Here is a 489,481-nt window from a genome sequence, read left to right on the forward strand (position 1 = left end):
CAAACCGCTGCCATCTTGGATCCAACCTCTTATTTTTAATCAGCAAACCCTAGTTCTAGATTCTCTCATAAGAGGAAACATCCTTTCTCCAGCAACTCTATCAAGACCTTTCAGGGTAATATATGTTTCAGCCAAATCACCTCTTACTCTTCTAACTCCAGTAAATAGTATAATTAATTTTTTTAAAAAAAAACAAGTCTTCGGTGTCACTTGAACACAGACCATTTGTACAGCTGATGGTGGGCGAACCGGATATTTGTCCTTTGGTTGAGTTCTGGTGACATAAAGGAGCTGTACAATTGGTTGGCTAATGATTCTGGGTTTATAAGCTAAGATCAGAAATATGACCATTCTTCTCCTTATAGGTCTTTTAATCTTGCAGACAATTACTAGCATTTTATTGAAGCAACCAAACTCAGGATGGTTATTTAGTTAGGTAGCCTCTGACTAAACTCAACATTATACACAAAATAATGAACTACATTATCAGTTTAACTTTAAAAAGTTTATTTTGAAGCAATTCATTTCATATTCTATTAAGCAATTGCAATAAGGGATTTTGTAGATAAAGGGTAGAAATTGTGTCACTCTGTAACTCTGTCTTTTCCCGGCTGGATTTAAAGTAAAACACAAACCTCTACAACCATTGCGTTTTTTGAAGAGTTAACGTCCATTGGGCAACTGTTGCAAATACACAATTTCAACAATCTACCAAAAAGGATGAAAATAAACAGTCTATACCTTGGAAGCATGAAAGACCCCACCTTACATTAATTCACATCAACCTGAAACTTTTCAAATGTTTCTACAATGGAACATCAAAACGCAATTGCTTGTTTGGAAATAATAACGGCTGTTGACATAAATTAATAGAATCTCGCTAGGCTAAGCAGAGAACTTCAAGGGTTCTTTGCTAAGAAGGAGACAGGTTAAGACAATGCGTGACTGTATGAAGAGTGTTGCTTTACTTGATCATTTTTAGCTTGGGGAACAGTTCAACACATAATGTTGTTTATTTAACCTAAAGAAATCTGAAATTCTTCTTAGCCTCAAAATTAAAACAGTGGAGTACTTATAGAATTGGCAAAATGCATTCTCTCTAAATTCTAAAGCACAAACCTCTTGCAATCAAACAAGCAGTGGGAGGATAGGGTAAAGTAGTCATTTTCACTTGGTCATAACAGTTCTCGTGGACAAATTTTCATCAATTCAAGTCATATATGTGTTTGGATGGATGTTGTATATAGTGGGAAAGTTTGTGTGAAACATGGCGAGACTCATGATTTGCTTTGTTACTTGTAAAAATTGGTACTTAATGTTTGAAATGGAATAATTCTATCTTGAATACACATATGGGTCTTCGACAGGAGAACGAGACAGATGACAATGAACTGGGAGCCAGCTGTACACCTTCTTCAGTATTCTTCTCCATTTAAATAGTTGATCTTGTCCCTTTCCCTGACTGCTTGAAATGAAGTTAAGCCTCAGTTTCTTTGGATAATTGTCACCCGTATGAACAACATTAACATAATTCTGAACTCATTTAACTCAACAAATGCACAAAGAAATAGTGAAATAATTTTAGAAACAACTGTCCAAAGAGTCTCTAATTTTCTAAGTGCAGCAAGAAAACTATACTTTCAGGAAAACTGAGAATTCAGAAAACTGAGAATTCAGACTCGATTCAAATGCAGAATCGAGTCAAGCATGGAAGAAAATTTAGCAATATATTCTTTTATCTACTTCAAATGTGTTTCTCATACAGTTTACACTTTTTTACTGAGCACAGTCCTGTTTATTTAAATCTATAGATCGGTCATTATTGTTTCAAGTAATCAGTTTTGCAATCTGTAGGGAGCTTGAGACTTCATGCATTAGCTTCATGTTTCTTTGCAAAGGAAAGGAATTCATCAACATCATCAGGTGATCCCATTATGAGTGGAACCCGTTGATGAAGAGACTCTGGCTTCACATCAAGTACTGGCTGGGTTCCTGTTGTGGCTTTTCCACCAGCCTGTTCCATTATAAAGGCCATTGGGTTGCATTCGTACAGAAGACGAAGCTATGGTTAACAAACAACACATTTAAATTATTTATTAAAACATTTACCATAACACTAATATCAATTATTCTAATATGTAGCAGTGAGCTTGAAGCATATTATTAAGTTCAACCAGTAGATAATAAGTGAGTTAGGTTATTCCTGGGAAATGCTAGTATACTCAGGGTACATTAAAGATTTGGAGCAGGAGCAAGGCATTGAGATAATTGAGTCTGTTTATCATTCAATTAAGACTAAGGAAGATTTATATTGCAATTAAATTTGCACACCTTAGTTCACTATTCATCGACACCCTTTGCCTAATAAAAAAACCTGTCTACATTCATATCCGGATACCCAAAATCACCTACCGCAGCCTTGCCTTTGACATTGGCACAATGATATTACTGATTCTTTTGTGTCTTCAGTGACACAAACTGCCATCCTTTACTTGAACAGAAACTTCAAGAAAACTACCTCCTCCAGTAGTTCTTGACTTTCATATGTTGTACATCTCATTTATATTGCAGCAGTGCTGATAAAGTCAGAGCTATTAGTTGTGGCGAGTTAAAATGGCTCTGTAATATATAAGCCACAACTGAAAACCGAGTGTTGTAATCAGAGAGCAGAGTATGAATGACTGTTCTCGTCATCAAGGCAGCATTTGATGGGAATGTGGCATCAAGGAGCCCTAGCAGGGTAGATTTCGATGGGAATCAGTGGAAAACTCTCCACTGGTTGGAGTCATACCAAGCACAAAGGAAGGCAACTGTGGTTGTACGGCTAGTTAATTGGCCAGTGTCCTGGTAATGGAAGGGAATGTTCAGCCAGGATTCCTAATTCTGCTAAAAAAAAAACAAAAGAGCTGAGGATGCTAAAACAGAAACAGAAATTGCTGAAGACTCTCATTAGGTCTGGCAGCAACTGTGGAGAGAACTCAGAGTTAATGTTTCGGGTCCACTGACCCTTCTTCAGGAGCAGAATGGGGTGGTGGGAGGGTGGAGAGTGAGCGATAGGTGGCAAAATAAAGAGAGAGAAACAGTTGGACAAACAAAGGAGTGGTTACAGGTCAGTCTGGTTGGGGGGATGCTGAATAGCTGCTAATGTGAACAATTAATGGGTAATGTGTGTTAACAACCCACTGGTGGTAGGGGCAGGCATGGGGAAAGATGCTGAAGCCCTAAAATTGTTGAACTCGGTATTAAATCCTGAATGCTGCAATATCCCCAAGCTGAAAATGAGGTGCTATTCTTCCAGCATATCCTGAGCTTTGCTGGAGCACTGCAGCAAGCCTGAGACAGAAATGTTGGCCATGGAACAGGGTGGTGTGTCGAAGTGACAAGCAACTGGAAGCTCAGGGTCTTTTTTGCAGACAAAACATAAGTGTTCTAACAGTGGTCTCACCCACGACATGGATAGCAGTGAATTGAGGGGTGCGTAGGTTAAGTTATTTTATTTTACATTAGGTCTAATCATCAGTACAACATCGTGGGCCAAAGGGCCTATTCTGGTGATAGCATACTGCTGGACGTGGCTAAAATGGCATCCAATGATCCTCTGAATGTAGATTTTGGTGGAACAGTAGGTGTGGACAAGGGCAGGGAGGGCCTTTCACTGTCATGGGAGGGAAAAGAAGCAGTGAGGGCTGAAATGCGGAAGATTTGTTGAGCCTGGCTGAGGGCTCTGGAGAATCCTCGGCTGAAGAAGATGGACATTTCAGAAGCCCCCTGCTCATGGCTGGCATGATTAGAACAGATGAGCCAGAGACAGAGGTATAACAGGGAGAAAGGAATAGAATTTTTATAGGAAGTAGAGTGTGAGGATGTATAGTCAAGGTAACTATTTTGAAGGTGTAGATGTGTACTGTACCTTTAAGAGAGAGGAAGCTAGCAAGGACTGACTGAAAGCACAGTGTGCTGAACAATTTAAAAATATAACACAAATAGCTGGTCCTGTGTTGCTGTGGTACAAAAACAAATTCAAATTCAGCCAATCAGTTTAAATTATGTCCTAGAGACCAAAATCCAATTGAATTTGAATTTAATGTTTTGATGACATCAAACTAATGAAATTATCCGATATTTTGAGGTATAAACCCAGACATTTTGAACAGTTAGAAAGAGAACTGCCAAGATCACCAACAAGTATAGACTACTAGCTGAATAGTCCATAAGAAATTTGTGCACTAGAAGACCAAAGCTGACTTAAAGAAATCTACAGAGAAAGTTTGACATCTGAAGATGACAACTGGTTTTGAAATTGATTTGCCTTAAATTCAAGAGGGAATTTATTGGACCAGTATTGTAGAGTGGGAGGTAAAAGATAAGTTTAAGAGAAAGGAGTTGTAAGTAGTTGTTTAATGTTCTCTTCTGGACTTAAAGAATAAAATTGTTAATTTTTACTTTAAATTGTGAGCTCTGGGATAGTTCTTTGCCTCTTGAAATTTAACAGGTTACAGTATGAGTTGAGCTTCTCTGTGGGTTTAAATTAGCAGAGGGATTTACCCCGTGCTATTACAGTAACTGTGGGAGTAAGTGGATTTGTAGTGCCTATTTGTGTTCAGCCTATCTCTGGAAATGGAAACAGAGGGAGGGGAGGAGGAGCCAGAGATGGTCCAGGTGAATGTGAGAGCAGGATGGAAATTGGAATTGAAATGGATAATCGTTACCAATTCTGAACAAGAGAGGGAAGCAGCACTGATGATGTCATCAATATACCAGAGAAAGACTTGTGAGTGGGGGCAGAAATAGGACTGGAACAAGGAATGTTCCACATACCCTACAAAGAGACAGGCAGAACTGGGGTCCATGCAGGTACTCATGGCTACCTACCCCTCTGACCTGAAGACAGAGAGGAGCTAAAAGAGAAGTTGAACAGGGTGATGAAGAACTCAATCAGGTAGAAGAGAGTGATGATTGAGCTGATGGTTCTAGACTTCTTTTCCAGAAAGCAGTGGACAGCCCTGAGACCATCCTGGTGGCAATGGATGTGTAAAGGGAATGCACATCCATGGTGAAGAGGAAGCAGCTGGAGCCCACAAATTGGAAATCCTGAAACTGATGTGAAATATCAGAGGAAAAGTGGGAAGGGATTAGACAAGAAGAGATAAAATCGAGTCAAGGTAGGAAGAGATGAGTTCTGTGGGGCAGGAGTAGGCAGAAACAACAGGCCTCCTGTGCAGTCATATTTGTGGATTTTGGGAGGAGGTAGAGGGTTTGGGAGACTATGAGCTTGGAGGCAGTGAAGGGGAGATTCCAGATGAAATAAGTGGACACAATGGCATGATGTTCTAAGGTCCAAGGGAGGTAGGAGGAGGTATCTGAAAGCGGACACTCAGCCTCTGCAATGTAGAGGTAAGTGCCAGAAAAACAGCAGCACCACCCTTGTCAGCAGGCTTAATTACAAATCAGGGTTAGATCTAAGAGCATTTGATGGCAGAGAAATTGAGGCAATCAAAGTCATGTTGACACGTTTCAATGAACAGGTCAAGTGCAGCTAAAAGGCCAGAGGGAGGAGTTCAGGTGGAGGGAGATTGTTGAAGGTGGGTGAAGGTCTTGGGATGGGGAGACTCCATGACATGATGTTGAACTCTCCTTGCACCGCCTTTGCCTCCATGGCATTCTTTTGGGCAAAAAGAGCAAATTACTGCAGATGCTGGAATTTGTACTGAAAACAAAAAACAAGAGTCCTCTCTCCAAGTTCTGCTTACTACATGATGCAATAAATGTTTGTATTTACAAGCCATATAAAACACAAACATAAGAATGTCCAATTACAAGTGAAAATGTACCTTTCCTTTTGGGCTTTTCTTGTTGGCAGGATACATGAAGATACCTCCATATTTTAATGTACGATGAACATCTGCCACCATAGACCCTACATATCTTGAACTGTATGGAGCAGTGCCATCCTGCACAAAGGAAAGATGGCGTATGTGAATGCAGTTAGCTCAAACAATAGTGAAACACTAAATTCCACTTCATTGTAAGTGTCCATCCTGTAATTTTTTCCCATTTTCCACCAAAAGGCAATAGCTTTTCAGAAACCAGTTTGTGCTGAACTCTCTCCAGTACCTCCTCTAAATGATCACCCTTAACTGATGAACTTAGATGTTGAGAGTGAGAGCCTATTCATTGTGATTTACATTGAACTTTTGAAAATTGCAATAATGTTGGAGAAAAGCGAAACAGATATATTTCCTTCATACACCTATTGGTAAGGTATTGGCATAAAACTGACACAATACATGCAAGTAACAGCCAACAGGAAACTTCTGTGCAATCTTTTCGACATAATGCTTAGTCTGTGATTTTTTAGTCAAACATTGTGTAAGACAGAATTGGTCATTTCTCTCTCAAGTCACTTGATCCTACCAACATTTTTTATTGCACTTGAACAGAATTACGAGGACAGATACATTTTCAGGTGGACTGAGCGGAATAACATCTTTGACTGGGATTGATTAAAATAACAGCTCTCCAATCAGGTACTTTCCTTCAATGGTCACTTGATGTTGATCTGTGATGGAAATCTTTCTCTGCTCTTGCCCTGTTTGCTGAAGCCAGTGGAGGACTACAAGTAAAAACAATTTAGCACACCTACACGATTATACCTGTGGTTTAAAATCACAGAATGCAAAAGCCATTTCCCTCCATATTTTTAGAAGTCTGACAGTAACTAATTAAGTCTACTTCCTTTATTTACTCTGGTTAGCTGGTTAATAATAATATAGCAATCATCTGTTAGGATCAGTATCCAATATCTAAACTGTGGAATGGAAACACTCACATTCCACGTAATATCCAGTGAGACAGAGTATTGGATGCAGGATAGGTGAAGGCCAATGATTATCAACATGCTTCTGCAAGTTGACTAATCACAAAAAAAAAATTTGCAACTGTTAGTGGAATAGATATTCAATGGAGGTTGTTAGGCATTTTCCTTTTCTGTTTTAACATGAAAATTGCAAATCCACTTTGTGTCCACCTTCATCAGATTATGGATTATATGGATATGGGTTTGTAAAGATTTACTCACCTCCTTCAGCCTGCTCTTTCACACAACTGATGCTGCCACCAGAGTCTCTCAAAGGCCTTTTATCAGGCTACACTTTCTCCTTACTCATTACAATTTCTAGTCAAATGTCCAGCTACCACCAGTTGAACAAAACAAACCAGGCACTGAACTAGGGTCATAGATTTGTAGAATGTTAAAGCATGGAAGGGCCATTGTGTCCACACTGGTTATCACCCGTTGAATGATTCTAATCCTGTTTCCAAGGCTTGGCCTGTAGCCTTATATGCTATGACGCTTCAAGTGTTCATCTAACAGTTCCTAAATCTCTTGAGGGTTCCTGTCTCTAACACCATCTTAGGTAGTGAGTTCAGACACTTACAACCCTCTGAGTGTAAAAGAAATTTCTAAATCCCTTCTGCTTCTTAATTTAAAACTGGCCACTGAACCATCTACTAAGGGGAAAACATTCTTCGGAATGACCTTGTTCATGTCCCACAGAACTTTGTACACCTCAATCAGATCCCCCCGTCTTCTATGCTTGAAAGAAAACAAATCCAGTCCAGCTAGTCTCTCTTTGTAGCTAAACCACTCCAGCCAGGCAACATACTGGTGGATCACTTCTGTACCCTCTCTAAAACATTCTCATCCTTCCTACAGTGTAGCAATAAGAAATGCAGTTAGTAGCCCACTGTGGCTGAATTAATGTTAGATATAGATCTACTATAGCTCTGGTATTCAATGCCTTGAATCATAAAGGCAAGAATTCCACATGCCTTCTTTACCACCTTATCTCCCTGTCTTGCTGCCTTCAAGGATTTATGCACAAACACATCAAGGTAACTTCTCGAGGTCCTACCAATAAACGTGCACTAACTTGCTTCCCAAAATGCATAATTTCATACTTTTCAGGATTACATTTCAATTGCCACCATTTAAAAAACTAAAGTAAGATTCAGGAACTGGCTGGGAAGGTGAAACAAAGGCAAGGCTCATATCATAACAAAAGAAAGAAAATTAAATAGAAACAGTGTTGTAATATATTCTAGAAATTTCAGAAAACAATTATTATTCCCTTGAGGAAGCATTTAATTTCTCACATAACAACAAAATGAATGACAGTGAATGATCCTTTTTGAACTCCATAGTTAGTTTAAAAGAGCAGGTCAACATTTAAACACAGACCTTCTTCATAATAGCTGATAGTAAAAGGCTTTAATAACCATTACAGCTAAGGGATTGCATACAGGTAGTGGTATATGAGTGTTCATTGTTTGACTCAACTTTATATACCAATGTTAAGTATGGTGCCAGCACACTGACCTCACATTGCTGCATAATTGAATTCATGTATTAATATAGAAACTTAAAAAATAGGTGCGGGAGTTGGCTATTTGGCCCTTTGAGTCTGCATCACTATTCAATATGATCATGACTGATTATGCAATTTCAATATCCCACTCCCACTTTCTCTCAAAAGACACTTCCATAGCCCTTGATCTCTTTTGCTGCAAGGGCCATGTCCACCTGATACATCTAAGGAACTGACTCCAACAGCTTTCTGCGGTAAAGAATGTCACAGGTTCACAACCCTCTGAATGAAGAAATTCTTCTTCATCTCAGTCCTGAATGCCTTAACCTTTATTCTCTGACTGCGACTCCTGGTTCTCGACTTTCCCCCAACATTGGAACATTCGTCTCACATCTAGCCTGAACAGTCCCATCATGATTTTATATGTACCTAAGAGATTCTCCACTCATTCTTCTAAATTCCACTGAGTACAAGCCCAGTTGATCCAGTATTTCTTCATATGTCCATGCTGCCATCCTGGGAATCAGTCTGGTGAACATTTGCTGGCCTTCCTCAACAGCAAGAATGTCCTTTCTCAGAATGGGAGACCAAAACAATACTCAAGGTGTGGACTCCCCAAAACTGCAGCAAGACATCCCTACTCACATACTCAAATCCTCTCGCTATGAAGGCCAGCATGCCTTTAGCCTGCCTCACTGCCACTTGTACCTGCATGTCAAACTTCAGCAACTGTTCCACCCTGCTACATGGATCTCATTGCACTTCATCTTTTCCTAAACCTATCAGATAATAACCTATCTTCCTGTTTCTGTCACCAAAGGAGAATAACCTCACATTTGTCCACATTGCACTGCATTTGCCAAGTATTTGCCCATTCAGCAGCCTATCCAAGTCATCCACTTAGCATCCTCCTCACAGTACATGCTGCCACTCAGCTCAATGTCATCTGCAAATTTGGAGAAGTTTCTCCAATTCTTTTCTCCAAATCATTAATGTGAATTGTGAACAGGTGGGGTCCCAGCACTGAACGCTGTGGTACCCCACCCATCACTACCTCCCAATCTGAAAAGGACCCTTTTTTCCAACTCTATTTCCTGTTGCTGAATACATTTATTCACATTAATATATGAATATGAATATACCACGACCTTTAATTTTGGTTATTAATCTCTTGTGTGGAACCTTGTCAAAAGCCTTTTGAACATCCAGATACACAACATTCACTGCCTCACCCATGTCCACTCTACTGGTCACATCCTCAAAATATTCCAGAAGAATTGTCAAGCATGATTTCCCTTTAGTGAATCCATGCTGACTTGGACTGATACTTTCCAAATGCTCAGTTTTTACATCCTTAATAATTGACCCCAGCATCCTTAATAATTGACATCAGCAACCCTCCAGTCTATTTGAACTCTTCCAGAGTCTATATAATGCTGGAAAATGATCACCAATGCTAATATGTCTAAGACCTCTTCCTTAAGTATTCTGGGATGCAGAGCATCAGATCCTAGGGAGTTATTGGGTTTTAATCCAATCAATTTCCCCAATACTATCTCCTGACTAATAAGGATTTCCTTCAGTTCCTCCTTCACGCTTGACCCTCTGTCCATAGCATGTCCAAAGATTATTTATGTCTTCCTTGTGAAGACAGATCCAAAGTATTTGTTCAACTTGTCTGCCAGCTCATTGTTGTCCATTATGAATTTACCTGATTCTAACTTTAAAGGACCTCCATTTAGCTTCACCAGTCTTTTTCTCTTTAAATATCTATATAGAAGATTTTGCAGTCAGTTTTCCTGTTTTCCACAAGTTTACTCTCATCTTCTATTTTCCCCTTCTGAATTGAACCCTTTGTCCTCCTCTACTGAATTTTAAATTTCTCCCAGTCCTCAGGGTTGTTGCTTTTTTTGGTCAATTTATTTGCCTCTTCTTTGGCTTAAACACTATCCTTGATCTACCTTGTTAGTTATGGTTATGTCATCTTCCCTGTTTTACTCATACAGGGATGTGCACAAATCTGAAAGTGCCGTGGAAATGATTTAGCCTGAGATTGTCGCAGTTATTGGTAGATGTAATTCAGATGGCAATGGGAGTCTTGTGGTTTATAGTAAATATCAGTTAGTAAGCTATCGCTGGAGATGGAAGTTGAGAGATCAAGAAAGGGGAGGGAAGTGTCCGAGATAGACCAAGTGAACTTGAATGTGGTGGGGTGGCGGGGGGTGGGGTGGGGGGTGTGTTGGTGGTGGCAGGCGGTAGTTAGCAAATTTGATGAACTGCTCCAGTTCAGCCTGGGTGCAGGATGCAGCACCAGTGCAGTCATCGATGTAACAGCGGAAGAGTTGGGGAACAGTACCTGTGTACATACTGAAGAGGGACTGTTTGATGTAACCAACATGCGAGTGCCCGTTGCCACCTCCCGGAATTGGAGAAACTTATGGACAGGCATTTACTATAAACCAACAAACTCCCATTTCTACGAGCAGATGTTCCCAGATGTCCTATTTCAAACAACATTTTTTCTCTCCTCTGTCATCCAGAGAGTCCTCCACCCCACCTCCTCCATTCCCTGGTCCACTGCTGTAAACCACACCCCTAAACATAATAAAGACAGGGTTCCCCAGTTCACACTTGCCACCCAGTAGCCTCTGGATCCTACGCATTATCCTAAAACACTTCTGCCGACTCTAATTAGCCTCCACCAACCAGAACATCTTCCCCTCCCAACCCCTCTCTGCCTTCCACAAGGACTGATCCCTTTGTCACTCCTTGGTTCACGCCCCACTCCCACCAACCTCTCCAATCCTGCCAGTACCTTCCCCTATAAGCGAAAAAGATGCAACAGCAGCCCATACACTACCTCCCTCACCTCCATCCAGGGTGCCAAACAGTCCTTCCAGGTGAGACAGAGGTTCACTTGCATCTCTTCCAGCTGACTGCGCCTGGTGTTCCTAATGTGGTCTTCTCTACAAACATAGACTAGGTGACCACTTCACTAAGCACCTTCACTCAGCCTCGTGGTCACTGCCCATTTCAATTCCAATTTCCACACCCTCTCTGATATGTCCATCCTCCACTTCCTCCAATGCCAGAGTGAATCAGACTACAAATTGGAGGAACAACACCTTATCTTCCGCCTGGGCAGCCTGCAGCCCAGAGGACTTCAAATAACCTTCCCACCCATCCCCTGGCTCTCTTCCCAGCCCTGCCTCCTCCCTTCCATTTCACCTACCAATCCATACTTTCAGCTACCAACCAGTTTCATCCCTCCCATTCACCAACCAGGTCGTACCCACTACCTGTGACCACCTTTCACTTTTGCACCATTCCGCTACTCTCCCCACCCAGTCCCCTCCTCTCTTTTTATCTGTAGCTTCCCATACCCTCACATGTCATCCTGAAAAATGATTAATAACCAAAACATTGACTTCTCCACCTCTTGATGCTGCCTGAGTTTGCTGTTCTTCCAGCCCCTGTTTGCCTGCTATTCGTCTGCTTTGGACTCCAGCATCTGCAGATTTTTGTCTTTAGAAAAGAACTAAAGACTTGCACCTGTCTAGCAAAATTCTTGACCACCAGGCAGCTCCAAGCTAGTGATTTGCAGCTAATTACATACTTTTGGTATGTTTACTGTTGTGATATAGGAAAAATTAAATATAGCAGTACTTAGTATCTTTTTATTATAAACATAGGGGCATGAGATAGGAGAATGAAAGGTATTTTTCATCTTTGTTCCTCAGTTTCACTATCAGGTTCTCATGTCAGGCATATTATGAATGCTGGAGTACACACTGTTCTGATTGGTGCACATTCTGCCAGCACATTCTCAAAAGAAAGAGTCATTGAAATTATTTTATAATGATTGGGTTAGTGATGGGATGGATAAGAATTTATTCCTCCTTTGTTGATGCTATTTGAGGGGTCAAAAATCAGAACAAGGGATTAGCAATTCCTCTGCAAGGAATCACAGAACTTCTTTGGCATAGGAGTAATGTGATGAATTGGATCATCTGCCCAATGTTAAACCCCCTCAACCTTTTTTCCACTGGTGTCAATAGAAACCCCTCAGGGAGTACCATCCACCATTTACACATACTTATGTAGAAAACCCCATCTGCCTCAAACACTATTTAAGAGTTGTAGTAGTAGTAGGAAGTCCATGTAGAAAGGTTCTGATGGCATCTGGGAGGAACACTTTAGACAGGGTAAATTTTCCATTCATTAGCTCATATGGAAGGTTAAATTAAGACTTCTATTCTGTTAGTCCAGGACATTAGGTACTTGAAGGAACAATGAGTTCTCCTGGTGGCCTGCTCTGCTTTCTTATAATTGGTAATGTATAAAACAAATAACCTTTTATTTATCGAATTGCTGATGCAAGATTTAGAGCATAGAACATAACAGCGTGGTACATGCCTTTCGGCTCTCGATGTTGTGCCGACCTGTAGAACCAATCCAACGCCTATCTATCCTACACTATTCCATTTTCATCCATGTTTATTCAATGACCATTTAAATGCCCTTAAAGTTGGTGAGTCTACTTCTATTGCAGGCAGTGCATTCCGCGCCATTATTACTTTGAGTACCTCTGATATCTATTCTGTATCTATCACCCCTCAATTTATAACTATGTCCTCTCATGCTAGCCATCACTGTCCGAGGAAAAAGGCTCTCACTGTTCACCCTACCTAACTCTCTTATCTTATATGTCTCTATTATGTCCCCTCTCAACTTTCTTCTCTCCAATGAAAACAGCCTCAGGCCCCCTAGCCTTTCCTCATATGACCATCCCTCACCAGGCAACATCAAAGTAAATTTCCTCAGAACCCTAAAGTTTACACATCATTCTTATAATGTGGTGATCAGAACTGTATGCAATACTCCAAGTGGATCCGAAACACAATCCCTCTACCAATAAAAGCTAAGTAATCTTATGCCTTCTTAACAACCCTAACAATCCTGGATGGCAACTTTCAGGGACCTATGTACATAGACATCAAGATCGCTCAGCTTTTCTACACTACCAAGAATCTCACCATTAGCCCAGTACTCTTTATTCCTGTTATTCCTTCCAAAGCGAATCACCTCACACGTTTCTGCATTAAACTCCATTTGCTACCCCTCAGCCCAGCTCTGCAGCTGATCTATGTCCCTCTGTAACCTGCAACATCTATCAGCACTATCCACAACTCCACTGACCTTAGTGTCATCCACAAATTTATTAACCCATCCTTCTACATGCTCATCCCAGTCATTAATAAAAATGACAAACTGCAGTGGCCCCAAAACTGATCCTTACAGCACACCACCAGTAAATGAACATTTCTCATCAACCATTACCTTCGGTCTTCTTTCAGTTAGCCAAGTACTGATCCAAACCACTAAATCGCCCTCAATCCCATGCCTCCATATTTTGTGCAATAGCCTACTATGGGAAACCTTATCAAACACCTTACTGAAATCCATATACACCACACCAACCACTTTACCCTCATCCACCATCTCAAAGAACTCAATCAGGTTGTGTGAGGCATGACCTTCCCTTCACAAACCTGTGTTGACTATCTCTAATCAACTTATTCCTCTCTAGATGATTATAAATCCTATCTCTTATAACCTTTTCCAACACTTTACCTACAACCAAAATAAGGCTCACTAGCCTATAATTACCGGGGTTGTCTCTACTCCCCTTCTTGAACAAGGGAGCAACATTTGCTATTCTCCAGTCTTTTGGAACTATTCCTGCAGACAATTACGACAAAGATCTAAGCCAAAGACCCCGCAATCTCCTCCCTGGCTTCCCAGAGAATCCCCGGATAAATCCTATCTGGCTCAGGGAACTTATCTATTTTCACACTCTTCAGAACTGCTAACACCTCCTCCTTGTGAACCTCAATCCCATCTAGTCTAGTAGCCTGTACTGCAGTATTGTCCTTGACAACATTGCCTTTTTCCAGCACGAATACTGTGGAAAAATATTCATTTAGCGTTTTCCCTGTCTTCTTGGACTCCATGCACAGCTTCCCACTACTATCCTAGATTGGTCCTAATCTTTCTCTAGTCATTCTTTTATTCCTGAAATGCTGATAGAAAACTATCTGCCAACGATTTCTCAGGTCCCCTCCTGGCTCTTCTTAGTTCTCTCTTTAGGTCTTTCCTGGAGAACTTGTACGTGCCATAAATGAACCTTCATGTCTCATCCTAACATAAGCCTTCTTCTTCCTCTTGACAAGAGAGACAACTGCTTTAGTAAACCACAGTTCCCTCACTCGACCACTTCCTCCCAGCCCGACAGGTACATATTTATCAAGACACACAGTAGCTGTTCCTTGAATAAGCTCCACATTTCAATTGTACCTGTCCCCTGCATTTTCCTTCCCCATTCTACGCATCCTAAATCTTAATTATCACATCATTCTAGCCTTTCCCACAGCTGTTGCTCTTGCCCTGTGTTTTATACCTATCCCTTTCCATCACTAAAATAAACATAACTGAATCTTCTCTGTTCTTACTGAAACACCTAAATTCCGGAACCTGACACAACCATTCCTGTCCCTGCTCTATACATATCTCCAAAATTTGTAAAGTTATTATGAGCAGGTGATGAAGGGTAATTGGTTTTCTGATTTTTCCTGCTCCTTGTTTACCCACAACAGAAAAGAGAAAACAGGAAGCTATATTTTTTTAGAATCTCTACAGTGTAGAAACAGGTCCTTCGGCCCTACAAGTCCACACCAACCCTCCAAAGAGTATTCCACCCAAACCCATTCTCCATTACTCTACTTTTACACCTAACCTACACATCACTGAATGCTATGGGCAATTTAAAATGGCCAATTCAACTAACCTGCACACCTTTGAATTGCAGCACTTGGATGAAACCCACACACATACTGGGAGAATGTGTAAATTCCACACAGATGCTTGCCCGAGGCTGGAATTGAACCCTAGGTCCCTGGTACTGTGAGACAGCAGAGCTAACCACTGAACCACCTTGCCGTATTACCCATGCAGTACGTAGTTCATTATGTACAATCAAAAGTGAAAATGCTGGAAAATCTCAGCAGGTCTGACAGCATCTGTAAGGAGAGACAAGAGCTGACGTTTCGAGTCTAACTGACCTTTTGTCAAAGTTTCTATTCATTATGTCCAATATGTGTGAATTAAACTAGACAGGTATTCTTCAATTAAACATGATAAGTGTTTTATTGCTAAAGTCTACTCACACAGAAAATAATATTAACTATTCAATTACATCCTACTTCCCAGTAACATACACAAACATACTCACACACCAAACATGCAGAAAACTACAACTTCGCAGAAAACCAGAGCTTCCTCTGTCAAAATTATAAAATATTTAATTGAAGATAAAGTCAAAAGATTCATCGACTGTATCTGGACATTTCAGTTCTCACTAGCTTTGCAATCATGGTTGGTAGGTCCCCTTCTCCTTTAATCACTTACTGGGGTGAAGCCTTCATACGAATGCACAGTTTAGGAGAGGAGTAGCCTATTGGCACCATTGCCTACACAGTTATTCAATAAGATCATGACTGAACTGATTACTCTGATAATATTTCACCTCCTTGCTTATTGAGAATCTATCTAACTCTGCCTTAAAAAATTTCACCATATATTGAGGAAAAGCATTCCAAAGACTCAAAATGCTCTGAGAAGATAAAATTCTCCTTATCCCTGTCGTAAATGGCTGCCCCTTGAATTTTAAATAATGATTGCTAGTTTTATAATTTTCCATAAAAGGAAGCATCTTTTCCACAATGCATCTTGTCAAGACCTTCTTGGATCTCATATAGAGTCATAGAGTCATACGTATCAATCTTACTCTTCTAAACTTCCTCTGTTACAGGTCTAACCTGTCAAATCCTTCGTTATAACATAACCTAACAGTTCCAAGCATTGGTCTAGTAAACCTTCACTGAATTGTTTCCATTTACATCCTTGCCTAACTTCTCTAGTTTTGGGTTCAATTTCCATTGTAATAAATTATAATATTCTATTGGGCAGAGGGTATGGCTATCTGCTCGAAGGTATTGATTGGTTCAGTTGGCTGGTTTGGAATATAGAGTGACACCAACAGCATGGATTTAATTCCTGCACTGGTTGGGGTTACCATGAAGGACTCTGCTTTTCAACATTTCCCCTTGCCTCAGTGTTAAGCCACCACCAGTTGTCTTACTCTAACCAGAGAGCAGCCTTACGGTCTGGTGAGATTATGACAACTTTACCTTTCCTAATTACTTGCTGTGTCAGCATTTTCACATCTTGTGATTCATGTATAAAGAAAGCTCACCCACAGCTTTCTGCACTTCAGAACTCTGCAGTTTCTCACCATTTACATACTAGGCTTCATAGCTTACAAGAAACACGTTAAAATTCTCAGGCTGGTTTTCAATTCACAAACAGAGCTCACAGCTTTGAGTGAGGTTTGAGAGAGAGAGAGAGAGAGAGAGAGAGAGAGATGCATTCAGACTGCAGGATATTCACTCCAGCAAATGATTATGTTCTCTGCCCAAATCCAAATTCACACCAAAGGTGGATCAGACAACCTTGCTCTTGTTTAGTTGAAATACTCCTTAGGACACAGAACATATCACAGAACGTCTCCCTAACCATGACTGCATAAGAGGGAAGGTTATTAATTTTAATGATTGTGCCATAAACTCCTTCAATTTTCCATCTCAAAAAGTCAGTTCACACTTTCAGCAGATCATAATCACTGTAGATGCTTCCATCTCCTTCCCAAGGAGATGTTACTTGGCTACCGTGATGGATATGAGTTTTCACCATTTTAGATTTCAGTCAACAATTTTTGCTTTTCAAAAATATATTTTTAAAAATGTACAGATATAACCAGTTGATGAAGTTACACATTTATATTCCATATTGTGCAACTTTGTAACACGGTTTTTAAAAAGGGGCTATCCTGTGAACATGAAGCGTTAGCTACTGACCAATATGCTGAGGAGGAAGAAAGTAAGCAAAAGTCGATTACATAGAATTAGTGCCAAAACAGCTGCTAAAATAATATGTGTTAAATCTTACTGATGCAGAATGACTGCTTCTATTTACTTTTGCAACTAAACTTTAAAAATAATTAATTGAATGCAGCATGTTAATGCATTAAAATAGATAAATGCAAATATGATATTTTACTAAAATTGAGTTTAACCATTCTCTATCTGATAAGAGTGGTGATCACAGAACTAGGTCATGTCAAAATAACTTTTAGATCAACAGTCTTGTGATCATGATCAACAAATGATCATTGTGGTACAAGACTAAATCATGGGATACCCAGAAAAAGTCATTCTCATACAGGAAAGAAGATATAAAGAATAATGAATAGTTTACTTGACAAGCATATTTCTTGATAGTTGTTACATTTAATTAGAATAAATTCTGAGGTACGTTGATAATATGGAATGGAAGTCTTTTTGTGGACTGTGTGATATTAACGGAAAAAAGCCAAAAATTAATTATTTCTGGGAACACATTCTCAGATCGGTAGCGGCACTGAAAGCAGTTGAAACATAAATACGTTGTCTATTTTTAACACACATTTATGTTTCATAATTTCACCAGGTTTCTAGATACTGATGATGGGTATCACCCATTGTTAACCTCAGACTGAAGTTAATAACTGCTCGAAAAGTTGCTAAGTTGAATTGTCTAATGATTTTTAAATATTTTCCTTTACCTGGGGCAGGATTTAATGACCTCCATGGGGTGGCTAAACATGCTGCGAGGGGACTTTAAAATGTGGCACCACATTACATGCCATCCCTCACACACACCTAAATGGTAAAGGTTGGTGTCAAGGAGCACCTTCCTATGGAGCACTGAAGTGGTCACTAAGTGGTCACCTAAGGATCACTTCTCACTGCTGATAAGATTTAACATGCAGCAGGACAGACCCACTCCATGCTTTGCTACCTGGGCAGTGCCCATCCAAAGGGTCAAAGCCCCCTCAATATCTTCCCATAGCCATGTTTCCTCTCCCTTCCCCTCAGCCCTGTCCATCATGGTACTCCAACCCCATAGTCCTCCTCAATGAGGTCTGCCAACCTGGTCCTGACAAAATACCCACATCCCCACCTGTCTTGCACTTACTGCCATATCTGGTTCCATTCTCAATTGCTAATAACAAGGATGGGATGTAGTCCCATCAATGGTCAATGCTCCCACTGGTACTATGACCTTGGACTGCTATAGGTCATTTGATTGGCCAGCAAAACCTGAAAGTGGGATTTCCTTACAGGCAAGACCAATCAGACATATGACCAGTCTGCTCCACCATTCAAATCATGGCTTGTACATTTCTCAAACCCATTCTCCTGCTTTCTCCCCCTGACCTTTGATCCCCTTGACAATCAAGAACCTATCTATCTCAGTCTTAAATGTACTCAATGACCTAGCCTCCATTGCCTTATGTGGCAATGAATTCCAGAAATTGACCACTCCATGGCTGAAGAAGTTTCTCCTCATCTCTGTTTTAAAGGTTTTTCCCTTTACTCTAAGGCTGTGCCCTTGGGTCCTACTTGAGGTCTATTTGGACTCCCAGAAGGCCTTTGACAAGGTGATGCATAAGATCTGCTCAGTAAGATAAGAGTCCATGGTGTTAGATGGTGCACAGATTCTGCCTCAAGGCAATTAAAAGCCGAACAGCAGCTAAGTGGCAGTGGGACAAGCCCACCAAGCAGAAGCAGGCTGTCCCTCAACTTTTACTCCAGAGGCAGAAATCACACCCCACCCTGAAACAGCTAGTCTCAAGTTTTCTCTCTTCAAGAAGTTTCTGGTATGCCATACTGACAACAGGAAGCATCCATTCATTTGAGTTCATCTCATTTTATTGAATTGAATGATTATCTTTCATAGACTGACATAGAATGATACAGCACAAAAGGAGATAACTTTATCTATCGTGCCTGTGCTCTTCTTCACGTTGATTTTGTAAGATTTTCTGAATTTACTTCCATACTTTACCCTTTTAGACACCACATTCCAAACTCACAGCAGAAACCTCTTCTCTTTATGTTGCCTCTAATTCTTTTGCCATTAAATCTATATCTAATCTGGTCAATGTGCCACCCAAATTATTTATTTCCTCTATCAAAACATTTCATGAATCTAAACATATGTATCCCATTTGCCTTAATATTTTCTGCTCTAATTACATTTGTTCACAGAACTTGAATCTTGATACATTCCAGTAAATCTCATTTGCACCCTCACTGAGTTCTTCACATCCTTCCATAGTGTACAGTTGGGGCTGAACTATTATTTTATCCACACTAACAGCAGTAATTTCCTTGAGCAGCTCCTGATTTTTTTTACTGTAGCCTCACCAAATGTAATTCCTGGTTCTGTAGCGAGAATAGAGGGAGCCTGCCAAGCAGTGGAACTCATTGGACTGGAGGTTTGATTGGACGATCCTGGGGGCATTTGTGTCTGGATGAGTCAGCCATGCCAAGAGTCTCCTTGCTTGATATAAGTGGACCTACCTGGGCATAACTTCCAAGGAATACCACCTGGGTTGTATAAATTTAATATCTCTAAATTGGACTTTCAAAGCACTTCCACCAAATGTATGGCAGTGAAGTAGAAACAGAGATAACCAGACTACTGCATAATTTAAACATTAAAGGCAGAATCTCATGACTTTTTTTGTAGATAAATCTAAGTCGCACCGAGTTGTTTTGAAGGAATTATCACTACGAGGTCTATCAGGATTTTTCATTATGCCTTATCAAAACTATAGTGTCTATCACGTCGGTTTCTAGCCCCAGCTTACCATCCACCACTCCCAGAACAACTTGTTACTCAATGGATTTCCGTCAATGGACCAGCATCTATCACCTGCACCTTCTTAAAAGGCCATTCTTCCTATGGAGAAAGTGAGGACTGCAGATGCTGGAGATCAGAGTCAAAAAGTGTGGTGCTGGAAAAGCCCAGGCAGCATCTGCTTCTGCTCGAAACATTGATTCTCCTGCTCCTCAGATGCTGCCTGACCTGATGTGCTTTCCCAGCACCACACTTTTCTACCCTTCACATGGACCAACCAGTAGAAGAACCAGACACAGCTCTCTCAGAAGTTTCCATTCAGGACACTCTCCAGGTGGTACTCCTTGGAAGTTATAACCAAGCAGGTCCATTTGGCTCATCCAGACAATGTCCCCCAGGTCGTCTAATCAAACGTCCGGTCCAATGGACTTCACTGCCTAGCAAGCTCCCTCCATTCTGGCTGCAGAACCAGAAACTACACTAAGACATTGTGGGAGGTTGAGGCAGAAGAAACTGAGTAGTTATCTGATCTCCAGCAATCTCAACATCCTTATTCTTTTCCTGGCCCATGTCTCTAAAAGATTTGCAATGAATGAGTTTGTCACACTGTCTAATGAACTTGTTCCTGCCCACTTATCCTTCCAACTCCTGACTATGAGGTGACCATGCCAAATGTGGTTCCCTGTTTCCTCCAATTGATGTCAGAATGTTTCTGAATGTGGACGAACCTCTTTCCTGCATGACCTCCTTCCCGTCCATGCTATGCCATATCCCACGTCACTTTGCAGGTACTGTTGCCCGCTTGGCAAATATCATCTTCCCTTCCCTCTAGCCTGCAGCTCCCTGTCCTGAAGAGCAACTTGCTGAGTCTCTGTCAGAGACTCGCTACCTTGACCCCTCTCTTTTCTAAACTCACACCTATCTCCAAACCTGTCCTCTCCAACATGTCGACTGCTCTCATATTGGTGTCCATGATTTCCCAGAATCCTTTGATCCCTCCCATTAGGTTTCTGCCCAGCCATAGTACTGAAACAGCTCTCATCAAATGTCACAAATAACATCTCATGTGACTGTTAGAAAAGGTCTAAAAATTAGAAATGAGTAGAGTTGTTTTCAAATGTAGTAGATACACGCTTTGGCCAGACTTAATCGATTTGAACTGTTAGCTTTGTATTTTGAAAAATTACTAGAATTTCGCTTAAGCATATTAAAAATTCATACCTCCGGGAATTTTTTCTTCTGTATATATTCAGTGAGTGCAGGATCGAAGTATTGGGCATAACCCTCATTCAGACTGTATATTTTTCCTTTCTTCTTTATTTTCACGTTCCTTTCCACAAGAATAAACTCACCTACAGCCTAAATAAAAGAAGAGAATTATAACAGTGGTCAAGAATTTAGTTAGATAGTGGTTTTAGTTAGATAGAATCATAGCCCAGGAACTTGTAGTAATTAAGGTTTGTATTGTTCTTTTGGGTTTAACTGATTGTAATTAATCTGAATGGAATTTATATTTGTTCAACCACTGACAGAATTATTCAAAAACATATGAAACTAAGAGAATTTTAATTGGTGTTATGTATTTTAATAAATATTAGTTTTAGGATTTGTTTGACAAGATATGCAACAGAAATAAGACATGATAATATGTATTTGGTGCCAGAATGCCTCAGCGAATGTTCACTTATAGCTGAAAAAGAAAACCACAAATTAACAGGGAACCCATTGTCTTTTAACATTTTGTCCTTTTTATCTCTGTTTCCTCTTCTTTTCCTGAGGATGTTGTCTTCTTCTTGTGATGCCATTGTGATGTATCTAGTTGGCATCGTCCAGTACCTTGTTGAATGCTCATTGTTTGTTTCAACTGTTCACAGTGACTTTTGCCTGATGATTTGTCCAAGGTGGTGGTGGTGGTGCAGGTAGGAGTCATGGGGAGGAAGGAAAGGTAAAAAGAATTTAAGCTCCATAAAAAATTTGGATAAATGACTGAAGTCTTGGAAATCTGAATTCCAACACCCACCTAACCAATCTCCCAATGGAGACTTGTTGGGGTTTGGTGCATGAGTGGGCGATTAACCTGTTCCCAGGAAGCAGTCTGGCAATTTAAATATCACAATGAGGCTGCATGCTTCATATTTATGCATGGTTTTAAATTTTATTCTGCACTGATTGATGTGAATGGATGAACAAGGAGCAGGTGCCTTGGTCCTTTCAGCTCTTCAATCATATTCTGCCCTTCAACAGGATCCTGGCTGATCTGACTGTACCCTCAGATCTACATTCCAACCTACTTCTGATTACCCTTAACCTCCTTGCCGAACAAGCATTAATACATTGCTGCCTTAAAAATATTTGAGGATTCTGCTTCAACTAACATCTGAGGGAGAGAGTTCCAAAAACTTACAATCCTCTCAGATTTTTAAAAAAAGCCTCCTTTCTACTTTAACTGATTTTTAAACAGTGATGCCTATTACTTGATTCTCCACATCCAACTGTCAAGACCTCGCAGATATTATATATATTCCCTACAGTGTGGAAACAGGTCCTTCAGCCCAACCAGCCCACACCGGCCCTCCAAAGAGTAATCCACCCAAACCAATTTCCCACTGACTAATGCACCTAATACAATGGTCAATTTAGCATGGCCAATTCACCTGACCTGCACATGTTTGGATTGTGGGAGGAAACCGGAGCACCCGGAGGAAACCCACGCAGACACAGGGACAACGTGCAAACTCTACACAGACAGTCATCCGAGGCTAGAATCGAACCTGGGACCCTGGTGCTGTGAGGGAGCAGTGCCAATTACTGAGCCACTGTGCCGCCCTCAATTCAATATGATTCAATTTCAAGTTGCTTTTTTCTCTTCTAGACTCCAGTGAATATAAGTTGAAGAGTGTGGTGCTGGAAAAGCACAGTCCGTGAGTGAATCTAAGCATGTCTAACCTTTTCGCTTAAGATAACCCATCTATTCTAGTTATCAGTCTGGTAAAGTTTCTCATAACACGCTTCAAATGCATTTTCAATCTTTATTAAAAGAAGTGACCAAGATTTTACTCGGTACTGTAGATGTGATCTCAACATTATCTTGAAGAAATGAGGTACAACCTTCCTACTTTTGCATTCAATTCCCCTCACAATAAATAATAACATTCTGTTAGCTCCCTAGTTACTTGCTGGATCTGCATACTAACCTTTTGTGATCCACACCTTACACAAGTAGAGTGTCATTGATGTCAAATGCACATTCACAAAACTCCACAGCACTTGAGGAAACTTCACTTTTAAGGCATCCCTCCCCCACCAATCCAAGTGGGTGAAAAAATCTAAAATTTCCTTATAGCCTGTTTAGTAAGAACAAATAAGCACAGGAATTAGGAGCAGGGGTGGGCCATTTGGCTCCTCAACCCTGCACTATCATTCAATAAGATTATTGTTGATCTGCTTGCATTGTGAATTCCACATCAACATTTAATTCAAATAACTTTTAATTCCCTGGTCCAAAAGAATCTATTTACCCCTGCCTTAACATGAACATTGAATTGTGTTGCCCATAATCTTGCCAGATCATAGGGCTGTTCTCTCATTAGAGAGAGAGATGACTGGTGGTGATTTAACCTGAGGACAACCCAAATCTCTGGTGAGGTTGAGAGAGAGAGTCCTTCATGGTAACTTCTGCCAGTGATGGAATTGAACCCATGCTGTTGGCATCGCACTGCTTCATAAACCAAGTGTCCAGCCAACTGAGTATGAACATACGGATTAGGACATTCAGCAATTGGCCATTGAAAAAGAAATGGCAGTATGCTGCAAGTAGTTTGGGAATAATGGGAAATGAATATTCAGTAAGGGTTTTAGCCCATCTTAATAAATGTAATATAAAGAAGGAAGCAGAATGCTTAAAGACTAATGTGATTAATCTTTTGGGGAGGAGGTAGTTTGCATTCAGGCATATCCTCACGTCTACTCATAGAAAAGGCAGGAAATTAGCTGCAGGTTTCATTATACTTTCTTGTATATCTCCTGGTGATAGTGATAGTGATGCATGTTGTTTATGATGGGAGAAACAACAAGGAAAGCAAATGGAAGTATAAAGAAAGTGTGGAAAAATGCATCCTGATTTAACCAAGAATATTTTAATTTGTTTGTTGTGTTCCAATGCAAGATTGTGGGATAGTATGAGGTCCAATTCTACATTCATGCTTCCAGCACCTTATAAACAGTATTTTCTTTCACTGAATTCTTTATTAATGCTTATTTGGAACCTGAATTGTCGTCCTACTCTCACAAGTAACTTGCGTTCTTATACACTTACCTGATTTCCAATCACAGAATGATGCAAAAGTAATTATGGTGCAATATGTTATTCTGGTTCATTCAACTGTTACAAATATTTGCACATATGCATCAGATCAGAAATGGTGATAATTCTTTGATCAACATGAACTACATACTGGATCCAACATGAAGAAGTTGACACCTTGTCCTGTAGAGAGCGCTACTAGAGTAGCACTGCCATACAGTGCGTATCCAGCGGCCACCATTGTTCGTCCAGGTTGAAGAGCAAGATTTTCAGTAGGCTGCTCTCCAGAATCCTAGCAAAGGCAAAACAAATGGTCAGTTACAGTGGAATCTATTCACTCTTCAAGTAACAATTTCCATAAACCCAGCAAAACGTAATGATTGAGCAATCATGACTAACAATTCTTATACAAGGATCATATGACTTTCAGTGATACGTGTTAAGTGTATTTTTGTTTTAAGTGATGTCATAACAAAATTGCCAGCTCCTGCATTTAGAAAGAGATTCAGAATTCCAGTCTGAGTATCTAACTTTAATTATACTCTGGTCAGCAACAGCACATTCATACGCCCATGTGATTTTCATCCGAGACTCTTGTAGGATTCAGTGAAAGCAAGCCCAGCCTGTCCAATCTTTTCTTAATCTAGTATGTCTCCTTGGACTTGCCTCCAACACAGTTACAACCTTCCTCAGATAAGGAGACCAAATATGCACATAGCATTTGAGATGGGGGTCTCACTAATGACCTGTATAACTGAGGCACACTTGCCTTATTTTTATGTTCAATTCATGTTGTAAGAAAGGATGGTATTCCATGAGCCTTCTTAATCACTCATCGTACGTGCATACTATAGTAACTCATGAGCTAGAATTCCAGCATTCATTACACCTCAGAATTCTGCAGTCTCTCCTCACATAAATAACACTCTGCTTTATTAAACTTGCTGTCAAATTGAATAATTTCATTTCCCCTCAGCAACAACTAGGGGAAAGCTAGTATGATGCGATAATTAAGATTTAGATGCGTAGAATGGGGACAGGTAGAATCTCAGTACAAAGTGACACGGTGATTGCGTATTTAGCTCTATGCACAGCTTGATGCAGCCACACACAAAGGTGGCCATTAGGATGAGTGTGATGTTGGGTATGTTCTTGCTCCCCATCCAGAGTTTTGTAAATGGACTCCCTCCAGACCTGGTCCATCTTCGATCTCTAGGTGAAGTGGAAGGTGACTTAGGTGACTGCAACAGCGTAGATTCGGGAAATGGGCCAGACCTGTGCCAAGTACAACAATAGGCGGAGTGCCTGATATCTGCATTGGAGAAGGAGTGGTGTTTCTAAAAGACCAGCTTCCGCCTCACCTTGGCAATGTGCTTCTCTCAAGATTTTGTGCATTTCTCAGCCCCTCCAAACTGGAGAAGAAATTGTGGGGGCCCTGGCTGATATTTTTGCATCATTGTTAGCCACGGGTGAGGTCCTGGAAGACTGGAGGGTAGCGAAAGTTGTACCCTTATTCAAGAAAAACTGCAAAGAAAAGCCTGGGAACTATAGACCAGTAAGCCTAACATCTGAGGTAGCTAAGTTACTTGAGACGATTCTGAGAAATAATATATACATGCGTTTGGAAAGACAGGGTTTGATTAGGAATAGTCAGCATGGCTTTATGCGTGGGAGATCATGCCTCACAAATTTCTTACAGTTCTTGGAACAAGTGACCAGGAAGGTTGACAAGGGCAGGGCAGTAGACATAGTCTATGTGGATTTCAGTAAGGCCTTTGATAAGGTTCCACATGGTAAGCTGCTCTGGAAGGTTAGATTGCATAGAATCGTGGGGGAGCTGGCAAACTGGATACACAGTTGGCTTGATGGTAGGAAGCAGAGGGTAATAGTCATAGGATAATTGTCGGACTGGAGGCCTGTGACTAGTGGAGTGCCTCAGGGGTCAGTGCTGGGCCCATTGCTCTGTGTTATCTATATCAATGATTTGGATGAGAATGTACAAGGTAAGATTAGTAAGTGTGCAGATAACACTAAAATAGACGGTATTGTGGATAGTGAGGAAAGTTATCAGGAATTGCAGCAGGACCTTGATCAGCTGGGGAAGTGGGCCGAGATTTTGCAAATGGAGTTGAATACAGAAAAGTGTGAGGTCTTGCATTTTGTTAAGTCAAATCAAGGTAGGAGTTTCATGGTGAATGATAGGGCCTTAAGGAGTGCAGTGAAACAGAGGGACCTTGGAGTTCAGGTGCGTGGTACTCTGAAAGTGGACTCACAATTAGACAGGGCAGTGAAGAAGTTTTTTGCACAGTATAGAAGTTTGGAAGTCATATTGCAAGTGTACAGGAAGTTGGTGATGCTGAACTTGGAGCATTGTGTTCAGTTTTGGTCACTTTGCTACAGGAAGCATGGTATTAAACTGGAAAGTGTGCAGAAGAAATTTACAAGGATGTTGCCAGAACTCAACAGTCTGAGTTATAGGAAGAAGTTGGACAAGATAGGGCTATTTTATTTAAAGCGTAGGAAGCTGAGGGGGGATCTTATAGAAGTGTATAAGATCATGAGAGGCTTGGATAGGGTGAATGCACTCAATCTTTTTCTCAGGGTGGGGAATCGAGGACTACAGGGCATCAGATAATGGTTAGAGGGGAAAGAATAAAAGGGATCCTGAGGTTTTTACAGAGGATGGTACGCATATTGAATGAGCTGGCAATGGAAGTGGTTGAGGGAGGTACATTAACTACATTTAAAATGTATTTAGACAAATACGTAGATAAGAATGGTTTAGGAGGATATGGGCCAAGTGCAGGGAAATGGGGTTAGTGTGCATGGACCAGGTCAAAGGGTCTGTCTCCCTGCTGTAGGACTCTATGACTCTGGTGACTCAGTGATTAGCACTGCTGCCTCACAGCTCCAGCCTCGGGTGACTGTCTGCAGGGAGTTTACACATTCTCTCCATGTCTGCATGGGTTCTCTCCAGGTGGTCCAGTTTCCTCCCAAAATCCAAAGATGTGCAGGTGAGATGAATTGGCCATGCTAAATTGCCTAAAGTATTCAGGGATGTGTAGATTAGGTGCATTCATGGGGGTAAATGTAGAGTAATAGGGTAAGGGTTTGGGTCTGGGTGGGTTACTCTTCAGAAGGTCGGTGTGGACTTGTTGGGTCGAATAGCCTGATTCTATGACTCTATGATTCTATGACTCTACCACCCATGTACAGGGAGGCTTTGACCTACAGGCCTTCACTGCTTGGAATAAACATTCCCCTCAGGCTCGCACCCTTCCTGAGGGCCTCAGCAAAAGGCTCTATACAACGTACAAATGAGGCAGGAGAGAGTGGGCAGCCCTGCCTGACTCCAGATATGATCGGGAAGCTTTTCTTATTCCCACCATTGATTGAGACTCCACTAATAACTTTGCTGTAGAGCAGTAGGATCCAAGCACAAATTCCCTCCCCAGTGCACATTTCATATGTAGATATGCGATATCCTGTTAAAGGCCTTCACCAAATCCAGTTTGCCTGACATGGTTGGCGATGACCTTAGACAGGATTTTGTAGTTTGCATTCACCAGTGAAATTGGACACCAATTTCTAATTTCCTCCTTGTCCCCCTTCTGCTTGTAGATGAGGTGATGGTACCTTTCTTCATGGAATCGCACATGTTACCTGACTGAAGCATACACCTCTAGCAGATCCTGGCAATGGCCCACAAACCTGAATACAACTGAAACAGTAAGCTATCGCTTCTGGGTGTTTTTTTTTAAAAGGACTCAAGGGCCTTCATCAGCTCATCCAGAGATAACAGCTAGCCCAGCTTCTCCCACACGCTGTTGTCTAAGAACTCTGTGATAGAGAACAGGAACAACTGGGAGGCGGTGCTGTTTGTGGGCTTCATGTCACACAGACTGACATAAAAGGATTTGCTGATTTTCAGAATTTCAGACTGACCTAACATTGCAATGGCATTTTCTTCCATCAGGCTGATGAGCACAGAGCTCTCCTTCTGTACCTTCTGGAAGAAGAAATGCAAGCTCGTCTCATCCTGCTCCAAGATGTGGACCTGGACCAGAAGATTATCTTGGAGGCCTCTGAGGTAAAGAATGAAGCTTGCTGGCTGTTCACCTCTGGAGATCCTCCTTGACATCAACTCCCAGAAGTAGGTTCTGCATGGTTTTCAGGAGCTTGGACAGTTTAACACATCTCTTTCTCACCTTCTGAACATCTTTGAGGATAAAAGACCTTTTTATGTTCCCCTTGACTGTTTCCTAACAGTCCACTGGAGACTCCAAAAAAGGGCTTCATGGTTCTCCAACCTGTGAAATCCCTTTTGAGTTCCTCAATGTTTTCTGGGGTTAACAATCTCACATTCAGCTTCGACATACCCTTGCCAGTCCATCCTGTAGATGACAGTCAGCTAGCAGGAGACAGTGGTCAGAGAAAAATAATGGCATGATATTGGTGGATCTGACTGAGACCGTGTGGGACACAAACAGGAAGTCCATCCTTGAGTAGATAGACCGGTCTGGCCATGACCAGATGTATCTGCGCTGAACTCCATTTGCAGGGATGCTGCAGTTGTAATGCAGCTTGGCAACGCAAACTGTTTCCATCAGGAATCTGGGTGTGGCATCTGGCTTGCTGTCAGCCTTTCTGGATTGTCCATCTGCATCAATGATGCCATGTGTCCTGACCTCCTGCAGGTTTGGTCCCACTTATGGAGGGCGGATGCAGGATGTTCCCACTGGCATCCACTTTGAGGGTCACCCTGACCTGCCGCCTGCTGGTCCAGATTCCAAAGGGGTCCACTATAATGGTGCTGCCTGCTTCAAGCTGTATGCACCTGCCAAGATGTGGGGGTTGCACATATGGATTGTAACAACCTTGTCCTTTGAGAAATGTAACAATGACACTTGCTGTCAATGTTTTCATCAGCTTAGTCATTCTGATTGTTTGCAGTATAGGGTTTTTACATATCTCAACTGCACACCCTATCATTCATATGGGGCTGACAGAAAAAAAATCACAACAAATGGCAAGTTAGAAATAATAGAAAATATTTCCTCGGCCTTAGCAAATCACTGAAATGCTGATCCCTTGTGATTCTGTGAGACTTACAGGTACAGTGGGCAACTGTAGAGGTGGTACAAATGATTGGATGAGGGTAGAGGGAATTGGGGGAAAGTTTCTCCACGATTGTTTCTCTCAGCTAAAGAAGAATTACCCTTTAAAAGCAAATCAGACATTCTTCCTTTGACCAATGAGAACACAGGACAAAGGACAGAGGAATACCGCCCCTTTTCAAAGATTAGTTATAGCAGAAATCAAAAGGGTCCCCTGCTGTCAATATCAGTCTTGAAATATCTGGATAGCAATGATGGAGTGAATGAATGCAATTTCCTACGTCCATATTTCTGAGACAAGAAAAAAAAGCCTCAGGCCTTAGGAGGATTACCAAAGCAAAACTTTGCAGAACTTGCCTGCCTTTATGAGTGCAGAATACATATCACATGACATTGTTTTGAAACTGAATCTGCTGAGGTCAGCTTTGGGGTGGCGGGGGGAGGGAGCCAGTGCTGTTTGCACCATCTCCCTGGTCTGTACGTATTTCCTCCGGGTGCTCTGGTTTCCTCCCACAGTCCATAGATGTGCAGATTAGGTGGATTGGCCACGCTAAATTGCCCTGTAGTGTCCATGGATTTGCAGGCTAGGTGGGTTAACTAAGATTAGTGTGGGGCTACGAGAATTGGGCGGGATGCTCTTCGGAGAGTTGGTGCAGACTCAATGGGCTGAATGACCTCTATATGCACTGTAGGACTTCTATGATTCGAACAGAAAATCTCAGATCACAGTCCCAATTTGTCAGGTGATCTCACTGAAAATCTCAGATGATGTGCATCTGACCTCTGCACTATTGGTCTGGCAGGGTGTTGGGGGAGGTGGTGGGGGGGCGGGGTTGTTGAGAGAGGGACCTTGCTGATCAATTTTAGTGAAAGGTCATCAGCCTGAAACATTAACTCTTATCCTCTCTTTACAACTACTTCTTGACAAGCCTACCGTTTCCAATATTTACTATTTTAACGCAAATTTTTAGAATCTTATATTTTGCTTTTGGTACTCAGTGATTTCACACCAGACTTCTATTTAATTATCACATCTTGAACATTTTTCCTTTCAGAAAATGTTGACGTTAATGTAGAATCATGGAATTTCTACAGTGCAGAACGAAGCATTTTGACCCATCAAATCCACACCAATCCTCCAAAGAGATCCCACCCAGACCCAGCTCCCACTCCACTCCTGAAACCCTGCATTCACCATGGTTAACTTACTTAACCTGCATATCCCTGAACAGTACAAGGCAAGTTAGCATGGCCAATCCACCTAATCTGCACATCTTTGGACTGTGGAAGGAAACCTAGTGGGGAGGGCAGTGGGGTTTCTGGGTGTAATTGAGGACACAGTACAGAAACTCATCCCAAAGCAAAGAAAGATTATCTGGGTGGACAAAGGAAGTCAGGAAATGTATCAAATAAAAAGAGAGCCTATAAAGTGGCCAAGAGCACAGGGAAAACAAAAGATTGGGAACGTTACAAAAACAAACAGAGAATAACAAATATGAAGGTAGGCTAACTAGTAATATTAGAAACGATAGTAAAAGTTTCTTTCAATATATAAGAAACAAATGAGAGGTAAAAGTAGACATTCGGCCATTCCAAATTGATGCTGGAAAGCTAATGATGGGAGATAAGGAAACAGCTTAAGAACTTAATAGGTACTTTGTGTCAGTCTTCACAGTGCAAAACATGAGGAAAAATCCCAACAATTAAGGAGAATCGGGGGGGCAGAGTTGAGTATGGTAGCCATTATAAAAGAGAAAGTTCTAGAAAAGCTAAAAGGTCTAAAAATTGATAAATTTCCTGACCCCAATGGGCTACATCTGAGGGTTCTGAGGGAGGTGGCTGACGAAATAGCAGAGGCATTGATTATGATCTTTCAAAAGTCACTGGACCCACGGAAAGTCCCAGATGATTACAAAATCGCTGTTGTAACCCCCTTGTTCAAGCATGGATCAAGACAAAAGTTGGAAAATCATAGGCCGATAAGTCTAACCTTGGTTGTTGGTAAAATTCTCAAATCCATTGTTAAGGATGAGATTCCTAAGATTAGATTAGATTCTCTACAGTGTGGAAACAGGCCCTTCAGCCCAACCAGTCCACACCAACCCTCTGAAGAGTAACTCACCCCGACCCATTTCCCTCTGACTGATGCACCTAACACTATGTTCAATGTAGCATGGCTAATTCACCTGACCTGCACATCTTTGGACTGTCGGAGGAAACCCACGCAGACACGGGGAGAATATGCAGACTCCACACAGACAGTCACCCGAGGCTGGAATTGAACCTGGGACCCTGGTGCTGAGGCAGCAGTGCTAACCACTGAGCCGCCATGCCAATTCTTGGAAGTGCAAGGTTGGATTAGAACAAGTCAGCATGGATTTAGTAAGGCGAGGTCGTGCCTGATAAACCTGTTAGAATTATTTGAAGAGGTAACAAGAAGGTTAAAGTTAACCAGGGAAACCCAGTGGATGTTATCTACCTAGACTTCCAAAAGGCCTTTGATAAGGTGCTTCACGGAAGGCTGCTGAATAAAGTGAGGGTCCATGGTGTTTGAGGTGAACTACTGGTATGGATTGACGATTGGCTGTCTGACAGAAGGCAGACAATTGGGATAAAAGGTTCTTTTTTGGAATGGCAGTCGGTGACAAGTGGTGTCCTGCAGGGTTCAGTGTTGGGACTGCAGCTGCTCACTTTATATATTAACACTCTGGATGTAGAGACTGGGGGCATTCTGGTGAAGTTCGCCGAAGATATGAAGTTCGGTGGACAGGCAGGAAGTATGCAGAAGTAGGGAGGTTGCAGAAAGATTTAGACAGTTTAGGGGCGTGGTCCAGGAAATAGCTGATGAAATTCAACGTGAGCAAATGCGAGGTCATGCACTTTGGAAAAAAGAATACAGGCATAGATTATTTTCTAAACGGTGAGAAAATTCATAAAGCCAAAGTACAAAGGGATTTGGAGTGCTAGTCCAGGATTCTCTAAAGGTTAACTTGCAGGTTGAGTCCGTGATTAATGTTGTCATTTATCTCAAGAAGGTGGGAATATAAAAGCAGTGATGTGCTTCTGAGACTTTATAAAGCTTTAGTTAGGCCCCATTTAGAATACTGTGTCCAAGTTTGGGTCCCACACCTCAGGAAGGACACACTGGCATTGGGGCATGTCCAGTGGAGATTCACACGGATGATACCTGGAATGGTAAGCCTAACATACGATGAATGGCTGAGGATCCTGGGATTGTATTCATTAGAGTTTAGAAGGTTGAGGGGAGAACTAATAGAAACTTAGAAGATAATGCATGGCTTAGAAAGGGTGGACGCTGGGAAGTTGTTTCCGTTAGGTGGCGAGACTAGGACCTGTGGGCACAGCTTTAGAACTAGAGGGGGTCAATTTAGAATGGAAATGAGGAGACATTTCTTCAGCCAGAGAATGGTAGGCCTGTGGAATTCATTGGCATGGACTGCAGTGGAGGCCGGGACATTAAATGTCTTCAAGGCAGATATTGATAAATTCTTGATCTCGCAAGGAATTAAGGGCTTCAGTGGAAGTTGAAATACCCATCAGCCATGATTAAATAACAGAGTGGACCCGATGGGCTGAATAGCCTGATTTCCACTCCTATGTCTTATGGTCTTATCATTTGAGCTAAATTTACGTTAATAACAAGTTCTAAATACCACCAAATTCTTTTTGGGTAAATATTCCAATTTTATGGTAGATCTGTAGATATTTTACAGAAATATTCAGGTCAAAAGCTTTTGTGTTTATCCTTTTAAAAGTCATTTGTTTGTTCCTCTAATCTAAAATAGTGAAGAACTGCAGATGCTGGAAATCAGAAGCAAAATCAAAGACTGCTGGAAAAACTCAGCAGGTCTGGCAGCATCTGCGGACAGAAAGTAGTTAATCTTTCGGGTTGGGTGGACCCTTATTCTTTATAATGCAGGAAGCAATCTCTCAAATTTACACTGTCAGCATTTCCACTCTGTTATCCACTGTGATATTTTGTTGTCACAGAAGTCTATCCAATGTAGGAGAAAAAAAATCAGTGACCCTGCAATAAGTAGACTGAAGCGATAATTGTGCTGATACTTGGGCTGATGTGTCGGTGTTTGAGTCATTTTATGGGGCCACTAATATTCATGGATAACATGAAGCATGCTTCAGGCAGCCTATTGTTGAAATGAATGAATTTGGCAAAACACTAACTCTTTGCTATGGGTTGGGCTCCATGCCAGCAAACATGAACAAAATGCAATGCATTAGGAAAGTCCAAGTATGTATTCAAATTGCAAAAATTAAAACACCAGTCAAACGCGTTTAGGTAGATGCTTCTCTCAAAGCGTGTTTGTATTACGACATTGCAATCTGTGAACCCCACACCACATATGACTGCACTCTGAATTTCAATTGACTAGCATTTTATAAACTAAATTTTGTAAACATATCCTTGTAATTTGAGCATAAACTACAATTACAATATATAGCCTGCAAACTAGATTGAAAGTTTGAAAAATGCAACCAATCTGGTCTGTCTTTCTCAGTTACACATAACCTTGAGCCATTTCATCAGCTGTTCTGTGCAGATTCAACAATGTGTTTACAGATCTGGAGAGTATATGGTTCGGTGTCAGTTGTAGTCCTCTTCACTCACTCAACTTTATGGGTCAATGTGCTCATGAAATTATATTGCAGCTTTTGAAAGTGAATGGATAGGAAGAGTTAAAAACTGTAGGGAGGGCAATTCTTCCAGGTAACGCAGGAAAGAGCACAGGTGTATTAACATAGTGCACCAAGCAGTGACTATTCCTAAGTCACACTGATTATATCCTCAGTGTTAAAAATCTGAACTCAGTTACAGCAGGGGGGTGCTACTGGACTGAAAAACAAGAATAAGAAGCAGTTTGGACCACTCCAGTGTGTCACTTGGCAGTCATTGTGGCATTCATGGAAGCTGAAAACAGCCTCTGAGAAGATTACTAAATAAAAGGGAAAGACAGGCTTCAAACCCTCATTTCTTATTCAGAAAAAGCAACTAAATAATTATTTGATTGTTCAAATTGAAAGTCACTATCAAGTCTCATATACATTCTGATAACAAAGGAAACACTTACGTTCCTGTAAATGCCAAAAATAGTTCCAATAGATACCAAGCAATCAATATTAGAAGAGCCATCCAATGGATCAAAGCAGACCACATATTTACCCTAGAAAAAAAGAAATACAAATCAGACTGGCTAATATCTATTTGTAAGTGAAATGCTTTTAAAAAGCTATTCAAAATCCTCTCTTCAACTATGTCTTTCATTTCCTTTGCCTACTCCTATCTTCTTCTATTCCTCTAGTTTTGTATCTATCAAGATGCTTTCTGAATGATCAGTGCCTCGAGAGGCAATTTGGCTCATACATACAATGTAAGTTATAGCTGTACATTAATATCCTCATTCTCATGACAGATAAATGATGAATTAACAATGATATCCTAAACATCTATAGGGACGTTTTCTTCTTAGTAGTGTCTATAAAGAATGATTTGGAGATGCCGGTGTTGGACTGGGGTGTACAAAGTTAAAAATCACACAACACCAGGTTATAGTCCAACAGGTTTAATTGGAAGCACACTAACTAGTGTGCTTCCAATTAAACCTGTTGGACTATAACCTGGTGTTGTGTGATTTTTAACTCTATAAAAGAATGTTATTCAACAAGAAGCCCATTCTGGGAGACGATTTGTTTGCAATATTCGAAGTAAATTCAATCACTCGTTCCTGAACAATCTCTGCAGAAAACTCATCCTGAGGGGGCATAGTTATCTTTTTTATTCACTCACAGGATGTGGACATTGCAAGTATTCACAGCCCATTCCTAAGTGACAATAGGGCAAGAGTCAATCTCATTGTGATGATCTGGAGTCATATAAGGCTAGGCCAGGCCAGGATGAAAAATTTCCTTTCCTAAAATACATTTGTGAATCAGAGGGGTTTTTCCAACAACTGACAACAGTTTCACCGTCATCATTAGTCTCTTAATTTCACATAAAATGTTGAATTCAAATTTCACCATGGGTCCTGGCAAGATTGGAATGGGGGTCCCCAGAACATCATCTGAATCTCTGAATTGATAGCTGAGCAATAATATCACAAGGCCACCACATCCTATTTGCGTTTAAGAATTAAGAACAGCAAAAATAAGCATGTAGAATGGTGGACAGAGTGAAGCTAATTGATGACAACTAATATTCCCCCAAGCCATCCCTCCCTAGTCACTTCACCTACAAAAACATTTCCTGAAATCACACAGCTAACATGAGCCACAAATCAAGCTCATGCCACAACGGCAGTACACTCTAACATTCAATTTGAACATTTATTGTAGAATTACTTTCAAAATATTTTGTTGTGATTCAAACAGGCCTCTCATGTTTAATATGTCCTAAATCATTTCTCATTTTGTTGTGACTGGTTTTTGCAACGTGTACAATAAAACTAATGCATCTGGATTTACCGCTTTTCAAGAAGGTACCTCACAAATAGAAAAATACATGAGCGATATCGAATTTATTTATTAATAGATTATAGCTAAAACATTGACCTAACTTTGCAAATGCTGCTTTGTGTTGGTCCAGCACTTCATTAAGCTTGATTTTAGAGTTAAGTTCACACTTTTGCATTACCGGCAGGGTACCTCAGCTGTTAATCCTGGTCCTATCATTTATGTATAAGTAATCATCATAATGATTGAGAAAACCAGCAAGGCACACATGCAATTATAAAGCCATCCATTCACCACATTTATGAAACACTCACTCTTCTCTCAGGTTCCACAATTATAGCTTCTTTGTTCTCTTCTGTCACTAACACGGAAGTACTATAGGATGATTTCAGCAGATTAATGATGAGGTCATTTGACAGAACGTCCAATTTCTTGACTTCATCCCCCGTCACATTCACAGTCCCTGCAATTCCATACCTGAATAAAATAATATATTTTAGCATTTTTAAACAACATATGTCCACTATATATAGTATAACACTGGAGGTAAACCATTTTGTGTGTGATATTTTGTAGTTTGACCAAACAACCTTTTTAAATGGCAATGCATAACGACACAAAATCACTTTTTTCACAAGTATTTTCTTAGACATAATTCCCTGTGCTGCAGAGTTTTTAAGCTGGTTACAATTCATTGATCATCCACTGCAAACAACTTCATGGGAAACTTGCCAGTAATATTATATTTTATTAAATTTTCTTTATTGAAATTTTATTTATTTTCAATTTTATAATGAAATTATTTTGCTTCTTTCCATTCTTTTGCACCTAATTCCTATGTTTTACGAAATATTTAAGGCCTTCTCCTGTACCTAGTTTCTATGTTTTATGACTGGTATAAAACAGCCTACTTTTATCTTCCATTTTCCTTGCGATAAACACAAATATTCCATTTGCCTACTTAATCACTTTCTGAACCTGCAAACTAACTTCATATTTATACTCTAGGGCACACTATATATCTCTAAGTTCTGCATTCTCTCAGTTTTACAAACTCTAGCCATTTAAATAGTATAGTGTTCCCTTATTTTTCCTCCAAAGTGGCTAACTCCACATTTAGGTGAAAGTGAGGACTGCAGATGTTGGAGATCAGAGTCAAGATTAGAGTGGTGCTGGAAAAGCACAGCAGGTCAGGCAGCATCTGAGGAGCAGGAAAATTGATGTTTTGGGCAGGCCTCATTCCTGATGAAGGGCTTCTGCCCGAAACATCGATTTTCCTGCTCCTCGGATGCTGCCTGACCTGTTGTGTTTTTCCAGCACCACTCTAATCTTAACTCCATATTTACCCAATTATATTATATCTGCCAACTTTTTGCCACTCAGTAACCTGTCTATATGTCTTTGCACGTCACTAATGCAGATTGTAAATAATTGAGGCTCCTGATTTATCCCTGTGGCATACCATTAATTGCAGTTTGCTCATCTAAGAAATACCTATTTGTTCTTGCTGTCTTGCCTCCTACTAGTTAACTAATTCTTTGCTCATCCTAATATTATTTGAAAATAACAAATGCTGGCGATCATAGTGGATCAGACATCACCCATGGAGAGAGAGATAGCTAATGTTTTGAGTCGAGGTTGCCCTCTCCACACTCCACTTCAGCTCTGATGAAGAGACATCTAGACACAAACCATCAGCTTGCTCTTTCTCCATGGATACTGTCTGAACCGCTGTGATCTCCAGCATTTGTTGCATTTGGTGAGACCACTCCTGGAGTACTGTGTGCAGTTGTGGTCTCCAAATTTGAGGAAAGACATTCTGGCTATTGAAGGAGTGCAGCGTAGATTCACAAGGTCAATTCCTGGAATGGCGGGACTATCTTACGCTGAAAGACCGGAGTGAATGGGCTTGTCTATCCTTGAGTTTAGAAGACTGAGAGGGGATCTGATTGAGACATATGAGATTATTAAAGGATTGGACACTCTGGCAGCAGGAAACATGTTTCCGCTGATGGGTGAGTGCCGAACCAGAGGACATAGCTTAAAAATATGGGGTAGACCATTTAGGACAGAGATGAGGAGAAACTTCTTCACCCAGAGAGTGGTGGCTGTGTGGAATGCTCTGCTCCAGAGGACAGTGGAGGCCCAGTCTCTGGATTCATTTAAGAAAGTGTTGGATAGAGCTCTCAAGGATAGTGGAATCAAGGGTTATGGAGATAAGGCAGGAACAGGATACGGATTAAGGGATGATCAGCCATGATCATATTGAATGGTGGTGTAGGCTCGAAGGGCAGAATGGCCTACTTCTGCACCTATTGTCTACTGTCTATTGTCTATTGTCTAATACGTTATTTCTTTTGCCATGTGCTCATGTCTTGTATAAATAATCATTGATATGGTATTTTAACAAATGCCTTTTGAAAATCCAAGTCCATCTTCCTCGCCCTCAAAATCTCAAAGAAAATTAAAATAAAAATAACTATAGTTAAATATAATTTCCTTTTCACAAAGCCTTGTCGATGCTGCCTGATCACATTATGATGTTCAGAATATTCTGCTTTAACTTTCTGAAAATGGGGTCCTACAACTTCCCTGTGACACTGGTTAGAATAACTAGCTTCTAGTTTTCTGTGGTCCTCATTTTTGAATAAAAATGAAGCATCAGCTACTTTTCAATCCATTTGGACCCTTGTATAAGCTACATAATTTTGGAATGCTTTTATGCTTCTACTATGGCTACAACCACCTCTTTTAAGACTTTAGGATGCAGATCATCCAGTCCTAGGGACTTGTTAGATTTTAGGTTGATTTTCTCAGCACTTTGTCCTTGGTGATGCTGATTATTTTAAGTTTCCCCTTCTCTTTAACCATTTGATTTCCAAGAGTGTTTGCAAGTCTCGAAGGCAGACAAAAAAAACACCTGTTCAATTCCTCTACAACTTCCTCATTTTCCATTATCAGTTCCCAGACTTGCCTCTCTCAAGAGGACCAATACTGGTTTTAGTTACTCTTCTATTTAAATAATAATAGAATCTTTTACTATCACTTTGATGTTGCCAGCTAGCTTTCATACTTTTCTCTTTCCCTCTTATTTTTAGTCTTCATTGGTGGTTCTTAAAATCAATCCATCTTATCCATCTGGTAAACTACCACTAACTTTCGCATAATTGTGCATTGTTTCTTTCACTTTGATGCTATACTTATCTTTTGTATACAATTGAGTGATAGGCATTTCTTAAATAGATTTTATTTTCCGTGAGGATTAATCTTCCACTGCATCCTAATATTGGAAAATCTTCCACTGCAACTCCACAGTCCTATCTTTTAATTTAGTTTTCCATTTTACGTTGGACAGCTCTACCTTCGAACTTTTGGAGTTACCTTTATTTAGGTTAAAAACTAGTCTTGGACCCACATTTCTCCCCTTCATACTGAACATGAAATTCCATCATGTTACAACCATCTAATAGATGATTAATTAATTCTATTTCATTGTACATTACAAGGTTTCAAATAGCCTTCTTCCTGATTGACTTAAGAATGTACCGTCTGAAGAAATTGTCCTAGAAGCAGTCAAATTTATTTTTTCATGCCATATATGGCAGTCAGATTTTCCAATCTGCATGTAGATTAAAGTCACCTTTAGTTATTGCAATTCCTTTCTGACATGTCCCATTTATTTATTCCTATATACTTTATCCTGCATAATTATTGTTAGGGTGCCATAAACAAAACTGCAAGTAAACTCTGACCTTTCATTTCTTATTTCTACTTGACCTTACTCTACATCTTGGTCTTTTGAGTGAAATCAATCTCTCACTACTGTACTGCGAGGAGATAGATGGAAGCAAGGAGAACTTGGGGTAATAAATAGTGATGTCCTGAAAAGAGTCCCTATTACACAATAGAAGGTGCTAGAAGTCTTAAGATACATTAAGGTCGATAAATCCCCAGAACCTGATCAAGTGTATTCCTAGGACATTGTGGGAAGCTAAAAAAGAAATTGAAGAGCTCATGCAAGGATATTTGTATCATCAAAAGCCACGAGTAAGGTGCTGGAAGACTGGAGAATGGCTAATGTTGTGGGTAAGTTGTTGGAGGGGATTATGAGAAACAGGATCTACATGCATTTGGAAAGGCAAGGACTGATTAGGGAGAGTCAGCATGGCTTTGCATGTGGGAAATCATGTCTCACAAATATGACTGAATTTTTTGAAGAAGTGACTTTGAAGACAGATGAAAGCAAATCAATCGATGGTGCCTATATCGACTTTAGCAAAGTTTTCGACAAGATGCCGCATGGTAGACTGAATGGTAGGGTTAGATCACTTAGGATCTAGGGTGAGTTAGCCAACTGGCTACTAAATTGGCTTGCAGGTAATAGACAGAGGGTGGTGGTAAAGACTGGAGGCCTGTGACTGACGGTGTGCTGCAGGGATTGGTGCAGGGTTCAATGTTGTTTATCATTTATATAAATGATTTGGATGAGAGTACAGGTGGCATGGCTAGTAAGTTTGCAGATGACACCAAAACTAGCAGTATAGTGGACAGTGAAGAAGGTTATCTAAGATACAATGGGATTTTGGTCAACAGGACCAGTGAGCTGAGGAATGGCAAATAGGGCTTAATTCAGGTAAACACAAGTGTTGCATCCTGGTAAGATAAACCAGTTAATGGTGGAGCCCTGGGGAGTGTTGTCAGAGAGACCCAAGGGTTCAGATACATGGTTCCTTGAAAGTGGTGTCACAGTTAGACAGGTGGTGAAGAAGACATTTGTCATGCTTTGCCTTCATCAGTCAGAGCACTGAGTACAGGAATTGGGATGTCATGTTACAGCTGTACAAGACATTGGTAAAGCCATATGTGGAGAACTGCACAGAACTCTGGTCCTGTTATAGGAAATATGCTATTAAACTGAGAAGGGTGGGGAAATTATTTCCAAGGATGTTACTGAGACTAGAAGATTTGGGTTACAAGGAGAGGCTGGATGGCTGGGACTTTTTGCCCTGCAGTGAAGGAGGCTGACGAGTGATCTTATAGAGGTTAATAAAATCACGAGCAGTATAGTTAAAGCAAATAGCCAAGGTCTTTTCCCCAGAGTAGGGGAGTCCAAAACTAGAGGGCATAGTTTGAAGACGAGAGGGGAAAGATTTAACAGGGACCTGAGGGGCAATCTTTTTAGACAGAAGGTAGTGCACATATGGAAAGAGCTGCCAGAGGAAGTGGTAAGAGATACAATTATAACATTTAAAACGCGGTTGAACAGGTACATGGATAGGAACTGTTTCGAGGAATATGGACCTGATGCCGGTAAATGGGACTAGTTCAGTTTAGGAAACCTGGTTGGCATGGATGAGTTAGGCTGAAGGACCTGTTTCCATGCTGTAAAACTCTAAGTGAAGACTTTAAAATTTCTTGCTTTATAGCAGGAATAAGTCTACCTTAAGAACTAGTATTCTAACTTATTAACTTGAAGACAAATTTTATTAGAGGCTCTCTTTCTGCTGAATTGCCCTAAAATTCATATGCAATGGTTAGTCATTTTTTAAATTCATTTATGAAATATGGGCTTCACTGTCTCAGCCAACATTTATTGCCCAACCCTAATTGCCTATGAGAAGGCGTTGGTGAGTTGTCTTCTTGAACTGTTGCAGTCCATACGCTGCAGGGACTTACACAGTGCTCTTAGTGAAGGAGTTCCAAATTTTGACCCAGTGTCCAAGAATAAAAAATAATATAGTTCCAAGTCAGGAAGGATTGTGGCTTGGAAGGAAACTTCAAGGTGGTGGCATTCTCATATATCTGCTGCCTGTCCTTTTAGGTGGAGATTGCAGGTTCAGAACATAGAACATAGAAAGGTACAGCACAGAAAAGGCCCTTCAGCCTATGAAGTTGTGCCAAGGATTAATCCTAATGTAAAGCAAAATAATCATACCTACACACCCCTCAATTCACTGCTGTCCATGTGCATGTCCAGCAGGTGTTTAAATGTCCCTAATGACTCTGCTTCCACCACCACCGCTGGCAACACATTCCATGCATTCACAACTCTCTGCGTAAAGAAACTACCTCTGATGTCTCCTCTATACCTTCCTCCTAATATCTTAAAACTATGACCCCTTGTCCCAATCAATCCTGCCCTGGGGAAAAGTCTCTGGCTATTGACTCTAAAAAATGCCACTCATTACCTTGTATACCTCAATCAGGTCACCTCTCTTCCTTCTTCTCTCCAGACAGAAAAGTCCAAGCTTAGTCAACCTCTCCTCATAAGGCAAGCATCCCAGTCCAGGCAGCATCCTGGTAAACCTTCTTTGCACCCTCTCCAAAGCCTCTGTATCTCACAGACAGTAGGGCAATCAGAACTGGACACAATATTCCAAGTGTGATCTCACCAGGGACTTGTAGCGCTGTAGCAAAACCTCACGGCTCTTAAACTCAATCCCCCTGTTAATGAAAGCCAAAACACCTTAACTTTCTAAACAACCCTCTCCAGTTGGGTGGCAACTTTGAGGGATCTATGCACTTAAACACCAAAATCCCTTTGTTCCTCCACACTGCCAAGAATCCTGTCTTTAATCCTATATTCAGCATTCAAGTTCGACCTTCCATAATGCATCATTTCGCATTTATCCAGGTTAAACTTCACCTGCCATTTCTCAGCCCAGATCTGCATCCTGCCTATGTCATGCTGCAGTCTGCAATAGCCCTCAATACCATCAACGGCACCTCCAACCTTTGAGTCGTCTGCAAATTTACTAACCCACCCCTCAATCTCCTCATCCAAGTCATTTATAAAAACTATAAAGAGCAAAGGCCAAAGAACAGAGCTCTGTGGGACACCACTCAACACTGATCTCCAAGCAGAATAAATTCCATCTATAGCCACTCTCTGCCTTCTGTCAGCCAACCAATCCTGAATCCAGATAGCCAAATCTCCCTGTATCCCATACCTCCCGACTTTATGTATGACTCTACCATGGGGAACCCTATCAAATGCCTTGCTAAAGTCCATAAACACATCTACTGCTTGACCTTCATCGACTTGGCTTGCCACCTCCTCAAAGAACTCAATTAGATTAGTTAGGCACGACCTGCCCCTCACAAAGCCATGCTGACTGCCTTTAATCATGCTATGCTTTTCCAAACGGTCATAAATCCTATCCCTCAGAATTCTTTCCAAAACTTTGCTGACCACAGACATAAGACTGACCTTTTGGTCAGGTTTGGATGGTGCTGTCTAAAGGCTTCTGGTGAATTCCTGCAGTGCATTTTGTAGACAGTGCACACTGTTGTTACTATGCATTCAATGAATGTTGAAGGTGTTGGATGAGGTACCAACTAATTGGTTGCTTTTTCCTGGATCTGTCCCTAAATAATACTGCCTCTTCTGTGCCCCTTATTATCACATAATATGGGATTTATTTGTTTGAGTTTTAAAATGATACCACTTCACTGATTTAAAATGTTTTCAGCTAGTTTTGTTAATATCATTAATTTTCAAAACTAATCAATTTTTTTCATGTTGAGAAACCCTAGCTGGTTCCCAGACAAGGCAACTGAAGCTTTTTTTCAAATCACTCATGGGATGAGGACATCTCTGGTTGGGTCATCATTTATTGCCCAAAGGGTAGTTCAGATTCAGCACATTGCTGTTGGTCTGGAGTCACTTGTAGGCCAGATTGGATAAGGACGACAGATTTCCTTCCCTCAAGGGCATTAATGAACTGGATGAGTTCTTCCTGACAACTGACAATGGTTTCAAAGTCATCTTTAGAGTCTTAAATCCAGATTCTTCTACTGAATTTAAACCACACCATCTGCCATGCTCCCCAGAGGATAGCTAAGAATTTGGTTTATTAGTTTAGCAATGCTACCACTAGGCCATTTCCTCCCCACTATCTGTCATTCTACCACACGTTTAAAGGGAATGCTGATGTGTGCTTGAGTGGATGAGTGGATGCGTGCTTAATGGGAGTACCAGTACAGTTGGCAAAGGGGTTTTACTGATTACAGTGACAGGGGTTTGTCACAGTCAGTCTGGTGCTTGGCCCTGCACAAGCATGGGATCCATACCTTCTAAGTCTGGGGTTTGGGCCATGGGCAACCCTCCAGGTCAAGCCTGAGATTACACAGAGGTCAGTCAGAACGCTGTTCAGAGATCTGGAGTGAGCAGTTGGAGCTGTCCGACTAGGTCAGTTCATGAGGTAGAACACAGTCTGTCATGATGGTTAGATCATTAATGGTTGCTGCATATAAGCTTGGTTATTAGGATTCATGATATCCTAAATGTAGCAGGCAGTGCAAGTATTTGAATGGTCTTTATTATATTGGGTCACAGAGAGAATAGTCACAGTAAAAGAAGGCAATTGCAGGCAGTTGACTGGGATTTCATAGTGAATGGGAAGGAGCAGCAAGCTCTCAATGGGAGTTTATGCAGGTCATGGTTACTGTAGCCTCTATTTGGGAAAAATATAAGGTCAACAAAAACATACCGATCCTCAGAATCAGGGACCCTGGATGTAAAGCACGCAGAGTAATATGAATGTAAAGAGGTTCAAATGAAGTAGCAGGAGGGTGAAGGGTAATGGGACAATTACCGGTGGAATTTGCAAGTCACTCAGATGGACATGAAGTTGGAATGTCATCATGTTGGATTGAAAGCCAAAATGGCTGAAACCACATGCAGAGTGAGAGGAATAAGTCATTTCTTTTTCTACATGACCGAGTTACTAATAATATTTTGCGGCCCTGCTACAGGAGGTTGCAGGAATCATGCATTCCTTGATTAGGCAATGCTACCCACCTGCCTTCAATACTCACTCCGTTCTGAGACAGTAATTATCTGATAAAACAAATGACCCGTCATGGTCTCAAACAATCATGATGTTTACAAAACTGTTTATCTCCTTATCACGTAAATCTAATACTGTAAAAAGGAAATTAAAAGTTGAATCCTGATTTGGCAACAATAATGCATAGCACGTTCTGAAGAACAACACATTAAAGTTGTTATGTCATCACAATGAAACATTAGCCTGCAAGGACATGGACTGTTACATGGCAGGGAGATCTTTGGGTGTGACTTTGGGTGAGGACAGGGTGTTTCATGATGGCTTACTGCCAGAAGTGTACTTCCAAAGGAGCACAGATATGTTGGATATCCACTGTGCAATTAGATAAGGTCAAATACATCAGAGCTCAATTTCAAGGCATTAAAATATTTCCTTGTAAGCCATCCATGTCAGACTGTGTGAGGACATAACATTCACACTCAGTGTGATTATCAATGAGCAAGGGCTCAAGTGTTTCTTCAGCAACACTGCATCATCGTTTTGATTTTCCCACAGATCACATGCTCATGGAACTGAAATGGCAAATGTATCTCCTGGTTTTCTAAGTTAAAAATCACACAACACCAGGTTACAGTCTAACAGTCCAATACCAGCTGATGAAGGAGCAACACTCCAAAAGCTAGTGCTTCCAAATAAACTTGTTGGATTATAACATGATGTTTTGTGACTTTTTAAGTTTGTACACCCCCCAGACCAACACCGGCACCTCCAAATTCTGATTTCTATGTGGCCTTGAGAAGGCAGCAGATGAGGAGACAGCAAATACAAGATCTCCAACAAGAACAATCTCCAACAGCTACCACAAAGCATCCAAAGGAGAAGCAAAAGGACTAAATCCATCAAGAAGCTGCAGATAAATGGTGAAATTAAGCTTTGTAGGCTTCACTGCAGTTTCCTGCAAATATCACAGTGATAACAGGAATGTGTAGTGCAGTTTTGCCCACATGAGATCCACCATTTGCATACCTTTATTTCCATAAGTTTCTTTAGATCCTTCCTTCAACTGGAATCTTTCAAAGCTTCAGAGTGTGTAGAGACTGTTGCTATGACATGCTTGAATATCACATTTAACTCAAGAGACACTGTGCGTTTTGCAGGTTTTCTCTACAGACTGCTACAATGTGAAGAATGGTGTACAAATAAACTGCCCAGTGAATATCTGCCAATCTCTTGTGCTTCCATGTAAAACTCTTTGAAAAAAGCTTTCCCTACAGAAATGTATGGCTTCATCACCTATTCCATATTATTACTTGTTAGGTCAGTATAATTGTGAAATGATATTTGCAGATCAGGATCTGGTACATTCACTGGACATTGCCTTTAGCCTCAGTGTCATCTGTCCAAAGATTGCTGATATGTGAAGCTATCTGCAGTGGTAGACTTGTGAGAAATGAGAAAAAGCATGGCGCCTCCTGTTTTAAACATCTTTGGGATATATGATGAGGCTCCTTGTCACTCAAATGGGTGTGACTTAAATGAAAAGAATACTACATAAGACAATGTAACATTGCAAACAAAAATATTTTGAGAAAAGTGACTGGTTATTCACAAAGATATACCACACATACCAGCTTTGTGCTCTCAGTATGTTTCCTTTCCTTCCCACTAGTCTGAGTGAAGTCCTGAATGTTGTAGTTGGAGCAGAGCCTGCTCTGTGGTTTGTACCCTTGACTTGAAAGACTTTGGCACTTGATCCCCAGGTGCCTTTGGGCCTAGAAGACCCAGACCTGTTGAGTGTCTCCTGCCCAAATGCAGGCTCACCTTCCCATAATTTGTATAGTGGCACACTTTGAGATCACGGGCAGTGGAAAAGTGGAGGACCAGAGCACCCCCAGAGTGTACACAGAAGCTTATCGAGTGTCTGTGTTTCACTTTAGAAGAAGGTCTAGCTTTATTTCTCCATTTTGAAGGAGTTATATAAAACTCACAGCACGGAGATTTTTAAGATTTTCAAAGCAACAATCTTTCCTGCTGGCTTTTCTCTTTCTGAATTCATAACAATGAACACAAAATCAAAAAATATCACTAAGAGTCATCCATCTCAAACAAAAATTGAAACACACTGTTCTCAGGTAAAAGTGCAAATTAGCTATTTTTTAATGCAAAAAAATCTTTAATTCTTGGATACTAACCTTTCCTTAACTGTGAATAACCATTTGGATAACTCATCTCTTTTACTGGAATAATTACAAACCAGAAACAGGAGGGTCCATTCACTGTTCTTGGATCAATGGTGTGCTTGAGTTAGAGACGGGGCTGCTGCATAGAGAGTGGGGCCTGTGATTTCAGGTCCAGCCCTGCCACAGATATCACTTCTTCAGTACTTTGGATAAGTAAGACCATTTGACATTATGATTTTTAACTCTGACTTTTTTCCTGGAAACATAAGTTATCTGTTAAATTATAATTATCTTAAGTCTATGCATGGTTTGCTAATTTCCAAATGCTGTATTTACCAGGTTTTCCCCTAGTGAAATTAGATTTAAAATTTAACTTTTAAAACTAAAAAGCTAAATCTAATCATGTGAACCATAATACTAGGCATACATAAAAACTTGGAGAAGTTGGAAACGTAATAAGTTTTAAGCTGGTGATATGGAGGAGGGGCAGACAAAGCATATAAAGGGAAAAGTCAGGGTGAAGACATGAGATATTAGAAGACACCTGCTGCTTCTGTAGGCTTGAAAGGAATCATAATGGAACAAGTAAAAATCAAAAAGTGTGTATCATGGAGGGGTAATGACACATTAAATTTAATATGACCAAAAAAATGCAAAGAAAGGAAACAAAATGGAAGTAAAAATTGTGATTGTAATTATTTAACTCAATGAAAGACAGCAAAGTGTGTCATTGAAAGATGAGCTAGCTGATGAAGTTAATTGTTCCTTTATAATTTTGAGACAATTAGAAGGCAAGCTTACAGTGCAAAGGTAGGATCCCTTCCTCCTCCTATAGGTGTGTCATAATGTGTCTGAACATTGAAATAACTACAATGTATATTGTTTTTTTTTCTGATATAATTTAGATATTGCAATATTTTATCAATTGGCCATAACAAAATCACGTGAAGGGAGGGGAAAAGTAAACCAAGGCTTCCACTTTGGATCTTGTGCAGTAGGCTTTTGTTAATAGCAGGTGAGTGGATTGATTGTATCTAATTTCAAAATTACTCTTTTATGTGGTAGGACCACAGTTGCCAGTGGAAACATTGATATTACCAATACCTCCTTTTTTTATAAAGTTAAAAATCACACAACACCAGGTTATAGTCCAACAGGTTTAATTGGAAGCACACTAGCTTTCGGAGCGTCGCTCCTTCATCAGGTGATGAAGGAGCGTCGCTCAGAAAGCTAGTGTGCTTCCAATTAAACCTGTTGGACTATAACCTGATGTTGTGTGATTTTTAACTTTGTACACCCCAGTCCAACACTGGCATCTCCAAATCCTTTTTTCACTGCCGCTTGCAGGCAGTTTGTTAAAAGTATTTAAACTTTCCAGTATAGCCACACAAGCTTGGTAACTTAAAGGGGGAGGCATTGCAGTGTAGTGCACATGTCCCTACCTCTAGATTAAGAGACCTGGGTTCAACTCCCACCTGTCATAAGGGGTGACACTGCTGCCTCACAGTACGAAGGACCTGGGTTTGATTCCAGCATTGGGTGACTGTTTGTGCAGAGTTTACATGTCCTCCCTGTGTCTGCGTGGATTTCTGCTTTCCTCACACAGTCAAAAGATGTGCAGGCTAGGCGAATTAGCCATGATAAATGTGGGGTTACAGGTTTAGGGTGGGGGCTGGGGTTGGTTCTCAGTGGGATCAGTGCAGACTGGATGGACTGAGTGGCCTCTATTTGTAATGTAGGGATTCTGTGAAAAGGCTGACTTCCAGGGACTTGGTCAGGTTGATGCACAACTTAAAAAGAAAATTGCATTATTAGGTAGAAAATCATTCTTGGATATTTTAACTAAAAAAAAGGGAATTCCAAATAAATTCTAAAGAAAGCCTGCCAAATAATTTTTATCCTTTTCTAAAGCAAAATTCACTCACCAATGTTGCATAAAACAAATTGCATGCAATTGTTTATGCTACATAATATTTGTTAAGCTAATGAAGGTCATTGACTTACAAATGGGCAAGACCTGCTTTTCGTACAGCACAGGAGATGGCCTTGATTGCAGTTAACAGAGAATTTAGAAGCTGCGTGAATTCACCCGTCCCTTTTGCTTTCCTTCCCTGTTCCATGACAAACCGGGTCATCGTTTGGACGTCAGTATCAAAAGGCGACTGATCCGACATTGTGCCTTATTTCTTTCTTCTTTACTGTAGTGTTAATGAAGTTCTGAGTGGATCCAGCCCGACCAGACTAGCTATTTAAAGCATAGAGTGGTGAGCCAAATAAGTCGAACAGCTGCATGTACATGTGACTAAGCTTAAAGTCTACGAGTGATCAGAGTTTGCATATTGTTTAAGTAGAAATGACTCTGGGTGACTGCTAAAATAGGAAAATTTTCAAATTTTGTCAAATCTAACTTTGGTTCAAGATCTCTGATTGAATTGTTCACTATTCTATAGGTAGATTTGGATTTGAAACAGGAAATTTGTTGTTCACAAAATTGTATTCATTGTAGCGCTGAAAGGCTTATTTGTGCATCTGCTACTTTGAGCTAAAAACTAAAGGTAAGAATCAATATAATTGTCCAAACATTAGTGTAACCATTACAAAACTGCAAAAAGTTCTGTTATTCTGTCTTGAAAGGTCATGCAATAGAAAACTGTGGCATATAAAAGAAATTTCCCCTGACTGAAAATGCCAGCGTTCTCCTGTGACAGACTGGAATCTTTTAGCCTGTAATAAAATCTTGGGAGAGCATTTAGGTGAGTGATATGTACCAACTGCAGGGAAACATTACCAGGAGCAACTAAGTGATTTGCAAACTCATTTTGTGAAAAGGAAAACCTGAAATGATTTGATCTTGCATTTCAATTTCCAATGTAGGAATGGAAGAAATATCAATGAGTGTCACTGAAGAACAAACCCTTTTTATTTAAATTTATTTCCGTACTCATATCAGAGCTATCGATACTGAACAAATCCTAATTGCAGATTTTCAGATACTTGCCAGTTGCTATGATCCAATCTCATAATGTTATTGGACAAGTCAGGTGCCAAACTGAAACCTGGCTTGGTAGACAATTTTGATTTAATTTTAGTAAACAAAATGATCGGTCACTGAAATATAGTAACTCCAGGCTGTAAAGCTTCTTTAACAAAAGAACAGAAGTTTACTTTACAAAAGATGAAGAAAAAAGCAAACCAAGATATCTAAATTTGTAAGACTGTTTTGGAAAATGTTAAAGCACACAGCAACACAAAGTTTCCAACTTATTTCTCAACACTATCAATTTACAGAGATTCAAGTCCGAGAGATTATTCCTCTATATAAAATATTTAAGTTCTATGTAACTAATTCTCCCCAGTTTCTTTCCAAAACTGAGAGCTTAGACTATCTCAACTTCTAATAATCTGCATGTATTTAACCAAACTTTCCTGGTTTTGGAAGCTGCACAAATGAAATGTTTCCACTGAGGTGACTGTGTTTTCCATGAATTTCTGTTAAAACAAAACTTGCTTTCGACCTCAGTCATGTCTCCTCCAAACTGCCCTAAAAACTTTAAATTCCTGGAATTTCTAAACTAAAATGAATCTTGATAATTCTAAACTGAAAACAAAGTAATGGCCTTCAATATTTCAAGTGCAAACGACAGGGAATCTAGAATAGTTAATTTATGAATTAAATCAATACAATAGTAATTGCAGCATGGGTAATATTTTGCTGCTGCAGCATTTGGAAGCTGCTGAACACCAAGTTAATCCATAGTAAACTCATCTGTAGTATGTGCTTGCAGCTTGAGTAACTTTGGACTTGAGCTGAGGAGCTGAAGTCAGTGCTACAGACATTGCATCACATCAGTGAAGAGAAAGTGCCCTAGACATTTTGATTCAGAGGGTAATCACACCCATCAGACTAAACAATTCAAAACTGGTCTTGATTAGGGACAGAAGATTGTGACTTCAGGTGAAGCAGATATGGGGACCTGGAATGCATTGAGAAGTATTGGACCCTGTACTTGTTCAATGTTTAAGAGGTTCTTGCAGGTTTTGCGATGAGACTGAGCACCGCAACATGATGAGTGAACGGACCTTGGTAGTAGGAACCATTCAAGTGGGGCAGGAAATGGGAATGTGGTTGTGATAAGAGACTATCGATTAGGGAGATAGACACTGTTCTCTGCAGCTGTGAGCAGGAGTCCCAAAGGCTGTGTTGTCTGCCCACAGCCGGAATTAAGGACATCTCTTCAGGGCTAGAGAGGAACTTGGAGCGGGTGAGATCCAGTAGACGTGCACATTAGTTGGACTAAAAAGAATGTTCTGCTGACAGAGTTTGAACAGTTAGAAATTAAATTAAAAAGCAGAACTTCAAAGCTAAACCCTCTGGATTACTGCCTAGCCATGGGCAAACTGACATTGAGTAAATAAAGAAAAGGAGTTAAAAGTTCAAAGATTGGTGTGTTGGAATGAGTTTCAGTTCATGAAGCACTGGCATCAGTGCTTGGGGAGCAGATAACTGTTCCAGTGGTATAGAATGGGCTAAAGACATAATGACTTCTGGACCTGATGTAATGCATCTTAGCACATTAATAGAAGTAGCTTCAGAGACAATGGATGCATTAGTAGTACATTTTCAAGAATCACTAAATTCTGGAAAAGTGCCAGAGGATTGGAAAACTGGCAATGTGGCAATTTTATTCAATAAGGGAAGGAGACAAAAAGCAAGCAACTGCAGCCAGCTAATTTAACATCTCCTGTTGGAAAAATATCTGAGTCTATTATAAAGGATGTAATAGCAGAGCATTTAGGAATATATAATATAATAAAATTGAATTAGTCTTTGTACTTGAATAAGTGCAAAGTTTGTAATGTTGCTGCTTATGGTGCCATCTTATGTAGAAGATACCTACGTGCAGAATATTTAATTGATACAGACTTGAAAGAATCGTAAATAAAAGCTTGGCATAAGAATAAAGAAGTTTTCTTTTTTAAAAGTGCTCAAATTTTAGTCTTTTCACCAAGCACATACCTTCAGACCACCTGGGCCAAGTCTATAGACCTCGCTGGACTTTAAACCTTGAGGCTTCACTTCCAGTCCCCAAGTGCCTTGCCTCCATGCCAGGATTTGCCACCACTGCGATGGCCTCTGCTATGGGATTCACCATCCCTAGGCAGGACTGGCATGGGACTAGAATATGGCGCAAGATGTTCAGAGGAGATTGGAGGATGACATTTTGCATCAAGAGATTAATGAGTATTTGGAACTCACTGCCTAAAAGGGTGATAATGTCAAGAATCCTAAGACAATTAAGAACTATTTAGATGAACACTTGCAATGCTATAGTGTGAGGTTGCAGGTTAATGCTGGAAAATGAGGATTAGAATAGATAGATATTTGATGATTGGCATGGATATTTTGGGCTACATGGTTTCTTTCTATGCTGCAAAGATTCTATGACTCGAAGGTTTGCTCTGGTTGTTTCCAGGAATGGAGAGTGTGACAAAGTTGCATCTTTAAAAAGGTTAGGTGGTCCTTGGGTTTTTTTTTCAGGAGGTCGTAAAAACACAGGTTCTGATAACTCCGAGTTTGGATGGGTTTCAGGGCCAATTTGTTTACAGCTAACTGATACTGCCTCAGAACAAGGCTTTCAAGTTTAAACAAAAACACTTGTTTAATGAAAGGTGAGTGGCCAGTTCTCCCAGCTCAGTTTTTCTCTGGTTTGGTTTCTTTTAGCAGTAGTTGTATGGAAATACTGGTGGAATTCAGAAGCAAACTCAGGCTGGTTCTCTCTCTCTCTCTGACTCTAATCCTGTAAGAACTTTTCCAAGCATCTGGTTGTCATGAGAAGCACTGCTTGATGCAATAGTGCATCTCAGTGCCATCCACATCTTCTAAGTGCCCAAACAGTTTCTAATACTCCCCCCAAAGCTTTTATTACACATTTGAAATAACATTAGACCACAATCCATGGGAACTTCCAGTTTTCATGTATCTTACCTAAATGTTTTATTTATCTATAGACCTGAAGCATGTGTGGCTAGGTTATTCGAGCATAGAAATATTATAACCAGGCTTACTTGTCTCCAACCCTAGTTGAGGTACTATCTTCGCTAGGGGACAGATAAAACTGCAGCAGTCCCAGCAGTGCAAGGGTGATCTAGGTATTTTCTCTTTCTTTCATTCTGGTTTGTTTTAAATTCTAACTACTGTATTCTAAGATGGTGCCAGACAGTGGCAACTCTGTACACTTTCCACTGTATTCCTGTGCTTGGATACAAGTGACAATAAATCTAACCTGACCTAAACATTAGGCTTTGGGAAATGCCAGTGCCATGGCAGACCTCTAACCCAGGAAATGTTCTTAGCCATCTATTTCTTTGCAGATAAACATTTTGATTTCTTCAAAAATGACCAAGGCTCCTATGTCCTGTTGTGCATCTGTCTCCTGTAAGTTGCCAGGATGTCGACCCAGCCAGGGTCCTTCATGACTCAAGATTGCATTGCTTTGACAAAATCAAGATTCATTGGTTTGCTGAATACTTTAACTGGATTATCACTGATCCTGGATAGGTTGTCATTACTCTGCAAAACCATTTTCAGGTAAAGAATGAGATGATGGGAACACATTTGAGCAGCCGGCTGATGTTATCGCTTCTGATTTGGCTGCCAATCTACCTCCAAAAGGTGCCTTTACAGGCTGGAAAATCTCTAGCTATTGTTTGTATCTCCTAAAAGGTAACATGCAATGTGCTACATTAGAATACTAAACTATCACTGCTGCCAAATCCTGTTACTGTTTATTATTTTCTTATAAGTATCACTTTAAAAATGTCAGAGCACAGAATTTCATCCAAACTACAAAAACAGAACGAGATCTCAAATAAAAACATGGAGTACAAGATGGACTGATCCAAATATTTATTCATATTCATTCAAGAATGTATAACATTGTGCATGGATTGTTATGTAACGACAGAAATAATTCTGATCTCAAGATACACTTCATCAAGAACTTTAGTAACTAAATTATATTACAATTGATATGATTGGCATTGTCAAGTTGGAATGTAACTTTGCATTGAAAAAAAAATCAATGTTTGGTCTAGATCCCAGTTTAGAGTTTGCTATTGATATTCATTATTGCAGGGTTTAAGTTACTTGCAATTGTATTGATTTACAATGTCAAGGTACTCTTGAACATCATCTTTGGATCCCATTACAATTGGTGCCCGCTGGTGAATGGATTCTGGTTTAATGTCCAGCACTGCCTGTGTTCCTGTTGTGGCCATACCACCTGCTTGTTCTATAATGTAAGCCATGGGATTGCATTCATATAAAAGTCGAAGCTATAAAAGAACATCCAGAAGGTTAGTTTGACATGGTAAGAATGACAATATAGGTTTTCAGTTTATTACCTCGAAGTAAACCTACCCTAACAGCTATTTTCCACTGATGACCTCTGAAGTCATAACTTATTTCCAATCAATGCCATCATTCAGCGATGATCCAAGCTCTCCAATTCGTTATCTCCTCCATTGCCCATGTGGCTAGCCCTTTGACCAGTTAATACAGCAGACCCAATAAATTAAGATAACTGGGCTTGACTATTTGCTCACTACTCTATGAGGAAAATGAGTGTTAAATGCACAGGAAAAAAAAGTGACTGAGAAAAAACTAGTAAAACAAAACCAACTTTTTTTTTGAATCTTCAAACTTTGCAAGCTGAAGAAATGAAAACCACGCTGCTGATGCTATTTTTAGGACCAGGTAAGTTGTCTGACAATAATTAAGACTTATAACTGTGTTAAACTGACTGAATTGGATAAGCACTAATATAGAGATGAATTTACTTTGCATCTACCACCCCAATTCAAGAACTTCATATCGCTCAATGCTTTTGTGAGGCAGACAGTAAGAGGCCAACTTGCAAAGCTAAATCCTGAGAGGCAAAACTCAAGACAGCTAAAACAAAGACTGCTTAATTTATTCATTTAATCTTGCATCTGCTTTCACCTGAAATTACTATGCAATTCATGTGTAAATAATAGAGATCATTGTCAGCATCACTGCTATTTCGATAGTAAGTTCTGATTTCATATAAATTTAACTAAAACAAAAATAATGAAATTTGCCTTCTATTGTTCAAATACTCTTTTCTTTACAAAGCTGAAACTATGAAAATGTAGGCATTTCTGACAAGATCAGCATTTTCTGTTCATCATAAAATCACTAGTGAGAAGATTGTGGTGAGTCACCAACTTAAATCACTCACTGGCTTGCTCAAGAGGGTCAATGAAAACATCAACCACATTGCTGAGGTTTTGAAATCACATACAAGGCAGCAGTTTTTCCGAAGGACATCAGTGAATCAGAATCTAGTACTGTAGTTACATCATCACCAATACTTATAGCAGATTTTTATTCTAAATTTATCTGATTTTAAAATTCTCCAGTTGCCAGGGTTTTAGTTGGACTCATGTCTGCAGTTCCTTTGTCCATTTCCATTAAAGAAATCACTCTGGTATCCACCCAAGTGAAACAGTTAGAACATCAAGCACAAATACTGTACACATTTGCTCCTCTGCATCTACATTTGTAATGCATTTAATCTCATTTCAGTTTTAGTTCAGTCATGAGTCTCCATGAATCTTAACTGTAATTGTTCATTGGGTATTTGAATGCATTTGTCCTATAAGAGAATTGATGATTAAGAAAAAAATCCTAAATTACCAAGAATTTCAACACTCAAATGTGATTATAAAGTTCTATGCCAGTGTATAGTACTTTGATTTCTGAATTACTGAGATATAGCCAACAAACATGACTCTAAGTATTCACAATTAAGTGCTTAGCTAGCAAACGGACTAGTGCAGAAGGTGATTCTGATTCAGTGTTTGCAAGTAGGCCTTTGGCATTCTTAAGATAATTCTGAAGAGCTAGAGTTAAGTTGATTTCTTTCATACCTTTCCTTTCGGACTCTTTGAGTTGGCAGGGTATAAGAAAATCCCTCCATACATCAGTGTTCTATGCACATCTGCAACCATAGAGCCAATATATCTCGCACCATAGGGAGAGCTACCATCCTGTGGGTTAAAGATAGGTAAAATGACTTTCTGGAACAATGATGCTGTATGATTTCTATTGAAAAAAGTGATGTTCTTTACTACACCTCTGGATATTTCTTCTTCGTAATGTACTGTGAAACTGGAGTATCAAAGTACTTTGCATAGCCTTCATTAATACTGTAGATGTTCCCTTTCTTCTTCATGGTCACATTCCTGTTCACCAAAACAAATTCCCCAATGGCCTAATGACAAAAATTATTAAGGTCAATGCAAATGGTGAATACATAGTTCAAAGACAAGGATGTAATAATAACTGAAAACTTAGTAACAATTGCAAAGCATTTAATGTACACATCACTAGCAAAATAAGGTTGCATTTCCAAGCAGACATTTACATGGTCAGTGTTTTAGGTCAAATAGCTGATAGTGACACAAAGATACATAAATTTTATTCGCTGGATTTGTGTAGTCATGTCTTGTTGTTTTCAAGGTCAATTAACTTGACATCAGAACTTGCACAGGAGATAATTGTAACATCTAGATTTAAATTTGTGCTCCCAAGCAATTTTTTTTTCCTGCTTTTCACACCTACCTCATGAAAATATAGGCTGATGGTTGAATCTTGGTTCCAAGATGTACAGCTATGGGATGGACTTAGGATGGCCATGGATATAGAAGCAGCCACAGGAACTGCCAAGTGCCAAATTGGGGTTGTCCAAAAGGCATTCTGGTTCTCTAGAACTTCATTTGTTTTCTTGAACACTAGGGTCTTTGGCCTTTACACCCATTTGTTATCACACTAATTTCCCATGAATACAGATGTAAACTTATGCAATCCATGTTCATCATTCCCATGGTCCATTATTCACCCCTATGCCAACTCTACCCCCCCCCGCCGCCTCCCCGCAACATTTGCCCTCTTTAACAACTCACATAGCATCCACCATAGGCAGACCACTGGAGCCAGGCTAAGATTAAACAAAAGTGAAGGTCTAAATATCGATTACTTCCAGTACATTACAAAACCCTCAGTCATAAAAGCCCATGCTACTGGAAACCAGAATTGTAGTATGAATAAGGTACAGCACAGAGCCACGAGGTGGTTTCTCCTATTCAGACTTGCCATAAGAGACTCCTATGATGCCATGATAAATACTCCTCAATGGCTGCCTCCAACAACAGCAAAATTGGATCGTGCTTTTCTGGTTACAGGCAAACTGTGGGCTCAGCAATTAATGATCCTTATGGATTTTCCCCAATATTAATAGCCTAGAAATCTTTGTTTTTTGCTCATTTATGATTCTGTGAAACCACAAAAAATTGCCAATTGTTCAATGATTACAGACTAATTTTTCCTTGATCTTGTTAGGCCATGAAAACTAAATGTGGTTGGATGAATTAGACGAAAGTGTGATTGAACATAAAATTTGCTGATTTTGAAATCACAAGCAGGTTTCAATAAACTGACGGTCACAATTAAATTGTACACACAGCACCATGGTTTCTGGGGAAAAAAAAGCACAGTACAAGATCTTACTGGATCCAACATGAAGCAGTTCACTCCATTTCCTGAAGATAATACCAACATTGTGGCACTGCCATACAAAGCATATCCAGCTGCTACGATGTTACGACCTGGTTGCAAGGCATCCTTTTCACTTGGGGGGCCATCAGTAGTCTTAATATGAAAAGAAAGAAGACGGTTTCAGACTGATATTATTATTAGAATGGTGTACAAAGATCCTACAGGTTAAAGGGTGAATATCTTGATTTGGAACTTCAGAAATTTTTGTAGCAAATTATCAGTGGAAATATGGAGGTTGTGATTTGGTATACATTGATCTATGTAAAATAAAACATTTTTGTACTTTTTGATTTTATAATTTTTATAATATGCATTTTTAGGTATTTTTGAGCTCCTAGAAGATGGATGTTTAGAGGTGTAGTGTCTGGCTAAATTGAGCAAATTGAAACCACAATGCGATGCATGGATCAATGATCCAGTGATTGTTTATACAGGAAAGAGTTAACAGTGGACTGTTCGTGTGTTAAAGACATGTTGTTTGAGTTGTCACTAAGGACTGTGATGATAGGTGGTGATCAAGATCTGAGCATGACAGCAAAGGAAGAGACCATGGGATAATAAGATAAAAAGGGTAGGCATAAGAGTCAGTCTACAGATTTTAAGAAGACACAGATTTCTTGAAGCAGAAGTTGTTGGTGTCACTAGCATAAGTGGAAAACAACAGTCTTCCAAACCAGGATATGAACTTCCATAATTGTTCGGCATAAATTTTGTTGTTTAATAAATTGCCCTAGTACCACTGAATCAGGAATCCCCTCATCTAGTCTCAAAACTGCTTGCATCTACCATTGGTGGCATTATGGACCCGTTGTCAGTAGTTTTGATCAAATGGGATAGAACTTCTTTTCTGCATTGATATTAGAAGGAATTAGAAGGGCTGAAATTGGTCATGAAAAGTCATTAGCAAACTGAATTAAGTAGAATCCCAAGGCTTTTTCTAGAAATATAAAAAAGTAAGAGGGTAGCCAGGGAAAGGGTTGACCCACTCAAGGAGGGAATCTACGCGTGGGTGAGATTCCAAACAAATACTTTGTGTCAATTTTCACCAAAGAGAAGGAATTGGAGAATGATCTCAGGGAAGGGAATGTCAGATTTTTAAGCCAAGTTACTATTAAAAGGGAAGGAGCATCGTGCATTTTAATAAGTGTTAAGGTCGATAAGTCCACAGGTCCTGGTGGGATCTATCACAAATTATTTTAGGAGGGAAGAGAACAAATTGCTGGAGCATTGACAAACATCTTTGTATCCTTTTTAACGATAGGTGAGGCCCCAGAGCACCAGAGAATGGCCAATGTAGTCCCATACTTTAAAAAGGGTAGCATGGATAATCCAGGAAATTACAGGTCTGTGAGCCTCATATCAGTGGTCGGAAAATTATTGGAAAAGATTTGCAGGGACAAGATCTCTATGCATTTGGAAGCAAATCGACTTATTAGTGATGGACAGCATGTTTTTTGGGGGAGATTGTGCCTCACTAACTTGGATTGAGTTTTTCGAGGAGGTAGCCACGATGGTTGATGAGGGAAAAGAGGTTGATATTGTCTACATGGACTACAACAAAGCCTTTGGCAAGGTCCCTCATGGCAGACTGATACAAAAGTTAAAGTCACATAGCAAGAGACAGTATAAGAGATAGAGGGTAGCAGTGAAGGGATGCTTTTCAGATGGAGGGTTGTAACTGGTGGTGTCCCACAGGGATCAGTGCTGGGATCTCTGCTGTTTGTGGTCTACATAAATGATTTGGAGGAAAACATGGCTGGTCTAATTAGTACGTTTATGGCTGATACAAAGTTTGCTGGAGTTGTGGATAATAAGGAAGAATGTCAGAGGATATGGCAGGGTATAGATCAGGTGGAGACATCAGCAGAAAGATGGCAGGAGTTTAATCTGGTCAAAAGGTCAAGTACAGATGGAAATTATACAGTGAATGGCAGAGCCCTTAGGAGTATTGAGATGCAGAGGGATCTGGGTGTGCATGTCCCTGATCACTGAAGGTGGCAGCAAAGGTAGATAAGATAGTAAAAAAGGCCTATTCATGCTTGCCTTCATTGGAAGGGGCAATGAGTATAAGAATAGGCAAGTTACGCTACAGCTTTATAGAACTTTAGTTAGGCCACCCTTGGAATATTGTGTACAGTTTCGGTCACCACACCACGGAAGGATGTGGATGCTTTGGAGAGGTACGGAAAAATTTAACCAGGCTATTACCTGGTATGGGAGATTTTAGCTATGAAGAAAGGTTGAATAGACTGGATTTGTTATCACTGGAACACAGGAGGTTAGGGTGTGACCTGGAAGAAGTTTAAAATTCCGTGAATGGCATGGATAGAGTGGAAAGTATGAGGCTTTTTCCAGGGGTGGAGAGGTTAATTAATAGGGGACACAGATTCAAGATACTGGGGGGTGGGGGGCAGGGTGCATGAACATGCAAAAGGTGGTGAGTGCCTGGAATGTGCTGCCAGAGGAGATGATGGAAACAGACAGAATAGCAGCATGCATGAAGCACCTGGATGAATTCACGAATTGGAAGGGAATAGAGAGATACGGATCCTGTAAGTGAAGATGGTTTTAGTATGGAAAGACAAAATATATTGGTGTAAGCTTGGAGGGCCAAAGACCCTGTTCCTGTGCTATCTTGTTCTTTGATATCACTGTTAGAAACTCATTGAATATTAAGCTGGTGAATTTTTAACTAGTGATCTGAATAATAACTATTGAATCAAATTGAATCTGGAAAAAAAACTACAGAATGTTGTTAAATGTCCCCATTGTGATTAATTAAATTTCAATTTCAACCTTAGCCCCACGTGTGTCTGACCTTTATTGGATTGTTGTGAGAATTCTTTATTAGCTGCTTGGATGGCTTGTTGATGCCACCTTGTCTGACATTGGAATTCCTCATTAACGAATGTGTAATCCATTTCAAGGCAAAAGAGGTAAAAATTTTCACCACAGGAATTGCAAGATCTCTCAACACAACTTTTTGTGTAGTCAGTGGGAAGCTAGTGTTCTTACTTCGCTGTAAACTGCAAAAACTAGTCTCCTGAACTAATCAAACAATGATGGAGTATTAATAGTTTTCTCCTCCGTCAGTCACATTAAAGATACAATTTCACAGCCTTCTAGTATCCCATTCAAATGTCCATTTCTCATGTGTGAATTTGGATAATGGGGAACATAGATACTGAACCTAATGCCTTCACAAACTATGTCTGCACCCACTAATCTTCAGGAGAACTAGCAATGAGTTTTGAATAAATGGTACAAAGCTAATTGCTTAAATAGATGATGATGTCTATTGAAAAGTAAAATATGGCATCTCTAATAGTAAAGGAAAATAAATGGGACCTGGTCACATTCATCAGAATGTAAAGAGAATACAGAAGAATAAAGACTAAATAATATTTATTAACAATTTGTGTCCTCCAATACACTAGTATGGGGATAAGAAGCTAAATAAGATTTAACATAAAAGACACAATTGGATTTGAGAATGAACATAATTAATAGAATGTATGGCAGGCCTCAAATTCACAACTTTTTCAACCAATAAGAGTGATGGAATCAAGCTGACCCTGATAATAGTAGTTTGGTTGAGGATACCACACAATTGCAATCAGCAATGTTCATATTTGCATATTAGTGCACTCATCTTGCATTCCTGAGTACTTTTATTGTTATTACATTTAAGATGTTAGTATTAAGAATATCTACCCTTAAAACTACTAGATGATAAAAAGGTAATAGTTGGCAAAACTCGTCTAACTAACATAGCAAAAGACAAAATCTGTAAAGTACAGTGAACTGACAAGACTAAAAGAACAGACTTGACGTTTTACAGCCTTTGTTTTAAATTCCAGGTCAGACCTCATTACTGCTCAAATTTCATTTTTAATATTAGAGTCTTATCATGGCACTGTCAAATTTATCATATGTCTGGCTTTATATTTACATTTTCCCCAATGTGACTTTTGAAATTCAGTGATATTATTCTGTCCCTACCTCTATTCCTGTTCAGTAATGGTAACTTTAATCGATGAAAAGTGAACAAATTGAATTTAAAAGTCTTACATTCTGACATATGATAGCCAAGGATCCCCCAAATAAGGAATAGATTATGGTGTGACAAAATCAATTTATGAATATATGGATATAACTGCTTAACAGTCTGTCTAGTGAAAATTTTAACATCTGTTGTTTATCCAAGATGTTGATGAATTTACCAATTATTGCATTTGATGTTGTGTAGTGATCATGTATTTTCTTGAGGTTGCCATTAATTTGGGTTAGCTGTCTGTAGGAATGGATCTCCCCACTAGACCCCCAGTAATAAGTGAAACCACTTCAGAGGAAGAGAAGTTTAACTTTCAAACAAAAACTGAATTTCCATTTAAACTTTAGTCATTTAAATTTTCTTTTAAATTCAGTGGTAAAGATGTTACCTTTTTATAAATGGAAAAAATTGTTCCAATTGAAACAAGACAGTCAATGTTAGAAGAGCCATCTAGTGGATCAAAGCAGACAATGTACTTCCCCTGAAATTTAATAAGAGGACAGTCAGTACAGCATTCCTTCCACACAACCTTGTCTATATTGTGACAAAACACTACTACAAGAGATGCAACAATTGAGATTTTTGGTTTTTATAAACTTTTTCTTTTATTCTTCACTTTCTTTTCCATTTCAATATTCAGCATCAGCACGCACAGACACACCATTCAGGTCTGGCACTCAGGTGAAATAAGAAACATGGCCAGCATTTTGCTCCTGTACCTTTCACTAGATTCTGACAAAAGGTCATCAAGCTGGAAAAACTGGCTGGAAATTTATGGAATTGAGAGAGCATCCTGGAAGGCAAAGGTGTCAAGGGGTCAAAGGACATGGGGTAGCTTATCCCACCGCATTCCCATTACCACTGGAATTTACCAGTAGCATGAAAGGTGCGGCCCACCTGTCTGAAACCTGTCTAGACTCTTGGGTGGGCAATCCAGGACTGCTTATGGCCAATCACCTGTGCCACATTGGGAAGTGGCCAGGAATACTTTAGTTGCAGACCTGGGGGATTGAGTCCTCTAGATTGAGCCCTCTTTCAGCAAAAGACCACTCCCTCAGAACCATGAATCCATGCTCTCAGAAATCACATCCCTTCCATCATCACATCTCAGCCCCAAAACAACAGTCTGACTGACAAGTCCCAGTGAGCCCAAACCTACTTACTGAATTCTGGGCACTGCCCTATGTGCCTAATCTTGCTTGGTTGCAGATCCAGTGTTGACCAGCACTCCCTGTGTGACTGTTAGGAATTAAGACCTGCTAGAAAATTATCATTTGTCTGATTCATTGGCAGCTCTGGGGTAGGGAGAGCAGACCTGCCACTTTATAACATTCAGAACTTCACTCACACGCCAATATTTGATAGTTCTAAAAATTGGGTTGGTCTTTCCCTAACTGGCCATGGGGGAGGTTTGTTCTGACTCTGCAGCCAGGGTCAGCATTCCAATGAATTTTAGCTGTTATCATTGTGTATCCATTCACAATGCTGCCAGATGCTGCAGCACGGTGGCTGAGTGGTTAGTATTGCTGCCTCACAACACCAGCCAGTCTTGGGTGACAAGCTATGTGGAGATTGCATGTTCTCCCTGTGCCTGCACGGTTTTCCTCTGGTTGCTCCGGTTTCCTCCCATTGTACAAAGACGTGCAGATTAGATGGCTTGGTCATGCTAAATTGTCCATAGTGTCCAGGGATGTGCAGGCTAGATAGAATAGCCATGGGACATAAAGGGTTGCAGAATTCAGAGGGATAGTCTTTGTTGGGTTGGTGTGGACATGATGAGCCGAATGGCCTGCTTCCACCCTTTAGGGATTCTGTGACTTGCTGAGCAATTTCTGTTTTCATTTCAGACCTCCAATGTTCAGTATTTTATTTTTGCACAAAGCAGAAGTTATTGAAAAACATGGAGGTATTACTGATTTTCCTTACGCCTTGCTAAGATATACCAACTCAACAGAATAAAGAAGACAGACACAAATTCCTTTGATCCTTATGGTCCAATATTATAATTGCTTTAATTTCCCACATAGTTTACATGGAGCTATACATAAAGATAAAAGCAACTTACACAACTTTGCTACAGTAGGTTCTGGATAATATTCAATTTGGAACATTAAATGCAGACAAGTTGGTAAAATGGCACGCTGGTATCATATGAAATTCAATGAGAGAAGTGTGACCTGATTTATTTTGATTGGAAGAACACAATGTAATTTTTTTTAAGAAGTGCAATTATCATGGGTATAGAGACAGAAGGACCTGGGTGTGCATGTGAATAATTCTTTGAAGGTGGGAGGAAAGGTTACAATTATAGTTAATAAACTATATAGCAACCTAGGTTTTACTAATAGAGCTATGCAGTACAAAGGCAAGGAGGATATGTTAAACTTGGCTAATATTTGAATTTGACCTCAATTGGAGCAATGTGTCTACTTCTGGCACCACACTTTGGAAAAGGTGTGAAGGCATTAGAGGGAGCGCAGAAAAAGATTCATAGAATGGGCCCAAGAATGAAGGACTTCAGTTATGTAGATAGAATTTACAGCTGGTTTCCTTGGCAGAGAGAAACTTGAGGGGAGATTTGATGAGTAAATTGTGACAGGTCTGACAGATTGGATAAGAAAGAACTGTTCCCATTGTAGGAAGAATTGGGAATGAGTACAGATTTGAGGAAATTTTGAGTATTTTTTTCAGACGGAAGTACTTGCCTGAGATTATGGGGAGGTAGGTTCAGTGAAAATTCAAGAGGAATTTGATTAGGATCTGAAAAGAAGGAATGTACATGGTTACGTGGAGAAGGCAGAGAAATGGCACCAGGGACATTTCTCATTTAGAGAGCTGGTGCAGGTATAATGGACTGAAAGGCCTCCTTCTGTGCTATAACATTTTATGGGCTAAATCTTAGTTTTAGACTAAGGCGAATTGCATAGCCTTTGTTTTGCTGTGAGGCCTAGCAAGCTTTCTCATATTTTACCAAACATGCTGCATTAATTACCTACCATGCCCTACAGTGTCTGTAAAATCTAATTCCGGCCTTATCTTACCATATGTCATTCTTGAAACAACTTGCCAATCAGCAGATATCTCAAAATTCACAGGTATCCCTTGCAGGTACATTTAAAATCCTATTGTGCATCCAGACAAATACTCAGTCCTGAACTGCCTGGCACAATTCCTGAAATTAGTGCCTCACTTTACTGACAGGCTCCTGCTGGACAGGATGATGCAGCAGGTGGGACTTTCTCTCTGACAATGAACAGCAGTGGAGACCACGACTGGTCGGAGGTTACCACTCAGGTCAGTGTAATCTCAGCCTTCTGGAAGAAGGCCCAGCAATATATTTAAAAGGTCAATGTCCTTCTCAACTCTGCCAGCGTAAGTGCCATCATCTTCTCTCTCATACCCCACAATATCTCTGCTGCTATACCTCTTTCATACCAGGCCTCAATTGACCATTCTGTTTAACACTCACAACATCTTCCCTCATTTGCTGTCACCTACTCTAATCACAGACAAAACTAACTCTGCCTTATCAGTCTCTTGAGGCACTGCCCGGCGAACACAAAAATAATAACTTGCCATTTTCATTTCCTAAAATAGCTGCCTCTCTCTCATTCCAGGGGGAAAGCAACACCCAGTAAGTCAGAAATATTCAAGACAGATAATGGTCTGCCTGATGTTCAGTGCCATTTGAAGCCCTTGGACTGATAAAGCTGCCCCTGACTTAAGAGTACCAGGACTCCCAGAGCAAAGACTATCCTCCTTGGCTTGACAGAGGGCTGCTGACAACCTTGACAACTTTCCATCCGTATCTTCACTAAACTGAAAGGAAGATCAAAGTAAATGAGCCTGGAATCGCTGGCTGAGGGGGAAAAAGGGAATGCAAAGCAAAGTTTTGGTGAGGATTAGGTGGGCTCAGAGTAAATGACCATTATGAACGAGTGCAGAGCCCAAGAAGTCCAGGCATGAGCCGGCTGTGGATCCCTAACTGCATGGTCTGTGCTGCAGTATTACAATGATAGTTGCTGGTGCAACCCGAGATGCAATACAGAAATTCTGAAGCATTTTTAAGTTGATCGGAGATGTGCCATGAGGATTGTTAGAGGCTGTTACATATCAAATGCCAAAGTCTGTGGACATGGAGTGTATGTGGCCAGTGCTCTTGGAGTGTGTCCTGGGATGTCAGTGCCCAGTGTCCAATATGGGGCCCTTTGAAAAAGTGATGAGCTAAATCTACAGGGCACCAGAGAGAAAGCTGAATATTAATGAGGCAAATTGGGCTGTAAATAAGGCAGATTAATTTAACAGTAATTTAGCAGATTCATTATAAACTTGCCACTACCTAGCAAAAAAACCTGCCACTCCACACATGAAAAGCAGAAGAGATGGCAAGAGATTCACCCAACGTTGAGCTGGGCCTCACTGGACCTCTTGGCTGACGCTGCCGCACATCTCACCATAGCTTACTTTACTCAGGCTCCGATAAGATACTACCTAATGATTCTGTGCTCCTTTAAAGAGTGTTAACAATCAAAATAATGTGCTACTAGCTACAAGATGTTGATAGCATTGTGCAAGCTTAAATTCACAGATACGTAGTAAATACATACGTGGAATTAGAGGCTACCCCTAGATGGGACAATTTGAGAAATATTTAGTGCATTGGGTCATAGAGTCATATAGCATGGAAACAGACCCTTCTGCCCAACTGATATATGCTAACCGGATTTCTTAAACTAAACTAGTCCCATTTGTCTGTGTTTAGCCCATATCCCTCTAAACCTTACCTATTCATGTTCAAATGTCTTTTAAATGTTGCAGCTGCACCTGTATCTACCCGTTCCTCTGACAGTTCATTCCATATATGAATCACCCTTTGCATGAAACAGTTGCCCTCAATGCCTTTTAAATGTTTCCCCTCTCACCTTGAGATTATGCTCTCTAGTTTTGAAATCCCCTATCCTAGGGGAAAAGAATTTTGCTGTTCATCTTATCTAGGCCCTCATGATTTTATAAACATTTATAAACCTGGCTCCCTTTCCAATTTAATAATATCCTCCCTAAAGAGTATATATTATCCCCGAATCATATACAGCATTCGGTGGTATTTATCCAAACACCAAATGCCTTCCAATTTTAAAGGAAATGGTGCCGTTACAATAAACACAAAACCTCAGGAACTAACCTGTTGATCTGAATCCACGATGATGGCATCTTTTTCTTCTTCAGACACAAGAACACAAGTGCTGAATGAAGATTTTAACATGTTCGTTACCATGTCATTGGCAAGTACATCAAGCTTCTTCACCTCATCTCCTGTCACATTGATTGTGCTTCCAGAAAGCCCATAACTAGAAAACGAGTTGGATAGCAGCATTATTATTCAAGAAAGGTATGTACAAACCAACATTCTTATAACATTTCTGTTAAATTGGTGCATTCAATATCTGTGAATACTGTTCAAGCTAATATTTTACTAAAGTTTAACAACTTCTATTACTGATATTTGCCATGTTTTAAACATCACTATCTTATTTACAAACAGTCCAGGAGTGATATATCTTATTGGTTTTTAAAAAAAGCCCTTAGAATTAAACAGGCTCAGTTCTTAATGAACGAAAACAGAGAGCAATCCTTGTAGCTGGAGATCACTTTGTTGCGATCATTATTGTGCATTAATGAGTGTTATTTGATAACTCATTTACACAGTTTATTGTCTGCCACTGTAAACAGACAAAAAGTGTCATTACGATATGGTCATTAATGCATCTTTTGGCAGGAAGGTGTCATACTATAATTGGTTTTATTATTTAGCATATATAGTCCATCATTTCAGGTGTAAAAGGAGGATGCTGGAATGCAGATCATTAAAGACAATTGTCTCTCACTATCCTATTATACAGATGCAAAAGTTCTGTAATAAAACTAATCCTTTTCTCTCAGTTATGAGCCGAGGGGGCATCAGGTTAGGTTTGTTTATATCTTTAATGAATTGGCTGCAAGGTTGCAGTGAGTTTTTTGCGGTGAAAATCACATCACAATGGCAAGCCAGGAGGTACATTAGTATAATATTGCATCATACACATTCCCATCTTCCTCCAAAAGAACACAAAAAATAATTTATTTACTGAATTAAGTTTTTCCAGATGTTTACAACTATTCTCATACATGAGAGGTTTGTTATTCTCATCAGTCTTTGCACATGCAATGCATACTTAAATCATGCAGGTCTCTTAATGGTATATTTATCATCATCAATGTTCTTTCATTTGAGTAATATGGTTTCTCTAGGGAAAACGTTGTTCCCATGCCACTTCTTGTTGTAGTGACTGCCGTTGTTCCCATTGCTGGGATGCTGCAGACCTCAGTGACTGTTAGTTTATTGATGGTCTGGGCAAATGATGAGTTTTCCCAAATGGTTGACTGTGGTGAAGGAACAGCTTCTCCAGTTGCACATATGTGTATCTGATTGCAATGATAATTGTTAATTCACAATTGGAGTGGCAATTGTTCTGCATGGATCCCAAGATCTTTGGCATGATGATGGTTGAGAGTGTTGAATGTTTGTATCCTGACTGGCTTTCCAATGTTCAACATTGATGAAGAAATGTGGCTTTCCACCATTTTACCTTGATTTTATCATTTATGCATGTTACCACTTCTGGCTTGACTAGCTTTTTTGAAGAATAGTTTGTGCGAGATATGAACTTGTACTGAACTACTCTCCACTTGAAGATTGCTTTGTATACCTCAGTGTTGCATTTTCTCAATTTATATACAACTTATTTGGCAACTTTCACTGCCACTTCAGTCTTTCCATTTGACTTACTGTAGAACGGTGATGATATATGGTCTTGTATTTGTCAATTCTTGGAGGTGGCTGACTTCTTTACTCGTGAACTTGTCACTCATTGCATATCTGGAATACTGTGACAATTGAAGTTTGTTTTTGGGTATTTAACAATCTCAATATTTGTCATTGATGTCAGCTGACCTACTTCTTAGTAGTCATAATGATTGTCTATGGTGACAAAATAATCAGAGCCTGTGTGAAAAAGGCTACACCCAGTTTATTAAATGGCCTGTCTGGGATATCAGATGTCATTAATGGTCCTCAATAAAAGAAGCATTGCACTACTTCATGTAATTATTGATTTCACTGTTCATATTTGACTAGTAGAGATATTCTCTTGACTTCCTCAGACTTCATTTATTTATTAGTTTCCATAATGTGTTTTAGCATGCCTCCTGTTGGTAAAACAATTTTTTAAAAAAATAATATTGTATCTTGCATAGTTACTTCATCTTTGTATGCCCAGGCACACTTTTATAAATGCAATAATAACATTCAGGCTTGAAGAACAGCTTTTCATCACTACTTCTTACAACACTTAGGAAGTTGCACCTTGTTTGCTAGTTTGCTTGATTTGAGCAAAGTGCTTGTTTGTTTGGTTCAGTGTGTCAAGCTGCTGTTTGAAGCAGCAAGAATTCACACTATAACAACGTGTGGGCGGCATGGTGGCACAGTGGTTAGCACTGCTGCCTCACAGCGCCTGAAGACCCGGGTTCAATTCCCGACTCAGGCGACTGACTGTGTGGAGTTTGCACGTTCTCCCCGTGTCTGCGTGGGTTTCCTCCGGGTGCTCCGGTTTCCTCCCACAGTCCAAAGATGTGCGGGTCAGGTGAATTGGCCATGCTAAATTGCCCGTAGTGTTAGGTAAGGGGTAATGTAAGGGGTATGGGTGGGTTTCGCTTCGGCGGGTCGGTGTGGACTTGTTGGGCCGAAGGGCCTGTTTCCACACTGTAAGTCTAATCACTCTCAAACGTCCTACATAGGAAGTGCTCCTCTTGACAGTATGCCAACAATGTACATCTGTTTTCTTTACCTGTATGTCACATCCAAATTGTTATTACAGTTACAAAGATACATTCTCTCAGACACTTTGGAGCAGATAGTAGAGGGTTGAGGAAAATGATTGGCAGTGGCTTGAAGTCAGGCTTGATTTTCACACTTTCATCAGTACCTACTTGCATTAGACAATGTTCACAAGCAATGATAATGTCCAGGCACTCTTTCTTGATCTGAGTGTAGCATCATCCCATTTGTGTTAATACCCTGAATGCAAATGAAATTGGTAGTCCCTGTTGCATTAAGTTTGCTCCAATTCCAATCTCACTGTCTCTCACACTACATGACAATCCATCATTTATGTCAGCATTGCTATTTCCATCACTAGTGGTTTGATTTTAATAAGAGCCACTTGTTTTGTGCACCAGTAACACTGCATGTCTTTGTGATTTGGAGGTGCTGGTGTTGGACTGGGGTGTACAAAGTTAAAAATCACACAACACCAGGTTATAGTCTAACAGGTTTAATTGGAAGCACACCAGCTTTCGGAGTGACGCTCATTCATCAGGTGATAGTGGAGGGCTTGATCGTAACACAGAACTTATAACAAAAATTTGCAGTATGATGTAACTGAAATTATACATTGAAAAATTGATTGTTAAGTCTTTCATGTATTAGAATACAGTGAGAGTTTAACTTCTTTCAGGTGTAAATCACAAAACTTTTTTTTAAAGTTGCATTCTCGGGTTAGCTATTAACAATGGTAATAGCTAGACAATATGTTGAAGATGTTAGCCCCCCCCCGTGTTCTCTGTCTAGGACTTGATGTTTAGATTATTATCTCACTTTTTAGATTAGAATCAGAGTTTTACATAGATTCATGCAGTTTTTGAGCTCAGAGTTCTACATGAATGTATGCAGTTTTTGAGCAAAGTGCACTGTAACTCTGCAAGTACGCTTCAGTGGTCCAGGACATTCAGCCTCGGACCTTCGGATGACCATCCTCCAAGGTGGACTTTTGACAGGCAACAGAGGAAAGTGGCCGAGCAGAGGCTGATAGCTAAGTTCAGTACCCATAGGGAGGGTATGGGTTCAACTGGGACCTTGGGTTCATGTCACATTACAGGTGATCACCATTGCACTACACACACACACACACACACACACACACACACACACACACACACACACACACACACACACACACACACATACACACAGACAGACAAAGACCCACATGCACACATATTTTGTGGGGTGAATTTGTACTTGCAGGGTTACATTGTACTTTGCTCAAAAACTGCATGCATTTATGTAGAACTCTGTTATCTCACTTTTTAGATTAGAATCAATCTAAACATCAGGTCATAGACAGAGAACACAGGGGGCTAACACCTTCAACATATTGTCTAGCTATCACCATTGTTAACAGCTAACCCGAGAATGCAACTTTAAAAAAAGGTATTGTGATTTACACATGAAAGAAGTGAAACTATCACTGAATTCTAACAGATGAAAGCCGTAACAATCAATTTTTCAATGTATAATTTCAGTTACATCACACTGCAAATTTTTGCTATAAATTCTGTGTTACGATCGAGCCCTCCACTATCACCTGATGAAGGAGCGTCACTCCGAAAGCTAGTGTGCTTCTAATTAAACCTGTTCGAATAGAACCTGGTGTTGTGTGATTTTTAAACTTTGTATGTCTTTGGCAATGGGTTGACATAACGATTCACACTCCAGTTACAAATTTAGCAACTCTCTTGGTCAACAGTTGACAAATTGAACAAATCATTTACTTATTTATAGAAGTTGATCAGCACATTGCTGATACAGTTCTCATCTTTTCAGGATGTGGGTGAAGATGCTTTGCTGTCAGTACATAGTCTATGTATTTGACTTTGGGCATTCCTAATTACATCTTTTCTTGTCAGCTTCAGGTTTAATCTGGCAATCTATCTATTCACGACACAAGATTTTGATCATGGTCAGCAATGGCTTCTTCCAGAAAGTCTCCACATCCATAAATTAGCAGGTCATTCACTATCATTTCCACTCCAGGAAGCTGAAGCTAACTATTTCAGACTACCTTCATGATATTCTCTGGAGCTGTGGAAATGCCAACGGCATGAACAACCATCTGTATATTGGATACAGCATCCAAAAGGTAGTTAGAAAGCTGTTGCAAATGTCTTTTGACATGTTGAAGGTTATCAATCCAAGCTTCAGACTGCTCCAACTGAGATGAGTGGCTTTTGTTTGCTATATGTGGATCTGGAATTCCAGAGCTTTATTCTTGTCATTGCACTGGGACTCTTGGTGTAATCTGTTTTCTTTGCACAACTACGAATCCATCATGGTAGTCACAAACTTGCTTTAAAGAAATTCATTTTCAGATCATAATTATGAGCCACTTCACCTGGTCCATGAAGGGGATGATATTGCATGATGCACTGGTATCTATCTGACATTCTATTATGAGTTGATGTGCCTCTTCCACAGTGTCAGTCCAAAAATCACAAAGCTATAGACTAGACTGGAACAACATATTATAATGGGTACAGTGGCCATCTGTAATTGCTCATCATATTTCTTTTTAGCCAACTGTTTGAGTATAAAATAATTTGTGCTTTAATAGTGAAAGCACTGCTTTCCATTTATGTGGTGTCCTTTGCATACTGCTGTTTATCCACAAGCACTCTGCTCTTTCAGTTTGGAATATCCATCAGCATAACTCTCTCTCTCTCTCTCACACACACACACACACACACACAATTATAAACCAGCACTTCTGTACATATCAATTTGCTTTCCTGAGAGTAGGATTCTGCTAAGTAGATGTGCCCTCACTATGGAACCTCTTATCTTATTTCAATCCTGTCTTTACTTCAATGGTCTTGCAGTTGCACAAGTTCACAGGATTCTGATAACTATTTTAATACAGTGACATGTTGATTATTTGATTCTTTTTTCATCTAATATGGAACACATACCATTCATAAACTTATTCACTTGGGATTTGAAATATGCCATCAAGGCTTCAAAAAGGTTGCTGTCCATTTTTTTGGTCTCGAGAGAGATTTAGGATGGAAATTCTCTCCTCGGCAATGATAAAAAAAGTGTGCCTGTTCTTAGCTGTTCTGACTTGTTAATTGCAATTTTGGCAATTTCATAACATCGTCATTGCAACTGAAAAGAGTGCAAGTTTTGCTACATATCACCTTTCATTTCAAAAACAGCGTTAGAGAAATATTTGCAGATATTGTACCTTACCCAGTGCTTTCAGTTGTAACCAGCTTCTTTGTTACATTTTTGTGATTTACTGATTTTTAGCAGCTTCCACCAACTTTAAAAAAATTCAGTTTTTCTTTTTCAATAGCTGTGTTTCTATACAGCTCAGAACACTGAATCCTAGCTCCACTGCAACACCATGTAATAAGCTCACAGAGCAACACTGCAATTTATGGCTGTGCTACCTTATCAAAAGGTGCTATATTTCAGAAAAGCTGGAGCCCATTCTGTGTGCTCTGATGATTGTAAAGGACGCCTTGAAACTATCAAAGTAGTCTGGGGAGCTGCCCACTTTCCTGGCCAATATTTATCCCTCAACCAACTGATGACATATCAGTTACTGTTGTAGAAGCTTGATGTGTACAAAATTAGTTACTGCTTTTCTTCACAATACTTCAAAAACTATATCATGCTTTGAGATGTCTATGGCTTGTAAAAAGTGCTGAACAAATTAATCATCCAAATACCTGGTGACTATGTGGTGAACTCCCAGGTACAGACGGATATCTGACTAGAAGTTCATGAAAAGTAATTAAAATTAGCCTGACCAGTTGAAATCAAAGATTTGGAGCTCATGAATAGCTGGACAGAAGACTTTACTGAAATTCTATTGGTGTAAAATTCAGGTATTGCTAGAACTCTGGAAAGCTAGGGAAGTGACTACTGGGTCTCTTACTGAGATATTTGTATCATCGATACTCACTGATGAGGTGCCGGAAGGCTGGAGATTGGCTAACGTGGCGTCACTGTTTTAAGAAAGGAGGTAAGGGCAAGGCAAGGAATTATAGACCAGTGAGCCTGACGTCAGTGGTGGGTAAGTTGTTGGAGGAAATCCTGAGGGTCAGGACGTACATGTATTTGGAAAGGCAAGGACTGATTAGGGATAGTCAACATGGCCTTGTGCGTGGGAAATCATGTCTCACAAACTTGATCGAGTTTTTTGAAGAAGTAACAAAGAGGATTGATGAGGGCAGAGTGATAGATGTGATCTATATGGAGGTCAGTAAGACGACAAGGTTCCCAATGGGAGTCTGGTTAGCAAGGTTAGGATCTCTGGAATACAGGAAGAACTAGCCATTTGGATACAGAACTGGCTCAAAAAGTGAAGGACAGAGGGTGGTGATGGAAGGTTGTTTTTCTATGGAGACCTGTGACCAGTGGAGTGCCATAAGGGTTGGTGCTGGACCCACTTACTTTTAATCATTTCTATAAATAGTTTGGATGTGAGCATAAGATGTATAGTTAGTAAGTTTGCAGATTACACCAAAATTGGAGGTGCACCATACAGGACCTTGATGAGCTGGGCCAATGAGCTGAGAAGTGGCAGATGGAGTTTAATTTAGATAAATGTGAGATGCTGCATTTTGGGAAAGCAAAGCTTAGCAGGAATTATACACGTAATGGTAAGGTCCTCGGGAGAGTTGCTGAACAAAGAGACCTTGGAGTGCAGGTACATAGCTCCTTGAAAGTGGAGTTGCAGATAGGTAGGATAATGAAGACGGCATTTGGTATGCTTTCCTTTATTGGTCAGCGTACTGAGTACAGGAGTTGGGAGGTCATGTTGCGGCTGTACAGGATATTGATTAGGCCACTGTTGGAATATTGTGTGTAATCTGGTCTCCTTCCTATCAGAAAGATGTTGTGAAACTTGAAAGGGTTCAGAAAAGATTTACAACAATGTTGCCAGGGTTGGAGAACTTGAGCTATAGGGAGAGGTTGAACAGGCTGGGGCTGTTTTCCCTGGAGCATTGGAGGCTGAGGGGTTACCTTAGAGGTTTATAAAATCATGAGGAGCATTGATAGGGTAAATAGACAAAGTTTTTTTCCCTTGGGGTGGGGGCATTCAGAACTATAGGGCATAGGTTTAGGATGAGACGGGAAAGATATAAAAGAGACCTACGGGGCAACTTTTTCATGCAGAGAGTGGTACGTGTATGGAATGAGTGCCAGAGGAAGTGGTGGAGGCTGGTACAATTGCAACATTTAAAAGGCATCTGGATGGGAACATAAATAGAAAATGTTTGGAAGGGTATGGGGTGGGTGCTGGCAGATGGGACTAGATTGAGGTGGGATATCTGGTTGGCATGGACGAATTGGACCAAAGGATCTGTTTCCGTGCTGTACATCTCTATTCTAGGACTCTAACTCATGATCCTTGTAATGAAGTTTGAATTACAAATGTGGTGTCAACATGACTAGAGAATTAAAAAGTAGACTATTAAACTTTGCAAAACAGTACAAATTGTGCACCACTCAGACACTGACTTTTAAACAGACACAACTTTTATTTGCCTAATAACAAGGTATGCAATTTAAAGAGTTATAGGAATTAATCAAAAGGAAGATCAAGAAATATATAGACACTGTAGATGTTTAAATCTACTGCTTTTCTGCTGGTGCAATATTTCAGTCTTTCAATGCCGTGCAGTTTGAAATTTAGAAGATAATTCTGGTGCATTAGCAAAGAGTTGATCTTCTGGCTGCTGTTTTGTTTTTTATTATATCATTCCCAGGAAATATGACTTTAGTTCAGGTTGGTCAGTCTTTTATAAACTTTCACAGATAGCACTCTTTCATCACCATATGAATTTTAAAAAAAGGTACTAGAAGAATGCATTAGATCACTAGAAGAACATAGCATTTCACAGTTAGTTCTACTATGTTGTGGCCATTACTGAGACTTGGATATCACAGGGGCAGGAATGGTTGTTGGATGTTCCAGGGTTTAGATATTTCAAAAAGAATAGGAGGTGGGGCAGAGAGAGAAGGTAAAAGAGATGGAGGAGTGACATTGCTAAATCAGTGATAGTATCACAGCTGCAGGAAGGGAAATCGTTGAGGAGGGTTTGTTGCAGAGTCAGTATGGGTGGAAGTCAAACAGGAAAGGAGCAGTAACTTTGTTGGGAGTTTTCTACAGGCCCCTCAATAGTAACAGACACATGGAGGAGCAGATTCTGGAAATGTGCAGAAGTAACAGGTTGTTGTCATGGGGGACTTCAACTTCCCTAATATTGATTGGAACCTACTAGTTTGGATGGAGCAATATTAGACAGGTGTGTCCAGGAAAGATTCCTGACTCCATATGTAGATAGGCCAACTAGAGGGGAAGCCATATTGGATTTGGTGCTTGGCAACAAACCATGCCAAGTGTCAGATCTCTTGGTGAGAGGGCATTTTGGTGCTAATGATCACAACCCAATGACTTTTACTATAGTCATGGAGAGGGATAGAAGCAGACTTTGTGGGAGAGTATTTAATTGGGGGAGGGGGAATTATAAGGCAGGAACTGGGGTGCCTAAATTAGAATCAAATGTTCTCAGGGAACTGCACAACAGAAATGTGGAGGTTGTTTAAACAGCATCTGCTGATAGTGCTGGAGAGATTTGTCCCACTGAGGCAAGGGAGGGAAAGTTGAAAGAACCTTGGGTGACAAGGGATGTGAACCATCTAGACAAGAGGAGGAAAGAAGCTTATGTAAGGTGGGGAGACAAGGATTAGACAGGGCTCTAGAGGGTTACAAGGTAGCCAGGAAGGAACTGAAGAATGGACTTAGGAGAGCTAGAACAGGGCATGAAAAAGCTTTAGCGGGTAGGATTAAGGAAAACACTAAGGTGTCCTACACATGTTTGAACAGGTTGATGTTAGGAAGGAGGATGTGCTGAAAATCTTGAAATACATAAGGATCGACAAATCTCCTGGGCCAGACAGGGTATAGCCAAGGTTTCTACAGGAAGTGAGGGAAGAGATTACTGCACCTTTGGCAATGAGCTTTGCATCCTAACTGTCCACTGGAGTAGTACTAGATGATTGGAAGATGGCAAAAGTTATTCCCTTATTCAAGAAAAAGAATAGGGACAATCCTTGTGATTACAGACCAGTCTTAAGTAAATGGTGGGCAAAATGTTGGAGAGGATTGAGAGACAGGATTTATGACCACTTGGGAAACCATAGTTTGATTAAAGATAGTCAGCATGGCTTTGAGAAGGGTAGGTCACACCTCACAAGCTTTACTGAATTCTTTGAGGATGTGATAAATCACATTGATGAAAGTAGAGCAGTGAATGAGGTGTACATGGATTTTAGCAAGGCTTTTGATAAAGCTCCCCTTTGAAGTCTCATTCAGAAAGTAAGGAGGCATGGGATACGGGGAAACCTGTCTGTCTGGATACAGAAATGGCTGGCCCATAGAAGACAGAGTGTGATGGTAGATGGAAAGTATTCAGCCTGGAGCTTGGTGACCAATGATGTTCTAGAGATCCGTTCTGGGACCTTTGCTCTTTGGTGATTTTTATAAATGATTTGGATGAGGAAGTGGAAGGGTAGGTTAGTAAGTCTGCTGGTGACAATGGTTGGTGGATTTGTGGATAGTGTTCAGGGCTGTTGTAGGTTGCAATAAGACATTGACAGGATGCAGAACTGGGCTGATAAGTGGCAGATGGAGTTCAACCTGAAAAAGTGTGAAGTGAATCACTTTGGAAGATCAAATTTGAATTTAGAATATAGGGTTAAAGTCAGGATTCTTGGCAGTATGGAGGATATTGGGATCCATGTCCATAGATCCCTCAAAGTTGCCACCCAGATTGCTAAGAAGTCATCTAGTGTGTTGGCTTTCATTAGCAGGGAGATTAAGTTTAAGAGCTGCGAGGGCATGGCATCAGTTCTCCACAGAGTCCCGATTAGACCACAATTGGAATATTGTGTTCAGTTCTGGTGCCCCATTACAGGAAAGATGTGGAAGCTTTAGAGAGGGTGTAGAGAAGATGACCCAGATGCTGCCTGGACTGGAGGACATGTCACATAAAGAAAGGTTGAGGAAGATAGGATGAGAGGTGACTGGATAAAAATGTACAAGATGTTGAGAGCCATAGATATAGAGAGGAGAGACAGAATTTTTCCCAGGGTAGAAATGGCTATCACGAGGGGGCATAATTTTAAGGTTTCATGGAGATGTCAGAGGTAGGTTCTTTACACAGAGTGGCAAGTGCATGGAATGCACTGCCGGCAGTGGTCATAGACTCAGATACATTAGGGACATTTAAGTGATTCTTGGATAGGCACATGGAAATGAGTACAGTAAAGGGGATGTAGGTTAGTCTGATCTTAGAATAGGATAAAAGGCCAGCACAACAGAGGGCTGAAGGGACTGTACTGTTATGTACCGTTCTATGTATGGTCTTACTTCAGACAAAACTTAATTTTTATATTCTTATATTTTTATGCACCTGGTTTGATGGAATAGGAAAGCCAGAAGGTGTTGGGTTGGGGAGGCTAGTGGAGAGAGAATAATTAAAATAAGCCATGTTCAGTTTCTTCATTTTGTATTATTCTCTAAGACAGTCAAGAGAATAATTGGTCTTCAGAACATTAATTTCTTGCAAATGTCCAAAATAAACAGCATGCATTGTGTAATTAAAATCTGAACAATCGATTCCTTTGTTTAAAATATTTATATTTGTTAATGTTATACAAAAGTTGAGTTTTTCAGAGGCATAATCTGTTGGGACTTTGAAACAAGCTAATAATTAATGCTGTGCAAATATTTTCCATCTATATTGCAACAGTTTAAAGCTCTTGCTGATATAGAACACTGAACTTTTGAGCAAGCTAAGTGATATGGATGTGAACATAGGAGGTCTAGTTAATAAGTTTGCAGATGACACCAAAATTGGAGGTACAGTGGACAGTGAAGAAGGTTACCTCGGAGTAAAACAGAATATTGAGCAGATGGGCCAATGGGCCGAGGAGTCGCAGACAGAATTAAATTTAGATAAATGTAAGGTGATGCATTTTGAAAAGGCAAATCAGGACAGGATTTATACACTTAATGGTAAGGTTCTGGGGTGTGTTGCTGAACAAAGAGACCTTGGAGTGCAGGTTCATAGTTCCTTGAAAGTGGAGCCACAAGTAGGTAGGATGGTGAAGAAGGCATTTGGTATGCTGTCCTTTATTGGTCAGAGCATAGAATATAAGAGTTGGGAAGTCATGTTGTGGCTGTACAGGACATTGGTTTGGCCAGTTTTGGAATACTGTGAGCAATTCTGTTTTTCCTGCTATTGGAAGGATCTCGTGAAACTTGAGAGGGCTTAGAAAATACTTACAAGGATGTTGCCAGGGTTAGAGGGTTTGACCTGTAGGGAGAGGCTGATTAGGCTGGGGCTGTTTTCCTTGGAGCATCAGCAGCTGACGGGTGACCTTACAGAGGTTTATAAAATCAGGAGTGGCTTGGTTAGCGTGAATAGCCAAGATCTTTTCTCTGGGGTTGGGGAGCTAAAAGTTAGAGGGCATAAGTTTATACAGAGAGACAGAGACAGAGACAATTTTAAAATGGACCTAAGAGGCAACTTTTTCACACAGAAGGTAGTGGGGTATCGAATGAGCTGCCAGACAACGTGGTGGAGACTGGTACAACTACAACATTTTAAAAGGCATCCAGATGTGTATATGAATAGGAAGGGTTTAAGAGGGATCTGGGCCAAATGTGACTAGATTTACCCAGGATATCTTGTCGGAATGAAGGAATTGGACTGAAGGGTTTTTTCTGTGCTGTGCATCTCAATGACTCTAAGTATTCATGAAGAAGCATGATTTTGCAAACAAAAAAAAGTGTTGTAACTTTCCAAGTAATTGTAGTGTTGTCACATCAACATACATAGTTCATGGAATCACAGCCTAACTCAACTAAATTAAAATATTATTCTTTTAAAGAAGGGCTAGTTGCAAATTAATCAGGATCAGATTTGTACTGACGCCCTTTTGAATAAGCATAGTTTGAAAGCTTCCTACTAAACACACTTTCAAACTTGAAGTCTTAATTTGCAAAACAAAACAGACTTCCTTTAGTGAATGATGTTTGATTAGTTATGATGCAATTAACCTTGCAGTACCTGATATGTGGATTGAACTTTACAACGATAAAGACAATTTTATTTTTAAAAAACTTTAAGATATGAGTTCCTAATAAGAGGTAAAATCAGAATAATATGGAACGTGCATCCTAACAGACTGTGTTTGCACAGCCATTTGCTGTTTTATTTTACAGTTAGATAAATGACCAGCTCCCTGCACAATGAGCTTCTTGAACTCCGAGCTCTTGGTTGTGCACCAAGAACCTAGCTAAATAAAATTTAAAGGACTTAGCATCTAGTTTATCAACATCAGTAGTGTCAAGACAACAAGGAGGGGTTAAACGCACACATTCTTTAAATATGGAAGGAACCCTTCCATGTCACCCTTCACTCTTAAGAGATGCCCAATATAGGTAATTGTCCTGGGATAAACAAAGTGATTACCATCTGGTACATCGGTGCTGAGAACACAATGGATTGTCGGAAGTCACTGAACTTATGGGAGTCGTAGTTTTATTTTGTTCAGGTAGGTCATGGTATTATGTATAGATCCCGAAGTCCAAAAGATGGAAATTACTTTTGGAAGTTCTCCAGTGCTATCACGTGGACAGTAGTGACCAGTGGACGAATGAAAAAGGGCAAGTGTTCAACCTGCTTAACGTATTAGTTACCCATTTCGTGCACACACAGAACTAATTTCTAGATAGAGCAAATATACAGTAACTAGTTTCAAAACTCCTAGATGCACAGTACGTCCATGACGAACATGAACTGGTGTCTTGTGTGTACTTTTGGTGAGTCAGTGGCAGATGCAACTAGTCCAGTTTTAGTAGTTAGTAACTTCAATTAGTTTCGTGCTTTCCATTAAATGTAATATGAAATTATATACATCCCTTAGTATGAATGTTAATAGATGAAAAAAAATCATTTTAAGGGATCTATTCCTAACTAACTTTCATTCTTCCATTTATAATGGATAAAATGTAGCCGAGGTTACTTATACTTCGTACATGATTTGCACTGGTGTAGACTTCCAAATGAAGATTACATGCATCATATGTATGGAAGGATACAGAGTAGGCAACTAGGTCAGGAGATGTATGCAAAACAAAAGAAACAGAAAAAGGCAAATGGTGATTTTTTTTGGTACCCTTTTCAAACAATTCCTAATGGAATTTCACATTTTAGTGGCTCTATGTATGATAGTAGCTAATGATCACTGTCAGAGCAATTTCAGTACTGTACAACAGTTGAAGAACTGCACTGGAAAAAAAGTAGGGACAACAAAAGTCACAGATCTATAACACTGTTCTTTCATCAACAGTAGACATGCTTAGTATTTCCAGAATTTCCAATTATTATCCCAGTGGGGGTAAATAGTTTTGAAAATTCAAATTCGTTGAGTCAGAGTTTTGAAACAGCATGAAACAAAACCTTCAGCCCAAAATGTCTGCACCACTTAAACATCTCATCCCATTTTCCAGCACTTGGCTCATAGTTACAGCATTTCAAGCATTCATCTAAATAGTTCTTAAATGTCTTGAGAGTCCCACCACCCGTCTGGCTATAAGATCCAGATACAACCCTCTGGGTGCAAAACTATGTCCTTAAATTCTCTCTAAACAACCTGGTCCTTACCTTAAAAACTGTGCTCCCTGGTTATTGACTTCTTTATTAAGGGGAAATGTTTCTCCCTACTGACCCTGTCTATGCCCCTCAGAACTCTGTATAATCTTAATCTGATCCCCTCAGCCTTTTCTGCTCCGAGGAAAACAACATCTGCCATCTACTGTCTTTTTATAGTCAAAATGCTCCAGCCAAGTAACATCCTGATGTATCACTTCTGCACCCTCTCTAATGCAGTCACATTCTTCCGATAGTTTGGCAACCAGAACTGTACACAGCACTCTAACTGTGGCCTAAAGATATGTCCAACTTCATCATAGCCTTCTTGCTCTTGTATTCATTCTTCTGACTATTGAGACAACTATCCCATTCTATTATCAACAAGATGTTTTCTTGATAGATTCAAAAATGGTTCAATAAAAATTGAAATTCAGCAGGAGTGGCAGCATCTGTGGGAAAAAGGCAGAGTTAATGTACTCTTCAGCAGAACTGATAGCAGCTAGGAGAAAGTGGAATTTTGCGAAGATATTACAGTTTGGAGACAGACAGACAGATCTCCTCACAGTGCCAGAGACCTGGGTTCAATTCCCATCTCAGGCGACTGACTGTGTGGAGTTTGCACGTTCTCCCAGTGTCTGCGTGGGTTTCCTTCAGGTGCTCCGGCTTCCTCCCACAGTCCAAAAACGTGCAGGTTAGGTGAATTGATCATGGTATATTACCCGCGTTAGGTGAAGGGGTAAACGTAGGGGAATGAGTCTGGGTGGGTTGCACTTCGGCAGGTCGGTGTGGACTTGTTGGGCTGAAGGCCCTGTTTCCACATTAAGTAAGCAAGCTGAAGGTGTGATAATAGGACTATGTGAAGATGTGTAGGCTGTGTTGAAAGCAACCAATGTCAAATCAGGACCAAGTTGGAGAGTGTCTAAAAATCAAAGGATGTAATCAGGCTCTGAAGTTGTTGAACTCGATGCTGAGTCCTAGAGGCTTGAAGGGACCCCAAATGAAAAATGAGGAGCAATTCTTCGAGCTTGGACTGAGGCTCGCTGGAGCACTGCAACATGCCTGCCACAGAAATGTCGGCATGAGAACACGCTGATGCGCTGAAGAGGCAAAGAAAGGAAGATAAAAAAGTGTGGCTGGTCATGGCATTCTGTTGGAATTAACAGAAATGGCGGCCTGTGATCCTTTGGATGCAGAGGCTCATGGGGTGGTAAGTACGACTGGGGTGTTGGAAACCCTATCTTTGAGAGAGAAAAGAGAAGGGATAAGGGCAGAAAAGGAGCTGATGGCCCTGTCAGTCATGGCAATGGAGAACACACTGATTGAGAAAAAGGTGGACGTTTCTTAGGTCCCCTGCAGAATATGGCATCATCAGAACAAATGTGATGGTGATGGAGAAAATGGGATGGACTCCTTAAAGTAAGCAGGGTGTGCAGATGTACAGTTAAGGTAACTGTGGGAGTCAATCAGTAGCCAGCTCATCCCAGAATTGGAAACAGAGACTTTTGAGGAAGGCAAGGGAAGAGTTCGAGAAAGATCTGGTGAAGGTGACAGCAGGAAGCAAAATTGATAAATTTTTCCAGTGAGAGAGAGAGTGTGAGAGAGAGAGTGTGAGAGAGAGAGTGTGAGAGAGAGAGTGTGAGAGAGAGAGTGTGAGAGAGAGAGTGTGAGAGAGAGAGTGTGAGAGAGAGAGTGTGAGAGAGAGAGTGAGAGAGAGAGAGTGAGAGAGAGAGAGTGAGAGAGAGAGAGTGAGAGAGAGAGAGTGAGAGAGAGAGAGAGTGAGATGCGCTGGGGAAAGAAATAGTAGAATTGGAACCAGGAATGTACCTCATACCTCTCAAAGTGATAGGCATTACCCAGGCCCATGCGGTAGCTATGGCCACATCTTTGATCTGAAGACAGTTGAGAGGGGTTAAGGGAAAAGTTGTTCAAAATGAAGATGAGCTGAGCAAGGCGATGAAGCTTGCTGGTGGATGGAGATGGTTCAAGCCTCTTTTCCAGGAAGAAGCGGAGAGCCTTAGGACATCCTGATGGGGGATGGATGTAGAGAGGGACTGCATGTGAAGTTGGAAATTTCAAAACTGACGTAAAGCATGAGAAGAATCCCAGATGTAACTGGGGAGGTACCAGACAAGGAGAGAAAAAAAACTCCAGTTAAGGTAGGAAGAAATAATTACCGGGGAGCAGAAGTAGGCAGAAACAATGGATCCACTTGGGGGAGGAGGTAGAAGTGGCAAACTTGGTGTTCACCATCAAAAAAACCTTGATTAAGTCATAGTAAAAGAACCACACCTTTCTTAGTTAGTGTGGTGAAATTTCAATATCAAGTGGATGACAGGGCCAGGAGTGGCACTGGAAATACAACCCCAGAAAGGGAGCTCTGTTGTATACAGTAACAGGACACTTTTCATTAAATCTACACAGTGACGCTTGCCAGATTTGAAATTGCAACATCTTTAAAGTAATGAGGAGGTGATATCAAAACAGGGAGTGAAGTAGTATTGTTTGGAAGTAACTAATAGGAACACAATGTTTTACATTGCTGTGTGAGCATGAGGCAGCACTTCCTGTTGTACAAACCTGCGCACTCCTATTGGGAGATTGGCGGTACACACCTCCTAACTTTTAAAATACACTGAAAGGACTAAATAGAACGCCGAAACATTTTGTTTTTCTTTCTTGTATGAAGCAAAAAAGAATTTTAAAAAGGTAGATGAAAATGTTTTCGGGCACAACCAAACGTTAATAGTACAGAAATACAATCAGGGCCAGCATTCGATGTGTTTGATGGAGCTTGTGTTGCAATATACAAACTACGCTTTGTGAAACTCTTCTAAAATTGTATTGTAGGTTTACTTCCTCCATAAAGCAGCTACTACAAATCCATGCCAAAAGTCAGACTGCAACGGACCTGAAACCGGAGGAACAGAACTTACTTGCTTAACTTGTGGGGCGACGTTCCTAACAGCGTGAAAATACGAAACAAACTTTCTGAAACTATAACACTGGCCCAGGGAGAAATGGATGGTTTCGTTAAGCTGCCGACTAACTACTTGAGCCGACATATTTCACAAGGTCCCCTTTGGGGTTCAGGGTCTGCAGCGTGCGATTACTTGCAGAGAGGGGATACGTACAGATTAGCGATACCAGCCTTCCTGACGGCCGATGAGATGGCTTTGACAGCAGTGTAAAGAGCGCTGAGAAGCTGATTCAATTCGCCGGTGCCTTTCGCCTTTCTGCCCTCCTCAAGCATGAAACGAGTCACCGTGACCAGATTGGTATCGAAAGGGGAGCGGTCTGACATGTTTCCTCCCGATTGCTCGCTTAAGGAAGAGAATGTACAGTCAGGGAGCGATGGAAAGACCGAGCTGCTGAATGAAGCAACTCAAGAAGCCACACCACAAACTTCAAGAGGGAGGCACGTTTTAGATCAGCACTTTCAGCCAATCCTCTAACGATCCAGCCCAGGAAAGGGGAGGGACTCCTTCACAGAACAATCAAGCCAAATCTGAGTGGCTAACTGAATCTGGGTAAAGTTCAGATGGAAATGGGAATAAACAAGTGGGACGGCATCTAATTTATTGACGTTGCTTTTTGAAGTAAATTTTCTGTTGGTGTGCACGGTTGTATTCTTAAAACACACCCGTCCTAATGATGTATAATGATGACATACAGTTCCTGCTATAAACTAGCTTTCAGTGATAAACGAGGAATATCATCTATGAGATTACATTTAAATTATGAAGCTATCACAGTGATTTTACCGAACGTAATGAAATCTGGAACTGCTGTCAGTTTATTTCAAAGTTCAGGGGGTCGGTCACTTGACGCGTGCCCCTCCCTCCCCTACGATGAGATCTTCAAATCAGATCAGATTGTGAGATTTTACTGCTTTAGCTGCTCCTGAAAGTCCTTTTTAAAAATTGACAGGAACTTCCACTCTTTTATTCCCTCCATCTAAGGACAAAAGGACATTCTTGAAATTTGAACGTGTTCGTGTGGTGTGGGAAGGGGAGAACTGGAACTTTGATAATTGTAATTAATTGAAGTTATCCTTGAAACATAGACGCGTTAAAGGAACTTCATCCTTCCACACTCTCTCAATCCCAGTTGATATTGGGCAATTTTGCAGGGTTTTGAAAGCAATGGCTGGAATTGGAACTTGCTTTCTAATGCAGATGTCAAACAGCAAAAAAAAGAGCCGGTATGTTGGGAACATACTGACACCCATATTTAACGTAAATGCATTTGTTGCTGTGGGAAACTCCTGCAAACCTGCTATTCAAACATGTTCAGGATAATGGCGCCGTGTTTTAACCCTACATTCTGCCTTTTGCACTCAGTGCTTGGGTTTTCTGGAACTGGTCAGTAAATAGAGGTGAGAGGTTTGATAGCCCAGAAAACACTGAGACCTCGCAGTTGCTTCCCTGTCTTAGGTAAAGGTTTTTACTCTCAAGAGAGAGAGTCTGCTTTCATCGCATTGGAGGCAAGTTCTAAGACTTCAAGGTAGCAAAAATGACCCTCTGAAGTTTGATCTAAAATTCTCAGCTCTCAATCAGCAACTTTGGGGCAACACTCAGAGCTCAAATTTGAATCTCTGATGACTGACAAGAGGAACAAAACTTTAAAGTAACAACAGCTGCCTTTTCCTAAACCACTTGTCATTTCACAGGGCTCTTGTCTGCGAGATAACCGTCAATTTAGACAGTACAGACAGAACATGGTCATGACTGAACATCAATGGCTGAGGACTTGCCATCAGGCCAATGTTGGAAATTAATTTCTCCTGAAAGAAGGCAACCTGCCGAGGTGAGTGAACTGGCAAACATGGTCAGTGGCAGACAAGGTCACCGTAGCCTGCTTTTTTGACTTGGTTCTGATTCCATCAACGATCTGCCACTGGCATCAATCGAATCTCACAATCTGCCGTGCTGGTCAGCTGGTGAGTTTTGTAAAAATATTGTTCATTCAGGGGGTGTGGGCTTCACTGGCTGCATCAGCATCTATTTCTCAAAGTTGACAGTGTGGTGCTGGAAAAGCACAGCAAGTCCTGATGAAGGGCTTTTGCCCAAAATGACAATTTTCCTGCTCCTCAGATGCTGCTTGATCTGCTGTGCTTTCCCAGCACCGCATTCTTGTCTCTAATCTTCAGCATCTGCAGTCCTCACTTTCCCCAATTTATTTCTCAAACCTATTTTCCCTTCAGAAAGTGCTGGTGAAGTGTCTTCTTGAATCACTACAGTCAGTTTGGTGTAGGTGGACCTACAACGCTATTAGGACCAGAGTTCCTGACCCAGAACAATCGTGCCACATTTTTCCGAGCTGCCGCTTATGCCCAGTAAGAATTAAGTTCAATCAAAATGAGAGAGTCCTCAGATTTGCTATGCTGACTGGATTCCCACATGCCTAGGGAGCTATTGACTGAACAAACTTAGCAAACAAGGCACCTTAGACTTCCTGACGTCAGTAGTGGGCAAGTTGTTGGAGGGAATCCTTTGAGGGCCACGATTTACATGTATCTGGATAGGCAAGGACTGATTAAGGATAGTCAACATGTCTATCATGGGAAATCATGTATCATGAACTTGATTGAGTTTTTTGAAGAAGTAACAAAGAGGATTGATGAGGGCAGAGTGGTGGACATGATCTATATAGAGTCAAGAATGTGGCGCTGGAAAAGTACAGTCAGGCAGCATCTGAGGAGCAGGAAAATCGACATTTCTGGCAAAAGCCCTTCATCAGGAGTGATCTATATGGACAAGGTTCCTCATAGTAGACTGGTTAGCCAAGTTAGATCTCATGGAATACAGGAAGAACTAACCATTTGGTTGCAGAACTGGCTCGGAGATAGAAGACAGAGAGTATTGACTGGTTGCTTTTCAGACTGGAAGCCTATGACCAGTGGTGTGTCACAAGGATCTGTGCTGAGTCCACTGCTTTTTCTCATTTATATAAATAATTTGGATATGAGCATAAGAGGTTTAATTAGTAAGTTTGCAGATGACACCAAAATTGAAGGTATAGTGGACAGCGAAGAAGGTTACCTCAGAGTACAATGAGATCACGATCAAATGGGCCAAGGAGTGGTAGATGGAGTTTCATTTAGGATTGCATTTTGGAAAGGCAATTCAGGGCAAGACTTATACACTTAATGGTAAGGGCCTGAACAAATAAACCTTGGAGTGCAGGTTCATAGCTCCTTGAAAATGGAGTTGCAGTTAGATAGGATAATGAAGAAAGTGTTTGGTATGCTTTCCTTTATTGGTCAGAGTATTGAGAATAGGAGTTGAGAGGCCATGTTCTGGCTGTTCAGGACATTGGTTAGGCCACTATTGGAATATCGTGTGCATTTCTGGTCTCCCTCCTATCGGAAAAATGTTGTGAAACTTGAAAGGATTCAGAAAAGATTTACAAGGATATTCCCAGGGTTGGAGGATTTGAAATATAGGGAGAGGCTGAATAGGTTTCCATTATTTTCCCTGGAGTGTCAGGGCTGAGGGGTGACCATATACAGGTTTATAAAATCATGAGGGGCATGAAGTGGGAGAGTCCAGAGTTAGAGGGCATAGGTTTAGGGTGAGAGAGGAAAAATTTAAAAGGGACCTAGGGGGCAACTTTTTCACACAGAGGGTGGTGTATGTATGGAATGAGCTGCCAGAGGAAGTGATGAAGGCTTGTACAAATGTAACATTCAAAAGACATCTGGATGGGTATATGACTAGGAAGGGTTTAGACGGATATGGGCCAAGTGCCGGCAAATGCAACAAAGTTGAGTTAGGATATCTGGTTGGCATGGACAATTTGGACCAAAGGGTTTGTTTCTGTGTGTCTATCTCAATGACTATATGAATCAGGAGTATTCAAAAACCAAAAGGGACACCACTGCATTAATGTTCAGTTAACATATGATCACTGAAAAATCATTGTGTAGATCAATGCAAGATACCCAGTAAGCGGTCATGATTTCTTGATCCTGCACTTGTCAAGTTTCCCACAGATCTTTGTGCTTTCAAGTATGATCAGTTGATCCCTGTGAGGAGTCCTATCACTACTGCACATACAATCAAAGACAAGTTTAGTTATTAAATAAGCCATTGAGATGCAGAAGAAGTGATTCAGGCACCTGGTCAAATGTGGAAGCAGCCCTCAGTATGAAGCAGCAACAGTATGCAGGATAGTGAGTTATCTACTCACAGTGCAGCAGAGAGGAATGGAACTTCAGGAAAAGGAAGATGATTGTTCTTCATCATCAGGGAGATTTATTTTCAGGAAGAGGAGGAAAAGACTGTTGTGGCAAGGGTAATTATAGCCACTCAGCTGCCAATGATGTCTGGGATAGACTCATTTAGGTCCAATTCACCTAATCTGAGGCAGTGCAGTCAACTGGCAGACTTACTGTGAAGTTGCTGAAGTGCTGCATCCTCAATGAAACGGATATGTTCACGTACGGGTAGCTCTCCAATGACATTGTAGTTGCATTCCAGCGAAACCTTGCTTAATAGAAAATTGCTTTATATAAATAATAGTGCCTGGGGGGAAAGTGGGGTTGGGGCAGACCAGCAAAACATATCACTCAGAATCGTTCAAAAATCACCCAAAAGTCTAACACAAAATATAGCACAGCCTGAATGAAGGTTGAAATCATATTTATTAACGAAACAAAAATAAATTTAACACAGTATATTTAAAAAATGTAAGAAAAATGCACTCTGTACAGTACCTCTCATAGTCATAACTGCTCTATTGGCAGCTAACATCGCACATGCGAAGAACAGTGCAGAGATTTCGACGTGAGCATTGGTGCATACGCAGAATGAAGCCCGCAAACTGATCCCCGCTGGAATCATGCTATTGCGTTCTTGAAACTTACACTCCCTAAATTCTTCAGTGATGTTATAGCCAAATCGTGCTGTTGAAATGTCTGTTATCCAAAAACTACCTATAAGTCATTCCATACATATAACCAAAATTATTATCAAAGGCTGCAGATATTTGAGAAGTATTTTTGAGCACTCTAAAGGTATATGAAGATAAGGTTTGACTGGCAAAAAAATCAAGAGAATGCATAACTATTGTGAGAGTATGAAATAGACAGTGGGCAAAGCACAAATGTAGTACCAACATGATTAAGGCAAGCACAGACATCCCGGCTATGATACCTGTTCCTCTTGTGTGGGTGTTCCGCACTGTGGAGAAATTTCATGACCTTAAAAGACAAGATCATAAGTAGTTACTTCCTCATAACAGATATAATGTATAAAATGGCTCTGCTCTGGTTAATAAATGCATACTCCCTAAATTAAAACAGAGTGGTTTGACTACCTTCCAGAAGCTCCTACTGCTGGTTACAACCAGGTCTGTCATCCTAAACAATGACTTCAACTGCACCATTGATGGATCTGGCAGGACCAACAGCAAACTGAGCATCATGTTCAAACTCCTAACGGAAATGGGTAATTGAATTGAATTGAATTAGTTTTATTTTCACATGTAGAACAAAGAACAGTACAGCATAGGAACAGGCCCTTCAGCACTCCAAGCCTGCACCAACGTGTTTTGCCCTTCCATACTAAAACTGGCTTCACTTACAGGATTCATAGCCCTCTATTCCCTTCCTTTTCATGTATTCATACAGGTGCTTCTTGAATGTGCTATTGTTCTTCCACCATCTCCTCTGGCAGCACGTTCTAGGCACTCACCATGCTTTGTTTGAAGAACATCCTCACACGTCTCTTCTCAACCTCGCTCCCCCCACCCTACACTTTGAACTTGTATCCCTGAGTAATTGACGCCCTACCTTGAAAAAAACCTCATACTTCACACACTATCCATACCATTCACAACATTATACATTTTTATCAGGTTACTCCTCAACATCTTATGTTTCAGTGAAAATAAGCCCAGTCTATCCAACATTTCTTCATAGCTAAAATCCCCCAAACCAGGCAACATCCTGGTAAACCTTTTTCGTACTGTCTCCAAATCATCCACACCCTGCTGGTAGTGTGGTGACCAGAACTGCATGCAATATTCCTAAAGGCCTAACTAAAGTTCAAAAAACTGCAGCATAACTTGACCATTCTTATCCTCAAGGCCCCTTCCAATGAAGGCAAGAATGCAATGGCTTTTTTTTACTACTTTATCTATCTGCACTACCGCCTTCAGTCATCTATGGACCTGCACACCCAGATCCCTCTGCATATCAATACTCCTAAGGGTTTTGCCATTCACTGTATAATTTCCACCTGTACTTGATCTTCCAAAATGCATTACCACATATTTGTCCAGATTAAACTCCATCTGCCATTTTTCTGTCCATGCCTCTAACTCATCAATATCCTGCTGCGCATATAATGAGTTGGAGGCATGGCCAATCCTCCTCACTATCTGCAACTCCACCAATCTTTGTATAATCCATAAACTTACCAATTAGATCAGCCACATAGTGTTTTACATTTGCCTGTAAATAAAATAAAAAGTTAGGGTCTACACTATCTCCTTTATTACATTTTGAAGGGATTAGATCTGGTCCATAACAATATACGAGTGGGAGGTGGAAAGGAAAGAAATCTGAAATTGGCAGTTCGCCTCCCTTCTTAACATGGGCTATTAAAATTGATCCATAAGTGAATCATGTCTGATTCTTCCTGCACACTTTGAGTCACATCACCTCTGAATGCTGTGTTTGAGGTGTTGCGATGAGGAAGAGACTCTACCCACTCCCTTCTGGAATGTGCAGGTTTGGAAAGAGGTGCAGTCATTTTTGTCAAGCAGCTTTGTTTCAGAGGATTCAGTGCTCTATGAGCTGTTAGGAGGGTTGCACAATGAAATAAAAGTATCTGCTGCTGGAAATCCATCAACCCACTGAAACATGCTCTTTAGTCTGCCTGATAATTGCTAGTCTTCCATTCTGAAGTGCATCAATAGCTGAAAGTTGCCATATTCCTATGTATGAAAATATGTGTTCATACATTAAAACCTGGAGCAACTATCTTAAAGTTTCAATAGGGGAAGGCTATTGTCTAAGGCCCTTCTGTCATAGTATACTGAAGGACTAGAAACAAATGCAAAACTGCGATGTGTACATCAGAGAATGTTGGACACAAAATATAATGTCCAATGTAAATGTAACTTATCAATGGCAATTACCATGAGACACATTATGTACTGTGGTGAAAAGAACTCACCTGTATTGAACTTCATGAAATGTTAAATTTGAATTGTTATATAAATGAAATGTACTTTCACCAATTTTAATAACAAATATGTTTTAGAAAGAAAACACTGTAATGAAAAGCTTTCTGTAGGAATGTCAGCAGGTAGGATGGTGGTGGCAATGGGGACAGGGAGATTTGTTCTTTCATAAGCACAATGCCCAAAATTGATGTAAGGATGCCTTTTTGTTGAACTGAATGGCATACAAAGCTGTGAGAAATCATGTTGGACAGACCGTTGAGATGCCTGTGTTCAGAGAAATATGCACATGACATGATATTTCTGCATGGTTTCCACACTGATTGCAGGATAACCTGGGCAGGGGCAAATGAATTAATACTGAACCTTGCAGAATTTTGAATGTGAGTTGCACTCGGATGTCTTTAAACGGGGGGGTGTCGAGAGCATGCATGTTATTGCTACTATAGGATTCCTTAGTTCTATACATAGTGTGTCCGAGGAAGGAACTCAGAAGTGTTATGAGTTGGCATAAGGGTATGAAGCATCGTAGGATTGGGTAGCATTCATGAGGAGTTATTATGGATGAGCATGGATGGGAATGGGTAGGGGAAGTGTAAGAGTTGGATGGTCTAATAATTATCAAAACAACTTGGATAAAGTCCCAGCAGACTGAGGTGGGCTTTTTAAGCAGCATGCCATGGCACTCAGCAGCTCCTAAGTGTGGGGTACAAGACCTGCAATATACGTCCAAAATGAGGGTCTCAACTTGATCCTGTGCCTGCCTTCCAGAATGAAGATTGTCCATTTGGGGCAAGTTTTCCAGAGGTAGTTAAGCTCAGCTGGGAAATTTCCTGACTCAAGCTATCTAGCCACTAGGATGACAGTCTAGTCCTCTGGTCAGTGGCCTATGTTCTCAATGAATGGCACAATCCACAGTGATTCCATAATTCTTTTAATATAAGCAATTCTCCTCAGACCCTTTGAGTATCCACATCACTTCATGAAAGATTTATTGACAAATAACGTACAAGTTGAAAATCAAATTTTTGCTCAAATTCACATGCAAATTTTCAAACTAAATATACATTAGAATTTTTTTTAATCACACATTTTATAAAATAAAATCCACTTGTACCCAGTTTCCGATGTGTTGGCTAAGTTGTTTATACAGGAAGATGTTATTTCTTTTCTGGACCTAATGAAAATGCCAAAGAAGGTTTCAAATATTCCTATCAGTATTGTTTGGTAAGTGGTGCTTAGAGTCACAGTCATAGTGCTGTCCAGCACGGAAACAGACTTTTCAGTCCAACTCGTTCATACCTACCAGATATCCTAAGTTAACCTAGTCCCATTTGCCAATATTTGGCCCATATCCTTCGAAACCCATCCTATTCATATATCCATATATGAATGTTATAATTATACTAGTCTCCACCACTTCCTCTGGCAGCTTATTCCATATACACACAACCCTCTGTATGAAAATGTTGCCCCTTAGGTCTCTTTCAAATCTTTCCGATCTCACCTTAAACCTATGCTCTGTAGCTTTTGACTCTCCAACCCTGGGGAAAAGACCTTGGCTATTCACCATATCTATGCCCTTCATGATTTTATAAACCTCTATAAGGTCATCCCTCAGCCTCTGAAGCTCCAAGGAACAGCTCCAGCCTATTAAGTCTCTCTTTATAAATCAAACCTTCCAACCCTGGCAACATTCTTGTAAATCTTTTCTGTACCCTTCCGGTGATTAGTTTGTGTCAGATAGTACTGTCCACTTAATAATGGTTACTCCACTTCAAAAATAGATAGTTGTGGGAAGCATCCTAATACATCTGTACTGCTTGTTAATGCAATTACTATACTAATTTTGCAAATCATGTTTATGTTGGGTCAATATTTATTTTGAAAGAAACAGTACTTTCAATAACAGAGTTACTAGATAAGTAGAATTATCTAATCATTTGATTTCTGACAGTTGGCAGTTGAGTACATGTAGGAGGTAAGTGCATTCTTAGAATTAGAAATATTTAAACAATTCAGCTGCACCTTTTAATTTTTTTCTGTTATTGTAGTGCCTTATGTAATGAGGCTATTTTATGAATTTCGACAATTGTACTAGCAATGCGTCTGCCTTGGTTTAATAGTTACAGTCTCACCTCAGAGTGTTAGCTCAGAGTCAGGAGATTGTGGGTTCTACCTCCACTTCAGAGACTTGATTACATATTTTAAGTTGACACTTCAGTGTGGCACAAAAGGAGTGGAATGCTTTCAAAAGTGGACCGAAAGGGAAATATTATGATAAATCTGCTGTTTAGCTTGGCCAGGAAGAACTTGATGTTAAATACGGTGCCAGTTGGAGAGATTGAAATGAAGACATGTTATCATTTCTTCCTGGAGCAAATTCAACCACCTCAATCTTAAGTCTCTCACTCAGTGTCAGTGAAGCTTCCTAGATACTTGATATTTTCTAATCAACCTGTTCAGAGATGTTACTACACACCACTGGAGCAAGTGGGACTTGAACTCCTGGCTCAGAAGTAGGGTCTCCACCACTGTGTCACAAGAGCCCTTCATTTTATATATATATTTATATCATTTTCGAATCAACCTATTCAGAAATGTTATGTCACACCTCTGGAGCAAATGGGACTTGAATCCAGGCCTCCCGATTCAGAGTCAGGAACAATTAGTTGCCTCTTTTCATTCAATTGTAACAGTGAATACATTTCAAAAGTGCTGAACCCATGTAAAACAACTGCGATGTGATATGGTTGTAAAAGATGCTGTATAATTTAAAATTCCTCTTTCTCTCCTCATTGTACCTTGAAGTTGCCTTCTCTTTGTTTAAATTTGTATCTGAAAATTGTTCTGTTCAATTCACAGTAATGAAAGTAGTCAGAGCTGATCTATCATCTGCACAGGATGGGTTGAGATGTTTTATTACAGCCTTTGCATTGCTCTATTCAATTGCAATGTTTAACCGAAATTCAAAAAAGAAATATTGGTATATTTTAGTATGCACACATAAGAAATTTGACATTTTTCTCAGTTTATGTTCAAGTTAAGTTAGCTCAAGGACATGGAAGATATAGAATGTAGGGAAATAGATGGTGACATCTTGAAAAATGTCCATATTACGGAGGAGAAAATGCTGGATGTCTTGAAACATAAAAGTGGATAAATGCAAGGTGCGGGATTTTGAGAAAACAAATCTTAGCAGGACTTATACATTTAATGGTAAGGTCCTAGGGAGTGTTGCTGAACAAAGAGACCTTGGAGTGCAGGTTCATAGCTCCTTGAAAGTGGAGTCACAGGTAGTTAGGATACTGAAGAAGGCATTTGGTATGCTTTCCTTTATTGGTCAGAGCATTGAGTAAGGATTCGGAGGTATTGTTGCGGCTAAGAGGATATTGGATAGGCCGATGGAATATTGCATGCAATTCTGGTCTCCTGCCTGTCGGAAAGATGTTGTGAAACTTGAAAGGGTTCAGAAAAGATTTACAAGGATGTTGCCAGGGTTGAAGAATTTGAGCTAAAGGGAGAGGTTGAATAGGCTAAGGCTGTTTTCCCTGGAGCGTCGGAGGCTGAGGGGTAATCTTATAGAGGTTTAGAAAATCATGAGGGGCATGGATAAAGTCTTTTCCCTGGGATGGGGGAGTACAGAACTAAGGACATAGGTTTAGGGTGAGAGGGGAAATATATAAATGAGACCTAAGTGCCAACTTTTTCACACAAAGGGTGGTATGTGTATGGAATGAACTGCAGAGGAAGTGATGGAGGCTGGTACAATCACAACACTTAAAAGGCATTTGGATGGGTATATGAATAGGACAGGCTTGGAGGGATATGGGATGGGTGCTGGCAGGTGGGACTAGATTGGGTTGGGATATCAAGTCGGCACAGACAAGTTGGATCGAAGGGTCTGTTTCCATGCTGTACATCTCTATGACTCTGAGTTAAGTAATTCAAACCCAATATATCTTTCTCTTTTAGGAATAGTTATTGAGGATATTTAGGTGCTGTGTCAGATTGGATCTCAATATGTGTGGGATGGGTGAGGTGAGGATCCATAGTAAAAGGTCTTGCAGGAAAGACTGTCATACCATGCTAAAACTTGTCAGGTGAAAAAATGGACAAAGGTGAGGACTGCAGATGCTAGAAACCAGTTTTTAGATCAGAGTGGTGCTGGATAAACACAGCAGGTCAGGCAGCATCCGAGGAGCAGGAAAATCAACATTTTGGGCAAAAGCCCTTCATCAGAAATGGAGGCAGGGAGCCTCCAGGGTGGGGCGGTGGGGCTGGGGAGAAGGTACCAAAGAATACAATAGGTGAATGAGGATGGGGATGGAGGTGATAGGTCAGAGGGGAGGGTGGAACGGATAGGTGGGAAGGGAGATTGGCAGGTAGGACAAGTCATGAGGACAGTGCTAAGCGGGAAGGTTGGAACTGGGGTAAGGTGGGGGGGGGGAGGGGAAATGAGGAAACTGGTGAAGTCCACATTGATTCCCTGGGGTTGAAGTGTTTCGAAGTGGAAGATGAGGCTTGCTTCTTCCAGGTGGCGGGTGGTGAGGGAGTGGCTGTGGAGGAGGCCCAGGACCTGCATGTCCTCGGCAGAGTGGGAGGGGGAGTTGAAATGGTGGGCCACGGGGCAGTGGGGTTGATTGGTGCGGGTGTACCAGAGATGTTCCCTGAAGGACTCTGCGAGGAGGTCTCCAGTCTACCCAATGTTGAGGAGAGCACATTGGGAGCAACGGATACAATAAATGACATTGGTGGATGGGCAGATTAAACTTTGATGGATGTGGAAGACTCCTTTGGGGCCTTGGATGTAGGTGAGGGTGCAGGTTTTGCAGTTCCTGTGGTGGCAGGGGTGGGTGCCAGGATGGGAGAGTAAGTTTGGGGGGGGGGGGGGGGGGTGGGGGGGGGTGGTGGGGGGTGTGGACCTGACCAGGTAGTCACGGAGGGAACGGTCTTTGTGGAAAGCAGAAAGGGGTGGGGAGGGAAATATATCTTTGGTAGTGGGGTCCGTTTGGAGAAGGCAGAAATATCAGCGGATGATGTGGTTAATGCGAAGTTGGTAGGGTGGAAAGTGAGAACTGTAACAACTGTCCTTGTTACAGTTGGAGGGGTGGGGTTTGAGGGCAGAGATGTGGGATGTGGATGAGATGCATTGGAGGGCATCTTAAACCATGTGGGAAGGGAAATTGCGATCTCTAAAGAAGGAGGTCATCTGGTGTGTTCTGTGGTGTGACTGGTCCTCCTGGGAGCAGGTACGGCGGAGGCAAAGGAATTGGGAATACGGGATGGCATTTTTGCAGGAGGTAGGGTTGGAAGAGGTGTTATCCAGGTAGTTGTGGGAGTTGGTGGGTTTGTAAAAATGTCTGTATCACTTTGGTCATCATTAATGGAGTTGGAAAGATCCAGGAAGGGGAGCAAGGTGTCAGAGATGGTCCAAATGAATTTAAGGTCAGGGTGGAATGTGGTGGTGAAGTTGATGAACTGCTCAACCTCCTCGTGGGAGCATGAGGTGGCGCCGATACAGTCATCAATGTAGCGGAGGAAGAGGTTGGGAGTGGTGCCAGTGTAACTATGGAAGATGGACTGTTCTACGTAGCCAACAAAGAGACAGGGATAGCTGGGGCCCATATGTGTGCCCATGGCTACCCCTTTGGTCTGGAGGAAGTGGGAGGATTTGAAGGAGAAATTGTTAAGGGCAAGGACCAATGGAAGATGGACTGTTCTACGTAGCCGACAAAGAGACAGGCAATTTGGGATGGCAACAGATTCAGGCTTTGCTATTGACAACCACATCCCATGAAAGAATAAAAGAAAAATGAGATTCCACTAGAAAATATTATAAGTTAAATGTTAAAATGTTCTATCAGTCAAATATGTGACTTCTATCAGAAGTTAATTTGACCCACAATCAAAACACAAGGCAGTGGTTTTGAAATGTTGCTTGTTATTTGTTTTTGCTGAATTTGATAATATTTTGAGTTATTTTTGCCATGCATCAGTGCACTTTTTGCAAATAGAAAAGGAGAAAAATTAGAAATATCAAATCATTGTGTGTGATTGAAGCTTGTCACTTTATGAAAGATGTATAAAATTTGCACCAAAGATTCCTATTATTAATCAGAAGGTTACTGAGTAGTAATATACATCATCTTAAAAGTTACATTTCTTGACAAGCATAAACTGCAAACAAGTTATGTACGTTATTGTCATAGAAATTGTTATGAATGATGTTCACTTGCATTTATAGCTGTTGAAGTATTCAAAGGGGGAGTGTTATTTAAATAACGTATGAGGAAGAAAGTAGGAGATCAGCAGTAGGTAATGATACTCATTTGAAGAGCTGGTGCAGGCATGACGGACGAAATGGCCTCCTTCTGCACCGGGTGCAAATGTGTTGCTGGTTAAAGCACAGCAGGCCAGGCAGCATCTCAGGAATAGAGAATGCTCGAAACGTCGAATTCTCTATTCCTGAGATGCTGCCTGGCCTGCTGTGCTTTAACCAGCAACACATTTGCAGCTGTGATCTCCAGCATCTGCAGACCTCATTTTTTACTCCTTCTGCACCGTACTACTTCTGTGACTGAGCAGTGCAAAGGGATGAAACCTTAGGAGAATCATCAAGTGAGGCCACATTGGGTAGAAATAAATAACTCAGAAAATCAATCTATCAATCAACTGCCATTAACTCTATTCCCAAGATCTGTAGAAGGTACTTTCAGGATATGACATATTTGATTCTATGAAGTTCAAAAACAGATCTGCAATAAGTAGTTAACGTTCATTTTTAAATTTTCCCATTTAACTTGTGTTTTTATATATACTCCTTTCAACATTGATACATCTGCACTATAAATTTCAGTCCGTTAACTTAGCTCCATAAAATAAAATGATTATAAAATAAGAACGATTGGGTACACAGTGAGTGGTGATCTCCCCACGTCAGGTTTCTGGCATTCCCATTTCTCTTGCAGGTGCTATTCCAGCCTGGTGCATCGGTCATTTAGTCTGTTAAGCTCAGACATGCTAGTATAGTATGGTATAAATAGACAGTTCTACTGGGGTGGGAATCACAGACAAATTCAAATATTTTGCAGTATCCAAAAACATTGCTTACCTGACATCCACATGTGGATCTCCAGCAGTCAGATACCAGTCAGGAACAATAACCTGGTCATCTTGGTCCCCGCATGAGTACACTTGAACCATTGTAACATTCCTGCTGCCGTGCTGACTGAGATCAACTACCTCAACATTCCAGAATTAGTTTAAGAAATTCATTCAGTCATCTGGAAAGCCATGAAAAAGTCATAAAAATATCAGTGTAAATGTATTTTGGCCAATTATTTTTATATTTTTTTCCAGTTGACACTTAAAACGTAAGAATTCCAGTTAATTTAAACTATACATTTTCTTCCTACAACAGTATTTTCAAGAAATGAATTGAACAACAAGAATTAGAAGACAAGAATATAAGAAAGAGGAATAGGAAGTCAAGAATGTAAGGAAGAAGAAAGGGAGTAGGTGATATGACCTGTCAAGCCTATCCTCCACTCAATATAGTTATGGCTAATCTTCTACATCAAGTCTTCTCCATTTCCCTCACCACTCTCCTTGTTTCTCTGACTGCGCCCCATGTTCCCTCAAGTTACCAAAAATATATTTATCTCAGGGTTAAATATTATCAATGATGGACCAACAACAACTAAAAAAATTAACAACCATCTGAATGAAAGAATGTCTCCTCATTTTAGCCTGAAATAATCAACCACATATTCTGAAACTGTGCTTGTGTTCTATATTCTCCAGCTAGGGGAAACAACCTTTCAGTGCCTACACTGCTAATCATCTTCAGAATATTGCATGTTTCAATGAAATCAACTTTCATTTTCCAAACACCAGAAATTTACTCGGCCTCTAACCATTAAACCTCTCACCCCAGGGACCAGTCTAGTGAACGTTTGTTGCAATGTCTCCATTGCAAGTATATCCTTTCTTAGACTGCATGCTAACATTCTATGTTCCTCATATGAGTATGTCTAAATCCTGCTGAATAGTAACATTCTGAGGTTCCACAACTTTTAAAATATATTTTTCTATTTTTATGACCACAGTGAATAATATCACACATCCCCATATTATGCTTAATGTGCTAGCTTCCTTAAATTGAACATATCTCTTTGGAATGTTTTTATGTCCTCCTCACAAGTTACATTCCCACTTAACTTTGTATCAGCAGGAATTTTCCTCTCTAAATGTAGGAAGAAAATGATCTCTATATAAATTATTTGTTAAGTTGTTTTCAAATGAAGAGCATTAATTAGGAACTTAGTTTTACTCATATATACAGCAACAGTTTGAATCTGTAGTTGGTCCACATTATACAATGTACATTGTCTATGTGAGTAATGAAACTTGTAAGGATATAAACGTTTGGCTCCAACTCTACGTTTCACTTCCTGGGTATCTAAGTTGAAATGCTACAGAGAGATGCCAGTCACATCAGTGTTCACATCAAGTGCTCTGTGTCTACTGACTGTTTTCACACATCTACTCTTACAGATAGAGGGGACAACATTTCACTTCGACAGACAATTATTGTAAATGAAGGAAATTGTGACAGCAATGCCTCAACAGGAACACTCCTGTAAGAAATTCTGACAACTAAAATGTTGACACTACCTAACAAGCAGCCAGTCATAGTAACATGCTGCTTTCAGTTGCATTGCATGAACTAATTCATGTCAGTATGTTTCGGAAGCAGTGAAGCCTCGTTGACCATACTTGACAAGCTGCAGTCAGCTATTTCTGTAAGTGGTGGCATATCAATCTGGCATTCCAGAGAGAAATTGTCTTCAAATAATGTCTATCAGAAGAGAATAAATACATTTTCATGCCATCTGCTGCAAGGATATCTGGTGGTACAATGCAACATGTAGCTAGCAGTAGTCATGACAGTACTGTTCAGCTATGACCTGAAGTGTAACTCCACTTCCTCACAATTTGCTGCAAGGCTGATGTAAATGGATGGATCATGGTTTACAGAAAGCCTTCCTCACAACCATCTCCTTTTGTACTTCCTTAACTTGGCAGGAGATGGAAAAATATTCCAGGGACACAAGTTCAAATCTCATGTGGAATCAGAATCAATTCTGAGACTGAAAGCTATTCTCAATAATGTTGCTTTGAAATGATAAAAAATTGTAAACTGTAATCAGAATCGAAATAACATTTCAAGCTATTGCCCTTGATTGGCACAAAATTTGTTAATTGAGACTGAAAGGAGTATGCAGCAGATTAGCGTCATTATGAAGCAGACTGGGAAGAACGTGTAGCAAGTCAGTGTCATGTGAAACAGATTGTGAGAGTGAACTTGTGTGACAGGGCAGCAGTAGCAGTAAAAAAAAGTGGGAGAGAGCTTTTTCAACCTAATAACACAAGATACAGGAGTAGAATTAGGCCATTCAGTCCATCAAGTCTGCTCAGCCATTAAGTCATGATTTCTCAACCCTATTTGCCTGCCTTCTCTTGCTACTGTTGATCCCCTATTAATCAAAGCGTACCTATACATTTTGCTCCTGGTGTGTTTAGGACACATGCTGCAGGGAGAATGAGCATACTGCTCAAACATCAAATGGAGAGCGAAAAGAGAAATTATTAATAATAGGGGACGGCAGAGTTAAGAGAATAGATACCATTCCCCGCAGCCGAGGGAGAGTCCCGAGGTCTGTGTTGCTGACATGGTGCTAGTGTGAAGTATGTTTCTAAAGGAGAGTCACCAGACTTGAAACGTTAACTCTTCTTGCTTCTCAAAGATGCTGCCAGATCTGCTGAGTTGTGCCAGCAATTTCAGTTTTTGTTAAGGATGTTTCCTCTGAGCCAGAAAGCAACTTGGAGTGGGAGGGGAAGGGTCTGGCAGTCATGGCCCATACAAGTTCCAACAACATAGCTAGGACTAGGAAATATGTTCTACTGAGAGCTAAATTATAAAGCAAACTAACAAAAATAATAATCTCAGGAATATTAACTCATACATGTGCAAATTGCATTGGGTAATTAAGACTAAAGAGGCAAATGTGTGGCTCAAAGAATGGTTTGGGAGAAGTGGGGCACTGGCAACAGTATTCGGGAAGAGAGTTGTTGCATTGGGACAGGCTTCATTTGATCCACACTAGGGCCAATAAATTCTCTAACTAGGGTAATATATGAACTTTATCTAATTAGTAAGAGAGAAGGTCAGATGAAAGGAAAGTTTTAAAAAAGAAACAAAAGAAGAGTTGAAGGGCAGTAGAGAGATGAAAACTAAAATGGTATGACATGAAAGGGCAGAAAATGTAAGCAGATTGTACAGCAGAAATTGGAACCAGAATAAGTAATTTTGGTAAAATATCAAAACATAAGGCTCTTTTATGTATTAACGCCATTAATAACCAGGTAGGTGAGATAGGTAGACAAAATAGACAAATAGAAAAAGTTAATATGACTTGATAGCTATTATAGAGACATGGTTACAGGGTGTCAGGGACTGGCAACTCAGTATTCATAGGTATTCAATGTTCTGGAAAAATAGGCAAAAATAAAGTGGAGGTGAGATAACATTGTTAATAAAGAAAGGCATCAGTGCTGAGGTGAGTCATGATATGAACTGCAATAGAAAATAAGACCATAAGATGTAGGAGCAGAATTCAACCATTACGCTCACTGAGTCTGCTCTGCCTTTCGATCATGGCTCATATGTTTCTTGACACCATTCTCCTGTCTTCTACTCACAACCCTTGATCCCCTTCCTAATCATAAACCTATCTATCTATCTCTGTCTTAAAGACTCAATGACTTGACCTCCACAACCTTCTGTGGCAATGAGTTCCACAGATTCACTGCCCTCTGAGAGAAGAAATTCCTCCTCACCTCAGATCTAAAGGATCGTCCCATCACTCTGAGGCTGTGTCTTCCAGTTCTGTGTCCTCTCACTATTTGTGGAATCTAAGTGGAAATAAGAAATAGCAAGGGAAAGAAGTCATGAACAGGAGTCATCCACCAACCCTTCAAAAATTGCTTCACAGTAGGATAAAGTACAAGTTAGGAAATAATGGAGTAAGAAGGGGACTGCAATTGTTATAGGTGATTTTAATCTGCATATTGACTGGATAAATCACATTGGCGAGGGAACAGGTTTGCAGATTGCATCAGAGTTTCTCACTTAGACCAGTACATTGTCTATTGCTGGGTTGGTTGTACAGTTTTAGATCTAATTTAGAAATTACCCCATAAGCTCTTACAGTGTACAGCAGTTACCATGCTTCACACACAAATTGAAGCATTAGAATTAGAATTCCTACAGTGTGGAAACAAGCCCTTAGGCCCAACAAGTGCACACTGACCCATCCAGACCCATTCCCTACCATATATTTACTTCTGACTAATGTTCATAACCTACACATTCTTGCTCGTGGGAAATTTAGCATGGCCAATTCACCTAACCTGTACATCTTTGGACTGTGGGAGGAAACCAGAACACACGGAGGAACCCACACAGAATGTGCAAACTCCAGATAGTCGCCTGATGCTGGAAACGAACCCGGGTCCCAGGCACTGTGAGGCAGCAGTGCTAACCACTGAGTCACCGTGCAGCCCCTGTCTAATTTTACTGTCTAATTTCCCAAGTTTTTGTAAAAGTAAAATTCGTTGTGGTTCTGCTCGCCGAGCTGGAAATTTTTGCTGCAAACGTTTCGTTCCCTGGCTAGGGGATATTATCAGTGCTGTTGGAGCCTCGTGTGAAGCGCTGCTTTGATGTTTCTTCCGGTATTTATATTGGTTTGTTCTTGCCACTTCCGGGTGTCAGTTTCAGCTGCAGTGATTTGTATGTGGGGTCCAGGTCGATGTGTCTGTTGATGGATGTTCTTGCCGTTTCCGGGTGTCAGTTTCAGCTGTAGTGGTTTGTATATGGTGTCCAGGTCAATGTGTCTGTTGATGGAGTTTGGGGATGAATGCCATGCTTCTAGGAATTCTCTGGCTGTTCTCTGTCTGGCTTGTCCTATGATAGTGGTGTTTTCCCAGTCAAATTCAGCAGTAAATCCTATTATATTAAAATTGTTAATCTAAAAAATCCACTCATATAATCCTCTCATTAAATTGCCAATCCGCTTTAATGCTCAACAATTGGCCACCTTGCCTTTTTTCCATGGGGTCTTATCAGCCTGACTGAGATCTTTGGCCCATTTTTCCTACAACTATGTAAATGGCTGCATTGCCAAGTTTCCTGATAATGGTCTCCAATTGGATTTATTCATAAGAATTTCATGACCTATGGATCAACCCCCCAAAGTGAAACTTAAACTCTGTTTAGACAGTCATTTTAATTGCTGCAACTGGGAATGATGCAGCATAACACTTTGTTCACTTTTTTAAAATAGTAATCCAATACTTTAGTAGTTACATCAAGACACTTGCTACTATTAATTATTTCTACAAAAATTACAATTTTTATCGTAGGCCATTGATTTCATGTGCAAATTCCTCAAAACCTATTTTATGATGATGATAAGGAGATAATAAAGGCTATCTTTTAAAGAAAGACACCATAGAAGTCATTTTTCCTTTGTATTAGTATCCAATCAGCATTTACAGACTGAAAGTATCCTAGTTACAGTGCTCTGCAGAAATGTCTCAGAAGACCCTCCTCAGCAGTAACTGGAGAGTCAGTTTCAATTGAATATCTACTGTCCAATCATCTAAGAATGTAGCACTTTCCATATTGGTTAAGGACACAATTGAATTTAATTTCTAATGGATCCTTTCCAGCATGTCTTGAAAGTCTTTGAAGAAGGGTTACACCCGAAACATTAACTTCTGCACCTCCTGATGATGCCTGGCTTGCTGTGTTCTTCCAGCTTCCTGCCTGTCTACTTTACCATATCATCAAGCAGCAGTTCTTCATTTATGAAGATCACTGATGCTCTTCTCAGTGCATAGTTGATTTCCTGACTGGTGGTGCCAGACAAACATAGGGAGAAAGGCATTCAGTGCATGGATATACTTGCCAATTCTATGAAAGCTTAACTGTTCTTGTGCTGTGACTATAAGATACAAAATTAGACAGGTATCTAACCCATTCTAAGTTAATGCAATTTATAAGGCTCTGAGTTTCTCTCTTTCTTGCACACAAACAGACAGCCAAAGTTCACGTACAAGTAAATCGATTATAGAGTGGAAAGACAGATTAAATAATTTATTTAGACACTAGTAAATTTACAGGGATCTATGGCTCTTGAATGCTGGTGATATCAACTAGGAGAAAGTGAGGACTGCAGATGTTGGAGATCAGAGCTGAAAAATGTGTTGCTAGAAAAGCGCAGCAGGTCAGGCAGCATCCAAGGAGCAGGAGAATCAACGTTTCGGGCATAAGCCCTTCTTCAGGAAGAAGGGCTTATGCCCGAAACGTTGATTCTCCTGCTCCTTGGATGCTGCCTGACCTGCTGCGCTTTTCCAGCAACACATTTTTCAGCTCAATGCTGGTGATATGCCTGGCTTTGTCGGTCGTTGGTCCTGCTGCTTTTGGCATCAGAGCAGTTGAAAGATATAAATGGAAAATTTATCTTTTCACCTGAACAAAGTAGTGCTGGGTTGAGTTCTTCAAAAGCTGTACTTAGATAGTCAAAACCAGCAGACAATGTTCAAACATTGAAATTTTGATGATGAGGGAAAGAAAGAAAAAGGAAATTAACCTTCCATGAAGTCTTGTTCATTGAAATTCTCAATAGCTTTTCCTGCTTTGTGGGGAAGCGGGTGCCAATACACAAAGAGTTTGCCGTCCTGAGTAATGTGTTAACCCTGGTGGCAGCCACGTAATGAGCCACTGCCAGCTGTAACGTTCAGATGGAAGGCTCGCCAACCAATGTGTATTTTGGTGACATGCGTTTTCGCCCACCATCTGGCTGTCTACCCCACTGGTAAAATCATCCTGACATATTGCAAACAAGGAAGACTGTCAGAAATTACGACTTCACTTGATATTTTTCAACCAAGATTTCGAGTTATACAAGGATGGGTTTTTATGGTTTTTGACCTGTAGGACAGTAATTGCAGCTGGCTGAAAATGAAACTAATTGTCTTGTCTTAACTCTCAATGCAGCTGAAACTCTTTACAGTTCTTTGCGAAAGTGGATGGCCAAAGTATCCATCTAGTTTTCTGGTTTATCCATGAACTTACTTATAGTGTGACAATTTGTTATTCTATGTTGGTTGTAAACCCCCAAAGCAATTCTGAAACACCAGTGAGCTAAATAAAGACAATGCAGGCTCTGTCAATTGGCATTTGATATTATGTGTCCTAACTAACAATCTGTAAACAGACCATATAAGGTCATATATAGTCTTTAATATTTTTAATAGATATTCAATCAAGGGGTAGGAGGAATATGAATTCCATACATATAATCTTCTAGCTGACCAGTTCTGCATTCTTCACTTCACAATTGTCTGTACTCTTGGTGTCTTGATGTCTGTCCAATGTTTGCCTAAGTCATAATCACTGTGATGTAGTTGCTGCTGTGTGATTTTCAACTTGTCAAAGTGGAGGCTGGGGACAATTATCCCTTCCATTTTCTTGGGTTTCTGGCTGCTCTGATGCTCTAATTTATTTTCTTCAGCATGATTTAATCTGGGCATTTTGTAATTCTAATTTACCATGAACACTGGATAGCTTATTTAGTTTATTCAGTGTTGGGCAATTCAAAGTTACACAACTGCAGAGCATCCAGACTGCAAACTGAGTTTCACAATCAGGACAACTATATGAACCTTGAACGGTAATGGAGATCTCATTAGCTTAGGATGAAATAGCATTTAAGACAATTTTGAAACCTAGCCACACACAGACTTTTGTTGCGTAAAGTTGGAGTTAATGTTTGGAGTTGGGACGCTGACTTAGTGCTGAACAGCTAATTTGTATTTTCTAAACCATTGCTTCACACCACTTACATTTTTAACTTTTGCAACATTGAATTTATAATTGCTGAGAACAGTACTGTTTCTCAATGAAATCTCATTTTATATTGAAATCAACTAAAGTTGCATTTTTGGCACAAAAGTAAAAACACCCACAACACAGGACAGTTGAAAAGCCAATGGAAAAACATTTTTAAAATGCATCACTAAATTTGAAGCTCTACATTTGAAAAGGTGATCCATTTGGAAAAACAATGACAGAATCTCCTCACAATAAACACAATGAGCTTAAACCCATGTTCTGAAAATGTAGTACTTCAAAGGAAATAATCATCTGCAATCTTAGCTGAGCCATGAGTATATAAAGCCAACTCTATTAGAATTTTTAATGAAGTAATATCCATGTTGGATTGAGGAGAGTCAGCAGATTTGGAATACTTGAAAGGAAGCTACCACAGCACTACAAGACAACCCTGTAGAAATTAAACCAGTTCAGCAGGGGCATGGGTTATAGCAACATAGCATAACTTAGAAATGGAACTAAGGTATAGCGAGTTGAGACTCTGGTGCCTGGAGAGTAAACAGAAGCCTCTACTTTAATACCAGGAGGATTAGTGGTAAACAGGTCAGTTAACGGCATGGGTTGACACATAAAATGCAGTCACAGAGACATGTTTGGGAAGGACACACCTGACAACTTAATATTCCAGGATATATGATCTTCAGGTAGGACAGGGAACGTGCAAAACTGGAGGTGATGTCACACTATTAGTTAGGGAGTTAGTCACTGCTGTAACAAAGGGCGAAATCTTGAAAAGGTAGTCAAATGGGATTTTGTGGGAATAAAAACAAGCAGTCACACTGTTAGGAGTGTATTATAGGTCCCCAAACAGTCAGCAGGCAATTGAGGAACAGATATGTAGTCAATTCTCAAAGACGTCCACCTAATTATTAATTCAAATAATTAGAGTGCAAAGTGTTTAGAAGGCAGATTTCTTGAAATGTATACAGGAGACCTTTTTTATGTCAACATGCAGGTAAGTCCTACAAGGGATGATGCAGTGTTGGACCTAATTTCTGGGGAATGAGGCTGAACATGTGTTCAAGGTGACAGTGGGAAGTATTTTAGTAATAGCAATCACAATTTGGGTTTGTTATGGAAAAGGTGAAAGATGGTTTGCAAAATGGATTTGAGGAGGGTGATGCATGCATGGAATGAGCTGCCAGAGGAAGTGGAAGAGGCTTTTATAACATTTACAACATTTAAAAGACATCTGGATGGGTATATGAATAGGAAGGGTTTAGAGGGATATGGGCCAAATGCTGGCAAGTGGGACTAGAGTAATTTAGGATATCTGTTGGCATGGACAAATTGGACTGAAGGATTCATTTCTGTGCTGTACAACTCTATGACTCTCTGATTAGGGTAAGACAGATTTTAGTAAAATAAGACAGAATCTGGCCAAAATAGCCTGGGAACAGCTTATTGAAGATAAATCGCAGAACAGTGGGAGTTATTCAAAAAGGTACTGAGTACAGGCCCAACAAGTTTCCCTTAGGGTGAAATGTAGGATGAATAAGCCCAGAGAACCATTCATGTCTAGCAATATGCAGGACTGCATAAAAAGGAAATGAGTTACAAAACAATGGAGGCCTGAGAGAGGTTTAGGAACTGCAGGGGGATCTCAAGAAAACAATTAGAGCAAAATAGAGACATGAAAAAATGCTGGCCAGTGAGAATGTGGAGAACCCAAGGTATTCTACAATGATACTAAATGGGAGAGAGGAATCAGGGAAAGAGTGGGGCCTATTACGGACAGAAGGGGCAATCTGTGTGTGAAACTGGACAACATTGGTAGAGTGTAAAATATGTATTTGTGTGTTCACATGTGCCTTTACTCAGGAGAAGGAGGATGAAAGTATATAATTTGAGCAGATGTGCTGTGAAGTTCCTGAGCAGATTCCATTAGAAGTGAGGAGGTATAAGAGATTTTGGCAGGTTTCAAAGTGGACAAATTGCCAGATCTGGATGAGTTGTATCCCAGGTTCCCAGTTGTGGGAGACGTAGGAGGAAATTACAGGAGCCCTGATTCAAACTTTTAAATTGTCTCTGGCCATAGGGGAGGTGCCAGAGGATTGGAGGACAGCTAAAGTGGTTCCACTTTACAAGAAGGATGGCAGAGATACAGCAGCGCACTATAAACCAGTGGGTCTAACATCAGTTGTAGGGAAACTTGGAAAAATTGATGAAGGAAAAAACTAATTTCCATTTGGAAAGGCAAGATTTGATCAGCAATAGTCAGCATGGCTTTGTAAGAAGAAAGTTATGCCTAACAAATCGGGTGGAACTTCAAGGAAGTAATCAAGCATATACATGAGGGCAGGGCAGTTGGTGTAGTTTAATGGATTTCAGCAAAGCCTTTGACAAGGTCCCACTTGGGGGAGACAGATAAAGAAGGTGAAACCTCATGGGAACCAGAGGAACTTGGCAAGATGGATTCAAAATTGTCTTAATGGTAGGAGGGAGAGGGTGATAGAAGGCTGTTTGTGTGACTGGAGCCTGGTGTGCAGTGGAGAAGCACAAGGTCACTTATTGTTCGTGATATTCATAAATTATGCAGATAAGAGTATAGAGGGGATGATAAATAAGTTTATGAATTACATAAATATTGGATGGACAGTTGAGAGTGAGGAAGATGATGTTAAGTTACAGGAGAATATAAATGGATTGGTCAGACGAGCAGATCAGTGGCTGATAGAATTTAACCCTGATGCACTTTGGAAGAAGAAATGAGACAAGGGAGTAGTCAGTTAATTGCCAGATACTGAGAAGTTGAGGAAAAGAGGGATCTTGAATGTTTGTCCACAGATCCTTGAAGGTTAATAGTGTACTTGGGAAGGCATACGGGATACATGCCTTTTAATTGTGGCATAGATTATAAGAGTAGGGAGGTCATTTTAGAGCTGTACAGAACTTTGGTTAGGCAAGGTTAAAAATCACACAACACGAAGTTATTGTCCAACCGGTTTATTTGGAAGGACTAGCTTTCGGAGGACTGCTTCTTCATCAGGTGGTTGTGGAGTCTAAGATCGTTAGACACAGAATTTATAGCAAACGTTTACAATGTGATGCAATTGAAATTATATATTGAAGAAGATCTGGATTGTTTGTTAAGACTCTCATCTTTTAGAATGACCATGCTGGTTTCAGTTCTTTCATAAGTAAATTGCAAAACCTTTTTAAAAGTTACATTCTCATGTGAACTTTAACAATTGGTGTCATGTTAGCCCAGATAATGCATTGAAGGTGTGAGCTGCCTTGTGTGAGACTGTCTGTGCCACAATGGTCAGACTGATTCTAATCTAAAACATGGATTTACAGAATCTTACATGGATTCATGCAGCTTTTGAGCAAAGTAAAATGTAATTCTGCAAGTACAAATTCACCCAATAAACTTATGTGTGTGTGTGTGTGTGTGTGTGTGTGTGTGTGTGTGTGTGTGTGTGTGTGTGTGTGTGTGTAACGGGGCATAAGTCTGTGAGTGGGGGTGTGTGTGAGTGTATGTTTGAGCATATGAGGGTCTGTGTGAGTTTATAGGTCTGTAGGCGTGTGTGTGTGTGTGTGTGTGTGTGTGTGTGTGTGTGTGTGTGTGTGTGTAACGGGGCATAAGTCTGTGAGTGGGGGTGTGTGTGAGTGTATGTTTGAGCATATGAGGGTCTGTGTGAGTTTATAGGTCTGTAGGCGTGTGTGTGTGTATGTATGTGTGTGTGTGTGTGTGTGTGGTGAGAGTGTATATATAGTGCAGTGGAATCACCTGTAGTGTGACATGAACCCAAGGTCTCTAATAACGCCATCCCCATGAGTGTCAAGCTTGGCTATCAGCCTCTGCTCAGCCACTTTTTGTTGTTTCCTATCCCGAGGAGGACGGTCACCCGAAGGTCCGAGGTCGAATGTCCCAGACCGCTGAAGTGTTCTCTGACTGGGGGAGGGAACATTTCTGTCAGTTGTTGTGTGGTCTCCATTCATCCATTGCTGTAGCCTCTGCTTGGTCTTGCCAATGTACCATGCCTCAGGGCATCCTTGCCTGCAGCGTATGAGATAGACAACATTGGCTGAGTCACATGAGTACCTGCCACATACATGGTGGGATGTGTCCCCACGCGACACTCTGACACGTCTTGCAGCATCAACCATGACAAGGTTGTATGGTATTACAGCTATGAAACAACTGAAACCAACATGGTCATTCTAAAAGATGAGAGACTTAACAAACAATCCAGGTCTTTTTCAATATATAGAGTCATAGAGATGTACAGCATGGAAACAGACCCTTCGGTCCAACTTGTCCATGCCGACCAGATATCCCAACCCAATCTAGTCCCACCTGCCAGAACCCGGCCCATATCCCTCCAAACCCTTCCTATTTATATACCCATCCAGATGCCTTTTAAATGTTGCAACTTAATTAGCCTCCACCACTTCTTCTGGCAGCTCATTCCATTCACGTACCACCCTCTGCGTGACAAAGCTGCCCCTTAGGTCTCTTTTATATCTTTCCCCTCTCACCCTATACCTATGCTCTCTAGTTCTGGACTCCCCCAACCCAGGGAAAAGACTTTGTCTATTTATCCTATCCATGCCCCTCATAATTTTATAAACCTCGACAAGGTCACCCCCTCAGCCTCTGACACTCCAGGGAAAACAGCCCTATCCTATTCAACCTCGCCCTTTAGCTCAAATCCTCCTACCTTGGCAACATCCTTGTAAATCTTTTCTGAACTCTTTCAAGTTTCACAACATCTTGCCGATAGGAAGGAGATCAGGATTGCACGCAATATTCCAACAGGGGCCTAACCAATGTCCTGTACAGCCGCAACATGACCTCCCAACTCCTGTACTCAGTACTCTGGCCAATAAAGGAAAGCACACAAAATGCGTTCTTCAGTATCCTATCTACCTGCGACTCCACTTTCAAGAAGCTATGAATCTGCACTCCAAGGTCTCTTTGTTCAGCAACACTCCCTAGGACCTTACCATTAAATGTATAAGTCCTGCTAAGATATGCTTTCCCAAAATGCAGCACCTCACATTTATGTAAATTAAACTCCATCTGCCATTTCTCAGCCCATTGGCCCATCTGATCAAGATCCTGTTGTAATCTGAAGTAACCTTCTTCGCTGTCCACCACACCTCCAATTTTGGTGTCATCTGCAAACTTACTAACTGTACCTCTTATGCTCACATCCAAATCATTTATATAAATGACAAAAAATTAGTGGACCCAACACCGATCCTTGTGGCACTCCACTGGTCACAGGCCTCCAGTCTGAAAAATAACCCTCCACCACCACCCTCTTTCTTCTACCTTTGAGCCAGTTCTGTATCCAAATGGCGAGTTCTCCCTGTATTCCATGAGGTCTAACCTTGCTAACCAGTTTCTCATACAGAATCTTGTCAAACGCCTTACTGAAGTCCATTTGGATCATATCTACCACTCTGCCCTCATCAATCCTCTTTGTTACCTCTTTAAAAAACTCAATCAAGTTTGAGACACATGACTTCCCACACACAAGGCCATGTTGACTATCCCTAATCAGTTCTTGTGCCTCAGGATTCCTTTCAACAAGTTGCCCACATCAGGCTCACTGGTCTATTGTTCCCTGGTTTGTCCTTACCACCTTTCTTAAACAGTGGCTCTACGTTAGCCAACCTCCAGTCTTCCAGCAACTCACCTTTGACTATCGATGATACAAATATCTCAGCAAGAGGCCCAGCAATCACTTCCCTGGTTTCTTACAGAGTTCTAGGGTACACCTGATCAGGTCCTGGGGACCTATCCACCTTTATGTGTTTGAAGACATCCAGCAATTTCTTCTCTGTAATCTGGATGTTTTCCGAGATGTCACCATCTATTTCCGAACATTCTATATCTTCCATATCTTTTTCCACAGTAAATACTGATGCAAAATACTTGTTTAGTATCTCCCCTGTCAAGGGCTGCCTTGCTGACCTTTGCGGGGCCCTATTCTCTCCCTAGTTACCTTTTTGTCCTTAATGTATTTGTAAAAGCCCTTTGGATTCTCTTCTGTATTTGCCCAAGCTATCTCATGTCCCTTTTTTGCCTCATGATTTCTCTCATAAGTATACTCCTACTGTCTTTATACGCTTCTAAGGATTCACTCGATCTATCCCGTCTATACCTGACATATGCTTCCTTCTTTTTCTTAACCAAACCCTCAATTTCTTTAGTCATCCAGCATTCCCTATACCTACCAGCCTTTCCTTTCTCTGGACTCTCATTATCTCATTTTTGAAGACTTCCCGTTTTCTAGTCATCCCTTAATCTGCGAACATCTGCCCCCATTCAGCTTTTGAAAGTTCTTGCCTAATGCCGTCAAAATTGGCCTTTCTCTAATTTAGAACTTGAACTTTTAGATCTGGTCTATCCTTTTCCATCACTATTTTAAAACTAACAGAATTATAGTCATTAGCCCAAAGTGCTCCCCCACTGACACCTCAGTCACCTGGCCTGCCTTATGTCCGAAGGGTAGGTCAAGTTTTGCACGTTCTTTGGTAGGTACGTCCACATACTGAATCAGAAAGTTTTCTTGCACACACTTAACAAATTCCTCTCCTTCTAAACCCTTAACACTATGGCAGTCGCAGTCTATGTTTGGAAAGTTAAAATCCCCTACCATACCCATCCTATTATTCTTAAAGATTACTGAGATCTCCTTACAAATTTGTTTCCCAATTTCCCGCTGACTATTAGGGGGGTCTATAATACAATTCCAGGAAGGTGATCATCCCTTTCTTATTTCTCAGTTCCACACAAATAACTTTTTTAGATGTATTTCCGGGAATATCCTCCCTCACTACAGCTGGAATGCTATCCCTTCTCAAAAACACCACTCCCCCTCCTCTCTTGCCTCCCTTTCTGTCCTTCCTGTAGCATTTGTATCCTGGAACGTTAAGCTGCCAGTCCTGCCCATCCCTGAGCCATGTTTCTGCAATTGCTATGATATCCGAGTCCCACGTTCCTAACCATGCCCTGAGTTCATCTGCCTTCCCTGTTAGGCCTCTTGCATTGAAATAAATGAAGTTTAATTATCAGTCTTACCTTGTTCTCTGCTTTATCCCTGCCTGCCCTGACTGTTTTGACTCGCTTCTTTTCTCAACTGTACCAGTCTCAGATTGATCTCTTTCCTCACTATCTCCCTGGGTCCCAGCCACCCACCTTACTAGTTTAAATCCCTCCGAGCAGCTCTAGCAAATCTCCCTACCGGTATATTAGACCCCTTCCAATTTAAATGCAAGCTGTCCTTGTACAGGTCACGTCTACTCCAAAAGAGCTTCCAATGATCCAAAAATGTGAACCCTTCTCCCATACACCAGCTCCTCAGCCATGCATTCATCTGCTCAATCCTTGTATTCTTGCCCTCACTAGTTCGTAGCACCGGGAGTAATCCAGATATTACTACTCTCGAGGACCTCCTTTTAAAATTCCTGCCTAACTCTCGATATTCTCCCTTCAGAATCTCAACCTTTTCCGTTCCTATGTCGTTAATTCCAATGTGTACAATGGCCTCCTGCTGGACCCTCTTCCGCCTTGAGAACATTCTGCACTCTGTCTGAGACATCCTTGATCCTGGGAGAAAGTAAAGACTGCAGATGCTGGAGATCAGAGCTGTGTTTTTCGAGCAACACATTTTCATCCTTAATTCTGGCACCAGGGAGGCAACACACCGTTCTGATTTTTCGCTGCTGGCCACACTGACATTTGATTGTACCTCGGAACCTGACGAATCCCCCCCCCCTCCCATTGCATTAGAGCCAGTCTCAATACCAGAAATTTGGCTGTTTGTGCTACGTTCCCTTGAGATTCCATCACCCCCCTACATTTTCCAAAACAGCAGACATAGGGATAGCCACAGAAGACTCTGCACTAACTGCCTACCTCTTTTACCTTTCCTGGAGTTAACCCATCTATGTTACTGTATCTGCAACTTTTCTCCCTTCCTGTAACTGCCATCAATCAGATCCACTTGCTCTTGTAAATTCCTCATTGCTTCTAACTGTCTCTCCAATCGATACATCCGATTTGATAGGATTCGCAACCAACGACATTTATTGCAGATATAATCCTCAGCAACCCATAAATTCCCATGTCTGACAAGAGCTTATCACTCTACTAAATACTATTTTTGCTTCTTTCAATCTACAGACCAGAAAATAGCACTGCCTTATTCCTCTACAAAACACTGCTCCAGGTTAAATTAATACTTATAGCTTGTATTTTAATCAAGAGACATATCTCAATAAAACATATAATCAGGAAAGAACCCACTCTACTCACTACTACAGACTTACTGTAAAGCCACGCTTAAAATATCCACTTACCTATTTCTGTCTGTGACCTCTCCCAAACAGGCTCCTCCAAGATCAGTTGTGAATTTCACTGTCTGTTAATTTTCCCAGATGCACTCCAATGTCCAATGATACATGAATTCAAACAGCAAAGGTAGTAACTGCGCAGGTCCACTGCTGTGTCAGTTAGCAGTGTGGGTTTTTTTTCTCTCTCTCTCCTGCACTGACCTCATCAAACGCTTCCTTTGTCTGTACCTCTCCCTTTTAAAAGTGCTGTTGTTTTGATTTTTTTCCCCAAAGTTCCAAAACAATGCAACAGCATATAAAACAGTAATTGCTGCTCCTGGAATTCAAGGAAATCACCTCCATTACCTAAAATACCTCAAAATAGGAGATGTTACAGCCAGAAATTATTCACGTCCTCCATCTTAGATTACCCAGAATACTCCTTTTTCAGTTACATCACACTGTAAACTTTTGCTATAAATTCTGTGTCTTACAACATTATATTCCATAACCACCTGAAGGAGCAGCCCTCCAAAAGCTAGTGCTTCCAAATAAACCTGTTGAATTATAACCTGTAGTTGTGTGATTTTTAAGTTTGTACACCCCAGTCCAACTCCAAATTTTGGTTAAGCAACAGCTGGAGTACTGTGTACAGTTCTGGTCACCACAGTATAGTAAGGATGGGATTGCATTGTAGAGAGTACAAAGTAGATTCATCAGGATGTTGCTTGAGAAGCAGCATTTCAGCTCTGGTTGTTTGCTTTAGAGAAGAGAAAATGAGGGTGAACCTGATAGAGGTGAATAAGATTATGAGGAGTATGGACATTAGCTGTGGTACTGGGCGGCACGGTGGCACAGTGGTTAGCACTGCTGCCTCACAGCGCCTGTAGACCCGGGTTCAATTCCCGACTCAGGCGACTGACTGTGTGGAGTTTGCACATTCTCCCCGTGTCTGCGTGGGTTTCCTCCGGGTGCTCCGGTTTCCTCCCACAGTCCAAAGATGTGCGGGTCAGGTGAATTGGACAAGCTAAATTGCCCGTAGTGTTAGGTAAGGGGTAAATGTATGGGTGGGTTGCGCTTCGGCGGGTCGGTGTGGACTTGTTGGGCCGAAGGGCCTGTTTCCACACTGTAAGTCTAATCTAATCTAAATTGGCCTTAGTGTTCAAGGATGTGTAGGTTAGGTATATTAGCCAGGGGAAATGTGGAGTAATAGGTTAGGGGAATGGGTCTGGCTGGGGTACTCTTCGGAGGGTCAGTGTGGACGTGTTAGGCCAAAGGGCCTGTTTTCACACTGTAGGGACTCATTATGAAAAAAAGGCTAAAGGCCAAGTGCTGGAAAGTGGGACTAGTGTAGGTAGTCATATATTTTGGTGGTACAGACGTGATGGGCTGTAGGACTTCTTCTGTACTGTATGATGCTATGCTACTTAATATATTTTCAAGCATCAATGCCACATCTTATGCATCTGCTAATTTAGCAGGGTAAAAAATGAGGTCTGCAGATGCTGGAGATCACAGCTGCAAATGTGTTGCTGGTCAAAGCACAGCAGGTTAGGCAGCATCTCAGGAATAGAGAATTCAACGTTTCGAGCATAAGCCCTTCCTGATGAAGGGCTTATGCTCGAAACGTTGAATTCTCTATTCCTGAGATGCTGCCTAACCTGCTGTGCTTTGACCAGCAACACATTTGCAGCTAATTTAGCAGGAGCAATACCATTGGGTATGTTCCAATTATATATAAAAAGAAAAACTAAAGAAAAACTGCATTTATGTAAATATATTTCGTGTCTAACAGATGTCCAAGTACATGATATATCTCATAAGTGCAGTCACTGCAGTAATATAGAAAACACAGCAGCCAAAATGTGCACAGCAACCTCCCACAAATGGCAACGTAGTAGTAGGTTATGTTTGTGAAGTTGATTGATGAACAAATATCATACTGGTCAGGACACCAGGGATAAAATCCCTGCTCTTCTTTGAAAAAAGGCCATGGGATCTTTCATATCCACCTGAATAGACAGATAGAGGGCTTTGGCCTAACACCTTATTTGAATGGTGATCCCTCCAGCAGGCAGTGCTCCCAACACTACTACACAGGCTTGGTTTCTTCTGTCCCTGAACACACATAGACCACAGGAAAGGGCGCGGGGCTACTAATTGAACCACATGTGATGCAGCGAAAATAAAAGTTCCTGAATAGAAATACTGAAACACCCAACTGACTGTACAGTATAGAAGTGGGAAATGAACTGGACCATTCCATTACAACACTCCTCAAGGCTCTGCCTGCGCCCTCTGCTGGTGATAAAGGATCATCGCAGGTGTTTTCCCGGGCGGCCGGGCGCACAGTGATGACACAATCCGGGTGCGCCTGTCGTTGGGATGGAGAGGTTGTGAGTGACCATTTGCTGCTGATTGTGGATTGAAATGTGTGGGCTCTGTCTGTGTAAGGGCTGCAGAGAAAGTGAGCGATTGCATAAGGTCAGTGGCTCCGATAACAGTGCGGTGACACAATGTAGGTTTCTCTGTAATCCCGTGATCGGCGATGAGCAGCACAGACTTTGGTTCTTGTCATTCCAGTTTTCAAATTTAAAGAAACAAGAATGAAACGTGAGAAGATGCCCATAGCCCAGTATTCAGTCTGGCGTGGGTTGTAGGAGACCTTTTGTAGTTTTCCTTTTGGATGCGTTTCTTAATAGTTACAGGCAGTGGTGCAATGTTGCAGGAGAACATTGATTTTTTTTAAGCCTCCTGAAATGTGTAACCCAAATTCCTGTGTCTTGCGCTGTGTGTGCAGACTACTCACAGCCACATTGTGGCGCTGCCTATATTCATGTTTCTGTTCAGTCTTGACTCCAAACTTCTCCAATGCACAGTATGTTCCGCAGAATGGGAATTGCGCTCTTGGGCAAGTTTATTTTTTTCAATGAAAGGTTATAAAAACAATTAACTTGTTGAATTGCTGCCCAGATTTAAAACCAAATGCAATAATTAGACTAATTTCATTCGTTGACCTCAATATTAAACAGGCCAAAACAATACTCGGAATTGCTGACCATTCACGATGAATGAAGCAAGTTCTATATAACAAATTTTTGTACACTTCCAGTTTAATGTATGTCTTGCACCATGCAGAGGAAACATGAGTTACAAACACTTTTTGCACAACATATTGCTTATTATGCTTACAACTTTCATTAGCCATTTTATTTAATATTTTAAATAGCAATATAGTGGTATATGAATTTTGCAGTTAAATTTAATTATGACACTGAGTTAGATGTTAAAGATCATTGGAATTATTTTAAATATGCCAAAAATTCATGAATGTTTTCTGAGAATGTCAGATTGTTTGCTCTATTTACTAATTAAATGCAGTTTCATATTAGATGGTATTAAAACAGTCAGCTTAATATTTGTTATTTATGGTGCTTCAGATTTTTATATGTGGTGATTTTTTTCTCCATGTCTGCTTTATAAGCATTTAAAGAGTGTGAAACATGCAAAACATACTGTTCTCTTGTTCTATTCTGTTTTTCTTTTTGTATTTTAGTGTTGGTTCCCATTCTGACTACATTGTCTTTTGGATCTTATTACTTATTTTTCAAACACAAATTCTGTAAATTAAAAACTGTACCTTTTTTTGAAGAATGTACTTGTAGCTTTAGTATACTAATAAAGTTTACAATGAATTAAAATAATGACTTCATTAACATTAATTCTTTGCTATTAGCAAATTAGATTACTTACAGTGTGGCAACAGGCCCTTCGGCCCAACAAGTCCACACTGACCCGCCGAAGCGCAACCCACCCATACCCCTACATTTACCCCTTACCTAACACTACGGGCAATTTAGCATGGCTAATTCACCTGGCCCGCACATCTTTGGACTGTGGGAGGAAACCAGAGCACCCGGAGGAAACCCACGCAGACACGGGGAGAGCGTGCAAATTCCACACAGTCAGTCGCCTGAGTCGGGAATTGAACCCAGGTCTCAGGCGCTGTGAGGTAGCAGTGCTAACCACTGTGCCACCGTGCCGCCCTTAAATCTCTTGTATTCTATAATATCTGGTATAACATCTAGTTATTCTGACAGGCTGGGGCAGGGCAAACTTTTACCTAATCATTGCCTCTACTGGAAAATACAAATGTGTTCAAAGTTTGTGAGAAGATTTGTTGTGGTTCTGTTCGCTGAGCTGGGATTTGTGTTGCAGATGTTTCGTCCCCTGTCTAGGTGGCATCCTCAGTGCTTGGGAGCCTCCTGTGAAGCGCTTCTGTGATCTCTCCTCCGGCATTTGTAGTGGTTTGAATCTGCTGCTTCCGGTTGTCAGTTCCAGCTGTCCGTTGCAGTGGTCGGTATGAATTCGACTGGGACAACACTACTATTATAGGACAAGCCAAACAGAGAACAGCCGGGGAATTCCTAGAGGCATGGCACTCATTCACAGATTCAATCAATAAGCACATCAACCTGGACCCAATATACCAGCCACTGCAATGGACAGTTGGAACTGACAACCGGAAGCGGCAGATTCAAACCGCTACAAATGTCGGAGGAAAGATCACAGAAGCGCTTCACAGGAGGCTCCCAAGCACGGAGGATGTCACCTAGACGGGATGAAACGTCTGCAACACAAATTCCCAGCTCGGCGAACAGAACTTCAACAGTACAAATGTGTATATTTCTGCAGCCTGAATCTGCCTCAGTGTGACATAAAACTACATCTTCAGATAGATTTCATGCCAGTATCAGCACTGAGGTTGTAAATTGTAAACTCTCAGGGGCTTAGCTGTCAAATTAACCCTAACAGCAGCCTTAAAATTTTAATGTGTTCAAGATGTCATTTCCCATTCCTTTCACCCAAAACAAATGTCTTTTTAGAAAAATCCTGCACAGCACATTAGATATTGTAGATTTAATTGATAAGCTCTGGTAAAAGTACCAGGTCTCTGTATAAGCATCATCATGTAGGCAAAACCTAAGAACGTAATTCTCCACAGAGTATAACTTTACTCTATCAAGGTAGCTTTAGAGACAGTTGTTAAATTAGTTGCATGATTAGTAATTCTTTTTTTTTGTGTACAGGTTTTAACAGAAGAAAATGCAAATAGCTACGAAGACATGGGATCAGCTTGCAAAAACCTTTAGGTGTTTTTAAACAACATTATTGAAAAACTGCTGTTAGCACTGGAACACTGCTGTTCCTTACATTTATGATTTTTAAAATATTGTTGAACAGTAACTTCCTTCTGCTATGAATGAAATTACAGAGTCAGCTCCTGACCCCAATAAAGATGACCTTCCTCTCATGGCAAATGTTGGCTCCATCTTAGTCAGGCACTATGTGTTGGATCTGACAGTGAACTTTGATAGAAAAGTCATCAGTGGCACCATTGTTCTGTATCTAGAAATCAACAAAACATACGGAAAAATATATGATTCTGTGGGAACAGGTTGTTGTCCTTACTCGCAGGCGTTATTTGAAACTGAGCAACCCGGATCTTCATGCAATTCCACTGCAAGTATTGCTGCTTCTGCATCTGTGGATAAGATATACAATCTATCTAAGCATAGTGGTGGCAGAGTTACTAATGTTAACAATTGTAACCATAGCAACACAGAATGGACTAGTGGGATTTCTGGTAGAAGGGAACACTGCAGTAATGGGGATGATTTTGTCTTGGTGCTGGATTGTTGTGATCTTGTGGTGAATAAGGTAGAAGAAGTGAATGTCACTGCTACACCGGGTATTGAGAGACTGATTGGAATAGACACGTCCATGTCAAAAAATAAAATTTATTCTCAGCGACTGCAGAATGATGTGCAGAGTAGGATTCTGGATGCTATTCTTGGTTTAGGAGGAGAATGCTGGCAGGAACAACATTGTTTCTATCTCGAGTGCAGTAAAGCCCCTGGATGTGGAGAACTGCAGTTCCAGACTGACAGGTGGAGCTTGCAAATAAAGAAATTAGGGATACAAACTCCCAAAGACTTCCCACGTGTATTGCGAATCTACTACGAAACAAAGCCGGAGGGTGGTTCGGTTCGGTGGACCAAAGACCAAAGTGGCAGGTTGGTTACTTTTGAACACATTTTGTTTGGTGTGTGAAATTAAGTTTTAATCTGTGATATGTGGAACTGCCATAATCAGATAATGGTGCAGAATTTTAAAAAATGTGGAAGATGATGTGTACATGATTGCTTTAGCAATGATAGAAACATTTGTTTTCCCCATAGTACTTTGAAATTCCTTTGAACATCCTTTAATATATAGATACCTTTTATCTTTAGGATGTGCTTTGAAGATGCTTCCAAAATATTGCTTATTTAATTATTTTGTTTAGTGATATGCAATAGGATTGGACATGGAGTGTTGTATATAGCAGTTTTCTGCAAGCGCTGGTTTTGGTGGCAATCAAAGTATGTAACATTGACACAAATGCCTTTTACTGTAAGTGGCATTAATGTGACATTGTTTGGATGGCGGATGATCTAAAATATTCTGTTTTGCTTTGTGTGCTTCTTCGAAGCTGATGCATTTGAGCTTACGATGTTGTGATTATAGGTTCATTTCCAAAACCTTATTGAAAATCTTGATATATTGATTAAATATGCTTTCCTCTTTGGGCATTCTGAACAACATATTTTTCGAATAAACTGCAACTTGTATCTTTTACCTAAGGGATGTGCATGATGGAGTGTTACCATGATGATGAAGAAAAAGCTCCTGAAGTACATTTTAGCTCTTGCCTTAAAGGAGCTTATCCTGCTAAACCAGTGCAAGCCTATTTTCCCAATCACTTGTCAATCATTCTATGATTTCTCTGAATGATTTTGCCAATTAAAAATGAGTGCAGATCAGTTTTATAATCTCATTGCATACTTGCCGGAAACTGTCTTGAAATTGACGCACGCTTCACATTTTGGTTTTCCCATCTGGCATCAAGAAGGTGCTGTCATCCTCCTCTCCAGAGGTGCAAGATCAATGTTTAACTGACTGTAACTCGCAATCATTGCAAAATGAAATTTAATTGTTATGTTTTGCTACCATATAACAATGCTGCTTTAGTTTATTAGTAATATTCATTGGCCAATCATACATTATCACGGAGCTTGAATGGAAAAATATTTGCCGTGCTTGAACAGTGGCTAGTAATTTCACCATGTTATGTTTTTAAATTGTATTGAGTTTGATAGACTATCAACTCAAACCTTTGGTTCTGGCCGGTTTCGGTTAGTCATGGTAATGACACATTATTCAGTATTGGATGTTTACAAGGTCTAAGGTTCTATAAATTGCTTGTTAATGCTCCGCTATATTGTGACAATATTTAAGCGGTGTATTTTGTCCTTTTCATTGAAGAGAGGTTTTAAGACCGAGGCAGTGAGCTGTCTATTGAAAGCCCATAAAGTAAACCACTTGTTAGGCGTTGGGGTTCCTTTATAAAGTTGTAACAATGGAAGCAGCCTGAATGGGTGTGTCAAGTTCCCACAGAACCAGGAGTTTTAGTTTCAGTATCAGTAGCAGCTGCTGGGGTCTTGAAGCTGCTTGTTTTCCCACTCCGTTACAGTTAAAAGCTGGGGCTTCGCTTCCTGCTGTAGAATTGCTTGTGAGACAATCTATTTTACTGAATATGCCTTTTGTCAAGGATGTGTTTATGGATTGAAATGGTTTAGTAGTTAATAACATATTATTCTGTTAAATTTTCCATAGAATTAAATTTATTCTAGTTTCTTTTCTTTTGTTCTATTTTTACTACAGTATATGAATAAAGTGTGTTTCGCTTAGACCCATCAAATTGCAACACTTGCCTTTTAAAATAAGAAAAGAGTTAGGGTATAGGGAAGCTTAATATATTTTGAAGGTTTGGTCTGGTCCCTAACAATATTCAAATCCATTTTCTTGTTTAATGCATGTAATGTGATACTTGATCCATACTACAACTGACACATATTGATGTTGTGTGGTAGTGTGTTTTGTCATGTAATAGACAGCATTTAGCACAGATTAATGTTAAAATTCACTGCAGACTATTTTTTCCCTCACTCTCTATATATAAGGTTGCTAGAATTTCCACCAAAACAGGGTGATGTTGACTGTTTATGAATGTTGCAGGTATCCTGGTTTAACTCTCATCTCTGAATCCTGTTAGTAATAAATGCAGAGAATCAATTATGAAGATGTAATTTTCAAATCACTGCATGAAAAAGCTGCAGCTCATTAGCAAGCAACGCATGCTATTTATATCCTGAATGTACTGACAGATATTTACATGTCACTATCCTCTGTTAATAAAAATCAAACAGCAATATTTACATTGTCATTTTTTTGGTTTGAAAATCTATGTTTAATCACTGCTGATCATGTCATTTGGATTACTTAAACATGGTACTGGTGCTACATTGATCGAAATTGTCACTATGCAAAAGTGTGGCTCTATCATCAGATTTATTCCTATTTTTTATATCGTCAGACTTGTTAAATATTCACGTATTTGTTGGCTACTCAAAATAATCAGTGGTTGTTTCTGGGAGGATGTTTCCCCATGTTTATTAAAACTAGAACAAGGAGATGAAGTTTCAGAAAAAAAATCTCCCATTTAAGGTGGACATGAGAATTTTAATCTCTGATTCACAAGTTTGTGAAACTCTTTGCCAGAGAGTGGTGATGACAGGATTATTGAATATCCTTAAGGGGAGGTAAGTGAATTTTTGACTAACAAGGGAGTTGAAAGATATTTGATTAGACAGGAGGTTGGAGTTGAGGCCAAAATCTGATCAGACATAATCCTGTTTTAAATGGCAGAATGGGCTAAAGGGACAGAATGGACCACTTGGGCTCCTAATTCATATGTTGGTTTAAACATTTCACTGGAAATTAAGCCAGCTGTCACTGCATGCTCCACTCAAGTATCAGCACCAATTTGAACTCCAGTCCAGAATGAGGATAAAACCAAGGCCTACTTGAATGCAAGCAAGCTGCTGCTTGACCAAGCTGAACAGTTACAAAATTTAAGTAGCTGATTTGTTTGGATGCTTGTCAGACTAATGGTGGGGACATTGCAATAGGCTTTGTTTTTTCCTTTGGAAATAAAGCGTTTGACAAGGTTCTCCATGGGAGACTGGTTAGCAAGGTTAGATCTCATGGAATACAGGGAGAACTCGCCATTTGGAGACAGAACTGGCTCGAAGGTAGAAGACAAAGGGTGGTGGTGGAGGGTTGTTTTTCATATTGGAAGCCTGTGACCAGTGGAGTGCCGCAAGGATTGGTGCTGGGTCCACTGCTTTTTGTCATTTATTTAAATGATTTGGATGTGAACATAGGAGGTATAGTTAGTAAGTTTGCAGATGACACCAAAATTGGTGATATAGTGGACAGCAAAAAAAATTACCTCAAATTACAACGGGATCTTGATCAGATGGGCCAATGGGCTGAGACGTGGCAGATGGAATTTAGTTTAGATAAAGGGGAGGTGTAGCATTTTGGGAAAGCATATCTTAGCAGGACTTACATTATGTGTATAAGGTCCTAGGAAGTGTTGCTGAACAAAGATACCTTGGAGTGCAGGTTCATAGCTTCTTGAAAGTGGAGTCACAGGTAGATAGGATAATGAAGATAGCATTTGGAATGCTTTCCTTTTATTGGATCGAGTATTGAGTATAGAGGTTCGAAGGTCATGTTGCTTGTACAGGATGTTGGTTAGGCCACTTTTGGAATATTGTGTGCAGTTCTGGTCTCCCTCCTATCGGAAAGATGTTGTGAAACTTGAAAGGGTTCAAAAAAGATATCCAAGGATGTTGCCAGATTTGGAGGACTTGAGCTATAGAGTGAGGTTGAATAGGCTAGGGCTGTTTTCCCTGGAATGCCAGAGGCTGAGGGGTGACCTCATAGAGGTTTCTAAAATCATGAGGGGCATGGATTGGATAAATCAACAAGGTCTTTTACCTTGGGTGGGAGAGTCCAGAACTAGAGGGCGTGGGTTTAGGGTGAGAGGGGAAAGATATAAAAGAGACCTAAGGGGCAACTTTTTCACGCGGAGGGTGGTACGTATATGGAATGAGCTGCCAGAGGAAGTGGTGGAGACTTGTACAATTGCAACATTGAAAAGGCATCTGGATGGGTATATGAATAGGAAGGGTTTGGAGAGATATAGGGTGGGTGCTGGCAAGTGGGACTAGATTGGGTTGAGATATCTGGTCAGCATGGACGAGTTGGACCGAAGGGTCTGTTTCCATGCTGTACATCTCTATGACTGTGGGTACAGGGAAGAGAGAGAGAGGTAGAATCTTGGAAGCTGTTCATTGGTTCCTACTGGGGTGTTCTAATTTACTGATGGATGGCAACGGAACTGTTCTTGACTGGAATTCTGAAGAAGGGTCACTGGGCTTGAACTGTTAACTGTTTTCTTTCCGTAGGTATTGAAGGACCTCCTTGAGCTTTTCCAATTTCTCTTTTTGTTTGTTCTGCTTTTGACCATGTTTGCATTCCCTTGTGTGGTTGCATATTGTTGATTATTCTTCTTGTTTGAGGCTAAATAGTGTATTTTATTTGGTAATATGTAAGAAAGGAAGTTATACTCCAAAATTATGCTTCAGCAGCAGGCTGATTAGTCATATTTCTTTTTAATTTTTATGCAAGATCTTGATGTTTGTGTAATGGACAATAAATATAATTTTGGAGAGAAAAGTCTGCTTTCATTTGTTTTAATCTCTTCCCTTTATTCTACACATCTTCGCTTTGTTTATGAGAACTAATTTAATCCACAAGCAATAATTTTCAAGTTCCACATTTTTCTTTTCCACGGTGGGTGGGTGAGAGAGTGGGTTAGGAAAACAGCCGAATCGTGAATATTTTATTATTGGCTCTCCCTGCATCAAAGTTATATCAAATTTCTTCATCTAAGTGCTGACTTTTAAATAATTCTGTTGTTGGATTGCAAAATTGTTGAATTCCTTTTCTGCCTGTCTTTCGTTCATTCTACAATCTTCATTTTAAAGTCAAAATAGATGCATGACTTTGCAATTTACTTCATCTCTTTTGCTGTGTTCAGTTTCACCCTAGTCCCCTAATCCTTCACCATGGTTACACAATCTGCTTATTTTAAAATTATTGAGTGGGTTGCACATTCCATTTCAAAATGCATCGAAAATTCTTGTTTCACAGCCCAGGTACTCCAACACTAATAACAACTTTGCTGTCCTGAGTGAGACACGATTGGTAGGAACGGTTCAGTTCAGAATACGGGGTGATGAATACATCTTCTCCTCGAAAGAAGATTGCAGACGCCACGGTTGTGGCTTTGCCATAAAAAGCAATGTTAGCAAAAGCTTAATGTCTCAAAAAACCCTGTGGGATAAATGAAAGTCTCATAACAGTTCATTCACTCTAACCCAGAAACATTTCACCACAGTTGTCAGTGTATATACCCAAACATTAAAAGCAACAGATGAGATCAAAGTGAAATTCGACTCCAGCCTTATCAGTTGATTCATGTCTCCACAAGGAGACAAACTGGTTCTCCTTGGAGATTTTAATACTAGATTTGGAAGGGATGTAAAAGTCTGGAAAAGCTTGATTGCAAAGAAGCCATAGTTAAAAGTTCACTTCCTGTTGAAATGCCTAGAACATGGACTAGAGTATACATTTTGGCAGGACCAAATCAAGACTTCATGGCAACACTGTTACTCAAGGCATTGGCATCTATTTGATTAAGGGACTGCCAGGATTTAGAATTAGGATTAGCTTTATTGTCACGTGAACTCTCATGAGTACAGTGAAAGGTTTACAAGATGCCACTTATGATACTATCTTCAGTACCAAGATACCTAGGTACAGATTCTTAAGTACAAATTTTCAGGGAAAAGATTAGAAAAATAAAGTAATAAAAAGTACAGCAATAAATTAGAGAAACAAGAGTTCAGAATAACACTCTTTCCAACTTACACCATGTCGTGCTTCCCCTCGAGGCTGGGAGTTCGAGCCTATGCTGAGACCGGGAGGTCGAGTCCATGACCCCTGACATTGCTGTTGCTCCTGCAGATGAGAGGTAAAAAGGAAAAATTAAATGTGGAGAGAGAGCAAAAAAAAGAAACGAATGGAGTGATGAGTTCTGACTCAAGATTTCTGCTTTGCTGCCATCTTGGAGATGTCTGTGTGACCTGCATCATGATGAGCTGGAGTGATCATTACCTAATCTGATCATCTACTTCCCTTTGCCTGGCCCAAAAGCAGCAGTGAAAGTAGATGTGCTACCATGGGAAATAAAATGTCAAGGGATTCCAGAATTCTGCAAAGAATAACCTCCTCAGTGCCTCACAGACAACCTGGCAAAGATCAAAGGGAAGTAGTGATTAACCACAGTGTCTGGTCTACCCTTAAATTTGTCGTAAAGAGCATCAGAGAGAATAGACTGTTTAGTTCTCTTCCAGGAGCCATTAGGATTAAATGGATAACAATGATCAGGAGATTCAGGAGCAACTAAATTGCAAGGCATCTCTGAATGCCAAAACTTGAGTGAAAGAAAATAGGTGTATAGACAAAAGGCTGAAGTCCAACAAAAAAATCATTGGCTTAAAGAGTAAGTGTGTTGGATTGAAGGGGTATAGAAAATCCAGCAACTCACTGACAGCAAGATGTCTGTAGATTCTCCAGAGCAGTCAAAACCATTTTACAGTAAAAGCATCAAAGAACCTACCCTGCTGAGAACTAAAAATGGAATAGTGCTCATCAAAGATGATGGAGCAGAGGAAAGGTATTTACCAAGCAGACACTCAGTTTTGAAGCTTGAGTTGTCTGATTTCATTTCTTTTCCTACATATTTAGTCATTTCAACATTATTTATTTTTTTTTAACATTCATTTCAGCTTTTAAAAAATTGAAAGGTGCCTCAACCATTGGAAACAAAAACAAGGAGGCAGAGTCTTTAGATAAAGGGTCAGTTTAAGTCTGAGATAGAAAGAAATTAAGTGATGAGGAAGTGAATAGTAGAGATGTAGCCTTAGATCTTTAACAGTAGTATTGAATGGTGGAGCAGGGTTAACAGGCCATAACTCTTCATGTTCCTAATTCTTGCATTCTTATTTAAGTAGGAGGATGTGCAGGAAAGCTGTCTGAAACACTGTTAGCACACTTCCCTGATGCTGTCATGCCTCTAGCAAACTTCCTAAACCTTTTGGAATGAACCACACAGGAGACCTTGGGGAATAAAATAAAGGGTTTAGAGGAAAGATAGCAAATTGGATTCGAAACCGGTTTGAAGAGAAATTTTCTTTAGGGGGGAGTGATGCAATAGGAACTCATACTTTTGGATCACTTATGCTCTCTCATTATTTGGATATAGGGTTGAAGGGAGTGATATGCAAATTTGCATGCACTACTAAATTGGAAGCCTGGCAAATAATTCTGTATTTTGAATAATGCTTTGCTGAGATTGTTAATAAAATAATGAAACCTAAGAAAATGCTGATGGAATTCATTGTCAGGAGTCCTCTCGGGAGAATCATCACTTCGTTATGTTCTTCTGCTGCGGCTGTAGTCTGCACAGAGACCAGCCACTGACAACAGGTGGGACCATTGTCATTGGGTATTTTAGAAGGACTTCCAATGAGGTTGAAATGGGCACAGCCATAACCAAATTCATTCAGGTAGAGAATGACTATGTTTTGGACCCTGTCAGTATACTCTCACCTACCATCCTCAAGTGGATGGTGAACGTGGAGGTGACCAAATGCTTATGTAAAGTTGTTCCTTTAGGTGCGCTGAGAACATTTAGCAGTCTCGAGTCCTACTGTGATAACTGCATTGTCAGAACCTCAATGTTGTAAAGTTCAGCTCTTCCTTGCTTTGCTCCACCTGTCCATTTTGCTCTCTCCATCTGCCCCCTCTCCTGCTTGCTCTCTTTCGTGCTATGAACTCTCAAAACTTGCTATTGAAAATGGCTGGAATTTGAATTTGGGCTCCTGAATGAAGTAGAGTGTTGTGCTGGAATTTCTGATGAAGGGCTCATGCCCGATCTGTCGATTCTCCTGCTTCTCAGATGCTTCCTGACCTGCTGTGCTTTTCCAGCACCACACTCTCGACTCTGATCTTCAGCATCTGCAGTCATTACTTTCTCCCACTCTTGAATGAAGGTCAAGTGATCTATATTGGTGCTACCAGGCCAAATAAATACACTGAAAAGTCATGCCAACTTGAAATATTAACTCTTTCTCTCTCCACCAATGTGACAGACATGAGTTTTTCTAGTGTTCTGTCTTTGTTTCAGATTTTTCTAGCATCCACAGTACTTTGTCTTCATTCAAATAAGTGATGAGTTGGTGATACTAATGTGTTGTTTAAAAATTTATATTACATTTATTCAATCCTTTCATATTTAAGGCCATGTGTATATACGTCAGGATCTCCAATCAACAACAGAGCATTATTTCCTTGTCAAGAGCCCCCTGAAGCAATGGCAACGTGGCAGGCCTCTGTTTGGGCCCCAAAAGGATCTTTGGTTCTAATGAGCGGTGAAAATTGTGCTGAACCTAAATATAATGGAGGTAAAAAAAAAGTTGAAACATTTTTTCATTCTCAGTATTGCATAAGTAGGATATACTATAAATGGAAATGTAGAACAAAGGCTGTTTTAAGCAAATAATTATTATTTAAAAAATGAATGTTAATTTAGCAAAATTAAAAGAAATTGAACTTTCTAAACTTTGAAATAGGCTACAGATTTTTTGTAATATCAGAAGTTGCCTAATATAGCAGATTTTTGACTCTGACTATCATCAAAGAAATTACTTGATCATTGTTTCCATCCTGCTCCCTGGAAACTGCTTGAAGCTGAGCTAGATTTTGTTTGCAATCCTGATCTTGTATATGAACCCAAAAGTAAGTTTCTATCACATATCTCGTCTATCATTAAGACCAAATTTGTAATGTTGCCCTACACTGATACCATGCTTCAGTTAATCTTTGGAATTATTGTTTTTTTTCATACAGCTGTATGACTGGACTACTTAAACACACTAATGGCTGATTTTCCATTTTCATCTATGCCAACATTCAAGTCTTTAGATTACTTACAGTGGAAACAGGCCCTTCGGCCCAAGAAGTCCACTCCAACCCTCCTAAGAGCAATCCGCCCAGACCCATTCCCCTACATTTACCCCTTCATGTAACACGACGGGCAATTCACCTAACCTGCACATCTTTGTGACTGTGGGAGGAAAGCGGAGCACCTGGAGGAAACCCACGCAGACACTGGGAGAGTGTGCAAACTCCACACAGACAGTTGCTCGAGGCGGGAATTGAACCTGGGTCTCTGGCACTGTGAGGCAGCAGTGCTAACCACTGTGCCGCTGTGCCGCCCCATAATCCCCATATCTTAGTACTCTCAACATTCTGCTCCCCTTCATCTTTGCTTGTTTGACCTCACTGATTCCCAGTTGGATAATTATTCATTTTTAAGTTTGTTCTCCCTTTTTTCAAATTTGCTCATGGTTTTATCTCTACCTCTACTCTAGCTTTACAATATTCTGATTAACTTTGTTGTTCAAATTCTGGCCTTTTGAGCGTTCTTGACTTTGCAAAATTATTTAATCTAATAATTTGTTTTATTAAGGATATATCTTTTAGCTTAAGGTTGAAATTTAAATGTAATGGAAATGGCTGGCAAACACATTTAAAATATTGCCATTTAAAAGGTGGTTTGTGCTGATTTGATAAGAACAGTTAAAAGTGACAAAACACTGAACAATTGGTGACACCTTTCTTCATTCATCAGTAAAGATGAGATGCCTCCAATTATCTTTATTAGAGGTTTAAAAGTTCGTTATTTTCAGATCGGCAAAAATATTGCAAGTAATGGCAAAACCTTAAAAGTATCCACATGTCCTTCAGATCAAAGGTTAGTTTAAAGTTCGATGTATTTGGTTTAAGTTTCTGTCTAGATCATCCCAGACTTGCTACATTGCTGTGAAAATAGATTATACCAGGAGCTCCTGTTTCTTGTGTTTGTTTTCACTGGGAAATGTGAATGAGCTTGGCAGCAACTTTGAACTTGACATACCATGTCTGGAGTTGGAATACTTGAAAACAGTAAAAAAAAATCTGCCAGAGACTGTAAAGAAGTTGTAGACCAGATGCAAAAGGCTATAAGAACCAGGAATATTTTTGAGTTGGAGACATTAAACAAACGTTGCAGTGAGGCCTGTGCTTTAGCTGAGGTGTGTAAGAACAGTAAGAGGGTCATCTAGCTAAATGTTATGACACTGTTTCCACTGGCTCATGTAAACATAAAGAAATCCTCAAGGTCCTGTAATATATAAGAGAACTCTATGGTCAAAATAAGAAATAGAATGTGGAAAGAAAGAATAAAATAAAAGCTACTCTTCTTTTTCTATTCTAAAGACTGTGCAGGTACATAGAATCCTTATAATGTGGGAAGGTGCCTTTCGGCCCAACAAGTCCACATCGACCCTTGGAAGAGTAACCCACCCAGAACCATTCCTCTACACTATTATCCTACATGTACCCCTGACTAATACACCTAACCGACAAATCCCTGAATACTATGGACAATTTAGCTTGGCCAATTCAGCTAACCTGCACATCTTTGTGACTGTGGGAGGAAACTGGAGCACCCAGAGGTAACCTATGCAAACTTAGGGAGAATGTGCAAATCCACACAGACTGTCGCCCGAGGCTGGAATTGAACACGGGTCCCTGGAGCTGTGAGGCAGCAGTGCTTACCACTGAGCTACTGTACCACCCGTGATGACATGTTGGGCCAAATGGCTTATTCCCCCACTGTAGAGATTTTGTTCTATGGAATATGCAGCTTCAGCATAGAATAAGAAAGGTGAGTGGGATCCTGGCATTAATTGGAAAAGGACAGGATTATAAAAATACAGAGACATTTGCTTGTATATGTACATTTAGACATTTCTATCCTTCAGTTAATAGGGGCACAGAATTCAAGAACAAGGGTGTTATAATAAACTTGCATAGGACACTACTTAGTTCTCCACTATAGTATTAGGCTCAGTTCTCGGCAGCACAATATATGAAGGCTGTGAATGCATTGGAGAGAGTGGAGAAGAAGTTTGAGAACTGTTCAGGGGATAAAACTCTTCGTTATGAGGAAAGATTGGTGAAGTTAGGATTCTTCCCCCTTGTAGGGGAGATAGCTAAGAGAAGGTTTCAAAACCAGGAGAGTTCTGGACAGAGTGGATAGGGAGAAACTATTTGGGCTCAAAAAGGATTGGAGCCAGAGGGCACAGTTTTAAAATATTACACAAAAGAAGCAAATAAAGATGAAAAAGAAACATTCACACTGTGAGCATTTAAAGTCTGGAATGCATGTCCTAGAAATGTCGTGGAGGAATGTTCAATTAACACATTCAAGAGGGTATTAGATGACCATTAAAATAGAAACAATGTCAGGATCATGGGAAAAACACAGAAGCTTGGCATTAAATTAAAATGCTCAGGGCTGATAAAGATATGGTGGCCAAATGACCTCCAGCTTTGCAATAAATTCTATGATACTGTGGGAGTGTCCTCAGTGTGGCTCAGTGCCATAGTTTTACAATATTCTTGTGAAGCATTTTTTTTTACAATACTGTACAAACATTAAGTTTTTGTGCATTGTTCCACCAAGAGAAATAGACCAAGTACTGGCAAATGGGACTAGATTAGGTCACGATATCTGGTAGGCATGGACGAGTTGGACCGAAGTGTCTGTTTTTGTGCTGTACATCTCTATGACTCTAAGTCAATTCATGCTATTTGAGCTCACCATCTAAGAACAGAAACTTTGTTTTTGAAAGTATTACGTGAAAGAATTATAAGTCCTATATAAAAAGGTATCTATGTAGTTGCTTAGTGATGCAGACTTTGAGTGTTGTTGAATAAAGAGTCATACTGTTTCTTTGTCTTACTCCCGTCAAAACAAATCTCAAGATTACCAAACTTCCTTCCTACTCTGGGTGACAGGGCTGTGGTGCAGAGCAATAATTGGTATATGTATCATCTTTAACATAACTCAAAGTAATATTATAAAGAAAATTTTGACACTGAAGCATATCAGGAGATTAGAGCTGAAAAAAAATGGTATGGAGGGAAGGTCTTATGAAGAAAGGCTGAGGGACTTGAGGCTGTATTCATTAGAGAGAAGAAAGTTGAGAGGTACAAGATGATCAGAGGGTTAGATAGGGTAGACAGTGAGAGCCTTTTCCCTCTTTTCATGATGGCTAGCACAAGGGGACATGGCTTTAAATTGAGGGGTGATAGATAAAAGACAGATGTCAGAGGTAGGTTCTTCACTCAGAATAGTAAAGGCTTGGAGCGCCCTGCTTGCAACAGTAGTAGGCTCACCAACTGTAATGGCATTTCAAGGGTCATTGAATAAACATAATAATGGAATAGTGTAGGTTAGATGTGCTTCAGATTGGCTCCATAGGTCGGCGCAACATTGAGGGCTGAAGGGTTTGTACTGTGCTGCAATGTGCTATGTTCTAAAAAAGCTCAAGCAAAGAGGTATTCTTTAAAGATCTTTACTAGAGGAAAAAAGCACGCTAATGTATTTATTAACAAATCAATTGGGCTTGCAGTTTGACTCACTATGTGCTAGAAGTTACATATTCACGTGCAGGCTTGTCTTTCTGAAACAGAAAGAGCAGGCCTACAAATTGCATGTGTTTGAGTGAACAATAACTTTGGGAAATCCATTACTGGTACATTCTGCTTTTCATTGCCTTGGCCACTTGCTCTGTACCACTGACTTGCCTTGTTTTAATTTAAATTGGTGTTTCACTGTTAACTGACCCATAATGTATGGCAATGCCTCCACACATCTGAGTCCACTTCCCAACCAATCAGCATCCTCTTCTCATACAAAATATCTTGTTGTTTCCTTTGAGGTTTGGTTTTATTGACATTCTATTCTGATGAGTGCAATATGAAAACCTTCAGCATCATGTTCGTTCTTCAGATAATATTTATAAATGTATAATTTTTAAAAAGTCTGGTTTAAGTATGAGATTGTCACTTTGAAATTCAGATGGCATTTAAAGTTGAAATGTATTCAAATAACTTGTGTGTTATGAATGAATGAACTGTTTGATGAAACAACAAGTTCTTGCATGCTATTAATCATCTATAATATTAAAATAGTGAAAACTCTCGCAGTCCATAAACAATACTGGGTGGGCATTGTTATTTTCTCAAAAGGTTTTTAGTCAATACTTGACTTGCCTGAAAATTTTCCACTTAAAATATTTTTTGAATTTATTCCAAAAATAACTAACGTTTTTTGTTTTAGAGTCTCTCTCTTCAGACTGTTCAAAGAAACCACATTCTTAGAATGAAGTGGAATTTGATTATCCATTATTTTATATAACATTGAACATGACCTTGTTTTCTTGGGACATAAATTTAGTTTGATATTGCTTAAAAGCTGCTGTTTCTTTGGCTTCAAAGACTTGGCTCAAACAAACCTGCATTGGTTATTGCAATGATAGAGGGTGAATTTTTGCTTTGTTGCAAATTTGTAATTTCATAATATTGTCTCAGTGGTCAAAATTAATTATACTGGCTGGTACCTCTATAGATTTACTACCTGTGTTTATCAATGTTAAACAAGAATAATGCTGATTAGGAATGTGTGAATTGTTTCCTGTATTTAGTGTAATATCTTCAAGGTTACCTCATTCTGCATCTCTTATTTTCCACTCTGTGTTTGCTTCAGTTCACAACAGCAGTTGATTATTGCTAGATGCCAGATTTATTTACATTTATTTAAGTGGCCGAAAGAAAGAGACTGGGAAATCCCACTATAAATGGAAAATAAATGGCTTGGTTCTTCATAATGTTTTATTCCCTATTAAATGGGAGACACTATACAGTGATATTGTAGAACTTAATGACAGCTGTTCTCTCTCATGTGCTCTTGCAAAAATGTAATTCAAAATTTTAAAGAGATTTATTTTATAATAGAAGAAAAATGATAGCTTCTCTTATGGGTGAACTAGGGGACACTGTCTAAACATTAGAATTCACTCTTTTAGTACAGAGATAAGAATTTTTTTTCTCTGAAGGTTATGCAACTTTGTAATTACCTGCTTAAGAAGGAAAATCAACTTAGGAAAAACAGATTAGATCGAATAGATTTTGTCTCTGCTATTTGAAAAAGCTTTCAAATCATATTAGACAAGGTAATTTTCTCAACATTGAACCTGAATCAGTGGTGATAAAGTTTAGCCTGAATGCACTTCAGGCTATGGTCTATATGACATACAAGTTCAGTAAATGATTTATGTTAGGAAGTAGCAAATTATTGATCTGAATTTACTGGAAAGCTCAAAATCAATTATCATTCAACTATTTTAGAACGTCTTGTTCTGTCCATGGAAGTGTATGCATTTCAGTCAAAATGAGTGCTAGAACTAAACATGCTATAGTTTACTCTGTTGTAAGTTACATCAACAGGAGGTAAAGTTTGGTTAACGCTGCACCATATTTACAAACACTGCACATCAAAATGTTGCGATGTTAGTTTGTAATGTAAATAGGTCCTTTTCTATTTGGCAGGATGTGACAAGTGGGAAGCCACATGGGTCTGTTATTTATCTCAAAAGTAATTGGATGAGGGATGCAAAGGTAGGTAGGGGAAAGTATGTTATGAAGATGACACAAGATTATAGACTGGTATAGGTAGGTTGGGTGAGTGGGGGTGGGGGGCGGGGAAGGTGGCAGATTGACTATAATGTGGGAAATTGTGAAGTAGTTCATGATGGTAGGAAGAATAAAAGAGCACAGTATGATCTAAACAGAGTGCTTCAGAATTCTGCAAAGCAGGCAGATCTATGTGTTCTTGTAAATAAGTAACTAAGAAAGCTGATGGGATGTTATCTTTTTATTACAAAGTTAAAAATCACACAATGCCAGGTTATAGCCCATAGGTTTATTTGGAAGCACAAGCTTTCCAGGCGCTGTCTCTTCTTCCGGTGGTTGTCAGTTCAGCATAAATATAAGGATGCTGTCCTTTACTTCTACAGGGTATTATTTAGACCACATCTAAAATACTGTGTGCATTTTGGTATCCTTATTTAAGGGAAGTAGGTGGTTTAGAGGATGTTTGCTGGACTGATACCTGGAATGAATGGATGGTTCTGTAGGGAAAGGTTGGACAGTCTGGGTTTGATTTCACTGGGGTTTAGAAGAGTGGTGACTTGGTTGATGTATGAGAGATCCTGAATGTTCTTGACAAGATGAATGTGAAAATTATGTTTTCTCTTATTGGTGAACTAGGGGATGCTGTTTAAAAATTTAAAGTTCACTCCTTTAGGACAGAGATGAAAAGAATTTCTTTTCTGAGGATAATGCAACTTTGTAATTATCTGCCTCAGAGGGGGTGGAGTTTGTGTCATTAAATATTTGTAAGACTTGTAAATAGAGGTTTTTGTTCAGCAAAAGGGTGATAGTTTGTCCTCTAGATGATTTTTTGTGTCGCAATTCTACATTTTCAATCAGTATAGAATGATAAAGCAAGCTTGAAGGATTGAATGGCTGCCTCCTGTTCCTGAAGGATTTGTGAAGGATTTGTAAAGGATTTCTTGCACAACAAGTTCTTGACTTATGATTTGTAAAAAGTTAGAAAATAGGTATTTCTCCACAGGAGTTAGTGGTATGTGAATTACACAAGCCATTCTTATGGCAAGATACTTTCTCATATTAAATATAGGTTTCTGCAAAGCCAGTGCCATTCAACTGTTGCCCAGCAGGAGATGTGCTGCTTTGGGCTGTTGATCTTATAGTGCTCCAACAAGCAGGAACACTAACTGATTACAACTCTGCTCTCTCCTTTGTCAATGAGAATGATGTGTTGCTATTTACAAATGATCCTAAGGCAACAATATTAATTTAGACTTTTTATAATAGATTGAACATAATGAAACAACACAAAGTGCTTTAAAGGAGCATTATGAAACAGAAAAGGTCATTGATCCATATATGGAAATACAAAGTGTGTGTTTAAAAACTGACTTGAAGGAGGAAAGCACGGTGGAGAGGTACTGTAAACAAATGTCTATGCTTGAACCTAAAACTGAAGCTTTGGCTGCCAATGTGTTGGTCTAATGACAATTAAGAATAGATGAGACGCCATGTAAGACCTTAGTATTCAATATTTGCTGAGATACCCAGCAATGCTTTGTACTACTTAGGAGACTATGTGGTTGTTTGATTCCTTGGAGCAAGCCAAAAACTACTTGGACACTTTAAAATAATGTAGATGTATTTATGGACGTGGACAATAGTGTCTTTTTTTTTGTCTTGCTTTTATTTCTTGTACATTCAAACCTTTCCCAAAGAAGCTGTTGTTGGTGGGTTCTTGTTCCTCGCGAAGCTGGAGTGGTATTGATATTTGGTGGGGAGTGGGCAGAATGCTCACTGGTTTTGTTATAACTTTGTGTTTACAACGTCCTTTGTTCGGTTTCTTCTATTGCTTGGGTTTGGGGTGTGGCTCGAGCTGGAAGGGGGGATGGAGTTGTGTGTAAGAAATGTAAGTGCCCTCTGGGCAGGGAATAGAGTCTCCCATTATGTGCCTTTTGTGTTTCATAGGGTTTTTTTTGGTTTTTCTTTGCAAATAGGCTCTTATGAGTCTCCTTTTGAGCAAGTGCAGCATGTTGCAAGATGAATTCTTCCTCTCGGCCGGTCAAAGGTGATTGTAAAGGATTATGATTAGCAGCATTCTTAAATGGTGCACCTGGAATATCAGAGGGATTCATTCCCCAGTTAAAAGAAAAAAGTGTTGTTGAATCTTAGAAAGGAGAAAGTGGATGTTGCCCTGTTGCAGGAAACTCCTCTTAAATGACAAGGAACACTTGAAGTTGCAGCAGTGTAGGTTTGATTGGGTGTTTTTGTCATCTTTTATTACGAGGAGCAGAGGAGTGGCAATTCTCCTCCGGAATAGTCTCCCATTTAATTTAATAGATTGCGTTAAAGATGAGTATGGGTGGTTTGTTATTCTTGAGGCCCTTGATAGGTAGTGAGGAACACCGGTATTTTGAATGTCTACTGTCCTCCAGCCCACCCTTTTAAATTTCTCACTGATGCACTATCTAAGCTGATGGCCTTGGCGTTGTGGCATATTATTATAGGGGGAGCTTTAATTGCGTTGTGGATCCTGTGCTGGATAGAATGCCCAAAGCCACCCCCCCCCCAAAAAAAACTAACTTCACAATCTAAGCAGTTAGGTGACCTATGCTTGGAACTGGGGTTGGTAGACGTCTGGAGACGTTTACACCCCACAGGCTGGGATTTTATGTTCTTTTCCAATCCACACAAAAGGCCACACAAGGATTGATTATTTCCTAACTCCTGTGGCATTTTTAGATTTGATGGTATTCTGTTCAATTGAGAATATTGCCATTTCTGATCATGCTGTGGTGTATTTAATGGTTAAGATTAAGGGTGGTGCAATGGGCTCACGGTACTGGTGAATGGATCCCATCTTCCTCAAGGACAGCAAGTTTGTAGAAGACCTCTCCAGGGAATTTGAAGCCTTTTTGGCCACCGACTCAGGTACAGCTAGTAATCCGTCCATTCTTGGGAGACTGCTATGGCCTATGCTAGAGGGATAATTATCTCATACTCTGCCAGAAGTGACAGAGGGGAGAGCAGCAGCGTCTGCTTGAGGCATGAATAAAAGGCAGCTGAGAAGGATTATTACAGTAGTCTGTTGATGGCTAAGCTACAGTGGATTACAGCTCTCTGATCTACCTTAAACTCCATGCTAACGCATAGAGCAAGGAAGGAACTTTCCTTTGCGAAGCAGAGGCTGTTTGAGCATGGTGATAGGCCGGGTAAATACTTGGCATATTTGGTCAGGAAGAAGATTGCCTCTCAGTCGATTGCTTCTATTAGGGAAGGGAATGGGACTCTTACTTACGATACTAAAAAGGTCAATGAGGCGTTTTGGAGGTTTTACTCTGAACTTTACCAGTCTGAGTGCTGTGAGGACAGACGGGATAAGATGGAATTTTTTTCAGGAACTTGGATCTTCCTGGTGTGTCTGCAGAGCAGGTGTCTCTCCGTAGCGCTCTGTTAACAACCCAAGAGATACAGGAGACCACCCTTGAGACAGGCTAATATCTCTTATCCTCAAGAAAGGGAAGACCCCGGAAGACTGCGCTTCTTACAGACCCATCTTGCTTTTAAACTCTGATATTTAAAATTTTATCAAAGATTCTGCATTGAGGCTGAAAAGGGTGTTGCCCTCTATTGTTAAAGAGGATCAGAGAGGCTTTATAAATGTTTGGAGATCTTCTAATAATGCTAGGAGACTGCTTAACATGATTCAAGTGTGCTAGCAATGGTCAGTTCAAGGGTTGATGATTTCCTTGGTTGCGGAGAAGGCATATGACTGGGTGGAATAGCTGTATCTTTTTTTATACCCTGGAGCGGTTTGGTCTGGTTGAAGTGTTTACTAGATGGCTAAGGGTCCTTTACAGTGATCCTCTGGCAGCGGTTCTTACTGATCATTTTAACATTGGTAGGGGCAGTCAGCAAGGCTGTTCCCTCTCACCTTTGCTCTTCACGTTGGTAATAGAGCCGCTGGCAGAGGCCATTTGTGGGGACCTTAATATAGCTGTCCCTAAGGTGGAGTCGAAGGTGCATAAGATCACATTATATGCAGATGATGTTCTAATTTTTCTTTCAAGCCCCTCAGTTTTGGTGCCCTATTTGATACAATACGTTAATTCAGTTGGTTTTTTCTCAGGTTAATAGATCAATGTTTCAAAATCGAAGGCTATGCCTATGGGGCATCTTGGGGAATACCAGACATTGAAGGTGTGTTCCCCTTTAAGTGAGCACAGGGAGGCTTTCTTTATTTGGGCCTCTCTGTTACCCCTAATTTTGATCAGTTTTTCAAGGCTAATTTCGTTCACTTGTTTGACGAGATTAAACAAGACCTTCTAAGATTGGGGTTGGTGGGGGGGCTTCCAATATCTTGGCTAGGTTAAGTTGCTGTTATTAAAGTGAATGTTCTCCCTTGCTTATTATAACCTCTGCAGATGCTTCCCTTTTTCTAGACAAATGTTTCGGACATTAAATGGTTGGTTTAGTTCTTTTATTTAGCATCATAAGCGACACCCATATCAAGCTTACGAAATTGCAAATGCCCCAGGGGTTAGGTGGAGTGGATCTCCGGGATGTCAGAAGATATCAGTTGAGTTCCCTCCAATCTTTTGTGAGCGGTTGGGCCTGTGAGGACTTTGTGTCAATACGATTGGACGATTGCCTCCCAGGCAAAGTGTCCTCTTATTAAGCTGTTGTTTCTGGTCAAAATGAGGATAGTTGTGGAACATTGCTGCAATCCAGTAGTTATTAATACTGTCAAAGCTGTGGAGGGCAGTGAGACAGATGGAGGGCAATATGTCGAAAACGTCTTTCCATACTCCCATAGTTGGTATGTCAGGTTCCTGGCCAGGGACAGTGGATCGTGGGTTTAAGTCTTGGGCGGATAGGGGAGTCTTTTTGTTTGAATATGAAACATTAATGTAGTTTGATCAAATAACTTGTAAGAATGGATTACTGAGACAGGACCTCTTCCGTTGTTTTTAGATCAGAGATTTTATCCGAAAAGTGATCACGCTGCTGACTGAGTGTTTTAGGCCTGATATGGAAAAGAGGGTGTTCAAGCTTAAGAGCACTCTTTCAGTGACTACTCTCTATCAGTTGTTGGGGGGAGGTTCCTCTGGTGACATCGAGCAATTACAGGAAGTCTGGGGAGAGAGAGTAAGGGGTGGAGATCACTCTGGAAACTTGGGAGACATTTGTGAGAATGCACGGAAGATTTCAGTATGTAATAGGACTCATGCTATGCAGGTAAAGATTCTTCATAAGGCTAATCTGGCCTCAGATCGTCTTACAAAATTTTAAACCGGGTGCGTCTTCAATGTGCCTCAAATGTAAAATAAATAAGGGTACCCTCACTCATTGTTTGTGGGTCCCTCCACAGGCTCTGTGTGTATTAGAGCGCTATGGGAGGAATAAGAGAGAAGGTCTTGGGGACTGAAGTCAAAGTGGACTCGGTTTCTCTTCTCCTGGGTCTGACAAATTTATCTTCCTTAGATGTACATGGGAAAAAACTTTGTAACATCCTCACTTTCTTGTGAGGACGAACATTCTGATGTGTTGGGTGTCTGAAACCTTCCTGCGTGTATCGAGTTGGCATAAGTTAATTATGGAACACATTCCTTTAGGCTTTGGTACTTTAGACCAAACATGGTGCACCAGAAAAAGGACAACTTTTATAAGACATGGCAGCCTTTTTTGAATTATTTGGAAGCAGGTCAGCTGACATTTTAATTAGGGCTTTTGTTGAGCCATGGTTAATTTCCTGAGAGGAAGAAGTTCGAGCAAATGTGGATTTAATAATTGATGCTTTTGAAGGTTCAGAGCTGAGGTCTTGTTATGCTGAGCGGCATTATTTATTGACTTATTTATTGATGTGTAATGAGTGTAGCTATGAGCTCTTTTGTAGAGTTGATTTGGATGTGCCGGTGTTGGACTGGGGTGGGCAAAGTTAAAAATCACACAACACCAGGTTATACTCCAACAGGTTTAATTGGAAGCACTAGCTATCGTAGTGCTGCTCCTTCATCATGTGGTTGTGGAGTACACAATTTTAAGACATAGAATTTATAGCAAAAGTTTACAGTGTGATGTAACTGAAATTATACATTGAAAAATACCTTGATTGTTTGTTAAGCCTCTCATCTGTTAGAATGACCATGATAGTTTCACTTCTTTCATATGTAAATCACAAAACTTTCTTTGTTGAAAAGTTACATTCTCAGGTTAACTGTAACAAATGGTGTCAGTGCAGATAAGATGTTGAAGGTGTTAGCCTCCTGTGTTCCCTGTCTGTGCCCTATCAAAACTCCAGGGATGCCCTCATAAGAATAGGGTACAATGCTCAACTCATCGACCGCTAGTTCCGACATGCCACAGCAAGGAACCGTAATGACCTCCTCAGGAGACAGACATGTGCTGCAACTGACAGGGTACCCTTCATTGTCCAGTACTTCCCAAGAGCTGAAAAACGATGCCATGTTCTTCGTGACCTGCAACACATTATCAATGAGGATGAATACCTTGTCTAGACCTTCCCCACACCTTCACTGCTCACTTAAGCAACCGTCAAACCTTAAACAGATCATTGTTCGTAGCAAACTGCCTGGCTTTCAGGACAACTCCATACAAACCTGTCTGTGCTGCAAGAAGTGTCAGTGTGTATGGACATAGTTACCACTTCGTGTGGGGACACCTCCCACCATATACGTAGCAGGTACTCATGCGACTCGCCAACATTGTCTATCTCATACGCTGCAGGCAAGGATGTCCTGAGGCATGGTACATTGGTGATACTGAGCAAAGGCTATGGCAACAGGTGAACGGGCACTACACAACAATCAACAGACAAGAGTGTTCCCTCCCAGTTGGGGAATACTTCAGCGGTCCAGGACATTTGACCTCGGACCTTTGGGTGACCATCCTTCAAGACGGACTTCGGGACATGCAGCAGCAAAAAGTGGCTGAGCAGAGGTTGATGGGTAAGTTCGGTTCCCATGGGGATGGCCTCAATCAGGACTTTGGTTTCATGTCACACCACCATTGCAAAAAACACACACACACACACTCTCCTATACACACACACACACACTCTCCTATACACACACACTCTCCTATACACACACACACTCCTATACACACACACTCCCATACACTCACATGCACCCTCTCACAGACTTAGACACTTTACACTTACACAGACACATACACTCTGTCACAGACATTCACAACCTTGCAGAGGTACATCGCACTTTGCTCAAAAACTGCATGAAGCCATGTAAGACTCTGTTAACTCACTTTTTAGATTAGAATCAGTCTAAACATTATGGCACAGACATGGAACACGGGACTAACACCTTTAACATTTTAACATCTTATCTGCGCTGACACCAATTGTTACAGTTAACCCAAGAGTGTAACATTTTAAAAAAACGTTTTGTGATTTACATGTGAAAGAAGTGAAACTATCATGGTCATTCTAGCAGATGAGAGGCTTAACAAACAATCAAGGTATTTTTCAATGTATAATTTCATTTACATCACACTGATAACTTTTGCTATAAATTCTGTGTCTTACAACTGTGTATCCGCAACGACCTGATGAAGGAGTGTCGCTCCGAAAGCTCGTCTTCCTATTAAACCTGTTGGACTATAACCTGGTGTTGCGATTTTTAACTTTTGTAGAGTAGTATAGTAGTTGGTTCATTGTTTATTGTTGTTGTTCTTGTTATAATGTTATATTTTTATATTTTTGTAATTCTATAATTTTGTAAAGGACATTTTTTTCAATATAAATATTTTAAAGGAAGAAAACCTCCTACTTGCTGAATTGAAAGTCTAATGCACAACTGTTTACTTTATTCGCTTATCAAAAAACTCTTCTGGGGGATCCAACATGGCGGTGATCTAGGAGGATCGCATTGCAGAGCTCCGCACTGCAGCACAAGCGGGACAAACTTTTAATCCGACCAACCAGAACCATTGTGATATCCTGGAACTATGAAAAGGTCGTGGAGTCCCAGGAAACTGTGAAAAATGAACTTAGCTGCGTTTTACCTGTCCAGAGATGCCAAAGAAGGGTGGAGGAGCGTCCGTGGCCGGGCCCGCAGTCCAGCCTGCAGGATCCTCGTACTCTATTACCTACCAGGCCCTGGTGAAGGAGCTTGCGAAGTCTCGCAAGATGTTGGGTAAGCAGATTGAGGAGAAGCTGGCCCTGATCTCGATCTGCAGAAGCATGAACACCAATTGGGAGACCTGAAGAAGTGCATGGATGAGGTTAAACACAGAGTAACAGTGGTGGAAGCTGATACCAGTTCCTCCAAGGGTGGGATCCAAGCTCTGGAGACGCAGGTCTGTAACTTGCGTGACCAAGTGGATGATCTTGAGAACCGGGGCAGGAGAAAAAAATATTCAGATCATCGGGCTGCCAGAGAGTAAGGATAGTGAGCGGCCGGCAGAATTTATTCAGGACTTGTTGCCGAAATTCCTTAACTTGGAGGCTGGAAGGAGAGGCTTGAAGATAGAGAGGGCTCACTAGGTCACAGCGCGGAGATCAGGTCTGGGTCAGTGTCCTCGTCCTCTCTAGGTGAGGTTTTATCATTGCAAAGAAAAGGAGAGAATCGTGGAAGCTTCCAGAATCCAGCGGAAGGATCCAAAGGCCCTAATTCACGAGGGCTCTAAGATCATGTTCTTCCAGGGCTTCTCAGCAGCAGTGATCCAGAAAAGAAAATTCACTGACGGTGTCAAGAGAAGACTGAGGGAGTTTGGGATCCAGTACTTTCTGAGGTATCCATCCACCCTAGATGGATCCGTACATCTCTTGGACACATTGGAGAAGGCAAGGGACTTTGTGGACAAATTAACTTAATCTGATCAATTTAGTATGGACAAAGAGTAGTATTATTTGGGTATGTCTTTTTCTCTTCTTTAAAAAACAGAGAAGGTCCTGTTGGGGCTTTCTTTTCCTTTTTTTTACTGGTAATAATCTGTTTTAAACTATGTTTGGTGGTTGTTGAAATGTTTTCAATTTCTAAGTTATACCAAAGGATGAGTGGGGTATTTACCCCTTTTGTCTTTTTAAAACAAAAGTTCTTTATTCACATTGCTATTCCATGGTGTATTTTCTTTCTTTTCTGCTTGTGTTTGCCATGTGACTCTAACTTGGAGGAGAGAAAATGGTTGGGATGGCTCGATGCCTACTTACGGGCAGTTTTTATACCTGGTTCAGGTACTTATATGCCCGGGCTGCATTCTTGGCAGCAGGATGGAATGGGTAGTTGCCCCCTTTGGACAGGGAGTGAGTTCCTCTAATCAGTGCTGTTGGCACTTTACATGTTGGTTTGTTGTTTGGTTTTTGTTGTATCTAATCTTTGATAGTTTTGTAGGTTTGTTGAATGTAGTGGTTTTGGTTTATATAGTTTTTATACAACACTAAAGCTTGGCGATTTGTGGTTTGAGTTCCTCCTCTCTGGAATTTAAATGTTACTGCAGAAGGTTATGGCTAATGACTTGATTAAATGGTGTACCTGGAATATCAAGGGGAGTCACTCACCAATTAAGAGGAAGAAGATACTTTTGAGTCTTAGAAGGTGGATTTTACTTTGTTGCAGGATACACACTTGGATGATAGGGAGCATTTGAAACTACAGCAGAGTGGCTTTGATCAGGTTTACTTTTCATTTTTCAATCCCAGAAATAGGGGAGTGGTTATATTGGTTAGGAGATTCTCCCACTTAAGTTACTAGGATGTGTTTCAGACACACGTGGGAGGTTTGTAATCCTCAAAGCCCCGATAAACGGGGAAGAATATGGTGTTTTAAATGTTTGTTGCCTTCCAGCCCATCCCCTCAAATTTCTGGTGGATGCATTCTTAAAATTGATCAGACTCTGGTCCCGGGGGAGATTTTAACTGTCTCATGCTCGTGGATCCCACAATAGACAGGTTCCCCAAAGCCCCCCCCCCCCCCCCCCCCCCCCCCCCCCCCCCGCCTCCATACCCGCTGTACCAACAAAACAGTTAGTGAATTTGTGTGAGGTTTAGATTTTAGATTTAGATTACTTACTGTGTAGAAACAGGCCCTTCGGCCCAACAAGTCCACACCGACCTGCCGAAGCACAATCCACCCAGACCCATTCCCCTACATTTACCCCTGCTCCTAACACTACGGGCAATTTAACATGGCCAATTCACCTAACCATGTTTGGATTTTTGATCCAGTGAGGTGAGTGTTGATGCCTTGGAAATCATTCAGGGGTAGCTGCATGTGAGGCAGGTTGGTGGATGTCTGGCAGCATCTCCACCCTACAGGCAGGGATTTTGTGTTTTCCAATCTCACAGATGTCACGCCAGTTTCATTTTTTTTGATTCCCATGGAAACCCTGGACTTTGTGGCATCTTGTACAACTGGTAATATTACCATCTCCGATCACGCTCCAGTGTACCTGTTGGTTATGATTAAGGACGTTACACTAGGTTTGAGGCACTGGCAAATGGATCCCTTTATCCTCAAGGTTAACATGTTTATGGAGTTTTTGGAAGTTTGGGCATTCCGAGACATTAACTCAGGCTTGGTTTGTAGCCCATCTGTCCTTTCGCCAAAGCCTATGCCAGGGGGTTAGTTACTTCCTCCTGTGCCAGTAGAAAGTGGCAGAAGGGTGAACAGCAAAGCACGGTTGAAGGCAGCCGAGAAGGCCTACTTTGACAAGCCCTTGGTCAAGCTACAGAGCATTATGGCACTGCAGTCTGCATGAATTCTGTGTTCACGCAGACAGCAAAGAAGGAGCTTAGTTTGGCAAAGCAAAGGTTATATGAGCAGGGTGACAGGCCAGGCAAATACTTAGCATATCTTGCCAAGAAAAGGAGTGCCCCTCAAGCCATTACGGTGATTAGGGAAGGATCTGGGAACCTAACATTGACTCCAAAAAGATTAATGTGGCATTCCAGAGATTTTACTCTTAAATTATACCAATCTGAAGGTTGTGAGGAGCAGTGGGTCAAAATTGAGTATTTTTTTAAGGTTCTGGAGTTCCTGGGCGTGACCCTCGAACAAGAGTCATTTCTGAATGCCCTGTTATCAGAGCAAGAGTTGCAGGAGACTGAGGCAGCTTCAGACTGGAAAGGTGCCTGGCGTTGACGGACTTCCCAACAAATTCTATGAGGAATTTATAAGCATTTTTTCAGGCCTGATGCTCAACATTTTAGTGACTCACACAGCCATGATTGTCTCCGGCCATCTCTGATAGAGGCCAATGTTTCACCTATTCTTAAAAAAAGGAAGGTCCCGGAGGACTGTGTTCATTTCACTCTTAAATGTGAACTTTAAAATCCTCTCAACGCAAGAATCTAAGGCTGGAGACTTACCTTTTATTGTTAAAGAAGGCTTCATAAAGGGCTGCAGATCCTCCAATAATGTTAGGAAGCTGCTTAATGTAATTCAGGCATGTCAACAGCAGTCAGTGCAGGGATTGGTGATTTCTGTAGATGCAGAGAAGGTATTTGACTGAGTTCCGTGGCCATATCTTTTATATACTGTGGAGAGGTTTAACTTGGGAGAAGTCTTTATAAGATGGATAAAGGTTCTCCACAGTGTCCTTCTTGCTGTGGTCATCACCACTGGGGTGCAATCCAGCAATTCTAACATTTTTAGGGGCAGCTGGCAGGGCTGTCCACTCTCGCCACTGCTTTTTATGTTGGTGATTGAACCATTGGTAGAGGCCATTCATAGGGATCCCAGTATATCAGCTTCAGAAGTAGAGTCAAAATTACATGTTTGTTTGTTTGTTTGTTTCCTAATTTTGTTTTGTCAAATCCAGCAGTTTTGGTGTTTCGCCTGACAGATCAGTGCATTTGGTGCCTTTTCAGGGGACAAGATTAATTTTGCAAAATCAGAGGCTATGAATGTGGGTGGCCTTATGAAGGTGTTAGGTCTTGAGGGTGAATATTGATTCCCATTTAAGTGGTCACAGGGGTTTTGTATATTTGGGCATATTGATTACTCTAGTTCTGGATCGGCTGGTCAAACTAATTTTGTTCAATTATTTGACAAAATCGAACAAGACTTTCAAAGGTGGGAGGCACTTCTGGTCTTGTTGTTGCATTGGATAATGCTTATTAAGATGAATATTCTCCCCCATTTTTATACCCTATACGGATACACCCCCTGATTTTCAATAAGCAAACATTCAGGAGACTGAACGGCTGGTTCAGCTGTTTTACTTGGCATTGTAAGCAACCCGTCATTAAATTAGCGAAACTGCAATTACCTCTCAGATTGGGGGGAGTGGATCTCCCAGACATTAAAAGCTACCAGCTAAGCTAGCTTTTATCCTATCTGAGTGATTGGGCTTGTGGGGACCCTCTTTCAATATGGTTAGATATCGAAACCTTCCAGGCGCATGGTGTTGCAGTTGTTGGACAAAGTGAGGACAGTTAGGGAATATTGCCATAACCCAATAGTTATCAATACTGTTAAAGTATAGAGGGCAATTCGGCAGAGGGAAGACAATAGTGGCAAAACATCTTCTCTTACACCTATAGTGGGTGTGCCGGGTTTTCAACCGGGGATGATAGATTCAGGATTCAAACATTGGGCAGCTAGGAGTGTGTTTTGCATGGGCGATTTATTTGAGGGAGACACAATGATGTCCTTTAACCAGTTAGCATGGGAATATGTGCTTTCTAACAGGGACCTCTTTTGTTTCTTTCAAGGTAGGGATTTTATTGAAAAAAAAAACACCTATAACTGATCCCTACAAATCCGACATAGAGAGGAGAGTGCTCAGTGCTAAGAATACACTTTTCTGTCAGCACTTTATATCATCAATTGGGGGGTGGCCCCTCCGATGAGTTCAATCGGCTCTGCAGGGTGTGGGGGAGAGACCTAGGTCTTGGCGAGTTTTGTGAAGCCTTGTAGCTCAGGTTGAGGTTCTGGATATTGGTTTGCTCGCTGAACTGGAAGGTTCATTTCCAGAAGTTTCGTTGCCCTACTAGATAACATCTTCAGTGGGCCTCAGGCACAGCACTGCTGATAAGTCCTGCTTTCTATTTATATGTTAACCCAAAGAAACCCAAACATATAAATAGGAAGCAGGACTTATCAGCAGTGCTTCGCCTGAGGCCCACTGAAGATGTTACCTAGTAGGATGACGAAACGTCTGGAAATGAACCTTCCAGCTCAGCGAGCAAACCTACATCCAGAAAGCTAGGTGTTGAGGTCTCCTCAGAGGCATGGGAAAATGCAAGAAAGATATCAATTTGCAATAGGACCCATGCTTTACAGTTGAAGATTCTCTGAATTGCTGGTCAAAATTTAAACCAGGGGTGCAAGTTTTGTATGGGCACTCTTACCCATTGTTTCTGATCCTGTGGTAGGCTTCAAACATAATAGACTGCTGTAGCGGGTGCAATGGAAAGGACTTTGGGTGTAAAGGTGGAGAAGGACCCGATCTCTCCTCCTCTTGGCCTACCCAGTGTGTTCCTTGCACGTGCGCAGAAGAAAAAAACTTTTCAACTTCCTCACTTTCAGTGCAAGAAAGAATATCTTGCTAGCTTGGGTGTCTGCAAACCCCCCAGGCCTGTTTGGTTGGCGGAAGATTGTTATGGAGCATATCCCCTTGGATTTTCTTACAAGTATGGTACACCACAAAACTGGGAATTTTTATAAGACATGGCAGCCCTTTCTGGACTACCTGGACATGGATTTATCTGCTGCACTAATATGAACTTATATATAACAGTAACGATGGTGTTTTAAGAGTCCAATATCCAGGGAGGAGGAACTGTGAATGTATGAGTTTTGTTTGGCTGTTGAGTTATTACTATCTATTAGTTTGTTGGCTATTATTTATTTAGTTAAATAGTTGGGGGTTTTATTATATATTTTTCTATATATATACATTTGTATATGAGGGCGGGTTGGTTTATTTTTACTTTTTTGTGACCTTTCTTTGTATTGTCTTGAATTTTATTGTTTTGTATTTGTTGTAATATTTTTAAAAATCTTTTTTCAATAAAAACATATTTGAAAAAACTCTTCTCCATGTATTTACATTTGCATTAGCTTCCAAGAACTATCTCTCTTAGACTCTTTATTTTGGGAGGCAAAAAATCACATTGGCTAGAGAAATATTTATGAGCTAAGCATTAAAGCCCTTCAGATATACACGCCAAAAGCCACATCCCTCTATCACAGATCCAGACTCCAAAATTAAATTAATCCATGGCCATTACACAGTATGTGCCAAGTGTCCTGATTTTTCTGTGCCCCTAAATCCCTGATGTAACCATGACAATATGTTCTGACAAAGCTTTGGATAGAAACATTTGTTTCCCTTAAAACATTATGCCTCATGAGATACCAACTTTATTGCTGAATAGTCAAAAACATCAAAATGTCTGACTATCCTTTTGTCTCATGTTAGGCCATCCTTAGGTAGTAACTTTCCATAGTGCCTTCAGTGGTGGATCGTTAGTTATTTCTTCCTGCATATGTGTTGACTTAAAGGCATCAAATTGACCTGAAACAATCTTCCACTTTATGGCCATTCTGTCTACTTGTAAGTCTCATGACATTTCTGTCTTTATAATTCAGAGTTGGTAACCTGCTCATTGTGTCTGAGGTATCCATTTTGGTACCAGATGTAGCAGATTTTGAAGTAGTACTTCTATACTTTTGCTAGATATCATTGTAGTCCAGTTGGTGTACCTATCAGTGTTTGTGCCTAATACTTTCTAATAGTTTGTGATTGATTTCCGCAGTGGATTACTTACATATCTATTTAATATGGAATGTTGTAGTATTGAATGGTAGAGCAAATATTTCATGCTTTATTGGGAATGATTAGATTGCCCTTACAATGGACCTTTGAATGACAATACAATTAATTTGCCATCTTGCATCATGTACATTCCTAACCATTTCTAAGACACATCAACTTCTAGATTTCTCAAAGTCTTTGGTTCAAAGAATGAAAGGTAAAAGTTTTTATCAACAACACTTGTTTGACTGGTTTAAACATGTGGTGATGGTCCTCTTACTAGACTGTTATAGTAGTGGGAAAAATGGAATATCAATACTCCACTTCCATCATCTGATATTACACCTGAAACCTTTTGTGGATGAAAACTGTTATTAAAAATGAACAAATACTTGAAACCATTGCCTTAATCTCCTTCCCGTAGATTGAGGCAAGTCCAATAAATAAAATTATCTGCATTGCAATGATCATTTATCTAAAGACATTGAAACCAAGCAACAGAATCAGCATCAAGAAATTCATTCCTCTTGTTTTAATTTGTTTTTCATGATAATTTCACATTTGGAGATTAAAGGATTTACAGCCAGTTAATGAAATATGAGTGAACCAATTTCAGTAGTTATTTTTGAGCATTGCAGGTGAGAGAATGAATGATGGATCTGTAACCACAAACCCTGAATGTCCACCCTAGCACCTCCCACCATCAATCTTTTCTCCTTATAAATATATTACAATTTCTTTCCTTTTAACCATATTACTTATGTTTGTGTGTTTGTTGTCATATCTTAATTATTTTCCTCCGGGTTAGTAAGTGATAATATTCTTCTTTCACTTAAAAGAAACCTTGGTGAATAGGTCCTTCATTTTGATTTAGCAAATTACATTTTAATTGATAGCTGTCTGCTAAAAAGAAAAATATTTATTTTGACTGACAGTTTTTTGTATCTGTGGTGCGAGATATTGAAAGACATCTCTGCGAATCATCTTCATCCTGGGGAGTAGGCATTTATGTACTCTCTTTGACTTTGTCTGGGTTGACATAAATCCCATAATCAAATTAGGTACAGCCACGAAGGTTGACCTGATCTACATTCAACTGGCACATGCTATTGAAGACAAATCCTTCAGGATGAGCTGCTGCCATCACTGTGGGTGGACTTGGTTGTGCTCTTCTTTACGTTTCACCTGTCACCACAGTATATGCATATCTGAACTTATGAAATTGGTGTAAAGCAGATCATTTGGCTCTGCAAGCCTTCTCTGCCATGCAGTAAGGGCATGGCTGATATGTTTGTGCACTGAATTTGTAAGGATTACATCTTTTTATTTCCTTTATTTTTGGTGACCTAAACAAAGGAAGATACTACTTTGTGTAAAGAGATGGCTGCAGTTTTAAAATCATGTATACTGAACACAGAGTTGTATTAAATTTTGCTTTTCCCAGGAAAAGTGGAAGTAAAAAGCAGACAGCACAATGCTGATGGGTTCGAACTGAGGGGGATAATTACTTGATAGCAACTTGATTGACTCTTGACCAGGTGACCATGACCTGTATGGAGCAGTGCAACAGAGAACCAAAGAGCTTACGAAGAGAAATCATCAGAAAATCTGTTTCTCAAGTGCTTTGGTATCGAAAAATTTCACTTAAATTAACTGCCTTCCACTCCTCTTTCTCTGCATATTCCCTGTTGAAGGAGGACTAAATGCCTTTGAAGTCAGTGAAAGGGAAAACTCTGAACAAGCAAAAGAAAGACTGCATTGATGTGCAAATAACACTATTTCATCCATTAAGTACTTAAATGATTTGGATATGCTGGTGTTGGACTGAGGTGTACAAAGTTAAAAATCACAACACCAGGTTATAGTCCAAGAGGTTTAATTGGAAGCACCAGCTTACGGAGCGATGCTCCTTCATCAAGTGAGACTGGAGGACACAATTGTAAGGCACAGAATTTATAGCAAGAATTTACAGTGTGATGTAACTGAAATTAAACATTGAAAAATACCTTGATTCTCTGTTGAGTCTTTTATCTATTCAAATACCATGATAGGTTCACTTTTTTCATGTGTACTTAAATGAAATTGTAAAGGAGATAAGGAAAGCAATTCATTAAATCCTGTGTTTCATTCTCGTGCGATTGAATTATGTTCCCCTGTTTTTTTTTCTTTTTCACCTTCATATCTCATCTTGGCTATCTCTGCATGTTTGTCTGTTACTGAAGTGGGGAGGGGTGAGGGGGTCACTTCTAAGAAGGGATAAAGGTTAGATTATGGAATTCAAAGTTAGCAATTCAGATTTCCTAATTGGCATTTAATTAAGACATTTTATTTGGAACAAACAATTATTTGCTTGTTAAGGACAGAACCATGAGTGCTTGCTTTCAACCCGAATTTGACCATCAGGTATATTGGAGACTTGGATAGTTTGACTGAACCTTTTCAAATTTGTGATTTCATTAGGAATAATGGAGCTTGATTTACAATGCACTACCCCCTTTGAATCATGACAAATTTTGTATTCCCTTTGACCTCTAACATCTGCTTCCCTTGCCTCACATAAGTCTGTTTATTTTTGGTTTGAAAATATTTAATGCTTATACCTCTCTCGACTTGTGAGACAGTTGATTGAGCTAAAGAAAGTCTCCTCACCACAATACTAAAAGAATGACCTCCCAATTTTAAAACAGTACTGTCCTTTTCTGGACTCATCCATTGAAGAAACATCCTTCTCTACATGCACTTCATCAAGACCATTCATAACCTTATTCAGTCAAGTTTTCACTTTTCTAAGCTTGAGTGGAAACAAGCCTGTCTTCATAAGACAATCCATTAATTCAAGATATTAATCTCATAAACCTTCTCTGAATTGCCTCCTACGTATCTGCATCCATCCGTAAATAAGGATACCAAAGCTGCATACAGTACTCCAGGTGTGCTCTCACAAGCACCTTGTACAATTGCAGAAAGACTTCCCTACTTTTATTGTCTGGAAATAAGGACCATTATCCCATTAACCTGAGATGGTAAGCAGAAGTTCCCCTTCACCCCACTGAGTTCCAACAAATGAAGCCGTGCTGCAACTCCTGTACTTGCCATTGCCACGTTCTCAACTCCAATCTGGTGCAGCCCTGCTAACTCACATTAGCAGCAGCATACAACCTGACTGGCACATTCGAGCAAAGGCTGACAGACTTACAGGCCTAGTGCCCTGAGTTCATGCACCAATCAGACACTGGAAGCAGTGTCCCCTTCCACTGCAAACGGTGTGCCTGAGATCAGCAAATAAAGCAGTGCTGCTTCCCTATGATTTGCAACACCCCAGTTGAAAATAGTTGGACAAAGGATCTTGGTTAGGTTATTTAGGAGTCTGATGAGAAAAATTTCTTCACTGGGTGAGCCTGTGGAATTGTCTATTTTTAATCCTCTATGCCCCGACTGAAGAAGGCACGCATCCCAAATGCCACCTTGACCACCCTATCCAGTGTTGCTACTTTCAGGGAACTCTGCACCTGTATGCCTAGATCCCATCATCTCCCTTGATGATGCTAAGAATTCTTCATTTACTGAATACAGTATTACCCTCCTGCGTTAGTTCTTCCAAAATCCATCACCTCACTTTTGTATGAATTCAACTCCATTTGTTATTTCTCAGCCCAAGACTCTAAACTCTATATTCTGAGGCTAACCTCTGGCAATTCTCCTCACGCTCTGCCACTCCCCCAATCTTTGTCATCTTTAGATTTACCAATCCAGTCACCTATGTTCTGCAACTTATCGGGGTCCCAGCACTGATTCCTGAGGGGCATCGCTGGTCACAGCTCCAAACAGAAATACACATTTTCACTACTATTGTCTTCTATGACCAAGCCAGTTCTGTATCCATCATACCAGCTCTCCGCGGTTCCCATGTGACTTCACCTTTTATATCAGCCTGCCATGAGGGAATTTGTCAAAGGCCTTGCTAATCCATGAAAACAACATCTATCGTCCTGCCCTCTCAATCATCCTTGTCACTTCTTCGAAAGATTCAATCAAGTTTGAGAGACAAGTTCTTCCCCACATTGCAAATAAGTCCGTATGTTTCCAAATGTGAGAAAATCCTAATATTGCGTCGACCTGTGAAAAAATTTGATGCCCATCTAACCTATACCATTCCATTATTATCCATATGTTTGTCCAATGCCCATCTAAATGCCCTTAATGTCAGCGAGTCTACTACTGTTACAGGCAAGCCATTCCACGCCCCACTACTCTGAGTGAAGAAATTACTCCTAATATCTGTACTATATCTATCACCCCTCAATGTAAAGCAATGTCCCCTTGTGTTAACCTTCACTATCTGAGCAAAAAGGTTCTCACTATCCACCTGATCTAAGCCTCTGATTATCTTCTACATCTTGATTAAGTCACCACTCAACATTCTTCACTCCAACAAAAATACCTCAGTTCCCTCAGCCTTTCCTCATACCTCCCTTCCATACCAGGCAACATCCTAGTAAATGTCCTCTGAACCCTTTCCAAAATTTCCACATCCTTCCTATAACACAGTGACCAGAACTGTATGCAATACTCTAGGTGTGGCCTTACCAGTGTCTTATACAGCTGAAGCATGTGGCTCCGAAGCTCAATCCCCCTACCAATAAACACCAACATGCATAAGCTGCTTTAACAGCCCTATCAACCTGGGTTGCAACTTTCAGGGAGTTAAGCATCTAGACACCAAGATCTCTGTGTTCATCTACAGTGCCAAGAACTTTCTGCAATCCTATTATTTCTCCCAAAGTGAACTACCTCACACCTTTCCGCACTAAACTCATTTGCCATTTCTCAGCTCAGCTCTGCATCTTATCTATATCCCTTTGTAACCCACAACATCCTTTGGCACTATCAACAGCTCTCCCTACTTAAGTGTCATCCACAAATTTATTAAGCCACTTTCTACGCCCACATCCAGATCATTTATAAAAATGACAAATAGCAGTGGTCCCAAAACCGATCCTTGCAGCACACCAATGATAACGGAGCTCCAGGATGAAAATTTCCCATCAACCACCACCCTCTGTCTTCTTTCAGCTAGCCAATTTTGGATCCAAGCCGCTAAATCAATCAAACCTGAAACTCCATATTTTGTGCAATAGTCTACCGTGTGGAAACTTATCAAATGGCTTATTGAAGTCAACCACTTTACCTTCATCCACCTGTTTTGTCATCTTAAAGAACTCAACAAAGTTAGTGAGGGCATGACCTACCCTTCACAAAACAGTGTTGACTATCCCTAATCAAATTATTTCTTTCCAGATGATTATAAATCCTATCTCTTATAACCCTTTTTAACACCTTACCCACAGCCACAGTAAGGCTTACTGGTATATAATTACCAGGGTTGTCTCAACTCCCTTTTTTAAACAAGGGAACAACATTTTCTATCCTCCAGTCTTCTGGCACTACTACAGTCGACAATGATGGCATAAAGATTGAAGCCAAAGGCTCTGCAAGCTCCTCCCTGCCTTCCCAGTGAATCCGAGGATAAATCCCATCCGGCCCAGGGGACTTACCTATTTTCAGATCTTCGAAAATTGCTAAAACCTCCTCTTTGTTAACCTTAATCACATCTAATCTTGTCGCCTGCATCTCCATATTCTCACTAACGTTGCTCTTTTGCAATGTGAATACTCCGAAAAGTATTCATTAAGCCTTTCCCCATGTCCTCAGATTCCACATACAAGTTTCTACTGCTATCTTTGATTGGCTCTAATCTTACTCTCGTCATTCTTTTATTCCTGATATACCTATGAAAAGCCTTGGGGTTTTCCTTGATCCTATGCTTCTCGTGTCCCCTCCTGGCTCTTCTTAGCCCTCTATTTAAATCTTTTCTAGCTAACTTGTAGCGCTCAAGCCCCCTATCTGAGCCTTCACACCTCATCCTCACATAAGCCTCCTTCTTCCTTTTGAAAAGAGCTTCAACTTCTTTAGTAAACCATGGCTCCTTCTCTCGACAGCTACTGCCCTGCTTGATAGGTATATACTTATCAAGGACCTGCAGTAGCTGCTCATTGAATGAGCTCCACATTTTAACTGTGTCCATCCCCTGCAGTTTCCTTCTCCATTCTATGCATTTTAAATCTTGCCTAATCGCATCATAATTGCCTTTCTCCCAGTTATACCTCTTTCCCTGCGGTATATACCTATCCCTGCCCATTGCTATTGTAAATGTACCCAAATTATGGTCACTATCACGAAAGTGCTCACCTGCATCCAAATCTAGCACCTGCTAGGTTCATTCCTAGTACCAAATCCAGTACGGCATCACCCCTTGTTGGCCTGCCTACATACTGTGTCAGAAAACCCTCCTGCACACATTGAACAAAAACTGACCCATGTAAACTACTTGAACTATTGTATTCCCAGTCAATATTGAGGAAGTTAAAGTCCCCCATGACAACTACCCTGTTACTCTCATTCCTATCAAGAATCATCTTTGCTGTCCTTTCCTGTACATACCTGGAACAAATCGGAGGCCTAAAGAAAACTCCCAACAGGGTGACCGCTCCTTTCCTGTTTCCAATCTTAGCCCAAACTACCTCAGTGGATGAGTCCTCAAACGTTCTCTGAGCTGCTTTAATACTACCCTCGATTAACAATGCTATCCCCCGTTTACCATGTTCTCTGTTCTTGCTGAAACATTTAAATTCCAGAATCTGCTGTCCCTCTTCTAGCCATGTCTCTGAAATGGCCACAACATTGAAATCCCAGTACCAACTCATGCTGCAAGTTCACCCACCTTATTCTGGATGCTCCTGGCATTTAAGTACACACATTTCAAACCAACGTCTAGGTTGCCGGTGCCCCTTGTGACCTTGTAAACTGATCCCTGACCTCATTACCTTCAACCTCCTGTACACTGGAACTACAATTTAGATTCCCATCCCTCTACTACATTTGTTTAACTCCTCCGAAAAACCTTTAGCAAATTTCCCCCACAGGATATTAGTACCCCTCTGGTTCAGGTGTAGTCCATCCTGTTTGTCGAGGTCCCACCTTCCCCAGAAAGAGCTCCAATTATCCAAGAATCCAAATGCCTCCCTCCTGCACCATCCCTGCAGCCACAGTGTTCAGCTCCGCGCTCTTCCTGTTCCTCGCTTCACTAGCATCTGGCACAGGCAACAAACCAGAGATAACAACTCTGGAAGGCTCCTAGCTTGTGAATTTTGGGTAATCCATAAAAGTGTCAATCCATAAAATTCTCAGACCAGGAACTTCTCTCAGATCCATAGTCTCATTATCTGGAACACAAACGTACAGATTAGCCCAAGGAATTGCACCAAAGACTAAAATACTTAGTAGAAGGCTCATGTCACTCCATTCACTCCACCCAAGAAATCCTGAACACCATCAAAGACACCAAAATAGAAGAGGATAAAATAATGGTCTCCTTTGACGTAACAGCCCTATTCACATCCATCAACATCAATCTGGCCAAAGAAACACCGGCTACGTTATTAGAAGAACCGAAGTCACATCCACCAGACACTACCAACTTCATCAGCAAAGACAACATCATTAAACTAACGGACCTATGCCTTAACATCCACTTCAGTTTCAACAACAGAACACCCATGGAATCTCTGATATAAGAGTTCTTAGCAGAGTCCATAATGCAGAGATTTGAACAAACAGCTCTATCAACCATCCAGCCCAGACTTTGGGTCTGCCACATGGATGACACCCTTGTTCTTACTAAATGAAACAAACTAAAAGAAACCTTCAAGACCATCAACAATACCCTCACTGGCATTAAATTCACAAAAGAGGAGGAAAACAACATCTACCATTCCTAGATGTCACAGCAGAACAAACAGTTAATGGGGAAACTCAAGCCAGCATCTACAGAGAAACAACAAATACGGACTAAATACTGAACAACAGAAACAATCGTCCCAGCACTCTCAAACGAAGCTGCATTTGAACGTTATTCCAACGAACCACCACACACTGCAGCACAGAGGAATTATGAAAAGCAGAGGAAAATCACCTATACACCGTATTCAAAAAGAACTGGTACCCAATGAACACAGTCTGCCGATTTCTCAACAACAAATCCAAACAAGCAGACAAATCGCACCCAGAAACCCTAGCCACTCTCCCCTACATCAAAGACATCTTGGAAATGACTGCCAGACTATTCATTCCTCTGGGCATCATGGTAGCCCACAAACCCACCAACATACGAAAGCAGCAACTAGTGAACTTAAAAGACTCTGTACAGACAACAAGCAAAATGAATGTCATCTCAAAATACCTTGCAAAAACTGTAACAAACACTACATTGGCAGAAAGCTAGCCACCAGGATACATCAACTAGCCACAAAAAGAGATGACCCACTATCACTGGTATCCTTACATACATACATGAGGAATGACACCACTTTGACTGGGACAACACATCCATCCTAGGACAAGCCAAATAGAGACATGCATGAGAATTCTGAGAAGCATGGCATTCCATCCAGAGCTCTATCAAACAAACACAATGATTTGGATCCTATCTACCATCCTCTGAGAAAAAGAACTGGAAATGACATGACCAACCCTAGGAAACCAAAACACATAAATAGAAAGCAGAACATAATGCCAACACTTCACCAGAAGCTCCCTGATGATGTTATCTAGTATGGTGATGAAAAGTCTGGAAACGAACCTTCCAACTCAATGTTGGCCAAGTATCTCCGGTCTTTCATGATCCAGCTATGGAAGTATGGATTCAGCACCTTAGTTGTCTTCTGTACCACACATTGCTGCCAATGTACCTTTTGTTATATGTGTGCTACGTTATCAAAGGATTATTTCTCTGCGACCACCCCCTTTGCCACAATGCCTGAAATGCAGATGACACAGTCTGGCAGGCACAGAATGAAGACACACTGACTGGTGTCTAGATTATTCAACATTAATTTGCTTGACTCAAGAACGAGTAAATGCTGATACTGCAATAGTTGTTGACAAAACAGAATTCCTTTTAGTTATGATACTTCATAAAGATGTGGTTATTTACACTTTGTAGTGCAGATCCTCGTCATCTGTACAAACCACATGCTTGCTCCTACTGCTTCTCTCGGCCAGGATAAATAAAATGTATTCAACTATTTTTGATGCCATGGTGACCTTCATTATGCAATACTAGATGACAAATTGGGCAATGTTATAAATATTTTCTGCTCCAGCCTGAAGGGAGATAGATGCTTACCAATTCATGATCACAGCCACCTTCACAGCCACTCATGTTACTGCACTGTTCTTGCTGAGGTTGCAGTTGTGCATGCAGAATGTGGAAGAGAGGGAGCGAGGGTATTTATACTCTGAGGAAGAATTTTCCTACCTGAATCTCTGCAAAGAACAGTTTGCTAGGTGTCTTCACGGTGGAACTGAGAACCAGTTGCTATTAGCAACCTTTCTTAACTTCAAGATTCTGTTCTCTACAAACAAAAGGAATGTGTCCAAGCATGTCACCATTTTCAAAAAAACGGAGCTTGGAAGATAACTATTCCATAATGTATTCTTCAAGGCATTGTCTTGATAATCAGAGTCCACTTATGAACCAGTTAGCACCCTTCTTTTCATACTGTATGAATTGTTGTTCCCTGTGTCATGATGAGTGCATGATATTTTTAGATAATTTCTAAATGTTCCCCTTCTTTCAGTAAGATGCAAGAAGATCAGATTATGCATTTTAAAATATTAATTGTCCCATGTTATAACTAATTTAATGTAACAACCTATTTGTACTTATTTGATCCACAGTATAATAGTTGAACAGTTTAACCTTTTGGTAAATTTTAATTTTGGTTTAGACTATTGACAAGATAGGTTCTTAGGAGTGTGCATGAATCTTTGAGTTTTTCATCAGAAATATTTGAAATTGTTATCTTATAGCAAACTTTTATTTGCATGTCCTCATAACGTTTAATGAAATGCTTTTATGTTTAGCATTGTGTAATGTAAAAGAATAGAGAAATTCATACTGTCAGGAAGTGTTGTAGGTATAATGATTCAGAGTATTCCTAAAACCCAGCCAAAGGGAGATCAAAAATTGATAAAGGAGAAAATAGCACATGAGATTGAACCAGGCAGAAATTTTATCTAGACTGTAAGTGCATCAATATTCATGTAAAATGACATGGTAACTTTGGGTCTCAAGCAATTTGCGACAGGAGAAATTATAATTGGACATATGGGAGAGACATTATAAAGTAGTTTTGTGTCGGCTTTCAATAAATGAAGCATAAAAATGATTCCAGAATTAGGGGATAACAAAGGATCAAATGAGGCTGAAGAACTTTAGACAACTGATTATAATGAAGAAGTTTAAGAGAAATTAATGGGAAAAAAATTATTTCTTCCCCTTGATGAGACAGCCTCTGGTTTAGAATCACAAAATGGATGACTGCAGGTATAATGGATAAATTGATCATGATTCTCCAAAACTTCTTGTATTCTGGAAGGTCAAAAATTGAAAAGTAATGAATGTAATATGGTTGTTTGAGAAAGGAGGGATGAGAGAAAACAGCCAAGTATGGAAAAGTTAGCCTGACATCAGACACTGAGGAAATGCAGCATTTCAGGTGAATTGGCTGTGCTAAATTGCCCATAGTGTTCAGGGATGTGTAGGTTAAGTATACTAGTCTGGGGTAAATATAGAGTAGGGGGGATGGGTCTGAATGGGTTACTATTGGGAGGGTCGGTGTGGACTAGTTGGGTTGCAGGACTGTTTCCACACTGTAGGTATTAATTAAAGCACATTTAGAAATCATATGATTAGGCAGCATCTAGATGATCTAATGAAAGGAAAATCATAATTGACATCAACTTTTGTTGTGGTTTTGATCAGCAGGTTAGATAAAAGATACATTGTAAGACCATAAATTGTAGGAGCAGTATTAGGCCATTAGGTCCATTTGAGTCTGCTTTGCCACTTAATAATGGCTGATATATTTCTCAACCCCATTCACCTGCTTTCTCCCTATAATCCTTGATTTCCTTACTAATTAAGAACCTATCCACCTCTGTTATAAATACACTCAATAATAAGACCTCCATGGCCTTCCCTGGCAATGAGTTCCATAGATTCACACTCTGGCTGAAGAAATTCCTCCTCATCTCAGTTTAAAGAGTCACCCCTTCATTCTGGGGCTGTGCACTTGGCTCCTCATCTCTCTTACTCATTGAAACATCTTTTTTCACGTTCACTGTATCCAGGCTTCTCAGTATTCTGTAAGTTTCAATCAGATTTCCCACTCATCCTCTGAACTCCATTAAGTACACACCCAGAGACCTCAACCGCTCCTCGTATGACAAGTCTTTCATTCCTGCAATTATTTATGTGAACTTCCTCTGGACTGCCTCCAAGGCCAGCAAATTATTCCTTAGAAATGGAGCTCACAACTGCTCACAATATTGCACATGCTGTCTGACCAGATCCTAATAAAGCATTAGTAGCATAGCCCTGCTCTTGTATTCTTTTCCCATCAAAATTAATATGAGTATTGCATTTACCTTCCTAACTGCCAAATTAATCTACAGGTTAACCTTAAGCCCTTTGTGCTTCGAGTTTTTGAAGGCTTCCCCATTTCAAAAATAGACTACACCTTTATTCTTCCTACCAAAGCGCATAACCTCACACCTACCCACATTGTATTCCATCTGCCACTACTTTTCCCACTCTCTTAGCATGTCCAAGAATTTCTGCAGCTTCCCTGTTTCCTCAATACTGCTTGTTTTTCTTCCGATATTGATATCAACTTCAAACATCACAACAATGCCTTCAGTTCCTACAACAAGATAATTAATGTGTAACGTGAATAGCTATGGTTCCTACACAGACCCCTGAGAAACTCCATTAGTCACTGGCTGCCACACCACAAGAGACCCTTAATCTCTACTCTCTGTCATCTGCCATTCAGCCAATCTGCTATCCATGCCAGTACCTTACTCCTAACATCACCTTACTTTATTTAACAGCCTGCTGTGTGGCACCTTGTCAAAAGCCTTCTGGAAATCCAGGCAGATCACATCATATGACTTCCTCATTATCTCATCAAAGAATTCTAATGATTTGTCAGGCATGGTCTCCCATTGATAAAGCTGTGCTGAATCAACCTATTTTACCATGCACTTCCAAGGACTCCATAATCTCATCTTTAGTAATATAGATTGGGAATGCCATAGTGTTAAGGGCTTGGATGGAAAGGAATTTGTTAAGTGTGTACAAGAAAATGTTTTCATTCAGTATGTGAATGTACCTACTAGAGAAATTTGACCTATTGTTTGGAAATAATGCAGATCAGGTGACTGAAATGTCACTGGGGTAGCACTTTGGGGCTAGTGATTACAGTTCTATTAGCTTTCAAAATAGTGATCGAAAAGCAGAGACTGGATCAAAAGGTTTAGGTTCTAAACTGGACGAAGGCTAATTTTGATGGTAGTATGCAAGAAGTTTGAAAATTTGTTTGGGGGCAGATATTTGCAGGTAAAGGGATGGATTGAAAGTTGGGAGCTTTCAAAAAGAGTACAATGATTCAGAGACAGTATAATTCTGTTAGGGTAAAGGGCAAGGCTGGTAGGTGTAGGGAATGTTGGATGACTGCAGAAATTGAGGTTTTGGTCAAGAAAAAGAAGGAAGCATATGTCAGGCATAGACAGCAGGGATTTAATGAATCCTTTGAGTATAAATGCAGCAGGAGTATACAGGAAGTCCCCGGGTCATGAATGAGTTCCATTTTTAAGTCTGGTCATAAGTTGAATTTGTGAGTTGGGACAGTTACGTACGGTTCACATCTGGCATCAATTAGTCGATTGTTTGTCTTAGTATGTTATATTTTTTTTTAGATTAGATTACTTACAGTGTGGAAACAGGCCTCAGGCCCAACAAGTCCACACCAACCCTCCGAAGAGAACCCACCCAGACCCGTTCCCCTACATTTACCCCTTCACCTAACACCATGAGCAGTTTAGCATGGCCAATTCACCTAACCTGCACATTTTTTTTGGACTATGGGAGGAAACCCACACAGATGGGGAGAATGTGCAAACTCCACACAGCAGTTGCCTGAGGCGGGAATTGAACCCGGGTCTCTGGTGCTGAGGTAGCAGTGCTAACCACTGTGCCACCGTGCCGCCCATTTATATGACTTCAGGATACCCTGAAATGCGTAATAATGAACAAAGCCTATTGGATGTGAAAGTGCTGCAGTCAGTGTGCGCTCAGTAATGTAACAATCTGACCGTGTTGCCAAGAAGTTGGGATAGGCATTGGTCAGCAGGCAGTGGAGTTAACCCCTGCTCTTCCTGACGTAGTGCTGTGGTTTCTTTGCCTTCCAAACTGAGAGAAAAGACAGGCCCTTGGTTCAGTAACTCATCCAAAAGTTGGGCTCCTCCAGCAGTGCAACACTCACGCACCACCACACTGGAGAGTTGCCCTGGGTTAGTGTACCCCGACCTTTCTGACTTGAGTGCTACCCCACTGAACTGCATTAGGACGGTAGGTGTGTACTCAAGGATGTTGGTAAGGAATGTGTGATGAAATAAGTGGGGTGGGAGCAGGTGTACATACACCGGACCAGGCTTGCTGGGCTGAATGGCCTTTGCCTATGCTAGGCCATCTGTTGGCTCCTCTCAGGATGGTTGTCATAGGGTGAATCAACGCCTCCAGGAATTGAGGGGAGTGTTTTGGCAAGGCTCTTGAAGACAGGCCGTCATAGCCATGGGCGTCCTCAGAAATGCCCTCATAGAACATAGAACAGTACAGTACGGAACAGGCCCTTCAGCCCACGATGCACCCTCAAATTTCTGTGACCATATGCATGTCCAACGGTCTCTTAAATGTCCCCAATGACCTTGCTTCCACAACTGCTGGCAACGCATTCCATGCTCTCACAACTCTGTATAAAGAACCCGCCTCTGACAGCCCCTCTATACTTTCCTCCAACCAGCTTAAAACTATGACCCCTCGTGTTAGCCATTTCTGCCCTTGGAAGTAGTCTCTGGCTATCGACTCTATCTATGCCTCTCATTATCCTGTATACCTCAATTAGGTCCCCTGTCCTCCTCCTTTTCTCCAGTGCAAGAAGTCCGAGCTCAGTCAACCTTTCTTCATAAGATAAGCCCTCCAGTCCAGGCAGCATCCTGGCAAAACCTCCTCTGAACCCTCTCCAAAGCATCCACATCTTTCCTATAATAGGGTGACCAGAACTGGACACAGTATTCCAAGTGCGGTCTAACCAAAGTTTTATAGAGCGGCAACAAGATCTCATGGCTCTTAAACTCAATCCCCCTGTTAATGAAAGCCAAAACACCATATGCTTTCTTAACAACCCTGTCCACTTGGGTGGCAATTTTAAGGGATCTATGTACCTGCACACCAAGATCCTTCTGTTCCTCCACACTGCCAAGAATCTTATCCTTAATCCTGTATTCAGCTTTCAAATTCGACCTTTCAAAATGCATCACCTCGCATTTATCTAGGTTGAACTCCATCTGCCACCTCTCAGCCCAACTCTGCATCCTGTCAATGTCCCGCTACAGCCTACAACAGCCCTCTATACTGTCAACGACACCTCCAACCTTTGTGTCGTCTGCAAACTTGCTGACCCATCCTTCAATCCCCTCAACCAAGTATTAATAAAAATTACAAACAGTTGAGGCCCAAGGACAGAGCCCAGTGGAACATCACTCACCACTGACTTCCAGGCAGAATATTTTACCTAAAACATCTTAAACATAACACAGTAATAATAATAAATGTGACTACAGAACGAAATTTATAATTGAGAGAGAGAGAGAGAGAGTGTTTGTGTGTGTGTGTGTGTGTGTGTGTGTGTGTGTGTGTGTGTAGGTATAAAAACATTAAAGAAGCATTTCTTAAACTGTTTACATAGAAAAGAAAATATAACCCTTTAAAGATTAAAATTTAGTCTCATTCCAATCGATGTCTTGCATACTGGAAGGGGCCTAAATCAGTAATTAAGATGACTTTATTAATTGGATGATGGGCCTGGTGCTGGAGAGGATGAGCCCGGTGCTGGAGAGGATGGGCACTGTGCTGGAGCAGATGGGCCCGGTGCTGGAGAGGATGGGCCCGGTGCTGGAGAGGATGGGCCCAGTGCTGGAGCAGATGGGCCCAGTGCTGGAGCAGACGGGCCCGGTGCTGGAGCGGATGGCCCCTGTGCTGGAGAGGATGGGCCTGGTGCTGGAGCGGATGGGCCTGGTGCTGGAGCGGATGAGCTCGGTGCTGGAGCAGATGGGCCCGGTGCTGGAGAGTCAGGGGTTGAAACTGCTAATAGGGAGTCAGGATCTGATTCTGCTGCTGGAAAGTGGGATATTACTACCTCCTCAACAGTTTTTTCAACATTTCAGGAAACTCCCTCGCAGCACTTACATCGGCACTTGCTACTTCACCTTGCACTTGAATATTGTGTAAATTTACTGTCCCTTTGAAACAACTAAATCAATCCGTAGTCACAAGAAATTCTTCATAAGCACCTTCACTTGCTGCACGTGCAGCTTCTAAATCACTGAAAAGACTTCAAGCTTTTCTTGCACAAGCCAAGGCTAATAGGAATAGTATGCTGGGTTTGAGCCTCTACCCAAATTACCAATAGCCTTTCCATTTCGATAATTAAACCACTGCATTGCTTAGTGATAATTGTCGCTTTCATTGGGACAGAGCCTTTTACATGTTCCATTACTCTCCCCTTGTTCTTTATAATTGTCCCAATCATTGACCGACTGTTGTATTACGCTTTTCCAATGTTTATTGGCGTTTCATCTCTCTCTGATCCCTTTATTATTTCCACTTTCATTTCAATCCTGATCGTTTTCCTTTTCTTCAGTGCATCACTATCACTTGCATCAGATTTACACTTTGAAGCAACGATGACAAGGGCAAACACACACAAATTTTAAATCAAAATACAATGCACACAATAATGATTACGTGATCCAACTTAAAATGGCGATGACGGCGTGGTGTTGTTCTCCCTTGGACTGACAATTCGCTTAAAACTTGCAGTGTTTTGAGTGTCGTGCAAAGTAGTCTGCCTGTTCATTAGTACGAACCATTGTGTGTAACTCGATTTTTAAACAATAAGTAGGCGTTATGGAGGTTGGTTTGTAAGTCAGGCGTTTGTAATCTGGGGAAAGCCTATACTTAGAGGAAAATCAGGAGGGCACAAAGCTTTGGCAAATAGGGTTAAAGAGAATCTGAAATACATTTGGGACATAAGGAAACCTGGGAAGAGAATAGGACGCTTTAAAGATCAGCAAGGCAGCCTATGTGTGGAACCACAGGAGATGGGGGACATTCTGAATGAGTATTTTGCATCAGTGTTTGCTATGCAGAAGGACATAGAAGCTAGCAGCATCTTGAAAAATATCCACATTACAGAGGAGGAGGCGCTGAAATGCATAAAAGTGAACAAATTCCCGAGACCTGATCAGGTGTAACCTAGAACTCTGTGGGAAGTTAGAGAAGTGATTGCTGGGCCTCTTGCTGAGATATTTGTATCATCGATAGTCACAGGTGAGGTGCTGGAAGATTGGAGGTTGACTAACGTGGTGCCACCGTTTAAGAAAGGTGGTAAGGAAAAGCCAGGGAACTATTGATTGGTGAGCCTGACATCAGTGGTGTGCAAGTTGTTGAAGGAGTCCTGAGGGACAGGAGTTAAATTTATATAGAAAGGCAAGGACTGATTAGGGATAGTCAACATGGCTTTGAGCAGGGGAAATTGTGTCTCACTTACTTGGTTTGAGTTTTTGAAGAAGTAATGAAGAGGATTGATGAGGGCAGAACAGTAGACCTAATCTATACGGACTTCAGTAACAAGGTTCTGCATGGGAGACTGGTTAGCAAGGTTAGGTCACATGGAATGCAGGGAGAACTAGCCATTTGGGCACAGAACTGACTCGAAGGTAGAAGATAGAGGGTGGTAGTGGAGGTTGCTATGACCAGTGTTGTGCCACAAGGATTCACTGCTTTTTGTCATTAATATAAATGATTAAACATACGAACGTACGAGATATTATTAATAAGTTTGCTGATGACACTGGCTGGTGGTATAGTGGACAACGAAGAAGGTTACCTCAGAGCACAACGGGTTCTCAGCTGGGCCAATGGGTTGAGGAGTGGCAGATAGAGTTTCATTTAGTTAAATGTGAGCTGTTGTACTTTTGAAAAGCAAATCAGGGCAGGACTTGTATATTTAATGATAAGGTGCTAAGGAGTGTTGATGAACAGAGAGACCTTGGAGTGCAGGTTCATTGTTCCTTGAAAGTGGAGTCGCAGGTAGATAGGATAGTGAAGAAGGCGTTTGGTGTGCTTTCCTTTATTGGTCAGAGTATTGAGTACAGGAGTTGGGAGGTCATGTTGCGGCTGTACAGGACATTGGTTAGGCCACTGTTGGAATATTGCGTGCAATTTTGGTCTCCTTCTTATCAGAAAGATGTTGTGAAACTTGAAAGGGTTCAGAAAAGATGTACAAGGATGTTGCCAGGGTTGGAGAATTTGAGCTATAGGGAAAGGGTGAATAGGCTGCGGCTTTTTACCTTGCATTGGAGGCAGAGGGGTTACCTTATAGGGGTTTATAAAAACATGAGGGTCTTTGTTAGGGTAAATAGACCAGGTCTTTTCCATGGGGTAGGAGTGTCCAAAAAGAGAGGGCATTGGTTTACGTTAAGAGGAGAAAGATTTAAAAGGGACCGAAGGGACAACTTTTTAATATAGTGCGTCTGTGGAATGAGTGCCAGAGGAAATTGTGGAGGTTGGTACAATTATAGCATTTAAGTGGCATCTGGATAGGTATATGAATAAGATGGATTTAGAGTGATATTAGCCAATTGCTGGCAATTGGGACTAGATTACTTTAGGATTTCTGGTTGGCCTGGATGAGTTGGACCAAAGGCAGTGTTTCCATGCTGTACAGTTCTATGATGGGTTCTAAAATCTTACTAAAGTTTGCGGTCAGGCTAACTGACTTCTGATTTCCTGTCTTCTGCCTCCCTCTCTTTATATTAGCCATTTAGCAATGCTATGGAATTCCACTCGTTCCTGGAAGATCACCACTAGTGCCTCCACAGTCTCCTCAGCTATTTCCTTCAGAACCCATCCACGTTGTAATCCATTCAGTTCAGGTGATTTATTCACCTTACAGAACTTCCAGCTTTCAGAACAGCTTTTCCTGTGTGATGGTCAATGCACTCACCTCTGGCTCTCTAACTCCATTGAACCTCTGGTATGCTATTGATGTCTTCCACTGTGAAGACTGATGCAAAATACCTATTTGGTTCCTCTGATATTCTTGTTCCCCTTGCTATTTTCTGATTGACTGGCTGATATTAGTTGAGCGCAATTAGGGTCAACTGTTTACAATCTAAATGACATGGATGAATTGGGGTATTGAATGTAATGTATCCAAGTCTGTTGAACCTACAAAGTTTGGTTGAAAAGTAAGTTGGGAGGACACATGGCAGTTTCTTTGGGTGCTTCAACAGCAGAATGACTTTTGAGATTTAATTAGGTAGGAGCTGAAATTTGGTTTTAAATTAAGAGTTTGGCATAGTGGCATGCTTGTGATGGATAGAGTCTCATGCTATCTAGTGGTGGATTCCTATTTCTAATATCCTTGCATCCATTAATATTCATTCTATTTCAACATTTTATAATTATAAACTATCTTCTAGATAAAGTCAGCGACCATACAAAAAACTCATGCCACAGCCAGTTCATATTTATTTAAAGGTGTGATGCAACAGTTGGCTTTGTATAGTTGTGTTCGAATTCCTGGATATTTCTTGTTGAGGAGCAGGAGAATTCAAGCTTGCATTTAGTCTTGGATTGGCAAGAGTCAACAGTGAGGACGTAGTATAGAACATAGAGAGATGGAAGGCAGTCCAATACTGATGTCGGACAAAATGGCAACAGTCAGTCTGGATAAGAAATTGATGGGCCTGAGGAGCAAACTCAGTACTGTCCACCTGTGTGTCTATTTGAGGGTGACGTTTGATAGAGTCCTTACAGGACCTTGAAGACATCTATGAAATCCCCATTCAGTTATCATCACTAAATGTGAAAGACAATGCCCTTAGCGATGTATTGAATAGTGGTATGTAACACACTAAACACTAGCATGAATATTCAGTAAGCAGTGAACACACACCCACAAGATTGATATTCCCATGATAAAGAAATAACTCTAATTCCCGTATCAACTGGTGTCAGCCGTTGGGCATACCAGTACATTTAGCTTTCTGACTGAACAAGTCATAGCATTTAATGATGGTGCATAAATGAATGAAATGACACCAACATAATGTGAAATATTTACAAATAAACTTTAAATTTGAAAAATACCTGTGCCATACTTGTGTTCTCAGTAAGTCTTAAATTAATGGCAGTGGAGTTGGGCAGGAAAATTGTGGCTATGCCAGAGCCTCTTTGTTTGTCCAAATAATAATAATATTTATTAAATTGTGAGGATGTCTTAAATATTGCTGTTGCAAGACATTGTGTGTTTTCCTACTTGAAGTGTAGCAAGTTAACGTGCCGATATGACATGCAGCTATTGGAAGCTTTCATTGCAAAAACACTGGAACACAAGAGTAAGGAAATCCTGCTGTAGTTGTTTGCGACATTGGGATAATATCTGGTGTACAGTGCTCAGTTTTCGTGTGTGTACCTATTGGAAGATATAATTGCCTTGGAAGGGATGCATTGAAGATTCACTAGATTAATTCTTGCAAATAAGAGTTGTTCATGACAAAGTAAGTAAAATGGATCAGTACTGTGTGGAGTTTAGAAGAATGAGCGGTGATTTATTTGAAATGTATAAGACTCTGTGACGGCTTGAGAGACTAAACACCAAAAGATTATTTTCCCTACCTGGAGAGTCTAGAACTAAAGGACATAGTCACAGGATTAAGACTGAACTTAAGACATTTTTTGAGTCAGAAAGTTATGAATCTTTGGAATTTTCTTTCCCAGAGAATTGTGCATGTTTAGTCATTGAGTATATTGAAGGCATGGGTTGACAGACTTTTTTTTTAAGTGGAATTGAGGGATTTGGGAGCCAGGCAGGCAGGTGGATTTGAGGTTGAGGTCAGATATGGTCTTAATGAATAGTGAAGAAGTTTTTAGGGGCTGCGGAGCCTCTTCCTTCTATTTCTTAAGTTTATTTCTATTATGATATTATGAAATTATTAATGTGCATTATTGAATATAATTTGATTACATGTGGAAAGCAATATAGTTTTGAAATCTGATTTATTGATTGATATTTCTTGTAATCAATAGCAGCATTGTAAGTCTTCACAGAATGACTAAGAAGACATGAGATGTAGTAGACTATTTAGCCCTTCAGATACTTTGCTGTTGAATGAGATCATGGCTGATCTAATAACCCTCAACTTTTCTTCCTGCCTTATCCCCATAACCCTCGATTGGCTTACTGCTTAAAAATCTGTCTATCTTAGCTTTGGATATACTTAATGACCAGCCTTCTAGCCCTGTATGATAAGCTATTCTAAAAATTCAGTATCTTCTTAGAGAAGAAATTCCTCCTCATCTCTGTCTTAAATGGATGATTCCTTATGTTGAGATTATATGTTCTAGATTCTCCCACAACGTATCTGCCCCTGTCAAGTCCATAAGAACTTTTATATTTCAATAAAGTTGCCTGTCAATCTTCTGAACTTCAATGAGTACAGGCTCAACCTACTTGACAACTCATCAGACAATCCCTTGGTACCTGGGAGCGACCTGTTGAACTTCTCTGGACTGCCCCTAATGCCAGTGTATCTCTCCTTAGATAAGAGGCCAGAACTGGTCGCAGTATTTTAGGTGTAGTTTAATTTTTTAATGTAACCTATTTTCCGAATCATCCTATTCAGAGATGTTATTGCACACCTCTGAAGCAGATGGGCCTTGAACCCAAGTCTGTTGGTTCAGGGGTAGGGACACTATCACTGTTCCACAAGAGGACCCTGAGATATGGTTTAACTTATGTCTTATATGTTTTTAGGAAGACTTCTCAATTTTTATTCTTCATTTGCCTTCCCTTTTACTTGCTGAACTTGTATGTAAGCTTCTTTTATGATTTATGGAAGAGGACTCCCAAATGCCTGTGTTGCCGGTTTCTGCAGTCTTTCTCCTTTAAATAATATTCAACTCCTCTGTTCTTCCTGCCAAAATGCAAAATGACTATTCCCCACAATGTATTCCATCTGCCAGATTTTGCCCACAAACTTAACCTGCCGAGATCCCTTTGCAGACTCTATGTGTCATCCCCACCCACTTGCCTTTCCACTCATCTTTAATATTATCAAGATAATTTGGCTATGGTATGTCCACACGTTTCATGCAAGTTATTAGTATATTGTTGTTAGTAATTGTGGGCCCAGCACTGACCCTGTGACATTCCACTAGTTAAAGACTGCCATCCTGAAAATAACCTCATCTCAAGACTCTACCTTTTTTGTTAGCCAATCCCCTATTCTATACTAATGTACTCCCTTTGACATCATGGGGTCTTACTTTATTAAGTAGCCTGATTATTATGACTTACCTAAAACTCTACTTTATCACTAAAATTTGTCACATTGTATGTTTTTTTCTTTCAATTTGATGCTGTCCTTAATTTCCCTGGTTAATCATAGTTAGCTTATCCCTTCCTAGAATCATCCTTTCTCTCCAGAATATATCTTTGTTGTTAACCATGAGCTATTTTCTTAAACTTCTGTCATTGTTCCTGTCCCGTCTTTGCTGCTAAACTTCTTTCCCAGTCCACTCCAGCTATCTTTGCCCTCATTTCCACGTTTTTACCTTCATTTAAATTTTTCATAGTTGTTTCTGAGCCAGGTGTACCCCTTTCAAACTGCTAACTTCTACCACGTTATGGTCACTATTTTCTTGGGGATCTTTTACTCTGAGATTAGTTATTAAATCTGCCTCATTACACAATATCAGATCCAAACAGCCTGATCCTTTGTTTGATCAATAGTTTATTGTTCCAGCAAACTGTCCTGAATACACTGTGAATTCTTTTTCTTGGCTGTCTCGATCATTCTTACATTTCCAGTCTCTGCTATGAAGGTGTTCACTGATGATTGAGTGGTATTCTGTGTCACTCATGATACCGTAGATGCTGAGTCAGTCATTGCACCAAGTATAGTGGAGCATGGGTAGAATCAAGACTGGGCAGAAGAGTGGCGGGTGACATTTGTGCCACTCAAGTGCAGAGCAATGACCATCTCCAACAGGAGACAATCTAACCACCATCCTTTGACATTCAGTGGTGTTATCATCACTGAATCCTCTGCTATTTGCATTCTGGGGGTTTCCATTGACCAGAAATTTAACTGGACTCACCATAAATACAGGGGCTAGGAAGACTGCAGTGAGTAACTCACCTCCTGTTTCCCCAAAGCCTAACCACCATCACTAACGTACATTTCAGGAGTATGATGGAGTACTCCACTTACCTGGGTGAATGTAGCTCTGACAACATCTAGAACAAAGCAGCCTGCTTGATTGACACCACATTCACAAGTGTCCACTCCCTTTTCCACTCAGCAGCAAGGTGCACTGCAGAAACTCACCAAAGTTGCTTGGGCAGCATCTTTTAGACGCACAACCATTTCTACCTGGAGGGATGAGGGCAGCAGATGAGGGAGCATCGCCACTTGCAGGTTACCCTTCAGCCACTCATCATCCTGATTTGGAGATGTATCAGCACCATTCCTTCACTGTCACTGGGATAAAATCTTGGAATTCCCTTCCTAATGGCACTGTGGGTCTACTCATGGCATATGCACTGCAGTGGTCAGGAAGACAGCTCACCACCATCTTCTCCAGGGCACCTAGGTATAGGCAAATGCTGGCTAGCCAGCAATGTCTATCGGCCACAAGTAAAAATAAAAACATGAAGATTGAAGTCATCCATAATTAATATACTGCATTTTTTATATGACCTCATTTGTCATGATTTATTCTCTGTCCTACTGTACCGCTACTGTTAGGGTTCCTATAACCGTATGCCTACCAGTGTCATCTTCCTCTTGTTTTTTTTTAACTTGACCTATATGGATTCTGCACTTTCTAGTCCAAGAATGAGTGACTCCGATCCATGTCTTGATGTCTTGGTGCATGAACTTGCACTGGTGTTTAAGCATCCAATTCAGTCACACCTTTCCTCCTCTTTTCACTGAACTTGATTACATATCTTTGCTGGGGCAAATCAATTGTAATCATACAATTGGCCTTAGTCCTTTGGACTAGGAAAAAGGAAACCATTATCTCTAATATCTACTAATATTTAGTAGTGTGCACAAGTTTGCATAGGAGCAACTTTAATAATCTACTAGAAATTAATACACCATATCGTCCTATCTGAAGATATTAGAGGGCTGCTATTACCATATCTCAAAATGAGCAATATTTCTGTAAAGGGGTGAAAGTAGAATACTCTCTGGCGTATGCCCTATTGTGTCTAATCTGCATCTCAGATCAAAACTCATTTATGGATACATGAGTCATGTTAAAATAGCATACCCTTAATCTTTGACAAACTGATTCCTGTTTTCTCCATTGCAGATGGACCCAGGGTTGCTGTTATGCATATGAAAATGCCACAAAGGAAGTGTTAACATTTTTGGTTTTTGGACAAAATGTTTCACAGACCTTATGTTTTCAAACCCTGTACTTCTCTTCATACTTCTATCTTACATAGTTCATAAATCCTATGTTTAGAAGTTAGCCTTTAATTTCATGAAATAAAAATTTAACTAATAATTAGGGATACGTTATTGAAAAGCTGATAAACAAACTTGAAGAAAATGCAACTCATACAATGCGTGAGTTTGTTACACTTGAAAGGTCAGGTTCTGTTGATTTAAGAGGTCAGACCTAGAAGTTCTGGGAAACAGAGTCTTAGAATTTGTTTAGAATAAACAGTATTTATATGGTTTCCCTGTGTCAGGGAAAACCTTGAAGTTAAAAGGTTTCATTTTCAAATTTTCATTTGTCCCTGAAAGCAGACTGTGTGTGTCATGTTGTCATAGAGATGGTGATTGAAGATGGAGCCTTGGTTTGAATATTGTTTAGGGGAGAAAGTGAGGACTGCAGATGCTGGAGATCAGAGCTGAAAATGTGTTGCTGGAAAAGCTCAGCAGGTCAGGCAGCATCCAAGGAACAGGAGATTCAACGTTTCGGGCATGAGCCCTTCATCAGGAATGAGGAAAGTGTGTTCCTCATTTCCCCTCCCCCCACCTTGTCTCAGTCGATTCCCTCGAACTCAGCACCGCCCTCCTAACCTGCAATCATCTTCCTGACCTCTCCGCCCCCACCCCACTCCGGCCTATCACCCTCACCTTGACCTCCTTCCACCTATCACATCTCTATCGCCCCTCCCCCAAGTCCCTCCTCCCTACCTTTTATCTTAGCCTGCTGGACACACTTTCCTCATTCCTGATGAAGGGCTTATGCTGTTTATCTGTACATATTTACTGACAGAGCAGTCAGTCAGTTTGAGAACATTTAGAGTAGTTGTAGCTTTAGCATGATGAAGATGACATTGTACCAAACTGAGAAACTAAGAAGGTGATGATTGTAACGTTCTCCCCGTGTCTGCGTGGGTTTCCTCCGGGTGCTCCGGTTTCCTCCCACAGTCCAAAGCTGTGCGGGTCAGGTGAATTGGTCATGCTAAATTGCCCGTAGTGTTAGGTAAGGGGTAAATGTCGGGGTACGGGTGGGTTACGCTTCAACGGGTCAGTGTGGACTTGTTGGGCCGAAGGGCGTGTTTCCACACTAAGTAATCTAATCTAATCTAAAACTAGATTTCTGTTGGAAGAAAAACAGCTTTCTCTGTCGCTCTGAAGAAGAGGAATGAAGCTTTATTTCAGATTTAATTTAGAGAGGAAAAGCCAAATGGTAAATTTCCCTAGCTTCTGGCTCGTGGAAGAAATCCTTAGTGGTCCTTATAGAATCCTTCGCAGAAAGCAGCTACTGAAACCAGAAATTGTTAGAGAAACTCAGCAGGTCTGGCAGCATCCATGCAGAGAATACAGAGTTATTGTTTTGAGCCCGGTGATCGTTTTTCAAAAACAGCAAGTAGTGTCGGCTTAAAAAGTTGTAGGAAAGCATTTGCATATCAGTTTGCAACCCAGATGAGTAGCTGGAATGTCCACAGTTGTGAGGTCACTATAGGAGATGTTGGAGGGTTGTCTATTAAATCACTAACGGGGAAAGCCAGTAGAATCATGCCTTGAAAGATTAGCTGGAATATGAAGGACAGCAAATGTTGAGATCTATGGTTGAATTTTTGAATTGGCCTCAGGAATTATGAATGAATCATCAAGATCTTTGGTGAAGCAAAAATTTAGAACTGAATTCATGTGGAGTGGATGCATGGTGGGCCATGGTTAGCACTGTTGCCTGACATTGCGATGGACCCGAGTTCGATTTCAGCCATGTGTGTGCACGCGTCTGCCTGAAAGTCTGTCTGTTCGCTGGGTGCTTTGCTTTCTTCCCACAGCCCAAAGATGTGCACATTAGACGATATTATCATGCTACATTGCTCTGTTGTGGACAGGGTTATGCAGGTTAGGTGGGTTAGCCATGGTTAAGATGGTGGTATGGGTCGGTGGGATGCTGGTCGGAGGCTTGGTGAGGACATGATGGTCCAAGTGGCCTCCAGCACTGTAGAGATTTAGGGATTAAGTGATACATAGCATAAGTCTTTTAAAGTTATAATGGTAAGTTAGTAGTGATTGCTTTTTTTTATATAATAAAACGTTTTCATTCTGAAAAACCTGAAATATTTGGGCCTAATTCTATTGGCTTTTGGATGAATAATTGGATTTCTACTTTAAACATTAATGGTCCTTAAGAGGATCATAACAAAACACTAATGGTTTATTTATCCATTTGAAATAAGAGTGTTGGCCATCTTCCAGTTCCTGTGTCTCTGAAGTTTGTCTGATTACTTCTTTTCACATTTCTTAGATGTCCTTCAAAATCTTTTGAGTCAGAGTCATACAACATGGAAACAGACCCAACCAGTCCAAACCAAACTAAGCTAGTCCCACCTACCTCCTCCTGCCTTTATCCCTCCAAGCTTTTCCTATTTATGTACTTATTCAAATGACTTTTTGAATACTTTTTTTAAAAGTTGTAATTGAACCCACATCTGCCACTTCCTCATCAAGTTAATTCAACATGCAAACCACCCTCTGTTTAAAAAAAAATTGTCCCCATGTCGTTTCTTAAATCTTTCTCCTCTCACCTTAAAAATGTGGCCCTCTGTCTTCAAATCCTTCAACCTAGGGAAAAGGCAGCTACCATTAACTCTATCTATGCCCCTCATTATTTTATAAGTTTCTATAAGGCTGCCTCTCAACTTCCCATGCTCCAATGAGCTTTGAGGTTGTGGTAGATTTTTTTTTGAAATTGTTCTTTAGATAGTATCCTATGTTGGCATGTGTGCTTTTATGTAACTATGAAGCTTTAAAATTCTTTAGAGGGCAGGACTCCAGAGATAGTGGACCTTGTGGAAGAAGCCCGCATTATCAATAATATGTGGATATTAGCTCAGACTGTGTGATAGGAGTATATTGAGCCAATGCTGCGTACTCTGATCACAAAACAGATGATGTAACAATCTGTGCTGTTAAATCTGGAAATACAATTGCGGTCAATAATTCCTTGTTCCTTGGCAAGCTGCTCATTGTTAAAGTTGATACTAAAATCAATAGAATGGCAGTTGCTTTTCCTTTCTAAAAACTCTAGAAAAGACTTGTGCTGGGGGATTCTGAGTAAGTCCATTTTCAAAGACTTGGGGATATTTGTCAGAGCCATACGGGAAAGTTTAAACTAGTTGGGCAGGGGTTGGGATCCAAAGCCATAGGGAGACAACTTTGAATAAAGAAGATTCTACAAATACATGAAGGGAAAAAGAATAACTAGGGAGAGGACAGGGCATCTTAAAGATTAACAAGGTCATCCACATGCAGAACCACAAGCAATGGGTGAAACCCTAAGTAAGTTTTTCTCATCAGTAGTTACCGAGAAATGGATGCTAGGGAACTTGGGGAAATAAACAGTGATATCTTAATGAGTATCCACATTACAGAAGAGAAGGTGCTTGAAGTCTTAAAATGCATTAGGATAGATAAATCCCCCAGACTTTTTGAAGTGTATCCCAGGACTTTATGGGAGGCTGGGGAGGAAGTTGCATGGCCCTGAGTGGAGATGTTTATATCACGGGCAGGCGCAGGTGAAGTGCCTAAAGATTAGATAATAACTAATGCTCTGCCATTATTTAAGAGAGGCTACAGGGAATTGCCTGGGAGCTACAGGCTAGTGAGCCTAACGTCTGTGGTCAGTAGGTTCTACAGGCATTTGGAGAGGCAAGGACTCATTTGGGATAGTCAGCATGGCTTTGTGCTTGGAAAACCATGTCTCAAGAAGTCAGTTGAGGTTTTTGAAAAGGTCATCAAGAAAGTAGATGAGGGCAGTGTGGTGAATGTTGTCAACATGGATTTTAATAAGGCCTTTGACAAGGCACCGCATGATAGGTTTAAATCTCACAGGATCCAGGAAGACATAACCAGTTAGATACATATATTGCTTGATGGTAGGAGACAGGGTGGTGGTAAAGGATTGTTTTTAAGACTGGATGACTGTGACCAGTGTTGTGCCACAGTCATCGGTGCTGTGTCCACTGTTATTTGTCATTTAGATAATGATTTGGAAGAGAATTTCGGAGGTATGGTCAGTAGGTTTACAGATGACTCCAAAATTGATGCCTTAGTGGTCAATGAAGAAGGTTATCTGGGACGGCAGCAAGATCTTGATCAACTAGGCCAGTGGGCTGAGGAATTGCAGATGGAGTTTAATTTAGATAATTGCAAGGTGTTGAATTTTGGTAATGCAACTAGAGCAGGACTTAGACAGTCAATGATAATGCCTTGGGGAGTGTTACAGAACAAAAGAGATCTAGGGGTCCATAGCTCCTTGAAGTCATGCGTAGACAGTGTGGTGAAGAAGGCTTTCAGCACGCTTGCTTTCATCAGTCTGAGCACTGAATATAGGAGTTGGGATATCTTGTTTCAGCTGTACTAGACATTGGTGAGGCTACCTTTGGAGTACTGTGTGCATTTCTGACTGCCCTATGATAGAAGGGATATTAGTAAATGAGAAAAAGTGCAGAAAAAAAATTCCTAAGGTGCGACCTGCTCTAGGAGGTTTGAATTATAAAGAGAGGTTGGATAGGCTCGGACATTTTTCCCTGTAACATGGAGACTGAGAAGTGAGCTTATAGATGTCTATAAAGTTATGACAGGCATGGATAAGGTAGATAGCTGACAGCTTTCCCAATGGCAGGGAAATCTAAAACTAGAGGGCACGGGTATAAGGTGAAAGGGAAGAGATGCAATGGGTCCAGAGGGACAGTTTTTCCACACAGAGGGTGATGAGTCTCTGGAATGGGCTGCCAGAGGTAGTGGTGGAAGTGAGTACAATTTTGTCATTTAACAAATGTTTAGGCATTGTGCATGGAAAATCATATCTCACTAACTTGATTGGGTTTTTTGAAAAAGTAATGAAGACGTTTGATGAGGGCAGAGTGGTGGACATGGACTTCAGTAAGGCATTCGACAGGCTTCCTTATGGTTAGAATATGGGAAACAGAAAGAACTAGCCACGGATACAGAACTGGCTCGAAGGTAGAAGACAGTGGGTGGTAGTGGAGGGTTGCCTTTCAGACTGGAGGCTTTTGACCAGTGGAGTGCCACAAGGATCAGTGCTGGATCCATTGCTTTTCATCATTTATATTAATGGTTTGGATTTGAACATTGGAGGTATAATTAGTAAGTTTGCAGATAACACCAAAATTGGAGGTGGAGTGGGCAGTGAAGAAGGTTACCTCGGATTACAATGGGAACTTGATCAGATGGACCAATGGGCTGAGGATTGGTAGATGGAGTTTAATTTAGATAAATGTGAGGTACTACATTTTGGAAAGGCAAATCAGGGCAGGACTTATACGCTTAATGGTAAGGTCCTTGGGAATGTTGCTGAAAAAAGAGACCTTGGAGTGTAGGATCATAGTTCCTTAAAAGTGGAATTGCAGGTAGACCGGATAATGAAGAATGCATTTGGTATGCTTTCCTTTGGTCAGTACATTGAGTACAGGAGCTTGGAGGTCATATTGCAGCTGTACAGAACGTTGGTTAGGCAATTTTTGGAATACTTTATGTGAGCTTCTGCATATGGTTTGACTGGGCTCACAAGCCACTGACCGCCCGCACCGGCCCTCAGTCTCACAACTGTCCCTGCTCCGCTCTGGCCCTCAGTCACTTTACTCCAGATCTCCAGTCTGCTCTTCTCCAGTCCGGGCCTGCAGTCCACTCTTCTTCAGGCCTCAGCAGCTCCACTCCACTGTGGTCCGAACCTACAGTCACTCTGTTCCTGCTCTCACTTGCTCCAAGGAAAGTTTTCCTTTTTGTTCTTAAAAAAAAGCACACTTCAAAATCTTATAAAAAGACTGACAGGTAACTGAATTGAGATATGCAAAGTGATAAAAGGCTTGCATAGTGAAAATTTGTTTGCTCTCATAGAGGGGTCAGGTAACAGGCTGCATAAATTTAAGGTGATTGGTAGGAGAATCAGCTGAGACATGAGAAAAAGCTTTTTTCCTCCCAGATGGTGATAGGTATCTGAAATGGACTGCCAACTTTGATAGAAACCTTCAGCTTGTTTAAAAGGAACTTGCTGTGCTGTTGAAACACTGTGACCTGCAAGGCTGAATCAAGTGCTGGAAAATGGGATTCAAATGAGCAGCTAGTTTACTTAGCTAGACCAGACACAATGGGCTGGATGGCCACTTTGCTAGACCTTTTCTATATCTCTAACTAAATTGCTAACTGTTATCTATGTTATCTAGGCTAATATTATTGTTACAGTTGTACAGATATGACCTACCACATTTTAAATAACATTGGACAGATTTTGGTGCTGTTTGTTTGTGAGGTATACTTGGATCAGTTATAATGTTATTCCTTTACTGAGGCTCAGTGATATGTTATATTGATCTTGGTGGCATTATGAAATATCAAGATTTGGATACCTGAAGGAAAGATGTCATATTTATATACATTAATTAAGTTAACTAATCCTCTATGCATGCTAATGTAATGCCCTCATTCCTTTACCCTGCACGTTAACTCTTTGAGTAGCACCTTATCAAATTCCATTTTGGAAATCTAAAAATGGTACCATAGCTAGTGCATTCCACTTTCACTGCTGCTCATACTTTTAGAAACTTAGGATAAATTTGGCAGATTTTAGTCCTATATCTTTCTCCATTACTTTTTCTCTGCTGATATTAATTACTTTATTTTCCTCACTCTTTTTAGGCCCTTGGAACAAGGACAGAATAACCTTGTCAAAGGAGCAGCATTGTCACACATTTAATTTGCATCTTCCACTATGAACAGACAGAACATATTTGTTCACTGCTATTTTTCTTGTTCCCCATTATTATTCCTATCTCTATTTGTGAGGACCATGTTTACTTTAATGACACTCTTCCTTTTTATATATTTGTAAAACGCCTTACAATTTATTTACATTTTGTGCTGTATTTTCTCATTTTCCCTGTTTCTTTCAACTTTTTCTTGACCTTTGGTTGTTTTGAAAACATTCTCAGTTCTTAGAACTTACAACTATTCTTTACATTATTATAAGCCTCTCTTAATCTAATAATATCCTTAACCTTCTTTGGAAGCCATGGGTGAATCTTTATTGATGATTTTATTTTTTCAAAGGAATGTATGTTTATTGAACATTTTCAATTGTTTGTTTAAAATTTTAACCACTGCTTATGTTTCACCTTAGAATTGAATTAATGTTTACAATTGAGCTTAGCCAGTTTCCTCGTATATCTGTGTAATTGACTTTAAGGGTAGAGTTCTTGCTCATGATTGGAGTATGTTGCTGTCAAACCTAATGGAGAATTCAAATCAATTATGATAATGTTTTCCCAGCAGATCTTCTATTATGAGATTACTAATTTCTCCAGCCTCATTGCATAATACTGAATGTGAAACAGCTTTAACCACAATAGGTTTCACAATTATTGTTCCAGGAAACAGTCACAAAAGCACACTACAAACTCATATTTTAGACCACATTCGCTAATTTGATGTATCCAGTCTTTAAGAAGATTGAAATCTCCAGTAATTATGTACTGCCTTTAGTACGAGATACAGTAATTTCTTGTTTAATGCTCTGAACAATGGCAATGATTTCTGCCAATTATTTCTAACGCTCGCTATTCAAAATCTCCATTACTATTGATGCTATTTCCTGATCTTCCAGGCTGAAATCTTATGTCACTAATATCCTTGTGTTGTCCTTTACTGTCTGGGTTGCCGCTGCCCATCTTTCCTCATCTGCCTGTCTTTTCAAGGTGTGGTGTCCCTTGGAATACCCGTTGCACAACTTTGGTCACCTTGGTCACCTTGTAATCTATCCTGTTACGGTAATTGCATCTAAACCATTTATGCTGCTAATTAAACTATGTCATTGGAGGCGCTCCAAGCATTACAGAGAAAGAACCTTTAATTTTGATTTTTGCTACTGTTCTCTGCATGGATCTTATTTGCTGTATAATTACTGTTCAGCTCTCTGTCCCTTCACTATCCCACTTTACACATCCTGAACCGTTCCGTTATCTTAACTGTTTTGTTTTGCTTTCTAAATATTGCTTGATCTCAAGTCATCCAACACTGTCAACCTTATGCCTTATCATGTCCCTTAATATACAGTTTCTCGAATATTGATGTGACATTGATACTCAGTTTAATTGGTGTCCACCCCAATGAAACAGCTCCCTCCTTATCGAATTTTGGTACCAGCAATCATGGAATTGAAACCCTGTCTTCCAATACCACTCTCTTTGTTTTTCTTTTTGATGTGATGACAATTGGTGTGCGGCTCAAGTAACAATAAAGAGATGGTTATCTTTGTGGTTCAGCGTTTTAATTTGATCTGGTACTCACTTAGCCAAACATCATTCCTAGTTTACCTACTTGCTTGTTTTTTCAGCATGACCTATGATGACTGGATTCTCCTCCTTCTACTTCAAGTTCATTCCCTTCTGGGATGAGATGTCCTTAACCCTAGCATTGGAAAGACAAAGTAACCTTACAAAGTTTTGGTCATGGCTGCAAAGAACAGTGTTCATCCCTCAGTCAAACTCTCCCCTCTCAATGCCATTAAGATAATGGTGTTCAGAAGTAAAAGTTGAATTAATTTGTGACGTGAGAATGTTGTACACAGTATTTCCATATGCATTTTTTGCAAACAATGTCACGATGTATATGAAAATGTGAATTTTGTTTAAATTGACCTATATTAAAAGTTATTTTCTTTTTATTTCAGCACTCTCAAATTGGTTTTATTATGTGACCATGCATATGCCAGCATCTACTTTTACCATTGCAGTTGGATACTGGGTTGAAGTTGTAGCTGAATGCAGTTTTAGATCCCAGACACTTAATTCATCATCATCATCTTCATCTTCAAACTATACAAATAAAAGCAGGTTTGCATATGTTTTTTTAAAAATTAAAATACACCTCGGAACACTGTAATAGAATTACGTGGTAAATTCTCTGCTTATGATTGAGTGGTTGGTTCAAGTATAAACCCATTAATGTATGCATATTGGTGGGGTGGAGGTCAAGTTTTCTGCTGAGTGCGAGTGAATCTCTTGGTTCCGTTATCTTGCCAGAGCTGCACACATCCAAGTAAGTGGAGAGGCAAACCCCCAGCCCTGCTAACCATATAGAGTCCTCTTTGCTAACATCTGGGGGAGTTGTGCCAAAATTCACAGAGCTGTCACATAGACCAGTTGAGCAAAAGTTTAGCTATGCAGTAAATTAGGAAATGTAGTTATGCTCAAGGAATCATATCTCACATAAAATGCCCCATTGGCAGAATAGATGTCCCAGAGATGATAGTACAGTGGTATAGTTGTAAGATGATTGCACTGGGAGTTTTCAGTATTGATTCTGGACCCCAAGAAGTTTCTGCAATTCGGTCAAACATAAGCAAAGAAGCATCCTACTGTTTATCACCTACTGTCCCACTTTGGCTAATGAGTATGACTTGGACGAAACACAAGCACAAGATAGAGAACATAGAACACTACAGACTCTTCAGCCCTCAATGTTGTGCTGACCTTTTATCCTAAGATCAAACTAACCTACATACCTGCCATCCATGAGCCGATCCAAAAGTTGCTTAAATGTCCCTAATGTATCTGACTCTACTACCACTGCTGGCAGTGCATTCCACGCATGCACCACTCTCTGTGTAAAGAACCTACCTCTAACATCTCCCCAAAACCCTCCTCCAATCACCTTAAGATTATGCCCCCTCATAATGGCCAACTCCACCCTGGAAAATAATCTCTATCGATCCGCTCTATCTATGCCTCTCATCACCTTGTACACCTCTTTCAAGTCACATCTCATCCTACTTCGCTCCAATGAGAAAAGCCCTAGCTCGCTCAAACTTTCTTCATAAGACATGCCCTCCAGTCCAGGCAACATCCTGGTAAATCTCCTCTGCGCCCTATCTAAAGCTTCTACATCCTTCCTATAATGGGATGACCATTATTCCAAGTGTGGTCTAACCAGGGCTCTGTAGGGCTGCAGCATAAGCTTGCAGCTCTTAAGCTCAGTCCCCGTGCTAATGAAAGCCAACACACCATACGCCTTCTTAACAGCCCTATCAACTTGGGTGGCAACTCTTAGGGATCTATGGACGTGGACCCTAAGATCCCTCTGTTCCTCCATACTGTTAAGAATCCTGCCTTTAACCCTATAACCTGTATTCAAATTCTACCTTCCAAAATGAATCATTTCACACTTTTCCAGGTTGAAGTCCACTTCTCAGCCAAGTTCTGCATCCTGTCACTTTGCCGAAACAAACTACTATAGCCCTCCACACTATCCACAACTCCACCAACCTTTGTATCATCGGCAAACGTACTAACCTGCCCTTCCACTTCCTCATCCAAATCATTTATAAAAATCATGAAGAGCAGAGATCTCAGAACCAATCTTTGCCGAACACCACTGGTCACTGAGCTCTACAATGAATACTTTCCATCTATTACCAACCTCTGCCTTCTATGGGCCAGCCAATTCTGTATTCAGACAGCCAAATTTCCCTGTATCCCATGCCTCCTCACTTTCTGAATGAGCCTTCCATGGGGAACCTTATTAAACACGTTGGTAAAATACATATACACCACATCCACTGCTCTACCTTCATAATGTTATTGTCTCATCTTCAAGGAATTCAATAAAGTTTGTGAGGCTTGACCTGCTCCTCACAAAGCAATGCTGACTATCTCTAATCAAACTAAGTTTTTTCCAAATAATCATAATCCTGTCTCTCAGAATCCTCTCCAATAATTTGCTCACCACTGATGTAAGACTGACTGGTCTGTAAATACCAGGGTTATCCCTATTCCCTTTCTTGAATAAGGGAACATTTGCTACCCTCCAATCATCTGGTACTACTCCAGTGGACAGTAAGGACATGAAGATCATTGGCAAAGGTACAGCAATCTCTTCTCTTGCTTCCTACAGTAACCTTGGGTATATCCCATCTGGCCAGATAATATTGTCATGATTTTCAAAATTCCCAGCACATTCTCCTTCTTAATATCAACCAGTTCACGTTTAAGACCTTGTTTCATGCTGTCCTCACAAACATCAATGTCCCTCTCACTAGTGAATACTGAAGAAAAATATTCATTAAGGATGCCCCCCTACCTCTTCTAACTCCAGGCACAAGTTCCCTCCATTATCTCTGATCAGCCCTACCCTCACTCTGGCCATCCTCTTGTTTCTCACATAAGTGTAGAATGCCTTAGGGTTTTCCTTAATCCTACCTGCCAAGGCTTTTTCATGACCCTTTCTAGCTCTCCCAAGTCCATTCTTCGGTTCCTACCTGGTTATCTTGTAACCCTGTAGAGCTCACTCTGATTCTTGCTTCCTCAACCTTAAACAAGCTCCCTCTTGACTAGATGTTTCACATCTCTTGTCATCCAAGGTTCTTTCACCCTACCATTCCTGCCTTGCCTCAGGATATACTTTGAATAGCGATTTTAATGACTATCACTCAGGGTGTAGCACCACTACTGACTCAGCTGGCCAAGTCCTAAATGACATACAGGGAAAAACCTACTTGACTCTTGTCTGTTATGGTTGCATTTATCCATGACAATTGGTAGAAGTGACCACTGCATAGTCTTTGTGGAGATAAAGTTTGACCTTTACATTGAGGATGCTGTCCATCATGTCGAGTACCACTAATGGTCAGACTTCACACAGATCTAGGAACTCAAAATTAGGCGTCCATGAGTTGCTACGAGTTATTAGTGGCAGCAGAATTGTCCTCAACCACAGACTATAACGTTATGTCCTGGCATATGCCTAATACTACCATTAACATCAACCCTGATGCAATAAAGCATGCAGGATGGCATGCCAGTAGCAGCACCACACCTGTCTGGTGATGATGCAACAGAAGACTCCTGCATGGCTAACATTATAAGAATTAGGGACTTAGTAAATGCTGAGTGATCTGACTATCAACAAATCAAATTTAAGCTCTGTAGTCCTGCTGCATTCAATTGTGTTAATTTTCTGCAGTGGAAGGTGTGGGGCTGTAGGGAGATGTTGGAAGTGAAGGAGGGATAGACCAATGTGTTCTGGAGTGAACAGTCTTTGTATAAGGCTGAGTAGGGAGGGGAATATATGTCTGATGATGGCATCCCACTGGAAGTGGCAGATTTAATTAATCACTAATGGTCATTCAATGGTGAATGGTTGTGGACAACTAAACAACTCACTAGTAGAGGCTTCACAAATATCACCATCCTCAATGATGGAGGAAACCAACAGATTAGTGCAACTGAGTCACCTAATTCACTTCCTCTGGATTTGAATGGTAGATAAGGACAAGGGGGTCCCTATCACTGTTGTTGGATGTAAGAGAGGGGGTGAGGGCTGAAGTGCGGGAGAAAGGTCAGATTGGATGTGAATCCTATCCACTATGGTGCTGGGGAATCCTTGATTGAGAAGAAGGTGGATATTTTGGAGGACCCCTTGTCTCTCAACTCTACAGCCTTCTGGACTATCTTCTGCATAAAAGAACACCTTTTTCCTACCATCAGTTCTGAGGAAAGGTCACTGGACTAGAAACGTTATCTCTCATTTCTCTCCACGGATGCTGATAGACCTGCTGAGCTTTTCTAGCAGTTTCTGTTTTTGTTTCTGATTTCCAGCATCTGTAATTCTTTTGATTTTCATTTACATCCACCTCCATTCACAAGTGCTGAGTGGATGCCGGCATCACAGATGGTAGTGTTCAGCTAATTCAATTCACTCCATATGATATCAAGGAACGGCTGAAGTCATTGGAGATTGAAAACAATAAGGGCTTGAAGTTCAGGCAATTTTAGTCTTGTCAATAGAAATAACCCCTAGCAAGCTATTCCAGTACAGCTCCAAAACTGGCATACACTGAACAATTGCCCATTAATGCCCTGTCTACAAAAGCAGGACAAATCCAGAACAGCCAGTTACCAGCTTTCAGTCTTCTCTCAATCATCAACAAAGTGAAATGCACTGCAGGGGGTGTAGTTGAGGCTGGAAACCTCACAACCTTGAATCAGCATTTGAAATATGATAAGGTTCAAGACTATGGGTGAAGTGCTGAAAAATTAGAAAAAGGAATAACCTGCTCAATGACATTCACTGTTCGTTCCTTCAGTATTTCTTAGCTTCTGACTTTTTGTTCATGTTTAGCCTTCATCCAAACCTGAACAGAGAGCTTAACTTCAGAGATGAGGTGTGATTAACTATTCTTGATATCTAACAGTGTCCTTGATATCTGACACAGTATGACATACTGTAGCAAAACTGGAGTCAGTGGGGTTTGGGGAAAACCCACTCCTATGTCTGGAATCAGATCTAGCACTAAGGATTGTGTTTTCTGGAGGTCAGTCATTTCAGGTTATCACTGTAGGTTTTCCCTATGTAGTGTCCTAGACACACCAACTTCTGCTGTTTCATCAAATTACCTCCCGTCCATCTTGAGGTAAGAGTTGGAGAGGTTTGTTGATATTTGCGCAATTCAGCGCAATTTGCTATTCCTCATACTGAAGCAGTACGGATCTTTCTGCAGCAAGATCTGGCCAAGTTTCGTGCTTGGGGCTGATGCGTGGCAAACAACATTTCTGCCATACAAATTCCAGCTCCAAACTGAGAGAATCTGGCCATTGCTTCTTCGTGTTTAATAGCATTGCTTTGCTGAAATCCCATAGCCAAGATCCTTGAGATGATTGTTTAGAAGCTGAACTGGACCAACTATGTAAGTATTGTTGCTACAAGAGTAAGTTAGATCTAGGAATCCTGTGGCAAGTAACTCACCTCCTGACTGTTTGCAGTCTACAAAGCACTAATCAGGAGCGTGATGGAATACTCCTCACTTTCCTGGATGAGTTTAGCTCCAACATTTCTCAAGAAGCTCCACACTATCCAGGGCAAAGCACCTGCCTGCTTGGAACTCCATTTACCACCTTCCACATTCATTGTCTTCAGCACCAATGTGTGCTGTCAGCAGGTTCACCATTGACAGCATGCAATGCAGTAACTCACCAAATCTTTTTCCTTGGCACCTTCTGATCCATGACATCTATCACCTAGAGGTGAGGTGAAAGTGACAGCCCTTGACATCAAGGCTGCATTTGACAAATGTGGTATCAAGGAAGCACGGCAAAACTGGAATTAATGGGTATCAGAGGGCATATTCTCTGCTGGTTGGATTCATACCTTGCACATCGGAAGGTGGTTGTGGTTGTTGGAGGTTAGTCAGCTCAGCTCCAGGACAGCTCTGCAGGAGTTTCTTAGGTAGTGCCCTCAGTTCAATCATCTTCAGCTGCTCGTGACACCTCAGATACTGAAGCAGTCCAAGTTCAAATGCAGATCTAAACAATATCTAGCCTTGGGCTGACAAGTGGCAAGTAACATTTGCATGACACAAATGCCAGGCAATATGAGACAAACTAATCACTGCCCCTTGACATTAAATGGTGTTACCATCACTCAATTCCCACTGTCAACATCTTTGAGGGTTATCATTGCCCAGGGACTTAACTGGACTTCCCACATAAACACAGTAGCTACAGGAGTAGGTCAGAAGTTAGGAATACCATGGCAAGTAAGTCACTGCTTGACTCCCCAAAGCCCGTCCACTGTCTACAACGCACAGGTCAGGAGTGTGATGGAATACTCTCCATTTGCCTGGGTGAGTGCAACTCCAACAACACTGAAGAAGCTTGACACCATTCTGGATAAAGCATCCCACTTAATTGGCACCACATCCACAAGCACTCTTTCAACCACTGATGCTCTGTACCAACATTTTGTACTATCTACAAGATGCATTACAGAAATCCAAAGATCCTAAAACAGCACCTTCTAAACCTGCAGCCATTTCCATCTAGCAGGACAAGGGCGGCAGATACACGGAAACACCAACTGTAATTTCTCCTTCAAGCCACTTGCCATCCTGACTTGGAAAAACATCGCCATTACTTAATTGTTCCTCTGTCAAAATCTGGAATTCTCTCCCTGGGGGTATTGTGGGTCAGCTGACAGCACATGGACTGAAGCAGTTCGAAAAAGGACTTCAACGCCCATCATCTCAAGGGCAACCAGTGTCAGCCAATGAATGCTAGTGAGTCAGCAATGCTCATGTCCTACGGGTAAATTAAAAATAAGAACGGGGATAGCAGAGCGATGGGAGTATCCCAGCTGCAAAGTCCCCTCCAAGTCACCCACCAACCTAATTTGGTAAAATATCACCAGTTCCTTACTTTCTCAATCAGAATTCTGGAACAAAGAATAGTGCAGCATAGGAACTAACCCTTCTGCCCACAAAACCTGGGCTGACATGTAGCACCTTTCTAAACAAAAAACCTTTTACCTCTATGCAGTCTGTATAGCTCTGTTCTCTGTCTATTCAGATATCTCTCAAAATGCCTCTAGATTATTGCTATTTATGTTTCTACCAGTTCCTTTGGCTGTGCATTCCAGGCACTAACCACTCGTTGTTTAAAAAAAACTTGCCTCTTACATCTCCTTTAAACTTTCTCCTTTTATCTTTAAACCTAGCTCCCCTAGTAATTGACCTTTCTACCCTTGGAAAAAAGACTCCTACTATCCATTCTATCCATGTCTCTCTTTAACTATCAAGCCACCCCTCAGCCTCTGATGTTCAAATGAAAACAAAACAAGCTTGTCCAATTACTCCTCCAAGCTATTACCCCCCCAAACCAGGCAACATCCTAGTAAACCTTTTCTGTATCCTCTCCAAAACCTCCACATCCTTTTGGTAGTATGGTGACCAAAACTGGCTGCAATATTCGAAATGTGGCCTAACTGAAGTTGTATGCAGCTGCAGTATGACTTGCCAGTTTTTATATTCTGCCCTGACTGATGAAGGCAAGCAAGCCATTTGTTATTTGACCATCTTATCTGCTTGTGTTGCCACTTTTAGGGATCTGTGGATTTGTAAACCTAGATTCTTCTGTATGTTAAAGCTTCTAAAGGTTCTACTATTTACTATATATGTACCTCCTGCATTTGAGGAATGTATATCACTTTGTATTTGTCTGGATTAAATTCCACCTGCGGTTGTATCTAAACCACAGGTGCTGCAGTGGTTTATGAAAACAATTCATTACCACCACCTCCAGGACATTGGAGCAAGGCAATAAGTGCTACCCTAGCTATGAGTGCTGAAGTTCCTTGAATGAATAAAACAAAACTGTTATCTTGTACCCTTATTGGCTGACAGAGTGGGGGAATCAGAAAGTATGCTACTCACTGCAGAATTCCAACCTCACATCTCCTTTTGTATGTATGCATTCCAAAGGTTTCAAACATGGTCCTTTCCTTCTGTTCATTTATATATTGATCTTCAGCGCAGTCATCCACAGGCATGGTTTTCTATATGGGCTCTCCACCCTTTGCTTCCACAGTTGACTCTCTGACACAAGAATGCCTGTTCAAGATCAAATTAAACATTCCACAGTTATGTTAAGCCAAGGGCTTAGGCCTCTTTATGAGGTGAGTACCCATGCACTGTTTCCAGTTTCATTCCCATGGCTTGTTCAAGACCTTTGGTGCCATTCTTGATCAGAGCTGGCTATCAAACACCACAAAATTATTTCTACTTCTGCAACACACTGCTGCTACCTTAACCCCAACTGCAACAAAATCCCTTTCCAATGTTTCGTTTTGTCCTCATTTTATTTCTCAAATAGTTCATTGTCAGTCAAACTTCACCTTTTGCAAGTTTCAAAAGACCTATCCCACTACTTACTCCACGTTATTTCCAAGTAACCTCTATTACATCAATAATTACTGACCGATATTGACTTCTGCTTACCAAATATGTTGATTTAAAAATCCTCATTGTTGTCTACAAATTGCACAAAGACTTTGTCTCACCATCCTTGATTGATTGATTGCTTCCAGAAATTAAATCCATTCAATCCAACAACTCTAATCTGTGCCTTCCATTACCCCTTGACAGATTTTTCTCTCTCTTTTTTGCTCCCCGCGCCCCTCCCCCTGCACCATTTCATTCTATCATTAGCTGTCTTGCACACATCTCTGAAATCATTCCTATAACCTTCTACTTTCCTTTCTATATTTCCATCTTTAAACAACATCTCAAAACACATCATATGACCAGGCCTACAGTAGCTTTTCTTAAATGCTGCAAATATAACCTTGTGTTTATTTGCTTCTCTATGAAAAGCTGTGGCTTGTTTTCCCATGTTAAAGGCAAAATGTTGTTGCTCTTGCAGTTATTGCAGTGGAATTTTATTTCTTTACTTTGAGTGAATAAACTTGTTTTTACTGTATCATCATTAGATTGACATAGCTAAACAGTAGGAATTGTAGGAATTTTGAGTAACCCTAATGGGAATCTAACTTGGCCATTTTCACTCAGTACGTAGCATTTGTACTAAAGAAAGGGAGTTATTTAGTGAACTTGGTCTTGTGATACTCTCACAAACATTGAAAAATTTCAGGCTTTGATTTGATTATTGCTTACCTGTGAGTTAGCGGTATAAAAAAACTATTTTTAAAAGTTAATGTTTGAAAGATAAATTTGAAAAACTTCTCCAAGTACCAAATTAGAACTCATCATACCAATATTTGTGGAATAACATTGCTTAATTTATAGGTTCATATCAACCAACCACATACAGTTTTGAATCAAATTACAAAGTTATAGACCTGAAAATGCTGCAATTTGTTTATTTGATTGTGTATAATTTGGAGATAGTGGCAAGATCTATTCTGCACACTTTTGCAATAGTAATTTTGACAAAATCGAATATCAAATTGCTTCACGTTTAAAACATTTTAAACTGTTATACAGCAGTGCTATTATTCATCCCAGTTTTGCTTTTTTTTTAATGTGTTGTTTTTGTTTTTTTTATAACCAGTGATTCCCTGCTATTCTGTGGTCATCCAGCTTATCCTTGCCGTTTTCAAAATTTTATTGCTCAAGCCCAGAACTGTATTCCTTACCGTGTCTTTGCACCTGAATGCCTGAAAGTAAGGAGCCAAGAAGTTCTTCTCCCACTCGTGGCTCAGTGCCTTTCAGCAGCTCATTGTGTGCTGGGCACTCACCCTTTCTCCAGAGTTGATGTGTTGATAGTTCCTGCTAGCTTTTCAAGTCTGGGAATGGCTAGGTAAGTTTGTTGCTTTAGTAATTTGATTGATATTCAAGTTATTGGCACCAGTCTATAGACATTAAAATATGTTTTTATATAAAGAAGCTGATCATTGCTTTAAAATTTAAATCTGAAAACTTCTTAAAAATGTAGTGTGAATTCCACTATTTATATATTGATCCCCATCTCCAAACCAAATATTAGACCATTGAATAATTCAATTTGTTAGATTCATAAAAGTACTTTGAAGTTTGCAAGTAAATTGTTGGAAAAGGAATTCCTTCAAGTTACTGTCAGATCTGCCATAAGTTGTGGCGTTTGGAAATAGCCTTAACTCAGTCCTAGATTGTATTTGATAGAGCCTGTTGACTACAGCTATATCTGTGTTTGAAATAAAGTCTGATGCTCCTGAGATCACCATGAACTAGATCTCTGTTTTTATATTTACTGCAGCAGATTGACAGTGATAATAGAAAGCAAACTTGTCTTCATTCTATAACTTATTTACTAGAGGTCTGCTTATTTATAATTTACAATTGACTGCTTAACATATTGATTATGTTTTAAATGAATTGAAAATGGAAGAGAAAAGCTACTGCCAACATGGTATGATTTTCTTTATGTATTATAATAATAACATATAACATATATTCCAGCAGCTATTAATTTTCTAATTGCACAAAATTTAAAAAACCTGTGATGATTATGAACAGCACCACTAACTTCAAAGCTGGTCAATTATGTTTGAATTGAAAATGATGTGAGCTCTTCCTTGGAATGTCACCTTGACTTTCTATAGGTGCTTTTCCTTCAATTGTGGAAAACCTGTATGGTGTATTTTGTTTTTAATTTCTGCAGTTTTCTCCATATCCCAAACACAGAATTATTTTTGATGTTCGTTACAACCTAAGTGAGAAGGATGGTCTCATTCTTTCCCTCGTCTCCATCCTCCACAGGCCACAACAAAGTTTGAATTTCAAAGAAAGATGATGTAAACAATTATATGCTAAACTGTATATAACTTAGTATTAGAAATAAAGTAGCAAGGTTCCCTAAATAAACAAATAAAGAACCAGTTTATTGCAAAGAAACCTTAATCTAACAATAGATGCAAAAATTCACAATAAAAGTTTATAATATATAACTTATAATATGCCCTTCTATTAAAATATCTGTTTGCATCGCATAATTGCGTAAATCCTGGGTTGCAGCTGAAAACATTTTCTACGCGAGTTGTGGGTGGTAGTGTTATCTTCTGGATCAATTATGCAGACTGAAATCTCTTTTTCTGGAGACAATGGTGTAAATTCAGACTTCTCTCAAGAATTTTCCACTTGGAATTATTAGGCCTTCCGGTGAGATGTTACCTCCGTGGTTAGTACTTTCCAACTGTGTTTGTTACAATATTTTGCATCCACAAACTCAGTCTCATGTTTATCTTGAGATTATCTTTTTGCAACTTTCCCGCTTTGCTGAACTGGCATCGGGCCAATCTGTCTGGGTAGCAACAAATTTCCAATTGTTGCTCTTTATTACTTATTGACAGTCCAATCCTGCAAGGGTTGTGATCTTATCATACGTGCCACACAAACCAGCTGCTGGGAAAACTCAATGGTAAGCATCTCATTGCTTACTGCAGGACATCTTTTTTGGTCACTGGCAAACTAGAGAGCAAGACACAATCCACCACCACCAGCTGCATGTGCCCTTCACTATTAATATTAACACTCCACTTTCAGGAAGGCTTCACTGCCGTAGCACTCTTCAATGTACTGGCACTGTACTCTGCAAGGACAGAACTGACTAGGAGCACACACTGGTAACCAACAGTGTATGGCTCCATCGGGTATGGGTTTTGCATAGGGGAAGGAACTCCTGAGAAGGCATAGGACAGCCTGTCTTCCAGAACTGTTCCCTCACTTTCTCAATGTGCATTCACCTGTTGCCTACTGTCATGCTGTCAGCAAGCATGGCATTCCCTTGTCATATCTTGTTTTGGAGAGTTGGGCTGTTAAGAAGTTGTTTAACAAGCAATGAACAACACTGATTGGGAATTTCCTGCTGTTCCCTAGAGAGAATCTGCCCAAGCTATTTGAGTAAAGTTTGGCACAGTCAGGCAGCCAGGCAGATGGTTGTGTTCAGCAGCATCCCTCAGTCAAGGCTGTGTACTTCTTTTACATCAGTTTGCCAAATCAGACTACTTCTTCTACTTGTACATCAGTTTGCCAAATCAGACTAGCACTGCACCACATGGCCTCAGTGTTCATGTCAAACACTTGCCATCTATGGCAAGCAGCCCGATAAATCTGAAGATCTTAGGAGAGTATCAAAGTCCATAGTTCAATAGCAGGGTCCAGCATGGTTAGCCAAGGGCAGCGCCCCATACTTGGTATCAGCTGTGATCAACTGTTTAGTTGGTGTGGTGTTGCACAGAGTGACCGTGCCTTGTGTTGCAGTCAGTCTTTTATCTCCATAGGGGCCAGTCTGGGAAAGAAGACTATCACAACTGGGGAAGTGTCTGCACCAGCGAGGATTTTAGCCAGTTGAAGTTGCTCGCGGGTTCATGTTGTTGACCAGGGTGGTGGCCCATGGGTTTCTAGTTGCCTCCGTTCATAAAAGTTAGGGGTGCTCGGGGTTGGGGCATGGAGGCAGGTAAGCAGTTGCAAGTGCATGTATATAGTTTCGATGATGACCTGATGAAGTGTGAAGTCTGTGGGATTAATGGTGGATACTTGGAAACAAGAGCCTGATGTTGGAGGTCTCAGTGTAACATTAACACTGAGCCTGAAAGCAACAAACAGCGAACCATTCACTGTCATACTGCTCGTGAAGCACATGGTACAGTATAGAGCACAGGGTCTTCACAGCAGAACAGAATTGTCCCCCGAAGCATGGTATGATGGAGAGGTGTGCAGGATGCCTACCCCTGGCCATCTTGCAGCATTGACAGTTTCTGTCACTGTTACTGATGGTAAACTCCCTGTGCTGCAGTGATAAGGGAGAGCAATGAAGGTGTTGGAGTGCACCGATGCCATATATATGCATCTGTACTCTTTTTCTCATGTGATGTATTTGGTGATTGTTGCAGACCCCTCAACTACTGTGCCTTGTTAACAATCACATGAATGGAGGAATGCAAGGATTTATGAAATGTTAAGGATGGTTACCTTCCATTGGTTGTGTAAAAAACTTGAAACATAAGTGTTTTCTAAATAGACTATGGACATAACATCATATGGAGAGCAAAATACTTACATCAAATGTAACAATCAATAAGCTATGTTCAGGTTTGCCAGTTGTCACCAAAATGTGACATTAACGTGTGTGTGTGGCAGAGGCAGAGAGGCATTAACTACAATGCATGCAGGTGATGTGGAGCTGATTACAGTATGTATGTGGCACTAAGGGAGAGACTCATTGTTTGTGCTATGGGGGAGGAGACTGTGTGTGTGTGTGTGTGTGTGTGTGTGTCTGTCTGTCTGTCTGTCTGTCTGTAAGGTTATCCTATATCACTTAGGACGGTAAGGTTTGCTTTCAGCCTTGAAATCACTAAGTTCTCCCAGGGTATATTGTGGGAACAAAGCCAGTCATGCTGTTTTAACAAAGATTTGTGTTGGCGTAGAAAATAGTTCAAATGATATGTGTATGTTTCATTTTTCTCCTTGTATTTTTCTGAAGCAACTCTTTAAATTTCCCAGACAAAATATTGAGTTTACAGTGACTGCATTTGTGAAATTATGTTTTTTCCATGAAATTCCAAGATTTTCTCAAATTTTAGGATTGCATTGTTTAATTCCGCCCACTTTCCTTTTAAAATTACAAGTTGTTTGCCCTTTAATACAACTCTATTTAAGTTATTCAAAGTTTGTGCGAAGATTTGTAGCTCGGGTGCTTGTTGTAGTGGTTCTGTTCGCCGAGCTGGAAGTTTTTGTTGCAAACGTTTCGTCCCCTGGCTAGGAGACATCATCAGTGCTGTGGAGCCTCCTGCAAAGCGCTTCTTTGATGTTTCTTCCGGCATTTATAGTGGTCTGTCCTTGCCGCTTCCGGGTGTCAGTTTCAGCTGTCCGCTGTAGTGATTGGTATATTGGGTCCAGGTCGATGTGTCTGATAACAGACACATCGACCTGGACCCAATATACCAATCACTACAGCGGACAGCTGAAACTGACACCCGGAAGCGGCAAGGACAGACCACTATAAATGCCGGAAGAAACATCAAAGAAGCGCTTTGCAGGAGGCTCCACAGCACTGATGATGTCTCCTAGCCAGGGGACGAAACGTTTGCAACAAAAACTTCCAGCTCGGCGAACAGATCTATTTAAGTTAATCAGGGTTTTTTTTAAAACAAGAAAAAATAAATCAAATTGTAGTGATATAACCTGGGATTTGAGGATTTCTAGTTGGTATTTTGGGGATTACCTTCTGAGATTCCTTCTATTACTTAAGAATGCCAGTGACTTTGAAGACATTCTTGTGGCATTTCATTAGTGCTGAGTCCGTAGTAGTTGTCAGTGTAAGCATCAGTCACTGCAATGAATAATGAAATACTTTGAGCTTGTGTTGAATGAAACATTGGATAAATGTTTTATTAAAATATCTGAAATGATATTTTCCTCAATTGTTCTGTTCTTTATCTTCAACGTTAGTACATTTAAGGTACTCTGCAGAATTAAGCATGTATTTGAACCTATATTTTTTTCCAACAAAGTCATAAAATTTTACTTGAAGTTTTGGTAATGCATCTGTTTCTAATTTTATTTTGCAATTTTAATTAATTCACTTTCATTGCTGCTTGTAGCTTTTCCTACCATGAGATTTGTTGCTATTAAACAACACTTTGTCTGTCTTTCCCATCTGCACCCATCCACTGCCGCTTGTATACAACTAAGTCTGTGTCAACCATCATCCAATTACCCCTAGGCCAACCACGCTTTCTGCTGCTTCCACATTGCTTTCTAGAAAAGAACTGTAGCTCTTCAGTACTGATCAACTAGCAATTTTTAAAAAATTATGCTTCATCTTCACAACATTTTTCCTGGCTATCTCTATCCTTCTAATTTTTGTGTCACATCCATTACCTTCTGTTATCATGTGTTCTAAACAAGCAAATCTATCTACTTGTTATGTTCTTGTCTCCAGTATTTACACCTGGAAGTACATCTAACTATCTGAATACTTATGTGTGTAGACTGAATGGTTTTGTGACAGTACTCAGCCTCGTACTTTTCTCTTCACTTGAGATATGTCTGCTTGTTCAATTTCTCATCCACTGCTTGCTATTTTGGCCAAATATAGATTTTGAATAAATATATTGTTAGTTTCTATGCTTCATGTCAGTAACATGTCTGTTGACATTTTTTGTTAAACAATATCAAATGTTTTTTCATAATCTAAGAAGCTTTTATTTATTTCTCGACATTTGTTGAAGATTGTTCTTAAGTTAAATATTTCCCTCCTTGTTTCTACTTCAGACTATGTTTAGATTTTAAACCAGGCAGGTTGACTTTGATTTCTCAAGGCATCACCTTGAGAAATGAGCCAGCAAGTTGCTGTTACCTATTTTGTTAAGTTGAAGCAGGCACCGTGTATGTGCGTGTTCTTTGCTCGTCTAATATGTATAGCTTCAAGACCGTGCAAGTGCACCACACTGTCAAACCAACTAACAATCCTAAATTAGTTGTCAGTGTAATTCTTCGCACATATAGGATTATCCAGCAAATGTTGCCCAGTTACAGTCACATCTGAAGTTGGATGCTGTTTAGCAAGCATGGGCAATTTGGGTACAATTAGTACTTTGCTTGTAGCAAAAGCTGAAAGACAATGCTGTTATTGCTGCATTCTCCATTTCATCACCTTTACCATTCAGAATTCACTTGCCAATCTATTGTTAGTCTCTTCTCACAAATATAAATGTTGATATTCCTCTTAATTGGTGGTCTTATGAATTGTCCTGATAAGGGGAAAACAAAAAGCGTTTATGAAAGCGTTGATGTCTTTTTTCAGCAATACTAAGGTTCTAAACCATCAAATGTCTACCTGAGCAAGTATTATGTTCACACATTGGGAGATTATCAGAATTTGTAAAACAGGTTGCTTGGTAAACTGCAAACTGACAGAGTAATTTCGAAAAAAAACTCTTGAAAGAACTAGATAGATCAAAATACAGATTGGCGTCAGTAGAAGTTTAATGTGGAGGAACTGGAGTGATGCATCTGAAGTGGAAGAGCAAGGGGAGAATATATACTGAATGGGAAAACTGTAAAAACAGCAAAACTTTGGGATTTGCATCTTTTAAAATTAATGAATCTGGTTTCATCAGTTGGGCTATTGAGTAACATGAGCAAAGATAATATGCACCAAACAGGTTCCTGGTCAGGCCATAGTGAGAATGTAGTATCCACTTCTGACACAGTCCTTCAGACAGGATTTCACAAAAATGGAGAGAGTGTGAAGAAAATCGCTAAGATGAGTCTGAGGATAAGAAGTTTTAGTATGAGGAGAAACTAGAAAAACTGGAGTTAGGAAAATAAGAATAGGAGTAGGCCATTCAGCCCATGGAACTTTCTCTGCTATTCAGCTGGTGGCACGGTAGCACAATAATTAACACAGTGACCTGGGTTTGATTGCCTTGAGTGACTGTCTTTGTGTCTGGAGTTTGCACATTCTACCCATGTCTGGGTAGGTTTCCACTGGGTGCTCCTGTTTCCTTGCACAGTCCAGTGGTGTGCAGGTTAAGAGGATTGTCCAGCTAAGTTGTCGTGTAATGTTCAATGATGTGCAGGCTAAGTGGATTAGCTATGGTAAATGTGGTGTTATGGAGGTGGGATGCTCTTCAGAAGGTCAGTGCAGACTGGATGTGCCGAATGGCCTCTTTCTGCACTGTAGGGGTTCTATGATTCTGTCATGCCCTGTAGGAATTTTGTAAGGTTCAGTGAGGTCACCCTTCTTTCTTTGACCCATTCCCCTCAATCTGTTCTTACAAGACAATCTTTGCCACAGATTGATGTGGAGGCAGAGTCCTTGAGTATATTTAAAGTTGAAATATAGATGGATTCTTGATCAGTAGGGGAGTCAAGGTTTACAGGGAAAGGACATGAAAGTAGATACAAAGGGTATTGGATTATCCATTAATAGCGGAGCAGATTCAAAAGAGCGAGCATTCTATTCCTGTTCCTATTTCTTTTGGTCTTTAAGACTAATGAAATTGAGTATGCAAATAGAGAGGTCTTGCTAAAGTTTTACGATGCACCTGTCAGACCGCAGCTGTGAACAGTTTTGATCCCCATATGTAAGGACATACAGATTTGTATTGGGGGCAGTTAAGGAAAGGTTCTCTAGGTTGATCCTGGGTATGGAGGAGAAAGTGAGGACTGCAGATGCTGGAGATCAGAGCTGAAAATGTGTTGCTGGAAAAGTGCAGTAGGTCAGGCAGCATCCAAGGAGCAGGAGAATCGACGTTTCGGGTATGAGCCCTTCTTCAGGAATGAGGAAAGTGTGCCAAGCAGGCTAAGATTGGCACACTTTCCTCATTCCTGAAGAAGGGCTCATGCCCGAAACGTCGATTCTCCTGTTCCTTGGATGCTGCCTGACCTGCTGTGCTTTAACCAGCAACACATTTTCAGCTCTGATCTCCAGCATCTGCAGACCTCACTTTTTACTTGCGCTTTTCCAGCAACACATTTTCAGCCCTGGGTATGGAGGGACTGTTTTCCTGCGGAGATATTGAGTAAGTTGGGCCTGTATTCATTGGAGTTTAGAAGAATGAAAGGTGAACTTATTCAAACATACAAGATTCTAAGGGTATTCGAAAGATAGATGTGGAAAGGATGTTTCTCCCTGTCAGAGAATCAAGGACAAGAGGTCATAATCTCAGCATTACATATTTCAGTCAATGACAAGGAGGAATTTCTTTTCTCAAAGGTTAGAGAATTTGGAATTCATTACCACAGAGTGCTGTTGAGGCTCGGTTGTTAAGTATTTTCAGGATTGAGATAGTCATATTTTTATTCAATAAAGGAATCAAGGGTTTGGGGAGCAGTCAGGAAAGTGGAATTAAGGATTATCGGATCAGCTATCATCTAATTAAATGGCAGAGTGGCCTTGATGGCTTGAATGTCCCTCTTTTAGAGTCATAGCATCATAGAGATGTACAGCATGGAAGCAGACCCTTTGGCCCAACCCGTCCATGCCGACCAGATATCCCAACCCAATCTAGTCCCACCTGCCAGCACCTGGCCCATTTCCCTCCAAACCCTTCCTATTCATATACCCATCCAAATACCTCTTAAATGTTGCAATTGTAGCAGCCTCCATCACTTCCTCTGGCAGCTCATTCTATACACGTACCACCCTCTGTGTGAAAAAGTTGCCCTGTAGGTCTCTTTTATATCTTTTCCCTCTCACCCTGAACCTATGCCCTCTAGTTCTGGACTCCCTGACCCAAGGAAAATACTTTGCCTATTTACCCTATCCATGCTCCTCATAATTTTGTAAACCTGTATAAGGTCACCCCTCAGCCTCTAACGCTCCGGGAAAACAGCCCCAGTCTGTTCAGCCTCTCCCTATAGCTCAAATCCTCCAATCCTGGCAACATCATTGTAAGTCTTTTCTGAACCCTTTCAAGTTTCACAACATCTTTCCGATAGGAAGGAGACCAGAATTGCACGCAATATTCCACCAGTGGCCTAACCAATGTCCTGTACCGCTGCAATATGACCTATCAACTCCTATATTCAATACTCTGACCAATAAAGGAAAGCATATCAAACGCCTTCTTCACTATCCTATCTTCCTGCGACTCCAAGGTCTCTTTGTTCAGCAACACATCTTATGATCTAACATTTTCAAAAGCCTTTTGAAATCCATAATACACCATATCCATTAGTTCTCCCTTCTGAATTCTACAAGTAATATTCTCAAAAAATTCCAACAATTTTGTCAAAATGATTTCCCTTTAGAAATACATGTTCACTAAGCCCAATTTTACTATTGTTTTCTAAATATGCAGTACCTGATTCTTTCCAATAAGTTCTGCGTATTCCCTTCAACTGATGTCAAAGTAACAGAATTGTAATTCTCCATTTCTGTTCATGTCTTAAGTGGTAAGGTTATGTTTGTTACTTTCTAATACACTGAATCTATCAAATTTTAAAAGGCAACCACCAATGCATCCATCACTCCTTCAATAGTCTCGACTGTAGCTTATCTGGCCCAGTGGTACATTTTTGAACTGCTAACTCTTTGCTGACACTCATTTCGATTAGTTTCTCAGCTTCACAAGACATTTGATCACCTACTATTTCTGGGAGATTTTCTGTATCTTCTATCCTGAAGACAGATGCACATTGAATTTTTAGTTTCACCACTGTTCTCCTGTTCCACCATAAATCTCCTTTGCCTGCCTGTAATATGCCATTTATCTTTGCTAATATTTTACTTTTCACATACCTATGGATGCTGTAACAATCCATATTATTTCCCTTAATAGTTGTATTCATTCTGTCTTCCTTTGTAAATCAGTTTCTTTGTTGCCCTTTGCTTGGTTCTGAATTGCTCTCAGTTTTCGTACTTGCCAATTTTCGAGGTTTCTTTGCAAGCTAGTTCCTTTGAATGCAATCTTTTTGTCCACCATGGTTGATGTACCGTTCCCTTTGGTTGTTTATGTCTTAGAGGAATGTATATCTATTATAGACCATTATTTGAATACTAACCATTGCCTGTCTAATGTCAAACTTTGTAGAGTATTTTCCCAATCTACCATAGTCAGCTTGCCGCTCATTTTTTCATAATTTCCTTTCTTTATATTTAAGTCCCTGGTTTCAGAATTTTACAAGTATTAGAAGAGAGGTTCGGAATGTAGTCTGGTAGAAGTTTCAGAATGATTGAGGTCTTTCAGAGGGTAAGGAGAGTAAAGCTATTTTTATTACTTGGTGAGTTGATAACAAGTAAAGGTATGAATTTGAATTGTTACCAAAGATTAAAAAGAGTGGTTACAAGATTTTATTTAAACTCCTTGCTAGAGACAACATTGGAAGCAGAACATTTGTGTCTTTCAAAGGGAAGTGGATAAAAGTATGATAACAAATTTTAGGAAGCTGAGAGTAAAGAACTGGAAAGGGCACTAACTGGAGAGTTATTTTGGAGAATGGACTGTGAAATTATCTATAATTGTCTTAATTTGCAAATGGAAAAATTTAGCTTCCATATTTTGTTTCCTATTTACATAAGCTATAAAAAGAATTTCCATCAACAGCGGACATTGTCACTCCCAGATTATTTTTGGCATTTCTTGCCTGAGATGAGTGGGCCAAAGCATAGTAGAGAAACAAACCCTTCACCCATTGTATTTATCAAGGGTGTCATGATCACTTAGTGTTTTCTGCTTGGGAATTATTAATCAAGTTTTTTTCAATTTAAAATAATCACTGAGAGCCTGTGGGGAAAAAAAATGCAGTATATTGCCAGCATGCCTTTTCAAAAAAAGTCTTCAAATCCCTCATCACATTTTCCCTTCCTATCTTTGTAACCTCCTGTAGTCTTGCAACATTCCAGTATTTCCTTTTTGTTCCAATTCAGGCTTCTTCAACATCCTGCATTTTTCCACCTCCTTCAACTTTGATTTTCCATTTTTAAATTGCTATTCTTACAAATTGTCCAGGTGTGTGCAGGAGAAAAGTCTTGGAGAAAATCTTTCCTTTTTCAGCAACAGACAAGAGAGTTTGAGTTTGATTTATTATTGTCAACTGTTTCGAGATATGGCAAAAAGTTGTTTTGCATTCTTAACAAGTAGATCATACGATACAAAGTGCATCAGGGTAGCAGAACACAGTGCTGAATGCAGTATTGTAGCTGAAGAGAAGGTGCAGAGAAAGAGGTCGACATTAACACAGGACATAGAAAGTTACAGAGCAGTACTGGCCCTTTGGCCCTCGATGTTGTGCCAACCTGTGAAATTAATCTGATGCCCGTCTAACGTATACAGTTCCATTATTATCCATATGTATGTCCAATGCCCATTTATAGCCCCTAATGTCAGCGAGTCTTCTACTGTTGCAAGCAGGCCATTCCATGCCCCTACTACTCTCTGTGTAAAGAGTCTACCCCTAATATCTGTTCTAAATCTATCTCCCCTCAATTTAAATCTAAGACCCCTCGTGTTAGCCTTCACTATCTAAGGAAAACGACTCTGACTGTCCAATTTATCTAAGCCTCTGATTATCTTATACATCTCGATTAAATCACCTCTCAACATACTTCTTTCCAACTAAAACAGCCTCAGTTCCCTCAGTCTTTCCTCGTAAGACCTTCCTTCCATACCAGACAACATCTTAGTAAATCTCCTCTGAACCCTTTCGAAAGCTTCCACATCTGTCCTATAATGTGCTGACCAGACCTGTAAAAGGTACCCCAGGCGCTGCCTTACCTGTGTCTTCTACAGCTGAAGCATGACCTCATGGCTCTGAAACCCAATCCCCCAATCAATAAACGCCAACACACCATATGTCTTCTTAACAACTCTATCAACCTAGATTGCAATTTTCAGGGATTTATGCATCTGGACACAGATCTCCTGTTTATCTATACTGTAAAGAATTTTACCATTAGCCCAGTACTGTGCATTTCTGTTACAACTTCTGAAGTGAACTACCTCACACTTTTCCGCATTAAACTCCATTTGCCACTTCTCAGCCCAACTCTGCATCTTATCTATGTCCTTCTGTAACCCACAACGTCAAGAGGTCCATTCAAAAGTCTGATAACAGTAGGGAAGAAGCATTTTTGAATCTGTTTGTATGTGTTTTCAAGATTTTATATCCTCTGACTGTAGAGGGTGGACAAGAATATAACTGGCTGGGAGGGGTCTTTGATTATGTTGGTTGCATTCCTGAGGCAGAGGGAAGTGCAGGGAGCGGGGGTGGGGGGGGCGTGGTGGAGGTTTGAGGCCACAAGAAGGTCAATCGTGGTCTTAACAAACAGCACACAGACTCAAAGGGCTTACTGGTCCGTTTTAAATTCCTATGTCCTGTAATTTGTTATTTATTAAACATGGAAGAGTTGAGACAACAGCCATTGTGTCTTTTATTAGGGAAAGTTAGATCATAAGAGCACGCTCCAGACTCTGTTGGAGAAATGAAAACTTAAACTTAGAAAAAGCTTAAAATTTGCATGTGAATAGCAATGAATATGTATGCAGTTTTTGCCACTGAACTGTTTTTACCATCAGTTGTAAGCTTGGTTTAATGTGAATACTGATATAGTAGACATGTAAAAATGGAAGTGTTAAGGACAAAGGCCCAGATTTTGTAGTAGTAACGATGGTGAAATGCTAGCTTTGCCATCATTACACCACTACACAAACTACAGAGTTGAGTCCACTCATGTGCAATAGTTAGTTTGAATGATTCTATACTTCAGAAGGTTGCACTGTTGAGATCATTCCAAAGCGATCAATGAATTACTGAAAATTTTCACTTTTGCATTGTTAGTCTCATTGTCCAAATAAAACTGCGCCTTGTTGAATGAGCTGTAATTTGGGAATTTAACAGTGCATTTGCTTATGGTTACTGCAAATCACTCAGGCCCTAAAATGCAAACTTTATATTTACAGAATGTAAAATTTCTCCACTATAATTTAAAAACATTAGTACTTTAAAAAAAATGTTGCGCATAATTCTTTAATCTATCCTAACCTAATCATAGTTAGTTATTTTTTAATCAATCAGAAAATTGTTATTAAAAGTTGAGAGTACCCTTGTTTTTAATTTTGTAGTTTGCTGTTGATGAGAATGCATTATTCTAGTTGTTTGCAGGCTTGCTTGCTGACATTACTATTGCTGGACACCTAGAAATCCCACGATTTGGAACAATTTTAAACTCTTGTCAGGAATGAAAAAGCCTTCGTCTGAGAGATTGGTTGATTTTTGTGGGCAGCTTTCTTCAATGTCAGTCGTGAAGCTTGTTGATACACTGTTGATTGTCGCAAAGGGAAAAATTAATCTTCATTTGCAGTAGGCAAAATATAAAATTTGATTCTTTATTTACCTTTTTTTGAAAAGGTACTGGATTTTGGTATTACATTAGTAGCCAGTTTTTTTTTCTAATTTAATATTAAATTGTTTCAAGATTCTTTATCCCTGTGTATAGAAGCTATTATGTGTATGTAAAGGGTACTGTTGTTGAAGCATTTCTAGTTTATGACATGTTAAATATCGCATAAAATCTAATCTAAACATTTATATTGAGTTGTGCAATTCTCACCTCACTTTTTTCTTTTTTTTATCACAACATTGGCAGAAATAACAGAGCTAGTACTGTTCATACTATATGCTGAATCATTAATGAATGGGCCAATGTTGCAGCTATGGTTGTTGTTTAATTATGGTTGTTGTTTATGTGCATGGACAAGACTGATATTGATGTATTTAAAATGTAGGTTGGATGCTGGCTGGTCATTACTTTCTCCTAGAACTCATTCTTAATTGTTCTTGGGATGAAAGAGGAGTTTCCAGAGTTATTTCTCATTCCACGAATTGATCCATTGACTTTTAAAATCTGTGTTACCTCTTCCAGTAGACTTTGTAGCTGCTGTTTGATAGAGAACACAAGGGTTATGATGCTTAATCATAACAAAATGAGTGATGAGGAATTCAGTAGACTTCTGATTTCTTTTTTGCCTTTTGCACATGCTTAGGTTTGTGGATAGTCAAGCTGTTATTTATTATAAGATATTATAATGCCATCATTTTTCAGAACACAGCCTGCTGCAAAGGGAGATATCATAGAACAAAGAAAAGCATTAGTTTGTGAAAGTTCATTATTTTTTAAATATGTAAATGGTGTCCAAGCATATGACATCATTGACTTCTACATTAGTCCTAAATGCTTATTATAATCAACTTATTTTATCATTTAGATATGTGAGTATCAGTGGCAAGGCCCCATTTGTTTCTCAGCCCTAACTGCTCTTGAGAAAGCGATGGTGAATCACTTTCTTAAAATATTGCAACCCATATGTTGTAGCTGTATTCACAGTGCTGTTAGGGATGTAAATATTTTGGACTTTTGACAAAGGCATTGTAGGAATGGCAATTTATTTCCATGTAAGGATGGTGTATTAATTGGGAAAAATTAATTACAGCTAGTTGTGCAATTCTGAGAGAGACAGTGAAAGTAGATGGATGGCAAATGCCATTGAAAAAGAAAACAATAATGCAATGGATTGCATTGATTGGTTTGAGGCAAATGCTGTGAGCGTAGGTTGCAGGGTTTAAACCTAGCTTCAGCTAAAAGCAATATTATTGGATTCAATTTGTAATTACCAAGAAAATACTTAGTATTTGAAGATCAGTGATAGAGGTTCATTTATTAAAATTTGTGCTTATTCTAAACAGTCTGTTTTGACACATGATTGAAGATTCACTAGTTATACTACAAGCGACAGCAGCTTAATGGTAATGTCGCTTGACTAGTAACCCAAATGCAAGGACACAAGGTTGACTCCCATCACGGCAGATGGGAAAAATTGAATTCATTTAAAATGAAATCACATTTGATTGTTGTAAGAACCTATCTGGTTCACTAATGTCCTTTCTTCCCTTGTCTGATTTACATGAGAACCCAGACCACACCAATGTAGTTGAGTCTTTGGGTGCCAACGTGCATCTTGATTAATAGATTATTTAACTAATAAAGAGCAATATAGTAACGTCCCATAAACGAAGGCAAATTCAGTAATCTAGATTGTATCATATGCAATTCTATCGGCAGGAAGAGAACCAAACTTTTACCTGTAACATAGAGAAAAATAACGGTTTCCACCTCTAGCTTCAAGACCCCAGCAACTACTGAAAGTTAAATTAAAATCCTGGTTCTGTGGGAGCTTGACCCCACCCCTTAATGCTGCTTTTATTGTTCCAACTTTTTAAATACAAAGAAGATCTCACAAGCTGTTTATTAACTTGGAACAGGCCCCTTGGCACCTTTGTGTCAACCTGTCTTCAAAATACAGCTTTCAAAGCCATAGTATTGTCACAAAATACACCAATGATTGCCAGCACTGTTCCCTCCCAAGGGTTATGGCATGCAACTGTGCTGGTTAGTCACCAATGCTTCCAACTAGGGGAGACCTTGCTCTGTAACAGAAAAGAAAGTGTGTCAATAAAGGTAGAGTGATATGTTAGGTAATTTGCTGGTCACGGTTAAATACCTGTCATCGTTTGCAGGTTGAGAGATATCTATATGAAGGATTGTGGACTTCAGGACAGGCAACAGAGGAAAGTGGCCAAGCATAGACTGATAGCTAAGTTCGGTACCCATAGTGAGGGCCTCAACTGGGACCTTGGGTTCATGTCACATTACAGGTGATCACCATTGCACTACACACACACACGCACGCACATACACACGCACACTCGCACACTCTCACATATAAACGGACACAGGTACACACTGACATGCACACAGACATCCACGCACACCCTTATAGACACACACACTCCCACACTCACACATGCACTCCCTCACAAACTTACACTCTGCACCCACCACACACACACACACACACACACACACACACACTCTTTCTCACACTCATAACCCCCACCCCAGACAGACAGACAGACAGACACACACACACACACACACACACACACACACACACACACACACACACACACAGACAAAGACCCACATACACACATATATTTTGTGGGGTGAATTTGTACTTGCAGGGTTACATTGCACTTTGCTCAAAAACTGCATACATTCATGAAGAACTCGGAGCTCAAAAACTGCATGAATTTATGTAAAACACTGTTATCTCACTTTTTAGATTAGAATCAATTTAAACATCAGGTCATAGACAGTTAACACAGGGGGCTAACACCTTGAACATATTGTCTAGCTATCACCATTGTTAACAGCTAACCCGAGAATGCAACTTTTAAAAAAAGGGTTTTGTGATTAACACATAGAAGAAGTGAAACTATCACTGTATTCTAACAGATGAAAGGCTTAACATACAATCAATTTTTCAATGTATAATTTCAGTTATATCACGCTGCAAATTTTTGCTATAAACTCTGTGTTACGATCAAGCCCTCCACAATCACCTGATGAAGGAGCGTTGCTCCGAAAGCTAGTGTGCTTCCAATTAAACCTGTTGGACTATAACCTGGTGTTGTGTGATTTTTAACTATATGAAGGATGTTCATGACTCGAGTATGTAAAGGGCTAGTAGTTCATTTTGAGGATATGGTTTGTGAAAATGCATTCACCGACCTTGACCATTCACATGATATTATTGATCATTTTGTGATACCGCATTCAGGTCCTCAGAGTTAGAGTACTGACATTGACCATGACAATTATTTACTCCCATTTCCTTTGTAATGTCTATCTCATGGGCTTTTGAAGTTCTGAACAAAAACCGTGTCCTGCATCTGAGAAATTTGGATAGGTTCTAAGGTCTGTTACACAATTTCCATTCCCTTTCCGACCCAGAGATTCTTTTTGAAACAGTTCCAGCACCTGCTGCAGCCAGAATGCACTTTCCTTTGCAAACGATGAATGGGTAAGATTGATCATGATTTCTTCCACTGATCTCTTCCAACTTTTCCTCCTTAAAACTGAAAGTATACTGTGTAACACACAAAATAGCACACACGTCTTAAAATCAAAACAGTCCACAGTCTTGCATCAAGATGACCAAATTAAGTACTGATTTTATTTTTAAGATAGTGTTACAAATTTAAGAAAACTGGAAGTTTCTTGTAACCTCATGTTCAGAAAATCAATGAATGTTGGTGTTCCAAATTTCTTCAACACATTGTTCAACCTTATTTATCTCCCGTATGTAAACTCACCTTTGTCTCCCCGAGTTATAGAGTTATACAACGTAGAAACAGAACCTTCAGTTCAACCAATCCATGCTGAACATAATCCTGAGCTAAACTAGTCCCACCTGCCTGGTCCTTGTTCATATCACTCCAAACCTTTCCAATTCACGTATTTATCCAAAAGTCTTTTAAACGTTGTAATTATACCCACATCCATCACTTCCTCAGGAAGTTTATTTCACATGAGAACTACTCACTGTGCTTTAAAACTTTTGCCCCTCATGTCTTCTTTAAACCTCTCTCCTCTCACCTTAAAAATTTGCCCCCTAGTCTTGAAATTCTCCAACCTAGGGAAAAGACAACTACCATTAACTCTATTTATAACACTCATGATTTTGTAAACTTCTATAAGGTTGCCTCTCAGTCTCTTATGCTCCAGTGAAAAAAACTCACAGTCTATCTAGGTTTCTTTGTAACTCAACATAACTGGCCACATTCTTGTAAATCTCTTCTGAACCCTCTCCAGTTTAATAGTATCCTTCCTATAATTGGATGACCCAAACTGGACGCAGTATTCCAGAAGACAGCTCACAATGCCTTATACATCTTCAATATGACTTCCCAACTCCTATACTCAAAGGGACTGAACAATGAAGGAAAGTGAGCCAAACGCCCTTTTAACACACTGTCTGTATGTGATGCATTCTTCAAAGGATTATGTAACGAAATCCCTCGGTCCCTCTGTTCTATAACACTACCTAAGGCCCTACCATTAATTGTATATGCCATGCCCTATTTGTTGTTTGAAAATGTAATACCTTGCATTTATCCAGATAGAACTCCATCTGCCATTTTTCACCCATTGAGTGGATAATCAAGATTCCTTTGTAATCTTAGAAAAGCTGCTTCACTGTCTACTATGCCACCAATTCTGGTGTCAGGCCACCAGTCCAAAAAAACAACTCTGCACCACCACCCTATCTCCTGTTGTTAAGCCAATTATATGTCCAATTGGCAAGGTCACTCTGAATTCCATGTGACCTAACTTTACTAAGTAGTCTACCGTGCAAAACTTTGTTGAAGGCTTTACTAAAGTCCAAGTAAACAACGTCTACTGCTCTGTCCTCATTAATCTTTTTGACAACTTTCTCAAAAACCTCAATCAAGTTTGTGAGAAACAATTTTTCTTGCACAAAACAATGTTGATTATCTCTAATCAGTTTCTGTCTCTCTAAGTGTCCATAAATTCTATTATTTAAGATCACCCCCAACAATTTACCCACAACTGAAGTCAGACACTCAGGTCTATAGTTTCCTGGTTTCTCCTTACAACCTTTCTTAAACAAAGGTACAACATTAGCTACCATCCAATCATCAGGCACGTCACCTGATTATGCAAGTATTTCTGTAAGGGATCTTGCAATGTCCTCTCTCATGGACACATTGAAAGCTAATGATTAGGTGAACTCAAACGTCAGTGTTTGAAAATTTAAATATTATAATATGGAAAATAATTTACCTTTGCTTAGCTCTTCTTCAAAGACGGGAGACTCTTGTTATGCAAATTATAGTCAGAATCAAAATGAGTAGTGAAGAGATTTGTGTTTGGAATAATAAAGAGAGCAGCCAGAGAATGGAGGGGATAAAGGTATGAAACAAAACAGTATAGCAATTTGGAAAATAAATAATTAAGAGAAGTGTAATGCCGTGGAAGAGAATTGAAATCAGAGACTGATGCAATGAGATGAGAAATTCACTATAAGTAGGGATGTAATTATTAACAGTCAATTAAAAAGGTGCTGTCCTTTGAATTAGATAAGTGTTTTAAATGTTTTGTATAAGGAGCAGGCTCAAATGGAAATGTGGCAGTCATTTATAATGCTACAGTAGTAGCATCCTTTTAGATTAGGATAGACATGTTTACCAGATAGTTACATCTTTCATACAGACAAGATCTGGACTTTTGAAGATCTGGACTGAAATTCGCGGAATATATAACAAATATGTATATTTGCAGAATGACATGTAATGGTCAATGTGCAAACCACTAAATGACTTGTGGCAAAGAAGAGATAGCATGAATTGCAAATTAGTACAGATATTTGGCTGGTTTGTGCTGTTCCATCATTAGCTTTACAAAGACTTAACATACTTGTGTATTTAGTGCTTTTGACCACTAATTTTCCATTCAACACAATATGAAAAACTAAGACTGGTAATTAATAGCATGAGTTTTATTTTAATAATTTGATAAGCGTAATAACTGCTAATCAACCTTCTGGCTGGGTAAGTGAACAACTAAATTTACAATTTTTTCCTTTTGCCTCCTTTATCTTAATGCTTTCCTTTTCATTGTGGACCTTAATTCATTTCACTATATCTGAGTTGAATATAATTCATTAACTATAATTTACTGTTTTCTGGTCTTCCTTTATTAAATCCCATTGATTAAGGACGTACACTATCCTGTTCACTGTGTCATTAATGACTCACTCATCCAGTGATATTGGACAAAATATTTTGACCTTAAATTTGTATGAACAATTTTAACTAATAGGTCATGCTATGAATGTCTAACAACAGCAAATTCTGGCCCTGAACCTAAACGAACCATTTGGCAAAGACTAATTTATTTAGTACAATATATTGTCAATGTTGGTTATTTTTCTACTTCTTGCCTATGGTCCTTCCCCGAAACAATAACTAAATAATTAGGCAAATTTAAATGTTTCATTTGAGTCACTGTGAATACATACAAATATACAAAATTTGACCACCTGTATGACACAGAGCCAATAGACAACAGGTAGTTCTGTAATGCATTCTTGTGCAACCTCGTTATAGAAGAATTGTGCTTTGGAAACTGTGCTTAAAGTGTTAGTGTTGTAATCATGTTACAGTCAACACACGTTTTAAAAGTTTACACTTTAGAAACAGTGCCCCCAATTCATCAGTCGTTCTATAGCGAATTCACATTAATGAAACACGTGTTATAGCAGAACAACCTGTACTGCTGTTTTGATCTCCTGTGAAATTTTAATTTAATGCTCACCATTTTGATTTCATGAATCGGGATCACTGTGGCACAAATAGTTTTCTCTTATCTCAATACATGCATGCAATCTGCTTGTTTCTCTCTTTTTATTATAGGTTTAAGGGATGAGAAAGAAGCTAGCAATATTTATAGAGTAGGTGAAAATGAGGGCTGCACATGCTGGAGATCAAGATTAGAATGGTGTTGGAAAAGCACAACAGGTCAGGCAACATCCAAGGAGCAGGAAAATCGATATTTCGGGCAAAAGCCCTTCGAAAAAATGAGGATTGCAGTATCTGCAGTCCTTATTTTTGCTTAATATTTATAGAGTGCTGAGTGAAATCATTATGACTGCAGTGAGCTGATATACATCATATATGAACCAAGATGGCAGTAAGTCTCAGAGGTGCAATAAATACAAAGACTGCCCAATGAACATTGGAATGTGGAATATAGATTTGCATGCATTAATGTGTCATTAAGTTGACATAAAAAACATTGTGGTTGAAAATAGTCCTGAAGGAAAGGCATTTGAAGTTTTAAATCAATTTTTCTTTCAACAGATGTTACCAGACCTATTGAGTTTCTTCAGAATTCTCTGTGACCAAAACATGGATGCTTTACTAAATCTATATAGGCATGACTTAAACAACTCCTGAAATAATGTGAGCGGTTTTGTTCCTGTTATCTTACAAAGATGTATTGACATTGGAGGCAGTTTGAGAAGGTGCACTAGTTAATTTTGAATATTGGCAGAGATGTGATATTACATTTTTAACTATAATTTGGAGATGCCGGTGTTGGACTGGGTATACAAAGTTAAAAATCACACAACACCAGGTTATAGTCCAACAGGGTTAATTGGAAGCACACTAGCTGTCGGAGCGACGCTCCTTCATCAGGTGATTGTGAATAGTACTCAAAGGTTTTAAGGGCTTTGGATTGGGAGACAGGAGATGAGTTAAAATGTGCTAAATGCTGGCTGCTACTTCTGTTGGGATTAAGAGTTGAGAGTGTGTTGCTGGAAAAGCAAGGTACGTCAGGCAGCATCCAAGGAACAGGAGAATTGACATTTCGGGTGGGAGCCCTTCATCAGGAATGAGCTTGATGGGATTAAGAGTGCTTGTTTGGTCTGCTTGCCTCCTAATTAGGAGGGGTAAGTCCTTTTGTCTTTTAAGCTAGTAAATGTTAATAAAAATACTAGGTTTATGTGCTCTAAATAAGTTAGAAATTGTACCTGTACTTAATAAAAGAATGAAGGATATTAAACTGTTTACTGCAACTGGGTTGTGAGATCCTCTTACAAGGATGCCTTCGAATCCTCTTACAAGGATGCCTTCCTTGAAGAAGCTCTCTTCCTCCGAAGGGCTTATGCTCGAAACGTCGAATTCTCTATTCCTGAGATGCTGCCTGGCCTGCTGTGCTTTGACCAGCAACACATTTGCAGCTGTGAGATTTATTTACAATTTGCCAGTGTGAGTTTCATTCATTCATGCAAACACTGTTTTGTCAGTTTCTTAAAGGGATAATGGCCCATTAACAGATACTTACTAATTAGTGAATCTATTCAGATCCAGGAGATGGTTGGTAAGGGCTGATTAATACTGTAATGTTCATGGAGACTTGATGGGGAAGCTTTTGTTCTGTGTGCTACACTTATTCAGAGGTAATCACTGTGTGTAGCAAGGGCTGATAAGGTGTGAAAATGCAGTATTGGATTTGAAAAGGTTATTTTGATTGTTTTAAATTTGGTACATCTTTTGATAGTAAATATAATCAATGAAACCATGTTATCGTAAATAACAGGTTAGTAAAGGATTATGAATTAATGAACTAAAACCCAGTATTAATGAATATAGTGAGCTGGTGAGTGAGTTAGTAAGGGTAACCTAAAACACAACGTCTCACACATGTAAGACAATCTATTTTACTGAATTGGCCTTTGCTAAGAATGTGTTTATGGGATGTAACTATATTGGAACAGTTTCTGTTTAGTAGTTAAATAATCTATTAATCTGTTAAACGTTCTAATAGAGCAGTTAGTTACGATGCTTGTTTCTTTTTTTTGTATCTTAACAATGGTTAGATTAGACTTACAGTGTGGAAACAGGCCCTTCGGCCCAACAAGTCCACACCGACCCGCCGAAGCGCAACCCACCCATACCCCTACATTTACCCCTTACCTAACACTACGGGCAATTTAGCATGGCCAATTCACCTGACCCGCACATCTTTGTGACTGTGGGAGGAAACCGGAGCACCCGGAGGAAACCCACGCAGACACGGGAGAACGTGCAAACTCCACACAGTCAGTCGCCTGAGTCGGGAATTGAACCCGGGTCTACAGGCGCTGTGAGGCAGCAGTGCTAACCACTGTGCCACCGTGCCGCCCAAATGGTGTAAGAGTAAAATGTGTTTTGCTTCAAGCGTGGTAGTTTGAGCAATCAAATCATATCCAGAACACAATGTTTTACATTTGCCTTTAAAAATAAGAAAAAATTGAAGTCTAGGCTATCTTTTGAGGGGTGAAAATGTGTTGCTGGAAAAGCGCAGCGGGTCAGGCAACAACCAAGGAGCAGGAGATTCAACGTTTCGGGCATGAGCCCTTCTTCAGGAATGAGGAAAGTGTGTCAATCTTAGCCTGCTTGGCACACTTTCTCATTCTTGAACAAGGGCTCATGCCCGAAATGTTGATTCTCCTGCTCCTTGGTTGTTGCTTGACCTGCTGCGCTTTTCCAGCAACACATTTTCAGCTCTGATCTGCGGTCCTCACTTTCTTCCATCTTTTGAGGGGGCTTGGTCTGGTCCACAACAAACTGGGAGCTCTTGTCAGAATCAAAATCTCTACTTCCAGATTGTTTTTTGGTTTATTGGACTCGGAGACATTTATTGGTGAGCATTGGTGTTCTCTATTCAGGTGTTGAATTTGTTTGGTTTAACTATGGCATACCTTGTGCAGTAATGGCTCTTTGAGTCACTAAGAACTGGAAGAAGTCATTTTGGGAGTTTTACAGGAAGTCAGCAAAGCAAAGCTTTTGGAATTGGCAGACAAGTTGGATTTGAGGCTATCATTGTCTGTGTGAAAAGGGGAGGAAATTGCACCCGCAGCTCGACATTTATGATTGTCACAAATGGCTAAAATTAAGTTGCAAATGGAGTAGCTTGAATTAGAGGCGATAACAAGGGAAAAAAAGAGGCTAAATTAAAAGAAAGTGAAAAGGAAATGAAACAGTTTAAATAATAATTAAAAACAGAAGAAAGGGAAAAAAAGAGTTTTTGAATTTTGGCGTTTGGAACTGAAAACTGAAAGTCAATTTAAAATGGTGGAGGTAGAGGTGAAAGGTAGGAGTAGTGATGAGACAGTGAAGGAGAGCAGTCCCGTCGTACTCAGAGGCTCTGTGAGGATCTATTTAAATATCTTTACGAATTACTTAAGTTTGATGAGAAGGGTGTAGAAGCCTTTTCGTTCAAGAAATTGTAGGAGCAAATGAAATAGCTGGTGACTATGTGAGTATTGTTGATCGAAACAAAGCTGATGGGTAGAGTTGGTGAGGTATTTGCATTGGTTTTAGGGATATCTGGTCAGTATGATGAGGTGAAAAAAGCCATTTAAAGTGCGTATGAACTAGTGCCAGAAACCTACAGACACCAATTTAGGAATCTAAAGTGAGAGCCTGGTAAGAGGTGCATAGAGTTTGAAGGCTGAAACAAAGCAATTTTGATAGATGGATAGATGCATTGAAAATAGATCAAACATATGATACTGTTAGAGAGGGTATTGGTTTGGAGGAGTTCAAAAATTTACTTCCTGAGGTAGTGAGTACTAGTGAAAGACCAAAGTGTTAACACTGGAGTATGTTTTGTGCTAGATTAGCAGTGGAAATGGCAGATAATTATGAATTATTTCATAAATTAAAATTTGGCTTCTTACATCAATTTTAATCTGTGATGGATAGAAATTGAGGAAGATAGAAATCCTCAGGCAGTAAGAGAAAAGGAGATCTCATTGAAGATAGTTTACTACAGGTTAAAAAGGAAACCCATGAGGGGAAAGGAGAAGTAAAAAAGATCTCAGTGAAAGATATTTTCATTATAATAAAGTAGCCTATATGAATTTGCCGTGTTAGGTGGTTTAGAAATAGCACTGGAAAGATGGATGTGGGAAAACAAGATAAGTCAGTGAGTTTTGTTGAAGTGTTAAAGGAAAGCACAGTGGAAGCTAAAATACTGCAAAAGAATGTGCAACCTGATAGTTTGAAAATAAAGGGCCAGATTTCTTTAAAGAATTTACTTGCATGGGCAAGATTTACTCATGTAAACCAGAAGGAGCAGGTAAAGAAATTAAAATTTTAAGAGATATGGGAGCAAGTCAATCTTTGGATGGTGAGAGATGAAATAAGATTCCCTACAGTGTGGAAACAGGCCCTTAAGCCCAACAAGTCCTCAGTGACCCTCTGAAGAGTAACCCACCCAGACCCATCTCTCTCTGACTAAAGCACATAACGCTATGGGCAACTTAGCATGGCCAATTCACCTGACATGCACATCTTTGGACTATGGTAGGAAACTGGAGCACCCGGAGGAAACCCACGTAGACACAGGGAGAATGTGCAAACTCCACACAGACAGTCACCCAAGGGTGGAATTGAACCCGGGTCCCTGGCGCTGTCAGGCAGTAGTGCTAACCACTGAGCCACTGTGATTATATATAATTCAGAAGGAATATTTCCAGAAAATATGTTAGTATGTGGAGTTCTTAGTGAAAAGAGCAGTGTTTCACTATATGAAGTGAGATTGGAGAGTCTGGTGAAAAGTGGTAAAGTGATGGAAGGAATAATAAAGAAATAATCTGTTTTGATGATACAGTTTCTCCTTGGTAATGATGTAGCTGGATCACAGGTGGAGGTAATGCCCACTGTTGAAAAGTTAGTGTAAAGTCAGACAGCTGAGGTATTACAAGGAGAATATCCTGGGATTTTTCTTGACTCTGCAGTAACAAGGTAACAAAGCCTTGTTGAAACAGGAGGACAAATCAGTGAGTAAGAATAGGGAAGATTGAAGTTCATTTGTCAGAAACTGTCTTTGATAAAACGATTGGAAGAAAGCAAGAACAAATGGAGGAAGAAGGCTGAAAAGCAGGCGTCCAGGGTGGTTATCTCCGGTTTGCTTCCAGTTCCTCAGGCTGGTGAGGCCAGAAACAGGGAGGTAATGGACTTGAACGTGTGGCTGGGGAGTTGGTGCAGGAAGCAAGGATTTAAATTCTTGGATCACTGGGGTATGTTTTGTGGTAAACATAAATTATACAAGAGAGACGGTTTGCACCTTAATAGGTTAAGGGCCAGCATTCTGGCAGGCAGGTTTGCTACTGTAGCACAGCTACGTTTAAACTAAGGAGGGGACAAACTGGATGTTTAAGAAGGAAATTAAAGGGAAAGTTAGAACAAGGGAAGTCAAGAAAGACAACCTTATCATTGACACAGAAAACTCAAAAAGGGATCATGTTGTAAGGTTGAGTGAAATAGGAGTTGATGGGAAGGGTGAGGGCAGTAACAAATTAAAAATACTATACATGAATGCATGAAGCATTAGAAATACGATGGATGAGCTTGAGGCTCTTTTGGAAATTGGCAGATACGATATTGTGGGGATAACTGAGACGTGGCTTCAAGTGGACAGGGCCTGGGAAATGAATATTCAAGGTTACACATGCTATTGTAAGGACAGACTGAGGGGCAGAGGGGGTGGGGTGGCCATGTTGGTAAGGGATGATATTCAGTCCCTTGCGCGGGGTCCTAGAATCAGGGGATGTAGAGTCAGTATGATAGAGCTGAGAAATTCTAAAGGGAGAAAGACCCTCTTGGGAGTTATCTACAGGCCCTCAAACAGTAGTCTGGATGTCGGATGTAAGTTGAATCAGGAGCTGAAATTGGCCTGTGGTAAAGGTGTTACTACAGTTGTTATGGAGGATTTCAACATGCAGGTAGACTGGGAGAATCACGATGGTATTGGACCTCAAGAAAGAGACTTTGTGGAATGCCTCCGAGATGGATTCTTAGAACAGGTGGTGCTGGAGCCTACCAGGGAGAAGGCAATTCTGGATCTGGTATTGTGCAACGAACCAGAATTGATCAGGGACCTTGAAGTGAAGGAGCCATTGGGAAGTGACCATAATACAATAAGCTTCAATCCGCAATTTGAGAGGGAGAGGGTACAATCGGAAGTGATAATATTTCTGTTGAATAAAGGGAACTATGGAGCTATGAGAGGGGACTTAGCCAAAGTTCAATGGTGCAATACCTTAGCAGGGATGACAGTGGAGAAACAACGGTGGATATTTCTGTGTATAATGCAGAAGATGCAGGATCAGTTCATTCCAAAAAGGAAGAAAGATCCTAGGAGGAGGCATGGGTGGCCGTGGCGAACGAGGGAAGTTAAGAAACATATAAAGTTAAAAGAGAAAAAGTATAGCATAGCAAAGATACGTGGGAAAATGGAGGACTGGGAAGCTTTTAAAGAACAACAGAGGATTACTAAGAAGGAACTACGCAGAGAAAAAAATGAGGTACGAAGGTAAACTGGCCAAAACTATAAAGGACGATAGTCAAAGCTTTTTTAGGTATGTGAAAGGCAAAAAAAAAGTTAAGACTAAAATTAGGCCCTTGAAGACAGAAACAGGGGAATATATTACAAGGAACAAAGAAATGGCAGAAGAATTGAATTGGTACTTCAGATCTGTGTTCACTGGGGAAGACACAAACAATCTCCCTGAGGTAACAGTGGCTGAAGGACCTGAACTTAAGCGAATCTATATTTGCCAGGAATTGGTTTTGGAGAGACTGTTAGGTCTGAAGGTTGATAAGTCCCCGGGGCCTGATGGTCTACATCCCAGGGTACTGAAGGAGGTGGCTCGAGAAATCGTGGATGCGTTGGTGATTATTTTCCAGAGTTCGATAGATTCGGGATCAGTTCCTCTGGATTGGAGGGTGGCTAATGTTATACCACCTTTTAAGAAAGGTGGGAGAGAGAAAGCAGGAAATTATAGACCAGTTAGTCTGACCTCAGTGGTGGGAAAGATGCTGGAGTCTATTATAAAGGATGAAATTGCAACATGTCTGGATAGTAGTAACAGGATAGGTCAGGGTCAGCATGGATTTATGAAGGGGAAATCATGCTTGACTAATCTTCTGGAATTTTTTGCAGATGTTGGATTATGTGCAGATTATGTTCATCTTGGAGCGCAGTTACTAGCGGTGTACCACAAGGATCTGTTTTGGGACCATTGCTTTTTGTTATCTTTATAAATGATCTAGAGGAAGGACTTGAAAGCTGGGTAAGCAAGTTTGCGGATGACACAAAAGTCGGTGGAGTTGTGGATAGTGAGGAAGGAAGTGGTAGGTTACAACGGGATATAGATAAGTTGCAGAGCTGGGCGGAAATGTGGCAAATGGAATTCAATGTAGCTAAGTGCGAAGTCGTTCACTTTGGTAGGAATAACAAGATGATGGATTACTGGGCTAATGGTAGGCTACTTGGTAGTGTGGATGAGCAGAGGGATCTTGGTGTCCATGTACACAGATCTCTGAAAGTTGCCACCCAGGTAAATAGTGCTGTGAGGAAGGCATATGGTGTATTGGGCTTTATTGGCAGAGGAATTGAGTTCCGGAGTCCTGAGGTCATGTTGCAGTTGTATAAGACTCTGGTGCGGCCTCATCTGGAGTATTGTGTGCAGTTTTGGTTGCCATACTATAGGAAGGATGTGGAAGCTTTAGAACGAGTGCAGAGGAGGTTTACCAGGATGTTGCCTGGAATGGTAGGAAAATCTTATGAGGAAAGGCTGAGGCACTTGGGGCTGTTCTCATTGGAGAAGAGAAGGTTTAGGGGAGATCTGATAGAAGTGTATAAGATGATTAGGGGTTTAGATAGGGTAGATACTAAGAACCTTTTTCCGCTAATGGAGTCAGGTGTTACTAGGGGACATAGCTTTAAATTAAGGGGTGGTAGGTATAGGACAGATGTTAGGGGTAGATTCTTCACACAGCGGGTTGTGAGTTCATGGAATGCCCTGCCCGTATCAGTGGTGAACTCTCCTTCTTTATGGTCATTTAAGCAGGCATTGGATAGGCATTTGGAAGTTATTGGGCTAGTATAGGTTAGGTAGGATTCGGTCGGCGCAACATCGAGGGCCGAAGGGCCTGTACTGCGCTGTATCCTTCTATGTTCTATGTTCTATGTTCTATGTAACTCTGAAGATAGACGAGGGAGATCCAGTAGATGTAGTGTACCTGGACTTTCAGAAAGCTTTTGATAATGTCCCACATAAGAGGTTAGTGAGCAAAATTAAGGTGCATGGTATTGGGAGCAAAATACTAACTTGGATTGAAAGTTGGTTGGCTGACAGGAAACAAAGAGTAGTGATAAACGGCTCCATTTCGGAATGGCAGGAAGTGACCATTCGGGTACCGCAGGGATCAGTGCTGGGACCGCAGATAGGGCAGCACGGTGGCACAGTGGTTAGCACTGCTGCCTCACAGCGCCAGGGACCTGGGTTCAATTCCCGCCTCAGGCGACTGACTGTGTGGAGTTTGCACATTCTCCCCGTGTCTGCTCCGGTTTCCTCCCACAGTCCAAAGATGTGCGGGTCAGGTGAATTGGCCATGCTAAATTGCCCCTAGTGTTAGGTAAGGGGTATATGTATGGGTGGGTTGCGCTTCGGCGGGTCGGTGTGGACTTGTTGGGCCGAAGGGCCTGTTTCCACACTGTAAGTAATCTAATCTAATATGTTAATGATATAGAAGATGGTATCAGCAATAACATTAGCAAATTTGCGGATGATACTAAGCTGGGTGGCAGGGTGAAATGTGATGAGGATGTTAGGAGATTACAGGGTGACCTGGACAAGTTAGGTGAGTGGGCAGATGCATGGCAGATGCAATTTAATGTGGATAAATGTATGGTTATCCACTTTGGTGGCAAGAACAGGAAGGCAGATTACGACCTAAATGGATTCAATTTAGGTAAAGGGGCAATACAAAGAGATTTGGGTGTTCTTGTACACCAGTCAATGAAGGTAAGCATGCAGGTACAGCAGGTAGTGAAGAAGGCTAATAGCATGCTGGCCTTCATAACAAGAGGGATTGAGTATAGAAGCAAAGAGGTTCTTCTGCAGCTGTACAGGGCCCTGGTGAGACCACACCTGGCGTACTGTGTGCAGTTCTGGTCTCCAAATTTGAGGAAAGACATTCTGGCTATTGAGGGAGCGCAGTGTAGGTTCACGAGGTCAATTCCTAGAATGGCAGGACTACCTTATGCTGAAAGACTGGAGCGACTGGGCTTGTTCTTCATTCCCCAACCACTTCCAATGGTTTAAAACACTTTTATTTTTGTCACTATTCAGTTCTAATTCATGGTCATTGACCTGAAATATTAACTTTTTCTTGACAGGCACTGCCTAACCCACTGAGTTTTTCCAGCACCTCCTGTGCTAAATATAAACTAAATATTTTGTTTATTTGTATCATAAATGCATGCTTCTGGGGGAAACAAAACTAGGGCTGAATCTTATGTTTTTCAGCTAAGCCCAAATTTTGTCAAATTTTGCAGATGTTTTTCATTGTGAGACCTTGCCCGAACCAACCAAGCCCACTTCATAGTTACCTCCCATACCAATGATATTTCTCATGTATGACGTCCCTAATCCATCTTTCCATCTAGTGTTTTTGGAACAACTCACCTCTCAGTGCTGGCAACCTTTGTGCTCACACTATCTTTAAAAGTTTTTTGTACATCTGGATGAGCACAAGCATTTCTTAGCTGTCCTGCTTGGTCAAGTGTGTTTGCACAAGATATTGGAGAGGGAGAGGATTGCACTGTGGTTCTTCAGGAACCTGGAAGTTGTGGTCAAGAGATGATGTGTCAAAGAGCTGTCACTTCTCAGAAGACCAATGTGGAAGTTGTGCCACCAGACCCTGACAGCCTGTTCTGAGGTTATCTGGGTCAGTACCATCTCCATGGTACAGACAATGGCCAGAAGTGCGAGCTAGATGCACTACCCTCTATGCAAAGTGTCCTACTGAAGCCTGTCAGTGTAAGCTCTTGCGATCTGCATTGCAAACCTGTGCTTCCAGCTCGCACTGGCAGTGCATGTTTGAATACCAGATTGGTTGTGATGTGTTGGCAGATGCCATTGCCCTTCAAGGAGGAATGGGTTTGGATAATGCCTGTTAATCATTCCTGGGGCTGAGGTTTCATCATAGACAAGATGGATGTTATTTGTAGCAAGCTGAATCTGCCAAGTATGCACTTCAGTTTCCTAGTTGAGTTTTCCTGATGTTGAGTTTTCTCATCGAGTTTGGTCAGCTGGGGGTCTGAATGTTAATGAGATGAATTATGTCAGCAAGGCATTTAACAAGCAGTAATGACCGTCACTTGGCATCTCTCAGTTGCTTGGAGGGAATCTTGCCATGTCACGTATGAAAAGCATGAAAGAGGGAGCAAAACGATCTCAACGTTGAGATGGTCCTTGTTGCACTTGTTGGATTCTGCTGCATATCTCACTATAGCCTGCATTACTTAATCCCTAATAGATTCTGAACGTAAAGTCAGCTTGGCTAACTTAAAACATTTATTTCAAATTAGCAAATAGGCAACTCATAACCTTGTCCAGGATTAAGCAAATAACTGAAGACTAGGAAGCCAAGGCTGTCTGATTCCACACTTAAGACAGTTTGTTTGTTCTCAACCATCACTTTCCCCAATGCTCACTTATAATGAACCTTGTATCCAATATCACCTTTCTTGTTTGTCCCACTGCTTCTTGTATTATGCTGAGTTCTGCTGATACTGCCGGTTCTTATGCACTTTTGTTAGCTCCCAGTATAACCAAATAGTATATTTACATGGAGGCTGAAAATTCATTCAAAGAAACATTTCTTCCCCCAGTGTTGTTCTCATCTTATCTCACTGCTACTTCCAGTCTTCTTCCACCTGTTACTGCTTCAAGGGAGTGAACCTCCTGGAAGAAAAGTATAAAGAAAAGTAAGATAGTACTGTGGTCCATTAGGTTGGTGATCTCTCTCTCAAATACCGGTTTGGTTACATTGTTAATTAGTCATACTGTGTGCTCAAACCCTTCCCTGGGCAATTTGATTCTAAGAACCATCACCATCTGTGTGAAATTCACATCTCTGTATGCGATGAATGGAAGACTGAGAATTAAAAGGAGGCAAGCCTTTGCTTTGTTTTTATTATTTTTCTTTTTATGATTTGTCTTTCAAATTTTTAATGTTACTCCCCATACTATCTTGCCTCATTTGGTTAATAATTGCTTGTTCTAACGGAATGTGACATTACTCTTTAGATTCTTCATAGCAATGTTGATAATAGGAGTCACATTTGACCTTTGGACAGTTTTTGAGAGCAAGAAGAGAAAATGTGTTTTTAGGTAGAATTTATTTGTTAAGTTTGTTCTAAGTACAAATAAGTTCATTAAATGACCTTATTTGCATAATATTTTCTTTTTGAACTACAGTCTTTCCTAATTTATGTGAGAAATCAATTGTGTAATAGTGAAAGGCTAATAGTTGGAAGTATATATCTTTTAAAGATTTTACAAGTTGTTTGGTTGATGCCCCGCCTCTTCTCCAGGATGTGTAGCTTACAACTATCAAAGAAGACAGATTGGCATAGCATAATATATCTAATTAGTGGTTTCATTAGGGAGGCCAGCTGAGAGGCAGCATTCCCAAGTGGAGAATCGTGGGTGTAAAGTAGCATCTGATTACTGTGGCACTCCATACTGCCATAGCACTATGAAATTGCATAATTTTATATAGCTATGAAATTATATTTCTGAAAACATAACTTCATGTTAGGTGGAAACGTGTTTACACTCTGAACTTGCTCTTTCACAATCAAGGAAGCTTTTAGAAGTACAACTGGCTTGTGTGACATGGCTTGGTGTAACAGTATGTTTATTTGAGACCTTGCATCTTAAAAAGATATGATGCAATGTTTTTGTTCTTTGTGTGTGGTGTCACACTTGATAGAAATTATTATTCATATGTACAGAATTTCTAAATTTTTGCAGATGCTTCATGAGTTGTGCAAATATTTGTATAATGCATAAATTTTTAAAAAAATCTAAGGTCCTGGTATGCAGCCTTCTGAAACCAAACAGTCCATGTGCTGTCAGTTGACCAACTGTGCCATGAGGGAGGGAATTCTATGATTTTCATATTTCCAAGTCAGGATGGTGAGTGGCCTGGGGCGCATTTTGCAGGTGATAGTGTTCCCTTTTATCTGCTGCCCTTGTCCTTCTAGATGGAAGTGGTTGTGGCTTTGGAGGTTGTTGTCTGAGGATCTTTGGTGAATTTCTGCATTGCATCATGTAGATAGTATACACTGTTGCTGCTGAGCATCACTGGTGAAGAGAATGGATGCTTTTGACTATGGTGTCAATTGATAGGCTTACTTGTCCTGGATGGTGTCAAACTTCTTGAGTGTTTTTGGAGCTGCACCCATCCAGGCCAGTGGGGAGTGTTCCACCACACTCTTGACTTGTCCTTGTAGATGGTGGACAGGCTTTAGAGAGTCGGGAGGTGAGTTATTGTGGTATTCCTAACCTCTGACCTGTTCTTTTAATCATTGTATTTATGTGGCTAGTCCAATTGAGTTTCTGGTCAATGGTAATCCACAGATTGTTGATAGTGGGGATTCAGTGATGGTAATACCTTTGAATTTCAATGAGTTGTGATTAGGTTGACTTTTATTGGAGATAGTCATTGCCTGTCATTTGTGTGGCATGAATGTTCCTTGCCACTTTCAGCCCAAGCCTGAATATTGTCCAGATCTTGTTGCATTTGAATGAACATTGGATGTCTCAATATCTGAGGAGTCATGAATAGTGCTGAGCATTGTGCAATCATCAGCAAGTATCCCTACCTTTGACCTTATGATAGGGGGACGTCATTGGTGAAACAGCTGAAGATGGTTGAACCTTTGGACACTGCTCCGAGGAACTCCTGCAAAGATGGCCTGGAGCTGAGATGACTGACCTCCACCAACCACAGCCACCTTCCTATATGCCAGATATGACTCCAACCAGCAGCGAGTTTGTCTCCCAAATCCAATTGAATACAGCTTTGCTAGGACTTCTTGATGCTACATTTGGTCAAATGCGATTAAAGTTAGATCACATGGGATCTGGGGAGAGCTGGCCGATTGAATACAAAATTGGCTTGCCAGTAGGAGACAAAGGGACTGGAGGCTTGTTGCTAGCAGTGTTGTGCTGGGATCGGTGCTGGGTCCACTGTTGTTTATATAAATGATTTGGATGATTGAGAAGATATGACACAACAAACAGTGGTATAGTCAACAGTGAAGAAGGTTAAGTATGATTTCAAAGGGATCTCGATCAATTGGGTCAATGGGCTGAGCAGTGGCAGATGGAGTTTAATTTAGATAAATGCTTCTGGAGTACTCTGTGCAGTTCTGGTCGCTCTACTACATGAAGAATATTATTAAATTGGAGAGGGTTCAGAAAAGATTTAACAGGTTATTGCTGGAACTGGAAGGTTTGAGTTATAAGGATAGGCTGGGACTTTTTTTCACTCGAACATAGAAGGTTGAGGGGTAGCCTTATTGATGTTTATAAAATCATGACATAAATAAGGTGAGTAGCTAAGGTTGTTTCCTTAGGGTGGGGGAGTTCAGCACAAGGGAGCATATTTTTAAGGTGAGAGGAGAAAGTTTTAAAAGGAACCTTAGAGACAACTTCTACACACAGTTAATGGTTTTTGTGTGGAATGAACTGCCAGAGGAAGTGGTAGATGCAGGTACAGTTGCAACATCTAAAAGACATTTGGATAGGTGCATGAACAGGGAAGGTTTGGAGGGATATGGAGCAAATGCAGTCAAGTGGGACTAGTTTAGTTTGGGAAACTTGGCTGACATGGACGAGTTGGATTGAAGCGTCTGTTTCTCTGCTGTGTGACCTTGACTCTTCTATTACTCCTTACCTCACCTCTGGAATTCAGCACTTTTGTCCATGTTTGCACCAAGGCTGTAATGATGTCAGGAGATGAGGGCACTGGTAGAACTCAAATTGGGTGTCATTGGGCAAGTGCGGCTAGATGGCATTGTTGATGATATCTTCCATCACTTTACTGATGATTGAGACAAAGCTGATGGGGCAGGAATTGGTCTGCTTGATGTGTACAGGACATTGCCTGGACAATTTTAAGTTTTGTCAGGTAGATGTTAGTGTTATAACTGTATTGGACCAGCTTGGCTAGGGAATGGAAAATTCTGAAGCACAAGTCTTCAATGTGATTGCCAGAAGATTGTCATACCCTTTGCAGGATCTAGTACCTCCAACTGTATCTTGATATCACATGGAGTAAATTGAATTGGCTGAAGAGTGCTATCTGTGATACTGGAGAAGGCCGAGATGGATCATCCACTTGCCACTTCTGGCTGAAGATTGCTGCAAATGCTTCAGACTTAGCTTTTGCATTAATGTATTGAGCTGTTATGAACAATAGAGGTCCCAGCACTCATTCTTGTGGAACACCACTGGTCAGAGAACTTGAGCAAGAAAAACACTCCTCTGTCTTCTTTGAACAAACTAATTTTGTTTCCAACCTCTTAACTCACTGTGGATTCCATGTAACTTAATCTTCTGGATCAGCCTACCATGAAGTGCCTTGTCAAATGCTATAGTAAAATCCATGCAGACAACATTCACTGCCCTACCCTCATGTCACTTCCATAAAACAACTCAAGGAAATTTGTGAGACAAGACCTCCCCCACCTAAAGCCATGCTGACTATCCCTAATAAGTCCATTCTTTTCCAAATGCGAGTAAATTTTTCCCAACAATTTCCCTATCACTGATTTAAGACTTATAATTTCCTGTGTTAACCTTTTTTGCCCTTCTTCCACAAAGGAACAACATTGGCTATTCTCCAGCCTTCTGGGACTTCACCTGTGGCTAAAGAGGATACAAAGATATCTGTCAAGGCCCAGCAATATTCTCCCCTGCCTCCTTCAGTGTCTTGAGATAGATCCCACCAGCCCTGGGCATTTATCTACCTTGAATTTTTTCAAAACACCCAACACCACCAACTGCTTAATATCAACACTCCCAAGCTATCAACATACACCTCTATCCTTGGTAAATACCAATGCAAGGTATTTATTAAAGGACCTCACCCACTTCCTCTGGCTCATTACATAACTTTCCATCTTTGTCTTTGATTGGTCCAACCCTTTCCCTACTTACCCTCTTACTCCTAATATACATATAGAATGCCTTGGGATTTTCCTTAACCCTATTCGCCAAGGGACATTTCATGACTCCTTCTAGCCCTCTATATTTCTTGTTTACGTTTTTTTCCCTATTTTCTTTACATTCCCCAAAGGATCTTGTCTGATTTCAGTTTTCTGAACATTGCATGTGCTTCATTTTTCTTTTTGACTAAACTTTAGATATCTCTTGTCACCCAAGGTATCTGAATCCTGCCATCTTTACCTTTATCCTCATAGGAACATGCTGGTTCTGAACGGTGATTAACTAGCCTTTAAAAGACTCCCATATGTCACTTGTGGATTTACCTTCAAACAGCCACCCCCAATCTAATTTCTCCAGTTCCTGCCTATTGTAATTAGCCATCCTTCATTTTAACACTTTCACCTGAGGACCAGTCTTATTCTTATCCATGGCTTACAGAATTATGATCAGTGTTCCCAAAATGCTTCCCTACTGAAACTTCGATCACCTAGTCAGGCTCCTTCCCTAGTTGAATTATCTACATATTGTTTCAAGACACCCACCTGGATGCACCTAACGAATTCTGCCCCATCTGCACCCCTTAAATCATCCCCTACAATAACTGTGTGTTCTTATGTCTTCCCATGATGCATATTTCTTCTTCTACCCCTCACTGGCTATTGGAATGCCTATAATATAATCCCATGATAATGACTGTATCTTTCTTATTTCTGGGTTTTACCCATATGGCATCACTGGGTGAGCCCTCCAAGCTGTCCTGTCTTAGTGTAGCTGTGACATTCTCTTTAATCAGTAATGTATCTTCCCCACTCCTTACACCCCTCTTTATCACACCTGAAACATCGAGCTGCCATTCTCTCAACCAAGTATTGTAATGGCTACAACATCATAGATCATGTATTATTCCAGATTCTAAGCTTATCTGCATGGCCTGTTGTTATACTCCTTACATTAAAATAAGTACACTTTACACTGCCAGTACTGTCATGTTCATTAACATGGCCCTGTAAATCTTTCAATTAGATCTACTTGCCTTAACCTCTACTCTCTCCTTAATCACTACACATGCTGACCTACAGTTCTGGTTCTTGTCCCCTTGCCACACTAGTTTAAACCCTTTTGAGTGGCACTGGCAAACCTATTGGTGCCCTTCCAGTTTAGGTGCAATCTGTCCTCAGTGTACAAGTCTTTCCATTCCTGGATGACATCCCAATGGTCCAAATATCTGAAGCCCTCCCTCCCAGACCACCTCTTCAGCCATGTATTTAACTGTTATATCCCTATTCCTAGCCTCACTAGCATGTGGCACTGTGTAACCCAGGGATTACAACACTGGAGGTCCACCTTTTCAACATTTTATCTAATTCCTTAAATTCTCTTTTCAGGACCTCCCTGTCTTCCTGCCTATGTTACTACCAATATGGATCAGGACTTCAGACTGCTCACCCTCCCCTCAGAATGTCCACTGCTTGTTTACAGACATCTTGGACCCTGGCAGCATACCATCCTGGAGTCTCACTCGCAGCCACAGAAATATCTGTGTTGACAAAGGAAAGAGCCATATATAAGAGGAGGATTTGAGTCAATATAGTGAGTGGGATTATAGCACCAAAGTAAGTTCTGGAGATAGAGAAGAATATTGTCATGAAATTTAAACATTAAAATGAGAATTATAAATTTGAGGCACTGGGAGACTGGGATCCAGTATTGGTTGGTGAAGACATAATGTGATGTGGAGGTGCTGGTGTTATACTGAGGTGGACAAAGTAAAAAAATCACGCAACATGTCTGTTTGGAAGTACTAGCTTTTGGAGTGCTGCTCCTTCATCAGGTAGCTATGGAGCAGGATCATAACACACAGAATTTATAGCAAAAGATTACAGTGTCATTCAATTGAAACGATATATTGAACAAACCTGGATTGCTGATAAGTCTTTTATCTTCTGGAATAGATTGAAGGTTTTGGTTCATTAATATGTGAATCCCAGAACTACTTTTAAATCACATTCTCAAGGTATTTGAAGGTTTTATAAAAAAACTAGGTGACATCTCTGCCCTGATAATGTATTAAAGGTGTGAAGTTAGAGGCTGTCTGTATCCCAATCTTGAGTCAGACTGTTTCTATTTGCAAAGTAGGAATTTAGTGAAAATTGCGATATGTACTGCAGCATTGATGATTATGGATAGGAGGATCACTGATAACACATTGGAATAACTGAATTTGAAGATAGAGTAGATCTGAATGAGGACTTTACCAGCTGATGTGATAAATGACGGAGACAAAGTAAGCGAGGTTGCACCAGTGCTAGCATGATGACGTATATATTTAAAGTACTATTTTTAATGTTTACATTTTTTTAAAAACTGACTCAAAATGACTTCTAGGCAAATTACTGAATTACTAGTTCAGTGAGGAGTCACTATGTCACAGCTTCCCATCATGAAATTGCAGACTTACATTGTTTTGGTCACTTAAAATTATGGGAACGAAAAGGATGAAGGACGGCTGATTGAATTATATGCTACCTTATTGGAATTGCTGAATTCTCACAGTTCTGAAGAAGGCCATTCTGCCCACCATGTATTATGACTTTTTGCTAGTCTCCTACCTATTTCCTGTACCCTCTCATTGTTTCTATTTAGATAATCATCTAATGCCCTCTCGATGCCTCAATTGACCCTGCCTGCACCATGCTTCCAAACAGTGCATTCTGGATCAGAGGCCACTCATTGTATGCATTTGCTTTTTCTTGCATCAAATTTGCTAGTTTTGCAAATCGCTTTAAATCTCAGCCCCCTCATTCTTGATCCTTCTATGAGACTTAACAAACAATGCAGGTCTTTTTTGATATATAATTACAGTTACACCACGCTGTAAACTTTTGCTGTAAATTCTGTGTCTTACAATCTTATTCTCCACAACCACCTGATGAAGGAGCAGCGCTCTGAAAGTTAGTACTTCCCAATAAACCTGGTGTTGTGTGATGTTTAACTCTACGTGAATGGGAACAGTTTCTCCCTATTTAATCTGTCCAGATTTTGAAAATTCATATCAGATCTCCATTTAGGCTTCCACTCTCCAGGGACAATAGCACAATCTACACAGATGCTGCCAGATCTGCTGAGTTTCTCCAGCAATTTGTTTTTGTGTGCGTCTGTGGTCTAACAAGTATTTTGTATAAATTCAGCATAACCTCGTTGCTCTTGTACTCTATAGCCCTGTTAAAGCCCAATACAAATTTTGTGACTCTTACCTGGAGCAGGTGGGAGTTGAAATCAGACCATTAAAGCCCAATGCACAGTATGCTCTATTAACTGAAATAACTCCACAGAGGCTGGTATCTTGTCACCAAGTCACCCTTTATTTACACATGGAGCACCCTTGACATTACTCCAGCTCCCTCAGAACCAGCTCATAGAGTGATCTGAATGTCTGACACTCATGCTCTTATCTGCCAGCCAGGGGTTGCTGACTGGGCTATTAATCTAGTCCTAAGAGGGAATTCATATTTTACGAGGTCACCTGGCTGACCTCATTACAAATACTACATCACTCCCCCTTTGAGTCTGGGGACATAGACAACTTTTTTTTTGTAGCTCCTTCTAGGGCATTTTAGCAGTGGATTGGGTTCCTCCAGCTCTACATGTGATACGGGCACGGTGTAATGCACAGTAGCTTGCCACTTGGGTGCAGATGGTCTCAGAAGAAATTCATTCTCTTCAGGTGGCAAAGGTTGAGGTGGTGACATCCACCATTTTCACGTTATATTTCAAGGTATCTTCAACGCTTGGCAGAGACAGAGAGCTCCTGTTTCTCGAAAGTCGGAAAAGCTGTTGAGGAGCTGGGCAGTTTCACTTCGCACAGTTTGAAAGTTTGCACCTTTCATGTGTTCCCATGTACTTGTTCAGTACCAACCTGAATTTTTTACGTCACTGGACGTGACCTCATGCCTCTTACCCATGCAGTGCCATTCCTGTAGTTCAGACATCAACCTTCGTCCCCTGAAGTAAACTGTCTCACTTGCTTGGTGGAGTCCTGTTTCCAGCATTGACATTCCTGATACCACTTCATCCTCTCCCCAGGTCTGGTAGATCAAATTTAACTTAGCGACTCCTCTCGAGCTATCCCTGTAGTTGCATGGGATGTGGTCCTATAATCAAATAGGAACTCTGTCAATTTGTGTCTAGTGAAGCTGTAGGGTGTTTCTTTAAATCTGCCTTCAAAATTTGGACTGCTCTTTCTGCCAGACCATTGGATGATGGATGATATGGAGCTGTCCTTACATGTCAAATACATTTCGACTGTAGGAACTACTTAAATTCCCTGCTGGTAAATAGTGGGCTGTTATCTGTGACCAACACTTCTGGGAGTCCGTATGTTGCAAAAGATCTATGCAGTTTTTCTTCTAATGTTTGGCAAATGAACTCTATGCACATCCAGCCATTTTGAGTGGATGTCCAGTGACTAAGAACATTGAGCTCATGAAAAGACCAGCATAGTTGGCATGTAACTGAGTCCAGGGTTTACTCTGCCATTCCCACAAATGTGGGGGTGCTGCTGGCGGTAATATTTGCTCTTGTTGGCATTCTGGGCACTGCTCCACCAACATGGCTATGTCTGCATCCAAATCTGGCCATCAGACATAACGTCTCGCCAACATCAATTTTTGGAACCCTGTATGACCCTGATGGTGTGCTGCCAGGCAACCTTTGCTTGAGACAATCACTCTCTTGTTCCCCATAATAATGTGCCATCCTTCGCTATGATCTGGCCTCTCCGGATCCAAAAAGGTTTCAATTCTGGTTGTGACAGGCCTTTGGTTTCCCCCATCAGCACCAGTTGTTTCAGTTTTTCCAGGATTAGATCTTTTGGCGTCCAAAGTCTGATATTGTCAGCTGTGACGAGAAGTGTGTTCAGAAAATGTAAAGTCGTGACTGACTCCTCCAATGGCAGTACTGCTGGTGGTGTATCTGCCAGTAGGAGATGATGCAATGCAGCAGCATTTGCTACTTGGCCTCCCTGGCAATGTTTCAACTTATAATTATACGAACTTACTACTGAAGCCCACCACTGAATTTGGCCTGAAGCAACGTGCAGCACTGCCTTGTCCTCTTTAATTGATCTAGCAGGGGTTTGTGGTCATTACTATGACAAATTTACATCTGTAAAAGTTTGGTTGGAACTTTCTGACTCCAAATATGACTCCCAAATCTTCCTTCCGTATGTATTTATATTTTCCATTAGTCAAAGTCCTGGATGCGTATGCTATTGGGCGTTCCCCTCCATTGGGCCAGCTATGAGCTAATACTATCCTGATGCTGTACGGGGTGACATTGTATGTCAATATCAGATCTCACTCGTAAACGTACTGTGCCAACACCTGAGAGGATCATAGCTGTTTTTTCTTTTCCCTGAAAGCTGTGGCTTGGCAACATGACCATTTCCAAGGCTGACCTTTTTTTTTAGAAAAAGTTGATGCAAAGGTACCAGGATGGAGGCCAGATTGCATATGAATTTCCAATAATAATTCGCCAGCCCAAGGATAGACCTAAGCTGTGCTACAGACCAGGTAATTGGGACACCTTTGATTGCCCTCCCTCTATCTTCCAATGGGTGTAATTGGTCTTGCCAACTATGTAGTCCAAGTAGGTCACTTCAGGTGCCTGAAACATACATTTTTCCCTTCTAATGCATACATCAAACTGTGAGAAAAGTCTAAAGACTATATCCAAGTTATCTAAATGCTCCTTATTGCTCTTCCCTATTATTAGCACATGATTTAGATAAATGGTGACTGTGGTAGACTTTGTAAAATGTTCTCCAGTGTCTGCTGAATAGTTGCTCAGGCTGATGATACCATAAATGACAGTCATTGCAGAATTTTGGAATTGCTTCCTGGTCACCGTGCAAGGTAGCCTTGACTTCTTTGATAGTCCTGAGACCTTCCTGAAAAACTTCTGGGTGTTTAACTGCGTCTTCACTTATGCAGCCATTTTCTAATCAAAAAATATCAATCCAGTCTGGGTGAATCTTTCTCAACTGATATCCTGTTCTTTTCTCAACCCATCAAGCTTGGGCCTGATTTTTATTACAATCAGTGGTGACTGAATCAGTTGCTTCTCATTAGATACAGGAACCAAAGTTGTACGTTTGATCTGTAAAAGTTCCCTAGTATAGATTCTCCGTTTAGCCAAGGTCTTGCGCACACATAAGCGTAGGATTCCAGAGCGAATGTTGTTTAAGATGGTTTCCACAATCAATGAAGCGGCTGTGCCGTTACAGACCTCCATTAGAATCGGCTAACCATTTAGCCGGATGTTTACTTTGACTGGTTCTGGATGTAAGTTTGCTTGCTGAGCTGGAAGGTTTGTTTTCAGATGTTTTGTCACCATACTAGGTAACATCATCAGTGAGCCACTGGTGAAGCGCTGGTGGTATGGCCCGCTTTTTATGTGTTTAGGTTTCCTTGGGTTGGTGACATCATTTTCTGTGGTGGTGTCATTCCCTGTGGTGACATCATTTCCTGTTCTACTTCTCAGGGATGGTAAATAGGATCCAAGTCAATGCGTTGGTGATAAAGTTCCGGTTGGAATGCCATACTTCCAGGAATTCTCGTGCGTGTGTCTGTTTGGCTTGTCCTAGGATAGACAAATAGGCAGATAACTAGCCACAAAAAGACATGACCCACTGTCACCAGTATCTTTACATACAGATGAGGAAGGACACCAGTTCAACTGGGACAACGCATCCATCCTAGGACAAGCCAAACAGAGACACGGACTAGAATTCCTGGAAGCATGGCATTCTAACCAGAACTCTATCAATACACACATTGGCTTGCATCTCATTTACCACCCCCCTGAGAAAAAGAACAGGAAATTATGTCACCAGCCTAAGGAAACCTAAAAATACATAAATAAAAAAGCAGGTCATACCATCAGTGCTTCACTGGAGATTCAATGAAGATGTTACCTAGTATGGTGACAACTAGGTAACAAAATTGTGACAAAATGTCTGTAAACAAACCTTCTAGCTCAGTAAGCAATCTTACATCTAGAACCTCTACCTGAGCTACAGACCTTCTCAAAACTCGCTGATTGATTCGGATTTGGATTTTGCTATACAATTTAACTGTTCCAAACCAGGTGGACTTCCCAGAGTGTGTGCTCTCCTGGTTGGTGGCCTATGAGTTCTCAGTTTATGTATAGTAAGATTCTTTTGCTGTCTTGAGTCTGCATGCTGGCAGCAGCTACAATGGCTTGCCGGCCTGGGGGATCCGGAAGAAAATTTTAACTGTTTGGCTGAGGCTTGGCCTTGCTTGGGGGTTTTGCTGTGGGCTGACTTACATGCCTCTGTGCAGGTTATGTCCTAAGTGAGGCTGAACAATTGCCTTCACTCAAGTGGTGTTCCCCGAGTTCAGTTGGCCTGGCGAAGTTGTCCACTTCTATCGGAATACCCTGCAACTCACATGCTCCACTTGCTGTGTTTTCCATTGATAAAGCCAGATGAAGTCTTGATGAACTCCAGCTGGGCTTCAGCTACTAGGTGCTTTTGCATGGTTGCTCATTAATCCCAGAAATGAATTGGTCTCTCAGCATCCCATTAAGAGTTAAACAAAGTCACATGTTTCTGCCAATTGTCTTAACCATGTTAAACATCCCGATATGGATTCCACTGGTTCTCAAGTTTACATTTACCAAGTAAAAATGATAACATTTCAGAATTACAGGAGGCTTGGACGTCATAATATTCCTTAACTAAATCGGTCAACATTTGAAACGTTTCAGTATTTGTTGCCTCAGGAAGAGTTAAGCTCCTCATAACTGAAAAGGTTCCGGGTCCACAAGCTGTCAGGAGAATTTCTTTGGCTTTTCATCTGCCCCTATGTCATTTGCCCAGAAAAAAAAGCATTATTTCCACATGTTGGGCCCATTCTTCACTAGGATCAAATAAGTGAAGCTTCTCAAATAACAGTATGATGCCAGAAATGCTTACCCCAAATCAAAGATGACTGTTGCGAGCAAATTTCTTCAGGAGTGTGCTTTTCTCTTGTCACCACTGAAGTAACTCCATAGAGGCCGGTGTCCTGTCACCAAGTCACCGTTTATTTACATGTGGAGAGTCCTTGACACTGATTCAGTTCTCTCGCAGCCAAGTGTCAGAGTGTCTGACACTCCTGTTCTTATCTGTCAGCCTAGCTCCCAGTTTGAACAAATTAACAGCCCTAATCTGGGAATTCATGTTCTATGAGGTCCACCTGGCTGGCCTCACTCTAATAACCCTGCCTGTTCCACCACTTTCAATGATTTATGCACATATACATATAAGTTCCTCTTCTCATGTACCGCTATTACATATTGTAACACTCTTTTGTCCTTGTTTTTTTTATCAAAATCTATAACTTCTGATTTCTTTGCATTGAACTTCATCTATCGCCTATCTGCCAACACCATCAACTTATCTATATCTTTTTTGAAGTTCTAAACTATCCTGCTAGCAGTTTACAATGCTTCCAAATTTTGTATAATCCCCAAACTGGAAAATTGACCCTGATACACTAAAATCTAGGTCATACAGAAAAGAAGGGTCACAATACTGACTCCTGGGGAAAACCACTGTAAACGTTACTCCAGTCCAAAAAATACTAATTACCACTACTCTCTGTTTTCTATTACTCAGCAAATTACAACATTTGTGTCATTACCATCTCTAGGGTGTAGGTTTGCTTGCTGAGCTATAGGTTTGATATCTAGACGTTTCATTACCTAGCGAGGTAACATCATCAGTGGCGACCTCCAAGTGAAGCGAAGCTGTTGTCTCCTGCTTTCTATTTATATCTTTCTCCTGGATGGGGTTCCTGGGGTTTGTGGTGATGTCATTTCCTGTTCTTTTTCTGAGGGGTTGATAGATGGCATCTAGATCTATGTGTTTGTTTATGGCGTTGTGGTTGGAGTGCCAGGCCTCTAGGAATTCTCTGGCGTGTCTTTGCTTAGCCTGTCCCAGGATAGATGTGTTGTCCCAGTCGAAATGGTGTTTTTTTTCATCCGTGTGTAGGGCTATGAGGGAGAGAGGGTCGTGTCTTTTTTGTGGCTAGCTGGTGTTCGTGTATCCTGGTGGCTAACTTGCTTCCTGTTTGTCCTACGTAGTGTTTGTGGCAGTCCTTGCATGGAATTTGCTGGGCTCACAGTGTTTTAGTACTATCTATAATGTTTGCGTCTTGCTATAATTTTCCTGCAGATTTCTCATATGCTTTCCACTATTAGATGGTCTATATGTGACACCTAGCAATGTAATTGTATCCTTTTTGTTCCTAAGCTCTAGCCGAATTGGGATAACCTCTTGCCCCAGCACTGCGATGCCTTACCACCATCACCTCTATTTACTATCATTTCAGAACATCTTGCCCCCAAGAATATTTAAATCAAGTTCTGCCCTTCCTTGAGCCAAGTCTCTGTTATTGCCACAATATTATGATCTTAAGTGGCAATCTGTACTTGTAACTCCCTGATTTTCTTTATTATACTAACATGTCAGAAGTTGTTAAAATCCACATAGGAATTAATGACATAAGTAGAACTAGGAATGTGATTCTGGCGAAGGAGTTTAGAGTACAAATTAAAAAGCAGAATCTCAAAGGTAAAAACCCTTATTACCCAAGCATGTAAAAATTAGTATAGAGACAGTCCACTATGTAATCTGCAGACCCTGCCACATTAAGTCTTGATGGTCTTTGTAAGGTACGTTAGGTTATTTATTAGACATGATTTGGAGATGCCGGTGTTGGACCGGCATCTCCAAAGTTAAAAATCACACAACACCAGGTTAGAGTCCAACAGGTTTATTTGGAAGCACTAGCTTTCGGAGCGACGCTCCTTCATGTAACCACCTGATGAAGGAGCAGCACTCCAAAAGCTAGTGCTTCCAAATAAACCTGTTGGACTATAATCTGATGTTGGGTGATTTTTAACTTAATTTATTAGAAGGTTTGTATGTTGTCTGCAACTTTACCTCTGCGCATTGCTTATGAAGTCCCTAGATGTGTTTTTAAGTCTCCCTTACTGAACTTCCTTTCTGATCAGTCACAAGATTGCTGATCTTGTGAATCAACTGAGATATTTTGACTGCTTAATGGATACTGTGTTTCTGTTGCCCTTTTACAGATCTCTTGCTATAACAGAGTTCCAGATAGGGCAGTTGCTTTTGGAGTTTGGTAAAAACAATGACTGCAGACGCTGGAAACCAGATTCTGGATCAGTGGTGCTGGAAGAGCACAGCAGTTCAGGCAGCATCCAAAGTGCAGCGAAATCGACGTTTCGGGCAAAAGCCCTTCATCAGGAATAAAGGCAATGAGCCTGAAGCGTGGAGAGATAAGCTAGAGGAGGGTGGGGGTGGGGAGAAAGTAGCATAGAGTACAATGGGTGAGTGGGAGAGGGGATGAAGGTGATAGGTCAGGGAGGAGAGGGTGGAGTGGATAGGTGGAAAAGGAGATAGGCGGATAGGACAAGTCCGGACAAGTCATAGGCACAGTGCTGAGCTGGAAGTTTGAAACTAGAGTGAGGTGGGGGAAAGGGAAATGAGGAAACTGTTGAAGTCCACATTGATGCCCTGGGGTTGAAGTGTTCCGAGGCAGAAGATGAGGCGTTCTTCCTCCAGGCGTCTGGTGGTGAGGGAGCAGCGGTGAAGGAGGCCCAGGACCTCCATGGGCGGTGAAGGAGTTTGGTGTCAAGCATACAAATGACTTATCTTGCCCAGAAGAACTAGTTTCGAATGACTAGTGCATCAGTGCTTTTCATGTAGATTGGGGAGGATGCTGCTTATAAACTACCATTCATTCAAGCTGATTCAGAAGATCAAGTGAAAACACTGCTGGAGTACTTCTGGAATGCTTTGAATTGCCTGCTGTAGGTTTTCTAAAGCATATAGCAATGCAGAGATCTTTGCTTCATGATAAACCATGACCTTAGCCTTGGATTTAAGGCTCATCTTCAAATACTTTTTTCTTAAGGAATTACATAATTGTATAAGGGTTTGAGAATTCATATCTGAAGTACGAGCCACAGATTTGTCCGCCTAGTCATGGGAAGGAAATACATGTTTTTGAGGAGATGTTCAGTGTTCAGTCCATTGATTCTTGGGATGAGATAATGCCCTTTGAAGAGAGATTGAGTATGCTCTCTAGAATTTTGAAGAATTTTAAAAATCTGTACTTGGGATGTGGGTGTTTCTGGTGAAGTCAGCACTCGTCCATCTCTAATTTCCCTTGAGAAGGCGACGGTGATTTGACTTCTCAAACTGATAAGACATTAGGGTGTGGGTACACCACAGTGTTGTTACAAAGGGAGTCATTGAATTTTAATCTGGAGGCATTGAAGACCGTATAGTTTGAAGTCAGGATGGTGCATGGTTTGGAGAGGAAATTGAAGCTGTACCCATGGACCTGCCATCTTTGTCCTTCTAGGTCATAGTGGTTGCAGATTTGAGTGGTGCTGTTGAAGGAGCTTTGATGAGCTGGTATCCTCGAGATAGTGTCATAGAGATGTACAGCATGGAAACAGACCCTTCGGTCCAACCCATCTGTGGTGACCAGATATCCCAATCCAATCTAATCCCGCCTGCCAACACCCGACCCACATCCCTCCAAACCCTTCCTATTCATTTACCCATCCAAATGCCTCTTAAATGTTGCAATTGTAGCAGCCTCCACCACTTTCTCTGACAGCTCATTCCATACACATACCACCCTCTGAGTGAAAAGGTTGCCCCGTAGGTCTCTTTTATGTCTTTCCCCTCTGATCCTAAACCTATGCCCTCTAGTTCTGGACTCCCTGACCCCAGGGAAAAGGCTTTGCCTATTTACCCTATCCATGCCCCTCATAATTTTGTAAACCTCCATAAGGTCACCCCTCAGCCTCTGATACTCCAGGGAAAACATGCCCAGCCTTTTCAGCCTCTCCCCATAGCTCAAATCCTCCAACCCTGGCAACATCCTTGTACATCTTTTCTGAACCCTTTCAAGTTTCACAACATCTTTCTGATAGGAAGGAGACCAGAATTGCACGCAATATTCCAACAGTGGCCTAACCAATGTCCTGTACAGCTGCAACATGACTTCCCAACTCCTATATTCAATACACTGACCAATAAAAGAAAGTATACCAAACACCTTCTTCACTATCCTATCTACCTACGACTCTACTTTCAAGGAGCTATGAACTTGCGCACCAAGGTCTCATTGTTCAGCAGCACTCTGTAGGACCTTACCATTAAGTTTACATATTCTGCTAAGATTTGTTTTCCCAAAATGCAGCACCTCGCATTTATCTGAATGAAACTCCATCTGCCACTTCTCGGCCCATTCGACCATCTGATCAAGATCCTGTTGTAATCTGAGGTAACCTTCTTCGCTGTCCACTAGAACTCCACTTTTGGTGTCATCTGCAAACTTACTAACTGTAACTCTTATGCTTGCATCCAAATCATTTATGTAAATGACAAAAAGTAGAGGACCCAGCAATGAAGCTTGTGACACTCCACTGGTCACAGGCCTCCAGTCTGAACCCTCCACCACCACCCTCTGTCTTTTACCTTTGAGCCAGTTCTGTATCCAAATGGCGAGTTCTCCCTGTATTCCGTGAGATCTAACCTTGCTAACCAATCTCCCGTGGGGAACCTTGTCACGTGCCTTACTGAAGTCCATATAGATCACATCTACCGCTGTGCCTTCATCAGTCCTCTTTGTTACTTCCCACACACAAAGCCATGCTGACTATCCCTAATCAGTCCTCACCTTTCCAAATACATGTATGTCCTGTCCCTCAGGATTCCCTCCAACAACTTGCCCACCACCGACGTCAGGCTTACTGGTATATAGTTCCCTGGCTTGTCCTTACTACCCTTCTTAAGGAGTGGCACCATGTTAGCCAACCTCCAGTCTTCCAGCACCTCACCTGTGACTATCGATACTACAAATATCTCAGTAAGAGGCCCAGCAATCACTTCCCTAGCTTCCCACAAAGTTCTCGATGATACATGCTCCTTCCACTGAGCTCCATGGCGAAGACATTGAACATTGAAAGTGGTTGGATAAGTGCCAATCAAGCAGGTTACTTTGTCCAGAATGGTCCAATATTCTTCATTGTTTTTGCAACTTTACCCATTGAGGCTTCTGAAGAAAATTCCATCAGACTTCTGTCTTTTGCCTTGTAGATGATTGACAGATACTGAAGAGTCATGAGGTATATTACTCACATCAGAATTACTAGCCTCTAAACCTCCTCTTATCATCGCAGTATTTATATGGTGAGTCCAGTTCAGTTGCTGGTCAGTGGTAACCTCCAGAATGTTGATGGTGGAGAATTCTGTGTTGATAATGCCATTGAACCTCAAGTGGAAATTGTTAGATTCTCTCTTGCTGGAGATGGTGATTGCCTTCGCTTTTATGTCACGCATGTCACTTGCCCCTTATCAGCCCAAGCATGGATGTTGTCTTGACATTTAAGGAATGGTCATCTTCAGTATCAATGGAGTGTTGAATGGAGCTGAACATTGTGGAATCAGTGAAAATCCCCACATCTGTAAGGGTTGGATTTGTCCTACGTTTTGTTGCAGTGCATATACACAGTCAATTTTCTGTGTTGCTGGGCAGATGGAGAGCTGTTCATTTTGAAACATGCTATATTCTTTGACAGCATGACAGGCTGGATGCTGAGGTGCTGTTTCCCCTGCTAAGATTAGGGAAGCATTGACTTTGGATAAAGAATCAGCCATTTAAAAGGTGATATGAAATTTCTTCATTTAGAGATAATGAATCTTTAAAATTTATTATTCAGGAGGGTTGTGGATATTAGACAAGTATATTTAATAATGGGATATTTGGGTACTAAAGTAACTAAGAAATACAGTCAGTTCTTCTATAACGAGATGGTTGTGTTCTTGCACAACCGGTGCTATGAAAAAAATCGTGTTTTAGAAACCGCCTTAAAGTGTTGGTGATATAACCACATTACAGCCAACAAACATTTTAAAAGTTCATGCTTTAGAAATAATGTCCCCATTTGTCAATCACTTTACAGCATATTCACATTGAAGAAACAAGCATTATAGTTGAATGACCTGTAAAGGGAATGGGGACAGGAGTGATGGTGGGCTGAGGGTAAGTTGAGTTGATGAATATCAAAGCTATTTTTAGGGGCCACATAGGCTACTCCTGTTCTTATTTTTTATGTCTTGTTCTCTGGGACCATGACTTCAATTCTTCAACTAAAAAGAGATATTGTTATTGTGCTATCTGATGAATGTTAGCATGCATATGTAAATCTGAACCATGCTCAGGAAGACCGAACAGAATAAATTTTATTTTTAATTATTTCTGCCACATTTACTTAAAGTTATTGCAAGTTTTGAAAAATAATCAATGTTCTACTGCACATTTTTGATTAATGAATGAAGGCAGCTTAATTGCATGATAAAATGCGTAATGCAAAAATGTTCTAAGGGTAAGTATGATGCTGTTGTTGCTATGAAGCATCATTTTGAACCTTTACCTTAGTCTGTCTACACAGGGTATGCATACATCATAACATTTTACATGACTAGAATCCTGTTTACTTGTCAGATTCTTGTGGTTATGCTCTCTTGACCTGGGTATGCCTCCTGAGTCATAGACTAAATAGTCGAAGTTAAACTTTTATTTGACTGCATTTCTTTGCGTAACATTTTTGACAATGTAGTTATGCACCCAAGGTCAGTTTGTACTTCATTTGACTCTAAGTGGCTGGCATACTGAAATGCTTCTTTCAGTAATTGAATGTTTAGTTCACTGTACCTTGAGATGACATGAGTGAGCCAATAATTTGGTGACACAGTAAAAAAGATTGTACTAATCATACATTTCAGTGCACAAGGACCATGTTGGATACAGTCAAATGCTAAAATAGTTTGTTACCTTGTAAATTATAAATAATGACACAATGTTCTCATTGCTTTATGTTTTTTAATTTGACTTTTCAATATTTTAATACTAAACGATATGCTATGAATGCCTATGATCCCATTCTTAGCAAATCTTTAACCCTGGACTAAAGGTCAAGTACGCTGGAATACTCTGTACATGTGTCTCAAAGTTCATAACTTGAGATTCAATATAGAACAAAATTCAATATGTTTATGATCCTAAATGTAAAAATACATAAAATATTTGCACTTTATTTGAATTAGACTACCTTCAGTTACAATGGCATAATTAAAATCTATATCTATATAAATATATTGACAGCCAACCACACTATTGATTCTAATTTTTAGCAATGTAATGATCAATATGCTGTACACGTATATACTAATGTGTTTATTTCCTTACCAAACTGATGTTTATGCCAATTGGGTGAACCAATGAATGTAATATATTTGAATTTTCAGAAGTGTTTTATGAAATTCCACGTAAATGGTTATCACACAAAATTAGAGTTTATAGAATTGGAAGTAATAGAGTAATGGGAGTAATGATTGGAATGAATTGATGATTGGTTAACAGGTAGAAAAGAAAAGGTCATTTTCAGGTTGCAGCATCTAATCATTGACTACTGGAAGAATCCAAGCTTGGATTACAGCTGTTTACAATATGCCAATGATTGTGATGAGACAACTTAGTTTATTATATCCAAGTTTGTCGATGATATAATGCTTAGTGAGAAAGTAAATTGCAAAGAAGCTATTATGGGGCTCCAAATGATATAGACAGATTAATTGACTAACCATGGTGATGTCAGATGGAGTATAATTTAGGAAAGAGTGAAATTATCAATTTTTGCAGAAAATTTGTCAAAAGATTAGAAACAAGGTAGAGGCTGGTACAATTACAACATTTAAGAGGCATTTGGATGGGTATATGAATAGGAAGGGTTTGGAGGGATATGGGCCGTATGCTGGCAGGTTGGACTGGAATGGGTTGGGATATCTGGTCGGCATGGACAGGTTGGACCGAAGGGTCTGTTTCCATGCTGTACATCTCTATGACTCTATGACTCTAAATGTATATTGTAAAGCAGAGAATTTAGGGATTCATTGTATATGGATCACATGTAGGTACAGTAGTGATTAAGAAGGTACATAGTATATTAACCTCTATTGCAAGGGGGTTAGAATGTAAAAATAAAAATCTTATATACTGTTCACCTGGTTTGGTCTTAGCAGTTTTGTACTCCTTATCTAAGGAAGAATGTACTTTCCTTATAAGGGATGTAACCAAGGTTCACTGATTTCTCGGGTAAGAGGGCATCTAATAAGAGCATAGCAGTGTAGGCTGTTCAGTGTTTTGAGCCTGCTCCACCATTCAACATTATCAGACCTGATGCTCTATATCAGTGCCATATTCCCACCCTCTCCCCATACCCTGTGACACCTGTAGCCTGTAGAAAACTATTTTTTTCTTGTTTCTGTTCAATGATTTTGCCTCAGCGCCTTCATAGCGAAGACATTTTTTCTCATCTCAGTCTAAAATGGCTACCACTTGACAATTAAATTCAAATGCCACTCACTATTTTGGTGGGATTTAAACTCCATTCCTCAAGCAGGTTAATCTGTGTCACAACTCCAGTGATGTAACCACTAAGCCACCATCTTTCCATGAAATAGAGTAGAATGGAAAGTTTAGAAGAATGACATATGGTGTAATTAGCAAGCACAGAATGCATAGAGGATAGATGCTGGGCACCTGTTTCTAAAATCTAGAGAGGTAATTGACTCAAGATAAAGAGTTTGGAGATGTTGGACTGCAGTGATAAATTCTTTGCTCAAATGATTGGAATTTTTGGAATTCTTTCATTCAGTGGACTGTCAATGAGCATAGTGAAGGCTGATTTTTGGCCATAAAGACATTAAAGTCAGAGGATCTGGGAATGTGGTGGAATTAATTTAGAAATTTTGTTATGTTTTTATTGAATGAGAGTGAAGGTTTGACGGGCTGTGTGCCCTGTTCCTCCTGGTTCTCATTTATGTTAGTTTAATGAAACACAGGAACATATTTTCTGGCAATTTATGGAACAGTTTGCATTATGACTGTTTGTTTACTACTAAAATCTTACTAATTCTGCATTCTATACCTAATTTATCCAATATTACTTGAAATATGCTTCATTTAGCTATTTACAGATACAAGAAATTGAAAGATGATCCAATCAAAAGTCTGCTGAAGGGATGGTTATTGCTAAATTGATTTTTCTAGTACATTCAGTGCTTAATCATTAATCAAAGTAACTGTTGACTGAAGTATTTTAAATATGAAACATTTATATACTTTATATGTTAACTTTAACATTCACCTTTCTTTAAATAATAATTTCTATGTGAAATTCTCATGAAAAGTATTTCAAGTGAAATTTAGGCTAAAGAGGATAATCCTTGCGGACTGAAATTATTCCCCGATCTTTAACATCTTTAAAAGTCTATAGTGAATTTTCTTATGTTTAAAATAAAAATCAATAGGTACCGTTTTTAAATGATCAAAAATGTGTCTGATTATTTACTTTGTGTAGAACACTTTGCATTTGGAGCATCACTTACAACTAGAGTTTTTGTTTAAATCCAGAATAACGAATTCAGAAAAAGGCGTTATGATCTTCGTCCTTAGAGATCTCCTTGTTATACTTGTGTGGTTTGTGAGATTATGTTTTAGGATTGTAACCTTTGATTTATAAGATTATTGTATTTAATAGTTTAGCTTTAACTTGAAGATAAATAAACCATATGACCTGTTCTGAAGTCTGATTGGCAGTCTCTCAGCATACCATGAATAGATGTGGAGTCTCCTAAAGTTTCTGGAATGTATTGTAGAAAAGCAGTTGTGCTATAAACTCTCCATTTATTTCTAAAATGAAAGAATGTTCAAATTCATCTAATTAGCTTTGTTTTCAATGTTTACAGTGGGAAGAGGGTAGAGGAAGCCAATTTTTTTATGATTAAGGTAAAGGATTCCCTTTAAAAACAGTAATATAACAGATAGCAGTTTGTCTTTATCTGCAGCCATTGGGAAGCTAGAGAACAAGAGATGGAAACAGTCAAGCCTGCACTTTAAGTAAAGAAAATGTTGACTGTTATCATTCACTATGCAGAACGTGAGTGAGAATTTGTACTTGTGTTAAAGATGGAGTTCATATGGACATAAAGGAAGCTGGAAGATTTGCCTGTCTTACAGCACAAGGAAAGGGACCTACAATGTAACCCTCACTGTGAAAGGCAGTTCAAGAATTAGAAGCAATGCAAAAGGTCAGGTGAAAAGGAAGCAATCTATCAGGAATTGAGAATAATTCTTGATTAGCTCCTGTAAGGTTAAATATACACTTCACACACAATCATGTATAACTGTAGCATGATTTTTCTGATTATGCTAAAAATTAAATGTGGAATCTCTTCTCTGTTGTGTAAAGTACACTTTCTTACAAAAGTTGTGTTCAGTTATGCTCTTCACTCATTTATATATAGCAATAAAAGTTGTAAAATGTGAAATCCTTTCTTGCCATTATTTCAACTCTTAACTGGAAGTTCAAATTAAGCTTTAGATGTTTTAATCTCCATGGGATTCATAATATCCTTGTGTTGTCACAATGTAATATAATATGTCTGGACTTGTAGTTTCATGAGATTATCAGAGTTTTGATATTCATTTATGGGATGTGGGTTTCGTGAGATGTCCTTGAGAAAATGGTGGTGAGCTGTCTTCTTGAATTGCTGCAGTCATTGTGCTGAAGGTAGATCCACAATGATGTTAAGGAAGGTGGTCCAGGATTTGGAACCAGCAATGCTGAAGTTTGATGATATATTTCTAAAACAAAATGATGGTGGTTTGGAGGGGAACTTGCAGTTGATGGTATTCCCATGTATCTGCCCCTGTCCTTTTAGGTGGAAGTAGATGCTGTCTATGGAGTCTTGTTGAATTTCTGTACTGCATCTTTTAGATGATACACTGTTGCTACTGACAGTTGAGGACGCAATTACTGATTAGTTGTGGATGTGGTGTCAATCAAGTGGTTGTTTCATTCTGATTGGTGTCAAGCTTCTTGGGTATTGTTGGAGCTGCACTCAAGAAGGAGTATTCCATCATGTTCCTAACTTGTGCCTTGTAGATAGGCTTTGGGGAGTCAGGAGGTGGGTTACTCGCTGCAGTATTTCTAGCCTTTGACCTACTCTTGTCGCCACTGTATTTGTATGGCTAGTTCAGTTGAGTTTTTGGTCAATTGTTACTGAACTGCATTTCTTAGTATCTATTGTAAATCGACTAAAGGAAAACCAAAAGAACTGCTGTAAATCAGAATCAAAAACATAATTTGCTGGAAAAACTCAGCAGGTCTGACAGCATCTTTGAAGATAAATCACAGTTAATGTTTTGGGCCCAGTGATCCTTCCTCAGAAATGATGGTGGCTAGGAAAATGTTGGTTTATATGCAGAAGTTAGGGTGGAGGGAGGGGATGAGGAGTAAATGACAGGTAGGGAAAGAGCCCTAAAAGAGAAAAGACAGTTAGATAGACAAAGGAATGGATAACGATCTGGCTGGAAGAGTGAATCACTGTTAATGGAGACTTTTAGTGGCGTAGGTAGTGTGTAATGGCAGATTACGTGATAAAAACGCCTGGTCTATGGGATTGGGGGGTTGGACATGGGAGAGTTCAGGCCCTAAAATTATTAAACTTGATTTCGAGTCGGAGAGATGCAGGGTCGCCAAGCGGAAAACAAGATGTTGTTCTTTCAGCTTGCGCTGAGCTTCACTGGAACACTGCAGCGAGTCTGAGACAGCGATGTTGGCTAGGAAACAGAGTGGCATGTTAAAATGACAGGTAACTGGAAGCTCAGTGTCTTTTTTTGTGGGTAGACGTCCACCGAAGTGGTCATCCAGTCTACGCTTCGTTTCCCTAGTGTAAAGGAGGTCTGGCATCATCTTGTTTGAAAGAAATAGAATGTTTCAAATCTAATCTTTCATCCAAGCATGGAATTTGTGATGCAGTTGAAGGAAGTGTAATGCAGTCTGGTATAGGATTTACTGTTATTGGCAATTAACTTGCTGTTAGCAAAACTAACAAATGTATCAATCATGTGTAGGAAAAGATTTCATTTAGTTTTCTTCATTTAAGTGACTGCTGAGAAGGAGACTTATTGGATACCTTATGCCAACTAATCATCATGAGGTTTCAATGTGTAATTCTGCATGAAGTGATAGACTGGGGATAGGATGAACATAAGTTGATAAGGACAGGACCTATCTTTTATATACAGTCATGCTAGTCTGTATGTTTTCTTGAAAACTCAGGCTATGTGAAGACTAGATTCGCAGTTGGCAAAAATGTACATAGTGAGTATTGTGCAAATTAGCAAGTTCGCAAATGGCAAGACTCTTTTTTTTGATAAAAATAATTAAAAGCAGACATCCCTTATCCAATCCAGTTTATTAAAGACCTATCTTGAGGTGCAACTTTACTTGATGCAGTCCTTGGATGGTGAGAATAAGTCATGACCGGTTTATGAAGTAAAACATTAATATTTCATAGGAAAGTGTTGTACATTTTATATATAAAGAAGAGTTCAAGATTGTGTAACATGCTGTTAATAACATTTAAAACATTTTTTTTAGTCCACACATCATCTTCCTATCACAGTCTGTACTGTCTGGAAAACAAAATCTCTGTGGAATTCGACTGTGCCATGAGATAGCTCATGCCTGGTTTGGATTGGCTATTGGTGCTCGTGATTGGACTGAAGAATGGATAAGTGAAGGTTTTGCTACGTATTTAGAGGATGTGTTTTGGGCGAATGCACAAAAGGTAAATTTTTATTTTATGTATTGGTGGGTTCATATGCAGTCTATAGTATTTATGTCTGAAATTGAACTTGCTGCTATTGTTGTGGTAAGAATTTATTTAATTTTTTTTGGTAGAAGATTAAAGTGGAGTTTGTTGAATATATTGCAGCCCTTTGATGTATTCCTTTTATTCATAGGATGTGGGCATCACTGGTGGGGCCAGTATTTGTTGCCCATTCACAGTTGGCCTTGAGAAGATGCTGCTGAGCTGCTTTCTTGAGCTACTGTAGTCTACTTGTCATAGGTAGCCACAATACTCTTAGGGAGGGGGTTCCAGTATTTTGACTGAGTGCAACAGAAGGAACAGCGATATATTTCCAAGTCAAGGTAGCGGGTGACTGAATGGGCAACTTGCAGGGGTTGTGTTCTCATGTATCAGCTGCCCTTAACCTTCTAGATGGTGTTGGTCATGGTTTTGGAAGGTTCTTTCCAAACTGCATTGATGAATTTCTGAAGTGCATCTTGTGGATGATACACACTGTGGTACTGAGCATTGGTTGTGGAAGGAGTAAATGTTTGTGGATGTGCTGCTAATCAAGCATGCTGCTTTGTTCAGCGTGGTATCAAGCTTCTTGAGGGTTGTTAGAGTATGTCAGTTAGCCCGTTGAGCTTGAAGGTTTGTTTTCAGATGTTTTGTCACCATACTAGGTAACATCGTCAGTGAGAATCTCTGGTGAAGCGCTGGCGATATGTCCTGCCTCTCCCTTTATAGGTCTTGATTTCTTAAGGTGGGTGATGTTATTTCAGGTTCATTTTTTCAAGGGAAAGTATATGGGATCTAAATCGATGAGTTAATTGATGGAATTCTGGTTAGAATGCCGTGCCTCTAAGAATTCTCGTGCATGTCTTTGTTTCACCTGTCCTGGGATTTGTATGTCCCAGTCAAAGTGGTGTCCTTCTTTGTATGCATAGAAACTAGTGATAGTGGGTTCTGTCTTTTAGTGGCCAGTTGATGTTCATGTATTCTGGTGACAAGTTTCTTGCTAGTTTGTCCAGTGTACTGTTTTTTACAGTTCTTGCATGGTACCTTGTAAATGACATTAGTTTTCCTGGTGGTATCTAATGGATCCTTTAGGTTCATTAATCACTGTTTGAGTGTGTTGGTAGGTTTGTGGGCTACCATGATGCCAAGGGGGTCTGAGTAGTCTGGAAGTCATTTCTGATACGTCTTTGAGGTAAGATAATGTGGCTATAACTTTTGGTTACGTTGTGTCTGCTTGTTCGGGTTTGTTTCTGAGAAATCGGCAGATTGTATTTATTAGGTACTGTTTTTATTGAAAATGTTGTAAAGATATTCTTCTTCTGCTTTTTACACTTCTTGGATGCTGTAGAGTGATGTAACTTGTTGAAAAAAGTGTCTTGATGCAGCTCCATTTGTGAGTGTTGGTATGATTGCTTCTGAAGTTAAGTATTTGGTCTGTGTGTTTTGTTTTTCTGTAGACGCTGGTTTAAAGCTCTCCATTAACTGTATGTTCAACTATCACATCTCGGAATGGGGGGGTCTGTGTCGTTCTCCTCCATCTTTTGTGAATTTTATGCCTGTCAGGATATTGTTGATGGTGTTGTATGTTTCCTTTAATTTGCTCTGTTTTGTGATGACAAAGGTGTCATTTATGTAGCGGACCCAAAGTTTGGGTTGGATAGATGGGGTGGCAGCTTGTTCAAGCCTCTGCATTACTGCTTCCTCTATGATCCCTCATATTGGTGTTCCCATAGGTGTTCCATTGACTTATTTGTAGGGTTTGTTATTGAACGTGAAGTGAGTGGTGAGGCACAGGTCCACTAGCTTGTGGATGTTGTCTTTGTTGACGAAGTTGGTGCTGTCTGGTGTTTGTGGTCCTGGTTTTCCTAGTAGTGATGTAGGTGTTTCTTTGGTCAGGTCATTGTTAATTGACGTGAAAAGCGCTGTAATGTCAAAGGAGACCATTATTTCATTCTCTTCTATCTTGGTGTTTTTGGTGTTCAGGAATTCTTGGGTGAATTGAATGGAGTGGTGTGAATCTTCAATTAGGCATTCTAGGTTTTGGAGGAGTTCTTTAGCTAGTATGTATGTCGGTGTGCCTGGTAGGGAGACTATGGGTCTGATGGGGGTTTGTGTATTTTTGGGAATCCATAGAAGCGTGATGTGTTGGATCCATCTGGCTTCATGTTTTTGAAGTCTGTCCTATTTAATTCTCCTGATTTTTAAAGTGCTGTTAAGTGTTTTAAATGTTGTTAAGAGTTGCACTCATTGAGGCAAGTGGACAATATCCTATCATGCTGCTGACTTGTGCCTTTTAGATGATGAACATGCTTTGGGGAGTCAGAAGGTGAGTTACCCATTGCAGTACTCCTCACCTCTGACTAGCTCTTACAGCCACTGTATTTACATGACTAATCCAGTTCAGTTTCAGCTCGATGGTAATTCTGAGGATGTTGACAGTCAGGGATTCAGTTATTCACCAAGGATCATGGGGCAATGGTTAGATTCTCCCTTGTAGGAAATGGTCATTGACTAGCCTTTTTGTGGCCTGAAAGTCATTTGCCACTTGGCAGCCCAAACCTGGATATAGTCCAGATCTTGTTGCATATGGATCACGACTGCTTCAGTTTATCAAGTGTTGTTCCTGATGATGTAGGGCATTGTCCATTGTCAAGAATGAGTCTATCTTTGGGTTGTCAATCCAATAACATAATGCTTTGTTTATACTTTTTTTCGTTTTGCCAGTGTGGCAGTGATTCTGAAGGTAACCAAAGCATAAAGATACCACAGAACTCTTAACAGCCTTAAAGAATAAATATATTCTCCATGTTTTGTAGATAGGCTGGGGTTGTTTCTCATTGAGCAGGGATCTGATTGAGATCTACTAAATTCCAAGGGCAGTAGGCTAGATAGGGAGGGGGTAAAGGGTCAATAACCAGGGATAGAGCTTTAAGATAAGGAGCAGAAAGTTTAAATGGGATTTACAGAATTTTCTTTCACTCAGAGAGTAGTGCTTATCTGAAATACACTGCCTAAAATTGGTGATGACCAGTATCAAGACATTTAGAAGTAGTCGGATGAACACTTGAACCTAGGCCATAGGCCAAATGCTGGGAAATGGAATTAAAATGGATAGATGGTTGACAAATGCTGACATTAAGTGCTGAAGGGTCTCTTTCTGTGCTGTCTCTTCCAATCCTTTATCGTGAATTTTGTTTTAAAGCTCTGCTTTATAAAAACAATGACTTTATGGCACTGTAGGCAAAAAGAGTCATTGCACCCTTTTTCACTAACAAAAATGGTCTTGGAGATTTGCCAATTACTGTGAATTTACATCCTTTGCTTAACAATGCTTCTGCTACTACAAAGGTTTTTCTTATTAATTTGCTAAAATGCTTCACAATTTTGAACACTCCCAGTAAACCTTCCCTTTAAGTTCTCCACTTTAAGGAGACCACTTCAGTTTTCTCTGTCTCTCCAAGAAAATTAAGCCCCAAAATACCTGGCACTACCCTGAAACAATCCACAATGAATATATGTAAAATACTTTTCAATGTTAGGACTGATTGCTGTGGAGAAGAAATGGCACTAATATTCAGACTGATGATACCATATTAATGATACTTGAATTCAGATTATTGAGATTGATTTATGTCTGGACTCGATCCCTAACAATGTGCTTTCTCAGTTCCTTGGGGTATAGTGAGCTATTATTTTTAATTTTTCTTTGTTCATTAAACTATCTTTGTCAAGATCATTAGTTTATTTTACTTGCTCATGGGATGTGAGCATTTTTGGCTGGCTGAATTTATTGCCCGTCCCTAGTTGCCCTTGAGAATGTGGTGATGAACTGCCTTTTGAGATCGCTGCATTTCACATGCTGTGGATTGACTCACAATGCCTTTAGGGAGGGAATTCCAGGATTTTGACCAGGGACAATGAAGGAACAGCAATATATTTCCAATTCAGGATGGTGAGTCGCTTCGTGGGGAACTTGCAGTTGGTGGTGCTGCTATATATCTGCTGCTGTTGTCCTTCTAGATGGAAGACATTGTACGTTTAGAAGATGCTGTCTGAGGATCTTTGGTGTGAATTTCTGTAGTGCATCTTCTAGATAGTACACAGTGCTGCTACAGAGCGTTAGTGGTGAAGGGAGTAGATACTTGTGGATGTGGTGCCAGTCAGGTGGGTTGCTTTGTCCTGGATGATGTCAAGCTTCTTGAGTGTTGTTGGAGCTGTGCACATTCTGGCAGGTGAAGGATATTTCATTGCATACCTGACTTGTGCTTTGTAGGTGGTGGATAAGCTTTGGGAAGTCAGGAGGTGAGTTACTCGCTGCAGTATTTCAGCCTCTGAACTACTTTTGTAGCCACTGTGTTTATGTGACAAATCCATGTAAGTTTCTGGTCAATGGTAACCTCAGGGTTAATGATAATGGCAGATTCAGTGATGGTAATACCATTGAAAGTCAAGGAGTGGTGATAAGTTAAGAATGTGAAAGATTAATATGTTAATGGGATTTGCTTGAAATGCCAAAATAAAATATTACAAGATTTGAATATTTCAATATTTTAAAAATATATTTCAGCATTTTGGGCTTTCACTGGGAAAATAAATTACAAATGCTACTTCTTTAAAAACAGTAGCAATGGACAGAGAAGAGAAGTTGTTGTAAAATGAGTAAGGCATGTACTTATGTGATGATCCAACAAGAAATGTGCTGTATTCAACTTGCTTCTCTGATTACTGTGCATACCATCCTTATGTTTGTCGCTTCTGATTTAACTCCATTTTTGTCATGAAATCTGCCCATGTGATAAAATCTACTGCAATTTGTTCCCAATTGTAATTTATTTATGTAAGATAACAGAAATAGATGTGTTGTTTATATGGCTTTATTACATAAGGATATAAAGATCTTTGTGTTCAATTCATGGTATCCTCAACATTTCACGTCCCTCAATTAATAATTCTCCAAATGTCATAAATTTTGTAAACTTTTGTCATAAATCTGCCAACATTCTTCAACTCTACTGTTATCCTGCCAGTTCATTCCAAGTATTCACTGCTATCTACAAGCAGTAATTAAATCTCAACTATGTTCACCCTCCCATCTCAGAGCTTGATTCTGTCTCTTTATTTTACAGAGTTTGTGGTTATGTTGAATAATGTATTACATTTTTTTTTACCTTTGCGACCTTGCATGAGCTTAATTCTCTTCAGTATACCCATTCTTATCTTTCTTAACCTTAATCATAAGTCACACAATGCCAGGTTATAGTCCAACAGATTTATTTGATATCACCTGCTTTCGATGCATTGCATGCTTCAAAAGCTTGTGATTTCAAAGAAACCTGTTGGATAATAATCTGGTGTCATGTGACTTCTGACTTTGTCCACCCCAGTTCAACACTGGCCACATCATTCTTAATCTTAGTTCACATACCGAACCTTTTCTGCACCCTTTCCAAAGTCAAAAGATTTGAAAACCTTTTGAAAGTTTGATCGTACCTGCAGTGTAGTACAGTGGTCCGAATTATGTCAGTATTGCTGATGTTGCTAAGTCTGTGCTCTGTGTGACTCTGTTCCCTGGACAGCTGGTATTTGATTCCTATGGCTTGGTAACTCATATATGCATTTTTTGTTGCACTTTGGTTAATATTTTGAAACTATTCACCATTTCCTAAATTCTGTTTTTATGTTAGGTACTGTGCTACTATATACCCTAGACTGCTTATTGCCATTTGTTTCATCACCATTTCCCACAATTAAGTTCTGTATTTGGTCCACTTGTTTCCTGATAGTTTTAGTTTTTGCTCTGAGATTGTATCGTCACCAAACTTAGGGTGGTGTCATTTCTGCCCCATTTTACAATCAATTTTGCATCATGTTAATAATAGTAGCTGTTGCAGTGATTGCTGTTCCACCTGATTAATTCCCTACTCCTCCCACAACCTTGCCGCATCTGATTTCTTTCTAATCTATTCCCTTAATCTGGAATGTCTGGCCTTGTGTTTGAATCTCCTGTGCAGCACTATATTGAAACATGGTAAAATCTAAATTATTTTTACCGAGTTTCCATTATTCAAAATACAACATTTACCACAAAGTAGTCCAATAGATTTGTCAAACATGATCAAGCTCTAACAAATCTGCACTGACCTACTGTTAGTTATGGACTCGTAAGTTTTGTTTTCATATTTATGGTTTAGTTTCATGTTGTAAATCTATACAAATAAATTTGTCACTAAATTTCATGAAGCAACCCAAACTTTCAATGGATTTTTTCTGATCAAAAATTAGATCTGGAGATGTATGTGGGAGATAATAATGAAGAACTATGACCACTTATATGTGCATACTGTGACCATAATTAATATACTACTAATAATGATGACAGTAGCACCTAGTATATTATGGAAAAGTACATTTTGTTGTAAACTATTTTCCCTTTCCTTGTGGAGACCTATCTTGTTAGTCTGAAGAAATGCAAGACACTAATGTAGTGTCCCAAGTCCAGTCATTTTCAACGCTTTATCACTAGTTTTCACTCCATCATTAGTTTAGAAACTGCGCTGATCTCTGATGATCTAAATTCTTTCAGTTTTCTTTTTCATTTCCTTGAATATTGTGCAGTCCATGCTGGCAAACAGAAGAAATAATGTGTGCTGATGAGTTGTAAGGTAAACAACTGTCAGGCAATAAACATTCTCAGTAAGAGAAAAGAACCACCTATGATAGTCAATGGAATTACATTCACTAAAATCACTGGCAGCAACATTGTGAGGATTGTTATTCAATCTAAATCTGTAGACCCTTAATCTCATGATTTTGCATTTCAGAGGAACACTTCTCTGCCATTTCAGGTTTATGCCTGACAGCATAATCTGCGGGACCTTTAACCTTATGGGTGTCCATCATGGGAGATGGCAGCTCTGTCGAAACAAATACTGTTTTTTATTGCAGTATTTTATTGCACCACATGATTTTTCTCTTAACCTTCTCTTGAATCTGTGGACATTGTACTGGCTTGGCTGGAGTTGTATGCAACTCATCTCTATTTTGCTCAAGCAAATCTATACTTGATTAGGTTGAATATATTTATTTGCTCTCTATGGCTATTTTACTGGTGAGTTCTTTACATCGTATTATTGAAGGAATGCTGCAGTGATCTTTTATCACTTGTACTAAAAATTCTTCTTTGAAACATAAAGGATTTAAATGTTGCTGTTGAACTTCAGATGACATTATCAGCATTGAAGGAAAGTCAGCTGCATCAATTTGTTCAGCATGTTGTTTTACTAACATATAAATTAGAAGCAGGAGTAGGCCACTCAACATTCAAACCTGCTCGGAAGATTCATTAAGATCATAGGCGGTCTGATTACTCTACATTTCCATATACCCATGGTAACGTTTCATCCCCTTATCAAGAATCTTTCTATCTCTGCCTTAATAATATTCAAAGGCTCTAGTTTGATTGCCTTTTAAAGATGAGCATTCTAAAGACTAATTAATATCGACAAGAAAAATATTCTGTCATTTCTTTCTTATGTGGGTCACCCACGTAAACTTGAGCCCTACTTCTATAATTGCCACAGGAGGAAACATCTTTTCCACATGCATCTTATAAAGGCCTTTTATTGTCTTTTATGCTTCAGTCAAGTCATGTCCTATTCTTCTAAATTCTCAGGATTCCAAGCCTAGCCTGGTTAAAAAAAAAATTACCTCCAAACGGACCCCACCACCAGAGATATATTTCCCTCCTCTCGCCTATCAGTGTTCCGAAAAGACCACTCCCTCCGTGACTCCCTTGTCAGGTCCACACCCCCCACCAACCCAACCTTCACTCCCGGCACCTTCCCCTGAAACCGCAAGAAATGCAAAACTTGCGCCCACACCTCCCCCCTTGCTTCCCTCCAAGGCCCCAAGGGATCCTTCCATATCCATCACAAATTCACCTGCACCTCCACACACATCATTTACTGCATCCGCTGAACCCGATGTGGCCTCCTCAATATTGGGGAGACAGGCCGCCTACTTGCGGAACGTTTTAGAGAACGCTTCTGGGACACCCGGACCAACCAACCCAACCACCCCGTGATTCAACACTTCAACTCCCCCTCCCACTCCACCAAGGACATGCAGGTCCTTGGACTCCTCCATCGCCAGACCATGGCAACACAACAGCTGGAGGAAGAGCGCCTCATCTTCCGCCTGGGAACCCTCCAACCACAAGGGATGAACCTAGATTTCTCCAGTTTCCTAATTTCCCCTCCCCCCACCTTGTCTCAGTCAAATCCCTCGAACTCAGCACCGCCCTCCTAACCTGCAATCTTCTTCCTTTCCTCTCCGCCCCCACCCCACTCCGGCCTATCACCCTCACCTTGACCTCCTTCCACCTATCACATCTCCATCGCCCCTCCCCCAAGTCCCTCCTCCCTACCTTTTATCTTAGCCTGCTGGACACACTTTCCTCATTCCTGAAGAAGGGCTCATGCCCGAAACGTTGATTCTCCTTCTCCTTGGATGCTGCCTGACCTGCTGCGCTTTTCCAGCAACACATTTTCAGCAAAAAAAATTCAATCCCAATCTCACCATCAAACAGCGGACAAGCGGGGCGCAGTGGTAGTTTGGCACTCTGACCTCTACACTACTGAAGCCAGGGGTCAACTCGAAGACACCTCCTCCTACTGCTTCCTTGACCATGACCTCACCTCCCATCACCAAACCATCATCTCCCAGACCGTACACAACCTCATTATCTCAGGGGATCTCCTACCCACAGCTTCCAACCTCATAGTTTGGGAACCCCACACTGCCCGATTCTACTTCCTACCCAAAGTTCACAACCCTGACTGCCCTGGCTAACCTATATCTCAGCCTTCTCCTGACCCGCCAAACCCATCTCCACATATTATCCTATCCCCCCGGTCCAGGAACTCCCCACATATGTTCAGGACAACACCCATGCCTCCACCTCCTCCAAGACTTTCATTTCTGTGGCCCCTGACGCCTCATCTTCACCATGGACATCCAGTCCCTATACACCTCCATCCGCCATGACCAAGGGCCTCCAAGATCTCCATATCTTCCTCTCCCAGCGTCCCAACCAGTACTCCTCTACTGACACACTCATTCGTTTGGCTGAACTAGTCCTCACCCTCAATAATTTCTCCTTAGAATCCTCCCACTTCCTCTGGATTAAAGGGGTAGCCGTGGGTACCCGCATGGGCTCAAGCCATACCTGTCTGTTTGTCGGTTACAGGGAAGAGTCCATTTTCTGCAGTTACACCAGCACCATTCCCCACCTTTTCCTCCATTACATTAATGACTGTATCGGCGCCACCTCATGCTCTCATGAGGAGGTTGAACAGTTCATTGACTTCACCAACACATTCCACCATGATCTCTAGTTCACTTGGACCATCTCGGACACCGCCCTCCCCTTCCTGGACCTCTCCATCTCCATCAACAGTGACCAACTTAACACAGACATCTTCTACAAACCACCGACTCCCACAGCTACCTGGACTACACCTCCTCCCACCTTGCCTCCTGTAAAAACAGATGCGGCAGAGGCACTACTCCCAGTGCCTCTACCGCATCTGTTCCCAGCAGGACCAGTTTCACCACAGACCACGGCAGATGGCCTCCTCCTTTAAAGACCACAATTTCCTCTCCCACATAATTGATGATGCCCTCCAGCGCATCTCATCCACATCCTGCACCTCCACCCTTGAACCCCACCTCTCCAACTGCAACAAGGATAGAAAGGCCCTGGTTCTCACCTTGCACCCCACCAACCTCTAGATGCATCGCATCACCCTCTGCCATTTCCACCACCTACAAACAGGCCTTACCTCCACAGATATATGTCCCTCCCCACCAATATCTGCATTCCATAAAGACCATTCCCTCTGTGACTTTCTTATCAGGTCCACGCCCCCCACCAACCCACCCTCTCCTTACCACTGTAGGAATTACAAAAATCCTACGCCCACACCACCCCCTCACATCCACCCAAGGCCCCAAAGAAGTCTTCCATGTCCATCAGAGTTTTACCTGCACTTCCACAGTAGTCATTCACTGTATCTGCTGCTCCCAATGCTATCTCTTCTACATTGGAGAGACAGGACACTTACTTGTAGAACGCTTCAGAGAACATCTCCGGGACACCCATACCAACCAACCCCACTGCCCTGTGGCTGAGCATTTCAACTCTCCCTTCCATACTCCACCAAGGACATGTAGGTCCTGGGCCTCCTCCATCACCACACCTTAACCACCCGACACTTGGAGGAAGAATGTTTCATTTTCTGCCTTGGGACCCTCCAACCCCATGGCATCAATGTGGATTTTACCAATTTTCTCATGTTCCGTCCCCCCACCTTATCCCAGATCCAACCTTCCAATGTGGCACACCGCCCTCATGATCTGTCTTACCTGTCCATCTTCCTTCCCACCTATCCGTTCCACCCTCCTCTCCGATCTATCACCATTATCCCCACCTCCATCCACCTATTGCACTCTCAGCTACCTTCCTCCCCAGCCCTGCCCCATCTCATTTCTCTCTCTACTCATTCGACTCACAAGTCTCATTCCCGATGAAGGGCTTTTGCCCGAATCTTCGATTTTCCTGCTCCTCGGAAACTGTCTGATCTTCTGTGCTTTTCCAGCACCACACACTCAACTCTGATCTTCAGCAACTGCAGTCTCACTTTCTGTTGGTAAGAAAATCTGCCCATTCCAGGTACTATCCTGGAAAACTTCCACAAATTTACTTCTAATGCTCTTATATCCTTTCTTAAATAAGAAGACCAACACTGTACACACTGCTGCACTGGTCTCACTCCTGCCCTGTATAACTGAAGCATACGTTTCCAACTTTGTATTCAGTTCTCCCTGCAGTAAACAGTAACATTCTATTAGCTCTCTGTAGTGATTGAAACAAGGGGCGGGTGGATATAATTGACTGTGAGATCCTTGATTAGGGTTGTTAACCTCAGCTAATCAGGGAGCCCTGGCGACAGATATAAACAGGAGATTCAGAGAATCTCCTTATTTTAGGGACTGGCAGTGAGCTGGCTGGTCAGAGCCCAAGTACTATGCACATGTAAATAAGGGGTGACTTGGTGATGGGATATAGTCCCCAGTGCAGTTATTTCAATCTCCTAATTATTTGTTTCATACTAATGTTTTGCAGTTCAAGCACGAGGGCACCTTGGTCCCCCTTTCCATTTCGGAGCTCTGCAATCCCTGTCAATTAACATAATATCCCTTTTTAAAATTTTCCTATCAAAGTGGACAATATACTACCAGATCCTTGCCTACGAGCATAACCTGTCTATATTTCTTTGTCTTCTTTACAAATCATTTTCCTACTTGTGTCATCAGCCAATTTAGTAACCATACCTTTGATCCTTAATCCAAGTCATTTATATTGTTACAGTTGGTCCATAGATAATGGTCGAGTAAAATGTGAGGTCTGCAGATGCTGGAGATCAGAGTTGAAAATGTGTTGCTGGTTAAAGCACAGCAGGTCAGGCAGCATCCAAGGAACAGGAAATTCGACGTTTCTTCGGGCTGGCTTTAGCTCAGTAGTTATTTCGAGTTTACTCGTATTACCCTGGTCGCGGGTTCGCAGCCAGGTTACTACGGGCGCTGCCTAGTCACTTATTCCTTCAGTATCTTCTTGGATGAAGGGGTCCGGCCCGAAACGTCGAATTTCCTGTTCCTTGGATGCTGCCTGACCTGCTGTGCTTTAACCAGCAACACATAGATAAGGGTCGCCAATTTATGATTTTATGCGATTTGATCCCCTTCTTAATTCAATCCCCTTCTTGGGCACATCAAGGTTAATTTTCAAAGGATCCCTTCCCTTGCAAATACCTTTTCCCTGTCTAAACGTTTTAAAAGAATGCAAATTAAACATGCTTTTTTGTATCTAAGAGAAAGTATGTTCATTAGCTGCTAAAGCCAAGGCAAGATAACAATGATGACATACAGACACACACACACACGCACACACAGATTAGAAATATGAATTAAGTAAAAAGATAACAGTTAAAAAGATATGCAAATCACTCTGAGTTCTGTGAAGTATATATGTGGAACATTGCCCTATTAAGAGGAAGGATTCTGTGTAATCCAAGATGGAGGACGGGAGATATTTCTGGCTATAATAGCTACTCCTTTTTTGAATTATTTTAGGTGTTGGAGGTGATTTCCTTGAATTCTAGGAGCAGCAATTACTGTTTTATGTGCTGTTGCATTGTTTTGGAACTTTGGAGTAAAAAGAAGTCAAAACAACAGCACTTTTCAAAGGGAGAGGAACAGACAAAGGAAGCAAATGGTGAGGTCAATGCAGGGGAGAGAGAGAGAAGGAAACCCACATTGCTCACTAACAGAGCAGTGAACCTGCACAGTTACTGCCTTTGCTGTTTGAGTTCATGTATCACTGGACATCGGAGTGCATTTAGGAAAATTAACAAACAGTGAAACTCACAACTGATCTTGGAGGAACATGTTTGGGAGAGGTCACAGCACAGAAACAGATAAATGGATACTTTACGTGTGGCCTTACAGTAAGTCTGCAGTAGTGAGTAGGGTGGGTTCTTTCTTGATTATATGTTTTATTGAGATATGTCTCTTGATTAAACTTAAAATAAAAGCCATAAGTATTAAGTTAACCTGGAGCAGTGTTTTGTAGAGGAATAAGACAGTGCTATTTTCTGGGTAGATTGAAAGAAGCAAAAATAGCCTTAAGTACAGTGATATGCTCTTCCTGTCGGATGTGGGAGTTTAGGCAGAGTTTATGGGTTACTGAGGATTATATTTGCAATAAATGCTGTTAGTTGTGAATCCTACCAGATCCAATGGATCGGTTGGAGAGACAGAGGCAATGAGGAATTTACAAGAGCAAGAGAATGTGATGGATGGCAGTTACAAGAAGGGGGAAAAGTCGCAGATGCAGTCACATAGATGGGTTAACTCCAGGAAAGGTAAGAGAGATAGACAGTTAGTGCAGGAGTCTTCTGTGGCTATCCCTATTTCAAACAGGTCTGCTGTTTTGGAAAATGAAGCAGGTCAGGGATTCTCAGAGGAACATAACACAAACAGCTAAATTTCTTGTATTGAGACTCGCTCTAATGCAGTGAAGGGTACGTTAGGTTCCAAGAGATCAATTGGATTAGGGGACTCTCTAGTCCGAGGTACAGACAGGCGTTTCTGTGGCCAGCAGCGAAAAATTAGAATGGTGTGTTGCTTCCCTGGTGCGAGGATCATGGATGTCTCAGAGAGGGTGCAGACTGTTCTCAAGGGGGAGAGTCCAGCAGGAAGTCATTGTACAATTAGAACTAATGACATAGGAAGGGAAAATGTTGAGATTCTGAAGGGAGATTACAGAGAGTTAGGCAGGAATTTAAAAAGGAGGTCCTCAAGAGTAGTAATATCTGAATTACTCCCGATGCTACGAGTTCGTGAGAGCAGGAAAAGGAGGATAGAGCAGATGAATGCATGGCTGAGGAGTTGGTGTATGGGAGAAGGATTCACATTTTTGGACCATTGGAATCTCTTTTGAGGTAGAAGTGACCTGTACAAGAAGGACGGTTTACACCTAAATTGGAAGGGGACTAATATACTGGCAGGGACATTTGCTAGAGGTACTCAGGAGAATTTAAAGTAGTACGGTGGGGATGTGGGACCCAGGGAGATAGTGAGGAAAGAGATCAATCTGAGACCGGTACAGTTGAGAACAAAGGCGAGCCGGGCAGGCAGGGACAAAGCAGAGAACAAGATAGGACTGATAAATTAAACTGCATTAATTTCAATGTAAGGGGCCCAACAGGGAAGACAGATGAACTGAGGGCATGGTTAGGAACATGGGACTGGGATATCGTAGCAATTACAGAAACATGGCTCAGGGATGGACCGGACTGGCAGCTTAATGTTTCAGAATGTAAATGCTACAGGAAGGATAGATAGGGAGGCTGGGTGATGGTGGGGGGTGGGGGGAGTGGCAATTTTGATAAGGGATAACATTCCAGCTGTAGTGAGGGAGGATATTCCCAGAAACACCTCTAAGGAAGTTATTTGGGTGGAACTGAGAAATAAGAATGGGATGATCACCTATATTAGGATTGTATTAGAGACCCCCTAATAGTCAGAGGGAAATTGAGAAGCAAATTTATAAGGAGATCTCAGTTCTCTAAGAATAAAAGGGTAGTTATGATAGGGGATTTTAACTTTCCAAACATAGACTGTGACTGCCAGAGTGTTAAGGGTTTAGATGGAGAGGAATTTGTTAAGTGTGTGCAAGAAAATTTTCTGATTCAGTATGTGGATGTACCTATTAGAGAAGGTGCAAAACTTGAACTACTCTTGGAAAATAAGGCAGGGCAGGTGACTGAGGTGTCAGTGGGGGAGCACTTTGGGGGCAGCGACCATAATTCTATTACTTGTAAAATAGTGATGGAAAAGGATAGACCAGATCTAAAAGTTGAAGTTCTAAATCGGTGAAAGGCTAATTTTGATGGTATTATGCAAGAACTTTCAAAAGCTGATTGGGGGCAGAAGTTCACAGGTAAAGGGATAACTGGAAAATGGGAAGCCTTCAGAAATGAGATAACGAGAGTCCAGAGACAGTATATTCCTGTTAGGGTGAAAGGAAAGGCTGGTAAGTATAGGGAATGCTGGATGAGTAGAGAAATTGAGGGTTTGGGAAAGAAAAAGTAGGAGCATTTGTAAAGTATAGATGGGATAGATCGAGTGAATCCTTAGAAAAGTATAAAGCCAGTAGGAGTATACTTAAGAAAGAAATCAGGAGGGTGAAAACGGGACATGAGATATCTTTGGCAAATAGAGTAAAGGGGAATCCAAAGGGTTTTTATAAATACACTAAGGACACCGGGTAACTAGGGAGAGAATAGGGCCCCTCAAAGATCAGCAAGGTAGCCTTTGTGTGGAATTGCAGGAGATGGGAGAGATACGAAACGAGTATTTTGCATCAGTATTTACTGTGGAAAAGGACATGAAAGATATAGAATGTAGGGAAATATATGGTGACATCTTGAAAAATTGTCCAGATTACAAAGGAGGGAAGGCTGGATGTCTTGAAATGCATAAAATTAGATAAATCCCCAGGATCTGATCAGGAGTACCCTAGATCTCTGTGGGAAGCTAGGGAAGTGATTGCTGGTCCTCTTGCTGAGATATTTATAACATCGATAGTCACAGGTGAGGTGCCGAAAGACTGGAGGTTGGTTAACGTGGTGCCACTGTTTAAGAATGGTGGTAAGGACAAGCCAGGGAATTATAGACCGGTCAGCCTGACATTGGTGGTGGGCAAGTTGTTGGAGGGAAACCTTAAGGACAGGATGTACATGTATTTGGAAAGGCATGGACTGACCAGGGATAGTCAACATGGCCTTGTGTGTGGGAAATCATGTCTCTCAAACTTTTTTTTATATTAGATTACCTTCAGTGTGGAAACAGGCCCTTCGGCCCAACAGGCCACACCGACCCTCTGAAGAGTAACCCACTCAGACCCATTTCCCTCTAACTCATGCACCGAACACTATGGGCAATTTAGCATGGCCAATTCACTTAACCCGCACAACTTTGGACTGTGGGAGGAAACCGGAGCACCCAGAGGAAACCCATGCAGACACGGGGAGAGCGTGCAAACTCCACACCGACAGTCCCCCAAGGCTGGAATCGAACCTGGGACCTGGTGCTGTGAGGCAGCAGTGCTAACCACTGAGTCATCATGCTGCACCGATTTGAGTTTTTGACTGAAGAAGTAACAAAGAGGATTAATTAGGGCAGAGCGGTAGATGAGACCTATGTGGATTTCAGTGAGGCATTCGACAAGGTTCTCCATGGGAGACTGGTTAACAAGATTAGATCTCAGGGAATACAGGGTGAACTAGCCATTTGGATACAGAACTGGCTCAAAGGTAGAACACAGAGGGTGGTGGCGGAGGATTGTTTTTCAGACTAGAGGCCTGTGAGCAGTGGAGTGCCACAAGGATCAGTGCTGGGTCCACTACTTTTCATCATTTATATAAATGATTTGGATGTGAGCATAAAATATATAGTAAGTTTGCAGATGACACTAAAATTGGGGGTGTAGTGGACAGCGAAGACAGTTACCTCAGATTACAATGGGATCTTGATCAGATGGGCCAGTGGGCTGAGAAGTGACAAATCGAGTTTAATTTAGATAAATGCGAGATGCTGCATTTTGGAAAAGCAAATCTTAGCAGGACTTATACACTTAATGGTAAAGGTCTTGGGAGTGTTGCTGAACAAGGAGACCTTGGAGTGCAGGTTCATAGTTCCGTGAAAGTGGATTCGCAGGTAGATAGGATAGTGAAGAAGGCGTTTGGTATACTTTCCTTTATTGGTCAGAGTGTTGAGTACAGGAGTTGGAAGTCATGTTGCAGCTGTACAGGACATTGGTTAGGCCACTTTTGGAATATTGCGTGCAATTCTGGTCTCCTTCCTATCAGAAAGATGTTATGAAACTTGAAAAGGTTCAAAAAAGATGTACAAGAATGTTGCTAGGGTTGGAGGATCTGAACTGTAGGGAGAGGTTGAATGGGCTGGGGCTGTTTTCCTTGGAGCATCGGAGGCTGAGGGGTGACCTTCTAGAGGTTTATAAAATCATGAGCGATATGGATAGGATAAATAACAAAGTCTTTTCCCTGGGGTAGGGGAGTCCAGAACTAGAGGGTGAGACGGGAAAGTTATAAAAGAGACCTAAGGGGCAATTTTTTCACGCATAGGATGGTACAAGTATGGAATGAGCTGCCAGAGGAAGTAGTGGAGGCTAGTGCGATTGCAACATTTAAAAGGCATCTGGATGGGTATATGAATGGGAAGAATTTGGAGGGATGTGGGCCAGGGGATGGCAAGTGGGACCAGATTGGGTTGGGATATCTTGTCGGCATGAATAAGTTGGACCGAAGGGTCTGTTTTTGAGCTGTACATCTGTTATGACTCTATAATTCTAAGTTGATAATGCTGATGTTGGTAGTGAAACAGTTGATTTTGAAATTCTTGGCCTTGCAGTTAGCTAACAGGCTTTTGACCTGGTCTCAGTGGTGGCTTCATCTTGTTGGCTGTATGCATATATATTGCCTGGTCTTCAATGTGAGAGTCAGTATTTCCTCTAGTTGCAGCACACCAATGACTAATAGCTGTTCTGAAGTTTCCAACTATAAAGCACTCTAGCCCACATTAATACATCAGCTCACTGACACACACATGTAAATGGTTGCAGTTTTTAACTTATTTTAATATAAACCCCTGGAAGGATAAAACATAACACTGTCTGCAATTTGGGACATAATCCATGTGGGATGCCTTTCTGCTGAGAGGGTTACCTAGCCCTTAGATTTAAGGCACCTGTTTAGAGTTTCTCTGATATTCTAAAGGTGTGACTTATCATGGGTTAACACAGGCCTTTGCAGACATTACTGAATTTACATCCACAGCTATCTTTTGGCTTAATACTCTCCTTTTAAAAAAATCATCAGAGGGACCTTAGTGCGCATGTCTACTGGCCCCTGAAGGTAACGGGACAGATTACTAAAGTGGTTAAGAAAGCATATGGGATAAAGGCCTTTATTAGTCAAGCGGTATAGTTTAAGAGTAGTGAGGTGATTGCTAAAATAATGAGGGGCGTGGATAGGAAGAAACATTTCCCCTTGGTGGAGGGATCAGTGATCGTCATCATAGATAAAAGCTGAGGGGTAGAAGGTATAGAAGGAATATGAGAAAGAATTTTATCACTCAGACTATTGGGAATCTGGATCTCACTCTGTAAGAGTGGCAGAAGCAGAAATCCTTGCACACCTAAATACCTTTTAAATGTAACATTCCTGATGGAAGGGGTACAAGGCGATGGGCCAAGTTCTGGGAAGTGGGATTAGAATAGTTAGTGGATGTTTTTGACTGGAGCAGGCCAAAAAGCGTTTCTCTGTGCCGTTGAACTCCATGACTTTATGCATTGTAATTAAAATTTCAATATATTTATCAATAATCTGGATTTCTGATCCATTGTTTTGACTTGCCATACATGGTGAATAAAGTGAGATCCAGAGAATTTGATGCAACAAAGAAAACAAGTAAACATAGTTCCATATACGTAATAACACACTCTCCCATTCCTTATCCTAGCCTTGGTCAATATTATCTTTTCAGTTCTTTAAAGTTTAGTTCCAGTTTATTTAATTTTCAGAAGTAGCCAACAGGTGTTTCTATCTCAGATTCATTCCCATGGAAGAAGATAGCTGCTATCTCAATGTCTCACAAATCAGTGACTATTTTAAAGGTTTGCTATAAGTTTAGAATGTTTCTTGAAAGATATCTAGTAGCTTTCAGCTCATTTTATTTTTGCTGTATTCTGTAATATTTCTGACAGTAGGCAGCTACAGTGCTGAAATTTGAGACAAATTTGAGGTACAGCCAGAAGTTCCCAAGAATGTCATGATTTCCAATTTTATTGTGCAAATGTGAAACTATGCTACTGCTTGTGCCTTTAGAGCCATAGGCCGCACTTGTCAATGATAGGCACCTTAATGGGTTAGCCTCCTAAATCAGCTGACTGAGCAACACAAAGCCCTCTTCCAGGACAAAGTGAATTTACCAGGTGTTGCTGTACACTAGGAAGTCATCCTTCTAAAGGAGAAGATCATCTATGCAATTAGGTAATCCTGCTATCTAGTTCATGAGTATTTGAAAGGTGGCAGGGGGAGTTTTGGAGTCCAAATGGCGTAATTTGACACTGGAATTATCTGTCTGGAATTACCGACATGGAGATTTCCTTTATGTAAGCAGTCAGGGGAACTTGCCAGTACCACTTGAGTAGGTTTATCTTTGTTGTGATGTTTGCCTCTTTACCTGCCCAATCTAAGCAGTCTTCTTGCTGGGGTAATGAGAACCCTGTCAGGCTTGGGCGTGAGCACAATGGGGGAGTGCCATCCACCACTGCGTAGCTGTTTTAGTTGTTGCTTCAATATGGGGCAGACCTTCTTCTGAATGTGGGCAACGTTTTCTGGAAAAGCTGAAAGGGATGTGGCCTTATGGGAGGACCCTCTCCCACATTCACCTCATGGAACTAAGGTGGTACATCCTGGCTTGACTCTATATAAACCTTTAAATCTTGCGAGCAGCCTTATCAAACCTGTTTAATATTCAGCCCCGAGATGTGTTTAGGTGAGTGAATCAGGAGTCCACATTTGTTAGTAGTTCTGTATCAGTTAGCTAGCTAGTGTACGTTTATTGTGCGCCTCACCCCTCTTCTCTATGGCAGTGGCAATGGGACTGATTGTTATCTGCACCTGCCCATCTTAGCAGTAATATTGCTTTATCGTATTGATTTATGAGACAGCCTTTGCTTTTGTCCTTGACCAGGGCTTCTCTGTTTACTTCCTTGAGCTCCCTTAGCAAGCTGAAAGGGTCACTGCACTGGGCTTTTAAGAATTTATCTGGTGGTGATAGGAGCACTAACACAAGGCTGAATGGTTTGAGCTCTAGTATGTTTATCTGCCGGCTTCGTTGTGCTTGAGAGATTTTCAAGTGTCTTCAGGCCAAACCACAAGCTTTCTTGAGTCACTGCTGGACCTTTGCTATATAGTTTAACATGGAGACTTCCTCCTTTTGTTCTAAAACCTTTCTTTGATTATTTTCAGACGCCCTCACATTTGGTGCCTGAAAACTAATTCAAATGCAGTAAACCTGAATAACTATAAACCTGGCAGTATGTCCTGATCGTTGTGTTTAGAATCTGGCGGTACTTTTCGAGAACAACCCGTGATTGTGGGTCATACTTCCACTGGGTCATATCCAGGTTACGATGACTTGCTAACTATTTTGGGCATGAATTATGAATCCTAATGCAGTGGGCAGACCATACTCTGTGAATAAATGTGTCAACTCCCACCACTGGGGCGGCACGGTGGCACAGTGGTTAGCACTGCTGTCTCACAGCGCCTGAGACCCGGGTTCAATTCCCGACTCAGGCGACTGACTGTGTGGAGTTTGCACGTTCTCCCAGTGTCTGCGTGGGTTTCCTCCGGGTGCTTCGGTTTCCTCCCACAGTCCAAAGATGTGCGGGTCAGGTGAATTGGCCATGCTAAATTGCCCGTAGTGTTAGGTAAGGGGTAAATGTAGGGGTATGGGTGGGTTGCGCTTCGGCAGGTCGGTGTGGACTTGTTGGGCCGAAGGGCCTGTTTCCACACTGTAAGTAATCTAATCTAATCACTCTTTTAGTGGAAACGGTTCTCAGGGAAACAGCTTCTGAGAAGCAGGTAGTCATGTCTCCAATAGTAAGGTTATAGTGATAGAGCACTTTTGCTTCACACAAGGGTCCTGCACAATTTCTGACACATTACTGAATGGTTCCCAAAAGTAAGCCTGGGAATTTTAGGTGGAGATCTTATTACAGGTTGGTGTTTTCCCACAATGCATTCAGGGACTGCTTCTGCCCCACCTTTAGTTAAGCAGCTTGCGCATTGCACAAATGTAATCGACCATGTGACCCCCACAGTCTGTGAAAAATGGCAAGTACTATCTCCTGCAGCTGTTGGTCTCCCTGACCTCAGAGTTCTCAGCGAGAACTAGGGATGCTGTTACCTTTGATCCCACTAATCGTTGTTAAAATCTCAGTTTAAGTCTTCCAACCTCACATGCTCAAGGCAACCTGGAAATGATCTCCATGATCACTAGTTCTAATATAAGATCCCACTCTGCAAAGGGAGATTGGCATGTACCCTTTGTAAATGCGTTTTGCCAGCACCCACTCACTGCATACTTCGGTGAGAAGATCATTCCTTTTCTCAGCAATAAAGTTTGACTGCCCTCTGCATCCCTCAGTATGACTACAGGCTTTTTTGCCTTGCCTTTGGAAATGTAATTACCCTTCTTTTGGTAGAAAATCTCAGCAAGTCTAAGGAATTTGTGTAGCTTCATCCACATTCCCAGGAGTGCATTTGAGGGATTTGCAGACCCAATCAGAGCCATGGCCTGGCCTGCCAGGCTGGCTGAACCCTATTCTCTGCATGGATTGCATAGATCCCAATAAATCCCACTGTTGTTTGCCTATGACCTCCAACAGTTGGCCCGAATGTGTCCTAACTTTTGGCATGAAAGCATGCAGTTTACTTGGCCACACTTTATATCAGCGCTACTCTTGGTGTTTAGTGGAAGGCTCTACATCTCTACGCTTTCCAAGGTGTTGGGGTTGAGTAGAGTCATGCAGCAAGGAAACAAACCCTTTGGACCAACCAGTACATGCTGACCATAATCCGAAACTAAACTAGTCCGACCTACCTGCATTAGACCATATCCTTCCAAAGATTTCTTATTCATGAACTTATCCAAATGATTTTAAAATGTTGTAACTGTGCTCATACTAACACTTCTGGAAGTTCATTCCACATGCGAATGTACTCTGAGTAAATTAAAAAATTGTCTTTCATGTCTTTTTAAAAATCTCTCTTCTCTCACCTTAAAAAAATGCCCCCCAGACTTGAAATCCCCTATCCAAGGGAAAAGACACCTGCCGTTCCCATTATCAATACCTCTTATGATTTCATAAACCTCTTATATATTCACCCCTCAACCTTCTATGCTCCAGAGACAAAAAGTCCCAGCCTATCCAGCCTCTCTTATAATTCAAATCCGACATTTCCAGCAACATTCTGGTAAATCTCTTCTGAACTCTCTCCAGCTTAATAATATCCTTCCCAGAACATGGCGACTGAACTGGACAGTATTCCAGAAAAGGCCTCACCAATATCCTGTACAATCTCAACATGACTTCCCAAGTCTTATACTCAAAGGACTGAGCAATGAAGGCAAGTATCCCAAATGCCTTTTTAACCACTCTGTGCATATGTGACCCAAACTTCAAAGAATTATGTTCCTGAGCTCCAAGGCCCTCTATAGTACTTTAGCAGGCCTTATGTATAGGGATTTGAGACAGTGGCATAATGAGAAAGTCTTTGGGTTTGGAATTCATTTGTGCAGGTTAATGCTCTGGGGACTTGGGTTCATATTTTGCCATAACAGCTAGTGGAATTTACATTCAATGAACAAAGCTGGTATTGAAAGTTAATTCCAGTAATTGTTGGTTTTTGATAAAACCTATTTTGTTGGGTTCTTTAGGGATAAAAATGCGCTGTTCTTATCTGCTCTGGCTTACATGTGTCTCTGGGCTCGGAGACTCTTAATTGGCTTTTAAAATGACTTAGCAAATCACTCATTTCAAGCTTAATTAGAGATGGGCAACAAGTGGTGGCTTTGCACTGATAGTCATATCCCTTAAAAGTATATAAAAAAAGCAAATCCACAACTCCCTGTTCCATTCTTGTTCCCTTGACCTTAATGCTGACATGATTCAATCTCAAATTGTAGTCCAATCCCAAACTGTTCTCTCACTTTCCATAAGTTTCATCTGTGTCCACCTTGGCTCCTCTTACAATCCTCAGCCTTTGATTTTAATCCATGGTTTTCACCTGCTGTTATAGATTCGTACCTACCTCCATTTCTGATCTGTTACGTATTATTTGCCATCAAATTGAAATTTGGGAAAGTGTTTGCACAACTTTGTGGGAGCTTATCATTTGAACTGGAGTCGGTAAAGACTCTCTACAAGGTCCACATACAGAAACCAGAGTTCATGATTGCTTGGACCAAATACCTCCAGTAACACCCCCATGAGTTTTTCACTCACAAGCTTCTTTCCCATCTGAATGATTTAAAACCTTTGGAATCCCAAAGTAATGTCTTTGATGAAGGGCTAATGCTTGAAACATCACTTCTCCTGCTCCTCGGATGTTGCCTGACCGGCTGTGCTTTTCCAGAGCCACACTTTTCGACTCTGATCTCCAGCATCTGCAGTCCTCACTTTCTCCTAACGCTCTTCCTCACCTCTTTGTAAAGTGTAATGGTCAAAGCCATTGATTATGAAGAGTAATGAAAGAAAGTTATTGATGCAAAACCAAGGGCAGGAAGAGTTACCCAGCAAAACAATGTGTGTGTGGACCAAAATATAGAAAGGTATACCCCTTTCCCTCACTCCCTCCAAAAAAGTCCTATTATTTAAAATTGGGCATATACTAGAATTGAGACATAATTTCTTACTGCCAGTTTGCATCCTATAAAATTAAACATTCAACAAATTAACATGCCTAAATTTAAGGCCTCTTGGTTTTCTATCAAGAAAATCTTACATCTATCAATAAAGGAATGTGTATGGGAACTACACAAAGATAGTTAGAGACTGCAGAAAGAAAAGGAGATTGGGGATAAGATTTATAAGAATGCATTAAAATGGAATGAGGACCAAGTGAAGTTGTGGATGTAATAAACTTGGATTTTCAGAAAGGTTGATAAGGTACTACACATTAGACAATTTAATAATGGTTTTGGAGGTAGTAAGTTAGCCTGAATAGAGAATTGGCTAGCTAATAGACAAAGTTGAGATAAGGGGGGGCATTTTTAGGATGGCAACCTGTAACTAGTGTAGTTCCATAGGAATCAGTACTGGGGCCACAATTATTTGCAATTTATAGTAAAAACTTGGATTAGAAAACTGAATGCACTACAGCCAAGTTTAGGGATGACACAAAAGTAGATGGGAAGGCAAACAGTGAAGATGACACAAAAAGCAGGATAGAAGAATATAGGTAGGATAAATGAGTGGGCAAACACTTAACAGATGGAATATAATATGGGAAATTGAGTTTATGTCTTGTGCATGGAGAATAAAGGGGCTGAATATTATTTAAAAAGAGAACGGTTATCGAAAGCTACAAACTAGAGCAATTAGGGCAGCACAGTGCCTCAGTGGTTAGCACTGCTGCCTCACAGCACCAGGGTCCCAGGTTCAATTCCAGCCTTGGGTGACTGTCTGTGGGGTTTGCACATTATCCCCGTGTCTGCGTGGGTTTACTCCGGGTGCTCCAGTTTCCTCCCACAGTCCAAAGATGTGCAGGTCAGGTGAATTGGTCATACTAAATTGCCAATAGTGTCAGGTGCATTAGTTAGAGGGAAATGGGTCTGGGTGGGTTACCTTTCGGAGGGTCAATGTGGACTAGTTGGGCCGAAGGGCCTGTTTCCACACTGTAGGGAATCTAATCTAATCTAATTTGGGAGTCCTTGTCCATAAATCATAAAACAGTAGCAGTATTGGGTAATGGGCATTTGGAATGTTAGCCTTTATTTGACAGGGAATGGAACATAGAGAGGTTTTGTTAAAAGTATCCAAAGCATTAGTCAGACCATGGCTGGGATACTGTGAATAGTTTTGGGTCCCATATCTAAGGAAAGATGTACTGGCAAAGGAAGCAGTCCAGACAGTGTTCACTAGGTACTAGGTATGGAGGGACTGCCTTATAAAGAGAGGTTGAGTCAGTTGGGCCTGTATTCATTGGAATTTAGAAGAAAGAGAGGCAATCTTACTAAAACATGCAAAATTGTTAGGGGACTTGACAGGGTGGATACAGAAAGATTGTTTTCCCTTATGGGAGTGATTGGGACCAGAAGGTACAACCTCAGAATAAGGGTTCGCCTATATAAGTCAGAGACAGAGATGAGGTACAGTATCTTCTCTGAGGATTGTGGAATTATTTTGCAGCAGAAGGCTGGGTCATTAAGTATAATCAAGGCTGAGATAGCCAGATTTTTAAGGGAATCAAGGATAATGAGGATAAGGCAAGAAAGTGGAGTAAACATTATCAGGTCAGTCATGATCTCATTGAATTGCAGACTCAATGGGCTGAATGGGCAACTTCCGTTCCTATGTCTTAGAGTCTTAAAGTCTTATGAAGTCAGGACTGCTAAGCAGAGTTGGGTGAGGAGTCAAGTTAAATTGTGTCTATAAGTTGGAAGAGATTATGTCTTCCAAACTCTGCTGTGGGTTTTTGTCAATACTGTGTTAAGTTTTGAAATTTTGTCCTCATACTTATAGAACATAGAACATAGAAGGATACAGCGCAGTACAGGCCCTTCGGCCCTCGATGTTGCGCCGACCGAATCCTACCTAACCTATACTAGCCCAATAACTTCCAAATGCCTATCCAATGCCCGCTTAAATGACCATAAAGAAGGAGAGTTCACCACTGATACGGGCAGGGCATTCCATGAACTCACAACCCGCTGTGTGAAGAATCTACCCCTAACCTCTGTCCTATACCTACCACCCCTTAATTTAAAGCTATGTCCCCTAGTAACACCTGACTCCATTAGCGGTAAAAGGTTCTTAGTATCTACCCTATCTAAACCCCTAATCATCTTATACACTTCTATCAGATCTCCCCTAAACCTTCTCTTCTCCAATGAGAACAGCCCCAAGTGCCTCAGCCTTTCCTCATAAGATTTTCCTACCATTCCAGGCAACATCCTGGTAAACCTCCTCTGCACTCGTTCTAAAGCTTCCACATCCTTCCTATAGTATGGCGACCAAAACTGCACACAATACTCCAGATGAGGCCGCACCAGAGTCTTATACAACTGCAACATGACCTCAGGACTCCGGAACTCAATTCCTCTGCCAATACTTCTCAAAGAATTGTTAATTAAATTTGCATATATTTTGACAATTGAAGGGATCTGCACAATTTTCTTTAGACTTACGTTTAAAAAGAAAATAGCAAACAATTTTTAGGGATTCAATTTTTATAAATATACTTTACATTGAAATGTTATACCAGCAATAGGGTCGTGCAGTGCTTCGTACTGCTGCCTCACAGTGGCCAGACACAGGTTCACTTCTGACTTTGGACAACTGTCTGTGTGGAGCTTGCAAGTTCTCCCCTTGTCTGCATGGTTTCCACCAGGTGGTCTGGTTTTCTCCCCCAGTCCAAAAATATGCAGGTTAAGTGAATTGGCCATTCTAAATTGCCCGTAGTGACTAGGGGTGTGCAGGCTAGGTGGGTTAGCCATGGTGAATGCAGGATTATGGGGATAAGGTAGGGGGGCTGGAAGTGTTTGGGATGCTTTGCGGCAGGTTTGTGCAGACTCAATTGACCAAATGACCTTATTCCAGATTGTAGGGATATGATTAATGATGCAAAGCTGGTCATTGTTTTTTCATAGATTCAGACAATCCAATAACCCTCCAAAGAGCATCCCTCCCATTCCTTAACCCTGCATTTCCCCTGGATAATTCACTTAGCCTGCCAATCCCTAGACAGTACAGGACAATTTGTCATGGCACCTGCACATCTTTGGATTGTGGGAGGAAACCCGAGCATCCAGAGGAAACCCATGCAGACACAGGGAGAATGTGCAAACTCCAAACAGACAGTCATCTGAGGATGGATTCACACCTGGGCCCCAGAGCACAGAGCTGTCCCATCTTTTCTATTAATCTTTCCAATTACCAGCTTAATGAAGAAGGTGAGTAAAACTCAAAAATAATTCAGCATTTTTTCTAAATGTGATCTGCTTAACAGGTTTAATATTGAGAAGAATTCTGAATGATACAGTTTGTTTGTTCCTTTGGTATATCAATCAATGTATTTTCTACTTTTAATTAGAATGCATATACTAATTTAATATATTTTTCTAGCTCTCAGAGGAAGCAGCTAAAGAACAGCAACAATTGAAGTCCCTGCTGCGATGGCGAAGGCTCCGAGATGAAATTCTGAACTCTGAAGAAGAATTGCAAGTGCTGAGGTGAGCACAGCTACATTGTACCTCAGTGATGATGTCCTGTCATAAGACATCATGTTGTCTTAAAAAATTGGTCTGAAACTTATAAAATAATATTCAAATCATTCACTTAAATCAGACAGTTTGGACATTCAGATATTTGAAATAAACAGATTTTAAATGTGAAGTCAAAACGTAGGTGTTTGTTATGATGGATCTAATTTTCAATTTTAAGTTGAATCTTTCCTTGTAATACATGATGTAGTAGCTTGTTTTGGCTCAACTGACTTTGAACCCAGTTTTAAAAATGTCCTTGCCTCCAACTTTTCAGCTCTGGTAAATCTCATAACATGTTTATCTATTTTACTTGCAAGTGTTTGCTGATATTTATTGCTTTCTTGGTTGATCTGTTTCACTTCCTTGTACAATTAGACTATTTTCCATTCCCAACTCACTTCCCTTTGAAGTTTTTAATTCTCTATTGAAATATAGAGAATTTACAACATACAAGGATGTCATTCAGAACATTATATCCATGCCAACTCTTTGCTAATGCCTTGCAAATTTGAAATTATTGCTCCCTCCACAGCCCTACATCATCATTTATTTTAACACTTAGCCCATTTTTATTCCATGAAAAGTCCATTGGTCTTTATTTCAGTTCCTATGGCAAAGCATTCCATGCTACAAGTTTCTACATCAACAATTTCTCCCAACCTGGCTTCTCGCGTACTTAGTGATAACTTTCAGCTGATGAATTATAATCCTGATTCTGTGGCCAAAGAGAATCTTACCTTATTTGCTCTATCAAGCTCAACAGAATCCTTCTCTACTGTATCTTGTATTAGTTTTGTTGCCTCCTGTAGAAATAGTCCAAATATCATGAGTGTCTCATCCCTGTTATCATTCTGGTGAAGCTGTGCAATATTATCTATTTTACTTTAATGGTTTTATAATGGAGAATTTTAAGCTGTGTAGTGTTGTCTAATTATTGTCTTGTACAAATTTATCAATATATCATAGCTATTGCACACTCTGCTCTTATTTATTGAACCACAAATTGTCTTATTTCTTATGATCTTAGTAACTACTCAATTTCAGTGAATTACGTCACTACACAATTAGATGTCTCCTTTCATTGATATTGTTCTGGACCTTTTCATACTTGCATTCCTTTTTCCCTCCCAAGCTATGCTATTTTGCTATATCATCAATATGTACATATTAACCTATCCCAATTTCCTAAAGTATTTTAAAAACCTCTTCACTGTATTACAAATCTTGTGTAACAACGGCTGATAGTGCTTCTTGTACTCAAATTCTCACCACATAAGCTAGGGAACTTGCAGAAATAAATATTGATGTTTTGTAAGCAGTTCACATTACAGAAGAAGAATTGTAGGAGGTCTGAAAAAGCTTAAAGGTGGATAAATTTCCAGGATTGATCAAGTGTATCCAAGGACATTGTAGGAGGTTAGGGAAGAAATTGCTGGGACCCTAGCAGAGAAATTTGTATCATCTATATCCATGTGTGAGGTGCCGGAGGACTGCGGGGCGGCTAATGTTGTGCCTTTATTTAAGAAAGGCTGTAAGGAAGAGTCTGGCAACTGTAGACCAGTGAGTCTGACATCAGTGGTAAGTAAATTATTGAAGGGGATTCTGAAAGATAGGATTTTCATGCAATCAGAGAGGCAAGGACTGATTCGGGATAGTCAGTATCGCTTTGTGCTGACTGACAAGTTTACCTTACAAACTCAATTGAGTTTTTTGGGGACATAGCCAAAAGAATTGAGGGCAGAACAGTAGACATTGTCTATATAGAGTTTAATAAAGCCTTTGACAAAGATCCGCATGATAGACTGATTAGTAAAATTAGAGCCCTTGGGATTTGGGGGATCTTGTTAATTGGATACAACATTGGTTTGACGGTAGGAGACAGAGTGGTTTGGAGTGTTGTCTTTTGGATTGGACTGCCTCCATTAGGCTGCAGCTTCCAACATTAGTCTCCCAGAATCACTGCAAACATGATACTTTATGTAAATTTGTTGCAGGCTTGCAGATTTCTGATAGAGAATTAGTATCTTACTATATTTTATGATGTTTTGTTGGAATTATTTTCATTTTACAGACCTAACAAACAGAATACTGGTGCAGTGAGTGACTCTGGGTCAACACTTGTTGTGGAGCAGTGTTCCGAAGGGATCGGTGCTGGGTCCACTGTTATTTCTCATTTACATAAATGATTTGAAAGAGAATTTAGGAAGCATAGTTAATAAGTTACTGGATGACCCAAAATTGGTATATAGTTGACAGTAAAGAAGGTTATCTAAGATTACAAAGGGATTTTGATCAACTGGGCCAAGGGGCTGAGGAGTAGCAGATGGGGTTTAATTTGGATAAATATGAAGTATTTTACTTTGGTAAAATGAACAAGGGCAGGACTTATACAGTTAATTGTAGTGTTGTCGAATAAAGAGACCTAAAGATTCTTTGCAGTTGCATCACAGATAGACAGGATGGTTAAGTATTCATTTGCACACTTGCCTTCATTGCTCAGAGCTTTGAGTATAGAAGTTGGAACATCATGTTGAAGTTATACAGGACATTGGTGAGGCCACATTTGAAGTCCTGTGTGCAGTTCTGGTCACCCAGCCAAAGGAAGGGTGTCATTAAATTGGAGAGGATTCAGAAAAGATTTACCAGGATGTTGCTGGGACTGAAGTGTTTAATTTATAAGGACTGGATAGGCTGACATTTTTTTCACTGGAGGGAGGAGGTTGAGGGGTAACCTTAGAGGTTTATAAAATCACAAGGACATAGATAAGGTGAAGAGCAAAGATCTTTTCCCGGGGGGTGAGTTCAATAGTAGGGGCAATATTTTTAAGGTGAGAGGTGAAAGATTTAAAAGGGAGCTGAGGGAACTTTTTCGCAAAAAGTGGTTTGTATGTGGAATGAACTGCCAGAGAAAGTGGTAGATGCAGATACAGTTACAACATTTAAAAGACATTTAGATAGGTGACTAGGAAGGGTTGAGTGGGACATGGGCCAGGTATAGGCTAGTGAGACTAGTTTAATTTTAGAAACTTGAAATGGATGAGTTGGACCAAAGTATCTGTTTTCATGCTGTATGACTATGGCACACCCAGAACGATTCTGATCGTGGATATATCACTTCCAACCCTTTCCTAATCTAAGTAGCACTTAGCCTATTTACCCTTGTCTCATTTCTTCCAGTGCAGCATTCAACCTTCCACCAATGCTGTTACATTTTCTTTCATAATATAAGCCAAACATTTTTTAAAAGGCTTACTCACATATCATTGCAACATCATCTGAAAGATTAATCTGCATTACATTTGTGTAATCCTTTTTCCCATCTAATCAGTCAGCTCTTCAAAATAAGCTCAACTTACTTCAAACTTACGTGTGATAAGTTAACCCATTTGCAATTTCTAATTAACCAGTTTACTTTGCGTGGCATCCTCACTATGCACGTAACAATTATTTGCTACTTCTGTATTTCCTTCTGGTCAGTGTCCTACTGAGCTGTTTAATCTTGTACTGCTATGACACAGTTGCCTCAATGGTGTCTATGTGACTGTCCTTTGAATTGTCACATTTTCCATAGGGTGCTACATCACTCTGCAAATCGTCAATGCTGTGCATCTATGCTGTGCTGCTTCTGCAGGATTTTGTATATTAGTCACCCAAGCTGGATAAGCATTCTGTTAAAATTCCTGGGGTCTGGATTTTTGACTTCAGTAGCTGAAGAAGGATAGTGTTCTAACTTTTTGAATGACATATTCCTATGCCTTCTATCCCAAATCTATCTGCTGCTGTTGGATTAGCTCTATACATCGACAAGTACACTCTGCTCAGCCTTGTGTTTCACATTCCATGTGATGGATGTACTCGAGGTGCTTCTTTGGAAAATTGGAACGAAGCTTCGAATGTGATGTGAAATTCATGCTTTTTCTTGTTCTTTTGCCAAACATGATCTTCTTTTTGCACACCTTGAGAAAGGGTAAGGTGTACATCCCAATGGTGGCTCAATAACAGTATTTCAATTGTTATTTTTTACTGACATTAGTCAGTTCTTTATAGTAGTTTTGATGCCAGTGAATAGCCTGAGGAAAAAAAACAGCAGAAATTTATTACGAATCCTGAATTTCAACTGTTGCATTGCAGAAGTATCAGATCCACCTACTTTTAATGCTAACATTTTCAAATGTTAGAAGGCAGAAAGCCTGTATATACAAATTTAACATGATTAGTGAAAGAGGTAATATGAGGACTGGTTTTTGTAGTGTGATATTTAGATTTATAATGCTCTGTCAGCTAAGGTAGTCTACATGAAAATTTGATAAATATTTGAGATAGAAAAATGTTGCCAGGATATGGGGAATGAGTTGGGGAGTGGGACTAGTCAGATTATTCTTTTACAGAAGCAGTGCAGAATTGTTGGCCCTCTGTGCTATGCTATTGTAAGATTCTAATAACTCATCCTGAAAAATTTCACTTAGCTTTAGGCAGTGTCCTAGTGGGATTATCCAGAGACTCAGGTAATTTTCTAGGGACTGGATTCAAATCCTGCCACAGGAGATGGTGTAATTTGAACTCTATAAAATCTGGAAATATTGTTTGAAAAATCCATCGGGTTGGGGCGGCATAGTGGCACAGTGGTTAGCACTACTGCCTCACAGTGCCAGAGGCCCGGGTTCAATTCCCGCCTCAGGCATATAGAACATAGAACATAGAAAAATACAGCGCGTACAGGCCCTTCGGCCCTCAATGTTGCGCCTATCCAAGCCCACCTAACCTACACTAGCCCACTTTCCCCCATATACCTATCCAATTCCCGTTTAAATGCCCATAAAGAGGGAGAGTCCACCACTGCTCCTGGCAGGGCATTCCATGAACTCACGACTCGCTGAGTATAGAATCTACCCCAACATCTGTCCTATACCTACCACCCCTTAATTTCAAGCTATGCCCCCTCGTAATATCTGACTCCATACATGGAAAAAGGTTCTCGTGGTCAACCCTATCTAAACCCTTAATCATCTTGTACACCTCTATCAAGTCACCCCAAACCTTCTTTTCTCCAATGAAAACAACCCCAAGTGCCTCAACCTTTCCTCATACGATCTTCCTACCATACCAGTCAACATCCTGGTAAACCTCCTCTGCACCCGTTCCAGTGCCTCCACATCCTTCCTATAGTATGGCGACCAAAACTGCACACAATACTCCAGATGTGGCCGCACCAGAGTCTTATACAACTGCAACATGATCTCAGGAGTCCGGAACTCAATTCCTCTACCGATAAAAGCCAGTACGCCATATGCCTTCTTCACAGCACTATTTACCTGGGTGGCAACTTTCAGAGATCTGTGTACATGGACACCAAGATCCCTCTGCTCATCCACACTACCAAGTATCCGACCATTAGCCCAGTACTCCATCTTCTTGTTACTCTTACCAAAGTGAATCACTTTACACTTAGCTACATTGAACTCCATTTGCCACCTTTCTGCCCAGCTCTGCAGCTTATCTATATCCCGCCGTAACCTGCCACATCCTTCCTCACTGTCAACAACTCCACCGACTTTCGTATCATCCGCAAACTTGCTCACCCAACCTTCTGGCCCCTCCTCCAGGTCATTTATAAAAATGACAAACAGCAATGGTCCCAAAACAGATCCTTGTGGAACACCGCTGGTAATTGCACTCCAAGATGAACCTTTACCATCAACTACTACCCTCTGTCTTCTTCCAGCCAGCCAATTCCTAATCCAAACCTCCAACTCCCCCTCAATGCCATACCTCCGTATTTTTTGCAGTAGCCTCCCATGGGGAACCATATCAAACACCTTACTAAAATCCATATAAACCACATCTACCGCTTTACCCTCGATCACCTCCTTAGTCACCTTCTCAAAGAATTCAATAAGGTTTGTGAGGCACGACCTGCCCTTCACAAAACCATGCTGACTATCCTTGATCACATTATTCCTATCCAGATGTTCATAAATCCTATCCCTTACAATTCTCTCTAAGACTTTGCCCACAACAGAGGTAACACTCACCGGCATATAGTTACTATATGTCTGTGAGGAGTTTGCACGTTCTCCCCGTGTCTGCGTGGGTTTCCTCCCGGTGCTCCGGTTTCCTTCCACAGTCCAAAAATATGCAGGTTAGGTGAATTGGACATGGTAAATTGCCCGTAGTGCTAGGTGAAGGGGTAAATGTAGGGGAAGGGGTCTGGATGGGTTGCTGTTCGGAGGGTCGGTGTGGACTAGTTGGGCTGAAGGGCCTGTTTCCACACTGTAAGTAATCTAATCTAATCTTTACAGGAGGACTTTTTCATTTTTCATCGGACTTTGCAGGACTAGAGAATGCCTCCATGAAGCTGCACATTCCAACATTAGTCTCCCAGAATCACTGCAAATACATGTGATACTTACTGTAACTTTGTTGCTGGTTTGCGGATTTCTGATAGAGAATTGATACCCTACTATATTTTGTGATGTTTTGATGGAATTGTTTTCATTTTACAGACCTAACAAACAGAATACTGGTGCAGTGAGTGACTCTGGGTCAACAATCGTCAAACATGGTCTAAATGCAGGAAAAAGTTTTATGCAAGTCCATTATCTAAAGGTAAGAACTTTAACAAACATTAATTCACGCAATGTTACAGGTAGTGACTTGGATATATTCCATTGTAATTGACTGCTGCAACTTGCTCAAATTTGAATGGAAGGCGATGGCCTAGTGGTACTATTGCTAGACTAGTAAATCCAGAGACCCAGGGAACCTGGGTTTGAATCCCACCATGGCATAAATAAAACAAAAATATGGAATTAAGAATCAACTGATGACTATGAAATAATTGCTTGTTGGAAAACTCCATCTGGTTCATTAATGTCCTTCAGAGAAGGGAAATACGCAATTGTCACCTGGTCTGACCAACATGTGACTCCAGACCCACAGCAATGTGGTTGACTCTCAGTTGCTCTTGGAAATGGCCTAGCAAGCCATTCAGTTGTACCAATTGCTACAAAGTCCCAAAGAAATAAAACCGAATGGATCACCTGGTATCGACCTAGGCACTGGAAAATACAATGGCAGAGCCTGCAAAGTTCTCCTCACTAGCATCTTGGGGCTTATGCCAAAATTGGGAGAGCTGTCTCACAGACTAGTCAAGCAACAGCCTGACATAGTCATACACACAGAATTATACCTTAAAGACAGCATCCCAGACACCACAATCATCACCCCTGGATATGTCCTGTCCCACTGGCAGGACAGACTCAGCAGAGGCACAGTAGTATACAGTCGGGAAGGGGTTGCCCTTTGAGTTCTCAATATTGATGCAGGAACCATGAAGTCTAATGGCTTCAAGTTAAACATGGGCAAGGAAACCTCCTGCTGATTACCATGTACCATCCTCCCTCAGTTGATGAAGCAGTACTACTCCATGTTGAACAACACTTAGCGGAAACACTGAGGATGGCAAGGGCACAAAATGTATTCCGGTAGTGGACCTCAATAACCACCATGAAGAATGGCTCAGCAGCAGTAATTTTGATAGGGCTTGTTGACTCCTAAAGGATATAGCAGCTAGACTGGGTCTGCAGCAGGCAGCGAGGGATCCAACAAGAGGGAAAAATGTACTTGACCTCATCCTTACCAAATCTTCCAGCCGCAGATGCTGGATGCACCGTGGGCGGCACAGTGGCACAGTAGGTAGCACTGCTGCCTCACGGCACCAGAGACCCGGGTTCAATTCCCGACTCAGGTGGCTGACTGTGTGGAGTTTGCGCATTTTCCCCGTGTCTGCGAGGGTTTCCTCCAGGTATTCCGGTTTCCTCCCACAGTCCAAAGATATGCAGGTCAGGTGAATTGGCCATGCTAAATTTCCCTAGTGTTAGATAAGGGGTAAATGTACGGGTATGGGTGGGTTGCACTTCGGCAGGTCAGTGTGGACTTGTTGGGCCGAAGGGCCTGTTTCCACACTGTAAGTAATCTAATCTAATCTAATGCATCTGCTTATGACAGTATCGGTAAGAGCGACTCCACACAGTCGTTATGGATACAAAGTCCCGCCTTCACATCGAAAATAACCTCTATCCTGTTGTGTGGCACCATCACCATACTAAATGGGACAGATCTAACAGCCCAAGACTGGGCATCCATGAGACACTGTGGGCAATCAACAGCAACAGAATTCTACTCCAGCATAATCTGTGACCTCATGGCCTGACGAATCTCCCACTCAACCATTACCATCAAGCCAGGGGGATCTCTCTGTTCAACGGAGAGTGCAGGAGGACTTGCCAGGAGCAGCACCTGGCATATCTGAGAATGAAGTGTCAGCCAGATAAAGCCACCAAACAGGACCACTTGCCTGTCGAACAGTATACTGAGCAAGTGATAGATATGATCCCACAACTAACGGATTAGATCTAAGCTCTGCCACATTCATTCTAAGTTCTACCACATTCATTTGTGAACGATGGTGGATGATTAAACAACTCATTGGATGAGGAGGCTGCACAAATATCCCTATCCTCAATGAAGGATGAGCCCAACACAGTGTAAAAGATATGTCTGAAGCTCTTGCGGCCATTTTCAGCCAGAAGTGCCAAGTGGATGATCCATCTCTGTCTCCTCCAGTGGTCCCCAGCATTACAGATGCCAGTCTTCAGCCAATTAGCTTTACTCTACGTGATATCAAGAAACAGTTGGAGACACCAGATACTGCAAAGGCTACAGGCCATGATAACAATCTGGCAATAGTGCTGAAGACGCGCTCCTGCACTTGCCACTCCTGTGGCCAAACTAGTCTAGTGTAGTTACAAGACTGGCATCTACCTGACAATGCGGCACAGTGGCTCAGTGGTTAGCACTGTTGCCTCACAGCGCCAGGGACCCTAATTCAATTCCAGCCTCAGACAACTGATTGTGTGGGGTTTGCACATTCTCTTGTCAGCGTGGGTTTCCTCCGGGTGCTTTGGTTTCCTCCCACAATGCAAAGATGTTCAGGTTAGGTGAATTGGCCATGCTAAGTTGCCCACAGTATTCAGGGATGTATAGGTAAATATAGGATAGTGGGGTGGAGAAGTCGGTCTGGGTGGGTTACTCTTTGGAAGGTCAGTGTGGACTTGTTGGGCCAAAGGGACTGTTTTCACGCTGTAGGGATTCTGTTCTATCTATAAGAAATGTTGGAAATTGTCCAAGTATGTCCTGTGTCCAGTGCGGCACGGTGGCTCACAGCACCAGGGACCAGGGTTCGATTCCCGCCTCAGGTGACTGTCTGTATGGAGTTTGCACATTCTCCCTGTGCCTGCGTGGGTTTCCTCTGGGTGCTCCGGTTTCCTCCCACAATCTAAAGTTGTGCAGGTCAGGTGAATTAGTCATGCTAAATTGCCCATAATATTAGGTACATTAGTCAGAAGTAAACATAGGGTCGGGGAATGGGTCTGGGTGGGTTACTGTTCGGAGGGTCGGTGTTGACTTGTTGGGCTGAAGGGCCTGGTTCCACACTGTAGGGAATCTAATCTGTACATAAAAAGCAGGGCAAATCAAAACTAACTCGACCAGTTACTGCCCTATCAGTCAACTCTTGGTCATCAGTAAAATGATGGAAGGTGTCATCAACAGTGCTATCAAACAACACTTGCTCAGCAATAACCTGCTCAGTGAAGCCTAATGTAGGTTCCGCCAATGTCAGTTAGCTCCTGACCTCATTACAGCCTTGGTTCAAACATGGACAAAAGAATTGAATTCCAGAGATGAGGGGAGGGTGACAGCCCTTGATATCAAGGCTGCATTCGACTGTGTGGCATCAAGGAGCCATGGCAAAACTAGCATTAATGGGAAACCGGGCAAACCTTTCACTGGTTGGAGTTATACCTGGCACATAGGAAGACGGTTGTAGTCAGAGGTAGGTCATCTCTACTCCAGGACATCACAGCAAGAGTTCCTCAGGGTAGTGCCCTAGACCCCACCATCTTCAGATGCTTCATTAATAACCTTACCTCCATCATAAGGTCAGAAGTGGGATGTTTGCCAATGATTGTAAAATATTCAGCACCATGTGTGATTTCTTAGGTACTGAAGCAGTCAGTGTCCAAATGCAACGTAATCTGGACAATATCCAGACTTGAGCTGACAAGTGGCAAGTGACATTCGCACCACACGAATGCCAGTATGAGACAATCTAACCAACGCCTCTTGACTTTTAATGGTGTTACCATCACTGAATCCCACACAGTCAGCATCCTTGGGGTTACCATTGACCAGAAACTCAACTGGACTCACCGTATAAGCTCAGTGGCTACAAAGAGCAGGTCAGGGACTACGAATACTGTGGCGAGTAACGCACCTCCTGACTCTTGAAACTAGGTCGACCATCTACAAGACACAAGTCAGGAGTGTGATGGAATACTCCCTAGTTGCCTGGATGAGTGCAGCTCCAACAACACTCAAGACGCTTGGCACCATCCAGGACAAAGCAGCCCACTTGATTGGCACCACATCCACAAGCATCCATTCCACACCGATGTTCAGTAGCAGCAGTGTATACTATCTACAAAATGCACTGCAGAAATTCACCAAAGATCCTCAGGCAGCACTTTCCAAACCCCGACCATTTCCATCTAGAAGGGCATGAGTAGTAGATATATGGGAACACCATCACCTTCAAGTTCCCCTCCAAACTAGTCACCATCCTGTCTTGGAAATATATTGACATTCCTTCACTGTTGCGGAGACCTTGCACCGAGCTGCTACAATATGATGTTCCTTTGAAATGTTTATCTGACTTTAATGTCAATCCATTATCCTTTAACAATGTCTTATTTCTAACTTATTTTTTAAACTCTCTAAAGTAATGCAACTTTTTAAAATTTTGCTTCCGTATCCAAGATTTGTACCTAGGTACTTATACCTAAGATGGCACCATAAGAGACAGACATTGTAAAAGCTTTTCACTGCACTTTCACAATGGAGTACACGTGACAATAAAGGATATTCTGTATTCTATATTCTCAACTTTGGTTGTTGGATCAAATAAAATTTTTCATAACTGTTATATAAGGGTATTAAGAGATTTGGAACAAAACAAGTAAATAGAATTAAGGTGCAGATCAGCTATAATCCTGTTGAATTATGGCTCATTGGTCTGAATGGTCTGCTTTGCTTTCATCCAATTTGAAGTTGAAATCTTAACTAGCGCTCTCTGTACAACCAAAGACACTGTCATCCATTGCACTTTCCCTGCCAACATCATTTTATAGCGCAGAAGTATTTATGTTGCTCATTTGTTATGTTGGAGTGACGTACAGTACTGCTGTATTGCCTTCTATATGAGAACATAAGCACCAGGAGTGGTCCAACTGGCCCTGCGAACCCGCTGTGCCATTCAGTAAGAACATGGCTGATCTTCTTGTGGCCTCAGTTGCACTTACCACCCTCTCACCATAACCCTTAATTTCTTCACTATTCAAAAAATTATCTATCTTAGCTTTAAAAACATTCACTGAGGAAACCTGAACTACTTTATTGGGAGTTTGCTATAGGTCTATAGCAATACCAACAGAGACACTGAGGAGCAGATGGGGGGCAGAGTTTGGAAAGATGCAGAAGTAACAGAATTGTTGTCATGGGTAACTTCAACTTCCCTAATATTGATTGGAACCTCCTTCGTGCAAATAGTTGGATGGAGCAGATTTTGTCAGGTGTGGCCAGGAAAGATTCCTGACTCCGTATATAGATACGCTGATGAGAGGGAAGGCTATATTGGATTTGGTGCTTGGCAACGAACCAGGTCAAATGTCAAATCTCTCACTTGGACACAATTTCACCATGATAGTGATCATGGAATGGGATAGGAGCAGACAGAATGGGAAAGATTTAATTGGAGGAGGAGGACTTATAATGCAATTAGGCAGGAACTGTGGAGCATAAACTGGGGACAGATATTCTGAGGAAATGCAAGACTGAAATATGGAGGTTGTTTAGGGAGCACTTGCTCTGAGTGCTGGATAGGTTTGTCCCACTGAGACAAGGAAGAGATGGTCAGGTGAAGGAGCCTTGGATGACAAGAGATGTGGAACATCTAATCAAGAGGATGAAGGAAGCTTACTTAAGGTTGAGGAAGCAAGGTTCTGATAGGGCTCTAGAGGGTGAGATGGTAGCCAGGAAGGAACTAAGAGTGGACTTAGGAGAGCTAGAGAGGGCATGAGAAAGCCTCGGCAGGTAGGATTAAGGAAAACTCCAAGGTTTCTACACTTACGTGAGGAACAAGAGGATGGCCAGAGCGAGGGTAGGGCTGATCAGGGATAATGGGAGGAACTTGTGCCTTGAGTCAGAGGTTGTGGGGGAGGTCCTTAATGAATACTTTACCACAGTCTTCACTAGTGATAGGGACCTTGTTGGTTGTGAGGACAGCGTGAAACAGTCTGATATGCTTGAACTGGTTGATGTTAGGGAGGAGGATGTGCTCGAAATTTTGAAAAACACAAGGATTGATAAGTCCCCTGGACTAGCCGGCATCTCTTCCACTTCCCTTACCTCAGCCCTTGAAACCCACCCCTCCAACCTGCGGTCCTCGCCTATCACCCCAACAATCGCCGGATACAACGCATCATCCACTGCTATTTCCTCCACCTACAGTCATACCCCACTACCAGAGATATATTTCCCTCCCCACCCCTTTCAGCTTTCCGCAGAGACCATTCCCTCTGCGACTCCCTCGTTAGGTCCACACCCCCACACCAACCCACTCTCCACTCCCGGCACCTTTCCTTACCACTGTATACACCACCCCTCACCTCCATCCAAGGTTCCAAAGGATCCTTTCACATCAGGCAGAGATTTTCCTGCACACCCAAACCCTGGTGCAGTGGCCCAGTGGTTAGCACTGTTGCCTCAGCATCAGACACCTGGGTTTGATTCCTGCCTCAGGCGACTGTATGGAGTTTGCACATTTTCCCCCTGTCTGCGTGGGTTTCCTCCGGTGTTCTGATTTGCTCCCACAATCCAAAGATGTGCAATTTAGGTGAATTAACCATGCTAAATTGCCCATAGTATTCAGTAATACGTAGGTTAGGTGCATTAGTGTGGGGTAAATATAGAGTAGTAGGGGAATGGTTCAGGGTGGGTTACTCTTCGGAGGATCATTGTGCACATAGAGTCATAGAGATGTCCAGCACGGAAACTGAACCTTCGGTCCAACTTGTCCATGCCGACCAGATACCCCAACCCAATTCTAGTCCCACCTGCCAGCACCTGGCCCTTATCCCTCCAAACCGTTCCTATTCATATATCCATCCAGATGCCTTTTAAATAGTACAATTGTACTAGCCTCCACCACTTCCTCTGGCAGCTCATTCCATACATGTACCACCCTCTGCGTGAAAAAGTTGCCCCATAGGTCCCTTTTACATCTTTCCCCCCTCACCCTAAACCTATGCCCAACGATTGGTTTGGAAGGTAGTTTGATCTTAGAATAGGTTAAAGCATTGGCACAGCATCAAGGGCCAAAGGGCCTGTGCTGTGTTGTACTGTTTTATGTTCTATGTACTTTACTGGGCAGGAAATTGCACAGATTCATAGCCCAATTCAATCCTAAATTTGCTTCCTCTAACTTTGAACCTATGCCTTTTTGTTGTAGTTTCATCTGCCAGTGGAAACATCCTCCCTGCTTCTATCTTCATAATTTTATATGTTTCTATAAATTCACCCCTTATTCTGCTAAATTCCATTGAATATAATCCCAGTCTATTCTGTCTCTCCTCATAAGCCAACCCTCTCAATTCTGGCATCATCCTAGTGAACCTTCTCTGCACCCACTCATGTGCCACTACATCCTTTTTCAAGTAAGTAGACCATAACTGCATGCAGTACATCAGTAGTGGCCTCACCAGCAACCTATGCAGCTGTAACATATCCTCCCTGCTTTTAAATTAAATCCCTCTAGTGATGAAGGACAAAATTCTGTTTGCCTTCTTAATTACATGTTGCACCTGCAAAGCAATCTTCTATGATTCATGCACAAGGGCATTCAGGTCCCTCTGCACTGGAACAGAGAAGGTACTGGTGTTGTGAGTGAAGTGTTCAAGCTCTTTGTGAGAGCACGAGGCAATGCCGATGTAGCGGAAGAAAAGGTGGGGGAAGATGCCAGTGTACCTGTGGAAGAGGGACTGCAGGAAGTCGCAGGAATAGCTGGGACCTATACAGGTACCCATAGCCATCCCTCTGGTACTTCAATGACTGTTTCGGCACTGCCTTCTGCTCCCTTGATGAGCTTGAACTGTTCATTCATTATATCAACATCTTCCACCCTGACGTCAAATTCACCTGGATAATCTCTGACACTTGGACCTCTTTGTCTTCATCTCCCGTGACTGCCTTTACACTGACATCTATATCAAACCCCCTCCCTCCCCTGTAAAAACGTACCCCTTTAGTTCCAATATCTCCACATCTGCTGTGTCTACTTCCAGAATGAGTGATTCCACTCCAGGATATCCCAGATGCTATGCTACTTCCAGGACTGTAATTTCCCCTCCCCTGTTATCAACAATGCCCTCAATTGCATCTCCTCCATTTCCCACACCTCTGCCCTCAAACCCCACCCCCTCCCCACTCCTGCAATCACAACGAGGATGGAATCCCTCTGGTCCTCACATCCCACATCATCTTCCACCTCTGGAGCCTAGAACTACACGGCCTCAACATTGAATTCACCAGTTTCCAAATCTCTCCTCCCTCATCCCATTTCAGATCCAACCCTCCGATTCGGCTGTGCCCTCTTGACCTGACCTACCTGTCCCTCTTCTTTCCTACCTATCCACTCCACTCTTCCCACTGACCTACCACAACCACCTCCTACCTTTGCCCACCTCTCGCCATCCCAACTGTCTTTTCCCTAGCCCCATCCCCTATTTATTTCCCAACCCCTTCCCCCACCCCAGTCCTGATGAAAACCCGAAACGCTGACCCTCTTGCTCCTCAGAAGTTGCCTAACCTGCTGTGCCTTTTCCAGGCTACACTTTATTGACTCTTATTTTTGCATTTTTCAAGTATCTTAGTTTTTATTAAAACACATATATTTGCATTGACACATCCATTGACATAACCATTTTTTTAAAGCATTTATTTATCTGAATGTTACTTGATAGTGACCTTACCGCAATGAAGAAGATCTTGGTAAATTCTTAGATGTTGTTGTGGTTCTGTTCGCCGAGCTGGGAATTTGTGTTGCAGACGTTTCGTCCCCTGTCTAGGTGACATCCTCAGTGCTTGGGAGCCTCCTGTGAAGCGCTTCTATGATATTTCCTCTGGCATTCTTAGATGTTCCTTGAAATTATATCTATTTTGAACCTTGACACAAGTTGCACTTTTTTCATGCTGAGTTGGATGAAATGTAGGATTTAGACATTTATTTTAACAGGAGAAGTAGACTGGATTAGAACAGATGCAAGATTTACTGACATTGTAAAGAGTATAGTGCTAAGTAGATGTTAGTGGTCTTGAATGCCAAAACAAAAAAATGTACATGTTCAGTCATTTGAGTGAAACTATACAAGGAAAGATGATGAGAATCAAGATGATGATCAGATTCTGTTTTATGTACTGAAATCTTACTAGATGTTTAGATAATAGGTATGAATATACATCTTGAAATTACAATCCTATGATTCATCTATCACGATTAAGATTCTCTTTGATTTTACAATCATTTTTTGTTCACAGGGTTATTTTGTTCTTCATTATCTTGAGAACAGAGTTGGACAAAAAGCATTTCTGAAGTTTTTCAGGCTGTTTGTGGAGAGATTTCATGGACAACTGATACTTTCTCAGGTGAGTTTGATTGGTGAAAATTGTTTTGCAGCAATCCAATTCTGTAAATGTGAGATATGAAATTAATAATCATCAAAGCACTTGAATGACAACATATTGTTTTATGTTTTATTCATGGAGGCACGAGACACTTTTTTTTTCCCCTAGTCTGATTTCATGATATTGTAAACACAATTGAAAACTTCCTAATAGTTGGTGGAAGACTGTAGATGAAGTGCCTTATTTCTTCATTTACACACAAACAACAGTGTATTAGTATAAATCTACATCAGAGCTTATATTTTGAAGGGCAAGTGAGCACAGATTTAAGCATGATGAAATAAATTGTCTTAATAGCTCAGAATTTTGGATTGTAATTACTGTTGTCACAGTTATTGTTATTTCAAAATTAGGATTTCCTGCACATGTTTATGGAGAACTTTTCAGAACTAAGAAGGTATGTAGGAAATGCATATGATTTGTTCTGTTAAAACATGATTTTCACAATAAGACATTGGGAAGAGAGAAAATTGTATTTGGTGAATGAAAGAAGTTTCCATTATCATTATTATGCCTTTTTATAACATCTGTTTATTGTTTAACAAATTAATCTTTTCCATTATAAAATAGTGAGTGTTTGTTTTGATATATGCTCTGTATTTTCATAAAGTTAGAGTGAAACAGCATAGGAGGAATATGGCCATGAGGCCTTTGTCATCTCTTGATAAAGACATGCAGTTAGTCCCACTCTTTTGCTCCTCTCCATAGTTCTACAATGTTTCTCCTTCGCCCATTTATCTAAGTTCATTTTCAAAGTTGTTGTTGTTGTGCTTGTTTCCATTACCTTTTCTGATGGTGAGTTCTAGAACAGTTGCCTCAGTTGCTTTTGCTCATCAACTTTTAGATCTGAGCCCTCTGTTTGTGAACCTTTCTGCTCTTAGAAACAGTTTCTTCTTGATGACTCCATCAAAACCCTTTATGATTTTGAGTTTTTCAGTCAAATTCTCCTCAGATTTATGTGTTCTATGGAGAATAATTCCTCTTTCTCTATCCAAAAAGCTGTCATCTTTCATCTCCAATGACGTTTTCATAAATCTCTTCTGCAGCTTCCCTAAAGTCTCAATATATTTTATAAATTGCAATGTCCAAAATTGGCTATAGTCCTCTTGGGCCTAACCAGCATTGTATAAATATTTAGCACAACATCTGTGCTTTTGTGCACTCTGGAGCAGGAAAGTCAATGTTTTGGGCCAAAAACCTTCATCAGACTCCGAGGAGGAGGAAAGTCAATGTTTTTTGTCGAAATTCTTGAAAGGTCTCAGTCTGAAATGTTGACCTTCCTGCTCTTTGGATGCTATCTGACCTGCTGTGCTCTTACAGCTTCACATCCGTTGACTCCACCCACATGGATTGTCTGGTTTATCACTTTCTGCACCCCCTTTAAAATTGTACTAGTTAGTTCATGTCACCTCATTTAATTTTTCCTACCAAAAGTATTCACTTCATCTTTGCATTAAATTTTATCTGCCATGTATAAACATATTTCAGTGTATGTATTTTAGAAGTCTGCTATTATCCTTTTTACTGTCCACCACATTTCTGAGTTATGTGGGTTTGTAATTTGAAATTCTTAACTTGCAGAGCTTGAAATTCTGCTTTGTATTCCCAAGTTTAAGCCATATATATAAAAGAACAGTGACTCAATGTACTGCTAAATTTTTTCATGTGCACAGATAATTTGTTTGGTGTTGCTTTTAATTTTTTTCATTGGTATTCTGCATGGCAATTTACATGCACTAACTTCTGAACAGCTGTGCAGTGATAATTTATCCGTACTCTCATTATCTGCAATATCCCACTTCACAACTTCTTCAACACATGCAATTAAGTTAGTCCATTCCAATAAAATTTCTCTTCAATAAATATGGATTTTCCTCTATATGGATCTGGAAGGATCTGAAAGGAATAATTCTTATAATCCTTTGAGTATTGTGGGCGGCACGGTGGCACAGTGGTTAGCACTGCTGCCTCACAGCACCTGAGACCCGGGTTCAATTCCCGACTCAGGCGACTGGCTGTGTGGAGTTTGCACGTTCTCTCCGTGTCTGCATGGGTTTCCTCCGGGTGCTCCGGTTTCCTCCCACAATCCAAAGATGTGCGGGTCAGGTGAATTGGCCATGCTAAATTGCCCGTAGTGTTAGGTAAGGGGTAAATGTAGGGGTATGGGTGGGTTGCGCTACGGCGGGTCGGTGTGGACTTGTTGGGCCTGTTTCCACACTGTAAGTAATCTAATCTAATCTAATCTAATCACTGTGATAATCTCAAGAAGACATAGTAGAAAAATAAAGTAAGATCTAACAGGAGACAGACTCATGGCCAGACTCTTCTAAGAGTTCTTGTTGAAACTTGGAGCCTATTCTTATAACCTGTGAATAATTGCTGAAATGCAATAAATTCCACCTTATATTACACTGAGAAACACATCTTGTTAGCCAGAAGGTTAGCTACCCCCATGCACACCAGACCATGTAAACCCTTAAAGAACCCACACACTAGAAGAGCTGGATGGTAGTGCACACAATCTTTTCATTTTTCAATCCATAATTTATGAAGTGCCTGTTAATTTTTTCTTGGATTATTGTCTCTGAATATTTCCCCACCTCTGAGTAGCCAGCTATTAGATTTTATAAAGAATTCAGAAATTTCTCTGACTTTTTAAAAATATTTGTATCAGTTGATATTTTGCTCAGGTTTCTCTTTTTAATTCATTCATAGTCAGGGGTTGTCCATGGAAGTTATTTTTGAAAACTGGCTGGATGTGGCTGGAATACCAAAGGTAATTTCTCTTTTTTATTCCCTCATAACATCAGTAATATCTAATTTGCTTGTCTTTAGATTCAAACATACTGTTTCTTAACTCTTTATTGTGTGTATGTAGGTGTTTACAAAAGACTGAGTACAAACCAATTCCTGAAAACTAAGTTTTGAAAGGTTTTACCTAAAAAAAAGTCCGTGATATGTCAGCATGTCAGCTACTTTAGGGTTTACCAACAGCTTTATGAAAGCAATCCCTCATCAGAAAAATTAATAAATAATGTTGCAAATTTAAGAAGGCATTGTAAATTTACATAATAATATCACTGAAAGGATACTGAAGAATTAGAAGAAGTGCAGTAAAAACTGCTAAAATATTACTGGATTTGAGAAGTTGCAACTATTTGAAAAATAAATAAGGCTGAAACTCTTCTCTAGGAAAAAAAATTAGAGGGGATTTTTTTGACAGTGGTTAAAATAATAAAGATGTTTGGTAGGATGGATCTGAGACAAGTGTTTTATGTTCTATCTGAAACCAGAACAGGGTTGAAGAACGATAAAATAAACACAAACACAAATAAAATTGAGGAAAGATTTCTTTAGCATGAATTGAATGCGCAGCTTGCTGTCACTGGCTGAAGTAGTCAGTATTGATGCATTTTTGTTGGATTCGATGCTGACATTGAAGAGAAAGGGAATAGATTGATATGAGATGGGATAATGTAATTAAACATGAATCTTGAAGAGTATAAATACACATGGATCAGTCAGTCAGACGGCCATTTTCTGTGATGTAAATTCTGTGTAATTGTGTTTAATAGCATTGATAATAATAATGCCAAAAACAGCCAAGAAAGGAAAACCTAAGTACAAATTCAGGGTTTTCTATTTACTCTTGTACATTATTGTAGCCTTTTAATGTGGTTATTTTGGCTTTAGCAAAATTAAACATCTCTTTGAACTTTGCAAGCAAAATGCAATTTTGAGATTAAGTTTAAATAAAATTTGATGCTGAAAAAGGTTAAGCATTGTCATTATTTCAATACTGTGGCTGATTTACTGAGTGTCCTGCATTTTTCAATGTAATTTAGTTATTGTGACAATTCACAATGGAACATTGGAGCAAAGTTTAGTTTCCCTTTCCATGACAAGAGTTATGTAAAGGGAAACTAAAAGAGTTTTCTGAGTTGATGACTGATGTTGGCTGTGAGATTGTTTTTTAAAATATTTTTGTTAAACAAATATTAAGTTCAGAGGAAAATGTTTTCTCAAATTTGTGGAAGTAAATGTATAGAATCAAAGAAGCGAATCAGAGAATGATTGCAACATGATTGGAGGACTTGTTGATTATGCACTTTCTGTCTGTTTTGCCATTGTCCTTTTAATTGCATGTGTTTAAATTTTGCTGACAAGTGCATTATATGACACTTACCAAGCATCTTTGGAAATCTACATGCATTACATTAACTCATAACCCTTACTAACCCTCTTTTACCTCATCAAAAGTCATTCTACTGATGAAACACAAAATGTAGTTATAGCAGAGCATCTTTTGCAATGGCTTTTCTTCCTGTTCCCTCACTGTTACTTCTAGTGGTCCCCAAAGATTAGTCTTTGCCTCTCATTTCCTGTTTCACATTGACATGCTGCCTCTCAATGACATCATCCTATGCCAAGCATTACTTTTCAAACAAACAGTAACAATATTTTGATCTACCTCAACATCACCTCTCTTGACTTCTTCACTTTGCTAAGCGCATTGCGTATTAGAATGGGAATGAGCAGAAATTTCCTTCTTCTAAGTTCTGGAGGAATATGGCCAGGAGCAGGCATTTGGGACTAGTTTAGTTTGGAATTACGTTCAGCATGGACTGACCAGACTGAAGGGTATGTTTCCATGCTGTATGATTCTACATGTTGGGAAGACTGTAAGCATTGCCTTTGATTCATGCTCCAATCCATACCTCAAATTCCATCTCTCTCCCAGGCAATTGTCTGAGACTTTACCAGATAGTTCACAATCTCAGTGTTATACTTGACCTTGAGAAAAGATACTTTCGCAGATATGCAATGTAACTAGGATGGTATTTCAATCAATGTAACATTACCTGTTTTGATATGCTTCAATTCACCTGTTATTGAAACCCTCATTTTATGCTTTTGCCACCTGATAATTCTTATGTAACCATGTGGCTGATGTCTTACATGCTATGGTCTGTAAACCATTAGAGGTAGCAACAAGAGTAGGCTATTCACCCTGTTAAGTCTGCTGCACCATTTAATAGAATTATGGTTAATCTAACATTCCTCATGTCCACTTTCTTGCCCTTTCCCTGGAACCATCAATTCCCTACTGATCAAGAATCTATCTATCTCAGCTTTAAATATAAAGAAGGACTCTTCCCCACAGCTCCTTGTGGCAAGGGGGGTCCAAAGATTTTCAACCCTCAGAGACAGGAAATTCCTCCTCATGTCAATCTTAAATTCTAAGACTACGCTGTTTGAGTCTTACACACTCCTATGAGGGGAAACATCCTGTCAGCATTTACCCTGTCAAACCCCTTAAGAATCCTATATGTTTCAATGAAATCACATCATTCTTCTAAACTCCAGTAAGTAGAGTCCTAACCTGTTTTCACCATTACTCATTAGACAATCCCTTCATACCAGCTATCATCCTCGTGAACGTATCTGAATTTCTTCCAATGAAATTATCTTTTAAATAAGGGGACCAAAACTGCTCACAATACTCCAGAGGCGGTCACCCTAGCACCAAGCAATTTTAAAGTTTATGTACAACAGGCCTTCTCTTATATTCCAATATCCTTGAAATAAGGGCCAATGTTCTATTAGCCTTCCTGACGACGACGACGACTGTGTGCTAGCTTTTGTGTGTTTTATGCAGAAGTACCCCAGGTCCCTCTGTGTTGCAGCTTTCTACAGTGTCTCTCCATTGAAATATTATTCTGTTCTTTTGTTCTCCCTTTCAAAATGAACATCCTCACATTTTCCCACATAATACTCCGTTTGCCAACTCTTTTGTCCACTTACTTAACCTATCAGTATTTCCCTAAACTGTTTGTATCCCTCTCACAACCTGCCTTTCCACTTATTTTTGTGTCATCTCCAAAACTGGCTATAGTACATTCACTTCCTTCCTCTAAATCATTAATATAAGTATTCTAAACAGTTGCGGTCCCAACACTGGCCTCTGCGGAATCCCACTGTTCATAGAGTCATAGAGTTCTACAGCACAGAAACAGGCCTTTTGGCCCAAACAGGTCCATGCAAACCAAAATGTCCAAGCAATCTAACCCCATTTCCTTACACTTGGCCCATATCCTTCTCATCCTTTCTGATCGACGTATTTGTCCAAATGCCTTTTAAATGGTATTAATGTACCTACCTCAACCACTTCTGCTGGCTCCTCATTCCAATTTCCTACCACCCACTGTGTATTTATTCTTTCTCCTCTGACCTTAAACTGATGCCCCCTAGTCTTCGATTCACCAGCCCTGGGAAAAAGACTGAGTGCATTCACCCTATCCATGCCTCTCATGATATTATACACCTCCATAAGGTCCCCCGACAGTCTGCTATGCTCTTTAAAGTCCTAGCTTGTTCAACATCTCCCTATAACTTATCCACTGAGTCCAGGCAATATCCTTGAAAATTTCTTCTGCACACTTGCCAGTTTAATAACATCCTTCTCATAATAAGGTGACCAAAACTGAACACAATACAGAACCACCTCGGTTATCTGAACATCAAATAACTGAACATCGAAAATCTGAACGTCAAATATCTGAGCATTGAATATCCAAACATTTGATTATCCAAATGTTTGAATATCCGAATCTTCGATTATCCGAACATCGAATATTCAAACATTTGATTATCCAAACTAAATACTCCCCACGCATGTCATTCAAATAATTGAGGTTGCCCTGTACACCAAGTGTGGCTTTACCAACGTACTGGAAACTGCAACATAACTTACCAACTCCTATACTCAATGGTCATCGGTTGCCTGAAAAAGAAGCTCTTATCGCCATTCACTGTTGATGTCCCTGAACCAATTCTGTATCCATGCGAATACACTCCCTTCAACACTATGGACTGCTATTTTTATGCCATAACCTTTTGTAAGGTACCTTGCCGAATGCTGTTTGGAATTCCAAGTACAACTATAAGACCATAAGACATAGGAGTAGAATTTAGGCCATTTAGCCCATCGGGTCTGCTCCACTATTCAATCATGGCTGATGAGTTTCGCATCCTCATTCTCCTGCCTTCTCTTCATAACCCTTGATTCCCTTGACAGTTAAGAACCTATTTATCTCAGTCTTAATTACACTCAATGACCTGGTCTCCACTGCCTTCTGTGGCAGTGAATTCCACCGATTCACCACCCTCTGCCTGAAGGAGTCTCTCCTTATCTCTGTTCTAAAAGGTCTTCCCTTTACTCTAAGGCTGTGTCCTTGGGTCCCAGTCTCTCCTACCAATGTAAACACCTTCCCAACATCCACTCTGTCCAGACTAACCCATCTACTGGTTCCCCTTTATCCAGTCCGGTTGAAACTTCGTTTAAAAAACTCTTAAAAAATTAGTGAGACATGACTTCCCTTTCATGAAGCAGTGCTGAAACTGCTTGATTAGATAATGATTTTCCAAATGTTGTGCTAATACTTCCTCAATAATTGATTCCAATATTTTCCAACAATAGATAGCTGGCTAATTAGTCTATAGTTACCTGCTTTTTGCCTCCCTTCCATATTGAATAAGGGTGTTATATTCACAGTTTTCCACTTCTCCAGAATCCAACTTGACACCATCAAAAGCTCTGTTGCCCATATCCTTCCTCACACCAAGTTGTGTTCATCTAAGACCCCAATGCTCAATGATATAACTTGGTTTTGATCAATCAATATCTTGATTTTAAAATTCTGATACTTGTTTTTCAGTCTATCCCTGGCCTTGCCCACCCTTGCTCTGCAATCTCCTTCAGCTTCATGTCCCTTAGAGATATCTGTGCTTGAGTAATTCTGATACTGCACCTTTAATGGGTGTGATTTTGGATGCCTAGGTACTAAGCTCTGAAATTTCCTTCATGAACATGTAACACATTACCCTCCCTCAGAACAGCTACTGTCATTTCTGCTCAAAGAACTTTATTCTATCATTAATCTACTGAATCCCTCAAGACACGCAAACCATGAAGCCTGACAGATGACATCCTTGTTTTCAGGGACTGACAATGAGGACAATTTTCTATGGTGCAGGGATGATGCCCTTTTGATTGTTTGCACTCTTTTAATTTATGCAAGGATATAGGCCTGTTAACCAAATGGGTAAAAATTCGGCAGGTGGAATATAATGTTGGAAACCATGAGGTTATGCACTTCGACAGGAATAATGGAGAAGCTCAGTATTATTTAAATGGGGAAAGATTGCAGAAAGGTATAAATCAGAAGGATTTGGAATTCCTGGCCATGAATCACATAAAGCTAGTGTCAAAATTCAGCAGGTAATAAGGAAGGCAAATGGAATGTTGGTCTTTATTTCAAAAGAGATGGAGTACAAGAGTAGAGAGGGTTTGTTAAAACTATATAAAACCCTGTATACTGTAAACAGGTTTGGGCCCCTGATCTAAGGAAAAATATACAAGCAATTGAGGCAGTCCAAAAAAGGTTAAAGATCATACAACCCCAGGTTATAGCCCAATAGGTTTATTTGGAAGTACTGGCTCTCGGAGTGCTGCTCCTTCATCAGGTAGCTGTGGAGAAGGATCAGAAGACACAGAATGTAATGCAAAAGATCACAGTGTCATGCCATCGAAATGCAACGTGTTAATGAACCGAAACCTGTACCCATTCTAAAAAAAAAGGCTTAACAGCAATCTAGGTCTGTTCAATATATTGTTTCAGTTGCATGACACTGTAATCTTTTGGTACAAATTCTGTGTCTTATGATTCTGCTCCACAGCTATCTGATGAAGGAGCAGTGCTCCGAAAACTAGTGCTTCCAAATAAACCTGTTGGACTATAATCTGGTGTTGTGCGATTTTTTAACTTTGTCCACCCCAGTCCGACACCAGCTCCTCCACATCATAAGACCAAAGAAGGGTGACTTGGCTGATACCAGGTATGGAGGGACTGCCTTGTGAAGAGAGTTTAAGGAATTTTGGCTGTTGCTCATTGTAATAATGAAAGGCACACAAGATTCTTCGTAGACTTCATAGGGTGGATACAGAAAGGTTGTTTCCTCTTGTGGGCGAAAGTGAGTACTGCAGATGCTGGACATTAGAGTCAAGAATGTGGTGCTGGAAAAGCACAGTAGGTCAGGCATTATCCGAGGGGCAGGAAAATTGGCATTTCGGGCAAACGCCCTTCATCAGGAATGTGGCTTGGAGCCTCTGGGATGGAGAAATAAATGGGAGGGGGGGGGGTTCTGGGGCTGGGGGGAAGGTAGCTGAGAGTGCAGTAGGTGTTTGGAGGTGGGGGTAAAGGTGGTACGTCAGAGAGGAGGGTGGAGCGGACAAGTGGGAAGGAAGATGGACAGATGGGGTGGGTCATGAGGATGGTGCTGAGTTGGAAGGTTTGAATTGGGGTAAGGTGGGGGGGAGGGCAAATGAAAATGATGAAATCGATATTGATGCCATGGGTTTGGAGGGTCCCGAGGCGGAAGATGAGGCGTTCTTCCTTCAGGCATCGGGTGGTAAGGGAGTGGCGATGGAGGAGGCCCAGGACCTGCATGTCCTCGACAGAGTAGGAGAGGGAGTTAAAATGTTCGGCCACGGGACATTGATTGGTGCAGATGTCCTGGAGATGTTCTCTGAAGTGAAGTCCTCTTGTGGGAGAGTATCAGACCAGAGGGTATCATCTCAGAATAAGTCTTCACACATTTAAGACAGTGATGAGGATGAATTTTGCTTCAGAGCTTTGTGAACCTGTGGAAGGTTTTATCTCAGAGGGAGGAAGTGAGGACTGCAAACGCTGGAGATCATCATCGAGAGTGTGGTGCTAGAAAAGCACAGCAGGCCAGGCAGCATCCAAGGAGCAGGAGAATCATTGTTTCGGGTATAAGGCAGCATTGCTGATGAAGGGCTCCTGCCTGAAATGTTGATTCTCCTGCTCCTCAGATGCTGCCTGACCTGCTGTACTTTTCTAGCACCACACTCTTGAGTTTATTGCAGAGGGCTATTGAGGCTGGGCTGTTAAGTATATTCAAGACAAGAGCCAGATTTTTAATCAGTAAGGAACTCAAAGGTTATAGGAAAAAGACAGGAAGGTGGAGTTGAGAATTGTCAGAGCAGCCATGATCTTATTGAAAAGCAGAACAGACTCAATACGCTACATTATATGGTCTTAATTTCTTTTCAAAACTGAGCAACTGTGAAGAGATCTCTTGCAATTTTATTTTTAATCCTTGCTAACCTTGCCTGCAAGTGACAAGCGGCGAGCCTCTGAAAATTCTGAGGACTTTTGAAATACGAACCTCATTCAAAGAGACCAACACGAGAATGAAGGCCGTATTCTATTCCATAACTTGAAAAATGTGGCACATTTACTTATCAGTTTTTACATGATAACAAATCTGTACGTAATTGCCATCATATATGTAATTCTTCCACATATCAGCAACATTCCTGAATTGTGTGCTGATCATTTCACTGATTTTTGGCAAACTCATTCCTGTTAAATGCATATTTCATATAGATGCAAACGTACCTCAATGGTGCAATAATGTTAATAGGTATTACTTCATGTTATAAAGCAGACTGAGAAGGAACTTCCACGTCTTCTTGACCTTGAAGTTAATAAGAAAGGTGGAAATCAGCCTACACTTTGGATCTCATCCATACAAGTAGTGAAGAAACCCAAAAGCAAGCAAAAATTCCGAATCTGCATTGGTATATATTCACAAAACTGGCCCTACAAAGAATTTGATACTGATAATCGCCAACTTAATAGAGAGAGTGCATGGTACTAAACATGAGATCTTGATCAGATGGGCCAATGGGTTGAGGAGTGACAGATGGAGTTTAATTTAGATAAATGTGAGGTGCTGCATTTTGGGAAAGCAAATCTTAGCAGGACTTATACAATTAATGGTAAGGTCCTAGGGAGTGTTGCTGAACAAAGAGACCTTGGAGTACATGTTGATAGTTCCTTGAAAGTGGAGTGGCAGCTAGATAGGTTAACGAAGAGGCTATTTGGTATGCTTTCCTTTATTGGTCAGAACATTGAGTATAGAACTTGGGAGGTCATGTTGCAGCTGTATAGGACATTGGTTAGGCCACTGTTGAAATATTGTATGCAGTTCTGGTCTCCCTACTATTGGAAAGATGTGAAACTTGAAAGGGGTTAGAAAACATTTACAAGGATGTTGCCAGGGTTGGATGATTTGAGTTACAGGGGAAGGTTGAATAGATTGGATCTCTTTTCCCTGCAGCATCGGAGGCTGAGGGGTGACCTTATATAGGTTTATAAAATATGAGGGGCATGGATAGGGTAAATAGACAAGGTCTTTTCCCAGGGTGGGGGAGTCCAAACTAGAGGGCATAGCTTTAGGGTGAGAGGGGAAAGATATGAAAGAGACTGAAGAGGCAACTTTTTCATGCAGAGGGTGCTGTGTGTGTGGAATGGGCTGCCAGAGGAAGTGGTGGAGGCTAGTATAATTACAACATTTAAAGGCATCTGGATGTGTATATGAATAGGATGGGTTTGGAGGGATATGGGCCGGGTGCTGGCAGGTGGGACTAGATTGGGATGGGATACCTTGCTGGCATGGACGAGTTGGACCAAAGGGTCTGTTTCCATGCTGTACATCTCCAGGTCTATGACTTCTGAAAGCTTGGTTTCAATATAGGATAGCATTAAATAGAGATTTTCGAAGAATTTTGGAACCTGCAGGAATCACAGTTCACGTTACACTTCCTTGATGTCACGGCTCAATAGGATAAAATAGTCTTTATTGTCACATATTCTCAGTGAGTATAATGGAAAGTTTATACATCACCAATCATCAACTTAGATACAAAAGCACCTAGGTACTGCTTCTTTTGTTACAGAAGTAAAATCTCCAACAGTACAAAAGAAGAGTCAGTACAGCAGATCAAGCTGGCTCTTACCTTCCTGTCCACACCGGGCCCTGGCTTCACACCACACCAGCGACATACTACGCTGGGAGGCCAGTGCAGGAGCGGAAGGTCACGATGCCATGCAAAGAAGCTGCTGCACCAGGCTAGGTGGTTGCCATGCCACATTGGGTGGCCTCCAAGGGAGGAGGCCTCTGCAGGAGGTCAGAAGGTTGCCTTGCCATGCCGGGAAGCCCTACAGAAGAAGGCCGCCATACCAGACCATTAGGTCACCACACCACGCCCTGAGGCCCATGCACCAGGTCCGGGGGTCGCCACGCCAATGCTGGGAGGCTGCTGCGAGAGTTTGGGAGGTTGTCATACTGGGAGGCCTCTATACCAGGCCAGGAATCATTGTCAGTGGCTAGGAGTCATTGCTTGTTGGAGGCTGAGAAGCGCCACTAGAGGCTGAGAATCGTCTCTTCTCACCGGAGGCCAGGAGTCATCATTGATGGGAAGGAACAAAAAAGGAAGAGAAGAAGGAAGAAAAAACACTAGGAGAAAAAAAAGAGAAGAAAAAAAAAAGAAGTGTGTGTGGAGTGGACAAGTTCTGGCTGGAATATCTGACTCTGCCTCCATTTTGCAAAATTGGTCTGAATTCAGCAGCTGGGCTGTTTCAACATAGAATTTAGTATGTGTTTCGAGGACATGAGGGGCCTGCTGAGCAGCATGACTTTTGCCTCTGTTGTCACACAGCAAGTGAACTCAAGGCCTACATATTTACCTGCAACATACAATTACAAAGGCTGTAGGATCCTACAAACACGCAAAGATCAGCAAGGCGGCCTTTGTGTGCAGCATCAAGAGATGGGGGAGATACTAAACGAGTATTTTGCGTCAGTGTTTACTGTGGAGAAGGACATAGAAGATATAGAATCTACAGAAATAGATGGTGACATCTTGAAAACTGTCCATATTACAAAGGAGGAAGTGCTGGATGTCTTGAAATGCATAAAAGTGGATAAATTCCCAGGACCTGATCAGGTGTACCCTAGAACCCTGTGGGGAGCTAGGGAAGTGATTGCTGGGGTTCTTGCTGAGATATTTGTATCATCGATAGTCACAGGTGAGGTGCCATAAGACTGGGGTTTGGCTAATGTGGTGCCACTGTTTAAGAAAGGTGGTAAGGACAAACTAGGGAACTATAGATCAGTGGGCAAGTTGTTGGAGGATGTACATGTATTTGCAAAGGCAAGGACTGATTAGAGATAGTCAACATGGCTATGTGCATGGGAACCCGGGTCTCACAATATTTATTGAGTTTTTTGAAGAAATAACAAATAGGATTGATGAGGGCAGAGCAGTAGACGTGATCTATATGGTCTTCACTATGGCGTTCATCAAGGTTCCCCATGGGAGACTAGTTAGCAAGGTTAGATCTCATGGAATACAGGGTGAACTTGCCATTTGGATACAGAACTGGCTTGAAGGTAGAAGACAGAGGGTGGTGGTGGAGGGTTGTTTTTCAGACTGAAGGCCTTTGACCAGTGGAGTGCCACAAGGATTAGTGTTGGGTCCACTACTTTTCGTCATTTATATAAATGATTTGGATGTGAGCGTAAGAGGTATAGTTAGTAAGTTTGCAGATGACACCAAACTTGGAGTTGTAAGTGGACAGCAAAGAAGGTTACCTCAAATTACAACGGGATCTTGATCAGATGAGCCATGGGTTGAGACGTAGAAGATGGAATTTAATTTAGATAAATTTGAGGTGCTATATTTTGGGAAATCAAATTTTAGCAGCACTTATACACTTAATGGTAATGTCCTAGGGAGAGTTGCTGAACAGAGAGATGTTGGAGTGCAAGTTCATAGCTCTTTGGAAGTGGAGTAGCAGATAGATAGGGTAGTGAAGAAGGCGTTTGGTCTGCTTTCCTTTATTGGTCAGAATATTGGGAGGTCATGTTGCGGCTGTACAGGACATTGGTTAGGCCACTGTTGGAATATTGCGTGCAATTCTGGTCTCCTTCCTATCGGGAAGATGCTGTGAAACTTGAAAGGGTTCAAAACGATTTACAAGGATGTTGCCAGGATTGGAGGATTTGAGCTTTAGGGAGAGGTTGAATAGGCTAGGGCTGTTTTCCCTGAAGTGTCAGATGCTGAGGGGTTACCTTATAGATGTTTGTAAAATCATGAGGGGCATGGTTAGGATGAATAGACAAAGTCTCTTCCCTGGCTGGGGAAGGTATGGTTTGGACGGATATGGGCCAGGTGCTGGCAGGTGGGACTAGATTGGGTTGGGACATCTGGTCGGCGTGGACAAGTTGGACCAAAGAGTCTGTTTCCTTGCTATACATCTCTATGACTCGAAGCCCAGAGTCTGCTAAGAATCAACATGTATTCTGTGTCACTTCAGTCCTGACTTCGCTAAACTATCTCCATGCAATCTGACTATGTAACATAAACAATATGTTTACTCAATATATTGTCAGAAATTTGTGAAAACGCCTGTTTTAACCCTGAGAAAATTACCACATAGTCATGGATGGGAGTCTAGTTGACTTAGATGCAGTTTTCCTGTGAAAAGACAAAGCAGGGAGCCCGCAAATCACAAAGATCTTGAACCACTGGTAAACTTGCTCAATAATTCACATATCCACCCGCCTTACTGAATAGAGCTTTTGATACTCAACAAGAGTATGAGTTGAGTATAAACCAGAGATGCTCATCATCCCTGATGAAGGGCTTATGCCCGAAACATCGATTCACCTGTTTTCGGATGCTGCCTGACCTGCTGTGCTTTTCCAGCACTACACTTTTGACTCTGAGCTCCAGCATCTGCAGTCCTCACTTTCTCCAAGCTCAAACTTTTGAAACATTTGGTCAGTCATGCTAGTTGTGAGAAAGAGGTTCTTCAACAACAACTACAGAAGCCTAAACACGGTATAAAAATCTCTAACCAATGGCCTAATGGTATTATCGCTACACTATTTTATCCAGAAGCTTTGCTAATATTCTGGGGACTGGAATACAAATCGTGTAATTGCAGATTTTTAAATTCAATGTTTTACAAAATATTTTTAATTACAGATCTTGTGATAACTATTGTTGACTGTTTGGAAAAAGTCATCTGGCTCACTAATAGAAGAGTCGTAGAGATATACAGCATGGAAACAGACCCTTTGCTCCAACCCGTCCATGCCAACCAGATATCCCAAACTAATCTAGTCCGACCTGCCAGCACTTGGCCCATATCCCTCCAAACTCATTGTATTCATGTACCCATCCAGATGCCTTTTAAATGTTGCAATTGTACTAGCCTCCATCACTTCCTCTGGCAGCTTATTCTGTACACGTACCACCCTCTGCATGAAAATGTTGCCCCTTAGGTCTCTTTTAGATCTTTCCCCTCTCACCCTCAACCTATGCCCTCTAGTTCTGAATTCCCCCACCCCAGGGAAAAAAAAACTTTGTCTATTTATCCTATCCATGCCTCTCATGATTTTATAAGGTCAGCCTCCGATGCTCCAGGGAAAACAACCCCAGCCTGTTCAATCTCTCCCTATAGCTCCAATCCTCCAACCATGACAACATCCTTGTAAATCTTTTCTGAACCCTTTCAAGTTTCACAACATCTTTCCAATAGGAAGGAGACCAGAATGCCTAACCAACATTCTGTACATCTGCGACATGACCTCCCAACTCCTGTACTCAATACTCTGACCAATAAAGGAACGCATACTAAATGTTAATGTCCTTCAGGGAAGGAGTTCTGCTCTCCTCACTTGCCTGGCCTAAATGTGACTCCAGAGCCACATGAATGAGATTGACTCAACTGCCCCCTGAAATTGCCAGTCAGTTGTATCATTCACTACAAAGTCTTAAGAAAGAAATGAAACCTTATGGACAACCTAGCATTGACCTAGTGGTGTATATATGGAATGAGCTAACAGAGAAAGTGGTGGTACAATACAACATTTAAAAGGCATCTGGATAGGCTTAGAGGGATATGAGGCAAGTGGACTGGCTTAATTTAGGATATCTGATCAGTATAGAGGAGTTGGACCAAAGGGTTTGTTTCCGTGTTGTGCAACTCTGACTAATTAGTCACCTGATAAATCAGTATTCTGCCATGTTGAAAAACATTTGGAGGAAGAACTGGGGGTTGCAAGGGCACAAGATGTATTCTGGGTGGGAGATGTCAATATCCACCAGTAAGAGTGGCTCAACACAGTACTTCTGATCAAGTTCTAAAGGACATAGCTACTTGGCTGGGTCTGCAGCAAGTGGTGTGAGGTAGCAAAAAGAGGGAACAATGTACTTGATCTCATCCTTAGCAATCTGCTGACTGCAGATGCATCTGTCCATGAAGGTAAGAGTGACCACCACACGGAGTTCTGACTCCATATTGAGAATATCCCTGCATTGTGTTGTGTGGCAACAATTGCCATTGAGCCAGGGAATCAACCTTCGTTCAATCAAGAGTTTAGATGGGCATACCAGGAACAACACCAAGAATACTTAAATGTGATGTGATAACTTGATGAAGCTATGAAATAAGACTACTTGCGTGTTAAACAGCATAAGCAGCATGTGATAGACAGAATTAAGTGATCGCACAATCAATGGATCAGATCACAGCTTTGCAGTCCTGCCACATACACTCGTGGTGGTGGCAAATTTAAACAACTCACTGGAAGGTGTGGCTCCAAAAGTATTCCATCCTCAATGATGGAAGAGCCGAGCACATCAGTGCAAAAGGTAAGTCTGAAGCACTCACAACAATCATCAATCAGCAATTTCAAGTGGGTGATCCTCCTCACCACTCTCAACGTTCTGGGGTTATCATGTGACCAGTAACTCAATTAGGCTTGCCATGTAAATACTGTGGCAGGGAACTCACCTCCTGATTTCCTGTTATAGATTTGTAATGGAGGAATGTGCTGATAATCAAACCATCTCACCATCTTTCAGTGGTCCCCATACCACAGATGCCAACCTTCAGTCAATTTGGTTCAGTCTCTGTGATATCAAGAAACAGATGAACACACTGGTTATGAGCCCTGATAATATTCTGACAATAGTACTGAAGACTTGTGCTGCAGAACTTGCTGCTCCCCGAGCCAAGCTCTTCCAGTTACAATACTGGCATCAGCTCAACAATGTGGAAAATTGCCCAGGTATGTCTGGTACACAAAAAAGCAGGTCAAATCCAACCTCGCCAATTACTGTCCCACCAGTTACCTCTTAATCAACAGTATTAAAAGGAGTCAGCAAGTAGGTCCTGCTCAGCATCGTTCAAGTTGGGTTCCAACAGTTCCTGGCCTTATTACAGCCGTGGTTCAAAAATGGACAAAAGAGCTAAATTTAAAAAGTGCAGTGAGTGACAATCCTTACCATTAGGTGACTATCAACCAAGTTTGGCATCAAAGAACCCTATCACACCTGCAATTGGTTGGAATCAAGGGGCAAACTCTCCACTGGTTAGAGTCATACCTGACACTTAAGAAGATGGTCATGGTTCTTGGAGGCAGTCATCTCAGTTCCAGGACATCTCTGCAAGAATTCCTCAGGGTGGTGTCCTGGGCCCAATTATTTTTCAGTTGCTTCATTATTTCCTCCATCATAAGGTCAGAAGTAGGATATTTACTGATGATTGCACAATATTCAGGACCATTTGTAACTGCTCAGATACTGAAGTAGTCCATGTTCAAATGCAACAAGATCTGGACAATTTGCAGGCTTGGGCTGACAAGTAGCATTTACACCATACAAATGCCAGGCAATAAATATCTCCAATAAGAGACAATCTAACCACCGTATTTTGATATTCAATAGCATTACTATCACTGAATCCCCCACTCTCAACATTTTGGGGTTATCATGTGACCAGAAACTCCATTAGACTCGCCATGTAAATACTGTGACAGGGAACTCACGGCCTGATATCCTGTTATGAATTTGTAATGGAGGAATGTACTGATACAAATCCCAATATTCCACTGGTCACACCATTATTATAACTTTATTGATGCAATGCCAAAATGACCAAATCCACTTTTGTTCTGTTGACAAGAGTAAAAGAAACTTTGAACAGTCTTTTTTGAACTCAGAGTAGTCTGTTTATTGTGAACAAAAGCTACTCTTGAAAGAAATAACAAATACGAATTACATCTAAGCTATGATCTGGAATTAAAACTATTTTCTTCTTAATCCCACACATGTACATCCCAAAAACAACTCCAGTCTCTACAGAGATGATGGTTTTTTTAAAAAAAGTTAACAGAGAGAAAGGAACTCTTGTGGACAAAGGTTGGGTGAAATGAGAGAACTTGCCGCGTCTCTGAATTTCCTGTCAATGAAGCTGAATTACTGGCTGGAGCTTGATGATAATTGTCCTCTTCTGATTCCAATCAACTTGAAATCATGGTATTGAGAAACGGTCATAATGCGCAACTTTATTTTTTTCTCCTTGGACTTCTAAAAAAAATAGGATTCCAGGAAAGAGACCCTGGTTCTGAGCTGTCTTCACTATTCTCCGACTGCTGAGCCTGCAAAACAGAATTCTCATCCCATTAACATAGATCCTAATGCTTCTCAAAATAAGGTTTTCTTGCAGTGATTACTGCAATAAATCCTATTTCTTACCTCCTTGAAAGTTATGCTTTTCTGTTCCACCAAAATCACTTGTTATCAAGAAAAACACCAGGTGGCTTATAGCACACAGTAAACTATTGATTTATTTCCAAGAAATTCTCAATCCATAGACTGCCTAAATAGTTCAAAAACTTGCAGCATTTCCTAGCTTGTCTTTAAGTATAGATATTATTCCCTAAATACTATACTAGTATTTCACAATATTTGGAACAAGAATAGCTGCATTGCCATTCCACACTCATTGAGGGAACGTATTGTCAGAAATAGCTCATGTAAGTCACCAAAGAATCGTCAAAACTAAAATATCCTCAAGGAAATGGTTTCCAGTAATTGACAGTATGGTAAAGCCCTAAAGTCAATCAGTGTTTGCTATGTGAAGCTGCCACAACGCCAAATCCTTGTGATCTTTTCAAGCTGTCTGAACTCCTTCCAGAACCATCGTTGGGTCCGGCAGTATATTTGTGGGTTTGCACCCGGGTAAAAACTGACTTGTTGTCACAGATGACTATAGTAGCCTCTCCAATGTCTACTTTAGTGAAATCAGTCACCCCAAAGCTTGACCAGATTTTTGCCTTGTTTATAATCCCTCAAATGGTAAGATATGATGACAGATCCTCATTCAATAGTGATGAATTAAGTAAATTTGTGAGCTATAATGGTTTCATTTGCTGAAAAATCACATCACATCAGCTTCAAAATAATAGAGAAGTTGAGAGATTTATGTGTATCTTGAAAAAAAATGATATGTACAGATGCAGCTGAGAGAAAGACATGAAAGCACCCGTTGTATCATTTTCTTCACAATTACAGAGCAACTCCTATTTGACTATGAGAAAACCTCATTGTTACTCTCACAGCTGCACATCATTCATTTCTTGCTGAGCTTCGATCAACACTCAAATAATCAAGAACAAAAATATCAAATGAGAGCAAATGCGGAATAAGCCACGTAAGTTAGAGCTACACCACTAATGCTAGGAGATAAAGTGTTTGTCAACTGAGATGTTGGAAAGCAAACAACACCATATCAGGTCCAACTATTGTTGTCATCAACAACAAAAGAATAATTGCTAAGTAGGCTTCACAAATCATTGTCGAAAGTGCATTGTGCTTGAAAACACTGAAAATTCTATGAGGAAACATTGAATCTGATTCAGACATTGACATTTCCAATGACAAAGGGATTGAATGAGACCACACCTGATGTTAGATGATGTCCTATTCATGAGAAAAATTGTCGATTATACTCAAATGATTATGCTACAAAACTAACTGTTTTCAGTTGGTGAATGAATCTTTCATCCCATTGTATATAACTGAGTGGATTGTTAAAATATTGCTAAGGTTAGAATATATAATAAGCTGAGTGTTCCTGTGATCCGAAGGTTATAGTTTATATTTTGGAGATTAATTGTTGATTTTAAAATTGCCGTGTTAATTTTGTTCACTTAATGATCATTGAACCTGGAAAGGAATGATTGAGAGAGCTTGATGATGTCAAACCGAATTGTACCAGCAAAGGAGGCTTGCAAGTAGAAAGAGTATAAAGAAGCTATTTTAATAAGTGCTCATGCACTTTTAATTTTAATGTGTTTCTGGCTGTTTCAAGTCCCAAGGATCTCTCCCAATTTTTTGGTTTTTACTATCAACTGTTTTGAAATTGGTACCTTCTTTTCAACATGCAACAGATGCTTGCCAATGGTTTCAGCCTGTTGTGCTGGCAGCATTTGTCAAAATTGTTTCCTGTATTTTGATCTCCAGAATATGCTGTGCAGAGTGACTCTAAATTTGCTTATTCCTTAACTGTATGTTGAGGATTGTGATCAAATACATGACTGGTGAATGAAAATCTGGGACATCTTTGATTTCATATCTGATAAAGGAAGTGTACTTGTACAAAAGTGTGTCTGTAATACAAACACATCACTGTCTTTGTTAGTGTTCCTCAGATTGCTACTATTTTTATTCATTCAAGGCATGTGGGCTTCCGGCTTCACCAGCACTTATTGCTCATCACTCGTTGCCCTTGTGGTGATGGTACTACCATGTAATTGCTGCCTTTGCCCTTCTACATGGTGATGGTTGTGTGTTTCTAAGATACCTTGTTGAATTTCATCTTTTAAATGGTACATATTGCAGCAATTATGCTTTGATGGTAGAGAGAATAAATGCTTATAGATTGTGGTGCCAATCAGCGGACTGCTTTGTCCCAGATGACGTAAAGTTTCCTGAGTGTTAGTTGAACTGTTGGACCTACACTCTCACGTGCAAGTGAAACAATTTTCTGTAACACCGCTGACTTCTGCCTTGTAGATGTTGGGTAGGCTTTGGAGAGTATTGAGTTACTTGCTGCTGGATTCCTAGTCCCTGATCTGCTTTTGTAGCCACTGTATTTAGTGGCTAGTCCAGGTCATTTTCTGGTCAGCGGTAATCCCAGGGTGTTGAGAAGAAGGGCATCAACTATGATTAGATTCTTTCTTGTGGGAGGTGGTCAATGCCTGGCACTGCCACACGTCAGCCCAAGTGTCAGTATGATCCAGATCTTACTGCATTTTGTAAATGAACTGCTTCAGTGGGTTTATGAGTGGCATTGAACAATATACAGTTATTCACAGATATCCCCAAATCTGACCTTATGGTGGAGGGAACCTCATTGATGAAAGACCTGTAGATGGTTGGACCTAGGATACTACCTTGAGGAACTCCTATAAAGATGTTCTGGAATTGAGATGACTGACCTCCAACAACTACAATCATCTTTCTTTGTATGGATGACCCTGAGCAGTGGAGAGTTTTCTCTCGATTCCCATTGACTCTAGTTTTGTTCCGGTTCCTTGGTGCCACAACTATACAATGCTATCTTGATGTCAAGGCCAGTCACTCTCACCTCACCTCTAGGATTCAGCTGTTATATCCATGTTTGAACAAAGGGTGAAAGAGGTCAGGAGCTGAGCAGTCCTGGCACAGTCCAATTTAAGTCAAGATTAGAGTGGTGCTGGAAAAGCACAGCAGGTCAGGCAGCATCGGAGGAGCTGGAAAATCGATGTTTTGGGCAAAAGCCCTTTATCAGGAATGAGGGCTGATGAAGGGCTTTTGCCCGAAACATCAATTTTCCAGCTCCTCGAATGAAAGATGATTGTAGATGATTGCCTGACCTGCTGTGCTTTTCCAGCACCACTCTAATCTCCAGCATCTGCAGCACCCACTTCCGCACAGACCAATTTAAGCATATCAGCCAGTTATTTCTGAGGAGGTACTGCTTGATAGCATTGTTGATCATCCCTTCCATCACTTTACTGAGAGCTGGCTGTTACGCATAATTGGCTGGGTGGATTTTTGGGCAATTTTTTATATTGTTGGGTAGATGCCTGCATTGTACTTATACTGGAACAGCTTTGGTAGGGGTGCAGTTATTTCACTAATTTACTGGAATGTTACCAAGGTCCATAGCATTTGCAGTTTCTAGTGCCTTCAACTATTTCATGATATCATGAAAAATTAAGCAAATTGGCTGAGGTCTGGTGATGGGGACCCGTGAAGGAGACTGAAATGGATCATCCCCTTCTGACTGAAACTTCTTGTAAATGGTTCAGGCTTATCTAATAGACTGATGTGCTGGGCTACCCTATCATTGAGAATGGTAATGTTTGTGGAGCCTTTTCCTCCAGTGAGTTTTGTAATTTCTCACGCCATTTCCGACTGGATGTGGCAGGACTGCAGAGAGAAGACTTCATCAGTTAGCTGTAAAACTGTGTAGCTCTGTCTATCCCATGCTACTTATGCTTTATTGGTTTGCAAGTAGTCCTGTGTTATCAGTTTTACCAGGTTGACAACTCATTTGGAGGTGTGCATGGTGCTGCTCCTGGCATACCCTCCTGAACTCTTTATTGAATCAGTGTTGATCCTCAGACTTGATGATAATGGTAGATTGGGGGATATGGTGGGCTTGCAGATTATGTTGGAGTACAGCGGTGATACTGATGGATCACAGCCAACAGATGCCCAGTCTTGAGATGCTAAATCTATTTGAAATCAATTCCATTTAGCAAAATGACAGTTCCACACAACACAATGGAGGTTATTCACAATGTGAATGACTTTTTCTGCACAAGTAGTGCGTTGTGGTCTGTGCTGTTAATGCTGTCATGAACAGACACGTTTTCAACATGCAGATTGGTGTGGATGAAGTGTTATTTTACCCTCTTATTGGTTTCTTCACTACCTACCACATACCCAGTCTTGTAATTCTACAGCTGTTTAGTCCTTGACCAGCTTAGTCAGTAGACGTGCTGCTGAGACACTTTTGGTGATGAAGTTCTCCACTCAAAATACATTCCCTGCCCTTGCCACGCTCAGGTTTTCCTCTGAGTTGCATTCAGCATGAAGAAATAGTGATTTATCAGCTTGAGGGGTTGCAGTACGTGGTAGTCAGCAGGAGATTTTATGGCCATGTTTGACCCGACTTCATCGGGTCCAAAATTGATGGTGGGCCTTCCCAGACAATTCATCCCAACTGCCTCAGGACTAACCACAGACATATATTACAAGCCCACTGACTCCCACAACTACCTAGACTACACCTCCTCCCACCCTACCTCCTGTAAAAACCCATCCCTTATTCCCAATTCCTCCACCTCTGCTGCATCTGTTCCCAGGATGACCAATTCCACCTCAGAGAGTCCTAGATAGCCTCCTTCTTCCATGATCGCAACTTCCCTTCCCACGTGATTGACGATGCCCTCCAGTACATCTCCTCCACTTCATGCACCACTGCCCTTGAGCCCCATCCCTCACAGTACAACAAGGACAGACCCCCTCGTTCTCACCTTCCACTGTACCAACCTCTGCATTCAACGCATCATTCTCTGCCACTTCTGCCACCTCCAAACAGACCCCACTGCCGACATATATTCCGCCCCCCCCCCCCAATCAATGGTTCAAAAAGACCATTCCCTATGTGATTCCCTCGTCAGGTCCACACCCCAAACCAGCCCACACACCATACCTGGCACCTTTCACTGCCACCACAGGGCGCAAAACCTGCGCCCACACCACTCCCCTCACCTCCATCCTCCACCCCAAGGGATCCTTCCAGATCCATCAGAAATTCACCTGTACATCTACCAATGTCATCTACTGCATCCTTTGCACCCGATGTGGTCTCCTCTACATTGGGGAGACAAGGACGCCTTTTTGCGGATCATTTCAGAGAACATTTCTGGGACACCCACACCCACTACTCCGCGACTGAACACTTCATGCAGGCCCTGGGCCTCCTCCACCACCAAGCTGTTACCACCCGACGCCTGGAGGAGGAACACCTCATATCCTGCAACCACTTGGAATAAATGTGGATTTCAACAGCTTCCTCATTTCCCCTCACCCCACATTATCTCAGTCCCAAGCCTTCAACTCGGCACCGCCCTCCGGACCCATCCATCACCGCCCCCTCTGACCTATGACTTTCTCCCTCACCTTCATCCACCTATTGCTTTCCCAGCTACCTCCCCATACCCCACAACTCCCCCCAACCTCACCTCCCCCTTCCATTTATCTCTCAGCCCTGACCCACAAACCTCATGCCCAAAACGTCGATTCTCCTGCTCCTCAGATGATGCCTGACCTGCTGAGCTTTTCCAGCACCACACTCTCGTCCCTGCTGCCTCAGGACAGATGGGCCTGTCCTAGGATGTTGATTGTATTGTCAGGGACTTTGTCTGCTGGATATGATATCATCAATAGGACTATATGTGGCTAATGGTTGACTACTGTGTCTTGCAGCTGTGCAGTTTTGGTATGAGCACCCAGATGTTAGTAGAGGTGATTTTGTGTGGTTGACCAGGCTGGGTTTGGTGTTTTTATTTTATTTCCAGTGCTTAGATGGATACTAGCTGTGCCATCTGGATTCATTTCCTTTTTGTGGGCTTTTAACAGTTGGATACATTTGAGTGCTGAAATGTGTTGCTGGAAAAGCGCAGCAGGTCAGGCAGCATCCAAGGAGCAGGAGAATCGACATTTCGGGCATGAACACTTCTTCAGGATTCCTGAAAGAGGGCTCATGCCCGAAACATCGATTCTCCTGCTCCTTGGATGCTGTCTGACCTGCTGCGCTTTTCCAGCAACACGTTTTCAGCTCTGATCTCCAGCATCTGCAGTCTCACTTTCTCCTCGATACATTTGAGTGGCTCACTGGTCCATTCCTGAGGGCATTTAAAAATGAACTGTGGATCTACAGTCATGCCTATGCCAGAGTAGGTAAGGAAGGAAGATTTCCTAATCTAAAGGACATTACTGAACCAAATAGGTTTTAATAATCATCAATAGATTCGTAGTCATCATTAGACTTTAGATTTCTGATTTTCTTTAAAATTCAAATGCCTCCACCTGAGAAATATCAGGTGAAGTGCACAGGCCATTTGTTGTGAAGTTTAACTTATCAGAGATAAAATGAGGCAGAGGATGGATGGAATGACTTTATTTTATCATGCAATGAGGTACAAGACCATACATGACTGCATTGTTACTGGTGATTCAACTGGGCCACATTAAAGTCGTACTCTTGATTACTTCTAGTACTTGATGGTGAAGGTTCAGTGCCACTGGGACTTCGATATTTGCCTGATAATGACCAAGATGTATTTGAAGCTTCTGTTCCCGCCTTGTTACCTCATTAAAAAAGGCACAAAATGCTACAATTAATGAACCCTAGCTTCCACCGAGCGACCCGGGTTCAATTCCAGCCTTGGAGTTTGCATATTCTTCCCTCGTATGCGTGGGCTTCCTCCGGATGCTCTGGTTTCCTCCCACAATCCAAATATGTGCAGCTTAAGTGAATTGGCCATGCTAAATTGCCCATAGTGTTGAGGGATGTGTAGGTTAGATGTATTAGTCAGGGGCAAAGAAATAGTAGGGGAATGGGTCTGGGTGGGTTAATCTTCGGAGGTTGGTGTGGATTTGTTGAGCTGAAGGGCCTGTTTCCACACTGTCGGGAATCTAAAAAAATCAAAGGACTTTTGTTTTATAAAAGAACAGTTGGACAAAACCATACTTCTGTGACAAAGCTTTCTCGTCAACTCTCTGATTCTCAATAAGGAATTACTGTTGTGAGAAACTGGGTATTCAATTAGTCTGTAATTCCCAACAGTGACACTTCAGCAAAACACATTACAGTGACGTTTTCAAGGTCCTATAGTTGTTCCAGAACACCACATGTGCAGGTCTAGAAATGACTCGGAGTAATACACATGAGGAAGGAACATTCTAGTTGAGGTGGTTTCAGATATCTGGATAGTACAATATGGTACGCACAAAAAAAGAATGAAAGTGTTGCAAGGTGTGTTAACATTGATCTGATTGCAGATTATTCAAAATAGTCGGATTATTTTGTACAACTGCCAATTTCACAGTATTAATGGTTCTTGTGCTTTCAACTGCTATGTTCAGAAATCTACTTTTAAACCTGACTTTTTTTTTGTTTCTCTACGAAGTTTCTAAAACCTACCATTTGACTAGATTTTTGGTCGCCCGTGCTAATATTCTTGTTTGCATTTCCATATCAAATGTCGTTTGATAACACTGCTGCATATCGCTTGAGACCTCGTCTGCTAGATTAAAGGCTTTCGTTGGAAAAACATACAGTATAATAAATCGGATGCAATTTACTCCATTGTTAAGAACCCTGCTTCTATTGATGAACTTTCAATAGCTATTAGTCTGTTTCATCAAATAAGATTACCACGGGCAAAAGGCTGATTCTTTTGATTGCAAGCCATATAATTTCAAAGTGATGATTGTAATCTAAGCGAAATAAATGCATATAATTGAAATCAAAACTGAAATGTTAAACGGAGAATAGCTTTGGCGTTTCAGTGGGCACACCGCGTTCGGACGCTGTATTGAAGATTAACTGTGTCGCTTGATTGCAAAGTCGGAAAAGAATTTCTTGTACAGTATTTATATTAACTTGCTATGAATGCATTGCTGCCAAAAAGTATTCCGTCATTGTGTAGCCTGACAGTGGTTAGCTGGGACAGTACATCTCAGTTATGTTTGGTATCCGAGAGACAATGAAGCTTTTTCTGGCTGAATGATCAATGTTGGATCAAGTTCACTTTCACATTCCCAGCTCCCACACACCGTCCACCTACACACGGGGCGGCACCGCACTAACAAAAAAAAACATTTTTTTTGTCCTTGTCGGGTGAGTCGGCTTTGTTTTTGTTGGAGTTTCGCCTTCTGGAGGCACCGGAGGAGTTACATGTTGGTAGTCGGAGGCGCTCCTTCCCTCTGTGTGGAACCTTGTGTCGGCGGGAGGAGAATGCTCGCGCCTCCGTTTGTCCGCGATCGGCACCGGGAGCGACCACGTGCAGCACAAACCCAAACCAATTCTGCTCAGCCGAAGGGACAAGCCGCCAGCTGCAGTGCTGGCACGCAAGCGACAGTGTCGATTTTTTATTATTAAAACAGCAGGGATAGCGAGACAAAATATGGGAATCATTACTTCTTGCTGCTATCATAAACTTCAAAATATTCCGCAAGGAGGCGTCGCCAGTCGCTTTCACGGTACTTCGTTATGGCTGTGCAGGAGAAGGACTTGAACTTGGGCTGGAGCAGTAAGGGTGGTGGGAATGGGCTGGAGGAGAGGAAGCATGCACTGGAGGCAGAGCGGCGGGTGTGCGCTTGGATGGTGGATGTAAGCTGGGGGAAAGCAGTGCTAGTTGAGGTATGGTATGAAAGACTGTGTGGGTGTGGACAGGATCAGGGGGTGGTGGGTATAGGCTGGGAGGAGGGATATCGTGGTTGTGGGCTGGAAAGGGAGCGGTAGTGGATATGGGCTGGGTGGAAGGGAGGGGTGAGAAGGCAGACTGAGAGCAACACCCTGATGGACGAAGCAAGGTAATGGTGTTTTTACACATTGGACTATTCTGCTGTAACTACTTATGGTCTGGCGGTGAAATTCAAATAAAAAAAACATAATCAGTAGTGAGTTTAATTATAATTGAAAAGTAAGCTAAAGTTCTTGTTCCTTGAGATTTGATAATGTGGAATTTCTGATTTCCTTTCTTCCTTTTAGCCTCTTTTGGACGAAACACTGAAATGGACAGAAAACCGACTGGTCTGTGAAGTGCAGAGTGAGGTGAGGAGGATATTGTTTAATAAGTGGTTGTCAGTTATAACATGGAAGTTTGGTAAACTACTTTTATGCATTTCAAGCATTGTTTTGTTTTCTGTTTTTCTTTTAAAAATATACTAATTCATTTGGAAGATGCTTAACAAGGAAAAAACAAACTTAGTGTGCTGCTATTCTGCATTGATAAACTAAGTCTATTCAACATTGTCTTTAAATTATTTTCTGTTAGAAATATTTAGACTAGTGGGAAGTTTGAAGAACACATTGCCTCAGTGCCAAAATATGTACTCAATAAAATGCATCATTTTCTGTAACTGAAATTATTATTAACTTTAGGTTACAAAATGGATCAAGATCAATAAAAAAGATCGAAAAGGCTCCTGTAAAAGAAAACGGAGCCAGAAGGATGAGGTGACATTCAAAGAAGTAAGTTTGTGAAAGTTACTAAGGAGTATCCTAGAGCTTAATTCTGAAATATTGTTTTTTTTTGTTGACGTGCGTATGCTTATTTTCAAAGAATTGAAGTGGGAGTGGATCAGTGAAAAAACAATGTGCTTGAAGTTGGGAGCAATACAAAATATAACAGGAGTTGAAAATGCAATTTTCATTATTGTTCCAGCATTTTTCAAACCTCTTACCACATAACTTAATAAAATCAGTTACTTTTTGATTCAGTTTGCAAACTTGAAATTGATGCAGCAGAAAATGTTGGACTGGGTTGGTGACATCTTTCCAAAATGATGGATTTAGAATCATGCCATGTCCATTACCATGTTGGTCCTCTGCAGGAGCAGTTCATATCTTCCACACTCCAGTTCTATCCCTATGCTCTTGCAACAACTTCTTTGCAACAATTAACAGGCCAATTTCAAATTGAATGTCTTGATTAAACCTGGCTCAACCACACTCTCTGACAGTAGTTTCCAGATTTTGACCAAAGGCTGAATTAAGAAATAATCCTCATGTTACTATTACTATTTTTGACAATTCTTAAATATTTATTCTTGATGCTTTTATTTTTTGCTTGATGCTTTCATGCAGCAAAACAAATCATTTAGGATAGGGTAACTTCATGTGCTCATGGCTGTAGAGAAAAATTAAAACAGAGGCAGGTTCTGCCACAGGTGCTGCTTTTGAAGTGGTCATCAGTGGGTGGTGACTGTAGCCAACCCACTGCAACCACTGAGCATCATGGAGATGCATGCAATCCTACAGATGATGTTTCCAATTTGCTATTTAGTTAACTAGTGTCTTCCACATGTGAGATTTAATATTTAGAATCTTCATTTCAGGAATCCTTAAAGCAGAGATTTTAACATTTTACTGGTAAATTCGCTCTGGTTTTCTTACCATGCAGAAACTGTTTCTGTCATCTTTGACAACTTTACAGGTCTTTCGATGAATAACAAATACTTAAGAGTTTTGTCTTTTAATGGGTGGCCACATTTATGATTTTTGTCTGTTCATGATATAAGATAGATCTTGTTAAGCTTCTTTGCTTGATAGCTGTATGTCATCCATGTTTTAAAGTCATACAGCAAGGTGCGGTAAATAAACATGTTGTTTCAAAGAGTTGGCTTGATTGTATTTATACAAATCTTGAGAGTTAGCCATTTTTTCTATTTGTGTATCGGGTTCTGCATCAAGACACATGGTCACTATGGAGCCAAAATAGCAGAATTTGCTGACCTCTTAGTGTGATCAGAAGTGGAGAGGTGACACCCTGTCTTATGATCATGGTTTTCTTGGTGCTTATAGTCAAGGATAACATGTTATAAACATAAGGGAGATTCCATGAGTTTTTGGACGAGTGTTGCTTGTAGCCTGCAATTTTGACATTGTGTGGTAAACCTGTTTGTTATGTTACTGTTTTTATTGTGGTACCTTGTATTTCTGCTCATAGGCGATTGCAATTATACATGTTTTCTAATGAGTCTGTTCAAAGACTTTATTGTGCACATCTGAAACTGTTGGGATTGACCCTGGGCATCCCGGTTCTGAGGTATGGACACTACCACTACGTCTCTAAAGCTCTCTTGTCCATTAAAAAATTGAATTAAAGGCAAAGAAACAGTATTTTATACCAATTGTTCTGCCTTATTTTCTTTCCTGTCATCCTTAGATAGGATTTCATAGGTACCAAATGCCTTCTCCAATTTTGTGAATCTAGGCAATGCAGGCTGTTTGAGCATAGAACACCTTTATGGTTAAGCCTCAAGTTATTTTCATCCAGTACTGGCACTAGTGCATTTTCCAGTAATAGTGATTGGTCAGATTGGTTTTGAACTTTCCCAGAAAATATAGCATTATCTTGTCTGCAGATGAGCAGCATTGAACAAAGTAATTAGGGAATTGAATTATATTGCAGTCTTTTGACTAGACTTCAGCATGAATACTCTATTTAGTGTTGGTTCCAAGAAATGAATAAGGCACTCAAACCTCACAGGCAATGCAAAGAAGGACCACATAGTTAATTCCTGGGACCAGTGAACTAAACTATGCAAAAAGGTGGAAACGTTTAAGCAGTTCAATCTTGAAAGGATTTAAATAAATGGGAACATGATGAATATGTATATGGCAGCTACTGATAGAACCTGTAAATATGGAAAAGCATGCAGATATCTGTGTGGAGTTTGCACATTCTTCCCATGTCTGCATGGGTTTCCGCTGAGTGCTTTAGCTTCCTCCCACAGCCCAAAGATGTGAACATTAAGTGGATTGGCCATGCTAAATTGCTCCATAGTATCCCAGGATGTGGATTAGCCATGGTTAATGTACGGTTACAAGGATAGGGTAGTCAGTGGTTTGGGTGGGATGTTGTCTTCAGAGATCTGATACAGACTTGACAGGCCAAATGGCCTTGCTCTGTCTTGCAGGGATTCTATGCACAATGGCTGATAGACCATCAACAAACAGTTTGTTCTTTCAGCTGTACACAATCGACAAAGTACAAACTAGGCTCAGCCATCAAGTGCCTGCAAATCTTAGAAAATAATATTGAACAGTAAATGAGATTTCACAAGTATGCAACATTTGCTGATCAATCCTGATTTGCTAAGAATTACATAATCAGTCAGGCTTATTTTTTTTATGACTTGTCCAGTGCTGTAAAAAGGAACGGTTTAGTACTGTACCTTTTCTTAAATTAAACAGAAGAATGTGAACAGCAGCTTCCGGGTTCATTCTCCATGGCAACCCCTTGTCAAAATAGAACTAATTTGCCAACCAGTCAGCACCTTTTTCTCATGCAGTATGTTATTACTACTTCCTTTAAAATTTGGTATTCTTGCATCTGCCCTGATGACTGTAGGACTAAAAGTTTCTGCGACTTGGCTGTTAGCAATGCCAACGATATATAGTTAAATCACAACGATGAGCTAAGTGGACACAGGTAGAAGCTGATTTATGGCAAATGTGGTAGTTGTGTTGCAGGGCTTGAAAAGAAAGGCAACAAAGATGTGGCAATAAATGCTGGGTATTCCTTTGCATTCACACCTGAGAATGGATTTTAATGAAGTGCCAGTTTATCAGGATTTTTGGATGTAAAAGTTGCAACGAATTCTGACCTTGTAAGTCTGCATTCTATATCTATTGAACACAGATGATTAGTAAATTTTACAACTCTCAAACAATTGTAAAATTTAATTAAAATTTAAATGATCTAAATAACAAGCAAATGTATTGCAGTGATCTGGGGCGATTGTGAGGCTATGGTAGGTTTCCTACCTCTGAGTCAGGAAGCCCAGGTTCAAGGCGCATTTGTGCCAGAGGTGTGTCATTACATCTCTGAACAGGTTGATTAGAAAATACCTACCACAAAAGTTTGACAGTAATTTTGTTTGGGGAAAAAAAACTCTCATTGGTTTTCATTCTCAAATCAATGTAAAACTTTGCTAATAAAATACATTGTTAAAGTTTGAACAATAAAATTCATTAGCTTTCATTTTCTACTTAATGATTTAAATAAATTGTTTTGTCAGTCTTTTCATCTGTTGTGACGTTATCTGAAAACACAGCAATTTCCATGTGTACATGTACCACCATGTATTTCACTCTTTCCCTTTAATATTTCCACATTATCAAGCTATTTTTATGAGATGAACATAAATTTCCTTCATTTAAATGTTGGAAAAATGGAATCAAATCACTTTGATCTTTGCCATGAAATCCGTTCCCTACCATCCAATTTCATCCATCTCCCTGATAACTAAGGCTGAAATTAAGAAGGTATTTTGGCTGTCAGTAATGGGGGAATTGGGTTTAAGAGCCGTGAGGTTTTGCTGCAGCTCTATAAAACCCTGGTTAGACCATACTTGGAATGTTGTGTCTAGTTCTGGTTGCTTCATTTTAGGAAATAAAATGAAGAGAGGGTGCTGAGGAGATTTACCAGGATGCTGCCTGGATTGGGGAAGCTTGTCTTATGAAGAGAGCTTGAGTGAGTTGGGGTTTTTCACACTGGAGAGAAGAAGGAAGAGAGGTGACTTGATAGAGGTGTACAAGGTAATGAGAGGCATAGGTAGAGTAGATAGCCAGAGACCTTTCTCCAGGGCAGAAATGGCTGCCATGAGAGTCATCATTTTAAAGTGATTGGAGAAAGATATAGGAGCGATGTCAGAGGTAGGTTCTTTACTCAGAGAGTGTTAGGTCCATGGAATGCACTGTCCGCAGTGGTAGTAGAGTCAGAGACATTTAAGCGATTACTGGACAAGCACATGGGAAGCAGTAAGTTGAGGGGTATGTGGGCTAGGTTGATCTTAGATTAAGATAAATGTGCGGTACAACATCATGGGCGAAAGGGTCTGTACTGTGCTGTACTGTTCTGTGTTCTAAATGGACTTCTCAGAACCTTGGTGTTTTTCATTTGGAAGCTTCTGGCCACATAGCTGCACATCATTAAGACAGCCTATTTTCATCTCTGTATCATTGCCTGATTCTCCTCCACACTTCATTCATGCCTTTTTGACTATTATTTGACTATTCTACTCACTCCTCACTGGCTTTGCATATTCTACCTTCTGTAAACTTGGCACAACCAAAGCTCAGATGCCCAAATTTACCTTGCACCAAACCTGTTCATCATTCATATTTGCTGACCTATAGTGTTATAGAGTCGTAGAGCTATGCAGCATGGAAACAGACCCTTTGGTCCAACTTGTTCCATGCCGACCAGATATCTTAAATTAATGTAGTCCCACTAGTGGTTCCTGGTTAAGCCATATGTCAAATTTAAAATTCTCAAGTTTTGTTTTCCATTTTCTTCTTGACATCCCAACTGTAACCCCTTGAAACTAACAAAACATGAGATTTCATGATGCTTTATTTGTAGACATTTGAATATCTTTGATCCATCACTGGGGGCTTTGCCTTCAGCTATCCAGACCCTCAGTCCTGGAATTCTTTTCCTTAACACTCTGCTTTCTATTTAGTGTCATGGAGGTGTACAGCACAGAAATAGTCCAAATCGTCCGTGCTAACCAGGTAGCCTACATTAATCTAGTAGCACTTGGCCCATATCCCTCTAAACCCTTCCTATTCATATACTCTTGCCTTTTAGATGTTGTAATTCTTCCTCTGGCAGATCATTCCATACATCCCCTTAGGGTGAAAGTGTTGCCCCTTTGGTCACTTTTAAATCTGTCCCCTCACCCTAAACCGATGCCTTCTAGTTCTGGACTCCCTCACCCCAGGGAAAAGATCTATTTCACTTTCCACCTCTTAGGACAGATGACTAAAAGGTTGATCCAGTAGTTCCTTATGTTTCTTGGTGTCACATTTTCCATTATAGTCCCTTATGATGCACTTTTGGGCTCTTGTACATTAAAGGTTCTATATAAATACAAGTTATTTAAAAATTGCCCTTGAGTTCAGTGCACGGAAAATTGCATATCATGTGTGATTAAGTATCAATGGAATTCTGATGTCTACACCTTGAGAATAATGTGAGTAGCAGCAAGTAGTTTGACATTTGTGCTGCTATGAAAATTGAACAAGCACGTGGTTTTTAAATTGTTATTTGATTTAATTCGGTGAACAGATTCATTGGCCACATATTGGGTTTTATCTTGAATAAGTGTTGACATTTATTTTTAAACATATAGGTGGATTTTATGTGCATTGTGGTTAAGATAGTCAGTGCTGGGATACGAAAAATATTTATCTCTATTGTCAACACTCACTTTTGAGCACTGTCAACTCAGTCATAGTCTTGTTCCAATGTGCTACTCGCCACTGCTTCCTTATATTCAAGTTCCAAAGAATAGCATAATATTGCACTGATGTGATTTTATTCCCAACCTCCTTCCCAGACACCGTCACTGAGTGTCCTTGTCAGGTTAGAATTTGTTTTTGCAATGATAATCCATGTACAATAGGAGCTGAATTATACAAAACGCATGCTTTGTAATTTTTACAACTTGATCTATTTTTGTGATAGCTATATGTCCGTAATACAATATTTAAAAAATGCATTAAAAAGATCTAAGGGTCAATTCATGATCAGCGCCCCCAGTGATGCGTAATAATGTGTGAGATGGATCAGGAAATCCTACATCATGACTTACAGTTTAAATGTTGAAAACCACTATATGAGGTTGAACAATTTACTGACTTTTGTTAGCTGTGGTCACTGCATCTCACTGGTAGTTCCCAGTCATGAAATCAGCCCTATGGTGTATAAAGTAACAAGCCAAAATTACATGAAATATTGTGTTTACACATTTGAAGGTAGCATTTAACCAATGTTATTAGACTTTCAGTCACTGGCATTAACGCAGCTGGATATTTTGAAACACTAGAAATAGGCTGAAATGTGAATACATTATCTGAACAATAGTTGTCATTGGAACAGAAAAAGATACTTGTCATCTTTTGTATCCTTGATAATGGCGGTGTAAAACTACTTTAATTTGAATTTTGTTTTTCGTTGGAATGGCATGGTGGCTCAGTGGTTAGCACTGCTGCTTTGCAGCACCAGGAACCTGAGTTTGATTCCAGCCTTGGGTGACTGTGTCGAGTTTGCACATTCTCCCTGTGTCAGCATGGGTTTCCTCCCACTACCCAAAGGTGTGCAGGTTAGGTGAATTAGTCATGCTAAATTACCCATAGTGCTCAGGAATGTGATAGTTAGGGGTAACTGCAGAGTAATTGGGTAGGGGAATGGATTTGGGTGGGATACTCTTTAGAGGGTCGGTGTGAAGTTGTTGGGCCGAAGGATGTCTCCACACTGTAGGGATCCTATAATCTTTATTTTTGTCGATTAATTTACATTATAGTATACCATCAGATTTATCAGAGATTTTCATTTGCTGGATGTGGTATTAGTTATACAGTATTTCAAAATTTAAGAACAAATTTGAATGGAACATTTCTGATGGAACCTTTTGAAGACATGATAGTGATTGATTCAGAGGTTCTGTGTCAGTGCACATTTTATGAAGTGTGGTCAATAATAGCTTGTCTTTGCTGATTTGACTCTCTCATGAATATGAGAGTTTGGTGCTAAAAAGGCACAGCAGGTCAGACAGCATCCAAGGAGCAGGAGAGTCGACGTTTCGGGCACAAGCCCTTCATCAGTCCTTCATCGATCAGCTTTTGCCCTAAATGTCGATTCTCATACTCCTTGAATGTTGCCTGACCTGCTGTGCTTTTCCAGCGTCACACTCTCGACTCTAATCTCCAGCATCTGCAGTCCTCACTTTCGTCTCCCTCATGGATATGCTGCCAGCTTTCCCTCCCTAGCTGTTTTGGTGTCCTCTGAAAACCTTAGTGGATCTGGCATCTGCTGTGTGGTTTGGGAGATAATACTAAAATAATTCCTCTCCAATCTTACTCAACCCTCAAACTGCCAATCCTGTGGATTTTATGATAGATCGGATATTCCTGCCCCTTTACTGGCCTCCATCCAGAATATCCATATGTTAATGAACAAGGCATTTATTCTTTTTATTTTTCAGTCATGGGCCAGCGATTATTGTCAGTCCCTAGTTATTTTGGAAAAGGTTGTCGTGAGCTGCTTTTTTGAACTGCTGCAGTTCATTTTGTTTAGGTAGATAAATAATGTCATAATGGAGAGAATGCCAGGATTTTGACTGAGTGATTGTGAAGGAATGGTGATATGTTTCTGAGTCAGGATGGTAAATGGTTTTGGAGGGGAACTTGGTGTTCTGATCTATTTGCTGCTCTTCCGCTTAGTACGTGGTGATCATGGACTTGGAAAATTCTGTCTAAGAAGCTTTTGTGAATTTCTGCAGGATATCTTTTAGGTAGTGTGCAGTGCTGCTGCTGGGCATGGGTGGTAGAGAGCGTGGATGTGAAGCCAATCAAGTGCTTTGTCCTCAATGGTGTCATGCTTCTTCAGTGTTGTTGGAGTTGCAGTCATCCAGGCAATTAGAGAGTATTCAGTACTTCAGTCCTGGGTTGTGCCTTGTGGATGGAGGACAGAGTGTCAGGAGTTGAGTTACTGTTGCGGGATTCCTCATGTTTGACCTGCTCTTGTAGCCCCACTATTTAAATGGATGGTCCCATTAATTTCCCAGTATCTCCCTGGGTGATAGTGGAGATTTCCATGTTGGTGTTGTCATTGATTATCAAGGATGATAGAATCTCATTGTATTGCTGGAGATAATCACTACCTGACACTTGTGTGGCACAATTGATACTTGTCGTTTTGCCAGCCCAAACCTGGATATTAACCTGGGTCTTGCTATATGTGGACATGACTGCTTCATATCTGAGGAATAGCGAGTGGTGCTCTACATGGTGCAATTGTCAGCAGGTATCCCTTCCAGAATTTATTGCCTATCTGCTCCAAGATGCCCTGCATGCTGATGCATTGACTTCTGGTTGTTGATGTCGCTGCCAAGCACATATCTGAGTTCTGCATATTATAAACAACAATCAGAGGATGTAATTGATCCACACTTCTACCTTCATAATGCATGGAAAATCATTGGTAAAGCAGCTGAAGATGTTTGGTCCTTGGATACTGCCCTTAGGAATTTCTGCAGAGGTGTCCTAGAGCTGAAATGACTGACCTCCAACAACCATAACTTGTGTGCCATGTATGACTACAACCTGATGTCCATTGACTCTGGGTTTGCTCAGACTCCTTGATGCTACACTGGGTCATATGTGTCCTTTATGTCAAGGACAGTCCTCGCGTTTCAACTCTGGAATTCAGGTCTTTTGTCAAAGTCAAAGCTAAGGCTGTAGTGAGGTCAGGATCTGAGTGGTCCTTGCAAACCCCAAAATGAGCATCAGTGTGCAGGTTGTTGCTAAAGAAGTGCGGCATGATAGCATTGTTTATGACTCTGCTATCACTTTACTGATGATTAAAGTAAGCTGATGGGATGGTAATTGGTTGGGTTGGATATCTGTGTATGGGGCATACATAGAATCTTGGACACAGCATGGAAACAGACCCTTTGGTTCATCTCGGCCATGGCAACCAGATATCCTAAATAAACCTAGTCCTACTTGCCAAAATTTAGCCCATATTCCTTTAAACCCTTCCTACTCATATACCATCCAGATGAATTTTCGATGTTGTAATTATACCTCATCAACGTCACTAACACTCCACGCTAGAGCCCCCAGGGGTGCGTACTCAGCCCCCTACTGTACTCACTTTATACCCGACTAATGCTATTTACAAGTTCGCTGATGGCACCACCATAGTCAGTCAAATCTCAGATGACAATGAAACAGACTACAGAAGGGAGGTGGAAGACCTAGAAAAATTGTGCACTGGGAACAACCTAGCTCTCAATGCCAGTAAAACCAAGGAACTCATTATTGACTTTCGGCAGGATGTTACTCATGGCCCCCTACACATTAGCAGCACAGAGGTGGAACGAGTGCAGAGTGTCAAACTCCTGGAAATGGTCATCCACAACAAGCTTCCTTGGTTATAAAGGCCGAACAACACTACCTCTTCCTCAGGCAGCTGAGGAAATTTGGCATGACGGCGAATACCCTTGCAACTTGTATAGGTGCACCATCAACAGCATTCTGTCTGGATGTATCAGTACCTGGTATGGCCAGGTACTGGCCATTCAAGATCGGAGACAGTAATAGAGAATGGTGAACTTAGCCTGGACAATCACAAAGACTCATCTCTCATTTATATAATCTATCTATGAGGCCCACTGTCAAGGAAAGGCCGCCAGCATTCTCAAAGATCCATCCCACCCTGGCAATGTTTTTCAACAACCTCTACCATCGGGGAGAAGGTACAGAAGCCTGAACACGCACCAGCCAATTTCGCAACAGTTTCTACCCTATTGTTGTTAAAAGACTAAATGGACTCTCAAACTCTTAACCTTCGCCTGTAACTGTGTTTTTGTTTTTGTTTTTGCTGCTGTTTACCTATTATGTACTATCTATGTTACTAAACTATGTGATCTGCCTGTATTGCTCGCAAGACAAAGCTTTTTACTGTGCCTCGGCACACATGACAATAAATTCAATTTAATTCAATTCTCCATCACATCCCCTGGCAGCCCATTCCGTACATACACCATCCTCTGCTTGAAAAAGTCACCCTTTAGGTCCTGTTAAATCTTTCCCCCTCACCTTAAACCTGTGGCCTCTAGTTTTAGCCTTGGCCACCTCAGTGATAAGACGTTATCTATTCACCTTATCCATACCTCTCGTGATTTTACAAACCTCTCTAAGGTCACCCATCCGCCTCCGATGCTGCAGGGAAAATAGCCCCGGTCTATTCAACTTCTCCCTTTAGCTGAAACCCACCAACCCTGGCAACATCCTTGCACATCTTTTCTGAACCCTTTCAAACTTCATAGCAGGGAGACCAGAATTGTATGCAGTATTCCATTAGTGGCCTAACCAGTGTCCCGTATAGCCACAACATATCCTCCCAACTCAAATCACTGACCAATAATGGCAAGCATCATAAGCGTCGCCTTCATTATCCTATCTATCTGTGACTCCACTTTCAAGAAACTGAATCAGCACTCCAAGGTCTCTTTGTTCAGCACACTCCTCAGGCCGTACCAGTAAGTGTATAAGTCCTGCCCTGATTTGCCTGTCTAAAATGCACCACCTCCCATTTATCTAAATTAAACTCCATTTGCCACTCCTCGGCCCGTTGACCTATCTGATTAAGGTCCAGTTGTACTTTGAGGGAACCTCCCTTCACTATCCACTACACCTCCAATTCTAATGTCATCTGCAAACTTACTAACCATATCTGGGTAATTTTTCACATTGTCAGCATTGTAGTTGTACTGGCATTGCTTGGTAAAGGGCACAGCAAGTTTTGGAGCACTGGTCCTCAACATAATCCACAAACATTTGCACACTCTACCACACTAAAGACTAATATAATAACTGGAATGTCATTAGGACCTATAGCACTTTTAGTGACCACTATTCCCAGCCATTTCTTGATGTCATGTGAAGTGCACTGAACTGGCTGAACACTAGCATCTGTAATGGTGGGGACCACTCATGGAATCTGAGATGGATCACTTGGCACTTATGACTGAAGATTCTTGCACAATGTGCTCCCCCATTATGAAAGATGGTTCTCCCTCAGTGAGTTTATTGTCCACTGTCATTCATGACTGGGCATGTCAGGACTGCTGAACTTAGATCTGATTCATCGGTTGTGGGATTACTTACCTCTATCATTTGCAGCTTCCATTGTTTGGCACTACCTGTTTTGTTATCCACCAGGTCGACACCTTATTTTTAGGTGTGGGCAGTCTTTGGGTTGCGAACACGTTCTGTTCTTGAGGATGTTTGCAAGTTGATTTGTCACAAGTCAGAACACAATATCAGACAATATAAAATGGCTAATGATAAATGTGAAGAAAATGTTTTCATGTCAGATGTTGAAAATTAGTATTAATACATCCCTCTATTTGCACGTATGAGCACTGATAAGTCAGACGTTTGTAAATTGAAGACTGCGTGTATGCCTGATGCTACACCTCTAATGGCCCACATCACCTCATGGATGCCCAACTTTGTGTGGCTAAACCTATTCAAAATCCATCCCCATTTAGCATGAGGGTTGGTGGGACTGACCGGACATTGATTTCAATGACGTATGATGCACACAGCATGGGTTGACTTCCATCACTGGCTGAGGCTACTGTGAAGCACTCTGCTTCTCAACCTCTCCTCTCGCCTGAGGTGTGGTGCCCTTAAATTTAAACCACTACCAATCCTCTCTTTTGAATGAGAGGTCAGCCTTATGGTCTGGTAGGACTCAGACGACTTTACCTTCAAATTTTATAATATATAAACAACACTGGAAAGTATTCTAAATGTGAACATGGGACTTACTTTTACTGATATTGTCATGGACACATGCATCTGTGGCAGGCAAATTACTGAGATGGAGATCAAATACTGTTTTCCCTGTTGTTGGCTTTGTCCACCTGCCTCAGACTCAGTTAGCTTTTATGTCCTTTGGGACTTGACCAGCTTGGTCAATAGTGGTGTTGCTGCACGGAGCTCTTAGTGGGCAGTGACACCTTCTCTTTCTGGTGCTTCCTTAGTGCTTTCTCCAAGTGGTATTTACCCTGAAGCAAATTGATTCATCAGTTGAGGAAGAGGCTATACGTGGTAATAAGTGGGATTTAACATAGAGCAGCTGCAAATGTGTTGCTGGTCAAAGCACAGCAGGCCAGGCAGCATCTCAGGAATAGAGAATTCGACGTTTCGAACATAAGCCCTGAAGGCTTATGCTCGAAACGTCGAATTCTCTATTCCTGAGATGCTGCCTGGCCTGCTGTGCTTTGACCAGCAACACATTTGCAGCTCTGATCTCCAGCATCTGCAGACCTCATTTTTTACTTTAACATAGAGCAGTACTGATTCATCAGCTGAGGGAGGGACAGTACATGATTGTCAGCGGGATGTTTCTTTGCCCATGTTTGTCCTGATGCCATGAGATTTCATGGGGTTTGGTGTCAACGTTGAGCACTGCTAGGGCAACTTGCTCCCTTCTGTATATTGCTATCCTCTTGGTGTGGCAGGTCATACCCACAAATGATGGTGATCTTGTCTGGGACTTGATCAATAATATATGATTCTGAGTATTTAACTGTGTCAGGCTATTGTCTGACTAGTCTGTGAAATGCCTATCCCAATTTTGCCATTAGTTGTAAGGAGGACTTTACAGAGTTGAGAGAATGGTATTTCAGTATTATTTCTGGTGCCTTTGTTGATCCCATCTAGTCCATTTTTTTTCCTTTTTTGCTACTTTCTAGCAAGTATTACAACTGAATGGCTTGCTTGGCCATTTCTGAAGTCAGTTAAAGATCGATGACATTTCTTGGATCTAGAGACATGTTGGCAATTCAGTTCACTGCTCTCCTTGAGGGAAGGAAACTGCCATTCTCATCTGGTCTCAATAATTTCATTTTCATTATTAGACTTACAATCAAATCACCCCTTGTTCTGATCCCTGCGCTCCTATTGTATTTTCTGATCATTTTGAGTGCTCCACCATATTCTACCTTTCTCAATTCTCATTCTCATCTGATGTACTTCCTCATTAATATGATAATAAATTGTGACTAAGATATCTACTGTTATTTTCTCAGCTTCTGTGGTGAATAATTTTCCAACCTTAACGATTTTAATCTCCTTTTTGCCTCATCATGATTTCTCTCCTCTGAGTTCATTCCCCTCTTATCTTCCATGATTCTCTCCCTCAATGTAAATGCCTCAAATTGTATCACAGTTCCCCTTCAGATCATTCACAGATGAGGTACTTGCTGATTATTTCTTTATATTGATTTCCACCAACATTCAACTTTAGAATGCAATAGCTCCACCTTCTGAATGTGCCCCAGGACAACACCACTACCACAACCAAAACCTCCCCCCAACCATAAAATAAAGATTTGGCTTCCAGGTACCTTTTCAGAATTCCAATTATTTTGTCAGAACTGAAGAGTCTTTGAGTAGTGCAGACGTTTCGTCCCCTGTCTAGGTGACATCCTCAGTGCTTGGGAGCCTCCTGTGAAGAGAAAGTGAGGTCTGCAGATGCTGGAGTATCAGAGCTGAAAATGTGTTGCTGGAAAAGCGCAGCAGTTCAGGCAGCATCCAAGGAACAGGAAATTCGACGTTTCGGGCATAAGCCCTTCATCAGGAAGCGCTTCTGTGATGTTTCCTCCGGCATTTATAGTGGTTTGTCTCTGCTGCTTCCGGTTGTCAGTTCCAGCTGTCCGCTGCAGTGGCAGGTATATTGGGTCCGGATCGATGTGTTTGTTGATAGAATTTGTGGATGAGTGCCATGCCTCTAGGAATTCCCTGGCTGTTCTCTGTTTGGCTTGTCTTATAATAGTAGTGTTGTCCCAGTCGAACTCCTGTTGCTTGTCGTGTGTGTGTGTGGCTACTAAGGATAGCTGGTCGTGTCGTTTCATGGCAAGTTGGTGTTCATAGATACGAATCGTACAGCTAACAATCCGTATCCATGAACACCAACTAGTCACGAAACGACACGACCAGCTATCCTTAGTGGGCACACACACAGATGACAAGCAACATGAGTTCGACTGGGACAATGCTATTATTATACAACAAGCCAAACAGAGAACAACCAGGGAATTCCTAGAGGCATGGCACTCACCCACAGATTCTATCAACAAACACATCGACCTGGACCCAATATACCAGCCACTGCAGCGGACAGCTGGAACTGACAACCGGAAGCGGCAGAAACAAACCACGATAAATGCCAGAGGAAACAACACAGAAGCGCTTCACAGGAAGCTCCCAAGCACTGAGGATGTCACCTAAACAGGGGACGAAACGTCTGCAACACAAATTCCCAGCTCGGCGAACAGAACCACAACAACGAGCACCCGAGCTACAAATCTTCTCACAGACTTTGAGTCTTTGAGTAACACGGCAAGGCAACAGATCCTTCAGTGTAATTCATCCATGCTGACCAGGTTTCCCAAACTAAACTAGTCTTATTGGCTTGGGTTTGGCCATATCCTTCTAAACCCTTCCTATTCATGTACCTGTCCAAATATCTTTTAAATAACTGTACCTGTTCCTACCCCTTCCTCTGATAGTTCATTCCACATATAAATATCCTGTGTATGCAAATGTTGTCCCTCAGGTCCCTTTAAGTCTTTCTCCTGTCAGCTTAAGGTATATGCATCTAATTTTTCCCTTACCCAAGGGAAAAGACCTTTGCTATTCACTTTATTTATGCCTCTCATGATTTTAGAAACCTCCATAAAGTCACCCCTCAACCTCCTGTGCACCAGGAAAAAAGTCCAAGCCTATTCTTCGAACCCTAACCCTCCAGTCCATATAACATCCTCACAAGTGTTTTTGGCACTCTCTCCAATTTAATGATAAACCTTCAGCTCTTCATTTGCCACAACCTATTTAGAGCTACTGATCTGCTAAAACTCACTTGCTCCCTCACTTTATGTTTAGTATCCAATAAAACAAATACTCTCACCCTGACATTCTCCTTAGTATGCCCTACGTTTTCATCATCTTGAGCTCAAGAGATGTAGACTTGAAGGGCTATGATCAAGAACTGGTTTAGTCATTTATTGCTAGATCTGGCTCATTCAGCTCTCTGTCATTGATATCATGACCACCAGTTGTCTTTACTGCATCTGCCCATTCTTCTAGCCAAGTTTCTGTATAAGCTCCCTTCTGTCCTAACCCTGAACTTGCTTCTTTCACTAGTTATCTCTTCCTTCTTTCAAACCCTATCCAAGCTCATCCTGTCCTGTCTCCTTGACCCTATTTCCATTAAAATGGTGATCATCCAACGACTGTCTGTGTGGAGTTTGCACATTCTCTCCGTGTCAGTGTGGGTTTCCTCTGGGTGCTCCAGTTTCCTCCCACAGTCCAAAGATGTGCAGGTCAGGTGAATTGGCCATGCTAAATTGTATATAGTGTTAGGTGCATTAGTCAGAGGGGAATGGGTCTGGGTGGGTTACTCTCTGGAGAGTCGGTGTAGACTTGTTGGGCTGAAGGGCCTGTTTCCACATTGTAGGGAATTTAATCTAATCTTCACCTACTTCACTGATGCTATTCTTCCTTATCAGGTGTTTTCTCTTTTCTCCTCTAAATTTGCTGTCATCGTACCTCTGCACAAACAAGAAGGCCCTTGGCTTCACCATTCTTGTAATCTACCACCTATTTCTACCCTCTCTTTCCTCTCTCAAGTCATTGACTATGTTGCTTCTCAAATCAGTACCCAGCTTTTGAGAGGTCAGTGTTTGAACTCACAGTATTGAAATAGTACTGGCATCAATAGGATGGAAACCAAGTGCTGGAAATACTCAGTGGATTTGGCAACATTTGTATAGAGAAAAACAGAGTTAATGTTTCAGTTCAAATATGACTTCTCAGAACTGAAGTAAGATAGAAATGTGATTTGTTGAAAGAGGGGAGAGGAGAATTTCAGTTTTTATTTTTGATTTCCAGCATCCACAGTATTTGATTTCACTGAAACCTATGATGGTGGCACAGTCAAACAATCCCTCCTTCTCTTTGATTTGTTGACAACGTTTGAGTCAGTTGCCCAGCTATCTGTGACTGCTCTTGCCTGGTTCCATTCTTGTTTATCTAATCATAACCAAATTATTAGTTGCAACAACTTTTCTTCCTGCTCCTGCTCTGTAACATCTGGTGTTTTCCAAATATCTATCCTTGTCTCCTCCTATTTCTAATCCTTATGTTGTCTTTCAGCAACATGATCTGAAAAATAGCATTACCATGTTGCGACTGATGAGACCTGCAACGTTTTATCGCACCACCACCTTTCTTGACTCATTGTTGCTGAATTACCAGCCAGCTTATCCAACAGCCAATGCTATATGAACATTGTCTTTCGGCAGATTGAAGCCATTATTTTCATTCTCTGCTAGGAGTTTCATTCCCTACTGACTCCATCTCTTAACTGCAGTTGAACCAGTGTGCTCCCAAATCTAATAACACGTTTGACCTTGAGATGAATTTCCCAATGCTTAGTTGCAGTATCATGAAAGCTGCCTTTTGCCACCTCTGTAGATTATTCAATTTCACTTCTGCCTCAATTCATTTGCTGCTGAAACTCTTATTCAGGCCTTTTGTTACTTTTAAACTTGGCAACTCCATACATTCCTAGCTGGTCTCCTATATTCTACTGTCCATAAACCTGAAGTTATCTAAACTTCTGCTGCCCTTGCCCTAACTTATATCAAGGAGAAAGTGAGGGTTGCAGATGCTGGAGATCAGAGCTAACTTACATCAAGTTCCATTCACACATCAGCCCTCACTTGCTACTGACTTACATTGGCTCCGAATCATGCAACATCTTGCTTTTAATATTCTCATCTTTGTTTTCAAATCTCTCCTTGGCTTCACCCTTTCCTTCCTCCATAATATCATCCAGCCTGCCAACCCTCCAAGGTGTCTCATTTAATTGCAATCTCTTAAAACATCTCCGATTTTAATCTCGCCTGCTATGTGCAGTGCTTTCAATTTGTAGGATTTAGTTTGGAATTTATTCTGTGTATGTTTCTTCTTAATGCTTTGCTTCTCTCTTTTGAGACATTTCTTAGTGCTGTGATAATGATGTAGCTTTAAGAGTTAATTTTGTCCTGGTTTCTTTTAAGAGAGAGCTTGAACGAGAGGTGGTAAGGCAGAGCTGACTACCAAGCACCACTTGAGTAAACAGCTGGGATGTCTTGAGTTTTTGAATGCAGCCTGAATGGGTGTGGCCAGCTTTATCAGATCAGGACTTCTGAGTAGCATCTGAAGTGACAGATCTCAAAAGAGTTGGAAGCTTCAGTGAATGTCTGTTGGTTGCTACTGTTTCTAAATTTTCTCTTTTTTTCCCTCCTGGATGGGAATCTCTATCTGAATTTTTCTTTTTGCCAAGGGGTGTGTTTATGGGATTTTACTATATTGGAACAGTTAATTAATAATAGTTAATGTATCTGTTATTCTGCCAAGTTGTTCTAAATTCCTCTTTCTATGATTGTATTTTAACTACAGTATTTAAATAAATTGTGTTTTGCTTAATGTTGAGTAGTTTGACCAGTTGCATTGTATCAGGAACAGACACTTTACATTTCTTTTTAAAATAAGAAAAAAAGTTTAGGCTACCTTCTTAAAATATTTTAAGGGGAACTGATCTGGTCCATGACAAATTGAGGCTCTTGTCGGGATCAAAATACCTAAATCCAGGTTGAGTTTAGGTTTATTGGATTCAAAGTCTGCGAGTGATAATTGTTGGTGTCTTTCATTTCGGGTGTTGATTTTGGGTAGCTTAAACAGAGTGTACAAGGTTTTCTGCGGGTGGAAGAAGTCTCTTCAGGATAGAAAGTCAGCAAGGCAACCCTTTTTAAATTGGCAAACAGGCTGGAGTTGGGTTTGCCCATATCTGTGAGAAAAGGAGAAATAATTGAGCCATCCCGCAGCATTTACAATTGCCCTGAATGCATTGGAATAATTGGAAATGGCTAAACTTTAAGGAACCTCCTTACAAGAGAGTAGAGTGACAATGATTTTGCAAGGGATTTCCTGAGTTTAAAGCATTTGACAGTGAGAGACATGACTGCCAATGATTAAAACAAGGAACTAGAATTAGAATGTGCAGATATCACAAAGTTCAAGGGCTGTTGGAGGTTAGAGATGGCATTACAGGGATTTTAAAACAAACATGAGAATTTTACAATGAAAGTGTTGCTGCATTAGTAGCTGTTGTAAGTCAGGAAAATTAGAGCTGATTGATGAATGAGTTGATAAGAGTGAACTATTGAATGTTGTTTATTAGGAATTTCAGGACATGTTTGCTAAAATCTAAGATTAGCATGGAAAATTAAAGTGTATATGGTTGGGGACAGTATATTGACAGGAACAGAGAACTGGCTGGCAGGCTGAAACAATGAGTTGAAATTAACTGGTCAGTTTGTGAGCGGCAGCCAGTAATAAGTTGGGTAGCATAAGGATCAGTGCACAGACCCCAGCTATTACATATATATTAATGTTTTGGATGAGGAAAGAAAATGTAATATTTCCAAGTTTGAAATGACACAAAGCTGGGTGGAAGGCTGAACTGTGAAAAGGAAGCAAGGATATTTCATTGTGATTTGGGCAAGTAGACTGAGTAGGTAAGTGCATGGCAGATGAAGAGTAAAGTGGATAAATATGAGGTTATCCGCTTGAGTAGCAAAAACAGGAAGGTGGATTATTAATTAAATGTCAGTGGAGTTGGAAAGGAGAGGTGCAGCCAGACCTTGGTGTTCTTGAACACCATTTGCTGTAAGTAAGCATGCAGCTGAAGCAGAGAGGCAAGTGGTATTTGGTCTCCAAAATGAGAGGATTCAAGTACAGGAGCAGGGATATCTTATTCCAATTGTACAGGGCCTTAGAGACACCACGCCTGGAGGACTAGACAGGGAAATGCAGGAAGGATACTCCCAGTGACCGAAGAGTGGAGAGTAATTGTCACAGTTCAAGAGTGCAGTGTAGCCAATTTAGAAATATGAACGAGAGAAATTTCTTGACCTAGAGAATGGTGAGCCAGTGGAATTCTCTGTGACAAAAAGTGGTTGAGGCCAAAACATTGAATGTTTTCAGGTTTGAGATAGAACTAGTTCTTCAGTCTAATGGGCTCAAAGGGAGAATGCAGGAGCAATATACTGAGTGGGATGATCAGCCATGATCATATTGAATGATGGAGCAGGCTCAAAGGGCCAAATGACCAAATCCTGTTCCTGTTTTCTACATTTCTATGAATGAGATTTGATGCAGGTTGGGATCCTGGAAGCAGAGTTTTTGATTAACTTGCATTTGAATGTGGGAATGAGAAATGTCCACATACCGAAATGGATAAACATTCTAAAATGCGGTTTTGCTTTAGTTTTTCTCTCCTCATGCTTAATTTAAGAATTTATTTAAATTAGTTTTGTTTTAAACTAGGAGCTACCATCTTGATAATTACTGAGGGGGGGATTTCCATGTAGGGTGCGGAGCTCTCAGTTTCCCAAACATCATGGAGTTTTAACTTCAAGATTAGTAGGATCATGAACAGTTAAGGGATGGCAACAAATGCAGGGCTTGCCATATTCCATGAAAGAATAAAAAAAAGTTGTAAAAAAGCTTTTCTAAATTTCCAGTTCCAAACATCTAATGAACCATAGTGTGTAATCTGAAGAAGGATTGTGTTTCAGGACCAAAAATACCTGAATGATAAAAAGCATGTTCAGACAAGAACTATCATGATTTACAGCTTACTTTTGAAAGTAGAGATCTTAGTAATCATTGTGAAATGTTAAACTAGTCTAGGGTCATTTATTTAGAATTAATTTATTTCTGTGTGATGAGTTTCTTGGAGCAGGAGCAGTATCAGACTTTGTGTGCCTTGGGGGAAAAAATCCTCAACCTCCTGAGTTAAGATAATGACTTCTATACAATTCAACTTTTATAGCTTGGGACTTGTGCTTTTATGTCTGACTAGAAAGTAAGAAATCATCACTAGATTTCGAATAGCCTGGAAAGATGAAATGAAACAATGGGAATAAAATTCAATTTTTGCATGTCAGTTACAGAAAGATGATTATCCATGTAATTATTAGAAGATTAATCAGTGTTTGAGTTACGTTGGCAAAATATGATTCATTTATTAATTTATGATATGTAATCAAATCGTAAATTAGTGGGTCCAGTTTATTATTAAAAAATTTTTCAATTTTGTGGTTTCATGCTGGACAAACCTAGTGTTTTTTTTAAGTTGGTGTTGTAAATTATAAATTGAAAGTGCAAAATCTTTATTCATATCAATGGCTTAAATGATGCCAGTATATAAATAAATACCTTTGGTCAGTTTACAGCCCAGTTTAGACCCTAAACATTTATCTTCTGCAATGTGTTTATTCTGGTCTCTGATGAACCCTGAGTCACTCTTCTTTTCTTTAAGAAAAAAAATAATCTTACCTAATAAAATATTGGTACATTAGACAAAAATCTCAAAAAATGAATGAAGTCATGAGAAGGTTTAATCTGATGAGGTGTCAAATTTATATAACAGGAATATTTTAAATGTTTGGCTTGTTGGTGATCCATTTCACATATGCAATAGCTTTGGATTTTTCTGGTGTTAAACAGATGGGTTGAAGGCTACAAAGCACAAATAGTGCCAAGATGCAGGTATGTTACATTTTCAGCTCAACTGTTCAACTTCATTGTATGTTAAAGAAGGCAGTGCTATTGAGACTAGGTTAGTAATTGAGAGACCCAGATTAAAGCTCTGGGGACCTGGATTCACATTCTGCCATTACAGATAGTGAAATTTAAATTTGATTAATGAATCTAGATTTAAAAGCTAGTCTAAAAATGATGACCATGAAACCATTGTTGAATGTCATTAGTGTCCTTTAGGGAAGAAAATCTTCCTCCATATATGGAGCTCTATATCCATAGCAGTGTAATTGACTCTCAACTGCCCAACCTAGTAACTCTATCAGATCGATGGCAATTCCGGATGGACAATAAACGCTTGTTTTTCTAATAACTGCCACATCCCATGGTACAATTAAAAGAACTAAATAATGAATCCTTTATTGATTCCTTTAAGGAAAAGTAAGAAATCTCCAATTTCTAATTATTGTGTGGTTTAGCTGTTGATGCCTGTGCTTATCTTAAATGCAATTTAAACAGATGAAAATAAAATATTTCATCATCATCATTCCTATTGAAGTCCCCACTGAGATGCATTTCTCTAAATATAATTGTTATTTTGACAAAGCTAATTAATTATATATTGAAGTAAACGTAGCACTATTTGTGTTTTTTCTATTCACCCATGGGATGTGGGTGCCACTGGCTGGGCCAGCATTTATTGCCTAACCCTAATTTCCCTTGAGAAGGTAGTAGTGTGCTGCTTTCTTGAACTGCTGCAATCCATTTTGGTATAGGTAGACCTACAATATAATTAAGGAGAGAGTTCCAGGACTTTGATCTCGTATCACTGAAGGAATGGCATTATATTTCCAAGTTAGGATGGTGGGAGGCTTGGAATGGAACTTGCACATGCTGATGTTCCCATTTATTTGTTGCCTTTGTCTTTAATAGGTAGTGGCCATGGACTAGTTGGTGCTGTCTTAGCAGCCTTGGTGAATTTCAGCAGTGCATCTTGTAGATAATGCACACTACCACTCATAAGCATCATTGATGGAGAGAATGAATGTTTATGGATGTGGTGCCAATCAAGTGGCTGCTTTGTCCTGGATGGTGTCAAACTTCTTTAGTATTGTTGGAGATGTAGAGAATACTCCATCACACACCTGAATTGAGCTTTGGAGATAGACACACACTGGAGAATCAGGAGTTTAGTTGTTTATTGCAGATTTCAAGTTTCTGACCTGCTGTAGTAGGTCATATTTATATAATTAGTTCACTTCAGTTTCTGATCAGTGGTAGCACGTTGGATGTTGTTAGTATGTGATTTCAGTGATGGAGTAATGCCATTAAATGTCAAGAGGCTCTGGTTAGATTCTCTTTTATTGAAGATAATTATTCCCTTGAATTTGTGTGGCGTAAATGCCACTTGTCACCCCAAATTTGGGTATTATCTAAGTTTTGCTGCAATTGGACATGGACTGCTTCAGTATCTAAGGAGTCACAAATGGTGGTGAATGTTATGTGATCATTAATGAACATTCAAACTTCTGACCTTGTGATGAAGGAAGGTCATTGAAGATGATTAGCTCTGGGACACTTTGCTGAGGAATTTCTACATACATATCTTGGAGCTGCGATGACTAACCTCTAACAATCAATGTCATCTTCTTTTGTGTCAAGTAAGTCTGTAAAAAGCAGAAATTTCTTCCAATTTCTAATGATTCCAGATTTTCTCAGGCTCCTTGATGCTACACTGAATCAAATGCAATCTTGATATCAAGGACCATCAGCTGAAAATGTGTTGCTGGTTAAAGCACAGCAGGTTAGGCAGCATCCAAGGAACAGGAAATTCGACGCTTCGGGCCAGAGCCCTTCCTGATGAAGGGCCCTGGCCCGAAGCATCGAATTTCCTGTTCCTTGGATGCTGCCTAACCTGCTGTGCTTTAACCGGCAACACATTTTCAGCTCTGGTCTCCAGCATCTGCAGACCTCACTTTTTAATCAAGGACCATCATTCTTACTTCACTTCTGGACTCTTGTCTGTCTTGTACAAAGGTTGTAGTGAGACAAAGATCTGTGTGATCTGGGAGAACCCAAACTGAGTATCTGTGAGTAGGCTAATGTTAAGCAGTTACTACATGATAACATTCTTTATGACATCTTCCATTGTTTAGAAACATAACCATTTGCCAACTCCCTCTGGATTCCATGCAATCTAACCTTCCAGAGCAGCCTACCATGTGGAACCTTATCAAAGGCTCCACATGAAATCCATGTAGACTGCTGGGTGTAAGTTTGCTCGCTGAGCTGCAAAGTTTGTTTTCAGATGTTTCCATCATCATATTAGGTAACATCATTAGTGAACCTCCGGTGAAGTACTGGTGGTATGACCTGCTTTCTATTTATGTATTTGGGTTTCCTTGTGTTGGTGATGTCATTTCCTGTTCCTTGTCTCAGATGGTGGTAAATAGGGTCCAAGTCGACGTATATGTTGATCGATTTCCGCTTAGATCACCATGCCTAGGAATTCTCGTGCATGTCTCTGTTTGTCTTGTCCTGAGATGGATGTGTTGGCCCAGTTGACGCAGTGTCCTTCCTCATTTGTATGTGAGGATACTAGTGAGACTGGGTCACGTCTTTTTGTGGCTAATTGATGTTTATGTATCCTGGTGGCTAGTTTTCTGTCTTTTGTCCAATGTAGAGTTTGTTACAGTTCTTGCAAGGTATTTTGTAAATGATGTTCATTTTGCTTGTTGTCTGTATAAGGTCTTTTAAATTCATTAGCTGCTGTTTCAGTGTTTTGGTGAGTTTGTGGGCTACAATGATGCCAAGAGTCTGAGTAGTCTGGCAGTCATTTCTGTGTCTACTGCCCTGCCGTCATCAACCTTTCTGGTCACTTCGTCAAACTCTAACAAATTTGTGAGGCGTGAACTCCCATGTACAAGGCCATGCTGGCTACTCCTAACCAAACCTTGTCTTTCCAAATGCATGCATGTCTTATCCTTCAGAATCTTCTCATGTAACTTACCTACCACAGATATTAGACTAACTGATCTATAGTTCCCAGAATTTTCTTTGCAGCCTTCTTGAATAAGGGCACAATATTTGCTACTCTCCAGTCTTCCAGAATCTCACCCATGGCTTACAATTATTTAAATACATAAACCAGGGCCCCCAAAATGTCTGCTGTAGCCTCTTGCAGAGTTCTTGGATATATCTGATCTGGACCAGGAGATTTATCCACCTTCATACATTCAAAATCTCATCTACTGTGATATGGATTGCTCCAAAGTATTACCACTAATTTCCCAAAGTTCTCAAGTCTTCATGTCTTTCTCTACAGTAAACACAGAGGAGAAATATTCATTGAAGACCTCACCATCTCCTGAGATTTCACACATACATGTTAGTCCTGTCATCTTTGGAATCAGTCTGGTTAACCTTTGCTGTACTTCCTCTATAGCAAGAACATCCTTCCTCAGATAAAGCAACCGGAAATGCACGCACACTTCCAGGTGTGGTCTTGCCAAGGCCTTGTATAATTGCAACAAGGCATCCTTGTTCCTGTACTCCAATCCTCTCCTTATGAAGGCCAACATACCATTTGTGTTCTTGACTGCCTGCACACTTACATTCAGTTGGCATCCAGGTCTGGTTGCACATTCCCTCTCTCAATTTATAGCCATATAGATAATCTGCCTTTTTTTTAAACCAGAAAGTGGACAAGCTCACATTTATCCACATTTTACTGCATCTGCCATGAGTTCACATTGAAGCATCACAGCTTCCTCCTCACATTTCACTCTAAAAACCAGTTTTGTGTCATCTGAAAACTTGAAGATATTACATTTTGTTCCTTCATCTAAATCATTAATGTATTTTGTGAATGGTTGGGATCCTAACACTGATCCATGCAGTACCCCATTACTCACTGCCTGCCATTCAGAAAAAGACTTGTTTACTCCTTCTTTGGGAGCTGTCTGCCAGCCAGTTTTCTATTCATCTCAATACATTACCCCCAAACCCTTGCGTTTTAATTTTACATGCTGATCTCTTATGTGGGACTTTGTCAAAAACCTTCTGAAAGTCACAGTAAACCACATCTAGTGGTTCCCCTCATCAACTCTACTAGTTACATCCTCAAAGAATTCTAAAATATTTTGCAGGCATGATTTCCCTTTTGTAAATTCATGTTGACTCTATCCAATTTGCTACTATTTCCAAGTGCTCTGCCATTTACTCATAGTGAACATTTTGATAATTGTAAGTGCACTGATAGAGCAGTAACTAGCCAAGTTAGATTTGTCCTGCTTTTGAGCACAGGGCATACCTAGCTAATGTTTCACATTATTTGGTGGATGCCGATGTTGTAGCTGTCGTGGAATATTTTGCCATTAAGAAGTTCTGCAGCATAGGTCTTCAGGACCATCGTCAGAAAACTGCCAGTCTCTCCAGCTATTTCTGAAATAACATGGTGTGCATCAATTTGGCTGAAGACTGGCATCTGTGTTGTTCATGCTATCAGGAGGAGGTGAAGATGAATCTTCCACTCGGCAATTCTGGCTGAAGATTGTTGCAAATATTTCAACCTTTTGCTCTGGGCTCCTCCATTATGGGGATAGGGATATCAGTGAAGAGTCTTTCTCCAGTGAGTAGTTTTAATTGTCCCTCCATTTATGGCTGGATGTGGCAGGACTGCATATCTTGATTGTGATCTGTTGGATGTAGAATTGCTTAGCTCTGTCTATCATCTGCGACTCTCATTGGCTTTGCCGTACAAGTAGCCCTGTTGTGTAGCATCACAGATCGGTAACCTATTTTATGTATGCCTGGTGCTGCTCCTGATTAGTTCTCCAGCCATGTCCTTAAGGACTACTCCAGCTCGATTGGTAGTTGTGCTATTGATTGACTTTAGGTAATGGACATTGATGCCCCTCATTCAGATGATATTTTAAGTCCTTGCCACTCTCAGTGAATCCTCCACTTGGCTTAGTGGTATCTTTGTGAGACTATTAAGTTGGGGACCCAGATTCAAAGCAAACCATGGCAAATGATGGAATTTGAATTCAGTAGATATTTGTGTATTCATTGTACAGTATATTGTCGGACAACCCATCCAATTCTTTAGAGAATGAGACTGCTGTTTTTGCCTGGTCTAGTCTATAACTGATTCCAAACCCACAATTGTGTGATTGACTCTTAACTGCCCTCTTGGACAATAAATGTTGACCTGGCCAGCGATACCTACATCCTGTGAATAAAGAAATAAAATATCTCCTGGAAATCATGTAGGTACTTGATGTAAAACTTCCATAATGAGTTTATAATAATGCTAAGCAATAGTCAAATGTATGAATGCATATTTTCTGTCCATTCTGAAAGCTTATAGTCAGCTTTTAATCAAAAGATTTCCTTCTAAATCTTTTACTAGACTATTGGCTAATTTGTCCAGATAGTGTAAGGTATTTAAATATGAAAAGAAGAAATTCATAACTTTGCATGTATTGAAATATTATGAATATTATCAATATCATTTTTCATATCAATGCACTTCACTTAATGGTTTGTGACTGTACCTTTGATTTTTCTTCATCAAAGACATGAACTCACTTTGTTTTATTGGTGAATTCTGAGATAGCCAAAAATAACTTTTTTTTGAATTTTTTAAAAAAACTTGCTAACTTTCACTTTCTGTCTTTCACTTTGACTATTTGAGGTTGATTGTGCTCTCCGTGTCAGGTTTCCTTTTTCAAACACATGATCTGCATATCACTGACTGAGTCTCTCTCCGGTTTTTGCCAGATATATTGAATATACCTAATCTTTACAACTCTGAACACATACTGTGCTACCTCATTACTTCAGTGCCTTGTCACCATTCTAACTAGCATTAAATGCTGTAAGTTTCATGCCTAGAGCATTGTGATTTTGCCTGATTTTCTTTTACTTTGCTATGGATGTCAGGCTTAAGTAAACTGAACCTTGTTCTAGGAATGTGTTTAAATATTAACCTTTGTATACTGTAGAGTTATTCTGAAACAAAACAAAGTTGGTTAGCCTGTGTTCGAGAAAAATGGAAATTACTGTCCAGTAAAAACCTCTATAAAGACTTCTTCACAATCAGCTCACTGCTTACTGAAGGGCCATTTCATATTGAGTGGCATTTAAGTGTGATTGATTCCATTCTTACTGAAAAATCTTTCAATCTCTTGCTGTAAACTGAGAACCATTATTTGGCACAACCACCTCTGGCAACCTATAAATTGCAAAACAATTTCTCAAAACCTCAATAGTTTTGATATTTGTGGTGTTAAGCATAGACTTTGTACTGATCTACCTGTTGTAACCAGTGACCAAAATAATGGTTTTCTTGTATTTGGTTGTAGAATTGAAAGAACTTAGGTTTGATAATTTCGCATTTTGATTCACACTTCATAACTTTTCAATATCTGTGCTTACCTTTGGATTTCAAAATAGATTTTCACGACTGCTTTGTGACAAGACTATCCCTGTATACTCTTGATAAAGTTTCTCTAATCATTTCTATTCAATTGTGTTCGAACAATAATTTTTAAACACACAGAAGACAACCTTGATTTACATAGTTAATTTCTACATGTGAAATACTCCTGCAATTTCTAATAATCACACTGTCATCATGGGATAATTGAATACCTCACTGAAAACTGCATCCTTCTGAGCTTCTTCACTAATTAGCCTGACCGACGTCCGTGTGTTTGTACAGTAATTCACGGCTAACTCAATTACTCGAAATGAGTCTGTTTTCAAGGGAACTCTTCTTGAAAAAACATCTAAATTTGCACAATATGCTAACTTGTGATATTTAATATTGTACTGATAGTTAATTTTATCATTTTAATTCTCCTTATTCAAAGACCATTGGAGCTGCCTTAACACTTTGTCAATGAAAAATGTGCTTTTACTGATTGCTATGTAAATAACTTGGCTCAGTTTAACTGTATCAACTTAAGCCAGCTTCTTCCCACCCAGGATGTCCTACTGTTGACATAGAATAGGATGTTTGGTCATGTTCTACATTTCATATTCACTGGGATACGTTAGTGGGGCAGTTAGGCAGTTTTGTGATTTTCTACAGATGTGCTGGTATGTAACAGTGAAAAGAGATTATTTTATGACACAGATTAATGTTTACTTTGGTAAGAGCTATGTTATATTTATATTCACTAGTTTTGGTGTAGGGGAGGCATTTGGTGGTTGGGAGTCTTTAGAAGGACTCAGTGGCAGTGTCCTTATCTCTGGGCCAGGTGGACTGGAGCATAAGAATTAGGAGCAGCAATAGACAATTCAGACCTTCTAGCCCGCTCCACCATTTAACATGATAAAGGGATCTTATCCTGGTCTCAATTCCTGACATGACGAGAGTTCAGAGACAGTATGTTCCTCTTCGAGAGAAGGGAAAACTGGTAGGAGTAGGGCAGAATGGATGAATAGACATCTGAATAGAGGCTTTGATCAAGAATAAGAAGGAGGTATATGTCAGTTACAGACATTTGAGATCAAGTGAATCTCTAGAATATCTGGGGAGTTGAGGCATCATTAAGAGGAAAACCAGGAGCAAAAAAGGAGAAATGAAATAGTCTCGGCAGGTAACGTTAAAGACAATCTGAAGAGATTCTATAAGTACATTAAAAATAAGAGAGCAACTATGGAGATAATCTGGCCCCTTGAAGATCAACGAGGTTATCGGTATGTGGAATCACAGGAGATGAGAGAGCTTCTAAATGAATATTTTGTCAGTATTTACAAGCCACAACCCAAAGGACTAGCCACACTCCCATACATCAAGAACATTTCTGAACTGACAACCAGACTACTGCGACCACTAGGACTCACAACAGCACCACAAACCAACAGCCACTCTCAGACAACAACTCACCAGGACAAAGGACCCGCTACCCAGCATGAGCAAAACCAACGTAATGTACAAAATCCCATACAAGGACTGCACAAAACACTATATAGGACAAACAGGAAGACAAAGTTTGTGAGAAGATTTGTAGCTCGGGTGCTCGTTGATGTGGTTCTGTTCACCGAGCTGGGAGCTGGGAAGACAGCTAACAACCCGCGTCCATGAACACCAACTAGCCACGAAACGACACGACCAGCTATCCTGAGTAGCCATACACTCAGATGACAAACAACATGAATTCGATTGGACAACACCACTATTATAGGGCAAGCCAAACAGAGAACAGCCAGTGAATTCCTAGAGGCATGGCACTCATCCACAAATTCTATCAACAGACACATCGACCTAGACCCTATATACCGGCCACTGCAGCGGACAGAAACTGACAACCGGAAGCGGCAGATTCAAACCACTATAAATGCCGGAGGAATCAGCACAGAAGCGCTTCACCGGAGGCTCCCAAGCACTGAGTATGTCACCTAGAAAGGGGATGAAACGTTTGCAACAAAAACTCCCAGCTTGGCGAACAGAACCACAACAAACAGGAAGACAGCTAACGATGCGTATCCATGAACACCAACTAGCCACGAAATGACACGACCAGCTATCCTTAGTAGCCACACATGCAGGTGACAAGCAACATGAGTTCGACTGGGACAACACTATTATTATAGTACAAGCCAAACAGAGAACAGCCAGGGAATTCCTAGAGGCATGGCACTCATCCACAGATTCTATCAACAAACACATCGACCTGGACCCAATATACCGGCCACTGCAGCGGACAGCTGGGCCTGACAACTGGAAGCAGCAAAGACAAACCACTATAAATGCCAGAGGAAAGATCACAGAAGCGCTTCACAGGAGGCTCCCAAGCATTGAAGATGTCACCTAGACAGGAGACAAAACGTCTGCAACACAAATTCCCAGCTTGGTGAACAGAACCACAACAACGAGCACCCGAGCTACAAATGTTCTCACAAACTTTGAAAATATTGATGTCTTGAAAACACTGCCCTTTACAGAAAAGGAGGTGCTGGAGGTCTTAAAAAGTATAAAAGTAGATAAATCTCTGAGACCTGATCAAGTATATCCCCTGGCAGAAATATTTATATCATCTACAGCTACAGGTGAGGTGCTGAAAGATTGGAGGGTGGCTAATGTAGTTGTGCCTTTATTTAAGAAAAATTGCCAGGGCAAGCCTGAGAATGACGGACCAGTGAGTCTGACGTCAGTGGTGGGTAAGTTGTTGGAGACAATCCTGAAATACAGGATTTACATGCATTTACAAAGGCAAGGACTGATTAAGGATAGTCCACATGGCTTTGTGTGAGGGAAATCGTGTTTCACAAACTTGATTGAGTTTTTGAAGATGTGACCAAGAAGGTAGATGAGGACAGAATGATAGATGTTGTCTAAATGGACTTTAGCAAGGCCTTTGCCAGGGTTCACAAGATAGATTGGTTAGTCCAGTTAGATCACTTACGATTCACTGTTGTTTGTCATTTACATATTTGATTTGGATGAAAATATAGGAAGCATGGTTCATACATTTGTGGATGACAGCAAAATTGATGGTATAGTAGACAGTGACAAAGGTTATCTAAGAGTACAAGGGGTCTTGATCAGTTGGGCTAATGGGCCAAGGAGTGGCAGATGGAGTTGAATTTAGATTAATGCAATGTGTTGCATTTTGATAAGACAAACAATGGCAAGACCTGTATAGTTAATGTAGGGCCCTGGAAAAAATATAGACACAACAAGTTCAGGTACATAGTTCCTTGACAGTTGCGTCACAGGTTGACAGAAGGTGTTTGGCATGCTTGCTTTCATTGTTCAGACCATTGAGTATAGGAGTTGGATGTTATGTTGTGGTTGTAAAGGACATTGGAGTATGTTGTACAGTACCACCTTTGGAGTGCTGTGAACAGCTCTGGTCTCCTTTATTAGAGGAAGGGATGTTATTAAGGTGTAGAGGGTTCAGAAGAGATTTAACAAGATGTTGCCAGGGATGGAAGATTTGAGTTTTAAAGAGAGCTGTGTAGGCTTGGACTGTAGGAGTTGAGGGGTGACCTTACAGTGGCTTAGAAAATCATGATGAGGATAAATAAGGTGAATAGCAAAGGTCTTTTCTGTCGAGTAGGGGAGTTAAAGACTTAAGGTGAGAGGAGAAAGATTTAAAAGGAACATGAGGGGTAACATTTGCACACAGAGCAGTTCATATGTGGAATGAACTGCCAAAGGAAGTTGTAGACGCAGGTCCAGTTACAACATTTAGGAGACATTTAGACAGGTACATTTAAAGGGATATTGGCCAAAAGCAGGCAAATGACTAGTTTAGTTCAGGAAACCTGGTTGGTGTTAATGAGTTGGACTGAAGGATCTGTTTTTGTGTTGTATAATTCTGTGACTCTATAACTCCACTCTTCTGCCTGCTCCCTATAGTCCTATATCATGCTTTTCATCAGAAACCTATCTGTTTCTTTTTTGAATCTGTTGATTGATTTTCCCTCCACTGCACTCTGGGGCAGTGAGTACCAAAGATTGACAACCCTCTCAGGGAAGTAGTTTCTCCTCATCTCAGTTTTGAACCTACTTTTTCTCACTCTTTAGTTATGGCTTTTTGTTCAAGACTATCTCACATGGGGGACTAGCTGTTCAACGTTCATCTTATTTAATTCCTTTTAGCATTTTATATACCTCAATCAGATATCCCCCTCATCCTTCTAAACTCCATTGAGTGCAAGCCTAAGCTATTCAACCTTCCTTGTATGACAGCCTTTTCACTCTGGAAACAATCGGGTGAACCTCCTAAACTGCCTCCAGTGCCACTATATCCCTCCTCAAGTAAGAAAAAAGATCATAACTGGACACAAGACTCCGGTGTGGTCTCTGCAATGCTTTACATAATTGTAACAACACTTCTTTACTTCTATGTTCTTGTCCTTTTGCAATAAATGCCAGGATTCTATGCGCCTTTCTAATTATATGCTAAATCTGCAATACCCACTTTCTGCGATTCATATACAAGGAAGCCCAGATCCCTTTGCACTGATGCACTTTGAATTTGTTTCCCTTTTAAATGATAATTTGGCCTTTTGTTTTTCCGGTCAAATTGGACACCTTCACATCTATCCACATTAAACCCCATCTGCCAGATTTCGCTCATTCTCCTAGACAATCAATATCCATTTGTAAATTCTTTATCACTTCATCAAAGCCTGCTTGCCCACTATTTTAGTATTATCCACAAATTTTCCTATGTTGCAGTTTGTCCCTGCTTGCAGATCGTTTATATAGATTGTAAATAGTTCAAGTCCGAGAACTGAACCCTGTGGCACTCCATTAGTTGCAGTTTGCCGTCTTGTGATGGACCCATTTGAATGAATATCTGATTTTGAATGAGTGATTTTAAATGAATGAATGAATGATTTTAAAAAATATGAAATAATGAATGAAGTTGTTGGAGGGAGTCCTGAGGGACAAGATTTACATCTATTTGGAAAGACCAGGACTGATTAGGGATACTCAAGATGGCCTTAGATGTGGGAAATCATGTCTCATTAACTTGATGGAGTTTTTGGAGAAGTAATGAAGAGGATTGATGAGGTCAGAGCAATGGATGTGATCTGTATAGACTTCAGTAACATGTTTGATAGGGTTCCTCATGGTACACTGGTTAACAAGGTTAAATCTCATGGAATACAGGGAGAACTAGCCATTTGGAGACAGAACTGGCTCGAAGGTAGAAGACAAAGGGTGGTGGTGGAGGGTTGTTTTTCATATTGGAAGCCTGTGACCAGTGGAGTGCCACAAGGATTGGTGCTGGGTCCACTACTTTTTGTCATTTATTTAAATGATTTGGATGTGAACATAGGAGGTATAGTTAGTAAGTTTGCAGATGATATCAAAATTGGAGGTATAGTGGAAGACGAGGAAGGTTATCTGAGTACAATGGGATCTTGAACAGATGGTCCAATGAGCTGAGGAGTGGCAGATGAAGTTTAATTTAGACAAACGTGAGGTGCTGCATTTTTGAAAACCAAATGAGAGCAATACTTATATACGTAATGGTAAGAACCTGGGGAGTGTTGCTGAGCAAAGAGACCTTGGATTGCAGGTTCATAGTTCCTTGAAAGTGGAATTGCAGGTAGATTGGATAGTGAAGAAGGTGTTTGGTATGTTTTCTTTTATTGGTCAAAGCATTGAGTATAGAAGTTAGGAGGTGATATTGCAGCTGTACCGGACATTGGTTAAGCCACTACACCTCTTCACGCAGAGGATGCTGCGTGTATGGCATGAGTTGGGCAAAAGGGTCTGTTTCGGTGCTGTACATTTCAGTGACTCTATCCAGTCACTCTTCAGAACTAAAATTGTCCAGCCCATGCAGATAGTGGACAGGGAGCTGGGCATTCAATGTAGTTGGAACTGAGTCCGTGATTGAAGCTGAAGGTGCTGACTCCAATTTTCTCATTGTGTGCTCAATGTTTTGATGTTGCTGTTGTTTAGAAGCATGCTACTACTTGTGCCTTTTGACTTTTCCAGTTTCATTTCATTACACTAGTTTTCCAGCTGGCAATGTGTGACTCAGTTTTTGTTAACTCTCTTGAAGAACAATTCTGGCTGAGAAACCTTCAATTATTAAATACACATGGTACAAACTGGAAGAATTGGCAAGTGGGCTTAATTTTTATTTAATATTCTTAACAAATTTGTCATAATCCTAACATACATTCTTAGAGGAATTTAGTAACTAGATTATTAAAATTGAGCTTACAGAGGAATAGTTAAAAATATAACTGTTTCAGTTCAGTTTCCATAAATTGTAGTTAAGTTGCTTCAACTTTGTTTTAGTATTTGGCTCCGGTCTGAACCATTTTGTTTTCATTTACCTTTTTTAGAAAGATGTGCCCAGTTACAAATAGCAGCCTTTGCATTATGAAAGGAAACTTGAAATCAGGAATGTTTTGTCAAACATATGATCAGTGAATTGAAACAATCCATTCTGTTGTAAAGTTGTATGTTGGCATCAGATCAGATATATCTGAATGTTTATGTGCCAAATTGCAGTCACATTATTTTACATTTAACGTTTGAAGAAGAATGTGTTTTGAAACTCTTCCAAATTTAGAATTAAACCTTATTTTTGGTGGGCAAACCTTCTAAGAGGTCATAGAGTCCAACAGCAAGGAGACAGGCCCTTTGGCCCAAACTGGTCCATGCTGACCCCATCTCCTTTTAAACCGTTCCTATCCATGTATTTGTCCAAATGCCTTTTAAATGTTTTTAATGTACACTCATCAATCACATCCGCTGGCAGCTCATTCTGTATCCACACCATCCTCTAACAATAAAAAGTTGTCCCTCCAGTTCCTTTTTATTCTTTTCCCTCTAGTCCTCGATTCCCCAACCCTGGGAAAAAGACTGAGTGCACTCACACACACCCATATCTTTCATGAGCTTATTTACTTCTATAAGATCCCCTACCCCCCTCGTCTCAGTCTCCTGTGTTCTAAAGAAAAAGTCCTAGCTTGTCCAATCTCTTGCTATAACTAACACCATTGAGTCCTGGCAACATGCTTGTAAATTTCTTCTGCACTCTTTCCAGCTTAATAACATCCTTTTGAAGTAAGGTGACTAAAACTGAACACAGTACTCCAAATGCAACCTCGCCAACCTCCAGTACAACTGCAGCACAACGTCGCAACTTCTATACGTGATGCCCTGACTGATGAAGGCCAGTGTGCCAAAAGCTGCCTTCATTGCCCTGTCTACCTGTGACTCCTCCTTCAGAGAATGATACACCTGAACTCCAAAGCCTCTCTGTTCCACTACATTCCTTAAGGCCCTACCATTCATCAAGAAACTTGCACATTGATTTGACTTTCCAAAATGTAAGACCTCACACTTATCTACATTAAATTCCATTTGCCAAATCTTTGCCCACTTCCCCATCTGATTAATTTCTGTTTACCTTCCTCACTGTCCTCGATATTTCCTATTTTAGTGTCATCTGCAAACTTACTAATCATGCTTTGTACATTCTCATCCAAATCATTGCTGTTTATTATCTATATCAGTGGGCCCAGAACCGATCCTTGAGGTATTCCACTAGTACAGGCCACCAGTCCGACAAGCATCCTTCCACACTTAGCCAATTTGCCACACATATCCAATTTGCCAGCACCCCCGGGCTTCTATGTGATCTAACCTTCCAGAGCAGCCTACCTTGTGGAACCTTATCAAAGGCCTTACCACCCTGCCCTCATCAATCTTTATGGTCACTTCATCAAAGTACTGTAACAAATTTGTGATGCATGATTTCCCACAAGCAAAGCCATGTTGACTAGTCCTAATCAAACCCTGTCTTTCCAAATTATATACATCTTATCTGTTAGAATCTAATCAAGTAAGCTACTTTCCACAGGTGTTAAGCTTACTGGTTTGTAGTTCCCAGATTTTTCTTTGCAGCCTTTCTTGAATTAGAGTGCAACATTCACTCCCTTCAGTCTTCCAGCACCTCACCCATAGCTAAAGATGATGCAAAAATATCAGCCAGAGCCCCTGCAATTTCTTCCCTAGCCTCTTTCAGTGTTCTGGGATATATTTGGTTCAGACCAGGAGATTTATCCACCTTCATAAATTCTAATATGTCCAACACCACCTCTACTGCGATAAAGACTGTCCCCAAGATATGACCACTAACTTCCCCAAGTTCCCAAGTCATCATGTCTTTCTCCATGGTAAACACAGAGAAGAAATATTCATTGAGAACCTCACCCACCTCCTCTGGTTCTACACATACATGTTCACTTTGGTCCTTGAGGGGGCCCTATTTTCTCTCTCTAGTTATTCTTTTTCCTTTAATATACTTAAAAAAAACTCTTTGGATTTCTTGATTTCATTCTTCAGTAAATTCCTGTATCTGCTATATACCTCCAGGGATTCCTTGATCCCAGCAGCTGTGCCTTTTCCTTTTTTCTGGTCAAAGCCTCAATATCTATTGTCTTCCAGGGTTCCCTAATCCTGTAAACCTTGCCTTTCACATTCAGAGCAACATATAGACCTTGAACTCCAGCTATCTCACTTTTAAAGGCCTCCCACTTGCTGGAGGTCCCTTTGTCTGCAAACAAACTACTCCAATCAACTCCTGCAAGATCCTATCTAATTCCATCACAATTGGCATTTCTCCAATTTAGAACTTGAATCTGTGGACCAGTTTTGTCCCTCTCCCTAATATTTTAAAATTAATAGAGCTATGGTCACTGGTCCCAAAGTGCTCCCCCATTGTTACTATGTACTGTGTATATTTCCATATGAGAACGAATGCTGAGAAGATTTGTTGAAGAATCATGACCAAAGCTTCGTTCCACACCACATTTTATTCTAGCAAATGGCAATAGTCCATTAAGGAGTTCATATGACGTAATAAGTAAAACAGGCTGAGTTTGAATAATTTATCAATGCGATTGAATTTGATGATGTTACATAGCAATTCAAAAATAAGTATTCCTATATTTCTGTTATTCTTCCATGGGATGTGAACAGTGCTGACAAGACCAGCAAATGTTGCTCATCTCTTATTCCTCTTGAAAAAGTGATGGTCTGCCTCCATCCAAATGGCCATAACTGAGGTTAGTTAAGGGCCAATCACTTTTGTTGGACTAGAGGCACCTGTAAACCAGACAGGTGAGGATGTGAGATTTCTTTCTCTAAAGGACATCAGAGCAAACAACATAGGTTTTTATGACAACCGGTGGTGTCATGGCCACCATCACTGAGACCAGTTTTTTATTCTGGGCATTATTTATTTAACTGCATAGAAATTTCACTGGCTGCCATTGTGAGGGTCAAGCTTGTGGATCAGTCCTCTGAGTTACTTGTTCAACAGTGTTATCACTATGCTACAGTCCCCTCTCTAATTTTATGATAATTTACAGTGACATTATACAATTTAGTTTTTGGCCCCATACCTAAAGAAGGATGTGCTGGTGTTGGAGGGGATCCAGAGGAGGTTTACAAGAATGATTTTGAGATTGAAGAGCTTGTCCGATGAGGAGTGGTTGAATAGAATATTACAGCGCAGTACAGGCCCTTCGGCCCTCGATGTTGCGCCGACCTGTCATACCAATGTGAAGCCCATCTAACCTATACTATTTGATGTACGTCCATATGCTTGTCCAATGACGACTTAAATATACTTAAAGTTGGCGAATCTACTATCATTGCAGGCAAAGCATTCCGTACCCATACTTCATATTTGATGGAGTTTAGAAGGATGACGGGGGAATCTCATTGAAATTTGTGAAATCCTCTGAGACCTGGATACAGTGGATGAGGAGATGATGTTTCCGCTGGTAGGAGCAACCAGCACCCTAGGGCACAGCTTCAGTGAAGGGATGATCCTTTAGAACTGAGGTGAGGAAGAATTTCTTTACAGGGTGATTAATCTGTGGAACTCGTTGCTAGAGAAGGCAGTGAAGGCCAACTCATTGAGTACATTTAAGGCAGAGATAGATAGGTTCTTTATTAGGAAAAGGATCAAGGGTTACAGGGAGAAGGCAAAAGAATGGCGTTGAGAAACATGTCAGCCATGATCAAATGAACAGATTACCTACAGTGTGGAAACAGGCCCTTCGGCCCAACAAGTCCACACTGACCCACTGAAGCGCAACCCACCCATACCCCTACACCTAACACCACAGGCAATTTAGCATGGCCAATTCACCTATCCTGCACATCTTTGGACTGTGGGAGGAAACCGGAGCACCCGGAGGAAACCCACACAGACACAGGGAGAATGTGCAAACTCCACACAGTCACCTGAGGTGGGAATTGAACCCAGGTCTCTGGCGCTGTGAAGCAGCAGTGCTGACCACTGTGCCACCGTGCCACTCATCAGTCTTGATGGACTGATTGGCTTAATTCTGCTCTTACATCTTATTTTCTTCTGGTACTTAGCTGTCATAGCCACATATTATAAAACTTTTATTACTGCTGTATAATTCTGGGTTAGACTTTTGTTGGTATTAATGTAATTGTTATTGTAATTGCAAAACAAAATTATTAATCTTAATAATTTAGACATAATGGCATCATCAATGGTAGTAATTTAGACCTAATCTCTCAAAAATAATAGTAATGTTGCTTTTGTTTTGGAATTTCACTTTTCCATTGTTAGAGGCATTTGCCCATCGTTGTTGCTGGGTTAGAATAATGGAGTGCTCTACGTGTTTTTTGGTTAATTGTGGGTGGTGAACATCACTAGTTGGCCAGCTTTTATTGCCCATACCGAATTGCCATTGCGAAGGTGGTGGTGAGCTACTTTATTGAACCTCTGCAGCCTGTGTGTTGTCAGTAGACTCCCAATGTAGTTAGGAGAAAATTCCAGGAATTTAACTCAATGACAATAAAGGTCCAGTTATATTTCTTCATCGGAATTGTGAGCAGCTTGGAGAGGATTTGCAGATGACAATGTTCTCGGCAACTGTTGCCCTTGTCCTTCCAGTTGGAAGTGGTCATGGGTTTGGAAGGTGCTGTCTAAGAATCTTTGGCAAATTTCTCCATTGCATCTTGTAGATAGTATGCTGTGCTGTGACTGAGTGTCAGTGGTGGAGTGAGTGGATGTTTTTGGACATGGTGCCAATCAAGCAGACTGTTTTGTCCTGTATAGTGTCAAGCTTATTGAGTATTGTTGGAACTGCATCCGGCCAGGCAATTTGGGAGTATTTCATCACACTCCTGACTTGTGCCTTGTAGATGATGGACAGCCTTGGGAAATCAGGAGTTGAATTACTTGCTGCAGTAATCCTGGCCTATGACTGGCTCTTGTAGCCATTGTGTTTAAGTGGCAAGTCCAGTGTGGTTCTGCTCATTGGTACCTCCAGGATCTTGATGGTGGGGATTCAAAGATAATGCTGTCATTGAATATCAATGGACTGTGACTAGATTTTCTCTTATTGGAGACAGTGATTGCCTGGCATTTGTGTGGTGCAAATGTTACTTGCCACTTGTAAGTCCAAGCCTGAACATTGTTGGATTTGCCAGGTTTTGTTGCATTTGAATATGGTCTGCTTCAGTACTGAGGAGCCAGAAATGGTGCTGAATATCATTGGTAAACATCTCCACTACTGGCCTTATAATGGACCAGCTGATGATGGTTGGGCCAAGTACCCTGAGGAACTCCTGCAGAGATGTCCTGTAGCTGAGATGACTGATCTCCAACAATTGCAATCATTTTCCTACGTGCCAGGAATGACTCTGACCAGCAAAGAGTTTTCCATCTGATTTCTATTGATTCCAGTTTTGTGAGAGCTCCTTGATGCCAAGTGCTGTTTTTCTCACCTCATCTCTGAAATTTAGTTGTTTTGTCCATGCATGAACCAAGGCTGTAATGAGGTCAGGTGCAGAGTGAGACCACTCTTAATGGTAGCCATGATGTGGAACTGCTGGTGTTGGACTGGGATGGACAAAGTTAAAAATCACAACACCAGGTTATAGTCCAACAGGTTTATTTGGAAGCACTAGCTTTCGGACCACTGCTTCTTCATCGGCTGGTTGTAGAGTAGGATCATAACACACAAAATTTATAGCAAAAGATTACAGTGTCATGCAAGTAAAATGATATATTTAACAAACCTTGACTGTTGTTAAGTCTTTCATCTTTTAGAATGGGTTACAGGTTTCAGTTTGTTAATATGTAAATCCCAGAACTACTTTTAAGTCACATTCTCAAGTTGAAGTTTTATAAAAACAATGTTGACATTTCAGCTCAGACAATGCCTTAGATGTGCGAGTCTGTCTGTATCCCAACCATGAGTCAGACTGGTTCTATTTCCAAAATGGAATTTATAAAATATTATATGGATTGACTGTCTTTATTGACTGCCTACCGGTTGTGTATTTTTTGAGTAAATTAGAATGTATCTGTAAATATAATACTGCAAATATAAATTCACCCCATAGACTTGTGTGTGCATGAGCAGGGGAGAGAGTGAGTGTAATTGTGTGAGTGCAGCTGAGAGTGTGTTTGTTTGTGTGCAAGCTTGGGGTAAAGTGTGAGTGTGTGTGTGATGGGGTATAAGCCTATGAGGGGGTGCGTGTGTGGGTTTGAGTGTGGAGGGTGTATGTATGCATGTATGAGAGAGAGCATCAGCATTAGTGTGTGAGTGTGTAAGTGTGTATGGCGGAGTGGGGAAGGACTGTGTGTGTGTGTAGTGTAGTGGGGTCACCTGCGGTGTGAAATGAATTCCAGGACCTGTTTGAGGCCCACCTCATGTGATTGTGGGAATATATGTGTGAGCGTATGAGAGAGGGTCTGCATGAGTGTCTGTGTGTGTGTGTGTGTGTGTGTGTGTATTGTGTAGTGAGGTCACCTGTAGTGTGACATGAATCCACGATCCCGGTTGAGGCCATCCTCATGAGTACTTAACTTAGCTATCAGCCTCTGCTCAGCCACTTTACGTTGTTGCCTATCCCGAAGTCCGCCTTGGGAAATAGTCATCCAAAGGTCAGAGGTCAACTGTCCTGGACCGCTAAAGTGTTCTCCGACTGGGAGGGAACACTCTTGTTTGTGGATTATTGTGTGGTGTCCATTCATCTGTTGCTGCAGCCTCTGCTTGGTCTCCCCAATGTATACTTCAGTGCATCCTTTCCTGCAGCATATGAGATAGACAACATTGCCCAAGTCACGTGACTACCTGCTACGTACATGGTGGGAGGTGTCCCCACATGTAATGGTGGTATCCATGCCGACACTCTGACCTGTCTTGCAGCGTCTACTGTGACAAGGTTGTGGGTTCATGTCACACTACAGGTGACCCCACTGCAACACACACACACACACACACACGCTGACACACACACTCACGCAGACACTCTGTCATTCGCAAGCTCTCTCTCATACGCTCACACATACACTCTTACACACGCACACACATATGCACCGTCTCACAGAGTTAAACCCCCTTACACTCTCAAACACATACACACACTATTGCAGACACCCCCCCCCCTGTGTGCACACACACACATATAAGTTTGTGGGGTGAATTACATTGCAGAATTACATATTATTTTGCTTGAAAACTGCATGAATCCATGTAAAATTCTATAATTCCCTTTTTCAGATTAGAATCAGTCTGAACACTAGGGCACAGACAGCCTCACACAGAGCACCTCGCACCTTCAATGCGTTATCTGGGCCGACGTGGCACCAGTTGTTAAAGTTCACTTGAGAATGTAACTTTAAAAAAGTTCTGGGATTTACATATGAAAGAACTGAAACCAACATGCCCATTCTAAAACATGAGAGATTTGACAAACAATTTGGTTCTTTTTCAATATACAATTTCTGTTACATCACACTGTAAACTTGTGCTATAACTTCTGTGTCTTACGATTTTATACTCCACAACCACCTGATGAAGGAGCAGCGCTCCAAAAGCTAGTGCTTCCAAATAAACCTGTTGGACTATAACCAAGTGTTGTGATTTTTAACTTTGTACAGTCCAACACCAGCATCTCCAAACCAACACAGAAACAGGTCTTTTGGCCCATCAAATTTATGTCAATCAACAAAGATCTGGCTACACCAATCACATTTTGCAGCTCTCGGCCTATAGTGCTGGAGCCCAAGGCTCCACAAGTGAATATCTAAATGCTGCTTAAATGTTGTGAGAGTTTCTGATTCAAAACACAGTTGCATCACAGTGTTCCAAGCTCCCATTCCACACTGGGTAAAAGAAAACTTCTCCTCTAATCTTTTAACTTTTTACTTATTACCTTAAATCTGTGACCTCTGTTTATTGAGCTGTCTACTAGTGTCAAAAATGCCTTTCTATCTGCTGTATCTGTGATTATATGTATCAATCGTGAAGTTTTGAAAGTGGTCTACAAGTAATAAAACAAGTTAATTTTTTTTTGATTTTGAAAAGACAAGGTGGATAATCTTAATTTTGTTCACAGCATAACATTAGCCTGTTGTTTATGAGCTATAGCAGCTTTATGTTGAGGCTGTGTAGTGCCTCCAGTTGAGCAAAATAGAAGTAGCCATAATGATGATTCACATGCCAAAAGAAAGTAAATGTAGGAGGAAAACATCGATTATGTGGTAGCCACCTAATGAAAGGTAAACTTCAACCATGTGAGTGTGTTTTAGACTCTAAGCAGAAATTCTAAATTTTGGCATTCCTAGGCAGTGTGCCGACCAAAAAAATTGGCTTTGAAATCTGTCAGAAGTGGGATTGTATAGAATATTGCAAATATCCACCTGGAATAGGATGTTCGTCAGAAATCACCTGAAGTGGAAAACTCAATTGTTCTTAGTAGTTTTCTGGCTCAGACAATTTATGGTTGATACACAGGAATGGAATTGGTCTTGGTCAATATTACTCCTGTCGATTTGCTAGCTGATGTCAGCTGTGTAAGGCCAGTGCTCTCAACTGTCTTGCTTGCTGAAAGACAGTGGAGGAAATTCGGCTTGCCGCCCTATTGTCCTGTCGAAACATTTTGGGCTGTAAGCTGTTTTGACTTTGCCAATACTGTGTTATGGATGTGGGCTACATCAACATCTGTTTGATGGGGTAAAAAAATGACCTTGCCACCTGACAATTCTGATGCTCAAAATACTTTTTTAAGCAATTTACTTCAACGAGGTGTTGAATGGAAAGAGAAGGTGCTAGAAAAACTCAGATCAGTCAAGCAGCATCTATAGATAGAAACAGAATTGATGTTCTGGGTCATGACTTTTCATTAAAATTGCATATTAAATCTGCAAGATTATTGAATTGTCAATTTTGCGTTTTTACTTATGTTGACCATTGTGATTAGTTTTGAAGACTTCCTTTTACAAACAAAAAAGAAATTGTCGCTCTTTCATAAGGTGTCACCTAATAATTTAAAACAACAAACTCTGGCTGCTGGAGATCTAAAAAAACTCTAAAACAGAAAATGTTGGAGGAACTGAGCAGGTCTGGCAGCATCTGTGCAAAGAAAACAGAGTTAATATTTTGAGTCCAGTGACCAACATTTTGAAGGATCACTGGAATCGAAACGTTAACTTTGTTTACTCTCCACAGATGCTGCCAGATCTGCTCAGTTTCTGTAACAATTTCTGTTTTTGTCCAACAATTCATTTTTCAGATAGTAACAAAGCCATTAGTATTCAGTTATTTTTGTGCAAATGTTCCTGCACTCTAAGTTAAGGCAGATGTGTAATTAAACAGGGAAAAGTAAAAGTAACTGTCTATGATGCTGTGTCTGCATTTGCTTTGTTTTGCGTGTACCACAATTGAAATGAAACTCACGTTGAGTACCATGAAGTTATAGAACTCGCATATTGTTCAGTGTTAAAACTTCTGACATGATGTTGGAGCTGACCTGAAGTAATAAAAGAAGCCCGTATTAGAGCCATTTAAAGTTTCCACTTTATTAAGTCTGCATTAATTAGCAGAGATAATTTTTAAAGTGTGCTAACAAATTATTGCCCCTTAACTTCATTGACACGGAAAACTTTTACAAGCATCTAGTTTCGTTTCTTCAGATTTTAATTGTTGGATATCGTAAGGATGACATTTTAAACTTTTGAAAATTTTGCTTTTCATCTTATTTTTTATTTCTTAATCCACTCTTTGTTATTTTCCTTTATTTTTGTTCCTGCACCTGATTTAATGATGAATTCTCAGACACAGTTTGCTCACAGTCCTTCAGTTTGATTGTTATTTCTAAGGAATTAGAATTTTACTTGTAATAGCTACTTGTAATATTGAGATTGATGCTGGTTTGCCAGGATAAAAGTTTTCCTGTTTGCCCTTTCAGCAGTTTGTAGTGCAAGATATAGTTGCAATTAAATAGACAATAGCAAGTCGAATTTACAATAGATGGTATTGAATTCAGTCCTACAGAAAGTTATGGCCCTTTAAAAATTGTTCTTCCTTCTAAAGTGTGTTCAAATTGGCAGAGAAGGAATGTTTTGGCTTATGTAGAAGATGTGTAAATAATTTTAAAATCTGAAATTTAAAAAGTAAGAACAAAGCATAGACCATCTGGATCATATCTCCATATGAAAGGCAATCTCAGGAACTTGTCGAGTATAATATTTTATTTAAAGCCCCAGAATGATAGTGCAGGCCTCGAAACTGGGAAAAAAATATTTTCAAAAGGTATAAATAATTTCACTCATGAACAGTTTTATATTTTTCCTGCATGAATGTTCTTTGCTGTTAGGATATGTTTTTATTGCATGTTGGGTTGGGCTACATTTTCAAGTTTAGAGCAAAATGCATCTTGAATTGAGAAATAACAAAATTTAACAATGCAAATTTATTGGACACATCAGAAAGGAACAAAACACAATTATTTGAATCAAACTTTAGACAGAGATTAATTTGTCATGTTCGTAAGTGAGCACTTGTGAAGAATTTTAAGGTATCAATTTATCAAGTGAGGTCATAAACAAAATAGACACATGAAAAGGACCAAATCTTTAAAGATGTAAAATATGGTTTGATAGGACATATAGTTGAGTTGAATGCTGACAGCGTTTTTATTTAGCTGTTTCCCTAATTATTCTTTTGGCTCTTTGGTCGTATTCTGCATCTCTGTAGTAGTTTAATTGATCTTATTTTCATGCACTTGAAATATAACTGTTCTGACAGAACTATTTTTATGTCATTTGGCATGATTCCTTATTTAGATAAAAATGGTGATTCACCCGGATTTAAAAAAACAAACATTGCTTTAGAAGTGAACATTCTTAAGGGGTGTGTCAAATCACAGTTGTTCTTTTGATGAGCGAATGAACGTTGAGCTAGTTAATACATTTTAATTTCAAGATCCCGAATGAAGTAAAAGTTGTCCATGGTTTCTGCTTTAAATACAGAACTAAGCACCCATTTTGACTATTAGCATATACTTGTGTCTGTTCTGTAATTTATGAAAACATTACGTTATATTTTAGTTTATAGAAATATTTTATTTTTTTCCCTGATTGTCCTGAACTGTGCAGCTGTTGTGGCTTGCTGTGTGGGTGACTTTCTCCCATGATTCCATCAATGACACATTTCAGCTTGAGATCTGTAACAATCGGGCTGTATGTTAAGAGTCTAATTTTCTTTGCCATTATAACATAATTTAATTTTAATTTTAAAGCATTGTAAAATTATCTATTGCATAATTTTTATCTTGGATATGTTTTCAATTTCAGGAAGTAAAATACATCTTTTATAGTCATTAGCCATATCTCGCGACAAATATAGTTATTGATAAGACCATAAAACGTGGGAGCAGAATTAGGCCACTCACTCCATTGATTCTGCTGCGCAATTTGTCATGGCGGATATGTTGCTCAATCTTATTCAGTTGCAGTTCCCTGTAACCCTTGATCCCTCACTAATCAAGAACCTAGCTATAGTCTGTCTTAAATACACTCAACAACTTGGCCTCCCATAGCCTTCTTCAACAATGAGTTTCGCAGAGTGACCACCTGAAGAAATTCCTCCTTACCTTAGTTCGAAAGGGTCATCCCTGATCTCTGAGGTTGTTTCTTCAGGTCCTCGTCTTTCTTACTTATGGAAACGTCTTGTCCACATGTCTGACCACTCCTTAGATTTCATAAATGTTTGCTGCAACAAAAACTCTCTAAACTTTCAATGACTTGGAGTGTTCTTCTGTCATTAACTTTGGCCAGATTGTTTGTGTGCCCGCCCACATCATATGTCTGCACTCGCGCACACACACACCCACCCACACATGCGCCCATATCAGTTTGGTATCGAGTGCAGCTGCAGGCTGTTGCTTCATAGATTGGAATGTTTTTTTCTGCCAGACTACTGATGATCGATGATGTGGAACTGTTTTATGTGTCAAATACCACTTGATTTTAGAGACTACTCAAATTCGTTGCTGGTAAACAATGGCCCATTATCTGTGACTAACAGTGTATTGCAAAAGATGCATGCAGTTTTTGTCATCATCTCCATGTTCGAGGAAGGAACTCTGTGCACACCCAGCCACTTTGAGTGGGCACCCACAACGACTAAGAACATTGAGCCCTTGAAAGGACAAGCATAGTCGATTTATAACTATGTCCAGGGTTACCCGGCCATTCCCATGCATATAGGGGAGCTGCTGATGGGAATTTTTGTCCCTGTTGGCACTCTGGGCAGTGCCCACTAACACAGCATGTCTACACCTAATTGTGGCAACTGGATGTAACTTCTCACCAACATCTTCATTTTAGAAACCCTTGATGGTGTCCAGCCAGTATCCAGTGGCAACCTTTGCTCAAGGCAATCAGTCTTGGTCTCCATAATAATATGCTATCCTCTTCTAGTCTCTCTAACTCCAAAAAGGTTTTTGGTTCTGGTTGTCACAGCCCTTTGGTTTCGCCGCTCACCACCAGCTGTTTCAATTTTGCCAGGACCAGATCTTTCTGCTTCCATAGTCTGCTGTTGCTAGCTGTGACTGGAAGTGTGTCCAGAAAATTTAAAACCATGTGGACTCTTCCAATGGCAGTGTATCTGCCAGCGGGAGGTGGCGCAATGTATTTACAAATGGCACTGAGTGGGCCTTGCACAATTCTGGGATTGCTTCCTAGTCATCATGCAAATGGCCTCGGCTCCTTTGATATTTCCTGAAAAAACTTTTGGGTTAACTAGGATTTTACTTAGACAGCCATTTTCAAATCGAATAATGTTGAGCCAATCTTTCTCAACCAATTTCTCCCCGGCAAGCTTATACCTGAGCCTTTTACCACAATCAGTGGTAACTGAACCAGCTGGTTCCCATAAGAGACTGGAGCTGAAGGTGTAACCTTAATTTTTAATGGTTCTCCAGTGTAGGTTCTCATGTTTTTGTGTAAACTTAATGGTTGGGAACCAGAACAAATTGTGTTAACATCGAGTTCCACGATTACTTAAATGGCAGTGCTGGTATCGACCGCCGATAGAACTAGGTGACCATTTAACCTGATGTTTATTTTGATTGTTTCTGATTTCGATGTTGCTAAGTAATTTAACTATTCCAAACCAGATGTAGACGGCCTTTCCAGGGCGTGCACTCTCCTGGATAGTTGAGTTCTGGAACTTAATTTAGGTCAAGTGAGACTCTTTTGCTGTCTCGAGTTCACTTACTGGCAGCAATTACAGTGGCTTGCCAGCCTGGATTCTGAAGAAAATTTCAACTGTTTGACTGAGGCTTGGCTTTGCTTTGGGGTTTTGCTGTGGGCTGCAGTGGAGTCCCTCTGTTTAGGATATATCCTGAGTGAGGCTGTGCAATTGCCGTCATTCAAGTGGTGTTCCCTAAGCCCAGTCAGCCTGGCGAGGTTATCCACTTCCATTAGTATACCCTGCAACTCATATGCTTCATTTATCACATTTTCCAATGATAACGCTAGTTATCCTGCCTATTTGAAATCCAGTTTTGCATGGTTTCATCATTAATCCCAAAAATGAAAGGTCTCTCAGCATCTTATTAGGGGTTAAACCAAAGTCACATGCCTCTGCCAGTCGTCTTAACCTAGTCAAAAACTCCGATGCAAATTCCCCTGATTATGAAATTGTCGAGTAAAATTGATAGCATCTCAGAAATTGAGGATGCTTGTGATTTTTAGTATTCCTTAACTGAATCTGTCAATTCTTGAAAGATTTTAGTATCTGGTGCCTTTCGTCTGTCTCAATGTCACTTCCCCAGAAAAATAACACATTCTTTCCATGTACTGGGCCCAATCTTTGACAGCAGGATCGAACAAATCGAGGTTCCCAAATTACAACATTATGTCAGAGATGCTTACCTCAATGCGAAGATGACTGTTCCATGCAAATCTCTTCAGAAGCACGATTTTCTCTCATTGCTACTGAAATAACTCCACAGAGACTGGTTTCCCGTCACCAAATTAATCTTTATTTGTATGTGGAGGGTCTTTGACACTGATCCAGTTCTTAGAGTGAACAGGATGTCTAACACTCCTTGTTTTTTATTCTTTCATTAATATTCCTGTTCTTATTTGTCAATCAAGTTTCCCTGATTGGACCAGATTAACAACCCCAATCAGGGAACTCATATTCTGAGAGGTCCACTTGCTGACCTTGTTACAATCACTATAGTTTTATTAGCTGTTTCTGTATTAAACAGTATACTTATTTCATTTGTATTATAGAGTGAGAAGGTAAATATTACATTCCTAATCCAGGAGATATGTATATATAATGTTGCTTCATGCATATGAGGATATGTCAGAAATTCAATTTTAAGCGTCATCTGTGGCTGAGTTCTTTTAAAGGATGTCATCAAACACATCATTTGTCGGAGAGATGAAAATGAAATTAGTAGTTTTTCTTCACAGTGATTAAGAAAGACACCATTAAATCCTTTAAAGGGCAACTGAAATATAATTTGAAGTAAACAAAAATGCATATCTTTAAGGAGCCAATTAGAATAACGGGGTTAAATTTACATTGTGCTAATATCAAGCTGATCCAGAAACAATTTTCCAGAGTTTTTCCCCACTCTGCCCAATAACTAACTAACTTTGTCTGTCTATCCATGTGTGTGTTTGTGTGTGTGTGTGTGTGTGTGTGTGTGTGTGTGTATTCTCCTTTATTCATTCATGGGATATGGGCACCAATAGTTAGGTTACCATTTATTGACCATTGCTAAGTGTCAACAACATTGCTGGGGGTTTGGCCTCGCATGTGGAACAGATGAGGTGAGGATGCCAGATTTCCTTCCATAAAGGATATTAGTAAATCAGATTGATTTTATACAACAATCAATAGTGGTATAACATGGTCACTACTGAGCCAGCTCTTTATTTCAGATTTTTAACTGAATGCAAATTTCACTGTCTGCCATGGGTGGGACTCTAAACAATGTCCCCAGAACATTGGCCTGGGGTTCTAGAATTTGAGGAGATTGTCATTTAATTAGTAATGTCATAGGCCAATCAGTTAGAAGTGTTTACTTGCAACTGGAGTCTAATAACTTGAATAAAAAGTGATTATTGTTTAGTACAGAAAGCTAGTGCATGCTTTCTATCAACGTGGATCTGACTGTCAGGTGAACTGGAAAACTTTGCATATTTTATAAGATCCTTCACTTTTATGATAACTCTGGGAATAATAGGGCTTTATTTCCAATATGCGACACCGGTGCAATGTTGAGAAACAAAGTCTTTAAAAATAGTAGGAAGTTCTGAGTTTATTGGATCAAAGAAATGTTTAAGCATGATACTTTTCCACAGAGGTGACAAGCTGACCTTTTGAAAATGCGTGTGTTAACCTGCATTGAATTCTGAATCCCATTATGAGCAACATTGTAATTTTCCCTCTATCGCAGAATCAGATAGCAGAAAAAGACAATTAATTTATTACGTCTTTTATAGCTATTTGAAAGAAATTTCCAATTAGTTCCTCTCATCTGGTCTTTTTCCACATACCTTTGTAATATTTAATAAACTTTTCCTTCAGTTCTAAGGTATACAGTTCAGAGCTATGGAATGTGCTGTAGTTGGTATCTGCAGAATGCTTAACACTGGTAAGCTATTCTACCTATAATAATATACAGCAGTCAGCTTGGCTAAATAAAATGTACAGCTTGCGGGATGTGGAAAGTCCCAGAAATACCATTTGTCAGAGGTGAATACAAGTGAAACAAGTGCCAAGCTTCAGAACTTTAATGGTGGCTGGTGTAACTGTTGTGCATCTGTATGACAGACAATTAAGAGGGATGGAGAGGAAGTGAGATATAGAGAGAGGCACGGTGCCTCAGTGGTTAGCACTGCTGCCTCACAGCACCAGGGTCCCAGGTTCGATTCCAACCTTGGGCGACTGTGTGGAGTTTGCACGTTCTCCCTGTGTCTGCGTGTGTTTCCTCCGGGTGCTCCAGTTTCCTCCCACAGTCCAGAGATGTGCAGGTTCGGTGAATTGGCCATGCTAAATAACCCACAGTGCTAGGTGCATTAGTCAGAGAGAGATGGGTCTGGGTGGGTTAATCTTTGGAGGGTCGGTGTGGACTGGTTGGGCCAAAGCGTCTGTTTCTGCACTGTAGGGAATCTTATCAGAATCATAAAAACTGACATGTTTAGAAAAGCGGACACACTGCAGCTTAGAGTTGTGCCGGCAGATAAGGAATGGGTGACTGCCAAGCAGTCTAAGTGAACCAGGCTGGTAATGCTGTGGTCCCTGAGACAATCTCATTTATGTTTTGGATACTGATGAGGATGGTTCATCAGAATGCGGTAAACGCCATGTCAGTGGCACCATGGGTGACTCAGCTGTATAGGAGGGGAGGTGAAAAAGTTGTACTGGTGGAGGATTCATTTGTTTGAGAAACTGTAAAGACTGTATCTTTTTATTATACTTAATTTTCGATTGTGGGCTAAACTCGAAAGTACTACTTTATGGCAAAAAATTGAGGGAGGAATTGCTGTACTTTGAAAAAACAAGTTATTGATATTTATTTTAAGCTGTGCTTACATTTGTTGAAGCTGTGAAGACGTTATTTGTAGATGGGTTGGCACCAAGACATGTATAAGAACATAAGAACTAGGAGCCAGCAGTAGGCCATCTGGCCTCTCGAGTATGCTCGGCCATTGAGTAAGATCATGGCTGATCTATTTGTGATTCAGCTCAACATAACCACCAGGTCACCTTAACCCTTAATTCCTTTACTGTTCAAAAATCTATCTAGCTTTGCCTTAAAAACATTCAATGAGGTAATGTCAACTGCTTCGCTAGGCAGGGAATTCCACAGATTCACAACCCTTTAGGTGAAGAGGTTCCTCCTCGATTCAGTCTTAAAATCTGCTTTCCTTTATTTTGAGGCTATGCCCACTTCACTTGCCATGGAAACAACCTCCTTGCTTCTACCTTATCTAATCCCTTCATAATTTTATGTTTCTATAAGAAACCCCCCATATTCTTCTAAGTTTCAATGAATATAGTCGTGGTCTACTCAGTCTCTCCTCAAAAGCCAACCCTGTCAACTCTGGAGTCAACCTGGTGAACTTCTTCTGCACTCTCTCCAGTGCCAATACATCATTTTGCAAATAAGGAGACCAAAACTGTACACAGTACTACAGGTGTGGCCTCACTAGCACCCTACACAGATGCAGCAGAATCTCCCTGTTTTTAAAACTCCCATCCCTCTAGTAATGAAGGACAATATTTCATTTGCCTTCTTAATTACCTGCTGCACTTGAAAACCAACTTTTTGTGATTCATGCACAAGGACCCCCAGGTCCCTCTTCTCAGCAGTCTGCTTAAATTTTTCACCATTTAAATAATAGTCCATTTTGCTGTTGTTCCTACCAAAATGGATGATTCACGTTTACCGATATTGTACTACATCTGCAAGACCCTTGCCCACTCATTTAACTATCTATATCCCTCTGCAGACTCCATGATTTCTGCACACTTTGCAATACCACTCATTTTATTGTTGTCTGCGACCTTTGACACATTGCGTCTCCAACTGTAAGCCATCTATGTGACTTGTAAACAATTGTGGTCCCAACACTGATTACTAAAGCACACCACTAACCATTGACTGCAACTAGGAAAGTACTTATTTATCCCCAGTCTTTGCTTTCTTTTAGTTAACCAATCTTCTATCCATGCTAATATATTACCCATAGCACCGTTATCTTATGCAGCAGGCTTTTGTGTTCCACCTTGTCAAATGTCTTCTGGAAATTCAGATACACCACATCCACCAGTTCTCTGTTGTCCCCACATTCATAATATCCTCAAAGAATTCCAGTATATTAGTTAAACATGACCTGCCTTTCACAAACCCATGCTGCATCTGCCTGATGGGACAATTTCTATCCGGATGTCTTGTTATTTCTTCTTTGAGTATAGATTCAAGCATTTTCCCAACTACAGAAGTTAAGCTAATGGGCCTATAGTAACTCTTTTGTCGAACTCCTTTTTTTTAAATATTGGCAAACAGCAAATGTAATGCCAATCTGCAGGAACCACCCCAGAGTCCAGTGAATTTTGGTAAATTACCACAAATGTATTTGGTGTTTCCTCTGCCTTCTGTTTAGTACCGTAGGATGCATTCTATCAGGACCAGGATACTTGTCTACACTTAGCCCCATTAGCTTGCTCAATACTATCTCTTTAATGATGAAGATTGTTTCTAGATTCTCACCTGCCATAACCACCACCTCATCATTATTGGCATGTTATTTGTGTCTTTCACTGTGAAGACCCACACAAAATATCTGTTTGACCCCTTGGCCATATCCTCATTTCCTATTATTATATCCCTCTTCTCATCCTATAAAGGACCAGTGTTTACTTTAGCCATTTTTTTTGATTTATATATTTTGTAGAGGCTTTTCCTATCTGTTTTTATATTCTGAGCTAGTGGGCATGAATGATACAGGCAGAAGCCTTTGGATCACTGCAAGGGGCAAATGGTGTGTCTTTCTCTCCAGTAAGATATCTAAGGCCTGAAGAAAGTCAATTTATTTTACATCACCAGTTGCTACAAGCTGTGGCATTTTACCAATAATTTAGAGACTTTCAGTTAATGTACCAATTGCCTGTGCCTCCTGTGAAGAATTGAAAAGAAATTGGAGAAAGCATTTGAAGAATATAAAATCTTAGCAAGCAAAATCTTTGTGAACTCTGTGGACTCCCCTATTTTCTCCCTTCCACTCATAAGACGAATGTTTGTCCATCTGGCTGTGTATAGTGAAGATTTGTAAGTGGGTAAGAGCACTAGCAATTATACAGAGGATAGTACACTATTAGATTAGACACTGGTTGAACACTAGAAGCTAAACAGCACTTTTAATCGCAAACTTTAATCAGGCTTACTACCGATGGGTTCTCTGCATTGTCACCATCCAACTTCCCCTCCCTGCTAGCTAGGCTGGAAACTTTGGGATCCTGAAACTTTAAGCTCACCCCTGGGAAAAACTGCGATTTTGAAATGCAGCTGACTGTTCCCGCTTGTCAATCCGTTGCCTTGATGAAGATTTTAGATAGTGTAGGCCTTCAGTCTGGGTTGAGTCTGCTGATACAATAGGACGCATAGTGAATTTATCAGGAGAGCACTTGGTGTTTCTTTCTTTTGTGGTAGATTTAGGTGTAAAAGTTAGGGTCACTCTAGGATGTTAGGTCTGGTTGATTCTTCTCTTTAGAGTGAAGTGTAAATTGGATTTTCAGGCTGAGCAATGATCTCAGGCCAAAATTATTCTGGCTCTTTGTGTATTTGTTGCAGCCTGAACTCGGGCTTTTGTCCAGTATTTTAGATGTTAGAAAAGTGCAGGGTCTTAGTCCAGTATTGTAGAAAATGGGAATGTTTGCTCAATCCTACACTGATTTGGCCTACTTGTGACTCCAGACCCATAGCAGTGCAGTTAACTCTCTATGCTGGGTTGTGAATGCTGCCTAGCCAGCAATTCCATGGACAAATAAGGAAAAATCAGCACATCCCCACTTCTGACCTTACGATAGGGAGAAGGTTATCAATGAAACAGCTGAAGATGGTGGAACCTAGAATACTATTCTGAGGAGTTTCTGCAGAAATGACCTGGAGGTGAGATGATTTAGCTTCAGCAAACACGATTGTCTTCATTTGGGCCAGGCATGAATGCAATCAGCACATAGTCCCTGAGGAAAGGAAAGCTGTTCTTGACTAGTCTGGCATACATGTAAAGCTTAGATTACTTCGTGTGGAAACAGGCCCTACGGCCCAAAAGTCCACACTGACCCGCCAAAGCACAACCCACCCAGACCCATTCCCCTACATTTATCCCATTCACCTAACACTACAGGCAATTTAACATTGCCAATTCACCTAACCTGCAAATGTTTGGACTGTGGGAGGAAACCGGAGTACCCGGAGGAAACCCACGCAGACACGGGGAGAATGTGCAAACTCCACACAGTCAGTCGCCTGAGGCAGGAATTGAACCTGGGTCTCTGGCGCTGTGAGGCAGCAGTGCCAACCACTGTGTCACCGTGCTGTCCACACTCATACCAATGTGGTTGACTTTTAACTACCATCAGAAAGCCACTCAGTTGTAAAAACCTCTAGGAAAGTTCCAAAAACAAAATAGAGCTGGGTGAACCACCTGGCTTTGATCTCTGCACCGAAAACAATAATGGCACAACCCGGAAAAGCCCTCCTTACTGTTTTGCCTTCCTGGGGTGGTAGGCTGGAAATCAAGTCCCGTTATTATTAGAGTTGTCAGAAAAATTTTACAGAATGACACAAAATTATCCAATTTCCTGATTTTAATGCGCAGGTTAACAGCGCAAACTAGGTTTCTTTAGCTAGCAAGAATTACTAGTCACTGCAAGTAAATAGACTGTAGCTACAGGAAACTGATTATGAACCATCGACATATAACTGTTAGTTAGAATTCTAACACATTTAGAAACCCACCTTTACACATATATGCTAAGACACAAACAGGAAAAAGAAATGTGTGGGTGTTATGCACAGAAGGGAAACTAGGAAACAGTTCAGTGGTCTCTGGTCACAAAATCTGCTGTACTGGTTTATATATTGATCAGAATGCTGTTTCGTGGTCTTCCTTACCTAGATACTTTTATTTGTTTGCAGGAGGAGTAGGGTGACTGGTTCACACTTATAAAAGATCCCTGCTTTATTAATTAAAAATTAGAGCCTACAGTGACTGAGGAGGGAAAAATTAACTTTTTTTCCCAGGCTTAATGTGTCTTTTACAGAAGAGAGCAAAGTGCTCCTGAGCTGGTGGGTATCTCCTGGCTTCTCCCCTGCTTTGCTTATAACCTCATTCTGTCAGCACCTGAAAACTTATCATTGGTAGGCACAAGGTGTTTGTCATCAGTAACTAGTTACTGGACCTCAGACCAATCAACCATTTCTTATTAGTTGAATCTTCATTTGTGCACACCCTTCACTCCAGCTTGTGTGCATCTTCTCTTCCTATTGCTTAAACCCGTAGTTGTGTGAACAGTTCATACAATGAGTGTCAGGTTACTTGATTTAAAAGAAAATGCAGTAATCCTTCATTTCTAATTGCAAGCCAAAATCAAAAATGGCACAGGCTTTACATTGTCGTTGTCTGGGGCTAGTGCTGTAATTTGGCAAGCTATCTGTCAGGCTAGTAGATCTATAGCTTAACATAGTTATACTCCTGGAATCATACAACATTGTCACCATCCACCTGCAGGCAGATGTAGCAGAAGTGGCAGCACTTTAGTAGACAGTTAGGTGGAAGTTGGCCTGAGAGTTTTCAACACGGATTCCAAACCCCACAAAGTCTCATGGCATCAGATCAACACAGGCAAGGAAACTTCCTGCTCATTATTTTGTACCTCATTCCCATAACTGATGAATCTGTACTTCACCATGTTGAACACTGGTTCGAGGAATCACTGAAGTGACAAGTGCATAGAATAAACCTTGGAGGGCGACTTCAATGTCCTTCAACAAGAGTGACTCACCAGCACTACTACCGAGCTGTTTGAGTTGTAAAGAATGTAGCTTCTAGATGGGACATGTGGCTGTTAGTGAGGGAATGGGTAAAAGGGAAAACATCCAGCTTCTGCAGGAATTTGCTCCTACATGGTGTTTTATCCCTTCCCGTAGCCAGTCTTGCTCACATGCTCACTTGTCTATCCTCTGCTACTGCAATGCTCAATGCAAACTGGAGAAGCAACATCTCATCTTCAGACCAGCACTTTACAGACTAGGCTCAATATTTGAGTTCAACACCTTCAAATTGTGAGCCCATTCCTTCCCTTTAGCTTTGCTTGTTACATTTTCTGTCACCTTGTCTCTCCTTCCCCCCCACTCCAGTGAAACTGTCTGTTCTTTCCAGTCTGGTGGTTAGACACACCATTGATCTGCCATTCTCACATTCCGATCACTTAATCTGAACTATCAACATCCTTTCTTCCCCAGCACTCCAACTCAACTCCAACCCCTAACTGTTGCATAAATGCTCCCCCCTCCACACTTTAGTTCTGATGAAGAGTCACTTAGACTTGAAATGTTAGCTTGCTTTCCCTCCATGGATGCTACCTGACCCATTGTGATCTCTGCATTTTTTTTTGTTTTCAGTCCCTCAAAAGGGAAAAACATACTTGACCTCATTGTCACCAGTCTGCCTGCCACATTTGCACCTGTCCATGACAATATTGATATGGGTGACCACAGCAAACTCCTTAGACCATTGGACCATAAAATGCAAGAGCAGAATTTGGCCATTTGGCCCATCAAGCCTGTTATGCCATTCAATAACTTCATCTTTCTGCCTTTTTCTCATAACCCTTGATTACCTAACCATCATCCCTTGATGTTTAAAAACATTATCATTGCTGAATTCTCCCACTATCAATGTCCTAGGTGTTGCCATTGACCAGAAACTGAACTGGATTAACAATACTAATACCGTGTCTATGGGAACAAGTCAGAGTTTAGGGATCCTGCAGCAAGGAACTTCAAAGTCTGTCTACCATTCACATGCATGAATCAAGAGTGTATTGGAGTACTGTCCCTTGCCTGGATGAGTGCAGCTTCAACAATACGAAAGGATGCTTGATTCATACCCAGAACTAAACAGTCCATTTGATTGGCACATCCAAAAATATTCATTCCCTTGACCTCCATGCTCAGTAATAGCAATGTATACTATCCACAAAATACACTGCAGAAATTTATCAAGGTTCCTAAGATAGTACCATCCAAACCCATGATCATTATCATCTAGAAGGAGAAGGGCAGCAGATAAGTGGGAACACTACCACCTGCAAGCTCCTCTCTCAGTCATTGACCATCCTGGAAATACGTTGCCATTCTTTTCAATATTGTTGCATCAACATTTTTGAACTCAAGGCAGTGAGTTGTTGGCATTGAGGGTTGACCTAAACCTATCAGACTTCAACAGATCAAAAAGGCAACTCACTCGCTTGTCAAGAGCAACAAGAAAGAAGCAAATACTGAGCCACACATTGATGCCCACATCCTTTGAAGTATTTTTTTTAAAAAACTCTTGGTTGAGGATTTCCTTAATGTGAAGATGGGACTTTGTCTCCAGACCCCATAATGTGTGATGGTCACATCTATTGCTATCGTAATGTAAACATGCTTTTGCAGCAAATTGAATGGTTAGGGTGAGGTCAACTGATTTCCCCATCAATTCCTTCACCACTTGCTGCTCACTTAGTCTAGCAGCAAAGGGCTTTAGGATTAAGCCAGCTCAGTTTGTAGAGGAATGGCTGAGCTACACTTGATGGATTCTACCAAGAATACATCTGTGCCTTGCTACCCTCAATGTCCTATGAGTGGTATTCAATGTGAAGGAGTACTGATTCATCAGCTGAGGTAGCAGCAGGTGGTGATCAGCAGATTTTCTTGCCCATGTTTGATCTGATACTCATGAGGTTTTACAGTACAAATCAATGTTGGGAAATGCTAGGGCTACTCTTGCTACCTGTGTGCCACCATGTCTGACTGTGGTGTGTCTGCCCTGGGCATGACATACTCAGGGAAGGTAATAACTGACACATTGTATTTAACATGTGATTTTGTGAGTGTAACTGTGTCAGACTGTAGCTTGATGAGTTTGTGAAGTTGCTGTCCAATTTTGGCACAAGACCCCAGATGTTGGTAAGGAGGACAGGTCTATAATTTGCTATTGTCATTTCTGGTGTCTGGATTGATGCCAGCTGGTCCATTTGGTTTCATTCCTTTGTTTAGACTTTGTTGTGTTTTGATCAGTAAATGACTGGTGTTAAGACGGATCTCGAGGGTCCCGTCTTTGCGTATTCGTTTAGAAGGAGAGACAGAGACTTTACCATTCTGCTCAGGCAAACGTTTATTACAAAATTTTGACTGGTAGATGATACAACGAATTGTACAGCATGAATTCGTTGGAGAAGGCGTTCTGTCTTCCTCTTCGGATCTGGTGCAGTTATACTTCGCGCTTCCTCGACTTCCCGGTCAGGTTCCCCTCGTTCGGTTCTCCCATTGGTCTGTTCACCTGTCTGTGAAGGGATCAGTGTCTCTATTGGTTGCACCGAGATACCTGTCCAGCTCCTGCTGTGCTGGACAATGGGCAGGCATCCTGGGCTCGGCAGTTTCCGATCTTATAATTCAATAGTCCATTGTTTGGAAGAGTCTCCTCATTGCTATGCATCTGACAGTCTAGGCGTTTTCAATAGTTCTCCATAGTTGAATCAACAGGTATTATCATTTAACATAAGTTCCGATGGAGTTTTACGTCAGCAAAAGACATTAACAAGTACTTTATCGATTAAGTGTTGTATTGGTGCAATTTACACTATCCGATAGTTACCGGTTTCCTTTATTAGCAATGAGTTCTTAATCAGGATGGTCTGAAACTGACTGACATGATCTAATCACTGAGGAATGTGGCCTCAGGCAGGCAGTCCTGCAGTTGCTGGGTTTATCCCACATGGCTGTGGTTTAGCGGTTACCTGACAATGTCTGTTCTAGTAATGATGCTCCCCTCCCTAGCCCCAGTGTGGGTACCCCGATAACAGATTATCCCCAACACTGGCTAGGCCATTTCTGAGAGTAATGAAGTGACAACAACATTGCTGTTGGTCTGCAATTACATGTAGGCCAGACCAACCAAGGATGGCAGATTTCCTTTCTAAGAGGTCATTAGCGAGCCAGATGTTTCTTTATAGAAATAGGCAATCTGTGATCATTAGTCTAGCTTTTTACTTTCATATTTTTATTTAATTCCAGACTTACATTTAATTCAAATTTCACCATCTTCCTTGGTAGGAATTGTACTCCACTTCCAGAACATTAGCTTGGTGCTCAGGTTCACTCGTATCAGTACAATTAATCCACCACATCTCACCTCCCCTTCCCTCACCATTCATCAGTGATTTACTTTCAGAATCATAATGACTTTCTGTAGTAGTGTAAAGCCTTCATGAAAGGCAGGATATACTTGCTGTAGAGAGTGCCTAACATACTGATCCTGCAATATCAGGATCCTTTATGAGGAGAAATTGAGGAAACAGCACCTCTATTCCCAAGAGTTTCACAGAATGAAGTATGATGTCATTGAAACTTAGACAATTCATATAGAGCTCAACGGGATGGAAATATGCATAGATGGATAGGGCATGATACATAATATATATAAAACCCTTATACATACCATTTCCCTGGCTGGTGAGTTTAGACGCAAAAGACAGAAACCCAGGAAAAGGGCAAACCATTGAAGATGGAGATGAGGAGGAACATTTTCAGTCGGAGGATGATGAATCTTTGAATTCTCAACATCAGAGAAGCTGAAGAACGGGGATAAAGATAGTGTTGTAAAATTGCTTTGAGATAACAGACCAGACATAATCTAAATGAATGGGTGGGCAGGCTCAGTGGGCTAAGTGAACTAATCTTGTTCCTTATTTTCATGTTGTTTAGAGCCAGTAGATGTTTAGAGCACAATTGGAAGCTGCTTGGTTGGTTATACTTGTGCCATCTTTCTGCTGGAGCAATTCAAAACCAGCACCACTGCCCTGCGTTCTCCACCTGAGAAGGTGTCCAGAAGATGGCTTACACCAGAAACATCGACTTCTCCACCTCCTGATGCTGCATGGCTTGCTGTGTTCTTCCAGCCTCCTGCTTGTCTCCCTTGGATTCCAGCACCTGCAGTTTTTTGTCTCTTCTCCACCTTGTATCTTCCTCTGCTTGAAATACTTTAACAACTTTCTCTTCAAAGATGGAATAATCTTTGCCATAGTGACTAGAAAGCTACGTGCTGTATTATTCAGTGCTGTCTTAATTAGGCTTGAATTGTAGATACGTGTAGAATCCCAATTTGTTTATGGGCATTTCTATTTGAACAAGTGTAAGTTTCTGTTTCTTCATTTTATTGCCATCCCCTGTTCAGAGCTTGTTTTAATAGTATGTTTTTTGTTTAGCACAGTTGGTAAATTAGGGATTTTTGCTGAATAAAACTACCTGCATTTTCATTTTAATGCGGTTACTGCACATGCTCAGTTGAAAATAAAGTGCAACTTTGCACACCATCTCTCTCAACCATTATACTTGCCACTTCCACATCCAGACCACCACCTCACTGTTGTTCTCAACTGTCTGGCTCATTCCTGTTCTTCTCATTGCTTCCCTCCCCTGAACTACCTCCTCTCTTTCCTCTTCTAATCCTTCCACTCATTACTTCCCTCCTCCATCCTCCCATTTGGCATGTCTCCTAACACTCCTCCTCCTTCCCTCTCACTGCTGCTTTCCTGATCTTTCTGTTTCCCTATCGCAAATACTTGCTGCTTCTCACACCATTCCTGTCTGCTAAGCCTTTTTTAACAAGTAGTGGTTCAGGAAAAGGGCAGTGAAAGAGATGGAGTGAGTATGATATGTGGAAAGCAACAAGCATGAAGATCATGAAAGGAAACAGTAAACAAGAGAGTCAAGGGTCGTGGTAGCAGAATAAACAGAGGAGGTGATGAGCAAAAGAGTTGAGGTAGGTTGCGAGTGGCTGGGTTGTGAGAAGAGATGGGCAACTGGTAAATCAAAAATATTTATAACTTTTGAAGAGGTATTAAGGGCATTTTTGTACCACTGTGTGTCAAGACAAACAATAGGCTTTTCAAGTAAGAATTACAGATCATGAATGTAACCCAAGGTGATATTTTCTCATAGGAAAGTGATTTTTGTTAAGCACATTTTCATTTAGCACACTTCATTTAGCAATAGGTAAGAAGTGCTCAATGAAGGGTAGCTGTTTATCAGTTGGAGAGAAGTAGCCAGTGAATTACTGAATTATGTTCATTAGGTTAGGAGGCAATCAGTAATGATCAATTGATGTAAGAAATGTGATGTTTTGTTGAATTCTCTATTCTTGCATTATGCTCTAGATACTTCCCCATAAACAACCATAAAATAAATGGCGAGTAATTTTAAACTATTCTTGCAGTGAGCAATTGAATCTATTGAATAAATCATGGTTTAAGAGCAATTCAATTGATTACTGAATGAGAAATAGTGCATCACCAAAAACAAGCTGAAAGGTGGGGAACAGGAAATAGAATACTGTTATCTTAAATGTAGTTGCATGGAGGAATCTTAATATTAATTGTTGAGCCACATCCTTAAGAGACCAGCTTCACGTTGGCCTTTGAGTGCAGGTTCATTTTTTTTATATTCATTTGTGGGACTTGTGCATTGCTGGCTGGCCAGCATTGATAGCCCATCCCTATTTGCCCTTGAGAAGGTGTTGGTGAGCTGTCTTCTTGAATCGCTACAGTCCACTTGCCTTCGATACCCATTGATTGCAGTTTTGCCAGTTTTTTTCAGTTTTTGCATATTCTCAACAGTATTACTGAATCATGTCAGGTTTTGTGGTTATTGTTTTACCACTGCTAATCTGCAATTTACATTTACGTTGAAAAATCTTTAGGTTGATGGTATGGGAAATGTATCGCTCAATTGAGTAATTTGCATGATAATTATTTTTTGTAAATAGGAAGAATGCTTGTTTTATGGGTAATTTTGTAGCTTTCCTCTTTTTCACCCACTTTCTCATCAAGGTGATGAGTATTTAATGTGGCTTGTATTTATGAATGTTTCAGTCAAGTGAAACTTAATGGTAAATGTTGGAAAGCTTTGCAAGCAATGGCCATTCCAGGCACATTCTAACTCAGTGGAGAAAGTGAGGACTGCAGATGCTGGAGATCAGAGCTGAAAATGTGTTACTGGAAAAGCGCAGCAGGTTAGGCAGCATCCAAGGAGCAGGAGAATCGACGTTTCGGGCATGAGCCTTTCTTCAAGAAATGCTCATGCCCGAAACCTCGATTCTCCTACTCCTTGGATGCTGCCTAACCTGCTGCGCTTTTCCAGCAACACATTTTCAGCTCACATTCTAACTCAGTGCCTTGATTAATATTTATTTTGGGTGGACCAGTTTAATGATCAAAGTGGGAACAGTAACCAATTTTATATTCCATAGTTTAGTTTGTATTGTCCTAGAGTGATGATATTACTGAGGATGGAACATGGCGTCTTCCTGGTCACCTGAGTGACTAGATAAAAATATCATGGAAATAACACATTTTTAAATGAATTTTTTGCATTGAAAATATGTACATGTTCAGCATGATTTATTTCGAGCAGCTGCAGATAGCAAATCTTGCCAATAACTTGTTGAAAACAGTGCCAACACCTGTCTCCTAGAAGCTTAATGGTGATTAGAATTTGTAGTTGACAGCTGGATGTGCCCAGCATTCTTTTAAACAGTAATTAGAAGTGTTTTGAAGTTTGTGCAGCAGTGATTTATTTCCAGAGTTCTTTTTAAATGAATGCATGAGATTTCTTACTACACAATAGAACAAAGGCCCCTGGGATACTATTATGTACAGCATTACTGACTTTATTTGCATCTTATACTTTGCTACTTGTGACTGCATGATTTTAGTTAGTTCTCAAGTTTTGAGTGTGAAAATTGGATATCATTTGAGTAAGGTTTAGTGACAAAAGTGTTGCAAGTTACAGACTTTTCATTCATCATTTCAGTTGAACATAGATTTTCATCTCTCTCTTACTGAGTAATGGTATCAGGTATGCTGTGATTAACTGTTAGTGCATAAAACACATGTAGGTAGAATCATTTTATTTAGTCCTCATAATTTGTAGCAGTATTGAGACTCAGCTGTGCAGTGATTGGAACAAGGTTAGCCAATTGGACCTCATGTAATATCAGTTTCCTCATTGGTGCTGTTAATCTGGTCTAATCAGGGAACCTTGGTTGATTGATATAAACAGGAGCGTACATTTGCCTTCTGTTTTTCTTCTTTAATATTGTGTTGTTTGGCTTTCTTTTTCCTTTATTGAGCTGTGTTCAACTGCACAAGCAGCCACCACCACCACTGCTGTTGCAGCCTGGGCCTGCTTCCACTGCTGCTGCCTGGGCTTGCCTTAGAAAAAATATAAATAGGGGTGTCAGAGATTCTGTTCACTCTGAGAGCTGGCTTGAAAGGAAGCTGGATCGGTGTCAAGGACTCCCCACTTGTAAATAAAGGATGATTGGATACCAGGCTCTGTGGAGTTGTTTCAAGCTGTATGCAGAAACGAGAAGAACCAGGTGGACTTTTCAAAAGTGTGTTTAATTATGATCATTGCCTTAGGTTAATCTTGAATTGAAATTTTTCTTTATAAAGCTACCAAGTTTGCACTTTCTGCACAAGCCCACTGCTCCTCCCACCATTTTGATATTATACCAATGTTTTTTAAAAGTTTCAATGATACATATAAAGATTTACATTCTGTCATTATTCCTTTGTCAGTTAGTATCCTTCATTAAAAAGTGAGGTCTGCAGATGCTGGAGATCACAGCTGCAAATGTGTTGCTGGTCAAAGCACAGCAGGCCAGGCAGCATCTCAGGAATAGAGAAACCACCTCCATCCCCCCTCCCCCTAGTCCCTCCTCACTACCTTTTATCTTAGCCTGCTTGGCTCTCTCTCTCTTATTCCTGATGAAGGGCTTATGCTCGAAACGTCGAATTCTCTATTCCTGAGATGCTGCCTGGCCTGCTGTGCTTTGACCAGCAACACATTTGCAGCTAGTATCCTTCATTGTCTTACGGGACTAATATGTTCAAGAGTGCAAAGAAAGCTGTGAAATCAAAACATTAAAATTATACACAACCATGATTTATATTTTTCGATTGCTAACAGAGATTATATTCTGAACTGTAGACATTTCAAGTAAATATTAGACCTAAAGGAAAAGATAATAGGGTGTGTTACTTCAGAGTTCCTTAATGAAATGAGTTCTGAAGGAGGAGAAGCAGGGGTTGGAGAGGGAACTTGAGGCACAGTACCAGGGGTGAGCTAAATTGAGTGAATGAATACCAGATAGGAATCAAGCTTATATGCTGTAAGCCTGTAACACTGCGCAGTAAGGAATGGAATTTGAATTTAAATTCCAAACACTGCATCTAGAGTAGCTGAAAATGTGTTGCTGTTAAAGCACAGCAGGTCAGGCAGCATCCAAGGAATAGGAAATTCGATAAGCCCTTCATCAGGAATGAGGAGAGTGTGCCAAGCAGGCTAAGATAAAAGGTAGGGAGAGGGACTTGGGGGAGGGGCGATGGAGATGTGATAGGCCTGAGTGGGGTGGGGGCGGAGAGGTCAGGAAGAAGATTGCAGGTTAGGAGGGCGATGCTGAGTTGAGGGAACCGACTGAGACAAGGTGGGGGGAGGGGAAATGAGGAAACTGGAGAAATCTGAGTTCATTCCTTGTGGTTGGAGGGTTCCCAGGCGGAAGATGAGGCGCTCCTCCTCCAGCCGTCGTGTTGTTATGTTCTGTCGGTGGAGGAGTCCCAGGACCTGCATGTCCTCGGTGGAGTGGGAGGGAGAGTTAAAGTTTTGAGCCACGGGGTGGTTGGGTTGGTTGGTCCGGGCGTCCCTGAGGTGTTCTCTGAAGCGTTCCGCAAGTAAGTGGCCCGTCTCCCCAATATAGAGGAGGCCACATCGGGTGCAGCGGATGCAATAGATGATGTGTGTGGAGGTACAGGTGAATTTGTGGCGGATATGGAAGGATCCCTTGGGGCCTTGGAGGGAAGTGAGGGAGGAGGTGTGGGCGCAAGTTTTACATTTCCAGCGGTTGCAGGGGAAGGTGCCGGGAGTGGAGGTTGGGTTGGTGGGGGGTGTGGACCTGACGAGGGAGTCACGAAGGGAGTGGTCTTTGCGGAACGCTGATAGGGGAGGGGAGGGAAATATATCCCTGGTGGTGGGGTCCGTTTGGAGGTGGCAGAAATGACGGCGGATGATACATTGTATACGGAGGTTGGTGGGGTGGTAGGTGAGAACCAGTGGGGTTCTGTCTTGGTGGCGGTTGGAGGAGCGGGGCTCAAGGGCAGAGGAGCGGGAAGTGGAGGAGATGCGGTGGAGGGCATCGTCGATCACGTCTGGGGGGAATCTGCGGTCCTTGAAGGAGGACGCCATCTGGGCTGTGCGGTGTTGGAACTGGTCCTCCTGGGAGCAGATGCGACGGAGATGAAAGAATTGGGAATATGGGATGGAGTTTTTACAGGGGGCAGGGTGGGAGGAGGTGAGGTCCAGGTAGCTGTGGGAGTCAGTCGGTTTATAGTAGATGTCTGTGTTGAGTCGGTCGCCCGAGATAGAAATGGAAAGGTCTAGGAAGGGGAGGGAGGAGTCTGAGACAGTCCAGGTGAATTTGAGGTCGGGATGGAAGGTGTTAGTAAAGTTGATGAACTGTTCAACCTCTTCGTGGGAGCACGAGGCAGCGCCGATACAGTCATCGATGTAGCGGAGGAAAAGGTGGGGTGTGGTGCCAGTGTAGTTGCGGAAGATGGACTGTTCCACATATCCTACGAAGAGACAGGCATAGCTGGGTCAACTCAGCACCGCACTCCTAACCTGCAATCTTCTTCCTGACCTCTCTGCCCCCACCTCACTCCGGCCTATCACCCTCACCTTGACCTCCTTCCACCTATCACATCTGCATCGCCCCTCCCCCAAGTCCCTCCTCCCTACCTTTTATCTTAGCCTGCTTGGCACACTCTCCTCATTCCTGATGAAGGGCTTATGCCCGAAACGTCGAATTTCCTATTCCTTGGATGCTGCCTAACCTGCTGTGCTTTAACCAGCAACACATTTTCAGCTCTGATCTCCAACATCTGCAGACCTCATTTTTTACCCACGGCATCTAGAGTAGCCATTCAACTCTTTGAGGATGCTTTGCTACTAAATTAGATCATAGTTCATATGCATCCAACTTCATATATCCATCCTTGCCACATTTCCCTCCCAAAAAAACCTATCAGTTACAAATTTTGCATTTTTAAGATTATTTAGTTTCACAATTTCTTAAGGTAGAAAATGCCATGCTTGTATTACTTTTATGTGGAGGACTGGTTCCTGACATCAACTCTGAATTGGCTAGCTCTAATTTTTGCCATGTTGTGTCCTAGACTCTGCTAATAGGAAACAGTTTTTCCCTACCTGATCAACTCTATTGATCATGTCAATTATATCCTATCTTAATCTTTCATACTCTAGGGAATCTGTGCCACATAGTATATTCACTTAATAGTTTTAGTCTCTGTGTAATTCTGATGAATCGTGTTACATCGATATAATTTGTGAGGACAGTTGTGATGAGTGAGTATGATAAGTACAATGTAGGATTAAACCACCAGATATTTGCATAAACTAAAACCTGCAGAAGGAGGATGGGAGCCTGGCTTAAAGAATTGAGTTCTGTGAATTGCAGGTGATTGTGGCATGGATGATGATTTTAAGCAACAGATTAGGTAGGGCAAACATGTAAATTTTCAGATTTAGTAACAGAGAGGCTGTGAGACCAGAAAGTCAATTCACAATTAAATACAGTGCAGAACTTGTAACCAGAGCTGAAAATGTGTTGCTGGAAAAGCGCAGCAGGTCAGGCAGCATCCAAGGAACAGGAAATTCGACGTTTCGGGCATAAGCCCTTCATCAGGAATAAAGGCAGAGAGCCTGAAGGGTGGAGAGATAAGCTAGAGGAGGGTAGGGGTGGGGAGAAAGTAGCATAGAGTACAATAGGTGAGTGGGGGAGGGGATGAAGGTGATAGGTCAGAGAGGAGGGTGGAGTGGATAGGTGGAAAAGAAGATAGGCAAGTAGGACAAGTCATGGGGACAGTGCTGAGCTGGAAGTTTGGAACGAGGGTGAGGTGAGGGAAGGGGAAATGAGGAAACTGGTGAAGTCCACATTGATGCCCTGGGGTTGAAGTGTTCCGAGGTGGAAGATGAGGTGTTCTTCCTCCAGGCGTCTGGTGGTGAGGGAGCGGCACTGAAGGAGGCCCAGGACCTCCATGTCCTTGGCAGAGTGGGAGGGGGAGTTGAAATGTTGGGCCACAGGGCAGTGTGGTTGATTGGTGCGGGTGTCCCAGAGATGTTCCCTAAATCGGTCTGCTCGGAGGCGTCCAGTCTCCCCAATGTAGAGGAGACCGCATCGGGAGCAACGGATACAATAAATGATATTGCTGGATGTGCAGGTTAAACTTTGGATGTGGAAGGGCTCCTTTAGGGCCTTGGATGGAGGTGAGGGAGGAAGTGTGGGCACAGGTTTTACAGTTCCTGCGGTGGCAGCGTCCTTGGGTTCTGATCAGTTACCCTAGAACCCTGTGGAAAACTAGAGAAGTGGTCACTGGGTCCCTTGCTGAGATATTTGTGTCGTAAATTGCCACAGCTGAGGTGCTGGAAAACTGGAAGTTGGTTAATGTGGTGCTACTATTTAAGAAAGGTGGTAAGGAAAAGTCAGGGAGCTATAGACCGGTAAGCCTGATGTCAGTGGTGGGCACATTATTGGAAGTAATCCTGAGGGACAGGATTGCATGCATTTGGAAAGACAAGAACTGATTAGGGATAGTCAACGTGGCTTTCTGCATGGGAAATTGTGTCTCTGTAACTTGATTGCGCTTTTTGAAGTAGTAACGAAGAGGATTGAAGGCGGCAGAGTGGTAGACATGATGTATATGGTTTTCAGTAAGGCATTTGACAAAGTTCCTCATGTAGACTGGTTAGCAAGGTCAGATCACATGGATACAGGGAGAACTGGCCATCTGGATTCAGAACTGGCTGAAAGACAGAGGGTGGTGGTGGAAAGTTGCTTTGACCTGTGGTGTAGCACAGGATTGGTGCTGGGCCCACTGCTTTTTGTCATTAAATGATTTGGATGCGAATATGGGAGGTATAGTTAGTAAGTCTGCAGATGACTAAAATTGGAGGTGTAGTGGACAGCTAAGAAGGTTACCTCAGTGCACAATGGGATCTTGATCAGATGGAACATTAGGCCGAGGAGTGGCAGATAGAGTTTAATTTAGATAAATGTGAGGTGCTGCATTTTGGAAAGGCAAATCCGGGCAGGACTTATAAATTTAATGGTAAGGTCCTGGGGAGTTTTGCTGAACAAAGAGACCTTGGAGTCGAGGTTCATAGCTCCTTGAAAGTGGAGTCACAGGTAGATAGGATAGTGAAGAAGGCGCTTGGTGTGCTTACCTTTTATTGATTAGTGCATTGAGTACGGGAGTTGAGAGGTCATGTTGTTCTGTACAAAACATGGTTAGGCCACCTTTGGAATACTACGTGCAATTCTGGTCTCCCTGCTATCGGAAGTATATTGTGAAACCTCAAAGGGTTCAGTAAAGATTTACTTTGTTGCCAGGGTTGTAGGGTTTGAACTATAGGGAGAGGCTGAATAGGCTTGGGTTGTTTTCCCTGGAGGGTCGGAGTCTGAGGGTTAACTTTATAGAGGTTTATAAAATCATGAGGTGCAGGCATAGGTTAATTGACCAGGTCTTTTCCCAAGGGTGGGGGAATCATTAACTAGAGGGCAGAGATTTAAGTTGAGAGGGGACATATTTAAAAGGGAGCTATGGGGAAGACTTTTACGCAGAGGGTAGTGCGTGTATGGAATGAGCTGCCAGAGGAAGTAATGAAGGCTGGTACAACTACAACATGTAAAAGGCATCTGGATGGGTACATGAAGGGGAAGGATTTAGAGGGATGTAGGTCAAATGCTGGCAAAAAGCAGATTAATTTTGGATATCTGGTTGGCATGGATCAGTTGGACCAAATGGTCTGTTTCTGAGCTGTACATCTCTATGACTCTATCTCAGTTGCAGGGCACTACAGTCAAGGTCCACAGGCTAGTGTTCAAGCCCCACTCACCTCTAGCTGCTTCATCGTGTTTCCCTTCTTCATAACATTGAGAAATACAGATGTTTGGTGGTGATTACACAGTGTTCTGTTCCATTTGCAACTCCTCTGCTAACAAAACAGTCTGTGTCGGCATGCAGTAAGATCCTGGACAATATTCAATGTTATCATGGGCTGGTAAATTTTAAGTAGTATTTGTAAAACGTAAGTGCCTAGCAGTGATCATCTCTGACAAGAAAAAGATTGTCTGACTCCACTATACATTCAGTGGCATTATCATTATTGAATCCCCCACCATCAGTGTCGTAGAGATTATATTGACTAGGCTTTTAATTAGACCAGGCATGTAAGTGTTATCACTGCAAGAGCAAGTCATTGACTGGGTGTTTTATGATGAGTGATTTGCCTCCTGAATCTGTAAATTATTTTCTGACTTTTGCCAATAATGCCAAATAGATGATTTATCTCTGCCTCTTCATGAGATCCTCAGCATCACAGATACCAGGATTCAACCAATTCAGTTCCTTCCATGTGATATCAAGAAATGGTTGAAGGCACTGGATACTAGATAAGTTCTGGGCCCTGATAAAATTCTGACTAATACTGAAAACAGTTTTAAAAATCTATTCATTTTTTGGGATGTGGGTATCTCTAGCTGACCATCATTTATTGTCCATCTGTAGTTGCCCTTGAGAAGGTGTTGGTGAGCTGCCTTCTTAAGCTGTTGCAGTCCACCTGCTGTCGGTTGACCCATAATGCCATTAGGGAAGGAATTCCAGAATTTTGACTCAGTGACAGTGAAGGAATGTTAATATATTTCTAAGTCAGGATGGTGAGTGGCTTGGAGGGGAATTTAAAGGTGGTAGTGTTCCCATATATCTGCTGCCATTATCCTTCTAGGTGGAAGTGGTCATGGGTTTGGAAGGTGCTGTCTTTAGTAAATTTGTGCATTTTGTAGATAGTACAGACCAGTATTGACTGTCGCTGGAGGAGGAAGTGAATGCTTATGGATACAGTGCCAGTCAAGTGGCAGGTTTGTTCTGGATAGTGTCAAGCCTCTTGAGTATTATTGGAGTTGCACTCATCAAGGCAAGTGGAGCATATTCCATCACATTCCTGACTTGTGCTTTGTAGATGGCGGACAGGCTTTGGGGAGTCAGGAGGTGTGTTACTCGCAATTTTCCTAGCCTCTGACTTGTTGTAGCAACTGCATTTATGTGGTGAGTCCAGTTCAGTTTCTGATCAATAATAACTCCCAGGATGTTGATATTGGATGATTCAGTGATGGTAACACCATTGAATGTCAAGGAATAGTGGTTAGATTGTCTCTTACTGGTGATGGTCATAGCCTGGCATTTATGTGGTGCAAATGTTACTTGTCAACTTGTCAGTCCAAGTCTGTGTACTGTCCGGGTCTTGTTTCATTACGACACGGATTGCTTCAGTGTCTAAGGAGTCACAAATGGTGCAGTCATCGGTGGACATTCCCACTTCCGACCTTATGATAGAGGGAAAGTCATTGGTGAAGCAGCTAAAGATGGCTGGTCCTAGGACACTATCCTGATGAACATCTGAGATGCCCTGGAGTTGAGATGACTTACCTTCGATAACCATGACCCTTTTCATATATGTCAGGTATGACTCTAACCATCGGAGAGTTTTCCCCAAATACCCATTGATTCTAATTTTGCTAGGGCTCCCTGATGCTACACTTTGTTTGAATGCAGCCTTGGCATCAAGGGCTGTCACTCCCACCTCACTACCTGGAATCCAGAACTAGTTGCACTTTCAGCCAAACTGTGAAAGTGTAATATCAACACTGGCATCTACCTGGCAATGTGCTGTATTGCTCAGTTATATCCTGTCCACAAAAAAAAAGGGACAAATCTGCTTTGCTGTTCACCCACATTAGGTTAGTGATGGAAGATTTTGTTGTCACAGTGTTATCAAACAGCACTTATTCACTCATTGTAAGTTTGTGTTCTGCCAGAGCCTGTTGGCCCCTCATTTCTTTACAGTCTTGGTCCTAACATGGATGAAACATGTGGGCGGCACGGTGGCACAGTGATTAGCACTGCTGTCTCACAACGCCTGAGACCCAGGCGACTGACTGTGTGGAGTTTGCATGTTCTCCCCGTGTCTGCGTGGGTTTCCTTCGGGTGCTCCGGTTTCCTCCCACAGTCCAAAGATGTGCGGGTCAGGTGAATTGGCCATGCTAAATTGCCCGTAGTGTTAGGTAAGGGGTAAATGTAGGGTATGGGTGGGTTGCGCTTTGGCGGGTCGGTGTGGACTTGTTGGGCAGAAGGGCCTGTTTCCACACTGTAAGTAATCTAAGCAATCTAAAAAAAAAGAATGAGCTGAACTCCAGAGGCAAGAGAGACTCCACTTAGCTTCAAGGAGTCATAGCAACACTGGAGTCAGTGAGTCACTGGAGTTAACTGCATTGGTTGGTGTCATACCTTGCACAAAGGAAGGTGGTTGCAGTAGTTGGAGGTCAAGTCATCTCAGTGGCAAGAAGTTACTGCAAGTGACCTCAGCCCAACCACCTTGAGCAGCTTCAACATTGACCTTCCCTCTATCATATAGTCAAATGTAAGAATGTGCAATCATCAACAAACAATGTTTTACCTTTTGTGGCTCCAATACTGAAGCAGTCCATGTCCTTGGGACATCCAGGCTTGCTTTGATTAATCGCAGGCAACAATTGCCAGGCAATAACCACCTTAAACATGAGAAAATGTAACCAGCTCCCCTTGATATTTAATGGCATTATCATTATTGAATATCCTTGTGTTAACATTTTGAAAGTAACAGTGAGCTATAAACTAAACTGGACTAGCTGAATAAATACTGTGGCTACTAGACCAGGCAAGAGGCTGGTAATTCCGCAGGAAGTACTGTGTCACCTAACTCCCAGATCCTATCCACTGTCTGAGACATAAGTCAGGAGTGTTTTATTTGTTCATGAGATGTCATTGCTGGACAAGCTAATATTTATTGCCCATCCTTAATTGTCCAAAGAGTAGTTAAGAATCAGCCACGTTTCTGTGGGTCTGAAGGTCAAACTAGGGCAGAAATGGCAGATTTTCCTTCCCTAAAGGAAATGGGTGAACTAGATGAGTTTTTATAACAATCGATGGCCACCATTTTATTCCTGATTTTTGTTTCAAAAATGGAATTCAAAGTTCACCATCTGCCATGGTGGAATTCAAACTGTGTCCCCAGAACATTAGCCTAAGATTCTGAATTACTAGCATAAGAAAAATACTGTTATGCCATTGCCTACCTATGTTGGAATATTCCCACTTACCTGCATCATTGCAACCGCAATAACATTCAAGTATCTCAAAGCAAGAAACAACCAAGAATCGAGGACAGTTTAGCTCAGCTGATTTGCACCCTGTCCTCTTGCACAAACATGCATTCTCTACAGTACTGACACACAGTAGTAACAGTTTGTAACAACTATAAACTGCATTGTAGGATTTCTGAGACTCCTTTCACAGCACCTGCCAATAAACAGAACCTCTATCACCTGGAATGAAATCATCACCTACACATTCCCCTCTAGACCACACATCACCCGGATTGGAACTGTAATCTTTTCTTTACTGTCACTGGGTCTTTCTAACAACACTTCTATTGTCTCTCCTTTTCTCCACCGGCACCACCTCAAATAGACATCACCTTCATTCACTATCACCTTCCAAGGGCATTTAGGAATTAGCAATAAATACTGGTCTAGGCTGTGGCACCCACATCCCATGAGAAAATAAAGGAAAAGATGCTGTAGCATCATATTAAAGATCATTGGAGTTTTTTTCCTGGTGTTAGAAATAATAATAATTGCCAATATTCACTTCACTGCCTACTCCACAATAACAGATTACCTGGCCGTCATCTCATTGTGAAATCTTGTGTGAAAATTGCCCGACAAGGTCTAACATTCTAATGGTAACTATATTACAAAAGGGTCTTTTTTTAAAACTATAAAGTGCTTTGTAATGGTGAACTTGTGTAACATGTTATATAAATGCAAAGCAATCTCTATAATGTTTTGTGATTGATAGCCATTCTTATGTTACAGTGTCAACACCAAAGATTCATTTCTTGGCATTAAGTGTTTAGCTTTAACGTTTAGAAGCTTTCATAGTTTTTATTGAAATCTCATTTTCCTATTAAGCTGTAAAACTAAAAATCCACATCAAAATAGAGGAAATGTTTCTGTATTAATAATATATAATGGTATATAGGTTGTTCTGCTATAACACACGTTTTGTCAGCCTGAATTTGCTATAACGCGATTGATGAATTGTGGATTTTTTTTTGGATAATGCAAACTTTCTACTGAACGGTATAACGATTTTCTACTAGCAATCGTCTACAGTGCGATTCTCTATACTGCGAGATTACAGAGGAACACAACTGTCGCGTTATAGCAGAATTACCTGTATCATCGTGTATTAGGTTTTCCTATAATTAGAATACAGTTCTGGGCAGCCTACTGTGACTGGCAGAAAATCCATTTTTAAAAAATTCATTCATGAGATGAGGGCATTGGTGGCTGAGAGCCAGCCAGCATTTATTGCTCATTTTTAAATTGGCCAGAGGGCAGTTGAAAGTCAACCACATTGCTGTGGATGTGGCGTCACATGTAGGCCAGATCAGGTGAGGGTGACAGATTCCTTCCCTAAAGAACAGATGGAAGAGTGGAAAAAGGTGCATTTGGTAACAAAATAAATTGCATGTAGTGCAGGTGTGAATATTAAAATACCTGCTAAAATGCTGAAAAAATTGAACAATTGTTGAATTAATACAATAGATTTAATTTTCAGAATTCTGATTGAGACGTAGGAAGATGCTATCTCCTTCGTGTGGCAAAAAGAGTTTCAAATCATATTTGTTCCAGCTGATCAACTTTTAAAAACTATTTATTAGTGGGATATGAGCATTTATTGCTGATCCTTACTTCTCCTTGGAAGTCACACCGAACTATCTTCATGGCTTGCTGGGTGATTTCACAAGGGAACTAAGAGTCGAGTATAATGCTGAGAATCTGGAGACCCAGGTATGCCAGACTGGGTGTGGACAACAGCTTTCTTTTCCTTGAAAGACATCAGTGAATAATTTAATAATTCTATGGTCATCTTGCTTGTTGGTGATATTTGCTTGTAATCTATAGTGATATTAATGGAATTTAGTTCACGAAATGTCACAGTGAGATTTGAACACTCATGCTGAGACCATTAGTCCAAGGATTTGTATTTAGTTATATAACCCAGTTTGCCATTGTATCCATTAACTGTTAATAAAATCTGTCTCAGTGCTGAACATATATTTATGAAAGAACTGAACTTAGTTGTAGGGAGTAACATTGTAAGTTGCAGATGATACAAAACTTGTCAAAGTACATCACTATGAGGGTAGCTATATGGTTTGAGATGACATCAGTGTGGTGGTGAAATTGGCAGATACATAGCAGTTGGAACTCACGGGAGAGAAATGTGAAGTAATGGTAAGGGTTAATATGGATTTTGTGAGGTTAATATGGAAAAAATTGAGTGGTGTGTTCTTAGCGTCGAACAGCATAAATTCCTAAAAGGACAAGTAGATAAGATCATTAAAAAATTATCTGGGTTACTTAGGCTTGTATCAGAATAGTAGAATGCTTGACTGAAGGAATCATTTTATAAACTATAAGTTACTGGTTAAAGCTAAGGTGGAATATTGTAGACAAATTTAGCTCCCCACTTGTTAAAAAAAAAGATTTGAAGGTTTCAGTGTCTAGGCGATGTCAAGAGGGAAGTTGCCATGCAACAATTATGAAGAGAGCTTTGAACAGCTAGGACTATTCTCCTTGGAATTGAGGTGATCCAATAGATGTGTATAAAATGGACGATTTTGATAAAAAATACTGTAAAAGCTAGAGGCCATGAACTTGACATCATTGGCAAAAAATTGAGAGGAGAGATGAGAGACTTTTTCATTCAGAGAATTATTGGGATTTGAAACAATCCATTTGAAAAGATGATGAAAGCTGATTCCAAAGATATCTATAAAACAGAGGTTTATAACAATACAATTTTCCTCATTAGTTGACCCTTCCAAAATGGATTTTCTGCCAGTTACAGCCAGTTCCCAGAACTGTATTCTGCTGAAAATAAGAACTAATTCATGATGAAACACCAGTATATATTGTTAATACATGAACAACATCTCCCCTGTTTTGTTGTGAATAATTAGTTTTCAAGCTGGAAAGGAAAATGAGATTTGAATAAAACTGCATTAGCTAAACACTTTCTCAATGCAAAGAAGTGAAAACTTGAATTGAAATTAATTGAATTTATTGCCATGTGTGCCGAGGCACAGTGAAAAGCTTTGTCTCGCGAGTAGTACAGGCAGATCATATAGTTAAGTAGCATAGATAGTAAATAATAGGTAAACAGCAGCAAAAATAAAAACACAGGTATAGGCGAATGTTAAGAGTTTGTGAGTCCATTCAGCATTCTAATAACAGTAGGGTAGAAATTGTTGTGAAACTGGCTGGTGCGTGTGTACCTTCTCCCCGATGGTAGCGGTTGTCGAAAAATGTAGCCAGGGTGGAATGTGTCTTCAAGAATGCTGGTGGCCTTTCCTTGACAGTGGGCCTGGTAGATGGATTCTGTAGATGGGAGGTTTGCCTTTGTGATTGTCCAGGCCGAGTTCACCACTCTCTGTAACCATCTCCGATCTTAAATGGTACAGTTGCCATGCCAGGTAGTGATACATCCAGACAGAATGCTCTTGATAGCGTACCTGTAAAAATTGGCGAGGGTATTTGCCGTCATACTAAATTTCCTCAGCTGCTGAGGAGATCACAACTACAACATAAGTGGGGCAATCAGTCACAACAGTAAAGAGATTGTACCGTTTATTTATCTTGGCATTTACATAACATGTTACAACAGCTCACAGTTACAAAGCACTTCATAGCTAATTAAGTTCTTTTGGAATATTGTTACCATTATAATGTTAGAATTTCTCTGGTGGTTTTCATACAAGATCCTAAAAACCTCAATGAGATAATGGTCATATAATGACAGTTACTTTGGGGTGAAGAACTGAGTTGCAAACTGGAGGTGACTCTGTTTTTCAAGACCCAGCATTGGAACAATAGATCCAAAGGCCTCCTATTAGTGTCATAGAACTGTACAGCATGGAAACAAACCCTTCAATCTAACTCGTCCATGCTGACCAGATATCCTAAATTAATTTAATCTTTGCCAGTATTTGGCTCATATCTCCCTCAGCCCTTGTTGTTCATATACCCATCCAGATGCTTTTTAAATGTTGAAACTTACAACGCTCCAACTCTTGCTCTGGCAGCTCATCCCATACATGCACCACTTACTATGTGAAAATGTTACCCTTTAGGTCCCCTTTAAATCTTTCACCCTTCAGCTTAAACCTATGCTGTCTAGTTTTTGACTCCCTACCCCGGGGAGACTACCTCCTCTATTCACCCTATCTATGCCCCTCACAATTTTACAAATTTCTATAACGTCACCCTCTCAGCCACTGATGCTCCAGAGAAAAGAGCCCAGCCTATTCAGCATCTCCCTACAGCTCAAATCCTCCAACCCTAGCAATACCATTGCAAATCTTTTATGAACCCTTTCAAGTTTCAATTTCCTGTAGCAGGGAGACCAAAATTGAATGCTTAGGCCACTTTTCTAATTCTGCAATGTTCTATACAGCCGCAAGTTGATCTCCCAACTCCTACACTCAATGCACTAACCAATAAAGGCAAGCATACCAGATGCTTTCTTCACTATCCTATCTACCTGCGACTCCACTTTCAGGAACTACAAACCTGCACTCCATGGTCTTTGTTCAGTAATACTCTGCAAGATCTTATCGTTCAGTGTATAGTTTGCTTTTCCAAAATTCCGCATCTCACATTTATGTAAGTTAAACTCCATCTGCCAGTCCTTGGCCCATTGGCCATCTGATCAGGGTCCTGTACTCTGAGATAATCTTCTTTCGCTGTTCACTACACCTCCAGTTCTGTCATCTGCAAACCTACGAACCATACCTCTTATATTCACATCCAAATCATTTATATAAAGCAGTGGACGCAGCATTGATCCTTATGGCACACCACTGGTCACAGGCCTCCAATCTGAAAAGTAGCCCTCTACCACCACCCTCTGTCTTCTACGTTTGAGCCAGTTCTGTATCCAAATAGCTAGTTCTCCCTGTACTCCATGTGATCCAATCTTGCTACCACGAGGAATCTTGTAGAACTTCGTACTGAAGTCCATACAGATCATGTCCACTGCTCTGCCCTCATCAAACTGCTTCGCTACTTCTTCAAAAAACTCAACCAAGTTTGTGAGATATGATTTCCCACACACAAAGCCATGTTGACTACCCCAAACAGTCCTTGCCTTTTCAAATACAAGTAAATCCTATCCCTCATGATTCCCTTCTTCAACTTGCCTCCACTGATGTCAGGTTCGTTGGTCTACAGTTCCCTGGCTTTTCCTTACCACCTTTCTTAAATAGTAGAACCACGCTAGCCAACCTCCAGTCTTCTAGCACCTTACTTGTGGCTATTGACAATACAAATATCTCAGCAACGTGCCCAGCAATCACCTCCCTAGCTTCCCACAGAGTGCTAGGGTACACCTGCTTTAGATCCTGGGGATATATCCACCTTTGTGCATTTTAAGACATCCAGCATCACCGCCTCTGTAATATGGACATTTTTCAAGATATTGCTATTTCTTTCCCCAAGTTCTCTATCTTCCATATCCTTCTCCATAGTAAACACTGATGTTTAGTATCTCCCCCATCTCCTGCCATACCATATTTAGGTGGCCTTGCTGATCTTTGAGGGGCCCTATTCTCTCCCTAGTTACCCTTTTGTCCTTACTGTATTTGTAGAATCCTTTGGATTCTCCTTAACCTGTTTGTCAAAGCTGTCTCATGTCCCCTTTTTGCCACCCCAAATTCCCTCTTAAGTATACTTATACTGCCCTTGTACTCTAATCCCTCTTGTCTATACCTGATATAGGCTTCCTCCCTTTTCATGACCAAAATCTCAATTTCTGCAGTCATCTAGCATTCCTTACACCTACCAGCCTTGTCCTTCACTGTAATACCATTTTAGACTCTTGTTTTCTCATTGCCGAAGGCGTCCCACTTACCAGCCATCCCTTTACCTGTGAACATCACCCCCAATCAACTTTTGAAAGTTGTTGCCTAGTACTGTCAAAATTAGCCTTCCTCCAATTTAGTTTAACTTTTAAATTGGTTCTATTATTTTCCCTCACTATTTCAAGACTAATAGAATTATGATCACTGGCACAAAGGTACTCCTCCACTGACAAGTCAGTCATCTGCCCTGCCTTATTTCCCAAGGGTAGGTCAAGCTTCCCTTTTCCTCGAGAAGGTACATCCATGTACTGAATCAGTATTTTCTTGTACACACTTTGCAAATGCCTCTCCATCCAAGCCCTGAACACTATGGTAGTCCCAGTCTGTGTTTGGAAAGTTAAAAATCCTTCCGTAATCCCCCTAATATTCTTACAGTTAACTGAGATCGCCTTCTGATTATCAGGAGGTCTACAGTACAATCCCAATAAGGTGATCATCCCTTTCTTATTTCTCAGTTCCACCCAAATAACATTCCTGGTTATACTCTCAGAAATGTAATTCCTAAACACAAACATAACTTCCCCTTTCTATCCTTCCTATAGCATCTATACCCTGAAACATTAAGCTGCCAGACCTGTCCATCCCCGAGCCATATCTCTGTAGTTGCTATGATATCCTAGTCCATGTTCCCAGCCTACCTGTCAAGCCTTTTGCATTGAAATAAATGTAATTTCATTTTTCAGTTCCACCCCATTCTCTGTTTTGTTCCTGCCTGCCCTGACTGTTCGACTTGTTTCTGTTTCCAATTACACTGGTCTCAGTCAGATCTCTTTTCTCACTATATACTGGGTCTCCCCTCCCCACCCAACCCCACCCCACCACCTTTACTAGCTTAAATTCTGCTAATGTCTCTAACAACTCTCCTTATCCGTATATTAGTCCCCTTTTAATTCAGGTGCAATCCATCCTTCTTGTACAGGTCACTTCTACCCCAGAAGAGATTCCAATGATCCAAAAATGTGAATCCTTCTCCCCTGCACCAGCTCCTCAGCCTCACATTCATTTGCTTTTTCCTCCTTTTTCTAACCTCACTAATTCATAGCACCAAGGATAATCCAGATTATTATTGCTCTTGAGGACCTACTCTTCATATTCCTGCCTAATTTCCTATATTGTTTCTTCAAAACCTCGTCCTTTTCCCATCTCATATCATTAGTTCCAATGTGTACAACAACCATCTGCTGGTCTGCCTCCCGTTTGAGAATATTCTGCACCTTCCCTGAGATATCCTTGATCCTGGCACCAGGGTGGCAACACACCATTCTGATGTCTCATTGTTGGCCCCAGGAACATCTCTCTGTCCCTCTGACTGGAGAGTCCCCCACTACAAAAGATTGCTTAGAACCTGACATACCCTTGTTACATTTGAGCCAGTCTTGGTACCAGAAACCTGGTTGTCAGTGCTGAAAGTCCATTACCACCTACATTTTCCAAACAGCATACTTGTTTGAAATGAGGATAGCCAAAGAAGCCATTTGCATTACCTGCCTACCCCTCCTAACCTTCCTGGAGATACCTGTATACCTGACTGTAGCAGTGGTTTTCTCCCTTTCTGAAACTGCCATCCATTACACCCCTTGGCTCCTATAAATTCCTTATTACCTCTAACTGCCTCTCCAACAGATCCATGTGATCTAGTAGAATTCACAACAAACCACATTTCCTGCAGATGTAATCATCAGGAACGTTGAAATTCTCCCTAACCTTCCACATTTGACAGGAGGAGCACATTATTCTACTAAATGCCATCTTTGCATCGTAACAATATACAGACCTAGAAAATGGCACAGTCCTACCGCTCTAAAAACACTGCAGTAAGATAACTGTGTTTACATTATTAAAGTTTAATCAAGAGATCAACCTCAATCAACATATAATAAAAAACTTACTCTACTCACTATTGTAGATTTATAAAAGAAAGTTAGATTTTAAAAACTAGCCACTTAGCTGCTCCCCTGCTGTGAACACATCCCCCCCTCCTTCCAAGAGGTTTCTCCAAGATTAGCTGTGAATTTCAGTGGTGGTTTATTTTTCTTTTGAGTTCTGTCTAATGTCCAGAGATTGAACTGGATTTAGCTTGTTGCTAAACTGCAGAAGCAGTGAGCAGTGAAGGTTCACTGCTTGGTCACACAGCTATGCAGGTTTCCTTCTACATTTTGTTTTACCTCCCATGTGGTATAAGCTCCCCCTCTCTTCCTCCTTTTTTAAAATTGCTGTTGTTTTTGATCTTTTTTCCCTAATTTTCAAAACAATGCAACAGTTTGTAAAACAGTAATTACTGCTCCAAAAATCCAAGGAATCAATTCCAGCTCTAAAAAAGAGAATCTCTTACAGCAGCAGTTTGTTCATGTCCTCCATCTTGGTTTACCCAGAATCCTCCATTGTAAAATGTTCATGGTTCTACATCTGTGCAATTTGCTTATTCTTTTTGTGTAGTTACCCAATCTAATGTATGAAATATGCTTAATTTTTGAAATGTGTCAATTCATAGCACCAATTACTTCTGTTGTTTAAACATTGATTTTTAATTAGCTCCACCTTTTGAGAATGTGATAAATATTTTTCACACTCTCCTGAGTTAGAAATATTTTATAAAAAAGTTTTCAGTTGTACTCAAGTGGCCGATAGTATAGTTACTATCTAATGTAGCTGAAATGGGAGTGAAGGGGGTTATTTCAATTTTGAAATTGATACATGCTATTCCCCTGCAATATCTTTTTATGTAACTGACAGGGAGTTAATTCACTAGCAAATTTTGCTTTGCTTCATTTCAAGTGTGTCAACCAGCCGCTGACCTATTTAGTTGAAGGTTTTTCTGTTGTAGTTTGAGCACTGCATTATGTATTAATCCACTTCCATAACGTCTGATCCACTTTAATTCCTTGTCTGAAGAAAAAGTTTTGAAAAGGGAAGAATCAAAATCTGATTGAAGATTTGTAGCTCGGGTATCCGTTGTTGTGGTTCTGCTCGCCGAGCTGGAAGTTTTTGCTGCAAACGTTTCGTTCCCTGGCTAGGGAACATCATCAGTGCTGTTGGAGCCTCGTGTGAAGCGCTGCTTTGATGTTTCTTCCGGTATTTATATTGGTTTGTTCTTGCCGCTTCCGGGTGTCAGTTTCAGCTGCAGTGATTTGTGTGTGGGGTCCAGGTCGATGTGTCTGTTGATGAATGTTCTTGCCGTTTCCGGGTGTCAGTTTCAGCTGTAGTGGTTTGTATATGGTGTCCAGGTCAATGTGTCTGTTGATGGAGTTTGCGGATGAATGCCATGCTTCTAGGAATTCTCTGGCTGTTCTCTGTCTGGCTTGTCCTATGATAGTGGTGTTTTCCCAGCTGCATCAGGACACTATTCAAAAGGGCCACAACACACTGCAGTACACCAGAACTGCGAAAAGAGGAAGAGGAACATCTATACAAGGTATTCGCCAAAAACGGATACCCACGCAACTTTATCACCAGATGCCTAAGAGATGGAACGAGGACATGCCACAACCAAAAGGACTAGCCACTCTACCATACGTCAGGAGCGTCTCAGAACTGACAGCCAGACTACTGCGACCCTTAGGACTCATAACAGCACACAAGCCAACATCCACGCTCAGACAACAACTCACTAGAACAAAGGACCCAATGCCCAGCATGAGCCAAACTAACGTAGTTTACAAAATACCATGCAAGGACTGCACAAAACACTATATAGGACAAACAGGAAGACAGCTAACAATCCGCATCCATGAACATCAGCTAGCCACAAAACGACACGACCAGCTATCTCTAGTAGCCATACACTCAGACAACCAGCAACATGAATTTGACTGGGAAAACACCACTATCATAGGACAAGCCAGACAGAGAACAGCCAGAGAATTCCTAGAAGCATGGCATTCATCCGCAAACTCCATCAACAGACACATTGACCTGGACACCATATACAAACCACTACAGCTGAAACTGACACCCGGAAACAGCAAGAACATCCATCAACAGACACATCGACCTGGACCCCACACACAAATCACTGCAGCTGAAACTGACAGCCGGAAGCAGCAAGAACAAACCAATATAAATACCGGAAGAAACATCAAAGCAGCGCTTCACACGAGGCTCCAACAGCACTGATGATGTTCCCTAGCCAGGGAACGAAACGTTTGCAGCAAAAACTTCCAGCTCGGCGAGCAGAACCACAACAAGGGAAGAATCAAAAAGGTTGATTGGTAAAACATGAGATTATTAACATTAAAGGATTTTTCAGTTCATGATACTATTCTTGTACTGGCCTGTTTAAAAATTACTCCTCATAGATTGCGGAGTATAAGTTAACTTTTGAAGTTTCAGTACATTCTTCCAAAAATGATCATCAGGTTACATGGCGAGTATAAAATATGTTCAACAAAACAAAAAAAAAGCAAATGGTTCGAATCCTGAGGAGATGGTGAATGTGGGTACAATTACAATGACAGTGTTTAAAAGACTTTTGGTTAAGTACATGAATAGGAAAGTTTGGAGGGATAAGGGGCAGAATCAGGCAGGTGGGAATAGTTTAGTTTGGGATTATGTTTGGCATGAACTAGTTGGACTGAAAGGTCTGTTTCCATGCTGTATGACTAATTGCTTGGACTCCTCTCAATTGCGAGACACTGAAAACTATAGGCCACTTGGATGGAAAGGTGGTAAAGCCAAGCTACTGTTTTTGGAAGGGGCAGGGGTAATATATTTTATTTGATAAGTTCAGCTGTTCTAGTGCTTTGCATTTTGTACCAAAAGAAAGTAAATCTTTTCCTCTGCACATACCAAAGGAAATGAGAAATGTACTGAAATATCAGATTTTGTGGTGAACTTGAAGCTTTTTCCTCCTCCTCTATTATCTACTGATAGAAAAACAATATAGGAGACCATTGATCTTGATTTGATCAATTGACATGCATGTGACTCCATTAAAAACTGGTGGTTCTGCTTTCAAATTGATTGAAAACATACATGTTCAATCCACTTAAAAATTATCCATTTATTAATATAACTTCAGAGGTTCTTTTCCAATTCCAATTGCCTTTAAGGTACTTAGTGTCCACAAGATTCCCTGCCTCAAATTTCAACAACTACCAAGATCCCTGCTAATCTGCCTCTGGTTGCAGCAGGCCACTGAGGTAAAATGCGTACATACCACCCATTGAGCATAGTCCTCTGTATACTTTTACAGTTCACATATATAGTGGTGAGGCAAATATTAATTACCAGGATGGAAAATTTAACTGAGGTTTTATTGTAATTTCTCGATATGGTTTCAATAAATGACATCTTTTAAATTTGTACTTCATCTTTTTTCATTTAACTATAATGTTCTATGATGGTTATTCATGATATAATTCTACTCATACAGTCAAATGGCATTTCAACATTTTTAACATGTGGTATAATCCAGGTAAACCTGAGGAAATTTATTAGCAGGAAAGTGGCATAAGGGGATTGATTTATTTTATTAATCACAGTAAAAAGATTGTATGTCCAGAAAATATTAGCTTCTGAAAATAAGCAGAGAATTGTGATGTACAGTTTACTGGTGCCAACTCGTAAAATATTCAAGTTATGCTGCCGATAATGAAAATAATTTGTGTGCAATCAGCACTAAATAATCCACACTTAACAGTGTGACATCAAGGGTCCTAGCAAAACTGGAGTCAATAGGATTTGGGTGATGGTGGGGGGTGCGGTGGGAGGAGCTCTCTACTGGTTGGTGTCAAACCTGCCACAAAGGAAGATGGTTGTGGTGGTTGCAAGTCAGTCATGTCAGCTCCAGGACATCTCCATGGGTGCACTAGGTCCAGCCATCTTCACCTGCTTCATCAATTATCTTCTCCCTGTTATGAGGTCAGAAGAGGGATGTTCACCAATGATTGCACAATGATCAGCACAATTCATGTTTTCTTAGATATTGAAGCTACCCATGTTCAAATGCGGCAAGTCTCGGACAGTATCCAGGCTTGAACTGAATAGTGGCACGCAAAATTTATGTCACACAAATGCCAGGTAATGATCATCTCAAGGAAGTGACAATCTAGCCACCAGTCCTTGACATTCAATTGCATTACCATCATAGAATCCCCATGATCTTCATCCTGGCAATTACTATTTTCAGAAACTCAAGTGGACCATCGGGATAAATACATTGGCTACAAGGGCAGGTTAGAGGCTAAGATACTGTAGTGAATAACATGACTCCTGAGTGCTCAAAGTATGGCCATCCTGTACAGGGCTCAAGTAAAGGGTGCAAGTCCATACTTGTCTCGATGAATGTAGCTCCAACAGCACTAAGGAAGCTTGATAACGTCCAGGAAAAAACAGCCCACTTGATTATCACAACTGCAAGCACCCACTTATTCCACCACTACTATTCAGTAGTATTGTGTACCACTTAAAAAATGGACTGCAGATATTCACCTTAAAAGATTCCTGCATCCTTCAAAAGCCACAACCAGTATCTTCCAGAAAGTCAAGCAGCAGATACATGGGAACATCACCACCTGCAAGCCATTCACCATCCTGATTGGAAAATATATTATTTTTCCCTTAGTGCTATTGAGTCCAATTCCTGGAATTTTGATTCCACTTCCAGCAGCATTGTGAGTCAAAAACACAAACCGCTTGTGAAATTTAGCGGTGACTATTGCCGAACTGAGACAAAATGGTAATTATTCTGCAAACTAAGTGGATGAGGGAGAAGGAGGTGAGTGGATAGGTGGAGACAGATCCCGGAGTGAGCGGGATATGAAAGCATAGGAGGATGAGGAGAATATTGATTGTAGACCTGCATAGAAGAGAAGCTGAATAAATGATAATGAGAGCTAAGAGTCGGAGCAAAGTGGTAGGCTGTACCAAAAGCAATCTGTCATGTGAAATTAGGGCTAAAAATTTATGAGAATGGGTTCAATGTGCTGAGAGCAACCCATGCCATGACAGGACCAGAGTGTGGGCATGAGTAAAATACATGGAAGGAGTCAGGCTGAAAGTTAGAGTCCTAGAGGTCAGAGGACCCCCAAATGGAAAATGAAATGCTATTCTTCCAGCTTGTGCTGAGGCTCATTTCATTAGCCTGTGACCGAAATGTTAATGTGGGAACACTGGTGGTGTGTTGAACTGGCAAGCAGTTGAAAACTCAGGGTTATTTTTACAGACGTGGCTTGGGTCTTCTGTACTGCGAACAGTAATTAAAGTTGACGAGATTGAATGAATTGCCGATAAAATTGCTGCTTCATCTGTAAGGTATATCTGTGGCCTTGGATCGTGGGAAGTGAGGAGGGAGAAAGAAAATGGACAGGTGTTACATTTTCTGCGGTTAGATGGGAATGTGCTATATGGATATGGGGAGGTATTGGGAATGGAGAAGAAGTGGACTGGAGTGTCCCAGAGCGAAGAGCCCCGGGGGAATGCTGACAAAGGAGACAAGGAGATTACAGAACATAGAACATTGCAATGCAGTACAGGCCCTTTGGCCCTCACTGTTGCGCTGACCTGTGAAACCAATCTGAAGTCCATCTAACCTGCACTATTCCATTCTTGTCCATATGCCTATCCAATGGCCATTTAAATGCCCCAAACGTTGGCAAGTCTACGATGTTGCAGGCAGTGCATTCCAAGTCCCTATTACTACTCTGAGTAAAGAAACTATTTCTGACATCTGTCCTATATCTGTCAACCCTCAATTTAAAGCTATGTCTCCTCATGCTAGCCATCTCCATCTGAGGAAAAAGGCTCTCACTGTTCAACCTATCTAAACCTCTAATCATCTTGTGTCTCTCAAGTGGGATGGTGGCCTGGCAGCAGTCGCTAAATTGTCTGTTTCCATTATCAGGCTACCTCATGGTTCCACCACTCATCAGAAGAGCCTCGACTTTTGCTTTCACTCCTGGGATTGGAGTATCTTTCCTGGAGTCAAATTTCATCCCAATGATTTTCACATAGAAGTTAACAGTTTTTAACTTTTTTTTAGCTCCTGATCTGCAGTTTATTCAATTCTGAGATTATTCTAGAATAAAAGGAATGCTGAGGTTTTGCTTACATGACTAGTTGTGAGATTCAATTGTTTAATTTAATTGAGGTGTAACTGTGTAATATTGAGTGCCCCATTATAAAAATGACATTCAATCCATTGAGAGTTTACAATATAGAATAACCAGATAAGCATGAGAGGCTGGGCTATTTCAACAGGACCAGAGAAGGCTGAGGTAAAATAATAGAGACATGACACAAGGCAGCAATTGATACATTGTGGTATCAAGTAGCCCTATCAAAACTGGAGTCAACGGAGAAGCTCAGTGGCACCCAAGACAGGCATCAAAGTAGCCTGTTTGATTGGCACCCAACTAACGTCAGGAGAAAGTGAGGACTGCAGATCAGAGTCGAGAGTGTGGTGCTGGAAAAGCACAGCCAGTCAGGCAGCATCTGAGGAGCAGGAAAATTGACGTTTCGGGCATAAGCCTTGATGATGGGTTTATGCCTGAAATGTAGATTCTCCTGCTCCTCAGATGCTACCTGACTGGCTGTGCTTTTCCAGCACCACACCCATCTAATGCCTTCAACATGTACTCTTTCCACCACTAACACATAGTGACAGTAGTGTGTACCATTGATAGATGCAATGCAATGACTCATCAAGGCTTCTCTAATAACATTTTCCAAACTCACAACCTTTACCACCTAGAAACTCGTATATAGGAACACCTACAACCACCCTTCCAATCATACACCACACTAGAATTATATTGCCATTCCTTTGTTGTCGCTGGGTCAAAAATCTGAGAACTTTGTCTCTGACAGCAGTGTGGGTGCATTTACTCCACATAAAGTGCTGCGTTTCAAGAAGGCGGCTCACCATCACCTTGTCAAGGGCAATTAGGAGTGTACAGTTACTAGCTGCTGATGGTCACATCCTATGAATGAATAAAATAAATTATTGTTAAATTCAATTAAATAATTGATTAATCAATCAAATAATAATTCTTGCAGTCGAATTTGGTTTCCCTTCATATAAGCCACCAAAAGTACTAGTTTGAATTTCAGCATCCATTTAGTTTGTCAAGTTGATATCCCATCCATTTTCTTCATCTTTTATAAATCATAAATGTTCTGCGTAGCACGTAAAATATATAACGCATCATTTCTTTAAGGTTTCTTTGGCTATATCATCAAATCTAAAGACTCCACCACCTGAATGCAATCCCCTTCTAGTCACCCAATTCCTGACTTGGACATACATCACTAAGTCATTGGGTCAAAATTTTATAACATTACATCTTGCAATATTACTGGAATATCTTTACCACGCTAACTGCAGCAGATTAAGAAGAAAGCTCGACATCATCACAGAATGGTCATAAAATATCATCCTTGCTAGCATTTCCAATGTCCCAGTATTGAATAAATGAATGCCTTTCCTTTCTGTAATGTGTTAGTCAACAGACATGCGAATTACCACTTGGGTTCTCTGATATTTTGTCATATCTTCATGCGCAAAATTTATAGAAAGACAAGTGAAATAAACTTTTGCAAAGTGCTTCTGTAAATTTATTTGCATTTTTCTTCAAGTTAATGTGTATATCTTGTTTTTGCTATAAAAGATTAAAAGATTTGATTTCATTTCCAGCATAGTAAATATTTGGAGCTAAGTTGACCCTTGGGCAAATTTACAGCTTGAAATTCCTTTCCTTTCAGAAAGCACGTTAAAATCCGTAAATCTGTTTGGTTGAATCATGCTGATGCTTTCTTGTGTGTTTGACAGAAAACTTATGACCCAGAAGCATGTTAAATTAAGACTGTCTATTGTGTAAAGAGTTCGAGCCAGCTTAGGCAATAACCTTATGAACAGCAGATGAAAGGAAGTGTTGTAGCTTTGCAAGTGACATTTCACCAGCAAAATTCTGAATTGCATTGTGGGATTTCATTTGAATGACTTCTGTAATTTGAAAGGTCAGATTACTTTCTCAGTTTCTGTCTACACTGCATTGAAGTGCTGCCAGCTGCAGGTTCCATATTAGGATTATTAAATTATTTACTAACTTTATCTGCATGTAATGCATACACTTTCAAGTATAGCACACTATTCAGAGTAATCTACTTGCACTAAAAAGGACTTACTGAAGGATTTAAGAAACATTTGGAAAGAATCATGACTTGTGAATGAGAAAGGAAGAGTGCAGTTGTAAATTGAAGTAACATATATGTTGCAATCATTTGTCTGATTTTAAACCATGAAGATGAAAGGAAATGTCATCAGGGAGGAAGTATGCATCATTTAGGCAGTGATCCCCGTGTGATAGTGGCGTAATAATAGAAATTGCCCTGTAGTCAGTCAGTTCCTACTGCACTAGTTTACACATATTTCTGCTCAGAGATTGCCTTCAATGCCTTCATTGAAGCGTGGGCTCAAGCAACCTGAATGTTCAGCATACCAGCTGTACTACCATAGTTCTGTGATTTGTCCCTTCAATTTGGGTGCAGTTATAGATGCTCAGATGCAAATCCATTATGTTTTATGGTAGAAGAAGGTCAGTCATGATCTCCTTATGCAACATTTGTCTGTGTAAACCGTCGTTCGGGTTTTCTGTGGTAATTCTAATGTTCAAATTGATGAATAGTCTTACAATGCTTTTGTTTCAGGATATTAAAGTCACGATTACTCAAGCTTGTTCTTGTGGCAGCTGCAGTGAAGCTTCAAATGTGTGAGAACTGAAGGAGAGTTTTATGCATCACAGTGCTATGCACAGCCCCGTGACTGAAATGTAATTTAACTCACTGCTTCTTCCATTATGCTGTGATGTTTTAGATACGGTTTCATTGCTTCAAAATCAAAGGTTAATCTTATTCGAATGTTCTTTTGAAGTCTTGAACTAGCCGTGTTCTTTTTTTTTCCGGCAATCATTTCATTAGTAAAAGCTCTGAATCTGAATTTTCAGTGATGTGTGAGAACAAAGCATTATAAAGATCATTGTATTTATCTACCATTCTTTGAATAAAAATAAATATTTGAAATATTTTGGACACAAAACTTTATTGTCCTGATATCAAATTTATCAGTTGAATAAATCTGGATGTGACTGAATTACATTTTGTTTGTCAGAGATATAATGGAATTTTCTTCCAAATGCATTGTCTAGAAGCTACGCATTAATATAGTCCCTTTAAAATATATTTATTTTACCTGATTTTTTTTGAACCTTAACAGATTTTGTAACATTTGCAGCTTTTGTAGTGCCTCAAGTATTTGAATATGGGACTCATCAATTAATGGAATGTGAACATGAATTTAGTTTTAAAAATTTGCTTGGACAATAAATCTTTGGTGAAGGTACTAAGATGTAGTTAAAGGTAACTTTGAAAAATATCTTAATGCCTGGTGTTTTTGGGCAATGGAAATAAAATACATTAGAAGAAATGTTCACTTTATTTGGACTTTTATTTACTGAGTCTGCCATAAATTACAAACATCAGTGAAGGTCTCCTGCATCATTAATTTAAAAAAGATTATTAATGAGGAAGTTGACATGTGTACTGACTAAAAGTGCAGAAAATGTGTTGCTAGAAAAGCTCAGCAGGTCAGGCAGCATCCAAGGAGCAGGAGAATCGATGTTTCGGGCATGAGCCTTTCTTCAGGAATTCTCCTTGGATGCTGCCTGAGCTGCTGCGCTTTTCCAACAACACATTTTCAGCTCTGATCTCCAGCATCTTCAGTCCTCACTTTCTCCCTGACTAAAAGTGCAGCATGACAAAAAACTGTAATGTGAAAGCGCAAGAGCTTGGTTATACTTGAACCATATTTATGATGGTTTAATGCATCTGAATATTGATTCATTTTCAATGGAATGGTTGTTTGTCAAATAATCAATACTTGCTTGTAGATTTTTGTAGTGGGATTATTTTCACGAATGTTCCAACTTAGTTAATGAGCTTAATGTTTAGTTTGTATAAGACCTTAGTAAACATCCTCCATTTAGTCTTAGATCACTATCTTCCACAGAGAAAAATAAAACAAGCAAAATATTGCCTCTAAGAGATTCTTTTTAATGTGATACTTCTTTTGTGTGTGTATATATATTGTATATATGAAGCTTCATTCTGAACTGGTTCAAATGTTCAGAGCAATTGCATTCAAATTTTGACCAAAATTGCAGAAAGTTACCAATTTTTTTTGTTTTGGCCATTGTGAATTCTTTTACTTTCAGATTTGACCCAAAGAGGTGCAAAATGATTTTTTATGTTCCTTTGGTCTGTCCTACTTTCTGATATTTTTCAAATCTATCATGGATTCTTATCACAGGCCAAAATCTCTAAGGCCTATTTGAGCAGTCTCTTAATGATGTATTCCATTTAACACATGAAAATCTCTCAGCAATTGAGCCTTTTAAGTGAATTCAGTCTGACGAAAAGGATGTTGAAGGTCAGTTTTTCTGATACAAAGCACCATACGGTTTGGATCATAAGATACCCTTAACGCTGTTCGGTATTGGTTTCCATTGTCCTTGAATGGCGTCTTTGTGTAGCCAGTGACCATGGAGTGTGCCTTGAGCTGTTGATGCCTGATTCCAACATGGAGGTTCTTCAGAGTAAATGATGAGCTTTGATTGTCAGCCACCTGCTCTGACATCCATGTCGGGTTTTCTCAATGTTTGGTCGGTTTGCAGCATCTGGTAAGATAGAATTTGGTGTTTAACAAGCGGTAGCTCTAAATTGGCAACTCACAACTGCCTAGTGAGAAACTGTTCATGCAGATTATCAAAAGATGGAGTGAAGTGCTGTCAACATTGGAATCACCCTCGCTGGACTTTTTGACCTATTCTGCCTGAGCTGCTAAGGGGTCTGTAAGATTTCACTTGAAGTTTTTTTTCTGAGGATCATGAGTCTTTTAAACTCCCCAGAGAGCAGTGACAGTGGAGGCAATGCCTTTGAATACTCATAAAATGGATGTACACAGATTCTTGACTAACAAAGAACTCGAAAGTAGGGGTGGGGTTTGTGCCTGCATGTGTAGAAGAAAACTGGAGTTGAAGCCACAGTTCGAAAATCCATAATCTTGTTGAATGGCAGAGCTGGCTCAATGGGGGCCTTCTACACCTAAATCATACCAGGAAATTGCATAATGTGATGATGCTGTCCTGTTTGTTTTTGAAGAGAGATTTTAAGGCAGAGCTGACTACTGAACACCACTTGAGTAAACAGCTTGAGATGCCTTGATTTTTTTAATGCAGCCTGAATGTGTCTGATCAGCTCTCTCAGTTCAGGATTTCTGAGTAGCATCAGAAGCTGTTGGGATCTCATAAGAGTTGGAAGCTTTAATGAATGGCTCCTGGCTGCTGCTACTCTGTGAATTTTCTCTGGATGTTCTTTTCCTCCTGAATGTAAGAACGACCTCTGAGAATCTGTGTGAATTTTCCTTTTTGCCAAGGGGTGTGTTTATGGCATGTTACTATATTGGAACAGTTAATTATAGTAATAGTTACTGTATCTTTTATTCTGTTAAGTTTTCCAATACAGCTAAGTTATTCTAAATTCCTTTCTTTGGTTGTATTTTAACTACAGTGTTTAAATAAATTGTTTTGCTTAACATTAAATAATTTGACCAGTGACATTGCATCAGGAACTGACACTTTACATTTGCCTTTAAAATAAGAAAAAGTTAGGGTCCGGGTTACCTTCTTAAAATATTTTGACGGGGGTCTGATCTGCACCATAATGATGATTGCCTTCACAAGTCATTGGTATAATAAACATTTTGTGAACTTTAATTTGCAGAAGCAGCTGGTATAAATTTGGTTCAACTTGCTATTTTCATTGCTATTGTTGTTGTTGTTGTCATTCTCCAACCATATACTTGGGGAATATGGTTTTTCACAGTCTATAAAAATGACAAGTTTTTTTCTTATATACTAGTTGTTCCCTAGAATTTCTTTAATACTTGCAGTGCTTGTAATTCATTTCCTCTAACTGTCATTATATTTCTGTGCATCTTCAGTAATTCTAGAAAAATTCTTTCAGAGGCATAGAGATGTACAGCATGGAAACAGACCCTTCGGTCCATTCCGTCCATGCTGACCAGATATCCCAACCCAATCTAGTCCCACCTGCCAGCACCCGGTCCATATCCCTCCAAACCTTCTATTCATATGGCCATCCAGATGCCTTTTCAATGTTACAATTGTACTAGCCTCCTCCACTTCCTTTGGCAGCTCATTCCATACATGTACCACCCTCTGCATGAAAAAGTTGCCCCTTAGTCTCTTTTATATCTTTCCCCTCTCACCCTAAAGCTATACCCTCTAGTTCTGGACTCCCCCACCCCAGGGAAAAGATTTTGTCTATTTATCCTATCCATGTCCCTCATAATTTTGTAAACCTCAATAAGGTCACCCCTCAGCCTCCGACGTTCCAGGGAAAACAGCGCCAGCCAGTTCAGCCTCTCCCTCTAGCTCCTCCAACCCTGGCAACACCTTTGTAAATCTTTTCTGAACCCTTTCAAGTTTCACAACATCTTTCCGATAGGAGGGAGACCAGAATTGCACACAATATTCCAACAGTGGCCTAACCAATGTCCTGTACAGCTGCAACATGACCTCCCAACTCCTGTACTCAATACTCTGACCAATAAAGGAAAGCATACCAAACACCTTTTTCACCATCCTATCTACCTGCGATTCCACTTTCAAGGAGCTATGAACCTGCACTCCAAGGTCCTTATAAAAGATTATTTATGTCTTTGAGTCTTCGCCTTTCTCTGAATCCACTTAGTATATGCAAACATTAGTAGGGAGTGTTGAATAACGTAGGGATTTATAAGTATCCAAAATAAAATATTAGTGCAATTAGAGAACATAGCACCTGATATAAATAGACCCAAAACAAAAACTAAGCATTTGGTTACTGCTGTAAAAATTCAATAATAATTATTTTTTTCCATTGTTCTGAATTTGCCATAGAACCTGCTGAAAGGTTAGCATATCAAACTATCTTGAAAATGTTAAACTATAGATATATCAGTTGTGAAAGATGCATAAATGCCCTTAATAAGCTTTAAGATTCCTCAAAAAGGCCATCATTGATGATATACTGCTGTCACAAAATGGTCTCACACATGCTGAAGCCAGAGACAGATTTAGGATCACGTGGTCAAACCGATGGAAGTATAAGAGGATTGAGATGAAGATGTTTGCTGTTTTACACACCACATTGTTTAAATAATGAATGGACCAGTTTTTCTAACAGATGCAATTGATCTTTGGCTCTTAGAGGAACAAACTTGGGAATTTTGTGAGAAATAGCGATAAGAGACTATTTGAGTGAATCACGTGTTTTGAAGGGGTTTGGTCTTTAATTATGTCTCTAATTATTGAATTATTTAATGAGATGGATGAGATTGAGTACATTTATAAAAGAATTAGAAACTGCAGTTGTGAAGTATTTAAATAGTTACTAGTATTTGAGATACATTTTGCAGGTGGGAGCCTGTAATATAAATAGCAGGAGGAGGCCATCCAGACCCTCAAACCTGCTTCTACTAACTTAAAAGCATGCAGTGTTACAGTCAAAGAATGTCCTTTGCAGAAACGTTATAGCAGGGAGTTTTCCAAGCACAAAGGAAACCTTGACGTTGTACATGTTACATGAAATGCCAGCTATTTCCCAGTTCAATTTGTATGTCAAGCAGTTGGGTGTTCCTGTACACTGTACCATCTGATCAAATCATTTTATAAAACAGCATAAAAGAAAAATAGAACGTAAATCAAGTAATAAAGTGGGAGCATATATTACTTGAGTTATGTAGACAAGTAGGATATTTGTCTAAAAGAATGACATTTGTTCTTTAAGTTGAGATGAACCAGAAATGCAACTTAAGGGAACAACGTCCTTTTATCCCACTTTCCTATAATATGGGAGTAAGGAGCTTTTCATATTAGAAAGGAAAAAGATGCATGAGCTAATGATCCAATACTTGCCATTCAGAAACCCAGCTGATATTATGAATTAATTTTTAAAAATTTATAATTTCTTTGACTACAAATTCTCAAACAGTGCAAGACTTTGCTTTGTGGGTAGGACTTTGTTATGGAACAGACCAAACCCCCTCAAAATATATTAATAAGATAGCTGTGGGGCAATCCAAGATGGCGGCAATCTGATAGGTCTGCTGTTCTGGGGTTCCACATCAAAATCCAAGTAAGGTGGCTTTTTAACCCACCCCCCCTCGCTAGTCATTCATAAGAAAAGTTCGTAAAATAACATATAAAGTGCCTAAAACCTTTTAAATTTGGATCCTGACAATCTGGGAATAGGATGAAGTCTAATAAAGGAAAAGGAACCAAAGGATCGCAGTAAGCAGGGCACTTCCCTTTAGTGTAGGAGGCACCCTCAGCCACGGTCCTGACTCCCGCAGCGGTGCCGTTGAACCTGTTGGACCAGCAGAATCTAGTCTTGGAGTTTGATGGATCTGAACAATGGAAGACCAGGCTCGGACTCTGTTGGATCAGGTTGACGACATTGAGAATCGAGGTCAAAGGAAGAACTTATGAATTATCGGGCTCCTGGAGCGTGAGGAAGGTAAGAACGGGTTTAACATGCTGGAACAGTGGCTCCTGCAGCTCTGGGGCTGGAGGTTGAGTCGGACCAGATTGTGATGTGCAAGTCTGGGTCGGATCAGCTCCCCTGCCCAGTTCTAGCATGACTCTAGGGTTATAAAGAGAAGCACCTGATAACGGAAGCCTTCAGACTATTGGGAAGAGATTCGCAGGATCTAAATTAGAGTGGTGTGGAAAAGCACAGCAGGTCAGGCAGCATCTGAGGAGCAGGAAAATCGACGTTTGGGGCAAAAGCCCTTCATCAGGAATGGACTTTTTTTGGTCGGGGTAGACTATGTCGGTCAAGTTATGAACTACTCAACCTCCTCGCGGGAGCATGAGGTGGCGCCAATGCAGTCATCACTGTAGTGGAGGAAGAGATGGGGAGTGGTGCTGGTGTAATTATGGAAGACGGATTGTTCTACATAGTCGACAAAGAGACGGGTATAGCTGGGGCCCATACGGGTGCCCATGGCTACCCCTTTTATCTGGAGAAAGTGGGAGGATTCAAAGGCCCATTCCTGATGAAGGGCTTTTGCCCGAAACATTGATTTTCCTGCTTTTTGGATGCTGCCTGACCTGCTGTGCTTTTCCAGCGCCACTCTAATCTAGACTCTGGTTTCCAGCATCTGCAATCCTCACTTTTGCCTGAGAGATTCTCAGGCCCTGGTGTACAAAGGATCAGAAATTATGTTTTCTCAAGACTTCTCTGGAGCCATAATCAAGAAGAGGAAATCCTTTGATGAAGTCAAGAAGAACTTAAGGACTTGAATATCCGAGACTCTTTGAGATACCAGGCAGTACTGTGCTTTAATCAGGGAGGATCTGTTTATAATTTTGATTCAGGAGGAAAAGTGAGGAACCTTTTGGACTCTTTGAAATAAGTGATCTGGGATCGGGGGGACAAAAAAAGCAAAGACAATTATGGACAGTGGTGAGGGGTGGTTATTTCTTTTATGGAAGATGAATGGGTTCGATGTACGGAGGGGATGTACACTCACATGTTAACTCCCATGTGTGTAAATAATAGGTTCTTTGTCTTGGTATTGTTTGAGTCTGGGGCATGACCTTAGCTGGAAGGAACTAGGATGGTTGTAAGGTTTGGAAGAAATACTCCCTGTGGGCGAGGGGGAAAATTTCCAGTGGTTTGTTGTTTATATGTTTGTTTGGTTAAGTTAAGTGTAGTGGTTAGTTTTTTAGTTCTAATAATATTTGTCGGGATAGTTTTTAGATCTTACAAATTCTGTGATTTTTTCCACTCGGCGTGCCATGAATAAACTGCTGCTTCTCAGGGGACTGCGGGATGTAATGATGTAAATTAATGGCTCTTGGGGTGCGCTGTACAATCATAGGAGGAGACTTTAACCATCTCATGGACCCTGAAGCAGGCAAGATGCCGGGGGTGTCTCAGGTAGACTCTCAGCTAATGGACTTGTGTGGGGTGTTGGGGCTGGTGGATGGGTGGCGATGTCTCCACCCTAATGGTAGGGATCTTACCTTCTACTCCAACCTGCACAAGTGCCACATGAGAATTGATATGTTCAAAGTTTGTGAGAAGATTTGTAGCTCGGGTGCTCGTTGTTGTGGTTCTGTTCGCCGAGCTGGGAGTTTTTGTTGCAAACGTTTCGTCCCCTTTCTAGGTGACATCCTCAGTGCTTGGGAGCCTCCTGTGAAGCGCTTCTATGCTGATTCCTCTGGCATTTATAGTGGTGTGTCTCTGCCGCTTCCGGTTGTCAGTTGCTGTCCGCTGCAGTGGCCGGTATATAGGGTCTAGGTCGATGTGTCTGTTGATAGAATTTGTGGATGAGTGCCATCCACAACAGACACATCGACCTAGACCCAATATACCGGCCACTGCAGCGGACAGCAACTGACAACCGGAAGCGGCAGATTCAAACCACTATAAATACTGGAGGAATCAGCACAGAAGCGCTTCACAGGAGGCTCCCAAGCACTGAGGATGTCACCTAGAAAGGGGACGAAACGTTTGCAACAAAAACTCGCAGCTCAGCGAACAGAACTGCAACAATTGATATGTTCTTTGCTCCTCCGGTCTGTTTGGATTCAGTGTTATCCTGTAGGATTGGAAACATAGCTGTCTCAGACCATGCGGCAGGGGATGGATGTCAAGATTAAGGATAATGGAATAGACCACGCAACACTGGCGCATGGATCCATTTCTTTTGAAGGATAGTAAATTTATAGAGCACTTCGCAATGGAGTTCAGGGCCTTCTGGGACGTCAATTCGGGTATGGCCAGTAATCTGATGGTGCTTTGGGAGACTGCCACGGTGTACCTAAGGGGTTTGATTATCTCATATTTAGCAACCAGGAAAAGGCAAAGAGGGGAACAGCAACAGATGCTTGCGGCCTGGCTAAAAGCAGCCGAGTTGGCATATTACTACAGCCCGTCTGAGGTCAAGCTGCAAGGTTCACAGCTCTTCAGGCTGCTCTGAATTCAGTACTTACGTAGGTGGAGAAGAGAGAGGCCTCCTTTGCATAGCAAAGTATTTGAATACGAGGAGAAGCCAGCTAGATATCTGGCGAGGAAGAAAAATGCTCTAAAGTCCATTGCATCCATTAGGGAGAGAACTGGTATTAACACTCACAAGTCGAAAAGGATTAATGTTATTTTTCAGAAATTTTATGTGGAGTTATACTGGTTGGAGAGCTGTGAGGATGGTGTGGCAAGAATGGAATCCTTTTTTAAGAACTTGGACCTCCCTGGTATAACTGCAGAGCAAGCCTCCCTTTTAAATGCGCCCTTAATAACACAGGAGGTGCAAGAGGTGGTAAGACAGCTCCAAAGTGACAAAGCACCTGGCCCAGATGAGTTCCTGAGTGAATTCTACAAGGAGTTCATAATTTATATTGGCTGAGCCAATCCTGGGAATGTATAATCACCCCTATAACCAGAACTGCCTTCCACCCTCTCTTAGGGAGGCCAATAACTCCCTCATTTTAAAGAAAGGAAAAGACCTTGAGGACTATGCCTTGTACAGACCTATCTCGTTTAAATCCTGTCAAAGATGGCTGGCCCTGAGATTGGAAAAGATACTGCCCACTATTATAAAAGAAGACCAGATGGGTTTCATTAAGGGTTGTAGCTCTTCCAATAACATTAGGAAGGTGTTGAATAGAGTGCATGTATGCCAGCAGAGGTTAATTCTGGGTTTGGCGATCTCCTTGGACACGGAAAAGGCATTTGATCAGGTGGAGTGGCCGTATCGTTTTGGTGTCCTAGAACGCTTTGGTCTTGAGGAGGCTTTCACTAGGTGGGTGGCAATGCTATATAATGACCCCAAGGTGGCAGTTCTTACAAACGATGCTAAGTCGGATAATTTTAGCATTGGGAGAGGCAGCCGACAAGGATGTCCCCTCTTGCTGCTGTTAATTACCTTAGTAATTAAACTGTTGGCAGAGGCCATTCGGAAGAACCCTGAAATAGTGGCACCAAAGATAGGAATGAGAGAGCACACAATTATTCTCTGCACTGATGTTTTCCTATTTTTTTGGCTTACCCGAAAAGGTCCGTACCCCAGCGAATACAAAAAATTAAATTATTTGGCAGCTTCTTGGGATATAAAATAACCTTTACAAAGTCGGAAGCTATGCCCATGGGCGGCTTGGTGGGAGTGCCTGACCTGGAGGATGGAACACAGTTTCCCTTTCAATCATTGCAAAAAGGTTTTATTTGTCTGGGTATTTTATTACCCCCGTTTTCCATCAGCTGTACAGAGCTAACTTTGTGCGATTGTTTGATAGAATAAAATGGGACTTGCAGCGGTGGGAGGGGTTACCAACATCATGGTTTGGCCGAATAGCCTTATATGTTCTTCCTCAGCTACTATATCATATGAGAATGCTCCCGTTGTTGCTGCCCAGACAGGTATTGCAGAGGTTAAATGGCTGGCTTGGGTCCTTCATCTGGTGTCGTAGACGCCCTCTCATGAAACTTACTAAGTTGCAGCTCCCGCAGGGTATGGGGTGGAGTGAGGGTCGATCTCCCAGATTTAAAGCAATATCAAATAGGTGCCCTATAGTCAGATGTGGGTGACTGGTTGCACAAGGGGTCGATATGGCTTGACATTGAGGCTTCTCAGGTAAGGTGTCCCTTGGTTAATTGACTGTTTATGGATAGGATGAAATCCGTGGCTGAGCATTATAAAAACCCGATTATCTTAAACATGGTCAAAGCTTGGAGAATAATGTGGTAGGGCGAGGGGAATTTGCATAAGACCTTGCCATTCACCCCTTTAGTTGGAGCTCCAGGATTTAGGCTGGGGTCAATGGACTTTGACTTTAAGGCATAGGAGATCAAGGGAGGCTCCAATTTGGGAGATTTATTCGAGGGAGAGGTATTGATGTCTTTTGATCAATCAAGTTACAAATATGGGCTGCCTAGTTAGGGACCTCTTTAATTATTTCCAGATTAGGCACTACATACAGAGAAAGACCACGATCTTGGCTCAACCTTACAAGGCTGATATAGAAAGAAGAACGCTCCGGTGTGTGGGCACACTCTCGTTCGGTATTCTATACCACTTACAGAGAGAGGATGCCCTGGAGGATATGGAAAGACTCAATGGAGTCTAGAGTCAGGGACTAGGAGAAGAAATTTTGTTTGGAGCATGGGAGAACATATGGGAGAATGAGAAGAAAATTTTGATATACAATAAAGACAAGCTATGCAGTTGAAGATTCTTCATAGGGCCCATAACGCTCCAGAAGAGTTAGCAAAGTTGCAGAAAGGAGCATCTCCAGGAGGTCCTAAATGTAAAAATAGCACAGGCACCCTTACACGTTGTTTATGGTCATATTACAGGATCCGTGGATATGGGGTGCCAAAGTTAGTGAGTTGGAGGAGATCCTGGGAATCGAGGTTAAGGCGGATCCAGTATCCCTTCCTATGGGTTTGCTGAATTTGCTCTCGCTGGATGAACATGGGAAGAGATTATTTCACATTCTCACACCCTGTGCAAGGAAGAACATTCTAATGAACTGGATCTCAGAAAAACCCCTGGGCCTCATGGGGTGGCGTAGATTGATGATGGAGCATATCCCCCAAGATTATCTCACAAGTGTGGTATGCCAGAAAACAGAACCATTCTATAAAATGTGGCGGCCCTTTTTAAATTACATCAATACCGACTTGTCAGCAATACTGTCCAGGGCCTTTAAAGAGCCATGGGGGCCGGGTTTGGTAGTCTGGGGGCCCTGGGGTGAGGAAGCTTGATAAATACGGGTTTTTATAACTGATGCTCCCGTGGGTGGGAGCCTCAGTGGGGGCGTGGTGAGTGGTATAATTTAGTTTAGTCTAATTTTAATTTAATTTAAGTTAAGATAATTCAAGATAATTTTATCTAATCTGACTCATTCTAAATTGGAGAAAGTTGGTCTAGTGCAATCTGGGTCAGCCTAAGCTAATTTGCATAATACAGTTACTTATTGAATCTCAACGTGGTGAGGTTTTTTTGGGTGATTGTTTTGGTGTGTTCTATCGAGTAGTAGGTAGTTTCTTGTTAATGTTTTTGTTCTATTGATTTTCTTTTTTATATTTTTATAATATTGTAAAAGAATAAAAACTTCTTCTAATAAAAAGAAATATGAAGAAAAGGTAGCTTAGGCTCTAACTTTTTCTTATTTTAAAAGCAGGTGCCAGGCGTTGGTCAAAATACTAGTCTGAAGCAAAAGATACTTTATTCATGCAGTATAAGTAAAATACAACAAAGAAGATTTTGGAATAACTTAACTATTGGAAAACATAACCAAATAATAGATTGTTTAACTACTAAACAGCAACTGTTCCAATATAGTAACAACTCATAAACACACCATTGGCAAAGGCAAATTCTAGAAAATACTCTGACGAGCAATTCTCCAATCCAGGAGTAGAAACATCGAGAGAGAGAGTGAGTAGCAGGGAGCGATGTTGGGGTCTTGAAGCGGGATTTAGAAGCTGCAGTACAACTGCTGCTACTGGTAAAACAAAACTAAAAATTCTCGTCTGTGGGAACTTGACCCCACCCATTCAAGCTGCTTTTATTGTTCCAACTTTTTTTCAAAAAAAGGCCAGTTCCTCACGAGCTGTTTATTTTATTGGATTCAAATAGGCGGCTCAACACCTTTATCTTAAAACCTCTCTTCAAAAAAAGCAGGACAAAATGCACCTTTTAAGCCATAGTATTGTCACAACTTCAATGTTTGGTTCAAATGGAACCCTGGCAGTGATTTTCTCAAATTCGCCAATTGTGGTCAGAGGGCAGGCTTGCCATCGGATTAGACTGTGGGTGAACTTTTGAAGTTGGAGAGCTGAAACTAAAAGGAAGGGTTGGGATACAAAGCCTGCCTGAAATGCTGGAATCCTGATCTTTCCAGGCAACTGTCCTAGCTCACAATGCTTTCAAGGCACCTGGAAACCAACTGAAAAATTCTAGTTAGCTTCTGGCAGTAGTCCTAATGAACCTTTTAAGGAACCTTAATTGGCTATTTGCTAATTGCAGTCAGGTAGCACTGTTGCTCCATATCCTGCCTCCCATTGAATTGTTCAGGATAGGATCGTACCAGCATGCCAGTCAGTATGTGAATTTCTGTGTCACTATGGTTATGTGGCACTCCCATTGACATGTAAAAATCCAGTCCATAGTATCTACTTTACTGGAAGTCCAGGCAAAAGCCTTTCTTTTTTGCTATTTACATTGAGGTTGTTATCTTGTTTGACTCATAGTGCTGGTATTGAAATCACATTTGTTGTCTTTTTCCCTCAAAAGTAGTATTAGAATTTCACTTACCTTGAGAAGTAGGCAATATTTTCATTTAAATTGTCACCTCACATATGAGGTGGAATTTTCCAAGGCATTAAAAAATATGGGCAAGGCAAGAAGTAAGGCAGAAATATATGAGACATTGGACTAACCCTGTCTCAATGTTGGGAATAATTTGCATCTTTTCTGAGAGTTCTGGACATCAGAGCAAGATGTTGATTAGGCAGCAGCGAGTTTCCAATTAAGTGGTATTATTGCTTGTTAATATTAATATGCTGTTTCCCATCCTACCACCCACCGTGAGAAAGCTTGATGGTGAGAATTCTTGACATCAAAGTCGGAGCAGTTATCTGGTGACCTCAGCTCACTGTCTGCAAAGATCTTTCATGCATCTTAATGTATGATCCAGGAAACCACACATGTCCTTCATCCATGGAAGTTGTTGTCACACCTTTATGATCTTCGTGGCACCTCTCTGATCTACTCGCAGGCCATTTGGGATGTGTAGATCTGCATTCCGGGGTGCATTGGCAATTAATATTGGAAGGTTGTTGCAAGGAAAATGAACATGAAGGAGGAGGCACCGAGCTCACAGATTGGATCAATCTGCAGTTTGTTTATTCTCTTAGCATGGCCACATTGAGTGTCCCAGGTTTTGCAGCTGGGTGGAGGAAGCCTGCTTAGCAGTAGAGATTATCGGCTTTGGAATTTGATCCTTTGTGTCTGGATCGGCCTTCTTGCCAGAGGCAGATTACCTGCCGAGAAAGCAATTTTACAACTGAAAGAAGCAATAGTTTTAAAGTGAGAGGGGCAAGATTTAAAAGGGACCTGAGAGGCAATCTTTTTCATGCACAGGGTCATTTGTATATGGAACGAACTACCAGAGGAAGTGGTAGATGCAGGTACTGTTACAGTATTTAGAAGACATTTAGACAGGTACATGAATAGGAAATGTTTAAAGGGATATGGGTGAAACACAAGCAAATGGGACTAGTTTAGTTTGGGAAACCTGGTTGGAACGAGACAAGTTGGACTGAAGGACCTGTATGTGTGTTGTATGACTCTGACACATCTTGGCTGAACTTCTAAAGATCAGAGAGGGGCTGGCAGATTAGGGTATGAAGGGCATGGCCACATTGAGTGTCCTATGTGGACACTTCACTGGGCTTCCCCCAATGGTTGGATGGGGGAAGGGGAGAAAGGGTACTTGGTTGAGTGCCAGGTACCCCAGTCCTTTGCCATGCCTTTGATCATGAAGATCAACTTGGATGATGAAGTGCATGTCTGTATATATTCAGCAGACTGAGCATGCTGGATTTGGCTCTTGATGGCAACCATTAATCTGTCCATGTAAGCACCCAGATGTTGACAAGCTTGAGGTAGCTGAGTTCCAAAGATAAGTGTACTAGTGTAGCCTCTGGGCTGTGAGGACTATTGATTCCCTAACACTTGCCTGCTGCACTGTTTCTTATTATACGTTCCTGATTGACAACACAATGGACTCCACTGTCACCTGGAGCTGAGCAGGTGCCTGCCTCCGGCAGTGCCCAAGTCTCAGGAGCCAGAGACATTTCTTCCTCAGCCAGACACAAAGCTGTAACAGTTAGGTATTCACCTTCCTTTGCTCCCTGAAGTCTAAAGCTGATGTACCCACTGAGGCTTTGGTCTCTGAGTTGATAGGCATTGCAGGAGGTGGCCTAGCCAATGCTTCCTCTGAAGTCTTGGAGCTCTCTTCCTCTGAGATCAATGAAGTGCCTTCTAGTGGTGCAGCCCAGTTTTCTGCAGATGTTGTGGTCATCCCACTGGCTCCTTCAAGACACAAAGGACAGAAGACCAATGGTTATAATGGTGTGCAATGGATACCCCAGGCATTGGGGTTAATCTGAGAATTGCATTGGGATGAGGATTGGTTCTAACTTGATTAACGTGCTTATAAGAACCACCCTGGTCTTCCCTCCCTGTAGTAGATAAGGAGCCTGGAGGTGGATACCCTCTACCAGTCCTAGGGTCTTTCTCCCGTGTCAAAGGCTGTTTTGTCCTCCTGTACTGGGAGAGAAGAAAGAACTGTTGTGAGGTGAATGTAGGCGGCATCACTGTTAGTCCTGTTGCAGGTGTTCAAAAGATGGTGGAGTATTTGGGAAGGTGAGTAGGTAGCACAAGGGCCATTAAGGGTTTGGAGGTTGGTGGGACCAAGTGTGAGTGAGGGAACATGTTGCCTGCAATCATGAGAATGTTAGAGTATGAACATGAGTGGGAGCTGGGTGCAGGATTGGTGTGAGTTAGCAGAGTGTGGCACCTAATGTGATGGAATGGAGAAGATAATTGATGTTCTTGCAGGGTTCCTGGCCATTCTTCTAGACTGGAAGGATCATCAAATAAGGCCATGTAAACAGTAGTAAAAAGCGCAAAAAGGGAAAACATGCTTTGGATGTGCACTATGCCTCCAAACAATCATGGAGAAGGGGATCAGATATGTAACCAAATTTCAGAGAAATGTCAGAATAATAAGACAGTAATTGTTGAGGATTTTAACTACCCAAATATTAACTGGGATAGTGTAGTTTGCAAAGTAGAGAGGGAACAAAATTCTTGAAGTGCATCCAGGAGATTGTTTGTTTGTTTGTTTGTTTGCTTTAGCCCGTACGTAGAAAGCCCAAGAGACAAAGGGCATCTCTCAATCTAATGTTTGGACTTGAACTGGGACAGGTGGAAGTTGTAACAATAGGCAAGCATTTTGAAGATGGTGACTGCAACTCAGTTCAATTTATAGTAGTCATTAAACAAAGGATAAGGATAGGCCACGAATTATAGCTCTAAACAGAGGAAAGACTAATTGTACTAAGATATGATTTGGCCCATGTAGACTTGGGAGCAGCAACTTGCGGATAAACTGTATCAGAGCAGTGAGATGCAGTCAAAGAGAAAATAGTGTGAGTACAAGGCACAGGTGTTTCTGTAAAGTCAAAAAGTTGGGCTACAACCAGAGAACCCAGAATGTCAAGGATGTTGATGAGGATAATATATTTTTTGTGATGGACTGGGTATGAAAGTAGGAGCCTATGGACTTCAAGGCAAAGTGAAGCATTAGTTCTAAAATTGGCTAAGAGACTGGAAGCAGAAGGTGGTGATAGTGGGATGTTCCTGTGACTTGAAGTCTATTTCTACTGGGGGTTACACCAAGCTCAGTGCTAGGACTTTTGCTGTTTGTCGTGTACTGTAATCATTTATAGGGGGTACAATCGAGAAGTATGTGGTGACACAGAAATTGATAAGGTGGTAAATAGTGAGAAGCATATGAATGGGCTGGACGATGCAAATAAAATTCAACCTGGTATGAATTTCAATTGTGGGTAGGTTAACAAGGCAAGAGATTACACTGTGAATGGTCGGCCCCTAGAAAGTACGGAAGATGAGGGGGAACTTAATGTGCATATCCACACATCCCTGAAGGTAGCAGGGGAGGTAATAGATCGTTAAGGCATATGGGCTACTTACATTTATTAGGGTAAAAAGTGAGGTCTGCAGATGCTGGAGATCAGAGCTGAAAATGTGTTGCTGGTTAAAGCACAGCAGGTCAGGCAGCATCCAAGGAACAGGAAATTTGACGTTTCAGGCCAGAGCCCTTCATCCTGATGAAGGGCTCTGGCCTGAAACGTCGAATTTCCTGTTCCTTGGATGCTGCCTGACCTGCTGTGCTTTAACCAGCAACACATTTTCAGCTACTTGCATTTATTAGGCAAGGTATTAAATGCAAGTGCAAGGAAATCATAATAGAATTGTGTAAGACACTACAACAGGAATGCTGCATATTTTCTAGTCACCACATTATGAGAAGGGTGTGATTGTTTGAGAGAGGGTGCAGAGAATATTTACCACGATGCTATCTGGGCTGGAGTGCCTGAGCTCTAAGCAAAGATTAGTTTGCTTTCTTTCAAGTGGTTACAGTTGAAATAGGACCTCATAGATGTGTAAAACATTGTGAGGAGCATTGATTTGGCTAGATAAGAAAACATTTCCGTTAGTAGAAGAATCAATAATGAAGAGGCATGGATTTAAGAAAAGCAGTTGAAGGCAAAAAGGAGAGTTTAGTTTAGATTAGATCAGATTCCCTACAGTGTGGAAACAGGCCCTTCGGCCCAACAAGTCCACACCAGCCCTCCGAAGAGTAACCCACCTAGACCCATTTCCCTCTGACTAATGCACCTAACACTACGGGTAATTTAGCATGGCCAATTCACTTGACTTGCACATCTTTGGACTGTGGGAGGAAACTGGAGCACCCAGAAGAAACCCATGCAGACACTGGGAGAATGTGCAAACTCCACACAGACAGTAGCCCAAGGTTGGAATCAAACCTGGAACCCTGGTGCTGTGAGGCAACTGTGCTCACCACTGAGCCACCGTGGCACCCCTGTTGACAAGACACCATTTTCACTGAGCAGGGGCTGGGTGTTTGGTGCTCAATATCTGAAAGGGTGGGTGCATTAGAATACTCGTAACATTTAAGCAGTATTTAGATACTCACTTGCATTGCCATAGCTTTCAAGGCTATGGGTGAAAGCCTGAAAATGCAGTCATATCTTTGTTGCCCATAGTGGACGAGATGGGCCAATTGACCTGCTTTTGTGTTTGCCACTTCCTGTAAAAATCCGTTGTTCAATACAGAAATTATTGCCTCTGTACTGCTCAGGCGAGAAATAAAATGGAGATTTTAATCAAGAGCCAGTTTTTGACAGTTTTAAGTTAGGCAAGTGGAGTTTACTGTTATTTTAAACATTTATTGCTGCTGCAATTATTCATATATATTTAGAGTTATTTTCTTGTAATTGAAATAATTTTAAATTACTTTCAGGAGTTTTTTGTGTTATATATACTTGAATTAGGAAGTAACTTCTGCTGGGGAGTTCGTGAAATTATGTTAAATATAAATTGTGCATGTATTTACCAGTTGCTATACCGAGGGAGAAAGATAACTTGGAACTTTTGATTGCTTTGTTATGCTTCCTCTTAACATTTCATGGTTATCTTGCTATAAATGCATCTCTTGCTGAAAATGTGTTGCTGGTTAAAGCACAGCAGGTTAGGCAGCATCCAAGGAACAGGAAATTCGACATTTCGGGCCAGAGCCCTTCATCAGGAAATGCATCTCTTCACAATATAATATAATTAATTGGTGTAGGTGGTGTGAGAATTTTTTTGTGTCTGCTAGGGTGCTTGATAGGGCTTGGGAACCAAAGACTCATACTCTTTAAAGTTTCATTACAAGATGAGTACAAGTATACACAATCAACCTTGGTTACAACCTTTGTAAAAGTTCACACACGCTAACTATTTACAAAATTTATTGATTTAATTTGTTTTACACCTGGACACTGAAAGAGAGTCCTATTAAACTATCAGTGTGGAAAAGAAACCCATGAGGGCAGATGATGTACAGTGAAATGTAAAATGATGTGAAAATATGTGGAAGGTAGTTCTTTGGAATATGGAATGTTGAATCTGCAAATTTAATGACCAGGCAATGAAAAGTGAGTCCATTACATCTTGCAAAGTATACTTTCCCTACCAAGATCAAAAGGGTAATATGGGATTTTACTGGTGAGCTTGGGTTAAGTTTAGAATGCTAAAGACTCTTTGAAGTACCTTAAAAGGATAACCCTGTCAGTCATATTAAATAGTACTTCTGGCAACCACAGTGGCATAAGTGATGTTGTATCCCCATATATGGGTACCATAAAATAAGCACTACTTCATAGTTGGCCTGCAGTGTTATATTGAATGTAACGTGCAAAGCTAGTAAGTTGTATCTGGATCTATCAACAGGGCACCTGTTCCTGCCTTCAGATTTTGGTGTAAACAAATGTGTCTTGAATTAGGATGTAGGGAAAATGTTGAGCAATGCAGTAGGAATTGTTTGGAAAATAATTCTGCCTTATGTGCAAGGGATCTTACAATGTAAAACTATATTTTCTCAATTAGCTCATCTAGTTTTTAAGAGTTAGATGCTTTCAAGTTAATATAAGTACAATACATAAAAGTGTTCAATGTTCTTAGAAAATATTTTAAAAATCACTTCTAGCAAGGTGGAATTTTTGAAATTTGTTAAAGTATAAGTGCCTGACAGTACACTTGTTTTATATAACTTCAAAATTACTATGTACATTATATAAATGCATTGTGTATAAACAGACATTGTTTTTTTTATTTATGAATAAACTGTTCTCTCATTATACCTTTCTACATTTCAGCTTTTGCCAGACCAGCTGGTATTGCTCCTAGAATTGCTGTTGGAAGTAAAATCCTTTTCTTTCCGAACACTGCAGTTGCTTCAGAAGCATTATTGCCTCCGGGAGCAGGATGCAGAGGTAATTCATTTACTGGCCCACTGAACTGTTTTGTCAACACTTGAAAAACTATGCCAAAGGGAAAAATGAAGTTCACAGGGCTTAAAACGATGGCTGTATAGCCATTTAAGCCAGCCAAGTTAGAATGCACTATAAATAATCAACTCTTGTTTTAAATATAATGGGGAAGAAAGGTTTATGGAGTCTTGCAATCTCTTGGCAGAGAAAAAATAAGTTTCTGTCCAAGTTGTTCAAAAGCTTTATTTGACATTGTTCAAAATCTTATGTTTCTCAATAGTACTTTGAGAGTTATGGTCTACTTCAAATTGTTGAAAAAATATTAATGCAGTAACGTTGTTTTCAGGAGTACAGATATCTCATTATCTTTCCTTTGTAGAAATGAACTAAGAGGTGTCGATGATGTAGTGGTAAAGTCACTGGATTAGGAATCCAGAATCCCAGATCATTAGTCTTGAGAAAATGAATTGAAATCCCACCATGGCAGATGGTAAAATTTGAAATTGTAAAACTTTTTGGAATTAAAAAGGTGAATTAATGGCAGCAACTGTCAGTGTCAGTAAAACTGGTTCTCACTAATGTCCTGCAGGAAAGGAAATCCGCCATCCTGAACCTGATGGAGCAGGGAAGAAGAATATGCCCTTGTCCAGCAGGACTACTAAAACAGTGATTTAAAAATAAAATTCATTCACATGTGGGACTTGGGTGTCACTGGCTGGCCAGCATTTACTGCCCTTTCCTCATTGCTCTTGAGATGGTGGTGGTGAGTGGCTTTCTTGAACTGCTGCAATCCATGTGCTTTAGGTTGACCCCCAGTGTCCTTAGTGGGGGAGTTTCAGGATTTTGATAGAGCAATAGTGAAGAGATGCTGATTTTCCCCTGTCTGCAATATTCCTGGCAAATCTCAGGAACATTGTGGGACAGCTCTGGACTAACATTACTTTTAAAGATAGCATGGGCACAATGCATGTGAGTGGATGGCAGAATATCCTGGCAGTAGTGAGTTGTTCCAAGAAAGGTGTGTGGCAAGATGGAGTTGGGATTGGATTTGAGGGATGCCATAGGGGAAGGGTAGGTAGTTAATTGGGCAGGCTTGATTAGATACATCAAGAAATTTGCTTGGGTTTGTGGTAGAAATCCCTCCAAAAAACATGACACAACTCGGACTTAGTTAAGAAATGTAAGATTCGGCTCTTGCTGTCTGATCAAAGGAACCAGCACAGGAAAAGAAATTCCCATTGAAAGCCATGTCCTATCTTTATCTTAAACATAAACCTGAAGAACTGCAGATGCTGTAAATCAGAAACAAAAACAGAAGTTGCTGGAAAAGAAAGGCCCAGTGACCCTGCCTGAACTCCGATTTCTCTTCGTAAATGCTGCCAAACCTGCTGAACTTTTCCAGCAACTTTTGTTTTTGTTTCCTACTTTAAACATTCCTTTCACCATTTGGGTGCATTTCAGATTTTGCTGTTAACAAATTCAGATTCTCAAACTGACATCAAGGCATTTGAACCTTTGTTCCCTGGGTGATTAGTCCAGGTCTCTGGATTACTGGTACAGCAACAACCTTTAAACTACTGTATCTTTTGGACATATGAAATCTAGTAAAGCATGGCAGCTACAGTACTCAGATAAAGCCCACATCTTTACCCGACCAAAGTTTCTTTCCGTCCTTAGAACCAATTTTCTTTCATAGTGTATCCCAAATAATAAGGTGCAAACTTAACTCAACAGCCAAGTAGTCCAGGAGTAAAATCACTCTGAGCATTATAAAAAGGTGATAATTTCCACAAAATTGTGCATGTTTGGTCAAATTTTTTTTTTGAGGAAATCAGACTTCTAATGTGTAAGTGTATTGAGAGGTATGGATCAACCGTTGGTAGATGGACCTGAGATACAGTTCAGCTCCTGATCTATTTCAATAGTAGAACCAGGTCAAGGAGCTGAACCACCTATTCCTGGTCCTCTGCCTGAACTACCTCTCAGTTTCAAACATTATTAGTTGCATAACCAGTTGAGTATTCTGGATCATTTGGAGTTTTGCAGGTTGCAAGAACCTTTGGGAATAGGAGCTACATATTATTATCTTGACAAATGAGGGGGCATAGATTAGATAGGTTGGTCTTGTGTACAGGCGAAAGTGGGGATTGCAGATGCTGGAGGTTAGAGTCGAGAGTGTGGTGCTGGAAGAGCACAGCAGGTCAGGCAGCATCCAAGGAGTAGGAGAGTCGATGTTTCAGACAAAAGCCCTTCATCAGATGAAGGGCTTTTGCCTGAAACGTCGACTCTCCTGCTCCTCGAATGCTACCTGACCTGCTGTGCTTTTCCAGCACTGCACTCTGGGCTTGTTTCCACTAGGGGTTTGAAGAGTGAGCGGTGACTTGATTGAAGTGTATAAGATTCTGAATGGTTTAGACTAGATGAACACAGGCTGTTTCCTCTTGTGGGTAAGTTGAGAACTTTTACATAATTTTTCAACCATTGATCTTTTCTGTAATTTCCAACTTCTGCTTCACAACAGAACACCTACCGGATTTATCGTTTTTTATTAAGGTGTCTACCTAAGGGATTAAAAATCGTCTGAGTAATTTTACAGAATTTAATGTAATCACTGCTGTGCTACCAAACCTTTTTTAAAGTACATGGTCAAAAAGAGTTTTTAGACAAAGATTAGATATCATAATGAAAAATTATTGACCGTGAAAGTAATTTTAAAATATATTCTGAGCGATTTTTGAAATAATTTGTAGCTCACATTGAGGTTCTGGATGTGTTTGTTCACTGAGCTGGAAGATTCGTTTCCAGATGTTTCCTCACCATACTAGGTAACATCATCAGTTGGCCTCTGGTGTTATGTCCCACTTTCTAATTATGTGTTCAGGTTTCTTTGAATGGTGATGTTGTTTCTGGTTCTTATTCTCAGAGGATGGTAGAAAGGGTCCAAATCAATGTGTTTATTGATAGAGTTCCAGTTGGAATGCCATGCTTCAAAGAATTCTCATGCATGACTCTGTTTGGCTTGTCCTAGGATAGAAGTGTTGTTCCAGTCAAAATGGTGTCCTCCTTCGTCTGTAAGTCAGGATACTAGTGATAGTGGGTCATGTCTTTTTGTGGCTAGTTGATGTTCATGTATCCTGGAAGAACAATTAGGCACCAGGATACATGGTGCTGGCAAATGGAATTACATTAATTTAGGATATCAAGTCGGCATGGATGATTTGGATTGGAGAGTCTGTTTCTGTGCTGTGTACTCTGTGACTCTGAGTCTAATAAATTAAAATTAAGAGGAATTTCTTTTTTGTGGAGAGTTAGCAGATTTGTTTCCAGGATATTTAATTTGCAAAGAGACAGAGAAATTATTAACATTGTCACAATTTTTAGTAACCACTTTCAGGTAATTGGCAAATAATGCAGGGTGAAAATGTGAAGGTTATTTTATTTAGTAAGTTCTAAGCATCTGGAACAGTCTGAACGGCAGCTGGATGAAGATTCTAAAAAGAGATTTGCAATTTAACTTTTTAAATTAACATTTGGAGGGCTATGGACAAGTGGCAGGAGAATTGAAACAGATTTACAGAAAGCTGAGTCACAAGTAGATAGGATAGTGAAGAAGGCAATTTGGTATGCTTTCCTTTATTGGTCAGTGTATTGAGATAGGAGTTGGGACATCATGTTGCGGCTATACAGGAAATTGGCTCGGCCACTTTTGGAATATAGTATAGGTCTCCCTCCTACAGGAAAGATGTTGTGAAACTTGAAAGGGTTCAGCAAAGATTTCTAAGGATGTTGCCAGGATTGGAAGGCTTGAGCTATATGGCGAGGCTGAATAGTCTGGGGCTGTTTTTCCTGGATTGCGGAGGCTGAGGAGTGACCTTGTAATGGTTTATGAAATCATGAGGGACATGGATAGATTAGATAGACAAGGTCTTTCCCTGGATTGGGGGAGCCCAGAACTAGAGTACATTGGTTTAGGGTGAGATGGGAAAAATTTAAAAGAGACCTAAGAGGCAAAGTTTTCACTCAGACAGTATGGAATGAGCGGTTAGAGGAAGTGATACATTTACAACATTTAAAAGGCATCTGGATGATAGATGAATAGGAAAGGTTTAGAGGAATTTGGACCAAGTACTGACAAATGGGACTCGATTAGTTTAGGATATTCGGTCAGCATAGACGAGTTGGACCGAAGGTAAAAACAATGACTGCAGTTGCTGGAAACCAGATTCTGGATCAGTGGTGCTGGAAGAGCACAGCAGTTCAGGCAGCATCCAACGAGCAGCGAAATAGACGTTTCGGGCAATATTCCTGATGAAGGGCTTTTGCCCGAAACGTCAATTTCACTGCTCGTTGGATGCTGCCTGAACTGCTGTGCTCTTCCAGCACCACTGAGCCAGAGTTGGACCAAAGGGTCTGTTTCCATGCTGTACATCTCTGTGACTCTATGACATTCATGCCGATCAGATTTCCCCAGCTAAACTAGTCCCACTGACCTGCGTTTAGCCCATACCGCTGTAAACCTTTTCTGTTCATGTACCTGTCCACATGCCTTTTAAATGTTGTAACTGTACTTGCATCTACCACTTCCTTTGGCAGATTATTCCACACATGAACTGCCCTGTGTGTGAAAAATTTGTCCTAAAGCCTCTCTTAAATCTTTATCCTCTCACTTTATCTATGCCCCTCATGATTTTATAAATGTCTATAAGGTCACCCCTCAACTTCCTACGCATCTGTGAAAGGAGGCCTAGCCTATCCTTATAACTCAAACCTTCCAGTCCTGGCAACATCCTTGTAAATCTTTTCTGAGCAATCTCCAATGTGAAAATGTCCTTCTTATAGCAGGGCAACCAGAATTGTATACAATATTCTAAAAATGGCCTGTCAAATGTACTGTACAGCCACAAATTGACATCCCAACTCTTGTACACAATGGAAAGATACTTGAAAACAATTTAAGCTAAAAGCACAGTAATGCACAACAGTAAAAGAAAGATACTCAAAATATATTTGAAATAAAAAGGAAAAGTTATGGCAGGGAAGTTATATTAACAGTTCAGTAGAAAGAAACCAAAATAAAATGCCTCTTTGGATTTTTAAGAAGGAGCCTTTCTGTCTAAGATGTCACTCTAGCAGCAGAGAACTTGAGCTTTTAGCTCCAGCTGCCAGCAAAAGCCTAACTGAAAGCAAAACTAAAATCTGTGTGTGCCTGACCCTGCCAATTCATGATTCTTTTGACTTACTTTTAAAAAAAACACCTAGGGAGAACTCGAAGCTGTTTACCCACTGTCTGAATAAAGGGGATATTTCAGCACGATACTCTCTTGCAGGAGATACAGGACAGAACATACCTCTTAAAGGCATAGTATTGTTACACTTTTTTATTGTTGTTGAAGGAAAAAAGACAAAAAAAGGGAAATCAGTTGGATTTTAAAAAGTGGTTTGAAGACTTGGAGAAGGAACAGTAAATATGAGGCTCCTGATATGTAATTTTTTATTTATAAAATCATTCCTTTTGGCTGTAATCCAATGATACAGTCGCTAAAATAAGCTTTTATGAATGTACCTAAGCTAAATTCTAAATCATTGACTGGATCGTTGGAGATATTAAACATTTTAGTTTTCAATTTGTTTATGGGATATGTGCATCATTAACTTCTCCAGGGCAATTAAGGAAGGTCAGTGACTTGCTTTCTTGAATTATTGTATTTCACATAATGTGCTGTTAGGAAGGAAGTTCCAGTAGTTTATCCCAGTGACATTGGAGGAACAGCCTGGAGTGTGACTTTCATCAGATTTAAAGGTGGTGTTTCTCACATGCATCTACTACCCTTATCCTTCTAGTTGTTAGAGGGTGTGGATTTGGTCGGTGTTATCAAAGGAGGTTTGGTGAGTTGCTGTACTGCATCTTGCAGATAGTATGCAGTGCTTCTACTAGATTGCCAGTGTTGAATAGAGTGAATGTCAAAGGTGGTGAATAGGATTCTAATCAAGTGGGTTGCTTTGTTCTGGATGGATTAAACTTTGAGTGTGTTGTACACATACATGCAAGTGATGAGTAGTCTATCAGACTCTTGACTTGTGCCTTGCAGGTCAGGCTTTATAGAGACAGGAGATGAGTTAATTGCCACAAAATTCCTAGGTTCTGATCTGCTCTTAGCTACAATGTTTATATGGCTGGTCTAGTTCAGCTTCTGGTTAATGGTAATCCTCAGAATGTTCATAGTGGGCGTTTCAGTGATGTAATGACATTTAAACATCAAGAAGTAATGGTTAGGATCTCTCATTGGAGATTATCGTTGCCTGGAACTTCTGTGGCATCAACATTAATTGCCTAAATCTGGATATTGTCCAGGTCTCACTGCACTTGGGCATGGACTGCTTCAACATCTGAAGGTGACGCTTATGCAATCATCAACGAGTATCCCTGCTTCTGATGCCATGATGAAAGGAATCAGCTGAAGGTAGTTAGGCCTAGAATGCTATCTGAGGAGCGCAAGGGCTCATATGGTGCAGAGCCAATGTCACTTACTCAAAACAGGAGGTCCAAGTTCAGGTTCCACATACTACTGATGTCATACAGTCATAGAGATGTACAGCACGGAAACAGGCCTTTCGATCCAAATCGTCCATGCCGACCAGATATCAGAACCCAATTTAGTCCTGTTGCTAGCATCTGGCCCATATCCTGGAATCATTGAACATAGAATCCCTATAGTACGGAAACAGGCACTTCAGCCCAACACGTCCACACCGATCCTCCGAAGAGTAACCCACCCAGACCCATTCCCCTTACCCTATATTTACCCCTGACTATTGCACCTAACTTGCACATTCCTGAACACTATGGGAAATTTAGCATGGCCATTTCACCTAACCTGCACATTTTTGGATTGTGTGAGGTAATCAGAGCACCCTGAGGAAACCCGTGCAGGCACAGGGAGAGTGTGCTAACTCCTCACAGACTGTCGCCCGAGGCTGGAATTGAACCCGGGTCCCTGGCACTGTGAAGCGGCATGCTGACCACTGAGCCACCGTGCCGTCCCATAAACCCTCAAAACCCTTTCCATTCATATACCCATACAGGGGCCTTTTAAATGTTGCCATTGTACCAACTTCCACCACTACTTCTGCATGAAAATGTTGCCCCTTAGGTCCCTTTTATATCTTTCCCCTCTCACCCTAAACCTCTGCCCTCTAGTTCTGGACTCCCCCACCCCAGGGAAGAGACTTTGTCTATTTATCCTATCCATGCCCCCCATAATTTTGTAAACCTCAGTAAGGTCACCCCTCAGCCTCCGATGCTCCAGGGAAATCAGCCCCAGCCTATTCAGCCTCTTCCTATAGTTCAAATCCTCCAACCCTGGCAACATCCTTGTAAATCAGGTTTCACAACATCCTTCTGACAGGAAGGAGACCAGAATTTCACGCAATATTCCAAAAGTGGCCTAACCAATGTCCTGTACAGCCACAACATGACCTCCCAACTCCTGTACTCAATAATCTGACCAATAAAGGAAAACATACCAAACACCTTCTTCACCATCCTATCTATTTGCGACTCTACTTTCAAGGAGCTATGAATCTGCACTCTAAGGTCTCTTTGTTCAGCAACACTCCCCACGACCTTACCGTTAAGTGTATAAATCCTGCTCTGATTTGCTTTTCCAAAATCCAGCACCTCTCATTTATCTAAATTAAACTCCATTTGCCACTCCTCAGCCCATTGGACCATCTGATCAAGATCCCATTGTAATCTGAGGTAACCTTCTTAGCCGTCCTCTACACCTCCAATATTGGTGTCATCAGCAAACTTACTAACTATACCTCCTACGTTCACATCCAAATCATTTATATAAATGACAAAAAGTAGTGAACCCAGCACTGAAGCACTGATCCTTGTGGTACTCCAATGGTCGCAGGCCTCCAGTCTGAAAAGCTACCTCCACCACCACCCTCTGTCTTCTACCTCCGAGCCAGTTCTGTGTCCAAACGACTAGTTCTCCCTGTATTCCGTGAGATTTAACCTTGCTAACCAGTCTCCTATGGGAAAACCTGTCGAATGCCTTACTGAAGTCCATATAGATCAAGTCTACCACTCTGCCCTCATCAGTGTGAAATAATGTCTTTGAACAGTTTAGTAGAAAATGTCTAAGCTGAGGAACCTGTGCTGTAATGTCCTGGGTCTGACATTATTGACCTTCAACAACCACAACTGTATTTGTTTGTTCTGGATAAGACTTCAACCAATGGAGTACCATTTCTGTAACTGTTCTGCAACAGTTTAGCGAGGGGCACAGAGCAAGTATTAAGTACTGTTTCTGGACTGTTGTCAGTATCCATTACACCATAGGGCATAGGAGCAGAAATTAGGTCATTCAGCCCATCAAATCTGCTAATCCATTTCTTGACATCATGGGATTGAATCAATGTATATCCCATTTATTAATATGTAACATCAATTTGTAAAATCTGTAAATGAACAGAGCCTTTAGTAAAGTCTTTAAAACTTCAAATCAGTGCCCACTACTGCTTTCGTGCAGCTAATTCACGTTTTGTTCGGTAGTGTGCCTCTTACCCTTAACAAAGTTTTCTTTCCCAATGAAGGTAGAGTCATAAAGTTACCGAATACAGGAACACACCCTTCAGTCCAACTTGTCCATGCCGATCAGGTTTCCCAAGCTAAATTAGTCCCATTTGCTTGTATTTGGTCCATATCCCTCTCTATCTTTCCTATCTGTGTCCCTCTTTTAAATGTTGTAACTGTCCCTACCTCTATCACTTTCTCTGTCAGTTCATTCCATATAGGCACCACGCTCTGAATAAAAACATTGCCCCTCAGAACCCTTTTAAATATTACTCCTCTTACCTTAAGCCTATACCCTCTAGTTTTGGACTCCCCTACTCTAGGGAAAAGAACTTTGCTATTCACCTTATCTGTGTCTCTCATGCAATGCAGTTTCTATTAACCTGCTGGATGTCTTTTTGTGTGATGCAGTGTGCAATAAAGTAATGATGCTGACCATGAAAATGTTATCCTGCACCAGTTTTTTGTTTATTATTGCAACTTAAGAATTTTGGCAAAAGTGAATTACATTGGAGAGCAAAGTGAACATACAAAAGCAAAATTAAGCGTGTGATCATTGCTCCCAGCTACTGAAATTGTGAACTTGTGTTTTGTATATGTTTTAGATAAATCTTTGTTTAACCTCACCTATGCAATCTAAATTCTTGGATTATTTCACAGGTGCGCCATCGCTGGTACGAGCTGGTCATTAAACATAAACACACAGTTGCATACAGGGACTTGATAAATTTTTTGGAGCAGCATCAGGTACCGTATTTAATACAATTTTTTTAACAAATCATGAAAAATAAAACTTAGGAAAAATATGTTGCAAAAACTTGTAAATTTCTAAAAGTGACCAACAGTTGCCAGGATATAACTCTTGCACTGAGATTTTGTTTTAAACGTGTTTCCACTTCACCTACTGTGGTACTGCAATAAATACTATTAATGCAGTAATAAAACACATTAGATGTCTAGGTTGGCTTTACACTGTTTTAGCAACCTACAATATTATACATTTAGAAAGCAATGAATACATTTTAAAACTGAATAGTTATCTTCATCCTATCTTTGAATTCTCTTATTTTCACTTCCTCACTATTTACTGTTTCTCTTATTTTCATTCACATATGCCATCATTTCGGTTTTAGATTGTCATTTGAATCTTACTTATAACTAATGCTACCTATTTTAACTAGTCAGAATCATCTTGAAAGAGAAATGATATCATAAATGATTTTTACCAGTTTTTTTTTTGCTTTTCCAATTCACAACATTCATTTTGAAGATGGGTCATCCTTTGAAAAGTTAAACCCTAATTGGCTGAAAGTGCGTTTGAAGTTAATTGTATGCTAGAACTCAAAAGGTGGATATCGTGAACAGCCGTGCCATCTGAATGTGGTTGACTTTGTTGCCTAAAAGGAATACTCAAACCTTTTACCCAGGTGTTCTTTCCTTATGTGACAGACAAAAGACTGGGCATTTCCGCAGACTTTAATTAAACATACCCTTGTTTATTTAATTCCTTGGGTAGCAGTATTCAATCTAAAACATGAATTTATTGTAGCATTTACTTGTAACTTCATTTAAATTGACTTCAACTTGAACTCACTTCATTGTAACATTTACTTCAACTAAATTCACATTTAACCCTAACTCTGAGTTTGGCTTGAAACAAATACCACCCCAATTTGAGTGAAGTGATCAACTTTGCTCTCAGTGTTGATATTGCCTCATGGTTCTTTATTTTTTCTGAAAACAACTTCAGGGCTGTCAAATGTAGTCTCAAAGAATTCTCGTGAGCAAGCCTTTGTTCTGGAAACTTTATCATAAATCATGATCACCCTTCTAGAAACATCTCAAGCACTCAGTCAATGAATTGACCAAACTGATCACAATGTTCAGTCCCAACCAGTGGAGTTACTGGTAAACAACACCGAAATGTTTGCACTAAGTCATAAACAGCCGCATCCCATGCTCCATATAATGTAATAATGGTGCCAGCATGTCTAAGCAGATCACCACATAACCTTCCACTCTCTAGGGATGGGTCACTCAACCTGAAATGTTAATTCTGAGTTCTCTGCACAGATGCTGCCAGACCTGCTGAACTTTTCCAGTGATTTCCATTTTTATTTCTGATTTACAGCATCTGCAGTTTTTTTGGTTTTTATATAACCTCCTTTATTTGGTCAACACAGAAACCAGCAAGTCACAATTATTTAAATTCTTGCCTATCTAACATCAATTCCACTACTGTGTTATCTCTGTTTTCCGTTGATCAAATTGAATTGAAAGAAACATCAAAAAATATTTAAGGACAATGTTATTATCACTGTAACATGTGGCAGAAGATGAACCTAAGGATGAAACAAAAGCATAGTAATCACCCTTGACATGATCCTCTACAATTAAATTCAGTATATCAGGCTGACAGAGCTATTAGGTAACAGCCATGTGATTAACAAGGTAGGGTTTTGTTTAGAAGATCTGTTGTGTTATCAATTGAGAAGGGAATGAGCTAATGAGCAAATAATCAGGAAGTAGAACATGTGGCCATTAGCTATTGCTGAGTGTTACTTATAGCTCTACTCTGGCGCATGAAATACTTTCCAGTAATAGAAGTGACTGAATCTTTATAGTGAATCTGTCTGTTGAGCAAGCTCGTTACATAGCTTCAAATAAACAAACCTCTGTTTTGTTTATGTTTATCAAACCTGGTGCATTGATAAATTTGTGATAAGCAAACCTATAATATGATGAGCAGCAGTGATATATTTTTAATATGAATAATTGAAGATGGCAAGGAAAGCCACAGGCAAAAAGTCGGTGCAGCGCTAAATGCTCTGTATGCATAGAAACTCCAGGCTGCTGATTACCTCTGCTGCTAATGCCTCACCAAACAACAAGAACCTGATTTATGTGACAGCGGGGTGGTAAAATAGACAGTCAGTTTTGAGTTGGACTGTAGTGCACGAGACTCATCTCAATGTTTTTGGTTGCCATTCTCTCACAAGAAGTGGTATGTGTAGTTGGGAATAAAAACTCAACCGCAGCCAGAAGCAAAACAAAACTCAGCCACCGCATTGCTGAATCTCCCCATAGAATAACTAAGTTACAATTCCCTTACACATTAGAATTGATTGTTAGTGATGGAGAACATCTGGAAGATCACCACCAAATTCCCACAGTAAGTTGGAAAGTTACAGATGTCCAATCTGAACTTAAATCTTTTAACCAAAGGATGAAATTATGCTATTTAGATTTCATCATCACTGCAAATAAAGATATTTAATAAAAATAAGGGGTTGCACAGAGTCAACACTTTAGGCTTGCACAAGGAAGCACAAGAAAACCCTAATAAGCTACGGAATGTACTAGAATATCAGTTTCATGTAAAAGTGAAATTCAGAATTTAATGTTTGGAGCTGATATCTACAGACAGCAGCTGCAGGAATCAATTGATCCATTCATCAACTGGTACCATGACAAGGGCAAAGAGAGTGATTTCTTGCAAGTTGAGCTATCTGACCAGATATCAGAGCTTGTTATAGTTTCAGTGGAATCAAAACCTTCTATTCAGACCCCTTAGAGAAAATTAAAGATAATAATAATAAAATTAAAAATAATTAAAATGAAACCATTGTAGTGATTTTTTGAGAAGGATTTTAGCTCAGGTTGATGATAAATATGTAAGTTAGCTCTCTGTAGCTAACTTACATTCTTATCAACCTGAGCTAAACATCTTCTCAAAAATCACTACAATGGTTTCATTTTATTTTTCACTCACTGTAGCTATTTGTAGCTAACTTACATACTTACAAACCATTGTAGCTAGACAACAGAATGAGCATTCATTAAGTGCAACTATTGGCATGGCAACCTGGGCACAAAATGTGAGCAAGCCCATGTGGAAATGCAGTCAGTTGGACCCATCATGAAGCTATCCTGCATTCCAGATAATTTCCAGTCATGTAGTGGGAAAGGATATACGAAATCTAGTTCCAGAAGTGTGACCAAAGGTAGCAGTAAGACACAACCAAACAAAACCCATGGCATAATTCTGGCAGCAACAGCAATGTGTGTGTCAGAGTGCCACATACATAATGATAGGTGGCCAGAACGATCAGTGCAGAGCAATCGTCTGCCTAGAAAGATAACAGACTGTTGACTTTGTGAATGCGACATGAAATGGGATGTGCAACAGTTAGAAAATATTGATATTAGCATCCATACCCTAAAGAAAAGTGACATTGTATAAGTCAGAATTCTGAAAAATGTGTATCTGCATATTTGGAAGTCAACGATCCATCCTGTGACAGCAAAATTAACTGCATATAATGGGTCACGAGTAACTTATATTGATACATTGACATTGAATTGCACCACAGTAAGTTTTCATAAACTATTAACTGTTTTATTTTGTGGATACAAGTGAACCAACAATAGCATGGTTATTGGCAAGTGTGGAACTCAGTATCATGACTACTTTTGGTCATAAAGAGTTGACCAAGGAGAGATATTTCAAGAGGTGTAATTTTCAAAGGAAAGCAAGCGTTTGTACTTGAAGACCTTGACTCGAAAATATTGTCACCATTTTATAAAGCGTATGGACAGAAATCAAATAAGGCACTTGGCAACTAATTTATTGACCAAGGATCAACAATAATATTCAGAAGGCAGATGTGCAAGGCATGCTGGAGTTACCAACCATGTTAACACAAAGGACCACTACATCCTCTCTAGATTCCATCACATTTTTCATTTAAAATTGTAAAATTTTACATACTTCCATTCTGAAATAACTGCACAGAGACTGGTAACCCATCACCAAGTCACCCTTTTATTTACTGTTGAGCATGTGTTGCTGGGAAAGCACAGCAGGTCAGGCAGCATCCGACGAGCAGGAGAATTGACATTTCAGGCATAAGCCTTCAGGAATAAAGCTTGTGGGCCAGAGGCTGGCTGATAAATGGGAGGTGGTGAGCTTAGGGGGAAGATAGCTGAGAAAGTGATAGGTGGATGAAGGTGAGGGAGAGGGTGATAGGTCAGAGGGGAGAGTGATGGACAGGTCAGGAGGGCAGTGCCGAATTAGAGGCTTGGGACTGGGATAATGTGGGGAGAGGGGAAATGAAGAAGCTGTTGAAATCTACATTTATCCCATATGGTTGCAGGCTCCAAGGCGGAATATGAGGCATTCTTCTTCCAGGCATTGGGTGGTAATGATTTGGTGGTGGAGGAGACCCAGCCTCTGCATGTCTTTAACAAAGTGGGAGGAGGAGTTGAAGTGTTCAGGGGCGGTGGAGTTGGTTGGTGCGGTGTCCCAGCGATGATCACTGAAACGATCCGCAAGAAGGCATCCTGTCTCCCTGATGTAGAGGAGACCACACCGGGTGCAATAGATGACATTGGTAGAGGATCAGGTAAATTTCTGACGGATGTGGAAGGATCCCTTGGGGCCTTGGATGGAGTTTGGGGGATGGGGAGGGAGGTGTCCGAGATGGTCCAGGTGAATTTGAGGTTGGGGTGGAAGGAACAGTCCATCTTCTGCAGTTACACTGGCACCAGCTCCCACCTGTTTCTCCATTACATTGATGACAGCACCTGCGCCACCTCGTGCTCCCACCTATTGCTTATTCATCCCCCCCCCATTTATCTCTCAGCTCCGGCCCATAAGCCTCATTCAGATTTATGCCTGAAATGTCAATCCTCCTCCGTGATGCTGCCTGATCTGCTGTGCTTTCCCAGCAACACACTCTTGACTGTGATCTCAGCACCTGCAGTCCTCACTTTCTCCCCTTTATTTACTGTGGCCAGCCAGCTGGAATCTGTCCCCTGAACTGAGGAGATTATAAATCCCTTTTTTATGTTGGTTAGCCAGGGCTTCCTGATTGGGTTGTTAACCTGGGCCAATCAAGAGTCTCATAGTCAACAAGAGCCCTGGTTCCAATCACTACACATAGTGACCCTTCTCTGACGAGAGTCATACAGCTTGGAAACAGACCCTTCAGTCCAACTTGTCCAAACGACCAGATATCCCAACCCAATCTATTCCCATTTGCCAGCACATGGCCTATATCCCTCTGAACCCTCCCTGTCCATATACCAGTCCAGATAACTTTTAAATGTTATAATTGTACTAGTCTTCTCCACTTCCTTTGGCAGCTCATTGCATACATGCACCACCATTTGCGTGAAGAAGTTCCCCCTTCAGTCCCTTTTTGAATCTTGCTCCCCTCACCCTGAACATATTCCTCTAGTTCTGGAGTCCCCCAAGCCAGGGAAAAGACGTTTTCTATCTACCCTATTTATGCCCCTCATGATTTATAAACCGCTATGAGGTCACCCCTCAATCTTCGTTCCATAGTTAACAGCCCCAGCCTCTCCCTATAGCTCAATCGCTCAAACTCTGGCAACATCCTTGTAAATCTTTTCTGAACCCTTTCAAGTTTTGCAACATCCTTCCTATAGGAGGGAGACCAGAATTGCACGCATTGTTCCAAAAGTGGCCTATCCTGTACAGCCGTATCATGACTTCCCAATTCGTATACCTAATGCTCTGACCAATAAAGGAAAGCATATCAAATGCCACCTTCACTATCCTATCTACCTGCGACTTCAAGGAATTTTGAACCTGCACTCCAAGGTCTCTTTGTTCAGCAAAACTCCCTAGGACCTTACCCTTAAGTGTATATGTCCTGCCCTGATTTACCTTTCCAAAATGCAGCACCTCATATTTATCTAAATTACTGTTCCAAGCTTCCAACCATCAGACTATTGAAGGACAATTCAAATATGCCTGAAGTATGCAAATAGGACAGAATCTCTGTTTTCTTTAACTAAGTGTCAGTTTTGTCACACATCACAAGAGTATCTCTCCACAATGCCAAATGAGGTTCCACACCGCATCTTATAAACTTGCCTCAATAATACCTACACTGCTCCTATGGTCTGCCTCATCAGATTTTGTCCCCATCTTACTAGGCATTGTTCCCAAAACAACTCACCACTAGGATATCCTGGAATTGACTGGCATCCCTGATACCATAGTCATTGTGTGCCCAGATAAGCACTGTTAGTCCAAAGCTATCCTATATGGTTCTTCACATTTGACCCAGACATGGCAGAGAAAGGAAATTGCAACCCTTTTTGGGCAGGGGCCTGGATGTCCTGCTAGATGCGATGGTGCCAAAGCGAGCTTCATTTTACCCCAGGACTAGCAGAGGGGGCAACAACACCAGACATGACTGTCTGGTCCAAAGTTGACTTCTGGTTTAGTGGAGTCTCAGCTGTCTGGAGGAGTGGAAAGCAATATGGGAGAAAAGTCAATAACCACCTTAACTCAGCAAGTGTGAGTGTGACCATGTTCTCTGTGATAATTCACACTCATTAACCCTATGACTCTTCCCACCAGGGTTTACTATTCTATGGGATTCTTCATCACAGAGCTATTGAGTTTGACTAATTAAGAAAATTCAAGGTTGAGAGAGACAGATTTTGAATCAGTAAAGGAATCATGTGACCTAACTGAAAGGTAAAGCAGACTCTGGGCTGAATGGCCTACATCTGCTTCCTTGTCATATGGTCTTTTGGCATATGACTACATTGCAGGTATGAAACTGCTTAATCAGCATGTAATCGCATGAACTCCACATCTTACTTGGGTGACCCATTCCCCCACAGACGAATATAGTCTGCATTGAACCTACATCTTATGAGGTCACAAAACCAAGTAAGCAAAGTATGAACATATAGCATCCAGCATTTCAGTTGTGCATAAAACACATCTAATGGTAAACCCATTGAATTAAACTGTGAACATGTTCCACAAAAACAGTCAGCTCTCCACCAATATGCCAGATACCAACATAACTGCAAGTGAAGAATACTTAAGTGATGAGTCTATTACCGTGGAAGATCATGCCATCACAAGATCTGTGAGTATTGTTAAACTATCTAGTTGTTTTACAGACATAAACCCTTAATTTTTAAATAAATTCTTAAGCTCTTAAACACAAACTTTTTAATATAAATAGTTCATAACTACAGCAAGGAACATGTTTGTTGAGCCTGTTTGTAATATAAACTTCAGGAAAAAAGCGTGGTGGTTGTTATATCACTTGAACAGCACGGTGGCTCAGTGGTTTGTACTGCTGACTCACAATGCCAGGGACCTGGATTCAATTCCACCCTTTGGTGACTGTCCATGTGGAGTTTGCACATTCTACAGTTTCCTCTCCTCATCCAAAGGTGTGTGGGTTAGGTAGACTGGTCATGGAAAATGGCGGATTTCGTAGATGTGGTGAAACTGGGTGGAATACTCTTTGGAGGGTTGGTGTAGACACAATGGACCAAATGGCCTGCCTCCATACTGTATGGATTCTATACTGGGAGAGCTATGCTAATTAGCAAGCAAACAGGATGTAGAACATATACACAATCACGCTTGGAGCATACCATGTGAGGTTGTGCAGTTTTGTATCCCTGTTACAATAATTGCTGAATATCAAGAGAGAATCTATTTAAGGAATCCTGTAGAATATATTTAGATAAACAGAATTTATGTTTAGCTTACCAGTCCTGGTGTTAGATTAGTAAATATGTGCCAAGCAATCATACAACTACAACACAGCCCAGGATTAACATTTACTTTATTTCTGTGATAATGCTGTGGACTGGTATTTGTATAAGAAAGAAATACATTAATATAGAATCTTTCCATGTCTGTAGGGCATTCAGAAACACTTTACTTTAAAAGGATGTTTTGATATTTAGTCACAGGTGTTTTAATTTGGTTAGTGGAAAGCATAACACACGTGCTTGTTTCATATAGTCCAAAACACTTAGTACAGCTTACTTTACAGTGTTGAAAGAAAACTATCTGTATAGTGCAATATTAATATCCTTGAGGATACAGGCAGGTAATATTTGGAACATATTTGCATAAACTTTCAACACTGAAACAAATCAGTTAATACCTAAGGTATTGTATGACATGATTATTTTTCTCCATCTGGACCGCCAAGTCATACCCCTGTTTCCTCATTAGCCTTGCTGATAATACTGTGTCCTCCGAGCTGTTGACATCCGAATCCAATGACCAAATGGAGGAACCCAAGTTACTGTAGTGTTTTGGTACAAGCCCTGACATAGTGGTTTCAGAAGCAGAAAACACGTGATAAATGCTTCTGTATATTGTATGCTGGTCTGTAATTAACAGGATGAGATGGACAAGGAACAATAAAAAAAATTTAAATCTGGAATTAAGAGTTTAATGATGACCGTAAATCCATTGTTGGTTATTGGAAAAACCTATCTGGTTCACTAATGTCCTTTTGGGAAGGAAATGGCAATCCTTACCTAATCTGGCCTACATGTGACTCTAGACCCACAGCAATGTGGTTGACTCTTAACTGCCCTCTGGGTGAATTAGGGATGGGCAATAAATGCTGGCCAAGCCAACAACACCCTAGTCTCATGAATGAATAAAAAAAAAAATTGACCCTAAAACACTCAACTGACTTGAGAACTGCTGTCCTATATCTCTGTTATTTCAAGCATGACCTATCTTCTGTTACCTCATTATCTATCATGGATAATCAGTCTTGGGTACCATTTGTTTGCTATGTCATCTACCTCCTTTTGATATTTGGACTGAGTTCTCATTTAAGAAGAGTATGGTGAGTATGCTGCATTAAGGAGACATAAAGTAATATCAACAGAAACATAAAAGAAAGAAACTGGAATAGACCATTCAGCCCTTTGAGCCTGCTAACCATCCAATAGGATCATGGCTGATCATCCAATTCAGTCTCCTGTTCCCACTTTCCCCCAAAACTCTTGGGCCTAAAAATGATTATCTAACTCCTTCTTGAAAACTTCAACGTTTTAGCCTCAATCACTTTCTGTGGCAGAGATTTCCAAAGGCTCACATTCTTTGGGTGAAGACATTTCTCCTCCTAAATGGCCTACTCTGTCTCCTTAAACTATGACCCCTGGACTCAAGAGTCATCTGGAGCATTTTTCCTGCTTTTAGTTGGACTAGATTGGGCTGGGATATCTGGTCGGCATGGGCGAGTTGGACCGAAGGGTCTGTTTCCATGCTGTACATCTCTATCACTCTATCCTGTCTTGGCCTGTTGAAATTTTACAGGTTTCTATGAGATTTCCCTTCATCCTTCTAAACTCCTGTGAGCATTGTCCTAACGGATCCAGTCTTTGTTCATACACTAGTCATGTTATCCCAGGAATCAGTTGCGGTCTCACTATTACCAGAACATCATACCTCAGAAAGGATATCAAAACTGTACACAATACTCCAAGTGTGGTCTTACCAAGATCCTGTATAATTGCAGCAAGACATCCTGTCAGATGCACATGAATTCTTTCGTTATGAAAATCAACATACCATTTGCCTTCTTCATTAACTGTTGCATCTGCATGTTTACTGTCGACAAGTTGTATACAAGGACTCCCAGGTTGCACCTCCCAATTTCCCAGTCATTGCCATTCAGGTAAGGATCTGTTTTTGCAACCAAATGGATAAGCTTACATCTATCCATATTATAATTGATCTACCATGCAATTGCCCACTCACTGAACATGTTGAAATCATACTAAAACATCTCTAGATTCTCCTGTTCAGTTCACCCTCCTTAAATTTCATCCTCCCACCCAGCTTTGTTCTGTTTGCAAATCTGGAAATGTTACATTTAGTTCCCTTGTCAAAATAATTAATATGTATTTGAATAGCTAGGGTCCCCCAGGCACTGATCCCTATGGTACTCCACTGGTCATGATTGCCACTCAGAAGATCTGTTTCTTCCTTCTCTTTGTTTCATTTATGTCAGCCAGTTCTCTATCCGCATCAACATACTACCCCCAGTCACATGCACTTCTATGATGCATGCTAATGTCTCATGTGAGACCTAGGCAAAAGCCTTCTGAAGTCCAAATGAACTGGATCCATTGGCTTCCCCTTTTTAACTGTACCAAATTTCAATAAATTTATCGAGCATGGTTTCCCTTTCATAAATCTTTGTCCTGGATAGTGTCAAGATTCTTGTGTTGTTGGAGCTATACCCATCCAGGCAAGTGGGGAGTGTTCCATCACTCTCCTGATTAGTAACTTGTAGATGGTAGATAGGCTTTAGGGAGTCAGGAGGTGAATTATTCGTCATATTATTCCTGGCGTTTGACCTACGTTTGTAGCCACTGTGTTTACATGGTGAGTCCAATTGAGCTTCTGGTCAATAGTGACACTCACAACATTGATAGTGGGGCATTCAGTGATGGTAGCACCATTGAATCTCAAGGGGCAGTGGTTATATGGTCTCTTATTGGAGATGTTATTTCCTGGTATTTATGTGGCACAAATGTTACTTGCCACTTGCAATTTCAGGATATTGTCCTGACCTTGTTGCATTTGAACTACTTCAGTATCTAAGGACTAGTGCATCATGCTGAATATTGTCAATCATCAGCAAGCATCCTCATTTCTCACCTTATGATGGAGGGAAGGTCATTGATAAAGCAGCTGAAGAGGTTGGACCTAGGACACCACCCAGATGTCCTGTAGCTGAGATGACTGAACTCCAACAATCACAACCATCTTCCCATGTGCCAACTATGACTCCAACCAGTGGAGAGTTTGCTCTCTGATGCCTATTGATTCCAATTTTGTTAGGGACCCTTGATGTTACACTTGGGTAAATATAGCCTTGATGTAAAAGTCTGTCGCTCTCACCCCTGGAATTCAACTCTTTTGTCCATGTTTGAACCAAGGCTAAAATGAGGTAAGGAACTGCATGGCCCTGGCAGAACCCAAAATGGGCATCAGTGAGCAGGGTATTGCTGAGCAGGTGTAGCTTGATAGCACTGTCAAGGACCCCTCTTTTCTGATGATTGGGTGTAGATTGATATTTTTAGTATTTGAATGGGTTGGCTTTGTCCACTTTGTGATGGACTTATGGGGCATAAGGGCAAACTCTGCACTGGCTAGAGTTATACCTGACATTCAGGAAGAGAACTGTGATTGTTGGAGGTCAGTCATCTCAGCTGCTGGACATCCAACCATTTTCATCTGCCCAGCCATTTTCAACTGCTTCATCAATGACTTCCCTGCATCATAAAGCCAAATGTGGGGATGTTCAGTGATTGCACGATTTTCAGCACCATTCACAGTTCCTCAGATACCGAAGCAGCTTATGTTCAAATGTAACAAGATCTAGAGAAAATCTAGGCCTCAATGACAAATGGCAAATTACAGGTGGTCTCCATTTCCAATAAGAGGCGACATAACCACCTCCCCTTTACATTCAGTGACAATGCCCTCACTGAATCCTCCACTGAACATCCTGGGGGCTACCATTAACAAGAAACGCAACTGGTCTCCCCATAGAAATTCCTGCTTGAGGAGTGTGGTTAGGTGCTGGTGTGCCTTTGCACTCAGGTAGTGACTTTGTGCCTTCAGACCCTGCAGCAATACCTTTATGTCAAGCCCCCTTCAAGCTGGTGCACCCTGATGACATATTTCTTCTATCAGGTTTGTAACCTCCATTATGACACACAGTTCCTGTTTATGGAGTGGGCCTGGCCTTGAGTTTTCTTCCAGGAATTGCCTGTCTTCTATCTTGTCCTAATCACAGTCTGGGACATGGTCACCTCACGCCAGAGCTCTTCCCCTATGTAATTTGCGGCACTTGACAGGGAGCCGCTGCTCAGGAACAGGTTCCTCCTCAAGTGTGGTTTGCACTGGCTGAGGAAAGAGAGAGCTCGGGATGTATGGCTGACCAGAGTCAGGGATACATTGGATGACAGAGGAGCAGGCTTGATAATACCAGCACAGTTAACTGTAAGCATGTTTAGTCTACCTCCGATTTGCAACCTGAGCCATTCAAAGCCTGACGGACAAGGTACTCAGCCCCACACCTTGTGTGCCCTTGAGAAGGCCTAAACATGCAGTCAATGCACGAACTGACTCATCCGTCTGTCTGCAACTTGACATTGGCCCTCTACCCAGACCCCTCCCCCTAGCATGATGATGTGCCCCACAATCTGGGATATCCTCCCGATGGCCTTTCGAATGGCACGGAGGCATCATTTGTATGGGTTGATGCTGTACACTCTTAAAATGCTGTTCCTTCATCCACCACCAGGACATGACTTGGCATACCGTTTTGCCCTCTGGTAGCAGAGATCCTTAGTGGAGGGCCCTGTATGAAGGGGTCCTTGCCTCTTACATTGGGGATCTGGGGTGGAAAGTGCTGCACGTGGTGCTCCTAGGTGCAAGTCCATGTGCACGTTCTGTGTCCTGGAGGAGACAGTCTTCCACTTATATGTCGCGTGCTTTCATCTGCAGCCCCATTTTAGCTTTTTGAAGAGGCTATGTTAAATGTTTGGTTGCACTTCAGCCCTACACCCCTGATCTACGGGCACCCGATGTGGGGAAGAGCGGACAAGTTTATGAGCCGCCTTGTGGTTTTGCTCATGGGCCTGGCCGAGACAGGCATTGATAGGTCCAGGCAGCGGGCCAAGGAGGGGCTCATTGTTCCTGACTGTCTGCCCATCTTTTGCAATTGCGTCCATGCTTTGGTATCCCTGGAGAAGGAAGACGCGGTGCTCACGGACACAGGTGAGGCCTTTCGTGATCGCTGGGTGCTGAGGGGGCTGGTGTGCATTATCAGCCTGGATAATGATATTCTAATGTAGTTACTTGTCTCTGTGGTCTAAGTTTCCATTTTGCCCTTTGAGTTTGCACTTGTTTTCTGTTTGGTGCCCCAGGAAGAAGTCTGCCTTATTTTCCCTTTGTTCCAATTTTGGACTCCTTGGAAGAACCAAGGAGGTTTCTATTTTAGCTCCATACTGTCCCTGTCTCAGATGAGGGGAGTTTTATCTTTAGTTGAAACAAGCAGGGAAAGTTGCTCTGGATTTTAAACCATTGTAGTCTCTGTCCCAGAGTGGTCAGTGGGGATGGAGTGGAGGGGATTTATTTATTTAGTTGGTTATTTGTTTTGTTTTCTTTGGTTTTGCTTGAGTTTATTTTTATTTTATCCCCTCCCCTCCCCATTTCCCTGCCCAAAAGAGATTGGTGGGGACAGAGTCAAGGTTGAGCCACCTTTTGTTTGTTTATTTGTCTTTGTTTTTCCTAGAGTAATAGCTTATTTATTTTTGTTTCACAAAATTAAGGCAGCTTTATTTTCTGTTTTGAAAGAGCACAGTGGGTTTTGCTCTGAGTTTACCAGGTGCTGTCCCTGTCGCAGGAGTTTCTGTTTGGAGCGGTGTCGGAGTGTTGTAGTTTGATCTCATATTTACACCTTTTGTTTAAAAGATGGAGGGTTGCTTTTCGGACTTGAGGCCTGTCACCGCTGGTATTCCACAGGGATCGGTTCTGGGTGTTCTTATATAAACGTCTGGGTGACGTTTATATAAATGATTTCGATGAGAATATAGATGGCATGGTTAGTAAGTTTGCAGCTGACACCAAAATTGATGCCATAATAGACAGTGAAGAAGGTTTTTTAAGATTACAAAGGGATATTTATCAAATGGGTCAATGTGCTGGAAAATGGCAGATGACTAGTTCAATCTGAATGAATGCGAGGTGTTGCATTTTGTTACAACAAACAAGCGTAGGGTTTATATGATTAATGGGAGGGCATTGGGTTGTGGAACAGAAGGACTGAATAGTTCTGGTACGCAAATCTTTGATGTTTGCATCAGATATAGGCAGGTGGTTAAACAAGTGTTTAGCATACTTGCCTTCATTGCTCAGTCCTTTGAGTATAGGAGTTGGGAAGTCATGTTGAGGTTGTACAGGATAATGGTGAGGCCTCTTCTGGAATATTGTATCTGGTTCTGGTCACCCACACATTGGAAAGATATTAAGCTGGAAAGGGTTTAGAAGAGAATTACTCAGATGTTGTCAGGTATGGAAGGTTTGAGTTGTAAAGAAAGGTTGAACTGCTGGGACTTTTGTCACTGGAGTATAGGAAGTTGAGAGGCGACCTAATTAAAATTGTTAAACTCATGAGTCGTATAGGTAGAGTTATTGGTAGTTGTCTTTTCCCTAGGATAAGGGATTTCAAGACTAGAAAGCACTTTTAAGGTGACAGAAGAGAGATTTAAAAACGATAGGGGTAATTTTTTTACATATAGGGTGGTTTGAACGTGTAATGATATTCCTGAGGAAGTGGTGGATGTGGGTACAATTACAGTATTTAAAAGATATTTGGATAACTACATGTATAAGAACGGTTTGGAGGGCTATGGGCCAGATGCAGGCAGGTGGGACTAGTTTCGGCTGGGATTATGTTTGATTTGGACTGTTTGGGTGAAGGATCTGTTTCTGTGCTCAATGACATAAACACAGTGGTTGCAAGAGCAGGTCAGAGGCTTGGAATACTGTAACGAGTAAATCACCTCCTGACTCCCCAACGCCTGTTGACTACAGAAGTCAGGAGTATGATGGAGTACTTGCTACTTATTTGGACGAGTGCAGTTCCAACAATACTCAAGAAGCTTGATACCATCCAATACAAAATTGCCACTTGATTGGCACCACATCCACAAGCACCCAAATTAATTGACTGAGTGATTGTACTTTGCATTGGGAGTGATATGAATACTTGGGGTTGCATAAAACATTTTGTTGTTTTATCAGCCAGTTATAGTGAAATGTTCCTTTTCATTTGATTTAACATTTACCAGTTTCATGGTTGATATAAAAACAAAAACTGTGGGAGCTGACAGATATACTGGAGAAACTCTGCAAGTCTGATTGCATCTGCAAAGAGAAAAGCAAAGTTAGCATTTCATATCAAATGACCCTTTGTCAGAACAGACCCTTCTGACAGCGTCCACAGTTCTTTGTTTATATTCTTGTAATACACTGCCACATCTCTTTCAGGCATATCAACCTTGAAATTTTGCTCCACTCTCTGACGGTTCTGACAAAGGGTCAGTGGTGAAGTTGAAATAATAACTCTGCTTCTCTTTCTGTCAGACCTGCTGAATTTTTCCAGGACTTTGTGTTTCATGTTTACATTGGTTACTATAAAAGCTGTAACGGTGGATTCTTGTTGGCAATTTCTTTATTTGGGAACATTCAGTAAATTTGGTTATTTTGGTTTATGGTTTCCCCACAGGTTTTGTAACAATTATGGCTGATGAACGTTGATGGGATTCATTGTCTTCGATCCAGATTTTTTTTTCCCTGTGTGAGAACTCCCGCCATTGGCAATTATCTCACACAGCTTTTAGATATGCTCAAATTGCCAGACTCTAGGGACTACTTTGAAACTACATTCTATAGACAAAGCAATTGTAATCGGAAGAATAATGGCACACATCTTAAAATATTATAGCCTGGTCTTTATAACATGAAAATAGTCTAATAGCATGACAGTAAAAATGTGCAATGCATGGAATAACCATAAGAAAGTCCTTTCACACCTGCTGTCAGCCAAGTGAATGTTCTCTGGACTGCTTCTTATGTCACCATGTCTCCCCTTAGATAAGGTGACAAAACTGTAATAGGATTGAAGTACCTTTACATGACTTTATATATTAGACTATTTTCTAAATACATTAGATATAAAACTTGGAAAGCCAAACTTTATTTTAAAAGACACAATCTACTTACTCCATTTCTTATCTCAATATTTGCACTTGATCACAAGTGTATAGAGTTATAGAGTCATACAGCGTGGAAACAGACTCTTCTGTCCAACTCATCCATGCCAACCAGGTTTCCCAAACTAAACTAGCCCATTTGCCTGTGTTTGGCCATCTCCCTTTATAACCTTTTCAATTCATGTACCTGTCCAAATGTTTTAAATGTTGTAACTGTACTTGCATCTACCACTTCCTCTAGCAGTTCATTCCATATATGCACCACAGTCTGAGAAAATGTTGCCCCTCAGGTTCTTTTTAAATCTTTCCCTCTCACCTTAAACCTATGCAGTCTAGTTTTGAACTCCTTTACCCTAGAGAAAAGACATTAGCTGTTTTCCTTAACTATGCCTATCATGATTTTGTAAACCTCTATAAAGTCACCAGTCAGTCTCCAACACTCCAGGAAAAAAGTGTTCCAGCCCATCTAGCCTCTTCTCATAATTCAAACTTGGGTTCTGCTGCTGCTTTTTCTCTGCACTGATCTTGATCCCACTCTGACATAAGTCACATATAATTCCCGACTTTTTTGAGTTGCTCCCACTCAAAGTCTCAACCATGCTCTACCACAGCATGTTTAAATTCCATTTTGCACTGAATCAGTTCCTGCTCCTTCTGATTTTTCTATCCAAGGTTATATACAAGTTTATCAAATGTTCTTCAAATATAAAATTATATTAAATTTATGCTACTCCAGTGCTTTTTTGAAAAAAATTGTTTTATTAGTCTGCTTTGCTACTTTTTGTGAAATATTTATCTGCATCTAAAGAAACCTCCACTCCATTCTAGACATTTACTTTGGAAGAGATTTGTGGCCTAACCTCCTTTAACAAACGTACCACTTCACAATTGTTTTACTCAAGCTCATTTGGAACTCAAATAGCCATAATTTATTAACATTTTCTTATCTATTAAATATATCCACTGATTTAATGTTTTCTGCAAATTTTGAACTGGTACTTATCATTTCTGAGTCTAAGCTACTTATATAAGTAGTGAACAGCAATGGTCCCAGCATTGACCCTGGGAAACTCCACACCCTTTCTTTGAAAATTGAGAAACTACTTTTACCAGCTTCATTCAAATTTATACTCAGTTAGCTAAACATTCTGCTACTTGTTCTCTAACTCCACATGCTAGGTGATACCTTAGCAAAAGCCTTTAAAAGTTAAATTATACTTCATGGAACCTTATGCTCTCTCCCATGGTGAGTTCAATGATGGGAGGTATTTAATCTAGTTGGAGGGTGGTTTTGGTGAGCTCATGGGATCCTGCCACCATTCTACCTTCACCCCGATTAAGTCTGTGATGGAGAGGCCTGTGAACAGCTTAGCCTACCATCAGTTGAAGCCCTAAAGTAGCAAAATGCCATGCATTTAAGGGCTTCACCCCATTGCTACCAGTGTTAAACACGATGCCAGCAAAGGCTTGCCATGATGGGAGCCTGACAAGCAAGCCCTAGCCAGGATTCTTTTAGGTCCTTAGAGAAAGGCGTTCCTTGATCAAAGTCACTCAGTGTGTGATCAAAGATCATGGGTGGCTCAGTGGTTAACACTGCTGCCTCAAAGCGCCAGGGACCTGGGTTCGATTCCCACTTTGGGTGACTGTGTGGAGTTTGCACATTCTCCCCCTGTCTGCGTGGGTTTGCTCCGGGTGCTCCAGTTTGCACCCATGATCCAGAGATGTGCAGGTCAGGTGAATTGGCCATGCTAAATTGCCTATAGTGTTAGGTGTATTAGTCAGGGGTAAAGAAAGGGTAGGGAAATGGGTCTGAATGGTTTACTCTTTGGAGGGCCGGTGTGGACTTGTTGGGCCAAATGGCCTGTATCCATACTAGAGGGAATCTAACCTAAACCAGGCAACACAAGGGAGTAGACAGCTACTGGAAGCCATGTCCCCTTTCCTTGCTACAACACCTCTCTCCTCTCCCGAACTCGTGACACCCCAACCAACATCACTTATTATTCCTGGTCTTCCTCAATCTCAGCCCTCAGGTAAGTGTAGTACCAATACCTTGAAATAGTGAATAAAGTTGTTCAAGCATGGCCTTTCATTTTGGAATCAGTGTTGATCACTCTTTGTTATCTTATCAATTTCTGAGTTGGGACAGGAAATTTAAATTGAAGACATGCTGAAAGTGTCAGATTGCCACATAACCATTTGAGAAAACCAGAAGCAAGTGTGGTTCATTTATCAGTGGCTTTTTAACACAGCCACTACATTTGCATCTGACTTCTGTATTTCCTGACAAATTAGGTTAAGCAGACAGTATTCCAAAGATAACAATTGATGCAGTCTAGAGATGGTAAAACAAAAGAAACAACAGTCAATATGAAGCCCAAAAGTTGAGATTTCTATGGAAAATAAAAGTCAAAGAAGATAATGGCAGAACTGAAGCATAGCCCCCATCAGGCCTACTCAGCATTATCGTGTTTGATCTTGTGTCTCAGTGCCACACTCCTCTGCTCATCTCTTGACCCCTTTAGCTTTTAGAAATCTGTTTATTTAAGTATTGACTTTGCCTCCACAGCCTTCTGTGGTCAAGAATTCCACAAGTTTGAGAAATTTCTTCTCGGTATGAAATGCTCTACCACGCATCCTAGAACTGTGGCTTCTTCTCGATCCCATAACAAGAGGAAATATGATTCCTATGTCTAGTCTTTCCAGCCCTTTCAGAGTTTATATGCTTCAACTAGATGTCCTCTCGTTCCTCTAAACTCCATTGAATATAGGAGCAATTGACCCAGCTTTCCTTATACCAGGTGTCAGTCTGGTAAGTGCTCACTGCACTCCCTCTATGGAAAGTATTTTGAGTAAAGAGAACAAAACTACACACAGTACTCCAGGTATTGTTCTCACCAAGGCCCTGTGCATCTACAGTATGACTTCCTTGCTTCTATACTTAGACTCTCTTGAATGAAGGTAAACATACTATTTGCCATCCTAAAGCATGCTTGCTTTCAGAGACCGATGTATAAGGATACACAGTTTCCTTAGTATATTAACATTTCCCAATCTATCACCTTTGAAATAATACTTCTGCCATTCTGTATCTCCTACCATAGTGAATATCCTCACATTTATCCATGTTTTACTACATCTGATACGCATTTGCCCACTCATTTAACTTGTCTAAATCACCCTGAAAGCTCTTTCCATTCTCTTTACAATACATTGATTTGTATTGTGAACATCTGGTGTCCAAGCACTGATCCTGTGGTGCCCCAGTTGACACTGCCCTCCACTCTGGAAATTACCCATTTAATCCTACTGTCTGTTTCCTGTCTGCTGACCAATTTTCAATCCATGTCCGACCAATCCCATGTACTTTGATTTTACACACTAATCTCTTGTTGGACTTTATTAAAAGCTTTCTGTAAGTCCCGATAACAATAACAACTTTTTTTCTTATTAATTCTACTAGTTATGCACTCAAAAACCTCCATTAAGTTTACCAATCTGATTTGTCTTTCACCATTGCTAAAGAAGACTAGAAATTTAAGCTTTTTGAATTGCATTCATCAGAAGGAGGATGCATTAAACAGACTTTATAAGTTGACGCCATTTGATACAGTATGAGAAGCAGGTGCTGATTGGTTGAGCAGTCTTGGCATGAAAATACAGCAAGAACAGTCAACCTGAACAATCAGACCAGGAGGGTAGACTCTGATTGTTCAGGGTGTTTCCACAGGGATACAACAGAGTTTTACTGTCTCCAAGACCTCTTTTTGAAAAAAGGTACAATGTATAGACAGATTCCTTTTGCCTACATAAAACAGGATGCTGAATATTTATGCTGAAAATGTGTTGCTGGAAAAGCGCAGCAAGTCAGGCAACATCCAAGGAACAGGAAATTCGACGTTTCGGGCATAAACCCTTCTTTAGGCTTATGCCCGAAACGTCGAATTTCTTGTTCCTTGGATGCTGCCTGACCTGCTGCGCTTTTCCAGCAACACATTTTCCGCTCTGATCTCCAGCATCTGCAGACCTCACTTTCTCCTACTGAATATTTATGTACAATGTCTAGCATGGCGTCTGCAAGCCCAGCTAATGATCTTAAATTGATTTCAGCTGTAACAATTAGCACTGTCCAGATTATTTAATAAATTATTTCCAAAGCAGAATAACTTTGAATGATGGACGTACTTCTCTCAGGCTTGCTCATATGGGCCGATTGACATGAATGACATGTTACCACCTGCAAATGATCAATAGGAAGTATAGTTTGGTGTGATCTCTCAGTCATCAGGACACCTGCCTTCATACAATGTTGAGCAGAGGACAAAAAGCTTCAAATTTTACACTTAGCAATATTTAATTCTCTTTCATCCATTCATTAATGACATTGATATTGAGTAATCTTGTTTGTCTTTTCCAAGTGTCTGTCTATCATATCCATTATAATAAATTCCAACTTTTTCCCAAATCCTGATGTTAGATTAATAGAAATAGTTTGGAGGGATATGGGTTGGGTGCTGGCAAGTGGCACTAGATTGGGTTGGGATATCTGGTCGGCAAGGACAAGTTGGACTGAAGGGCCTGTTTCCCTGCTGTACATCTCTATGACTCTATGACACTCAATCTAAACTGAAGTGTGTAGTTTAAAGTCTTGACAGTCGAAATCATCTGGCCTTGCTTATTAAGGTGGCCACTTGTCCTGTGCTATCTCCAGATCCTAGTGGATGAGCTTATGTTTTTCCTGAAATGCCACTCTTGAATATTTTCAAAATTCATCCTTTTTCTGCAGCTTTTCAGCTCTTGCTTTTCTTGAAACTGAAGTTTGAGGGGAGCACCTCTCTCCTCTGCCCACTGAGCTCCCATTTAGCAAACTTGCGGTGTATACCAGAACACACCTAAGGCAATGTCTGCATTAGTTTGATGACGTCTTCCTAGCTACAGTGCTGAGGGCTGTATGGAAAATGGGAGGAAAATATTTAAATTCCATGACTCTTGTTAAAATATCTCTTAAACTGTTAACACATTGAGATTAACAATCCAGTTCTATCAAGGCTGTTGCTTGAATGAAGCGTAAGTGACTTGGAATCAGATTGCCAAATGTATTGTCAATTTCAGCACTTTTAGTCCCATTATCTCCACGTGAATTCTATCCTGAAACTTGATCAAGTAAAAACTGCCCCCCCCCCCCACTGCCAGGTTTTCTCTTTTGTGTTTCTGTCAAAGACATTCATTGTTGTGATTTTTCTTTACTGTGCATGTGGTTTAGCAGATTGCTGAATATGTAAAGAGTTTGGTATACATTATCATAGGAAGTGATGCAAATTAATTTGATCTAAAAGTTGAAGGATCAGCAGGTAACACGTGAAGAGCTCTGCTGGAATCTTATAATTCTTTATTGGAGAATTTTGTTTTCATTTTTATTAGTTTGCTAACCATTGTCATAGTGTGTACATTTGTGTTGAGTGATAAAACAGGATTTTTCACAATCATCATTAAATTAATTGGTCCACTGGTCTTGTTCATAGATAGTAGTCCTCATTTTTAAAGAATTTTTAAGTGTATGTATGTACATGGGGTTTGAGCACTGTCTCCAGTGTGTTCCATTCAGCATAATTAAAGTTTGTCTGAAATATGGTGTCACAATAGCACCAATGCTACAACATAATATTATAGTTACTACAAGTCTGTGCATGTAAAAAAAGTGTGTGGGACCTAATCAGAAGTGGTTCAATCAATAGGAAAATAAGGCAGAAAGTTGTTTCAGAAAAAAAAATGATTGCAACAGAAAGAGATGACAACCATGAGTGCTGGAAGTTAAGTGTTGGAGTATTGGAGTGGTAAGTAGCATGAAATGCACAGAAATGCAAGTGTACACAACGTATAGATAGCTACATTCTTATTTAACAATGTGACTTGTGTTTGAATAGTTCATTGTGATTTGGGTTTAAAGGTTAAAAGAATAAACGTTTCTTGTGTGAAGTTAATTTTGTCAATTATGAATTTGCCAGAAAAAGAGGTTACGTGCATGCCAGAGTTTATTTTATATTTTGTATTTTGACATTTTTAAATTGCAGTTCTGAGAAGGAAATTACACCATTGCATCCCTAAAGTTTTAATTAACAATAAGTGCAGGGACTGGTACTGAAAACATGCCTGTGTTGTATATCAGATCAAAACCTCTTGAAAGAGTTGGGCAATACAATTTTAATCATGCTGAAAATCAAAAAGAAAACATAGACTTGTAGTGCAAGAGTTCAAATATGTCCAGTACTGCACTAAATCAGCAATTATACAGCACCATTAACTTCTGTTAATTTGAAGAGAAACAGTATGATCAGATTGCAAACAAAGGAGAGAATTTTTTTTAACAAAGCCAGACCTTGCTATTTAACTTTTGCAAAACATACATTTTAGTGCTGATTTAATTTTGTAAAACAGTGTGCGTTTTCTCTTAGGCAATGGGCGTGTATCTCTATGGGGAGTTGATGGTTAATGAAGATGCCAAACAGCAACATCTGGTTCACAGGTGCTTCACCAAGCTTCAAGAAGAGATGGACCCATCCTTACAGAAAGTGATAGCTGAAATGATACTCTGACCAAGTGAGAACGAGAAGTAATTCTTCATGGGTATTCAAGCATATCTTGGGTGAAAGATTTGAATGAAAAGGAAATCTAACAGTTGTACTGTTGTAAAGATTTAGGACCATACAATTTGTCACTTTACTCCCATTCTAAACTTAAAGCAGTAGCACTTGTCATTTCAATGTTTTTTTTTACCTAAATTACAATAGAATGAATCTTTGTCTACATATTAATATGAATATGTAATAAATTGAGAATGAGGGAACTGCACTTTAAAATCCTATTTATTCCTTAGTTAAAATATGCCATGTCAGTTAATGATGTCACCTTCAACAGAACCCAAAACTAGGAGTTTGAGGTGGCGTTTGAGGTGCCAAAGAACTTCTGCAGGGCTAAAATAATGACTTGAGTTCTAATATTTTCTTTGTTAATGAACATTAATCAAAACTTAAATAACTAATGTTTCCTGTTAAATTAATAATTGGAGAGAAATAACTGGCTTAAATGTTTTTTGCGCAATACACTGAGAGTATTCCAGCTGTCCTTTGATAATGACTCAAATTCAAGCTCACACTTGCAACAAATTTTGCCTTTATTTTTGAAATAATTTCAGAATAATTAGACTATAGAGCATTTAGCACAGGAACAGGCCCTTCAGCTCACCATATTTGTGCTGACCATGACGCTATTCTAAACAGTCCCATTTGCTTGTATGTGGTCTGTATCCCACTCTTTTCTGCCTGTTCATGTGTCTGTCTAAATGCTTCTTAAATGTTGCTGTTGTTTCTGCTTGTATCATCTGGCAGTTCGTTCCAGGCACCTATTATCCACTGTGGAAAAAAAATACTTCCCTTGCGCATCTGCTTTAAACTTGCCCACTCTCACCTTAAACCTATTCTCCCTGGTATACAACATTTTCACCCTGGGAAAGAGACTTTGATCATTCACCCCATCCATGCCTCTCATATTTTTATAGTTTTATCAGATTGCCTCCCTCAGCCCCTGATTAGATTAGATTAGATTAGATTACTTACAGTGTGGAAACAGGCCCTTCGGCCCAACAAGTCCACACCGACCCGCCGAAGCGCAACCCACCCATACCCCTACATTTACCCCTTACCTAACACTGCGGGCAATTTAGCATGTCCAATTCACCTGACCCGCACATTCTTTGGACTGTGGGAGGAAACCGGAGCACCCGGAGGAAACCCACGCAGACATGGGGAGAACGTGCAAACTCCACACAGTCAGTCGCCTGAGTCAGGAATTGAACCCGGGTCTCAGGCACTGTGAGGCAGCAGTGCTAACCACTGTGCCACCGTGCCGCCCACGATCAGTGCTGGGACCACTGCTTTTCATCACTTATGTAAATGATTTGGATGTGAACATAGGAAGTATAGTTAGCAAGTTTGCAGATGACACCAAAAGCTGGAAGAGTAATGGACAGCGAAGGTTACCTCGAGTACAATGGGATCCTGATCAGATGTGTCAATGGGCCAAGTAACAGCAGATGGAGTTTAATTTAAATAGATGAGAGGTGAGGCATTTTGGAAAGGTGAATCAGGGCAGGACTTACACACTTAATGGCAAGGTTCTGGGGAGTGTTGCTGAACAAAGAAATCTTGGGGTGCAGGTTCATATATCTTTGAAAATGAAGTTGCTGGTAGACAGGATAGTGAAGGCCGCATTTGATATGCTTTCCTTTATTGGTCAGAGCACTGAGTACAGGAGTTGGGGAGTCATGTTGCAGTTGTTAGGCCACTTCTAGAAAATTGTGCACAATTCTGGTCTCTTTCCTGGGGAGGTTGGAGTGAATCCTGAGGGACAGGATTTGTGTGTATTTGGATAGGCAAGGACTGGAGCATCTGAGGCTGAGGAATAACATTATAGAGATTTATAAAATCATGAGAGTTGTTTTCCCTGGAGTGGGGAGTCCAGAATTAGAGTGCATAGATTTAGGATGAAAAATGTAGAAGGCGTCTAAGGGGCAACGTTTTCAGACAGAGAATGGTGCATGTCTGGAATAGACTGCCAGAGGAAGAGGTGCAGGCTGATACAATTAGAATGTTTAAAAGGCATTTGGATGGGTATATGAATAGGAAAGGGTTTAGAGGGATATGGGCCAAGTGCTAGTAAATGGGACTAGATTAGGTTAGGATATCTAGTTGGCATGGCAAAAGTGGTTTCCAGCATCTGCAGTCCTCAGAGTCTAGATTAGAGTGGTGCTGGAAAAGCACAGCAGGTCAGGCAGCATCCGAGAAGCAGGAAAATCAACGTTTTGGGCAAAAGCCCTTCATCAGAAAACTCTGTCTGGTTGGCATGGATAAGTTGAACCAAGGGGCCTGTTTTTGTACTGTACACCTCTATCTAAAGAAATCTGCATCTCCCAGTTCAAAGACAAATGAATAAAGTGTTGCCAGATAACGTATCAAGCTTATATGGATTCAACATGAAAATACAGCTCACTTTTTTTTTTAAAAAGCAGTAGAAAAGATCCCCTTTCAAGTTACATTTTTCAAGTCAGACCTTCAAACACAATGTACACATTTATAATAAAGATTGCACAACATTCTACTTCTTCTCGCAAAAACAATCCAAGTTTGTCCAACCTACCTTTATAGCTGATATACCCCAATCCAGGCAACATCTTTGTATATCTCTTCTCCACCCTGTCCCAAACCTCCACATCATTCTTATAGTGTGCACCAGAACTGCGCACAGTACTCCATATGTCTTATATAGTTGCGACATGACTTTTTTGGTCAAGCTTATTGTGTGTTGTTGAAACTGCATTCATTTAGACAAGCAGAAAATATTTTATTACATTCCTGACCTGTGCTTTGTAGATTGTGGACAGGATTTGAGCAGTCAGGGTAAAAGCTACTTGCTGAAGGATTCCTAGCCCTTGTAAGCTTGTCCAATTCAGTTTCTGATCAACGGTAACTCTCAGAATGTTGATGATGTGGGATACAGTAATGGTAATGTCAAGGGCCAATAGTTAAATTCAATCTTGTCGAAGATGGTTAATACCTGGCACTTGGATTCTGCCAGTGTTACTTGCTGTTGTTCAGCTCTTGCTGTATTTGGCCTTGGAGTGCTTCAGTATATGTGCAGTTGCGAAGATATTAAGGCCTCAGAAACTTCTGCCATGATGAGCTGGAGCTGAGATGATTAACCAATAACCACAACTATCTTCCTTTGTGCCAGGTATGACTCCAGATTTGCTAGGACTGTTTGAATCCCTATTTGGTCAAATGTGGCCTTGATGTTAAGGGCAGTCATTCTCACCTTGCCTCATCTCTGAAATTCAGCTGTTTTGCCCATGTTTGAACCAGACTGTAATGAGGTCAGAAGCTGAGGGATAAAACTGGTTCACCCAAGATCCTTGGACTGTACCTTCCAAAGCCATGACCACTTTCACCTGGAAGGACAAGGGCAGTTGATATATGGGAACATTGCCACTACGACTTGCCCTCCAAGCCACACAGCATCCTGACTTTGAAAAATATCACCATTCCTGCACTGTCGTTGGGTCACAGTCTTTGAATTCCCTCCCTATGGACAGTGTGGTTCAACCCATAGCACATGGACTGCAACGGTTCAAGAAGGCAGCTCACCACCACCTTCTGAAGGGAAATAAGGGTGGGTAACAAATGCTAGCCAGTACACAATGCCTCTGTCTCATGAGTGCATTCAAACAAAACTTTCTTCATCTACTCTTTGATTGCTTTAGCCCCAAGAACCTTATCTAACTCATCCTTGAAAACATTCAATGTTTTGACCTCGGTTGCTTCCTGTGGCAGAAAATTTGAAAGACTCCCCATTCTCTGCAATAAGAAATTTCTCCTCATCTCAGAAGTAAGTACACAACTGCGTATCCTTAGACTGTGATGCCAGTTCTGGGCTTCCTGGTCATCGCGATCATCTTTACTGCATTTACCTTTTCAGTTAAGTCATGTTGGAATTTTATAAATTTATGAGATTCCAACTCCCACCTCTCACCCCTAGTTCTTCTATACTCTAATGAATAAACTGTAATGCCACTTAAAATGCCCTTTAATTGGCAGCTCATCATTGCCTAGAGAGAAACTTGACTCGCTGCTCATTAGATGCATATAAGGTGCAGCGAGTTGTTCCTGATGTTGAGTTCAAACCTTCATTCCATGCTGTTCCACACTGATTACCCAATACATGGCACCTCTTAATATGTGGGCCATTTCCCAAGTCTGTAGTGAGTTTTAAATGTGTTTTTATGTGATCAACTGTACAAATAATTTTTTTCACTTCCAGTGAATGAAGTGACAGAATTTTTTTTGTCTTCTGGTGTACATTTTCTTTTCAAAATGCCAGTGGGTTACTGTCTGACAAGGTAACTTTTTACAAGCTTCACTGACATTGTAACCTCTTACCATGGTTTTGTGTAAATAATTGGGTAAGTAATAGTTTACTGCTTCATTGCTTTGGTTAGTAAGTTATAACTCATGAAACTCCTCCCATAGCAGAATTAATTTTTGAATGCTTAGTGTGCATTTCTTTGATTTGGGACCGATTGGATGTGTTTATCTTTTGCAGATAAATTTAGAAATAGGAGCTTATGACGTATTTACACTGACATTTCTGCATCAGGTAAACAGGGTGCTTATGTTTGCAGAAGATTTATCAAATAGTAAGATGGAGATTATTTAATATTAAGGTTACAAAGCTTGGCTGGAGATGTCTAAATGTAAAACATAGAAAAAATGGACAATTAAGTTTGAAAAATCAAAACATAAAAGTTCGAAGAGAATGTCCTTATTTAAATGCATCTGTTTGTTTTCATTAAAATAGTGCTGTAAACTGATCTGAAGCTTCTGTTTAGAGAAGTTGGTGCAGTAAATGGTATCAATAAGAAGGTTTAACAGCCTCTAGAACCTGCTTCACCATTCATATAGAGATCATTGCTAAACTCAATATTCTTACCTAAAAGAAAACCTGAGAGTCTCAGGAGAGAGAATTCTAAATTTCCACGACTGTTCCATTATCCCTATTTCCAAATATATTTTCTTAATTATAATTATATTCGCTACAACTTTAAGATTGTGCCACTTGTTCAGGATTCTCCAAACAGGGCAGTATGTTGCCTGTATCTAATCTATTACATCCTTTTATCATTTTAAAGGTAACCTGAAGTAAAATATGAGAAGCTAAAAGAAGAAGGTGATTTTAGAAGAGAGATGTTGGCAGGAGACCTTGCCTGGGTAGAAAGAAGAGCATGTGAATTTGATGTGTGATGCGATGTCACAATGTACATCTTCCTCAGTCCTGCTCTGAGCATATCCGATTGCGTTATGCCCTTACATTCTGCCGGTTCAGAGAGAAATAAACATGCTGTAACTAGACTGACTTGATAGCAATTCAAAAACATTCCACTATGTAGAAAAAAACAGAAAAATCATTCAGAAAGAAAAACAGTATATCTATATAGTGTCTTTCATGACCAGATATTAAAATGGAAATAGGAAACATGGCATCAAATTGCAAAGGTGCAACAATGTGATAATGACCAGATATTCTGTTTTGGCAGTGTCGCTTGAAGGATAAATGATGACTGGAACATCAGGGCTAACTTCCTTGCTCGACTCTGTACTAGTGCCACAGGATCTTTTATATAAAACCCAAGCAAGCTGATGGTTTAAAATCTCATTTATAACACAGTGCAGATTATTATGCTGAGGCCTAGAAGTGGGTCCTAAACTAGAACCTTGTGGATCAGGAAAGAGAGAGAGCTGGAACCTGAGCCATCGTTAATATAGAGGGAAGATTTAAAGGCATAGCAATGCAATAAGGTGAGAATTAGGGGAGAAAGACTGCCATGAATCTTGGGAACCTTTTCTGTTTCACGGAAATGCACAATTTTGCATCTTTTTAGCCAAGTGTCAATTTTGTCAAATTTTTTGAAAGATTTCTCGCTCACTGTGAGGCTGAATGCAAGGTCCCACTGCATCTTATCAAATCTACCTCACCTACCCTGCCCACAGGTGACTTTCCTGATTTTAGGAGAAAATGAGGAATGTAGACAGAGTCATGGAGTCACAGATGTACAGCACAATAACAGACCATCCGGTCCAATTCGTCCATGCCGACCAGATGTCCCAACCTAATCTATCCTATTTGCTAGCACTTGGCCCATATCCCTCTAAACACTTCCTATTCATTGGTCTATCCTGATGCCTTTTGAATGTTGTAATTGTACCAGTCTCCACCATTTCCTCTGGCAGTTCATTCCATACATGTACCACCCTCTAGATGAAAATGTTGCCCCTTAGGTCCCTTTTATGTCTTTTCCCTCTCACCCTAAACCTATGCCCACTAGTTCTGGACTCCCCCATCCCAAGAAAAGACTTTGTCTATTTACCTTACCATGCCCTTCATGACATTATAAACCTCTCAGAGTTCACCTCTCAGCTTCGAATCTCCAGGGAAAACAGCCCCAGCCTATTCAGCTTCTCCCTATAGCTCAAATCCTCCAACCCCAGCAACATCCTTGTAAATATTTTCTGAACCCTTTCACGTTTCACAACATCCTTTCGAAAGGAAGGAGACCAGAATTGCATGCAATATTCCAAAAGTGGTCTAACCAACATTATGTACAGCCGCAACAAGACCTCCCAATTCCTATACACAATGCTCTGACCAATAAAGGAAAGCATAACAAATGCCTTCTTCACTATCCTATCTACCTGCGACTCCACTTCCAAGAGTTAACAAAGCCGCACTCCCAGGTCTCTTTGTTCAGCAACACTGTCAAGGACCTTATCATTAAGCATATGAGTTCTGCTAAGGTTTGCTTTCCCAAAACACGGCACCTTGCATTTATCTAAATTAAACTCCATCTGCCACTTCTCAACCCATTGGCCCATCTGGTCAAGATCCTGTTGTAATCTGAGGTAACCCTCTTCGTTGTTCACTACACCTCCAATTTTGGTGTCATCTGCAAACTTACTATATCTTCTATGTTCACATCCAAATCATTTATATAAATGACAAAAAGCAGTGGACCCAGCACCGATCCTTGTGGCACACTACTGGTCACAGGCCTCCAGTCTGAAAAACAACCCTCCACCACCACCCTCTCTCTTCTACCTTCGAGCCAGTTCTGTATCCAAATGGCTAGTTCTCCCTGTATTCTGTGAAATCTAACCTTGCTAACCAGTCTCCCATGGGGAACATTGTTGAACCACCTTACTGAAGTCCATATAGATCACGTCCACTGCTCTGTCCTCATCAAACCACTTTGTTATTTTTTCAAAAAAACATGGTCAAGTTTGTGAGGCATGATTTCCTAGGCACAAAGCCACATTGACTATCCTTAATCAGTCCTTGCTTTTCTAAATACATGTAAATCCTGTCCCTCCGGATTCCCTCCAACAACTTGCCCACCACTGACATCAGGCTCACTGGTCTATAGTTCCCTGGCTAGTCCTTCCCACCTTTCTGAAACAGTGGCACCACGTTAGCCAACCTCCAGTCTTCCGGCACCTCACCTGAGACTATCGATGATACAAATATCTCAGCAAGTGGCCCAGCAATCACTTCCCTAGCTTCTAACAGAGTTTAGGGGACACCTGATCACGTCCTGGGGATTTATCCACTTTTATGCATTTCAAGACTTCCAGCACTTCCTCCTCTTTAATGTGGACATTTTTCAAGATGTCACCATCAATTTCCCCACATTCTATAATTTCCATCTTTTCTCCACAGTAAACACTGATGCAAAGTACTCAGTTAGTATCTCCTCCATCTCCTGCAACTCCATACAAAGGCCGCCTTGCTGCTCTTTGAGAGGCCATATTCACTTCCTCGTTACCGTTTTGTCCTTAATGTATCTGTAAAAACCCTTTGGATTCTCCTTAACTTTATTTGCCAAAGCTATCTCATGACCCCTTTTTGCCCTCCTGACTTTCCTCTTAAGTAAGCTCCTACTGCCTTTATACTCTTCTAAGGATTCACTCGATCTTGTCTATATCTGACATATGCTTCCTTTTTTTAACCAAACCCTCAATTTCTTTAGTCACCCAGCATTCCCTATACCTACCAGCCTTTCCTTCCCCCCTAAACAGTCGATGTTTGGAAAGTTAAAATCCCCTACCATAACCACCCTATTATTTTTACAGATAACTGAAATCTCCTTCCAAATTTGTTTCTCAACTTCCAGCCAACTATTGGGGGGCCTATAATACAATCCCAATAAGGTGATCATCCCGTTATTATTTCTCAGTTCCACCCAAATAACTTCCCTGGATGTATTTCCAGGAATATCCTCCCTAAGTACACCTGTAATGCTATTTCTTATCAAAAATGCCACTCCCCCTCCTCTCTTGCAGCCCTTTCTATCTTTCCTTTGGCATTTGTATCTTGGAACATTAAACTGCCAGTTCTGACCATCCCTGCGCCATGTTTCTGTAATTGCTATGATATCCCAGTCCCACGTTCCAAACCATGGCCTGAGTTACTCTGCCTTCCCTGTTAGGCCTTTTGCATTGAAATAAATGCAGTTCAATTCTTCAGTCCTACCTTGTTCGCTGCTTTGTCCCTGCTTGCCCTGACTATTTGACTTGCTTCTGTTCTCAATTGTATCAGTCTTAGACTGATCTCTTCCCTCACTATCTCACTGGGTCCCCGCCCCCGACCTTATCCTCCCAAGCAGCTCTAGCAAATCTCCCTGCTAGTATACTAGTCCCCTTCCAATTCAGGTGCAATCCATCCTTCTTGGACAGGTCACTTCTATCCCAGAAGAGATTCCAATAATCCAAAAATGTGAATCCTTCTCCCATACAATCCTTCAATCACGCATTCATCTGCTCTGTCCTCCTATTCCTACCCTCACAAGCTCGTAGCAGAAAGTGGGAGTAATCCAGATATTACTACCCTCGAGGACCTCCTTTTTAAATTTCTGCCTACCTTTCTACATTCTCCCTTCGGAATCTCATCCTTTTCCTTTCCTATGTCGTTGGTACCAACATGTACAATGACCTCCTGCTGGTTCCTCTCCCCTTTGAGAACATTCTGCACCCTCTTTGAGATATCTTTGATCCTGGCACCAGGGAGGCAGCACATCATTCTGATCTTTCACTGCTGGCCGCAGAAGCATCTGTCTGTGCCCCTAAAACAGTTGGAACTCAATGTACCCTTCATTACGTTAGAGCCAGTCTTGATACTGTTCATGGAGATTCCCCTGAAAGGCCATCACCCCCTATATTTTGCAAAACCGCATACCTATTTGAAATTGGGATAGCCACAGAAGACTCCTGTACTTCCTGCCTACCTCTCCTACCTTTCTTGAAGCTAACACATCTACCTGACTGAATCTGAGCCTTTTCTCCCTTCCTATAACTGCCCCGAGCTGTTGTAAATTCCTCGTTGCCTCTAACTTTCACTCCAACCAATCCATTCGATCTGACAGGATTGGCGACCAACGACCTTTATCGCAGATAAAGTCCTCAGTAACTCTTAAGCTCTCCTGAAACTCCCACATCCAACAAGAAGAGCATATCACTCTACTAAATGCCATTTTGCTCTTTCAAATCTACAGACCCAGAAAATAGCACCGTCTTATTGCTCTACAAAACACTGCTCCAGGCTAACTTCATACTTATGGCTTATATTTTAAAATTTAATGAAGAGACAGATGCTGGAGATCAGAGTCACTAAGTGTGGTGCTGGAAAAGCCCTTCATCAGGAATTGAAGGGCTTGTGCTCGAAACGTTGATCCTCCTGCTCCTGTGCTTTTCCAGCTCCACACTGTCCTGATTTCAGCGCTATTTTATCAAATTCCATTTCTTGATTAACTTGTCACTGCTAGAATATTCCAGAATTGATCAGCATCCCTTATGCCCACACCATCTGTGGAAGACCATTGTGCGGACTGAACACCCTCACCTCTCAAGACTGCCAGTGGAGGCAGTAGTGACGTGGTCTGAGGTTGTCACCTGGGTCAGTGTAGTCTTAGCCATCTAGAGGAATACACAGCGCTGTAGAAAGAAAGCCAAAGACTTTTTCTGCTTTGCCAGTTTAAAGTGCCACCATCTTCTCACCGATAACTCTGTGTTACTGTGTAACACCGATACTGTTACCCACCTTCTACCAAGGCTGTGCTCTATCACTGTTACTGTTGTCTGCAACATCTACCTTTATTCACTGTAACCCAGCCCAACCCTTTCAGTTCACTAACCCTGCTTATCTCTGCGCTGCTTACTCACTTGCCTGGGACAGGTACCCATCTGTACCAAAAACAACTGTGTTACCCACTTTTGTATCGCTTCACATCTTCCTCTCTCTCATTCCAGAAAGAAAACAGCCCACAATAGTGTGGAAAAAGTCAAGATAGGTTGTGGCCTGCCTCTTATGAGGAGAAGATACTGATTCCAACCATCCAAGCAACTGACTGACGTTGTCCAAGCCTCTGGACTGGTATTGGAGGCTAGTTGTAACTTACTGTGCAGTGAGCCCCCGATCAAGAGCTCTCCCTCTTGACTGAGGACTGTTGGCAAGCATGACAGACTTCCTGGCTTTGTGTCTGTAGTAAACAGCAAGGCAATACAGCAGTTCTGTAAGCCTAATACAGGGGAACCTCGATTATCTGAACGAGATTTCATTTGCTCTATTTTGTTCGGATAATCAATTAAATACCTTTCCTCCTGAAGCTTGGAGTTTTTAAAGTCTGCTCCCCATTCAGGAGACTAGCAGAAGCAGCACAGCGTGTGAGGCCCCGCTCCTGACACTGCCCACGGCCAACCCTGCCCCCAATCCTGTCCAACATCGCCCCCCCCCGCCCCAACCCTGCCCACAAGACCCGCCCCCAAACCCCATCCTACACTCACACATCCCCTGTCCCCATCCCCGTCCCTGCCCCCTCTCTGGGGCAGCCGGACTGGACACCAACAATAAGACTGTTGCTGCTACTGCTGTAGCTGCCTTTGTGGAGTAAGTCTCCAAATAACACGCATGCATACAGAGCCCCACACACACAACATTTTGCTGCAACTTTTTGACAGGTTCCACATTTGCCCTGTACAGGACAATGTTGGAGAGATTATCTGAGGAAGGGGATTTAGGGTTCATGCCTGTGTAGAACTCCAGGGAAAGTGTCAGAGGAGAGAGAGGCGGGGGGGGGGGGGGGGGGGGAGGGAGGCGGGAGGTCAGTCATTTGGAGACAGTATCTGTTTAATCACTGTAAACAAAAAAAATGTGATAACTGTTGGAAACACGCCTTTGATTCATGTTTCTATTGGGACCTCAAGCTCTCCATCGGATAATCTGATTTTTGGATAATTGGTATTCAGATAATTGACGTTCCTCTGTATATCTGACTGAAGGGCAAAGTCCAGAAAAGTTAATGCTGTGAGCATTCAGATTGACTTAGATGAGTGTGCAGTTTAACAACAAATGCACAGGCCAGCGGTGCAGCCTGGTCCAGGTCATGAGCAGAGTGTATGCCCTGAACTTACCCTGTCCCTTGCTGCCGAATTAAATTGCCAGTTGCAGTTTCAAGCCGAGGTGCTACATTGAATTGCCAAACCTCCTGTAAGTGGATTAGAGATGTGTCTTGAGGGTTCTCAAAGGCTACGGATATGGAGTCTGTGAGGCCAGTGCCTTTGGAGTGTGCCCTGAGATTTTAGTGTCCAGTGTGCGATGTAGAGCTCCTTTGGAGCAAGCAGCAACTTGAAACCGCCAGCTACCCCTTCTGATGTTGAGGATGTTCTACTTTTCAGAATGTTAGGAAGCTGCATTTTGATGAGTTGAGATAGAGAATTAATGAGGTCTTTAACAAGTGTTGATCCAGCTTCATATACAACTCACTGTTCCATATGGGAATTTTGTCTCAATGCCACTACTTGCCTAAAAGATGTTGCGAGTGACTCTCAACGTTGAAATTGGTCCCATTAGACTTACTGCATAATTCTGCCAAAATTCTTGCCATAGCCCATGACAGTCTGGCCTCTATACGATTCTACCTGATTCCTTCAAAACTCATTCAGGCAGTTATTATGTTGTATTTTTGACAGAAGCTGTCCAAAAGCATTTATGACAAGTGACTGGAAAATTAAAATAGTGGCAGAGACTTTGTAATAACATCTGAGTCAGTCCCATTATCAGGACTTCGCCCTATATTATGTTAATAGAGTTCTATAATTGTATTTTTGTGACATATGGAGGAAATTTAACAGCCTGTTTTACTGATCAAAATCTCTTTCATGTTATTTCATTTAACTGTGGTGAAGGGAATTCTTAAAACTCGATCTCAGTGGCAAATTCCAATATGGAAGAGCAACTGTAGTAGCAATTCAAATAAAAGTTGTGATTTACACCCCTCCAATTCTACTAATTCTACTTGAAACACTATCTTAATGTCCCTAAGATCACATTTTATAATTTGGAAAATAAGTTATTCTTCCCTAATAATGTGCCTTAATTCTGAAAGAACCCCGTTAATTTTGCTGCTGCTCATATGATTACGTTGCCCTAATTCCAGTTGTGTGATGTGCATTGTTAAGAGTAGAGGTTCATTTGCAAAGTGTGGGATCGATCCAAATTCCAGAGATAATTCCAGAAAGTGAAAACACACTATGTCGCCCGTACTGTAGTAATAAAATTATCAGTTTGGGCAGGTGAACAGGCTGAGACAGACACTCAAGACTAAACTTTAAGCAATTTGCATTTTTTAAACTGGCTGAGTTCTGTCATTAATTTTTTTGTCCTTTTGATTGAGAAAAATATTGGTTTTCCAATTAACCTCAATGTAGCTTTGAGGTAAATTATCATGTGACATGCACTTCTTCATGAAATTGTTACTAATTACCCAGATGTAGTGACTGATTTACTGGTGGCTGGTGCCAAAAATAAGCCTTTACCTTTGTCTTTAAAAAGCTGGTCTTACTTTCTGGCTAATATCATTCTTTGTCACATCCTCAAACAGGCTTATCCTGTCCGAGCAGGAGTCTTAGCATTGGAAACTTACCAGCAATTTCTGCTGCATGAACTTCTTTCTATTGCAAGCTTTAATAGCTATCAATGTGAGAAGATCTTTATTTTTTTCCTCTTATGGGTTCTGTTTGAAGACTCTGCTTTTGGACTGCATGCTGATGTACATCACTGTCTCTGCAGACATTTAAAATTTAGATATTGTTGCTGACACCTTTTAGTCATAGGTTTGAGATATCTAACTCTACGTTTAAATGTTTCCAATCAATTTTAGTAATATGTTATGCAAAATTAATCTACGACCAGGATTAATTTAAGTAAAACAGACTGCAGATAAAATCACACCTCAAATGTTCTGGATTGTTCAGTAATGTGTAAAACATACATATCTTATTGTTTGTTTAATCGTCTTAATATAAGCACATCAATTTTGTGCGGTGTAGCTAAAGTTTAATCCTTTTAGGTAATTATACAGCACACTGTGTTTTATATTGGATCTAAGTTATGTTATGTTATGTCAAATGTGTTGCTTTTTAAATCTCGTCACTTATACTTTACTTCACCGTTTTAAGATCATAAGACATGGGAGTGGGAGTAAGGCCATTCGGCCCATCGAGTCCACTCCACCATTCAATCATGGCTGATGGACATTTCAACTCCACTTACCCGCATTCTCCCCATAGCCCTTAATTCCTTGTGACATCAAGAATTTATCAATCTCTGCCTTGAAGACATTTAGCGTCCCAGCCTCCACTTCACTCTGCGGCAATGAATTCCACAGACCCACCACTCTCTTGCTGAAGGAATGTCTCCGCATTTCTGTTCTGAATTTACCCCCTCTGATTCTAAGGCTGTGTCCACGGGTCCTAGTCTCCTCGCCTAATGGAAACAATTTCCTAGCGTCCACCCTTTCCAAGCCATGTATCATCTTGTAAGTTTCTATTAGATCTCTCCTTAATCTTCTAAACGCCAATGAACACAATCCCAGGATCCTCAGCCGTTCCTCGTATGGTAGACCTACCAATACAGGGATCATCCGTGTGAATCTCTGCTGGACATGTTCCTGTGCCAGTATGTCTTTCCTGTGGGGACCAAAACTGGATACAGTACTCCAAATGGGGCCTAACCAGAGCTTTATAAAGTCTCAGTAGCACAACGGTGCTTTTATATTCCAACCCTCTTGAGATAAATGACAACATTGCATTCGCTTTCTTAATCACGGATTCAACCTGCATGTTTACCTTTAGAGAATCCTCAACCAGTACTCCCAGATCCCTTTGTAATTTGTCTTTACGAATTTTCTCACCGTTTAGAAAGTAGTCCATGCTTGTATTCTTTTTTCCAAAGTGCAAGACCTCACATTTGCTCACATTGAATTCCATCAGCCATTTCCTGGACCACTCTCCCAAACTGTCTAGATCCTTCTGCAGCCTCCCCACTTCCTCAGTACTACCTGCTCGTCCACCTAACTTTGTATCATGGCAAACTTCGCTAGAATGCCCCCAGTCCCTTCATCCAAATCATTAATATATAACGTGAACAGCTGCGGCCCCAACACTGAACCCTGCGGGACACCGCTTGTAACTGGCTGCCATTCCGAAAAAGAACCTTTTATCCCAATTTTCTGCCTTCTGTCAGACAGCCAATCCTCAATCCATACCAGTAGCTCACCTCGAACACCATGGGCCCTCACCTTGCTCAGCAGCCTCCCGTGTGGCACCTTATCAAAGGCCTTTTGGAAGTCTAGATAGACCACATCCACTGGGTTCCCTGGTCTAACCTACTTGTCACCTCTTCAAAGAATTCCAACAGGTTTGTCAGGCACGACCTCCCCTTACTAAATCCATGTTGACTTGTTCTAATCAGACTCTGCTCTTCCAAGAATTCAGAAACCTCATCCTTAATGATGGATTCTAAAATTTTACCAACAACCGAGGTTAGGCTAATTGGCCTATAATTTTCCATCTTTTGTCTTTATCCTTTCTTGAACCAGGGGGTTACAACAGCGATCTTCCAATCATCCGGGACTTTCTCTGACTGCAGTGACTTTTGAAAGATCTCAACCAACCCCTCCGCTATTTCCTCAGCCACCTCCCTCAGAACCCTAGGATGTAGCACATCAGGGCCAGGAGATTTATCAATTTTAAGACCTTTTAGCTTTCTAGCACTTTCTGTTTTGAATCCCCTTTATGTATTGAACATTTCTTGTTTAAATTATAGATCACAGTAATGTGATATTAACAAATTCTGTCAAATCCATAGTTAGAACATTCCAATCCATGAATGAGCTTCAACATTTTAAATAATTATTGCTCATAATTCAGATCACTTTAAGAATAAAGAAGTTGAGGTAGCAGGAAAGATTGATTTAAGTTTATATCATTTATTCCAGACATAGTCTTTCCTTTTATTTTCTTACTGTTAATTGAGATTTAAATGTCTCACTAAACTAGTGATGGGTTGTAACACTTAATATGCTGTGGATTTCTTATGGAGGAGAGGGAGTGGACCGTAAATGGAGGAAAATCTGGTCACAATGCCAGTGCTGGTTCTATCAATGAGAACTACAGCAGTGCACCTTTAGAAGAGTAATGTTTCTCTGAAAGCAAATTGTAGATATCTGTGGTTAACTACATATGTGTAAATGAGAGAAGTTTCTATCTAGTTTACCTGCTATAATGTTGAGCATTGCTATTTTCAGCCTTCCACTTATGGCAAAGTCAGGTCCATGTATTTAGAGGCAGGAGATGGCATTGAAATATTTTTGCTGGTCTCGTTATCCAGCGACCCAGTAATTGATTTAACTTATTATTGTCACATGAACCAAAATCAGTGGAAAGTATTATTTTGTGTGAATAACCAGACAAATCATACCTTACATAAGTGCATCAGAATAATCGAGCAGGATGTAGAGTATAGTGTTACAGCCGCAGAGAAGCTGTAGAGAAAGATCACCTCTCATATTTGAGAGATCCATTGATAAGTTTGATAACACTGGGGAAGAAGCTGTTCTTAAATGTTCTAGGAATGGGAGTTTCAATCTGCCATGGCATGCAGAATTCGAATTAAGCTTTTAAAAATCTATTGATAACCATGAAAACATTGCTGATTATCATAAAAACTCTTAAAGTTGTCTCTTAAATATCTTCTGCACTGGTCCACTCTGTTGCATCAACTACAAGGAAGTCTCAAAAAAGACCACATGCCACCCGCCCTGGCTGATGGATTAGATCCTCTCTATATTGAGCACTACTTGGACAAAGTACCAAGAATAGCAAGGGTGCAGAATGTGCTCTGGCTGTGAGACTTCAATGACCCTCACCAAGAGTGGCTGTCCAGATTGAGTCCATAGCAGGTGGTAAAGGAATCAAGAAATGGGAAAAACATTCCTGATATCACCCTCACCAATCTGTCTGCAGCAGATGCATCTGACCATAACACTGTTAGTGAGAGAGATCACTGGACAGTCCTTGTGGAGACAAAGTCCCATCTTCACATAGTACTCTCAAAATCTGACCTCTAACGGATCTAGAAACTCATGACTGGACATCCATGAATCATTATAGGCCATCATTAGCAGCAGAATTGCATTTCAACATGATCTGCAATTGCAACCTACAGTCTCATGATCATCAATCCAGGGATAAACCCTGGACTGCTTACATGCCAGATAACATAAGCACAAAATGATAAACAGAGATCAGTGATTCCACAACCAGTGCATCAAGTCTAAGCTCTGCATTTTGTCACATATAGTTATGAATGGTAGTGGGCAATTAAAGTACTCGCTGGAGGTGGAGACTACATAGGTATCCTCATCCTTAATAATGGGAGAGTCAAACAGAGCAGTTCAAAAGAAAAGATTGAAGTATTTGTAACAATCTTCAGACAGAAGTGTCAACTGGATGATCTATCTCAATCTCCTAGTATCCTAAATGCAGTCACCATTATATTGTTGAGACCGAGTTCAAACTGGGTGACTGTTGCCTGTCTGCACGACAACAGTGTATGCATCGATGATGATACAGCAGAGACAACAGTGGTTAGCAAGGGGCGGCACGGTGGCACAGTGGTTAGCACTGCTACCTCACAGCGCCAGGGACCTGGGTTCAATTCCCACCTCAGGCGACTGACTGTGTGGAGTTTGCACGTTCTCCCCGTGTCTGCGTGGGTTTCCTCCGGGTGCTCCGGTTTCCTCCCACAATCCAAAGATGTGCGGATCAGGTGAATTGGCCATGCTAAATTGCCCGTAGTGTTAGGTAAGGGGTAAATGTAGGGGTATGGGTGGGTTGCACTTCGGCGGGTCGGTGTGGACTTGTTGGGCCGAAGGGCCTGTTTTCACACTGTAAGTAATCTAATCTAAGACACTTTTAAAGCTCTGTAAAACTTAATTAATTTATTAAATGCTTGGGTAAATGATAAATAATGCCTTAAACTACTAAAGTTTCTCAACCAATTCACTTTACAATCTTGGGTCATTATTCCCTGGAGAGTTGGCAGCTGGCCACTCTAGGACGCTTGGCGGCGTCTACACACCTGCTGATGTAGGGATTTCTTCGCAGTTGTAAATCTCAGTTGCTGCTAAAAATGGGGTTTTTCTGGGCTGCTGCTAATATAGTTCAGACCTGCTAAGTTGGCATTCCAATTTCCTTGTTTGGAATTGCTCATGAAATCTGTCCATACCCAAATTGTTTGACCATATGTAGCTAGCAATTGTTAAATTCCTTTAGTTTCTGCAAATCCTTCTCCTTTATGGCCATAATGTAGCTCCTGATTGGTCTTGACTGCAGCTGGAATGTCATTCAGTTCATTTTTCCTATGTGTAGCTGAAACTTGGGTGCAGTAACCTATTTACCTTAGAGAACCTTTCTACAATAGTTCTGCTTTCTGCAATGTCTTCTGTCTTGCAGCTAACTTGTTCCAGTCCACTGTAAATTCTCATATTGATTCCCATATCTTTGCCCTTATCCAACATCTCCCCCCTTTTAATCCAAGGATTTGTCTGGAGAACCAGGTCAGCTCTATTCTCCAGGGCATTTCTAGGCAGTGGTGAGTATTAACTCCTTACAGTGATTTATTCTCAGCAAAGCATGGCCTCATTTATGTTATTTAATGATGCCATTTAAATTGTACTTATAATCAAAGTCACTAATCATTTTATGATGTCTTACTCATTTACCTTTTGTTCTGTGGCATGTACATTCTTATACACTTTCCACATCCTACCAAATAAGCATAATATCAATGTAAATGATAATGAGCAAAAAGGCAGGAATTCTATGAACTGGCTATATCTAAGGTATTCTTACCCTATAATAAACAGCCATTACAAACCCTTTCCCATACAAGCTATCTTTTGGTATCTGAGACCATCCCTGTTGTCAGTCTCCTCTAGTTCTTATTAACAAACACAATCAGACTATTACAACAACAGGTATAACAGATTGTATTATAACAACATGAGATAGAATCCTGATACTCAAGTGAACCTGGGTGTACCATCCCCAATTCCAAACTTTACTCCAAACATTTGGAGCCTGCAAGTCTCTATCCACCTCCTTTGTTTGATTTTTGATCTCCTTCGTGTAATTAGCCCATTTGTGGATAACTTCCTTTGCCTTGAGAATGATCTTCACCTAGTCTGAAATGTGGAATAGGTGGCATTTCAGTAGCTATAAACCACCGTACATCCTTGTCTGTATTATTTGAGCGGATGGATAGAGTTGTGTGCAGTTCCTAATCAGGTTCGAGCTTAAACAGTACTTAGTGACTAATGGTTATGTCAGAGAAAATATTGCTGATATTCCCCCCATTTACAGCACACCATGTCCGTCCCTGAGGCTGCCATGGTGACACAGTAGATGTCTCTGGCTAAGGCATACTTAAGAAAAGTTTGGTTGTTGAGTTATTCACTGACAGGATAGATAATGTTGAAAAATGTGGTGCTGGAAAAACACAGCAGGCCAGGCAGCATCCGAGGAGCAGGAGAATCAACGTTTTGGGCATAAGCCCTTCTTCAGGAATGCCCGAAACGTTGATTCTCCTGCTCCTCGGATGCTGCCCGACCTACTGTGTTTTTCCAGCACCACATTTTTCAACTCTGGTCTCCAGCATCTGCAGTCCTCACTTTCTCCCAGGATAGACAATGAGCAGTTCTCATCAGAGACAAATCTACATTGACTTAGACCTTCTCTAGTCATTTTCTTATGACAGGCCCAATGGTTTTCCCCCTTGGAGACACTGGGACGATTCCACTCCTGTCTTCGGTTCATCTGGAACTATGGTATGGATTGGGGTGTTGTTCAGTGATATCCAGGTACTTAATGACATTATGAACTTGCATTAGGGAAGTGTGTCAGGTTGTCCCCACATTTGGGTACATGGGGCCAACTACCAATGTAGTACTGACCCTTATTATCATTGCAGGTACTCAAGACCTGGTTGGTAAAAGTGAAGCTTCTGGGATAGCACAAGAGTGTCTTCTCCTACACTCATGTCTTCAGTTACTCATCCAATACCAAGTCCGGTACTCAATGGGAGTCTAATTGCAGTATATTTGTACTAACCATACAGATGATTGCCAGCTACTCCACAGTGTATGTGGAGTAAAAAGCCACCTTATTGTTGCGTGCCACGTCCTGGGCTATTCTGTCTACAATCTATCTGGTAATACTCTTTGGTGGACTCAATATTTTGATTGTGCTCAGAGTCAACCGTGCCACTTGCTGTTCTATATTATGAATATATTACTAATCTTTTCCTGATCCTGGTATCTCTGCTTTCTAATTATCCTCATCTTTTCTCAGAGGGATTGTAATGGATAATCCAATTTCACCGATTGTCAAAAGGTATAGCCATATTTCGTTGGTTTAGCCCAGAGACACTTACAGTCTGGAACACTAACCACAGCTTGTGGCAAGTGCAGTTGGGCACTCCCCCTGCATCTGTCCTCACTTATTCAGAGCTTCCACTGGGTCCCCATTATTAATTTCCATGGCCTTCAGTATAGCCTCCTTTAGCTTATCTAATGTTCTCCCACCTGCATTTTGTGACTTGGGCAAGGCTGAATGTATAGTGAGATAGAGATACATCAGTATTAGTTTTTTCTCCTCCCCATTATCTAACCTGTGTATGGTTTGCTCCTTGTGCGTGCTTTGGAATAGCTCCCTGGGATCATCCCTAGGCTGATAATCCTCTACATACTTGGCTATATCTCTTAGCTGTTGAACATTGTAAGGGGTGGCATGTGTAATGGCGGGGGGCTGTTTCCCTCCTGGCACTACGAGCTGTTGCCTCCCAGTGATTGGAGGGCCACAGGGGTATGGGCCCTTCTCCTGCCCCTGCTCTGGGGAAGGGGGACTCCATTTACCTCAATCCTGCTCTCCATACCTTTGGTGTTACTTCTGCGTTTGATCGAGTGTGGTATCATGACCCCTAACAAAACTGAAGTCAGTGGAATCAGTGGAAAACTAAATGCTGGTCATAACCAGACATAGCACTATGGCAGGTAGTGATAGTTGTCTCAGCCCCAGAACATCTCTGTACAGGTTTGTCAGAGTAGATGTTATTAATAAACCTGTTCAGTTATGTTATGACACACATCTGTACCTCGGCGTCCTGGCTCAGAAGCAGGGATGCTACCACTGTGCCAGAAGAGCCCTAAGTTCCTCAAGGTATTGTTAGGCCCAGCTTCTTTAAGCTGCTTTATCAATGACCTTCTGTGCATTGTAAGGTCGGATGTGGGGATGTTTACTGCTGATTGCGCAATGTTCAGCATCACCTTCAAATACAGAAGCAGTCCACATCGAATGGAACAAGACCTGGACAATGTTCATAGAAACATAGAAGTTAGCAACAGGAATAGGCCATTTGACCTTTTGAGCCTGCCTTGCCATTCAGTATGATCGTGGCTGATCACTGAGCGCAGTACCCATTCTCCCCCCCCATATCCCTTGCTCCCTTCAGTCACAAGAACTATACCTACGACCTCCTTGAAAACAACCAATGGTTTGGCCTGAACACCTTTTGTGGTAGTGAACTTTCACAGCCTCACCACTCTGAATGAAGAAATCTTTTATTATCTGAGTCCTAAAAGGTTTGCCCCTTATACATAAGCTATATCCCTGGTTCTGGACTCACCCACTATCCTTCCTGCATCAAACTTGTTGTATCACGTTAGAATTTTATACAAGTGCCAAGCTGTGTAATGCTATGTCATATTATCTATGTAAAGTTGATACAGATTGCTTTATACCATCACTAAAGGTGTAGTGTATATCAGTAATCAAACTGACGGTAATAATCAACCTTTCTTCAGAAGCAGAATGTCCTATACCCAATTTATAATACAGTTGGAGGCCATTAACTCTTAAAATGACTTTTAAACTTTCAGTTGATTGCTGACAGGAACTCATGTTTTAACACTTTAATTACAACAACCAGACTAAAAACAGCCTACTATTATCTAAAACAAAACAAATTGCTGGAAAAGCGCAGCAGGTCTGGCAGCATTTGTGAAGAGAAATCAGAGTTAATGGTTTAGATTGAGTGACCCTTCCTTAGAACTCAGTTGTCGAAATATGTTTTGAAGGAAATGTATACTTCTAACTACAGAGTAGAACTTTGCTGTTTATTAACACAAACAAAAAACTGGCTTCACTCTTAAGTAGCCATTCCATTTTCCCAGACCCTCTTCAAAGTGCTTGTGAACCCCTGAGGGATTTTCCCTTTCCTTTTCTAAGCTGGTATCTTTTAATACTGGAACTGTCTTACATCATGAAGATTTTCCCTGGCAATTCTCCTTCTGATGCTAACTAGGTATTTCCTTCCAGCCTTGTTTTAAATCCTCACAAATCTTGTCTTTTCAATCAAAAATTGAATCAAAGATTCAATGCAAGATCCCACTTATATACCTATATGATGAACCATAGACATTTTCAGTCTCTTGTTGCTGTCTTTCTTACAACCTGGCAGGCTTCTGGTGTGTGAGAGGTTTCAGGGTATCTTAGAAATGTTTTCCCTCTCAAAGTCCATCTCAATTGCTGTATAAAATACATTGGCCTTGTATCCCAGTAGAAATGCTGATTAATTATGCTTGTGACCTCAACACTCATTTACCTTGGACATGAATAGACAATTTAAAGCAAAACTGCTTGCAACTCAATACCCTGACCACCATCCTGGGATATTGGAGACCAGCAATCCAACCATTGTAAACACAGATGCTGCTTGTCATTTTCTCTTAGAGTGTGCAGCTCAAATCATCTTTTCATAAACAAACAGACCTACGTTTAATCTTTAATAGCTACATTATCCTGGCTTGTTGTCAACAGATGACATGATTGCCGTTCATTTTATCTCAAGACAGTCCAAAAGCCTAAAATCTTATGAACATATTTGCACCAAGTTTTGTACCTTTAAAGCAATTTTCCAGTTAGTGCATACTTTTCATTGTGTCTCAATAACTTTTTAATATTATGTTAAATTGCTATGAATAAATACAAGGTACAGTGACCATAATTGCAGAGGACCACAGGGTTGTTCTCTCTCGTCAGAGAGAGAAAGCTGGTGGTGGTTTAACCTGAGGGTCACCAAATCTTAGGCAAAGGGAAAGGTTGAGAAGAGAGTCCAGTCCTTCTTGGTGAGCTCAGACACTGCAGAAATTGAACCAATGCTGATGACATCATTTTGCATCACAAACCAGCTAACTGAAGCCCAAAAGGCAGCTTAACAACAAACGTTTGAAATTCCATCACAAAATAAGTTGTTGTGCATTCCTTTGACTTGAGGTTAGGAGTTTGATCCTTTTGTCTTGCTTTCTCAAAGCTGTATGGCTTCAGTTTATCAGTCTTTGGTGATTCTGAGAATTGGAAACCACTTAATTGCCTATGTATGACAAAACCTTTTCACTTTGATAATTGCATGTGTGAGAGTGAAGATAATTTCCTTAACATATAATGTTATGCTGTCAACACATTGAATCCAACTTGGCACATATTTGCCTCTATTAATAACCTAGAGAGCTGGTAGTAACATTGAGGAAAAACTGCACCATTACCTCCAGCAGACTAACGCAAACCAGGTAATTTTGTCTCCTTTAGTATTCCTAAGTGGAAACTGTATATAAATGTCTCTAATACAATGTAAAATTCCAAATAGGTAGACACAGGTTTATATTTCTACCATGTTAAGTTTCTGATTTCAGTTGTACAATTGGCAAAGAAAATCATCAGGCACAAGTTTCCTTGGCTGTTCTTGTGCATCTTGAAACCATGAGCCAAAGTATACAATTGCAGAGGCCTTAGAAGTAAGTGATCCAACTCATCACTATTGGTGTACCTACTTTGATCCTATAAGGACAGAGAAATAATATTTTATCCAAATATGTTCTCCATTAACAAAAAGATATCCAGCAATAATCTCTAGAAAGTTGGCTGGTTTTTAAGATACTCCTTATCAATCAGATTAAAATAGTATCACATTAATAATATTTCAAGAATTGATGCACAATGGTATTGCAAAAAACTTAATAACTGAAGTGGATTTTCCACAAGGATGCTTACAATAGGTAACCTAACTTGATATTGAATTCAAATGTGCCTGTCTCTTTAAGGCTAAAAAGATTCATCCTCATAAACAAATGAGGATTGATGTCATGTCATATAATTGACTTTTTTGGTTTGAGGGCTCTTCCAGTTAGAACAGACATATCTGATTCAACATTTCAGAAATACCTCGCCTTTTAAGATTGTTTTGCATTTCTAAGTTTGACATCTGCTTGCATGTCAGAAAGTCTTGGTGAATCACAGCTTCCTGTGTTCAACATCCGAAAAACAAAACCACTGGCATCCTTCTCTACCATAGTTCCACTTAACCTCATTCAATGCACATACTCAGTCCAAGTTAAAACCATGTACAATGTTGGCAGTTTCTTTTTACTCTGAGCTGAACTTTGAACTCCATATCTATTGCTAAAACTGTTTTTTTGGCCTTTCTTAGTATTACTTGCCTCCACATTTGCCTTAGCTCTAAGCTACTGGTACATGTTACATGTCTTTCTTATCACTCGTCATAGTCACTTACCATTCTCCATGAATTGCATTACTTTATGCATTACCCATTTCATGCAAGATCACTTTTTCCCATAGGCATTTGCTGGCATTGCGGACCAAGAACGGCTCCTTGTCCCTCAGTAACTAATTAAAAATTCTAATGCACATAGAGTCATAGAATTGCACAGCATGGAAACAAACCTTTTGGTCCAACTCGTTCATGCCATCCAGATTTCCCAAATAAATCTAGTCCCATTTGCTGGCATTTGGCCCATATCCCTTTAAACCCTTCCTATTTGTATATTCAGATGCTTTTTAAATGTTGTAATTGTACTAGCCCCCGCCACTTCCTGTGGCAGCTCATTCCATATGTGCACCACCATCTATGTGAAAAACTTGTCCCTTTAAAAGATCTGTTTTAAATCTTTGCTCTCTTGCCTTAAATCTATGTCCTCTAGTTTTGGACTCGCCTACCCCAGGGAAAAGACCTTATCTATTTATCTTATCCACGTCCCTCATGAATTTGTAAACCTCTACAAGGTCACCCCTCAGCTTCTGGCACTCCCGGGAAAATAGCCCAGTCTATTCGGCCTCTCCCTATAGCTCAAACCCTCCAACCCTGGCAACATTGTTATCATTTATTTTTAAATCCTTTCAAGTTTCACAACATCCTTCCTACAGCAGGGAGACCAGAATTGCACACAGTATTCCAATAGTGGCCTAACCAATGTCCTGTACAGCAGCTTTAAGTTCTCCCCGGTCTTGCACCATCCTAGTTTACAATCTTTTCCTCTGAAAATTTTTATTCTAATTGGACATGTCTATGGCTGCTTGCTTATGCACAGTTTGATTACATAAAATTTGCCCAGTTCCTAAGTTATTGCAATTATCGTGTCACGGTTGAGTTCCTTGTAGTTGAAAGTCTTTGTATTTTTTTCAACATTGTTTTTAGAAAAAAATACAGAACATGTAAAAGTCAGTTCAGCAGAGAGAACAGAGATACTGGAATTATTCTCTCTACAGCAATGAAGAGATTTCATTAATGGGAGATTCAATAGAGCTGTTCAGAAGGATGAAGAATGTATTGGGAGAAAGTATTTGCACTGACAGAAGGACCAATCATGTTTGTAAAGTAATTGGCAACAGCACCAGATGGGAGATGTGTTACTGTTGAATCTTCCACTAAGTTTTCAGGCAGTGTGCGCTCCAGATGAAACGAAGCACTGCATTGTAAAACTAAATCGCCTGACTTCCTCTCTTCCAATTACTTTAAATCTATTTTTTTGTCTCTAATGAGAGGCATGCGAACTCTTCAGTCCACAAAAACTGAAGTTCTTCTGCTAAAATCATTTTGATAAATCTTTTGCACCATCTCCATAGCCATAGCAACCTGGCTGAAGTGTGGTCCTCAGAATTGGATACAATGCTTCACTGAGGCCTGAGTGAGAGTGATTCATAAAGTGTTGCTTTCTTGTTCTTATACATTGTCTCTCTTCATAAAATAAAGTATCATATATTTGTAGAATGTGTAGATGACTTGGATCTTGGAATGCAGAATAATTTGCATATGCTGATACCAGTTGTTGGAGTATTGTATCCAGTTCTGAGGACCACACTTTAGGCAGGCTATTACAGCTATGGAAATGGTAACAGGACACAGGCTAGCAAAATGGCAGAAAAGTGACAGGGTTGAGGGCAGATATTTTGACAAATAATAGACAATGGTTACTGAATGGTGCAGTTCTAAAAAAATGTGCAGAAGCAGAAGAACTTGAGCATTCACATCCAGATCTTTGAAGATGGCAGAATTTGTTGCAAGAGTAGTTGGCAAAGAATATAGGATCTTGGGCTTTATAAATGGAGGTATTGTGTATAAAAGAAAGGAAAGTATGCTGAACAATTGTAAAGCACTGATTAGGCCACAGGTAGAGTATAGGTTAAATTCTGGTTAACACGTTTTAGACTGTGAGGGTCCTAGAAAGGTTGCAGTGGATATTTACCAGAATGGTTCCATGTTCAGAGGAATTAAACTATAAAGCTATGTTGGGGAAGTTAGGATTGTCCTTGGAGCAAAGAGGTTGAGAGGAGCTCTGATGGACAAAATTGTGACAAGTTTAGACAAGGTAGACAAAGAAAAGATATTCTCATTAACTGATTGTACAAGCATTGCAGGACATATATTAAAGGTTTTGAACAAGCAGTATCAGGGACATATGAGTAGGAATGGTTTTATGCAGTGAATGATTGTGATCTGGAATCCGTTGCCTATGATGGTAGGGCACGTAAGGGTGATTGACGATTCCAACAGGAAATTAGATAGGAGATAAATTTTGCAGGGCCATCGGGATAAAGCAGTGAATAGAACTAACAGGATTGCTCTGCAGAGAGTCAGTACAGTTTCAGTGGGGCCAAATAGCCTCCTTTAGACCATAACCACTCAGTAACTTGATTTTTCTAAAAACTGATTTCTCAAGTTTGGTCCTATGATATTTTCTTTTTACATAATGTACAGTAACCCTACTTTGCTATTCTTTCTGGCCTCAATTAAAATTCAAGAGTGATCTTGATTCAAAGAAAAACAGAGAAGCCAATTTTTTTTCTAGCTGCTGTAAACACAAGCCCTTTACCAAATTACATTCCTATCAGGAAATCTGAAAATCTAATATACTGACACATCAGAACTTAAGTATGAATGAAAAATAATCCAGATGCTGGAAACATGAAATAAACACAGAATCCAAGAGAAAGGCAACAGGTGTGGCAGCACTTGTGAAAAGAGAAGTGAAGTTAATGCCTCAAGTCTGGTATCTCTCCTGTTTAAACAAGAAGAATTATACCTGACTTGAAACATTAACTCTGTTTCTGTCACCATGATACTGCTTTACATGCTGAGTTGCTCCAAGATTTAAGTATATGTTTTTAAAGTGAATTTAGTATGGAATAGAATTGCTTGTAAGTCTATACATTTGATGAGTATAGCAGCCCTATTTTGTACAGTTTATGTTGTAATTAAGGGATACTGCTGCACAAAAGACATTTTCAATGTAGATGTAAAAATAGAATCAGTGATATTATTTTGTTTCAGTAAACTTAATTGCTCCTTTTTATAATAAATCAGTTTTAAGAATTCAATACAATAAAGCTGCAATGTACTGTTACTTAATGTATTTTGAGAAGCATGTTCTGTTACTTCTATTCAAAAATTACCATTTCAGCATGAGGCCTGGATCTGTTCAACACAAAGCTGCAGAAAGTCATGTTGGTTTAAGACAATGCTTCATTGTTTGAAATGGTTGGCTGTAAGTGCCTACTTCTGAATCTGACCAGACTGTTAATGGAAATTGAAAGAGCAATAAATGGAAATGCTTTACAGAAGGAATCGCATATTAATTTGCAATGTGTCATTTCCTAACCAGTATGGCTAACTAAAGCTAATTTTCCATGAAAATTCTACCCACAGTGCCACGAAATGTAATATCTCCAATTATTTCCAAGTTTGCAAGTAGCATAAAACTGGACGGAAGAGTGAACTGTGAGGAGGATGCAGAGAGGCTTCAGTGTGATTTGAACAAGTTGAGTGAGTGGACAAATACATGGCAGATGAAGTATAATGTGAATAAATGTGAAATTATCTACTTGAATAGCAAAAACAGGAAGATGGTTTATTGTCTTAATGGCAATAGGTTGGGAAAGGGGGAGGTACAGTAAGCAAGCAGTGAAGAAGGCAAATCATGGCCTTCATAGCACGAGGATTCTGTTATGGGATTAGGAATGTCTTGTTGGAATTGTGCAGGGCCTTGATGAAACTACACTTGAAGTATTGTGTGTAGTTTTCACCTCTATCTTAAGAATGTTCTGGCTATGGAGAGAGTGCAATAGCGTTTACCAGACTGATTCCTGAGATGGCAATACTGTGAAGAGAGATTGACTCATTTAGGGTTATAGTCACTTGATTTTAGAAGAATGAGGAGAGATCTCATAGAAACCTAAAATAATTTAACAGGATTATACTGAAACAGAAAATGACTGGGGTCACAGTCTAAGAATAGGGAGTAAGCCATTTAGGACTTCGATGAGGATAATGTTTTTAACCCAGAGAGTGGTGTGTCTGTGAAATTCTCTGAACAGCAAGTGGTTGAAGCCAAAACAACATTGAATTTTTTCAAGAGGGAGTTAGTTATGGTTCTTAGGACTAAAGGGATCAAATGATATGAGGAGAAAGTTGGAGCAGAGTTCAAAGTTGGATGATTAACTCTAATCATATTGAATGGCAGAGCAAGCATGAAGGGCCAGTTCGCCTGGTTCTGGCCCAATTTTCAGTGTTTCTATGTTTCACATGTATCTTTTATACATTAAATTGGTTTTGGAGTGTAGCTCTTGTGTAACTATTGATAGTTCAGCACATTAAAGAATAAGCAGCTAATTTGTGTTTAAAACTACATTAAGGCAATAAATGCTTGTTTATTTGCAGATAGCATGCAGTTGTTAATTCCTTATAAAATTGAATTATCAACCTTTTCTAAAATCATACAATATCATTTTAAGGGTTTCCAAAAATATGAACCTTTATAATGAATGTTTTTCTTTGTTTACACGTCATACACTTGGCTGGGAGGGATGGACATGCCCAAGAGAGAATCTGCAAGTTTCCTCTTCTGTTGTGGCTGAATGGGTTCCTGGCAAACTGATTTGTGACATGAGATAAAAATCACATTGCCAGGGATTACCACATAGTCACTGCCTTGACTGCTGTTGTGGAAAGCATGGTAAGTATATGAATCATTAACCACTATTAAGACCAAAAGGTGTTCAAACAATAGAAGTATATTTTGGTCTGAATATCTGCCTGCAATTAATCCATCCATCAAATACGACCTTTCTGATGAGGTTCAGAGCTTAGCTGATTGGTGAACAGTGGTCATTTTTGCTTTGTTCACAGTGGCTAAGTTCTGCACCAAGGAGAGGGAATAATGACCAGGGCTGTAGAAATTGTTGAATACTTCATTGAAATCTGCAGTGAGTTGTTATGATATGCATCAGTCTTGTTACTGATAATTTCATAAATATAACTGTTTTAATTTCTGTGAACTTATAAAAGCAAGCAACTAATAGACATTTTTAACTCCTTTATATTTCTGCATTTTTTCTTTTTACCACCGATAGGGGGAAAGATCACTTGTTTCTATATTGCCAATATCATTTTCAACATTTGAGTTTCAATAATGAGAGTATAATGGTTACAGTGCAATCAACCCTGTAAGGCCTCACATGTAATAATCAGAAGTGGGAATTTTTGCCGCCTTGATGAAAGCGAGAGCTAAGCAAATATGTAGTATTCCCTGTCAATGCTATTGCTTAAACTGCCACTATTCAATTAAACAAGATAGATCCCAGCTACACATATTTACAAGTGCTCTAGTGGGTAATTTGTGTGACATTTATTAGTTGCGTTTCTATGCATATTTGGGGTTAAGCCTTATCTGTTGCCAAATGTCACTTCTTACTGCAATGGAATCCTCGACCCAATAACTTTCAGCTTTGAGCTTCCTTCCTTCCACATCAGAAGTAAGGATGTTCACTGATGATTACACAGTATTTAATTCAACTTACTGCTTCAGTATCTAAGAACATGCATGTGTCCACATGTGACAAGAACTGGAATAACATTCAGACTTCATCTGACAAGTAATATTTGCCATTTCTAAAAAGATGAAATTATACCATCTCCTTCGATATTCAGTGTTATTGCCCTTGCTCAGTGCTATCAACGTCTTGACAGTCACCATAACTGCAACAGTTTCTAAAATCAGATGATGAGTATTCTGAGTAAATAACACACCACCTGACTCCTGAAAGTCATTCTACTACCTGCAAAGGCACAAGTCAGAAGTATAATGAAATCTTCTGCATTTGTCTGGATGAGTGAAACTCCAACAACACTCAAGAAGCCAGGACAAAATAGCCCAATTGATTGGCATCCTGTCCACTACTGCTGCATCCTGTCTGCAATATTGACCATCTACAAGAGGCACTGAAGCAACTCACCTGGGTTCCTTTGATCAGACTTTCCAAACCTGTGTCCTAAGCTACCTGGCAGAAAATGCATGGAAACATCACTCACTATTCCTACAGGTCATATACCATCCTTACTTAAATATATTCAGCATCCTCCACTGAGTCAAATTCTTGAACTCCTTTTTCGTTACAGCACTGTTGGGTGTATCGATTCCACACAGATGGCAACGGCTCAGGAAGTTAGTTTGCTACCGTTTCTGCAGGTAGTTAGCTATAAAAGCGAAAAAAAGGTGTTGCCTGATGCATGTATTGAATTGTGCTTCAAGGAATGATTGACACCATGGACTTAGTGTAACAGAATTTGCTTATCACTTTCAATGAGTCGTTCCTTAGTGGAATTAGGTATGGAGGTGTGACACCCTGTCCCATACCACAGTTTTGAAGCTTAAGGGTCAGGACAAAAAAAATTATGAACATGGTAGAGAAAATTTGAGATTTTGTTCCTGAATTTCTGTGTAAGCAGCCAGTGCAGTATCACCATGGAGGAGTTAGGTCTTTGCTTTTAATCTAAATCAATTTTGGATCTTGCTGTCTTTCCTCATGTACAGGGTGCCTCTTCTATATCTGCAGTATAGGCACAGGTTTGAAGCATGGATGCACAGACACAGGCTTGTTTCAGGCCATGCTTCACCGCCAGGATAGTTGGAAGTGGTGTCTTAAATCTGTATAGTGCTAATGAATGTTATCGTTGGAATGAATGGATGCAACTGAGGATCTGTGGTGCACAGCCAATTTTCCCCAGAATCTTGTATAATGCTGTCCTGCTAATAGTGTTGAAGATCTTAGTAGGTAAATGAGAGCAAGTTGAAAAGTATGTCCTGTTCCCTACACTTTCTTGTGTCTGTTTTGAGAAAAAGATTTACAGTGACCATATGTTAGCAAGGAAACTGTACTGTGCTTCTGGATGTATTTCGTCTGCGAAAGCCTTCCCAGTGACACAAAAGGATGAGATACCCCTGTACTTTTTGTGATCTCCTCTGTTACTTTTACTGTTGAATAATTTGGTGATTGTTGTGTAGTACATCTCCAATAGAACACAGCCTACTTACCAACAGAGATGGAAATGGTCATGAAGTTAGAACTTATAGATGTGATATTTCTATACTTGAGAAGTTCAAATGGAATTAGATCTTCATTGGATGTATTTCTGTTGGCTGAGTAATCACTGGCTTTTTCAGGATCAAGTGATGAGGTTTCCTGGCCAGTGAGAAACTGTAGGACAGAGTCAAAAGGAAAATGGAAACAGTTCAGCCCACAGTAGTGTTCAACCTAGTGGGTCATGTGTTTGCTTCTGTTGGTGAGTACTTCACTGCCTGCCCATTTCAGGGGGTAACCAAGTGCCTTCTTGGTTACATCAGATATAGTATATAGTTTTTGTTGTCAGAGAAAAGTGACCATAACATTGCTGTAAATGAATTTATTGCTGTATGGTGAAGTTTTGGTGTTCGTAATAGACATAAAGGGATGTATTAGCTGCCCAACAGACCCTCCTTGATGATGTTTTCATATGTTCACAGTGCTGTATGTATCAAGTCCTGGGGATAATCTGAATGTACAGCTAGGTATTCTAAAATATTTGTTTTTCTGTGAGAATATATAAGATACACACCAGCGCTGGTTTATAAGTAAGGTTAGTAGGGCTATTGAGTCCTTGTG

At 40.7% G+C, this 489,481-nt stretch overlaps 3 protein-coding genes and 1 long non-coding RNA gene across 11 annotated transcripts; 1 reads left to right on the plus strand and 3 right to left on the minus strand.

Annotated features, from left to right (window-relative positions):
• Nucleotides 1-490: 490 nt before the first annotated feature.
• On the minus strand, nucleotides 491-49,282 carry LOC132828283 (fructose-1,6-bisphosphatase isozyme 2-like). Its single transcript, XM_060845260.1, has 7 exons — nucleotides 49,054-49,282; nucleotides 36,392-36,554; nucleotides 34,700-34,792; nucleotides 24,626-24,766; nucleotides 21,393-21,530; nucleotides 5,832-5,951; nucleotides 491-2,062 (listed from the first exon to the last, which is right to left on the minus strand). The coding sequence occupies exons 1-7, from the start codon at nucleotides 49,221-49,223 to the stop codon at nucleotides 1,868-1,870; spliced, it is 1,020 nt and encodes a 339-aa protein (XP_060701243.1). The 5' UTR covers nucleotides 49,224-49,282; the 3' UTR covers nucleotides 491-1,867.
• A 4,659-nt stretch (nucleotides 49,283-53,941) lies between these two features.
• LOC132828291 (fructose-1,6-bisphosphatase isozyme 2-like) lies at nucleotides 53,942-84,767 on the minus strand. The gene is made up of 7 exons (XM_060845272.1): nucleotides 84,485-84,767; nucleotides 66,925-67,090; nucleotides 62,131-62,223; nucleotides 57,641-57,781; nucleotides 56,208-56,345; nucleotides 56,002-56,121; nucleotides 53,942-54,384 (listed from the first exon to the last, which is right to left on the minus strand). The coding sequence occupies exons 1-7, from the start codon at nucleotides 84,652-84,654 to the stop codon at nucleotides 54,193-54,195; spliced, it is 1,020 nt and encodes a 339-aa protein (XP_060701255.1). The 5' UTR covers nucleotides 84,655-84,767; the 3' UTR covers nucleotides 53,942-54,192.
• A 32,473-nt stretch (nucleotides 84,768-117,240) lies between these two features.
• aopep (aminopeptidase O (putative)) lies at nucleotides 117,241-462,959 on the plus strand. 7 transcript variants are annotated; one of them, XM_060838362.1, is made up of 17 exons: nucleotides 117,241-117,345; nucleotides 119,952-120,938; nucleotides 129,244-129,407; nucleotides 182,735-182,897; nucleotides 191,904-192,152; nucleotides 247,912-248,101; nucleotides 274,686-274,792; nucleotides 281,329-281,431; nucleotides 290,537-290,644; nucleotides 291,037-291,080; nucleotides 293,399-293,459; nucleotides 318,247-318,309; nucleotides 318,640-318,729; nucleotides 425,849-425,965; nucleotides 435,207-435,293; nucleotides 457,613-457,757; nucleotides 462,898-462,959. In XM_060838362.1, exons 2-16 carry the CDS (start codon nucleotides 120,121-120,123, stop codon nucleotides 457,751-457,753), a joined length of 2,505 nt encoding a protein of 834 aa, XP_060694345.1. In that variant the 5' UTR covers nucleotides 117,241-117,345; nucleotides 119,952-120,120; the 3' UTR covers nucleotides 457,754-457,757; nucleotides 462,898-462,959. The 7 variants fall into 7 exon arrangements, with proteins under 7 accessions (XP_060694345.1, XP_060694339.1, XP_060694354.1 ...); XM_060838356.1 differs by lacking the exon at nucleotides 462,898-462,959 and having other exon boundaries at nucleotides 457,613-457,898; XM_060838371.1 differs by lacking the exon at nucleotides 462,898-462,959 and having other exon boundaries at nucleotides 457,596-457,738.
• LOC132824151 (uncharacterized) lies at nucleotides 307,483-364,056 on the minus strand. 2 transcript variants are annotated; one of them, XR_009645641.1, is made up of 3 exons: nucleotides 363,881-364,056; nucleotides 361,684-361,756; nucleotides 307,483-307,538 (listed from the first exon to the last, which is right to left on the minus strand). It is a non-coding gene; the product is annotated as an uncharacterized LOC132824151 (long non-coding RNA). The 2 variants fall into 2 exon arrangements; XR_009645642.1 differs by lacking the exon at nucleotides 307,483-307,538 and adding an exon at nucleotides 355,021-355,051.
• Nucleotides 462,960-489,481: the final 26,522 nt, after the last annotated feature.

Source organism: Hemiscyllium ocellatum, chromosome 2, assembly GCF_020745735.1.
Source record: "Hemiscyllium ocellatum isolate sHemOce1 chromosome 2, sHemOce1.pat.X.cur, whole genome shotgun sequence".
Classification (NCBI taxonomy): Eukaryota; Metazoa; Chordata; class Chondrichthyes; order Orectolobiformes; family Hemiscylliidae; genus Hemiscyllium; species Hemiscyllium ocellatum.

What these genes read in the sequence shown, in the direction of transcription:
- LOC132828283 (XM_060845260.1), bottom strand. Translation starts at nt 49,223, where the DNA reads ATGTCGGATCAGTCGCCTTTTGATACTGACGTCCAAACGATGACCCGG. An exon ending in AAAGCAGGTCTTGCCCATTT is followed by an intron (nt 36,555 to 49,053) that starts GTAAGTCAATGA and finishes TATTTTATTCAG; the next exon opens with GTATGGAATTGCAGGGACTG. An exon ending in TTGTGGAACCTGAGAGAAGA is followed by an intron (nt 34,793 to 36,391) that starts GTGAGTGTTTCA and finishes CTTTTTTTCTAG; the next exon opens with GGTAAATATGTGGTCTGCTT.
- aopep (XM_060838362.1), top strand. Translation starts at nt 120,121, where the DNA reads ATGAATGAAATTACAGAGTCAGCTCCTGACCCCAATAAAGATGACCTT. An exon ending in TGAACCTAAATATAATGGAG is followed by an intron (nt 129,408 to 182,734) that starts GTAAAAAAAAAG and finishes TTTTTATTTCAG; the next exon opens with CACTCTCAAATTGGTTTTAT. An exon ending in AACTATACAAATAAAAGCAG is followed by an intron (nt 182,898 to 191,903) that starts GTTTGCATATGT and finishes TTTTATAACCAG; the next exon opens with TGATTCCCTGCTATTCTGTG.
- LOC132828291 (XM_060845272.1), bottom strand. Translation starts at nt 84,654, where the DNA reads ATGTCAGACCGCTCCCCTTTCGATACCAATCTGGTCACGGTGACTCGT. An exon ending in CGAAGAAGAAATATCCAGAG is followed by an intron (nt 56,122 to 56,207) that starts GTGTAGTAAAGA and finishes TTTAACCCACAG; the next exon opens with GATGGTAGCTCTCCCTATGG. An exon ending in CAAAGAGTCCGAAAGGAAAG is followed by an intron (nt 54,385 to 56,001) that starts GTATGAAAGAAA and finishes GTTCTTTTATAG; the next exon opens with CTTCGACTTTTATATGAATG.